The 490,475-nt window shown below is 43.5% G+C and overlaps 3 protein-coding genes, 1 long non-coding RNA gene and 1 other non-coding gene across 13 annotated transcripts; 1 reads left to right on the top strand and 4 right to left on the bottom strand.

Annotated features, from left to right (window-relative positions):
* Positions 1 to 5,172: 5,172 nt before the first annotated feature.
* Positions 5,173 to 20,765, bottom strand: MCUR1 (mitochondrial calcium uniporter regulator 1). 2 transcript variants are annotated; one of them, XM_075745116.1, is made up of 7 exons: positions 19,999 to 20,461; positions 17,057 to 17,158; positions 15,366 to 15,407; positions 13,833 to 13,904; positions 9,228 to 9,281; positions 7,996 to 8,110; positions 5,173 to 6,723 (listed from the first exon to the last, which is right to left on the bottom strand). In XM_075745116.1, exons 1-7 carry the CDS (start codon positions 20,278 to 20,280, stop codon positions 6,668 to 6,670), a joined length of 723 nt encoding a protein of 240 aa, XP_075601231.1. In that variant the 5' UTR covers positions 20,281 to 20,461; the 3' UTR covers positions 5,173 to 6,667. The 2 variants fall into 2 exon arrangements, with proteins under 2 accessions (XP_075601231.1, XP_075601232.1); XM_075745117.1 differs by lacking the exon at positions 17,057 to 17,158 and having other exon boundaries at positions 19,999 to 20,765.
* A 35,764-nt stretch (positions 20,766 to 56,529) lies between these two features.
* Positions 56,530 to 461,643, bottom strand: RNF182 (ring finger protein 182). Of its 8 annotated transcripts, none has more exons than XM_075745129.1 (5): positions 91,328 to 91,507; positions 84,848 to 84,976; positions 79,307 to 80,616; positions 63,305 to 63,385; positions 56,530 to 57,889 (listed from the first exon to the last, which is right to left on the bottom strand). In XM_075745129.1, the coding sequence occupies exon 5, from the start codon at positions 57,674 to 57,676 to the stop codon at positions 56,939 to 56,941; it is 738 nt and encodes a 245-aa protein (XP_075601244.1). In that variant the 5' UTR covers positions 57,677 to 57,889; positions 63,305 to 63,385; positions 79,307 to 80,616; positions 84,848 to 84,976; positions 91,328 to 91,507; the 3' UTR covers positions 56,530 to 56,938. The 8 variants fall into 8 exon arrangements, with proteins under 8 accessions (XP_075601244.1, XP_075601243.1, XP_075601245.1 ...); XM_075745128.1 differs by having other exon boundaries at positions 79,307 to 79,435; XM_075745130.1 differs by having other exon boundaries at positions 79,307 to 79,347.
* Positions 116,464 to 131,062, top strand: CD83 (CD83 molecule). The gene is made up of 5 exons (XM_010311422.2): positions 116,464 to 116,614; positions 116,743 to 116,873; positions 127,023 to 127,239; positions 127,353 to 127,456; positions 129,273 to 131,062. The coding sequence occupies exons 1-5, from the start codon at positions 116,572 to 116,574 to the stop codon at positions 129,429 to 129,431; spliced, it is 654 nt and encodes a 217-aa protein (XP_010309724.1). The 5' UTR covers positions 116,464 to 116,571; the 3' UTR covers positions 129,432 to 131,062.
* On the bottom strand, positions 460,178 to 460,267 carry TRNAY-GUA (transfer RNA tyrosine (anticodon GUA)). Its single transcript is given in 2 exon segments — positions 460,178 to 460,213; positions 460,231 to 460,267. It is a non-coding gene; the product is annotated as a tRNA-Tyr (tRNA).
* Positions 461,644 to 464,757: 3,114 nt separating the features above from the next.
* On the bottom strand, positions 464,758 to 482,927 carry LOC142600461 (uncharacterized). Its single transcript, XR_012833954.1, has 5 exons — positions 482,044 to 482,927; positions 481,407 to 481,577; positions 477,757 to 478,772; positions 473,870 to 473,957; positions 464,758 to 465,598 (listed from the first exon to the last, which is right to left on the bottom strand). It is a non-coding gene; the product is annotated as an uncharacterized LOC142600461 (long non-coding RNA).
* Between the last annotated feature and the right edge of the window lie 7,548 nt (positions 482,928 to 490,475).

Below are 490,475 nucleotides of genomic sequence, written 5' to 3'. Positions count from 1 at the left end.
CTCCTCCAAATCTCTCTACAACTTTGGGGGGTGGGGGGAGAAGCTTGAAAACAATGTTGAAACAACCAATGACATATAAAAGAATCCAAAATGTATTTATTAAATGACATATTGAATATTTGAAGTTAGGAACTGCAAAGGAAAATGAGCTAGGAAAGCCCAAGTACAGAACTATGCTTTTTTTTTTCTTTTTTTTTTTTTCCTCCTTTCTGTTAGGTAACAGCAGAAAAAGAAAATACCTTTCAAAACACTGGCATTTATGTAAATGGAGATGAGGTTTCTATTAAACATTTACCTTTCACAGTGAGCATATTTGTGCTTTGTTAGCTGATGACTACCACTGTTTTCTCTATCAAACAGGATTAGCTTCCTTAGACATTCTCAACCCCCCCAGTTAACCACACTTTATGAATCATCAAATTTATAACTTGTCAGGCATGGTCTGACACCTTTGGGCAAACCAGGACCCTGTTTCAAACAAGACAAGTTAACCGATTAACAGCTTAGCAAACAATATGCTGTTAAATTTTCTGAAGTCTTGGATGCATTTTTACTGAATAGCAAAGAGAGAGAGTAATAGTATCTTAGCACAGCTTTTTAAACAGCTGTGGTCATGGGTATCCCCAAATCAGATTATTAAAATGAAACAATTCACATAGAGGACCGTGCTGCAATGCATAGACTGGAAGGTGGCTAGGAGGATAAAAAAAAAAAAACCCTAACTCAGAAGCTTCTAAAAAAAGCTTAATTTTTAAACAAGGTTCCTTTTTCGAGGAAGCAAACCCACTGAGATCTCTGCAAGATTCTTTCCTAGGGACTTTTGGAAGTGTGAGCCTTATTTTGCACTTTCCCCCCCTCAACTTCCACAGAATTTCAGCTTCCTAAAATCTTCCCAGAACCCAGTATTTCTGAATGGTACTGCAATGTAACATGTGAGACAAGGTAACTAGATCAAAGAAAAATACTGAACAAAAACGTAAAAGCCACGTGCAGCATCTATGCTAGACATGCTCAGTCTCATCTGTGCATCATCAGGGGTTAATTTTTTTATTTTTTTTTTTATTTTTTTTACTATAGGCTCATGCCTTTAGCTTTATTTGGTCTTCAAAGCTCCGTGAAAAGTTCAGTAGCTGAGACAAGAAGGCGGTTAGTGCCTCAGCCTAGCTGGCATCGAGGGAACACAAGGGAACTCTGCATGTAAATCACGAGGTATTAGAATTCTCTACTTTGAAAGCCACGATATAAAAGATTATCAAAACCTCCAGCCACTCTCTGGATCTGGTTGTGGTAAGTAGTCTCTAAAGGGAACTGCTGAAGAGGCCTTTGTATTTATTAATTTCTTGCATCACTGGGAGATCTTCGTAAATATACAATGTTTAGTGCACCTCTGCCACAAGAAAAAGAGATCCTAGGTAAAGACAAGAGAATGATATTTAGTGCACCTCTGCCACAAGAAAAAGAGATGCTAGGTAAAGACAAGAGAATGACTTGGAGTGACACAAATCATTCTGGGCAAAATCACAATCAAAAGTGACATATTTAATAACTACCTATTCATGGAGTAACATGCATTGCTGAGAGTCCTACCTAAGAGGACTATGAGATTTCTAAGAATGGAGAAAGACCAAAGCACGCTGGAGATTTATTAAGGTATAAACAGCATAAGCTCTGAGTTTTCCCCTTGCGCCGAGAAACCTGCCCTGCATCTCTTCCCACCCCTGCCAAAGTAGCTATTGCTCACCCTATGGGTTCTGAAGCAAACCCTGGAGCCCTGTCTACAAGCTGGATTTGTCCAAATTCAGTTGCCTGCTGTAAGTATGCCATTATTATATTCATATAACATACAGTTCTGTTTAAAGTCCTCAACAAAAGCGTGCCACTTGCCTGCAGGGAAAAAACCCAACCACCAAACCACAACACACCACCCTTCTTTTTTCCCTCACTACATTTTTACTCATGAACAAGAAGAGACTATTCACAAGTAGCATTAGTCATGACTTAAATCAATCTGATAGAATTTCAGAACACAATGGGGAACCTGGGGAACTTCTAAAAGTTTGATAGGGTACATATCGGAACATCTAAGGGAGGTAGGGTATCTGAAATATTTCCACACATTAGCGTGCCTCACTACAGGGAAAAACATTGGCCCAAGATTGATATTTGCCACAATACTTTGTTACTCAATTCCAGTATTTTGTTTATGATACCAGCTGGGCATCCTCCCAAGAAAACTGGAATCTTCTTTCCTGGAATGGACAGATTTCAAAGGAACGCTGTGCAAGCACTGGTATCTTCCTTCTATGATCTTAATCTAGTTACAAAACTGCCTGTTAAGGATAAGAGGCAATTGCTGTGACACTGAATTCGAGTATAAAGAATCAACACTACTGCTTCAAAATGTTTGACAGTAGGGTAAAAAAAAGGTGTTCTAAGCCAAGGGAAGCTTTCCTAACAAAGACACAGCAGGCCCTCTATCTCCAAGAGTGTATGCACTTGTTTCTGATTAAAGCAACCCCCAATATTCCAGGCACATATTTGATTACAAATGAATTTTCTATTTAGGGGCTGAAGAAAATGAATTGCTTCTACAGAAAGCTTTACTCTAAAAACAAGCACAAAATACCCACCCTGCAACAAGAAGCCCTATAAATTCAAGATACATGTAACTAAAGGAAAAATAATTTAAAAGATGCCACCATTGTCTAACTAATCAATAAATTCCGAATACAACTTTTCCAAATATATTAAAACATTAAAAAAAAAAAAATCTTTACATTGTACTTATTCCTTGAAAAGACACTTTACAGAGCAGTTTTGTTAAATATTGAATTGTCTTGCAGAGTTTTGATCATTTTAGAAATCATAACAAAGGCAGTTCACTTGATTTTTGAAAACTCAGTGGGAGATGATAAAGTAAGTCTTGCTCACACTTTGCAACCACTAGTTCAAAGGAACCAGACACAGGAATTTAGGTAACTTTGCTGATTAAAAAAATAACCCCCACAAAAAAACCCCACCAATTTTCCTGTGTGAGGCCTACAGATGGTAGCGATAGTAAGAATGGAAAAGTCCACTGAAGCGGTATGACTCAATATCTAGAAGGTAAAAGCATGCCTTCTCCTAAGTCAATAGGTACTGTTAATAGCTGCACGGAGCTAGGATCTCACCATTTATGAAAAGGTCAGTTAACTGAATATTCACAACTAGAATAAGGCTTATTCTAGTAAACCAAAACATTCGTGGTTAGAAAAATTGAAGCAGATTTCATACCTACATTAAAAATATGTTTCCAGTTGTCAGTTCGTGGTTTTAAGTACAACTCTACAACTTTCTGGGAAATGAATGATGCAATCAACACTTCCCATAGAGAAAGGGCTAGACAGCATGTGATTTAACAGTAATAAAATACTTGAAGCAAACAATTTAGCTAATACATACCAGCGAAAAGGAGACAGCTCCCTTATGGATTTTTACTGAAAACAAGAGGGAAAGCAAGATAGAGAAGCAGTTAAATTCACTATATTCCCACTAACATATTACAAGTAAATACAGTTTTGTAAGAACTTGGATCTTGATTTGTTCTGCAAAACAAAGCAGCTTTTGGAGCAATTTGGGTGTTCCAGCAAATGGAGTGATTCTCCATCTCCTTCCCCAAAAGGAAACAAATCTTTAAAGAAGCTCCTGTCTTTGCTGTGTGAACATGGAAGCTCTCAGGGAAAACTCACAACTGGTTTTAGCATAGACAGACTGCTACTCTCAGATGCTCTCAGTAGAAATGTGCTCTTCCTGAAAGCAAATCAAAGCTGGAGCTCAGCTTTAGCTGCATCCTCTGTTCTTGCAAACTAACTTAAAGACAGAGCCTAACACGTCTAGATTAATTTTTTTATTTTATACTTTTTTTTCCTGCCAGGTAGGAAACGAACAGATATATTTCTGAATCAAGGGGGAGCTACTGCAGATTTTCACAGCTAAAGTGGCTTTATGGTATAAGAGACCTATTTATTTTTCACTTGCATCTTTTGAAAGAGCTCTGCAAAATTAAAAATCAAAATATGAAGTCAGAGAACTGAAAAGTATTTCTGTATATTTAGAATTGCTACTGATTCAAATTGGAGACAAGACACAGCATGATACAGAAAGTCTTACAGAAAAAAATTGGAGAATTGCCAGCTTAGGTCTCCTATTTATAAATTTAGTGATCACTTGACACTCAACTGTTGCTTTTCAAGAGACATCAGGACATAATGCTAAGTATTTGCTTCTCACCTGTACCAAAAGGCTCATTCTTTGAGTTTAAATCTCTCTTTGAAATTATTTGTTTGAAAAATATACAGAGGGATTTTCTACCTTTTTGCAATGCCAATAAATACGCACGGTACACGTGATAACACTCTGTCAGGAAGACTGCTAAAGTGATCTTTAAAATCAGAGGACAATGGAGAATATTTTGCATCTATGCACATAGGATAGGAATAACAAGCTTACTCCACACTTGAAGACTTTATGGGCTAGGAAATAATACTTATGTTCTATTTATAGTGTCCTTTTCCTGAATGACATAGTAACTTTATTCCTTGTTTACAACATTCACCAAGAAGTGCTGGTTTGCCTGACACTTTGCTAATTCCAGGACAATGCTGCTCTGTAATCCCTCACTTCCTCCTCCCATCTGCCCTGAAAAGAAATTTATTTGCATAGTATCTATTTTTAGCAGGATAGACCCTATATTTAAAATTAGTTCTAAATAGTTATTTTAGCGACTATCTACCAGATGCTCAGGCATATAGGTAAAGATATACTGATTACATAGACACATAGAATCATCTGTCCTGGGAAGATAAGAATCAATGCTAAAGTCATTCCAAACTTAAATTATTGCTTGCCTAATTTGAGAAAGTGTCACGTCCCAGAAGTTAGTACGAAAAGTGTTTTTTTAAACAAAGAAGTGAGGATCTTGAATATAGATTCATTCAAACTTAGAGGGGCTGTTAAGTTAGTCTGCAGTAAGTTTGCCTCACATTATTGACTGTTCTTTCCTCTTCAGTGTGTTAGAGGGGCTGTTGACTTCTCTAATTCTTAACTTATAAGAAGACTTATTAGCAGTGACTTACCTTTAAACAGAGATTAAATTAAAATAAAAAGTTGCATTTATAATGAAAACTCAGCATATTCTATGAAATATTCAAAATTCTTTATTTCAGGCCAGTATGGTATTGTTACAGCATCCCTCCCTTCCTCCACACTTGCACATAATCAAAGTTGGCACACTGAACCACCGAAAAAGTTAAATGGTTATTACAGTACAGGCACAAAGTAGCCAAACAGCTTTGCTTTCATTAAGCAATGCCATGATTGTGCTCTAACAGCATTTATTACCAGTGCATAGATTGTTCTCTCCTCCTAAGAACGAGCAAGAAAGGGAAATTGCCATTAACTGAAGGGACGCAGATGGCAGCTCTGGTACTAAAGCAGTTATTTTATCAGTGGAAGAACGATACATACCTGGACACACTGGACGCCTTCCTTCCGTGCTTTCAGTTGCACTTACTAGTTCACATGGGCTTGCTCAGAGCTGATTTAAGCACCCTTGCAGGTCGCCATTACTGCTTTCATTATTATAATCACTAGCAAAGTTCCACATTTGAAGAACCAACAGGAAGTTTTTTGGTTTTGTTTTTTTGTTTTGTTTTTTTGTTTGTTTTTTAAGTAAAACAACAAAAAAATCCAAAGACTGTCAGTACTGCAGTTCCCTCGCCTAAGACCCTGCTTTATAACCACTATTTAAAATCTCTTTCTTTCCTACAAGCATCAGTTCCCTTGCATCAAGAAGGCAGCACCAGAGATAATTTACAGTTAAGCGATATGAAGTAACACATCTAGTGTATTTTACTGCATTTCTAACTTCCAGTTACAGTGGTAAAGTTAACAATTGGCATATGGAATGAGCATCAGATACTTATATGTACCAAAGACAAGTTAGTCACAAAAACCTCTGCAAACATATTACAAACAAACTAGCAGCAAACACTGCCATCATTACACAGTACTCTCTCATGAAGCATGACCGATTAGACAGCCATCTGGAAAACAAGCTGATAACTATAATGTTATAAAAATAGCAAAACAAATATTTGATCATAGTAACTGTATGAACAAATGTTAGAAGGAGGGAAGTAAGCATGATTCAGTTAACACAAATTCTACCTACACAAGAGTGCCTCCAAGCCACAAAACACGTAGTTTCAGTTTTACATTAATAATCAAGACTTCAGTCCGATACAGGCAACTGACTCCGGCGAGCACGTCTGAACAGGCAATGGAACGTACTTCCATCGATCCTTCTCTACAGCACACAGTCCCATACCGTTGGTAGGAATGCCAGTCTTCGCTTCTATGACACTTGTAGCAGCAAGGTGTACTGCAGCTCAGAAGGGAGGGAAATGGCAGAAATGCGTATACCATGCTTTCATCAGAGGTAAGTTTCAAAATATGCATGGTATGTGTACAGTTTGTTTCTAGGCACATCTTTGGTTACATTCTTAATACAGTCTGCTTTACAAAAAAATAAATAAAACAATCAAGACTTGGTTGAAGTCCAGGCAAAGATAAAACTTCTTTTTTTCAGAAACCAAAACAGTAGAAGTCCCTTTAAACTGATGTTCTGTTATATCCATAAACGATAAAATCCCAGTGCTACAGTAAGGCATGTAAATACTGAACCTGAAAGAAAATTAAAATGGAGAGGAAAATGGAGACATTAAATCATTAGCTCTCAGAACATTTCTTCAGAAAGCTATATACACATCTTACTACAATACTAAAAGTGTAACCACCACCCCTTCCTCATGTAAGGAAAAAAAAAAAATGTTTTTGATTTACAACAAACAATTTCAAGGTGGAGGGGCACAAAAATGACAACTAAGAAGAAAAAAAAGAATGCAGGAAAACTGGGCTATCAAAAGGCTGAAAGAAACCCTTAATTGCTTACCATTCCAAAAAATATTAGTTACAGTTGTGAAGTAAGGAAATGAGTAACAGGATTATTAAATCACAGTCGAGTATTCAGCAAACAAATAAGTGAAAGCTATCTTTAATGAGGCTTATCAGTTTGCAATTTTTAAAAATTTCTATTTAAAGGAAATCACCTTTTGGTTTCTAGGTATACACACACCAAAGATTTTTGCAATTGTTTGCAACATGAGCATTTCAAACACAATGCAATTTTTTTTTTTTTTCCAGGCAAAGTTCAACATGTTCTTGAGTAGGGATGGTGGGGAAAAGAATTTCCTCTCATTTTAATAAATTGCCTTTTTTTTCCCCATAATGGTTCTCTCTGAAGGATATGCCTGAAGTACAGTACTATGAATAGACGTGATTGTACTTGTGACAAAATCCATTGTGGAAAAATAATCAGAAAATCTAAATCAGAATAGTTTTCTACTGCAAACCTGCTCATTTAATAGCACTGCATACTCAGTAGCAAAATGTCAAAATATTAAAGTTACCTAGGGCAATAATGTATGCACACACACATCTATAGTATTTTTCTAATGCACATGCCTGAAATATGACAGTTTAAAGAATACGTGGTGCTGAACAGTCAGAAAAGCTGAAATGTTCCATTTTGCATCTAGATGTCCGTCAGGTAGATAAAGAAATCCCAGAAATGCATGCAGCAGGCTGCTTTTACAAATTGTCAGGCACAGAACTTTTTCAACCTTGTTAACGGGCAGTCTTTTGGATTTCTCATGCACATTATTATGATGATTACAGTACAAAGCAGGAGGAAAACCAATGCAGCCCATGCAAAATAAAGTTGCAAGTCACAGGAAACTTTGTCTGCGTTAAATACACAAATAACGCCGCTAATCTTGACTGAGACTATTTTTTTTTTCAATTAGAGCCTTTATGAATACAGTCAAGCCAGAGTTTGCCAAACATTTAACAATGTTTAAGAGTTTTGCCACCAGAGACAACCATCGGATTCCTTACCTGCTAAGTACTTAATATTATCAAGTTTGTGCGATTCGAGCATTGTTTTCAGGTCTGCAACTTCTGTGTCTATTTTTCTGTCCGTTTGGGTCAGAGCTCGATCTTGTTGCGCATGCTAAAAAACAAAGCAACAAAATGATGCCATTTGAACAGTTTCTAGTTTATTTAGAAATTTAACCCATCCCTTCAAGTTGTATTTTTGGTTCCTCTTTCAATGAATGTTAATTTGCATTCAAAGAGACCAAGTTCCTTCCTAGCTGTTTACATCCAAGGAATTGAAGAATTTGGTGAACTTGGGAAATTTATATGATTACATATTCATTAATATGTAATCTAGAAAGTAGGAGAACTGGATGCCTTCTTATCTCAATCTAGCATTATAAATATTAACTTCAATCTGTCATTTGGCCCACCAATATTAGTGTCACTGCTCACTTACAAGAGCTACTAAGAACTCTAAGAGCTTCTTGTGACAAAAACATACCAGAGCATAAAGATTTATGGATCATTAGAAAAACTAAGAATCAGTCTTCTGATGTAAAGAAACATGTCTTCATCTTGTAATGATTTCTACCATAAAAACAGATACAGACAAAATCAGAATCTGATTATGACAGAAGACAGGACTTCTGTAGAAAAAAAAAAAAAAAGAGAATTATTCCTCTGGAAAGACTGAAAGATCAAACTTGTAAACTGAGAACAACAGCTGCTGAGTTGCTGATATTTTCAAATCAGCACTTCTGAAACATTGTGAAGCAGTTAATGATTTACTGCTAGACATCTTCCTACGGATAATTCTTGATATTACAGAAAGGAAACAAAAAGAAGAGGAAGTGCTTGGTAAAAATCTCCTCTAAAATGGAAGCCAAATCAATCTAGCAATGTGTTTCAGTCTCACTCAACATGGAGAGGAAAAAAAAGTCATTTCCAACTAACATTAAGAGTAGAATTCTATCTAGAGAAAATACTACATGCATGAAGTTTCAAACCAAAGTGACCACTGAACAGCTTATATATACATGCAGAGGGTCTAATAATATATATGAAAGCCCTTTTATTCTGTAGACACTTCAGTTACCTGTACCAATATGAAAATACACAGGGAAATAATAAAGCATAATGACATTTTTTACATTAAAGTGCATAAAGACATGAACAACTCCAAAAAGAATACCATGTCTATAACACAAGTATAAGATTTGCCGTGAAACGATCAGCTACCAACTTCTTACCAATTCCACTATTTCTGTCCTCATTTCAAGTAGTTTTCTTTCATTAAGTGAGTACTGGAGGGAAAAAGATTAAAAAAAAAAAAAGTAAACATGCCATTGCCATTAAACTTCTTCCCCCACACTTAAAATCATATTTCTTTGTTTCCAAATTCTGTAGAACACTGAATCCAGACAAGATTATTGTCTGACAATGCTTGGGAGACAGTATCGTAGGATAATTGCCGTCCTTCAGAAAAGCACAATTAAGGCAGGTGTTCATCCACACCTCTGAACTATAAAGCGCAACAAGTCCGTCAGACACTCATCTTCTGCAAAAACTGTATATATTAATAAGCAGCTGGAAGATTGACAGATTTGCATTTCTGAAAAACAAAGACCTATGATTCTACACAGTAACTCTGGAACAGTTAACCAATACATTGAGCATACAAGCACAATTAAGACCAAACCATCTACTTTCTTCAGGCAGAGGAGTACAGTTTTAAAACATCATATCAAACTCAGCTATCAAAGAAATGTTTAGCCAGCATCACACGCACTCACCATTTGTATTGTTCTATCACTTCATGATATATTCGTTAAATATAGAAGAATTGTATCTCATGTTGTGGAACATCAGAAGTTGGGGCTTCTTTTTAAGTTATAGCTATTTGGGTTCAAGAAAACTTAAATCCAAATTAAAGCAGCATACCTTTAAGGCAGGTGACCTTTCTGACTCATGAACAGGCATGATTTACCTTGACATCTATAATGGTTCCTGTCCCGCTACTGCAGCAATTCAATTATTCAGACAGCTGCTAAAACAGCAATCTATAATGCAGAGTATTAAGGTCATCAGGCACCCACCTCAGAACTCTCAGTCACACAGCAATCACCTCATCTGTTGACATTGCCATGTGGAAAGTCGCTTTATTTTCCCTCCACTGGAAGCTTATTCCACTTTAATATTAAACTCAGATTAATCTACATAAATGCCTCAGCACTGAAAAACCCTCCTTAAAGATCTAGAGCTCTGTTTAGACTTTTGACTGATCTAAAGATAAAGTTAAGAGATAGCAGGCTGCTACAAATGTAGAAAGTGACATAACAAAGACAAATAACAGCATGTCTACAATTAATGAAAACAGTCATTAGATTCTGCAAAATGATGAGAGGGATAAAAAAAGAAATTCAGACCTTTTATATAAATATACAGTTTTAAAAGTGGTACGATGGCAAAATAGAATCATAAACGAATCTAATTTAAATTATGTTTGAGGTGAAATTCCACAGACCTCACATTAATAAACTGATCATCACTATCAAAAGAACCATGACATTTAAAATAAACAATATTATGGACTGAAACAGTTTATCTGGTTTACTTTAAATAGATGCTGTTAGCCAAATACACATTTTCTCAATAATTTATATTCTACAAGCTTCTTTCCTGATGTTTGTATGTGTTGAAGTTTTGCTTTGTGGCTAGAACTCTCTAGGTCACACTCAAGGATTTTAAACTTAGGTTTAAGACAGTGAAATACACTCTTCTACTGCAAGGTATCACCACACATCTGTAATAAGACCGGAGTATAGAAAAAAGGAGGAAAGACAAGGTTAAGCTTCCCCCCTGAAATTCAACAGGGAGATTTCCCCTTAAGTCCACACTTTTTCCCAGTGCAGAGAAAATTCAGTTTTGACAGATGCATCTTGAGATTTTTAACAGTAACCTCAGAGGCACTGTGATGCATGAACACATGAATATATATGCAATTTTGTACAGTACTTTGAGTTTTTAAATCCCATCTGTATCACTGCAGATATAAATCACAGCATAAACAGATGTGCATTAACCAATGTAGGATTCTCCAAGAAATATAAAGTGGAATGAACCAATTAAAAGATAAAGCATTTAGAGTTTGAAACATTAATGTTGATGATAACTTCCATCTCCAAGCGACAGAGGAGCCAACAAGGCCGGACCTTGTTCTCACCAACAAGGAGGGGCTGGTGGGGAATGTGAAGCTCAAGGGCAGCCTTGGCTGCAGTGAGCAGGAAACGGTGGAGTTCAAGATCCTTCAGGCAGCAAGGAGGGTGCACAGCAAGCTCACTACCCTGGACTTCAGGAGAGCAGACTTTACCAAGCAGATCCCTGAAGAGGCCAAAGTACCATGGGACAAAGCCCCAGAGGGAAGAGGGGCCCAAGAAAGCTGGTTAGTATTCAAGGGTCACCTCCTCCAAGCTCAGGAGCAATGCATCCCAACAAAGAGGAAGTCAGGCAAAAATGCCAGGAGACCTGCATGGATGCACAAGGAGCTACTGGGCAAACTCAAACACAAAAAGGAAGCCTATGAAGCCAACTGTATCCTGGGCTGCATCAAAAGAAGTGTGACGAGGAGGTTGAGGAAAGTGATTCTGTCCCTCTACTCTGCTCTTGTGAGACCCCACCTGGAGTACTGCATCCAGCTCTGGGGGCCTCAGTACAGGAGAGACATGGACCTGTTGAAGCCAGTCCAGAGGAGGGCCATGGAGATGATCAGAGGACTGGAGCACCTCTCCTGTGAGGACAGGCTGAGAGAGCTGGGATTGTTCAGCCTGGAGAAGAGAAGGCTCCAGGGGGACCTTAGAGCAGCCTTCCAGTACCTAAAGGGGGCCTACAGGAAAGATGGTGAGGGACTGTTTATCAGGGAGTGTAGTGACAGGACAAGGGGTAATGGGTTTAAGCTGAAGGAGGGTCGATTTAGATTAGATGTTAGGAAGAAATTCTTTGCTGTGAGAGTGGTGAGGCACTGGCACAGGTTGCCCAGAGAAGTTGGGGATGCCCCCTCCCTGGAAGTGTTCAAGGCCAGGTTGGATGGGGCTTTGAGCAACGTGGTCTAGTGGAGGGTGTCCCTGCCCGTGGAAAGAGGCTGGAACTAGATGATCTTTAAAGGTCCCTTCTAACCCAAACCATTCTATGATTAAAGACTGCCCACATCAGTGTTGACAAATCCAGAAATTCTCCTTCAGCACTTATTCCAAGCAAAACTGAAGGTTAAGAACATTTTACTTAGTGCTTCAAGTTAAATCAATTTAAACTTGGGACATTTCTTTGAATAGTAACTTAGTAAGAATACAGAGTAACCTTCACTTATCCTGAGTTTTATTTTCAGAAAGCTAGATATTCAGGCCTAAGTCACATTATCATATTTACAATTGTAATGATGCTCTGCCTACTATAGAAAATACTGGATTATGTGTCTCCCCCAACTCAGCATATATGTTACAACCTGCTCGCCATCCATGTGCCTTTTTCCTTTTCTGCTCATGAATGGCAGAGCTGGCAATTAAAGTTGGGGAATGGAGGGGAGGAAAAAAATAAACGAGCAGTTTTCATAGAAACTATGAAATTATAGTTGCACAACAGACTACCAAGTTGGTCAACTTTCTTAAGAGAAAGTTGACATGCACAGTTTGCTTTTCCTGGGAGGCAGTCAAAATAACATAGTGTTCTGCACAATAGACAAAGTGAAGATTCCAGAATCCTACATAAATATACAAGAAAACACTAGTGCCTAATTTACCACTGGTGAAGTGGTTTTAAATAGGTTTTGTAAGCCTGAAGTATTGCAAAGCTTATGATCTACACAGTTAATACATTTCATATGATGCTTTTTTAAAAAATTAGTATGAGTTATTAACCTTTAAACAAGAATTCTACCTGCTCAAATTAACTTTTTTCAAGGATCTACCATGGGATAACAGACTGTTAGTCATTATACTAAATTACTGACACAGCTGTTACCTAAACTAATCATTGTGAAAAACTTTGAGGGGCACACACAGAAGATAAATGATATCTACTTCAACAGTTCTTGTTGCCTAGATTGGAGATAAATATTATGTCTTTATTACACACCTGTGAAAAAGGACTGAATAAGAAATAGTATTAATAGAAAAACGTCATTAAAAGATCTTTCAACTTAGAAGATGCAATTCCTTTGAGATCCTAAAAGCCATTATAAAAATATCTATGGGAACAGAGCTCCATTTAGAGTGTGACATATAATGCAAAAACTTGTTAATCTTCTAATTCTTCATCTGCGTTATTCTAATTTAAGATCACATCAATTCAGTTCTACCAGACATTTCAAAGTTCAAAACAATCTGAACGAGTATCAGTTACAATTAAAATAAAAATAAATTACAACTTTTTTTCACAATAGGTATTTTCTGACAAACTAGCTACACTATAAGTTCTCTAGCTATAGGGAAATGAAACGTCTTCAATGGTGATAAATTTAATGAAATGTATAAACTTAATTAAGTGTGAAAATAGAGAAAGAGATGTACTAATAACATAGAAAACCTCTAGGCAACTACTCAGCATATTTAGATTAAATATCAAATATATTAATGTGCTAACCCTGATATTAAACCAGTATTAAAATAGACTGACATACAAAACCAAACATGGCACCTTGTACTATAGCAGCATATGGATGAGTAACTTGGATTATTATCACCTTGAAGCTGAATGATACTATAGATTACTATGAAAATGATCTTTGGGTAAGAGCATCTTACCCAAATTTGGAGATTACTCAAGTGTTGAGATGTTTCTAGAAGAAAGTAACCAAAACTTACCAATTCTTTTACTCTGCTTTTCTCTAGGTTTAGGTTTAACTTGTTATCTGCAAGAACTTTGGTAATTTCATCCTAATGGGAAAAAATTGATAAAGCAGCAAGTGAGATTTTCTATTTAATCATAAGCAGAAAAAAACTGGACAAATATATTGTGCCTTTCTTTACATGTCTCGGGAATAAAGCTTCTCTCCAATTAATGTACATTATTTTCAAAAGTGTAAGTATTCCTATTCTTCCCCTTGGAAATACTCGTGTACTATAGTATGAGTTGGATCTCAGAATAAAAACCTAAGAACTGCTTTTAAAACCAGAACTCCAGCACTTAATTGAGAGTGCATCCTTCTGTAAATGCTGGGAATGTTTCATATATCCCATAACACTCTCTGATTTCTAGAAATCCGTGCTAGGTACACCTGTAAGTTGGACTTCCTCCATGAAGGAAACTTGATGCTCAAAACAACTTTAAAAGCAGTTTTTAATCTTCCAATGTAAAAGAAAATCTGTTTCTAAAGACTACACCTAGGACTTTCAGAAAAAGCTACAGACATTTTAGAAGTCAGGAAGTGTTTATTATGTTTTTCAACATTTAACTTTTTAAAACTACCGTAAGTTGTAAACCTGCATTTTACTTTATCAATAGATGTAAGTGATTCCTGCTTTTCTCAGTGACAGCTGCCATTTTAACACAACATCCTGGCAGGAATTCCAGCCAGCTGACAGTTTGTCATGAGGCAAACTGCTGATCACATGAATGTGGGGGAGAAGAAAAAGATTGCTGACGTTCTGGGAGATTCTATGATTAAAACCAAGTAAGCATCTCTCAAGTAGGCCAATGTCAACTAGTCAAGAGTTCATTAAGTTAGTATGAACAATAATTAGACTCAATTTCTATGTTTGACTTTTTGAACTTTAACTGGTTTATAATTAGATGTCATTACAACACATTACAGTTTAATGAATCAAAAATTAGAAATATGTTTTTCTTCAACTTTTACAACTTTGTGTCCTTTTGTCTTTTAGAGGAACAAGCATGAGCAAACATAAAATAACTAGCCCTTGTGAGAATTACATTTACAGTTAAAAGTAAAATTTAAAGACATCTAGCTTTTAAGAAAAGATGACTCAGATCCTTGATGCTCTACCAGTGGATTACACTTACTCATTTATATGCAACTAAAACCATAAAATAAGTTACAAATAAAAAAAAAAAATAGATGCCAAATGTATTTTAAATGGTATTCTGAAAACCCAGATGCATTAAGCACTTTATAACAGTATGAAACATGCAGCATTAGCTTTGAGAAATTTTTCTTCATCTCTTGTACCATTCACAGTTCTCTGTCACTGTAAATGAAATATGCATGAAATTGTCTTTGCTGCATCCCACAGTGTACCATCAACTGCAATATCAGTATCCTATATATCACAACAATTAAGCACAACTTTTCAAAGACAATCTTGAAAGCAACAGTTATTTTTTTAAAGCAAACTAGACAGGAGTTAATTCTTAATTATATTGGTATGGTGTCTTACCATGACTTGCTTCTTAATCTGCTGGAGTTCAAGTTTTATTTTCTGGAAGAGTAGAAAAAAACTGTACACTTTATTACTGTACATAAAACCATATAATCTACAAATACTAATGAATTTGCATGATCAGTAACAATTATTATAATCCATGATGTGAAAAGGAAGGCTAACCAAGCGTGGTTTAACTCTGTCCTCACTATGTGTATAGATATATGCATGTCTATGCACAAGCATGTTTGCTCAGTACTGTGCATTTCCAAACAATAGCACAAGACAGAAGCTGGCAATGTCCCACAGCGGTAAAGGTGGCCAAATGCATAGGACAGTATTAGCAAGAGTAAACCCAGCAGGCCAAGAAGCGATTATTTCTCCATATTCAGCACTTGTGAGCCTGCACTGGAAGAGCTGTGTCCAGCTTTGGACTCCCTGGTAAAAGACAGATGTTAACATAATGGAGCAAGTCCAGTGGAAGGCCATGAAGATGACTGGGGGCTGGAGCACACTATGTTGGGGGTGGGGGGTGAGGAGGGCAGAGCTGGGTTTGTTCAGTTTTAAGGAGAGATGGCTAAATAGCAATCGTACTGCAGCCTGCAACTACCTTATGTTCTCTAGAGGTCCTTTCTAACCCAAATTATTGTATTACTTTATCTCTTTCAAAAGATTATATGAAATAGATATAGCTGTAACATCTTCTATTAACTCTCTCTGGAGGTCATCCAGTCCAACCACCTGCTCAAAGCAGGGGCAACTACAGCAGGCTGCTCAGGGCCAGGTCCAGTTGGGTTTTGAATATCTCCAGGACAGGGATTCCACAGCCTCTCCAGGTATCCTATTCCAGTGTTCTACCACTCTTAGAGTAAAAAGGGTTTTGTTAAGTTTAAATAGAATTTCCCACATTTTGATCTGTGCCAATTACTGCTTGTTTTGTCACTGGACAACACTGAAAGAGCCTGTGTCTGTCTTTATACCTTCCCTTCAAATATCTGTATACATTGATGAGACCCCCTCTGAACTGTCTCTTCTCCAGGCTAAACAGTCCCAGCTCTCACAGTCTTTCCTCATATGTCAGATGCTCCAGTCCCTTATTGATCTTTCTGGCCATTTGTTGGACTCTGCCCAGCATGTCCATGTCTCCCTTGCAGTGGAGAGGCCAGAGCTGGACCCAGCACTCCAGATGAAGTCTCACCAGTGCCAGGCAGAGGGGAAGGATCACCTCCCTTGATCCACTGGCAGCTCTCCTAACAACAGTTGTTGGCCGTCTTTGCCACAAGGGCTCATCGCTGGCTCATGGTCAACTTGGTGTCCACCAGGACCCTGAGGGCCTCTTCTGCAAAGCTGCTTCCCAGTAGGTCACCCCAAGCCTGTTCTGGCGCCTGGAGCTATTCCTCCCCCAGGGCAGGACTTGGCATTGCCATTTGTTCAACTTAATGAGATTCCTGTCATCCCGTATCCACAGCTTGTTGAAATCCCTCCGAATGGCAGCACAACTGCCTGGCGTATCAGCCACTGCTCCCAGCTTTGTCATATGCAGACTTGCTGAGGGTGCACCGTGCCCCATCAACAAGGCCATTAATGAAGGTGTTAAACCATAGTGGCCCCAGCGCCAACCCCATTGGTACAAGATGCTTTTTTACATCATTAAGAAAAAAATAAGCAAGCGCTAGAATAACACTTTCCATGACAGTGATTTTTACCTCGTTTTCTGAGCGAAGTGCTGAAAATTCACTTTTTTCCAAAATAATCATGTCCTTTTTCACGCCACCAATATGGGACATTACTTGCTGAAGTGCAATTTCCTTTAAAAGACGGAAGAAAAAACTCAGAACATATCATAACTATAATGCTTTTTCTCATCTGTGCCTACAAATATGATAGGCTATTTCAGTATCCTGAAATTTTTAATTCCGCAATTTCAGATTGATAATCAGAGTTTCAGAAAGCGAGATAAATTAAGTGACAGTGACAAAATAAGCAATTTAGGCTCAAATGTTGGTAATGTTTGACAAAATTTGCAGTGTTAACACAGATCAGAATAATTCAATTAATGGCCTAGGAAATAGTTTCTTCCAAGTCTTCCAATTCTTAAGCTAGCAAAGGCATTAGGGAGAGAAGTGTCTCTGAGCTAAATGAGGAAAGCTGGCTTTCAGACCAAGACTCCTCAGTGCAACCATACTCCTTTGTAATTATCTCCTTTTTTATCTCCCCCTGCAAGGGGGGCTCACTCTGCTTCACTACTCAGAACCATGCGCTACACTTACACTTTTAATTGCTCTTCTCAGTCTGTTATACTGATCTGACAGAAGACAAACACGAACCCTCTGCAACTTTCAAGGATGGAAAATTCCGTAGACATTGTTCTAGACCCTACAGTATTCACATGTGCAAACAAGGACTGCCTTCTCTGACGATCTCCCTCTAATAAGCTTTTGATTCTGGCCTAAGAACCCTACAAATCTGACACAGCACTTTAACTTCACTTTTCTCAGGAAATGCTATTCTAAGTTGCAGCATTATATTTCTAAGTGGCATCTGGAGATGTGTCACCAGGCTACCTGACCACAAGACTGAAAAAAAAAGGTCAGCGTAGTGGACATATTAAAAAAAAAAGAAAAAGATCTACAGGAAGAGTACTGCCATGGACACCTCTTCTCTTACTCTCTGATGTCTCTAGCTTGCTTTTGTTCTCTCTCCTCCTCAACGAGCTCAGAAAACAGAGAACACACTCTTCCATATTCTCTCTCATCTCTACACATACACATAAGTATGTATTTCTTTTTCCGTAAGTTTTATCTAAGCAGAGTAATACTTTTACATACCCAACTATGGCCTAATAGTAACAGCTACATCCACAACGCTCCAAACCTTCTTCAAATTCTTCATTCTCTTTTTGCATAAGCCCTTGCACGTTCAAAGACTATAAGGAAGTACAGGTTTATCATATTGCCCAGAGTACACGGCATACACGCCTCCTGAGCTGCTTCTATCTTAGCATGCTATACAAACCTGCACATTTGAATCTTAATGGCAGAAAGTCACCTGAAAGTCAAATCTAACAATCTGAGAAAACATCTACCATCAGTAGCAACATTTAATTCAGCACAAAACAAAGGAAAACATATTTACTTTCATCAAAAAAGCTGGGCATAGGAGGAAGTTGAGATTGCTTATTGTAGACTGCTTACTGTAAAATACAACCAACCATGGGAGAAAGGGTCCCTTAACATTGCATTCCCTGATGGACTGTGGAACAAGTTCAGCATAGGAGGAGGAAGCACTCCCACGCCTGCTTTGCCTGGAATCTAAAAGCTAGGCAGGATGGGCTGAAACCTCTCTAGATGGAAGGTGGTGCAAAATCCAGATGTCCTTCTTTTTAATGAAATGCCCTACTGCCAAGACTGTTACACTACAAAGACAGCAGCTGCTGTTTTCTCATATTTTAAGACAGCAGCCTAGTTACTATGAAATAAGTTAGAGCTTGTGTTCAGAAGGCGACTTGGAGCTGTGAACCCCAGCCTCACAGAGCAGCCCAAGAGACTGTACTGCGGCTATGCTTCTTGTCAGCATCATCTATTTTACCAGCTTACGCATCAGGGAATTCCAGCATACCAGATATTGTGAATCCCACTCAAAGATGCTCAAGTTCTACATGCAGTGAATCATGCCTCACTCTGAATTTTAGTTTCATTTCTGGAGCCAGATGCCTAAGAGCTCAATGTGGCAATATTCAACACTATCACGTCCAATTCCTTACATGGATCTACCTTTGTATGACCTGACAAAGGTCCCTCCCCCCCAAAAAAATCACAGCCAGTATTAGAACAAGCATTGTCTTCAGATGCAATTATTCACTGATACAGTCATTCCCTCACAAGTCAAAGCTAACAATTCAGTTCAGTTGTACACAATTTCCTGGTAGCCAGGAAGAATCTCTGTGGATACTCAGCATTATCAGTCTATTTCCAAGCAAGTTTTCTTCCCTTCCTCCCACCAAGATGTATATGCTAGGCAGGCTTAGAGCATACCATGAACCATGTATACATCAAAGGAAAAGGAGATAGATTTCAATATCAGCTTCCAAACTATACATGTTCCTATATTTTATCAGTGTGTACAGCTACACCAATCATGCCCTAAAAACATCATCTAGAAAAAGAAATTCAGCTCAATTGTAACACAATTAAATGTCACTCTGAAACAAAGAGACAAGTAAAAAGGTACCGTGTAACAGGGTGGTAAATAACTGATGGAATCTGTACTTTCTTATTACAAGTCTACAACAGAATATATGTAGGAGCTGTAACTCCATGGACTAAAATCCATGCATTGAATACCTCTTATGTCTAAAAGCCTTCTCAGTAATTCTATTTCATGCTACAGTTAAGACCGAAACTAAAAAACTACCTCTGGTTTGCATACCAGCTCACAGTACCTAGATCTCAAGGTCCACCACAACACTTGGTAACTATTTGATAAACTCAAGACAAAATTCACTAGCCAACAGATACACAGGGATGTTTGTTCTTCACCTTCAAACTTTCAAAATACAGTGTCTAACTCTAATAAATAGCAACATATATTTCATTAGTAGGCATACTAGGTTTCGATTTGCTTTAACTCCATCATTCTCTGCTCTAACCTGCTGTACTTTGGTGACCATGTCCTTGTAAATCATATCCAGGTTGGTGTTCATAATTTTCACTAATGCAGATACAATGACCTCCGACTGCTGAGTAGTGAACCCTAAGCAAAACAAAATGCAACAACATTCAGAGACAGACCTAAATCTGGACAGTTTACAGAAATGCCACTTGCTAATACTTAGCACCAACTTAAAACCAATGTCAGTTATGAAAGATAATAAAACATACTCCTCTTGATCCAGCACTAACAAAAGAACACAACCAGTCAGTACACCCATGTTCCCCCACCCCAAAATTTTGTCTGTGACATAGTATAGCTGCTTCTGCAGTACAGCACTATTATAATATCAGCAGGATAAATGCTGGAAATTTTCTAGAAGTATTATGAAATGTCATCTCTCACGTGGTTATTTCTATGAGTAAGAATTCTGACCCTGAGAAGCAGATCCTTACTCTCAGTATACTACAAATCTTCAGTGCCACTGAAGATGTGTAAAACTCAACAACTGAAAACAAAGCTAACTGCTCTGATTTTAGGCCTACCATCCTCTGAGTCCCTATTAAAAACCTTTTTAACTGAATATATTAGGAACTATTGTAAAACATTGTCCCTAGAAATACTTTCAGCTTCCAAAATGTAGGAGTAAAAGCGTCATGAACAACATATAATCATTATGAAAAGAAACACTTGCAAAAGCACAATTGTTTCAAACTTAAGCATCAGAAAGCATGGATGGGGTCTGAGAGTGAGTTGCTTTCAATAGCTGAGCTGATGTAACAGTTTGCCACCCCACCAAAAGGAACAGATACCCATCCCCTCTCTCTCTCTCCCCTTCTCTCTTCTTATTCCTCCTCCTGACACTTTGTATGTGTCCTGGTGCTCACGGAACTGCTCTGTGAGCTCACTAAGCTAGCGTCTCAAAATACCAAGCAAAAGAGCTGGAGAGTTTTCTGAGAATGAGGTTGGCACATGGAAAGAGATGAAACCACATGGCGGGGAAAGGGACTGGGACCTCTCCATTCCAGGTGCTACTAAATATGTAGGAATCCGATTAACACATTTTAAACCACTGCCTTGAAAACTCTGGTTTTAACTCTCAATTCTTAAAATTTGATTTCTCTTTAGCATTTTTAAGAAAATAACACCCTAGAAAAATCCCACCAGGTGACAGAGTCTTAAAATTGTTCCTTTACAATTATCAGCATAATCGGTGGAAGCTGTAAGCACTTCAAAGCTTTGAGGACTTAATCCACAGACTCCTTCCATTCTTTGTTAAAGAAGCGAGCCATCATTGGTTACCCTTTAGACAAAAAGTAATGACTCACAATCTGCCATTCACTCTTTTTACAGAAAATACTTTTGACACCGAATGCAAGCCTAAGCATAGTTTCCACTTGGACATTCGCAAAAACTAGCTGACAGAAAGAATGCAAGATGGAACATGAGGTAAATTGGCACGAGGGAGAACTCTCTGTCCTCACAGACATTACATTTTAAAACACTTGGACGGAAAATAGGGCGATGCCTTAGCTGCCTTACTTAAGGATCAATAAAGGATAACCAATTTAGTCTTCGGGGCAGAAAAAATTCCCAGCAATCACCCTTACGGGCAGCTCCCTAGGCTGCTGCGGGGAGCAGGGCACCCCTCGCAGGCCCCTGGCTCCCCACGGGGCGCGGCGGACCCCCACGCCGCTGGACCCCCGGGGTCACGCACTCCCCCCCGCGCCAGCCTCCTCCTCCCCGCGCTCACCCCGCTCCCCGCAGCGGCTCTCCCCGCCGGTCCCGCCGACGCGCCTTCCCCACCCCGCGCTGCCGTTAACGGACGTAACGGCCGCCCCTGAGCCCCGCGTCGTGGCCGGGCGCTGCCAGTCGCCGAGGCAGCGGCGCGCGGGGGAAGGGGGCGCGCGGCGGCCACGTGAGGCGGCAGCGGCGGGCGGGAGGGCGCCGTCCGCGCCGCGCGGCCGCAGCAGCAGCAGCGCCCGCCTCCCGCCGCTCACTGCCGTGGCCGCAGCCGCCTGGCCCCTGGCCATGCCCGCGCCACACGGTCCCGATCGACAGAAGAGGGGGCGAAGGGGAGAAACCGCCGCTGCTCCTGCCGCCGCCGCCGTCGTCGCTACTGGAATGCCATAGCTGAGCGCGCACCGCCCCGGCGTCTCACTTCCGCCTCCGGCACGTGGCAAAACACGCAAGTGACGCCGCGACCGGCGACGGATGATTTTATGGTTCACGCGGCGGCCGCGGCGAAAAAAACGGCGCGGGCGGGGCGCCTGCGAGGCCTGGCGGGGACTCAGATTCCCCGCTCCCCGGTGCCCTCCCGGGGGCTGCGGTGGTACCGGCACCCCCCGGCCCCCGTGGGCAGCAGCCCTGCCCGTGCTGTGGTGCCGGGAGTTAGCCATTAATGGCACAGGCTCTGCCAGGCGTCGCGCAGTGGCAGCACTGCTAATTCCGTCCTTTAAGTGAAAAAAAAAAAAAAAGAGTATTTTGGAAGAGGGATTTGTCCTGGTGCTGCAGGATGGGCGCGATCCGGTGCCTCCTGTCCGACCTGCGACCCCTTCCTAAATAATGTCTTTCTTCCTTTTGGGCAAAGATAGACCTTTAGTAGAGAAAAGTGCATTTCGGACAAACCTTGTGATTCTGTGATGAGACGAGATTTTGCGTTTCGAGTAATTTGTAGAATGAGGCAACTCGGTGGATCTAAGAATCTGGAGCTTTAATCATTAAATAATTGCTCTAACTGTTGAGAAATTCTTTTACCAAACAATGATGAGCTTTGAATTTAACAAGGCCTATGAGTGATTAACGTGTAGGGAGAAGATACCGTGACCTTGAGAACAGAGACATCCTGGCAGGATTGCCCAAACAGGGTTGATAAGGAAGAACAGCTTGGCCGGACAACGGAGTTGGGAAACATCCAAGGAGAAGAAATTGTCCTCAAGACCATAAAAGGGAAAAAGGAGTGCGGGGGCTAACTCCCCAAATGACCACCGACGACCACCCGAGATCCCCCGCGTATGCGTGGTGTAGTTTTGCAACGCCAGCAATAGGTACATGTAGTAGACAGGCGGAGAGGCGGAGACTTCTTGGGACATGTATGAATATTCATGTCTTTAAGGTATATAAAGGAAGAACTTTTGTTTTAGGGTATGCACAATAGGCGGAGCTATCCCCCTTGCGTCCGGCGCCGTAATAAAGAATGCTTGCATTATAATACTAAAACAGAGTACTGGAGAGTTTATTATCCCATATTTGGTGACATAACCATTACAGTGGGTAAAGTCTTCTATGTTTGCAGTTCTGCTGAAAATATGGGTGTACTTTTTCCTTACCTGCTCTGTTTCTAAAACAAATGTATTTAATATTTGTAGGGAATTAATATGAGAAGAAAGCAGTTCGCTCTGCTATCATTTTCTCCAGGCAGCACTTATTTCAGAGCAAGTCTATTTTTCTTCTGTTGCGTGCATGTTCACAAAAAGCCCGCAGCACCTTTTCTTCTTCTTCTTCTTCTTCCTAGAATCAATAATTACGGTAAATTAGTATGAAGATGGAATGATCTATATAAATGCAAAGGTAGGCGAACCGCCATGGCACGTAGCAGTGCCACAGCAGCTGAGACAATGCACGTACACGAGGCCAGTGTCTGTAGCAGCAATTCTCTCCAGGTGCTGTGGTGATAAAGCAGAATGGTAGAAGCCATCGCTGTTACTGCAAAATAAACTATAAATGTTACTTCAGTATATCAGAAAGATAATATTATACACGCAGACTAATCCAACATGAATAGCCATTTCTGAAACCCCTTGCACTGTACAAGTTCAGGGACATTGGTGGGCTCACCTACACAGCTGTGTTCACATTTACTGTAAGTAAAAGCAGAAACTTGCTTAATGTGCATTGCATCTGCTTGGCTGCTGTATGCGTGTTGCCTGGCGTTAGCAGTAATTCCTGACATTTGTGAGTCTGCAGGCAGTTGTGTTTTCATCTACGGATGATTCAGAAACTGGTGCAGTGTGTTTTCTTTGATACTCTTTCTTCACTGATCCCTTTCAAAGCCCTGTGCTTGCTACGGCAATTGAAAGGCAAAATTGTGACTAGTGAAGTATCTCCTTTTTATATCATCTGCCGGTTTGCATTTTGCAGTTGATTTCGGCACTTGGATACGTTGGCAGATAATGTTTGCAAGAAGTACTGCACAGATGGAGGCTGCGATTGCAACTGGAGTCAGCCTGTTCGGGGTCAAATGCACCCACACGTGCTGGCTATCACACAGCACCCATTTTCATCTTCTCTTAAGGAAGCAGAGTCACTACCGCTAGCTACAGAGCTCTCCTGGTGCAACTGACTGACTGTCTTTGTGCCAAAGTTCAATTCATTAATTTTTTTCCATTTCCAGTATCATCTTCCAGATCCTCTGTTTCAACCTTCTCCATGTTGAAGGTTTTTATGTAAGATATACTGACCAGCAAGTAGATTCACTGAGCTCTGGAGGCAGCTTCAGTAGGCTGCAGGAGCTTCAGAGCTATCCGTTTTGCTAACTGGGCGTTGGGGACTAATTCCTGCAGAGAGGTATAAGCAGTGTAGCCACAAGCCAGGAGAGGACAGGATGAACAACTTTCCGTTATCTCATGATTCTAGGTTGCTTAATGCTTGGCTTTTGTCTACTGCATTGCCCCATGGAAGTTGTTAGGTCCTACTTAGACACTATAAATGAAACACGTGCTGAAGGTTACAGGGTTGGTATCCTGAAAACTTTGTCATTACAGGCACACAGTGTTCACTGATCTATGGAGCTAAAGGCCCCTTGGTTGTCACTGTGAAATCTGCAGAGGAGCGTTAAGAAGTGGTGGGTGACCTTAAAAACTGCGGTAACAGATATAGCAAAGTAATGCAAAGTGCAAAATAAGGACTAATAACAATATCTGCTGTACTTTTAGGTGAAAACTAAGGGGGAGGGTAAAATGAGCTTTGAGAAGTATCGCTGACCTGCCAATACGCTGTGGCTGCAAGGATAGCAAATGTAACCCCAAGGTGTATCAGGTAGGGTATTTTCAGTGGTTCACATGGAAAGTTTCACGGACCCTTGAGTAAGATGTCATTTTAAATACAAACTACAGTTCTGGTCACTCCAATACAGGAAAGATGATTTTATATTCAAACTGGCATCCTAGTGTCAACAGGATAATTAAGAGGAGTGAAGAGTCTTTTCTGTTGCAGGTGATTGAAAGAGATTGGCTTGTTTAGCTTAGCAAAATAGGACTGTAAAAATAGGCAGAGAAAGAAAAAAGAACCACTGTTTATGCAGAAGAACATTACTGATAAAGGAATATTTGGTGTAAAGTGGCCATGAATAAATGTAGATTGAAAACTAAAAGGTTTTTACTCAACTGAACAGTCCTTGTGAAAAGCTTCCCAACAGGAATCAGGAGGGATCAAAACCTGAAATCAGTGTTTAGATGGATGTGGTTGGCTTGTGAAAGGGATTTTACGATGCAGTTACCCATAATAGCAAGGGACTGATTCCTGCACCCTTGCATTAATTTTCCACTATGGAGGTTTTTCACTTCCCCCCTCAAGCATCTGGGACTAGCCACTGTCAGAGAAAGACTAATGAGCTAAAAGGACCTCAGGTGCAATCCAAAAGAGCATCGAATAGTCCTGTTACTTACTTCAAATGTTTTAACACAGTCACTGTATAGAGTTGAGGGGGATTAACAGCTGTCAGGGGTGATGAATACCCCAAACTGCTCTTAATTCTAAATGGGAAAAGCTAAAAACCTCCCGGGCTGGAAAAGAATGAGAGTCACCAGTGCATGAATGCTTTCCCACTTTGAAGGGATTAAAAAAAAAAAAAAGGCTATAACAGCATTCAAATGAATATGCAAATGATAAGGTGCATTTGGAGTCATTTCAGTGCTGTTATATCAGGGATAAGTGTGCCGCAGTGGTTTTAAAGTGAAAGCAGCACCCAACATACTGAAGATGGAAAATAAAGCGATGTCATTGTTTTCCTCATCTTCGGCACATAATCATTTTAAGTGTTCGAAATCTTCTCCCATTCTTTTCAGGTGGATGTGTAGGTGAAGTCCTTCCTCTGTTATTTCATTTTCTCTTTAGTGGAGAAATCAATGATGCCTGTGTCATTCCTTCCATTATATTTGTTTCTGTATGAGAACAGGTATATTAGTTGTAATGAAGAAACAATCACTGAGGAATAAAGCTAAAACGATCCTACCCATAGATGGCAGTAACTGCTAATAGTGCTGGCTGTCAGTGCCACTCCAATTCGAAGTCTCAGGACCCAGACAAGGTTTCAACTAATTGACCTGGTCCCCTAAGTTGCTAAACAGTCATTTCAGGGATCTTAAAACGGGGTCATGCACCAAGCTCCTTGCAGAAACCACCAGCAGAATGTGTCTCTCTGGAAGCTGATTCAATTGCCAGAAATAACGTTACTGTGATTTCTTGAAGGAAGGAGGTACAATATTTATTCAAGTGCTATGGTTGGCAGCAATAAGAAATGGCATTTATATTAGAATATTAAATCTTTCTGTGTTTTCATCAGACATGTTTTACCTGTAGAATGAACAGATAATACCATCTGTGTTTAAAGCTATCAGAACCGAGTGCCTTACAACGAAGAACAATTTGGACAAATATCCCTTCCTGCCAACCCAAGAATTACCTTGTACACAAAATACCGATGTATTCGCCACCTTTGACTAAATAAAGGCAGGAGGAATCATTCTCATGGCACGGAAGGGCAGCAGCAGCTGCTCCTGATTGCTGTATGCAGGAATACAGAAGTAAGGAAGGAGATTGTCCATAAGAATTACTTCTTTTCTCTTTATCTTTACACATAGGGAAGCATATAAGTTGCAAATAAGAATTTCACTCCCCCACAACGCTGGTTTTGCTTCTTTCCTGAAGGAGTCCTGCAGTGGGATTGTCAGACAGGACTTTCCTTGCTGCTTTTTAATTGCTCCTTGGACATCTGGCTCATAGTGACAGAAGATTCAGAACAAAATATAATTTCCAAGCAAGTGAATAGGGGAGGAATAGATTGGAGTTTTGGAGTCACCTCTACAGGAAGGAAAGAAGCTAATGATGGTTGTGCATTGGCTTTTTAACTTTCTGGAAATGCATTTATTATTTACATTTTTTTCCCAGATATCTCAGGCAGAGCAGTGCAAATATACAAGGCAAAGTCACCAGCCTACGTGTGCTTTTTAAGAAGGGCGTAATATGTCGTGAAGAGAATTAGCATCAGGAGCAGTGTGATGGTATGTGCGAGGATGCATAAGCAATCTGGGTGCGTTGCCAGCAGTTTTAAAGTTTTACCACTGTCATATAAAGGGTAGTAATACTGTAGTGGCCTCTGCTGTAGCAGGCATTGTATGCAGTGCAGAAAGTGTGGTTTTGAGGGAAGATTTCAAGGAGGAGGCAGAGTAGAGGCTTTCTGGAGTAGTCCAGGGCTGTCTTCCAGGCATAAATGTGCAAAAGAAAGATTACAAGAGTCAGTAGGCGGTACTGACAGATTACAAGAGTCAGTAGTCAGTAGCCCCCCTGCCCCGTGGAGGGGACAGACATGAACCTAAGAGGTGAAAGGAGGATGGAAGGGATGAACATAAAGGTTTAAAAAACTGATGAGGCTGCATTGTGAATATACGAGCGATATGGAGCTGAAGCTCTGCAGACTCTGTGTGATGCAGCTGGGAGAGGGACGGGGAAGGACACTAAAGGGGGCTGGAGGCATCAGAATAGGGGTCAGGGGACTAGTGATGGCAGTGACATTTGGAAACGGACTGAGGGGGGTGAAACGGGTGTCAGGAAAGCTTCAGGATGTAAAGAAAGGAAGAGGCTTATGTGGGGAAGGGAAATGGAGGTGAAAAGTGGACGGCCGTTACTTGCTGTTCATTATCCTGTGAGACAGTTAGGCAGTGAATCAATTATGATACCAAGCAATTGTGTAGATAATGAGTTAAGCAATGAAGCAGTTATACAGCAAATCATTTCTGGTATTAAATAAAAATGGGGAGAATCAACAGCAATATGAATCAATTATGCAGAGAACTATTACCAAAGTCAGTCAGTTAAGTAGAGAAACAGTTATACAGCAAGAGAATGAATAAATTAATTATGAAGTGGGACCATTATGTTGAAAATTAATTATGCAGAGTCTTCCTTTGTGATAAGGGGCATGTCTGAGGGAGCTTCACGCACAGGAAAAAAAAAAATCCAAAACAAAATCATAAAAATAGATGCAAACCTAATGAAGATGCAAGCCCTGCACCAGTTCTCAGTCACTTTGTGACATCCTCTCCTGTGTCTCTTTGGGCTAGACTCACCCATGTTGCAAGAGATGCTGAAGCCATTGCAGAAGCAGAGGAGAGGAAGCCTGTTTCTCCACTGTGCGTTCCTTCACCAGGGTCGTGGAGGTGAGACAAAGGAACTTCAGAGATGTCTTTGTGGCTCTGATGAGGGGAGTGTAGAAGGAGACCATGGTCTTTGGAGCCATCTAACCTGCACAGAGAGGCTCAGGGCTCTTCATGGCCCCAGGATTACTCAGAGTGAAACTTCTTGGTGTGCCTTCTACCTCTGCCTTGCATCTGTTTCCACCTCTACAAAATAGGTGTCAACCATCAGCAAAGCAATGTTTCCATTTTGTCAGCTCTCTTTATTGTTATAGCTGGACGAAAAACAACCAACATTTTGGACATGACGCTCTCTGATGGTGTCAAATGTAAGCATTCTGCTTCAAAAGAATGCTGTCTTACCTTAGATAAAAATGTAAGACAGGACACAAGGTGGTGGAAAACAAATTTCCAAGTCTTCATTCCTGCGGTAACAATGAAGTATACTGATTTATATATTGGTCACAGTATGTTGTATCATTTTTTTTGTTTCAGTGCTTTTCACACTCAGGAAAAAAACACCAAAACAAACCCCTGCAAGAGAGAAAGGAATCTGTAATATCCTTGAGAGAACAACACATTTTACCAGCTAAGTGCTCAAACCCCTTACCTAGACAACACTTCCGTCTAATTCTATGATAGATTGGCTTGACTGCTGGATTCAACCCAGAACAAATTCTGAACTAGATGCCTTCCAACTATTATCTGGCCCAAATCTGGGCACTAGTTGGATTCTTGAGATGGCTGGCAAAATATCACTCCTGCTGCTCCCGTTCTGCCACCCCACCAAGGTTAAGATTTCTGTTTCCCACAACAGCTCAGAAGAATCTGTCTTACCCCACAAAAATCTATGGCCTGCCCTTTGGCCAGCACTGCAATGCAAGCACAAGAATATTTAGGTCTAAAACATTTGTTTCACACAACCGAGTCCAGATGTGTGTTCAAATGCAGAAATTATTGCCTTATCCAACAAGGTTTTAATGTCATATTTGTTGGTTAGAGAGCAAAACAGTGATATGGTATGTTCTTTAAAGTTAGAGTGTTTGGGTTATTAGAATTGTTTTTGGTTAGCAATGAAGTGCACGGTTGAGATATAATAACAATAATATAAACATGATAATAACTTTTCATATGTTTTTAGCAAAAGTAATTGTGAAACCAGTAGCAGCAATTTCTTAATACATTAGCCAATATTGTTAAAAAGCTTGGAACAGAAATATGTGAAATAGAAAAATGTGACATAAAAGTAAATTTAAAGGAAAATGGGATCTGCTGGAGCAGAAGCAGGTTGATGTGGTTGGATACCATGCCACCTTTTTTCTGTTCAGCCATAGTAGAAATGCTGTAAACTAGTATTCTCATCTAACAATAGAGAACGTTAACTTCAGCTCTTGGTATTTGCTTATATCTGTGGCTTTCTGTCATCATTTCAGTGTAGCACATCAGAATCAAACCTAGCATGTGCAATCAGTATGAATTGCACCAGGTAATCACTAGGGCAGTGTAACAAGGTCCTTATGTTGAGGTTCAGGGCTGCTGAAGTTAGCACTGCCTTTATGAGGATCTAGGCGTGCAATTGGGAATTATGCAGATATAGAAACACATAAAAATGTAAAAAAAGTCTCTGTGGAAAATATCCAGAAATTATAAAGGCAAGAGATACAATTTCATCTGCGTTAGTCTGCAGCTTGTACTTTTTTAAGCGGACTATGCTGGGGCAAAGCTGCCAGTCATAACTAAACATTTCCTTTTTTTTTTTTTCCCTCTAAGATATGAGATCTGAAACAGTATTATTCAGACATTCACACAGGAGCTTCATGCTGGTCATTGTACCCACATAGATAATTTTTATCAGGTTCATCAGGTCTCTAGGTTTTCCTGCAGCCTTTTAAGTCCTCTTTCTTCTTTTTTTCCCCCCCAGTTGCCTTCTGATGAGGAAAAGGCAGTTGCACTAGCAAAGACGTGCGTTGAGAGGGTGACCTTGGTGACTCGGTTGCATGCCAGTGCTTAGGTCTCCCTCAGATGGGCACGCTTAAGAAAAAGAGGTTGAGAAAGGTCCTCCTTTCTCAGATAAGGCAGAGGGACGTTTGGGCCTAGTTGGGATGGTCAGGATCTCCTGACCTCCAGCCTTGCAGATTGCCAGGTTCTGCCTGAACTTGCAGAGGCCCAATTAGTGTCGGAGATGCTCCTCTTTTTATCTCCTAATGACTGCCAATGCTCTAGGCCTCAACACTTGATATTTCTTCATGAGATGGGGAGAAAGATTTTTCAGTGCATGCTGACTTCATTATTCTGCAAAAAATTCACATTTCCATTTCAGCCAGAAACTCACTTTTGGGAACTAGGGCAAACCTGTCTCATGCTCTGTACAAAATAGCTCAAACTGGCTGTTTGCTCTCAAAACAGGCTTTCAACGCCATTAGTTTATTTCTTTCACTGCTCCTTCTTTCCAGACATCTTCCTCCTAGAATTATCTTCTATTAGATCTTTGGAGTCTGTTTGGCTGGATTTAATCTCATGTTATTGGTTTAATGCAACATTAATGTTAAACCCCTTTATTTCTTATTTCCCCCCCCACCCAATGATCTAAGATGCTTAAAACTGAAAGTAATGTATATACCTCAAGACAAGGATGCAAAAGCCCTAAACGTCTGCTATTGGAGTCTGAGTTGCAGGGACATCTGACATTGTAGATAACACTGTTCTCTGGCAATACCAATCAGTGTTCAAAGACTTCTAAGGCTGTAGTGAGAGGAAGCAAAATTTGCCAACATGAATTGGGAGAAAAAACCTCTTCTTTGATCCAAATTATTCTTTTTCCCTCCATGGAAAAATGCAAACTCTGTGGTCTGGAGGTGAAGAGTTTCTCTTTTGTGTAATACTCCATAGGAACTGTAGATTGACCAAACTGGTTATGGAGATTTTTTCTGTACAACAGCAATGTTTCAATTCAGAAAACTTTAGCTTGTAGGCAGCTGCCTGTTAACTTACACTGAAGAGCCATAAAGACACGGCCAACCCAACGGCCTTGAGGACATGCAATCAAACTCCTTCTGAGCCTGAAGGCATTATTTGTCTAGGAATAAGCACTGACTCTACAAACTCTGAAAAACTCTGATGAGGTCCATGGTGTACTTTCTGAAATGCCAGTTACCTATGCAGAAGTCACACAGACCTAATGAGGGCTCAGAGAAGATGGTCCTTTCGAGGGGTGGTGCACAGGCAAGGTAGACACAAGCATAAGCTCCTTAAAAAATCCTGGATGTTATCTAATGCTTCTTTGTTTCTTCTAATCATCACTTAAATCTGGTCATAGACTCCCAGGGAGGTGACATAAATGCCAGAAATTCACTGAGTGTTTGGGCTGAGATTGGTTGCTCTACAGAGCATTGTAGACTCATCTAAAAATAAGGGTCTTTCAGCTCTACAGCTGACATGACGAGTGATCCCTGCTGGGGTGCACTTGGAGTGACTCACAGAAGAACTGATATACAATTAACTTTATAACCATAAAAATGACATAAAAGCAATGCCCATTTAATTAGAAAAGCATTAACATGTCAACCTCACCTAGAGCTTTCCAAAAATAAATATCGTGAAGCCAAAAGACCTGGAAGAAAACAACTTTAAATTGTGATAGATAACTATGCAGAAAGAGAAAGGAAATTGCCAGCAAACAGCTAACCTCCTTTTCTTTAAGATTCCACTAGACCAGAATTCCTTTTTAGATAAAATGCATACCTCCCAGAGAACACAATTTCTTCCCCCTATCCCCAAGTTATTATAAATGAATACCATGGCTGGAAGAAGAAAGTAACAGGTTTCCTTTTGTTAATGAAAAATGGTCTAGCTTATAGCATTTCATAAGGTTTCCAGATGGAAGAAAGCAGTCCAATAAAAGATTTTGCATCAGTAAGGTCATTTGGGGACATAATTATCTGTGAAAGACATTGCATTTTTGGCAATATCTGAAAAGAGATTACAGTTCTGGGTGCCTGGTTTCTGGTGGGTTTTTTGAGGTAGGTCCTGCTTGGAACCTTTCTCCCCCGCACTGTTCTTTAATTGTCAAATTTGGTTGCATATAAGAAAAGTACACATTGTAACAGATGGCAAAAATGCCATTGAATAATTTTAATAATAGCAGAAAGCTAATTGCTTGTCAGCAGAAAATTCCCTTTCTAGAATTGGCAGAAACCATACAGAATATCCATGTTGTTGCCGAAAGGCTCAAGCTAGTCAATTTTGTAAAAATCTGACAAAAGTAGTCTGTACATTCATATAAATATATTTAGGTAAGGTACAGCTGCTGAAATGAGTACCTAATTGATGTGAAATGCTGCCAGTGTGCCCAAATGAAATTACAGAACTTAAGATGAAATTCCTTCAGTTGTGACTTGGTCATCAGATGAGGAGTGGTGCTCTGGCTTTTGGATGAGTTTTTTATTAGTTTATACACACTGGAGACTTTCATTTTACATCTTTTCATTGAGAGTATTATGTAGAGATTTGCTCTGCCTGCTAAACATTAATGAATGCTCTTTTTGGCACCACTGCGAGAAATGGCAATATTATTATAATTCCCATATTACAGATATAAAGCCCCTAAATTATAGTCAGTGACTATTTTTTGGATAAAATTTTGTTAATAAGGACAAGTCCCTACAATTCAGTAGGGCAAGTAGAAACTCATTATGTGTTTATGTTATCTCACTTTTGTTAAGGTACTGTGAAAGGCTGAAGAAGTTTGAATTTTTTTGCTTTATATGCTTTTCTCCTGAAGGAAGGGCAAACCCAGCCATTAAATCTCCTAAAACCTCAGTTCAGTTCCTTAAACTTTGGACTCGCCCTTCTTACTGTTGAAATGGGACCTAATGCCATTTCTGGGCACTGGTTTGGTACTGGAGCAGGTTCCAGGTGTTGGAGTAAATCACACCAATAAGTGAGACAGATGTGGATGCATTATTTAAAAACAAAACAAAACAAAACAAACCCAAGGTAAAAAGGTACTTTATACTTAAAACAAGAAAAGCTAAATACCAGTTCTAAGAAGATCACTCAATTCGCAGTGCCTGACAAAACTAATCAGCCTGAATGACTAAGCCATTACATCTTTCCCGAATACAATGCTGTGTTCACAAAGAACATCACCCAGAAGATGATTTTCATACTTTCAGCAGAACTAGTTCCATAAAGTATTTAGATTTTTCATATAACTGTAATCCAAAGAAACACTTTGAAATGCATCAGGAGCAGATAACCATAATTTCTATCTTAGGAAAGACTCTAACCAAGTAATGACCCAAGAATTTTCTCTGTATCTTTACTTTCATATACAGCTGTTGATGGGAAAATGATCTCAGTATTTCATATTCAGTGTGAGTCTTGTCCTTTTATTTTGATATAGTGGAGGTACAAATAGCTGGAAGAGTAGATATAACTGATTGATTGATAGGAACACAAAAGAGCAATATAGGGAATCTCACACACACTGATACCACCTCTCTTCACTGTGCCAAGAAAGTCACTTGAAAGCACAAGTTCTTCCACAGAGTTTACGTCTGGCCTTCAGGCTCTGGAAGTCATCAAGTTCTCACAGTCTGAAAGAGCTCCTATCTGTTGACTCTGGGCATTCAGTATAAAGACCCTCATTTTTCCCTGAGCAGGACTGTGATGGGGGCAGAATCTCACTGGTATAGAAATGTGATTCCAGCTTTTCATTTGCCAAGTGTATTTTTAACTACTTATTTTGAGTGGCTGCTCTGCACTTTGGTTTAGCGTTATTTTTATAATTTGTAGCTGTGTAAAAGGTGCTGAGGGTGCACTTACAGAACCCTTTTGTACATATGCAAAAATAATGAATAAATAAATAAATGCTCCTTTCACATGACCTCATTAAGAGCAAAGCCAAATTCCTGCAAGAGAAAGCCAGCTGAGCAGAATTTTCCAAGTGCTTTATTGTGACATTTTTTCTATTCCCATCGCATCTCAGGGTCCTAGTCACAGACGGGGACATTACGATGCTAAGTACCACACAAAAATAAAAAGGATGTCTTTGCTCCAAGGGGCTTTTATAACAGCAGTGGTCGAAATGGTGCAACGTCTGCCAGTAGGACCCAGGAGCATTTTTCCAAGCGTGGAAGTGTGTATCAGCACTTTCTTTTTACGCAGGCTCAAGGACAGATGGGATTGGTGCGATGACATCTGAAGTTCCATTTCAGCTACTGTGTATAAACTCATAAATGCTTCAGAAAAACCAAGCTGTACACTTGCCGTACTTTGAAGAGGTAAGTTAAAAACCAAATGCTAATCAGCCGACTATGCAGAGATGAAGCGGGGACAGTCAGCTCAGGTTTTCAAGTCAGCATTGCTGAGGGATTTTGCTTATGTAAACACTTGCGATAATGTTTTCTATGTCTACAACCATCTGAAATTTTGCATAGCTGCAGACTGAACATCTGCATAAATCTGAATGAAAGATTTAGAAAACAAATAAGAAGATTATGTGGCAAAACAGCATCTTTGTTGCAGCTCAGACACAAAAAATCAGACACATTATATGAAGCTAACAATACGAAATTGTGTTTTCAATACATATCATCCATCTGGACGTTAACTTTTATCACCTGTATCTTCAGGTTTGAGCTGAAGGTGACACACTGCTGGGAGCAAGGAAATGCTATGGATTGTTAAGCTACTGTCGAAGACACTGCATAGTTCCCATAAATGGACTGTATGGACACACATTTGTGGAGGTAAAGGTGAATGGACTCATCTCTCAAATCTGATAGTGGCGATGATGCAGATGAGCAGTATTGCTGGAGCCCAAGGTTTCACTAGCCCAACAGTGACAGCTGTGCTTTCATTAAGAGAAAATGTTTTAACTCACAAATCCCTGTGGCAAGTGACACCTTTCACATTTGCAGGAGTGCAGGAGACTTCAGGGTCCTACAAGTTGAACCTTTATTCAGGCATCCATGCCCGAGCCATGTCTGCGCCTCAGGTCTTTTGTGATACCCTCCCAGGCTGCGATCGTGCCCTGCCATGCGCCCTTCTTCATGTACGTAACATGAAGGTAGAGAAACGCATGTGACTTGAGGTGGCAAAGGAGGAAAACAAGCATGTCTCTTCTGTATCAAAAGGAAAAAAAAATCTCTATAAGGTGATTTTACGTATTGATAATCCCTTGCCAAGACACCTGCATTGTTAAAATGACAAAATCACACCTGTCACTGGCTCCCACAGCCACTCAGGTGGGACATACCTGCTGGAAAATACCCCCCTGTGCCCTTCTTTTCTTACCTCCCCTGAGTTTGGGGGAATCACTTTTGCAGGGGAGCAAAGACACAAGCCTAGTATCCAGGAGTCTGGAGAGCCGGGAAAGACTAGAAATGGAGTGACACATTTAAATGGTTGCTGTTTCAAAGTCCAGCCTCTTCTCTTTACATTACTAGCACTTAAAGTCCTAAATGGTATTGGGCCCCATTTCCAGAAAGTGCAACAAAATGCAAAGACAATTTCCACAAAATCTCAATTTTTACCCAATTGGGTAAAATGGAAATATTTTTTGATTGATCAGAATCAAAACTTTTTTGTTAGGCTAAATCAAAGCTAAACTAAATAATTTCATTCTAGATCCGAGCAAGACAAATCTGGGCTGTTAATACTGATGTTCTGCATCAACCAGTTTATCTCTAGATCAGGATCTTTGCCTAGACTAAACCCCGGTATTATACTGTAATTTGCCTGTAGACTGCACCAGCCCTGACAAGTTTGTTAGCTGGAGCGCAGAAGTGCTGCTTGGAAGTAACTGGTGGGTTAAAATTGCAGATGAAAAGCTGTGGGCATTTGCAGCAATCCAACAGTTGAGGCTTTCAGAGAATGAGCAAAACCCCCCCATGTTTTAAATACGGTGAAAATACCAGGCAAATATATCTCTGTAGCTTTTTCCTGGCACTTTCTTTCATCAACCAGCTAGTAATACTAGTGTTCATACCGTACATACAATTTTTTTCCCAAGGATATTTCTTTAAAAAGAGGTCGTGTTTAAAAATATGATTGAAATGAATGACTCATGAGCAAATATCAGCAGGCCCCTATTTCAGGGTGTCAATCAGATGACTACTTTTGTACTGCTGGGGTGGTTGACAACATGCAGTTGAAATCACTACTGGCCTCCTTTGCTTCTTCCTCCATTAGCTTCTATTGTCTTTAACGTAAGCCTCAGTAATTCTTCCACTGATTTGAATAAATAATAATTACAGTTCAGTAATCCTTGTTATAGCATAGCCTAATTAGTCTCTGTAGCTGACTGAAGCTTTTTAATCATGAAGACAGAAATGAATTAAATATAGGATAAACAAAAAAACCTCACAAAACAGCTTTCCCTGCAACATCGAAAAATGTTTCTCAAGGGACTATGGAAAAAAATTACTATTTTAAAAAACATTTTAACTTCTTTTCCTGAGCGATTGCCAATTCTTAATTTGTTGACATTTTAATTTTGCTCTCTTGGGTCTCAATTGGAAGATGGACCATGTCTTGAAACGTAGATAACATTTTTATCCTTAAGTAATCTTCTCCTAAGAATGATGCTGCATGCATAAAACATCTGACATACAATAGACCGAACTAAGCTCTTGTACAAGTCTATTAAAGTCAATGGAGTTGCACTGAGAATGAATTTGGCCCAGTGAAGTATTCTGGAGAATAATACGAAGCCTATCAGATTACATACAAGGAAACAGAGTACCAGTGCTGCACAGCTGGACAATTTAATCCTATTTTCATTTTGGCTCGAAAGCTTCTCGGTCGCTAGTTTCTATTCTGCATAGGTTTTTATACTGCAGTCATCACCACAATACCCAACTACCTTCCAATAATGCATTAGATAGTATGACTAACATCTGGTACGTTTGTTTTCTCGTCTCCAATGCACTAGGAAGTTCTATTTACAATTAACCATTATCAGGAGGAAAAGGTATTTGTCCATTAAGATTACTAAAAAAAGGAAGCAGCATTTTTTACACAGAGAATCAAAGAGTTAGGGGGAAAACAGGATTCTTTTCTACACTTCAGAAATACAGCTTTAGACTTACAATGTTTAAAAAGTACTTTCTGCAGATGTCCCAGAAAGAACGCCTTGCAACACGAATACATTCGTAATTCCTTTTTGTACCCAGAATTGTTTCAAGGCAAAATCTTCTGAGTTGTCCAGTCAGCAGGAATCAGAGTGGCACACCTCCTTGTGGAAGATGCTTGGCCGTTTCTGACGCTGGCAAGTTGGGAGCAGAGCAGGAGGGGAGAGTTTAAGTCTTGGCTCATGAGGTGGTCAAGTGCCAGCTGGAGTAGACAGCAGGAGTGTGAACGCTGCCGCTCTTCATCCAGAATGGGAAGGAGTTGAGTAACCCATTCACACAGTGAAATCAGAAATAAAGGAGAACTTGGGATTTGAGCAATCCCCCTTATGAATGAGAAGTGTACGTTGCTCAAGACACAAAAAGAAATCTTAAAAAATGGAAAAAAAAGATGAAGAAGTGATCAAAGAGAGCAGAAGTACCATGTTGCATTAAGTGGCTTAAAGCCACGTATGCATTCAAGGCCTAGGCTCTGTTCTTTTGATACATCTAACAGATAAATCATGCTGTTGTTCGATCATATACATTTGAATCTTATACTTCAAATGCAGATGAATCCTAGCAAGCATAGGAGTTGTTACTCCCTAATTTGAATTCAATTCAGTAGCATCTGTGCAGAGAAGCTAATTGCACAGATTTTTCTGTGGTCTTTATATGAAACATTTCCTCTTTTCCATTTGAGAAACGAGGCTTTTGTTAGCTCTGCAGATAACCACTGTTCAAATTCATGCCTACCAGTAGCATCTTCTTTGTGGGTTTTTTTTTTTTTTTTGTTTGTTTTTGGTCAGGTGTTTATGTGAGTTCGATTCCATGTTCCTACACAGGGCTGTGAGATAATGCCCCTGGTTTCTCCTAACAGTTAGTTACCCACTTGCCCTAGGTAAGAGTGTTTCTGTTCCACTCTTTCATCACACACTGCCTCTCCCTGCAGAGTTCAGGTGCTCCTGTGGGTCCGATCTCTGTAACTACAAAAGTTTCTGTTGGCTTTGGATTCTCTGCAATATGATTTATTTCAGTAAGATTTTTCAAAGACAGTAGTAATTTAAACAAAAATAAAGGTAGAAGAACTGGGAATCTGCAATGCAAGATGAAGTTGCCTCCAAATTAATCCATCTTGGAAGAGTGTCCAGGAATGGTTCAAACCACTCCAATCAGCTGTCTTCTTAGGGGGTGCATCCATACAAGTTTTTTTCATCTGGCACTGAACAATTAACGGCCCTGAAAACACATGTGTGTGTTCTGCTAGCAGGCTGAATCGGTCTGGCTCCTGAGAAGGTGGTCAGCGGATGAAGAATATTGGCATCACAAAGAAACTGAAACTGATGAAATAAAATGAAGTTAGCGGCAGCAGTGGCTTTCTCCCTAGAGCTGAAGAGAACCCATAACCTCATCTCAGTTACACTTCTGAAACTCCAAAGATGCCACAGAGCACAGAAACTTGCCTAACGACTGAAATTTTGCAGTCAGTACTTTCAAATGACATATGTGTGTACTTCAGACAAACTGTGATTTATTTCAGTAGTATCTGTACCTTTGAATCCCGTATGTTGTCATTGAACCAATCCACACAATCAGTATACATAAACATTTGTGATAACTGCTATAAATGTTGCATTAAAATGGGACCAGAATCTTCTGTTGGTAATATGAATCTTCTCCTCGTCACTCCTGAGGGAGCTGCAAACACAGAAGAACACCCGCCTCAAACTGCCTTTCTCACTTGCTTTTAGCTTGATGCGTTTTCCCCATTTATTATTCTCTCATTTGTGTTAAAAAGGAAAATACATTCTTCTCCTTGCTCTAAGAATTATACTGATTACATGTTCTAGATAGAAAGAGCCACTGTTGCATCTTGCATTGGTTTTTATCCTGGGAGTTTGCTGGTGAAAGAACGAGACCAAATTCTTAAAAATAAACTGAATTCAGAAGTATTGAGCTAAAGGCAGGAGCATTTTGAGAAACAATTAGAACCCATTTTGAAAAAGCAGAGACATAAAAATAAAGTAAAGCAGACAGACTAAATTGGCTTTTATGTCCTGTGCTCCAGTCCCTGCTATTTGATCTGTGACTCTTCAGTTAGGTAAAAAAAAGTTTTTATCAAAAATATCCCTATCATTTAGGCACTATAATAACCTGCAATCTACAGGCTTTCAGGACTCGGAAAGGTTAGGTAACCGCCTTTTGTTCAGCTCCTTGTTCTCTATCATTTTCATTCTAAGCACCTAAGACAGAATGTCACAGAAATCTATGGGTCGATTTCTATTTGAGCTGAATTAGACGATGCTTAGTGCTATAGATGTGTCTATTACTGCCTTTAAAGATCTCCGTAATGAGCAGCAGTGTATCTATGGTTTAGACCTCTTCTGTTACCACCATCCAGATTAATAAAGGACTCCAGGATCAAATCTTATCTGTTGTCAAAAGCATTTTGTTTTTTACACGTTCCATATAGAATTTGATGATGAATTGTAAAAGGTAAATGACTGTGGTCAGGTGGATAGATTTATCTTATCATAATATTATGACAGTTTACTTAATTGTTTTATGGCTTGAACCATGAAGATTGTATTGTGCCACTGCAGAAACATAGCAGAAAGCTGTAAGAATGCACGATGACAGTTAGCACCTGTGGAAGGTAAAGATGCTTCATATTGCTGCTGTAGTCTTAAGGGGCGAAAAAAGGCATGATCTAAAAAATCCCCCAAAGACTCATTAAGAAGCACTCTATTTGCACATTAGTGTATTGTGCTAAATTTACTTGCTAATTTTGATGTCAACAGTGACTAGTACTAATGAAAAGCTTATGCAACATCAGAGAGTTTAGTAAAATAAAAATACAAATAAAAAAATCAGTTAAAAGAGTTAGATTGCACCAAACTGTAATTACTATTTCAAGATTACACAAGACTGTAATTAACAGTTCAGTGTTACAAACACTATCAAAAGGCAGCAGAAGACACATTTACACTATGTACAACCACCATTGCAAGCAAGGTTTTAATTGCATGGGTTTTTTTCCTTCTACTAGCGGTTGAAATGGCTTAGATAAACTAGAGACCGGTAGGGAAATCTGGCCACGTTAATGTTATCTACTGTGTCCCAGTTCAAGACTGGTCTTAAGCTGCTGCTTAAATTCACCTCTCTCTAAAAATAAATTTCCTAAACATGTGCTTGACAGTAGTGTGTGCTAAGATCACATTTGTTATAGCAGCACACACATAAATATTTTCCTGACTTAGAGCCAGAAGGATATAATCCTTATTTTAAACCCTTCCGATCAAGGCAAATAAGAGTTTACAGTCACCTCACTGACAGGAATGTTATAATATAAACCACACTTCTCTCCAAACCAGATCCAATAAAAGGAAGACAATTCTTATTCATGTGTGGTCCGGCCCTACAGGGAGATTACTATGAAGATTCAGGGCTGCTCTGTTGTCTACAAGATTGTGAATTTCCTGCCTTTTATGGAACTTTTAATTAATTCTATTTAAAAAAGATGGCAAGGGATACCAGTCTTAATAGAGGGGCACTGTGCTTATATAGGCTGGACAATAAATTTGAAGTGAGAGAGGAGGTCATCAAAGCAAAGACTGCTGGAGGCCAGCTATAGACTTATCTAATGTAGTAGACTGTGCAAAACCCAAAATCAAACAAATATTCCAGAAGAAAATACTGACCCTGAGGGACTCTTCCCATCAAGGGCAATATTCATCTCCAACCCCTTTCTAGATCCCACTGTGGGCTTTCAATACTGGTGACCAATTCATGCCACCACTTTGCCAGAGAAGTGGCAGAGCATGCGGACATATTCAGCGAAGTAATTTAGAAGGATAAAAGCAGTGCTCAACAAGGAGAAATTGCATCCCTGCTGCTGGAGGACTCACCTGTGAAGACTCACAGGACCCAAATCTGTCTTCATCTCTTTTCTGTTTCTCTTTGCAGTTTCAGGGTGAGCTGGCCAGACAGCATGGGCTGAAATGCTGGCAGCAGAGGAAAACTATTTACTGTATACATGGATCCCCATTATCAGTAAGGTTCAGCTCTTGTTTGGGATTGGGTCATGGAAGAGGAATATCTGAGTAAGACAGATCCCATCAGACTGGGCAGTGGGAAGCTTTCAGAGAGGATTGTGCAGCCACAGTGCTGCCTTTGCCAATTAACTGCCCCAGATCATATGGTACAAGTCGCTGATTCTAAATTGCATCATTTTGCATCGCAGCATTTGTACATGTGCATTGCTGCATCACGCTGCAGCTTTTGTACTTACTGTTCTCCATCGCTGCTGGCTCAGAGGTTGCCCCATTCTGGTGGGCAAAAACCTGGGTTCAGCTGATCATACCTGTGTTATCATAGAATCATAGAATGGTTTGGGTTGGAAGGGAACTCAAAGATCATCTAGTTCCAACCCCCCTGCCATGGGCAGGGACATCCTCCACTAGACCACGTTGCCCAAAGCCCCATCCAACCTGGCCTTGAACACTTCCAGGGATGGGGCTTCCACAATTTCTCTGGGCAACCTGTTCCAGTGCCTCACCACCCTCACAGGAAGGAATTTCTTTCTAACATCTAATCTAAATCGACCCTCTTTCAGCTTGAACCCATTACCCCTTGTCCTGTTGCTACACTCCCTGATAAACAGTCCCTCACCATCTTTCCTGTAGGCCCCTTCAGGTACTGGAAGGCCACAATGAGATCTCCCCGGAGCCGCCTTTTCTCCAGGCTGAACAACCCCAACTCTCTCAGTCTGTCCTCACAGGAGAGGTGCTCCAGCCTTCTGATCAGCTTCGTGGCCCTTCTCTGGACCTGCTCCAACAGGTCCATGTCTCTCCTGTACTGGGGCCCCCAGAGCTGGATGCAGTACTCCAGGTGGGGTCTCACAAGAGCAGAGTAGAGGGGCAGGATCACCTCCCTCGACCTGCTGGTCACGCCTCTTTTGATGCAGCCCAGGACACGGTTGGCTTTAACAAGTGTTGTCTCTTCATTGAGCTGCACTGCCTGACGCAGGTGGGGAGGCAGCCGTCGGTGCTTGGGAAACCTCCTCAGGTCGTGATGGGTCTGTGCTAATACAGCAGGTCTGCTCAGCAATCTAAATTTTACCTTCCTGCTACTCTCTGCTGCCTTCCCTAAAATACTACCCTGACTGTTGGATTTCCAGATTTACCATCCATGCACCCCAATGCTTATGCTAACTGGAAGTTTACCCAAAACCAGTTTGCTGAGGCCCCTTTTCCAGCAGGGTGGAAGTTTCCTAGAGCAAGACTCACCCAGGTGGGAGGCAGACCCTCCCTCACGCCTCCTTCTGGGATCCAACAAGCTGCTCTGGGAAGGCACCTTCCCACCCACCACCTTCATCCTTCACCACTTGCTGCTGCAGCTGCAAGACACATTTCTTTGACTTCGTCATCTTTGACATTATCATAATCTTGTATGTTATGTTTATGTTTTAAGCGCATGCTGGTGGGTTTTCATTTTCACCTGTTAGATGTAGCAGGCATCCAATACATTCATTCCCCCACCCAGAGAAAAGAAATGAGAAAAACCCATCAGCGAATTCGGTTCCATCAGGCACATCACATACTACTGGAAGGCACAACTTGGTGCGGTGGCGTGCCTGAGAGCAGAGGGAACGTACAGCTTTCCACACCTGAGGAAGCCGTATGCCCTGCACTGGTCTGGAGCGTGTTTCTCCTTTTGGGAGTCCTGCAATGATGGGGACCGGAGTGGTTTCAGTACGAATACCTGCGCTCTTGATATGCTAGTTGTAATTTTTGTTCTATTCATGTTACTTTGCAGTAGTCCCTGAAAGACTTCATGCTATAACAGAGCTCTGATAGATCACTGGTCCTACTCAGATAGATCTCCACTCATTGACCATGAGCTATCATCTCTGGTTTGCAATTAAGGTGCTGTAGTGGGACTAATAGCAGGAGCTTCTGGCATGCTGAACTACTGAAGCTTTTGTCAGCTTAGGGAATTCAAAGGCAAAGTCGTACAACAAAGCAACTGGAAGAAAAAATACTCATGAAAGTGTCTTTCAACAGCCATATGTTAAAAGGACTATGTACAGTTGAAAGAAAAAATTACATACCTGAAGTATTTTTAACTTACTGTTTGCTACATACAGTAGTTAAATTGTTAAAAGGATTTTAAGTATACTAACAGCATTGCTTTGATCTGCAGTTTTTCCTTTTCTCTATTCCTTCCGGTATTTGGTGGTGGAAATAGAGGAGTTAATTGGGAGATGCCTGACTGGAAAGCCTGCAGATAAAGTATCTATCAATATTTTTTGCACAAGCACATTACTAGTTGGGATTCTGTACTGGGGGACGGGGGAAACACTTGTCGTCCATTGTAAAGACTGAGCTGTATTCCCTGTGCAAAAAATAATAGATCCATGGATCCAGAAGAGTTTCACTCACATCAGGAACTTAAAAGAAGTAAATATACTGCTATCCTTATGAATATACTTTTTTCAAACCAACACCATCTGCCCTCACTGTGTCCTTTAAGGTTTGAGACTCTGCATGGTGGCTTTAAATGACTTTTAAAACATAATTTTCACATTCTTGCTTGTGCTGACTGATTTCTTAATACAATATAAAGTACTTGCCAGAAACAATCCTTCTCTGTCAGACAAAGGCACCAAAGTAAACATACCTTGATTTGTGCTTGGCAGCAGTTGAAGAAAACTCTTGTCAGTAGGAAATTTCTTCTACTGCTGAAACAATTGGTTATTAAATAAATCTTAGGTGATTTTTCAGGAGCATGCAACCCCTACAGTGTATTTTTTTTCTAGTAGATTTTTCCATTTATGCTTTTACCTTCACCTTGGCTTTTTCCTTTACCATAAAGAACATGAAATTTTTCAGTAATTCAGAGACAAAATTGTGGTGGGAGCACTGGGTAACCCTGTGTCCACCTTCAATATGTACATCCTGAATGCCACGTTGGTTAATGCAAATACTGGATCCAGACCTGGACCAGGATATTACTCTGGGTAACCCTGCTCTGTACCCATTCTGATCTCCATTTGGTTAGTCATCCTTTGAGGATCTTGGGTGTAAATATCCAGGTTTGCGACCTTTCAGTAGTTTCCCACATTTGTCTTATTTGTTTATGAGACTCTGTACATTCTTTTTCATATGAGCTAGTACCAAAAACCATACTAATTCCTTAAGACCTTCAAGCATACAAGTGACTTGATCAGGGGAACCACAGAGAGCTGCAGAGAGCTGACCAGTCAGTAATTCCCTGCTCCCATCCACTCCACCTTTAAAAAAATAAGCATACATACCTGGGTTTTTTCCTTCTTTCTGGTATTTCTCCCATCCTTCTTGAATTTTTGAAGAGGACTGCTGATAGGTCTGAGACAGCGTTAGCAGGATCTTTAGCGTAGGAAAAGCTCATCTGAGATGCCTGACTGGAAAGCCTCCAAGCTAACGAATGACCGGCTCACTTTTTCTTGCCCCATTTTACCTGTCACTGGTATTAATTTCACAAGCCATTTGCTCACAGCCAACCTTTCCTTAAGGAAGTCTGATGCAAAAAGAATCTTTCCAGAAGACTTTCCAGTTCAAGACAGGTCTTGAGTTAACATTAGCCTCAACCTCCCAGTTTTGCCTCCCTACCGTGCAGCCTTCCCTGCTTGTTACACATCACCATCCCCTCTGGGGAGCCCCACACCCACTCCCCCACTTCCCTTTGCTTCCCCGCAGATGCTGCCCTACTCTTTTCAAGTAGCGAAGCGCTGGAGCAACAACATCCACGTTATCCTATTTGCTCTGTCCTGGTTTAGAAACCACCACTGACCAGCACGCGAGGAGGTCTGAGAGATCGTTGTGTAGTCTGGAGGTGAGCTCACAAGGAAGGCAGCGCTTGTGGTACAGGCTGCTGGGACAGCCAGCCGCAGAGATGGCATGGGATGCATATCTTCCTCTTCTTACTTCACTATGTCCAGAAACCTCGGGACTCCAAATGTGTCAAAATTGCAATTATTTTTTGCTCTAAGAATAATCAGTCACATTTCAGATAAGTTTGCCCCAATCCTACACATTCTTAAACAAATTTAAAATCTATGCACAAACGTTTAGGCACTGCAAGTATTTGTGCCACACGCTACTGAAGTTACACCACCCCAAGTTTTTTAATCGATTGCAATCCATGACACTGTTCAAATTGCAAGCATCTGTCATAACTCCGCTGAGGAGAATCTTCAACAAGATATCAATTTAAAGAAATAAACAAGCAATGAATTATCTTCAGGAAACAGCAACCTCTGCAACAGTACTCTGCAAGCAGGGAAAGGCAAAGTCTAAATTAATTGTGTCAAGTATTCTGCTTGAATTAGTCAATGAGGTCTAAGTATAGTATTTCTTCTAGTGATTTGGGGGTTGTGCCTTGTGTGGAGCAGAAGGAAACACATAAAAACAAAACAAGAAGTTGAATGGAAGGAGCAGAACATGGCTGCAACATTTCCTCAAGAAACCCAGCAGCGAGGCGGGCAGGGGCAGCCGAGGGAGCTGGGGGAGGACAGGGAAGGAGAGCTCAGGGGCTGGCGGTGGGGAGGGACGGGAGGAGCTGCTTGCTCCGTGCCAGGCGTGTGCAGGCCATGGGGGAGACAACTGGTGGCTGCTGGGGCCACAATGCCCAAGTGCAACTGCTTTAATAGTCGTGCAGTGCAGAAGAAGATAAAGCTGCAGCAGGCAATGATGTGGCCTATTAAAGAGAAAGCTCCTCTTGAGCCCAGTCTCGTGGCTGCAGGTTAGTGCTACGCCACCAGCGCACCACGCTGCAGTGGGGAAGAACGCTTCGTGCAACACCACCCGCTTACACTGGGTAAATGCACGCAGTGCTATGCTGGGAATGAAATGCTCTGTTCCTCTTCATGTTAATGGGAACACAGGGCTTCCTCCCTTGCCGCTGTGTAAAAAGCACACCCCGTGATTCCCACAAGGCTCTTCCTCCCAATTCTCTCTTTGAAGCCAGCTCAGATTGCTCTATAGGATTTCCCGGAGGTGTCTGGCACCAAATTGTTCAGCTGTATCTCCTTGGTCAAGGAGACAGCCATAATTTATGTTTTAGACAAGCAGGTGCAGCTGGCAGGTAACATCTTTCAAGAAGCATCTCTAAATATCGTCATCATTCAAGGCCTGGGAGATGCAGCCTTCCCCGTCCTCCCCACCCAGTTGCTATAGGGACGGACATACAACCAAGTGATGCCGAGGTACGTTTCCCTGCTCCTACCAGAGGCTCAGTCCCAGATCAAAACACCAATGCCTCTAGCAAATCTAACCACGGAATAATGTGCCTTTTGAATAATGTGTCAATGACGACAGGAACAGGTTCACCTCCCTTCGTGATGCATAAGCAGCTCCTGATATTTTCTGTATTGAGGAGAGGGAGAGCTGGCCTTTAGCTCTGAATGTATCGAGAATCCAGGTCTGAGCTTCGTTTATTTTCCTCTTCAGAGGTTTCAGCGATGCTGGCTGAGTGCTAAAAGCTCAGCACTTTGGATACCTAACAGAGTCGCCTCTTCTCCCAAAGTTGTTTTTTATGGCGCTTTTATCAGTACAGTTCAACAAAGAAACAAAGAACCTCTGAGCAAAGATCACGCTCTCTCATTTGTTTAGGTATTGCATTTGATTTCCTAAACCTATGCACCAGGCTGTGTCAGGAAAAAACAGAGGAAACATCTGAAATTCTGATGTGCTAAAATGAAGCTGAAAGACATGTTTTCATTTCCTGTGGAAAAATCAAATGCCTAAATTTTAATTTGCGCTTTTATTTCTACACTAGAAAGAGGGAAAGATAGTACACCTCAACCTTTTTCCAAGGACGGTTTATGCCCAGCTAAGAGTGGGTTTAGCCCAAACTCATGGTTCAAATTTCTACAACCTTAGAGGCTCATGAGATCTGGAAATCAGAAAGCTTATCAGTTCTGGGCCATCCCTCAGTTTAATAGAGAAAAATTAAGTTTGGCAGGTGAAGTTTTGCAATTTAAAAAATAAAGAAGCCACTGCATGAGTTTTATATCTAAACATCACTATACCAAAAGCTTATCCATTGAAAATGCAAATTATACCAGTGGCCACATTCTGGCTAATGTGAATAACTTTCCCCATTCTACCCATTACTGCAAGACGGCATATCGCAATCCTGTGAGTTGTGCTCCTATACAGTCCAACTGCGCCTGAAGCCAGCAGAGTTATGCAGCACGCTCGCTCTTTCTAGTCCTGCCAAAAGAAGGAATAATTCATGCTGGGGGAGCATGCATTTGCCAGGCAGCTGCATTTCCCTGTGCACATGTGTGTGCAGATCACACCCACATCCCCTGCACACCTGTGTGCGCGTCACACCCACGTCCCCTGCAAACAGGCTCTGACGCTGCCTGTCTAATAACACGAGGGACAACCTGCGGCTTGCAGCCTTCAGAAGAGGCAAATACTGGCGGGCTCAGGTTTGAAATGCCTGTGCTAAGGGTTTCCAGGCAAGAACATACTTCTCTAAATCAGGAATTAGTCCTGTGTTTTTAATAACAGTCAGCGGGCAAGGCCAGACAGTGTAGGACTCCAACGCAAAATCCATGCTCCAAGGAACCTTCTGGCTGCTACCTAGGTAATCTTAAAAATACATGGTTGAGTGATCATCTAGAAATCTGCCTAGCTTTTGTTTAATTTTTTGCAATCTTCCTTTACACAAAATACTTCACATTCTCAGGCAGTCAACAGAAATATGTTGTCGTATTTGGCTAAAATACTGTGAAATACTATCACATACTCACCTTCAGTCTATTTTTTAAACTGATCCAATGAGTAACAGGAATGAAATCTGAAAGACCTCCAAATCCAGGCATTAAGGAAAATGCTTATCATGACAAATCTTTACTGAAAAATTAAATTTTTATTGAGTGAAACAATTGCTTATACATTAGTACTTCCTTATTTAAGATAGGAATAGTTATATTTTTGCCATTTGCTACCATGTTATAGTTTCCGTGTCTGCAAGATTACATTGTATTTCCTTGTTACACTCCTGCAATAAAAACAAACAAAGAGAAATCTCCACACTGTGACTTTTCTTCATAAAACTAAAAAAGACAACTATAGAAGGCAAAGTTACAGCAGTCAAACTCCTCTCATAAAACTCACGTTACATTGGTAAGCCTCAAGCTGATCTGGAATTTAAAAACAGTGGATTTTAGGAGCCAAAGTATAAAGTAAAGCAATATATAATTAAACCTTTTGAGGTTTTTTTCACATTAATGGATCAAGAATTACACACTGCAGTGTATTGATAATTCACTGGAGCTTGCACACATATTTTTCACATTCTACCTGTCTTTGTGCATTATTTCTACAATCTTTTGTCAAGTCACATCCAGCTGTTTGCCCTCTCCACCCAAGCCCTATCGCATGATTAAGTCTCTTTTTTCTTTTTTTTATTAACCTTTTTTTTTTTGCACTTTCAGAACCTACTTGCGAAGTTTCATTAATTACCTGCATGATTTATACAGCCTCACTGACCTGGTTTTATTTAGCTATTGGTGTTTCATTACCAAAACAAACAAAAAAAGTAATCAGATGAGTTTCCTCAGAATTTTATTCTTTGCTGAGAGAAAATGAGCCCTACCTAGTTTTAATGGAATAATAATAATTTTTTACAGTCACTCAGTTTTTCTAAGTAAAAGCAAGAACAAAGATGGAACATCGATGTAAAGAGCATCAACGTGAAGACGTCCTCCAGAGGCTGCAAGGAGACTTCCTTGGGGCCCAGGACAGCAAACTCCTGAGCCCCCAGCTTACATGCCTGGGAGCTGAAGGCAGAGACCTCCTAACTTCTGCCCTAATTGGCAATACGAAAGACCAAATGTAACGGGCTCACCCTCTAAACAGCATTATAATTATTATCATTATTATCATCATCATCATCATCATCTGCCAGCATCTCCTTTCCTTGGAATGAAGAAAGGAGAACATGAAAAAGGCCACAAGCTGTGAGGAATTAAAAGATTAAGTAAAAGAGGTTAAAAAAAAAAAAAAAAAAGTATTCTTGCAATGAAAAGCTCTAGGCTGTAGTTTGGGATGGCTGCAGCAAGTGGGTGAGGTAGGCGCATCGCTGTGGCAGAGAGAGAAGGCATCTCACAGCGGTTGCTGAGGAGCAGCTACTCAGTCCAGCAATGTCAGGCCATGTGTGTTACAGAGCTAAAATCTGTACAGTCTATGGCAAGATTAAATGAAATATTCTCCTGGAATCTACCATTTCCTGCACCTGTGTGAACTGGGCTATTTAAACAGAACGCATGGGATAAACACGTTAGCAAGTTCATCAATGCACATGTTGTTGCCCTCTATATAATGCATGCTATATAAACTAACAATAGTCAGGTGTAACACCTCAGATGTACTGTCAGGAATCATATCAATGACAAAGTGATTTCAGCAGCCGTGGGAGTACAGATGTCTTATATGGTCACACAACTTATTAAGAAATGACACCGATTAGAACCTATTTCTGAGTGCTTTGCTCCACCTCAAAGCAAAAAAGAAGTAGCAGTAGAAAAGGTTCAGGAAAGCGCAATAGACTGTGTCAAGCGTGGAAAGGCTGCTATCTAAGGAGAGAAAAAATCCACTAGGATCTTTAGCTTGGAAAAGAGGCAGCCAAGGAGAAGTATGAGGGATAAAATCATGACGTTAATATTTCTAGAGACCGATGAATTTCTGAGAAGTGTGGAGGAAAGAAACAAAGCGCAATCACACCTCAGAACTGCTTTTCCTATCAGAAAAAGTAGGGGATACATAACTAGTATCTTAGGAGTTTTTAAGACAAAGCTGACCTTTTCCGCAAAGTATGTAATTAAATTATGGAACTCACTGCTGCAGAATTTTATGGATGCCAAGACTATAGATGGGTTAAAAACACCATTTAAAGGAATTCACAGAAATCCACAGGAAAGAATCAAAGCCACAGATACAGATATAACCTCCACCTCAAGAGGCCTCCAAACTGCAGATTGCCATAAATGGGGAGGTATATTGGAAGTTCACTGTCCACATGGGCTGATCAGCTATTTTTTTTGACATGCATCCACCACCAGCCAGTTACTGGGAGACCCTTCTTGAACCAGCAGACCATCCACCTGACCCAGGCTCAGCGTTGTCTTATATAGTACCACATTTTAAGTAAGTACCTTTAAATGCAAAACCATACGAATTCCATCTGTCCACCTAGGGTTTCCTCAGTTGCACTGTTCCTTCTTGTCATTTGAGATAGGCAGAGGATTATCTAATATGTTGTAATTAAATCTGCAATGCATTGTTTCTGTTGTCAAGACATGAGTCACTTTTTCATGCACAGATCTGATTCCAGCGACACAGTTGCAAAGGCATCTTTTCAAACTCTTCTCCTTAACACTGGATTAATTTTTTCTTCTGAGCTGTCAGCAAAAACTGCTCTGCACTAAGTGGCAATCAATCCAGCCTTGTCTCTCAACAAGTTAAGAGTTTTGACATAGTGTGGTTCTCACATAGATGTTTGCTTATGAAGAAGATGTTTAATCACTTTTTAAAAAGCCTACTTTTATTAAAATCATCCACTTTTAAAAAGAGAAGCTCTATCTAAAGAAGTAGGCTGTTTGCCTCAGCACCTCTTGAAATTTCAGTAATATTGCCACGTACACGCTTGAGAGGATGTATTTCTTCAGTTTCCCTTGATGTTTTTCACTCCCTAATGTAAAAAGAAGTGTCAGCCAGGACTTGCCAGGAAATAAGTCTACTAGTACATGGCATACCATCTCAGTGAAGTATTAGCTGTTCAGCAACTGGTTGCTTATCTCTTGCATTACTTGAACAACAAGGAGTATGAATTATTCAGCCACACTGTGAAAGGGATAAATATGACCATTTTCCAGATTTCATAAAAGTTAAAACAGTGGGCACAGAATAAAGGGATTACATTATGCAAAAGAAAAAATCAGGATCAGTATGAAGAAAATATTTCCTAACAAAGATGCCTATTAAGTGGCTGTAAAGTCCCTTATGAAAAGACGTGAAGGCTTCGTCACTTGAGATATTTAAAACCAGACCAGACAAAGTATTCATCTCTACAGGGGCAGAGGAAATGGATAAAACAACTTTTTAGGCTTTTTTCTACCCATCACTGATTTCTATGATTTAATACATTTTTTAAAATGCAAACCACATTTGTATAACACAAGAGGCAGAAATACAATAAAAAGAATTTTAATTGTAGTGTTGTCTGACACAATGAAACTTGATTTAAAATGAAATTTATGCTAGCAATTCAGACTGCAAGATGACTTTTCTTTGTTTAAGGTCTAGCACTGAAAGACTTTGCTACTGCCACACACGTCTCTAAAAAGATGATTTACCATCCCCAGACTGGCGATTTATTCTGTGTGCCAGAACTCTTTATAAACTGTGATGGTTCAACTTTTGACAAGGGGAGCTGATGCAAAAGGCAGAATGGTGCTTTGTAGAAAAGCAGTGGAGTATGGAGTTTGTGCCTAAGGTCTGTCAGACTTACAAACTCCCTGAGGAATCTCTAGCACTAAATACTTACTGATGTCACTCAAAGGATAACATCTAATCTGCTAGTATGAAAGTACAAGTAGACTCTCAGAACAGTATCTTTCCATCGATTTGAATATTTAAATTGATTTCAAAATTCTCAGTTGTTCTTCTTCTCCCCATTTTTTTTTTATCCTTGAAGGCACTGCTCTGTTTAAAATAAAGCGCATGGTCTTGCTTTTGTAGAAATAGGAAGAAATCCAGAAAAAACCCCACAAAAAACCAACTGAGAAACATTAGGATAGTTAAAATGAGTTAAAATGAGTTTAAGAGTAGAACACTGTGGACCTTTCCCTACACCCATCACCCATGCAGGAAGATGGAATCAGGACATACAACTGCTGTACAAGAAATCAAGATGCGTAACTCAAGCGAGCTGTCACAGAGGTAATGCAGGGGAGGGTGTTGAGTCATGGTGGTCCACAGACTTGGGACAGACTCTCACTAGTTTTAAACTAGCCAAGACAAAGGCAGGATGTAGCCACGTTTTCCTTGCTTTGACATCAAACTATTTTTTGATGTTCACTCTTGCATCCTGGCTGCAATTTGCCATCTTTTCAGTATTAATCTTATACTGGACTGAGCTGCAAACTCAGCGTAATAGAAAAGCTTGTTTCATTTCAAAAATACTGTTTACCCACAGTTCCACATAGCCTTGTCCCAGAAGAGGGGGCAGAAAAGAAATGGGGAAAAGTTTGTTGAATCAAACCCTGGAAAAACAAGGTTCTGTACCCTAACAACAAGGAACTCCCTCAAACACAACATCATCCACCTTCTGGTCAACCTCCTCAGTTCCCCTTCCTCTGGTTGAAGTGGTGTAGCCATTTAGCTGGAAAGCTGTGTTTTCCTGTACCGTACTTGTCTGTTTGGCTAGGTGCTGCTGGACTCATCTGTATCTTCAGGTAATAAAGTCCATCGGGAAAAGCGTCTATTCTTGGACACATTGTAAAATGCTGGCAACCCTGAAGTTTGCCGATAGTGTTATCGGGACAAGAGTTCACCTATTTTTAGTGTTTTATATTAGCATATACAGTTTTGCAGGCATATAATCAATATAGCAGGATAAAGCTCACAATGCAGCTATACCAAAGACATCAGCCCTTATTTTGTTCAAACCTCTTTGAAAGATTGTAGCTTTAAATAGTTAACATAATAGAGGGAATACACCCAAATCTAAGGATCTCTTTAAATTATAAAGTCCAATACTTTGCCATTTGCAAAGTAAAAATACTCAACTGTAGTAGCAGTAGCAAATGGCTTTTAATTACCAACTGAATTTTAAACCCCAGAAGGGTCAGTATAAGAAACATTAAACTCTGTTTGCAGCTCTGTTTGCAGCAGTACCCCAAACTCCTTATTTAAAATGCAGCCCCTTCATCCCGGGCATAGACCCCTCTCTGCTTTGCACAGCTTCTCAGCCCCAGCCCACCCCAGCCCCGAGGCTCCACATCCTGTTTACGATCCCACAGGCCCTGCTTTCCACATAACCTGCTCCCTGTTAGTTGCCCTTTAGGCTCCGGGCTCAGGCCATGCTTGCAGGAGAGCTTCATCCCTCACCACATCCCGCTCAGAGAACGGTCCAGCTCAGCACATCCTTCCTGATGTCGTGTCCTGCAACTACAACTGCACCATCCTGCCCCTGCCCTCAGGGGATGCCACTACATCACACTGTGGCCCAGCACCTGGTGAGGATATGGTCTGTATCCATAGGATAAGGAGGAATTAAAACCAAAAAAATCTCATTTGGGCTAAAATAATCCTGTGGTAATGAATCTATAACACTTTGTACCTGGTTGAGTCACATATCTGGGCAAAGCAGGAATAAAGTCTCCTACTGAAAGGGAATTGCCTTGGTGTGCAGGCAGTATTTTACAACCATGGGAGCCGTTACTCTCCAAGGAGAGAAAAAAGTCACAGAAAGGGAAGGAAACACAAGCAGGCGGGTATGTGGGACTTGATTCTAGCCCCATTTACGCTGACTTCAGCAGAGTTATTCCACTGCAGAGGACACAAGAGTTTTCAGTTCTAAGTCTTAAGGATGGCGGAGAATAAAAATAATGAAAGAGTAGTATCTGAAGTTCCTCTAGCCTCAGTCACACAGCAAATAGCTTCGCCACAAATAATTGATATTTAGACCTCAAAGCAATTCTCAATGGCCATATTAGAAGTCATATAGGAATTTTATGAGACTGAAGCTGTAATAACGTGCTCTGGCTGAGCGGCAGAATAGCTATACAATCAATATGTTTTTGCACGCTTGCATTTTTGAGTGGATTAGTATTGCAACACAGCCTAAAATAACAGCATAAATGTAACTGGGTGGCAGTCTTAAAAGTAGTGAAGTATACTAACAGGACTATTTATTTGTGCTGTGATGTGTAACGGATGCCACTGTAATCCTGCCAAGATTAGGCTCTGTTTTAAAACAGAGTACAAAATACCTGGTGCTGGAGCTAAAATAATCTTAATCAACTGAAAATGAAAAGGAAGACAACAGGTAGCATTGCAGACATGTTGTGCAGAGGTAATACATTTATGTCACACATTTGCAAAACCTACTTTCTCTATTAGTCAGCCCTTTATTAGAGACACTATATTCAGACAAATTGAACAAATCCTAAAACATATTAAGTCCCTAACACTACAAACACATCTTTTCCCAAAGTTATGAAGTACTATAAAAACACATAGGTTTCTATTTTTCTTGCTTTTTGACATGATTGTTGTTGGATACTTAAAATTTATCAGTTCATAGATGAGTCAAACCTTGCAGTATACCAGAACTGTAGATGATACCTCTTCTAACTATATATGCTTTACCACAAACATTAAAAACAATTACTTAGGAATAGTAATTTCTAGGAATTCTGAAAATATTTTAGTTATAATGGTTAACAAGTCATTACAGAAAAGTCTGAAACATTTCCTTTAATCATTCAGTACATAGCTCCATAACTCCATACACTTGAAAACTATAATTTCACTATAAGTTTTCATCTTACATATGTGTCTATATGTACATACACACACATATATATGCGCTATTATAAAATGAGTGTCAAGAAAAGCAGGACCTTTACATTTCCACATTTTTCCCTATGTTTGCAATAGGAATGAAACCGTAGATACCACCTGCGCCATCTACAAAAATTGGACCAGCTTGACTTCAAATCCTCGACAGACACAACAACCACTTATGTTCTGCTTTTCCCATCCGCATTTTTTGTTCTTACCAAAGTCAGTTTGTTCTAAGAATATATTGTTAGGCCATATATTCAGTCTTCACACAACAAACCCCTCTCTCTCTTACACCACCTTGAAATTACTAAATCTTGTGCCTGACCCCAAACCCGTGCTTGCACTGCTCAACTCCATCTCGGTTTTTACCCTGCTGTGCACAGGAAAACAAGTTTGCAGCTGTGGTGTTGACTAGACCTAGTTATACACATAAACATTAAATATTTCTTAGTTTTGTGCTCTTCCGTAATTCAAAAAGTAGCCTAAACCATGCAACATACAAGCAAGCCTTACAGGGCCTGATTCTATTTGTGGAATGGTAAATCATCAATTATTCCTCTGAACTCAACTAATCAAGACATGCTAATTGCCACATCTAGAGTGCCATCAACTCACAGTGGTGACAGAGGGAGTTCAGGGTATTAAACATTTTGAAGGACTATGCGTTAAACAGAAACCTTAGTACCTCCTTACAATGCTCATTCAGAAAGAAAAAACAAACAAACAAAAAACTCCAAACAAACAAACCCCCACCAGTTAACCATTTCAGATTTTTTCTGAAATTTGTATTGGTGATTGAAGGTCCATTTCCTAATGGTTAGGAATAAAAATCTATCTTGATAGCTAAAGGCACATAAGCCAAATTCTCCAGTGTCAATGTGCATGAAGTTGGTCAGGCAATTTGTTAGGAGGACTAATGGATTGGAAATGTGGGGTGGTGGTGGAGATGCTGGGAGGGAGGGTAAGCATAACAGACAATAGCTAGAGAAGTCTGCAGAGCTCTGAACCGTCAAAGGGAAGCCTAAGGTGTACGCACACTGAAATAAGTGCACCTAGAGAAGAGCAAACATGTGGCTGGGTCCCTGGAAGTACTCATTAGCAGGAGTATCTCAGAGGGAGCTGCAACTATATGACAAGTAAAGTGGGCTTCTGTTTGGGGAAAGTGTTTTGGAGACATGTTTTTAGCATGGTGAAAAAAAAAGATTCCTCATGTCACAGCATGCAAAAAAATCTGTAACCATTGGCATCCCACAAATATTTTTCCTATAAAAGCAATGGTATCTTGTCTTATTCTTCTTACAATATTAGCTAGCAAAGTGATTTCATTTGCTATCAATGATAATGAATGATAAATAACAGATATTTTAAAGCATGAGATGCTTTGGATGAAGATATGCTGTACTATGACCTGGAAGGTGCCTGTTATACTAATTTCTTCTAAGGTGGATCCTGCAGCCTTGACTGACACAATCAAGCCAATAGAAAGCAAAGGGCTACTCATTTGAATAGTGGCAGCAGCAGCAGACACCAAGTTTGGCAATTTTGCTTTATCCCTTTCTGCAGCTCGGCCTTTTAAAAACAGCATGTAAATTTTATTTCCATTATTAAGCTTAAAAAAAGGAGGGAGGGGAAAAATAAAATCAAGTAGAAAAAAAGGACCACATAACTAGGGCTGCTGCTTCCATTTAGTGGGATGGACAACAGCAAGAATAAATAAGAATACAAAGACAGGATAAATCAACTATGCTACACATGTGGCAATACATCTTATTTTACTGTATTTGTTATCAAGATGACATGCAGTCTAGAACTTCATGGCAAACACACTGGCAAAAGCCATAAACCATGAGAATAACAAGGCTCGAAGGAACAAGGCTTACAAAGACAACCCCAAGGGTGACTTTCTTAGATACCAGTAAATAAATCCCTAAAGGCAAGGAACTAAAGTACAGCAACCCTAGCAACCACACTAGTACCCGAATTGAGGTCTGGAAGAGCAAAGATGTGCAGTTCCACACTGTCCAGTTGTGGGACACAGTTGCAACAGAGTCAAAACTTGTAGGCCTGTAAAATTCCACCACGGGGGTTGAGTTCAGAGTCTGGGGACTTTCTCTCTGTACTTCCATGATTGTTATAACCAGGCAGTTAGAAGAGGTGTGAGAAGGGCTAACCAGAGACGCCAACCTTTTGGGAGTCAGCAACAGTTCTGTTGGGTTGTCTGGTAGGCACTTCTTCCCCTTTCCCCCACAAGCTAAATTCAGAAGGATGTTGTTATCATCAGGAAGACTACTAACCTCATCGTCTGGCAGGCACGTTTCAAACCTGCAAAACGGGCATACTATGACTCCTTGCGGGGAATCACCGAAGTCTATGATCTTGCAAAGGCATTTGGCACATACTCTGTGACAACACTCCAGCACTTTCGGTTTTCTCTGTCGCAGGTTATAGCGGTTGTAACAGATCTTGCACTCGAGCTCATCTGAGCTCTGGGTCTCCACAGACTCTTCTGGTAGTTGACTGGTCATTTCTTCTGATGGTTTTTAGACTTGCAGAAAGAGGAGTCAAGGGACAAAGAGGTCACTGGGGCTTATTTTAGAACTTTTTCGTGATGATCGTATCACCCATCTCAAACAGGAAAAGAGGAGATGATGTCGAAAAGCATCAGTAGGCGTCATCCATTTTCAGCTTCTGCTAGGGATTGCACACTGCATGTCCTTTACTCTGAGCCAGGCATCCATCTGAAAAAGATGATGTGCAATTTCTGTGGAAGAAAAGAAAAAGCTGTAGCAGGTGAAATATGCAAGTTCCACTTTTTACAAACTTAGCTTCCTTTGCTAAAAATACCTCTAAGATAGTTTTTTTCTGTGGCATATGGGGCCTATATAAGTCATGCTGATAAAACTTAGTATCATGCTGCACGCATTTGCTTTAGACTTGTAACTTTGACTGGCTCAGCCCATGAAGTTCTCAGCAGAAGCTGCAATCTAATCACTGATCTGTGACCATTTGTTTAAACCCTGGTTTCCTAAGGAAATGAGACCTGACCCCTGGAGCTTCTCATCTTTCTCAGTAACTTGTGAACCTGCTGTCCAATTTCAAACAAATTGGCAGAGGGGCAGCAGTACTGAACATAACTAAGTTTCTAAAAAAGTTGGTAGAGAGGAAGAGGTATTTATAATAACTATCATTTATCCTGGAGGGTAATGGTCAGCCAGCACATGCGCAGCCTCTGCTCTAAACTGGCAGCACGCTGCCTGCTGCTCAGGCAGAGTGTAGGGCAACACAGGGGGAATCTGGTGATACTCTGGGGAGTATCTGGAGAGTTTTGGGGAGTGTAGTGGGTAGGGAGGAGGGCTGGGGTTATTGTAAAGAGTTATGTGGGGACCTCAGTCAAATTTGGAAAAGATCAGCCTTCATTAATTTTGCTACTTGTAGAACAGCTCTTTTCTGTCTCCACCTAGCTGCTCAACACAGATTATGAAAAAAAGAGTTCTTCAGCTTGCAACAAATGTCTTCTTCAATGTGTAGATGCTAGGATGAAGGTTAATGTGTCTCTCAAGGGTCATTCCCCAGATGCACTGGCTTTCAAGTGTTTCATGGCTGCAACAGCTGTTTCACACCTCAGCTACAGAGAGGCCCGTGGCATGCTTGTGCTGCTGCACTCCCATTCTGCCCAGCATTTTTGCCACCAGACCTATCAGCCTTGCTTAAACAAATGTATTGTCATATTTTGTAACTGTGCATTTCCACGACTTCAGGAAACAGTCCGTGTGTTACAAACAAAACATTAACCAGGACTATGTACTCTGGGGACCAATAATTACCAGCATTAATAAAACCAGCACTATCTGCCAGAAAATAAAAACTTCTTCCCAATTCAGGCACGTGCTTGCTCACAGAGGTGGGTGCAGCATTGCATCTTGCAGGCTTTCAAACTCATTCCTTCACTGCTAGAGTAGCAAGGAACTTGCCACAGTCAAATAATGGGGGGTCAGCACTTGTGTCCAGCTGCCTCTTGCATTATCAATAAATACCAGGCACGTGTAATATGAAAAAATTGGCCTATTTCAATAAACTTGTTTCTTGACTATTAGTTTTAGTAAATGTTTGCTTCCTTTCCCTTTTCCTTGGGAAGTTTTTACTCACTCCTAGCATTCAGATGTTCATCCTTTTTTGAGAACAAGGCATCAAGTTCTCTCTTTTAAGCAATGTGCTCCTTCTGTCAATACATTTTACCTGCCAGCCATCAGATACAGTAAAGTCTCTTTTCATGGGTCTCTTATTCCTACTGTGCTTTAAGGATTTTCCATTCTCTCTCTCAACTTTCTGCACAATATAGCTTCTATAAGTGACGTAATTTCTAAAGCTCACCTTCTGGATTTTAAAGCAAAGATGTCATACTTCAGACAATGCAGTAATGAAAAAAACCCATGACAACATAGGGAAGAAAAAAACCCCTATTTCTTTAAGAGTTTCTAACAGACATGGCACCCTCCCTATTCAATTTTCTTAACTTTTTTCCTGCCTCTTCCAACTCATTTCTTTAGTGCTTTAAAAGTTTTCATCTCTGCCTTACTGCTGTTTTTGTTATTTGTAGTGTGACTATATTTCTGGTGTGTTCTGTTAGGCAAGGCAAACATGAGAAGGTTGATCCATAATTTTCAGAGTGTACAAGCTAAACATCTTATAGGAGACAAAAAGTACATCTTTTACAAATCTTATAACCTATCCTTTATCCTTCGTTACACTGTGTGCTTCCTTATTAATTTCTGCTACTCTTTTTATTTCATTCCAAATATCATCTTCTAGATGACTTTTAGGTATATATCAATGTCATGAGATACTAACTTTCCAAAGGATGAAGAAACCACAAAAAGGACCTAAAAAAAAGTGAAATGCCAGCCTACAGGAATGCGAAGCACCACTGAAAAGTTAGGAAGCCAAACAAAATAAGCAACAGTTTTGAACTTTTACATCTTAAGTATCATTCATCTTCTGTACCTGAGGTGAATTAGGATTACTAACATGCACATGTTTCACAGCTAAGGCTGGCAAATGTTGTCCAATGACATAAAATTTGTTTTCTGATTAACCACAAATCTTCCAAAAATTGTGTCTGCTTCTCACAGAAAATTATGACCTTTCTCTGAAAACTCCCAACTAGAAAATCTTTGTATTTTAGTGTTTATCTTTGTAATGAATATTTCCAGGTTTCACAAAAAACAGCCCACTTTCCAGCCAATTCTGTTCAGACATGGATCACCTTTGCCTTAATCAGTTTCAAAATGAAAGTATTTTCCTGATTCTATCCCCTTTAAGTGGCCAAATTTAGCATTAATACAAGGAGTAACAAGTCCCTGGGACTAGCCATGTCCCAATTGCTAAATTGGGGCCATTAGCTTCATTTCCAGAACACAATGATCTTCCTATTGTAGTTTCTGTCATGAGCTATTCTACAAATTATTTTCAAACTATTTTTTTTTAAATGTACTGTACAAGAAAGAGCTACTTTCATCATCTTTCTCTCTTCACAGAGTCTGTTCAAAACATATCCATCAGTAATAAAACATCATTGATCGCTTTTTGTTTGACTAAGTTCAGATGTTGAATTTCTCCTTATGTGTTCTAGTGTGATTACTGCTTACTACTATTCTTCATTTAAACATCTTTTCCTTTGAAAATTAAAATTTAATCACTAATTCCTATTAATGCTATTCATACATTTTTTAACCTTCTCAGCTCGATGGTGGTTTTAGATACTTCCTGGTTGTTTTTTTTTCTTTCCTGATTTCTTAGGGAATTATCTATTTTTACTTCCGAATACCCACTTTCCTGCTCATTTTTTCTCTGCTGAGAACTCACACCTTTTTGACCTTAATTAATGCTGCCCTGCTATTATATACACCACATATACTAAAAGTTGTCTGATCAGGGACTTATTAAAAATAAAAGAAAACTGAGGATTTTAAAATAATTTGACTTCAAGTTAGCCCTATTTCTTGAGAAAATGGGACATTTCTTGAGAAATATGGCCAGATACTCCTTCAAGCAACTTCTACTCTATGTCAAAGATTTTCTAGCTTGTCTTTTGCATGTGTCCCAGGTGGGTATTTACTGGAAGCAGGCAGAATAAGGAATTAAAGTGGGGAATAGATTAACTGCTGCCCCTCTGAATCCTGATCTCCCACCAAAATGTGGCAATTCACATACTTCATTCAGGTTGCTGTGTGTTGAAAGCAAGACAAGCTGCAATGCTACGCAGAAAAAAGGGATTGTGTCTGTGTGTTCGTGTTTTTGTCCTCCTCTTCTGCCATGAGAAGGCATGTCCCTATCATATGCTCCAATATTCCATTAATGTTTTTAAAATACTGAACTGCAATATGCATGTTCTTTCTGACCTTGACATCCAGTGGGCACTCAAGTAAAAACTCCTGAGTGCAAATCCTATGATGAGTCTAACCTCTTTCACTTCAAGTACAAAGTTCTTACTGACTTGAGATCAAAGTGAGGTGTCATGTCTATTTTTAAAGCACTGTGTTTATTTTTATTAATTCTGATATTTTTCATGACTTTACTCCTTATGTCCAGTTTTCCACTTGAGCTTATTTTTAGATAGAGGTGTCTCACATGCTTGTTTGATATCAACAGACACAAGATGTAACTAGAGAAATTTCAATTTTATATTAGGAAAAAAAAATTCACAAGGTGTTCAAACATTGGAACAGATGCCAGGAAAGGTGGAAATGAAATCTCCAACCTTAAAGATATTGAAAATTTGACTGGATACGACCCTGGTCAGGCCACTCTACCTTGGAATTTGGCCCTGCTTTGAGTAAAGAGGACTGGACCCTTGCTGGAGATACCTTCCAACCCAAATTATTCTATGATTCTATATTTTGATATCCTGAACTCGCTTTATGTGATCTGTTTGAGAAGCTTTGTCCCTTACCGAATAAGGAATCAGACTGACAGTTGCTTATGTAGCTAAACATCACTCCTAGATAATAATTCCTTCATTTAATATGTGAATTCCTTTTTACAAGAAGGACTAGACACCTTCTGCTATTCTGTCTTCATATCCGATGGGATCAACACAATCCCATGGCAGAACTTTTCATTCCTGTGTCTATTATGTAGTGCATAGCGGCCTTCTGAACAAAATATAAACTACTAGACATGTACAATGATAACAGCATCCACTGCAGTTTATCCAAGAACAAGCACATCTGTTGCAGTATAATAACCACTTGTCTTTTGTAAGAGTTCTAAGCACTGCAGAAGTGAAGCCGTCATCCCTGTTCACGTCATGTTCCTGCTGCTGCAGTGCCACCTGTCCTGTACCTTGCAGACTCCTCTACCTGACCCTTTTACTAGAAAGGGAGAAAAGCTGAAGAAAGCGAGGCATCTTCTGGATGGCAAAAGATCGCCAGCAGTCCCCACAGTGCTCCACCTGACTGCTGGAGGGCACTCTCAGAAGCAGGGGGAATGTCCCTTGAGAGCAAGAGGAGGCCACCCACAAAAATCAGACTGAACAAAAAATAGCAACCTCTTCTGCGTGACCCTAGGAATGCCCGGACAGACTGCAAGGGACTACATCAGTCCAAATGAGGCCACTGTCCATCGATCAATTTTCTACTAATCACTGCTGGGTTGCAGACTGCAGATTGCAGGCTTTCATCCCAGGTGTGGAAAAAAAGGTGAATGGGTTGTGCAACATGTTATGGCCCCTCTTTGCACTCATCTATCAAACACTGTGTAGACAAAGTGTTCTTATGAGAGGCCAGACGCAATTAGTCGTAGATGAAACTCTCAATATTGGAGCTCCGTCATGCTGACAGGGCAAAGTAGATGGGAAATTTGTGCTGCTCTTCCCTAATGAAAGATCATCCTTGCCCAGTTTATCAAATCAACCTTTTATCGTTCATCTCTCTCACTTTTTTTCCTATGAAGGGAATTTGCCAATATGTCCTATATAACCTAAAACGAATACACGAGGTCAGTAATTTACTTCCATAAGATATCATCCACAGAGCTACCCCACATGCGATATTTTCAAAGGTTTTTAAAGTTTCCTCTAAATGCAAGCCAAGTGTATTTAGGGAATAAGAGAAGGAAAAAAATATATAGAGATAAGTAAATACAGAGAAACTTACTTTCTAAGAAAAAGAACTTCTTGCAAAGGTTCACTTGCAGGGAACACAAAAAATGCCTATTCTTCTCCACATGGGCAAAAACTGGCAGAAAGGACGGAAACAGAATTAGTAGAGCAGGAATACAGCAGGGAGAATTTTCAGTCTGTTTTCTCTGAGAGGAAGTAATCCAAATTCTCTCATTTGAATGGAAATACCCATATGTCAAGATTTCTGTTTAGAAAAATATATTGGGTAAATCCCATTTACTAAAATTATTTCTGTAAAATAATCTAGAGTTATCTTTACAGATCTGTTGTTGATTTTAAGCCTCGTTCAATATTATGCACCAAACACTCTGAAGTGCTATCTCTTCTAGCAACCACATATTCACAAATGTTAGCAATTCACTCAAAAAAAAACCCCAACCCAAAAGCAAAGCAGCTAAAGAGATAAACTCTGCTTTGAAAGAAGAGTTTTAGAAACATATCAAATACTTTCCTTTGCAAATCTCATAGAAGCTCTTTGATTGCTTCTACTTTTCCAAACAAACTGCAGTCTCTTCTCCAGCACAGACCAGAAAGACCATCTCCTGTGGGCCACTGCATTCACATTTGCTGCACTCTGACTCAGCAGGAAATGACCATCGCACTAGATTTTTCCAGCTTGGGCTAAGCACAATGCAAAAAAATCCCTAAACTGCTTTACTAATCTGGCATTTGAATAGACTACGTTTAAAGTGCCAGCAGCTATCATGTTCAACCTGTTTCGTGCCACATTTCTGCTAACATTGAATGGGTTTTAACAATGGGCATTTCCCTGTCAACTTCAATCAATGCGAGACTTTGCACAAGAGTTACAGAATGTGACGTACTGATCCATGCTTGGTTTATGGTCAGCTGTATAAACTATGAAAAATGCCTCAATTCTTTTCACAAAAACATAGTTTTCAATGGAATAGGTAATGAGGTTATTTCTCAACTAACTACGCATGAAAGAGAAACACTGCAACTAATACAGCAAACATTTGTGTATTATTGACTGCTTCACAAGGGACTAATATCAAATAAAAGTATTTTTATCAGAAGTTATTGTTACAATATTTAGAGTCCTTGCCTGATCTCTCTCAAACCTGTACAACAATATCACAAAAATACAAAATATAGAAAATCATAGCTTTTCATGGGTCTCTGATCATTTAGTACGAGAAGTCATGTAATAGTAATGTGCCATCTTATATAAAAAAAATAAAATCAACAGTTAATTTTTTTATTTTTTTTTTAAATTATTCTCCCCCCTCCCCTAAGTAAGCAGGGATATTTTCATCTAACACAGGGTTCACTTTATTCGATATTGTGACGCTGGCTCTTAGGGTACTTTCTACATCTTTTGTGTAAGCGTATTCAATATCACCAGACTCAATTTCCTCTTAACAATATCATTTGCAATACTTTTTTGTTATTCCAATAACTCAGATTATGTGTCAGGTAGTAGTGGAAAATGGTACAAATAAACAGTGACTGCCTTATTGAAACCCTACTATCCTCAATGACTTACTTTCTAGGTGAAGGCTACTACAGTATTGATATGAATGTTAAAACTGACTATGATGTAGAAAAAAATGTTTTATCAGTTAGGCTTGTAGACACAAGCAAAATCTTTTCCAATATTCCTAAAGAAGAATTTTTTCCCTCATATATAATTAATGAGCTATTTATATAGCAATATGCTGAATGACTCCTTAATGTGACATATGGTTGTGGGTTGCTTTGCAGCTGTTTTAAGAACAAAACTAATAAAGGACAAAGGATCTGATCTCTTAATAGCTGTCTTGATTTAAACGTACTATTAATTACACTAAATCAATAAGTAAAAAGAGATGGCTTGAAATTTGTATCTAAAATGGTAACATTTAATTTTGGAAATACGCTAAACAAAGTTCATTAATTTTAAAATTATTTTAAATTGTTTCAGAACCTGCTTAATTGGGCTGCTTTAGCATTTTCTCTTGTACTGTTTTCTCACTGCCAATGGCTTTTCCTCTATGACTCTGAAACCAAGAAATAATCTACTCCAATAAGAATATTTTTCATGATAGAACTCATGACCTTAATATTGTTTTACGGAAAGGTTAGACATTCTCTTCTCTGGTAGCAGGGGTGGTTTTTGGCAGCTTTCTTAAATAAGATGGAGTTCTGCTTCTGTGCTTTTGTGTTTGTCCTTTAGAAGCTCTTCTGAGAATTGAAAAGACTGTAGGACATTGATTCTAGAATATGACTTGAAAAGATACAAAATGATAAATAAATAAAAAGTTTCCCAGCATTTCTTAACATAGGCATAAATGTTTAATCATATGACCTACAGATATGTCTAGCATTTATCTTTAAATTAGGCATTATTAAAAGGCAGTATGATTTTGTATTAGCTTTCAGAATACATGAAGATAACACCATAGAAGATTACCTCCTTGTTTTGCTCCCTATTGTATGCTTCAATGTAAGTAATTAAAATAAGTCCAGAAATACAAGCAAATAACTTATATATATATATAAAAATGACTGTTGTACTGGAAGATATTAAGTGATGTACACAAAAAGTAAGATCCCCAAAATATGGCAGAATTCTTTTTCTTTGGACGTATTTTCTATGTTACATAATTTGGGAGGGATCAGGTGAGACAAAATTACAGAAAATTAATCTTGATTACATCATTCAGTGAGAAATTCCTCTTCACACAGGGGAATCATTTTAATGCATTATAGTAAGTTCCAATTAACCTTCAAAATAAGATTTAAATAGAAAGTAAGTGTTGCATTAGCTTTGTTCTAATGGAGCTGAAAATAATCCCAGAATAGACTAGAAATGAAGCTCTATTTCTTGCTATTTCTATTGTCATTAAGAGCAATCTCTCTAATACTTAAGTAAGTTTAACTTGGTTCATTGTTTCAGGCATTTTTGAGGATATGACTATGTATAAAGATTTTGCCAGATTGTCTATTTTATCTCAATAGGTTAGTGCAAACAGATAATAAAAAGGGTGGAGGATTATACAGGGCAGTACTGATACTGAAGCTTACGTATTGCTTACATCACTTTGGTAACAAGGTTTTCTGCTTTAAATACTGCTCAGAATTTGTGTATTATCCTGTGCAGAAAGGAAAATAGTGAAATACAACTGCAGTTACTTCAGTCACAGAATGTTTGAAAACTATATGTCAATATAATCCAAATCCAATCCAGATTTCCACTTACAAACAACCAAACTACTTCTCCAGACCTGGTTTTCCACCAGCAAAAAAACCCCAAATCTTTTTTTTTTTTTTTTTTTAAGAAAAAAAGGGTTTTTTTTAAAAAACTGGCAACCAAAATCTAATCTAGCTGATGTTGCAGGTAGTCCCAATAGCTTGAAAGGAAAAGGGAGGGGTCTGAGGAAACAATACTTTAACCTGGATATACTAAACTGTAATTTTAGTATTTAATTTAGTTCACTTAAAGCACACATCTAAAAATAGTTATTGCTGGGATCAAAATTATACTTATTTTGGCAATATAGCAATAGTTGGCATATATTATTTTCTCACATGACATTCTATATTATATGACTAGAGTTGCAATGATGTAACTAAGATTTTTTAAAAAATCTTATTAATATATTTTTAAAAAAGAGTAACACAAAACCCCCAGATGTTATGAAAAATATAATATCAGTAGATCTTGTTAACATGTGGTAAAGCTAAGTTGTATGCCTTCAACTGCATTCATGGGAACTGAATGATCCCAACAGACAAGTGTCAATGAGGAGATGTTAACTTTGACTGTAACATGTATTGCCCTCTTACAAAATATTTGCAGGAAAAAGTCCATTTGGCCTTATTTATACACAAGGGAAATAATTTTAGAAGTGTACCAAATTTGTTTTTAACTGCAAGTTAAAAACTGCCATGGGTTTTTGTTTGTTTGTTTTTTCCCCCAAGCACTTGTTGTTATTACCCTGCACCAAACAGCCTTATTTTGGGCTAATTTTCAGAAGTATTTTTCTTTGGCCTCAAATGAAAAATGCCTCAAATAATAAAAAAGAAATACTTGTTAGGCTTTTATACTAACTATAAGCAAATTACGGTCTATGACCTTTATGGTCTTAAGAAAATACAGACATTTTAATTTTTTTATTTGACTGCTTCTGCTGAAAATGAAGCAGCATTACTACAATAACTCCACAAGAAGCATCACAGCAACTCTACTTCTGTCTAGCAGGGCTTCACAGTTGCATGGCTGCTGCATGCAAATATACTACAAAACTACAAAGAACAGTTACTGCATGTACACCCATCATTCTAGACATAGGTACATGAAATAAAATTGCATATATTTAAAAAATAGATGAAAGGAGTTAAATTAATTTGTGTCAAATGATATGCACAGCTTTTATTTTATGTCATTAAGGAATACAGGGATCCTCTTAAACAAGAGCAGCTTTAAGTATTAGACTGGAAGAATCTTTGTAACTACTGTGAATGATCTGGGACTGTCAGGGCTCCATAAAGTGCTACAACACTGGTCTCAAAATTGCTGGAGTATTCTGCTGGTGAAATTTGCTTAACTAACTCAGATTAATGCTTATAAAGTACTTAAAATGTAGGGAGATTGATATGAATCGTTCTGCTTCAAACATGTTATTTAGCAGTGAAATGGGATTTTTTTCAGCCATTGTGAACTGTCACTGAAAGAGTTTAAGTGCTACTGGATGGAGTATTTCAAGCGAAGGACAGAATCCTCATGGGCTGAGACTCTATATACAGCAATAATACAGAGACTACACTCTATAAGGAATCAGTTTGGTGTGATTGCTTTCCCAAAAGAAATCCTCTCCATTGGTAGTCTCAATGTCTCCTTAAGAGTTAGCTTTGAAGAGCTAGCTCTCACCAGAACTCACGACTTCGGGTCACTTTTTCCACAATGGTCAAAAGAAAAATTGTCTCTACTTACTATGTCTATGTCATCCCATCCTACATCAGTCCTAAAGTACACAGGAATCTGCTGAGGATAAGCTGAAATATGAAATCCTCTGGGTATTTCTGAAGGCACCGTGGTCACCAGGGTTTGCCCTGAGACTAGTGCTACTTCTGGGAGCATGTTCAGGCCTGGGATGCCCTTCAGACTGCATAAGAGGAGTAGAAACAAGCAGCCAATTTATCCATAGCATGTATCAAAATTCAGTTAAGTATACCCTCACATGTGTTTCTGATAGAAATATATTGCCACAATGGCAGCTAATCCAATGAAGTTAAATGTAATCAACATGAATCTGCAAAGCAGTTGGAAAATGTGTTTCAGCAAGAGTTGCCTGTTTTGGGGCAAGGACAACCTGGACTTTCCAAATTTTCCATCATCCAAAAGAGTTACACTGGTCAAGTCTGACAAACTCAGTGGAGAGTATAAAATTGTCTTTGTTTTGAGCAGATCTACAGCATTTTTATGTAATTTGTAGCTGTGACAGATGAAAAGCTAAACTACATCAAAATGTTTGAAGTGAGCCAGTTGAGCATATTTAAAATACAAAATCCACTAAAAGAAAGCATTGCTGAATATTTCAAGACATATTCAGAAACACAGCTTGTATATTAAACTAATTAGAAAAAAAAATGCAAAACAAAACCCCCCAAAACCAGATAGAAACCATAGAAACCAGATAGAAAGAACATAAAAGGGGATTTTAAAGGTTTAAGCTGCAATAAAATCTGTAGAGAGTCGTTATACTTGCCTATTTACCTGGTTTAGTGTAAATTAATAACTGAGACCAGATATTGGTATTTTCTTAAGTGGTAATAATGAATTTTAGTTTTAAGTGTTTTGCAACATATAGTACAAGGCAAGAAAACTAGAAAATAGAACACTAACAAGTTCTGGACTTCACTTAAAGTAATAAAAATCCCAACATCAACACAGCAGCTTTCCAGTGAGTATTCCCAAGGATATCGGGTTTTCTACACTGTATCACAAATGAGCAGCTTGGCTGAGTGTGGGATGTCGGACTTGTCCAGGCTTGTTGGTGCCGAATACAGGGCCATTATGACCCAGCAGAAGGGGCCCTGGGGGAGTCCAGCTTGGGCGAGAGCAGGGATTAAGCAACTTGCTTATCTTGCACTGACAAGCACTGGACCTGAACAGGGGCGGGAGATGAGCAATTTGTTCATCTTAACAAGATGCAGCGCCTGACGGGTCTACTCCTTAATCAACTAAGTGACGCCCGGGGTGAGGGGGAGCCTTCATAGCTTGACGTTACTTTGGTAAAACTAAACAGACCACCCCTCCTCTACACTGAATGCCTTTGTTCTCCGCCACTTCCCCCCCCCCAGGCCCGATCAACTGCACAACAAGCCTTGTTAAGGGCCAATCGACACACAATACCTGACTTAGTCCCACCTTGCCAAAAGTATAAATCTGGCATTTAGAATCCCCTTTTTTTGAGGACGAGAACTCCAACTATCCGGACGGGTCGATGGGCCTGGACCTCTCTCCTCCCCAAGCAGGGACGCCTCTTGGGTAAGACTTGTGCCTCCGATTATGTCGGATGTTACCCCGGGAAAACTATCATTAACAAAAGCGCTGAACTATTAACTTGAGCTCAAAATAAGTGCATTTATCAACGGCAATTCTGAACTTTTATATCTGTCGCTCCAATAAATTACCTATTTTTCTTTTCAACTTTGCGAAACTGTTTCAGTGAAAGTCCTTAGTGGGGCTCTGACAGGCAAACGTTGACTCTGATAAGTGGCTACACACATAATCCTTTAGACATAAACCGTTGACCAAGTCTGGGACTAAGACTGGACCTAGCCACACCTAGGCTTCTCTCTGAGAAGGAGTTTAGAAAGCAAGGGGGTCCTTTCTGAACCTCGTGACTCAACGGGAGGGCCTCCCTCAGCCACACATCAGACTTGTACCCTTTCACGCAATGGGACCGTAGAATGAAACCATGAGGCAGAGCCTTTTCTGCCTCAGGGACGCCATGGAATCCAGAATATGGTGCGGACAAGGAAACCTACGTTTCTTGGGCAATGCTTTTCTGCAATCCAAATTCAAAAGACCTGACCATGAATGTCACTCTTTCCTCCAGCTGATGACAGCCAAGCATCAAGGGTGGAGCCTGAGAGATGTGTTAGCCCAGTGGTAGCCTGCTGGAGTCCAGCTCCAGGCAGTCACGGCCAGCAGATCCAGCCCCCCACCGGCCCACAGAGCACCAGACGGGCTGTCCGGGTGGGCTCCGAACACAAAGCTGGTGAGGTCAGCCCAGTCAATTTCCAAGTGGCTGTCTGCCTCCTAGGGAAGCAAACAGTCCCAGCTGGCATGAAGCCAGCTTCCATTTTGGAGGTTTCCTTGGAGAAAGTGCCAAAGCAGCCCAGGCACTGCAAACACTACAGGAGAGGCAACCCTGGCGGGTCAGTGCAACGCAGGTGGTGTGGCACTGCTGCCTGCGGGGATCTGCTTTACTCTCCAGGAGTGTGAATAATGGTTGCTGACGATTTTTGAAATGAATCATGCAGGCATTTAGTGAAGGCGAAGGTTGCTGCTGGGAATGCTGATATGGGTGAGGAGGTGGCTGGCCAGGTGGCCATGCGACACTAAAAGGCAACTATCTCTCTTTACGAGGCCCTAAGCGCCCGTACGATAGCTGCCCAAGAGGACTGAAGCCTTTGCTTTTTAGATGCCCACCTGAGAATGTCGGTGTGATAACATTACTGATGAGGTCATTCAGATAGAAAGGAACTTTTTTTTTCCCCCCTAATAAATGAAAGAAACTATGAAAAACAGTCTTCTAGCACACGCATGGTCATTAGTTTGCAAAACTGTGGCAATGAGAGCAGAAAGCTAAAAAACCCAACCTGCTAAAACGCAAGAGCCTGAGAGCAACAGTACTCTATGAGAGAGAAGGTCCCTCTGGCCCAAGACTCTGTCTCCAGAGTGGCCAACCATCGATGTCTACAGGAGAGCATCTGAGCAGTGCAGGTCTCTTCCTGTCAGGGTCCTGGAGGGGGCTCATAGGCCTCAATGGCTGGGACCGGCCTCCCCTGGGACCCCCACCCGCACTGTCTCCGGCCAAGGGCCCCAGGGACATGTCTCAGCTCAGCCTGGGCCCTTCAGACCGTGCCTGAGCCATCTTGTAGGTGTGCCCGTCTCTGCCCCTGTATCCAGGATGGGCCTGGGACCTGCACTGCAGAGAGCCCCTCTCCTGGATGGAGCCCTCAAGACCTAGGTCACAGCTCTTCCCGCCATAACATAGCATCACTCTTCTCTATTTTATTCTATGCACTTACCATGAGCCGTGTAACGATGAGATTGTTATTTGCCTGAAATGCCAGGGGGTGTTTCAGCTCCAAAAACACTTTCAAGGACACATCACACAAAGGGTGCAAGTGGAAACAGCATTTGATTTTATTTACCTGAATCTTTTCAGAGCCAATGCTCACAATCATTAAGACAATGCGCACATGTAGCCAGGAACAGGCCGATGCATTCTTCAGTTTCGATTGAAAAAACATCCCTTGCAGTGTGGCAAAGGCAAGGCATGGAGCTGCAGAAAGGAGCAGCAAGAATACAGGACAAGCAGTCCCTGTTTCCTGGAGTGACAACGTGAAGAATGAGGATCAGGACCGACCACACACAAAACAGAAGAAGAAGAAGAGGTGGTGTGTGGTACCGTGGGATATTTTCCAAAGTATGGTGCCCACCAATGGCGAAAGCATAATTTTGCATCCCAAAACTTGCTGCGCTGTGCTTCTCGGCTAGCGATGCGTGAAAAGCGCTCTTGCGCCTGCCCTGCGCTTGGATTGCCCGCAGGGAGAGCTGCAAAGTGGCAGCTGCTGCTGGTGGTGCAGCAAGGCTGGAGCCCTTCCAAAAACACGGGCTGTTTTGCAGAAGCCAGAACCCCTGGGGAAAGGGAGCCAAGGGAAGAGCAGAGCTTGCTCCCGCTATGAAGCTGCACCAGGCAAGAGAGACCGAGAGAGCCAGGGGCCGAGAGAGTGGCACCTTGGAGGTGCAAGAGCAGCAGGCAAGATCCTAGCTGAAAGGGCCCAGAGGAGCCCTGCCAAGGGGTTGTGCTCAATGCTACAGAGGACAAGAAGCAAGCCCCGGGGGCCTCCCTTGGGGCCCGCCCTGGGGGTCTAGAAAGCTTCCTCCCCCCGGATGCGGGGCACGAGGGCCACCTTCGTGGAGCATGAGCAGCAGGCACCTGGCCAAAATGGCCCAAAGCAGGCCTGGCAAGGGGCCGGTGCTCAAAGCCACAGAGGAAGGCAAAAAACCCCCGGGGACACCTGCTAGCCCACCAGGGGGAAAAAAAAGCCTTCCTCCCCCCAGCTGCAGGGCATGAGAGGCCATCCTCGTGGTGCATGAGCAGCAGGCAGTGACCGAGCCAAAATGGAGTGGAGGAACCCTGACAACAAGTGGTCCTGCTCAGCGCTGCAGAGGAAGGCAAAAAACCCCCGGGGACCAGTGCCAATCTGCCCCGGGGGAAAATTCCTTCCTGACCCCAGTGGCGCTGGCGATCGGCTATTCCCTGAGCATGTGAGCAAGACCGGCCTCCTCCTCCTCCTTCCACAGGCTGGTCACGCCTCCCGGGAGAGAGATGCCCAAGCCCTATTCTCCCTCAGCCTGGAGCCATCTCAGGGGCTTCCCAGAGTGGCCAAGTGCCCCCGGCCTGATCGACCTTGGGGGCAAGAACCCTTCCCACAGGTGTCCACTGGGACACCACCGGGTGCTCCAAAGCACCGGGAACCCTCGGCAACCTCTCTGCATCCTCCCCTTTCTTACGGCTGCTGCCCCTGGCTCCACGGGGGATGAGGACGGTGAGCTCTGCAGCGCTTCTCGAGAAGGCATTCCCTTGCTCTGGCCACAGCTATCCAGCGGAAAAGGCCTGATAGCCTCGGGCACCTCCAGGGGTTGGTGGTGGTGGTTCTCATTTCCTGAGGGGCTTGCGTCTGTTCCCCCAAGGCTGAAGCAGGATTTTCATCCATCCATCCATCCATCCATCCATCCGATGGGCTTTCAAGATGGCTTCGCCAGGAGCTGGCCTTGCAGCAGAGATTCTCCATCCAGGAGGCTCGTCCGGCTTCCATTCTTCCTCCCTCAGCCTCTGCCGAGGAATTCCAACGGCTCCTCAAGAACTTTCTTTCACATGGCGTCGAGCTGCCCGTGGGCCAGCTCTGGCACCGGCACACGGGAGGATGCCCCTTTTATCCTGCCCCAGGGCATTGTGACTGCTGCGTTGCCGGGCGCTGCCACTGTGACATGGGGGTGATGAGGCCCCCCATGCACAGCCCCGCCCACCGCAGCCCTGCCCTCTGCCCAGCATCCTAGGAAAGAAGGAAGGCAGGCAGGCCGGCCGGCCTTTCCGGTGCTGGCCTTTGCCCAGGGAGCTGTCCCTGCCCTTGGTGGCCTTGCCCTGGGCACAGCTGCTTGGGTGTTCCTGGCGATTCATCTGTACCTTCAGGCTGTGTCAATAAAGACTCCTCTCTGAGAAGGAGTTTAGAAAGCAAGGGGGTCCTTTCTGAACCTCGTGACTCAACGGGAGGGCCTCCCTCAGCCACATATCAGACTTGTACCCTTTCACGCGACACTGAGGCTTAGGGAATAAAGAAGGACATGAAAAACATTTCTTGCCTTCTACTAACTAAAAAAAAAAAATAAATTTGATAGAACAGAAACATAACCAAGAGCATCTTAAAATATCAGAAGTTTTAAATGACAGTTTTCTTTAAAATATTTAAAATAATTAATCTCCTCTGCTCTGTTTTTACTTAAGCAAGTGAATAGGAGGCTTCTGAATGTTCTACTACATAAGCCTTTTTTCCAAAAAAGGATACTAGAAAGATGAGTTGGTAAGTGACCTTATTTACTAGACATCAGACAACATATATTTCACTACGGCTTCATTTCCATTGCGCTGAATGCATACAATTTGCAAAGAACTGAAGATCTAGGAGAAAAGGACTATAGAAATGTACTATCTATTTGGAAACTAAGAAGCATTAGTTTTTATTTATGCTATGACTTTTCCATGGAAAGCTCCATGCTTGACGCACCAGTACGGCATAGTGTGGTTTGTTAATGTACTAGATCACAGTTTATAAAGTTACAAGTATTGCACTAATAATCAGTGCAAAAGTCAGCATAGCATCCACTGTGAATCTATGACTTTTTCACATCTCTGCAAATACAAACTACATGATCTGTAGCAAAGTTAAAATACACCTTCTTCCTTGGCTTGGCTTCTTGACAGGAGGTGCTCTCTGTGAAATTGAATTAAAATCCAGGTCTAGTCTCTTCTGCAGAGTTAAATGATTAGGGCATTCCTTCAGGACTTCTGAGCTCGTATTTATCCTCCTCTGCTTCTGGAGGGCTCTCTCAGGGAGCGCACCCCAAGAAAGTGCACCCTGAAGGGCATTTCCCATTAATTGTGGTGTATATATTTTGCAACAGTGAGTACATCTACACTTGAAACTGCAGTGCAGTGTTGATATAACTGAGACAAATCTGGTACTGGAAGCAACCTAGCTACAATAACATGTAGTTCTGGATGAGCTAAATTAATCATCTGGTTTGTAGGAGATTCAGCCAAACTTATGTACCATTTTCTACTCCATCATCCTGTGCTAATATGCTGAGGTTTGTCTACAACCTGTGCCAATATCTTGCCTATCTGTAATCAGTCACTGTATGGTGTTAAGCTACAGAAGACTGCATTTTGAAATGTGATAGGAGATATCCTAGAAGACAGTAAAAGTTTTAGCTTTCATTCTCAGAGTTTCCAAACTTAGATATGTCTCAGTTTGAACTGGATATCTCAGACGATCAGAGACCACAGAAAATGGACACTTTCATATCCACTCAAAACTTTATGCAAATGTTGCTATTCACATAATGTTTGGCCGTGCTCCTCCATACAGATGCCTCCTAAAATTTTGTCATGCCCATTAATGTCTTGCATGCTTGAAACAACAAGGCTTGCAGCAGAAGGTTTGAAAAATTTTGAACTTTCATGATTTTTCCCCTGAGAGACTCCTGTTTCTGAAGGGCCTTCACAGAACACTGCTATATGGATGGGTCATTAGACAAAGGTGGACTGAGGGAGAAGCAGCTGCTCAGATAGTGAATTGTATGCTAAGTGGATTCACCAGACCAAATGACTGCTGCAAAAAGCCCATCACACAGCAACAGCCAGACCTTTACAGACCAGATCAAGTCAAATAACCAAACTGTAAGCATGAAATTCAAACAGAAGTTTGCAAATCGCAGATTAGTTGAACATGCTAACAATTATGGCTTTAAACAAACAAACAGACAAAAAATTCTACATATACATCTAAGATTGATTTCTAAAGGCAAAGCTGCCTGTGCAGGACAAATGCAGAGCATGTATTCAGATAAATGAGAGCTATCTGTGTAGTCCCACTGGATTGAATGAGTATCTGGGAAAGGACTGCCAGAACATGCCTTGGTGAAATTCTTTTGACAGAATGATTCAGACTGAAATTTCAGATGTAGTTCAGTCTGTCCTAGTGGCAATTTTGCCTTGTTAACGAAGCATTCATTTTCTACAGCAAAAGGTGATAGAACATCACGCTGTCTATGCCAAAACCTCTAGCTTTCAATGATCCCACTCCACTGCATAAAATAAAAAGATCTGTACAGCATTTTCAGTGATGCAATTTATGGTATAGTACAGTAATAAAAGTATTCTTTACTTTTAGGCCATAGAACATCACGCTGTCTATGCCAAAACCTCTAGCTTTCAATGATCCCACTCCACTGCATAAAATAAAAAGATCTGTACAGCATTTTCAGTGATGCAATTTATGGTATAGTACAGTAATAAAAGTATTCTTTACTTTTAGGCCAGAGTGGTTAAAAGCCTTTTGATTAGCAAAATGACAGTGGGGTGTATTGATAATTCATTAGACAAAGATACTGTAAACTGGATCCTCCTGTGTAAATCAAGAGAAATCAAGAGTGATTCAACCAAATGAGAGGCAATGCTTGCAAATATAATGTGAACAAATCGCATCAAAAGCCCTTTGTTTGGAAAAAGTGCCTTCTTCCTGTTGCTTTCCTTATGGTAGCCTGTAGTTCTAAAGATGTGTTAAGAAAAACTTGAGGGATTCATTCTTCAAATCTTCTCACTGAGATTAGCTTGGAAAATGACAGCAGAAATTAAATCTTGGATGCAAACATTTTCTTAGGACATACATGCAGGCCTTTCTGAGGCAAAATTCCTATTTATTGGGGTAACAGGGAGAAAGCTGGTAGAATTAAGCAATAGAAGAATACTGTATGCTTTTCTTGGTTTGTTTCATAGCATATAACCCTTTTTGACGTTTCTAAAATTTGTTACTGCCTCATTTATTCAGTTCCTAAATCTGTAATCCCTGCTAAAAGGGATTTGCCCTGAAGGCAAAAGTCAGATCAAATTGACTAGGAGACTGACATAAACAGCCATTAATTTCTCCTTGGCTCTGTTATTGGAAAAAAGAAAAAAGAGAAAAAAAGAAAAAAGAGAAAAAAGAGAAAAAAGAGAAAAAAGAGAAAAAAAGAGAAAAAAAGAGAAAAAAAGAGAAAAAAAGAGAAAAAAAGAGAAAAAAGAATTGTCACATTATTAAATCTTGGAAACAACTGTGCTTCAAAATATATAACTCCAACCACGGAACATCATCAGTAAAGAATTATGATGGCATCTAGTAATTCATAAAAACTGTGGGATACTGTTCCCTACCCAAAAAAGATAAACTTCTTTTAATACACTGGGTTGTGCAGAAAGGAACAGACAAGATCTCAAGGACAGTGGTTTTGAATACATGAATTGTGGCAGCTCCACCGGCAGGATATCAAGTCTGAAGGACTTACTGATCGAACGTTATGTGAATGAAGTATTTGATACACTCACACAGAAGGACTTACTGATCGAACATTATGTGAATGAAGTATTTGATACACTCACACAGACTTGGTATCATGTCTAAAGGAGACATTACAGCCTCAGATGTGTCTCACATTCTGCGAATGTATCAGGTAGAACCACTGGTTTATTACAACAGTGGTTCTGAAAGAACTTTAGATCCCACTCACCATCACAGCAATCCTTAACCATTTCACTTGGTAAGATTTTAACTTAGCCACTCAGAAAAGGAAACTAAGCACTATGCATTATAATTGCCTTTAAAGACTGTAAGACCTCTTGCAGTGACACCATCATTAAGCACTAGATCTACATGGAAGAAAAGAGGACCTTTGAAGTAAACACCCACTATCTTTTCTAAGCAATCTGCAGTAAATCTTACTCTTGCTTATACCTGTGCGAAGCCACTAAACTCAATTCCATTGAGTTACTGATGTTGCATGAGTGTAACTAAGCACAGAATACAATTGACAAGATTGCTATCTCACAGTCTTGGGATCCTTACAGAAGAGAGTTTTGAATCAGAGAAAAGAGAGGGCAGCGGTATGGTGAATCTGAAAGAGTTTTATGTATAGACTGCACAGAGGGAGGTAAATGCAACTGAAGAAAATTTAGGAAAAAGTTTCTAAATTGGCATACTAAGGAACACAGCAGAAAGTACATACGGGGGAGACGGTTTGAATGTAATAAAACCAAGTTTGAGTTGATAGACTAGGAGAATTTGTGGGGGGCTTCAAAGATGCAGAATTATATGGTTTACGAAGATGGCAAAAAAAAGGTATAAGGGGTTTAGATAAGGGGAAGGGAAGCAATGAAGTGTCAAGTCAGCTAGGAAAGAGTAGGTTACAGGTCATATGTTACAAGTTACAGGAATCAAAGTGAGTTTTAAGGCACAGGCAGAGGTGGAAGGTGAGGAAAAATTTGTGTATTATACAAGAATAGATGATAGGAAAATTTGGTACTAATCTCAATATGAAAAGAAATGGAGAAATGAGATATGGCTTCTGCTGCCCACCACGCTGATGAGAATGAATGTAATAAATAGTAACAGAATGATAAAGCAGGAGACGATGTAGGAACGAAACATGGAAGTCATTTTGATATTGGAAATACCAGTAAAATAGCTACAGTAAATGTTAGAGAACCAGCCAAAGCAAAATTCAGGAGAAAACTGTTTTATTTTACTGTCTAACCAAACTCTCTCACTATCAAGAGTAATTACAAGTGTTAGTAGCTAATAAAAAGAAACCACAAAAACAATCCCACACAACAGGAGAGACTGGGGAGAGAGGAGAGTGATGCAGGGAAGATATGCACTCACAACATTTACTCCCTGAATTGTCAGACCACCAACATGACAAACGGTTTGGTTCTTTTAACAGGAAATTCCATTAAGGGTAAAGGCTGGACAAGGAGCAGATGATGGGGTTCATAGCAGATCCTTTAGTGTTTTTTAAAAAACCAGTATTTTCTCAGAAAATAAGCAAACAAGCAAGCACAACTCCTGGTTTGCAGTAGAGCTGACAGACATGCATGATTTTGAATAACATGCTTTCATTCTATATGTACAGCAACATTACAGTAGAGACAAATGAGAGAGATTATTTGTGGCTCCAGCCTCATACAGTCAGCTCAGCACAGTGAAGAACATGACAAGATGAGGTCTGCAAATTGGGGAGTTCAGTCTGGGCACTGTAGGTTTTTTAAGTGGATACATAATCCTCATTGTTTGTGATTGATCCTGTCTCAGTCAACAACTGAGATGACATTTTAATCCCAGCTCCCTGAAGCTCAGAGATGTACAGCCTTCTGATTAAAAAGATCCACTGAATGGAATTTTTTCAAGTGCAAGATTATTTAGCAGATGGTGAAAATAACCCCTATTGGGAATATGAAACTAACTTTTATGCTCTGAAAATGCTGCTTTTTTTTTTCTTCTCTTATATCTGACTCAAATCCATTTTTTAAAAAGCATACAAAAAACGTTAATCCTTGCCTGCGAGGACATGTGTAGTTGGAACAAATGAAGACAAAAATGTAAGATTTAAGAAAGGAGCATAAAACTATACTAATCTTACCTCCTGTGCAGTGGAGACCATCGAACATAGTCCACCAATTCCTGCATTCAAGTGACAGAATCACAGAATAATTTAGATTGGAAGGAACCTCTGGAGGTCATTTGGTTCAAACCTCACTTCCAGAAAAGTCTAGAAAACAATATTGCAACACCGTGTACCAACAGTTTAGTAGAGCTCAATGTGAGATCTTACAGAGCAGGAGGGTGTTGATCTCACTCCAACCCATGTACTCACAAGCACCAAGATGTATATAACCAAATAGTCTGTCCAGCATTCATAATGGAGAGACATTCCTTGCAATGACATGGTGGACAAGGAATGCCAGCTATCCTCATCCTAACTTCTGGTTTTTAGGTTAGCAACCATGTGCTGCTGCTGGATGTGCCTTTCTGTTGTCTTTAGGCACCAACAGCAAGCAATCTCTTGATCCTGTCCCACCTCTGTGAGTCATCAGGATTTACTCACTGACCTGCTGTGGGTGTCTGGAGAAGCCGCATGTAGATGTGTGCTGTCATCTTGATGACCTCCTAATATAGATGCCATCAACAGCCATTCTCCCATAGTCCTTCCATTGTTACTTTGGTGCTTCCACATCCATACAATCCCATTCACACCAATCAAGGTTCCCATTGCAATTCTCAACAAAAGCAGATAGAGGTCTGAAGCTGTATTTGCTCAGGGCCTTGTCCATTTTAGTTTTGAATGTCTCCAGTGATGATGGAGATGATGGGTCCACAACTCCTCTGGGCACCAGTTTCAAAGCCTGACTCACAGTGAAGAATTCACTCATATTCTCTTCCGCTCTTTCCGAGCACATATCCAAGGGAACCTCTCATACCATGCACATTGCTACCTCACACACAGAGCAAACACAAGATGATTTCACAGCCACACAAGGGACAGTAAATTGAGTAGAGTATGTGAGAGGTTTGAGAGGCATTGACATCTACCTCCTGTGGTCAGTACAGATCACAGTGCTGCTCTGGAGAACCCAAGCCAGCTTAATACCTCCTCAGCTTCCACCACACCCTGAGAGCATATCTGCTTGGAAATGTTGGCTACTGCTATAAGATTTATTAAATTCTCCCTCAGTCTGTTTGGCCAATGACATTTTATCCCTTACCTATATGGAGGTGCCAACTGGGACACAGCTTGGAGTCTAGTTATCCCTGAGGGTGGCAGTCTCCTCTCTACCTCTAACATGAGGCTGGCCATTAAAGGAGCGTCCTCAGTTTTTACAAAGGCACTTAATGCAATTTATGTATGCCTGTCTTCATCCGTGGGTTTCTCTTCATTACACATTCACGGAACTATGAACAAACATACAAAGAAAACTGACCGTTGATTACTTTTATTTGAATCCTGCATGAACTGCACTATCAAGTAAAGATAAAGTTTATATGCATATATTTTTACATGAATGGTCACATTTTCAGATAATTTTCTTTGTAATGTATTGCCTTTTTTGACGATTCTGATTTTCACTTGCAAGTCTGACAGACAGTGCATTTTTCAGGAAGGGTTACAGAGGAGGGAGTGTGTTGGCTCACACACTATGCTTCCATGCTTCTGAATACATTACTATATATTGGGGGAAATAGAGATACACATGCTACTTCAGGATAAAAGCTGAAATTGCAATTTTCACACTGAAAATTAGCACTATTATCTCCTCATGAAAGAAACCACATCAGGTAGAATATTGTTGCTAGTGACTGTCGTTCAATTGGAATAAAACACTGCATTTCTGAAAATGCTCAATATACTTCTTTGAACATTACATTGATAAATTAATGTTTTCACCTACAAGTAGCACATGTGTACAACAATATTTAGCTAGATAACTTTATCTAACATTTCAAGAAAAATATTTAGTCATAGCTGTGCTCCACAATCAGTATTCTAAAGGGATATTGATGGAGGGAGAAAGGGTAACACACACACACACACACACAAACACAGACATCCCCCGCCTTTAAGCCCACCTCTGCTAGATGACACGAGATGTCTCTATTTAAATGCTGATTCAAGACTGAAGAAAAGAAAGATTTAACAGAATTATCAGGGAGTTACTTAAGTAAAAGAGAAGCTCATTTCAGACAATTTAAAGCTGGGACACAATGCCATTATCACAATTCCTCGTATTAATTATTATATTTGTTCTCTCCAGCTTGTCACAATGATGAACAATAATGATTACACAATGCGGGATATTCATCATTTAGCAAATTCACTCAGTCTAGGCAGGGGATCAAAGATGTCTCTATACTCTTCTATTCCCTAACAACTTTCCCTTCCCACGTTCGAAGTGTAGCTAAGAGAAACTCTAGAACCGGTGTGACCTGTGCATATCTGTCACATCACAGAGCCTAAAAGCCAGCTGCAGGAACGCCATGGCCACAACTCTTAACCTCCGTCCTTCCAGGGCAGCTGGCACCGCGGAGAGGCAGAGCAGTGCTATACCACTGCACTTCCCTTTCTCTCAGTCGTCCAGCAGACCAAGGACCATCGATGGTGTGGCAGCAGCAGTGCCATTCTTTGCTTATGTGAAAGAAAAATTGGGGGGGTAGGAAAAAAAAAAGTTTCATGGACATCTGGAGCTGTACATGGGAAGTGAGCTTTGTCAGTGTTTTCACTGGAACCAGCAGGTCTAACGGAACAGATCCCCAGATCTTTGCCCATTTCCTATCAACACAATTAATTCCCTGTAGTTTCCCCATTAAAACTTTGCTCATCAGTGAATGTATGATGCTTGCTGTTTGCTGCCTGGCACACTGCATTTCTTTTTGCAGATGGATGAATAACCATTCATATCTCTGACTAGAGTCTTTCTTTTGCTAGAGATATGCAAGTGGATTTGTGTGGGGCAGCTGGTCAGTATTTGTGTGCCAGTCTCACTGGCCTAGTAGGTTACAGTGAACAAATGACGTCATTTCTGTAGCAGGCTTCACAGGAACCGTGCCACTGCTTAGTGCTATGAATGCTGATGAAATTACTTCCCCAAGAATTGTTTCTTTTCTCAGAACACTATGATCTTGCAATATATGGATTCAGTTTGATTTTTTTCTACAAGTCTTTCAGACTTTGCGTATTACCTGAGCACTCCACACTCCTTCAGTGTGTTCTCTGGAAAATTTGATCTAAACATTGCAGTGTGTACTGATAGTGCCAAGTTGGGCATATTAACAAGCATACTGCCAGGATAGAAATTCATTCTCATCCACATGCCAGTCCAGAAATCCCACTCCTAATTCATACTTTTTCCCCAAAGACCCATATCTTCCATCTTTCCTGCCATAAAAGAACCAAACCCCAAACAAACAAAACCCCATACAAAACCCAGCAAACCATTCCAGTCCATTTCAACTAAAATTGATGCCAAATACTATTAATCTCCTTCTCTGGAATTTTCCGATACACCCTACCTGCTGCACTTCTGTCTCTTTAGACCCTAAATTCGGCACAGCAAAGGTTGTACTGCATCTTGTCCATCAAAGGTATGTTTTAACATAATGTTAAAACAATGTTTTAACAACAAATAATGATTCTAACCCATCAGCTATGTGCATTACTGTAACACACACACCTGAATTTTAATTTTATGCATATACAAACATCAAAGCAAACGTTGATTGAAGCCACTCCCTGCCCATTCTCCAAACATCCCAAGACAAATGTAACTCTTCAAACATGATCAAAAGAGCTCTGGGTCAGCAGTAATGGGGTGATATTAACCTTACTTTTCAATACAGGCAGTCATGTGCTGATCACTGTTTTTTTTTTTTTTTTTGTTTGTTTCCCAGGCCTTATTATTTGTCATAGCATTATTTCATGCTTCTTTTTGCTCTTCATCAATGTTTTGGTTAACATTGCTAGTGTGTGAGGAGCAAAATAACACATCTAGGACAACACTTTGAAACTCCTTTTTAAAAAAATCTGTGTTCCAATGAGTTTGGCTTTTCTGTACTCACACAGAGAAGATCATAAATGAAAAAAGGTGTGACAAAACTAAGTATAAAGACACAACATTGCTATTGAAAGAGGTGCAGAGTGAAGCAATAAAAAGGAGGAGGCATCAAATATGCAGCAGGATTGTGTTATTGTTTGTTACAAGTTACTATTTTACAGTCAATGGATACTTTTTTTTGGACACCTGCATAGAATTATGTCCACAGCTGCTCTTTACTGATCATACTGTGTGAAATTGTTTCTCTTCCTTGAACAACAGGCAAACAAAAGGTGACGGGGATGAACTTGTTCGTACAGAAATTTACAGCATGGTATGTAGGCAATTTCCACACATGTATCTGTGATGTCAATTTACACCCCTGGTCTATCTGGCAAATATAAATATACATGTACATATATTTGTATAATTTAAAATATTACAGCTTTCTTGAGAGGGTAGCACATATAGATGTGTGTGTGTGTGCACATGTGTGTGGACTAGAACTACAGAAAAGTAGTTACAGGGTAACTACTGTTACCCTCTCAAGTGACCTACAGAATTTCAAATACAGACACACACTACATGAGCTATCTATATACATGACAGTGAGTCAAGCATCATATTAATGTTATTAAAACTGAAAACAAATTACAAGACTTGCACTACTGACATTTCTTTTTATGAATAATTTTACTGAAACATAAAAATAGGCAGACAATTTTTAACAGGGAACGAAGTTCAGAAGGCTGTTAAACTTATTCACAGCCGTATCTGAATACCAAAACTGCATTAAAAATAAGAACCCCAGAAAGTTTCTTTCTACGTGTTATTGTGACATGCCTTCCTCCTCCCTGTCCCAGAGTCAATGAGAATTCATATTTTAATAAGACTATGTCAACATGCATTCCTGAAGCCTTATATTTACATTGATGAACACACTGAAAATTATCCTCAGTCCTAAAAACCACACTTCAGCATGAAGCCGATGTTTTGGCCATGTTATAATAAATTTCTAAAAAAGAAGCTTCATCATGCAAATATTGCCAGATCCATAAGCACAGCACATTACTGTGGGACAAGCTATCTTGGGAGATACGCCAGGGGAAGGTAGGGAGACACCATTGTGCTCAATGTTTCTTCATTCCAGGGTTATAAAATGCTTTAACTGGCCTGTCAGATGGCATAGACAGGCAAAGCAGCCATGTAAGAGGGTTTCATTTATTCTTAAGAGACAGATTACATAAGATTTACTGGAAACTTAGTTCATTTGGGATTTTTGTGGGATCCATCAATATGCAATAATATTACTTTGTTTTTACATCACCTGCACACCATTAATTTTCAGCTCTGCCTCACTCTTTCTAAGTCTCGTGAGAGCTGTTTCTCTATTTTCCCATCCAAGAAAGCATCCTTCTTTGGGCCCCTGAAGTATGTACATGCTTAAGTTCCACTGAAAGTAGATGTATGCTTAAGTGGGATCCTACTGACTTAAGAAGATACTTCATATTCTAGGATATGATTTGCAAAATACAACATGTAAAATAGAGATGTGATGCTTGAGAAAGCATTTTGGTGAGCTTCCATGGACTTACCTGCCAGCTGCCAAGGTGGCTTACAGCTCTGGGCTCAATCTATTCATCCATCCATCACCAAAGTGTCTCAATGACTGATAACAAAAACAGATGATTCATCGTTGGTATGCTCTCTGTTCTCTCTTTGTCCTGTCAGAGATATGGTATTTAACAATTAAGGTGTTAATATTTCAGGCTAAGAGAAACTTATCGTATAAAGAAGGTAGTTTTTCTCTTACTGAATAGATACTTGTTCCTAATTTTTAAAAGACAGAGAGGGCCAGAAATGAAATTTTTCGTTGTTAGCTGATCTTCAAATGAGCAGGTACCCACGCCTATCTTCTCAAGTATAAAATACCACCTAATGGCCAACAAAGAGTAACACAAGCTATACAGTCAGAAGGTGCTCTCCCTTTTGGTCTGTTTAGATAGATTCTACTAGTAAGACCATATTTCACTTCCATTTACTTAACAAGCATTATTCAAGGTGTTGACCTTGAACTGAATAGCACAAACATCAAGGACTTATCTCAGAGACCCATGGGAAGGATAAACAACTTCAGGTCTGCTATGGAGCAAACAGAAAAGAGAAATACATTAGAATGTCGAAAAATGCAGAGAGTGCTTCCACCTAACAACAAGTCTGCTCAAGTGAGACCAAAAAATCAGGAATTAACAAAAGAAAATAGCATTTGTCTTTAATGTTAACGTACTTTCTAGTTGCATTGTTATTGTATCAGATTGCTATAGGGAAAGGTACGACTATTGCCATAAGCTGGGTACCTAACTCACACTGTAAATGAAGCGTGTAGATTAAAAATTCACAGACATTTCTCCACCAATGCCTGCCAGAAGGGATCATCAAATAGACATGTTTTAAAGGGCGTAGGGGGCCTGAGGACTAGGCTAATAGTGTTTTCACAAGTGGACTTGAAGGAAATATAAAATAACTTCTGATAAATTGTATGGATTGCACAAAAATTTGGCATAAGAGTAAATAAAGAGGACAGGATTATTTGGCAAACCAGGCTCATTCAAACAAAATGCACCTGAATACAACCAGAGTCTGGAATTACCAAACAAGTCCTTGAGAATGGGGAACTACCCAATGGAAAACAAATAATCTGAAAAAATATAGAATCATAGAATAGCATAGTTTGGGTTGGAAGGGACCTTTAAAGGTCATCTAGTCCAAGCCCCCTGCAATGAGCAGGAACATACAGAAGTCAGAGGACAAATCACTGAGTATGAGATCTTAGCAACATGGATATAGCAACATGGGATGGGTAAGGAGGGAAACAGCTGGTTTTTACCTCTAGATACTATTACCATTTATGCTTTGGTGAGAGTCAAACTAAGATATTTTGCACAGTTCTGATGTTCACATCCTATAAAGGACATTGAATGATTGGACAGTTTCTCACAGAAACAGTGAGATCAGTCACAAAAAAAATATTCGGGAGTTGAATAAAACTCCTTCAAGTGAAGGCTTTAAAATGCTCAATCTGTTTAGCTTATCAGAGAATGAGAGGCAACTTGATTACAGGAATAAAGCATCAGGTACAAAAGCGCTCTTTGATTTAACGGACACAGTAAAATGTTTGTAATATACTGAAAGCAAAGCCAAGTACCAGAGTGTTACAAAACATCAGCTTTCCATTGAATATATGTATTACAATACAGTTTTAGTCATACAATCACACATCATTTTCTTCCACAGGAAGCTTCATTGAGTGTGTGGGATAGCTGGCAGTTGTTTAGTGAATACTTTTGTTTTATTCTCAGTGTTTAATTCGTGGCCCCACAACTCACTCATTGTACACCATTTAAACCTAGCACCAAACACAGCACTGTTTCTTTCTTCAACTTTCATTTGGCTGTTACTTTAACAGTATCTGAGTGTAATTCAGTGAACTGAAAAAGATACAGGAAGATAAAAGCCCTCATTACACACGCATGTTATACAACACTCCACCTGGACAAAGGGTGATTCAAACACTACCCAAAATTTCTGCATAAGGTGTTAATAAAATTCTAGTTAAATAAGCTAAATATTTTCAACAGTGGTAGAAGCACTGGTAAGCCTTTTCAAGCTTTTTTTGAGGGTTACTTTTAGGAATTGTTTAAAGAGCGAAAGGCCAGTATCATCTTGAGGTTTGAGTTGGTTTGTTTCCACCATGGAATACTACTGTGGAGATACTCTAGGTCCCCCATCATGTATTAGAAGGCAAACTGCTTCTGCACGTTCTTGGTAAACACCTGCAGGGTAGCTCCTCAGGGGTCAAGCCATACATTCACATAAAGCTATTCCACAGTAGAAGCTTCAAGGTCAGATGCTTTTTCATGCAGACTCTGATCAGGTCACTGCTTGTGAGTCACCAAGGGGGGAATGTTTCCTTTCTGTTCACAGGAGCGCATCTCCTGCCTGAGATTTACAGACTGGCTATCCATCTATCATTGAAATGGGAGTTTTCTTTCTTTGCCATGAACTGCCTGCCAAGATGAGTTTCCTTGCCTGGAACACCACCTACCCTGAAACTGTTATGGAAAGGTTTAGGTTCCCTAACCAACACCTTTTGTCACAGACATTGTTGATGAAGCCTTGAAAGCTTACAAAAGGGGGCCTAAAAGAAGCCTTCAGCCCCTAACTGGGCCATCCACTGGGGCAAACTGGAGCACACAATCTAATACCTACAGATTCTCCTGTCCTAGTTCCAGTCCTGTTGCAGCCTGACTCCTCATACCAGTCTCAGATAGCTCTCTCCCACCATGCCCCTTGACCCTAGGGCTACGTCTCCACCATGGGCTGCACATCAAATCCCACCTTGTTCCTCACTGCAGTCCCATACACCTTCAGGTTTTTTTCAGGTTTCCCTACAGCTGATCTCAAGACCAGAGTGTCATGCCTCTTTCTTTCTACCAGGCTGCCATTTCTCCTAAAAACTTGGGCAACTCCTAATTGGAAAGCTGAGAGATAAGACAGTCCATCCCCATCCCTCCCTCAATTTCTGAACATTGCAGCACCAGCGGTAGTAGTCTTTATAGACGCTACTTTCAAAACACAATGCATAACACTTGTGATGCTGAGGCTTTCTGAGAATCACAGCTTTGGCTAAATTTCCTGGAAATGGCAAGAGACATCAGGCAAACCCTTAATGAATTTCAAGTCTCTGCTTAACGCCTTGAAGATGCTGGAGCATCTCAGGTTTTCACACTACCTGAACCAAACTTAAACTGCTGCTGTGTAGTCAGCTTTTACTGAATGTTTGCGTAGATCTTGTCTGGAGAGTTAATAAAGACTTCTGTCTGGAGAGTGAACAAAGATTTCCATCCATTTGGAAATTTACCAAAGTTAAGCCCTCACAAGAACATCCCCTCATTTCAAAATAATGGAGCTGTAAGCCAACATCAGATCTGAAAAATTGGATTCATCTGTCTATAGTGAAAAAGATAAAATGCCCAAAATGCTGTGCTGCATCATCTCTGCAGGAAAACCAAGCTGAATGAAACCACAGAGGACTGAGTTTAAAGACTTGTAGAGCTGTAGTAGGTTAAAAGCTGCACATCTTGTGCTTCTTTATGTGTCTGTGCAAATGAATTTGAAACCTAAGTATGTTTTCAGGAGGCCTGAGCTCTTTGCAGCTTACTAGAGCACTCTCAGGCTTGCAAATACTTTCTCTATACTAGAAAGTCACAATTATCATATGTTACAATACTCTAAGGTACCCATCTGCCCATACTAGATTACTGTCAGAACAGTAGTTTATATTGGATAGGAAGCACTTCAGCACACAACGCATGCAAAGGCCACAGGAGAATTTCCTGAGGTTTGCTCTCCGAGGATCCCTATTACTCCTTAGCAACCTTGCTGGCAGGACTGAAATCACAACCTCTAGACAGCAGGTGGTGAGTGTCCCTGTGTACTTGAAATAGCTGCTGGCTACAGCACACATACATCTCCAGAAAAACATTTAATAGAGTCATCAAACCTAGGATATAGACAAACACGTTAAACTCAGCCTGATTAAAGCAAGAGGAATACTGGCGAGCAGACTCCTGCAGTGGCCTTATATCACTGTACAAAGTGCACAGCTTCAGAGGATGCTTTCACGACAATTTGAGAACAGGCTTCCTATAAACCTAGTCTGGACTGAGGAGCATCAGACAGGTGTAACATGACAGTCTGAGACACTGTGATCTAAGTGCTAGAACTGTTTAGACCATTAGAAGCCCTGATACATGTCAGGCTATATTAAGGGACATATTACCTATAGTGAGCTGTGTCGTTCTTTCCTAGCACTGCCTCAACTACTACATTGTTTTTTCCTCTGATAAACTTCATCAAATGAAGTTTGCAATTTTTCGACATGGAACAATTTCAGGACTGAAATGTCATATGGCAGCATAACCACAAATATTTTGCCTATCCCTTTAGTTTTTAGAGCAAGATTGTATTGAGTTCTGATGTTTTCTCATCCTCTGCCAGGCAGCTAAGGGAATAGAAGTCCCCAGGTCTTTATTATACACAGCTGACCTCCTATTTCCTGCTAGGTGCATTCAATTTCAGATAGCCCAGAGTATGGTCTTGAAACACTATTTTCCATCATGCTAAACTTATCCAAGGTCTCAATTTTTACACATTTAATAAACTCAAGAGTTTGCTTTTCACTGTTGCATGAAAACCCGAGGTCATTCAGAATTTTATAACTTTTTCAACAAAACAGCTGTTGTGATGCTTCTGAAGGAAGCAAAGGAGAAACACTTATAAACACTGAGCAAAACACTGCAATCAACACAACTAAGAAATTCCACTTTTTTTAACAAACCAGATCTGAATTCCACTGTATCTATTGCTATGATATTTCTCATTTAAATTTGATATTGAGAAATGCTTAACCTTGATTAACCCTCATTTAAAACAATTTCAGTTATACATCTCTTGCAAGAGAAGCCTGTGTCCATTTTATACACTACTTGTATTCAGGATTGCTGGAGAGAGCTGTAACTTCTCTTTCCAATCTATAAAATATTTTCACATCATTTACCCAAATGGTATTGGTAGCTCCACTCTTTATATACCTCTTTATATACCTCTCACTCTTTATATACCTCTTTATACACCTCTCAAACCTTCCAGTCAATACTTAGTCTTTGGGTTCTGATATCCTGATATTAACTTATGTATAGTGTTTTGTGTTTTAAATCTCAAATAATCTGATATTTAGATTACATATTAGTTAAAATTTCAGTTCTTGTCCACCCACTCAATGATAGCCACACTCTCTTCATCTCACATACTATTTCTCTTTTTTTTTTTCCTTGTTCACATCCAAGAAGATTCCCATCTAGAGCATCCTGCTGGCTGCATGCACGTCACAGTACATTTTTGCCTTAGCCCATCAACTAGTTTATTTCTTAAATCACTCAGAAACGAACCATAATGGCTGCTCCTTAGGACCTCATCATGCAAGGTCAGCCCTTCCGCTATCATTGGGAAGTTGCTCTGAATTTTAAACTTCGGCTGAAACACATGGTTATTCATACAGCCACTACAAACATTGCTCAGGCAACTGTCCAGCTAATGACCTTCCCATCCACCCTCTGACATTACCATCTCAAGAGCTAAGGGTGGCTAATTCTTGACTAGCCTTGGTTGCCCGAGATAAACAAGCGTTTATCATCTCTACCATCTTACCTTAGCTCTGCCTTCTAATGAGCTAGGCTGACTCTGAAAGCTACAGACACGTAAAACCTTTTGGTACACTTACTCCTAAAAACAAGCAGTGACTACTCTTCAATACCAATCCTTTAGATCTTTTTGTTTAACAAGTAGTGCATTTCAAAGCTATCATCCTATTCAGCCTTACTTTATAAGGCTGAACAAATTAAACTTTGTAACTCCAAAATTTCCAGGGGGGCAAAGCACATTTTTATAACAACAACAACAAATTTTTATTATCAAGGGTAATCTTAACTGAGGAGGGGAAGCGCTGTCCCCGGCGGAGAGGGAAAGCCAAGCCCACCGGTTGCAGCCCGGGGCGCGGAGCCCGCCCGAATCGTTCCCCCGCCAGGCGGGTGAGGTGAGCTGACCTGACCTGCCGGGCCCACCTCGGCGGGCGGCGGTTCTCTGGGAGCTGAACCGACTCTGCGTTCCCGGCCCTACCGAGGCCAAGTCGAAAAGGAGCCGCCTCGGGCGTACCTGCGGCACCGCTCCCCGCTTTCCATCAGTTGCCACAGACGCGGACGGAGGGACGGACGCATTTCCCTCTCCCCCTCAGCCGCCCGCCGCCGCCCCTCAAGCGACGCCCGCCGTCCCTCAACCGCCCCGGGCCGCGCCTCAGGCGACGCCGCCGCTGCCTGGCCCGCGGGGGAGCCTCTCCTGCAGCCGTCACCCCAGGTCCCCGAGCCCCGCCGGCTGGCTGGAGGCGCCGCGGCCGCATGGCGATCACCCAGCCGCGGCAGGGGCAGGCGGCGGCCGCCGGGGAGCCCCACGTTCCGTACCTGTCTGGGGCACCGCAGGCGGGCGGGTTGTCTTCGGGAGAGGGAGCCTCGTCCCCCCTCAGCCCCGGCGCGGCAGCGGGCAGCCGGCTTTGTTACTACTCGGAAGAGCCGCGGATCAGCGCCGTCGCTATAGAAACTGGCTGCGCCTCGAAGCGACACCGGCGAGTGGCGGGAGGGAGCCGGGAGGAGGTGTGGGGTGAGGAGGGAGCCGTTCATTCAGGAATATCCTGGCCTCTTCCTCCTCCGCCTGCAGCCAGTCGCGGCACCGCCCAGCCCGGCCCGGGGGTGGGAAGGCGCCTCGCCGCCTTCACCTCAACCTGCTTCCCCAGGTCGGGAAGGGGCCCCTCCGCCCAGGACAACCCCTGCCCCATCGCCGCCGCCGCCTCAGGGAGACTTCCTCCCCAAACACACACAGGGATGCACTCACACTCACACCCCAGCCGGCCCGCTCGGAGAGCAGACCCCAGGGCCGCGGGGACTCGGGGAGCACCCACACCACGAGATGGCAGGGGTTGGCCTGGACTCCCGCTCCTGCCCTCCCGCATTCACAGCCCATTTGGTCCCGGAGCATTGCCACAAAAATCCCCACAAACCCAGGACCAAACTTTTTTAGCAATAGCATTTCATTTTGTAAAAATGATTTAGCTGCACGTTCTCTGGTGAAGAGCTGCTTTCGTGTGGCAACTTGCTGCTGGGACTGCTGTGGACAGCAGCTTGTGGTTGCTGAAGGAGATCCAAGGCTGCGGTGGGCAGTTTGCTGCAGCAGGCCCTAAGGGACGAGGAGGAGCGCAGCCCATAGTCCTGGGTGCTGTGCAGGCAGCAAATGGGCAGGGAAATGTAGGTGGTTGGAAGGAAGAGGAGGGAAAGGCTGAGATAGGTCAGGGTAACGCAGCCAGGTGGGTGGGAGATACCATTGTGTCCTGACGCTTATGAGTTTCAGGGTCTCCCTTGCATTATCCTGAGTCTGGGGAATGGCCTGTTTTCCTCCAGCAATGGCCTACAGCATGCACGGATGCCCATCTTCATGTCCTTTCTACCTCTCCACTTGGCACGACTGACAAAAGCTAAGGCAGTCCCTCCTTTCTTCCTGGTCCACTGAAAGCTCAGTGTATCAGTTTGTTGAATCTATTCTCTTCTAATTTCTCTCCCTGAAATATTCTTATTCTCTCTCTCAGTAGTAGTAAAGTTGATAAAACATCCTTCAAAGTGCAAGATGGATATCTCCTTTCTCTTTCCCTGGTTTATGTTGATTGAATTGGCCTTCCATGTTTGCCAAACAGAAGAAACCCAACATGCAAGGTGCAATTCAGAGGATGCATTATCCATCTCAGCTACTGCCACTGCTAAGCTACTGGGGATGACTATTAAGTATCAGCACTGCAAGTCACTGTGAGCTGGCAAATCTGTGCCAAGAGCTGCTGGCACACTGCAGAACATGCTCTTCAGGAAGAGTTTGCCAAAGGCAAGAAAGACCCCCCACAGGAGCTCTTCACAAAACAACGTGGCTTAGAGCAGAACTGCTGGCAGACCTTAACAGAGCCAAATGACAATGACAGCACAAATGAGGGAGACAGAAGGTTGGGTATGAAAGACAGGGGGTCGCCACGTATTTATCTATCTGATTTGCATGCTAAATACTAATTCTGGAGTTAAAAAACGAGAAATCCAGCCAGAGCATAGCAGAGCTATATTAATTTTTTTGTTTTACCTTATAGTGAATTTGCTTGCTCTGAGGTGGAAAGAGGAACAATAGAGAAGTGAAAGATCTGCCACGTGCTGGATCTTATAGCATAAGAGAAATTCTGCTCATTTTTCCTCTATATAAAAGAATGCTTTTATCCTTTTAATCGAATGGAGTAAAAATATTCATAATATAGTTCTTTAAAAAACCCTGAAAGCTGGAAAGCAATTCATATTCTAAAACCTTTTGGAAGAGTAAGGATGCTTTTTAACTTAAGATGTATTTAGAAAAGAGACAGTTTAGCAACACAAATGTTGCTAAAAGGAATGGTCATTGTTTTGACAGCAAGAAGCACAACGCTGAATGCTGTTGCTATGATGCCTATTCATTTTTCTTACAAAAGAATTTGATAGCACTTTCTTCCAGGTGGAAGCCCAGGAAGGGCTAGAAAAATGGTAGGAAATATTTACTTACTATCTGGTCTTCGCTGTTACAAAGCACCTGAGTACTGATATTATTTTGTGTGCTCCTCAGGCTTTTAACCTTCCATGCACTTTTACACACAGACTTCTAAACATGTTTCCCACTCTAGGCTGAAGGTAAAGAATAGCATTTCCAGAAGGTGCAATTGAGACAATTGAGTGATATCTTAGAGGACCTGCAGGCAGGCACAGTCAGATGTGTCTTAGTATTGTGCAGATATCTGTGTCTTCTAGATTACTTTTCCTATTGAGGTTACGATGATATTTTACTGACAGAGATGAGCCATTTTTGTATATGCATCACCTGTATCTTTAGGACAGACCCTTAGCCAGTTCACCATTCCAGTGCTTGTAAAGTGGGGTTTTTTTGGTTTTGTTTTTTTTTTTTGAAAAAACCAAAACCAACCCAAAACCCAACAACTATGCTTGAAATGTATTTAGCTTTAACTAGCTTAATGTCATTTGGATCCTAACTTTTGTAATAGCATTTACAAAGTAGGGGACTAACTGCAAACATGCCAATTTGATGCTTGGGCTGTTTGCAGTCATGGTATCTCTATAGTTATAGTGAGAGGAATGAAACATAAAAGATATTAAAATCTTGCATTGCAGTAACAAATCAGCATTGTGTTTTGTAACATTTTAACACTACGCTATCCTGCCTTTGCGTTTTGACATTTTGTCCCTATTTCCCCCAGTTTGGGTTAAGGACGATATTTTTAAAATCTACAACTGGAATGCCTTCTGGCAATGTTTTTTAGGGAAACATATATTTCCTTGGGGGAGGGTGACCAAAAAAAAAAACCAACAAAAAAACATTAAAAAAAATGTGTGCTGATATGACCATTGCCAGCTTCTGACTCAGCAGTGACATGTGCGTCTTTCTCAGCGTGGAGGATTTTTTCCAGTAACGCAGAGTACTGAAAGAGTTCATCGTGGAACATTGAACAAGTGTTAACATTCACGTGGAGCAGAACAGCTTTTGATGGTGTCCCCTCTCTTTTGCCATTTGTCCTTGCTCCAAACACCATTCATCCCACCAAACACTTATTCCATTGGACGATTTGTTCCCTGTAAGCAGAGCAAAGTATCCTTAGTACAGCACTGAAACATCAAATAAAGAATGTTTCAACTGAAGGAAAGAAACACATTCTGAGCACACCATATTGAAACAAAAGAGGAGGGTAAACTGTGATAAAATCAAAGTAGCAATATTTAATACTAATATTAATTATAATTTCTATTATTATTATTAGGATTATGGTATGGCCTCAAGGCTCCACCAGTGCTAGGCTCTGTATTCCCACAGAACAAAAATGTAGGTAATTTCTGCCCTGAGGAGTTTACCTTAGAATTAAATGCTTTTCCTGAGGGCCTGTAATGCCATTTGTTACACAGTTGGGTAGTGGTGAGTGCAATGGGGCCTAATTTAATTGCAGCCCGTTAGGTATGTGTAATATAAATTTTAAATAACGTAATAATTGTAATAGTAATTCTGTCAGAAGGCAGTCCAAAACCATTTTTCTGTGTCTACAGGCTAGCAGTCCTTTTGGAAATTGGAGACTTCAGAACCTGGAAAATGAGTTGAAATGGTAATTGAAGGAAGCAATAAAACATGAATATGCTAAAATAGGGGATGAACTCCTAGGTTCTGGCTTTGGAAAAGGAAAATATGCTTTCTTCAGGGCCACTTTTCAATTGTATTTCCTCAGGCTTTCCCCCCGCCCCGGGCAGAAATGTGTATTTTAAACCTTTACTTGAGATTCCTGGATGTCCTGCAGAGACAAAGGTACAGCAGCACCCAAGGGACCGGAGTGCCAGACGGACAGGGCCCTCCCCACCCCGCTCTGCTGCTCCTCTGAGCTGCTTCTCAAGGCGCCTCTGGCTGGGCAGAGCCACGGCAGCAGCAGCAGCAGCAGTGGCTGCAAGTGGTTGTAAGGGGTGAGGGATACGAAAAGGTTGGGGGGGGGGGGGCTTGAGAGAGAGCACTGTATTTACCAGACCCATGGTATCTCGGGTACACACTTGGATTCCCAGCCTTTCCAGTCCTATACCTTTTTTTTTTTACCATGTTGGGGAGATACTGGCATAAGGAAAATCAAGTATGTGTAAATATATTCAGACTTGCAGCTGATCATTTAACAAAATAATTATCAGAGGTTTATAAAGGCTCCTATCCAAACTTGCGGTGGGAGACAAGTACTGTTGAGCATTCAAAACTGTCAGAAAGCAAATATTACTACTATCCTTCACCATGTAGTGCGGTGCTGAGATACCACGGCTACTCAAAACGAGGCAGTGAAGCAGCCTGCTGAGAAACTGGCAATATATGAGTCAAAGTGCGGTGCTACACCAATATAGACATGCTTGATTGTGTTTGTACTCCCCATGCAGGTCAGCATAGATATATCCCAAGTGTATACACTTACAGGCCTCCTGTGACAACATGGCCTCTCAAGGAAACACATGAGTTAAAAGGGCAGGTTAAAAATATCGATCTGGAAAGGAGTAAAATGATGTGGCAACATACAGAACACATACCATTATTTAATATTGCTTACTGTAGAAGAGCCTCAGAGGCAGTGAAACCTAGCCTAAGTAGCTGAATAAATGGCACAGTGGTCAAAGGGATTAATGCTAGGAAAACTCATGATGGTGTATTTTGTGTTATTCACCCAACCTACTGGGATCTTAGCTGAGTGCAACTGCTTAGAAAAAAAGATCCTGGCGTTACTGTGGAAAGCTCAGTGGACAGCAGTGTTGAACAAAATGCTAGTGGGAAAGAAAAAATCAGAGTGGAAATACTGTAATTCCCACAGATCAGTTATTTGCTACATCTTGAATACTTTGTTCAGTTCTAGGAACTCAACTGCAAAATAGATAGAGCAGATACAGAGAGCATCTGGAGACAGGCAATGAAAATGATTAGAGGCTGAGAGAAAATTTTGTATCTGGAGAAATGGAAAAGATTAGACCTGTTTAGGGATGACATGAAGAAAGGATACAATAGAGCTTTACAAAAAGTAATGAATGGCAGAAAGAAGATAAATCCTGCATTTCTAGTCACCTTTTTTTTTTTCGTAATTTAAGAACAAGAGTTCATCCAGTGGAATTAAAAAGATACAAATTTGAAAGTGATGAAAGGGAACATTAGTTATTAGAGTGAAAGCATTCACTGTTGCATGAGATAAAATTTAAAGAAAGGATTAGGTTGTATAAAAAGTGTAAAGGTATTAAACCCGTTATATTTCAATGCATAAGCCTGTCATTAAGAGGTAGAATGAATGAGAGGGAAAGGAGCCTTAACAGAAACCCCTCTTTGGGCAAATTATTGAATTTCTTGAAACTTCTTCTGAAGCATCTACTGCTGGTGATTGGGGGGAGAAGATACAACAACAGATGATATTGATTCTCATCTGATATGCAGATTCACTTTCTCATCCAGGAGGGACTAATGTCCCCCCCAACAGACACTCATTTGTGCCTGAGTGAACGTCCCCTCCAATTGCACAGCACTGGGTGTTTCTCTTTCCACAGATCACCAAGGACTACATTGTTGGGAAACTGCAAACCCTTCTTTTTAAACTTATTTTCAAATCTGGCCTTTAGAGACGCGGGTATCTAAAGACACATCCCTGTGACAGGTGTAGTCCTGTATTTGCATGGTCCATGCTCTAAGTGCTGCCAAGCGCCCGCTCATTCCCATCTGAAAGCTTCTCAACTATGGTACCATGCTGGAGCTAGTAACCCGCTATGTGTTTCATAGTTAACCCAGCTTAAGGTAGGTTGAACGTGTTATTGCTTCTTCAAATAGATAGAAACTTACTAGGTGAAACCCAACAGAAGCTAAGTACTTTGGCAACAGGCTATTTCTATTCTTTTGATATGTCACAATCCCCAGTCAATGAGTCACTTCTGAAATTTTCACCTCAAGCCTTCCTGTCATTAGTAATACAAAACTCCAAAATCTTGAAGGAGATGTTAGGATTATTTTTTTTTAATTATTATTACTATTACTTTTGGCCATAATAAATTAGATTAACCCATTTTACATATACATTTTTCACATAGTGGGCGTTCAGTACAACAACATACTAAATGTGTCTGGCAAAAAATGTAGGGACTTCATACGTCTTGGGAAAGATAATAATGTGACAAGACCACACATGTCCCAAGATGTTCAGCCAACAGAAAACTACTTATACCTCACAGAGCCATTACTTATGTATAAACTTGAATCATGCTTAAATTTGATGGTGAATTATGATGCCAATACTGCAGAGGACTACTACATCTATTACCATCTTACTCTCTTATAAGCCACATCATCCAAACAAGCCCTCAGGCTGAAGCTATCTGTTCAGTACACAGGAATCACCATTTTTCCATGCTAGTTGTGTGTTAAACCAGCCCGAGATTGTTCAAGTAGATTGACCGACCTGTACTGCAGTCAGATTCAAAATGTGCCCATCTTTCCTTGCCTCACATAAAAGAAACCCAATTACTGGCTCACAGCTGGAGTCTGTGCAGTAATTTGGTACCAGCGATGGCTGTTTCCCTTTGCATTTCCCATCCACATCACGAAACACGATGGCACAGCTAAAGCAACTGCAGAATAGTGTAACAATTGCATTTCAGTAGTCATTTGCCATCAACGCTATCTATATTAATGCTTTGTTCTTGTATGGGGTTTTTTGTTTGTTTGTTTGTTTGTTTTAAAACTGGGATGAATTTCCATAAAAGTGTTCATGAACCATTACGCTTTGACCCCTTGCCCCCAGTAACAGTAAGGAAAAAAATACCAATCTAATAGGAGCTCAACTTTTCCTGGGATGTGATTCTGTGTCTGTCAGTGGCATGAAATTGGTAAAATTCACATTATGTGCTAGAGTCTTAGTTTTTTTGAGGTATACTAGTTCCCAGAAGAAATACATACTCTGTGTGATGCAAAGGAGTTGGTAGGGTAATGTTAATTACATTGTGAAAGAATATCAGAAGCCCTAATGCTTACAGCCTGTCTAATGACAGTTTGCTGCTTCTTAAGGTTTAAAAAATGAAACCAAGAAAATGAAACACTGCAGCTTATAGGTTTAAAAAACTAAACCTGAGAAGTGACAGACACCATAGCTTTTCCTGTCAACTTCCTCTTTACTTTGAATATATGCTTTTCTTGTTCATTGGTTAACTGCACATAGAGGAGTTAATGATGCATACAGCAAGAAGGCCACTGCAAGGCAGAATAATGTTGAATAAATGTTCCTGCAGCACTAAGATTGGTAAGCCCCAATAATAATTTCAATTTCTGAATCAACGATTTATCATTAATTATTACTGTCCTAAAATCAATTTTGCAATATAATAAATTTAACTCTTATGTTAAATGTTGCTTTCCTTGTAGAAAAAAATCCTAAAATTGTCTTGTGGTGAAAGTCAATTGGAGAACCAAAGTGAAAAGTGAGCACAGACCAAAATTTTGGAAGAGAGCTTCATGATTTGAAGTGAATTTGAGGACAGGGTAAGAGTTTCAGAAAGGTAGGCTTTGGTTAGGAAAGCAAAATACGGTTTTTAAGTATTGTTTATCTATGAAAGAAGTCCACTGGTGCAGTCTATGTTTAATCTGAAGGCTTCCTTTACTATGCTTTTTATCATTTCAAGATTTATCTGACAAACACAAAACATAAAATCTAGTTTTATTTGTATAATCAATAAAAGTCTACTAAGGATCTTTTAGGTCTTCCCTCTCCTATTCTACAGTTCATGGACAGAATATAGTGTAGATCCACTATAGAGACTATAGAGAGGCCTTACTTTTCAACTCATCCATAATAACTAGGGTCGTATTTAGAACTGTAAATCACAGTGGAGACTTGTAATATAGAAGGAAATACAGAGTAGCTGTTTGAAAGTGAATCGCGCGTGAATAGCCGAATACTTCCTTCTGGAGCTTGTGCGATTGCCACTGAGAGCTATCCTATTCTATTCTATTCCACGATGGTGGGGCTCTGCCAAATAAAATTTGGGTAACGTTGGTAGAAGAGCAAGAGACCCTAAAAATGTGATAACTATTTTGCCAAGCAAAACTTAATTTGAAATGGATACAGATCTTGAGTATAAACAAGGAATGGAATGACTTGCTTTAGGTGGGTCAAAAACATGGAATCTACCTTTATGGGATATGTGGACGTTTGGTTTTGTTTTGAATGTTGTATTGTTTCACTTGTTGATTATCTGGAACTGCTGGTAGTACTGTAGAGAATGACATTTCAGATTGCACCCAAACAGTGACAAACTGTTCCATTGCAAACACGAGATGATTTAATCCAGAAAATAAGATGCTTTAATCTGTACAAAGTAATGTCTGACCCTATCTGAGAAAAAAAACAAAACAAAACAAATAACAGAATGTTCTGAAAACTATTTTTATTTCATGATGCCTCATCTTAAAACATAACTTAGCATCTGACATGTCGCTTATGGTTTTCATGTTTCAATGGCTGGTTGAACAGACAAGGCCGTTTTTTACAGCTTCACGGCACTTTAAGCTTAGGTGTGATGTGGTAACTTTTGATTACTGGACCGATTCAGAAGTTTCAGGGAACATGTCAATCATCAGCAGGAAAAACTTCATTGATGTGGACGAAAACTGGGGTGGAGGGATGCCCAAAGGGTAAAGAAGGGTGATACAGATCCCCATAGAATTCTATACTGAAGAGTTAAAGACGACCTGATTTAGCAGTCCCTACCACTTTAATTCTCACTGCCTGTAGTCACATTGATTTTGCCCATGTCAATATTGGGTAAGACTGCGGTGAGCTGTTAGCATATGTCCTACCCAGCTGTACCTGGAAACCCACTGGGCTCTCAGCAAGCAACGCGTTTCCCCTCATTTGCACTAGGGACAGCTGGCATTTGCAATGCACTTGCTAACCTCCTGTTGATCAAAGAGCTAGCTGATGGCAGATGAACATGTTAGTCTCTACACTTTACTCATTTTAGTCTGGCCCTATATCCTGGTTGTGTTCAAAATGTTGGCATCTTGAAAGAGAAAGAAAGGAAGATAAATGAATAAAAAATAGGAGAAGGGATAAAAATTAGAAGGGGCACACAAAGCTTCTGGCATGGAAGAAACATGGATTTCTAGTATGAAGTCCCACAGCGCAACACAGGTCTGGCATGAGAGAGAAAGGGAAAACCACAGCTTAAGCAGCGTGTGAAAGGATCAGCAGAGGCATTGGTATGGAGAGGGGAGAAAGGGAACAGAACCGGGTAGCAGCCTGATGGGAGAAGACCGACTGGGTGAAAAAACCAGTGCGTGGGCTAAGATTTTGGGGAAAGATGTGGAAAGTGGCATGAAAATACCACCTCTAAGGAGTGTGAGATGAGCCTACTCTGGCATGAGAGTGGGGAGAATAGCCTACCTTGAATGGGAAGCAGAAAGAAAACTGTGAGCATGCAGGGCACATGAGGAAAAGGGGGGCTGCTAGCATCTGAAAGCAGAGGTGACACGTGGGACACCTGTGGAGAGATGAACAGGGGTGAGAAGCCTTGTCTGCCTCAGATGCCACATGGAGAATGACTCCTGAAAATAGCCATAGTGATTGTAATGGAAGAGTGACTTACTGCATTTGAGGGTTACTGCAGATTAGTATGAGACAGGAGTTACGATGGCTGAGTTACACCACCTGACAATACTTCATCAAGAGTTTCCTCAAGCTGTGTGGCAGACAAGTTGAGAAGGATCCCAGGGCCTGTCCAAAATGCATCTTTAGTGCTGTTGCACTCAACTCTTATGCCTCAGCTCTTGTGGTGGTATCTGTGTCTCTGAGTAAGGGTCCTTGATACGAAATGTGGGTGTGGGAATAAAAATGAAAACACCCACCATGATTAGCAGCATTCTTCTTACACAAGTACACCTTTTCAACACAAGGAAGCTTGAAAAACAATATATTATGATATGTATTTGGACAATATGTCATAGTTATAACCCATTTTTCCAATTGTGTTTCAATTACTTTTGCCATCATGCCCCCACTTTTTGAAAAATGTGTAGTAAATCTACTGTTTAATTGAAAGGAGGAAAAACTAATAAAAATAAACATACACAAAGTAGCTTGACACTTAAAGGGTTAGTGAATTCTATTTTTCCCTTTCAAAGCACTCTCATCTCAGATAGGCTTATGTATTCCTAACTATTGCTCAAATGCTAAATATCATGGTATTATTAGTGTAGTATTTGCCCAAATAATAAAAAAAAAAGAAATGCAAGTTTCAATTACATCTCTATTGTCTCCTCTTATAGGAGAAATAGTATTTATCTGGAGTTCTAAAATATTACGTCTGCTAATAAACCTATTTTTGCATATGATTAATTTTCTGAAGACAATCAAGTCACCGTGTGGATGTAACCAAGTGAGCTTCCATTTAAATGAAGGAAGATTTTAAACAAAGTAGGAATAAGTGATGATAATATTTTAAATAATATTTATTTAAAATATGAGTCTACCAGGTTTATAGAGGGTTATAAGATATTGATTTAGAATACTGTAAATCTGGAAACCTGATTCACTATCATTTAAAGGGAAATTCCACACTTTGGTAAGAAAGGAAGAAATTGCTTTCAGGTGATACATTTTTACATTTTAAAGGACAGATCTTCTCTTTGAAAGCAGCTTGGAGGTTTGAAATCCTGGAAATAGCCCCAGAGGAGACTAACTGACAACATGCAGGTGAATGGGTCAATTATACAAAAGAGCTGATTTAATCACAGGCTTTCACAGCTTTGTCACTTTGACAGAGTAATAAAGAAGTTTATCGTATCCTGTAGATGCCATCAGACACTTTGGCCTTGCTACAAACATGATGTCATCACACTTGAAAGATTTTCTGTGTTCATTATTAGTATATAGTACGGTTACAATGACAGTTCTTTGCTGCAACAGGTAATCAGAACTAGTATTTTTTCTCTGCTTTCTCCCTAAGCTTATGAACACATCAATAACAGATTTAAATATTTCGAGGGTCAGTTGAGTTAACAGTAAAACTGACTTTTGAGAAAAATGTGAAAACACTGCAGTTCATCATACTTGTAAAAATTTTTATATCGTGCAAGAGTTTGCTTATCTACTGCTAAGCCCAGGAAGCTGGATATGTAGCAAAGAGGGAATGAAATAGGGCATTACAAATCTCTTGGCAGATAACACAGTGTTTTACACAGAAGATGTGGCAAGCATTTTGTAGGTATCTGTGTGGCTGGTTTTTTGACGAGGTGATGAAGTGGGATTTCAAGAGCATCGTTGGTGAATGCTACAGAACTGCAATTGTACATACCCATCTGTGCACTTTTACGGGCATCATTACAAATCAGGATTATACACATGCTTCCTGAGATTGCCCATCCAAGCAGGATAACCAAAAGAGAATAGTTTGCTAATTTTCCTCTGCACACCTGCAGTATTATGCCTACAAAATGAAACATGCAGCATCTTATTCAAAATACATGCTGAAAACCAGGTCCTCTATTACAATGAAAACTGTCAGAATCTGGAAATGTTTCTAGCAATGTGCAGCTGGTGCAATCATCTGGAAAATTTTCTAGAAGCAGTATGAAAATGCTATCTTTTTTTTTTTTTTTTTTTTGCCTCTATGTAAGCAGCATTAAATAGTCTTTGACTGCCTAGCCTGTGGTAGGGCTACATAGCGTGTTGTTGCCACCTAGAGTAAGTTCATCAAAACAGAGAATCTGCATGTCTTTTTTCCCCTCCACTTAAAAGAAAAAGGAATCATCCAACATAACCAAACATCTCCTATCCTGTCACTTAGCATCACTTTTTCCACTAGACAAAAAACAAAGGTGCATTTCCAACAAGTTAACTACCTCTACGTGAATTCCTGGAGAACGCAAGGCAGCCTGTAGCCTTACTTTCAGGAGGGTCTGCAGAGGGACCACTTGCACCCATCAGTGATCTTGACCTTTGATGGTGGAAGCAGAGCTCTGGCCTCTTCAACTAAACCAACTAACTCAGGAGCGGCAAGTGTGTGTGGCTGCTGGGGCACTTTGCTGGTGGGTAATCTGGATCTAGGGCCCCTGCTTCATCTCCCCTTTTTTTTTTCTTCAAACCACAAAGCTCACGTATAGTTTCTTTTGGTCACACAGAGATTTGGATATACGGCACATGGGACCAGGAAGGAAATGAAATGCGGAAAGGAAAACTAGTGGAAAATAAAATCCCAGTGAAGATCCGACAACTGCTGCAGATTCACAGCTCTTCTTCTGTGTAGGTGGACTATCTACTTCTGCACTGGGCAAGAAAACACTTATTTCTGAAACAAAATCAGATTATCCACTTCTATGTTTTTTTTGTATCTTATATCCAGAGTAATGGAAAACCAGAAGCTGAACAGAATTTAGACTAAGATCCTAATATTGTTCTCACTTCTCAATCTTGCATCAATTTTTAATAAAAATTTAGAAATTATTTATACTCAAGTATCATTTTGGAGAATTCTAAAGCAACTGCAACTAGTGGAATCTTCAGAAAAGAAAGAAAGAAAAAAATCTCTGTAATACTTATTCTGAAGTGCAACCATTCTTAGAGGAAGAGAATAAAGGAGATTAGAGACACTTGGCCCCTTTTCACTGACTGCCTGGTCCCTCTCACCTCCCATCTCTACCAGATAAAGAGCCGTAAACATGAGTTTTTGTAATCTATAACTGCTCGACCAGACATTTCACAGGGATTACTTACTTGATTAAAAAATTTAGAAAGGTAAAAATATCAGGACAAGTAAGTAATGAGGGTGAAGTGGTGGTTGAAAAAGTTAGGTGGCCATCTCAGGAGAAATTCAGATCTTCCAAATGTGTGGGGAAAAATACTACAGATCTGTATTTAGAAACTGTAGATGAAAGGATAAAACCAAGGGCTTCTGAAAAATAACAGTTCCACCAATTTCTTCAGGCTGAATATGCTCTTCAGAGTGGATTTGGAATTCTGCTAGAACAGATTTCCCTCTAGAGCACTTGGTTTTGACATTTATCATTCAGAGCCATCAAGAATAATTTATTACATAAACATTCTGCTTGGACTGTCAGTAGGAAATGTCTCAGTCTCCATGGCACATGTAGCTATATAGTGAAATGTTTGTGGTGGTCTTAAATTCATATAAATCTGCTTTTTTGCTGAGGGAAGTTGGCCCCTTTAGTTAGATAGGAGACTAATGCTCCTTTCTCTCCTGGAAACATAGCCAGGCTTCCTGTGACCTTCATTTAAGAAAAATCACTCAAACGGACCAGCTAACAGTTGCTCTGTCGTTGCATGACTAGCAATAAAAAGCTGTTCCTGAAGAAAAATATTACTTTCTCCCTCCATTCCCCCCCCCAAAACAGACCAATCCCCTTCTGAAAATAAGCAAACTAGATTTTTAGCTTCAGGTAGAGTTTACAGAATAATCTGTAAGTAGAGATCATCACAAACAAATGATACATCCGCTGCTTGTTTGGGTGGCTTTGACATTGTGAACACTCATGTGACACTGATTTCTCTTCTGCTTTTGAAATACATAGACTAAACTGCAATACCCAGCCCGGTTCAGAGGGTGAGGAGGGTACACAATGAGCTTTTCAGTAACTCCTCCTAGCCATGGTGACAGATCCCCTTTTATGTAACCAGCCTGGTTTTACTACTCTGCTTAGGGCCAGCATGGATAGTTTTGAAGAGATAATTTTTCCCTGAAGTAATTGGCACAACTCTCTGAGGTAACCAAGCCTCCCATGGAAGAAACAGAGTGCTTGTCCTGGGCATGAACACCATCATTTTAAAGCCAGTGGCGGTGAGATTACTTAAATGAGGTGCTTTACAATAAGAGTACAGTGGCCCACAGATACGGCAGAGCCATTTTCAGACTTTAAGCGGAAAGAAGCTTAAGTCTTGTGAGAAATATACTTCTCAGAAGGGCAGAACTGTAGGCATGGCTGGTAGTGGAAACCACTCAACTTGTAATTCTGCATTGAAAGCTGCCAGACCAATTTATTGAAAGACTTGGAATTTTCCAAATTAAATAATACTGTAAGTAGAAAACCAGATGCTACCCTCTGCAGGCCACCAAAGCAAAAATTTTCAAAACATGTATTTCAGTAGTTTGTAAAAGTTTAAATAGAAATAAACAAAAATTAATTTCTTTACAGTCTGTTTTATAAGCCTTCATTACCAAAACTGGGAAACCATGGAACAGTTTGTTATTGGCTGGCTTCCTGAGAAAGATTGACCTTTGGCTCAGGTGTGCTCTCCAGAGTGTGTTTAATCTGCCTCATAGGAAACATTCAAGCAGCATCTGTTCTTTTTCAAAAATACATGAACAAATAAACCAAACCTCAAATCAATATAAAATGGAGATCTCATTATATTTTAAGTAGTCCTAAGGAGAAATTACTCACAAATGTTTATATCTCAAGCTTGAACTTCTCTGAGAAACAAATACATAAAGCAGTAAGGCTTTTTAGCTATTGAGAAGCTCAGCATCAGTACAAGCAGCAACCTCCTGCTCCTTCCAGTTTCAAGGTACAAGAAGGGAAAGGCTGACATGGGAAGTGGGCAGAGTGAGTTGGGGGTTAATTTATAAAATGGAGGTGTGGGGAGGAAGATCATAACTGCAGCCTTGAAAGATCTGGAATCAAATGTGCAAAGCAGAAAACTTTACTTTCTGAAAAATGTTTATGCAAGCCCTCCTGCCGAGTCCTGACCACACGGTCAGGACCTTCGAGAATCACTCCGCAGAGAAGACCATCAAGGCATAGAGTCTAAGCAATGGCCACTTCTTTCTGAGCTCCTTTAGCTTCTCAGGCTGTTAGGAAGGCAGACTTGTGCAGAAATGAAACATAATCCACATACTAGTAGCTATCTGCTGGATATTAACATGATTTACAAATCTATGTTGCTATAAACTTGAGTGCTTTCTTAATATGATAATGTTTTGTGTCTGTCTCCGTCACCATCTGTACAACCATCTAGCTATCCTAATAACTTTTGAATCCATTGGGCAATTTCAGCTAAGATTAATAGAGGAAGATTGGCTTAAAAAATAGTAAATTCCTTCTAGTTTTGTGGAAGTATGTGGCTAAGGAGGGGGAAAATAATGCATTAACGCTCCCTGTGGAAGGGAAGAGGTAGAAGCTCACCCTTTATTAAATGGTTGATTATGTAACTGAGCAGGAGCCATTAGTTATGATTCTCATGGGACTACCTGCCATTTATTAGCAACTCCTCTTAGCACATGCAGGGATCGCTGTAGTCAGAGCTAAACCACATCTCCAGAAGCAGTGCAAAGCTGGCACTAGCTGATCTTTTTGGATCCATAATGGTAATTTGCATGTGGCTATCAGAGCACGTGACGAAGGTAACAATAATAAATTTTGATTACAGGGGATTAAGCTTAGTTTTGCAATTCATTTGCTGGAGCAGGTTTTTCTCTGTAGTTCCTTAATATGAGCACAAATGATCAAAAGTGTCAGTCTTTGTCAATGACATTGTCATGGCTCTGAGGGCACCAGCAGTCCTGCCTGTCCCTGCCCAGCTGCCCTGTGGCTCCCCCCACCCTGCCCAGGGCCCAGGGCCCCATTTCAGCCTCCCCCAGGGCTGTCAGTCCCTGGCCCAGCAATGCCACAGCAGGGTCAGCCTCCATCTCCATACAGCCCTGTCCTGCCTGGCCATGGGCCACGGGCCACATCCTGGCCCATTCCCATGGGGGTGCTGGATGAATGGGGCTGGGGCTGCCCCGCCACCCTGGGATTTCTCCCTGGCCCTTGCTGCACCCTGACAGCCATGATATAAAGCTGCCAGTGCTCTTGTCTGAACCATGTCAAGGGATTACATCCTGCCTGTGCTACTCAGTCTGGCACTCTGCTCCCTAAGGAAAGACAACAGACTAAAAGAATGAGCTTGCAGAGCTTTTGTAAATCTTCTTCAATGCCTTCTGCAAGCTAGGGCGACAACAGTTTGTGAAAAGCAGAGAAAAAGAGGTCTAAAGACAAGCAAATTGGCTAAAATGGTGTCAAGGCTTTCCTGGTGCTCTTTTGGCAACTCCTGGTGCTTATCAGGTTAGGCTGTGATGGCTCAGGAGGTTTCTGACCTCAGCTGGTCACTATTCACCTAAACCTGATAGAGATCAAGAAGGAGATCCCCTGGCCACCACAGTCCACATCCTAGTGAACCAAATTAGCCACAGTCACCTCAGTTTATGCCAATATATCAGACTGGTGCCTACGGTGTGGGCACACTGCTATTTCTGACAAGTCAGTGATGAGTCAACAACCTGTGGCAATGGGTGGACAACTTGGACCAGCAGCTTCTTAAAGTCACCTCAGTGTGAACCCCCATAGCTGGAGAGTCACAGCCCTCAGGACACAGGTCAGTTTAGTATCTTCACGTATTTGTCACTCCTTCCTCTTTTAAAAGGCCACCAAGTTGTCTCTGCCCACTCTGTCGTCTAGTTCCATTACACTTAGAAGAGCTATATTTGTCACAGCTCTAGCGAAAACTTTCTATTTCTCATTTCTCCATTTCTCACTGCTCATCCTCCCACCATGTGTCACCGGTTTCCTCAGCCTCCCCCTCAAGAAACAGTGGTTCCCCTTTCTATCTGTTCTGTGCATCAGCATGGTTACCAAAGGTTTTGCTGATGACAGCTGGGCTGAAGGAATGAGGGAGGCTGTGGGAGCTGAGGCCCCGGAGAGCCTGGTATCCTACTCTTTTGAAGAAAGTGGTTTCCAGGGACTTTATGGGAACTCAGATGAGTGTGCTCACTTTTCTAGTTGTCCTGGTGTCTCGTCTCCAGGCAGGCTGGACTCCATCCTAGGCTACCTCCCATGAAGCTGCTCTTCCAGAGGGGACTACACACCTGGTCCTTCACAGTCCTTGTTGGGCTCTCCATTTTGCTATTGCCTCCTGGATCTTGTTGTCTTTCACAACAGATGGAGCTCTCAGGTGGTAGTTTTGCTTTGAATGCTAAAGGAGAATGAAGGACCAACTGTCAGTATATACAGAAGAAATGTAACCAAAAAATTTGAACATTTCAACCCCAATAGTGCTTTTAGTATAAGGTTTCTTGTTTCCAAGTCACCATTTTTGACTCCTGTGGAATGCCTCTGCCCAGGGCAGTTGAACGGATATGTTTGTAAAATGTCCTTCCAATCTAAAAAAAAAAAAAACCCCACAAAAGATCCAAAGTGTACCCAAGAGCAAAGCAATGTAACAGTATGTAATTACCAACGGCTATTTATTTCAGCATCCCTTACACTGCGCTTTTTGTTCTCACTTTTCCCAATCTGGATGTGAGTGACAAGGAGTAAGAGAGAAACCAAAGACTCACTGTGGGATCACAGCAGGTCCAAATGGGTGGTACTGGGTGATGTAAAATGGAGATTGCCAGAGGTGGAGTTTGCCTGTTTCCTTGTTTTAGGTATCTGTATGGCTCCTCCTTCAGGAATCTGTGCGTGGAGCTGGGGATAGAGCCCATCAGACTCCTAATCGTAAGCAAACTAAACCAGCAGCTGGCTATTTAAATAGTGAGTAGGCAAGCAGTCCCCAGTTTGCTCCACTGAGCACTATAAATCATTATCTACTCTGTTCACAGGTAACGACTATGTGTATCCAGTGCAATTAGCCCAATGTCCTAGTCCTTGAGGCCACAGCACCTGAACTAAAAGATTTCAGGGCCACAGACAGATGCACTGACAGCCACTTTAGGATTACCACTGAGCAGTCCTACCTCCAGGCTTACACAGCCCCCATGCTGTTGAGGTGGGTGAAAGCTTTGTGGCTGGTTTTGTGATACCAGAAAGGACTGCATGGTGATTAGACTGCTGGATTCAATACCTGCTTGCTGGATGGCATGGAATATTGGGGCAGGCTCTTGGGGAAGGCTTGAGGGAGCCTTTGGACACCATGTAAAGAGCAGTGACCTCGGGAAGGGAGGAGAGGGCTTCTGGAGGCAAAATGCATGCAGTCAGATGGTAAGCTGGAGGCCAGGAGCTCCACAGTAGCTTCAGCTGGAATCCTTCCAACACCATCAGCAGGGCTGAACGGGGAGAAACAGACACAAATTCTCAACAAGTGGCTAGGAAATGGTTGAAGACAAAGGATTTGAACTTGTTAGAAAATGGGAAAACTTTCAGAATATTTGTAGTCAGATTCAGGTAAACTAAAATTAAACCAGTGATGGCACTTAAAAAGATGTTGAGAAATTTTTTAAATTGAGGGAAGGAAGAAGCTGACAAGTGCTAAAACATGATTTGGGATGGCACATATTCAGAGAAGGGAGTCAGGAAAGCTTTATCCTCCAGTGAATAACAATAATTTGGTGAAACTTAAATAGAAAGAAGGAAGAATAATCAAACAAAAAGAATACCATCGTATAGAGAGAGGAAAAAAAAATATTTCTTTATGAATGCTAGAAGTGTAACAAACAAGATGGGGAAGCAAAAATGCCTGACTTTAAACAGGGATAGCCTCATAATACGTGTATCAGAAACTTGATGGGAAGAAGGTAATTGATCAGAGTACAAAGTATAAAAAAAAAGACAGAGGATGCAACAGCAGTAAAGAAGTAGTAATGTATTAGAGAAAGGTTTGTGCCAAATCAGAGTAACAAGCTAATTGTCTTTAGAAACAGTACAGAACTGATATAACCTGACATTCCTGGCATCAGTCAGTAACATGCCATTTCAGGGTTAGATCAAATGTCTGTATCTATTACATGCTGAGGGAGATAGGAGTTGCTGATAGGGCAAGAAATGCAACAGTAACAGGAGAGATCAATTTCCCACCTGCATATTGGGCAAATGTCACATCAGGGATTGATGCTGCAGAAAAAGAAAATAGTGTTGCTGCATAAAAGAGCCTACAAAAGAAGAAGACACTTTTATATTAGCCCTGATCAACATGCAAAACCTGGTTCAAAATGCCCCTGCTCAAGGGGTTCTTCGTAACAGTGACCATACTTAGATTCAACATTCTTGCCTAGGGAACAAAAGCCAAAAAACTCCAATTACAATGGAGTTACAAAGGAACAAGGAACCTTGTTAATAAGAAACTAAAACAGATGCCTGAAGGCTGAAATGTTTGCATGGTGACTATTTAAAAACAACGCGTAGGAGTACATTTGCTCTAAGCCTCTGTGTGTGGACGAAGACTTTGGAAAGACCAAAAGGAAAGCTGACATGGCTAACAGCAGGATAAAGGAATTTATTAGAAGCAGAAGACTTTCTTCAGAAAATAGAAGTTGTGTCCAAGAATGGAAAATAGAAAGGATTGTAAACTCTGGCAAGTTAAATGAAAACCACAACAAGGTCAGCCATATAGAATCTCAGCAACAATTTCCAAAGACATGAAGGTCCATCAGTAATGGCTCTGAAAGAAATTAAGGCACCATGGGACAAGAGAAAAAGTCTTCGTGTGAATAACCTATTAAAAGAGGAGGATAAATGGCCAGCGTTCACATTTGAGGGAGGTCTCCAGTGATGTTTGAGGAGGTTTTGTTCCTGGGCTCCTGCTGTTTAACCTATTTATAAATGAACTGGGAAAGAGGACATATGGTGAGAAGACAATTTGGTGAAGGCACAAAGTTATTACACATAGTAGAGGCGAGTTGCCTTAACTCTTTTCAGGGTAGACAAGCATTCTGTTGAAGTGTCAGTATATGCCTGTGCTGATCTTATGCTCTTTGAATGACCTGAGGAAAGCCAAATGACTAAGGGGAACAACAAAGGAGAGAAGAGAGGAAGATCAAGGTCAAAAATGTATAGCTAGGGAACCAGAGGAGGATGCAGGGCATGCCACCCTGAAGGCATCTGAGGAGCCAGTGGACAGTGCTCACTGGTGCTGTCCTGGGAGAGCTGACAGGAAAAGGGAATGGACATAGGCTCTGCAGTCACCAGAACCCCGTCACCAGGCTTCCTCTTTCTGCTGCTGGGGATGGTGGGGGAAGTTGATCAGGAAGTCCCATGACTCAGTGAGACCTCAGATGGGGAAGGTATAAAAAAACCCACCCCACAACAAGAGGTCTCGGAGGCTCCAGGAGAGGGGCCGCAGCTTGGCACAATTGGTCTGTGTGCATGGTTTGGTCCCCAGAGGGCACACAACGAGCAGGACACCCTATGAGACCTCCTGTTAGCACATCCATGCTCCTGCTCCCAAGAGGATTTCCTGACCTACATTCCTGGTGGGCCATGGGATCAGCTAGGAGTACAAGGTGACCTACTGCAATCCTTCATTCTCTTTGAATATTAGAGTCCCATAGTATGTGTGTCTAGGGAGGATGTACAGGCAAGAGAAAGGAGAGAGGAGCACCAGGAGGAGTAAATATTTCCACAACGTGATTTGGGGGCAGACCAGATGAACGTTAGATCTCTGCTAAAACAGTGCCCGACTGTGTGCAGTAAGGAGATGCAAGGTCCAAGAAGGAGCTCTGCAAGGCTGGGACTACGTGGGGACTACTGTTGCAAAATTCAGCAGAGACAGCAGGCAATAATCTGCTCCTTACCTTCTAGAGAAGGCAGCATGGACAACCTTGCATGGAGGGTGAGCAATGGAGAGTCCACTGAAATCTGCAAACCGTGGTCCAAGACGTCCCTAGTCCTGGCGATGCCAGCACCATCTAGCACACTGATGATAAAAGGGGAACTAGGGACCTGTTAAAAATGAGATTTCAACGTGCACCTCCAGCAGACTCTGCAGTTTGAATGCAGCACCTTGGCCTGCTTGGTGACCTAATAGCTCACTGCCTGCTGTTGGAGACAAGATGCTGGACTAGATGGAGCTTCAGTACAGCCTTATTCCAATTCTTACAGTCACACATATAGACATGGGATAAGTTCTTGCTCCCATTTGCTTAAAGGCAATTCCAAAACTCCCGGGCCAACAGTTTCTAAAGTGGCTTCTGATTTTGGATACCTCTGTTTTGGGTCTGTATTTTGGGTCACACTTCAATTTCTACATGAGTATGCGTAATCACTACTTTGACAAACAGGGCTGGCACATCTCAAATGGCTCACTCCAAAGTCCAGGCATTTCAGAGGAGTGGCTGTTTGTGTATAATTAACTGGGTGTTATTTACTGAGCTGGCAGCAGGAGACAGTCTGTAGCACAAAGCTCTGTGCTGCCCAGCAGGTCACAGATCCAGTGTTGTGGTTTCTCAGTATTGCTGGATTGCCACTGTTTAAACAGCAAAGGCAGACCCTGACCCAACATCTGCCATGAAAGGGCAGAGAAGAGAGCTTTGTCCTTAAACTTTCCCAACTTCAGTTTGTGAGTAATCTACGTACCTCTCATTAGCTGCAATCTGGAAACTCTCAGTTGCTTTTAATTGTTGGTGTGGTGAGCGTCAAGATCCTAGTGTGACAGGAAAGTAAACGCTGCAACTGCAGCTCTGCTGGGCCCCTCAAAATACATGACTACTCTGTATTTCTGGCTGTGGATTCTTCTGTCACTGTTCCTTCGGTTGACGGTGCCACATTACACACAGTACATTATTTAAACAATGGTTGTCTACTAAAACATAAAACAAAAGTATTCCTGGTTTTGTCAGTTGAACCGAAACAGACAGTTTTTATTGCTGCAAAGGAGATTAATAATAATAACAATAAACAAACAACCCTCCTTCAAAATAGACGTGAGCCACATGGATGAACCTTACACAAAGCAGGAACCTAAACACGGTGGAACAATGGATAATCATATCCCATACAGAAAAATCTGTGTCTTGCCAGAAATGCTCTGTCTTAACCTTTGATTCTTCACTGTGGAGAGCTCTGGAGTCCTTGTAGAGACCTAAGTTGTTTGTTGGGTTTTTTTAAACTCTGTGGTTCCCAGTGAACACTGGTATTCAGGGACAAACACATGAAATAAGGATTCTGAAATATCTGTTGCATCCACACACTGCAATACAAAATAAGAAAGATCCACTACCCAAATATCCCAGGGAGCCAATACCTACCTGATTCAAGGAAAAAGAATACAATTCCATGAACAACATTCCCAAAGCTCTATCAACACTGAAAAAATATACAGTCTTGACTTTTTCACCTTGTCCCATGAATCCATCCCACATCCTTGTGCTTCTAGCCTCATTTCCCACAGAGAATGAAATTTCTGTGATCATGCCATCTGGCTGTCTATCAGTCAGTATGTTCTGAACCTGCTTTCTATCAAACTGACAGAGGGATTGGGGCTCAAAGAGAATTAAGTGCCTATGAAATTTATGAAAATCAGCATGTGGGTCAAAGTCAGAGCCCCAAACGAGTGCCCTTGCTAAGAGAAAAGTAGGCAGAACGCAGCCATTTTACACGCTGCTTGCTAATGTCAGTCATCACGCGTGCAGCTCTGGACTCACCAGAGCAGACGGTGCTTCTTGCTCAGTGAGATCGAGGGCTTATGGTTGGTGCAGCGAGTAGTATGGGCGAGGTAAGGAGAGAAAGAGACAACAAGACACATCTGTAGGAAAGCAGGTCTCATTAGGTCCACAGAACAATGCATTTAATGATAAACTTCCACTTATTCACAGAGCCGTGCAGCTCCTGCGGTTCCTGAGGGCCCTGCAAAGATGTCGATCTGTTTCGCACGGAGAAGGCTGACAGGCAATCACTGCCTCTTCACTCCCACATCCAAACCCATCCCGCTGAGCTCCCATTGCTTCCACTGCTCAGGACCGGAGTGAAACTCGAAGCAGCTTCCAGGGCTCTGGAGATAATAGGTTTGTTCTTTGAAACTGTATAAAGGGTATTAAAAGTTAGGACGGAAAGTACAGCCTGGTTGAAAGTTTCCCTAAAGAAAAAATCCCAACCAGGGAAAGTTTAGAAGCAGAATATTTCAGATCCCCCAGCGAAGGGAGTTTCAGTTTTTGTTTTTCATATCTTCCTCGTTTGCTTCACATACTGTGCTGTGGAACAGCAGCTGAGCTTGCAAATAATTCTGGAGGAAAAGAGCTGTTTTACTTGAAGCTATGCCTGTCCTAGAAGGAAAAAAAAAGTGTGTTTTTAAGAGTCCTACCTCCTGTATTTTAACTAACTGGGGAAGAATGCTGTTTAACATCATCTTGGCAAGCGTGCGTGGCACGTACATTTCCCAGATTAAACTGAAGCCTGACCCTTTACGCTTACCTTCAGTGCACTTCTGTGTGGGCAAATGTGTGACCTCAGCCTCAGGCATGCCGCAGCCCCTCCAGACTTACATCTGGTCAGGTCGTTTTGGGAAAGATTGCTGCGGGTTGACCCATAGCAGGGGCAGGAGCTTACTGTGGTTTGCACACTGGGGGTTTCCTCACAATGAAAGAGCGAGGTAGAGAAGGTTTTTGCCTCTGGATAGGTTTATGAAGGGTAAATACGTAGCTCTGCGAGACTCAGAGAAAGAGGCACTTGGGCAAAAGCTGAGTGCCCTTCTTGGAGGTGGGCTTGATGTGTGACTGACTCATGGGGGCAGGAGAGCCATCACTGTAGTGAAGAACAGATGTGAAATATATTAACTGGAGCCCTCTTCTCTCCAAGATTTCCTTCAGCAACTCCCTCTCACTTCTGACTTCTCAAGGACTCTATTATTTCACACAGGACAAAGAACTGAGGATTAAGAATTTGCTCTCTCTCTAGAGAGATCCACTGGGATTTACATTTTACTTGTACCTATCTGCTAAGTAATGGATTGAGGTCCTTGATACTGGAAAACACGAAGAGAAAAATAAAGCTTAGAGCCTCTGTTTTATTTACTATGCCGGTCAATGAATATAGAAGCAAAAAGCTTTAAAAATAAGTAGGCTATTTTAGCAGCGATGCCTCCAGTGAAATTACTGTCTGACTTCTCTCACAGAACAGATTGGAGTTTCTGAAAGTGTTACCCACCCATGGCGTTTACACATCCGAGTGGACTTTTGCATGCTGAGGGCTTGTCAAACTGACTTCTCCTCACAAAGCTTTCTAGAGGTGATTTGACTTTAGGGTGCCCAGCCTGATGTGGCTTCCAAGAACCTGGTTTTCAAAAGGGGCTGACCATACACTCTTCCCCCATCAAAACTCAAAAAATGAGCCTTCCTAAATGGCTTTTCTCCATCATGATCTCAGTAGCCTAAACACAGTGGCCAGAACTGTTTTCCAAAAATAACATGTCAGCAACTTTCAGAGTTTCATGATTTGTAAGTGTTTCTGTGATCAACCTCAGACTTCCTCAAAAATTCTCCAGGGGGAAACGGCTCTTACAGATCACAAGGAAAGGACTTTTTTTTTTTTTTTCCTTTTTCAAATATCTAGAGGGGATGTCCAAATGATTCCTCTTCTGGGAGCTGCCTTAACTATTTTTTCATGAGAAAATTTTCCAGCATATAATTTGTTAGAATTATGTCACTTTAGCTGCCCATGCTTGTCTTGAAAATTACAAAATACACTAAGAAGAGATGCTGCTTCTACATCATGAGTGTCTACATGGGGAGTTACACATCTCATGCTACAGAAATACAGTTTGTATTGCTCAGCCATGCTGTGAATTCCTGCTTAGCCCTTAGCCCCAAGTCACAGTGTTTTGGTGTCACAACCTGAGGGTTTAAATGTGGTTTCAGAAATGCCACTGCACACGGCCAACCTTTGCACAGACACTGTTCTGTTAGAGCTGTAGAGAGAAGGTTGAGAGGGGGTTTTGGGAGGCTGACAAACCCTTTCCCCTGCTGTTTTGTCACTCAGGAGAGAGATTCTTTCAGTGCTGATTTTGACGCCCTTCATGCCGACCCACAGTGCCCCATGATCAACCTTATTTCTGTTCAGATCAACACAGAGGGGGGAAAAACACCTGAAAAAAATAAAGGAGGCGAGGTGCCACCCATGCAGGCGGTTGCAGAAAAGGGAGTGACCTAACAGACTGAATGGGAGGAGCACTGGCTCCTATACGTAGGGATTTTCCCTGTGACGGGGGACTTCAAGATAAGCCGCCTGGGGATTCCCCAGTCTGCCTCCAGAAATATCACTCTAGAAGCAGTAACGGTTTCACTCTGCTCTCACAGTCCATCCTGTGAAGAGGCTCGCTGCTGCTGCTCTGTGATTTGAAGCAGCAAAAGCCATGTCTTCGGTAGTCTACGTTCTGCTCATCACCCTGTGCAATGGTAAGTGGGGAGCCTTGCATTTTTCATTCTTGTTTTTAACATTTGTTTTGCGTGGATATGTTTTGGGAAGACAGGAAGGATTATCTAGGCAATCTCTTTTAACGGCAACGTGTACCTGTGCTTTGCAGTTTGGCGCTTGATCCGTGGGGCTTCTGTGGTCGTCCCAGATGTTGCTGTGAGATGTGCTGAAGAAGTGCTGCTGCCCTGTAAAGTTCTTCGGGACTCCTCAATCACCTACCAGACAGCAACTTGGTATAAAGTAAGAAAAAAGCCTAAGTTACTTGAGCAGTCTGCTTTGCTTTCCTACCTGATACTGGCTTCTCTTGTACAAAATGGGTTATTTTATGAAGAGGCATCCTCCTGTCAGTGTGGCAGAGATAAGGCAGCAAGGAAAGCATTTGAGCTGGTTACAGAGAACAGGCGTTTTCCATGTCATTGTGATCCCTGAATTGCTCTTGGCCTGCTTTTCTACATAACTATTGCTAGCTTCCAGGGATCAGAATTCGGGTGATGCCCCATGTACAGCCTGCCAAATACTATTCCAAAGAGGAGTCTTTCCAGGATCTTTTTTCAGAGCAAAAAATGGTATTTAAACCTTGCAACATCAATGATGTCCTTTGGTTAATCTCCCCCCAAACAGGAGCTGTTTTTTTTTCCTTTGAAATAGAAGAACTAAACAAGTACTTGCTATTCTTTAGGAAGATTTGGCTATTGGGGGTAGACATAAGGGCAGGGCATGAAGGCGGCAGATGGAGAGCTAGAAATTCTGAGTTATCTCTTCGCAGTCACAGAGTAGAAATCACATCTTGACTGTCCTGGTTCAGAATTCCCATCTCCAAAGCAGGAGAGCCTTGCTAACCACCTATTTGCAGGAGGGGCTGCAAGGATCAATCGGCTAACGAGCATAAAAGTTCTGCTCAATACTTTCAAGATGAAATTTCTCATAGAAAGAGAGGCAGAGCTGCCCAGTGGTTGAAGAAATGGCTGTTGATTTGTTGTGCAGAACAGTGTATTTGCATCTCAGTGGATAGTTTCAGCTTATGGTGTGAGCCAAATTAACAGGAAAAAAAAAAAGAAGGTTTTGTTGTCCCCCATTCCCAGCCATGCACTCCTGCCGCTTACTGTAGGTCAGTCCTGGTGGTCCTCTGGTTGCCTGTTGAGTCGACTCACTGTTGCCTGTTGTAGTGGTTGAAAAATCAATCTGTGAATAAGGATTTTGTGGGTTACAGAGTTGAATTACTTTCCCATGTGAGGGCAGAGCAGTGGAACGGAAGGGAAAAGCCTCCATTTTCAGTGGGTGAAAACTGTTAATTTCTCTCTGCCAAAACATAAAGCCACAGCCTTGGCTTCATCAGCAGTTTGATCAGATATAGTTTTAAAAGTATTCCCTATGGTAAACCAACAAAGAGGGTTATTAAATAGGACTTCTGTGGTTGAAACTTGCAATGCATCTGAGTTTCAGTCCTGGTACAACAACGAGCATCTGCCTGCTCACTAGGTGACAATTGCAACCCAAAGGTATCTAACTCCAAGAGAGCTGTTTTGAACATCTGGCTACCAGCCCATCAGCAAGTCCAGCATCTATAGTCTCCTCCTTTTTCCAAAAAGTTTAACTAAGTGCGGGTGGGAGACAGAGAGGACAGAGTAAAGCATTTGGTTGAACATTTCTGTGGGAGCTGGGATAGGTGTCAACTTATTCTTTTTTGCTTTCTGCTTCAAAAGCTGGATAAGGACATGTACTTTCCAAACAGGGACATGCTGATTATTTAAGGGAACTTTTTTCCCCACAGAGCCTAGGCAGGGCAGGGAGCTCATTGCAGGCAAACCATGCTGTCTGGTGGACCTTGAGAAGTTCAGTAGAAGTGGTAAGGGGTGGAGGAAAAAACAGAGACGTTGACTGGAGCCCTCAAAATTCTCCCCCAAACCAGTGCTGGGAGTCAACAAGAACAGTCTCAGCAGGCTGAAGCGTGGGGGTCCTCCAGAAGCACGTCCTTCTGAGCTCAGTGGCGGCTGGGAGGGCCAGGCTGTCAACAGGAGCCAAAAGCCATTGCCCTGATGAAAGAGCGTAAGGAAACACTGTAGACTCATTTCTGTGTTGTCTTGTAGCTCTTTACAGCTCCACCTGGGCACAAAAGGACCGCACATGCAGGAGAGGGTGATTTTTGACGATGCCTTTGTGCGTGCCCCTTCCTGGGCAGCCCTCACTAGCGCTGCTTCCCTTTGCGGCAGTCAGGCTGTTACAGGCCGGACTGCCACTGCCCGTCCCCTGCCCTGTCCCACCCGTCTCTTCTCCCTCCGTGCTCTCCTCGCTCTTCCTGCTTCATCCATTTCGCTCAGGAAAAGACTTTTTTTTCCCAGTGCCCAGCATGACAGGACCTCATGCTATTTTTCTCTGCTGGCACTGACAAAACTAGAAGTAGTAACAAACTGGCTATCTTCAACTCCTGCCACCATCCTCAGGGGCCGATGGCACCATCTATGGTACTGCAGTCTTCCGGTTACTCATCCCAGGAGAGAGGTGGGAAGTGAGGCCAGGAGTTAACGCCACTCTTGATTATGCTAGCCTAAACCACAGTTGCAGCCATATTAGGAAAAGCACAGCACCAAAGCTAAAAAGCCTAACTCTCGGCAGAAAAATTTAATTTAGGCTCAGTGTTATGTACTGAAGAAGTCTTGCTGCTTCTACTCGTGGGGCTAGCTGAACAGGCAGCAGCTTGAAGTTCTCGCCTCTCCTCTCTGCTGCGGTCCCCACCCAGCACCGCAAAAGGAGGGTGGGGGAATGGCAGAGCATGACTGGGCTACCCAATGTAGAGAATTAACCTGTTATTTAAAAAACAGCTACTGAAGGATTAATCAATAAACACTACGTATACCCCCAAAGGGCTAATTAAAAGGTAATTCCAACAAATGGTATGAAATTTCAGACTATAAAGTTCAAGCAGCTGCTAGGCTAAATCTTGGGTATGAGGTCACTTTGAACTGTGCAGTAAATGCAAGCAATTAACCTTTGCTTCTGCTGCTTTTAAAAAAAATGATGGCGACAACATTATGGTGCTGCACGTGCAGCTGTCTGCGCAGGATGAACGCTCAGCAAACAACCCTCTCCTTCCCACTGGCACCTCTGCATGCTCTGACCAATTAAGGGGTACTTTTAAACACTGCTACACTCTGCTTAAAAAAAAAAAAAAAAGGATGCTATTTAAAAGTACTTGCTTTTTAAGTTTTGTATGAAGAAGTAATTGTTTAAAGGAATTAATATCGTGATGTCAAAGTCAACTGGATGTAAAAAGGAAGTATTGCATTCAACAGTTCCTTCACTTTTGCTAATGTCTCATACTGCAAAAAGGCATTGCATTTAACTCGTCCGCCCAGTATCCTTGGAGCTAATTAGATTATTCACATGCATGAAGTCACGCGTGTAAGTAGTTTTGTGCAGAATCAGGACCACAGTCAGCTCAGGCAAAATGATTTTTACTTGGAAATACTTGAAGAAGGCAGGCCTAGCACACTGAGGAGAAGGTACAGCACCAAGTCCTCTTCCAGCCTCGTGCAACTCTCATCCCATTCACTACGTGGCCATGAAAAAGTTAAGAGAGTTCATAATGATGATACCCTTTAAGTGTGGTTCATTTTAGGACTGCTGGTCAACCTACATGTCATAAAAACATATATGAGCAGCATGGAAGTTTGCCAACCGAGAACTGAAATCTAGGTTATTTTTGCACAAGCACCCAGGCGCTGGGAATTGTATATGGAAATACTGGTTTGAATCTCTATGGCCCACCTAGGAAACAAGAATCTGGGTAATGAAACTTTACTTACCTTTCTGCCTTGTAGGGCTATTGAAAACCAGTTTCTCCTTGCGTAGCCCATTGAAAATGAGAACTGCTTCATAAAACCTCATAATTATCACTTTATATCCAGTTTGAAAACCACGTTTAAAACACACACAAATGAAGTCCCAGTGGATATTTCACTATTTTGTTCATGTGATAGCCAGAAAAGTCTTAATCTAAAACAAATCTTGAGGAAGAGGAAAGAAGGCTGTGCTTCAGTGGAGAGAAGTCTGCTAACTTTATAACACTTCCCTGAAAAATATGAAATTGTGGCAGAATTAGAGGTGGAAGCCATATTACAAAATAAGAATAAACCTTATAGACATTTAATATTAATCACACCTTCCTTCAAAGGAAATTATTTTTGCTAAGTGTGCATAGCTATTATCTATTAGCATAGTTAAATAGTTGCTAAATTACTTCAGTCTAATTTGTAACATACCAAAAGAAATGCAGTCAAATGCTCCTCAGACATTTGTTCAGCTCCAAGTAGCTCCAACACATTAATGATTTAGACAGGAAGGGAGCAGTGGAAATGATTTCATGACCAAAACAATTCCTCTGCCTGACACGAGCTAGTGCTGCATGCCCTTAGCTAAAAAAAACCCCCAAACCGCTAAAAAAAAAACCCCAAACCCCTAAACCAGAGGTTGTGTGGCTGAGTCAGAGGGCTTTTCCAGCTGGCTCATGTGTCACATTCAGTTCCTTTGCTGTTATTTCAGGATTGAGTTTTGGGTTTTCTTTTTTCCTCTCTCCCCCCACCCCCCCCCCCCAAGCACAGTCAGAGTTCATTCACATATGCCCATAATTTATGTCTGTTTTTTTCAAATTTAACATTGATATCTCTACATGACACTGTATAGGAACCACATGGATGCACCTTCAGCACTAATCAAATGTGAAAGTGCTTTTGTGCTGAAAAATACACCTATTAAGTGATTTCAGCTCAGTTGTGATTCATTATATGTTGGCTATTGGGCATTGCCAGAATTCTAGATATTTTGCTTCAGAAAATAAATACCTTCTGGCTGTATATAGTTTTTAGATCTCTTTAGCAGTCAGAAATTTCAACTTGGCCATTATTCCTGGTATAATTTTAAACAAAACCATTTTTACAATCATCCCACCCTCACAAGAAAATAAATTAATGTTAATACATTCCACCTTTAAACTGACATCAGTTTTGGACCTGAACCATTTTGTTTGAAATAAAAATTTCCTTTATGGGAAAAGTGGATTATATTGGCACTTTGATTTACCTGGGAGCCAACGTACCACCTTAGTCTGGGAAAAGTTTGATGAGAAAAGGTACTTAATGAGAGCAGAGAACATGAGTTAACAACTTCTTGCTCTCACATGTTACATGATAAAATTAAGTTTTAATTGATAGTTGGGTGTTAAGTACTACAGCATGGGCGAATTGCCTTTGTTTAATGGCACTATCATGTAATGCTGTAGCAGTTTTCAAAACTGCAGCTAAACCCCAGCCAGCTAGGATCAAGAAAAGTGCTGGTGTTCCTCCTCCTCCTTCCACCTTGTTTTTAGTTCTCTGAAAAAGAAATATTTGCTGAAGAGCACTTAAATTTTGGAGGCCTAATTATTCTACTTATTCTTCACAATTCATCCAGTCAGAGAACAGGAATGTATCAGCTCAGCGGTATTTTCAATCAAACCTAGCTCATTTTAATATCCACTGTATCACCACCACTGTTCTTACCAAAAAGCTCCAGGCTAGGAGAAATTTAACAGGAATCAGTCAATTGACTAGAGAATACATGTGGGAAAATCACCACCTCTTTAGACCAAGTGCTTCCAAGCTTTTGGGAACTAGAATAACTTTCAATTAAACTCACTAAAATAAGGCAACTAGAGCTGGTTGCTCAGGGCTGTGTCCAGTCGGGTTTTGAATATCTCCAAGGATGGAGACTCCCCACCTTCTCTGGGCAGCCCATTGCAGTGTTCAGTCACCCTCACAGTAAAAAAGGTTTTTCGTCTGTTTAAATGGAATTTCCCAAGTTTCAGTTTGTGTCCATCACCTCTTGTCTTGTCTCTGGAGGTCACTGAGAAGAGTCTGGCTTCAGCTTCTTTATGCCCCTGGCAATCAGGTACATATTGATAAGATGCCCCTGAGCCTTGTCTCCTCCTGGCTGAATGGTCCCGGCTCTCTCAGCCTCTCCTCAGATGTCAGATGCTCCAAGTCTTTAATCATCTTTCTAGCCCTTCACCAGACTCTCTCCCATATCTCCATGTCTCTCTTGTACTGGGGAGCCCAGCACTGGACCCAGCATTCCAGGTGTGTCTCACCAGGGCTGAGGAGAAGGATCACCTGCCTCCATCTGCTCGAGATGTTCTGCCTAGTGCAGCCCAGGAGGCTGTTGGCTTTCTTTGCCACAAGGGCTCATCGCTGGCTCATGCTCAACTTGGTGTCCTCAGGACACCAGGGCCTTCCCAGCAGGTTGGCCCCATCCTGTTCTGTTGCCTGGAGCTATTCTTCCCCAGGGGCAGGACTTGGCATTTCCATTTGCTGAACTTCATGAGGTTCCTGTCATCCCCTGTCCCCAGCCCGTCGAGGTCCCTCTGGATGGCAGCATGACCCTCTGGTATATCAGCCACTGCTCCCAGCTTTGTGTCATCTGCAAACTTGCTGAGCACGTGCCAGCGTCCAGGTTGTTAATGAAGGTGTCGGACAGTATCAGCCCCTGGGGGTAGCATTCCCTCTCACTGCTATGGTGGTGATGGAAAACAACAGACTTAGCCCCCTCAGCTGATTTCTGAGAAAGCCTGTCACAGACATTGCTGCTGGCCAATGTATGCGTGACAATAAACATAAACTCACATTTCTTTTGTTGTTTAATTTTCTTAATGGGTAGTTTTATGCAGATAGGCAGAATGATGCTGCCAGCCTGCAGGTCCCCGTTTCCCAGCAAAATTTTTGCTTCAGTAACCCCCAGCAGCCAGCATGGCAACGAGACCCTTTTTATGCAAATAGATTCAGCAGCATTTCTACTGGTCCCTGCACGAGTCATGATTTGCCTTTTGAATTTTGGTGAAGCCATTAAGATCAAACATGGGAGCAGGAAAAGACCACCTCCCTTTTCTCCTCCCTGTGGAAGTGGGGGGCAGGGGGAGCCGGTGCGCTGCAGCTTGCTCACCAGCGAGGTGGAAGGGAAATGAAATGCAAATGAAATGAACACAGGCGGAAAATATTTTGTCACTTATTAAAGAAGAGGATGGTCCCTACACAAGTGGATTGCTGTCACCAACAGCACTCGCTTCGATCCCTCTAAGCTTGTGTGGAATTAATTAGGTAAAACCCCTAGCATTTACCTTGGGCTGTGGTATCACCTGGAGGAGACTTGGCATGAATTAGCGCTGGATTATCATAGGAGCTTGAGCTGCGAAATGACCTGTCTAGTGACAGTCTGCCAAGTAATTCACAGGAGGTGGCAAACAAAGTGGCATTTTCATAATTTTAATTAGGTTGGGCGGGGGGGGAGGGGAAGTTTAGCTTGAATAGAGTAAGAGGCAGAATGATGACCTTACTGAACATCTCACAGACTTCCTTTTATGCGGCTGGGATATGGGAACGCACTCTGCAAATTTTCTCAAGTGTTTCCTCACTGCTTAGAGAATTTAAAAAGTGAGGCACTGATGTTTTTTTGATAAGATAATAGAAGATAAGATTGCAGTGGAAAAAAGGCTCGGTTCAGGCATCAGAGAGAGTTTCTGTGACCTCTGAGTAGGGATGGATGTACTGCATGCAGAGGCTAGAAAAATGCCACCAGATGTCTCTGCAGCCTAAGAGATGTAGGGAGGCTGCTGGGCACACCAGCACCGCCACGGACTGCCCTGCCCGCCTTTGCTCTTCAGCAAAGGGGAGATTTAATAGAGAAAGAGGGGCAGGCAAACCCCGAATTAAACCCACGCATATCAACCGCTCCTCCTTCTCCCCAAACGCAAACGTTTGCGACCCCCGTCCAGATCGCGACTGGTTTCTCCCTAAGTGAGTGAGCCAGATTAAGCCTCAAAGTAACTTTTTCTTCTGTTTTGGGGAAAGGCCGTTCATGCTGCTTCACAGGCAGTGCTTTTGCCTGAACAGAACAAGTCTGTGCAAGGCAAAGTTCTGACTTGCTTGTCTCCGGGGTCACTGTCGCTGTGCTTGTGACACCAGCTGAACACCCTGAGAAGCAATAATCAATCCTGTCCCTCAGTGTCTCCATAAAATAGCGAATTTAAATCGTTTACCAAAAATCTCACTGGGAATAAGCGCATGGTCAGGCATAGGATACATGGACTTAATTTACTCCTCCCTTATATTAGCAGTGGTGATTACAATTGCATACAGAAAGATCAAAGTGTTTTCTGATTCCCAGGTCTCAGCCACAAGAATCACAGCACCATTTACCACTCAAGACACCAATTATTTACGCTACCAGTGAATTAAAAAAAAAAAAAAGAAAAAAAGAAAAAGAAAAAACTCAAAACTAATCTTCTATGTTTAGCTCAGACCTCCTATCTGCATTTTAGGGTAATGCAAAGGGCAGCCAGGCTGGTTCTCTTTGTTGCCCTGTGGGCAGTTTTAAATTTCACTGAGGAAGGGGGTGGTAAGGGAAGGGAGAGTGGCAAAAATTAGATCTGAGGGAGGTCAACTCTATCCACTTAACTGCTATTGACCCACTTGTAACCAGAGCTGAGCCCAGCCTGGCTATTGGAATTCCTCTGGCCACATCCCTGACAAAGTGCAGGGCACAAAAACATCTAAATCCCCGTAGCACAGTGAAGTCCCTCCAGCCTGAAAACCACCATAGATACTGCTCGTCTCATAGCTGCTTGAGGCTGAGTGTAATAAGAGGAGAAGCTGAGGTAAATTTACTGGAGGATTAAGAGGAAGAAGGTACTTTCTTCCCTCTTGCTGGGTAAAGTGTGGAAAGCCCCAGGGAATTATGCTCTGTGTTTCAGTTGATGTACTAAAAAACCCAAACCTTTCTGAGAAAGGATCTTTACAATTATGAAAATCTTGTGCTTTAGCCTGATTCCCCAGTTCCTGAAAAGTTCCCCAACTTGCAGCTTGTTCTACACCATTTTAGGGCTGCAAAAGTAGCAAATGGAGCTATATAATGCTCCATTTTTATAATGGAGCATCAGGCCCGTATTTCTCTCCAGACTCCCAAGTATACTTTCCTCATGCAAATACATGAAAAGGAAACCAGATAGGCCTAGCCTCAGTATGAGAAAATTGTGTTAATTTTAATAACTTACAGTGTAACTGTTATACCCTGATGCAGTAGCTATACTGAGAGAAAATAAGCACCAACATGCAACCCAAAAATGTGTCTATTAAAGTAAAATAATAATAATAAAAAAGCCTTGGCTTACATTAGCTATAGGTTTGGCTGAAAAGCTGAGCCTTGGACTGTATGAGCTGGCTCTGGCTCTGCTGGTCCACAGAAGGACTGAATTCATTACTCAGGAAACCTTCACGGAGGGCACGCTGCCTCAAATCCCAGGGAAGCAACGTCGATGAATAAGAATGGACACAGGCTAATTCAAACCCTTCTCCCATCTTTCAAATCAAGTTAGTGATTTCTCTTTTCTTTGTGGTTCCCAGCCAATTGTCATTTTCAGTGCATCCTATCGCCCTGCAGTACAAACTGTTCTGGGAATACACTTCATTCCTCCAGCAGCCTCTGAGCAATGCCAAGGAATGTAGCTCTTCTGGTTACAATTAAGAAATTCAACATACAAATGCTCCCCAAGTGCACCAGAACCTGCTTGTGACCTTCACGCAACCGAATCTGAAGGAGTTGAAGTAATTTTTTGCTCTTTGGTTCCAATAAAGAATGGAGGGGAAGGGGGGGGGGAAAAACCCCCATTCCTCCAGAGAGGCACCGTGGTTTCAGGGGTCAGCTGCACAGAAACTGGCACAGGGAAATGCAGTTTCCAGGGCTGCGTTCCCACGAGGAGCTCCGGGCTGCGGGGTCGCTGGGAGGATGCCAGCCCGTGGCTGGCAGAGCCGACGCGCTGCGGCGTTCTTGCTGGGCGGGCAGGTTTAATTCCCAGCAGCGCACGACGGCAAATCTGCCGGCAGGACGAGCGGAGACGGCGGTGGAGCCTACCTGCCTGCTGCACCGCTCTCCCGGGGACCCCTGGTCCCCAGAGCCAGCGCTAAGCAGCTGGGTAGGGCTGCCTCTTGCTGCCTCAGCTCCATCCCCGTGGAACGTCTCTCTCTGGCTGAACTCTTTTGGGGCCTCTGCGTAGACGCTTTGAGAGCAAACTCTGCCGCTGCCTTTTATCATGTTACCTCTCTCCCAGGATTGTGTCCAGGTGAGGCAGATTAAGAAGCTATTACAGAATAACTCTATAGGATCTATTTATAAATATAGCATCTATTTAAGCAAAAAAAGCAAATACTTTTTGATCATGAGCATGAACATGTTAGATGTTTTTAAGGTTCCCCATTCCCCCCTCTTCAGCCTCTGCATTTTCAGCCATAAGCCAGCTTTAAAACTCTTTCCCCTAAAACTCAATACGACACTGTTGCCCAAGAGAAGAAATATATTTGTGTTTTCCAGATATCTGGAGAGAGCGAAGGAGTAGCATGGAAAATCCTTGATGTGGAATCTCATTATCCAAAAGAACTTGGGGGGTCCCTGGAGCTCTCCAATGACACCTCCTTTTCACTGAGGATCAAAAATGCGACCGGCCGAAACAGCGGGACATATAAGTGCATTTTGGGGGAACAGAGCGGAGAACGCAATCTGAGCAGCACAGTCACATTACAAGTAACAGGTACAGTAGAGACTTTTGACTGTCCCATGCTCCACATGGCATTTCATGAAGGTAACAGTTCAAAAATCTTTTATGAACACCAGAACAATGTAACACCTAACTTTACATTTTAGGTTGCCCTGGAATACAAGATGAAAAATTAAAAAAATACAAAGCCGAGCTTTTCATGCTGACTTGCCTTGGGATTTTTTACTTGCTGCTCATCTTTTTTACCTGTGTAAGTAATTCCCTTTCTTATAAACAAACCAACCAAAACCAACAAAAACCAAACCCTGCTCATTTTCTCTGCTAGCACCACCTTAACACAACCAGTCAGAAGTTGGTGTTCATACTTAATTGATGATCAAATCCTTTAAATACACAGTATTTTCAAAGCCAGAGGAAACTCAGGTGCACGAGGAACACAGGATGGAGTCCCAAAGAGATAAAACATTTCATTGCACCCTGATCTAACTCAAACCGGTTACTACCCTGCACCTTGCTGCCCATTTCTGTTTCCAGTCACCCTGAGTGCAAGCTACTCTTCAGTTTAAGGGCACATCAACAGCTCTTCTGGTTTGGTACTTGGGAACAGCATTTGCCTGAGATGGAGGCACAGGCCCCTGGGATCCCTTCCCCACCCATGGCATTGCTTTGTGTGGTGGCATGGTAGACAAGTTCAAGTCCACCTATTTTTTTGCCTCAATTTCCATACCTGTAAATTGGTGACAACCTCATCTCAGATGGGCATTTTTGTGAAGCTCCAGCTTTCTTGGTAAACAGACATTTTTAAGGTCCTTAGAAAATAACCTCCTCAGGGTTTTATCCGTACCCTTAATGCTGGCACATAGTTCTGGGAAAGGTGGGGAGAGGAGGTACTTGGGAACCTCAGTTCACAGAAGCAAAACTATGTTTTGTCTGCGGTAGCGGTGAAGTCACCCCCTCGTGCAGAAAAACCAGGAGGTCTGTGCCTCCCGGCTTAAAGGCAGCACGAGCCTCGGGACTCGGTGCAGTGCAACACCGGCTGCATTTCTAATTCAAAACAAAACAAAACCAACCCCATCATTTTGGGAGGTCAAATTTAACTTTTGCTGCCTATTTCATATTTGCCTTCTTGTTTTGCTCCTCAGCAGATGAATCATAACTGTTGATTGGAGAATATCTAATTAGCTGCAGCTAAATGTAGCTTTTCATGTATCTTCAGGGAGCAATTAAATTTATGCCTGTCTCTTTTTTCGATTGACAATCCTGCCAGTAATTTGTGTCATTCAGACTAAAGTTTGACAAGATAAATCTTGTAGGAATTTGTTAGGATGAAAGTATGAAAGCACAGATATCACTCAGAAGAGACAGATGCCCCTGTTCTGCTCAGTGTCCTGAAAGAATTTCAGGTCTCTACAGAAACTTCTCCTTCCCATACGTAAAAAAAAGTCCCAGTTTTAGTGGTGCAGTTAAAGAAAAGCAGAGCCTGTAGTGAAGATAACCACTCTGGCAGAATTAGGTGTATCTTACTCTTGGGTGAGGTCCAGTCTCAGGTATCAACCTAGCTTTCATCAAAATTTAATATTGCCCTGATCTCACAAGTGAGCTTCATTATTTAAAATGCCTGTTAAGTTCTTACAGGTTGCCTTGTCCTCCCTTTAGTGGAGATTGTGCCTTATCTGCTCTGAACTCAACAGTGACATTAAGTTTAAGATTAGTTGGCAGGACTGGGACTTTACTTTGACAAGCTGACAAAAATATTTCACGTACTGGCCTGTTATTGAAGGCAGGTGGAAACACACTTGCAAGAGTGATGCAAGGCCTGTTCATATGAAAACTTGAATTAAATATAAATTTCCTTTTTTGATGAAGGTCTTTGTCCTATAAATCTCCTCAATTGAGCAAGAAACGGCAGCTTTTCTTTGTACTGGATGCTTCTCCTGACAAACAAATGGAAAAGGTCTAATGAGCTGTAGTTAGCAAGGAGAAAAAGCAAAACTTTCAAACTTTAAAAAAACTGCCTTTCACAGGAATTCTCAGTTTTAAGCTTTCCTTTCTGTTTTCTCTTTTAGACATGTCTAAGAAAAGAGAGTATGTCTCCCAATTATCAAAAAAACAGACCAGATATGAAACACATGCTCACCCTCATCAATGTACACGAAATGATAACTCTCCAGGATTTAAACAGCAACAGCACTTGCAAAAATGAGCTTACTTTAAGTTCTGTCTAAGTCGACATTGACAGCACGATGGGCTCATCAGTAGACACGACATGAGCTGGATGGCCGAGCGGTATGGAGAGGAAATAAACGCTAATGTATGACTTCTTCAGAATAGCCTGAAAGCATAGGTAACCTGTTGGTGATCTGCTCGCGCCGGAGAAGCCTTCGAAAAAGCACTCTTATGCACTACAGTAACTTTTAGGAGGTAGGCAGCTAAGAAATACCATTACAGCTACACAACGGTGTTACGATGCTGTTATGAAGTTGCCGTCAACTTTATTTCACTCTGCTGTGCAGCCCTCTTGTTTTGGGCAAGAACACACCCGTGCCATGGAGGCCAGGTTATGGGGAGGCCACGGCAGCACAAAGCTGAGGGATTAAGCTCTTCACTGAACTAACAGCTCTCGTCTTTCAAAAGCAAACACAACAGGTGCTACAGTATGGAAAGATAAGTGTGCGGGGCCGTCTCTGCTCCGTGCTCCGAGCCTGATGCTGGATGGAGTTCCTTTAGTGCAAGCAGGATGTAAATTGTCCTGTGATGTTCAAGTAAGCTGAAGAGGTAACTTCATGCTCTTGTCCTGGGTTAATCAGATCAACATTTGTTTTTAAATCTGAGCGTGACAGGCTGAAATGTAAGAAGGGAGAAAATGCTCTGGAAGTCTTGTCTGGACCAAGAGGAACTTTCTGTCTCTGCAAGAGAAGTAGGGACGTACTTGCATAATGGGTCCATCAGTTATTTCTCAGAGGCATCTCCACAGGAAGTTTCAAAGAGACTGTTTAGAGCAATGAAAGTAGGAATGAAGCAGCCTGTGAAATTAAGGACATGTAAAGCTGACTTATTTTGTGGTTTATAAAACATGAAGCCAAACGTATGCAACACCCACGTCAGTCAAGTTACACAAGCGATGACCAAAGCCATGGCTTCAAAGAAATCAGCTGTCCATATCTTTGGGATATATTGTCAGCTGTGAGATACAGGAATGGAAGATGAGGCATATGAAGACCTGCTTTTGGTGCTGACAGTGTGTAGTATATGCGAAACAAGGACATGAGAAAAGCTGAACTCAGGCACACGGTATAAGGGAGAGAAAGCTTGTCCTCTTGGACTGAAGAAAGCAAGAGAGATTTTGGAGTCTGAAATCAAGGAACCTCCTTTATTGGGCTGCTGGTGCAGAACATGAAGCAAGGAGTCTAGAATGACTGTGGGCATATATGCCACAACATGAGAATTTGCAAGCACTTAAGAACACAATCTTAAAAAAAACCCAACAAACCTTCAAGAGTTAAACTGCAACATTAGGCTGCTAATGACAAAAAATTAAACTGCTATGACAAAGATGCTATTTCTGTAATCCTTTGACTAATTTTCAAGCGCTGACAGGAGGAAAGCACTGTGCATCACTCAGTAGTGCCTCTGTGAGCAGGGCAGATGTCTCCATTGAGGGAGTTGAAGGGGCTCCTGACCAGAAGAATGGTTACAAGGGATATGCAATTTACTTAGAGCATAGTAAATTAATGCCACATTTTCATTTTATAATCAATTTTTTATATATAAGTGTAACATACTTGAAATAAAAATTGAGAGGTAACCTACCATTTGTTTTTGCGTGCTACTATGGCAAATAAACCCAGAAATACTCCGCATCAATTGCATTTTATTTTACAACCAACATAATTACATCAAATAATGTAGATGCCTGATCCAGCCTCTTCTGTGGGAGATGGTATGTATGCGTGTATAATTGATTAAGCAATGGATAACTTTAGGCATTTCTAAGAAGCTCAGATAATTTAAATTTTCCTCAAAATTTCACTTTCTGTCCAAAGTACATTCTAAACCACCTGTTCCCTACTGACAGGAAAAGTCATTAAGGAAAACACAAGAGTATTTCAGTCTAACCAGGATCACTTTTAAATACGGCGCACCATCATGGGTGACCGATACATTTAGTTCACAATAATACAAGCTAAATGTACACGTAAAATAACCAACCTAGGGTACATCGAGTCTCTTCATTTGATTAGAAAGGCTTAATACCTGACAGTCCTAGTTTTTTGAGTTTTGATTTTTTAAAATTATTTTTAAGTTTTGCTTTAGGAGAGTGGACAAGAGGAAGGAAGGGAAAATTCAGTTGGAAGGGTTGATAATTAATCGGCAGCAAAGGCTGAAACCCTTTTAAAATTATTTCTCCAGGTGTATAAATAGGATCAGATCAGATAGGACAGAATGAAAAAAGGGACTTTGTATGAACAACTATGCCCATTATTTTTTCCCCGAGCCAAACTGTCTGCAGAACAGAAAATTTGGCTGGATACAACACCACTGGGAGTCAAATTTCAGGCTCAGAAATTTTGGGCTGTTTGATTCTGGGGATTTGCTGTAGGCCCAGCTGTGCAGTTGAAGTGATCGAGGTCACTTAAATGCATTAAAGAGTTTAGAAGGAGTAAGCAGTGAGAAAGCCAAGATGCTTGACTGAATCACAGAGCTGGAGAGAAACAGGCAACGTCCTAGAGCGATGAAGGTACCTGCACATCTGGGCTGTAAAGGATGTAAAGAAACTGTTGTGGCACTGTAGGACAAAAAAATAACATTAGCTAAAAATATTACGAATGAGAACCAGACAAGTGAAGGATAAAAGCTAACATTTACAGCAACTTCAGCACTAACAGGGACAAAAAAAGAAAAAAAATCACGTGCTGGCTGAAAATCTTACAGAATGAGCTACGCATTTTTCAACATAGTATCTCAGAAGAGACAATCCTTTCCTTGCAATATGGACCTATTCATATTTCCAAATCACTGCCTCAGCTAGCCTGGCATACAGGGGATGAGCACATGCACATGTTCTTTACACTAACCCTTCATTATTAAAGGGAATGTGTTGTGGATTGCACAATTGAGAGGTTGTTCTGATTATACAGATTGATTGCTTTGTTGGACTGAAAAATTTGTTTTATTTTCCACCACTCTTCTTATTATTGATGCCTTTAGTTTTGTAAGATAGTATAAAAACATATGTGTATGCTAGAACCATTCTTTTCAATGCCTTCTTACAATACTTTTTAGAATCAGGAATTCAGTTAATCTCAGTAAATCCATGAGGTGGGAAATAGCTTTTATTTATAAAACAAAGATTATGGTAAGATACCTGGAAATCAGAAAGCTCCTGAAGAAGTCTGGATCAGAACTGGGAAGAGATTTGAGGTTTCCTGACTCTCTTCTGGGTGCCTTAACCACTGGAGCTTCCTTGTTAATATTTCTTGTGGGTTTTGTAACTTTTTCATTGATTTTTTTCCCCTTCTGTAAGCTGCTTTTTTCTATTGTTTTGTCCAGAGGTGAACCATCTGCATTCAAAGGTAACAATAAGCATCATACATAAAATTACTCATACAGAGCGAGTTTGTACCCCTGTGATTAAGGAACATCCAGAGAAACACCACACCACATGGGGAAATTAACCCAAAGAGTAATTGCAACAGTCATATGCTGGAGCTAAACGAATATCCAAAATGGCAACGAGGGAAAGCTAAAGGACATAATCCACAAAACGCTGAGTATGAATTATAGCCCTTAGCTAAGCCTGATTTGTGTGGCTAGCACTTACACAGCAGATAACCCAGGCTGACAGTGACCTTGATGGCACCGCAACGGTAATATTTCCTGCAGAGGCTGAACAGTTTTCAACCTATTTCTCCTGAGCAGGAGCTACAAGCACGCTTGTATTCCACAATGTGGACCAAAGTAATCCTCGGTATGGGGCTGTGAATGATACAAACAGACTATGGCTCCGTGGGCATGCCGAACGCCTGCCTCCCTCCTTTCTTCTGCCCTTGATAAGGCCGTTTTGAGGAGCATAAAGAACATTTCCCTGGTGCACGCATTTCCCTTTCTTCCCCCTCTCAGCGCGGAGCTGAGCAGCCATGCAGCACAGAGGGGATCTGGTTCCAAGTCCATTGAGCAACTGCAGGTATTTAGTGACCTTCTCAACCAATACGTTGGTCCCTTGGGAACTGCAATTGATTTTCCTCATCTCTGCACGCGAAGGCAACGCTTCTACACCATGTTACAGTTATATAGTTAAAGGTAAATCGGAAACAAATCTCCCCACGCCTCCTTTTTAAGTAAACATGAGCAAAATCCTAATTCTTAGTCATTTGTGGAACAAACCGCTGGGGAGATTAAAGAGATACAAATAAACTGAATACCAAATTTTTCAGTTGATGGTCTGTTCTCTCTTCACTTTGCTGCCAAGACCAGTGTTTGCAGTACTCTGCTTTTCGCTGACTACAGCTGATATTACTTCTGCGTAAAGCTGCGAGAAGAGTGCCGTTAACTCTCCGCAGCGGTGACATAAATCCTGAAAAATCCACCAAGGGAATGGGTGGTGGCAAGACTGACACGGGTCACTGCAAGGAGTGGTGGGTCCTTTGAAGGCTTCATCTTACGTCCAAGCCATACGAGTCTTCCCACCCGTTGATGGAAAAGTTTGCTACGTCCCTGTGGCTGAGTTACAACTGCATCTGTTATGCTGCAAATGGACAGCCTGGGCTGATTTTTAGTGTTTGGTCTGCTAAGAGACAAATGTCACAGCTAGGCTTAAAAAAAAAAAGAAACCCCCCCCAAACCAACCCCATGGACAGATTGAAGGCAAAGGGCAACAACTAAGAAGAGACAGGTCCTAGGGGAAACATGGCTTGCACGAGCCCAGCGCAAGCATGGGTTTTGCTCTCTGCAGAGTCGTTCAGTTGCTTCTGTGAAGGGAGTAAGAACAGCCTGCAGTGGCTGGGTTTCTTTGTTTTTAAAAACATTTGCACTGCGTGCCTCAGTTTCCCTCTCTATAAATGGGAGCGAATGAGTTCAAGTCTTGTGTGAGAGGCAGAGAAATGGCAATATTTACAACTTGTTGCCTACTTGGAGCTGAAAGGAACTTTTTACCCAAGTTGTCCTTCAGGGGAGAGAACAGGAGGCTCGAACTGCTGGACATTAACTTTAAGGGGAAACAGCCCGGCTGAAAAGAGAAACTGGATTAATAAGAATTGGTAAGAAGAAAAATGCAGGAGTCTCTGCAAATGCTGAGGTCTAGACCAAGCACCTGTAACACAAAGTGTGACAGTTTCCACCCACTCCCTTTTGCTATTTTCATCCCATCTGAATTCCAGCTCTGCCAATTCACTCTCACATCTGTTCTCAGACTTGGTATCAACACCGATTTAATCACATTCCTTCCATCTACTGAGCTGGAAGCATGTGATTATGTACAAGCCAGGAGAAATTAACCCCTTCCCTTTGTTAGCGCCAGCTAGCACGCCTCTCTTGTGACGTGGCTGCTGGTGTTCAGGTGGGCAGCAGAGCCGACGGGGCTGCGTCACCTCCCCAGATGGAGCGCGTGCTGAGCTCATCACTGCTGAAGTAACCTTGTAGTCACACACTGAGCGCAAGAGGTCTGGAAGAGCAGCAGCATCTGGGGCTCTGTGAAGAGAAGTGCAGCCAGCAGATCAAGTAGATCCCCCTACTCAGCTCAGGACTCCTTAGACCACACCTGGATACCTTGTCTAGTTCTGGGCCCCCAAAACTGCCCCAAGGCAGTCAGGGCTGGGGTGCTAGCCCTGTGAGGAGAGGCTGAGGGACTGGGACTTGTTCAGGCTGGAGAAGAGGTGGGTTTGGGGAGACCTAAAAGTAGTCCCCCCAGTACTTATGAGGAAGTTATCAAGATGACAGAGCCAGGCTCTTCACAGTGAAGCATGGTGGGAAGATGAAAGGCAATGAGCATAAATTGAAACAAGAGTAGTTCAGACAGGAATATCATTTTCCCTGTGAGGACAGCCAAGCAGTGGAACACGTTGTTCACAGAGGCTGTGGACTCTCAATCCTTGAAGGATTTCAAGACCTAACTGGACAAAGCCCTAAGCAACCTGGCTTGATCCCATAACTCACCCTGCTTTGAGCAGGAGGTTGGACTAGAGACCTCCTGAGGTCCCTTCCCATCTCAATTAGCCTATGAATCTACACTCTTCGTGGTCATAGAACAATTATTTATCACTACTCTTCAAGGTGCTCATCGCAATATGAATGGACCACTCCGAGATACCTGCCCTGTGCCAGTAATGACCAAAGGTATCTCACAAAATTTGCAGACTACTGTATGAAAAGTAGCTGCGGGATAGAAGAAAAACAAACAATGGACAATTTGTGCCTCAAAAATGGATGACCAGTCCTTGTCCATTGGTTAAAGGCTAATAAAAATCTGGTATTTTTCACAACAAACTTGATTTTTTAACTTTACCTGTTCACTCAATGGCAAATGCACAAGAATACATGGAGCACTGTCACACACCTTTCTTTACATTCTAATTTTCTCAATATGAAATACTTTTGCTGGTGGCCCTTGCAGAAATTCAGTCTCCAACATATCTTGCACTTGAATTTTGGAAATCTTCATAATATGTGACATTTAATAAAGACAATTTTTGTCTGCATCCCATCCCTGGATCTCAGAACTATATGACAGCAATGGGCAAGTGACTGCACATGCACACACGGGCTCATGGAGCAAGCACACAGTCTCATCATTTACTGGTCTGTGCAGCATCCAGCCACATGGGGGTTTACATGCAGATTAAAAAAAAAAAAAAAAAAAGATTCCTAACTCGTGGCACACTGTGGCGAAAGAGCCGGCCTCCTGTTTACAAGGCAAAGATACGTTTCTCACACTGGGATGCTCTACGCAACCTTTGTTCTTGCAGAGATCAGGGCTCAGAACTGCTGCCTTGTGGGGCAGTTCAGTGGGAAGGTCACTGCTGATGGAGCTGGAGCCAAACCACTTTCCTGGTTGGGGGAGGCAGCTCCCTCTTCTCCGTACCGTCTCACACAGCTCTTATCCTTGGGCTTGCAACTGTGCCCTTAACTTGCTAAAAATTGCAATCCCAGATCAGATGCCGGGACCGTTCTACTAGGCTGCAAGACACTGGTTCTAAGGGTATGTCCTTCAGCTAAGCCCCTCCCGACTTGCATTTCACAAGAGCCAAGTTACTCAGGAACTCCTCATTGCTGTCTTACTTTCTAGGGATAGTAGCAGGAAGCCTGTGTTAAGGACTATGAAGTCCCCCTATATTATGATAAGTGCCCAGGATAAACACTTTTGAGGGACTTTTTGGAGGCCGCCAGGTGCCCAAGCAGAAATGAGAGATTGGCATACTATAATAGCGCTTTTGTTAAGTGTGCAGAGCGGTATCCACACACAAATCAGGTTGCCAGGCCCTCTGCCCTACTTACTATACAAATATAGCCAAGTGGATTAAGATCCAGGCAATTGTGACTGGCTCACTGCTCGCTACTTAAGACGGACTAGTTAAAGTGCTCCTTCCCTTGGAAAAACAAAAAACCATGCACCCACCCTCCACACTTCCACCCCCCCCAACATCAGTAAAAAAAAAAAGCAACACTCCTACAGTTTACTACAGTTCCTAAAAACCGAGTTTGGCAAAGTTTGCACTGACCCTAAAATAAGAGATTCTCCTCTCAGTTAATGCTTCCTGTCACCTAAGCAGGTGTCAAATCTCCTGGGTTTGTCTTCTCACAGCTTCTTTTCATTTCACTCCATCTTAACAGCTGTAAATGTCTCTGGTAAATTGTGCTAGTACATTTCCATTAACATCAGCAAAAGAAAAAAAAAGTCAACTCCGCTGACAACAACTGTCGGTGTATGAAGATTAATCTTTATATAGCACGCAGAACACAGATCTGTTCTACATCTTCCAGTACAGCCCGTACTTTGTTTCTAGTCCTTCACAACAATAGCTTTCATGCAAAAAAGAAAAAGATTAAAATAAAAATCACTGTATTTTAGCATTAATCTGTTGACATTGCTATTCTTTCAGGCTTCACAATTTATGCTGTAGTTGGCAAACTATTTTTCTTTCTGCTACCAGCACTGGAGACAAGTGGAGTTTCTCACCTGGAATTCCTAGGAAAGGCAAAATTCAGCTTTGTTCCGCTTTGAAGAAATACTCACAGGCTTAGCTTATTTACAGCTTGTAGCACAGAAAGAGTTAAAGCTTTTGCTGCATTAAATAGCAACACAGAACTGAACGCATGGGAGGCCTACCCTGACATAAACACGATGGCATAGCAAGTGTTAAAGCTCTGTGTATGGTAAATTAGGGCTTTGAAAAACATCTCAGTTGGGAGCAATTTTGGAAAATTTTGAAACATGAATTACTGACTCTCCTTCTCCTCCCCCACTCCAAAGTGGTCTTTGAAGATTGGTCACTTTGGAGAAAAAAAAATAAAGCATCAACACTTGACATACTCAATCCATCCATAAACGTAAATATGCCTGAACTGCAGTTGGATTTTTCTTTTACTAAAGAGCATGTGGAAGCAATTACCTGAATGTAAATGTGATAAAGAATGGATGAAATGCAAACCAAATGATGCTTTATTACTTAATATAAAGAGACTGTTCTGCGAGATCAAAGTTGTGCAGCACAAAACGTAATGGGCATCACCAGAGAGACAGGCTTCAGGGGTTTGTTTAAAACATGGCTGCATTTTGATGAAACGCTAAGTAGACAAAATTGGGGTAAGTTTAAAGAGTTTCCCAGAATCTGACCTATGATCTTCAATAACATCTTTTCTCTCCTCCCTCCTTCTCCCGCTCTGTGCTGTTCCCAGATGCTGTGAGGATGGCAACGAGAAACTCCCCTGCTTCATCGTGGCAGGGGACGACGACTACGCCATCCCAAGGCTCTGTCACCACCGGCACCCCCATGGACACCAGAAAGGGAAAGACCACCTCAGTACATTTGCATCACACCCCTTGCACCAGGGCCTCCGTGTGCCCCAGCCATCGCTCCCTGCCCGGTTACTACCTCAGCACATATTTGTCCTTTGAGTTAATAAAATCAGGAGAGGCAGTGAGACAGCCTCTCCTCGGAACAAAATAACTGAAGCGGAGGAGAAACCTCAAGAGTGATTTCCAAAAGTTTTCCTACCACAGGCCATTTAATGAAATACAATTCCCATCAAGAGCCTGCTTTGTCCTCCGTCACCTTCTCCAGTGTTAGTTTTACTCCTCTATCACTTTATAGCAATCTATATTTTTAAAAAGCTGTATGAACAGACAAGGAGAAGGTATGTTGGGAAAATGGTGTAGTGGTTTCCGCAAAACTCCGCAACAGCAGCTGAACTTGTTCTTTCAGCCTTGCGTTCCCTCCCACACCCACTCCCTACCCCCTCCCCCAGGAGCTGCTGCTTGTTGCTTTTGGCCAACTGTTGTTTCTGATCATGAAGATTAGGCCATCATCTTTGTCAGAAGTCTGTAGAGTATCTAGCACAATGATTGATAGTTCTGGGTCCCACCGTAACATAAATCAATGAGCAATAAAGTTAAGTATCCAAGCCATGCGTAGAGAAAGCAACCTGACATTGGACTGTAAGCATTAATTAAAAAAAAAAAAAGTGCATTTAACAAGGAACACTGGGTCTTGAGTTATTGAGAAGATTAAAAAAATAATGCAAGTTAAAAAGAGAATGCACAGAATTAATGCTGCCTATCTTCCACAGCATTAGCTCTTTAAAAGAAATCATATAAGTTAAAATCCCAAAGAGACTATTTTCTTGTTTTTCAATTACGTGCAATAATGGGGAGCATTTTGTGAATGAGTCTGATGCTTATGCCTCCAATAAAACCCAGGGTACTGTACCTCATCCGTGCTTATTTAACAATCTCATAAAGAAAAAAAAAAAAAAATCTCACAACCCTAAGAAAATCATGATTGAATCAGATGTTTTCCCTTCTCATCAGTGAAGAATTGTTAAGTATTGATATTGAAAACTCATCATTATGCACTATTTTTGCAGCAGCTACAGCGTTCAAAGCAGCTTAGGGAGCAAATATAAAACACACTTGCTCACCTCAGAGAACACAGAGTTTACAGTAGCTTTGATCATGCAAACACTAATTCTTTCATTTCAGAGAGGTCATTCACAGAAATACATATTAAAATGATACCAAGCATTTGCACTGTCAGATCATAATTAGATGTCAACATGACACACTGCAAGACAAAAGAAAGATGGAAAAATGTAACAGTTGAGATGAGCTGTGTGCTCATCCCGGTGCTATCGCAGCTTTTCCGGTTTCCCCTTCTTCTCCTCTCCAGCTTGCTCAGAGTCAGAAACCAGAGGCCCAGAGAGAGGCAGGAACAACAGGATGGGGGCTGGGGTCGGACTTAAATTAGCAGCACTGACAAGCGCAATTCAGAGTAATGGCAATTTGGCAAAAACAATCATCAGCTGAGAGATTCCCTTTCTCACAGCAGTAATTCAGTGTGCAAACATGACCTTAAATTCACGTTTAATCATTCCTTTCCACCATTATTCATACCCCCCCCCCCCCCAAAAATTTAACTCCAAACCAGGCAAATGAAGGCTTTGAGGCTGCTCCCGTGCTTACAGCCGAGTAACTTGTCATTCGCTGCAACAGGAACGGGTTCAGGCCAGCATCTCCCACTCGAGACCAACACTGGCTTGGCAGCTCCTCGTTAGCTCATTAGCTTCATTACCTGTGGGTAACGGTCAAGTCAGAATAATTTGCTGTTATGTGGGTCGTATGCTTTGGAGCTCATTTTGTGCCCTGCAGAGCATCGGCACATCATTTCACTGGCTGCTGTGTTTTAGAATTAAAGCCTACTACTGCTGGCACTCAGGCTCGCTCTGAGAGACGTGCCTCGTTCAAAACGCGCCACGTGGTCGTTCCTGTACTAGCATGGCCCAGTCTCTTCCTCGCCCCAGAGCCATATAAAAGTGGATCATCATCCCTAAAGATTACTATTTTTTTTAATTTATCTTGGCATTTCCTTAAAGCTTTAGGTTTCTTCTGATTTAATATTTGGGCTGTGAGGTTTCTGTTACTCTTCCAGGACTGAGATGGTAGTGATTTTTGTGAAAGGCTAAGATAACAGTTGTGGGGATGGACTTCAGTTTAGGGTGCTGGTTACAAGCTTAGTGGGTTTGTACCAATGGATACTGAATGGCAGGACTAAACAAGCCCAAATAAACAGAGCCAGTTTTGTTATGCTGTTTCCCTTAAATTCTCAATGATGTAAATGTACCTTCTTGCGGGATTGATTCACGGCTTCAAATCCGTAACGCCAGAGCCTGCTCTATGCATAGAGCGCCACGCAACAGCCTTAACTTCACACAGATGTAACCTGGAGCAGAATCTGGCCCCAACCTCTGAATTTCTTAAGAAAATAAGGGGTTTAATTAGGAAGATGAGAAACTGAAAATCTCATAATCACAGGAGCCAAAAGACCCTACATTTGCAAAACATACCACATGATCCTGAGTACGTCTGTTTTAGCTGCCCGAATTATTGACCCAAGAGACAGATTCCAGGTGTTTTCTCCTGGCAACACCCGGTGCTTCCTGATGGGGGGGTTTCCATGTTCTTGGCTAATAGTTGTGCTGACAGTCCAGGAGCCAAAAAGGGGTCTGGCTGTCCTGGAGAGGAACGCTCTGCTGGCGGCAGACCTGCTCCTCCAGCCCCCCGCCTCGCGTTAATTAGAAATCCCGGTGCCCGCCGTGTCCCCTGTGGTCTGACAGTGCTTCAGGCACCCAAAGAGTGGTCTGGGTGGCCTCGCTGATACCTGCGTTTAGTTACTGATCCTGGATCCGAGAGAGTGCTGAGGGGAGGGGACCAGGGCTGGGCACCACTCAGGAAACAGGATTTGGAGCCTCTGCTCCCAGCTAAATAAAAAGCAGCAGGTTGCCGAGGCAGCTGGAGAAGGTGCTCCATCATCCTCTGACACGGGATGCTTTTTTCTGCTCTCAAAACAACTCCCGTGCCTGGCAACTACAGTCAAGTCAAATATTAGACCCACTTCTGTGACCAACTGCTTGTCAGTCCCACACGTGCCAAGGGGAGCTGCAGTATCTGTCCTCCACAGCCATGGAAATGCAATTGTATTGTGGAGAGGCAATCTTTAGTCACTTGGAAATTTGCCGTTTCATTTCCTTTTAAAAGCATTTTCAGGATTTTTTTCTTTTTTTTCCCCTGGGTGATGAGAGCTTTCTTTAAAATAAAATAAAATAAAACAGGTTCATCTCCAAGGAGACGTGGGAAGCAGTTTTGGAGAAAACGAACACTGAAAAAGTCTCGGCTAACAGCATGAACACACAGCAGAAGGCTGCGATGGCGCACGTGCCGTCTCGACCGTGTGCGGGGTGCCCAGGGGGTGCCCCGGGCTCCAGAACAGCTCCGGGTGTCCTTTTGGGCCACTTCACTGTTCTCACCTGCTTTGTATGGCCACGTCACAGCTTCAGAAAGCAGACTTCCCCCTCTCTTAAACTTGACCTCCGTTGCCTAATGTGTGAGGACATAGCCCAGTGTCTGCAACATCACAGCCACTTCCATGATGAATTGGATTTGTCAGTCTCTGGGCTGTGGTCTTATAATGTGCTATATTATTAAGTTTCTTTGCTTTACGTTGCCAGCTAATGGAATAACCTCTTCGTCTTTATTAGAAAGAGTCCCCAGCTTTATTAAGTTACATAATTTACAACCAATAGTGTAATCAATAAAACATCAACAAACATATAACCTTAGACAAACCTCACATATTGATTTCTTTAAACATTCTCACAAAGCCTGCCTTTAGCCGAAAAAAACATTCAGTCCCAGCGGCAACCCCAAAAAACACTTAATGCATTTAAGGTGTGGGCACTGGAGGGCAAATTGAATTGGCTTCCTTGGAAATAAAGTTGGGTCTCTGTGGATCAACCTCAGAACGGTTATTTTTTTGCATTTTGGAAGGAAGCTCCAATTTTCTCTTTTGCGCCTCATCTTTGCAAGGAAAATAAATACAGTGTGTTGCAAAATACCGTACTTACCACACAGTTAAAAACGAACATAAATAATCTCTTAGCATGGACAAAAAGGCATACCACCAAACCTGTATTAGCTGACGATGATTAACCCTGGGGTTTCTCAGGTGAACCGTAACTAGCTGTAGGAGTATCAAGCTTGACCAGCCCTTTGTCTGCGTTAGGTAGGAAGCTGTGTTTAACATCTGGCAAGCAACTTGTTTTTCTAACACAACACCTCATGTAAATATATTTTCCAAGTGTAAAGAAAGCTTCTGATGTCTCTCGAGTGCGGTTTAGTGGATGATGCTGATATACCTGCAGTTATGCTTTTGATGCAATCAGAAGAGCTAGTATTTTATTATCCTTTTCTCTATTTTCAAGACTGTGGAAAAAAAAAAACCCAAAACTCATCAGACACTGTCTGCCAGGGAATCTATGTGCATTATCGCACGGCAGAATTGCACTAATGATAATTTCACAGGTAATTTAGAACTAGGCTGGAGGAAGTAGCAGAAAAAGCATTGCAGGGAACATTCCCACACAAGCAAGGATGTGGAGCAGACATGCATCTGCTCCATCTTCAGTTTCAGTGATTTGGTGAAGGCATACACATAATTTCTGGAACAATTAAGTGCTTAATCTTTTTGTAACCTATATCCTTGAGCAGTACATTTATGTAAAGAAATTTTATGGATTTTGCTTTTCTTTAAAAACAGAATCAGCTATTCATTTTGCGAGACTTTGAAAGGTTTTCTTTTCAAAAGGGATGCGGGTGACATGAAGGAATAAAGCTTCCTAGCAAATGTTGGGGACTAGTGTTCCCACGTCCCCTTTGGAGACTTTATCATTTAACAGCCACAACTCCCCTTTATTAGATCACTATAAAACAAGTGCCTGGAGGGACTCAGAAATGAATTGAATTTTGTAGATTTAAATGATTGTGTGGGACCTTTTTGGTTTAATATATACCCTGGAGAGGTTTGCTACTAGAACTTGGGAACTTTATAATAAGAATAATTCCTTAGCTAGAGATCTTTATCTTGTTACATTAATGATTCACTGGGGGGTTACACTGGAAAATGAAGGGAAATTTTTAAAAGGGCTATTAGATCAAATGTTCTTATGGAGACACATACAGAGATGGTCAACAAAGATTTACTGGCTGGTGAGATAAGGAGTTTACTGCCTTTCTGCTGTACATACAGGGCAGCCGGCCGTTTCAGAATGAGGTCCTCTCTGCACTGTTGCTCAGTGTTGTCTCCAGCTCACCATCAGTGTGCAACAAAGTAAGGCTTAGCAGGCTTCCTCTCACTTGTGCACTGCAAAACACGCATGCAGCAAGGGAATTCACATAGTAGTGGTTGTAACTACCTTAGCTTCAACGGTATGGGCCGAACTCTGCATCCAGACGTATTTTTTTTTACATCTCTGCCTTTATCCCAGAGGTTTCGCAGCACTATTGCTCAGCTCCAGCGCTGCCACGTCAGTCCCAGCACATACTATTTATAGTGCCCACAGTTCCTGCTGGATTTGGTGACCGTTCAAGGTCTCTAAATAGCAACCGTGTGGTCTCCAAGGATTTGCCATTTGGAGAATGCAGATTCTGCTCATACTTCGCCCATGCAAAACATTTACCATGTTTCTGCCATGTATAGTTGCCACTGTAAAGGGCTTTGAAAGCCTGTTTCCTGTATCACGTGGTTTTACCTGTCATCACGACCCACCAGTTTTAATGATAATATCAGGGAATTGAAGGATCGACTACAATCCCCATGGCTGAAGCTCAGCATCCAAAAATAACAAGGCAATTAGGAACATGCAGAGTGGCATTTTAGGCCTGAGGAGGGTGATTTTTTTTCATCCAGCTAGGATGAATTCCTATTGACATTCAATAGAAATGAAAATTGAACAACCCTGTAGCCTTTGCAAATCCAAGCAAAAATGGAAAGAAATGGGGAATGCAGGAACATGCACTTGCACTTTGCTAGCAAGTCTCCATATAGCAAGTCTCCATATCTAAAAAGAAATTGCTGGTAATGGATATATTTATGGTCATAGCTAGTGCCCAGAGCTTAAACGTGACTGGGGAAAAAAGCACGCTGGCTTTTGCTTGACAGGGGCTGCAGAGGGAGTGGTGGCCACCAGAGCTGTCCAAGAAGCCCAGTTTGGCCCATTCAGTAGCAGCATCTGCTCCTACTTCTGCACAAGTGTGGGTGTTGTCCCAAGTGCCACACACCATGCGCCCTTTGGTCCCTTCTTTGCTGTTGTTACCTCATCCCCATGTCCACAACGGGTGAAAGGTCATTCCCTTGGCCACGTCTCTCTCCTGTGCACAAATGTCCCAAGATATAGCTGTAAAGCTGGATGTAAGAACCCCAGGGAGACTTGTGGAGGAGAAGAGCCGAAGGCTAAACTCAGCTGCAACAGATACGAAGAGAAAAATCTATAGTGCTGCTCTGTTGCTCAGTGGGAGCTGAGGAAATCCCGTACCTCTTGGGATCAAATCTCCTGAGAATAGTTTTGGGATAATCCTGGACAAAGAGCCCTCCATGCTTATCAATTTTATGAAGGCAGAATGAGAGCATTGTGAAGAGCGTAACATGCACTTTATTCAGTATAGATCTGGAAAAAAATGTCAAAGGAAGTGAATTTAAATTCCTCTAAATGCAATTAGAGGTGACAAGATTTCTCATGGTGAGAGACTGCATTCAAGCAAAAGCTAAAAGTTCCCATCCAGTTCATAAAGCCTTAGGTAGCTATTGGTAATATGAATTAAATTAATCAAAATGGGTAAAAGCTAATGATCCTCTTGGGAACAAAATCAGCTCCTTAATGAAAGAAACGGAGTTCAGAAATTGTAATAGAATATTAGCAGATGTGCCCTTTGGAAATTATAAATTTGCAAAATCCCCTTATGTAGATATTAGTTTGAGTCAAATTATCACTAAATCTGACCCTGGAGATGTGATGTGAATACGCGCACTGCGATCTGTTCAGGAGGACCTGGAATCCTCTGTCAGCAGTTCTGCTGGGCTGGGTTGGGTGCCCCAGAGCGCCTTCCCAAGTTAGCAACAAGGCACAACAGGACCCAAAACTTCTACTTGTAATCTGCTAAGCTCTTGCTAAGGGCCTCTTGTGGCCTCCAGGTTGCTGAGAATAATTATCCTACAGGAGAGAGTTTTAGGAAGACTCACATATAAGTAGGACATAGGTGGTCCTCGTCCTTGTGGCCATCACAAGGATGTTCTGTTCTGGGTGTGGGTCACTGCCTTGAAACCAAAGCACAAAGGACGGTTTATTGGTGTGGATCAGTGTGCAGTGAGGAACAAGAGACTCATCAGAGATCCAAGGCATGTCAAAGTCACAGAAAGCAAACAAAATCCCAGAAAACAAACAAACAAAAATATGATGAATTGCTCATGTTGAGACTACAAAGAATTTATTACATGTTTTTATGGCTCTTTCCAACCAAGAACTTTTCTCAGCCATTTATGGAAAACATAAAAGCCACTGGGAGTTAAATAGGATAAAAACTAGATTTAAATCATCCTTACACATGCTGCTCACATCAGCATACAGCTGTTTTTCAGCATTTGGAGTCCTTGAAACTTTTAAGCCATTTAGAACAGCATGTGATCGGTATGAAAAATAGCACAGGCTTTCTTTTTATAAAAAGAAATCACGCTCCGGGGTGCTGGATGTAGGGACTCCAGAAGCCAAGAAAGATATTTGAAGTGCTTATTGGCATTCCAGGACCCAGAAAACTCTTCCTGCCTCACGCTATCTCATAGCAATCCTGATGCCTCCATCCTGGGAACAAAATGAGGAAGACATTCCCCCTGGTGCAGATGGCTAACGTACAGCACAAGGCACGCTTAAGTCCCCGATTTGAGGACGTAATGTGCATAGTTTAGGGACTGAGATCTTCCTTCTAGTTTTGTATTTATAGCACAAGCAGCGGCGCTGTAAGCTCCCTCACACCATCCCGCCAAAGTCGATTCATCTCTGGCTTGGACTGTCGGCAGTTTGCATGCTCCACTCAATAAGCCACTAACCATAAAAATATCTTCGGCAAGGGAAAATCCAATAGCCCCCCAGGACAGTAATGTTCCCTCATCCCAGAAGGGAACAATTCCCAGTTTGCACAAATAAAAAGGCAAAGCAAAAAACATTGGGAAAGGAAAGGGAAGGGAAAAAGAAAGGCCCCAAACACGTCATGGGCAGTCCTCACAGAAGACTGTATGCTGTATGTTGTATCCTTGACATTTGTGAACAAATGACGAGGGGAAAGAGGGGCGCGGTTGAAAGCAGAGGGATTGGGATGGCGCTTGAGATCACGCAATGTTAGCATCAGACACAGAAATGTGTGATTCTTTGGTGCTTGGTCTGAAAGGGCTTTGCAAAGATGGATTCGCAACGGCTTTTCAGATAAGCAAACTGAAAGAGAAAGGGAATAGAGTGACTTTGCCCAAGTCTTAAAGAACAAGAGTTCTGTTTTTTAAAGGTCTTTCTGGTTTCAAAAGTTGACTTTATTCTGAATTGCAACCAAACCCCCAAAGTCTGAAATTCTCAGCAAAGGGGAATTAAAAAAACCTGAATGTATTTTAAGCTGATTGACAGGTTTTGTTGTAATAGAAACGGAAACATTCTGTTTTGACTTTGACTTTTTAAAGTTAATATTATGTTGTAGCAAAAAAGCTAATACAAAGTAAAAAAAAACTATCAAGGCAGAAAGTTGTTTCAAAATAAAAAATAGAATGGGTTGTTTCAACACTGCATTGTCAGTACTTTTCCCACTGATTTTCTTCCAGGAGTCTGCTGAAAGCAATCCTCTTTTGCGAAGTGGTTTGATTTCTGATGGCAATATAGTTCTTCTGCAATTTTTCTGACCAACTGCACCAAGAACAAAACTCTGACAACTCACTTCACCATGTAAGGACACATTTTAAATGTAAGAATACTTTAATACAGGAAGTATCATTTTGTACCATCAGCAAAAAGGTTTTTTTCCACAACTGCCATACTGAGCCTGACCTGAAATTAATTTGGCCAGTGTGGCTTAGTCACTGATAGCCCCGAGTTGCCTAATCTGTTTTTGAACCTGGTTTTAGTTGACATCTGCAATGTTCAGTTGCAGAGAGTCACACAGTTTAAGAGTTTATATATATTATGGAAAAAATGCTTTTGTTTATTTCAGCATTGCTGCTTCATAGTTTTCACTGGGTACATCAAGGGTCTCATACTGACAGAAATAATGAATCATCGTTCCCCATTCGCCTGCTCCACATCACTCAAATTTGTAGACTGCTTTGATTTCTCTTTCAAAAGTTGTCTCATATTTTATTATCCTGAGTAGTTTTGTCTTTCCTGCAGAATTTGTCACTTCATGATTCACCAGCTTTGCTGGAAAACACACAAATACATAAACAAGAGCAAGACCTTTGCTGCTCAGTAACTTCCCTCCCTGCCATGCCCCTTGCCCTGTGGACCCCATGAGAGCCTCCCTTCCTTAAAAATCTGTGGGGAGAGATCTTGTCAAAAGCACTGCGAAATACAAGTTCGTTATTTATCAGGGGGATCACATTTCTTCAGGTAGTTGCTAGCTCCTCCAAGTCTCTCCGATATGTTTGAAAGGTAAGACTTTACAAAATCTGTGCAGTTCTTCCCCAGTAACGTGCATGTATTTTTGTGTCTAAGAATTCTGTTTATGATTGTTTATACAATTTTGATTTGTCTTTGATGGAGATTTACTGATCTGTAGTTCCCAGCGATGCCTACAGTCATTACTAAAGACTGGTGACACATTTGACACTGTACGTTATTCTGGGGAAAAAATGATAGGTTACATACCACAAGCAGTTGTTGAATAATTTCACATCTGACTTCCCTTATGACTCTTCAATGACCTCTGTCTTGTTCTTGTGATTTGTCCAGCAATCCCTTCTAACGACACTTCTGTTTTAGATAAGCTCCTTAGGCTCCTCAGCATCAAATACAGTTCTGGTGTGAGACTCTGTCTCACAGGTAGTGAATAGTGAGACTAATAATTAATTTCCTCTTTCCATAATGACCTTGCCTCTCTTGAATACTTCTTTTCCTTCTTGATCATCTACTGGTTTCATTGACTCTTTTCCTGTATCAAAGGTGGTTGCATTTGTTAATGCTGATTCTGCTGCCATTATTATCACTGGTATCTTTTATGTTCTCGGCAAAGATCTCCTGAAAATCTTTTTCTCCTGCTTCATTTAGTTTTACATTTAGCATTTAGCATGCAAGAATTTATCTTTTCTAGTTTTCTCATTTTAATACTTATTTTATTTCTAATAGTTTTCTTTTACTAATAACCACAGTGGTTTTCTGAAGGGTTGTTCTTGCATTTAGCATGATATCTCTGGTCTTCTTGCTGTCTGCAAACCTTACTTGCTCCTTATATTTTTCTGTGCATGGGTAGTCTCAGTATTAAAGCACACTTGATGACAAATACTGAAACTTACTGTTATTTAGCACATGTATTACTCAAGGGTTATTTTGTGACTATGGCCACCTGAGGAGTATAAAATGTTAATAGCTATTGGATCAGTTTAATTTCTCTGTCAATTGTTGACATTTTTACTTCACCACTTTAAGCTCAGAAAGAATAAATGCAATAAATCCCTGATAAAACACACTTCAGTCTCCTAGTCTGGTGACTTATCCTCTAATCCATAACACTTTTCAACGACCTAACTTGCTTTTCCTAGTCCAGAACTCATGAAATCTAGGTTATTTTCTAACTTTCTTACAGATTTCCCATCTATCCATCATCAAACAACCACATGTGAGAACAACAGCATTTCCTCACTTCAGAGACATAGTCACTGTGAGGAGATGTATGATTTACATGAGCCATGAAGATACCAACTCAGTGCATGCTATACATGAGAAAGTTTTTCATCTCCCCCATCATGTGATTTGCTTCAGAGGTTTCCAAACCTCAGACCCTTTATCTACTTGTTTTGTGAAAATGGAGTCTACTTGCAGAGATGTGAGACCTGATATCTGTGAAAATGGATTCATATCTGCCGTTAAGGATTGCCTACCATTTGCCATATTTGGGAAGAGAAATCATTTTTTGTTGAAGTGAACAAACTTGCCCTGGAGCCCAGTGAAACACTGGAGACAAGTTCATACATAATAGGAAGGGTTGAGACTCCTGCAGTTCAAGGTTTTATCATTCCTATGAACTGCCTTGGGGGGAACTGGAGAGTTTGTGAGCCTGGACTGAACCTGAGAACCATGTCTCCCAACCTCTGAAACATGGGGGGACCACAGCTGAGAAGCAGCCAGCTGCACACAGGACAGGTGCTCAAGCAGAGCTTAAAAGCAGCCTGTAGACAGCTTTCATTTATGGCCACTCGCCAGTACCGAAGGGGCTTTCTGGCAGCAAACAACTGCTGGTTCCTTCTCACCCAGGTAGAGAGGCTTTCTCCTCTGGCAACGTGCCCCCCCTGGGGCACCACACAGCACAGCATGCTCCTGCACTGGGGTGGTGGCAAGGGTTTCATGGGGCAATGTCTGCGGAGCATGAGGCTGCTCCGATCTCTGCTCGGGCTTGGGCTGCCTTCGCCTGCACCCCAATACGAGGAGATGCCACCCCAGTGCCCCACTGCTGTGGAGACAGCGTCTGGGATTCAGATGCTTTGGAGGACCTAGCTCAAAATGCTCGTTACGGAGCACTTGTCTTCACAAGCCTGAAACCTTTCAGAAGTTTGATTTAATGCTCACCGTAACAGCAGTACTCTGGGTTCCTGTTACAGGCTTGGAGCCCCCCAGAAGTTATCTAGGTCTGACGCAGGGCTGAGAGGAACAGCAGAAAGAGTCATTTGCACTGGGAAATGCATGTTGTCTATTCCCATTAGAAACAACACTGAATTATTTTTTATATATATATATATACACATGAGCAAAAAGTGTTTTTAAAAGGGTCAGTAACTCACAGATGCAGAGAGAATAATTTACTAAAGTATGTGCTGCTTTGTTCATCTGGAGACCCTCTGGGCAAAAAAACATCAAGGATAACAAGCATGCTAAATACTAATACTCACAATCATAAAAAATTACATGCATGATTAAAATATCTGTTTCAAGGCACTCTTACGTTTGCTAATAAAAGTCTGCTTATGAATATCAAAATACAATTTTCCATATGAAAAGAACAAGCAAAAACCAAATGACATCTTAGCTTTATTTGCAGTGACCTTGCAAGATTTCTAAAAATCTGACCTCCCTATCTTTTAAATGCATTGAATGTATGTAAATGATTTAGATAAGGATGTCAGATGTGAGATACCAACGAGTGTTGATAGTGCCAGAACTGGAGAGAGAAAAAGTGAATAATGAACAACAACGTAACTGGATTCAGAGTGAAGCAGATCTTTCAGGCAACTGGGCCAGTAAATAGAAAATGCAATTTTAATTAGACAAACGTTACATAATAAATCTAGAGGCAATGAGCCAGGACAGTGAGAGTACATTTTAAGCAGAGGAGCAATTCAGAGTAAGCTGACCAGGAAAGGAATTTTCTCCAGGGGTTACTTTAGTGAAGCCCTCTGAGCCATCTGGCCGGAGTCTGACTCCAACACAAAAGATAAGAGGAGACTGGCTGAATGAGAGAAGAGGCTACAAATCAGGAGAAGGGATAAAATTTCTGTGCAAGGTGGGGTACTTTTTCATAAAGGGCATTACTGCCCCCGAGTGGGTACAGGCCCAGCCAGCCAGGCTGACGGCAGATTTTTGGAAGATGACCTATGAAAGGCGCCTGGAGTAGGGGATCTGCTCGGAGGAGAAGCAAGCCCTTTCCAGCAACCAGATGAAATCACCCAAATGATGAAAAAGCGGGGCCATCCTAGCTGCCCTGTGGTGAGCAACCTGTAACCAGAGCTGAGGACCTTCTGCTCCAGGCACCATGCAGCTTGCTGCAAAGCACCTCTCTGGGGGAGGATTTGCAGCCTCCGATTTCCAGGGTCTGGTGTCTCCCCCGCAGAGCAATGTTTGTGCTCCTCTGAAATCCATGACAAACTATGCCCTTTGAATGCCTTAGCTCAGGGTTTCACCAGCTGATCCCAGAAGCAGATAGCTAAGAAAAAGGGGAGACCGGACCCCCGATCACGCTCAGTCTTTGCTTTTCTCTCAAGCCTCTGTCACAACACCCCCAATTTGACAGTCAGACTGTAAATGCAGGCACCACCATCCTCCTCCGGATGCCCGATCAGACATTTTAACACGTATATGACTGTAGCACAGTCTGACATTGGGGAGTAAAGGGGGGTAAAACCTCCTAGCTGCTACGAGTTAATTGTTCGTCCCTTTTAGTCCAGACAGCAGAGACCTCTGCAAGGCAGCCAGGGTACAGCCGAGCATTGTACTTTCAACATATGGACCATTTAAATTCCTAGCAAAAAGAACAGTTTAAACTGCTTGGTGCTCGGGTAGGATTTCTGCCATCTGGTGCTCCATATCTTCTGCTGGCAGAAGCCAAGGTTGGATGCAGCTCTACAATAGTAATTGTAGTGCCATTTCCATACAAATGGTTTGTAACTGGGGCAGGCCCATCAGAAAGCATTTGCCTTGCAAACATTTCCCCTGCCTCTTGCTGTGTATCAAAAGTCCAAAGGAAATAAGGGACCCTCTCAAGAATATTACTGGTGCATCCACAGTGTGGACCTGGAAGGGATGAGCCAAAGATGTAGATGCTTATTTTGTTCATTCTTGCTGAAGAGTGAATCAAGGATGCTGAAAATATCCCTCCTCTCTGGTGGGAGAAACAGCCCATGAGACCTGACAGGAGGTTACTGATCTGGTCACCGGTGGGGTTTAAGGCTCAGAAGCAGACTCAGGCTCTAGCTCATTCTGTAATGACTGCCAAGAAACAAGTGTTAAGATGACCATGAAATCACAAAAGAAACATCGTAACTGACACACTTTAGCAAGCAGAATGAACCCCCCAGTTCATAATACCTCCTGCCTTCTCTAGAGTAAAGCCTCTACACGTGGTCCAAAGCCACCCTCAGGCAGAGATCCCCGCTTGAGGTGAACCTGAGCCTCAGAACATGATACACATTCATGATCTGGGGTCCTTCTTGAACACGGATGCTTTACAAGGGGCTTGGCCTCATAATGTCCATGAGGCTACCTGTGTAACCTGGTCCTCAAATAATTTACACAGGTAAAATGGAGCTCATCATAATTTTTCCTCTTTTTAGGCTCAAAAGTACATACATCATTCCCTCCTCCCCACTCCAGAAAGAATCTCTGTATAAGACTGATGTTACTAGCTGCGTAACAGCAGCATTTCCCAGGAATTATGCTGAGGATGCCAGGTGAGCATGAGAGATGTCGTCTCACAGAATGAGGGCAGCGCTATGCTCTGCGCTGCTTTACAAGGCCCCTGGATCCTCCTTCAGACACATCCAGGATCTCAATGAGTGATGCCTGTCTAAAAGCTGCTCTGTGCGTGGCTACATACACATCTGAGGGCAATTCTGATCTTATATCCCTCATCAGCTGAAGGAGGCATACCACCTTATGGGACATCCACACTCACACCACACCTAAATGCATCCTGTTCAAAATGCAGGTTGTTCCAATGTCTAACTTTAACTTAGTAAGTGCTGAACTCAATTATCAAAATTTAACATGAGCTTATTTTGCATCGGTACCTCTTTCTGGAGGTCCTATGTTAACTGTTAAATGGTGTGCTACCTACGTTTTTTGGTCAGAGACACTGAGAGAAGCTAATTGCTGGAGTCTGTTTTGACCACAGGACTTGCTAGAAAGCCAGTGTGACAAACCCATCATTATTTAACAACTGAATGCTGCTTTGGCTGTCCAGAAACCAGAGATGGGATTTATCCTACTGTCTAAAATTTCATCCACCTCAAAATAAAGCAACTAGTCAGTGCCAGCTGGTTAGGCTGGCACAATGTCCAGGGTGAGGGCAGCCTGTGGGGAGTGAGTTCATGCTGCCCCGAGGTGGGTATTTAACACGAGAGGGACACGTGTTCATGTTGGGATGAGCAGCTCCTCTCCACTGGCCAGTTGGAGCCAGGTCATTAGTTTGGTCTTGATGCCTAAGTCATGGATTGAATTGGATGGACCAAACTGGGTGTGATGAATGCCATCCCCACCCACTAGCACCTCTCTGCAGACCTCTTCACCTCTACCTTTGATTACAGAGAGGCCACTGGACTAGCACATCTTTGCACTACGACCTGAGGAACCCCAGCCCACTCTGACGCCAAAGGCTTTTGTTGGTGGAGGTGGACAGAGAGGACTGCTGGATGTGTTGTCTACAGCACCCTCCCAGTGAAAGATGTATTGAGGAGCATCCCCTCCATGCTGTTAAAATCTCCCACCTATTCTAATATCTATACAGTTATTAAAAGCTCCAGGGTTTTGTGAAATGTTTTTTATTAACAGATATGAGAGAAAGGAGCCTTTGTTCAAGAGCTAAAACACCCAGGTAAAACCTGAAGGACCTTTACTGTTGATGCCTGCAAGAAGTTTTCCACCAGAAACAGCTGAACAACAAAATTGACACAGATAATATTGCTAACGGTAGAGAGGTGGGAAGAAAATAGAGCCCTGAAAACAAAACCTTTCATGATTCTTTACACTTAAACCCCAAACAAGAAGCCAAAAGCACAGAAACTACTTTTTTTTCCCCACTTTTCTTTTGTGTACCATATAATGCTAGGTGTAAACCTGGCACCTGAACAACAACAGATATATCTGCATGCCAAATGATTATTACATGCGCCTCACCTCCACTGAGATATCAGTGGATCTACAGTAAGAAAGCAGAAAAAGGCCTGAAGCTTTTATATATCCATCCACCAAGCTTTTGTGTTTACTTTTTCAACTTCTGCTGCCTTTCCACTGAGGTACAGCAGTGTCACTTATAATTCCCCGAGGATATGTTAGATAAATACACAGCTTATTTAAGCAGCCCTACCATCCATTTGGAGCAGACAAAAGCTTCCTACCAGCTGGAAGGTGTTTGCTGTAACCCCTGCACACCCCGTCTCTCTGTCTGCCCTTCCGAGGCTGCCGGAGGGTTTTCGCAAGGCATCTGGCACGGTCCTTGCGTGACATGCTGGCTCAGGGAAAGACCCATATCTCGAGTGGCGTTTGCAATAAGAGCAGCTGCGGCTCTGCACTTCCCTAACGTGTACTTTAACCCAAATGCTGTTTATTTGCTTCCAAAGAATTTATCGATTTGTGGCTTTTGCAGATTTAAAAATCACATTAATGGTCCCTAGGTGCTTTGCTTTTTGTGTGATAAGCCTAAATAGAATAAATGAAATTATCCTCAAGCCTCCCCACCTCAAGTCTTTTCATTCAAATGTCCTTAGATATCTTCACTCATCTTCAGATATCGTGGAATAATATGTCATTCTGACCTGAATCTTGTTACATGTTGTGTTTTTCCTTAGAACTCAAGCTACTGGAGACTCTCAGGTTCCCTTAAAATATTTTTGAAGTAGATAAGTGTTTTTGGAGAACAGCTTGAAAGCACAATTTGAGCGCAAGCTACGAGATCAGCAGCCAGGTCTCAAAGTGAAGTCGCACACAGCTTTTAGCTATTAAGATGCTCTCTGCAGCAGTCTCTTCACCACTGAACACTTGTTGTCGGGTCAGCTGCAACTCCTACCCCCTGCCCACCCCCCCACCCCCCCCCCAGTGCTTCGAGAAGCTTCTGTGCCCCCCTGCTCCCACCCCAGCGTTCTTGGGGCACAGGCAGTCCCTCCTCTGCCCTTCCCTGAGCCGCCTTTGCAGGGGGAGCTGTCAGCTCCAAACTCAAGCCATAGAGGCTGAGAAGATGTTTGCGGCTATTTGAGGTCAAAGGAGGACATTTTTGCTCTGCGCTGACAATGCCCAGCTAATTCAGTGGCGCTGGAGAAGTCCGTGAGAGTTGTGCGGTGTAACCTGGGAAGAGCAGTTGTGTTGCTAATAATAAAAGATTTTTTTGCGGACTGGGTAATGACAGGGGTCTGTCAACTCCCCACACGCAAAGCATGGATGTGGAGAGCAACCACTTGGTTTTCCAGAATAATTTGGAGAGGGAGCTTCTTATTTGTGGGAGCTAACAGCCTTCTCCAGAAGATGAAGTTTGTAAGGGAGGAAGTGGCAAAAGTCCTGGCCTAAGGAGACAAGGAGATTTGACCCAAGACCAGGGGCAGTTTTGGTAAACTGGCTATCATATGTACTATCCCTGGTATAATAAAGTCTATGGGTATAAACAAAGTTGTTATCAAGGCATTTCTGACTAGGAATTTTTCTTTTCCAGAAATCAATATGTTCCTTCCACCTGGATTTAACAGGAAAAAGAAACCCCGGCCCTAGTCTCAGTTTGCTCATGGCTAGACTGTACGAGTTCAGGTTCCCTATTAAATGCCATACGTTTAGAGCCATTTCTGTGGAGCTCTGCTGACTTTACTCTCTGAGGTCTTCAGCCCAGCCTTGATTTATTCTGCAGAAGCACACAGCTGGCTCACTACCTTTCCACCGGTGCTCGTTCCCAAAAAATACTGCTGGTCGACCTGGGTTTGACAGCAAGCTTATTACTGGGTTGTGGTGTTGGGTTTGGTGGTTATTATTTTTTTTCTTTTCCCATCTTTTCTGTCTTTCCATCTTTCCTCTCCTTCTGTTAGAGTGACAGTCACCATCTCGGGGATCTGGCACAAAAGGCTGGAGCAGCATGATGTGGCTGATACAGGCAAGAAGCCAGAACATTTTGTGTAGGTTAACTGTCCTCCTAGGCAGAGAGCGTCCCTTAGCTCAAACATATGCCAGCAGCCAGCCATTCCTCTGCTCCTCCTCCCCTCCCCAGCTATTCCTCCCACTCAGACTTTCATGCTCAGCCCGATTAAAACATTGCTGTCATTAAAAAAAAAAAGGGGGGGGGGTGTGTTTGTGAAATTTCCTTGCAGCTGCTGCTCCTGTCAGCCAGCAAGTTGCTCTTAAACTCTCCCTGATAGAAAGCAGCAGTGCGGTCTGGCTTTCCTTCCCTCGCTGCCGAAGTGCTCCTGCATGCAGACGTTTCCATGTCAGAGCCATCCGGAGGAGCATCCTTCCCCACTGCCGCCTCCTGGTTGGCAGGCGGGACGCCAGGTCCTGCTCACCCGGCAGAGCCCAGCCTGGGGACACTGGGCCAAATTGTGTCAGGACACATCGAGATGTTGTAGCCTTGTGTGGACCATCCAGCAGGGAAAGGTGAGGTGGTGATGTCCTGCCTGTTTCCATTAGAGCTGTGGCAAAACCCTGCATGGAACGCTGTCGTCCCCCTCCCGCGCTGTTTCTGATACCTTGAGAGATAGGCACGAGCAAAGCCTGCTGTTGGGAACATCCCTGAGCTCTGAGTGAGGCTTTTTGGAGAACGTAGATTTCAATCCAGATGTGGAGCACACAGCTGGCACATGTCCTTGGGGCAGTCTAAGCCCAAACCACACACCTGTATCATACCTCACTGTTCCCAGGGCCTGCAGAACTGAACCTGAGCTTTACAGCCTGAGACATCTGCTCTTCAGCTGTTATAATGAACACAAGAAAGTGATTCGGCTTATCTCTGCCTGAGGGCAAATGCCAACCCTCCATGCAATAGTCTGCATGAGCAGCTAGTGACCCCCAATGGACACAAACAAGGGAAGCGGGTTACTGGGAGGGTACTGTTGCTTTGACAGTAAAATATTATGCTTTACAAATAATAACAAAATATGTCCCACAAAAAAAAAAACCACCCACATGCACGTGCAGAATTGGTAAGGTGGCCTAATGTTAGCCCACCTTACCAATTCTGCACGTGCTTTCAACCTCCTTGTTCCTTTTCTGTTTCTCATAAAGCCCTTCTTCCTTTTGAAAGCTGGAGAGGGACTGTTTACAAGGGCATGGTGCGATAGGACAAGGGGTAATGGCCTTAAGCTGAAGGAGGGTAGATTTAGATTAGATATTAGGAGAAAATTCTTCACTGTGAGGGTGGTGAGGCACTGGCACAGGTTGCCCAGAGAGGCTGTGGATGCCCCTTCCCTGGAAGTGTTCAAGGCCAGGTTGGATGGGGCTTTGGGCAACCTGGTCTAATGGAGGGTGTCCCTGCCCGTGGCAGGAGGTTGGAACTAGATGATCTTTAAGTTCCTTCCAACCCAAACCATTCTGTGATTCTATGATTTTTGTCCTGTCTGTGTGGCCCTGCTTCCCTTCATGCTGAAGACTTGGTAAGATTTGGTTTCATAAGGAGGGAAAGTCCTGGTGTACTCCAAAAATGCATGAATTAAATGGTCTTTCAGCCATACACAATTTAAAAAGCTCAAAAAAGATGACAAAAAAAGCCAACAGATGTATGAAAAATCATGTGTTAACCCTTAAATCCTTGGTTTTGTTTATCCTTCTACAGCTCAAGGCACAGAAAAACCACATTTAGGTCATTATGAGATTGAAGTTTGTTACCTTATGTACGGTCACCCACATTTTCAAAAATCAATAAAAGAACAATGGTTCTCCACTTCAGGTATCTCAGATAGAGCCTCATTTTCATAAATCAGTCAACGATCTTCCTAAAAAGAGAAAACTCCATTTGTTAAGAGCTAACTGGCCATTCCATAAGCCAAGCTGATTAGTTTTTCCATGATTAGTCACTTCAGCATTTAAGACCAGAAATATAGGATAAAGCAGATAAGAAAAGGAATGAGCCATTTAGTTGTTGGAACAAGACTAACAAAACTTTTGCTCTTTTTTCGTTAATCTGCTAATAAAACATGGGTTCCAACATATCTGTTGCACAACTTGCCATCTTAAAGCTGAACTTCTGAACTTTTCAAACCATGGAAATTCCTCTTATTTCAATATTAATTCATTTCCATCAAAATGACAATCCATTCAAAATTTCTCCTAAGAAAAATTTGCAGGGGAAAAAAGTTCAAATCAAATGACAAATTTCTTCTGCTAAAAGTATGTTTCATTTCACTTTCAACTTTAAAAACAAAATAAAACTACATTCTAAAGGACAAGAAAATGAAAATGAGGAGTACTTAATTCTAAAATGCTTTAAAATAAAGTGTTCTTACACCTTCAACACAATTTTTCTTCAATTATTTTTCAAAACAAAGTATCGTCAACCTGTGCTGACAAAGAAAGTCTCAAAGCACATTTTTGTTTTTTTGATACAGAAGGTCTTTCCCGGCAAGAAAGGTTACTTTGGGCAATACCAGGCTAGCTGAAACTGCATGCGAGCAGGCAAGGATGGGCAGGTGCCTCTTGAGTAACAGGTCACAGGCCAAACTTTGCCCTTGTAGGATCTAAAGGGATAGATACATATGACCGCTGGAAAAATGGTTAATGCAATTACCAGCTGACCCATTCCAGCAGCGAGCGTGTTGATGCTGGAATTATCCAAATGACTGCCTGATGAAAGGATGTGTTTGTTCAAAGCGCATTTGCCTAGCTCACTAATCTCTGTAGATATCCTGTTGGGAAATCCTTTGAATCCAATACCTGATAAATGAATTTGGCAAGTGAATAAACATCCCACAAGCCTATTACTGAAATATGAAGCACCTGTTACAAGAATGCTGCCGTGCATTCATTTTCACGCAGTACCGTTGCTCTTTAAAAAAATGGTTTTTGATGATGGAGTGAGAAAAGCTGTTACCGAAACCAATGTTACCTTGAGCGCAGAGTTACAACCCACGCGCTCGGATGCATCTCAAGAACAGCCTGCCCGCCACGGGTCATGCTCGTTGCGCATCCCTCTTCTCTGGGGGGCAGAAGTCCACTGGAGGCAGTGACCCTGCCCTAAACCCAGACAGACGGGTATGTGAATTCAGTTGCCCATACCCAAGGTCTGTGTGAATTTTAATTACCCTAGGTGTGGCAGTCAGGCAAAGGGGAATGGGGCAAGGCTAGGGAGCAAGGCTGTGTGCTGCTTGGTGATGGAGGGGCATTACAGGTACGATTTAGGATTTTGTGCTGCTTGTGAAGTATTCTGTGATCTTTACTGTGAAAAACAGTAAGCATCATGCATGTTTCTTGGTGAATAAATATCCACCTTGCTGACAAGGACTTCAGCAAGCAGGCATCAGATTATTGGCAATGAATTTTATGACTTTGACTTTAACAACTGTGCTTCATGGCTGCTTTGATCAGACAATTGATATTCCGGAGAGGTTGCCTCAATGTGGAGATAAGCTTAAGCAAAGGACTCTGCACAGGTCTGGTAAAGGAGAAAGAGTGGAAATTCCCCAAGCATGCCAGAGGGAAAGGCTCACGGAGACACACCATGTCGGACACAGGAGGGGAAGTGCTGGACAGACTTTCCAGATCATCGTTCTAGCAAATGTGTTCACCGGCAGAGCTATTTCTATACCATGGTTAATAATATTCATGGAAGGTCACCTCTACATTGGTAACAATGAACATCAGTTTTTTGAGGCACATATGAAAAGATAGTTGTTTAATCAAAGAACACCACTAACTCCAGTACCTCTGTCCACTGAAAAACTAAAAGCCAGAGCATACATTTCAAACCACGTGGGGGTCAACTACATGCAGAGAAATCATTTGCTGTCTAGCAGCTGAATGCAATAAAATTGCAAACTTTTCACAGATAATTTGCAAAATAAAGAGAGGCTAAATTAATTGAATAAATTATTTCCTATGAATCATTCACTCTTCCCTAATTAACAGGAGCTTGTTTACTCAGCTCCTTCTGCAGTATCTCCATGGCTGCCCCTAAGGGTCAGAGTCCCTGAGAAATCCATCATTTTACTTTCAAATGCGTTTTCATTAAGTTATAGTCAGAAATAACAACAAAAGATATAGTCTGCAGAAGAAAGGAGGAGAAATTATCAAGGGGACTTAGTAGCGGCTGAACTTCAATTAGGGATAGCATTCCAGCTCTTCACAGAACTATTTGGGTGCTTATCTGAACTCCTGCTCACACCACCTGGATGAAGGGCTTCTCAAAAGCTCCCCCCCCTTCCAGATGCCACAATTCCCCTAATTAATCCTCCTTTGGACTCTATAGTCCCATAGCTAGCCTGCACACTGTCATCTCCCAGGATTGCTGCAAACATTATTAGCCTGTACATTGGAACAGTTGCCAGGAAATTAGAGGGCAGGCGCAGATTAGCTGGCAAGTGGAGGGATGGGGGAATAAGGGAACATTAGTTCCCTCACGGGTACCGGCAGATGAGCGCCTGCTTATGCAGCACGTAACAGAGTCATTGCAATGCAGCACCTTCCCTGTCCCCGCTTCCAGTCCAGTTAGAGAAGCCTCTTCCTTGCTGCCATCATTGTAAAGGTTTTAGCTGCAGGGGTTTTTGTTTCTGGTTTGTTTGTGTTGGTTTTTTGTTTGTTTGTTTTTTTAAATGGTTGTATCCAATGTGGGAATCACTGACACTACAATAAAGCAAATGCTTTATTGACAAAATAAAGTGCTTGCTCCACTGTAATCCTCTGGGCTGGTCAACCAGAGGATTACAGTGGGGAAGTGGACAGCCCAGTTCCCTTGCTGGAGGTGACACTCTCCACTGCAAGCCAAAACCCTGTCCCATCCAGAGGATTTGTCAGTGGACAACGAGAGAGGGGAAGAGAAGGGGGAAGCAGAGGGGCTGGCTGAAACCACCAATCCTCAGTCAGGAAAATGAAGCAACATCAAAGAGTTAAGCCAACATCTTAGATTTCAAAGAACAGTTTGCTCCTAGCTCAGGCCAGTAAACATTCGGGAATTTTCAGGGTTTTGCTCATTCTCCATCCTTACCGCATGCCTCAACAATTTTTTTCTTGACCTATTAATGACTTCCACCGCATTGAGTGCCCCAGGGCCCTAACCCACATCAGAGCCCCACGGTGCTGGGCAGACACAATAATTAGGCAAGGCAGACCGAAGGTGGGAAGGGAAACGGCGACGCAGGGAAGGCACATGGGTTTCAGCAAAGTGGCCGCCTCTGACCTGCTGCAGAAGAAGCAGGGAGGGGGTCTCCTGGCGCGGCGTCGATTGGCCTCCTCCGCCTCATCTGCAGTCAGGTGCTGCTCCGCGTTAAACGTCAACACGCGTTGCACGCCAATAGTGGTTAAATCCTCAGCAGAAAGAGGCACCGTGCAACCTCCTTCCCCTGCCTGCCCCGAGGTAAAGCCAGGCAGTTGGGTTCATCAATAGCTGGCCGCAGCTTGGCGGGGAACTTGCAGGAACTTGGGTTTTCACTGTTTTTCAGCACGCCAGAGTTTCTGTTCTGTCTGTTGCTACAGAGGAAGTCTGAGGGGAGATTTTAAGGGGAAAAAAAGGTCACACGGAAAGATAATTTCCTTTTATAAAAGGACCCTGGGAACAAGACAAGCGTTACAGTGATTGGAGAGAAGCGAAATTAAAACAAAAGTAATTTTTCTGTAAAAACCAGAAGAATTATGTTCCTGGAAGAGCCCCCTGTCCCTTTACCCAGTAGTCAAACAGGGTTCAAAGTAATTAATATCAAAGTATCCATGTAATAGAATGTGTAGAATCCAGTTATAAATACAGATTGCATTATAAAAACATCTTCTGACAAGAGACAAAATTATAGGTAGAGAATTCAGAACCACTCTTCCAGAGAATATACATGATAATGTGTAATCTGGGCAAGCTATTGAAGGAGTGTATCAGTAGCAGAGCAATTATAAATAGGCCAGTTTGTTTCCTCACTTCCTCTGGTATTGTTCTGTTTGCTATGGAGACTGCTCATATAGGCACGAGAGAAGAATCGGGCTATACATTTTGCAGCAAATACATGAGCATACAGGCAAAGTGGAAGCAACCTTGCTCACTGACTCTCTTCTGGCTGTAGTCTGTGTTGCCCTGACCTCATTCGGAATCGTGACCCCACCGTGCTCAGTGTCACACAAACATACGGGATGACCTGCTGCTTTATTTAGCTTAAAAGTTTGCCAGCTTTTCTTTTACCCAAAAAGGTACAGAGTGACTCAGCAGCATACCCAAAATTTCCCCTTTTCAAGGAGACTTAGACACATTACCAACATTGAAAAAATAATCTGGGGGAAAGCAAGAAACTTGTGCCAACTCCCCCAACTGATGGTTTTCTAGCAAGGGTGGTCTGAGCTCTCTGCTTTGTAAATAAGATCAAATCCATATATTTGCCTTTGCTTAGACAGCTCCCTATACTCTCAGGTTTCGCTTTCCTCCAGGCTGATTGGTGCTGATATTGAAGTTCAAATCCTTTAGACTAACACCATAACAGGTATTATTCTGCCTGATTCAAGGGATGTAGGAGAATCATGCCCCGCATCTGTCAAAGGGCATCTTTTTACATCAATGTTTTCTCTCGAAAACTGAAGGGGAAGCTGCAAAGATCAAAATCGAGGAGTACGTAGAAATGCCTTGACTCATTACAAACATCACTTAATAGGTTGTTACTCAAGATGGAGAACTGCTCAAGAGGGAGGGGATATGAATTTCTGAAGTGCCAGGCTTAGTGGTCCTTTATTATAGCAAATGATACTGCTATATTCCAAGTATTCCTTCAAGCTGCACAAAGGTGCATCGAAGATTGGACAGAAGCCTGATTTAAGACATTTTTCAGACAGCTAACTGGATATTCAACTAAAGCTTCGCAAGACAAGGGTTTAAAAAAATCCACATTTTTTTCTTTCATATTGGTTTTCTGTTTCTTGCTGTAATAAGTACATCAAATTGTCCTGTTCTATTTATTGCCCATAGTCTCCTTTTCTGGGCCCAAAAGCTAATAATATGCTATAGGGGTCTGTTTTTATTCTCTTTCTAATCATTCTTTCTCTATCATGCAATTAAATGCAAGAGTCATGAAAATATCTCTAGTTAACATTTGGTTTCAGAACTCAAGCTGCATGTATATCAAAGTGACTTTTCATACAATTTACTAATAAATACTGAATTTGATTCAGTAAATGCTCTAGAGACCTGAGATGTTTTTAATACCTGCATAAAGTTATATAATGTGCATAAGTGCTTTTTTCATTGCAAATGACCTAAAGTTATTTAAGTACTTTCTTCAGTACTAATCTCAATGCACAATATAAAAATAACAACATCCATTATGCTAATGTTCTTCCTAACTTAATAAAAAAAGTTTTTGTGCATGCTTCTTCTCAGCTATGGAGCTACCTATTTCAACTGAAGTGCTGCTTATTACCTTCTTTTCAGAGCCAAAATATCTTTCTGGGCTTGGTAGTTAAAGTATGTTAAAAGGCTTTTGTGGTTGTCCACAACATTTGATGTTTATTCTTAACACCCAGAGAGATTAAACTCAGGCTTGCTAGATGCAGATGATTGAGGGAATATCCAAGTCAAAACTCCTGTGACTATTAACGTGCTCCTCCTTACTTTTTATCTCATCAGCTTGGTGAAAGTGTGGCTTTCATTATCCTGCCTTTGATTTTTGTGATTTTGCGCTCAGGCATATAGCATTTCCAATGCTGGCCACATTAAAAAAAAAAAAGAAAAGAAAGACAAACAAAACCAACAAGCAAACAAAACCTTACCACATTAGTAAGAAAATCTGGAAAAAACTTTTCAGATTCATATAATAAAATATTTTCATCTTGACTTCAGGCTTGCTTCAATCTTTTTCATCAGACTTGCTGACTTGAGGCCAGGAGCAAATCTGCACCTTCCACTTGGAAATGATGCAGAAAGAGTAACCAGGATTCAGGACTGTTCAATATTTCCTTGCCTTCTTTATTATCCTGATTGTTGCCATACCTGAAGGTGTATTCATCCTGTGGTATCTTAGGCACTAGGAGCCAAGACAGGACATTATTTAACACCAAAAAAATCATTGTTTAGTTAGGGAAAACATATTTTCTAGGCAGAATACTCTATCTGCACAAGACAAATAATACCAAACTCTGCATATTTGAGTTCTGGCAGCTGTGGCCCATGTTGTGCAGTTACCAGCTCCAGGCCGCATGGAATAGAGACCGTTGCGCTTCTGGGACAAGGTCCTTGCTGGCCTCGCAGCAGCACCACCAACCATGCAACTTGCACTGCAGCCATCTGGCAGGACTCCCCACTGCAGCCTTTTCCCTCCTTTTCAGTCCCAGTTTCCTTTAGCATTTTATATTTTTCCTCTCTTTTCAGGTGCTTTTGTCTGCCTTCCCACTTGTGGTGCCCCAGCGTACAAAGTTCTGCTCCTACAAGCAGAACACCTTGCTAACACCAACCTCCCCCATCCTGGTTCTTTGCCTGCCCATCTCAAACTCATCCCCTACTAATCCCAACAAAAACCCTTCTTAGCTGGAGCTCCTCCCAAGTCAGAAGCTACTGTAAATAAAGGGAGATGGCAGCAGAGTAGTCCAGGGAGTTGCCTTGAGGTGGCATCGTTATCTACAACCTGCAGTGCCAGGGTGGGCAGAGCCAGGCCAAAAGACACAGACGGCCCTTTGTACTGCCAGTTGTACAGAATCAGCAGAGCACAGGAACTGCTGCACTTTCCATGCCACTGAAGACACCTGGATAGAATACACTAACAGCAAATCTCCAGTTAGATGCTTACGAAAGATTTGATGGAGCAGAAAAGTTGCCAAAAAGACTTCAGACGATAATTAGGAATTATATCATGTTGCATGGAAATGACAGACTCCCCCATGTTAATTTTTAACCAAGAATTCACCAGGTTTTGTACCACCATCAGCCACTTCCACCAACAAAAATTACACAGCAAAAGCAAAAAATCATATGAAATCATCCACTTATTTCTCAGATTGTCTTTTTTTTCACCTCTCCTCAAGTGAGCAAGTAAACCAGCAGTAATATTGTATCTACTGGTATCATCTACCTTGACAAAACATTTGGAATGAAGCACTGAAGTGCAGAGCTGCCTCTTAAAGCATTGAGAGGCAACAGCAAGATCCTGCAAAGCTAATTGCTAGCATAAGGAACAGAAGTAAGTAGGTAGCTGGAGAAGTAGTGGTTCCAGCTGTCTTACTGCTTGAGAAGAAATCATCTGGAGCCTTACCAAAGGTAGGAGGCATTTACAAGCATAAAAAAACCAGGGCTGCCCTTAATGTGTCATGCATTCCAGCTCAGAAAAAAGAAGCTATATATATTCAGATACATGATTTGATATGAAATAGGGGTGTACTGCTGTTTATTTAAACCCCAAAGTTTACACATAAACTTAATGGGATGTGGACAGATTGATACAAGAGGAATCAAAGTTGACATTCCTCACCTTGAGCAAAGCTGATCCCTTCAGGCACAAAAACCAAACAAAAGGGTCTTTTAGCTGAACCTACAGAGCGGCAGAGCCATCTCAGCCCTGCTGCAACCATACCCTGGGGCCTCCGCAACAACCCCAGGAGCACCTTGCCTTCTGCAGGGCCACACTGTGCAAAGCCAGCTGCAGTGAGAAGCCTCACTGAGGGACATCAATGGCCCAGAAAACCCCAACACAGACCTCCCCAACAAAAATGAAGGTCATTCTTTCCTAATGAGTAAGGCCTTTTATACTGACGAGGTTTATTCACCCCAGCTGCTCTGAGGAATTTTTCCCGCCTACCTGCAATCTACAATTTCTTGGCTATTTCTGTGGAATATTTACATCCAAACTTTAGCAAAGCTGAAGTCACATATCCTTAGCTTGCATTATTTATTTCTCAGCCTTGATGTGGAAACGAATCCAGTGATCATCATCTGCCCCTAGCCACCTTTTCCTTGCAAAAAATTTGCTGAGCCATTGCCATAGACCTGCTCTCTCTCACCCCAGCCCCTCTGAGCACCTTTCCCCACTTCTATTTAACATCTGCCCCGCTAATGTGATTATATGAAACTCTGAAAGATAAATGTTACTGAAACAGAAATGCTTGACAAATAGCCAAAAAGCACCACTGATACCCAAACGTGGAGATGAACAAACCGTATTCACATCCTTGCTAGATCATGTAGAAAGCATGTCTTCGATGGGCACACGTGACATGCTAAGAAGATTAAAACGAGAGATGAGAATAAATGACAGGGAGCAGAGAAAACAAAGTAGAGGGGGCCTGGGTGTCTCTGGGGGTGTATAATGGGATAGAGAGATTTTCACCTCAAGGTCAGTTGCCTGAATCCTAGGCAGGCTTACAGCAGCAGAGCTCTCGCAGCCCCTCAGACGCCGCGAGTGATGGGCACTGACTGATACGAGATAAGTTGTTAGCCCAGGTTTATCCCCGACGGAATAATGGCCGGACCTTTTCACCCAGAAACACAGCCTCCCATGCCTCCTTCCTTACCTCCCAGGGGTGAGACGAGCCTGGCTGGTTCTACCCAAACCGGCCTAACCCAAGTCCCTGTTGCTGGGTTTAGTTGGTGCATCACCGCAAACAGCGAGCACCAGCCCGGCAGCTTATGTGAGGCGAGTGCAGAGCCAGCCAGTCATGAGGTGCAACGGAGAGAGGATCTTCCGTCTGCCTCCGAGCACGGGGCGGCAACGCGAGGGTGATGCTTTGCAGACACCGGATAGGGATGTGTTGCCAGAGCTGGCTGAAGAACAGAAATTCTGTTTTTCTGGGGAAGAAGGTGAAAAAAGTATGATTGGGAACTTTGTTGCCTCCAAATCAGGAGCGCAGAAATGCTGAGAATTTCTTGTGGTGCAGAAAGTCTCAGAATTATTTCATTTAGGATGTAGTGAAGTTGAGTATTTCTTGTTGAAAAGCTGAGGTGACATATTTTTGTTCTGACCCTTTCAACTCAATTTTTCCTTACATTCACTCAGGAAAGCAAGAGGAAGTTCAGGTGTTTCTCACAATAACAATGCGGCATAGATTTCAGACAAACAGATTCAAACAAAAAATAACAATCTCATAGCAAAATGTAACAAAATGTCCACTTTATTCTGAGTTGTTCTTGAAGAAATATGTTGACAAATTACCATCAAAATTTGGGACCAAAAAGCTTTTTATTTCTGCAAAGTGTGTATTTTTTCAAAAAAGACAAATGTTTTAAACAGGTTTTTTTCCCCAAACTGGTGTTTAATCCCATAATACGCCCTTTCTGCGTGATACATCACAAAAGTCATTTTAGGTGAAATCCGAGCCTTGCCAAGGTCAGGCTGGGGAGTTCATCCGTGGATTTCAATGTAGCCTGGATTCCTCTCTAAATCCGTGCGTTGTAAATCCCTGACTGTAAAGAAAGGATAATGGTACCTTCTGTAACGGTCAGGGAGCTGCTATACAGCAATTAAGGAAAACAAACAAACAAGACACTATGCTTTCAGCTTTTATTGCCTGTATGGGTTGGTATTGCCCACAATGTTACAGAGGAAAAAACAAACAAACAAACAAAAAAGGCACATCCTTGTCAGTATAGCTCTTTCCAGTCTAGGTGCATTTCAGTGGGAGAATAACATCCATGTGCCGTGCTGCTCAAGTGCTCCCACCTACTCTCGGGAGGGGCAGAGAAGCCTTTTCTTTCACGGCAAATTTAGGGGGCTGACAGCAAGCAGGGGCAGTCCCACCGGCGTGCCAGCGGCTGGGAGGCAACTGGTGTTGCCAGATTTTGGTCTAGCGGCAGCCGGGTGTTGCTGCGTGCTGCCTGCCTGCCTGGTTGGTTGGTTGTAAGAAGGTGAACCCTGAAAGCTATTAGCTAACGATTAAAGCAGCCAGACGGGACAGGCAGATAACGAAGCAGAGACCTGAAACGCGCAGTGATGGCTGCGGGCGCTTTGCCCCGCAGCGCTGTCGATGGCTGCTGGGAACAGCCTGGACTAGCGAGTGAACTTGTGCCCTTCTGGAGAGCTCGGCTGTGGGCTGCTGGCTGAGATGGTGGGGATTGAAGCTGAAGTCACCAGGGTACCCCTGGAGCACCCATCAGTGCCCAGCTAAGCTCAGTGCAGGAGCAAACCTCCCCATGGCCTGGGGAACCTCTAAAAGTGGAGTACTAGTTATTGTAGCGGAGGGAAAACCAGGTGGCACGATCCCCTCTGAGTTTCGCTCGTGTTTGGTCGGGGGGGGGGCTGGCTTAGACCGGCATTTTAACAGACCCTGCTGTAAATTACAGCGTGGCTAGTTTTGTATGTGGTTTGGATTTTGGTTTACCAGGACATGTGAGAAACCAAGAGGGAAAGAAAAGCAGGTTTTTTGTCATCTGCAAGTTATGTTATCCTACAGTGGGTTTAGAAATGATCTATTTTTATGTGATACAAATCAGAGAAAAAGTCATATTGATGTTAAGAAACTGTGGTGATACTAAGGACCTGAGGCTGGGTGTGCTCATGCATATGTACGCATACATGTGCATATATATTTGACTTTCTGTGTTTATATGTGCATGCGAGACTGCTTCTCCTAATTCTCATATGTTGAAGTACTGTAAATCAGTTCAACATAAATTAAGTTTATGTACTGAAATTTTCCAAGATTTCAGGAAGTAAACGTACCGACACTGAGATTGTGATGCCTGAGCCACCAAGAGCTGTGTGTGGGACTGGGACTCCCTGTCGTCATGTAGAGGAAAATGCTACTTGTTGGAAACACAGCAGGACCCCTGTAACAAAAAGCTTACATTAAACACTACAATGTGCAAATCTGATCAAAACCAGGTGATCTAACAGATGTTGTCAACTGTCACTGGTGTTACATCACTGATGTTACCTGTGACAGAAAACTATGCAAGGCAGAGCTCACTGAGACTTTCAGTGGGTTTTGAAAAAGCCGATCTATATGTTACAGCCAGAATGTTGGCAAAATGTTGTGGAGTTTTTATGGAAATTTCCTTTGCTCTTTTCAGTTTGATATTCAAAGTGGCACTAAAAAGGACTCAAGTCACTGGTATAAAACAAATCAAATTTTTAACAGGTAACATAGTTTGATGATACAGATGAGAAATGAAGCCAAAACCAGGCCAAATTTGCGTCATTTAAGACAAGACACTTGGTATAAAACTAGTTCACGATTTAGCAAATGGCAAATCTATGCCACAGTTACTATCCACGTAAGCCTCCCTATGTCACGCACAATTTTAGCAAGATGACAAAAGCAACTGCTTGTTTCACTTAGAGATTTTTTTCAGGACCTGGCTGTAAGTGATTTGAGTCAAGATGCAGCGTTTCTGAGTAGAGCGTAGCCCCGCGTAAGGAAGGACAAGGATGGTATTGGTGGCTACATGCCCCCATCTGACTTCGCAGATCATAATCTAAAGCTGGTTGGAGATTGACAGATCCATTTCCCAGTAGCTTTCAAGGCCTTGAAATTGGTTTTCACCCTTCCTGGGAACAAAAATAAAAAGGTTTCAGTTTTTTTTATAGAAATGTAACGGCGTCAGAACAGCCATTTGGGGGTCAAAATTTTCATCGTCTCCTTCAGAAAAGGAGGAGGTCAGGACAAGGAGAAAGGTCATGAGAAACTGGGTTCTTGCGCTTGCGCTCCCAAGTTCAGAGCAACACTTTTCCCATCTAATGCAGTGGGGAACCTCCTTTCCCACATCTGCAGCTATGACTCAAAGCTTCAGGTTAGCAAGAAAGTTACTCATTGTCTTTGGTCTGTTTCTTTTCCTCCAGCCACTAAATGAGAAATGTAATCAAATCTTTTTAATTGCAGGAAAATTTCACTCAGCTGCATGTGTTTGGAACTGCTTTGCCGTCAGCCCAGCCCCGGATGATGGGATTATCCGTGCTTATTAATATGATTGATTTAACTCTGCCGCTGCTTGATATTCTGAGGCACAAGAATTTGTGCAGCAAAGCCCGTTTCTTGGTGAAAAAAAAGCCTCTCTTCCATAAAGTCTTTTGCATACTCTGAGCTTTATTACCCTTCCTCCATGCATCTTAAGTGCAGGCCTAAGCTCTTGCAGGATTGGAGCCAAAATGCACTGAATTCCTGTGCTGTCTGTCGATGCTGCTGACACACAACATGCTCCAGACTAACGTGAGCCCATGGAGCCTCAGCTGCTGTTCTCCATGTCCCCGCTTGCCCTGTTGTTAAGACCCCACAGACTCAGAGTCTCAGCTCCTCTGGGCCTTTGCCAGTTAGGAACTGTATCTCCAGGTCATCACCAGATGGATAATTGTTTTTTTTAATTTGTGTGATAACTTTAATTTGGTTGATTTCTTACCATTCACTACCCAGAGATAGAGAAAAAATATAATAAATTAAAGCTTTCCTAGGAAATGAAATACTCTTGAAAAGATAATCAGCTGGATTAGGAAACAAAGATAAGCTTCAAAACAGTAAGTCTAGAGCCCAAACTTTCATATGGCTTCGTCAGTTAACTCTCGCTTCCTGTGACATCATCGTTGCATGCATCATTGCAAGCTGCCGCACTTGCTGTGTGCCTTGAGCAAATAAATGCTAGCATTTCCTTCGGAGGCGTCCGTTCTCAAATGGCAGTAATGCAGCCACGCTCCTGTTCAAAACGTGGTAGGAAAAGATGGCATCTGGCATGGGATTATTCTACACCATTTACATGGCAATAAATAAAGCTCAAGCCATTTCCTGAGGATCCAGGACCACCTGATGTCTCTTAGAGATTCCTGTGAGTGCTTTTTCCTTCCCTTTTCTGTCATGTGCTGCTCTTTACTGAGCTGGGTACGGTGCATGGTTTGGCTGCCTCTAGACTCCCAAAATGAATGCCCATTAACGTCAGTTAACTGCATTCCTACAAACTCCATTTCATGTCTATTTTTAATAGAATCTGCTTCAGATACAGTAAAACCTCCAAGTAGCCCAGGTACTTTTGGGAAGGTAATGGACAGGAAGGATGCTTGTAAGAGCTGAAGAACAGTCCTAGTGGGAACAGAACTGGTTGGATTCTAGATTTAGTAAAGGATTGCCCTGATCACTTCCAGCCTATAGCTAAATAAGGAATTATGGAGACGTCTCAATGCAACGGAGAGGATAGAAGAGTTGAGGAGCTTGAGATCTGAAACATTCCCATGCCCCCTGCTCTCTGACCAGAGGAAAGTCACATTTAATATCTCAGTCTTCCTATTTATATAATAGAGAAACACAGGCTCATGTTTGCTAAACCCTGAGATTAGAAAGGAAGGGTAGTAAATATGGGGAAATCTACTTTGACTTAAATTGAGCTTTTAAAAAACCCCGTTTAAATAACAATCTAATGCACATTATATGTCTTTCTCTATATTTCATAATAGCTTTTAGAAATACATGCCATGGCCTTTATTTATGATTTAATTGTGCTGGTGTCATCATGATGTGATTTCATTTGAATTACAACTCCAGTGGGAAACCGGCATGTCACCTCAAAGACAGGCACAGTCTTCGGGGGACAGTATAAGAGAGACAGGCAATCTGGGAAGGGGATTTCAGACCTGTGGTAAAATTCATGTGATTTGATATAGTGGCTGGAGCTAAGCGACACATTTGACTTCCTGCACTGGCCAATAATGATCTATAGTAGCCCAATTTTAAAACTTTCTTGTTTTTTTCTTGTCTTCTCATATGAAGTGGTTCGACCTCCAACTGCCTCATCATTTATCCCATGGGAATCTCCAATCTAATTTTCAATACCAGTACTTTTATTGTACAGTTCATTAACCTCTTAGCTGAAGAACTAAGCTTGCACAAAGCAAGTTAAATAAGTATTTTTGTGCGTCTCTGAGAAAGAGTAAAAAAGGGCCAGAAAAAGGCAGAGTCAGTCTACATTACTCAGCCAACTAACAGCCAGTCAGGAGTAGACAATGGAAAGAAAATATCTTTTATACTGCAGAAAGATTCTCATTAAATACAGAAATTTGTCTTTTTTCCATACATCAATAGGCACCCAAGAAAGACTTAAGGGGAAAAAAAAAAAAAAAAGAAATTAGAGAGATCTCAAAGACATTAAATAGGCAAAAATTTTGGTAGGACTCTATTGCCAGATATAGCTACTGTATTATTCCCCTTCTTACTACTGTTTCTTTGTCTATAAATTCTGTAAGAATTAAAACTTTCAGAAAGAGGGCTGGCCTAAATATAGTTAAAATGCCAAATGACTGGAAGTGAGCCCAGGCAAAGGAGTCTTTGCTTCATTTCTCCTTGAATGGGTCACTCAAGACAAAGGTTGGCAAAGCACACAGCTGCAACATGCAATGGTTTTTTTGTTTGCAATTCCATTATTTATTCTAGCATTTATAAAATGTATTCTTTACAGCATATCTGGGGACATATAAAAAATGTAAATCTACAAGTATTATAAACCTCTTTAGAGTACTTCCTTGGAAGAAAACTCTTTACATTCCTCACAATAGCTGCTCTGTAAGGCAGAAATGGAGGAAGCAGACAGGCTTCGTACCATGGGCTCATACTTTTTTTCAGACCAATGGAAAAAGGAAATTCCAACAATTGGGGCCACCGCACCCCATCAATGCCTCTTTCACAGCCCCAGATTTTAAGTCTAAGCTGTAATGCTCATGGTTATAATAATTGTTCTAGGCACTTCCCGCTCTTGCCGTCGTGCGCTGCCAAAGCAACGTGGCTCACAGAGAGACATCACCCACAGCCTGAACTGCTCCCATAGAGACAAGGAGCCCAGTGCAGACACTGGTGTGCTCATTTAATAGTCTTTCTTTAATTAACAGTGCTAACAAAGCAGAAGAGTGTGCTTCAAGACTTGTGCTACCCAAAGTGAGCACAAGTAGGCATCACAAGTAGTAAGTTGCAAAGGAAGGATGAAGCAGGAGGAAACAACACTCAGACCGGACCTCAATACTACCTGGGGGACCAGGAGCAGGCTCAAAACTGATAAACTCACTCTTCCCCCAGCTATAATATTTTAATACCATGACTAGGGGCTGTCCCTGTGCAAACTGTGATTCCTCCAGCTTAGCACCACTCTTGAGAAAAGCTAGCCAGAGCCAAACAAGAAAAGTTGTTGCAATTTGATAAATCATTGCAAATGTAGTTAATATTTAGTATTAGTTTTATATTTGTAAATATCTTAGGAAGATGTTAGAATAATAAAATCAATTATTATAAAATGGTACAGTATCTCAAAAATTGACAGAGGACTATGTTGACATCTTTGAATGATAATGTTTTTTAACAATCTATAACACGCTTCTTATGCCTCTAATGTCCTGACATCTATTAATCATTTATTAAACTTCTTAAACATCACCCCTGATTAAAAATCTGAGCTAAATAAGTCCATGGGAATTACAAGGAGTAGAGAGAATGGGAACAGAAAACTCACTGATTTAATGAATAAGCATTCTTAATGTTTCCAGCAATTTCTCACAGTAGTAAATGTATTAGAAGAAGAGCCAAGACTGGGAATTCGCTGGCTGACCGAGGGCAGTGCCACAAGCCAACCACAGAAAATCTCGGAAAAAATAGGGGTTTCTTTTGGGGGGGTGGGGTGGGGTGGTGTTTATCAGGTAACATGATAACCCAGGGCGAGACTGATGTGCTGCTTAATACTGGAAAGTTTGAAGATACATGTGTTTTCTGAAAAGCACACGTTTTTGACACATATTTGTCACCTGGAAAATAGCACTACTTAATCAATCAGACAAGGTGCCGGTGGATGAAGCACAATGTGCTGTTCCTGCAGAAAACAGGAGACGAGTTACCACATCAAACTCAGATCTCTCACACTGTAGCACAAGAACATGACTAATAGGTTGGGTCAAAATATTTACATTTAAAAATATTAATTTCTTCTTCCCAAGAGGTTCTCTAAGCCTTAATGCATTGCTATTTTTATTTCTTTGATTCATATCCTGGTAACTCTAAACAAACACGCACTTGCACATTTACAGCCAATCTAAACATCCATTAAAACCACATATCGTGTAACCCCCTGCTTCCTTTTCCTATCCACCTTATCATTTGGATCTGTGAGCTGGGGACAAGTCTGACCTACTTGACGGTGAAGCCCCTAATTCCAACTCTGGAGCATTCAAACCCAAGGAATAACCCGGTACTTCTCTTACATAGTATTTCTGCAAATGATTTCCACCTGAGGATGGCACGCGGTTAGACTTGGAGACACATGTTGCTGTTTTTGAGTAGCTAATGGAAAAAGAGGCAATATGGAGAAGGGCAGGAAACATAAGCTCCCCTTGTATGGTTATCCTCCAGCTGTGCTGGGTTTCTGGTGATCCCAAAATAACATCATAGAATCACAGAATCACGGAATGGTTCAGGTTGGAAGGGACCTCAAAGATCATCTAGTTCCAACCCCCCTGCCATGGGCAGGGACACCCTCCACTAGATCAGGTTGCCCAAAGCCCCATCCAACCTGGCCTTGAACACTTCCAGGGAGGGGGCATCCACAGCTTCTCTGGGCAACCTGTTCCAGTGCCTCACCACCCTCACAGGAAAGAACTGATACCTGAGGTTGTTTCCCTATGAAGAGACTACTCAGTCTGTGGACTTCTGGGCAGGTTATCTGGATAGAGCTGCAAGCAAACTGAGGCTGGCTGCTTCAGAGAGATGCCAGCTGCAGACTGAACTGGGGTTATTTCAACGTGCTCATTCATTCTCCATCACCGTGTCCGCCCTCTTTCAGTCAACTAAAGCTTGGCATCTCTGTGTGCCGTCTCAGTGTCATCTAATAGACAAGAGCTGTCCTACCAGTGACCTTTTTAGTCTCTGATACCACTCTGAATGATGTCCTTGGGAAAGGGACCAAACCCAGAGGGCAATGGTATAAAATGTACTTAGAGATTTTTAAATCCCCTCATTCAAATTAAAAGTGGATTTAGTACTATCCTGGGCAGTTACTAATCTGATGGATATTAATTCTACCATTATTCATAGAATTTTCACAAAATAAATGCAATTAGAACATATAGAAGACACCAGTTCCAAATCAAGTGGCATGTTAAAATCAAATCACATCAAAACCTAGCTCTGAACATTTCTACGGCAGGGAATCCTATCGGGGAAACCACCAGCTCATCTTTGTATCAGTTTATGAGCTCTTTTGTGAAAGACTCTGCCCAGAAAATTGTCACCAAAACGCCCCAGAAAAGCCTCTGGAAGCTTAGGAAAGGTTTCTGATCCCATGTCTGTGGGATCAAACCCATCCCACCAATGCCAGAGGGACAGAGATGCGCAACGGGCCCAAGAACACAACAAAATAGTTTACATACCAGGTTTGAGAGCTGCTTTGTGTCTACTGCACACTTAAACCTTGCACATGGTGATTTTATTTTTTTTACTCAAACCATAATCTATCTGCTACGAAGGGAAAAAAATATTTTAATGCATGAAGTCTGCTCTTTTGCTGCATCCCCAAATAGTCATCTGAGATTTACGTGAATCTTATCACACGCTTATTTTATCTTCCATTTTCGGTAACTGCTCCTAACAGGGTTACTTTGGAAAACAGCAACCTCTTCCTATGGGCTCTGCTTTCCAGGGCAATGAGAACAAACAGTCTCTGCAGTTTCCAAGTTTTCCACAACACTGGTGTGGCCAGGGCTGCCAGCAGGATGTCGGAGCGGTGGTGCATGCCGTGGCTTGACAAACGATGCACAACCAGGCCTCCTGGCTGAAGGCTTGCAGAGGCTTCCCCCCGCCACCCCCCCACCCCCCCGAAGCTGAGTGGCAGAATGATGGAAAGGCGCGACGGCCCTGCTCTGCATCACACGTCGCTCACCGAACCGGGGAACAACCGAAGGCGAAGGCTTCCAAAACTGCCTTTTTCCTTCCAATTGCTTCTTCCCCCCTGCTCACGAGCCTGGTCCAAGCCCTCTCAGGTCTACGCCACCAAATGCAGGGGAGTGCCAAGCCTGCACCCTCCTCCCTTGCTCCCAGAGGCGACCTAAAAAGGAATAATAAATTGCATGTGTGATATCCTTACGCATCTTTATAAGGTATAAAGATGCACAAAAGGATTTGTTCCTGATCTGCTAGGTTGTAAGGATTTAATAAATATACTTAGAACCAGTGCCTTTTGCTCTCTTTGAGGGCATTTTGGGTTTTTTTTGTTAGAGGATTAGTGGGGTTAATGATAACGCAAATGCAGTTAACTCTCTACTGTCAGAGGACATGACGGCTTGCAAGGTGCCCTGTGAAAACATCCGCTTGTATTCCCGGGTAAGAGCTGTACTGTTGATATTATTGGAGGTTCTCCATTACCTGGGGTATCCCCCCACCTTGGGGGTCCTGGGAACCTCCTGAAATGAGGATATAAAGTGTGAAAGCAGTTCTACTCAAAGCAGTTCTTCTGGGGACTGCTTTTACGCTAGAGCACCCGGCAGAAGCTCGTGCGGGGAGGAAGAGCAGCTGCTGCTCCCCTCACGGCCACCCCTGCTGCGACACGGAGGGATGCCTCCACGGCTTGAGGAGGTATTATAAAGGAACAGAAAGGAAACAAAACACATAGCCCAATCTGACCCAAACATGTGGACCTGGCTTAGCTGCCCAGGGTAAAAAAGGTGCAGCATCGCTAATTGACGTTGATCTCACCAATGTGAGGTGGGGTGTAAGTGTCAAGGTCTTCAAGCAGAAAAGCCTCTGGAACCATAGGGTGTTAACCGCCTACTTAGAAAGAGCAGGAGAGATTGGGTTAACTATGAAAATACTTAAAGCTGTCTCCACCTTGTGAAAATTTAGCCCTTATTTTTATGACAAAAGACTTCCTCAGCTGCAAGTGTCAGCAATGCGTTCCTCACTCCAGGTATTTATCTAGTATAATTAAGTGTGGAGTAGGGTATAACATAGCTGAAATGCAATATATATTAATTCTACATTCATAATGTATAGTCACAAGAGTGTATATTCATTACTCCTCAATTTTTAAGCATATTTTGGCACTTTTCTGCCACAATCTCTTATTTCCCTGGTTCTTTGCCTGAAAAGTAACATCCAACTAGCCATTTATAAATGTTTTCTATCTATAGCATTGTTACGCCCCTATATATCTTCTCCACTTCCATGATGCATGCAGTATATATTTTCCACTTGGTAGGAAAACAGATGAGCAATGCTTTTGCTCCTGCAGCTGTTGATTGTGCAGAGGGGAGGCTGCTGCAATTTTCCCAAAGGGAGCTTAGCAAGGTTTCTTTTCATTTCTTTTTTGTGGTCTGCCTCTTCAGCCAGCAATTCACTCAGCACCTTGACCATGAATCCCTTGTAAATTGGAATTTGTTCAGCCTGTTTTTTAGGCACAGTACTTAACACTGGTCTTAGGACGTTTCTAATTACTGAATGAGGGGCACAATGTGACAGGTTTATAGTTTATTATACTGGGGTGGGCCAAGTTGTAACAACATTTTGGGTCAGGCCAGGGTCTCAAGAGATCATTAAAATCTGAAGTAGGCCACTTGACGGTAAATACCAGCGCAGAACTGAATTTGATTCCTGTAGTTCTGAAAGAAACGAAAGCCAACTCATTAGCTAGCTGCCCAGGCTGATTTCATACAGTATTATTACTTTGTTCTTTTATCTGGCACAATGATGTGTTTGGATATTTACTGGTTGTTAGAAAAGACCAAGGCAAAGAAACCATCACGTGCTGGTGGAAATCATGCTCTGGCTGGTGATAAAGAATTTATTTTCTATTTCACATTTTTAACAACGACCAAAAAAAAAAGAAAAAAGGAGATCTGCTACATGAAAGATAAGAATTGATCAGCTGGCTTCCATAAAAACAGGATCTTTGATCCTTTGCCCGAATTTCTACCAAATTTGCTGAGATCAGCATTTTCACTTCCCCTTTCCACACAGCTCCTCTGAATTACAGGAGACACCAGTAGGCATGGATTTTACAGCATCTCCAAAGATATTCAGTAAACACACCTTGGGGCTCGTCACTGTTGCTTCTGTGTTTTTCTAATGTCATTGGACTAAAAACCAGGGCAGTTAAAAAATGATGCCTTTTCGTGGTACAAAGAACTGTTTTAGAGGTATGTGGAGAAATATGATTTATTTTCATCAATGTATTCATGTTTGCTAACTTATTTCTGTAAGTTTCTAAACCAAAGAAAATATGTACAAATATGTATTTGAAGACTATTCTATGGGAAGACAGCTAAAACGGGCCTAAGTTAACAAAACAACCTTGCCTTATCCCTTGCCCACATCTGAAAGCTATAAATTGGAAACTAAATAAATGGATAGAGAGACAGAAGGGACTGGATCAAGCCATGAGGTTTGCATCTAGATATGAATTCTCTCCAAGTTGCTAAAAGCAAACCGAGAATGGATTTTTGAATTCAATTTAGAGAAATAAGGCTAGGAAGTCTTGCCAGGGTCATATACTGGAAAGCTACTTACTCAAAATAAAAGCATTCCTTCTAATACAACTTGGTTGGTGTTAAGGTGATTAACTCATCCTTCCCTCCTGAGTCTTCCCTTTCCTCGTAGACATTCCTGCATTTTTTTTTTTTTGTTTGATCTGTGCCTTCACCTCCCAGCTGCCCTGGTCTTGCTACAGTGCATCCCCCGGCAGCTGCTTCCCCCACGGGTGATTTCTACCCGTCCGTGAGCCTGTGGCCACCTCTTGCCTCCTGATGTCAGCTCTCTGGGGCAAGGACCTTCTCCATGGCCCTGCACAACAGTGACTTCATTCATGGGTGGGCTTAGTGAACGCAAACGATTATGCAGGAATAAATCGTTAACGTTGCAGGGGATGGCTCCGATGGGACAGCCCAACACAACACCCCACCAGTACCACATGGGGAAGCTTGTCCCCCTCTCCCACCTCTCCATCCCTGCTCCCGCTGCCCGACCAATGCCTCCAGCACCCATATTGCCCACACTTTAACTGTGAAGGGGAACAGGAGCAAGCGGCTGGAGGCAGGCGGGAGGGGAGAGGCGGAGAAGTGGGGGGAGAGCAAGCTGGCAGCCGGCAGCACTGACCCATGGGACGGGTGGAACAGTAACCTTGCAGAGGAAAATAGACACTGGGAAATCAGATTGGGTTTTTTCTTCTCAGAGGCCTAAAATTAAAGGACCCAGAAACACACGAAGCTATGCCTAAGTGAGAAACCAAGTCAACGGAACAAAGCCAATTTAAAACAACTAAGTAGGTTTGGTCCCTAAAGCTCACGAGTTATCGGCACGAAGTCTCTCTCTCTCTCCATACCTTAGGTCTTCCTGATGATCATTTCCACTGCCTCGTTCTGCAGCACTTTTGCACCGGTACACTGTAAAGGTCCCCTTGCAGAGTAAGACCTGACAGACTCTGAAGCTGAAAAATATGCTCTTTGCTCTCATGGTTTATCTTCCAAGTGGGGCAGTGGGCTCTTTCAGTGCCAAAAAAGGGAATATCAAATTAATCCAGGAATGCACTGAAGCGCTTGGCACATCTACCGCAAACCTGGCCGAGCTCAGTCACAAATCACAGAGCTAGTTTTTTGCCTGTTCGCAAGTATAATACAGTGATATAGACACTGTGTATTTTTCTGTTACAGCTGACAAAGTAGCCAGCCTTTCCTAAGCCTGCAAAGAGTTAACCTTGGCTAACAACAGAAGGAGGGGAGAAAGCAAAAGACAGCTCATAGGGTGGAATTAAATCCCCGTGCTATTAAAACTAGTAAGGTCAGTATCGCTGCTTGTTGAGCTCATAACAAGCCCAAGATTTTCCAAGCGTTTTCCGTGACCTTGTCTAATCCAAGCAAGGTGCTCCTGTAGTTGGTTACGCTTGTATAGAAAGAGACTGGGAGTGAAAGGGAAGAGAGGGAGGGAGGAGAGGGAGTGAGAGCTTGAGCCTCACCCTGAAAAGGATTACAGCACGTGCAGTTTTATTTCATGGTCTGCCAAATGCCCCTTGCTGTGTCTCTGAATGGAAAATGGGATAGAAGAGTGAGCTGGAATTTACAGAGTCTTTGAAAAGCAACTGGTGTCAGCATGTGCTCCAAATATGCCAAGTACTTCTTTCAATAGAGGGAAGGCCTCTTTTGGCTTTTATGGGGCACATGACAGTAGGCAGAAGACAACAAACATTGCACTGCTGCGACCCTAGCAGACAGAGAAATCTTCCCACATCTCCCGACCTACGAGGCAAACAGGAGGAAATACGACCGCAGCTATTTTTGTCCTGCGTACATCTCACGGCAATGCTGTAGCCAACATCTGCTAAATACAGCTTTAAAACCTCACCTCTCTCAGGCGAGATGGGAACGTGATGTTGTTTGCTGGGTTCTTACTGGGTGCTCAGCTCCTTCGAGGCAGTGGGTCTGGGTTGCGTCTCAATTTTTTCCCCATAATTTTGTTTGTTTCTTACGGTGAAACATTTGTCCCATACATAACACTCCACCAGTGTTTCCAGTACCAACCCTGAGAGGTGAGAGCTGGCAGCAGGAACATGTCCATTGTATGGGCATCCTACATGGCGTGGCTGTGACCTTAGCTGGACCCCATAGGTAGAAAGTGGCTTGGTGGTTTTAAAATAGCTTTCAGCCCAACAAAGCTTTGCACAAGGTAGTGCAGAACAACATGTATAAACACCCACTGGTTCCTACTGGAAGACAAAGCCCAATCCAGTGGACGCGCCATGAGCTGTCAGAGGAGGTGAGCTCTGGGGTGGCTGCTAGGCAGGAGAGGAATTCAGGCGGGATGATACCCACGTGTTTATAGGGAGGTTATATGTTATTATTCCTTCTCCTTGAGAGCTTTGTTTATTGCTTTTGGAATGGGATAAAGAGAAGAAAATTTGGACTTAAAAATAACTTGCGCGGTCTGATGTACAAAGATAATATACATGACAGCCAAAGACACAGATTACGGGAACACAGAAATATATATTTAATTATGTATTATTTTTAGACACATAAGAAGTATGGAGAGCCTGCTCCAAGCGGGGGAGTAACTGTGCTCAGGAGTGATTTACCCAACTTCAATAAAAATAAAGTGATGTTCATGAGGACCCTTCACACGAGGCTTTGAGCACCCCCTTTTTGCTTGAAGGAGATTCCAGCATAGGCTTACAATCCTTGGCTGGATGGTGGCCCAGCTCGTTTCAAGATCTAGCCCCGAGCAAAGCGTGTGCTTCTTCCTACGGGCCTAAAAAGCGCACGCGGTCGGAAACTGTCCTCTTTGTAGTGGCTCCCTGTTTCTATGGCAGTTGCTGAGCTGTTAAGTTCTTTAAAGAATGTCATTTCAGATGATTCGCTTTCAATCACAGCAGGCCTAAATGCAAAGTTAAAAGGGACATGCGTGTGTGTGTGTGTGTGTGTGTGTATGCACGTATTTGTGATCCATGGCAGCCTTGATGAATGCATTGTTTTACAGAACAAAAAGTTTGGATGCTCCTTTTCGAAGCAGATACGTTAAATGCAAAAGCACCGGTGACGTTCCTAAAATTAAATATACTTCAGGAAATGAAAAGGCTGAGATACTCCGAGTAGTTTCAGCTTCCTCACACTATTCATAGTGTAGCTGTTATGCCATGTATATTAGTGCACAAAAATAAGTTCCCTACTGTGCTGGTTTTGGTTGGGGTAGAGTTAATTTTCTCCATAGTAGCCAGTACGGCGCTATGGTTTGGGTTTGTGCTGAAAACAGTGTTGGTAACACAGGGATGGTTTCGTTACTGCTGAGCAGTGCTCACACAGAGCCAAGGCCTGTGCTGCTTCTCACACCACCCCACCAGCAGGATGGCTGGGGGTGCACAAGGAGCTGGGAGGGGACACAGCTGGGACAGCTGACCCCAACTGACCAAAAGGATATCCTATACCATATGACGTCATGCTCAGCATGTAAAGCTGAGGGAAGAAGAAGGAAGGGGCAGAACATTCGGAGTGATGACGTTCATCTTCCCAAGTTGCCATTACACGTGATGGTGCCCTGCTTTCCTGGAGATGGCTGAACACCTGCCTGCCCATGGGAAGTGGGGAATGAATTCCTTGCTTTGCTTTGCTTGTGTGCACAGCTTTTGCCTTAGCGCTTAAACTGTCTTTATCGCAACCCACCAGTTTTCTCACTTTTACTCTTCGATTCTCTCCCCTGTCCCAAGCAGGGGGACTGAGTGAGTGGCTGTGTGGTGCTCAGCTGTTGGCTGGGGTTAAACCACGAGACTTATGAAAAAAAAGATGGGGAGGGTGGACAGAGGAGACAACTAAATTAGAGAAGAAATATTTCACCCTGATTGGCATGCTTTTTCTCACCCTTTCCTAGAAAAAACCAGAATGGTTTGGATCAACAAAGAAAAGTTTCCGTCAAAATAGAAAATATTTACCAAAAGCTTCAAATGACTGAAAGCAATGTCCTACAACATAAACTGCAAGGCCACTTTTGTTCTAGCATTGGGCAGGTCTGTGTCAGCAACCCGCCCTTGTGAGAGATCCTGCTCTGTAACCATCCAACAGGAAAAACACCATGCACAAGGATAGGAAAATGCCACATTGCTAGAGTTTAAGTTCCTAAAATCATAGTCAGAAAGGGGGAAAGGTAACATTTCAAACTAACAGGGACTTGCAGTATTTTTTGCATTGAAAATGTCCTATAAATAGTCATTATTTTATTTTTTGCATTGAGGCATAAAATATTAGCTTCACCGAGAAATGATAGAGTAGTATGTTCAATAGAGTAGCTATGTTGTTATAATTGGAAACAAATACTGGTGAAAATTAACCTAAAGAGGCTTGTGTTTCATTTGGCAAAACTTTGACTTCAATGAAATGTGATATCGTGGTACCTTGCAACAGACAGCACTAGAGTTATAGCGTGAAAATGTGGAATGGGAGAGTGGATATGTTGGAATGCGGTCTTCACATGTTACATACTAACATTTTCCTTGTCTGTCCCCTTCTGTATTTAAAATAACAGTTTCAGCTATGAAATGCAGTCATGACAAAACACTATCAATACTCTCATGCTGTTTGTTCGAAATACAGAGCACAAAGGGACAAAATTTCAAGTGAAAGTAAATGATGACAGGCAAACTTGACAGCAAAATGTGCAACAGCATCCTACAAGGGCTTTGCTGTCTAGTCTTCCAGAGCCAAGCGCTGTCAGCATACTTTAAATGTTAAGTTTCTCCACATAGTGCGTGGTTGCTATGATCAGGGTATAGGAAGCAGCTCACCGTGCCACCTGCATCGGTAACACATTTTACAGTGCGTGCCGTACGTTTAACTCTGCTCCGTATGGGCACAGATGTTACATAGGTAGCATAATGTATACACAGCTACGCAAATATACATGTATATTATATTAGTTTCATATCTATTTCTGCCACTCTGTTATATGGAGCTAGACACAGGTAAAACACCAATCTGGGCTCGAAGAGAAAACATGGTTTTCTTACAGCTACGTCCTTGCTCTTCACATTAATGCAGCCTTGAAACTCTCAGGTCTGAAGAAGAAAAACAAAATCTAGCGTGTTTTAGTATCTGCCTACCAGCAGCCCACGTGTGTTCAGGTTACAAGCTTCCCAGAGCCCGCTGAAAGACACCTCTCCAGTTATTTCCAGCAGCTTTAGCGGACGCTGGACGCCAGGCTTGCACTTTAGATGTGCCCAGAGTGCCCCCCACAATGGCAGAGCAATCCCACAGTCCCCCCTTTGTGACTTTCCATAACAAACTCCAGCCTAGATGGGACTGGACTAGAAATTCCCATCTCGCTGCTCCAGCCAGATGGCATTTATCATCACCTTGACTGTAATGCTAACCTGAGACCTCCAAATAAATGAATTGGTGTGGCTAAAGCTCTGCTGAGAGCTTGCTACACTCCGGTCAGGTTCTGTGAGCTTCTGGAAAAAAACAAACCCTCACTTTCCAGAAAAGTCTTCGTTTGTCAACAGAAAATAAAGTCTAAGTCATAAACTACGCTGGGTTAGGGTGGAGGATGCTCAATGGGGCCTCAGAGAATTGCTTGCCTGCTAGTGTCCCTCCGGCCAGGCTTTTTGCTGATCCTGCTTGAATTTGGGAGGTGAGGGACAGGGAGGAAGGGGGCAAACGTTTCCCCCTGGATGGCAGGTGGGGCACTGCGCAGTCACACTGCCTGAATGGGAAACCCAGCCTGAGCAAAACCAAACCACAACCAGGCAGCATTTCCTCATTTAAAGGGGTTCCGCTTGTTTCATAAGAAGAACTAGCTTTTCTTGTAAAACCCAGGTATGGGTAGCTTTTCTCTCTTTAGCGGATCCCGTTCCTTGTGTTGGTTAGGGAACTGCTGCCCTGCCTTGTCGCTCCATCCCTACGAGGCACAAGCGCATAGCCCAGGCCAGCCTGCTGTTTCAGCATCCCGAGGGGACCATTCCAGCTGCGCAGGCTTAGCCAGAAGATGAAAGCTTGACCGATCGGATTTAACAAGTGGGAGTCTAAATTCTCCCTCCTTCTCCTCTCCCCTCCCTCATTTCTTTCTTTCTGGAGGCTTCCAGCAAGCAGGGATTATTGGAGTAGGATTTTGGGAGGCACCTGACACACAATAACTTTTATAACACAAGCCTGGGCTGACAACCAGCACCCCTCGCTGCCCGGGCTCTGCAAATACCGCCAAATAAAAGTAAACCACTCGTGCCAATAAACAGTTTGATCTTTACAAGTTTTCAGAGCCATTCCCCATAAACCTAAGGGCTCTCTGGGACTAAGGGAGAGTTCAATTGCGTGAGGTTGAGAAGTCAGCCAGGGCCAGAGGACACTCAGCACCTCGCGGGGTCGGAACCTTCCCTTTGCCATCGACCCCAATGGTGACGCCGTCTCACCTGTGACATCCATCACGGCCGGAGGCAGGGGCTCAGCTGACCACAGCAATGTTAGGTTGTATTTGGAAATAAGCCAGAGCTCAGGGTTCATTATCCTTTGCAAATTGCAGGGTGGGGGCGAGGGGAAAAAAGAAAGAACAGGAACCTTGACCACTTTAACAGCAGCAGGGCAGTATTTAATTTTCAATCAAGCACCTAAAACAGACTTCAAAGGGCATTTAAGCTGACAGTTTTATTTTCTCAGGGAGTAGGAGGAAAGATGAATAAGGAAAGAGTCAGATCTTTCTCAAAATAATTGCAGCCTTGACATATCTAAATTAGTTTGTAAAAGAAAATTCAGGGGCAGTTGATCTTATTAATTAGAGATGCACCAGGACTGTAATACCCAGTTACTCAAAGGCAGCCTGGAGCTACTAAAATAAAATAAAACAAATCTTCCTTCTCCAGTGAATTCAGAGCACACTCCCCTCCCTCTCCCCTTTCCCCATTTTAAGTAAAAGTCATAACGAATGCCTTCAGTTTGGAGGGGGAAGGGAAGAAATGCCTATTAAAAACATGTCATGAGTTCCTCCTCCCACCTTACATGTTTCATTGCATTTATGATGGATTGCACTGTCGTACATGTAATAGGTTTTGTTACAAATGAGTGAGAAAACAAGCATTTAAAAAAGCATTACTTAAACACTATTAAAATCCTTTGATGTTGGTGGTTTTTTTTCCAGAGGAAAATAAGCAGTATTCTTTCTGACTAGTCTTGCAGATGCTCCTTCTCCACTGCAATAATTTTTCTTTGCGGTACTGAGCCAGCTCTGTGCAGAGCACTCCGCGTGCTTGGGAGAGGAGCCTCCACCTTGGGGAAATCAGAGCCCAAATAGGTGGGAGAAGAAACCCGAGGGGCAGGAGAAGAAAAGCGCAGCGCTGAGCCTCAGGTTGCCCGAGGTCACACAGAACATCACTGCCTGCACGTGGGACTGTGGCAGAGCTTTACGTTGATGTGGTAGACAGGCACAAGCGCAGCTCTGCCCAAAAGAGCCACGCCGGGTTTGAGCTGAGCTGGGGCTGCAGGGAGCCCGGGGTCGCAGCACCCGCACAGGATTGAAAAGCATGTGTCATGACTGCATAGCATCTCTGACACATGTCCCCAGGGCTCTGAAGGGCACTGTCTTCTCCTTTTATGTTTAAAACTTGCATTCGAAGAAAAACATGCTCCATTTCCCCCCAGAGTGAAAATCTTCAGGGAAGTAACAGGGCTAGAATAGAAAATAAACTTGCTCGTCCTTTCCTGCCTTAACTCATGATGGATGACTGGTAATGGGTAGACAAATAAAACTGTCTGTAGGCTTGTTTGGGCTTAGATAGCCATGCAATCCTCCTTTCTTTTGGAGCTCAAGGAGAAGACACTAGGAATGAAGAAGCCACGTCTCTTTCTTTTCATAAAAGCCAGGCAGCTGGCAGTAGTTTCCTCTCCCCAGGCTGCCTATGTCAGGGAGATCAAGACTAAACAGAGAGGGCAAAGAACAGCTCCCTCTAAAACAGAGACGTCCATCTAAGAGGGGGATGCTTTGCATGGCTGTGCAGGCAATAAACTAACTGGAAGACTCAGGAGCTGTTGAGCTCATGCAGCTCATTTACTAAAATATTTAGGACTAGAAGTATAGTTAAAATTATCATTCCTAGTGAAGGGGGCAGGAAAAGTCTTTGCTCTTTTCATCTCTTTCGTCTGTAACTGAATTACAGCTGATTTTTTTCCTTCTTTAGCTGAAAGACTTCCAAACTGCAGGAACTGCAGGCATGACTGAAGAAAATAAGAACAGGTATTTGGGAGTAGAGGGGAATAAAGCACATCCCGCATCCCGCCCCTAAAGCCTCCCTGTTACTCTGGAAGCGTCACCTTATCCAAGGGGAGGGGGTGTGTGTGTGTGAAATTTTTGGGATCCCCTTAGGAAAAGAGTGCACTACACTTCCCAACTGATGCAGCATCTTTAGTGAATTTTGAATGAAATATTTAAGCAATGCTTATTAAGGCTACAGGACCTGAGAAGACAGACCTGTGATAAACCACCCAGAGGACAGCGCAAGAGAGAGCTCTCTGGAGGTGAAGGCATCCCAGAGTCCTGAAGGAAAAGATTAAATGGCCAACCAACCATCTCACAAAGACAAAAGTTGTCTTTTCTTATGAGCCTTAGACAATGCTTTCACAGCAACTGAGAAAGTCATTTGAAACCCAGCACAGATTTCTCCCTTGGTGCTGGAGCCAAAAGGCAGACCAGAGCTGGTCAGGCTGCAAGGGACAGTGCTCCTCCTTACATGCTACCAGCGTATATTGATGTGATCATAGTAAAAGAGAGCTGATTTGTCAAGAACCTGCCAAAATCCTTAAGAGAAGTTAATTATTACAGAGCATTGTTGAGTTTTGGGGTAGTAAATATCACATAAACTAGACTAAAAGAAATGCACCAGTACAGGAAGCATGAAAAAGGCATTTCCCGGGTCACTGAGATGCTGAAGGGGCTGCAGTTCTGTTCAGCTGGACCTTGGCTCACTGTCACCCCAACGTTTTGTCAGGAGCTGCCTGGAATGAACAAGAGCAAACGGTTCCTAGCACTCATGGCTGGAGTCATTCTTTTTCACAAGAATATCAGTGATCTTTAAACTTCTAATCCTCATTCTTGCAGAGTTAAACTTGACCCATGCAAACCTAAAAAAGTTCAATGTGCAGTTGCATTTTTTTTTCAATAGCAGAACTCAAACTTCAAAACCAGCCTGTTATTATATTAAAACATGTATTTATGAATTTTAAGCAAATACATGAGTTTGCAGGGAGGCTTTTTGACATGGTTTTTGAATGCTGATGTTAGTAAAATTGATCTGCAGAGGATATTAAACAGGAGCAAAGAGTGACTGCTGCTGGAGCATACTTTCACAATGACTGATACTGTATCTATGTGAAAATGAGGGGCTGTATATACATATACATACACCAATAAATAAATAAATAAATACACCCCTAATGATTACACGGATTGCAATTGTCAGAGATGGTGAGAGTACCAAAGCTATTAAAAGCACAAAGTTCTTACACATTTTGTTCAATGCTGGACACTGTAAACATAAAAACTGTTCACTCTCTATGGAAAGCCCAGGCAAGTTTCACAAAAACAGCAAGACAAAAGGCAAACCTTTCTGCACAGCCACATTGCTTTTCTTGGATTTTGTGCAAATGTAAAATGAAAACAAATTCCCACACCCAGGAAGCTGCAGCAAACTCTGGATGTCAGCTCTGAGTCCATCCTTGTGTGTTTTCAATGGAAGCCTCAGTCCAGGAAACTCTCAACCCATGCTCAAGCCCCTTTCCAAATGCTTTCTTGCAATAGAGTTGTGAACCCTTTGGGGTCAGAAACCCTGAGACTAAAGGAGGACAAAAGGATGTGAAAAAGGAACTGCAAACAACATCTTCCTTGTAAAATGCTTTACTACAAAAGGAAAAAAATACAAACCCCACACGTACACCCTTATTGTGGTATATAACTATAGTTTGTGTGGTAAAGAAAAAAAACACTTGTGGAAATTGCTCTAGAAGGAGTTGCCTAGGGGAACAAACTGAAAGACAAAAAGTTGATCACCATTTGTTATAAAGAGGTATTTATTAACAGTGTCTCTCCCACAATGTACTCAGGTTTTTCAGAGGATCATCCCTTCGTACTGGAAGTGGACCAGCCATGGTGAGGTGCACCCTGGGACCCTTTGCAGCCGTTCCAGCTGCAGTGGCAGTGTCAAGCACACCACCTCCTGGGCAACAATTAGAGACTCTCCCCCCATTGCACAGTGCTGTTGTCCACTAACACACAGGGATGGACCTTCTCACTTACTTACTTAAGGTGGTTCCCATCCATTTGTAACTGAAATTCAGGTATATCTCATTATCAAATGAGACTCCCGCTTGTGTCCTGCTCCAGCCAGGGTGATGGATGGTGATGCAACCCTTAGGCTGCTCAGATTGAACCACCTGTGCAGCCGGACCTGGGGGTACGAGCATCCTGGGAGCTGGCCAGGGTTCCCTCCCCTTCCCGTTCACCAGCAGGATGCAGCTATAGCCCCGCAAGCTGGGCCACAGGAGCTGGAAATAAACGCGCTCCCTAAAGTTTGGGGCTGAGGGATGCCCTCCACAAGCTGAAGGGGATCTGGCATGTCTCCCTGGCGATGGAGGCGGTCGCCATGGTAACTTTGGGACTGCACACATCAACAGATTTTAACAGTTTGGGAAGTGACTGTTTAGGCATTCCAATTAGGCCAGATATTTACACGTTTAAAGGTATCAAACGCTTAAAATAAAAATAAAAAACCCCAGGAAGATCTATCTGAGAGAGCCTAAGCAGTGCCAAATTAGAAAACAAGCCCTAAACATAGCCTTAACAGAGGCACATTTGAAAAACAGCGTCTAAACACAAGGAGGAAAGAGGAGCAAAGAAGGAAAACAAAACTTCCATGGGAAACAAACGAGGCACTGCCTGTGCCTCGGCACTGCTCTGCCCCGTCCCCTGCCATGGGTCCAGCCCCGACCCCGGTGCGGGGAGGCAGCCGCAGCCAGGGCTGTCCTGTGTGTCTCCTCCAGATCTCCAGGGGAACCCTTGGGTCCCCATGCAGCTTTGGCTGCAAGCGGCCCTCGCCTATGAAACACAACTGGTTCGGTGCTCTTCCTGTCCCTCTGCATGGAACCAGGCTCTGCTGTCACCCTGTTTTCAGCACGCCACAGGCGTCATGACTGACTGTACGTGTGGGAGTGTTTGGGAAGAAGATGGAGGTTGTGACAGCGGGTCTGGAGGCATTGAATATGGGGCTTTATCTCCGGGGATGGCAGCGTGAAGCTGTGGGGTACATGCTTTAACTGGAGCCTTCAGCTAAGAAGATCAGCTTTGGCCGATACCAACGGTGACTTTTAAATTGCCATTTTAAGTGTCAGGCTTAGCCACTCCTGGGGGAGCATATAAAGCAGTTCACACCTCTCAGACCTTTTGTTTCACAGAATAATCGTGTTTACACCTAATGCAGGTTTCCAAGGTGTTTATTTACAACTGGCTAAAGCTAGAGATGTGGAGACAGACCCTCAAACTATAAAGTAATAATTAAAAAGGACCCTTGCAAGCTTTAATCCTGGAACACCATTGTGTTTTGAAAGGGCGCAAGCTCTGTGCCCGCAGAGTATGACAGCCCTCCTGCCGCAATTAGAGGGATGACTGCGCACTGTTGCTGGGGAAGAGGAAACTGCCTCCAAATCAAGGAAATCTGAAATAATTTAATCACACTGGGTTAGTGTCTCCACGCAGGCAGGGGCAAGGAAAGATCCATGGCCACAAACATCAGCTTCAAATTTGTGACTGCTTTCCTCGCAGCCTTGTCCACATGCCAGTCCTCATTTTGGCAGAGGCCCCTCTCACCCTGACCCACCGGCAGTTCCACAAATCCGTCCCCAGACCTTCTCCCCCTTCCCTCCTGCCACTGCAAAGTCACAGTATCTAGTCGTGCCTTCCTCCTCATTTGTGTCAAGTCCAGACCTAACACCCCCCATCCCACAGCCACCTGCCACCCTCGGCTACTGCTCGTACCCTTACCATTGCCCCTTCCCCCTGCCCCAAACTCCCTTCTAGGTGACTCTGGCACATTCCTCCCCCAAAGCCACCCACACATCCTCCCATCTCTAATGTCAGTGATCTTCCCAGGGAGATCACTCCACTACTTCAGCTTGACTGGATGGTGCGCAGTGCCAGCTGCTTCTTCACCTCACTTCTTGACCCACCTCTCAAACCCTCCCTTCCTCCTGCTTGCCTTTTTCTTGCCATTCAGCATCTCACTTCAGCTACCCTGGAGCAAAGTGGTGAAAACAAAGTGGCTTTTCAACCATCTGACCTTCCCTTCTGCCTCCTCCTCTGCAACCTCTTGTCCTTGTGAAAAGCAGGAGTGTTTCATTCTCCCCTCTAGCCCCTCCATCCATCTCATCTACCCTCTTCACACTGTTTCCTGGCTCCTTCCTCTCCCTGCAGAAAGATGTCCAGTAACCCCACTTTAGGAAGCACCTTGACTTTTGACTGCTCTTGCCTCTTCGAGTAGGGCCCCTCTCTCCTCCCCTCTCCCTCCAAATACAGCCACCTATGCATCCAGCCAAACACTGTCTGGAGCTGGTTTCTTCTAATTGCATCTCGGACACTGTACTGCTTTGCACTCAGTAGAAACCTTTCTTGCCAGAGTTTCTAACTATCTCGTCTTCACAAAAGGTCAAGGTGCTGCTCCGTCTTGAGTTTCCTTGACCCATAAGCCTTCCATAAATCACATGACAGAGGGCAATTCACAGGTCAGTATCTCTTGTCCCAGTCTGCCACCCTCACAACCATAGCCACCTTGCCTCTTACACCTCTCTTAGCTATCATTGGAAACTCAACTGAGTAACACACAAAAAAGAATTCCTTAACTCTTTTGATAGCCTCTTTTGGTTCACTCTAGTTATTGCCATGTTAGCCTCTGCTCAGACCTGTATGCTGCTATCTGGGCATCATGTTCAGCATACATCTCTCTTTATATTCTTGTTTCCTGCCTGTGGCTGAGTCATGTACCCTGTCTTTGCATGGTAACTCTGTGTCACACCATGCTGCTAAAATTCTCAATCTCCTGCATCTGTATCACTGCAGCATCCTTTTATTTGGCCTCCTCACTCTTATTCACCCAGGATGTTCCTAGAGAGCCAGTGATCCTTGCCCATTATTTTGATCCCATCCCTTTTTCCTTCACTGTTTTCCATTTCCCTGTTACACTGAATATGGGCTGTCTTTCTTGCATGTTCAAACTGGCCATCCTCACACTAATGTCTCATGCTCACTATTAAAAGACTGTAAATTTTCAAACCAGCGCTCCTTCCAGGAGTTCCTTCTCCAGTAAAAAAAGTCTCCAAACTGATGCCTCATTAGCTCCCTTCTAATCTTTAAAAGTTGTCCTTATCACGACATTTATGCAAAACCCGATAACTGTTCAACTATGGTTGAGGTCTCTGCCTATCATGCTGACCGATACCGTGCAATGGTTTGTGTGGGCTCCACCATCTGCCTGTATCTGCCTTGTCTTGGACTCATGCCGTGAGCTTCTCAGGACAGTGGCAATCTTTTGACTTCACTCAGACTGACCTTGGCTACTTGTGCTTGTCACCTCTAGGAATTTACATTGCAATAGCCATCTCAAATTAGCCACCTTGACATAAAAACACAAGGCCTGTCCTTAATATCAGTGTAACGTGTCTAACTGGCATGAAAATAATTTAATTACATTTATAAAGAAAAGAGGATGTAAAATCAAAATAGTATTTTTATCAAACACCTATAAACAGAATAAATTATTCATTAACCCCTTTTTACTCTAAAACAAGATCTTTCTTTCTTTCCACATACCTTTCCACATACCTTTCCTGCTTAATTAACTTAATTATCAATAAGCCAATGAAATTACAGAAAGTTGCATTTACATAATCAAATCTATTTAAAATCAATCTAATTAAATCGGTGCATACCTCTAATGTAGACATTTAAACCAGTGTAATCCTTACATGCACTGTTTTTAGCTAGCATTGATAAATCACTGTAAACTGATTTAAGCAAAGGATTAAATTGGTTTATGTGCATCTAATTAAGATGTTTGTACTGATTTAACTAGATCCATGTTAAAGTGATTTCTTGAAAGTGGTGCAAGATTTTTGTATAAACAAAGCTTTGGCTTGCTTTCCCTTCAGCTCCCTTGCAAGTCCCAAGGCATGGTCTGCAGGCCATTCACTGATGGGGTCTGAAGAGCCGACAGATCACATGCTGCTAATGACCCCCAGCTCATTTCCAGGCTTTCAGTCTCTTTATTGCTAGGAGGAACTTCAGGTCAGTAAAAACAGCAGGAGGGAAGGAGGAGCAGTCAACCTAAGCTGACCTCTGTCTCAGGAACTCACCGGTCTGGTGAGGCTGTGTTAGTAACCCCAGTGAATGCCTCTCCCAACTTCTTTTAGCACTCATCATCCCACAGCTCTCAGATCCTCTCCTGTGAAAATTCCTTATGAATCAGTTAAATTGTGGGACGGCTCATTTAATACCAGAACAGTGCTCCGCTCATTCCCCTGAAAGCCATATGAGAACCTACTGTGTTCCTCCAGATTCAGTCTGCATGAGGATCACTGCTGGATGAGAAAAGAAAGGCTTTGCAATCTGTAGGCTCTACTTTCAGTGTTTCCTTACGAATATTAGAAATCCTTCTCTTTCGCACTGGGCTGCAGGTCCACTGGACACTTCCAAATGTATCTTTTTAATTCCAAGATCAATTCAATTGCAGTTCAATTCAGTTTTTGTAGGGTATTAAAAAAAAAAAAAAAAAAAAAAAAAAAGAGAAGAAAAGCAGCAGCCAGTTTTGGGACATCTTCTTGTCACAATATCTTAGCTATTGTATTTCATCTGTATTATCCAGCATCTAAGGGCTTTGTTTGACTCAGCTGTAACCTTTCAGAGCTTCTGAATGAAGACAAGGAAAGTCAGGAATTAATCTTTATGCTAAAGCTTTTTAAGCCATTTCAATTGCAACATTTCTTAACCTATAATTTGGCATAATATTGTGGGGTGCATCATGCTGTGGAACTAACTGTTCTGAAATTGTTCTATTTTAACGAGCGAATTTCTCCATTTTAAGGTTATGTCATGGTGAAAAACAGTCTTAATTTTATTGAAACAAATATTTTTCTCTCTTCGTGTTTCTATGGTGAATGTATCAGCCTAAAGCCTTGAGGGTGCCACTCTTTTTTGCAACAGAATGTCTCACTCATAATTTAATCATTCAGTTGCACAGAGTAAATCTGTAGCCCAAATTATTCTGAAGTGGCTGCCTAGCAGGAGGGACATTTATGTCCATTACACTTTCTTATCCAAGCAATGGCTAAGCACAACTAGGGGATGCGACACAATTTTATAGCTTTAGCTTTTAGGAAGGTTGTTAGACTGATCAAGGAACACAGAGATGACGAAAAGGTGAGCGCTGGATCCCTTGCAAGTTTATCAAAATATGGCTACCACTGTTATTTCCATGGGGAAACCCAGAAGTTGCACAAAACTGGGTTTGTAGGCCAGGTGCTAAAACACCTGTGATCTGACTTAGAAACAATATTTTCTTCTCAATGCTATTGTCTTAGCCTTTGCATGCATGATACTTCTAATCCGCTTGCCAGCATATGCTTAATGCAAAATGATCTGAAGAGCTATTTAACCTTGTTGCTTTGCACGCAAGCGGAGATTTATGTCTGCAGAACAGGAAATTCACTATAATGGCCAACATCTCATGCCATTAAATGGGCTGTTGAACATTGCTAAACTTACTCAGAAGGAGTTAAAATCCCTACGTTGCTTACCGTGATTTGTTACAATGATTGCTTCCTTCTTGTTTGAACTTTTTTTTTGCCCGGAGAGGGTATTTAGACCTAAAAAGCAACAGGTGATGGAACCTGGAAATCAGATAATTGAGGCATAAAGTTCATTCTGCTATGCAGAAAATGATTGTGTTTGTGAGTCTGCCCTATCCATGGCACCAATCTTCACCTCTAAACCCAAGCACAGAACACTAGCTGAACGCCAGTGCAAGTACAATTAAACTGGGAGTAAATCATACGTTAAAAGCTAGCCACGTGCTTGCGTACTTGAGCATCCCAGCCAGCGAGACTGGGATGAACACTTCTGGAGGAATTCAGCTTGTATCTGCAGCACACACACACACGCAGCCACCTAAGAACAGCACACACACTTGTAATCTGCACTTTTTTAAATTCCCCCAGCTGTGCGCTAACAAATGTCATCAGATTCAACAGACGGCAAATCAGGTAGGCAAAACACAGAAACCTTTTTGAAAATCTGCCAAAACAGAATCAGCTCGAGATCTAGCTGCCATTTAGCGCACAAACTATGTTGTGTGACAGGGATGCAGACAAAACCATGCAAAGCGAACAGCTTCATCTGGATACATTTCAAATCAATTCACCTGAATCCCCAATTGCAGATGAAACCATGGTTAGTGGAGTCCTCTACAAAACTAAATACAGATCAATAAACATCCTATAAGCTGATGAAATAAATCTTACCAGGGAATCAAGATTTATGCTAATCTTAGGGGGCTCCTTAGCAAGGATGGTTTCATATTCATTGCTTCTTTTTTAAAGGTACATTCCCTTTATAAAAGGGAAAGCTGAGTTCTGCACAGGAGGTCCCTGGTGGGGGCAGAGTCCTTCTCCTGTGCCCATCTCACAGGAAGACATTATCTACCTCTGCTCCAGTACTTCAGAGTTACCCAATATTTAGAAATGTCACCTGCAGTTTGCAAAGCCTGTTGACCTTAAGCCCACTGGTTTATTTGGAGATTTGTCCTTTGAAAAATGTCTCATATATTGACAGCTTTGGATAAGTCTTGGCTAGGATACAGTGTGCTTTCCAAAAATGTATTTAAGTACCATTTTAGACTTTCAGACCTTTGGTCTAGGCAGAGTAAGTAACCTTTTGATGTGATGGTTATGCATCATAGAAGTGATGCCATATAAACAATACATATACACATAAGTAATATATATAAAAACATATGCATTTTCTAGATAAGCAACACACACACATATATATCTATAGACATATAAATACCTACCATTAAAAACAACCCAAAAGCTCCATCAGTTTGGTGCTTGACAATGTGTTCCAAGTGCTGCTCAAAGGTGTGAAGCTTTGTCACTGTCATTTATTTGGGAAATAAAACCCCGCAAATCCTGCTGTTTGTCTCATCCGGTGGGGTTTTTCCCTGCTCTACCCACTCCTCAGTGCTGCCTCTAACACACAGTAGCCTAGATGCTATTTTACTGTTCCCCTAATCTTCAAATCCTGTGTTTATTATAATAATTTGCCTTCTGGCTCACTGCCATATTCTCTGTGCAACTCAAGAACCCTGTATCATTGATACCTCTGGGAGTTTCTTTGCAGACGGGGGCACTGGAAATCCCCCATACAATAAGCTTTTCTTAGCTTTCATTCAACAGTGGAGCATCTGAAATTCCAGTACCTTATCTCAAACCTAGAAACTTCCAGGACTAAAAGCCATTTGATTTTTTTTTTTTTTTAAATTCTCCTTATTGTTGTTGCTAGATGCTTCAATGGAAAGGGAGAAGGAAACCCTTATTGTCTAATCCAGCCTCTGTGAAGATGTCATCCTAATTCCTGCTTGTTAGAGAGCAGTTTAAGCCATGGGACCCTAAAGCTTTATATTCCTTCCTGGGAGCATTAGCTTTAAGTATAACCTCTCTTGATAGTCTTTTGCATATAAATGTGCAATCCCTATCTGAAAGTTGCTGAATTCTTGGCCTTAGTGATTGTCTCTGGTAACTACATTTTCACATTCTTTATAGGGGAAATACCCTTTTACCATTTTGAATTTACCACATTTTGATTTCAATGACTATTTCAGCATTTTATTTTAGTGGATGGGGAAAGAGATGGTCCCATTCAAGTTTTTCTATGCTGTTCATTCTTTCATAGACTTTTATCTTGAGCCCTCTTGTTTATCTTCTTTCCAAGCAAAACCACCTCAGTCTTTTCAATTTCAAGCATGTAATGTTAGATTATATAGTATAAGACCAGGATCTATCTAAGCAGCAGCAGATAGAAAACACGTAAAAGAATCCTGAATTTAAACACACAGTCTGTACCATCTGCCATAAATTGTAAGAAATCAATTAAAAAGTTCTTTAGCCAGTACCAGTAATGGGTAATGGGAGCGTTTACTTGATTGCTAATGGCTGGGTTTACATGATGTCTCAAAGCATCAGTTGTGAGGGTTGGCAGCAACACAGCATTACGACTGTGATCATCACTATAAATTAAGTTTATGTTGATATAATTAGCAGTTGCAAGCTAAAGTAATATTTATATTGATCCTAGTAAAATCAATACTGCACCAGTGAAAACATACTCCAAAAGTTCATGTGGCCTGTGTCATGGGATTCCAGCTGTTTGCTTGTTCCAAAAGCCGGGAAGATGGAGGAGCCTGGCAGTTCAGCTGGCGCTCAGGGCCTCTGCGGCGGCAAAACCTGCTCCTTTGTGTCCTTTCTGTGGGTGGGGGGAATGGGGAAAGCCCCAGGGGAATCCAGCCCCGAGTATGACACAAGAACTGTACAAACAGCAGGGTGTGATGTTTATGTGCGTTTGCTTTAGTCCTCCTCTGTAAGTGAGAGTGTTGACTAAGCTGATTTTGGTGTGCTAAAGCACGGCGACTTGTTCTGTCTAGGCCCGTTACGCAAGGACAAGGAAGAGGGGAGCCTGCAGCGTTGCCGCCGGCCTAGGAGCGCACAAGACAAGATGGCCACACTCCTCTCTCTGGCTTGCACCTGTGTTTAATTAGTTTGCTCAGGAGAGAGCTACTTCTCAAAACCGGATCATTTGCTCTTTGGATTGCTTCACCTCTCCCAGAAAGCTGTCTCTTTGTTTAACAGGCATTTAAAAATTTGTGCTTTTGGTTCTCCAAAATGTCTCACAAGACATTCTTTCACTTTGGTACATACCCCAGTGCTGGCAGCAGTTTACATTAAACCTCAGCTTAATTGCACTGTATAAATAACATTTATACTGCAGGAATAGCTACAGGCCCCAACTAAGCCGGGGCCCTCTGGTGCCAGCCCCCGTACAAAGAGCGAGTTAATAATAGCCCTCGAAGCAAACAACTTAGTGCCTAAATGCCAGGTACCTGAGGTACGGGACTTGCCCAGACAAGTCACAAGTTATGTTTCTGTGACTCTTTGAGGGGCTAAGATGAGGGTTTACTGGGGAGCTGCTGTGTTAGTAGCGCCCAGAGTCTCCTGCCAGAACCAGCTGCAGGCACGTCCCCCCGGGTGCCTGGGCTGAGGCACCCGCCGGCAGCACTGCCGCGCACCTGGGCAGCGGGTCATGCCAAGCCGGGCTCAGCCCGGGCTAAGCCTTGTCTTTGGACTAGAGCTTGAGTTTCATAACTCCTGAACAAAGGAGAAGGTATGTAGCAATACCATCTTTTTTTTTTCCTTTTTCTTTTTTTTTTATTTTCTGACTGCTACAATGTGACGTATGAAGAAGAAATTACAAAAAAAAACCCCACCCCAAAACAAAACTAACTAACCCACAACACGTAATTATTTTAAATTAAAACAGCTCAAAAGCAAAACAACAACAATCGGGCTGAGCACACTCTTCGAATTGGAACAAAAACAGGAAGCTAAACTCACTGCTGGCCGAACTCCACCAAAGTCAATGTTTTGCCAGCAAAGAATTTGGCTCCGAGTTTCCCAACAGCAATAATAAAGCAATAGATTTATTGCTTAAGTAAAAGAGCAGACGCTGCTTTATGTATTTCGGTGCTCTGCTCCCAAAGCCTTCCTCCAGGTGAGCCAGCACGATTGCAATGATATGCTGCTAGTCCCTAAGGAACGTGCTGGTGATCGTCAAGTGAACCAAACCAGTCAAATCAACTTCAGGCAAAACAAAAAACAAATGTGCAATTAAAGTTCCAGGTAAATACATGGCTATGACAGTGAGAGGACTTACAATGTTCCTGCCAGTTTTTACTACGTGGCATAGAGAAGAGTGTGATTTGGATAAAGGGATGCCATCTACCTCTAACTAACAAAATCAGAAATAATCCCCTTTTCCACGATGTGCCTGCATGGGCACGATTCACATCGCACTCACAGAAGCAGCTCTGACAAGAGCCCAGCGTCCGTGTCACCAATTCGATTGAACAGCCCACGGGAGGAGGCTTTTTTTGCCTGCATCTGCTCTTCTACTTGGCCAGTAAATCTGTTGTTTCACCGTTACGCTGCTGTTCAGAGAGCTTGAGCTTCGCTTGGGCGTCCTGAGGGTCTCCTGTTTGCAGGTGAACTGTTTGCGGGAGGTCTTCAGTGAAAATACAGTAGATCCGATTTGTTTACACCTAGAGAAATAGTAAGAACTGAAAGAGAGTAAAAAGCACAGCTGTCCATGGGTGCAGGAATGCAAACGCTAATTGCCACCTCATGGAGGATGCTGAACTTCTTGGAGACAGCAAAGGTGGTGCGAGCACTGGCGTGTAGGACACAGCTCAGGCAGGGGCCTGGCACTGCCATGGTCCCTGTGGCTCAGACGAAAGCAGGAACAGCCAAAGTATAATTTGGCGGCGGTCCCACCCTGTCGGCTGTACCCCCCTACGGAGCCGAGCAGCCATCAGTCGCTGCTGAGTCACCAGGGGAAGCTGACAGGGGTCTGCTGATCACAGCCTCCGCTTTTTCACAACAACAAGGCCACTGATAATATTGGGAAATTATGATTTCAGCTGTTTCAAGATCCATAGCATTTTATTCGCTCTCTTAAAACATAACCAGGGGAGCAATTCTGAGCCTTGTTAATCAGAAAGGGCCTTTTAAAGTGTCACACTGTCAATATAAAACTTTATGAAATTGCATTATAAATGCCAGTTTTAGACAACTAGCACATTTTAATAATGTTTTTAAATGCAATCTTACTTTTACCTTTGCTAATGAAAGGCAGATAACTGAGAATGCACCAAGTTATAAAAAGACACAGAGATGTGACCCTCTTCTATGGGGCTGGAGATACCCCTCCAGCACCAGCCCCTCCGCCTGTAGCCAGGAGGTCTACTTAACGGGTGTATAATCTTTCCACAAGCAAAGGGATTTTCCAGCATTTAAAAGGGGCTTTTAGGTGTTATGGTCAATGAAAGTGTTTTTAGCTTGCTCAGGATCCCTTGCTGCAATAAGTAAGATATTTCAGATCCCAAGCTAGCAGTTACGCTGTTCAGCGGAGCCTCATATAGACACTGCGTGGCTGCAGCCTAGATTCAAAGGCTGTCTCCTAACACAGCAAATTAAACCTCTTCCTCTACTAACAAGCAAACAGCAGCAGAGGGTGGTAAATGTGCTCTGCTGCACGAGGCAGCCCGGTGCTCTCACATCCCCGTGACCCAGCCTTTCCCAGTGCTCTGAACTGGGAACCCTTTGGGTTTTGCCGACACAATGTCTGCAGCGCTCCCTGCAATCCCGACGTCTCTCCAATGTACAATTCACAAGTTACTGTGCTTCGCAGAGGGAAATTCCACTGAGTGGAAGCAATAGGTCTCCGCTGTTTAGCTAATTATTCATGCACAATAAATACATGATAAAAGCATTATACTGCTATGAAAAAAATGAGGCTAATCACAAAGCACTTCCTGCTTATGAAGAAGTTGGAAGGAAGTCTGTAAACAGAGACCAGTGTGACCCCAGTGTCCTTTACTCTCCCCACATCTCTCAGAGGTGAGACGTGATATGTTCCAGAGATGGAAAATGAGGAGAAGACATAGACATGGACACACGCACACACACACACATTCATCATGCAGGAAACTTTGCCAGTGTATAGTGTTTTCTATGATTAAAGTGTGGAGGCCAACGTAGGTAAATTTAGGACTGAAGTATGCCTTGATTTCTAAATAAGATGCAGCTGAGAAAATGCCCAGCCCTGTGCAGAGAACGGCTTCCTGCCTGAATAGGGACAAACAGAAACGACCACGGCAAACTGCTGAGGACTTTGCCTGGCAGCCGGTTTCCGCAGTCAGGAGGAGGCTCCATTGCTGTGCAGATATCTGTCCAGAGGATGTTGGTGAGCATCTCTAAGGATCTATTTACACTTGGAAGTTGCAATTGCTCATCTCTGGATTAAATTTGACTTTGTGTGGGGATAAAAAGCCTTTTCCTTCCAAATCACAAATATCCTACTTTCTTCCTTCACCTTTCCCCCCCCCCCCCCCCCCCCCCCCCCCCCCCCCCCCTTCAGATGATCTGGCAGTCTCAGCCTCCTCTAGCTAACTGTTGGAAACAGATGTATTTTGGCTTGGAACAAGCTCCTCTGCAACAGGCTGGAGGTGGACACCGCTCCATTTTCTGCAAATGGCTTTGCTCCTGGCAGTCATCCCTCTGCCATTGCATGCTGCCCTGTGCTCCCCCGGCCTGTGGACCTGATCATCTCCAATGCTTTGAAGCCGAGGGGACGGGGGGATCAGGAAAGGCTGCACAAGGAGGAAGAAATGGAGGGCTGGAGGGCTCGTAACAGGTGCCAGGGGCTTTGCCATCAGGAGCAGTGGAGTGTGTGATTTCCACCCCTTACCCCCCCATCTGCCTTTACAGAAAACCCCCCTTCCCAGGAGGGTGAAAGGGCATTTTATAAATACAATTACAAAACTGCTGGGATCAATACCACGAGGCAGATGGATAGCTCAGCAGAAACAGATAGATTAGATGGTGAGATAAAATAGATTAGTCAAATTGATCTGAGGCCGGTGAGATAAGGCCCTTCCGGAGTGAGCGGCAGTGGTGCACGGGAAGGATGCCTCCGTGACCTCTGCACCCCTCCGCCGCTTTCCAGTCTCCTCTCCCTTCATCCTGCTTCATGCTACAGTGAACCAGAAGAACAAGGAAAAAAAAAAAGATAAAAAAAGAGATAAAGCAGATATAAACACCGCCAGGCAACTCAAAGCCCTCTCCTCCCCATCCTCCCCCCTCTCCAGCCGCTGAGCAGGAGCTTTCAGCTGGGTGCTTTTCTTCTCCTTTCTAAGTCGGGGTCCCAAAGTTTGGCACTGACAAGAGAAACAATAGAAGGAGCTGGGAACTGTGGCTTTGAGTCCAACAAAAACGAGGCCTGCCGCCGAGCACTCCCCTTCCCAAGAATAAGCGTGGTATAAAAATACTGGCTTGAATTATCTAGGCACATCTATGAGGATTGCATGAAACCCTGTTTCACTTGGAGGCTCGGCAGAGAGGTGTGCGTTGCATACGCATATTGGCCTTTCGTTTTCATTGCAACACATCTGCCCACACACATCCCTCTAGCAAGTCTGTTGAGAATGAGAAATCTACCCAAAACCATACCTGTCCATCAAAACTCAAGGAAATAATAGCAAATACTCCCTGTGTATCACATAGCCAATTTACCATTGCAGGAGAAATCTTAACTTTTGGAACACTTTTTTTGAGTGCTAAATTTCACAATCTCTATGGCTTTATATTTAAATTCCTTCTACTCCTTTTTTATCCCCCCCCCCCCCCCCAAGGAAAAAAAAGAAGAGAAAAATGAAAAATCCAGAGACACTCTGTTTTTATAAACACAGTTCCATCAGCGACGCTTGTAAATTCTTTTACCTTTGGCTATTTGGCTCACACGACCGATGTGCCGCATGTTACAAAAAAGCCACTCTTGAGAGGAGAACAAACACGTCACTTTTTTCGATCCCAAACTGCCTCTGCCCTGTGGCTTGTGCCAGGAATAAATGGATGGCCATTCAGCGAGGCTGGGGGGAGACAGCCCAGCCTTGCTTTATGCCCTGAAGGCCTGAGACCTTTGCGTGCTGATTTTGCCAAATGGTCAGGGCCCAATTTATCTAACAGACTTAATGAAGTGCCCTATTTTATGTTACAGCAGTCCATGGAGTTGCATCCCCCTCTGTGTCCTCCCCGCTGCTTGTGTCTGCAGGCTGCTGACTCTTCTTTCTCTTGACCTCACGGCAAGCTGGTTTAAGGGGCTCAGCCGGGAGAAAACTAACTGTGCCACAAGAAGAGAGGCACTGGGTGCTGGTTCAGCCCTCTGAGGTGGCTTGCCCCGGCTCAGACGGAGCCAGATGGGAGGGGATGCATAGCCAGGGACAAGAGAGGTAAGGGAGGAGTAACATTGCCCCTTTGAGCAGCTCATAGGTGATTAGTTCAGCTTAGCTATAGCCTTAAATGACACCCTAAGCCTTAAAGGGCTCAAACCAGGTGTCTGGCATGGGGAATTGATAAACTCAATCCCTGGTCTTGCAGTGAGATTTGTTATTCCCTTATAAAACAGCACCAGTTAGAAACATTGATGTTTTCTTATTATTAATTTCCTTACAAAGAAAGATTGAATTTATCAAAGTTTTCCTTTGAAAGGAAAGACTGGCCAAAAAAAAGTCCCAAGTCAAAATACTTCTATCCAGAAATCTTAAAACCGCAGAGTTTCACGGCGCTCAGGAGACCCTCGTCCAGAGCCCTGCCCTGAGGCAGGATCAGCTGTGCTCAGAGTCTTCCCTGACAAACATTTCTCTGGCCTCCAATGATGAAGACGTTGCCCTAGGAAAAGGTTAGCCAAAAGTCTCATGCTTCCATTCTCCCCCATGGCTTAGGCTGTTCAGACCACATCTCCCAAAATATATGCAGTTGCTGTGAGCAGAGACAGGAGCTGGTTTAATCAGGAAAACTCTGTGAAGAACATTGTGGAAGACCTGGTACCTCTGGATAGTCGAAGCCCTTCAGCAGCACAGGCACACGGAGAAATTCGCAGTGTGGCAGAGCAGCCGCAGTGAAGTGCATTTGGAAGACTGGCCTAAATATTTTTGGATTTTGACACCCAGCACTGCTTTTCCAGTGTTAACTGTCTCAGCCACAACTAACAGGTAGGGACATGTAAGAAGCCCGTAGAAATCACCTTCTATCACACATATGGATTGCCACAGTCTCCTGCTGGTGGAAAAGTTAGTGCATCAGTAATTTTGGTTACTGGCTGACTTGAGCAGCTGGTAGCCCAGAAGGTACAGAAAGTGGCTTTTGCCCCGGGGTAGAGCAGAAGTATGCAATGAGTCTCCACATGATCAGCGGAGTTGCTTCTTGGCTGGTGTTGACGGGCAGAGCAGTATTTTGTTCTCCAGAATTTAAGCTGCAGAGAACCTGAGCCATTATATTAAAAATATTATTCATATCTGGTTATATAATTAATTGAAACTCTTCCCCCCTGTACAAATATGGTTTCTATCTGATTCAGAGCAGTTAATATACAGAAAAAGTTATGTTGGGGGAAAAAAAGAAAGGCTAGTCAGCTGTTCAAAGGTGTGACATCTATGAAAGAAGCCAAGTCAGAGAAGTGTAAGTGATTAAAGTGGCCAAGTTAAACAAGATACAATTAAAGCCACTGCTTCCCCACCATCTCCCCAAAACTTCCAAGTAAGGGTTTATGAATCCTAGGGGACCAGGTTAGCCCTAATTGTATCTTGTTTAACTTGGCCAATTAAACAGCAAACTCTTCTCGGACTTGGCCCTGCCTGCAGATATCACACCTTCTTTGCTTCTGACTGCTTTCTTCACTTTTTGAAGCATATATACCATATATTTTTATTAGCTCTTGGGAATGTGTTTCTAAAAATGCCCTTTGGTTAGTACGGATTGCAACTATACGAACAGTATTTTCAACTGTACGCCGTTTCCCTGGAATAGTGGGAATCGTCACCCTGAGCTGTGACACCCTCACCTGTAGACTCTTTAAAGAGCGGACATTGATTGACTTTTCAGAAGGATTTGGGAAAAGACCAGAAACACCTCTTGCCTCAAGTCCCCATTCGCAGCAGGCTGGAACTGAGCTGAATGTGAGGAAAGCGAGCTGGCTCTGCAGACGTTTAGGATGGACAGAGCTCTTCTTATTTTTCAGAAGAAACAAAGGCTAAAACCTTAATGGAAGAAGAGGGATCTGCATTTCCTCTGGGATAAGTGAGCAAGCGAGAGAGAGAAACGGCCTCCTTCCCCTGTAGATTACCAAAAGATGGAAGGGAAATGAGGAATTTGCAACTGCTTTGCAATAACTAATTAATCTCAACATTTGGAATTTTATATGCCTTAATTAATAAAACACACACAATGTTTTTAGAGGGCAAACTGGTCTTCTGCCTGCAACAGGATTTCTTGTTTTGATCTATTTTAAAGTGGAGGAAACTGTCATTGTGGTTACATGAACATCTCAGACAAGGATCTTCAGAAGCTCATTTAGGGCTAAATTTTACTAGCAGCTACTCCACATTTGCATGAGGACTACACACTGCACATAAGACCAGCCTCAAAAGACCCCCAGGTCAGGGAGGGGTGGGAATGTCTATTAAACAAATTGACACACAAATACTCAACTCTTACAGAGGAACAAAGTAATCATTCTTCCTACTTTGGAGAGGGGGAAATGGGTAAAGTGACCAGAAAAGCCGATGATGGAAGCATGCCAAGCCACAAAGCAGCATCACACCACCACACCACGCTGCAAACGGGCACAGCCGGAGGCACAAGATGTCCTGCTCTCAGGCAGGAGAAGGGAAAGGGGCATCCATGGCTCTAACACCAGCTCTGTTCAAGACTCACCTCAAACAAGTGTCTCCAACTCATTTTCCTATGAGTAACACAGGAACAAGGCTTCCGTAACAAACTGAGGAGCAGCAATGTTCGCCTACCACCTTGAAAAAGGCAGGTGCCACACAAATGCATATGGGATGCTAACAACATACCTACAGCACTTTCTGGGTACCAAGAAGAGCGCATGCCTTTGTCCAGCTATGCAGCACCAGCACAATCAGGCTCCTGATGAATTATGAATGATTAGGAAACACTCTCTTTAGTACTGCTTTGCCTTCCATTTCTTAAAATCAAACTGCTACTGATAAACTTGATTAAGAGTACATTTGGAAAATGTTTTGATTGCTGTTTGTTAAAATTTCCTAGACATTAAAATGCTAAAGAGTTAAAAAAAATCAAAATCACGCATGACAAGATGCATAAGGAAGTATGCTAAGTAATGCAGAACAGTAATAAAGCTGCTGGAATGCCTGATGAGAGAGCTTCACCCGCTTGTATAGGGGAATCACCAGATGGCACTGTAACAACACATAGTTTTCCAAATTCTTTCTGTAACTGGGCAAGAACTGCGGGGTTAATGAAGAAACAATACCTTCTTGTTATTGTGAATTAAGTAGTTTTGGGGGGTGGTGGTGAGAGGGGGAGCTATGATAGATGGTTGCTGCTTTCGACCTACCTTCACCTGAAAACTTGGGTTGACCCATGGATGGTAACTCTGTACCTGCCTGGGTGTTCCTTGAGTAGCTCTGGCTTATGTGTACAGTTGAATAAAGAAGGTAGACTCACAAGCGGAGTCTCTCCGTCATCTTCATTTCGTCTTTTACAGGATTTTGAAACATACTTTTAGCAGGAAATTACTATATATGTAGTTAGATATGTACATATGTATGTATGCATAGATCTATCCATATGCACAACATTTGAATTCATCAAAACACAGAGACTTCCCTAAGGTTATGAAGCAAGGCAGTGGCAGAGCAAGAAATGGAAGCCAGGAAAACTCTCTAATAAACAGCTGTAACAGAAGTACCTTATTCATGTGTGAGTCACTAACACATACTTACTCTGATAACAAATAATGCATTCTTGGAGAGAGTCTCAGTTTTGATTTATGTCACGGTTTCAGTAAATATAGAGGAGCTGCCAAATTTGCCTATATAAATCCCAGTGATCTCATATATTTTAATCAGAAGTTTTGGAAAAATTAGACGAAAGGAGCTTCCCCCCCCCCTTTTTTTTTTTACCTTATTAATATGGTGCTCTGGCATAAGGCTCTATTTTGAACGCTGCTGGAGGAACGAGCATTTCTGAGGGCTGTTTATGACAAGATATAATTAATATTAGGGAGGAATTAAAGGAGATTTAGAGAAAAAATATTGTACGCATTTGGAGTTAAATAACAATTTGGCCTCATTAAAACAGGTTTCCATTTGCGACTAATTTTATTCCTGGTTACAAAGGCCATCGTTTGTCTGAGCAAAGATGAAAAAGTAGCTGTTAACATAGTGCAAATGAGAGTGAAATTGGAAGGGACATGTATGTTAATGAGCATCCGAGTGCCCTACAGTGCGCAAAAGCAAGCAGAAAAAAAAAGAGATTCCCCTGATATTGTTGAAAAGCTAATGATTATTTGACATGGCAAGGAATGCCCTGAACCTGCAACCTGCTTTACATGAAGATACAGTTGTTTGCAGGATCAGGGGCTACCTCAGAGCACTTTGAGGACAATACTAATTTCTTGGTAGGATATTAATTATTCATTTGCAATTTTGAAAATAATTTCATTTCCTTGCAAGGGAAGATCTGGCAAGGAGTGGCCATTAACTGTGCACTTAGAACCTACCCTGGGTTCGTGAGCTCTGGTGTCCGTATGTGGCGATGCGCGTAGCTAAATCCCTAGATGCATATGCAAGTTGTCGATTCCCTCCCTCAACGCGGAACGTATCAGCGGGCTCGTGAATAAGCAGACAGAGTGAGCCACGTTTCATGCAGATTTATGCAGTGCGCACACCCATCAAAGCCAGAGGGACCACATCGTCCTAAAGCCTGAACTGAATTTGGCCTATCAGCTTTGCATTAAAACTGTACTGTATGGTTTTGCGTGCGGGACTCCAAAATCAGTATCAAAATTCTCTTTTAGTTAAAGAAAACTAATTGAAAACGAAGATGCTCGAGTTCCCTCTTGCCAGCAGCCAAAGCACTTGGACATAAAAGAGACAGGAGCCCTGTCCCCCTGACAGCGACTTAAACAATAACAGACTGTCCCTTTTGAACGGAAAGCCCATAAGCAGGAGGGCAGTGTTGACAACAGGCAAAAGATGTGCAGAAAGGACACCGTTTGCTGGTCCCAGCAAACAACTCCATTTGTTCTGTGAGTACCCAGAACGCCGCTACTTTTTCCCCAGGGCTGCCCACTGGCACCTCAGCTATTTTGTGTGCACCCTTGTGGGTGCCTTGTACACATCCACAAACAGGTTGAGCGTTTCTGCCACTTCTCTGCCCATAGTAAAAAAACCAAACCATCTCCATCGACTTGGAAAACATCGTGGAAAGTTTGTCTCAAATTGCTGGTCAAATGTGTTTGCAAGAGCCTGAATTTGCAATGGATCTCTTGTCTGGGGCGCCCTCTCTCTGCTGTGAGGGCAAGAGAAGTGGCACTTTGAGCTCAAAACACTAAACCCGGGCAGGAGTTAAGCCTGGGAAGGCATTTCTACTCCCTCCCAAGTGGTGCCACAAGCAGAAAGAGAGCTCTCGGACACACAACCAATCTAAAAAGCACTATTATCTCTAAAGCAACCGTTTTGCCTGGTTGCTGAAAATCTAAATGGGGGTCAGTAATGTCTCAATCCAGGCTGCTCTATTGTTTTAAACATTGCTGTGTTTATTTCACCCCTTCCCATTCATTATGCAAAGAAACACTGCGAGATAAACAAGAAGCATGAATAGTTGCGTGAAGCCTGCCAGAATTCCCAAATATTTCATATTTTGGCCCCCGGGATGAATTCAGTCTCCAGACCACCTAACTAGAGAACGAGCTGGATGTTGTAAATGTGTTTGGCCAAGATTACAAAAACTTCTGAGTTAAATCATTTTGCACTGCTCTGCTAGCAAAATTTCCTCAGTATCCTCCTATTTTTTTTAGATCACACCTTGCCAGGGTGGTCTTGTGCTTGCACATCAGCCAGCAGCCCATGGAAATACTGATTCAGCGATGGTGTTTGCAGCATCTGCCAGATGCGGAACCTTTAGAGATCCCCTGGGTACACCTTGAGATAACTGACAGGCTGTCACCCTGGCAAAGGGTTTGGAGATAGAGAGCCAGGCTCAGTAAGGGGTTTAACTAACACTGCTCACAAGCCATTGTGCAATCAAATGACCTTTCTTTGAGCTTCATCATCTATAACATGCAATTGTTGAAGAGGTAAGTGTGGCGCAGATAGCCGATCCATACAACAGAGTCCAGGCAAGTCAGCCATTTACTGGGACATGTAGTTTAGCCATGTGGAGTATGGGATAGTTTTCCTGAGGACCACATTCACAAGGCATCAGTCTTACAAACGTGGCATTAGATGCATTGCCCTGCTGAGACAAACTTTTTTTTTTCCTTTTCCTTTTTTGTATTCCTTTCTCCTCCACCTTTAACACCACTGCCTCCTCTGTGCTCTGTGCAGGTGTAGTTTGCCAGGCTGCTTCATCACTTCCCTGGTGTGAAATTAATTCTTGCCTTCAGCAGAGTCCACAGGCTACTCATATGCTCCTGATTTTGCTTGCCTTTCTTTGTGTTTTCTAATTAAGTCTTCTTTCCACAGCTACTCTCTAACAGGCTTATTTTAGAATAAGTTTCTTTTTTGTTGTATTTCTTGCACTGGCTAGGAAGAAATACTCCGCATATTCTGATTTATAGTGGTGTCTTACATTCTCTCCAGATTACATATTTTTGTATGCCAAAGCAATAGACTATTAAAGTTGCTACATCTGAAAATATGGGTTCATCTTTCTTCCGTTCAACTGTCTGCCTGGACATACAGCTCCCCAACTCTACTAAAGAATTTAAAGTGATGATGTCAATCAAATGTTGATGGCACATCTTCATGGCAATTGTTTTACTGTGAGCGAAACTGTTGTACATAGTGCCCATGTTTCAGTCAACATTCACAAATGCTCTATTTCTGTCACTGTATTGATGTGTGGTTGCTCATCCTTCCTGGCTGAAAAATGAGAGGAAAAGCTCTGGTGGCGTTCCCATGCCGAGCTGCATAAACACAGTATTTCCAGAGAACTGAGAGGGAGTTTGCGGCTTCATCCTGGAGAATGAGAGAGTGAAGATGCATCGCCCCTCTTAAACTCACTGCTCTCAGTTCTGATTTTCCAGCAGCTGGCAAAGCAAGGCAAGCCATGGTAGAAAAGTTCAGTAGAGAAATACACTCTTTTAAGTCAAGACATTCCTTTTTCACTGTGGAAAATACTGATAGTCACTGATACCTACTCCTGCAGCGGACTGTGCCTACTTGGACGTTGCAGCAAAGCAGCACCACGTTAGTAGATCTACGAAAGACTTTAAAGGACCCAGCACATATGCCAGTGAGCCTACAGCCTGAAAACCAAACAAAGAACCAGACAGAAAAGCAAAACAAAGCCTTAAGGAAAAGAGTCAGTGTGATCACAGGCCACGCTTCCTACCATCCTGTCTCTCTGAGAAGCTGAAACCGTCCTCACTTGCTTCTCAGCCATCGGAAATCACGTTAGGCGTTACCCTAAACATTAATTGTTGCCTTTCACCTTAGTTTTTACAGATAAACAAGAAAAGTTGCACTACTGGTATTTATGCCGTTACCATCACCACATACACTGGAACCAGAAAGCCCACGAGGCTTCCCCAGGGAAACAAACAGTTTCCACAGGTCTGCACCAAAATACCTCTGTGCTAAACCCACCTCTCCGCCTTCAGTCTCCCTCCCCTCATGTAGTCACACATGAACACATGTGCACAGCTGAGGGTCCTGCTCTGAAGAGAGGAAAAAAAAAAAAAAAGGTTTCACTTCAGCTTTGCATTGCAATTTGTCTTTCAATGGTTAGATAGCAGCATGCAAAAGATCGCCCTGAGACCTGATTCAGCGGAAGCGCTTCACAGCCAGAATACGAAGCCCCGCGTGAGCCTCAGAGGGAAGAAGGAGGGCTTTCAGCTGCCGTGTTTGATGATAGGGCAAGTCCGGCTCCTTACAAAGTTTATATGGAGTCGCCAGGGGAATAAGAGAAAGGAAAGAGGATTGCTAGTAACATACTGTCTCTCAGAGGTTCTTTCTCAGCACGTCCTTCTCCTGGGCACATATTTATTTCGTTATCTGACTAAAAAGAAAAAAAATCATACTTTTTCACAAACAATTTAGCAGCAGACAAGAACTCTGCTTAATATTTGCAGAAGTCGGGCAGGTTTACCTTTATTTCCAGATGACAGGACTGGTCTGGCCGGGGGCCCATGCAAAAGTAATCCAATGTTGCTATTGTTACTAAGTTGTCCTAAAGAAAGTTGGAGGCAGTTTATCTTTTACAGCACTCCTTTCTAATGAATTGGCAACACATCTGACTTGGGTCCTTGTATAGGGCCTCCCTTGAGCCCTCTCACCCCTACTTGTTACTGGCTTCCTGCTGATTTACAACAAAACTTTGACATTTGGTCTGCTCCTTAATAAGGGCCTGTGACATTGCCCAGGTATGAAAAAGAGGAATAAAATTATGTGGGTTAAAAATTATATAGTTCTTTGAAGGTGGAGACAGCAGAACAGGGCTTCAAAGTCTAGAGAGAAAAACGATACCCACAGAAGGCTCTTTGTTCGGACGGCTCAGCTGGCATAAATCTCCCGGCTGCGGTCCTTTATACCACCTCTAATTATTTGAAACTCATTTATCATTTGAGCGTCAAATAATTAGAACTGGTGTAAAGAAACAGAGAAGAAGGTGGCAGCAGGCAGGGGGGAAAAAAAAAGGGAACGGAAGGAACAGACACCGTAGGCCATTCAATTGGGTGATTTTGAACAGGAAAACCTTATTGAATCATCTTGATAAGGTGACTTGAATAATTCCTGAAGTTCAGGGCAAAGCAAACAAGGTTCCTTTATTGTTTCTATTAGAGGAGTACCAGAAACCCTTGGGCTGCAAAGGAGAATACAATCTTAGCAAAGAAGATTCAAATTAAGCATCAGAGCCGTGATAACTCCCTGAAGTTCCCGTTCAAAAAAAAAAAAAAGCAAAAAAAAGCAGTGCTGCTCAGGAGCGCTGCCTACAATTCAATACAGCACTACAGCTCTCCGGTGTCGGAGGCCTGAAAAGGAACATAGGTGTTCTCACACGCAGTAAATGCCAACCTAATTGAGTTCCTGCACTGCAGCATGAGCAATGCAACGATCAAGCACTTTGTTCAAAATTTCCTGAAGGGCTCAAATCCTGCCCTGACTTACCCTTTTTTTGCAAAACCACCAACTTCAAAAGGATTGCATGGGTTAGCAGTGAAAACTGAGTACTTCTTGCTGGGTGGTACTTTACTGGTCTGGCCAGGAACCAGTGCAAAAGTAACCTGTTGTTGTTATTGTTATTCAAATGTTCCAAAGTTCTTCTATAGAATTATATAGCAATATTCACTTCCCTTGGTCTTAATTTCTTTCATTATTTCTCTGCTTTCTGCAAAATTTTAATACAAAGTAAAGTTGAGCACGACTTTTATAAGGAAAATCTGTGCCTCTCTAACATGACCTTTGTATCTAGGCAGGTGGCAACAAACAGTAGATAAAGGCAAGGTTATGACTCTGTTTTCACTTACGAAAGTTCCCTAGAAACAAAGAAAAGGATGAGAGGGAAAAGGAGATGAAGATGGAGAACCAAAAAAAAAAAAAAGCATGAAGCTGACTAAGAAACAGAAAACACACAGGAGGATGAATTTCCAGAGTTATGCAATAGGATCTGTGTTATCAGGTACAGGGGTCAACACACTGTAGCAACAGGTGCCAAAGATATCACGCAAAGATTTCCAATGGCCCCCAGGAGGATGGGGCAGGAGGAGGAGCCGAGCGTCTGTGAGAGGCAGCTGCTCCCACCAGGCTCAAACCCGAGGGGAGCTGGGAGCCGAGTGCGCAGGTCACCCAGCCCCATGTCCTTATCTCACGCCGATCGGTTGACAGGTGACATTTTGCCTTGTTGAGCAACACCGTTTGGCGCCTGCAGAGATCCTACCGCTGTTTGTAAACTGTAATTTGGGAAAGCAAGCACTGCCTGGTATGGCACTGTGGGCCCGTTGAGCCGGTGACTAGCCTGGAAAGATGAGCAAGTCAAGGAAAGAGAGAAAAAAGGCTCCAGGGCTGCCTGTGAGGGACGGGGTGGGGGGAATCAGGACAGGAGGCATGCTGATAGAGAAATGCTGCTGGTTTTGTTGGACACCTGCTGGGACCGTGCGCCCAGGTCAGGGAGGAGATGCTCAGATGCTCAAGGCACAAAGTAATGGAGCAAATACCCTGCAGCAGAGGTCTGGGCTTGGCATGGTCTCCAGTCCTGGTCTGGGAGCCTGAGCCCCACAGATGAACTGCAGAAGCGCTGGGCTCGGTGGCCAGCCCCTGCTATCCTTCCCCTCCCCATAGCTGTGCCTCCAGCTTGCAACCCCTTCCTCCTTACCCTCTTCCTCCACGCAATGACCCCCTGTGCTAAAAATACCCCCCTGCAGCACTTGGTACAATAGATAAGCCTGGCAAAGCTCTTGTGGGAGACGCTGTGGCTTCACATCTGCTTGTTAAAAATATCACATATTATTAAGGAAAAAAAAAAAAAAGTTTCTTCTGACTAATTTCAACAGCAAACCATATGGTCTTTTTACTTCTCCTGCACTCATAATAATTAAATGGCTAATTTCCCCTCTTAAACTACCTTCGGCCCACAGAAAGAAACAAAGGAAATCACAGCTATTCAGCTACAAAACATCTTGTTAAAGCACAGCAAAGAGTTATGCAATTAACCCCACAAAAGCCGGAATTTCACAGTTATATCTAACACTCGGAGTTAACAAGAACAGGCTTTAAATTGAGCCTTTTTTGTTGTTGTTGTTGTTTCTGTTTGCTGGCACGGCAGTCACAGTTAAGGTCAGGTGTCAGACCAGATTTAAGCCATAAATGTCTGTTTCCTTGTTTTTTTGTGAGCCAGAGTCAGCGCCTTATTGTGATTTAAATCAGCCGCTGGGTGCTTTGGAGGAGGCTTCCATTAAACTGGGAAACAAAGAATATGATTGCTTTCACGGCGCAAAAGCCTGCGTATCTCAGTACCGCAGCAAGAGCCCTCGACGCTGGCATGCCGTGTGTGCGACCGATGTGTTTTATAGCGTCGTTTTGGGGCAACTTGGGCCTCGCTGATGGCATCTGGCAGCTCCTGCCTGCCAGGGCCAGCCCAGCCTAACCACGCTCCTCTGCCGTGCACCTGCCCCGGAAACGTCCAATTTTGCCATCCCATTTGGAGTCCGTCAGACCATTGCCCAGGAGCAGTAGGACGCTAGGGACTTTTTAATTTTTTGGGGGGCAAAGCAGCAGGGAGCCATTCTCTGTGACACAGATTCAAGAAGATACTTTAAAATGTGCCTGACTTGAAGCACGTGGCTGGTTCAATTTAGGTAAAAGGAGCAGGATGGTCCTAGAGAGATTATTAAATTAGCTGAGAAGGTGCTTGAAGCAGAGAAACAGTTTGTCATGCTACAGACTCAGAGCAAGTCAAAGTCCAGCAAAGGAGACCATGCTGCAAACTGGTACTCCTGGGTGATGCTTTGAGCATCTTCTCTTCTCATGGGGCGTGGGGCTCAGTGGCCATCCCCAAAGGTGGCAACTTTGCTGCAAAGCCAAACACACTCACGTTATGTTTCAGTCCTGGCAGTCCGGTGAAGTTCCCACCGACTGGAAAAGGGGAAACATACTGCACACTTTCAAGAAGGGGAAAAAACGAAGACCCAGGGAACTACAGGTCAGTCAGTCTCACCTCTGTGCCTGGCAAAATCACGGAGCAGATCCTCCTGGAGACTATGCTCAGGCACATGGAAAATAAGGAGGTGACTGGTGACAGCCAACATGGCTTCGCCAAGGGCAAATCGTGCCTGACGAATTTGGTGGCCTTCTATGATGGGGTTACAGCATTGGTGCATAAGGGAAGAGCAACTGACATCATCTATCTGGACTTGTGCAAGGCATTTGACACTGTCCCACACGACATCCTTGTCTCTAAATTGGAGAGACATGGATTCGATGGATGGATCACTCGGTGGATAAGGAATTGGCTGGATGGTCGCACTCAAAGAGTTGTGGTCAAGGGCTCAACATCCAAGTGGAGAACAGTGACGACTGGCGTTCCTCAGGGGTCGGTACTGGGACCAGCACTGTTCAACATCTTTGTTGGCAACATGCACAGTGGGATCAAGTGCACCCTCAGCAAATTTGCCAACGACACCAAGCTGTATGGTGTGGTCGACGTGCTGGAGGGAAGGGATGCCATCCAGAGGGATCTTGACAGGCTGGAGAGGTGGGCCCATGTGAACCGCATGAAGTTCAACAAGGCCAAGTGCAAGGTCCTGCACGTGGGTTGGCGCAATCCAAAGCACAGATACAGGCTGGGTGAGGAATGGATTGAAAGCAGCCCTGAGGAGAAGGACTTGGGGGTGTTGGTGGAGGAGAAGCTCAACATGAGCCAGCAGTGTGTGCTTGCAGCCCAGAAAGCCAACCGTGTCCTGGGCTGCATCAAGAGAGGCGTGACCAGCAGGTCGAGGGAGGTGATTCTGCCCCTCTACTCTGCTCTTGTGAGACTCCACCTGGAGTACTGCGTCCATGTCTGGGGTCCCCAGTACAGGAGAGACATGGAGCTGTTGGAGCAAATCCAGAGGAGGGCCACAGAGATGGGAGGGCTGGAGCACCTCTCCTATGAAGACAGGCTGAGAGAGTTGGGGTTGTTCAGCCTGGAGAAGAGAAGGCTCCGAGGAGATCTCATTGCAACCTTCCAGTACCTGAATGGGGCCTACAGGGAAGATGGTGAGGAACTGTTTATCAGGGAGTGTAGTGACAGGACAAGGGGTAATGGGTTTAAGCTGAAGGAGGGTCGATTTAGATTAGATGTTAGGAAGAAATTCTTTCCTGTGAGGGTGGTGAGGCACTGGAACAGGTTGCCCAGAGAAGCTGTGGATGCCCCCTCCCTGGAAGTGTTCAAGGCCAGGTTGGATGGGGCTTTGGGCAACGTGGTCTAGTGGATGGTGTCCCTGCCCGTGGCAGGGGGGTTGGAACTAGATGATCTTTAAGGTCCCTTCCAACCCAAACCATTCTATAATTCTATGATCTTCTGTTCCTCATAATTCCTGGTTAAATAGACCCAAGGTCTGCAGCATGGGACATGCTGGTGGAGCCCGGAGACCTCTGTGAGGGACGGCGGGATGCCACACAGGGACACGTCCCCAGTACCCAGCCAAGCGATGAGCTCTGCTGGAGGAGAAGCAGTTTCATGGAGAAGGATGCCAGTGGTACGGTGTGATGAACAGAAACACAATTGCATTCAATGAGACAGAACGACATTTCGGAACTTGACGGCTTAGGTGAGGGTGCCCATTTCACCTGCTGTATTGGAGTGCTCAGATTGGCACTTAGGAGATTAAAACGGGTATTTGGGTGCCTAAATGCCTGTCTGAAAATTAAAATTTAGAACTGGGTGCCTTCATTTAGACATTCAGGTTTGAAAATTAGAGTGAGAGATTGCATGCCGGAGTATAATTTAGAGCGCAGACTCATTATGGATATTTTTATTGTTTAAGAAAATCCTTCCTGACTGGAAACGAGGCAATGACCAGGACTGTAAAGACTGAAGAAAACTATGATGGCACTGGGCAATTGTCTTGATAAGATGAGCCACTAGATGACACTTTGCATAATAATATGACGGACTGAATATTTCCATGCTACATTTTAATTTTCTGGCTTGCTAAAGCCTATTATGGGCTGGTGCCAGGCAGCTCACAGACCATGAAGCTAACGAGGGCCTTCCTAAAGTACCTGCCTTCCTGATAAGGCAGGTGGGCCTTAGCTCTGTCTCATGTATCTGAGCAGAAGGAAAATAAAAGCAGAGAGAAGAAATGAGCAGAAAAAGGATGACCACAGAGCAACAGACACAGAGGGAGGGAGCTGGGGCCTGGGAACAGGCCACAGGAAGATGTGGTGAAGAGGAGGCATCACACGTGAGAGAAGGGCGATGAGGTGGGACACTAAGAGATGAGAAAGGGTGAACAAAGTAGCAGTAGGGTCTGAAGAGATAAAAACTGGTGACAAAAATAAGAGTGGGAACAGGGACGAAAAGTAGAGTAGAGTTCGGGAAGACGGAGCAGAGCAGAAGAGAGAAGAACAGGAGAGAGCCACTTGGGAGAAATTAGAAGCTAATTATACACTCGTAAATTCATAGCAATATAAAATACCAATATTTCAGTCTGCAAGAATGCTCCACATGTTTTCCCAAGCAGCAGCCTTCAAAGCTAAGAGAGAAGAAAGAACAGAGGAGAGCAGACAACATGACTGCGTGTTTCAAGTTGGTTTCTTATATTTCAGACAGTTTATTTATGTATCTAGCATGAAATATAAAAACATAGAACATCTTTTGATTGTGCTATGAGGTACAGTTGCCACTGATTAAAGAATTGAATTTAGAAGGAGATGTAGCTCTCTGTACAAACAGAAAATAGCTGATTTAGATTTCTTACATTACACTATTTATCTATCCCTGTTTAAGAAAACAAATACACAAATCCATTGGCATTTTCTTGAGCATTTATCAGCATTTCTCCCTGTGATGTGGATCTAAATACTCCTTTTTTTTTTTCCCCGTGATTTCTTTCTTTATGCTCCAGCTGGGAAATGACCAAGAATGTAAGCTTTATCATAAAATACTGCAACGTGCAAATACCTTGCACCAGCACAGTTGTGGGTTTTTTGTTCGGTTGGGGTTTTTTGGGTTTGGGTTTTTTTTAATTATTTTTTAAATTCATTTTCTGAATGGCTTGTTATTTTTTAGTGAAAGCAGCTAATTCCAGTTAAGTTGGCTGTTGTGAAGGGTTTGCCTGAAAGTGCACGACAGCCACACACAGTGGACCTGCAAGCATCAAGGGAAGCTTCTATTCGACCCGTGGGCTGGCAGCCTGTCTGCAAGCACTGGTATTTAAGCAGATGTTACATCTCTGCTGTCGCATCCATGCACTGCAAGTCACTAAAATACCTAGGTCCTGCAGATCCGTGATGATTTCACTCCCAGTGTGTTTAGTCTCAAGCATAACCTGGAAGACTGCGTATCTGCGTAGATGGTGTTAGCCTTTCTTTTGTGAAAGCAGATAAATAGGGCAGATACACTGGGCAAAACCTGCTGCTGCCTCATCCTGCTCTTCATCCCCTGCAGACTCAGGAATCTCCAAACCTCAGGGTGGTTGCAAGCGAGTCCAGCAAATTTTCAGGAACAGGTGTACACAGGCTATTTGGAACAGGAAAGGAGCAGATCAAATACTGAGGAACCTTTTTCTTCCTCTACTTACTACCTTTTGTTGCTACCTTTACCTAACATAAGAGAAGCCTAGTTTAATATTACAACACAGGACAGCAGTCAGAGGTGCTGGGTGGGTAATGCTTACCAATGACTTCTGACCAGCAAAGAATGTCAATTAGTCTGAGTGCAAAGGGAATTTTTTGGCCTTTCTCTGCAGCTGAGGTGTCCCATGTTTCTGCTGTGGCTTTTGGGAATATCCTGCTTAGAAACCAGTGCTTCAGGGTCACATAATGATGCCAGAAACAATTGACTTTAGGAGTGGGGTATGAAGACTCAAAGAATTAGTAAATGTGTAAATCCACAGGACGGTGGGAACGCAGCACCTTACTGTCACTTACAGATGCTAACAGAAAATTACTGGGTGCAAATGGATCTCTAATTATAGCCTAGTCCTCCACAGCTAACATATTGCCAGCATTATCTTCACAAAACAATTCCACTTTCCCTTAGGGATACCTACTTCTGTTTTGGAAAAAGAAATCACAGTTGCTTGGAATCAAGAACACAGCAAAGTCATAGCAACGGAACAAATGAATCTAATTTAACAATGAGATTGGTCATTTTTTAAAGGTGAAAATCAGTTTACAATTTCCATCTGTCCCCATGGAAGTCAAAATATGTTTTGACTTTCACATCTATGTCTGACAATCATAATCCATAATACAAATGGTAATAAAATTTCCCTGCTCTTTGACAAAAAGGTACCCAGAAACATAGGCAAGCCTTTATCAGTTCCCTCTCCCACCTCACCAAATGCAAATGTTTAAAGTGAGATACTCCTCCCCAAGCCTGCCATAGATGGACCCTGCAGCACCTAGATGCGTTTGCTCTTTAAAAAGTGATTTCAGGCTCCTAGTTGCAGGTTCTCGACTTGGAAAACTGGGAGCACATTACTGTTGTAACACATAGCACATTTGGCTGCTTCTCCAAGGCATCCGATTTCTGTGCAGAAAGTGGGGTGAGTAGCTTCACAGCTGTTCCCTGCAGCCATTTAGTGACCTCTCTAAACTGCTACTTGTTTTAGAGCAACTGGAAGTCTTTGCTGAAAAGATATGTACAGCCATTCCCAGGGAATGGTGAGTCAAAACTTTGCTGGAAAAACAGGTACAGAGCATTATCCTGGCAAGCACTACTAATCGTTTGCTTCTATCAGCACTTAGATTTGCACAAAAACAACAAGACCAAGTAGTGAGGTGAAAGACATATCTCAGGTGTATCCCATTTGACTCCAGTGTAGAAAGTGCCAGCAGAAAATCTTGAAATTCCAATGCTGAATTTTTCTTACTGAATCAAGGCTAACAATTTTATTTTTGTATTGATTGACTTGCATTCTGAGGTCCTTGAATGAAGGGCATTTTATAAATGTAAATTTGATGGACGGATACATTTATATTCATGAGAACGTAGCTGGAACTAAGCAGGTTAGCGTTAGTTTACACTCCAATTTTGTCAATAATAATCAGGAAAAGGAGGGATTAATGGCTCACCCTTATAATCTAATCATATCAATGCTATCCACTAACCTGGACAATACAAGAACATATCTGTTATGTCAGGCTTGCATAAGCAATGATTTTCCAAATCTACAGTTAACATTTAGAAGACATGTGTGGATTTTGGCACCCATTTCATCTACCACTTGCTGCAGAAACATTTATGTATAGCAACATGCAAACGATTCAGGGTTAATATCACTGAGGGGATAAACTATGAACATGAACCAAAGATGGATAAATTTACACAACTGAACCACAGGTGGACAGCAGGTATTCAATGCCGTAGACAAACATAAAATGAGAAAAGAAATTGTAATGCAGCTGGGTTCAAGCCCGTTTACCTAGGTAAGGCTCACAGAAAAGCGCATTGATGCCACTTGCTAAGCGCTACGGTAAGCATGGTGTCACACACACACACGCACACACCCACCCACCCACCCAGCAGCAAAATCCATGCTAAGAGCCTTCCACATTGCACAGCTACTCTGGTGGTCCACTGACAACGCTTGCCATAGGAGCACTGACATATACCATACGTTGATATTTTATCACTCAGGCTGTCTAACCTTGTCTGGCGCAGAAGCACGAACGCAGTGATAACATGGGCAGCTGCTAGCACCCTGACTGCCTTACTGGCCCACGCTTGCACGGTGGCCCTTCCTCTGACCGCCCCAGTGTTGCTATCACCTCTAGACTGTCCATTTTCCACAGTGCAAGTCTTTGTAATTTTTTAAAATTTTTTTTTTTTTTTTAATTGAACTAGCATCTAACCCAACTTGCCCTAAAGTTGCTGGGTAGAAGATAGGTCTTTTGGCTCTAGCCAGAGATAAAGCTTTGACCACTGCAGAGAGGAAGCGTGCATCGAGCCTGACATCTGTCAGAGCCCGTAGCCTTCTGCTTGTCTGTGCCAGGAAACGCAGTCCAATTTCTACGCTCCTGTGGTCTAACTGACAAGCTGATTTCTCAAGCCCCTTCATAACTCTTGATGCTAACATCCTTCTTTCTCAGGGACGTTTCTTACAAATCAAACTGCTATTGCAACTCTGGGGCCGGCGTTGTACAGGTGAACAGCGGCTCTTGCTCTGCTGCTTTTGGTCTTGGTTTTCACAAAGGCAGCAGGGATGTGGGCCACAGCACGCGCTGCTGCTGCCGCTCCTTTCACCAGCACAGAGACCAGAAAATGGCTGGAGTTAGATGACACCACAGTAAAAATGTGGCCACCCGGACAACCTGGGGCCTCCGAGAGTCGCTGCCATCCACACAGCTAGACAGGAATTAGTGAAATAGCAGGAAATGGATGTCCGTGTGCACCTCGTATTGTATTATATTACATTAGTGCAAAAATGGCCCGAGTGACCTCATGGAGCACTTGTGTGATGAGAACACCCTTGTGAAGCTACAGCTGTTTTGAACGATTAAACGTTCATAAGCCAGACACGATTTCCCTGCAATGCATCTGCTAAATGAGTGGCTACGTATTGCATTAGCATTCCCAGATGCCCTCCCTCGGCTCAAGCAGCCTGGGGGTAAAAAGGCAGGAAGGCTCTGGGATGCACTTCTGTGCCTGAGAACTGCAGCGCAAATCACCCTAATTGTTTGTTAGATGAACAATGATCACTAATTAACATTGTTAAAATGTCATCAATGATCACTAATTAACATTGTTAAAAATTTGTTAACAAAGGAAATTTAACAATATCTTAATTAGGAAGGATTTCTAATTTGTGATATAGAGCATGTTAGACAAACAAGGCACAACTCTCCCTTTGTTTTTCAGCTCTGCAGCAGGAGAGATTACATGATATGACACAACACATTCTGCGTTTATCATTCTACGTCCTCAACACACTTCTGTTGTATAATTACAGCCGGAGCTAATTTTACCTGTGTTATTGTTTGCCCTGTAATTTAGAGAGAATAGGCCATGTTGATGCTATGTGATTTAGTCTGGGGCAGTCAGTTGGCTTTTTTCCACAGGACTGCTGCTCACACATTACCTCAATGAAATGCACGCATTGCAAAATAAAAAGAACCTTTTTAGTGTTTTAATTTACTTAATGATATGGTGCGAGGGTAGCAGCTTTCTTCAGCTTTTCTTTTTCTAAATGTAATTTATCCACAGCCACTAACCTTTCAGGGCTGTGTTCTACTTCAAAGCCACTGTACATTGTTGGAAAAAGTCCCCTCCTATTATCTATTACTTAATTATTAAAAAGCGTCTACTCTGTTTTCATAAATTATCTATGTATCAGAGATGTTGGCTTATGAGGAGGAAAGACACACAGGCATGCACGCACACAGGCTTGGGGAGGTTACAAAGTTAATTATTCCTGATGGAAAATCAGTAATAAATAAAAAACCGTAAAGATATTTCAGACAGTCCTGGAGTCAGATACTGAAAAGGTTTTGAGAACTTCCGTAGCAGATTATCTTAAAAAGTAGCACAGATAAATTGGTACACTTGCCTAGTTACACTACCAGGCAGAATACTCCAAATATCTGACATCATTTCTGAAGGGAGCGTATTTATCGCATAATGCCAAAGTCTCTCTCGAGTAGACTCCTGTTCCCAGAGCAGGGGGAACTTTATTTGCCCATTTGTTTTGGTGGAACCCATGTACAAACCCTGTTTATAAGGAAATACAGCTGAATGGTTAAGGCTCTGCTTGTTTTTATACATAGGAATATAAAGATTTCCTGCTTAGCACAGACCTGCCCATCTGGTCTAGGCTCTAATTCCATATGTTGTGTGGCAATCATCTGCTTGGAGTGGTGGATCACCCTTCCTTTTCTCCCTTTACAAGGTGCTTCTGCATATTTTCATCCTCTACCATCCTCCCTCCAAAGGACTGGGAAAATCTGAATTCACTTTTGCATGGAAATCATCTTTGGGGCTCCTGCCTTCTCCCCAGATATGCTCACCACCACCTCAAAAGCAACATGATGGAGAGAGAGAGACGTCGTTCTTCCTAAAAATCACTGCTTGCATTCAGATTGCCCAGGAAGGCTGGAAAAAGCGTTTGGTTCCTTGCAGACCCCCCCCTGCATTAACCCTGGTGCTCCCCCAGGCTGTGTTCAGCCCCCAGGGATGCAGGTTGCGTATGCGCAGACAGCGTGCCGCTGACGCTGAGGGCGTTTTTGGGGAGGAGAAAGTTCCTTCAGCCCCTTGACAAACACATGCAGACACAAGGGTGTCCTGCTCCCTACACGAGTGAACACTCTCACACACGAAACGGGACAACTCCTTACCCCTAAACTGTCAGCTTACAGCCTGGTGATTAGAGCACTTTTCCAGAAAATGACAAATGTGGGTTCAAATTTCCCCCAGGTGCAAGGGAAGTCAAACTTCTGACGTTCCCCTTTGCTTTCCTTACAAGTGCCAAATGCTGTGTGTCTGGGGTTTCACCAAAGGTTTCCTGTCCCATGTTTTGTTTTCAGATTTTGGTTTAGCAAGGAGGAGAAAAAAAAAAAAAAAAAAAGTGAAGTTAAAATTCTGTTCACTGCTATTTTTCTTTTTTAATTCCTTGCTTGCTTGGGGAATAATACCAGCAAAAGTAATTATTCTCAAGGTCTTGTCTTGCCTTCCTAAAGTGTTATTAGAAATTCAATAACACTTGATTTCTTAGATATGACATTGTTTGGCTCCAGTTACATAGGGACACTTACTTTGTCCCTTCTCTCCATGTTTATTGCACCCTCATGAAATGCACTGCCTTAATGCATATAGCCATTCTGATGTTTGTTCTCAGGTTTTCTAAAAAAGACTATGCTTTTTTTTTGGTCACTGTTAAAGTGGCAGTCTGATGTACTTTTTCTGGAAGGTTCATTTTTTTCAGACTTAGTTGACCATGTAAGCACTGAAAACAATACATTGTTGCTTTAATTTGGCTTCTGAGAAAGTTCGTTTTTTGTGGGTTTTTTGAAAAATAATACAATTTTAAACTCTGTTCTTGAATTACCCTGTTTGCCAGCTAATCCTTCTTCTGCTTCAGATGCTACAATTATATTCTGAGGATATCCTTCTGAAAGGATATTCCAAAATTTTAAGTTTGCTGTAATTAAAAGGGTCCTTCACACACGAGACCACGTGTGCATCATTTTTATTCCTATCAGGTTCACCACCCCCTCCTGTATATCTCAAAACACTCTACCTGGTTTCCAAAGCCCTCCTCTGACTCCCTGCGTTTTGCTGTGTGACCTCTCATTTACTTCTTCTGCCTCTTCCCCGTGCCCCTCATCATGTTCTGCAGCTGGGATTGTCACCTCTTTGGCCACATGCATGATGGAGATGATACCCATCTTTACAGCTAGATGAGCTGCCTTGATTTAAACAGCCCCTAAGATCCTTTTTTTTTTTTTTTTTTTTTCTTTTAAAGCCGCTCCTGTTCTGACATTTTTGCCAAATGGTAGGTGTGCTGGGTCTGAAGCATTCAGAACGTCCTTCCTTGTCCTCATACCATAACCCAGTTTCAAAGGTCTGTTCATACCTACTCCAGCTATAGATGTCAAAGCCAGAGGTGAAAAGCTGTTTTGAGAAAATATTCACTCTTTCCCCCCCTCCCCCTCCCCTCCCCATACCTATGCCTTAGGCTTGATATGGAAATAAAGGGAAACTTTAGGAAAAATAAAAAAAAATATTATGTGGAATACATCATCACAGTATAGTCATTGAAGGGATATTTAGAATACGGTTTGAAATTAGACTTTTCCTGCTGCACATTGAATTTTTTTTTATAGTTAGCACATCAAATTGAGTTATTTTTTTCAAAATCGTTTCATATTGTCATTCCAATTCCTGCACGTCACAGATGAAATTTAGTGCTGATCCTTAATATGATGCTACATTAACTACATTATCAACAACACACAAAAGTACACAGAGATATCTATGAACATCATACTGATTTTCCAGAACTGCTCTGTAGAAACCTGAGGGTTTGCAGCAGCTGCATTATCAGCTTTCTGTAATCTAGCCTTGTTTTTTGTTTATATACGAACCCTATGATACTTTCTATTTTCAGGATTTTACTTTCCCTTGTATTTTAGTGGCAAAAAATACCCCTGAAGTACATGAGTGCATAAAAACAGCAGTCTCTGAGAGTAGGAATTTTAGGTCTATTCAGAAGTAAAGAACTGATGTACTACATACAAATACCTAGCACTATTTTATACACATAACCTACATAACACAGTTCAGACTCTTTAGGAAATAAAAGATTATTTTTCAAAAAACAAGTAACTACTGTGGCTTTCAGTTTTCTCCCCTGATATCCAAACAGGGAAGGAGACAGGAAAAGCATACGAGATCTTCCCCCCCCCCCCCCCCCCCCCCCCCCATTGTCACCATTTCCAGAAATTTCAAATAATTATGGTTTACCAAGAAGAGGTGGGTGAGAGTGCTGGGTAAGGGTGGGTTGTGCTCAGTAAGACTGGGATTAGCATACTGCACTCCCTCTGCAATACCGACACATGCCTTCTTAAGGGAAACCCATAGTAGCAAAGCCAGCATTTGCAAACTGTTGTTTCAACAGAAAGTAAGGGGAATATATTTCAGCTCCTTTCACCAAACTCCCTAACGCACCCCATACATACTTATCATCATAGAAATGTATTGAAATAAAAGATAGTATGAATACAATGGTTAATTATAAGATGATGAAACTACATAAGACTAAATGTAAGGTAGTAATAATGTACCTGAAAAAACCATAGCATATGCACACATTGCAGACAGATGGGAAAGATACCATTGAAACTACTGGGAGGTGATACAGGATGGCAATAAAAGTTCATCTGGGTCATCATCAGGCACAGATGGTGTAGGAACAGGGAAGCAAAACAGTTTCAGGTACAACAGGTTGAATTCCACTTGAAATAGGAAAGGCATCACGAGGGGTCAATGAGCTCTCTAAAAAAACCACGTGAAATGAATGACTTTCTTTGCTTTTTGTGTTTATACATTTCTTGATGAACTCTAACAACCTTGGTAATCTTTATCTTCAAGCTTCAGTTCACATTCAGGTCTATTTCTAACACAAAGAGAATTAGCTATATGCCTTCTTGAACAATTTAGAAAGATTTTTAACTGTTGGCTGTCATTCCGAGTTTGTATCACCTTCTCTCTTCCTCTGCTCTTCTTCAGCGGATTCAACCTCAGGTAACTCTCTTGAATAACAGTCTCTTCTCTTTCATCAAATGCGCTTTCCATCCAAGGCTTACTCTTTGAGTTACACCATCATCTTCTTCCTCAGACCCTCTGGAGCTGTAAGTGTGCCCCTTCCACACGGCTTTCCAAACCCCATTAATTGTCTTGCTGGTTAGAGTCCCATGCAGCAAGAATGTTTTCCAAGACATGTCAGATCTTGAAACTCTTCCAAAACTCGCTCGACCAGTGTCTTGTTTGCCTTGTTCATCACGCCAAGTAATTGCATCAATGTCTGTCATAAATAAAACGTTTTAGAGTTAGCGATCGCTCCTCAGGCTGGTGGTTGCGTAACTGGGGTGGTGGCAAAAATGCAATGTGAGCGTTTGGGTGCAAATCACCCGGTCAGATAGATACATAAGTGTGTTACTGAGGACCACTAAGGCTTGTAATGCTGAAAATACCGGAAACCACCCATGCGGTTTTATTTGAAAGCTAGTGGACATGTGGCCCACGTAGGTCACATAGGTGTTCAGTAGCCTTGGGTTTTGTGGGTGGAACCTCCAGCATCAGCCCACAACATGTAAGCTGGGCAGTGTTTTGCAGCCTTGAGTCCTGGCGCTCACTTCTCCCCTGAAGGGATAAAGGTTCTTGGTGGTGTGGGTTTCCGAAAGAGTCCTCCTTCAGCTATATTTACCAGCTGCTGTTGCATGTAGCAGTGCTGTGTAAATTTTCACTGACTTCTGCCAAATAATACCAGAGCATAGTGGGAGAAAGCTCTGATTTTCATCCTCCATCTGCACTGAGCACATTTTTTGCTCAATGGCTTCCTCATATGACCAGTTATCTTCATGGATACACCACTTGAGTTTTGTGTTGGTTTTTAATGAGTCAGTATTTTGGTTTATTGATCTTACACTAGATTCATCCTCTGCTACGCACAACCAAGAGCTGATGAAGATTCACATTTGCCCATGTTCTTTACATTTTCATCTTTGTTTCAAAGGATAATAGTTTTCATGGACTTTTTATTGATATTTTCTGTCAGGGTTGAAACACACTTTTTCAGTGCAACTGCACCTTTGGAGATGATGTATGCTGGAAGACTGTAAAGTAGAAGAAATCTCCTAGACTGCACAAATGCATGATTTGAACACCAGCAGCCCTGCAGATTCACATGTAGCCCGTAATCTGTCTTGAACTGCAGCTGAAATACATGGTGTGCTCTGCCATGCTATTGCAATTCTTTGCAATTTCCTATTTTTTTTTGTTTGTTTGTTTTGTTCTGTTTTCCTAAACCATTCCTAAATCCTACTTGATGCTTCTGAATTTGGTAGCAGGGAAGGAAAAGGGGCTTAAAAAGTAAATTGTGCAGGTGTGAAATCAGCAACGTGGAGACTTTTTTTTCAGAGGGACTTTCGGGAGAGCTGCACAGATGCGAGTGAGGTGCTGGGTTTGCTGAGCATGCAGCTCCTGCATGCCGTTAGTGTGGGTTGCTGAATGTGCAGGTGAATTCAGTGGACAAAGAGCAGTGGGTGCAAGACTGAGAGATACTGCCTCATTTTCCAGGACCTCTGGAAAAGCTCAGGTTGAGAGCTGTTAGCAAACTGTCCGGTTGCCCTTCCAGAATTATATTGCTGGCTCAGCGCTGCGTGACAGAACGAGCTCCCACTGAAGTCCTGGGGCTGGGTCACAGCCCTGTGAAATTAAACCTGGACGGGAGCCTGCTCTCAAGTCTTTTCCCCAAAACAAGAAACAAATCCAATGGCATGCCTGTGTGAAGGTGTCACCTTCTATACTTAATTTACATCCTTTAAAATCAACTAAAATTTGATTTTCAAGTGGAAGATGGAAGTGAACCTTGGAAGATGACTATTGCCACTACTAGAAGAAATATCTAAATTCTTAGAAACCTTCCCAAACTCTTCCAAAATAACCATTTTCTGATGATGCAGCAACCTGTTCACTGGGGCTAATTTATAGGTGTTGTTTCATAAAAAAAAGCAACATAGACGCAGAGAAGAAATATTACTTAGGAAAATAATAAATGTCTCCTGCATTTTACATGTTGAAAAGGTAAATTCCACTTTTGACATTCTTCCCAGAGCCACTTTAAAGGCAACCCACAGACTCAACAGGGAGACAGTAAACACTAAATCACAATTACCTCATAAAAGGGGAGCCTGTTTCTCTGAATGCCTGAAATCCGGTTTTGCTTCACAAAAAATATCATAAATCTATTGTGTTCTACCCAGGTTTATTTAAGGCCAATTAGTGCTTGTATTAAAAAGAATAAGAAAGAAAAACAGAAACAACACCTTCCAAACTTTGCTGTCATTCATATAGATGTGAAACCCTGATTCTCTGCTCTCATTAAGGAGCTGTTCATTAGAGGACAGCATGTTCCACAAGAGCTGAGGTCTTACATTAACAGTGAACTATGGAAAATCTCTCCCATTTGGCAGCCCACATTAACATTTCTTCTGCAAAGGGATTTCTTTTTAATGCAATCTAGTGCTGTATGTGTTACTGTACAGAAGAAAAAAAAAATATTTTTCAACACAATCTTGACTTGGCTTTAATATCCCACAGGGTGACATCTGACACTGTACTGAGAGAATAACACCTCTCTGGGTAATCTTTCCAACAGAGCCTGAAAATGAGCAGTCTGTGCCATTAATATGGCCAATGTAATTAGCAGAGCAGTATGACTGATCTTTTTTTTTTTTTTTTTTAATCAACATTTCCTAAAGCTATTTCTCTAACCAAAGTTACTCTAGCCAGTGGAGCCAGGGAAAGCTGAACTTGAGCATGCCCAAATAGGTTGCAGTTTTGAAGTACAGGTAGGGAGATCAAAGGTAACATAGCTGCCTGCTTTGGACATGATTTCCGAATAAAGCTAATCATCCAGTTACCAAGAATTTTAAAAAGATGTCTCTAGGTGAAATTAGTCATGCCACAATAATGTTTCAAGGCAAGGGAGCCTTTTTTTTGTGTGTGTGTTAAGAAAAAAATGAAAGGAGTTCAAGTTGTTCTTTGTCAGCAGAGAGCCAAAACTCTGGGAGAAGAATGCCCATATTGTATGTTTAGATATGCTGGGACTCTGGTTTTGACTAGTTTGGATACAATCATACAACTATCACACCTCTATTTATTCTCCTCATGTGGGAAGGGCCCTTCTCTTTGCAAGCGAGCATGCAGTCAGAGAGATCAGTGGCACAGACGTATCATGTCACACCATAGAAGTCACCAGAGATGCCTTCAGGAAGGGCTGGGACCTGCTGATGGCATTTGCCTGGACACAGCTGGCCTTCCCAGGCAGGGTTGTCCTGGGAAAGTCAATTGGTGAGGATGATGATGGCTGTTGGAACATGAAGGGCTGGATGTGGCTGATGCCTGCCCTCACCTTCTGGGAGGATAAAGGATTGGCAGCAGCATGTCCTGGGATGGTGAAACCACGCTGGTTCTCAGCTAACAAGACAGTCCCATTTCCTTACAAAATACAGATGCTGTGGCGGGGTCCTCTCTTTTCAAAAAATACCGAAGCCCCTGGGGATTACGCTGACCTTCCACGTGCAGCATAGTTGATTCAAGACTGTCAGATCTGTACTCAGAAGTACAGAGGCACAAATTTCATTTTGAAAGGTAGCTAGTGAAAGATAATGAACTCAACTAGATGAATGCAAAAGTCTTGACTCAAAAGTAGATAATCACAGCGAAAGACACAGGTGTTAAGAAAAACCTAGTAAACAGCCTATATGTTACTAATAATTACTATCTCTTTTCACTGGGAGAAGCGATCATAAATACATTCCACATTGCAAATACCTAGCACATAGAGGCTAAAGGGGCGATGTCATTAGGACTGTAATGATTATTACATCTCAGCATTGTTCTGCAGGAGTATTATTTCAAGACATCTGTACTGAACAGCCTTTCAAAAAAGCTAAGAGAAGGAAAACATCAGTGGTTGAAAAGAGTTGCATAGAGAATGTATTAAAAAAGGTAGGCTGGATTTGGCACTGGCACAATAATAAGGAAGGTTCAGTATACCATCAAGAACAAACAGATAGTGGCAGCCAAGCCGAGCCCTTGGCCCTTTGGAGTTAAGGGCTGCAGTCTCCTTAGCAGAGCGGCAGCAAAGTCTGGTGGGTCCAGGGTGGGATCAGCAGGAGTGAGGTCCTGAGGTCTGACGGACTAATCCCACATGCAAAGTCAAGGGAGGTGTTTCCTGAATTCCCACTGGTAGGTGGATTTTACTCTAATTGTACTTCTGCTTTTGATTTGGTACGAAAACCTGTTTAACTACTCTGCCTGTTAAATTAGTGTATTTCCTGTCACATACAACCTTCAGACAAGCTTTGATGGACTTCCTTATATGTGAGCAAATTTTTAGTCTCATGAAGACAGGCTGCACAGCCTCTGATCTTTTGTTATGCAAGGTGTGGTTTCTGTCGAGTTCTGGATGAGGAGCATAGGAAGAGAACTGTCTGTCTGCTTTGATCCTTGATTATGGCAATTCTTGGTCCAGAAGAGTTTCCCAGAAAATAAAGTATAACAATTAGGCTGAAATTAACTTCCCTCTCTTTCAAACATAATTTAAAAGTTTGTGTAAAGTTTAATTACCTTAATTCAGCAATGGCACAATAAAGCAAGTTACCTTTAAGCTGCACTAAATGCAATATTCCTATTTTTCTTCCTTTATCACTCCTTAAAAGGGTGCAGCCGAGAGGGAAAACTCTTATCATTTTCCTCAGGAACAATATAAATCTTTATCTGTTAATGTTTTAATGTTTATCAGTTAATTATAGATCTTTATCCACATAATCTTTATCAATTAAGTATTCCAAATGCAAAAAGCATTAGCACATATTCAAATTACTACGCATTAATATGTAAAATTCCCCTAAAAGACTTATTTTTAACATTTTCATTTTTAAAAAAAAGCATATTAGCAAACACCATCAATATCCTATTTGCTCACATGATGGCATCATGCTGTGATTAAAGTCCTTGATTTGCAACAGCCAACGGACTGCCAGCAGCTTTAGAGCTGTCATCCTGCCACTGGAGGCATGCGGGGGAAGGGAAGGTGAGGAGGAGGAAGGGTGAAGAGTGGAGGAAGTACCCATCTATGAGGAAAGAAAATAACGTCATCAGATAAAACAAAAAAGTCTGTGCAAATACGTACTTAGCACCAGAGAAAAAAATTAATGCTTTGCTGTATTCAGCCACCGTCAGAGGTGTGACTGAACGGTGAGTAATGACTTAATGAGTTTAAGGAAAAAGTGCCAAACCGCTAACAAATAATATTCCTAAGAAATATTCACAATTAATGGTGAATATTGGTCACTAAGATGCAGGTGAGAAGAAACCAAGACTGCCTACACCCATATGCATAATATTTCCTTCAGAAGGCCCTGCACAGAAGAAAATTCTATCAACAACTTAGCTCGTAGGCAGGTACCTGCCTACAGCTAGAGCAGTGTTTGTTGTTCAACATCAAAACATAAACAACCCCATATAAAGATCATAGGATCATAGTTCAGGGTGGTTGAATGCAGGAGGTCCCTAGTCTAACCACTTGCTCAAGGATGGCCAGCAATGGGATCAGATGAGGTTGCTCAGGGCTTTGTCCAGTCTGGTCTTGAAAATCTCTGAAGATGGAGACTGCACAGCCTCTGTGAGTGGAAGTGCTTCTTCCACTGCTTGGCTGTCCTCAGTGAAAAAGCTGCTCCCTTAGGATGTAAGCTTTTCAGGCTATCGGTGTTTTTTAAGTGCCTGGCATAACAGTGTCCTTGTGTACGCTCACAATCTACTGCAACCACAGTAAACCAAGGCAAAATGCCAGTGATGATGGCAGAAATGTACATTGATAACACTATTAGGCCGTGGAGCTGAGCCCTCATCCTCTTAGCAGGAGCACAAAAAAGCGACTGAGTCTTGTTTAGCTGGAAGGTTTGAGTGTGAGGACGAGGGCTTGGAGTCCCCAGCGCAGCTCCAGCACCTCTCCTGCTGTTCCTCTTTTGGCACAGGCAGCAAACTTGCTGCACACACCCGGTCCTCGTTCGCTTGCTCCCTTGCAGCCATGGCGGCACGCTGCGTCCTTGTCCCTCGCGCTGCATCCTTGTTCCTCTACCTGCTTTTTGAGGACAATCTGGAGAGAAATATGCATCTACCATGCAAGCTGACACAGGAGTTGGCTTAAGGACCTGGAAGTAACAGCTCAGTAACATTCACTTGGAGGACACATGTTGTGTGGGTACTGATGCTTAATGATAATGGCGACTAATTATTTCACTGCTGATCACGGCATAAGCCTCCTGTAAGCCTTATCCATTGAAACTGAGTAGTGTAAGAATTAGAGGAAGATGCTACCCCCACTGGTATATGCCTGCTATCTCTGATAGATTTTCCAGAATTGTGTTTATTTCAAGTTCAAACTATTTCAAGCAATTAAGTTCCATGGGTTGTCTTTTAATGGTAAGTCCTTCCAGAATTAAATTGATTTTTCCATTACATCAGTTCCTAGGGGTCATAATCAGGACAGATAACCGTTGCCCTAGGCACCGCACAACTTCCAAGAGTTATCCTCTCTGGAGATCTGTGTGATCCACACCTTTATTTTAACTAATGCAAACAGCCATACTAGAGACCATGCAAAAAGGGCCATGTACTGAGCACGTTTGTCTTGCTCGCTTGCAGAGCCAGCGCCACACTTTTCTTGATCCAGCAGCGTGACTAACGCAGAGAGGGTCTTCATTTACTGAGGGAGGACCCATCTGTACTAACACGGGGTAGAAGAATTACAAGCTGCTGGAGTACAATGCAGCGATGTAATTAGTTCACTTGTAGCTGGCCCCTTGATTTAACTAATTGCTGCCGGGTATACCCACTGCCCCCAAGCAGTTCCCCCAGAAGGAAGCAGCCATGGAGGCAGATCCCCACCTGCCCCCGTGCATCCCAGATGAGCGGCAGCATCCTGCCCTCCCACTCCTCTGCGGGGCTGGGGGAGCAAGCGCCCCGGCCCCCCGGCCCCCCGGTCCCCTCCCAGCCGTGCTGATCCAGCAGGCATCCTTCCCCCACTCCTTCCCCATCCCCGGGTGAGGCTGACAGATCAGGCGCTCTGCCAGCATCCAAGAGAAAATTACGGTCACACATGCTGGAAGTTGAGAGAAAATGTGTGGGATTTATTGTATTTTGAGAGGGGGGAAGAGCGGGAGGAGAGGGACTGGAAGGCTTTTAAGCAGTCAAGGCCTCTGACAAAACAGGATTGAAAGCTATACACCATATTTCATATAATTCAAGGCTGGACCGCATGCATGTGTTATTAGTTCTCAAAATCATTGTGTACGGCAATTTCTGCATCCCCAGTGAGCTTTTCTGGCTGGGAGGCCAAAGCAATAGTTGGTTCCAAGCCAATGCAGTTTAAGAATTTTTCCTGAAGGAGGGAGGGAGAAATGTGGAGTAGAAAGCAAGAAGGGCTCTTCTTTGAGGACATGACAGCCTCTGCTAATGTTTCCTAAAGTTTCCAGTGTCTTCCCGTTCAAACTCTCCCTTTTTGTAGGGAAATCCCCCCTTCCCCTCTCTCCAATTCAGGGACAAATTAGCATTAGGACAAAGTGTTCTGTCTCCCAGCGGTGCCCGACTCTCGCCTCCCGGGACAGCTATTGCCCAGCGACAGGACCGCAGCAGCCAGGGATGCTCTGACAGATTCCTAGGGTCCTCCCAAATCAGGAGAAATCCGTTACCACAGCTTTGACAGATGTCTTACACTCATCTCTGGAGCTTAGGAGGGAGGTGAGGGAGGAGGAAAAAGAAGGAGGAGGAGAGCTGAAAGCTTTTCAAAGACTATTCAAACAGAGGCTTTTTTTTTTTTTTTTTTTTTTTTTTTTTTTTTTTTTTTTTTTTTTTTTTTAAACAAGGCGAGAAATTAAGGTGGGGAAAATACTTTAAACCAAAACGTTTATAAATTTATAGCTTCACTTTAACCACAGCTTTAGTTCTCTGTCTGTCTCACACCATGTTTCCATTATTGTCAGGAGAATAAACTGCATGCATGCCAAATCAGGTCATTCACAAATATAGAACGAACGTCTGTCATTACAGATTTACCACTCCGACTATGGCATATCCCTTCTGTCTATAAAAATCCTGATCCATTAGCAGGGCAAGCTCTCTGTGTGTCAGCCCTTTAACACTCCATGCACCTCAACAAACTAGAGGTATGTCCTTCCTTCAACAGGCCAGCCTACACATTTACTCCTAAATGATGGCAGGACGTGTGGATGATGTCCATCAACCCTACAACAAAGCCAAATTTCTTCATGCAAAAATTCACAGCATGCTGAATCCTGGGTGATCTCTGCACAAATTTGGGGTAAGCTGCAAACCCACAGTCACAGTCACCATCACCTTCTCACCTTCTTTGGAGATGACATAAAGTCACTGATGGACAGAAAGAAAGAGTAAGAGAGTTGCCCAGAGTCATCTCGGTTCTACTGCAGAGCAAAGGAGAGCCCAGGTCTCCAGACTGCTGGGTGCCTTGGCTGCTTTAAGATGGGCCCATCAGGACACTGTCTAAATACACTCTTGCAAGCTGCTCTGCCATCATGCAGAATTACAAAAATGACCCTAAACCAGCAACATTTGGGGATTCTTTAAAACAAAGCATCGCCTCAGTGCAAAGCCTGATTTTTCACTGTGAAACACTGACAGTCAGTCAGGAACTGAGTTCACGCTGGACAAAGCAAGCTTTTCATATGGGAAACTTAGGCAAGGAGAGACTGAGGCCCAGATTTCCAAACTTCTTAGGAACTAAACCTAACTCTTGCTGAAGTGCCCAAAGACACTTGATTAATAAGGGATTTTTTCATATTCATACAGGAAATCTGTAGCAGAGCACATCTTCCAAGATGAAGATTGATGTCCTGATGAATAAACTGGCCTCTTCTCTCTGGTGACACCAGCTTCTCACAGTGATCCCCCAACTTCTCATACTGTGGAGTATCTGCTTTCCATTTTGGAACACACAAATGTTCTTTCGACAAGTACCCCAAATAGAGAAAACAAATAAATAAATATTAATAAAAAGAGACAATACATTGCTTTGTCCAGGAAACTGGATCTGCATACAAATCTGTGTTGTGGTGATAGTGCTGTGCATCGTACAACACAGCTAGTCTGAAATCCAAATTTTAACTTGAAAATCTCCATGGATTTATTTGCCGTCATGGAGAGCAATTAGGTTTTCTCCAGTGGACAAGGCATCACTGTTAGATTGTCACAAACGCTAGTATCCACAGTTCAAACAGCACAGTGGATAAAGCACCTGTTTAAGGCACCGCAGTTAAACCTTTGTGGATTTGTAGTTTTATTTTAGAGCTTCAAGGGATTTTTCATTTTTAAAAGGAAAAGAAGAAAGCAAGAAGTGTGCATTTACTGACGACAATGAAGCTGACAATGTACAAGACTCCAGCTAAAGCTAAGCCTCTCTACAAATCACTTATAATCTAATAGGCAGACGTGCAGAATACAGAAGGGGAAGGGGGTGGGCAGAGGACTCAAGAACTTAGTCAAGTTTGTTCCATTTCCTGAGGAAATCACAGGAGAACTGACTCTTTAACGGGGATTAAAAGGGAAGGAACAGTAGCATGGCAACTAAGGAGGGAGGTAAATATTGCACATGGAGAGAGCATTACAGAAAAAGGCAGGGGGAAGGCAAATAACCGCGGTGTTGCCCGGGTAGCAATACCACGTACGGCCATGTGTGACACAGCCTGAAGAAAGCCTTTGGGTTTCTTCCTCCCCTTTCCTTCCTGTATGCCAGGAATTAATAACATGGTTGCTCGCATGGTTGTCCAGTGGTTCCTCAAGCTCCCCCACCAGCTGATTCATACTGAGCGACAGGTTTCACGACAGACCGTATTCGGTGGGTGCACACACACGGACACGGTAACCTCCACAAGCATGGGCCACGAAGCAAGGCTGGCTCTAGATTCAGTCCTCAGCGCTGGGAAGGGGAGGGCAGAAAAGCTGTAGGAATGGGCTGCAGCGGGGCGCACTGGCTTTAACATCCTGATGCTTACCAGAGAAGGGAACCTGAAATACGAATGCTTTGTAGAAATTAAATTAATAAACCTCCTTAGTTATAAACAGGTCATGTAATAAACCCACCAAAGCCAAAGAATTCAAAGGCTGCTCTGCGTTCCAGAGGGGAAAAATACAAAGGTAAGGGGAAGAGTGAAGGACAGAGACATCAGCTGCATCTTTGCAAGTCTTGATTTTGTACTTCCATGCCAATGCCACTCGTATGTGAAAGGCTTTGAAAAGCCACTAGTTTTTAGACTGCTTATCAGTATTTCCAATTAAACAACAAAGTACAGTAAACAATACTCATAAGCTGTTTAAGCCAGCTGCAGCACTGTTAGGTTTATGAACATAAACAGGCAGGCCACTAAACCAACTGGAGGAGCTCTTCCACCAAGATAAATGGATGCTGCCTAGAGCTGATGACAGATGGTTTTAGAGCAGGTCAGGCATGTGGTATCTATGTAGCATCTTGTATCATATGGAAAGCAAATTCTCTTTCACGCAGTTTGCTCCAGCTGAATAAAAAAAATCCTTTTTGATTTTATCGCCACATCATCTTCTGATCCCCAAAGGTGACAACAAATTAGCATCGTTTCCTTCTAATTCACAGTGATAACGTTCCTCAGAAACACAGGGATGGACGGTGAAAGTCTAAAGTCTCTTGCTTTATTGGGCACATTTTAGTTAACTTGCAAGTACCTTTGCTTAAGAACAACCCTCTCAGTCTAGCATAGTCTCCCACTCTTCATCGTGTCCCTCAGTAATGTCATGATGAGGCTTCCCCCATAGCCCAAGGCCGTGCAAGTAACTTTGGTGCTAGAGAGGGGACAACAGTGGAGAACACATCTGCATATTATGCTCCCACCACCTGGCCAGTCTGCCTTGACACTCTCTCTGAAAGGAGAGTTTCTAGCTGTGGGTGTCTTTGCAACACCCGGTAAAGAAAAATTTTATGTTGGGGAGCAACAGGATATGTGTTTGCTAGGGACTGGAAAGAAGATCCTTAACTCATTTCAGATGCTAATGACATTCAGCCAGTATTAGTCCAGGTCAGTGATGAACTCCTGACCTGGAGGAGAAAGACTGTGCTGCCCGTTTTCAGTCCCCTGAGCTCCTCAATCCCATGATAATGTCATTTCTGAAACAGCACCAATGGAGCATAAAAGCAGCAGGCAGGACAGAAGGCATCAAATGCTAATAGCCACTCCTTAACAGAAGAAAGAGTCTAATCCCAGGCTTTGAAAAGCACTCAGTCCCTGCATGCTAAAAAGAGGTATGCCGGAGAGCTCTACCCCGTGTGTGCCAGAGGACATGGGACAGCAGATGCACGTGTACCTGCGAATACACTTTTTCCGAGTGCATGAGGAAAGCTTATGTTCCCAGGTTTTCTGAGGCACAATTAAACCAGACCTTTATTTCAAGGGCACTGCCAAATAAGTGGTTCGTTTGAACTCGACTCAATCAGGAATTGAAAACACGGAAAAGAAAATAGGAGCAAGCGACCGGATGAGGCTCTGCAAGAGAATTCAAGTCTGACAGATTTATGGAAACCTTGTTTCCATATGGATCAGTATTGCTGCCTCCAGAGCTCCAGCAGCAGCAATCAATGAAAACAATGCTAGCTCCGGCGGATGTCTGCACGCTTAAAAAAAAAAAAAAAAAACAACCCACGTATATGTGTTTTTACATAGAGGCTAAGTAAATAGAAGTGCAGAACTGGGGTGGCTTCCTCATTCATTTGCCACAGCAGGCATCCCACCCCGGGGGACATGGGACTCTGCTCTGATGTACAGCTGCGCTGGTGGGAGGAATCAAAAGAGTGAGCTGATTTACCGAGTTATGAAACGGTGACATACTCTGCATGAAAATGAAAGGAAATCTATCCGGGCAGGCAGCGAGAGGAAGGCAATGGGGGGTGGGTGGGAAAAGGCAACGTCATTAGATCTACGGTCATACAGTTACAAAGTCAAATGGATTTACATGGCAGGCAAGGAGAACTCTTGTCCCGCTGCTGTATAAATATCAAACTGGCTGTAACCCTATTACACTTAAACACCTGGTAGTGATTGGAGTAATGAAACACACTACAGTCTCCATAAATCCCTTCGTGTGTGCGTGTGCGTATGCACACATATGTACATCTGTGAATTATCGATCTTCAGCAAATAACGGCGATGAGCTAAATTTGAGTATGGATCAAATTCTGATGATGTCGGTGGTGTAATACGAAGAATAAAGCTGAAAAGGGTCACAGTGCTCCTCTCTGTTATCCATGCCTGGGGGGATACATTGCAGCCAAAAATGGGCATGGCCTGCGCTCTTCCTTCATTTGCCCTTTTCTGAATCTAGCATCTGCAAGCTTCAAAGAGGAAGGAAATTTCATTGCTACTGACTGGACTGCTGAGTAAGAGGGAAAATTTGCAACTGAAGCAGAAGATAGAGCAAAAAAAGGGGTGGAACAGCTTGATTTCCAAACAGCGTAAGAAATCAAGTTTTGGGAAAATGCTTCATCTTTACAGGAAAAGCACTTCCTCCTTTATCTGGATCTTTAATTGTGCCCCTGTTCCCCACCCCTGGCACCTGGTCACATCTTTTCCTGCATAAAAGGAAGTGCTGCCTCTTCCAGGAACACTTCCTCCTCCTGATTAATTCAGCAGTGCATCCACAGCTTTCCCTAGAGTTTTTCCACAGGAGCAGCTGAGCTAGGCTCAGAGATAACTAGTACATCTCTTACTCTACATAAATTGGAAGCTGGACATCCACAGCTGATTTAGACAAGCAGGCATATCTGACAGTAAACAAGGCCCAGGGAATGATGCATGTAACACAAAACATGTATTAAATAAGAAGGCGCCCGAGCATACATGTGTCTTGCTTAATGCGTTCAAGCTGTTACAAAATGCAAACCAAACCAAATGAACCTGAAAATTTGATATCAATACCTCTGTCCAGCGATGGATATGTTAAAACCTGTGACCCATCCCTTGCTCAGTACTGGCAAGCAAATTTCAGTGGTGGCTGATGGGGAGGCAAAAGCTGAGTAGGACGTACTGAACACAGCGTCTTCCTTTAAGAAAAGAGCTTGGGTCCAATGACAAGGTCGATGCTTAGACCTGGAGTTACGGCAGCCAGGCTGGGATCTGCTGATTGCTGTTGGTTAAGAGTTTGACAGGAGTTTTTACACACCCTGGTACAGAGGATAACAGAGGTCCAGCAGATGACAGAGTTAGTTTGGGATTTCAGAGAGCCCGGACGAACTTCCTGAGATGTGGGGCAACCAGCTCAAGTCCCCCAGGGCCCTTTTTGCCCTGAGGAAACTGGGCAGCTGCAATTCTCTTCCTCAACACCATGTTGTGACAATGATACAGTATAAATTGGGATATGATTATGGTTATAGGGGCCATATGATAGGCAGGCATAAGAGATAGGCAGGCACCCACTATATCTCTTTAGCTTATATAAATGGATCCCTGAGGGCAACGAGCATGAATAACTTATGAACTGTCAATGCATCTGCCCCATGAAGAGAAAATACCACGAGTTTGCCTCACTGTAACCTCCAAAGTTGATATTCATGTACACGTGCATGGTCCAGTTTGTAATGGGGAAATTAGCTTGTAGGCGCGCATATGACAGTGGAAGAAGTTAAAGTAAGGGGAGAGAAAAATAGGAACGCCCACCTGTATTTCAAGTGTGAGAAGAAGCTTAGGTTCCCTGTTCTGAACTGCCTTATAGGGTGCTGCAAGATGCAGCTTTAGGGCTGTTTGTCCTGAAAGGAAATCCAGGTAAATGTGTGACAGCAACACGTGCATATAAACACAGATGCAGATGCAGAACTGACAGGAAAGGAGGAAGATAATCCATATTTTTGAAGTGTCCCTCTTCCTCTCCTCCACAATTATATTTTCATATGGTGGTTTTGCATCCATCTAAGTCAAACATGTGCAAATGGGGTAGGCCCTAAGGCTCTAAGATAACCCAAGTGGAACAAAAACATATGAATGCACATGCAAATGCTATGGTAAGTAGCATATGTTTTAGATACTGCTGTGATCATATGTTGATATGAACTAACACAAACCTCTGCTTTTCATCATAGACTGTACTCGGTACACATAGGTAATCTATATAAAAATACAGCATGGTTTAGATCTATATGAAATGCATGTCATTTGCACATGGCAAATATTCAGAGAGAGGAAAGGTTAAAGACAGAACATACATGGAATCACTGCTACAAAATGGTTTTCCCTTCGCAGCAGCCTCGCTCGCTTTCTCCTCGTCTGGCAGAGCACATCAGCTTCTGCTACTCATGTAATCTTCCAGTTGCTTTTTTAAAAAGTATATTTTCTATTTGATGACTGGCTATAGAGAAGCCATATTCCTCCCTGAAGTCTGGGAATGGAAAAGATTTGGGCAAATCACAAAGCGGAGAGTTGCAACCCAAAGTTAACTAAAGGAGGGAGGAGATGCAGCTTCGTGAAAGCAGCATCGTTTCCTCACACAAGGCTGAACCCTGCCTGCCTCACTGCGTGCATGTAGTTTAGTGCAGCCACTGGAACTTGCTCAAGTCTAGCAAGCAGGACTCGGCTGACAGACTTTTGTTGCAAGAAAGATTCTTTTTCTTCTCTGCATGTTGGAGAATATCAGCAGAATAACCCGAGTTGATTGCAAACAGAATTTAGATTCCAGATCCAAACAGCTCCAGCCTCTGTTAGGCATCTGAATCTAGCTCCAAATCTTTCACAGGAGTCTGTGCTATAGTGAGAGTACTGTAATGAAACAGAATTGTTTGAAGAGGTTTGTGTGGACCCCTATTCCACTGAAACATGGAGTTCTGTAAAATCAAGATGCTTTACAAAATCAAGTAATATTTTAAAATTACAATTAGGAAGAAACATAAGAAAATACGTGACCGTCTCCAAGGAAGCTGCTTAGACATCTTTGAGGAAACTGTTGCCTTCAGAAATCCTGAATTTTCTTTCTGAAGGTTTTCTTGCTCTGTAGAACACCACTAAATCTCAAAATCCTTAGTGAAACAGCATATGCATCTTCTAGCCACTTCTAAGGGAAGAATAAATAAAATACTGCAAAGAACATATTTGTGCCTAGTTATACGAAACTCTTGGAACTCAGGAAAAGATAAATTAATGTGACACTACTGGAAATGAATGAAAGATCTTTTACTGCTTTGAAGTTAGTAAGAGGTTATATGCATTTTTTTAGCTGAGGTTATATTACATAAAACCATATTAAAATAGTACTTCAAATACTCATTTTTCATTTAAGAGGGATAGGCATAGGACTCCTGAAGCAATATTTGGAACAACAGTTTTCCCAAATATCATGCTCAAATGATTCCAGTTTCATTTTGCTACCCCCTGCTATTCAACTAGGCCATCTTACAAACAGATATATAGTGTACGTGACAGCATTTTAGACTGCTTTCAAAATCCTCTAAAAAATACACACAGAACTCTGAGCCTAAGCTGTAAAGTTTGCTTACTATACCCTGATCACCTCTTCAAAACTAATTTTTTACTAAATGAACAGGCAGGGACAGATCCTCAGCTAGTGTAAAACAGGAGTCTTTTCATGATCTTCAATCATTTTCATTTTTTGGCACCCCAAAATGGTTCTAGTGGAGGAAAAAGGCCCATGTTTTACCAATTTAAGCCTATTGACAGTAGGGTTTGCTTTTCTTAGTTACCTTTTGCAGACTCTTTCGAAGCAGTCCACAGAGCCCCTAGGGACCGACAGACCACAGGCTGAAAACCACATTTCAGTAGAGCTGCACCAATTTACAGCAGATTAAAACCCCAGGTTTTAAAGCTGGCCAATGGCAACCAAATTAAATAGCTGAACAGGAAGCGCTGCAGGAGGATTGCACAGCCGGCACACGGTGGGCTTTGCCCAGCTCAGGTTTTTGTTGGAAGGGTGGAACGCTGTTCCACCCCTCTTCTTGCCTGGGGCAATAAAAAGTTCCTGCAAAACTGAAGCCTTAATTTAAAACAAATTTGAGGCGTAGTCATTTCTGGCTCACGCTAATGCCTACCAGCTCCAACAGAGTTGCAATGAGTGGTCCAATACAGGTAACGGTCTTAAGTTTATTGCACTTTGGGCTGTGAAGACAGCCTTTGAAGGCATCGGCCAAGCACGCCACAGTGCTGAGGCTGCATGAGAGTGACTGAAACAACACTGATGTCTGGAGCAAAGCAGGAGACCCTCTCACTGCCCTAAAGCTGCAGAAAAAGCAGCAGCTGCAGTGCGTGCTGATGAGTTAACAGTCAGGGCCATAGGTATGAGATCCACACTTTCCTCTCCCCTCTATTTTTCCATGCTCAGCCCCTGCTGGCTGAGGTCTAGTGTACCACTTCACTCACAGCTTTTTCTTGTTACCGGTTTCAGCTCTTCCCCTCTGGTCCTGCCTAAATCTCATGGCCAAGTCTAGTTTCACAGCATTGGTCTCTGTTTCTGCCCTGCTTTTCATAGCAGCAGTGGGGACGGTGAGACCTGGTTCCCCAATTCCTTGTCCTAACCCTCATCCTTCCTCCCTTTTGCCTGGCTCTGGCTCCAGCCTGGCATTTGGCCCACGCTAGTTTGGGGCAACAAAACTCACATTTGCTCACACTCGACTGCTCTTGGAGGACCTGAAGTGTCCGAGGGGAAAAATTAATCAGGAAGAATCTAGAGCAGGAAAAAATGACCAGAGAAAAGGAATGCAAATGGGAAAGGTGAAGCATCCTTGGTGGAAGGAGATCTGGCTGCAAGAAAGTTATGGGAAAAGCCATTGCTACAGGGAGTAGAGCAGTAGCTGCTGCAGTAGCAGTGACACTTGCCCCATCCAGAGGGGAGAGGTTTGATGGGACAGGGAAGGAGACACTCGGCTAAGGAGGAAGCAGAGAAGCAGGAGGGGTGACCTGACAAGGGAGAGAGGGGTCTGTGCATGGAGAGCACCAGTGCTAATTAATGGGAAATTATGGCCAGGGAGGAATGGCGCGGGGGGTGGGTTGTGTTTGTGCCGGAGGAAACGGTACGTGAGGGGGGAAGAGCAGAAGGCAGCATGTGCTGAAGCCCATGACAGAGGCCAGTGCCCCGACACAGCTGTGCTTATGGAGGAGACCTGCCCCACCGGGCTCCCCAAAAAGCTGCCAGCCTTTTCAGCCCTGTGCAGTGTGGAAGGATTTCCTAGTAATAGCACAAATTCAGTAGACAAATACCTCACCATTATTCTAGCATTTTTCACACCCAAGAGGATCTTTAGCTGTGGATCGGCAGTGGCACGGACTCCGCTTTTTGATTAATCTTTTATACCATCTGCTCTCCCTCCACCTATCCATCATCTTGCTGCCCGAGTGATGATTACTTCAGAGTGCAAATCACCTAACATCATTCTGGCTGATAAATTATATATGAAGGACAGGACATGGCGAGTAAGACTGAACCCAGCGACATTAGGGATAAGCATGGGTGCTCAGATACCCTAATGCCTGGCACACTTGAAAATACGCAGATTAGATTAGATGGACAGGCTCCAGCAGAGTTAGTCCAGGTTTACACAGGTGTAAGTGAGATCAGAATTGGCCTTCGGTCTGTGGAAAAACTTCACTGGTTTATGAAAGGAAATTTCATGCATGCGGAAAAGAGCCTATCCTTAATTAATCACATGGAAAATACTAAAAATATAGACAAACGAGCAACATTGGCAGCTTCCCTCTACACTAGTATCATCTCTGAGGTATACACCTGCTTGGCAGCTACTGGTGTTGGTTAATCACCTTTCTATCTGGGGAAAAAGAATCTACTTCATTTATTTGGGGTTTTTTCCCCTTTACCTGTATAAATGAAAAAAAAAAGTGTGAAAGAACAGCTTGAGCTGAACTGCAGGCCGATTGAAGGGAATTGCTGACAAGAAGCACTGAAGATGGGCTCCTTGCACGGCAGTGATGAATGCCACCCCTTCCCGGCTGTCTGCCCGGCAGAGGGACGTGGTGAGTGAAGCTGTGGACAGCAGACACTGGCTGGAGGTGAATACCCGCAGCATGGACTCCACAGGCGTTGTGGGCTTTTGCCTAGAAGGTGAAGAGGACAACAGGAGATATTCTGCTGTGTTTTTTATCCATTGCCCAGTTGCCAAATGCAGAGGTAAGGGATGGAAGTGAAGAAAAGATGTTGTTCTTCCATTGGGAGGGATATCAGAAACAGGGACTGAACCATTGCTAACGCCTCTGATTCTGCTTCAAGCCACAGGCAAGCTTGACAAAGCCAGCCAAGATGTTTCTCCCCTTGCTTTGTGAGTTCTCCACATGTCAAGGCTAACCTTTATTTTGTTTTAAATACTTTCCAACCTCTTTTTCTCCTTTGGAAATAAGCTACAGAGCATAAAACCAATTAAGGAAGATGAAAATTATCATTATAGCATTCCCCAGAAACGTGAAGTAAAGCACGCTCCCCACTGTCGCCACCCCTGAGGACAGTGGAAGGACTCACCAAGGGCAGACAACCCATTACACACCGTAGGGAGCCAGGCAACGGCATTTTCTGCTTACAGTGCGAGGCCACAGCAAGCTTCCACCCCGCTGGGTGCTGGTGGCTGGGCTGGTCCCTCCATCGCTATCTGTGCATGGCTTGCTAGGCCAGCTGGTACTTTAGGAGGTTTTCAGAGTCTGTGTTGACTCTATTGTCTTCAGGCAGCATGTATCAATACAGTGAGTAACACCCCTTTGCCACCTAACCTATGAACTACAGCCAAGCATTGCAGCTGATGGCGGACCTAGTGACCCATCAGAAACCGCAGTTTGCATACAATGTTATAGCACATTTTCTTACCGACGTGGGCTAGGGGAAGTAACCAGACCAGCCGGATGGTCTGTAAGGTCACATGTCATAAAATATCTAATCAAACCTGTCATCCCTTTCAGGGCTCTGGCTCAGTGTGAGAGTGTAACCCGTCTGGAGCAGCCGCAGGAGAACTGCACCTCTCAGTGTTGCCCTGTCTACCTCCTGGAGGAAGCTGCTCTCTGCAGGCGACAGATTTCTAGAAGAGGCCATCTCACACTGGGGGATAAACTCTACCAAGGACTAAGGAGCAGCATTAGACATCGCTTTTCAGTTCTTTGCCTTCTCAAAATTGACTCATTACAAATAAATATTAACAAAAGAAAAAGAAAGGCATAAAGATAAAACCTTCCCAGTCCCCTTTCCTCTCTAACTGAAAAGCAAAACCCACCTCCACCCATGCAGCTCTCCCACTGGGGAAAGGATGAAAGGAAGAGCGCATCATGGCTGTGGTCACATCATTGAATGCATTAGTGGAAGAATTTCAGATGAACCAGAGCTCTGAGAAGTACCTAGAAATTCATTCTGGAAGACAGCAATAGTCACACAGTCACTGAGCCTAAGTACAAGCCACTTTTGGGGGGAGTGGTTGGAAAAGAAGCTTGAAATTAGGCCAAGGATTCAAAACACTATATTCTTCAGAACTCAAGGGAGATACAGAACGAGGGGAGGAAGGACCCACCAGGGCAACGGGGCTTATTTCTGCTTCTCCTGAAATTAAAGAAACATCCCTGGATGCCTGCACTCTGGCATTACACTTCCCTGAGAAGGAAAAGTGCGCATTCAGGGATGCTCTAACAACAGTGGGAGTCCATTTTACACTGCTCCGAGAGAACAAGGGAGGCTTTCTATGTCTAATCACATGGGAGAGATCTGTTCCTACATCCTGAAATACTTCAAATAGTAGTTGCTTCTAATGGGATATACGCTGGGTACAATTAATGTCTCTGATTGCAACACTTCAGTGAACCTCCCCTCAAAGCTTGACTTGTGCCATTTAGAAGAGAACTGTGAATAAGAAATAAAAAACAAGTAGATGCTTTCTTCTAATTCTCTTACTACTACCCTCGTAAAATATTGAAACTAAAAATATGTCAACAACATTGCTATCTGAACATCAAGTTCATATTTTCTTGAATAATTGAAACCATCATATCTGAGAATATTCAAAATAAGTGAAACACATTTCAAATTTTGCAGTAGATGAAGTTCTCAATCTATTTTTGTTTTAAATGCCACTCAGATGGTTTTATTTTTCCTACTGAAGAAAAAAATACGGACTTCATTATCTAAGCTTCTGGTATCCAAAAGTACCATAAAGAGTCAGCTGCTAAGGACTTGCATTGCCAGTGGTTTGGGACCTTAGCCAAAATCACATATTATCAAAACAAATCTAGCCCTGCACAGGACAGAATGGAATGGTTTAGTTTGAGAAAACATGCCGGTCTTTCATTGCATAAAATATTAAAAAAACCACCACTGAGTCCTGAACACCCCACAATTACGGAGTGTCCCAAGCAGACGTTTTGTTTGGTTTGAGAAACTTCAAGGCAGGGAGACTTGAACACTGTTTGGAGGGAGGGGGTGTTAGCAGATTTTGTCACATCAAATATTTGCATCGGACATGGATTGCTAGCCCCATTAGATCTAGCATTCTTTCCTCTACTTGTTTGTACCTATATACAGGGTAGAGTTTCTCAAAGCCCACACTTTAATAGGAAAAAGACCTATATCCTATCAAGTTATGGAGGCACCAGAGAGAGAGGCTAACTGTGGGGTTTTCCAGCTTGCTCTTATTTACTGAGAATAATCCATGGCATTCTAGTGCCTTCCTCAAGAAATGAATGCAAACACATTTGTCTTTTTCCAACCCTTTGGGCAGGACAAAGCTCGCCTGTCGGACACTTTCTTTTTGAGAATAGCGCTGCTGTTAAAATGCCTGCTGAAGGAGAGAGTCAGAGATGTGTTTTACATTAAGCACTTGATCTGCCCATGGTAGAGATCATTTCATTCTGCCTGACTTTGCCTCCTGTGGCCACGACCTGGCTTGTGTAGATACTTGTCTTCTCCTCCTTGCTGACAGCTTTATTCTTCCAGCAAAGTGAAGCTGTCATGGGAGGCCATCGCCAGGGAAGGAGCAGTGACCTCGCAGGTGGTCACGATCAGCACCAGGCAGAGTAAGACAGACAAGTGCTGTCTGCTTCCCCCTCCCATGGGAGCCGGTCTCAGTAGTACCAGGCACTGAATTAGCGGAGACCTCATCTTTCAGTTCATGTTGTCTAATGCAAGATCGGTGGGGCATAAAGTTTCTATTATCTATGTTTTAATAATGGATGAACATCCCCTCCTCCTGCTCCAAAAAGCCCTACGTATAACCCCGCTCTAGGCAGACGATGCAGCTGGTCCTTTGTTTGCTCAGCATCTTCCAGATGGGTATCTGGTGCCACCTGAGCTGAGCGGGCTCAGGGAACTTTTTGTTACTTGCATTTGACTTCAGACACTGGAGGCTCCCCCTTTCTGAGCTCAGCTCTATTTAAGGGTGTTCATTTTGCATTTGTGTCAGCCCTGAGGATGGCCAGGTGATAAAAAGCATGCTCCCGAAGCTCTGCATTTTCAACTTCACTACCTCAATTATCACTTACCTATTGACCAAGTATCAAGGATGCCAGGAATATTATTATTATGGGTGACAAAAGTCCATTCAGACAACAGGTCCTTGGATTTGGATCTCCAAATCTGGCTTGATTCAAATTACTTCCTGCCAGGTTGCAGAAAGATGAACACTGAAGCTGCTACTGTGAAGGGCTGGTCACCCTTTAAGACTGCTTTTATCAGGACCAGGACAATCTCTCCAATGATATAGTTAATTTGGAGGTCCAGGTTATTAACAGGTTTTAAAGAAAATGCTAGAAACAGTTGAGTGATTCATCATTATTTCATAAAAGTATCGTGCTACCAAAGAAAATTATGTGCAATTTTTTAACTGAAGAAGAAGAAATCAAACTCAAAAAAACAGGCACAGAAGCATAGAGAATTGGAATAAAAGTGTTATGGTTGGCCTGTAGAGAATGAGTGGGAATGGTGAGGTGGAAAAGCACCAGAAGGAGTGACAGGTTTTGTTGGCACCCAGCTCTGCAGGTCATCAAAATTACAGCACGTGAATGTGCAGCTTCTGAGGAGACCCAGATAAGGAAAACAATGGACTGCCTAAAAAGAGGAACAGCAGTTAAGAGATGGTGATGAAGAAGATGAAGAACAAGGTTGGAGCTTTTAGACACCCAGACACAGAGGTGAAAGACTGTGAGTAAACCCTAATGACTCGCAGAGGTAGGAAAGGATTGAGATATTAAAGTTCCTATTCACTGTAAGCTCCTGAAGAGTTCAAAAGGCTTGTGAATATGCGAGTAGGGGAATGTGAGCAAGTAAAATCTGCTTGTTTTATAATTCCTCTTCTGTAAAGTCTAACTTGGAGCTTTGCTACAATTGCAACGCTGTTTGCTACAGAACACTTGCTGCTAAGGCAAAACTCGAGATAATATGTGGTGCATTGGGTACATTTACAAAACCATTTCTGAATGTTTAGAGCTCATTCAAGTATCTGTGCAGTATAACTCCAACCTCCTTCACTTATAATTTCTAGGAAAAATACCCCACCATACACGCATAAAGCATACATGGAAGTTGCAGTCCTCAACTGACACAGAAACCCAACAGGGAATACAAGAGGTAGTCTCTGTTCCTCGTGCCAACCATCGCTGGTGTTGTACCACCCTACTGGTTAGCATCAGACGGATAGTTTCATGCAGTGCTAAGAATAACTTCTGCATTCAGATCAAGGTGAGGACTTCATCATTTCTTCTTGACTATGCTTGATGAGACTGAGCCATAAACTTCAACAGTTTGAGGCTCCAAATTCACTTCTTTATCTTGGGCCATACATCACAAACACTTTGATTGCTGTCCTAACAGCTGTGGATTTCTAGTTCTTTTGCTGAGGAAACCACAAAAACATTTTCTACTTAACAGTTCATCCCAAAAACACAAATAAAACTCATTTATTTGGTTCAGAAATGTCAATCAAGAAAAGAATTATAGACCTGTCTTGTTTTCAAATACGATCTGTATGACAGAGGATTAATCAATAGCCTACCATTCCCAAAGCACATTGCAGAAATCATGTCCAATTTTCTGACTCTCAGACACACAAAAAAAATCGTACACAGTCAATTTTAATACTGAAATGGCTATTCTTGTATCTTCCAAACAAGATTATATTATCAGAGGAACTCAGAGAAGACAGAAATTGAACTACTCTCAAGCAAAGCAGGACAGAAGGGAAATGGCACGTGGCCAGCAGGAGATGTTACAGCCTTATTCCATCTGCACTCAAGAAAGTGACCTCCTTCCCTAGGACGTTGGACGTGTCCCACAGAGACTGTCAACAATAAGGTCTAGACAGAAATCCTCCCTCTTTAATTCCCAGAGCTTCAATTTGCAATGAAGCAAATGTGACAACTATTGGATAAATGGTAAGATGGCTCTAGTATAAAGTGCAAACTCAGGTTGTTCCCCCCCTCCCCTTCTGCTGGAAAACCCCACACATCTGTTCAGAAGGAATTAAAAACTTCAGCTGTCTGTTACAGCTGAAGGCACAGCGCCTTGTATTTCTGGCATATGCTGGTACCTACAATCCACTGCGCTGGAAGAGGTCAGACACAGTTTGTGTCTCTACCAGCAGTGCTACCACTAAAACAGTGGTAATACTGAGGAAAGTACTTATGGTTTGTCTCCCTGTGAAGAGGTGCCAAGTTAGAAGTTTAATGGAGACATTCTCCAAGTGAGACAAAAGTTAGTGGTATAGTCAATCATAAACCCAAGTTTACCTGTCTTCACTGAAGTGAATGAGCAGGTAGGTTTGATCATCTTTTTATTACCACTACATGATCAAATCTGTCTGTCTCTCACAGGAGAGACATCTTGCTCTAATGTTGCAGAACTACGTACCTACAAAATTGACTTAGAAAAATCAGGTGCTTGGAATCCATAAATTCTGAGCTTTTTTGCAAGTCAGTAAGTGCCAAAGCCAAATTACTAAGTCGGAAATGTTTTTCCCCAGGTGATCACTCAAGCCCCAACTCTACACATTTTGGCACACTGATGGGTTCAGATAAAAATAAGTGTAATGATCAGGCTTTTTGTGGTTAAACTAAAGTCCAAGAACTGCAGTATCATCTTACATCTGCTATAGGCTTGGCCTTGTTACTCCAGATGTCTTTCCAGTGCATGGATGTAGGACAACTACCTAGAATTTTTAAAGAAGTGCCTGCCTTGTAAGTTGATGAAAATCCTTTTAAGCAGGAACTGTAGTCAGTTCTTTCTTTTCTTAGCAGTCCAGGAAAAGGAAGACAACTTCTTGACACTCACAGCCTCACTCAACACAGTACAACTCTCTAGAAAGTCTATGGAAGTTATGAGTGTGCAATAATTACATGGCTGAGACTTTAAAAAGAGAGCAATAACATTAGTAAAACAGCAAGGCTAATTTGCTATTCAGGCATTTTTTTCCTAAGTCATATTTAATTACTATCCTTGTTTCCTTGCCCATCACACACACACCCCCATTCCCCCCCCCGAAGAGCTGTGGAATTTCAACGCTAAAGGAGAAGCTGATTATGCTGCACGCTGGCACCGAGCTGTCCAGGCTACACACAAAAGATCATGAATAGGCAGGCGTGTACTTGCTCTAAATATAGTTCAGACGCTACTTAGGCATTTAGAATCAAAGATCTGCTACTAGCAACAAGTTCTCCAAAAGCGTGCGATTTGGCATGCCTAGAGCTGTTAAGTGGATGCAGGCAAAAAACTGCTGAAGTTATGGGGAAAGAATATGAAGGGTGCTAATTGCCATCTGCCAATGCCTCAGAAAAAAAGTCTTTGCGATAGACTTTCAGCATGGGAAAATGTAATAGCAGCAACAAAGTGTTTACAGGAGAATACATCTAACAAAGCAAGAAGCGCTCAGACTTAAGAGACACCTGGCAGCAGAGGAAAATGCTTCTGTGCTATAAATCAAACATTAATGCTTCTGCTCCAATGTGCATCTGCCACTTTTTATTATTGAGGACCTATAGTTATAAGGTCCCCTCTCTGAAGTAATAATTGGTGAAAAAACAACAAAAGGGTTGTTTTCTACAGCATCTTGTGCCGGCATTTCTTCTTCCACAATTGCATTTTTAGTGGACAATCAGATCTGAATACAGTGATGAACAGCAAGATGCTCTACGCCCATCATGCACCTCAGCTCTGGCAGCCCTGCAATGAACTGGATAGTCTGTACACCTCTCTCTGCTTTTGCTCAGTGAAATAGAATATTTTAAGCTGTCTGAAGAATACTCTTGATAATAGTAATTGGTTGTTAAATTAACTGGTGGGAATATCAGCCTTTCCATGCTGGAACTGCCAGGTGCCTCACTTTCCCAGTCAAATATGTACGCTGCAGGGTGTAGTAAAGGAAAGAAAAGGAGATCAACTGGGGAAGTTTGCCAAACATTTTCCCTCTTAACAGATTAGAGAGTGTCTTGGCTTATTACATGCTAAAATTACCTCAAAAATAGAGGACTGTCATCTCATCTTTTGCCCTAGATTCCCAGAAATGTTTGTGTGGCTTTTTTCATATATTACAAATAATGTGGATCTTCAGCTCCAAAAGTACAAGGGATTTCCCAGGTGGAAACATGCTTACACTCTTGGTAGCACACATGCAATGATTCCCATGATTTTGGGGCTATCAGATTGACACGTTCATTAAGTATGATCTTTTTTTGAGTAACATGCTTAGTAGACGCTTGTCAGGAAAGCAACCTGACAGATGGCCCACTTCTAGCCAGGGACCATTTCCAGGCAGGAACTCAGAAGCCTTAATCTTTCTGGGACTGGTCACTTGAGAAGTCATACCTACATTGCATGAAAGCATGGCATAGTCATAACTATGTGCATTCAAGCACCTAAAGTCCTCACAAGCTCCAGTGCCAACCAGGAAGAAATCCAGCAGCTTCCTGCTTTTGACAAAGGCCATCCCAAATCCAGCTGAAGCTCTGGAACAGCTGGCCTACCCCTCACCCCTGGAGCAACTGAAATCGACCCCACAGTCAGCCCAGATGTGGCCAACCACGAGAGGGAGACAAACTCACATGCTTGGCCAACACTAGCCCTTGCTGCCAGGGGGAACTTGCAGGAGGTCCCGTTGTTAACTTAGTTGTTGGCAAATTTGTGACAGGGTGAAGAGGGTGCCATGGTAGCAGGTCTCACAGCTTGCTTGCTGCCTCAGTGTCCAGGGATAGCCAAGCCATGTGAGAACTTGTCCAAAGGAGATGGAGGACACGAAGACCTTGCCTTTTTTTCCTGGACCCAGCTTGGAAGGTATTTTTCTCCATCAAGCTGCAGGACAGGCTGATTAGATTGGAATTATCAGGCAAAGCCGGATTTGTTGGTCTTATCTGATGGCTGTCCCAGGTTTTTCTTGACTGAGGGATTGGGATTTCATGGGGCAAGAAAGGCAACAAAGGCAGGCTGTTGGCACATTCAGGCACCACGGCGATGAACGTGACATAAAGGCCAAGATATATCAGATTAGATAAAACAGATTGCTGAAGAAAAGAGAGGATCTGAGGCAGGTCTGGGAAAACAGTGTAGAAAAAAACAAGTTCCAGCCCAGCTACACTCTATCTGCACAGAAAAGTATTTCAGAGAGAAGGAAATTGCCTTGCAATTGTCTTAAATGCATGAAGAATGGGCACGTCACAGCTGAGCCTTTAGAAAATGCTTCAGACAGGCTGAGCTGAAGACAAACAAATGTAGAGGAACCTGAAGTCTGACACCCAAATATTTCTCCCTTTCTCATCACCAAGCCTTTAACGAATTAGGAATGGATCCAAATACTATGGCTGCTACGTGAAACCCATGCTTACGACACCTTAAACTCCAGTTTCCCTAGGAGGATACAACCAACTCCCACTATTAATCACCCGGACCCTGAATTTTGGAAATATTTTAGGACAGGTTCAAACTTTGTGATCTAAGTCCATGTCTCACTGTAAGGAAGATTTCATGTTTTCAAATGTTTTAACCACTTGAAAAAAGAAAGGTCCAACAATTGAATCAACATGAAAAATATTTTTTTCGTCCATAGCAGCAACAAACCAATTGGATCAACTGTTCTACTTCTGGTATTAAATTAAGACAAGGAAGTTTCTTTTAGATCAAGCAGGAAGCAAAGATGTTAATATTTCAGTGAGATATAGCTGGTATTTCATTTGATTTTACAGTTGCTTTTCTCCTTTCTTTTTGAGAGGCACAGAAGTTTTAGGGATGAAAAAAATCAAGCCTCTCTTTCTGTAACAGAAACTACCACCCAGTATTTTCTTAAGGAGCAAAGTAACTTGTATCTGGTTACAGCATATCTTCCATGAAGATGTACAGACCTGAAGATGAAGATGAAGGTGGTACAAAGCAGCACTTGCCTACTCCATCGTTAGAAGAACTCATGGTTCTTTGACATCCCTCCAGCTCAGTGAGGCTGAGAGGAAAGACTGGTGGGAGGACAGGAACAGCTGTATCTTGCATATGAAAATGGCACCTGTAGTTGCAGAAAGCAGCTTCTAGCAGATGCTGCAGCAGTCCTGTGTATTTCCTTAAGTGAAGGTCTCACATGTTTTTTTTAAGATTGTGACACAGGGGTTTTCCTAAAGCTGATTCAAACATTGAAGCCTCAGCTCTGGATGAAGTTGCATTTTTACACCTGGCTTGGCAAGCAGGTGTGATCTTTTTTTATTGGTCTCATGACACTTAATCAATGCCTTTGTCACCTGCAGATTAAACTAGTGCAATGCATCGTAAAAGGTTGTTAAATTCACTCACTGTTCAGAAACATCTTTTAGCACCTGATACTGACATCAGGCCTTGTTTCACACAAGGAGAGTATTGTATAGTCATGGTCTGAGGACTCTCTTGGCTTCTGGTGGTTCCTAGGGTAAAATGGGCAGTCCAGTACATTGACATACAAGCTCCTAAGTGATTTGGGACATGCCTTCTCTAAGCTTCATTTGCTGCTACGGTAGCTGTCACCTCTACTGGTACATATAAACAGGCCAGGGACCTGCATGACATGGACTGACCCCATGGGGCTTCTAGGCACCTTGTGGAGCCCCTGACACTGGGACATAATTACTTTGGGGTGTGTGAATGGGGAGCAGGATTACTTCAAAAATGTCTCTAGTGTTGGGAATCTCGCTGCCTCCCAGAGCAGTATTTTCACAGCATGGGTGTGTGCTGTATACACGCAGCATGGCATGAAACCACGTCAGAGCAAACTTTGAAGATGCGAGGTCCCCCCAAGAGAGCACTGGAGGATGTGTGGGGCAGAGGGAGCCAACCCTGGCACAGCCTGACCCATGCTATCTTTATATACATTGAGTATGGTCCCAGAGCCCTGAACGACGTCCGGGCACTGTCTTGTAGAGGATTACACCGCACGAGCTTGCTTCCTGGTTGTTTTAGCAATGTGGATTCTGGGGATGTTTACACTTGCAGACCTCTTGTTCAAGATGACTTCATCTCATCACTTTTTTAAAAGATGCTTGCAACTCTAGAGCAAAGTAGGAGTCCTTGATCCAACAGAAAATGTCCACTTTTACAGGTGACCTGTGGTGGGATGGTATGAAGGGGATTTGACTGATTACTTTCAAAATATTTACGTAATGCAGATTTTCAAGGACCCTTCTTACATTGAAGGAAGTTAGACTGAAAGAAAGCTAAGGCTGTGTTAGTACTAGAAAAGGGTGAATTAAATGACCCAGGTAACTATAATCCTGACAGCCCAGATAAAATAATGGAGAAGCCAATACAAGATTCAATTAATAAGGACTAATAGGAAGATAATTAAAAATGCCAATCAAGATTATGAAACAGGCCTTGTCTGACTAACCTGTAATTTTGTTTCGATGAGATTGTAATTTTGGCTTATAAAAGTAATAGTATTGATGTAATATAACACACTTTAGCTTCCATGAGACTTAATACTAAACCAATATTTTCATTAGGAATTTAGAACAATGGAAATTATTATGATTCATTTGAAATGTGAGATAAACATGGCTCATGAATGGCAATAAATGGAGAAAACATCAGTGAGTGTGTTTGCTTCCACCGAGACCCAGCTAGAATCCTGCCCCTTCCCTATTTGACTTCTGCCAGACAGGCAAGACAACAAAAGATGACAACAAAACTTACTTGAAAAGCTTGCAGATAAGAGGAAGATTTAGGGAAAGTGATGCCCAAATGAAGATGACAAGTCACTTAGTAGCCCCTGCAAAATTGCATTTAAATACGATGAAAAATGCCATCACATGTATTCGCTAGGCATAGAGAATGAAGGCCACATCCCACCTGAATGCTCATATATGGGTAATTGTGCTGGTAAAGCGAGATGGGTTCAGAGAAAAGCCAAAGAAAACAGCATTAGAAAATAAATCTAGTTAAAAGATACATGTGGCTCAATCTATTTAGCTTAAAATAGGTGGAGGGGGTGAGAATACTCAATAGCCAAAGAGAAATTTAGCAAGAGAGGCCACAGGCCAGATGAAAGCCTAGAAGGTGTGGCTAGATACAGTGGCACTAAAAATTAGATCCAGGCTTCAGAAGGAAAATTTTATATCCCCGGATTTCTAAAAAACATCTTAAACTCAAGATGGATCATTTTGCAAATTAAAAGAACTAATCAAGGCAAGGCTTATGGTCAGCCTAGATTATCACACAAAACTCCAGCTGGCTTTATAACCTAGGGATGGCCTATTATTGATAACACTGGGCAACTGTTGTAAAGCAAATCAGCTGCAGCTGGTTACATTATTTTACTGCAGGCACCCTGAGTCAGACTTCTGACCATACACATGCCCAGGGCTCAAGTTACTGTTTTGAAGACCTGCAAAGGACTATTGATGTGCCCTGGGAAGGTGTTACAGGACAAAACTGTGTTTGTTGTTGCTGTGGTATGAAGAAGTGCCAAATGAGATGCTGGTCCTAATGAGTCAGGCATTGTGTATGCATTCTGCAAGAGCTGAGCTTACAAGTTAAATGAGACAGGTGGGTCAAGAACAGGAGGTCAGATAGACTTCCTATCATTGCAGGTGGAAAGCAGAGCCCCTGGGTGAGGCCAAAGATGGAGTGTATGGTAGATGGAGGAAACCAGCGCAGATTTCTCCAACACTGCAGCACCCGTCCCAGCCTCACACTTCCTCACGCTTACACTCATCTGCTGCTGCAGGCTGATGGACAAGCTGCTCTCCTGCCTAGCACGCAAAGGCCTCCCATGAGTGCAGGTTTGTCATTCCTCCCCTCTGTGATGCTAACACTTCCTTGTAACACCCCTCAGGTCAACGACACTGCTCTCACACAGGAGACTGCAAAGCACAAACGGGCACTGCTCTTCCACTGCACCTCAGTGCTCTAGGAGTGCTTTCCACCCTGTTCCTCAGGCCGATCTTATTTATGCTGCATTACTATGAATCACACAAACACACTTGATCTCCCCCCCTCCCACAGCGCACGCTACATGCAAACTCCTTAAAGACATTTGTTAACGCAAGTGGCAATTTTAGAACTGCAATGTATGGGTGGTGTGTGCTCCTCCAGTACATGAGCTGCTTATCAATCATTTAATTGGGATGTCTTGGTCTTCACCCAGATGGTCCCTTTCAGCAGATAGCATTGTGTTTTAAAACTTTGGATAATTATAGCCCTGTAAATGGAGAGTGCAAGATTTGTTGGCTGCAGCCAGCTCATCTTTCTTCTGTAACAGCCTCATTGTCTAGTCATTGCCTTATTCACAATGGGAAGAGATCCATGCAAATGGAGACACCCATTTAAAGACGCTCCTCAGCTGGGTAAACAGTAGCAGGAGTCTAGCTGATAGTAAGTCCAGGAAGGATTAAAATCTATCAGTAAGTTTGAATCCGCTGTTTTTCTTTCCCTCCTTCCTTGGGCACACAAACTAGAAGGGAATGAACCTAGCATCTATGCTGCTCCGTAAACTGATTTAAAACATATTTAAATCCTGTGTACACCGGCCAACAATACCCTGTCAGCACTTTGCTTTTTATTCTTTTTAAACAAAACCAATTAACCAGATTCCTGAGGGAAATGGGCCCATCATTTCTCTGTTGTTTCGCTTCATAATGCAGTGGTGAAAAAGCAGCTTCAGGCAGGACTGAGGCATTTTTTTACCAGCACGTTGCCTGCTCGTCTCAGATCAGCCGACGGCTCAGCTCCCAGGCCCTCCCAGCTGGGCTCCCTCCTGCCTTGCCCTGGCTCAGGGGGACCACGGCAGCTCTGGTGTGCCCCAGCAATGCCACCCTCCTCCCCTGGCCCCTTGGAGCAGCTCCTTGGAGCCACTGCTGCTTGGCGTCAGGCCCACGTACTCGGCATTGCATCACAGTGCCGAGGGACTGCCTGGCTCTGAAGTTTAAAAATTACCTTTGTCAAAAGGGAAGATTAATCTCTAAACAAATTGATGGAAGGCAATAGCAGGGTGCTGACGCAGCGTATGTCTTTCAAAGACAGAGTTAATGCATACACGTCAAAACAGCTGCTATTCGGATTCTGCAGTGCCCTCCAGCGAGGGAGGTCTAGCGCCCTGGGCGTACCCTGGACACGGGGTGCCTGGATTTATTTAGGGACACCTCAGTTAAAGGGGAACCTTTAACTTGAATAAAATATAAAAATCTTGAAAACAAAACATCTTGCTTATTGCATTAAAGAAAATCTGAATTCCTCTTTCTTTCAGAGGTTTGATAGGCCAGAAAAAATGAATATGCTGTGTCTTTATTGCTTTGCAAACCAGATTTTCTGATTGCCCCTAAGATTCCATGGATGGCTGGAGAACAGGCTGTACCATAAGAGTCAGAGGGAAAGCAATTTTCCATCAGCCTCCATCTGTGTTTACAATTTAATTTGTTTAGGAAAACACCTTTCTGTAAAAACATCCACATAAAAGATTTAGCATTCCACTTGATTAGGAGACAAGTAATCCTGGAGCTCACCTCTGGAACCTTAGTGCAAAACCACAGGACATCAGAATCAACGCAAATACTTTTAAAGTTTAAATAAAATACAGGAAAACTTTGGAAGAAACCTTTACTGCCTTCTCCATGTTAATTTTTTTGCTGTTTTCGAGCATATGCAAAGTTTACAGGCCCTGCTTACCTCTTATGCAGAAGGTTCAAAGAGCAAAACATTTTTTCCCTCCCATTCAAGACTCTGTGAGAAAAGGTTCCTTAATTTAGGAGCTGACTTATTTAAAAACTTGTAGATAAAGCTGTGAGTTAACCACAGTGTTTAAGTGGCAATGAAGTATACTCAGAAATGATGTATTAGGGCTGGGCATGAGAATATTAACAGCGATTCTATTCAAATTTCCTTTAGCAAAAACCTTCTCAGAAAAGCTACATGCACAAATTAACAATAGGTGGCTTTTAAGGCAACAGTTCAGAAGTTCACCAGAAAGGTACTAACTTCACAAAGACTTAAGCACATGAGTAACTCCTCTGAGTCAGTCAGTGTCTTGTCACACAATGCACCATGCTAAATTTAGGCAGGAACTAGGTTACAGGCTTCAGATTTTCAGTTTCAGAGCAATCCATTTCTATTCCTATCATCACAAGCGACCGCACTGACTACACCTTCTTGCAAGCCTCAGATGAAACGTTGAGAGCAAAACTTAAGGGATTGCTCAAAGCCATGTGTTCCTGCATGACATTTATCTGAGCAGCATCTTGTTGCCTCCCACTGGTGTATTAAGCAACATGACTAGCATCAGTCATGTATCTACTCCCATCATCTTTTCCCTGAGGTAGAAGCACTCAGAGTCCTTCGTTTTGGACTACGTGTGCATGTGCACGCTCTCACACTCATGCCTGGGTATAAGCTAACCAATGCTGCTTATGTTGGAGAGAAAAACCCAAATGGGGAGCAGGCTGTAACGTCAGTTGTGATTTCTCAACTACGTCAAGGACTGAACAGGAGTTTTTGCATGGAGGAAGCCTGCATGCCTGTTTATCACTGTCCTGACTGCCATGGGGCCGGTTACCACGCTGAAGTCTTTGTGATATTGCAACCTTGCTTATTCACGGCTCATGCCCGATTTCTAAAACTGAAAATAAACCCAGTGTTATCTTTTGCATGGTATTGTTTCACAATTACAGTATCTTTATTACCTATGTTATTTTCTTCCACTGATAGCAGAAAAAGGAAAGTTGAGATTCACTCACTATTGTTCCTGATTAAACTATTTGTTCACATAATGTTGGAAAAATGTAACAAAATCAACTAGAAAAAACAAGTTGCTCCAAATGAGAATATAGCTGCCTTCTACTTAATCTCAGGAATTACATTTAATTTACTTGATTTAAACAGATGTGCTTTATTAGTAGTTACACAGTGAATTTTGTTCATGGCACATGTTAAATAAAATGAGTTCCTTGTAGGAGAAGAAAAATATTTATCTAAAAACAAAGGGGTTTATTATTGTTGCTAAGTCAGTTCAAACAGCAATGAGTTTAAACAAACATAGCATTGACATCACTTGCTACTTATAAAATGTTGAAGTTTGCCCTAATAGCCAATTAATAAAATAAAATCCTTGTGTTCGCCTGATAACTCAGTGCATTCTCAAACATCTTTTTTTTCTCAGTGATTAGGCTGCTCCAAAATGGAAATGTTTTATTATATTTTGAACAGAATAATGCTAGACTAATAATGGCAGTAATTGAGTGTGGCAACCGAGGATATTGGATAGTAGCATGCAATTAAATAACTTTTTAATATATCAGAATTTTAACAATAGTAGCATATATTTCATTTAATCTTATCCTGATTGGTTTGTATTTTGCCTTAAACATGCAAAACAAGCTTTCAGTTACTATTGTTTTAAAGTACTTTTGCAGACTGCAAATTCACAGCCATTCACTAAAATGCACAGCTCATTTCTCACCCTTATTTTGGCTTGGTTTTTTATTCATTCTAAACTGATACAGCTCTCACACTCCGTATCTGAAAGCAAACAGAGACATCCCAAGATACTATCACAGGAAACACCCTGGAATAAAAAGAAAACGGAGAATTTAGCAAACACTTGCTATTCTCCAGCACTAATTAGGCAGAATCTCCTCGAGATTAATAAGTAACAGTTGATTGTCTGGAAAAGAAGAGGGTAGAGAAAGGTGGGGGCAGCGGCTGCTTTTCTTTGCCAGGCTGAGTGGAACAGGCCAACTGCTGTTTTGCAGAGGTGTGCAAAACCTGACAGCTCTCATCTTAACCCCTTCGAGTTTGCAGGAGAGCGCTGGTCTGAAGCTCCAGCTACACCAGCTTGTCCCCTCCTCTTTTAATCAGGCACCGCTCCACACATCAGTTTGACCTTCGGTTTCATAAATTAAAAATGCTTGAGGAACTTAAGGGGTTTTTTATAGCCTTTTGCAATCAAGAGATCTGCTGACCATTAACTCGGGCAGACCAGAGCTGGGCGTTCAGCGGACACGGGGGTACCGCTCTCATGTGCAGCACATGCAAACCACACCAGAGCTTCCTGGCTCTGCTGGCTGCTCGCACCCCTGGCCTCAGCTGCCCTCCCCTGACTCACCCTCGCAGGAGGCCCTCGTAAACAGAGATAAGAGAACTTCAAAAAGTCCAGATTCTGTTTGGGTAAGTGCCCGAAAGTTCAGAAACTGGCTTGGAAACACAGTGTGAATAGGCTGTCTTGGGAGGTGGCCAAACATTCTCCAGCGAGGCTGGGCTATAAACACTTCAAGAATAGCCTCTCTCGTAGTATTTTGGTGGTGTTTGTTTCTCATCCTGTCTGGCTGGGAAAGTAAAGTATCACAAAAACAAAAGGACTCAGGAATAAATCTGCAGGCCTGTTTCTTTCTGGTCTTGTGCCTGAGCCCCGGGTAGAGGGGGAGCAGCGCTTTCTGCAGGCTTTGCCCACATTGCGTACACCACGCAGGGGGAAGGCAGGTGACGTGGTGTGGGTTTGGTGTTTAGGGACAGCAAGTGCATGTTATTGTTAAGCCAACCAAAAGCTGCCTGCCACCGAGGACAGACCTCGTTCCCCTTTGTCTTGCTCCTGATACGAGAGCTAAACCAACAGAAAACTAAGCCTGCTGAAAATAAAGAGGAAGCAGTAATTTTTGCCTCTCAAATTCCCTACATCATCTTGCCACGGAGGTCAGATGTGCACCAGGACAGGGGCAGGACTCTGCAGGGCTGGGGACAGGAGAGAGGGAGGGGGACTAACCCGGCTCAGCAGGAGCCAGCTATTAATGTGAAACCGCAGCCAGAGACCTTGAACGTTAAGTTAAAGCCTCTTCTTGTTGTATGGAAACAAATACTTCTCTGCTTTCAGGAACTGAGATGAGTCACTGTATTCATTCAGCCTGCAGTCGAAACCAGCTCTCCTTTCTGAAGTTCACTCCCAGCTTGATCTAGGGCATCATCAGCTCAAAGCATTTACTCTGGTGTGGGCAATGATCCGGACAAGTGGAACCGTGTTGCTCCACCTTGGGGCAAGTCACACCATGGTCCCTGCTCAAGGCACACGTTTACCGGCAGCGCACCAGGGGGGACATGGCCATCACCACAAATGAGGCCAAGGCAGGATGGCAGAGTGAACAGAGCAGATGGAGAAAACAACAGCCCTGGACAACAAAGCAAACGCTTCCAGGAAGAGGGGAGCGTATGAAACCTGTCTGGTGTGTCTCACGCTTGGTTGGCACCAGAGGTTGATGAGCGAGCCGCCTGCAAAGCACACGCCTGCGATTGCTGTGCGGTTTCTCAGCAGCCTGGGGGGTCTGCAACCGTCTAGTGAGATGCGAGCGCACACAGGGAGGATGTCACTCTTGCACTGATCCGCCCCAAAATGAGGGCCTGTCCCGCTCCCTCCCCCTTCTCTCAGTGCGCCAGACCTAGGGCTCATCCAACCCTCTCATCTGAGCCAGTCCAACTTGGCAATCTGGAAGAAAACTGAGCCAAAAAAAGCCCAAGAAGTGAGCAGTTTTTCTGACAGGTTGAACCTTCATATCTTGCCCTGCAGTCGGGGCATGGGTACGACCCTCTGGCCTCCCTGCTGGCCCTGCAGGCCTACCCACTGGCCTCCCCTTCACACCGGCTGGGGCTAGAGGGGGTCAGCCAGGCCCATGTCCCCTCACCTGCTGCTGGGCAGCCAGGGCCCGGAGTCAGTGGGGGTTGCAGCCTCCCCAGGATGTTTCCCCCAAGCTATGCACAGGCTGCTGGAGGCTCTTTCAGGGGAAGGGGATCAGCTGGGAATGTGAGGGCTGTAGAAGCTGGTGGGTTGCGCTGATGGAAGTGGGGCATCATTGCTGGTTGCTGTCATCCTCCTTCCGCTCTCGGAACGAGCATCACCCCCCGGATGATGTGTGAGCGGTTTCGGGCGGCAGGGCCCTGCACCCTCTGCCAGGAAGCCGGTGGAGGCTCTGGCCCCTGGGTACAAGCGCCCCAGCGATGGCACCTGCCTGTCACCTCTGCTGGGAGACTCTTCCCTTCAAAACAAGATCCTAATCTCGCCTGCCTCTTCCGAAGCGAGCGCTCAAGCTTACGGAGCAGGGGAGCTTGCGGTGAGGTTATTTATAGCTGCAGCAGCTTCCGCAACAGCAAATAGTAACAGTGCAACCTGAAACCGAGCCAAGCAAAAGTATTTTTCATTGAAAAATAGATGACTGCTTGTTTATACTATCGTAGGAGAAAGGACTACGAAAATGAGTGGTGGCGGCAGCAGGTTTTCAGAGGGCAATGTCTTGGGTTGGGTCGTCGGCCCTCATTTGGGGCGCCCGCCAGTACTCCGCTGCAGCGGGAGTCCAAACTCTCAGCAGCCTCCGAGCAGCGAGCCCCATGGTACATGTGGTATGGTGATTCGGGTCTCTTAGCATGGCCCTGCTGCCCCAAAGAACACCCTCACGAGTCTGCAGTGTGCCCAGAGGGTCTCAGCCCTGGCTCTGGCAAGGACCAGGTAGGCATGCCAGCCACTGCCCTTTCCTGCAGCCCATAAGGCTATCTGCACAAAGAAATGTCCCTGTTTCAGGTCAAAGATGTTCCCCAAGCGCATTTGCAGGCAGGAGGCTGCTGCCAGACCTTGGCCAACCATCTCCGTACTTCCGCTATCTCCAGGTAACATCTACTCTGCCTGCAGAAGCACATCTCCCCCTGCCTCTATCAGCTCCTCTCTTAAGTGAGGCTAATTACGCTCACCTGCCTCTGCAGTATTGGGATGCTTCAAGATCTGTGGTTGCAAAAGCTGCGCAGGGAAGTGGCGAGGGTTATTTCATTACTTATTCATTCCTTGATGTAACAACCTTCTCTCAATTTGAATTTGCAGTCCTCGAAGATGGCTCACTGGGTCATCTGATGATGTTAGTAAGACATTACCATCTCAGCACCGCTCCCCCCATCCCTCCTTCATGCATGTCGAGGCCGTGTGAGGAAGCAGGGTTGCTCATACACACGTTCGGCTGAATCAAGCACAGACTGCCCCCACACCTGCCCCCGCCTGGCATCGCTCGCCCACCCGGCACCACCCCGCCAAGAGAAGCGGCTTTCGCACCTACAGAAAGGAGAGGGAGGCTGAGGACTTCTCCATAAGAGGAAAAACTTCACACATTTAACAAATCTCCTGTGATATTCAGCTGCTGCCAAGGGCGGGGGGAATCTATTTTTCCGATACCCTGTAGGCTTCCGTGCTTTGGTATGCTGCTGTCAGAGCCCTCCCCAAAACTGCGGGAGGACCTACCCGCCTTTCTGCAATGTGGGAGGAACCAGAGGTCCACTAAGAGATTACTTTTTAACCAGTTCCCCCACACAAGGGGAATGCAGAGCCAGGGGTTGACCCCCCCCCCTCCCCTGCCTTGGAGGGGCAGCCCCTGCTGAGGCACCACTGGCCCTGGCGAAAGGTAAGGCTGGGGCCAGGGTCAGGGCTCAGGCTGAGAGCCTGCATTGCTGGAAAGGAGGGGGCACCTCCTCCTCCTATTTGATAGTCAGTATGTGAAGTGATGGCTCTTTTTCAGTAGCTGTTAAGAGAGTTTACAGAAAGGGGATACAAACTGATAAGGAAGCCTTTTTTTTTTTTTCTCCTCCCTGTGGCAGTCATCCTTGTTGCCTGAGACACCTTTGAAAATATATTTAGTGTCATACTGCTCTGTAAAGTGAGAAAGAATTTATTATTCTCACTTAACAGTCAGGAGCAGGAGGAAGCAAAAGATCAAGTTGTGCTTTTTTGCTAATTTTTTTTTTTTTTAAGTGACTACTTATATTGGACATCTCCATTTCTGAGGGCCTGGTTTCAGCCATCTATCCTATTATGGCTCTCCCTCAAGGGAAAGGATCACACCCAAGGCAGCCAGGGGCACTGACACATCTACCTGAGGTGTCTTACGGTCATCCACTGTCTAGCCTGTGCAAGGGTACCAGACTCCCCACCATCTCCGAATCCCCTGGAGCTCCTGTGAGGCTGAGATGTGCGTGAGGATCCACCCAGGAGGATTTGATTTCAGCTGGTATAAGGAAAGGGCAGCATGGCTGCAAGTCTCACAAGGCATAGCAGCGCAGCAGATGCTGAAGTCAGTGGGGAAGATATATGACACTGTCTGTCAATGCCAGAGGATAGGCGTTCCCAAACTGCAGCTTACAGCCTGATGGAGGTCTTCATCAGGGACCTTGCTGGATGCTTTAGAGGGCCTGAAAGATCCCACAAGTGAGGGATTGCTCCCGCATCCAAACTCTCATGAGAGTGGCTGGGAATGCTGTTCTCAAAATCCGTTCTCATGTTCTCACAGCAAGTAACAACTGTGACAGCCGGAGGGGAGCTGTGTGTTAAAGATCAAGGGTCCTCCTAAGCCAGTGAGCCTCTCAGACCAGCAGGATTTATGGCATGCTCAGCTCACATCCCTGCCAGTCCCTTTGACTCCCAGTCCAAACAACCAGACAACTACAAGCAGACAGGTCATCTCCAAGGCTTCAGGACGAGTCCAAGGGAAGACTTGAACCTCCAGCTTAGACCCTCTGGGTCTTATTTTAAACACTCTGCCACTGCACTTCATTTATGGGAGAGGTGGGAAGGTGATACATGCTGCCTGGAACAAAAAGGGTGAAGGACTGTGAGTCATTCAAAGCCAGTGCATGCTGCAAAAGAAGTTTGAAAACCTCCTGACCCCCAGCATTTATTATCCATTACAGTCTCTCATTCATTCCCACTGGGAAAAGCTCCTCTGACATAAAACACTCCTGTATTTTGGGTAGACACAAACAAAACAACAGCTTACCCTACCCTGAAATTGCTCTTTTTTTTTCCCCCTGCAATCTTACAAGCCTTTATTTCTGAAGCCAGATTTGCCCTCAAAGCGATTGCATTTTCAGAGCAGGTGAGATGTTGGTTTGAATTATCGACTCACACCTTTATGAAGCACACAGGATCAGGAGAGCTGCTGGAAAATTTGCGAACTGAGCTCTGCTTGCAGCTCTGCCAGAAAAATGCAGCTCAAGTTTCGTTATACATGTTCACAGCCTGATAAGTCATTACGGGCCAGGGATAATATAAAATAAAACCACAAAGTGATAAACAGTAGAGTAATACAAGTAACTCTGAAGCAGAAGAAACGCTATATATCATGAATAAGGCCAGCCTAACGAAAGATCCTCAATAAGGGAAATGACCTGTGAGCTAGCCTATAAGCTCTGCACATCTGCGCTCTTTAGAAGTGCAGGAGTGGCCTAGGATCAGCTCCAGTTTCTTGATTCCCAGGTTAACCCACATCATCTGCACGGACAAACCACAGAAGGAAACAGGCCAGGCAACTCTGTGGTGATCCTTCTGGCTGATGTACAAGCTGCAGGAGTAACCATTGAGCAGAACCAAGTGACAACTGCGTTGCTGGTCCCATTAGAATTGCTGTCATATGTAATATTTATCTCACCTTATAAAGAAAGGGAAAAAACAAATCAACAAGCAAAAGTTTGAGGATGGGGATAAGGGAAAGAGAAAAGTCATAGCTGCTCAATCAAAATGCCTGGGAGATTTCCAAGTGTTTCCCCTCAAGTTTTACAAATGGACACATTTGTTTTACTGTAAATTAATTTGGAATGTGAAACGAAAAGGAGTTTCCAACTTGGAGAAGTGATTTTCAACTTAGTTTTGAAATGAGGTGACTGAAAAAAAACCCACAACTTTTTCTTTCTCTGGTGTTTTCCCTACAATAAGGGGAAATCAGGCGTGTGTTGGGGATAGACTTGGCCTTCTCCTATAACCAGGCTATTTTCCCAATGAATTTCCAATTCAAATGTCTTTCAAGAGGTGTTGAAGCCATTGCAGTTTGCTGTATCTTCACTTGCAGCTTCTTGTCCTTTTCTCTCTGGCAGCATGGGCCAGATGGGAATTTTCCATGGGCCACCTATGCCACTCTATAAATGAGCAAGCAGAGTCCCTGTGGCTGGCACTGCAGATTGCTGTCAAAACCCTAGAGAGTGTCCACTACGCAGTTACTTCTCCAGCGTGAAAAGCGTCTGCATTTGCAAAGGTTGCTGTAGGGAGCAGCTTGTGCGCATAAGGAAAGAAAGAGCTGCCCTTTGTGTGAAAGGGTATGGACTATCTTGAGCCCCAGGTAGGTCTTGGTGGCTGTAGATGAACAAAAAAGTCTTATACACAGTTTGGAACTGGAAAAATAGGAGATCCAAAGGTGAGGTCAATATCAAACCATGTGTGTCAGAAACAAGAAAGGTGGGGGAATCCTTTAGCCCTAACAAAAAATTGCACTGCTCCTGCAGTGGGGGCATAGAGAGGCCTGGTTCTGTGGCAGACATTGATGGTGAAAGCCACCTGAAGAGCACAAAATCAGTGGCTCCTCCTCCTCCCAGACCCCTCACAGGGGCTCCACACCTTGGGTGTGCTATGGTTGTCATTGCACTGGAACGTGGGGCTGCACCATTGCAAAAACTCCAGTGGTCCTGCATGGCAGGCCATTTCCATCCCATGGCACTTCATAGAATCACAGAATGGTTTGGGTTGGAAGGAACTTAAAGATCATCTAGTTCCAACCCCCCTGCCATGGGCAGGGACACCCTCCACTAGACCAGGTGGCCCAAAGACCCATCCAACCTGGCCTTGAACACTTCCAGGGACGAGGACATCCACAACTTCTCTGGGCAAGCTGTGCCAGTGCCTCACCAGCCTCACAGTAAAGAATTTCCTCCTAAAATCTAATCTAAATCTACCCTCCTTCAGTTTAAAGCCATTACACCTTGTCCCATCTCTACATGCCCTTGTAAACAGTCCCTCTCCAGCTTTCCTGTAGGCCCCTTTCAGGTACTGGAAGGCTGCTATAAGGTCTCCCTGGAGCCTTCTCTTCTCCAGGCTGAACAAGCCCAACTCTCTCAGCCTGTCCTCATAGGAGAGGTGCTCCAGCCCTCTGATCAGCTTCATGGCCCTCCTCTGGACTCACTCGAACAGGTCCATGTCCTTCTTATGTTGGGGACCCCAGAGCTGGATGCAGTACTCCAGGTGGGGTCTCATGAGAGCAGAGTAGAGGGGAGAATCACCTCCCTCAACCTGCTGGTCACGCCTCTCTTGATGCAGCCCAGGACACGGTTGGCTTTCTGGGTTGCAAGTTCACACTGCTGGCTCATGTTGAGCTTCTCATCAATCAATACCCCCAAGTCCTCTTCCTCAGGGCTGCTCTCAATCCATTCTCTGCCCAGCCTGTAGTTGTGCTTGGGATTGCCCTCACCTATGTGCAGGACCTTGCACTTGGCCTTGTTTGAACTTCATGAGGTTCACACAGGCCCACGTCTCAAGCCTGTCAAGATCCCTCTGGATGGCATCCCTTCCCTCCAGTGTGTCAACCACACCACACAGCTTGATGTTGTTGGCAAACGTGCTGAGGGTACCCTCGATCCCCCTGTCCATGTCACTGACAAAGATGTTAAACAGTGCCAGCCCCAATATTGACCCCTGCAGAATGCCACTCATCACTGGTCTCCACTTGGACATCAAGCCATTGACTGCAACTCTTTGAGTGCGACCATCCAACCAATTCCTTATCCACCAAGTGATCCATCCATCAAATCCATGTCTCTCCAATTTAGAGACAAGGATGTCATGCAGCACAGTGTTGAATGCTTTGCACAAGTCCAGGCAGATGACATCACTTGCTCTTCCCTTATCCACCAATGCTGTAACCCCATCATAGAAGGCCACCAAATTTGTCAGGCACAATTTGCCCTTGGTGAAGCCATGTTGGCTGTCAGCAGTCACCTCTTTATTTTCCATATGCCTGAGCATAGTTTCCAGGCAGATCTGCTCACAGAGGTGAGACTGACCGGCCTGTAGTTCCCCAGGTCTTCTGGTTTTCCCTTTTTAAAAATGGAGGTTATGTTTCCCCTTTTCCAGTCAGTGGGAACTTCACTGGACTGCCATGACTTCTTAAGTATGATGGATAGTGGCTTAGCCACTTCATCCACCAGTTTCCTCAGGACCTGTGGATGCATCTCATCAGGTACTTGTGCACCTTCAGGTTCCTTAGACAGTCTCGAATCTGATCTCCTGCAGTGGGTGGTTCTTCATTCTCCCAGTCCCTTTGCCTTCTGCAACTTGGGTGGTGTGGCTAGAGAACTTGCTGGTGAAGACTGAGGCAAAAAAGTCATTGAGTACATCACTCCTGAGCTTGGAGGAGGTGATCCTTGAATACTAACCAGCTTTCTTGGGCCCCTCTTCCCTCCAGGGCTTTGTCCTGTGGTACTCTACCAAGCAGATCCCTGAAGAGGCAAAAGTCTGCTTTCCTGAAGTCCAGGGTAGTGAGCTTGCTGAGCGCCCTTCTCACTGCCTGAAGGGTCTTGAAGTCCACCATTTCATGGTCACTGCAGCCAAGGCTGCCCTTGAGCTTCATGTTCCCCACCAGCCCCTCCTTGTTGGTAAGAACAAAGTCCAGCATGGCACCTCTCCTCAGCACTTCCCCAAGCACGCAAGCTGATGCACCAATGACGTGCCCTCCTATGACCTGGCACGTGTTACAGGGTGTCAAGAGGCCTTTGTGTAGCCCTGGTCTGTCTTCAGCTGTTATAATCCAGAGCAAAATGTGTACGACAGTGCTTGTGTCAAGTTAAAATAAATCAAAATCAGCATAATTTTCATCCTGCCCGGCTCATGGTAGCAGCAACAAACTAACAAGTACTAACCCCAGAGCTGCGAACATTTTGTTGTTAGCACCACTGGTGATTTATAAGGAATTAAGTGAAATGCTGCATGTGCTGGATGGTCTCGACGCAGAAACAGGAGATAAAACACATCAGTGTTTATCCACTACTGCAGGAAGGGGTTGGGAGGCGGAGAGGAGATATTTTTGCATCGTGGTCATGTGAAAGGCAAATTTCACATGGATTTTCATGCAGGCCCATAAATCAGTCCATGTTCCCTCTAAAAGTTCATGGTCCTTAGCAAACCTCTCAGTGAACCAGGGCTGAGCTTAGAGATTGTAAAGAAACCTGAAACCAAGCAAGTTTCAACTAATTTCATATTTTGCTGTGAACAGTTTGCTCAGGTCTAACTAGTTTGCTTAGGTGTTTAGGCAAGTACAACCGTGTCCTTTGGGAGAAAAAAAAAATGCTCTGAGAAATCACATATACCACACAAAAAGTAATTACAAAAAATCTTTACCTAAATCTAATTTGTTCCCTGCTCTGTGTTCATTGTATTACTTGCAAAGGTTTCAGTTCAGGTAAGGATTCAGCTTTCATTTCAACACCTGATTTTTATTTGTTTGTGATTTCCCCCCCTCAGGAAACTCAGTGTGCTGGCCTTAGTCGAGGCATGGCTTGCTTGCTTTTGTTCAGGGAGGCATAATGGTTTCAGACACATGTTAGTCAAGCAGTAGGAGGAAAATATTCTCTGTCCTTGTTGCAAAATAAAAATAAAATTAAAAAATCACCTAGCAAGAACAATTAAAATCTGTTAGATCTTGCAAACATATTCCTATTCTTTCCCTGTCTGCCCGTGCCCACCTCACTTTTCTGGTCTTGTAATTACAGTGGGAGCACTTTGAAGTAGGAACTGCTTTAAAGGTTTCACTCCACGGTGCTTAAAACACAGTCCGTGCCTATGGCCCACGGTCGTGCCCACATCTGAACTTCCAGGGTGGATCGCCATTAGGCTGAAGTCCCAGTGCCATTTAACCAGGCAGGTCTGTAATGCCAGCACTGATGCCCCCAGCACATTGGAGGTGCAGCCCTGCTGCGCTGCCGGCCCCGCTGCGTATGGGCAGGTTGCTGCCTGCCTCCCCGGTGCAGCTGCAGTGCCCTTGGGGAGGTCTAGGGTAGACCTCACGGCCAGAAATTAATGAAGGGCAGGGAGCCACAGTGTGTTTGCAGCTCTGGCGTGCCCAATGTTGCGGCCAGTGCAGCAGGATCACAGCCCTAGCTGCCTGCCTCATCCCCGGCCACCTCATAACCCCAGCACTGAGGAAGCTTGTATTAAAATGCTGAAAATGGTATCATAGCTGCAAAATATTTCCCTCCTTTAGCAAAGCACAGACCTTCCCACCAACAGCCCAAGCACACAACCCTGTCCCCCTCCCTTGCCCCCAAGGTGCACATCAGCTTTCAGCTCTGCTGGGAGCTGAGCAGGGGGGATCAGGACGGAGATACATGGGGCAACGGATGATGTGCTCCTTCACCAGCTGGGACTCGCCAGCCCAGGCTCGAGGAGGCTTTCCTCCCACCCATCCTCCCACCACCGCCTCCCTTGGGCGTCAGGCGAGGATGGCGAGGGAAGCAGCCCTTCGCCTCATCTCTGCTGAGATGGCGCTTTTGCCTGCTGAGCGTGACGATGGGCGGGTTTCCCCACACCTCTGCAAAAGTTGTTTTTGCAAAGGCTGCTTTTCTTAGCCCAGCATTTAAAAGCAGAAGTTATCAGGGCATAAATCATCCCGTGACTTGTTGCAAAGCCTGTGAGAAGAGATAAAGGCAAGGCAGTTTGACAAACCGTTGAGAGAGGGAGGAGGAGGAAGAGGGCAAGGTGGGGGGGAGCGAAGGAGGGAGCCACAGCACTGACCCTCCTTGGATTATGTCATAGGTCAGCCAAAACGATGCAAATAAGATCGAGAAGCTGTTTCCAAACTTTCTGAGGCTGGCTACGACTACACATACCCGCTACAGAGCTGGGTGTAATAAATATCGCACTCAGAGAGAGCATTACATCACACAAAGGGAAAAGCCAGCAGATGAACTCACACCATAAAACCTTAACTTGGTATCTAGCCAAGCCCAAGCAGACAACCCCATTATTACAGAGTTGACAGAGCTCCGTGCATCGCTGCAGCTTCACCCTTCCACTTTCCACCACCTCCTCCAGCACAGACAACCCTTCCCCACTCCCCCTCCGTGCTCCTGCAGCCCTGCCAGCAGCTGTCCCAGGCACCCATAGCTGGCCACGCAGTGCAAAAGAGCAACCCAAACATCTGGCAAGTCTTAAAAATATGCTCCTCTCTTTCCAGCATACTTTCCTCACAGCAGCTCCAGTTTGTTTTTCTAATTTTCCTAGTGAATTTATTGACCATTAAGGGCTCTTGAGTGACAGACCAAAATTTATAGGCACAGTGGGTCTGACTCTCATTTACATTAAGGCTCTCTCTTATATCTGTTGGGAAGCACTGAGACTCTTAAAGTGGGTCTAAATTTCTCTCAGGACACTAAAAATGCTTTTCACAGAAAAAGAAGAGTTGAGAGTTAAGTCCATGCCCAGTGTCTCTCCACCGAGTTTCCCAATAGCCAGTACAGGCAATACTGGGGGATACAGTGACAGGGAAAACTGGAGCGTGACTCAGATCCCAGGACCCCCAGCCCTGCTTTTGGGGCCCTGGTAAGGATAAGAGGCACAGCTGCCCTTCCCACTACCTGGTCCAGCAGCCCAGCAGGGCTACTGCCAGCGAGCCTTGGCCCCACCGCACGGCTGCGGGCACCGCAGCCCTCAGCCTGGTTCAGCCTCGACATCTTATGGTGCTGTGACACGGCTTTCTCCAGGGGTCTTCTGAGCACAGATGAAATATTGGGATCAAGAAGAGCCAAACTGGCCCGCTGGGGCCTTTTCTCTCTAATATCTTCATTCTGTCAAAATTATACTTGATCATGTTTCTTTATTGTTGTTTCTAACTTTCACCTCTGCCTCAGCAGTTCCATCTGGTAGGTCATATTCCTCTCTCTGATTGCTTTTTGGATAAAAACATGCTCACTGGGGCCTGCTTGGAATTAGTTTTTCTTTTTATTTCCACTAGATGCTCAGCTCAGCTCCATAGTTTCCCTGACTTAACACAGACATGGTCAACCCACCTTAGCCTTCCTGGCACATGCATTCAAGTACTGATTCCCATGTGCTACAATAACCCTATTACATTTTTAACAGTCTCCAAGGGGGAATCATTTACAGGGACTTGAACTGAAAAGTGCAAGTTTTGTATCATCCTCTTGCGTGTGCACTTGTGCAGACATTAAATCAGCAATGATAGGAGAAAAAAAAAATACTGTCTTGGCTATGTCCCCAGGACATTCTTCGAGGACTGATGATGTACATCTGCCTTAACTGTCTGGGTCTGAAACAATTAAAGACCACTCTTCTTTCCCTCCCATTAATTTCATTGAGTATTTGGAAACACTTTTTTGTTTAGAATTTTATGCCTGCCTTGTAAGAACACCATCCCCAATAACCTCATTTCCACCTCTCATAACTATAGCAACCTGACCACTAAGGTATAGCGAGTGGCTGAAATACCACTGACTACTGCACAGTTGCCATTAACTCACACTGGCACTCTGTTATGTTACAACAGGGCGGAACAAAAAAGACTTCCCATCTCTAAAAGACTGCAAAAAAGCCTCTTTTTAAGGTTACATCTCTGGCTTGCTCTGCATATGATGATAGCAATATTCAAAGGTCTGGAGGCTTTCTGGACTGTGTACAGGCAGGGCTGCAATGCAAACCCTCCTCCGGTCACAAAGCTGACAGACTGGCTCAAGGAAAGGAGGACTTGGGTAACCAACCAGTTAACCAACCAAACAGTTGATGGGTAAACTACAGATGCCAGTCCTAGTACACTTCTAAGAGCTCTTAAGAAGGCAGAGGAAAACAAAACAAAGCAGGAAGTGTTTTAAGGATGTTTTTAGCTAGCTAGCTGGTGTGTGGCAACCGCATGTCATGGTGGCAGGCCCCAGGGAGCCAAAATTGTCACCCATACAGAAGAGGGACCAACAGCTAGTGGGACTGCGCAGCTCCGCATCTCTCTCTGTATGAGCTGAGGCCGAGCAATGCACTGGCAAAGTGGGCAGTCGGCTTGGACCCCAGCAGAAGAGAAAAGGTATTGTTGTGGAGATCTTAAAAAGATCCCTTTTCTGGTGGGAAACCTGAGAAAAGAGTGGGCTCCCTTGGATCTCTCATCCTTCTCACCTTGCATTTCCTTCCTCCTTCCTTATTCGTCTCTTCCCCAGATCCTCCTCACAGAGGAAAAGGACTATTTCTGACCTTGGTCCCAAAGGCCAGGATGGAAGGAAGACTGACTCTTAAACAGAGACGCTGGCTCAGGGAAACAGCAATATACCCCTTCAAACCTTTAAAATCTTCTGTTCTAGCTGAAAAATATTACCTCTTCCCCAGACAGGACGCCAGGTAAATGTAGATTTTTTTTCAAGCAATAACCTGAAAAATAGCAATCCCCAACCCATTTTTTATTTTGCCCAACTTCTGTTTCCTTGCTCGTCATGTCAATATTTACAAGCTCTACCACTTCTTGGATTATTTATTTTCCCTGGTCTATTTCACTCAGTGAAAAATCTCTCCAGTTTGGGACTTGACAGTTTGTTGCTGATATCCATCTTTATTAACTTCACTGCTGCAAAACAACAACAACAACAACAACATATAGTCGTAAAAAAACCCCAAAACCAAACCCCAAACCCAAACAAACTCAAGATGATGCTTAAATCTGGTGGGGTAAAAAAATTCTCCAAAAATAGCCAGTGGTTTTCAGCAACATACATTTTTGTATGGATGTCACTGAAAGGCACTTCTCCCTCCACTTCATTAGCAGTCAGTAAATTCACTGACAATCAGTAAGAGAGCTGCTGTCACCACACCTGAGGGGATGGCGGGGAGGGTCGATCTCTCCTCGCCTCCCTGCGTCGCACTTTTTTCTGCTTCGGGGCAGGACCGAAAGGGCTCAGAGCTGCCAGGCTCCCTCTCGTCACCCCCAGTGAGCTCTGATATGCAGGAGCCTGACAGACAGCGACAATCTTTCCGGATCGCTTTTAAATTTGGCCTTTGAAGGACAACGAACCACATGCTTTTAAAATGTTGCCTGTAACGTATAAGGCAGGATGATGAAAAAGGTTTCTCCCTCTTTGTTAGACAGACCAGGGCTGAGGCACGCCTCCATTTCGCAGCTCACCACCACTGCCACCACCAAAGGGCACATCAAGATAATCTGAACTTTGCCAAGGTGTTTTAGCGTATCTTGGATGGAAATTGTTGCTCTCTAAGCTGGAGCTGCCAGAACAACAGACTGTGCTGGTGGGTCTCATTCTCTTTGGCGCAACATCCGCCAGCTTGGCTCAAGTGGAGGATTTGTGGGAGCCTCGCTGCCTTTGCACCAAAATGAATCAGAGCCAACCTCCGTATTACATCCGCTGCTCAAAATGTGGGGGCAGAGACATCTTTAATCAATCTGGCTTGATCGAGCCCATCCCTTCACATTTTCCCTCTCCTGTGTTTTCAGAGTTAGAGCATAAGCAAGACAGTCTGGCATGCACAGAGCCCTTTAGACTGGCTCTTTTCATCTCTCTGTCCAGACTCTACAGAATAATCTAAAAATAAACAAAGCCTGTAGCCCTGATAGTGGCAAAGATAACCTTCCCACTGTGAACCACCTCCCAGCTGCGCAGGGGTGGGTGCAGCTCAGCAGACAGAGAAGTTAGGGGAGGCAGAGGGGAGATGGTTTCAGTCTACAAACACTCGCTCTCACAACCTGTTCAAGACCTGGTTGGTCACACCACAGCGACCGGCCAAGCCCGTAGTGCCACCAACCACTGCGCGTCATGAGAGAGTGGCTTCAAACCGTTCGGCTGCCTTGGTACAAACAGAGCTCAAAGACCTGTCCGATCCTAAGAGGAGAGACCCTCAGATGGAGAGCAAGCCAGGTTGCTGTAAAATGCTCACAGAAACAGCACGGTAGTTCTCTCCTGAGGTTTGCTAACACAGGTCGGCCTCAGCACCGTGAAAGCAAGCGCTTGTTTCTAAGTGCATGCCTGAGAGAGAAAGGGTTCGATTAAACCAGCTGGCATCACATTAAGCCTTAGCCAGGCTGTGGCCCTACCAAACAGACGGAAGAGCTGGCACCAGTGGTCTGCTGCTCTGCTCACAAACCATCTTGTCAGATGCTATTTCTGCTACCATTAGCTTTTAGAGAACTGCACTCTTTCCTATTTTCTCTCTCCTCCACTTGTACCTATGCTTATTTAAAAGCAGCATGTGCCTGGATAGAAAAAACTTTTCTGTGAGCTCCTATATTATCCCTTCTTAGCAGCGCTGTCTGCAGTGGGAGGGACAGAAAGCCAAAGGGCCTGGCTTGCACCCCAGCAGCATGGGCTCACGCAGGCTGTCAGGTCATAGCACAATGTGTATGTTTCCAGTTTGGCAGACGCTGACTCCAAAGGGGTTTCCAAATTTCCTCTCTAGCCTCCTGTGACAGCCTTGGATTAATTTTGTCTGGAACAGAATATTTATTGCCTTTGAGTCACTGTGGTTCACTTATCTGCTCTACATCTTGAACCAAAAGTTCAGGTGGCATTTAGATATCACCCTTCTTATCAATTCACTGGGGGAAAACCCTGGCGAGACCCTATTTTTTCCCGCTGACTGCCCATCACTTCTTACCTTTCAGCTGCACCAATCCTACCAGGGAGCCCTTTCGAAAGAATGACCGTGGTTGTGTTGGCTGTAGGAGATTAATGGTATGGGTGGTGAGATTCACAGCACTCCTGATGCTTCCTGTGAGCATTTCAGGCATGCTAAAGCCAAAATAGCAAAACAAGAACTTCCAAGTTTTTTAATGAGATCAGCTTGATACCCAGGGACCTGACTCTGCCCCGGTGGCTTTAGCTCTGGTTTATGGCCAAAGTTTAGAGAAGTCTGTTTTCCAGTTCCCATTCGGATGCAGCTGAAATCCCACCAGCATGGTCCATCCTGGGACCGTCTCTGTGCTGTGGGACCTGGCGCCGGCCCAGATGGCAGGAGCGCTGTGAGAGAGGCCACTCTTGCACGGTTCTCATCACTTTGGGCAGAGGTTAGTTCGCGGGATTTGGCATCTTCAGACCCAAGCCTAGGCGATTCAACTCAGACTTAAATGTGTTGCCTAAACCCAATTTGGATCTAATTGTAAATGGCTCTGGACAGCCCTGGAGAGCGTGGGAGATTTTTATCCCTTCTGCCTGAGAAAAGCTACTCCAAACACTGCGTTGTCAGGTAGCCCGTATGTTTGTTTATTTGCCTGCTCGCTTCCTCAGTCCCTTTCTGATTAATTTCTTGATGGATAGTTACATCTGGCTTCAGTGACAGGTCCTTCCCACCAGCAGCACTGTTTGGGGACACCCGTAAGCTGCTCAGTGGGATGCGTGATTGCGGGAGGGGGAGGAAGGCAACAACTTAAAGCTCTTCCCCCTGTGAGGCTGCCGAAGACACTGTGGGGCTGCGGAGGAATTCTTCTGCTGAGCTGGAAAGTGCCCCCACGCTTCGGCGCAGAGTCATCTCAGCGGCACGCACCACGCAGGGGAAGGACTGGCTTTGAGTCAGAGCTGCGCAGAGCGGAGCAGCTGTGTGCTTTACGTAGCGCCGTGTGTGCAAGCGTGAGTCTGCCTGAGGTCAGCGCTGCTCACAGCCGCGCACAGTCACGGCGCTCGCAAAAGCGGGCACTCGCGGTGGTTGAGGACGCAATAGGTTGTGGTAATTTATTATTTTAAATGAAGGGTTTATTTCGGGAGCTCAGTGTTTTATTTCCCATCCTTTATGACTCATTAAGTCAGGTGAGCCACCTCTATTATTTACTTATACTTTTATATTTCAAGGGCAGGTCCTAAATTGATATTTGTATCAGCTGAACACCTTCTAAGGCCAAGCTCCCACATTTATCTGCCTGCTCAGCTAGGGATTTATCTTGCATTCATACCCATGCTATACAAGTACCTCCTTGACAGTCAGTTAGAGCGGCAGGTTTTTGACAATTTGGTTCACAATCAGCATCTAGCTCCTGCGTTATGTGCTTGTCAATAATTATGGGTGCACTAGCGGAAAAGAAAATCACTTCCACACATGTCGATGAGCTTTTTTGTTTGAAAACACAACTGGAAAAAAATCATAAGAAACTTGTGAAACTCAGGGAGTGGAAACGTTGCCATGTGGCAAAAAGAGACATTGCCCGTGCACAGAAGAGCTGAGAGAACAGAGAAAACTACCGATAAACATTTTTAAAAAGACAACGACAAAATGATGACCAAAAAAGGCCAGCTAACCCCTGCTTCAACTTTCACATTTCCTTTCCATGTGAGAGGAAAGAGGGGGTTTCAGAGATGATATCCCCCCACCCCCTCAAAAGCACTTAATCGGAGATTTACAAACCAGTAAATCAAAGGAGACTGTGAAATTCCAGCTAGAGAAGCAAACAGCGAGATTAAGTGGATTAGTCTACTGTACAGGAATCCAAGGAATGCAGCCCGCATGTGCTTTTGTTGTGGATTACTCAGCAGCAACATTATGGTTTTACATCTCCCAGAAACATATGGGCATGTGCACTTGTGCAAACCAACGAGAAATAGCAGTCCCTAACACACCGCTTCGCTGAACTGACTGTGCTGATTTCAGCAGATGCAGCGTTTTCCAGGGAGAGGAGGAGAGCGTCTGAACATTTTGCTGTATCGGTTGAAAATGAAGCAGCAAACAAGCTACCCGTACCAGAAACAGCATCCGTTTAGTTCACAAAGACATCTCCCTTTAACCATTAACCATCCACTTGTTAACGATCCAATGAAATCCCTCAAATTCAGACCTTGAAAAACTTTAAGGAAGTTGGGTCCTGATCGAAACTCAGCGGCTCTGGGGTGCAAAATTATGCTCAACTTTATAGCCTGCACAGACTGCGGAAATGGGGTGGTGGAACCACGGGGAAGAAGCAGTAAGTGATGGATAAATGAACAAACTATTACTAGGCAGAGTTAACAGTTTGTATTAGCAGTCAGTAATAAATAATTAATATAGCCCTAGGAGATATAAAGCCACTGACATGGTATCTCGTGTTTGGCTCTAAATGGAACTCGAGATAACCTACTTTGAACAGTAATGTGTTCACAGTATGTGGGAATTAACTGCTCAATGTAATAAGTACTATTGAATTTCCCATCTCTGTACAGATAAAGGGCAACTGCCACCAAAAAACACAGTAATAACAGTAACCAAATGATAAAAAAAGCAAACAAACCTGCTTTTCATTACATCCTTAAAATGTTATAGGTTAAAATAATCTTAAAAGGGTTTAAAAAACAGCAATTAAATCTTTCCATTTCTGTTTTCCAAGACTGCAGCTGAGAAAACGAAAGAGGCCTAAGTGCCATACCGTGCTAGCCTTGCTAATAACTCTCTGTGAAAAATCTCATTAATTCAGTCTGGCTCTTCAGATCAGCCGCTAAGACCTTGTATTGTCAGTCATCCTCTGGCCTTTTCAGGATTTCCATAGCCTAACTAGCAGAGTCTCCATGGAAACCATGCAGTCATGCTTTGCACATCCCCAGAACTTTTTGTTCCTGACAAAGCTTGAAAAATCACATGCAGCATGGAGAGTTTAACACAGTGAACTAAACCCTGACCCACACTTATAAATGATAAACCCCAGCATACCAGCTTTATTATAAATGATTTCCTTACAAGATACTTAGCCAAGCCAGCAAAATGCTGAACCAGACAACACAGGAGGAACGCAGCTCCAGAGAGAGGAAACAAACAAACCGAAGTGAAACACAAGAGTTGCGGGCTAGTTCTGCCTCCTTTGAAAGCACTGCAAGCACGTAGGTACGGAAACAAGCAGAGAGCAGGAGGAGTGCTTTGAAGTTGCCTTTCCCCGAAAATGGCATCCCCGCAGCCCTCTGAAAAGGAGTCATCTCTCTCGTGACTGTGCGTCAGGACGGTGCTGATTCACTTGCCAGTGCAGCCAGCCCAGCAGAGGCGGCAGGAGCAGGGGCCGGATCTCCCACCCTGTGGCTGCGTGGTGCCCCCGAGACCCTGCCTGCACCTGGGATAGCCCTGGCCAAACACCACCCGCCCCTCCGGCCTGGGAGCAGGTGTTCGGGTCGATACAGCAAAACCACTACTAAAGGTGGCAGTGGCACTGCCCTCAAAATGAGATTCTCTGGCTTGCAACAGGGAACTAGCAGGCACGGAGTGTGCACGCATGCCCGATGGAGGGTAAGAAGTCGGCAACCCAGCCTACAGCCCGGCTGCCTTTGCCCCAAGCCTGGACGCTCCCCACCAGGCTCTGCCGGGATGTCCGGGGGCAGCGGTCACTGGTTACGCTGACCCTCCTCATCCCTGCTGATGTGTGGAAGGAGCACTCACATCAGCAGTGTCGCTGCCCAATATAAAGTATTGATTATAGCCAGCAGAGCAGGGACGACCAGCCAGTCACTGCCCCCAGAAACGAGTCCATGGAAAGCCCCACTGCATGGCCAGCACCTGGCTGTCACTTGTTCCATGGCACTGCAAGAGCCTCGTGGGATTTTTCCTCTCTTCTCCCAAGCAGTGCTGCCGGTCCATGCTTGAGGAAACAGTTGCACCAAGATGCTCTACGCAGGCGGACCAGCAAGAGTCAGAAAGGTCATACGCGGAGAAGGAGTCACTGCAGGCCAAACTTGCTTTCCTGCAGTAAATTCTCAGTGCTGGTGCAGATGAGCAACCGCCTTCTCAGTGCAGCGTCTCAGTTTGTGAGAAAAGAAGTGACTCATAGCTGAGGGTCATGCTGTAATCTGGGAGGACTGCCAGGGGAGGGAGAGCGCCGCACTCAGCCTGATCCATGGTGAGCTCACTCCTTACATGGGGCGGAAGATGTGATCCACTGCAAGAGGATCAGAGAACCCCGAGTGGGCTGAAGCGGTCATTTGGGAGCTGGCAGCAACGTGCTTCCACCCCCGAGTTGCAAATAATGAGTTTAGGATTAGGAAGTCAGCCTCACACGAGACAGCTAGGAGGTGTTTGGCACACACAGTCCCACCCTGGTGGGATGCAGGAGGTCAGAGCAGGCTTTGTTTCCATGGGGTTCCCCTGGTGCTTCACCACAACGGATGCAAAACATTTCCCCACCTTCTCCCGCAGTGAGGACTGGTGCATAATCAGCAGGAAGCTTTGTATCTCCAGGGCCTTTCAGAGGATAACCACAGGCATTGGAGCCGGCATGGTGTGGGACACGCAAGCCTGATAGATGTTGCCCAAGCTGGCTGGGACCCTCTGTGGCTGGCCCTGTACAAGGCAGCAGAATTACCTTGCCACTGCTGGTTTTTGGCAAGCGCCATATGCTGGTGCTCTCTCTCAAAGCCATTCACCACTAACGCCAACCATCTGCTTCGCTCACCACCCAAGCAGCTGCTGCTTGGCTGTGAAGCATGCAAGTTCCTAGGGTACCTGAACGGTGGAAACTGCAGGTCCTCACCCTCAGGTGAACGTCCAGTCCCTCTTCCATGGTGAAAACCTTGCTGTGCCCTGCACACTGTTTGCAAGGCCAGAGGAAGCAGATGGCGTTGGGCTGGAGCAAGAACCTGAGTGGAATTAGAGCCACCGCTTGTGGCAGCTTCAGTTTATTCATTTGCCCATGAGGACTGAGAGGAGCAGACCTCAAGGGACATCTCCGGGAGATGATGTTATGCAAAAGCCTTGGTTGCTGCTTGCTGTGCTGTGAAATTGTACACGTGTTGGATTAAAAGCAATAAACCATCTTCTTTGCTTCTCTTGCTCTGATCTCTTATTTTCTTCAGCTTTGCCCCTTTTGCAGCCAGGGCCAAGAGCCCCTGGCAGCCCAGGAGCCATGGCAGCCTGAAGCACTGCCTTGAAGGCCCCAGAAACTATAATGGATGTTTACCTGCTGAATACAGTATGAAATATGGCCACCCACAAAAGGGCAGAATTATTGAAATACAACAAGATGACAACATGCACCACTTCAAAACTCAGGAAGGGACAGAGACGGGTAGAGAGCAGGATTTGTTACCATAATTGCCAAGGTGAAGCAGGTCCTTGAAGGAATGCTGGTCTCTTACCAGCCACACACTCAGCTCCTGTCCCTCTTCCTGGGACACCAGGGTGTTGGTGCATCAATGAAGGTGACACCTGAGCTCAGTAAATACCTTCTGACTACATTCTGCAGTGGGCTCAGAGGATTCCCAACCCAGGATGGAGCAAGCTCACATAGCAAAAGCTCTCTTCATTGCATTAGCTCTTCCCAGTTTCCATGCTTTCTCTTCTATATATTAGCCACCTTCTCTCTGCTGTAGTCCACCTCAAAGTGGACTGAGACCCTCCTTCAGCAAAAATACCCAAAATGAATTGTTGTTTTCCCTTTCAGGCAAACAACTTCCCTCTACCATGTCACTGGCCCCTCTCCCCTTGCCTGGTCCAGAACAGTGATGGTAGGTTTGACATGCAGGCTCCTGGGAGAGGGTGTTCTCCAGGTGAGTAGCTTTTTGTTTGCCATTTTGTGATGGTTTAACAAGCTGTTCACTTGTTCCCCCCCCACCAGTGGGATGGGGGAGAGAATCGAAAAGAAAATGGTAAAATTCGTGGGTTGAGATAAATACAGCTTAATAGGACAGAAAAGAAGGATAATAATAATAATAACAATAATAATAATAAAATATAAAAAACAAGTGATGCACAGCACAAATGCTCACCACCCAGAACCAGTGCTCAGCTAGGTCCTGAGCTATGCTGCCTCCCGGCCCACCCCCCAGTTATATATGGAGCATGACATCATATGGTATGGAATATCCCTTTGGCCAGTTGGAGTCAGCTGTCCTGGCTGTGTCCCCTCCCAGCTTCTTGGGTGCCCCCCTGCTTTCTCGTTGGCAGGCCACTCTGAGAAGCTGAAAAGTCCTTGACTGCTTGGCAACAACTAAAACATCAGTGTGTTATCAACATTACTCTCATCCTAAATCCAAAACAGAGCACTATACCTGCTGCTAGGAAGAAAATTAACTCTAATCCTGCTAAAACCAGGACACGTTAGATCAGGGCAGGGTGGAGAAAGGCTGTTTATGGGCAATGGGAAGCTGGGCTGGCACAGTCCCCAAAGATACAGTGGGAGGCGGATCAGCCAAGGCTGACAATAGTGCTGCCTACTGCTCTGACTCTTTGCAGGCAACAATTCCATGTGACACTAGGACACCCATCAGTGCCACACCAGGTCTGCAAAAGTACCTCCAAGCCCAAAACAGGGGGTCCAAGCCCACTACTGCACAATGTGTTCAGACAAACAGGTCCTGAAGAAGAGCAACAGACTATGACAGGTCAACAGAGATTCCCACCACACCTGTCAATAGCTGAGGATGACAATTCATCATCCTCAGCTGCAGCTCAGTAATTCTAAATTACTAGCCAAGGTTCAACTGATGATGACTAAAAGGACAAGGGAAAGCCTGTGAGCAATAAGCTACTGCATGAAATTAGAATAAGCAAGGACTACTCTTCTGCTTTGTACTGCAACCGTATGTATTTTCCTGAAACTGCAGCCATAGGGTTCTGGCTGAAATATGGTTCTCAGCCTGGGACATGGCTGTAGAGCAGTAGCCTTTTGCCTTGATCAGAGCAAATGAGGCTGAGTACTGCAAAGAGACTTTGGTCCCCAAGAAGGGCTAGTGTAGGATGCTTCCTAGTCAGCAATGCTAGATCTGCTTTTAGAGAAAGTGATCAGAGCTTGACAGTAGATAGAAACCCTAGGAAGGAGGCAGAGAAAGCACTGAATGTATCCAAGAGCTTGTTGCTCGCCTAGTCTCAGCTTGCTCCTGCCCACTGCTTTCATCCCTTCAGGGATCACCTCCCACAAAAAGCCCCTGCTGTCATCCGCAGACCACTCATACGTGCTGGAAGTGGCAAGACATGTCCAAGCAAAGGGGATGTTTGGCTGCCAAATCTCCTTCCAGAAGTCATCTACCTGCTGTCCTAGAGTGCAAGGGAGCTGCCGGCAGAGCGGAGCAGTCCCAAACTCATCACCGCTGCTCTCTGCTTCCTTCTGAGACTGTGCCCAGGCTCTGAACAGCCACAAATCCTATTGGTGTCTGGGCTGAGGCATTTGCACAGAAATAACATGGTAGATGACATCAGTTCAGGCACTGACCATCCAAATCTGCTGTGTAGCAGCCTTTTTCTATGAGATCTTTTACTTTCATGCAGGCCCAGTTTTGATTGTGACAGAGAAGGCAAGGGGAAACTGGTCACTTCTCACATGCTCTCTTAGAGTTTCCTCAGCTCTGCAACAACACCAGGTTGTTAAAATTCCTAGATATACAAGGCAAAATCCAAGTAGGATGCTCATAGGATTTGTACTTTAGTGAAGAAGAGACTGTCACAGGGACTTGCGCTTACACATAAAAAAGGAAATGGCACGTGTGGGGCATCAAGGAACACAGATCTTTCTCTGAATCTACAGAAGAAAAAGGGAGGGAAGAGTGAGATGGCCACTGAGCTAACTGTGGGCTAGGGACAAGCCGGGACAAGACAGCAGAGATCACACAAAGTCCAGATGAAAATTACCTCCTTCAGGATCTTTTCAACAAATTTAAACCAGGAACAAACATGAACCCTGGTTCAGCAATTTTTGTCATAGGGCTCCTGTGGTTTTGATCTAGCAGTAGATACCCTACAATCACGCAAAAGCACAGCCTGACACTCCCTGGAGATATTGACAGGCTATTTACCATTTCTCTGACTTCACTTTCTCCATCTTGACAATGTTAATAGCAGATGCTTTATCAAGCCTTTCATAAAACTGTTTATCAGTAAAGCACTTGAAGAGCAATGTATGATGGTCATCCTCCTCCATTTCCCCCTGGAAGCAATAGGAGTTACTGATTTTCAAGTTAAAGTTTCATCAGTGGTTAGGTTCTATGAGAGTTAAATATTATCCTAAATTGAACCAGCAGCTAAGCAAACAGATGATAAGCTTTTAGTGAAACTCAGCAGTAGGATAGAAAAAGAAAAAAACCCTCCCATGTACTTTATCTACAGGTGTGCAATGTTTATTCTCTTCCATGAAGTTGTAACTGAACTTTGCAGTTGGTTCTACAGTGATTCAGTTACCATAAAATTTTGTCAGGGGTGCAATTTGGCTCCAGTTTGGCTAGGCAAAAGGCAAATAGATCTACTGAAAATCCACCTTGAGCTGTCTACTTTTTCGCTAGTTATGTTGGCAGTCAAAATCTGGATTGTGCTTAATTTTACAAAGTCCAGAGACAGTCATGCCTGGCTGACCTCTATTATGAACAAAGTCCAAATAACTTCCGCTGTTATAGGAAAAATTATTTGCCTTCTACACCTTAGATACTTGACAGATATTTTCATTAGAGAGGAATAAAAAGAGAGGAGAAATTCTTCACACTAGCTCCAAGGGGAGCCTCTAGGTCTTGCATAACGCCTTCCGAACATACCAAGAGTTGAAAACCAATCACAACAAGATGACAGTGGGATAAAAGATCTTCTCCATCCATCTCAGATGCTGCTCTCCATCCGCACTCAGCCTCACTAATATGCATGTATGAAGGAGGTCTCACCTGCTATGCACGCCCAGGAGACACGAACAGTGCTTGGATACTGCTTAGGGTATCTCCAAATCATATTTCCACACTGAAAAGGGAGTTGCTCATTTTTAAATATTAGTAAAAACAAAAGTAATAGTAAATAGTAAAAGCTCAAGCACTATGGAGTCAAAATTCAGAAGCCAAGAATTAGTTTGCAGCCATCTAAAAATGCCATTATAAAACAGCTCTCCTGAGTCTCAGAAATCTATTTGTCTTTTCTCTGAGGAAAGGCTGCAAGCTGGACAAAAATACCTTTCTAGTAAGTTCCTCTGTAACTGTAAAATCTACACACCTCCCTCTTCCGGTTGCATGTTCCCTTCTCAGCATCAAGATCGGTATTCAGTTGGAAGATGCTGGTATGAACTCGTACGCCAAGAAGCATGGATCCAAGCTGGAGATTAACGCCAAGCATGCTCTGAGGAGGCTGTGCAGTTTATATTCTGTAGCTGGCATGTTGGACTGATGGCTGAAAATTGGGCCTCAGCATTCAGGCTCTCACCCCCTAAGCAAATGTAGCACTAAGAAACTTTGAAGATAGGTCTGGTCTTCAGCCAGAAAAGATGGTCGTCATAAAGAGATGGGAGAAGCAAGGAAAAACAAACAAAAGAAAAGGGAGGAAATCTTGAAAAATCACATATTCTTTTTGCATTTCACACAGAACAGGTTTCTTGTGGGTTTCAACACCCAGCTGCTTCCAGGAACGGAACAGACATGCACGTGCCTGCAAAGCAAAACACAGCTGGAGAGCTAATTTTAGGCCTACCAGTCTTGGAAATATCCCTTTAACAAATGAAGAATGTACAATTTTCATGCATATGTACAAACACCAAATTCTTACAGTTCATTTAGATGGTTGTTCATGCAGTTTGGTCCAGGTACCGCCAGCTGTGTCTGTCACCCTAAAGTATCGTAAGATTGCCTCCTCCTATTCACAATGCAGTTCTAGTGTCTACGAAATCCAGTAAAGCATCTCTCAGAAAACAGCTACCCCTCAGCAGAAAGGAAAAGCTGGGTTTTGAAACTATTTTCTGGTGAAATTGCAGTAACATTCATCCATTGTAAGGCTGCCGAGTGATTAAAATTTTTCTTTTAATTACAGGAAAAGTAGTCTTCCTCTTTCCTTCAAAGAAGCAAATGCTAACATTTAAGGAAAGAAATAATGGGCAATATGTTTCTACCTAGGACTGGATTTCGGAAAGAAGATGACCACCAGTTGCAGCCAAGATTTTTAAAGGAAGGCATTATCACTGTTATAGTTAAAATTACCCATTCAGGTTCTGTTTGTACTCTAGATGGAAAGACCTGTTTGGAATTTGATTTGAAGGTTATAAACCAAGACTGATCTGGATTTTAAACCTTTTACTTGAACCTTGGAGATGCTCCAGAGGATTTATCTTTTGTTCATAATAGGCAAACTAACTTTCTTTCAGAGTTGGCCAAATGTTCCAGTATTTGGAATCGTTAGTACCAGGATTCAGGAGAAGATGAGGCAAACTCATAAAAAACACCTGGTTTTGCCTGTCTCCAATTGGTTGGTACTTCCTGACCCTGTCAACGCTTCCTTTCATTTCCAAGGAGGGGCACTCATTGTGTGGCAACCCACTCTGAACTGGCTGCAAAGGGACACAGCCGCCAGTAGCAAAGGGCTGGTTCAGAGCACTCCAGCTACAGCCCCCCCCCCCCCCCCCCCCCCCCCCCCCCCCCCCCCCCCCCGCTGTCCCCGACTGGACACTCAGTGGGAGAATGACATCAAACCCTTTAAGTCTTGCACATGCAAATCATCCTTCTCACATCACTAAAAGAGAGAACTTCCCAGTCCCCTGACCACGTATGCCATCAAAACAAAACCATAAACTTTTTTTTCTCTATTTCCACTTGCTAGTCCATCTAACGTGGGGGACATTCTCTGTTCACAACGGTATGAACAAAGGCAGTAGATGCATCAACTCAGCCAAAATATGGAGCAAGTCCAATGATACACCGACAAGCTGTGATCAAGGACACTAAACGTTACACAGAAAAGATAATACAGTGCCTTTTGTTTGCTCGACACAAATTAAACTACAAAAGTGACTAGGAAATGATGGATTTGTGCCCTAAGTGATCCATCTGCATTTTGAGGAAATGGGTAAAATCAAAAGCTAGATGTGCAACTCCACTGTCTGCCCTGCTAGTTCCAGTTCAGGCTTGTTCCAAACATATTTATCAGACACTTCTATAAACTCTTCTCAGACTGCTAGGTAATAACTTGCATGACACTAAAGGTAATCTCAAACATATCTTTCCTTCCCTTTTTATCTTCCTTAACACCAGAGGCAACCATCCCATCATTTATGTGAGAAACAGACTGGATAATTTATGGAAACAAAAATAGTCTACTGAATTGAAATAAAATGCTTCAATATGTGGCAATTAGAATGCATGAAATAAATTCTGTCATCACACAGACACAGAGTTTTACAAAAAAAAATGTGCCCACACCCAGAGCAAATGAAAGTATTAATTCCATATGAAACCGCCTCCCCAACAAATGAGATAAGAAAAGCAGACCCTTTTGACAGCCCATGTGTTAAGAGATCTCAGGATTAAGCAATGCCTTCATCCTTGTAAAATGCTGTTACCTAATTCATTTCTGATAGAGAGCAGCATTTCACATAAAAGCATGTTTTCATCAGGTAAAGCAATGCTTGAAATAATCTGAAGCGTGCATTCTAATAAAAGTTGCATTTCAGCTCTGCTTCCAGCTAAACTTAAAACAAAAACAGAAAAAGTTAAATTATTTAATGCTGTTTCTCTGCAGTTGCGGTCATTAATCTAGCAATTTGCCAGATACAGCAAATATTGAAAAGTATCTCTTATTATTACCATCTCCCCTGAGGTGCAATCTCCCAAACTTGACCCAGCTTGCAACAGACATTTCTTTTGAAAGGGAGTACTAACACGGGTATGTATGAAAACCTTTCCTGCTAATGAGCTAGTCACAGACTATTTCCCAAATCAAGCAGATTTCAAAATTTCATTTAAAAAAAATCTGATTAGTAAACATTTACGGGTTGGGTTTTTTTTTTTATACAAGTTCAAATCAGCTTAAGATGATACGGCATTCCTGAATCAGTGTGAACCATCTATAGCAGAATGAAAACACTGCACTGAAATTATCTGCACCAGTTTAAAAGAGAAGCCTGGTCCAAAATTCAGATTAAAAAATTAAATATGCCAACTGCTTGAGTGGTTCTTCTCGATACTTTAATCTAGACTATTGGAAGATCATTTCTAAAACTAGTTGCAGTGCATATTAGATCTGGCATCTATTTTGCCTAACGGGATGCAGAGAAAGGTGCTGACAGGGCTCAGTAAAGAACACATTTTTTAACTTGGTGACGATGCTGAAAAGACAGTGAAGCAGTAGCAATGACTGAACTTTTTTTAATTAAAAAACCCCTCTGATGGTTTAACTGCAATCATTTCGCTCAAGCTTAAACAAAATCTCTGTTATACTTTTTGTTTTGACTTACTTTTTTAAAAAGTGCTTATTTTACAACAAAAATGCTGAACTTCAAAATAAACACTTTTATTTCTAAATATATAAGGAAACATTTAATTTTTAAGATAATAAAATGAAATTTTTTAAGTTACTATTAGGAATCAAAGGGTTCCCTTCCCTTCCCTAGCAGTGATGTAGCATGTCAGTTCCTTCTGACAGACAAACTCACAGTCAGATGGAGACAGTCAAGAGCCCTGCTCTTATTTCAAATAGATTTGCTCCAAATAATCACTCTGTTAGAGGCATTTCAAGGTACAGCTTGGTGCCAAATGACACTGTCCTCATTAATTGTGTCCTTACCCAAAAGCAATAACTTAACCTGAGTAATTTTTCACAAATACGAACAAAACGTGCACAGAAGAATTCTGACCAAGTAACTTCCAGATTTTGCTAGTCTTAATGTTCTGATGTCTGGGCTCCATAATTTTTGACCAGTGCTTGGCAGATCAGTGAGTATCTGAGGACAACTGCTACAGAGTTGGCATAAGATGACTTTAAAAAAAAAAAAAAAGCAAGTGACTGGTTTAGGCTCCACAAGGACACACAAAAAGCAGGCAAGGGATCAGTGGAACTGAGCTCTTCCAAAGCTGGACCTGAGTGCTTCTTACGGGAGAGGTATCCTCAGGCTCTCATGTACCTCCTGCCATTTTCTTACCAGAGACTTTGCTTTGGATCCCAACCAAGCACCCAAACCACGCTTCAGCTCCTCAGGTTTTATTAGATGAAGTTAAAGCACTCTGTATATCCAAAGGCAGCCTCCAAATGTGAGCCGAGTGTAAGCCTGCACTACGTATGGAACCACAGTGCCAGAGGTAAGCATCACCCATGTATTCGCACAGATGGGTTATTAACTTCAAGAACCTAATTATGTCAATTTAAATGTCAACATTGTTAATGATGTCACTGCCTGTTATTTTAGCAGAAGCATCCAGCTTCTGTGACTTGGGAATTTGGGGTTGCATGTCTCTCATTTTGTCTTTGGTCCTAGAAGACAGCCGAGACATCTTCAGCTGCCAAAATTTCTAACTTCTACTTCCGACTTTGGCATCCCTCCACGATGCATTTTAATTTATTTCTATATCTATTTGCCAGCCCATTGGAAATCATTAGTTTAGAGGCAGCATAAAATTAACGTCAAATTGGACAACAAGGAAAGCTATACCATTTCTTTTGCTCCCTTCTCTGCTCATTCAATAAAAGAGGCCACACAGCTTATTATCTGCTGTAGTCAAAGATGCCCGATCCCTGGACCTTGTTGCAGAAGGCACTTTGTCACCAGATAAAAGGGAATGTGTTTTTTTTAGCTTACAAAAATTCCTAGTGAATTCTGGTCACGTCAGTAGGGATTTCTTTCCCAAATCACTATTTTTTTAATGTGCATAATTTTTCCTTTTCCCGTGTTATGGTTCTACCCTTCTGTTTTTATAACCTGCAGGAAGCATATTTCAAAAATATTTATTAGCTTATTAAATCAAATTATCCTTGCTCCTGCTGGACCAAGTTTTATAGAGTGCCCACAAAAAATCAAAGAGCCAGTGCTGCAGCAACAATTTGTAGTGATGGCAGAGAACACTATTCCTTAATCTTTTTAATTAGCAATTTCAAATACTTCAATTTAATAAATCAGAAACTATTGGCAAGAATTGCTCTCTCTGTTCAAGTTCTGTGGCTCAGAACTGGAAAGCTAAACTGTCTCAGGGAAGACTGGTCAAAATGAATAAGCAGATTTACTGAAAGCTCCTAGTACAATGATCAGCAATGAAACGGTTAACAATATTGACCCATAAATACACTTTAAATTTAAAAAGCCATTCAGCTAAATGAGGGAATTTTACATTTCTCTTTCTGCTGGTTCTTGTCCTCCTGTGGCTCGATGAGTTTGGATAAGGAGCAAAGCACCTCTTGAGGTGCCTACCACAACATATAACAACAGAGGTCAGCTTGTTGCATGGTCAGCTGCCTCCAACCCCTATTACCCTCACAAGGTAGCTGAGCTACCACACTGTGGTTTTATTTCACCACTAGTGAATGATTTTGTCATATTAGCACCTTTTTTGTAGTTCAGATGAGTCCGAAATACAACAGGATACATATTTGCACTGCATTTGATTTTAAAATTAACATTTATATGCTGGAGAATGCAGAAAAATACGCAGTAAGTCTGGGAAGAGGCCTTAAATCCTCAAGGAGCTGTTCAATTTTTTATATATACTGTCCATGTCTATATAGCTATATACATATGCACACATGAATATGAAATCAAAGGATTTCCAAGAGTCCAGTACAACAGCAATAAGAAATGGAAATTTGCTAACACTTCAGATTTTGCACTCAAATTCAGAACTCCCAAACTGTCTGGGAGAACAGTTCCTGAATGCCGGATTTTTGCTGAGCTGATTACAACCAGGCTCACCAGTTGCAAAATTAGAATTGATTAAAAAAACACTTATACCTGCACCCACTTGGAATTTGGAAGAAATGAGATATAGTTATAAAAGTTGTATTTGCCTCCAGCATTAAAGCAGGAAGACTGGGGGTGGTGGTGGGAGCGTCCCTTCTGCTTTTTTGCATTTTCTCACTATTTAAGTTGCATATTATAAATTCAGGTGTTGTGTGTTTTCACTGCATTTCCCTCAATAAACAATGTTGGTTAAATAAAGTGTTTTGTAAACTTCTGGAAACTGAAAATTTGGGGCTTCAAAGAAAGACTTATTTCCTTCTCTTCATTTTCCTCCCCCTTTCTGTAGATGCATTTCAGTATTTATCTGCTTGATAATACAATCTTAGATGACATTCTTGACCTGAAAATCCAACAGCTTAATAAAGAGCAGAAACAAAGCCCCTCTTTAGGGCTTGCATTAGAAATAAGGAAAACAAGGCATTTCATCCCCGCCTTTTTGGCATTGCAGCCATAGAGGAAGTCAAGATAGTCCTTGCTACACTCAAGTTACAGTAATTTAACATAAAACTCGTGAGTTTTAGACAGGTGGCACTTCAACATGACATCTGTGTGAGGAGGACAGCCTGCCTTGCTCTGCTCTCCCACCAGCTGCCCCATCCAGGCCCCCCCTGTGCCACCAGTGTACCCTGCCACGCTGGCTGCACAGCCAACCCCTGCAAATCTGGTTAAAGCTGAAACCTGCTTGTCCCCACCTAAAAAAATTAACAACAGATCCACTGGTATAAAATCTTATTCTGAATAAAACATCAGAAGAGAGAGGGCCTAAATCTTTAGGTGGCCGATGCCCAGGCAGGTCGGTGTCCTGTGCTGGGATGCAGGCACTTGGGGAAGCTGTAGGACGCTGCAGCAACAGTGGGCAGGATGGCAAAAGCACCCATGGAAACCCCTGGGGCAGAGACCAGAGAGAGGAAAACAACTGCAGGTGTCAGGCGGTTATCTGCGATGCTTTCCTGCCCCCCTGTCCTTCCCGTGCTTACGGGCACGTTGGTTGTGCGACGGGTGCCTGGGGAACAAGGGGAGGTTTCCCCTGACTCCAAGGGATGGAAGTTGGGTGTAGCCGGTGCAGGAAGTGAAATTAAAGCTGACACCAGGCAGTCTGGTGTTACAGCTGTCTGCATTCCTATTGATCTGAAGGCTTAGTCTGCATTCTGGCTTTATCAGCCGGTGGCATCACGAGTGCCATCTCTTCTCTCTCATCCTCCTAACCTGGAAAACACTTCTGAGGGTGCTGAGAGACAGTTATCAAAGATCCACTGCCTAAGAAAAGAACAACATGCCTCAGAAGAAACAGCTGCCTGGCACCTTTGAAGAAAGTTTTCTGACACTTTTTCTATTTAATTAAAAAAAAAAAAAGCCAACCTCAATATATACATGATGTTTCGCCTTGCAGATCATTTCAGAATTGCTTCTGACAGTGGTGGATTATAATGAACCTCTTATCAAGACGTTGCCAGCTCGAGACAGACAATGTGTGTATGTATACGCGCAGATCCCAGTCTTGTTAACATCAGAGAGTGAAAGGGATGGTGTGAGGGAAGATTTATTGCAGGGAATTATCCACGTAGACAAAACAAAGAAAAACAAGCCTGCATCTTTTGCGTGGAGTCTTTTTTGCTTCCGATCAGCTCGTAAACTGGGAGTGCTGACCCAAGGAATAGGGTTGATGAAAGAGTGTCTTCCCGGATTTTGCTCAGTTTGATTTAATTATTCCTCTTCTATAGATGTCGCACACACACACACACAAAAAAAACCAAACACAAACCCAAACCAAAACTATCTCAAGGAATAAAATAAAAATCATCCCATCACCGAAAGAACAATGGAATAAAAACCAGATGACTATGTCAAAATGGGCCAAGAAAGAGCTTTCACTTTCCTGCATTGCTATTGTAGTTTTAAGGCAGCATAAACACATCTTCATATGGGCAGAGAGGGTTTAAACAACAGTCTCACATTTGGGCAAAACTATAAACTGTTGCTTACATCTTCCTATGGCATATCGAGGCGAAAGGATACCCTGCTGAGGCTATCAAAACTGCCTCACGCATTGCTAAGAGGTAAAGCAGGAGCAGGCTCTTAAAGTTGTGCTCTCACCCATGGCTTCTTAACAGGGGCCCATAGCGAAGCTGTAATTAAGACCAAAATACTAGAGCTGCCCTGATCTTGAATATTTAACGTTTAAATTCTGGTCCACGGAGCTAGACTGTGATGCTACTGAGGCTAGCATTTCATGGCAGAAGACATGGAACCACAACTGCCATGCTGTTATTATTCCTGATATTAATTCTTATTAATGAGAATTGCTTAAGAAAAAAAGGGAAAACCCAGATATTTTCTGTGAATCTCACAACTGGCGGGTGGCTTCAGATAACATGGACACCCAAGCAATCTATGGATCAGCAAGGTTTTACCTAGCCAAATGTAAGCTCCTTAGCTCAACTCTAATATTTATGATAGGCTTAATCCAGTAAACAGATAAATTGGTATAAGCGTGAAAGACCACACAACTGCATGTAGGCAATAAAGACCACACACATACCTCTTTTCAGGCTTAGGGCATTAAGAAAATAAGGATGTGCCAAAAAATTTAGACTATTGGACTGAACAAATAAATAGTGGTCATTAGAGTTGAATAATGGACCACGAATCCAAACAAATAGTCAAACTTACCAGGCAAAAGCTTCCATAGTTTATTTTAGCATTGCTTTAACATCACTTTCGTGCTAACATAATGGGTGAAATCGTTAATTCCTTTCCAATCTATAGAAGGTTTTGTCATTGATTTCTCTGGGGCAAGAATTTGACCCTATGATTTATAGCATACAAGATCTACAGCAGCTCTTAATACCCTTATGCGAATCTACTCCAAAGTCGAATAAATACAACCCAATTAGTAAAACACAAGAAGCACAACAGAAAAAGACAAGTCCGTATTAAATATACAAGCTCCAAGGCAAAAAGGGTCTTGCTTTAAGCATAATTTGAATCACTGAGGGAGACCCATGCAGGTATTAGAAAGCTCAGATTCTTCTTTCTAAACCTTTCCGTATTCTTAGAAATACAGGGCTAAATCTTGCTGATGTGAAAGGTGCTCACTGGCTTTAATAGTAGAAGTTTACTTTGGAAATCAAGACCAAAGCATTCTTCTGAATTCTATGTTGGAGTAAAACAGTTTAAACCTCTGGTCCATGAGCTCTTTAGGGTTAGTGAGAGACAACTGAGAAAAGCAAATCAATTATCAGAGAGCTTAAAATCTCCTGTTCAGAAGTCTGTGCCTGTACTGGGCCCTTCTCCAAAGGTAAACAAACTGAGAAAGAAGTTACAAAGCACTGAAGTAGTTTAAACAGGAAAAAACACAGGACAGTCCTGTGGCTTGTTACTGAGACAGCCATATTAGATAATTCCAATGGTAATTTCTGGCCTCATCATTTACGTGTAGCACAGGCAGCGATATCCTAGGATGTACTATGTTCATTTTGGGCCCCTCGCTACAAGAAGGACATTGAGGTGCTGGAGCATGTCCAAAGAAGGGCAGCAAAGCTGGTGAAGGGTCTAGAGCACAAGTCTTATGAGGAGCGGCTGAGGGAACCGGGGCTGTTTAGCCTGGAGAAAAGGAGGCTGAGGGGAGACCTTATTGCTCTTTACAGTTCCCTGAAAGGAGGTTGTAGCCAGGTGGGTGTTGGTCTTTTCTCCCAAGTAACAAGTGATAGAAGAGGAAATGGCCTCAAGTTGCACCAAGGGAGGTTTAGATTGGAGATTAGGAAAAATTTCTTCACCAAAAGGGTTCTCAAGCATTGGACCAGGCTGCCCAGGGAAGTGGTTGAGTCACCATCCCTGGAGGTATTTAAAAGATGCGTAGATGTGGTGCTGAGGGTCATGGTTTAGTGGTGGACTTGGCAGTGCTACGTTAATGGTTGCACTTGATGATCTTAAAAGTCTTTTCCAACCAAAACAATTCTACGATTCTATACAAAATCCTACTGTTATTGCACTATTCCACATCTCTAATTAAACCTTATCTGCCTAAAGTGCTCCTACATTACTGGATATACGTGAGCAACTTGGTATTTGCATAGACCTTTGTACATTCAAAAAGCTTTGCAAACAATAATGAAGTAAGCCTCACAAATATTATGCATGGGAAGCAGAGAAATCATGAATCCCACTTTTACAGGTAAGGAAAGTGAAGCAAACACTTAGATGCTCATGGCCATGCAGATATTCATAAAAGATGACAAAAGCTGCAGACACATAATGCAGTATAATTCATGCCAACTGCCCATCCCTCCTCTTAGCAGAAAACTGTCACACACAATAGCACAACGCTACTGAGTAAAATACTGAATATTGAGTATGAGTGCAAAGGGGCAGAGAAGAGGCATGCTAAAACCCTACGTGATTTAGATGACCGCATACAGCAGCAATAATTACTTTTCAAGTGTAGCACCTGCCCCATTTGTATTATGACAAATCGAGGTCTATATTTTTTTAATTAACTAGCAATTTCTGATACTTCACCTTTGGGTTCAGCTAGGCCAAAGCTGGTACCAAACCATTTTTTCAGTGCTGGTGATCAACTCTTCCTTACATGTAGTCAGATCCCTTGAATTCTCAGGGAGGGCATTGAAGAACAGACACATAGGAATGTTGGTAGGCTTAAAACATAACTTCCCCAATAAAAAATGCATTTGAAGATTATCCTTAGAGTTACCTGCTAACAATCAGGGAAACCTTGCGAAGTGAAAAGAAGAAAATTAACTTTGCTAATGAAATAATATTAACTTTCCCTATCAGAGTATCAATAATTTGCTCTTTGGTAATACCTTCCACAGCATTGCCAGCTCTCATTACATGATTATGGGTTGCAAGATAATTGGGCGTTTGCTTTTTTAAAGTATGCTTATTATTTTACCCTCTCCTCCTACTGCATTAAACTGCCATTCTGATTCTCCAAAATGGTTGCCACCTCCTGAAAGGGCCAGTGGGGCAGAAACCATGAGTTGGCCTCACTGCACAGGCCACTTCACCCTCGCAACCATCGTAAAGGAAAGCGACACTGTCCTTTGGAAATAGTATTTATTATTCATGCTGCAATAGTGCCTGGAGGGCCCCTTAGCAGATAGGGCTCAGGTTGTAGCTGGCACTCTGTGTCCATGTAAACAAGACTTAGACCTCTCCTTAGGAGGTAAGTGTATGGTGAAATACAACAGAGGAGCAAAATAGGTGGTAACAACACAATCTTTTGGCTCCTCGGGGTGCTCGCTCGTCCCAGCACACCAGCCACCTAAGGCCCATTATTTTGCAGGGTGTTTGGTGGGCTGGGAAGGAGGGAAGAGGACTTCAGGGTGAAAGACTGACATGAGGAAGGGCCAGCAGACTCTGCAGGCTCTTATTTGGAGTTCCTCCTTGCATGAGAACCAAGGTCTTTGCTGAAGGCCTTCGTTAAGGAGGAAAGTTAATGATAGAAGTGATACGAGCAGGCATCCTGGGCCAAGCTGCTTGTTCTCAGGCTGCAATGGGAACAGGACAATAACCCTAGAAGCACATAGGGTGAGTTGGCCTCTGTTGTTTAAAGACGGATGAGGTCAAAGAGCAGAGAAACAGCAGCTCCTGAGCACTGCAGAACAGGAGAGGCAATAGTCTTGCTGAGAAAATGGAGGTTGCTCTGTGTGTGCATATGCACATCTGGGAGTACTTAACGTGAATTGTTGGCACCCTACGCAGAAAAACAGAACCCAAAAGCAACATTCAATGCCATGGGTTTCAGTCCTCTGATACCTCAAAGTAACCACCTTTGTTTAAGTAACTCAATTCTGTATTAAAATCAATGAGGCCATTTGCTCCAACTCCTACAGGACAACTGCTCTGGACCCTCTCTCCAGGATGGCTGGGAAGTCTTTGCTAAGTTTCATCTGCATCCAGTTAACATCCTTTTATCCTCATGCCAGTGCTGTCCTTCATCTCTTCTTCCCATTGCTGAGCCCTGTATCTTTATATACAAAAAGTGGCTTAAATTTTATTTTCTTAGACTGAACAAGCCCAGCTCTTCTGATTGCCTCCTGGGAGATAAATTCCCTATATTCCCAGTCGCCCAAGCAGCCTGTCTCTGCTCCGGTCTGAGTTTAACTTTTGCCAGTGGAGATGACCAGAACCAGACAAAGCCTCCTAAATGGGAGCCCAGTGGTCTAATACTCCTCTCCTCCCTCTCTTTGCTGAAAATCATCCATCAGATATATCTTTGCACTTTTTGCCTTTTTTTTTTTCCTGCTGATCACATCACTTCAGAGGTTCACTGACAGTCTGTGATTGACTAATAGGCCAGTCTTGTCTTTCTCCTTCTCTGTCATTTACAATTGATGGATTCCCATTTTAACATAAATTCTTATTAGCCCCTAAGTGATTGCCCATGCCATTACATTCTATCACTCAGCTCCTCAAGATCTCATCTCGTGTTGCTGAAGGATATTACATTAATCCCTTGCATTCAGGATGCATCCCAAATTTATCATCGGTAAAGGAGGAATACTACTTTTTAAAATTATGAGATGATGATACACACAGGTGGGTGGCTTTAAAAAAAAACAACAAACCAAACACAAAGGGAAGGTCCTAAGAAAGGTGAAAAAGGTCATTCAACTATCCATTTTTAAGCTTTGTAATGTAAGACTGCCTGTACCTGCTCTTATTTTTTAGAGTGTTTGGTGACATTGCTTCCCTCTGAAGAACCTAAATCCCTTTACCACACTCAGGAAATGATTCTCCCATCAGTTCTGAGAGATCATCCTTCCTGTCTCCCTGTTACGTGAAGGAAAGAGAGGCAGAGAGACATTAAACATTTTGGCCAAGGTTTCCTGAACAGCTCTAGGCTGAGTGCTAATGTCTGAAGACTCTCCTTCCTCTGGAGAGACCCTTCTTCCAAATCTGGCCCGCTGAGAGCTGACCCGCTCCCCCCCCTCCCTCTCTTCACCCAACCTCTATTCAGTTTTGACTCTCAGTTAATCATGAGAGATACCTGGGCTTGAAAGAGTTGACGAGAAACAAATCGCCAAGTGTCCTTCAGCATGGTGGGGGAGGAGGATGTGAATATTGTGGCAGATTCAAAGGAACAGCTTGAAAGCAGCTGGAGATCTTTGGGAAAAAAAAAAAACAACCCAGAAAAAAACCCCAAACCCCATACACCGCACACACACAGAGCAGCTGCATAGAGGGTGCCATGCACAATATTAATTATAGGCATGTTATGGAAGACAATATTCAATGTTTCCAGTGTGAAGCATTCAGGATAGGAGCAGCCAGTGACACTATTTCACACTCCCCTACACACCTCCACTAGGACTTGATTTAACATTATAAGGTTCCAAGTCTGTCAAGCTGTGACAATTTGTATGAGTGAGATTTTGGATGTCTTGCTGAAATACGCATCACAAAAAAAAAAAAAACAAAAAAACCAAAAAAACCAAACCACCCTTCATCGCAAGCTGCAGAGATTTCAAAGGCTGCCTTGAAAGATGAATAATAAAAGTAAGGGAGTGTCCCTAAAACAAATCAAACTTGGCAGGGCTAAGTTTCCTTGTGAAATTAATTTTTAGCATCTTCTCTCCAGCGGCCTGCCTCAGCTGTCTCCCTCTGTGCACAGTTAATGATCTTGTTGAGCAGATAACCAATCTCTGGTTGATTTACAAGGCCTTTTATTGTCTGAACTGTCTATAATTTTTTTAATAGAGTTTCAGTTGATATTGCAGTAAAATAAGGTTCATTTTACATATTTAATGAAAAAGTGAAAACAAGCCAATAAAGATACCAAAGGACCAATTTGCCAAACTGTTCCACACAGGCTGAAATATCTTACATGCCAAATATCTGCAAAGCAAATGCACAGGCTCTCTACGCTAAGTCTTATGCTTAACAAAAACCGAACAGCATGCTGAACACCTCTTTCACATGGTGAATTGTTGATATGTTTTTCCCAACTACGTTAGAAGGATTTGTCCATTTCTGTTTCTAAGCAAACAACAATGTATGTATATCTTAGCAGGGTAGCGTGAAGGTTTTAATTGTGCTCTGCTCCGAGAGCCCTACCTGATGGGAGAACAAAATGTTGATATTTGGACGAATCCTCCTGAACCGATGTAACTCAACACAATATACACCACACCAGGGAAGCACAGGCTGGGAGCTAGATATTTTAAAGTGATTGATTATGCACTGTGCATGCACAAATGAAGTCAGGGCATAGAGAGAGCACGTATTCTCAGTCACGGCAAAGTTAGGATTTCCACTAGTGTAAAGTAAAAGGCACAGGAGCCCGAGGAAACACTTGGTTATTTGTTACGAACCCCAGCATAATGCACCTGAAAAAGCGTGTGTCGGTTCCTGACTGTTCGTCGCCCTCCCCTTGGATGGAGGCGGCCCCAGAGGTGCGAGGTGCAGCCCTGAGGCACCATTACCCACAGGACCGGAGCTGGTGTTCCCCCTCCTCGGCAGCAACGTGCGCTCGCAGGGGCTCCGAGGCTCACTCGCTCGCTGGCGCTGCCCCGTTCCCATCCAGGCCCTCCGGCATGCCTTTAATACGAGCAACACTCTAAACACCACGCACCAAGCATACTGGACTCTGGACAAGCATCCGAGACAAACTTCCGACCGTAAGAGCACAGCCGGGGGTGGGGGTGCTGCAAGCAAGCTGGTAAGGCTTTCTAGACGGGGCACTTGCAGGCCAGCTTTTTCTCCCTGTCACCTCTGCATTTTTTAAGCCGCTGCACACTGTTGTTGCCTTATGGTGATTATTTTCACTGCCAGCAGAGTCTTTTGCATATTAGCAGCCATTAATCCCATTGCATCAGCCAGCTTAATTGGGGTAGGCTGTTCTGATTCCCAACCTCTGTCCTCCGCTCCTTCCCCCGCTCTCCCACCCCATGATGTTTAAGGGATGTACCAAATCTATAGTGTTTCTACATCTGAATGGAGCATATAAAAGCTACTTGGTCAGATCTGGTTAATTGGAGGGACTTGCGGTTTAGCGGTTAGGAACAGGCCTAATCAGGGATAGAGGAGGAAGGAGGGAAGGGAGGGGGGGGTTCTTTTTTTATGAAAATGTGGACCTCCCTACAGTAATTCCCCTTCAGCTGCTGCCTCACAGATGGACCTTTTAATTGAATTTTCTTACAGGCCTGAGGGAGGGAGTTCATTTCAGGTCAGGTGAGGCAATTGAAGTGAATCTAATAGCTCTAGTTTCTTTTCATCGCGAGCAGAGGGAAGTGTGTTGTTTTGTTTTTTTCCTCTCCCCCCCCTTTCAGCTCAGCTAAAAAGTTTCAATTAAAAATTGAAACACACACATGGTGATTTCCAAGGATTTGTTGTCTTCATTTTGCCACAAGTGGCAGCAAGGTCAGCAATGGGAGAAATCTGAAGCAGTTTGCATCCTGTTCTGGTTTTGTTCCCCACACAAGGAAGAATGAAATGTGTGCAATGTTCACAAAAGCATCCTCTTCTCTTGTGGCGAGCACAAGAAACATCTTGCAGATCTAGAAACCTGTTGTGGATGAGTTGGAAAATTACTCATCTCTGTAGCATTTTTTTTCAATACTATGATGCTTTTCAGGCACAGGAGTCCCTGCCTCAATGGGTTTGTATTTAAACTAGTGAAAAATAAGAGGGAGCCATCCCAAATGAAGCACTCTCAAGCAAAACTTGCTACGTCGGCATTAGACAAGAAAGGCTGGGCTTAAAACTCAAGTGATGTGAATGTAGCTTATACCACCAAAAAGTCCTTCCCATGTTGATTTCCATCTTGCAAAGATTTCCAGAGTCAAATAAGCAATGCCAGGAAAAGGACATTTATTCTGGCACAATATATCTACATTACGGTTTTTCCATGGAGCAATGCCACAGAATTTTCTGGTGTGGGCCATGCCTTTAGCACGTCAGACCATCAAGGGTACGGTGTCTTCTAGCCCAGGGCAGGTACAACTCCGTGTGCAGGCACAGGCAGAGCAGGACCATCAGGTACATGGTACAGGTTGACCTTGTCCTCTGGGAACATTGCCACCGGCAGCAGCGGAGCCAGGATGGCTTCCAGGGAGCTTTGCCAGCCAAGCAGGCAGGATTTTCTCAAGAGGCCATCTGGTCGCCTACGGCCAGGGCAGGCAGAGAACAGGATGCCGCTCCAGGTCAATCGCAGTGAAGGACGGGGGACCCGCAGGCAGAAGGGAACCGAGATCCCCTGCAGCTATCAGGGCAGAGCCTGGGAGGTGCTGAGTGGCTTGCAGGGAGGGGAAGATGGGTGCGTTGTGGTCAGAGAGGTCTGGTCAAGGGGCGATGTTTTCACTTGGCTGAAAGCCTCTGTTGGCGCACCACCAGCTTCAACCTCATATATGTTTCATTAGCCAGTGTACAAGACTGTCAGATCTCCCTTCCTTCTCAGTCACAGTGGCGTCAGATGGGGGCTGGAAGGGCTGCTGGCTTTTCGAGGTGAAAGGCAGCATCCCACCACTGCTCAGACAAACGCAACTTGAGCCAAGTGCAGCGTGTGGGACCGAATAGCTGTTCTGGACCCGGCACCTGCCCAAAAAGTAAGCACAGTTGCTCCTAAGAGGACACCATGCTGCCTGCAGCTGTGCTGCTGTTAGGACGATTTCTCCCTCCTCCACCTCAACTTCAGACCTCTGAGGAGTGACAAATCACCTGCAAAGCTTTGGACGCAGAGCCTCCGAACATCCCCGCTGCCACTGGCCTGAAATTCTCTGTACAACAGTTTGCACCCTCACTGAAAACCCAAGGGGATCAGCACACTCAGAAAGTTTGAAAACTACCTCTTTAAGGATTGTTCCGATGAAAAGAAGATGGCCATGTCTTATTTTGTTGCTTTCAACCTAATATAAACAAGGAAATCCAGAAGTGCCGATAATTTTTCGTGTATGAGAGAGAGTTGAGCCCAGGCAAGCATCAAGGCAAACCATCCCATCCCATTACCTTACATACGCAAGATGGCTAGCATAGCTTCTGCAAAATGCCTCATCTAAAGATTTACAAAATAACAGCACGCGTAGGAGAGGGACGAGGAAGGAAAGACACTGCAGAGTGGATAGCTAAAAGCTAGTGCAAATAGCAAGAAGTTACGGTAAATGTGAATCGTGTTGCTGATACAGGCTTTTCAGGTCATCAGTTTCTAAGAAAAAGCAGAGCACTCCCAAAAGAGTGTGTGGAAATGCTTATTCAGACAATCTTAGAGAAAGCCACAACCAAAGAAACAGAAAGACGCCCACCATAAAATGCACATTGACTGGATCACTTCATGGCTTCATCTCATTTCCAGTGAATTGCTTTGATCACAACTTATAAGTAAAAATAAATCACATCTTCTGTCAATATATTCATGTTTCAATATTTCGTGTTGTAATAACACTTCTTTTCTAAATGCAACTTCATTTTATTTTAAATTTCAAATGCCAAAGCTGCAATGAAATTATTTTGAAACTTTTTCAGAAGGAAGAGGTAAGGGTAGATCTTACTTGACATAGCTCTAGTTGCAATATCAAATAGCAAATGTCTGCATCTGAGTAAAGCAGATAGCAAATGTCTGTATTTGTGTAAAGCTAAGCTAAACCATAGGCTAAAAAAGCTCCTTTTGCTGTTGGGTCCTTTGTCTTAAACTATTCTGGGTGTTGTAAGACAAGTACACCTAGCATGTGGCTTTCCTGCTGGTGTTCCACACACCATCTCATTGACGTGCTTCTTTTTTCCTTTTTTTTTTTTCTTTTTCTTTTTTTCTTTTTTTTTCAACATACATAAGGGCAGCTTGGACAGTGAGGCCTGGGCACAGATTAGATTTGGGGAGAGGGTCCGACAGAAGCCTTGGGACTTCCTTATTGCTATTCCCTTTATACAGCCCCATTTAGAGGCCCCAAGTGGAAACAAAGGTAGTAAGCCACTGCATCCCTGCTGCCAGGAAAAAGGAGGGGTGGTTTAATCAACCATCCGTGTTGCACTGTAGCAGAAGGGGCAAAAAAGCGCACATTTAGGACCAGATGCTTCTCCTTTAGATGAAAGGATGATTAAAGCACTTGTGCTGAAAACTGCAGCGATCCCAGTGTTATAAATATAGTAGTGCATGTCTGACCCTGCCCTTTCAAAAGCAGAGAGCAGACTCTGTGGCTGTGGCAAGGGTATACAGAGGTGAGAGGGGAAAAAACAGCAGTGGGGAACATGCAACTAAAAAGCTCAACCCACACAGGAAAATATAAATGCTGCATTCACTCCTCTAAGGAAACTCGCTTTAGTTTCAGAGTGTACCACAGGCACCCTAAAACTTTTCTAACCAGAAAGAAAGGGCGCTGACTAAATCCCTGTGTGGGATTAACTATGGGCAGCGTATCTGGTTTTGTCTTGAGACACCCATGTTTCCATGTGTAACCGGAAAGATTTCTTTCAAATGCAAGGAAGAATTCGGAAAAAAAGCACTGCCCATTACAAATAATCAGCTGAATGTTACAGGACAGCTGCCTCTGCAATGTAAAACACATGCAGAACACACTGTTGGGGAGCTATCATAGTTCTTGCTACAAGAGCTGGGGTTTTTTGTCTGTAGCACCCCTTCAGCACCTATAGCAGTATGCAGAAGGCTTTAACACACTGCTATAGGAATGCCAGCTGGACAAACATCACATATATTAATTCTCTAACAAAACATTATTTTGATATATTATTTTTACCTTTATATACCAAAAGGGTTCTTGCTACCTGAGCAGCTTAAAAAAAAAACCCAAACAAACCCACAAAAACCCCCAGATTGACAATTAGGATGAAATTTCAGTCTTGAAAGGGAACAAAATACAAACTCAATTTTCCTCATTGTTCCCTCTGTTGTTAAGCATCCACACCCATAAAACTGTCATGTACTGATAGAAAGGTTCAAGTCTACGCATGAGACGTCTCATATCTTGCTGGATCCTGAAACAACTATGATATAGAAGTTGTCTCAAGCAAAGGATAGTTGCAGAGGTTTCTCAAAACCAGAAAGAGTTCATAGAAGCAAAGCAGAAGGCAAAACTGTTTCCAGGCACTGCAATCCAGGCATAAATGAGAGGACATGATGTGACATGCCCCGTTCAGAGACTAATATACCAGTCTGCTCAGTCCAGAAACTCTAAATGCTTCTGTCAAATGCATTTTCCACATAATAATCTTCTAGAGATGCAAAGAACTAATTATAGGAAGCACCTAATAATGGAAAACATAAGCTTTAAAATTGCTAATAGATAAAAGGCAGGGAGCTGAGAGATTGAATCTTTTGCATCGGGCATTTCTTTTCTTCTGAAATTTCAGTGTGCAGGGATGAGAAAAATGGGTACAGTTTCCCTTTACATGACAGGAACAATAATTGAGTAGGATTATATGTCATCCATGAAAATACTATATTTATGCCTCATTGTAATCCATTCATTGGTTTATGGATCCAAAGTCCCATGGGTAGTGTCACAAATCCACATAACGTCCCCAAGTAGTGGATTTTGCATTTGGATCTGTGATGTAGCTGGCAGACACAGAAAATGACATGTAGCCAGACAGCTCCCAGGAGAGCGCACGGCCGGGCACGCTGAACACGGTGGCCGGTCCGTAGCTCAGGTGGGAAACACAACCTTTGGCTCCCAGTCTGCCAGCTTTAGAGAGGGGCTCTAACCTACAGACCCGTCATCAGAGATTTTACACATCTACCACCTACAAGCATCAAAGGCGGCTATGTTGTATCTTGTAAGTCGTATGGAGCCATTTCTTCTTTTGCCTAAAGATGGCAGAAGCCCAAGACTAATTTCATTGGTTGGACTATCTAGAGATATCGCTACAACTAAATCTCATAAATCTCATTATTTCTTTCTTCATACATTAGGAGCAATCCTGAAGTAGCACAGTAACATTGCTAACCCTCCCGGTAGAAGATTTCCTGTGTGGCTTTGTACAAGATCTATACTTCAACTTCCCCCAGGAAATTAAGGTTTTGTGTTTTTTCCTGGCAACGCTTTCCTTACTTAGCCTTTTAGGTTGTACGTTTCCTGAGACACAGATGATTTTTTATGTTATGCCTGCACCAGACTCAGCTAGGCTCCAGTCTCGGGTGAAGCTTTAAGGCTATATCATAACAGTGATTAAAAAAAAAAAAGTTGACAAGACTTTATAGCTTATATAGATTACATATGTCTGCTGGTAGAGGGAGGTGCACTTTGGTAAAAAGCTTTCCTCATAAATCATTAATTAGGTATTTACAAAGATCTCAGCTGCCAAACCCTTGAAGCTTCTCAGTCTTTAATGAAGACAAGAGGAGCAGTTAAAGAAGTTGCCACATTTCCTTAGATGTGCATCTCAAAGAAAGATATTGGGCATTGGACCGTTATTGAAAATTACAGTAAAGTAATAAAATTCTCCATCCAGTGTGCCAGCTTGATCGTCAATATAAACACAGTCCTATGCCACAGTTACAGCTGACTGTGAGGAGCCTATAACTATAATATGAAATGCAGCAATAACTATTGTGCTACAACTAAACAGACTCACATGAAAAGCAGCAGCCTAATGCCGTATCATTCTGAAACGTTTATGCCCAAAGTATATCTTTAGGTCAAAAATCCACGCTGGTAACAGTTACACGGTAACACCCCTATCACAGGCAGCAGTATTGCTGCGAACCAGCAGTGCTAAAGTAGAAGCACCAAGGACCTACCTACAGTTATCACTGCGGCCAAACTAGCAGAGGCAGCTGCGTGGTTTGCAAGACGAAGTACTTTAATCCTTAGACTTAAAATTAAAAATCAAACAGGTCATTTCGTACCAGAAGTCTTGAATGTAACATGATCTCAAAGCATACTAAAACTTGAGCAACAATTATTCCAGTTACTTGGGTACCACTACCAAGAAGGCCCTAGGACTGATCCAAAGTATGGACTCAACCAGCGTCAGTAGTAAAGCCAGTAACCCTCTCCTGGCTGTCTTGGTTAACCCTTTCATACAGCATCATTGCACACCACATTTGACACCTGAATTCTTCAATTTTTGTTATTGCCAGGAGAATTTACAGAATAAAGGAGACACGGTGCTCTTTTGGAAGAAGACTCCATGCTGAAAATGATTCCCAAGTTATGAGTGGAAAGACTGATGGATAAGAAAAAAGGAACCAGCAGTTGAATGGTGTCTCAACCTTCAATTTCCCATCTTATTTGCTTTACCTTTTCTTAAAACAAGATATTTTTCAAGATTTTATTATATAAGTGGATTGACAATCCTGGAACTTGTATTCCTAGTATACATACGGCTGTTACTACACCCTTTCATTTCACTTGGGTCACCCAATAGTTAACACGTGATCTATTTCAGCCACTCCAAAACTTGAAGAATAGAACCTTTCAAATGAGTTTTTTGAACTCAGCAACATCTAGTGCTTATGCAGCAGTATCAGTGAAGCAAGAGTGCAGGTGCTGGTCTCAGAACAGTACTTATGAGGAAGATCTCCGCATTGAAAGACGTCCAGCTGCATCCGGCATGCCTCATGCACAGAGCATCTCCTTGAAGGACCAAGGACAATATGAAGCAAGCCCATCTGAGGAGGAGGACCTTTCAGGAAGACACAGAAATTCATTATTAGAATTGTATTGGAAGTTTTCTCCCAGTTACATAGGTGCTGCACCTGCTAAGGACAGCAGTCTCTCAGGTACCAACCCACCTTTCATAATGATTAAATCTAGCTAGGAAAGCAAGTGGGAGAAATCTTGGAAGTCTTACTCAGGTGAAATACATATCAACTAGAGCTGGGGAAATTTTCTGTCTTACCTTGACCTTGCTGGCCATCTTTGTTAAAAAAAAACCCCAAACCAGCCAATGCCATTTCATAAAGGTTTTAAGAAAAGCTATAAGCATGAGCACTGTGCACCATGTAGACTGGGGGGAAAAAAAAAAAAAAAAGTGTTTTTCTGGCCTCTCAGGCTCTTGAGAAGGTGTTTAGGCTTATGTATGGTAACATTTGCCTTAACTATTTCTACAGAGCTATCCTGATCACTGGGAACAGAGGTGTGAGTGACTCAGGTGTGGATCTGAAGAAGAAATTGCTCAACCCCAATTTTCTCCCAGGTCCCATCACAGCTTCGCCATCCCCACCCAGGACACCACACCTTGTGTGTCCTCCCCACCAGGGCCTGGGGTCTTCATCCCCTGTTTAGGTGGGTGCACCTGGCAAGGAGCCAGCACAGCAAGGGTTAAAAAGTGGACGTTTCCACTCAGAAGGCTGAACTGACTCCTTTGAAGCCATTAGTCTATTGTATAAATCCCTCCTAGTTTTGAGGATTACAGAACAAATACATTGTAATGGCTCTGTAGGAACCCAGCCCATGGGGTCACCCTGACTTTAGTTTGTGTATTATGTCCCAAGTGACAAAAATCGAAGCACGTTAAATTTAAATGCTTCATGAATGTGAAATGTCCAGTGTTTTAATCTCAGGAGCTTTGCGGTCCTACAGTTTGTCTTGAATGCACCAAAATCCACAATGCAGACTGATTAGAGAGGAGCTGGCTTCAGCTGCACCAGGCAAATTCGCATAGTTTCAGATTTAGAGTAATACTTGCTCAGTGTGCATTGGGCTGGGGTTTATCTAGCTTTATGCATTATAATAGAGCACATCCAATAAAGACATACATAATTTCTGCAGAAAAAATTCTCTTCTATTGAAAGAAAATCCTAAAAAAACCCTAGGTCGGTCTAATAAGACACTTACAGACCCTTCATAGCTGAATGACACGAAATAACTACACAATTTCACTGCATTTGCCTCCAGCCGAGAAAGATATTAATGGAATTTATAAGCAAGGAGAATAAGTTAAAAACTTATCAGAGCCCCTCCAAGTCTGTCACCTGACAAATCAGCTTGAAGTAACTCTTCCCTCTTAGCTTAAAAAAAAAAAAAAAAAGAAGTCATCCCTTCACTCTCCACTCTAATTTGGGCAGTGGAAGAATTTCTGCAGCCTTACCCTCAGCTCTGCCTCAGTCTGTTCTTTTTGTTTTGTTTTTGGGTTTTTGTTTTGTTTTGTTTTTTGTAAGCTAGCAGAGCTTTGTGTTGACTTGAAACTGCCAGACTTTGATAGGTAAATTCTGGCTGATTTTATCTTCTGCTCAGCACACTCTGCATTAGTTGTATTTCCACTAGACATTTTGGTCAAAGTTTTTTTTTTTACCAAGAGAATTTCCATTCCTGGCAGAGACAGAGACCCCAGTAGTGCTCACTGAAGGGTGAAGGAGAAAAGGAATATAACAGGATTGAAATGCTGCCATTTAGTATTTGAAAGAGTTAATAGCAGCTGGAAAATACTGACACTTTTACAGACACACAAACATATGCTACAGTATTTGGCTGTTTACTTTGTGGGTTGTGTGGCATTTGTTAATTTTTTTTTTTAATAAATGTATTCATGAAATGATTGTGGGGTTTTTAAAATTATTTTATTTGCTTTTTGTTACTTATCCTCTAGGGAATAATATGCTGCACTCTCTCTCATAAATACAAACCTTAGACACTTCAGAAGAAATAAGCATATATTCTGTTAAATTGCATTTGAAGAAACACTTTACAAAGTTAGACTTCACTTTTCAGTGTGATAGCAAGGGCTCATCTTTCCTCCTGCTGAACACACTTTTACATTAGACAGTTTATCATTTTAAAGGAACTTCCTGAGTTTATTCTTTATGGATTTACTGGGGGGGGGGGGGGGGGGGGGGGAAGTCAAAACCAAGCATTGCTTCCCAAGCCAAGGCTTTGCAAAATTGCACGGCAGTGGATATTTGCAGCCAATTTGACATCTTGCTACGCTAACACCGTAACATAACCTTATCCCACTGGGGACAGGAATGTGCTGCAGCCTCTCTCATCACCAGAAGGATTCCCTCCTCTTGCCTTGATGCTGAGTTTCAGTCCTTCTAATCTCTTTCTCTCAAAGATCCTCTGAAATAGCAACCTTGCTCAAAAAAAAAAAAAAAAAAAAAAAAGAGAGAAAATGACGTCTTTATATCCCTGTTTCTTGCACACCCAGTGGCACTGGAGTGATGCCCGTGCTGCTGGGTGTACAAACAGGTAGTGGCAGCATCCTCTTGCCTGGCAGCTGCTGCCCGGCGGCTGAAGCAGGGGCTTTGTGGGTTGTGACTGGGTCTCAGGGCACATCTCCTCCCGTGAAGCGATGGAGAAAAGCCCAAGCAAATGCTCAGAACTGGGAGCAGCGCTGCCGTGTCGGTGAGCAGCCCACCTGAGCACTCAGGCTTGGCTTTGGTGCTTTCCTGACCTCTGGTACCACCTTCACGTGGCACCGCTCTGCGCTGGGAGCTGCATGACGTATTGCTATGGCTGCTGCGTGACGTACCTATGCTTTGTACTACCTTGAGCAATTCACTTTGGTTATTTCTAAAACTAGGGTAAGGACCTTGCTGAGCTTCCAGAGGTGCCATGAGCTTTCTGTAAGCTTGAATAAGTAGAGGACTGCTCCCTGTGCTGAACAACAAGTACCCACCACACAGCTCACTGAGCTTCTACGGCTGCAGTCAAGCAAAGAGCAAGATCAGAAGCCTCTTATATCGCAGTGATTTCATTTCAATCCAGCACTCCATTTCTCCTCTCCTTACTATGGACAAGTCCATGTTTATTAAGGGACTCCATTAGTCTTTCCCCCACCTCCATCTTGCTGCAAATTTTTTTTTTTTCCTCCAGGGTCATAGCAGCAGCTGGCACACTATTTCCTTCTGAGGTACAGCCAAATAATGGCCCTTTGCAGGGGGATCTGTTTCATCTCTTTTCTCCATATGTTCCTTTCAATTGAGGGGTTTAATACACTCATTTTCACAGTAGCTATCTAAGTGGTTTTCCTTTTCTGCATCTACTACTGAAATGAATAAATGTGCACAAGGCAATGAGGCACAAAAGTCAGGTCAACATACCAAAGCTTTATTTTGGGAAGTGTTTTTTTCTGGGGGACCTGGAGGGAGCAGGGGTTAGCCTTGCCCAAAAGTTGATCCCGTTGTCTGGAGCACGAGGAGGTCAGTTGTGCTTACATGAGACCAGAGAACAGTCTTCCAACAATATAGGAGTGCTTTATCCTAATGGATGCAGCATCCCTGGTGCAGAGGATAGTGTTTGCTAGAGTAAAACTGTAGTAAAACTACTTCATTTGGGGCTATGATTTTTTATGAAGATGGCTATACAGCAAAGCAGATGTATGCAAACTTGGCAAGCACTATATATGTAAACAGACAGATAGATAATGCTGGAAATATCGGGGCAGGAACAAACAATAATAAATGAAGCTTGCAAAAGCGTGCAGCTGTGCCATCAACATCCTCCTGTTGTAGCCTGGCCTAGGAGACTTTTTACAGCTGAAAGTGTTTCAGTATAACTGGATCCACATTAAGGGACTTAATCAGTTTAAAATATACATCACCGCATGCAAATTGCTATGTACCTGTACATAAAGCAGAAAAATAAAGGAGCAAGCCAGGGGAGTGAGAAACCTGAAAGAAGGGGTGGAGAAGCTGGCAGGTGAGAGAAAAATGTACGCTGCATCCTCCCCTCATCTGCCACAAAAATTTTGTTTTGAAACAGCACCCCAGTAACAGCTAACAGTTTGGAGGGACATGGAGCAAATCAACTCAGGAAAGCCATCTTCTACTGAGGAATGCGTTGGAAGGGCACGGCGAGCAGCTTTGCCTAGGAATTTGGGAAGGCAAGATGCAGGTGGCAAGGGAGTGTCAGACCTCAGAAGAAGAAAAAGCTAATGACCAGGCATCAGAACTGAGGAAGCCTGGGGTGCAAGAGCTGTCACATGAGAGATCCTCTGGTGTCCAACTGATTTCCTTTTCCTTCCGCACCATCAGTAACATGGACTCTCTTCTTTACTCAGCCACTCATTTACACAACACCCATAGAAACATCAGATCATGGAGATACCCACCGTTCTGTCAAATTTAAGTGGGTTCAAACTTTAGACATGTATAGTAGCAACATTATTTCCTAAGACATAAAGGCAGATCGGTGCAATGAATTAGGAAAGGGCAGTAAAATAAAGAACAAGTAGCAAGGACACTTGAATTTGATGTGATAAAGGACATAAGCTGTGAAGGGATTTGTGGAGATTGGCATGAGAAGAGCAGCAGATAGACCTTTGCAGTGGTAGTTTGCATGGAGGGAACGTGAAAGTTGAGGATGCCAAAAAGGAGAATGAAGGCATCAATATGAAGGATTGCAGGACACCGACTGTCACTGTCCACAGTGATGTGATCAAAATTAGCAGAGTTAGGTTTTACTTTGGGGTAGAAGGACGGAAATGTTCGCTAATCTGCCAGAAACTGCTGCAGCCTGTTCTGGTGAGACATTAAGATGCTCACTGCCAAATGCCAGGTGTCATGCTTTTCCTCAGCAGAACTAGGAATCACAGATCGTTATTTATGGGCAGCACGAACAGATCATTCAAAATAGCCCAAACAGGGAAAAAGCCCCAATTCATGTCCCGGAGAACTTAGACCCTCAAGAGGGTACACATGAACACACTTGAAAATATCTGAGGCACACCAAGATGCATTTCTTACACCATTCAGAACTGACTTCACTGCTCAGTTTGCACTCCCTGCAGCATGGCTTGTGAAGAGAAAACAAATGGCATACGAGACCACACAGAGAAGCAATATGGTTACCAGCGAAACATGTATTAGCTAAGGAAAAGAAACACAAAGGCTTCTTTTCAGAATTTCACCCTCTCCTTGCTATCCTCTCCTCACATTTTCCTTGTCTGGGCTGTTATTTTACAAATATCTGCTGCACAAAGTTGTAGTTTATTTAAAGCGGCATTTTATAGTGAAATTCCACTCCCATTATTTAAAAGTAACTATCCTAATTCTCAAAAGCAAGACAAGAAATGAACATCCAGAATAGGCTCTAACAATACTACGGATCCTTAATTTATCCTCATTGGTTGAGGTCACCTCATCACTCAGAAGAACTGTATCCAAGTGAAGACAAGGGGATGGGAAATATAGCCACCCACACCGAGTAACAATAAATTCAATTTCCTCTGCAGTGTTATTACGTATTTCCCTCTCATAGCTCACACTTTTCATTTATATTCCCTTAGCTCCCACTGGCTGGGCTTTTAATGTTTCTCGCTCCGAAGGTTCTCCAGACTCTTTTGCTTTCTGCCCAACCCTACCCGTTCCCCTCTGTACTTTGCGCTTTCTCATTTCATCTTGTCCCTTTCATTCTCCCTCTCTCCCCCTCTCTCCAGCTGCAGCAGCTCTTTCTCTTCCTCTGGCACAGCATCATAGGGTGAAAGCTGAATAATAAACACACATAACGCACTAAACCGTTACTCAATCAGCATACATGCTGTCAGTATGTACGCTGACTACCCATCTATTTCCAGAGATCCCAAAAGAGCTAAGGAGGTTTATACTATTAATATACTGTGGAAAGAGGGAAAATTCCCATCAGAGGCCTTAAATGACTCCACAGCGCCACAGCCGAATGTCAGCCCCTTCCAGCCTCCGCGGCACTTCCAGGGTTTGCGCAATTTTCCAGCTTGCCCGGATTTTACATCCAAGTGAAAGGCCTCGACTCCCGCTCTCTGCTGGAATCGAGCAGCCTGGAAGGAGCCTTCACAAACAGCAAGCGTAATGCCAAGGAGAGCGAAGAATAACCAAGGAGACAACTCACTGCATTGGCTCCTCCGTTTCTCTGGCAGGACTCCCTGGCTTCGCTCAGAATATGACTGACTTTGTTGCTTTCAACATTTTCTTCCATTTCGAAATATTTTACTCATTAGCAATCCTCCTTATGCTCAGAACAGGAGACAGCAATCAAGTTCTCCTCTTCCTAACCGCTAAATGCCTTGATGCTGGTGCTTGAAAAGCTGCCCTCTCCACCATGCTTATCTTTCCAGGACTTTTGCTGGTTTTGCTTCACCCTTCTTTTTTGGCAAATCTCACCTGCCCTCAGACGTTTCGGTACTGTTTTCTAGGCTGACAATTCATACGTACAGCCTTTCGCCACTAGAATAATCCCTCATCCTGAGCCCTGCCTCTGTATCGTATGTCTTCCCATCAGCTTTCGCTTACCTGTTTCATTCAGCCCTTCCTGCTCCAGCTTCCTCCAAATTAATTTTTGACTCACTCCTCTCTTTTCCTCCATAAAGTCTGCCCATATCCCAAACCCTGATGTTTCTTCAGTCTCAACATCATCCAAAAGCCACCCTTTGGATTTCAACCTCACAAATATGTTTTGTTTTGGCCTTCGTTTATTCTACCTTGCTCCTGAAACATCTTTGGGGCTCTTCCACATGCATCATACAATGTCAGTCCACACTAGAGACAACTGCCAGAACTGTTTCCTTTTCGTCTACATTTGAGCCTGTTAAAACTCCCTTCATGAAACCTCACTGCTCACTCCCCATCTGTAGTTGGGCCAAACATAAACATAAACACCCAATTTCTAAATTCAGAGCTTTCTAGTCCAGTTTCTCCTTCCTCTCACAGCTTAGTCAGGCCTCCTGGTATCCTTCCTCCACCAGCTATTGGACAGGCAACCAGTGCAGTACACTGTGCTTTGTAAGGTCTCCCAAAATGAGAGACCTTACAAATGGTTAAGTTTCTCCTGAGAGCCTGTTTCTGACATGTTCCAATATGTCAGTTGATGTAGTCTATGTAACCTGTCCCTATCAGGCCCACTCTTAGCTCCACGCTGGTGTCTCCCGTCTCATTGTCATGGTTCACAGACTGAACCATGCATCTAGCTAAGTAATGAACATCTGACCCCATAAACACTTTAATACAACCATCACTTCTTGGCAGACACTGCAGTGCTGATGCACTGCCCACCATAACAAAGCCTACAGAAGGCAAGGGCACCTTCCTTCCCAAACCTTCCCAGACAAGCCAGACAGAAAAGCGACCTCTTGCCACAGTGAAAATCAAGCTTCTAAGAACAACTGCTCTACAGAAACCTCTAAAGCTGACAGGATCCCTTTGGATGAGGAACAGATGCCAGCCCCAGGGAGACAGTCACCATGCAGCAAGAACATCACACTGTGTCAGCAATAACACTAAAAAGCCAACCTGCTTTTTCCTCTTCCAAGCAGTCTGCTAGAAGACACAGAAAAGATGTGGTAGAGGTAAGTGTTAAGAGTATTCGTGATGTTGGCTGGAAGTAACTGTGGCAACCAAGGACACACAGCAAAAAGTGAGTCAGGATCTGCCAATCATTTATTGACTTTTCAGGCAAAAAAAGGCAAAGGACCCCCCCGCACCCCTATCTCATGTGAATGCTCTTGTAAAACAAACCGCACAGACAAACAGGATTTGTAGGATCAGGCTGGATTGTTTCCAAAACACATACTCAGTGCAGAAGGCTACAAGAAAAAGAATAGGTACTGAGAGGAACGTGATAGCTTACTGCCCTGACAAATCAACAACGGGACTATTTGAGGGGAAAAAAATTGTTGAGCTACTTAGGATAATTTATAAATATCATTTTTACAGGGATAATAAATAGATACACCTATCCTACTGCAACTTAAATAAAACCAGAAACTGCAATCCACAAGAAGCTATCAAGGAAAAAACAATGCATCACGGTATAACTCACTCACTGACACCTCATTTTAAATATCAGAAAAAGTCCACATTATTGACTAATCACTTCTGAAATGCAGTTTCAAAAAAGAAAATAGCATTTTTGCTACACTAGAATGCAAAATAAATCTGCTTTAACTTCTCTTTTGAGATATTTTTACAAACAGGTAACAAAAAAAAAGGGGGGGGCTCCCATTTTACTAAAGAAAACACTTTGCTTTTAGACTGAGAGTTTCCTTTTTTGCTTTTTAACAGCCAAGTTTCAATGGAGCATTAGCTTTTATAGACAATATCAAAGCCTCCATAAACACAATGCTGTCACAGGAAGCGATAATAGATGTCAGCTTACAGTTATGTGAGCACTATCATTTTGGGGGTGGCACTAAAGCCCCCTGTGACGCAGTTCCAGCCCTGAAAGGCATTTCAACCAGTGAACCGTTGTTGGCTGAGCCCCCTCATCTCCCCTGGTGCAATAATCAACACGCCGACCTTCTCATCTCCCTTCTGGGTTTGGCTCTTCTCTTCATATGGGAACGGGATGACGTCCAAGCCCTCACTGACAGCAGCGCTGCCACTCCAAGACTTTTCTCCCCACGGACTCAGCACGCAGGGTAAATCCTCTCTTTACCCAACTCCGTGGCCCGGCTTTTTTCCGGTGCCCCACAGAGTCACCCCGTTCCCCATTGCTACTCTGATCGCTCTCATAGGCCCACGGACGAGTTGGTTATTTCAATACCCACCCTATCTCTGATAAGGAGGGCAATTAGATTAGTTTACTGCAGGCAAAATCAATAGCAAGCATCTGGGGGCAGATTAGCCATTGCTAATTAGACCTTTTAGACATTATTCAAATAAAATGTATGAGGTTAATCAGCCAAGGTGGAAAAAATCCATAATATTCTAAGTCTGCCCTTGGTTCATCAACCCAGCTCACTTTGGAATTAGAAATGGAACGAAATTCCTGAAGTAAAGGCAAGCTTTTCCAGACTGGGATAGATACGGAGAAGGGCAGTGTTATTTATTCGCAGGGAGACAGGCATTTCTTTTTCAGATCAGAGGTACGATACTGGTTTCTAGACATTTAACCCAATTTGCAAAATATTTGGAAATTTATTTGAATAAACTTGACAAAATACAGAGTCATATATTTCGAGTCTACTTGCTCTTTAGGAATTCTTTTAGTTTACGGCTATTTATTTTTAAAAGATATATTTAAAAATTGTAGAATCATATATGTAACTAATCAGCTATAGTTCCACGGCAACATTTTACCAAATTGGCCGTTTACCTATATTCATTTAAATAGTATTTATTTTTTAAAATCTGCCAGTGTGTTTGGCATGTAAATATCTGTTTCAATACATACTTCGCACACTAATTTTCAGGCCATATAAAGTATTACTTTAATATATTCATATTAGATTGCAATTAGATAATATTTTTCAAATACGAACAATACATTTTCAGGGCAGTTTCCTTTGAGTGCTCATCTATAGAACATTTTGCTTAATAGGAATTTCCTCTGTAGACTATTGGAATTCTCATTTCTGGAAAGGACTATTTCTCCATACAATTAAATATCTTTTTCCCAAAATCATATCCTTAAATAGTGATTTAAAGTACAGCAGGAAGATGAGCATGTCATCTTAAATATGAACATGAGATGAGCGTGTCATCTATAGTACACTTGAAAAATGTCTTCTTGATTCTCAAGAATAATCACAAACTTGTAAAGACAGAAAAGTTATCTCATTTTAGATACCTAAAAATAAATTTAATTATATCTTCTAATTAGAAGCATAGAAAGTGTAAGTAGGCACGTACCCAATCACGTACCCAATTTAAAGAGGCTTTCTGCTTCAGAGAGAGAACAATTATTTATTTATGTATTTATGGCCAGGGAAAATATAAATCAACAAAACAAAACCCGCAGTAGGACCCAGCTATCCAATTCTGAGATTATGCAGTTTGGCACAAGCAGCCTAAATTAGTCAAACAACTCAAATTAATTTTTCCTAAGCTGTCTGGATTCAAGCACATCCTTGCAATATTTGAACTAAAGGGTAGTTCATTTTTAAGTACATATCCAAGTGCTTCAGTGAACCATGGCTTTGATGAAGACCAAGCAGAGGGAAAGGAGAGAGGCCAGAGTCCCACTCAGGTCTCTGTGCCCGGTGGATTTAGATCCAAGCCTAAGGGCTGACTTTCTGCCCTGTTTGAATTAGGGTTCAACAGCAACACATTTGTGAATGTACCTTAAATCTTGGTGTAAAACAGCAGAGACCAAACCCTCTCCACGCTGTCACCCTTGTGAATATTGGAAAAGAAAAGCGTTCCAGTGACATGAAGGAGCCTTAAATGACCCCAAGCTAACACCACTATGTATAGCTTATGTGTGAAAAGCAATCAGGCAGGCAACAAATTCCCTAATTCCCTACAATTCTTTGCAGTTTTGGGCAGGCAGAAGCGGATGCCTGCCAGCATGTGGGATGCCTGTCACTGTTAGCCTGAAAAATATACTGAAAACAGGTTTTGGTTAAACTGAAGGTGGTTTTTCAGATCAGCCTCTGAGATGATAATCAAGGCGTGGAGCAGCCCTCTCTCTCACAGCTCTCCTCTGCACCGGCACAACACTGTGCCGGCCGGAAGAATGCCACACCTACGCACAAACAACAAAAAATGTGTGGGTACCGTTCACAGTCCAAGGGATGGACGGACAGTCTGAGAGGTGGCTGGAGGTTAGGGTGAGAAACACGGTGCCCCTGTCACATGCCACTGCTGGTCTGCTGGGCCATCCTCTGCATCTAGGTACAGACAATTTTTTCACTAGGATTTAATTTTACACTATTTTTCCAATTCCTCTACCTCTTGTGTCATCTTTTTCTATTAGCTATTTCTTGTTAGCTTTTTCTATTAGACTACAGCACATCTTTCAGCTATTTGCAACTGCAGGGTCTTTTTTTAATACCTTCTCTTCTTTACAAAGCAGCAAATACTTTTGAACCCACAAATGCAAATACCAATTTCAAGATGGTTCAGCCTCTCTTTAGCATCTCACATGCATCTCATCTCATATGGATTTGGTACAGATTGGAGGACATCTCATGCCAGAGCAGAGTAAAGCCATTAGCATTACACCAGTATAAATGGCATCAGAAATGTAATTTTATTAAAAAAAAATACATTTCCATGAGAAAATAATATCTCCAGTAACACACTTTCTCCATAATCCATTTTTGTTCCTTTAGCTTCATTATACCTAACAGCACAGCTCTTGCTGAATTTTATTTCCAAAGACTGAAGTACTCAATCGTGTGATGTATCCCCAGCCTCTCGAACCTAAGCAGAAGGGATATCTTTTTGAAGCCAGGCACCCAAGATTAATAAAACCATTGCCTTGTTTAAAAGTTAAACAGGGATCCCATACCATTGGAATGCCATCTTGGAGAGAACTCACAGTCTGGGGACATTGGAAACCAGTGCTCCTGGCACAGTATTTTTGGTATCTGTTTGCAAAGGTCCCTGTGGCTGCCAGTGAGTAAGGAAAGGGGTAGAGAGAACCGAATGTTAAGGATCAGAAAATGTAGTAGGTCTATAATAGGCACATAGGGCATATTCCCTACTGCGGCATCTTCAGCGCTTACCACTATATGCATAATAAAAATTACTTTATCCTTGTCTTTTGGTAGCTGGACATACACAATTAAGAGCAAAGGTTCTGAATCTGACAACTGAGTGAAGCTTTCCACCTTCTCCCAAATAAACTGTTTTTCCTGTGTGCTTCCTTGTGGGAGGGCACAGCCTCAGGAGTCTCTACAGAACGTTCGGGATTTCGCGTGAAATTTGGAAACTCGGAAACTCTGAACTCTGACGAACTAAATCTTTTTACCTTCAGTTCACTGAAACTCTGTAAACCAAACTCAGTGATCTCTCAAAACACTGGGACACCAATACACAGATAAACCAACTTGTCCTGTAACCACTGGCAATCCATCAGATAGATTTGAAATATAACTACGTATAATTTCTCTAATTCAGTCCAGGTACTAAATACCTGTATTTGACAACAGTAGGAAATACATGATTACATAGATCAAAGCTCTGAGAAATTCCAAATAACTTTTTCTTTTTTAAGTCATAGCAAGTAATTGAAAAGACAGCAAGTAAAAATACTCCACTTTAGGGTTTTACCTTGGTAGAAAGCATCAGGAAACAGTTTCCCCATCCCGTGAGATTTTTCACATTATCAAAACACTTTCCAGTTCAAATTAGGATAAGATTAAAAAATCTTTATAGGACATTCTGAATTCTGTTTGGTTCAGACAAAGATGTAAATTTGCTTAGTTGTGAAGGCTTGCACCGGTACTTGTTACACAACTTACATTCAATTGCAAAACCACACTCATCTCACCAGTTTAGCAATTATAACCACACTTTTTCTTCCTTAAAAAAACCCCTCCAAACCTCTCTATTGCCTCTTTCATCCAAAAAGTTCCAGTTGACAAACAGGCACTTACTGGTAAAAATCATTATGCAAAATTTTTTCAGTCATGTTCTCCATAGGTTTAATACCCATCTATCCCGAGGGTATACAGTTACACAGAGATAGCGCAGTAAAAATAAGACTGCTGAAAAATCCAACCCAGACACATTTACCATCCCCTCTTGTCTTTCCCCCTTCATCTCTGGTGACCTTAGCTTCTTATTTTAGACAGAGGCATCCCATGAAAACCTTGTGTAAGCTGGGCTGGGGAGATTGTCTGAAGGGGATTCCCCTTAAGGTGACCCTGGTTGAGGCAGGAAAAAGCTCTCGGGAAATACTGAGCACTAGATGAAGTGTAACATTTTCAAAGGAGGACCCTGCAACGGGGTTTATATGTCTACCAAATATTAAACAGGGCAGACTCACTAGAAATACTGAGGTTTATGACATTATAATTTTTCTCCTCCCACTAACCTGTGCCACAGGCTATAAATTACTTCTTCCCTCTGGTTTTCGCATAGGAAACAGCCACCTTACTGCCGCTCTCTTTACTAGCATCCCCTCTGCTCCACAGGTGACAACCACATTTTCTCTCAGACAGTTTAGCTGATTAACATTTCCAGTTAATCTCGGAGCAATTGTTCTCAACCTGGATTTCACTTTGATGTCTTCTGCTTCTCTGCTTTAGACCTGATTAAGGACTTATGTGCGCCAGAGAGCTGCTGCTTCCTCTGGAGAGGACCAGGCTGCCCCGAGGAAAGGTCCCACCTCTCTGACAAACCCTGCCTTGCTCCTGCGCTGAACATCCACCACCAACCCGAGAGGAGGCTCAGGTGCAAAGGGTTAATATGTCCCCTAAAACCCACCACATGAAATAGCCTTTTACAAGGTCTAAGGTAGCATAGAGGCTTTACCGTAACTTAATTGCTCGTTGGCTAATTACAACCGGTACGACGGCTGTCCACCACACCGTTGCTAAACCAAGTTGAAAGAGCGCGCTTCTTGGCATGACTTGTATCGTGTAGTTCAGTCAGCTCCCATCATCCCTTTGTCCCTCATATGTCTGACATGTGGATGAAACCTTCCCTATTGTGCCTTCTCTTTTCTGGGAGAACAAAGGGGAGCTGACAATGAAGTGGCTGCCAGCCCATTGCCACAGTCCATATATCCACACAGCTGTCATTACGTACTCAAAGCAGCCGTGCTAGCAGGAGAGAATAAGCAGCCTATGTGAAAGACAAGTAGGCTTAGCTAAAAAAGCTATATTATCATCTACAATACACATACTGCTATTGATATGCTATTGAAGGGAGGGAAAAAAAATCCCCACATGCAACCCTGTGACCTCGGGAACTTTGGTAGCAAAGTGCACTTAGAGAGCAAGTTTGGAAGGATTCCAGCACATGTCCTCTGCCTCCAACTATCCTGAGCAGGCACCTAGCCCCTGTGCTAAAAATAAGCGAAGGCAATTGTGTCATTACGTAGGTATGCCTAACACCCAGGTTTTCCATTGAGGAATGCATTGGTTTGCTAAGGTAGTCAGGACTCCTCCTGTTGAGCGCTGACATGTCACATCAGTGGATTTCTTGTTTACAGAAGTGGCAGATTGTTAATGTGAAGGCAATTTCCTGCATTACAACAAAATCCCATGATATATTTCAGTTGCTGAAAACCTGGAATGAAGCAACAACTCTGTGATATGGAAATGCCACTGAGAGCTAAGTGGTAACTGGAACTAAAGTTTATGAAGTAACTAACCAAAAAAAAGAAGAATGGAAAAAAAAATGAAATAAGGTCCGCTTTTGAGTTACTCCTCACTTCCATCACAGACGTTGAAGAGTATACAAGCCATGGACTTGTTGTTCCTGGTTAAAGAAGAATGGAAATTCACGGGATAATTGTTCATGGTTTACCAGGATAGGGTGAAACCTCAGAGAAAGCTCTTGTTAAATTGCTCGTGTGGCCTTTCAACGCATATAGGCTGTATGTCAAAATGCAAAGAATGGGGGAAGAAATAGAGATTGTAAGTAGGACTGAGGGGTCACCTGGGACCTTTGATGCTGCTATACATCCACCTCCCCACCTTGGGAAAGTTATCTCAGCACTGAGTCTCAGTATCCATTTGTAAGATGAGAATAGTGATATTTCTCTTTGGATTGCATATTGTCTCTTTGGATTGCCTGAACACGTACACAGAGGCTCTAATGCCCTGGGACCCTAAGGATCTACCTGGAGCCTGGCCAGGACTAATCCCATCACTGTCCAGCCCCACAGACACTGCACTGGGGGCCAGGGGACTGCTGTGAGTGTGCGTGCTGGATTGCCCAGTCAGTGCTGCTCTCAGACCCACACAGCCACCCTGAAACCCTGGCTGGTTACAGCAAGCCTAGCACTGGATCCCCATCCCTTCAGGTGCTTCCCAAATGTTTCATTGCCAGAAACAACAAAAGCTGCTGCGTAAGCTCAGAAAAAACCCAAACCCCAGCACTTCATTAAAATAATGCTCAGGTTGATCCTGAAGATTTCTGTGTCTGGATGGGCCTTGGCATTGGCACAGCAAAAGGTGGGGCAGGATAGTGGGACCTTTCCAGAACTCTTACTGCCTGGTGCAGACCACTGAGTCTGATCGTACATTATGCTTCCAGCAGAGAGCATAGGGCCAAAAAAGATTAAAAATACACATAAACTAGATATGCAGCTTGTCCGGGCCATTGCTCTGTTCACATCCCCTCCTTCCCCCTACAAAGCAATCTGTGTTCTCTGTGCCTTTGAGTGGCTTCACAGAGATGTTTCAGGGTCTCTCCTAAGTGGTGCCTCATTGGGGTCCTGGCTCCTCGCTCCTCATCTATGCTATCATCTCCATGGCAAAGCTAAGGGCCTGGCTTTATCATAGTACAGGACCATTCAGCTGTAACTGCTGTTTGACATCATCTGCTTCCCTGCACACTTTCCTGCTCAAGCATCCTTTCAGAAAGGTGATCACATTGCCAGACAACTCCACTACCCCTGTGCTGATCTCAGGAGTCTTCAGTTGCCACCACCTTCCCTGCCATTTCAAACTAAATGACCCAAGATCTCTTTGAGATTTTGGGTTGCTTCATCCACACTGCCTGTATCTTCAAGTTGAAGTCTACCTACTGCCCTCTCCTAACCAGGGTGAAAGAATTTCCTTCTTACGTCTTCTACGTTTCAGGCAGCTCTTGGGCAACACAGCTGCCTTACCTCTCTGCTTCTGCCATAGCAAAAAAATGCATTCTCCTTGCTTCTAGCATCTCTTGATGTGATTTAGTTCTATTTTGGTTTTTTCCTAATTGTTCTTTACTGACAATATTTATACTTCATTCAAAAATTGTAAGCCAAAGTACCTCATGGAAAAGAATACCATCTTGTGATAATCAAGCTACTTCCTAGACAATGGAAAACCCCCTTCCCCTGTTTTTAGAAAGTGTTTTTCCAAGTTCTCAAAGCAGGTATAAAGTCACCCCCACACCCCCAAGAGGAGGATTCAGATTAGTCCTGAGGGGATTAGCATCTCAGCTCATGTTTCAAGCCTACTTATCAGGTTAAGTCCATCTTTGGCTGTGAGCTTCATTTTCCACACTAAACCCTTTTCTTCCCCCTTCCTCCCCCAGGCCTCTGCCACCCCATTATTTGTCCAGGATGGTCCCCAATTATATGACAGCTTTGAAGTTTCAGTAAACCCAAGAAAAGGCTTTCTTTTCTTATTCCAAGCTACTTAAGATACACTGAAATAGAAAATGCTTTGTGCAAGAATGTCATGCTGCCCTCCTCCAACCTCAGCAAAACACACGAGCACTGAGGTGATTTTCTCACCAGCTCTCATCTCTTCCTACAGAGATTTGCTTGCAAAGCAAAGGCTGCTTCAGCAAGCTGGAACAGGGACTTCATAGGTTTTGTTTGAAGCATGAAAAACTGAAGTGTGATTATTTTTTTTCTAGCAGTTGTTCAGTAATGTGAATTGGGGGTACAAGTACCTATTTGAGGGTGAAGGAGAGGAAGAATGAGTCATTTAGCAGCTTGGATTTCCATTGGGGTCAATATGATCAAGACAAAGTCTTGAAACACAGGGCAGTTTTGCAAGAGCATTTCATAGTCTACCAGACAAATGACACATTGGTTGAAGCTGTGCCAATTTATACCAGCATCAACAATGCTTCTGAGAAGTCGTCTCTTTAGGAGACGGACAGAACTATTATCGTTTGCTGGCAATCGCACTACTTGTGCAATGATGTCGTAACCCAACACCCATCTGTGTTTCCACAGGCAGCCGAGCCAGGCTAGCGGTTCACCACCACTGAAAGAGACCTTGCTCCTCTCTCCTCCCCTCCTCACATCAGCTCTAGGACCCATCAGAGACCTCTGCAAGTGGGTTCAGCTCACTGGCCCCGGCTGAGGACCATCTCGTTCTGGGGGAGCAGTGAACTGAACCAGTTGACAGAGGTGCCTCAGGAGCACCAGAGCTGGTGCAAGGTCAGAGGTGGGGGCACGCTGCCAGGAGATGGAAGTGGGGGTGTGTGCTGGGAATTACCCATCCACATCGTCCTGCCTCCTCACGCAGAGCATCACATTTGAGGGCTTCACTCTCTCAGTTACCCAGGAGCAGGGGGCAAATTTTCAGCCACATGCTGTGGCAGACAGTCTTGGATTTTACCTGTAGCTTTTCCCAGAGGTGGAGTGAAGGGAGAAGAGAAAGAGGGATGCATTAATGAAGAAGAAAGCCTTTGATAACTTCTTACCATCTCTGGCAACAGGCCTTGCTGCTACCTAGGTTTATCGGTTTTGAATTCGGGGTTGTTGCTGCTGTCACGTTTGGTTTGTATTTGTTAGAGCAACACTTTAAAAGCCCAGAGTTGTACAGATTCAGCAGAGGTCAAACAAATTGTTTGCATTTTTGCTATAAAAGGGGCATGAGGGAGAGGGAGACAGATGGTAAATTGGCTGCTAGGAAGCAGAGCTTGAACTTTTTCAATCATGTCTCCCTCTTAACTCACAGCTGGTGAAACTCTCAGTTCTGCGGCAGGTCTTTCACTGGGCAGATCAAATCCAGCAGCACAGAAAACAAAACTCACCAGGAGCCACACAGGGTGAGAAATTATTTCCTAATAAAACTACAAAGCCCAGAACAATAACTGGGCAACACTGACATGTATTGTTGGCCTTTATCACAATCTCTTTATAAGCCTGGTTAAAGAACAGAGATGCAGTTGGCCTTTGATGTCTTCGTTCAAAGGACTTTACACCCGCTTCCACCAGTGATAAGCCAGGGAAGGGGGAGAGGAGAGGCTGAAACACAACAGAAAAGGCTTGGCAAATAAATACCTTGTTATACTTCTGTATTTCTGGAGACACTACCATAAAAGATACAGCCACAGAAATCACAAGTCAGATGCGACTCAAGCAGAGCAGCTTATGCCTGCAGCAGTCGCTTCAGAGCCGAGAGTTTCAACTCATGGGCAGTTCACCGAGGGGAGGTGTAGAGTAAACTTAGCCTTGCTTGTGGGCACCGGGGTTAGCCCCGCTTAGAGGCTCCCCGGCACTGACTTCTTCCTTATGCTACACCAGCACACAGCTAGGGCTTCCCAAATCCTCTCTGGTGGCTCCTTGGCTCCCCACGCACGGCTCTTTCGCAGTGAGCTGGGGGAAAGCTCACCTGTTCATGAACACAGCACCATCAGTCTCACACCGCTAAACGCTCGCCAGACATCGAGCAGAAGCAGCTTAGGGACAACAAGTAAATCTCTGGGTTTTTTCCCCATAGTGACAACAAACTACTGGAAGATATGTGAATGAAAAGAACATGGCACTGTCCCTGCCAGGTTCACAGTAGGACACTGTTCCTCACTGTGCTTTCTTCTTGCTCTGCGCCCCTGCTATGAGGCAGTAATTTTTGGCAGAGGTGCTGGAGGAGATAATGTTTGAAACAGTTAAATCTACCAGAGATCCTCTGTCAGAGCCCTAAATCCCATATTCAGAAGCAATGTAAACACTTAGCAGCCAAGGACCAGATGCTCTTGAAAATTCTGCTCCGCATCATGCACTGAAAAACCTAGTGATTGCATTACGACACACTAAAAATTATCCCCCATTTGGAGTTTGCTGCTGCTGCAGAATCAAGAGGAATTCCAGCTTGGCTCCTGCTCTTGTTCACACAGCGCTAAATCTATACAATAGGGCATTGAGCTACGTTGAGATCATGGGGACTTTTTTAGGTAATGATCAAATTAGCTGCCACAATCTGAAGTGTCCAATAATCAGTCTGATCCCAGGTATTACCATTGCCATTTTATTCCAGACACAAAGAGAGCATACAACTTAGCAAAGGTCAGATGTGAAGTGTGTGCCAGACCTAAAAATTGAACCCATATGTCCCAAGTCCTAACCTTTCAGAGTGCAGCACACCCCTCCTCAGAAAGGATGTTGACCATGAAGCTATGCTCACAGTGTGTGAAGACACCTCACATTTCTTATCACGTCACGGTTGAAACCTGGTTTTGAAAACTGTTTGTAAATAAGGTCAAGTTTCCCAATAACATAGGCCAACCAAACAGATGTCACAGTTGTCTAAGTGTTTTCAGCATGTCTAGACACCACGTGGTAATTAACACCAGCGGACCGTGCTTCTGTACGTGCTAGGAAGAACAGAGCCCAAGATGTGGTAGATGTACAGTGGAAGGATTTTGGAAAATGCAGATGAAGTCATAGAGAGACTCGACTGCTTTCTTACATCCTGTAAATAACTGTCCGAGCCTCAGCAGCACCCAGTTAAGACAATTAAGACTGAGATAGACACCGACCACAACTCCTTTGTCAGGATCATTGTAGGGTGCTGCCAAAACATTAGCCTCCCTTGATTTCAAACACAGCCTGGCAAATGGCGGGAAGACAATTCCCAAGAGTAGCTGCAGCAAGTGCTCCAGCTTCTGCTTTGGAGCATAATAGTTTGGAAATTGTATTAAAATCAAGCATGAGGATTGCAAGCTAAAGCAGTAAAGCATTATAGTTCCTAAACCACACGCAGGAAGGGGAAATGATGAATCCTGGAGGAGCCAGCAGAGGAAAACAACGCGCTACCTAGTACTTCTGCTGCAGCAAGCCCTGCTGGGACCCCGCGGGGAACAGTGTGGTTCCCCCCACCCCCTGAAAGCCAGGTGCTTCATGCCAGCACTGACAGATACGGCATTGGTTCTGCTTATCCCACGCTTCCCTGCTCAAAGCGGCATCCTGCTCTTGAAAGTCAGTCTCCCTCTTCAGTCAGCCACGAGTCTCACATGGTCAGACATGCACTGCAGATAGCGTTAGCTTTATGATTAGAGCTGTCTGCTGCGAGACACATTTTAAAATTCATGACCTTTCCCATCAGGGTTCAAAACCGGACTGGCCTGAAGATGAAAGACTGGCTTAGACTCCTACTGTAAGCCGCTTCCCTTCCTTCCTCCCCCCAGTATTTCTCCTTCAGCATTTACTTCCAATTATTTTACAGGCTGTCTTCCATTAACCATGGTTTTAAAAATTGCTAATGAATTGAGGTAAATTAAAGTTCATCGGTATCTGAACAGAGCATGTGTTTCAACTTTCCAGTCGTGCCTGACTATCAAAGGTATCTTCTTTTGTCAGGTAGAAGATGCTCTAGGAAGGCTGCAGCTGGCCAAAAGAGATACAGCCGAGTTTTGAAGGGAGAAAAACAAGAGGGAGAGCGCTTACATTGCCTGTGAAAGAGGTATTTGCAGAGGGATTGGCCATAATACCAGTAAGGTGAAGGAGGGGGCGGAGGATGGGAAGAAGAGAGGAAGAAATGCAAAACCAGCCACAGCACACGCATTGGCACTCGCACAGTCCTGGAGACCTTGCCAATGAAAATTAAAGAGGAATGTGTTTGCTCCTTACCACAATTAGAAGCAACCAAACTAAAAAAAAAAAAAAAAAAAAAAAAAAAAAATCCTCCTCTCAATGGGATTGTTGTCATGAATTGTATTTTACCACTCTAACACACTCCCACCACTGGCTTTTTCTCAAGGAAAATCCATGAGAATACAAATGCATTTTCCTAATTTGCACTCTGCAGACCAGGATGTTTCTGCCAGTTCCCAGCAACTGCATGAGCCGCGTTTCCTAGTCAGGCTGGCCAGAAAACAACAATTCATTTTGCAAGGCACTTTGGGACTGAAAACAAGACCTTCCAAATGCAAAAAGGGGATTCTCTCTAAATCTAAACCATGTGGGACCACTCAGCGCCAACCACCTGGCAGGGAGGCAGCCGCATGCGGCCGCCAGCCTTTGCAAAGCTAGCCAGGGCGCACGGTTCAGCAGCAAGGATGCCCCGAGTCATGGGGAAGATGCACATCACCCCGGACGGCACTGCTGCTTGCATGCTGCTCCTTTCCACTGCTGTCACCCCAGCTCTGGCAAAAGCCCCGAGCTGCTGCTGGGATGTTGCTTGCCAGCTACCAGCACATGCCTTCCCAGCATTGCCTCTCCTCTCCTTTCCCCACGCATCATTTGCGGGCGGTGCTACACAATAGGACCTACCTCAGGCACCATGTCTCCAGCTGACCCCTTCTTGGCCAAAGCACGTGTCTGTGCTTTTCTCCTTTTCCCAGGGCCATGGTCATCACAGCAAGGTCGGGGTAGCTCCGGAGGTGTGTGGATGGGCGCAGTCACAGATGGTGCTGCCCTCAGGGCCCTTAAAATAGCCACCACTGAGATGATGCAGTGTAGAGCCATGCTCAGCCCATGTTACCTGCAAATGAAGGATGAAGCAGTAGTAAACATCACTTTCACAGGATTTAGCCATTTCTTGAAAGCCATTACATCTGCACCTATGATCAGCTTCCCCCTGTTCTTTGCTGGTGATGAAGCACGTCTTCAGGGACAACCTCAATTACCCTTCCTGAAGCTAGCAGTGGTAAAACACCCATGGAGATCTCTATATAGCCTAGCAAGATGCACGGCCATCCGAGCTCTCCATCAATGTTGCATGGGGGAGAGGAGAGAAATGCCTCCAGACTGTCCCTGGACCCATGCAGATTAGCAAAGCCATTGTGCTGCTAAGTAACATAGAGAGAAACTATGGATAGTCACCCCCATGAGAACCCAGGCAGCCAAGAAGTGCCTAGTGCCTGACCCTTGCATGTTGCTTAGTTGCTTTGAATGCAACAGAGCCTCACATGTGTCTTTTGGCCTTGGATCACTGGTATTTGCAGAGCCTGACAACCTTGGCAGGGTAACCAACGTTTTCTTAGCTCTGGGACTAACAGTCCTTCTGCTCTCCCATCCTTTAAGACCCAGCCTTCATGATTCCCACTGGTTTCCAGCCCTCCAGAGATGCCAATAGGACATGCCTGAAGGATGAGAAGCACATGACTTTTGTGCAATACCAAGCAGAGCAAGCCTTTAAGCACAGCTCAGCTACCTAAAGTGAACAGTCATAAAAGACTGCCTACAATATCAGAAACTCAGGGGAGTGATGGAAGCAACTCAGGTTACCAGGAGCACTTAGTCTTTCATGGCTGGTTTTCATTCCCTGTTGTTTCAAGCTGTTGCCTCAGCAGTTCCTGATGCGGGATGCTCAAGAGAACTGAAAGTGGAGTGGCTCATTCCAGAGAGTGTATGAGGAGTCTGAGGAGAGGAGAAGGCATGCAAGGAGAGACTGTGCAGCTAAACTCTTCATCTCCAGGAGTTCCTGCCTCTTCCTTCACTGAAACAGCATACCTGTTCATATGATCACGTAGATTATGTGATGACTACAGTCCTGCTCTGCACCAGCAGGTGATCACCTGGCATCATCTTTACTCCTCTTTTCAGCTCGACTTCCTCCAGTGAATGCTGGGATCCCTTCTGCTGCAGTACATGCTCATGGCCATGGCCATTATGCTTTGTCCAGAGAGGGTACATTTTTTTCAGACAGAAAATAAAAGTGGTGAATTATCTCTCTACCTTAGAGGAGACAGAGCTCCTTCCTCCTTGGTGGGTATCACAGAGAGCGCATCATTGGTCCCTCTTCGGCCCAGTTCTCCCAGTTGTTGCCAGGGTGGCACTACTAACTCATAACCTCAAATAAGATACAACTGAAAAAGGCAGAGAGAGTTTGCAAAGAACTATGTCTCTATCCAGTTCGGCATGACAATCAAGGGCTGGCAGCATTGCGTATCATTGTGCAGATGTTGTACAATGAGAGATTGATTCATGTCACACCAGGCCGAGTGAAAGTACTTCTTTACCTCAGCTGAGCAAGAGTCCCCTTGCCATTACTCTGCATAATGCAGGCTGAACCTACGGACAGGGGCAGTGACTGATGCCACAACATCCGAGAAGCCTGCTCTCCTGGGAAACACAGCAGGTAAGGGGTGTGGATTCACTTTGCTGAGCCGAAGTTCAAATTTATTACACTTGACATCTTGCCAGATGTTCAGTGTTTGATTGATGAACACCCTCCCAGGGGTGGGTAGAGGATGGAGATGAAGGTCTGTCTCGGTATGTATTTCTGCATGCTTTTTTCTATTTAATAAACAATGATTTGAGTTAATGACAGTGCTTGTGTTTGCTCTCTTGAGTTTCCTGCAGTATAGTTAGAGGTGGTATGGGGAGGAAGATTCAAGCTTCCCAGGATAAAGAGGACCAGAATGGACCACAGCCCAGAGGAGCAGTGCCCAGAGCTGCATGTTAAGAGAAGGAAAATAGGAGCTGTGATATAAGCCACTGACAGTCCATTTCATCCTCAGATCCACATGTCTGCAAGCCAGGGCAAGTTGGGGACATGGCAAAGGATGGGGGTGAGGGGAACAGCATGCCCACTTCCTGGTGCTCCCAAAAACTGGCAATAAAGCCTCACAATTGCCAAATAAGATGCAACTGAAATAGGCAGAGATAGCTTGCATTGACATGTGACCCTGACCCTTCAACATGTGAAGTGTAGCCAAGTAACACCCACAAACCAGGCTCTTTCTGTTCCCAAGGCTTCTTTTCAAGTGTCTGTTACTTAAAAAGAGCCTGGCTCCTGGGAACATCTTTAAGAAGGGAAAAAAGGAAGACCCAGGGAACTACAGGTCAGTCAGTCTCACCTCTGTGCCTGGCAAAATCACGGAGCAGATCCTCCTGGAGACTATGCTCGGGCACATGGAAAATAAGGAGGTGACTGGTGACAGCCAACATGGCTTCGCCAAGGGCAAAGCCACCTGAAAAATTTGGTGGCCTTCTATGATGGGGTTACAGTGTTGGTGGACAAGGGAAGGGCAACTGACATCATCTATCTGGACTTGTGCAAGGCATTTGACACTGTCCCACACGACATCCTTGTCTCTAAATTGGAGAGACATGGATTCGATGGATGGATCACTCAGTGGATAAGGAATTGGCTGGATGGTCGCACTCAAAGAGTTGTGGTCAACGGCTCAATGTCCAAGTGGAGACCAGTGATGAGTGGCGTTCCTCAGGGGTCAGTACTGGGACCGGCACTGTTCAACATCTTTGTCGGCAACATGGACAGTGGGATGGAGGGCACCCTCAGCAAGTTTGCTGACAACACCAAGCTGCGTGGTGCGATCGACACGCTGGAGGGAAGGGATGCCATCCAGAGGGATCTTGACAGGCTGGAGAGGTGGGCCCGTGAGAACTGCATGAAGTTCAAACAAGGCCAAGTGCAAGGTCCTGCATGTGGGTCAGGGCAATTCCAAGCATGACTATAGGCTGGGTGAGGAATGGATTGAAAGCAGCCCTGAGGAGGAGGACTTGGGGGTGTTGATTGATGAGAAGCTCAACATGAGACAGCAGTGTGCACTTGCAGCCCAGAAAGCCAACTGTGTCCTGGGCTGCATCAAGAGAGGCGTGACCAGCAGGTCGAGGAAGGTGATCCTGCCCCTCTACTCTGCTCTTGTGAGACCCCACCTGGAGTACTGCGTCCAGCTCTGGGGGCCCCAGTATAAGGAAGACATTAGACTGTTGGAGCGGGTCCAGAGGAGGGCCACCAAGTTGATCAGAGGGATGGAGCACCCCTCCTGTAAGGACAGGCTGAGAGAGTTGGGATTGTTCAGCCTGGAGAAGAGAAGGCTCCGGGAAGAAATAATTGCGGCCTTCCAGTACCTGAAAGGGGCCTACAGGAAAGATGGTGAGGGACTGTTTATCAGGGAGTGTAGTGACAGGACAAGGGGTAATGGCTTTAAACTAAAAGAAGGTCGATTTAGATTAGATGTTAGGAAGAAATGCTTTGCTGTGAGGCTGGTGAGGCACTGGAACAGGTTTCCCAGAGAGGTTGTGGAGGACCCCTCCCTGGAAGTGTTCAAGGCCAGGTTGGATGGGTCTTTGGGCCACCTGGTCTAGTGGAGGGTGTCCCTGCCCATGGTAGGGGGGTTGGAACTAGATGATCTTTAAGGTCCCTTCCAACCCAAACCATTCTATGAACAGTGGGAATTCTCCTCTGTTCCTCAGAGGCTCTTGCAGACCTTGAGAGAAACATTTAAAAAAAAAAATAAAAAAATTCAGTCCTTAGATGAAGGGAATATCCAATTTCCGTCCTGTAAAATACCTATTGTATAACAGCACCATGTTCATATTTTGACATACATCCAGTTTCTGGCACTGCTGTGGCCCAGAATTATCTTGTTATTATTTTTGGCATTCTTAAAGGTCCACCACAGGGTATGTGCTTTCACTCCAGACACCTGTTTGGTCCATACTAGGCTGTCTGGGAGATGACAACCTGCTTGATTTTCCAGCTATTGCTGGTTTCAGAATACTCTTCATCAAAGACCTGAATAAGCACAGGACCTATCCAAATGACAGTGCTGCAAACCACACCTAGAAAACATGTTTTCCTGTTGTTCTCTGAGAATGGCTTTGGATTGAAAATTCACAGTGTCCCTAGTTTGGCCTGGGACAATCCAGTTGTTTCGTATCAAGGTAGCTGGCATCAAAAAGGGAAGTCCCTGATAGTGTGTCTCAACAATGAGGGGACACCTTAGGGGTCCCAATAGAGAGGAGGTAACTATAGGCAGAGACCAGCCCAAACTCCTGGTAGCAAGCCTATGACAGTCCAAGTCCAGCAGGCATCCAAGAGAAAGGCAAATGCCATCATCCCACATCTACTCACGAAGAAAGATGTAAACATCTGATATCCGTGATCTTGGAGCACGAATCTCAGAAAAAGAACAAGAAAGGATCAAAGATACAAGCACTAGGCTATACAAGATCCAACCGGGCATGCCAATCTGACAATATACAATTTGACACCAAATCTCTATTGGGACTAAAACTGATATTCAGTTACCCTCAGAACATTCGCTAAAGAAGTTTGAACCAATATCATTGAGACACTTGTCTCATTTTGCTGAGGCGTTTCTAATCTGATCCTAGCTATCTTTCCAGGAGTTTTATCCTAACTGTAAATGTACATGTTATTCTACCGGTTAGGGCACTGCCTTTTGATATGGGAGACTTAGGTTTGCATTCCTGTCCTGAATTGAGCAGCAGCCACCTGATGCCATAGCCTGATTCAGCAGCAATGTGAAAGTGAGATACTAGAAAGGTGCTAGTCAAAAAAAAAAAAAAAAAACCAAAACCAAACCCAATCCAAACCCCAAAACCCCAAACAAACAACTTCAATATTAAAACAGTTCAAACACTAACTTGCACAGGTAAAATGACTGATTTGTATTAGTAGATACATACAGTTTCTACCGAACTCGCTGTTTGCACCCACTTCCACTTGAGCTGAGCACAGTTCTAAGAATCTGGAGATTTTTGCAGCGCAAGTGAAAAAGAGAAGCCGCCTCATATCATATGTCCTTAACCCACTTGCTTTCATGCTGCTATATTAGTAGATAATTCTCTTTTAAAAGAAAAAGAAAACACTAAATGGAGAGCAAAGATGACAACGTACAGACATTTGAAAATAATCTAAAGAAATTCTGAACTCTGCAAAAAAACTCTATTCTCTATTAAACTCTATAGAGTGGTTTGAAAGTTCAAAGAAGTTTGTATCATTCCCTCTCTTACAGAATTTAGAGCAATTTTCATAGCCCCCCTATTTAATTACCCTACATCCCCACTGGTTTCTTCCTCATTACATTCAATAAATATTTTTCAGATGGGATACCAGCATTTCATTGCCCTTTCATAAAACAGCAAATTGATTGCAAATTACATCTGTTCCCCCCATTATGGATATTTGATTTACTAGCACTTGCAGTACAACACACCATCACCGAGGAAACTATTGAATTTGGTCCAGAGGATACTAAATGAGGCCCCAAATATTGAAGTTCTGAGAACAAAAAAAAATTTTACACTTCTGTGTATACCACAGCATACTGACCTGACAGCCACAGGGCAAATTTCTTCCTCTCCTGTGCAGATAGGATGCACCAGATGCCTTGTATATGCCTTGCTCCCTATCACACGAAACAACAACTGCAGGAGCAGCAGCAGCCGCCAGAGCTTCCTGATACTGTTTGGCTGGAAGCCTTTGATCTACACCCAAAAAAAAAAGACCACTCCTAAAATCCAAAGACCACTCCACTATCCCCAGCTCCTCAGCAGGTAGCTTCTCTGCTCTGAAGCCAACTGGATTGCCAGTCAACACTAACTGGGGGGTTGGTGCAGGCGCATCCACGGTGAAGCAAATGAATGCAAGCATTTACATCAAATAGCAGAAGACATTATTTCACCCACTGCTTGTACAAAACAAGGATTTGAAAATAAATTAACTCCAGAAGGTAGGAACAAATATGAAACATTTGTTGCATCAGATGCGTGTTACACACCTTGGCACATGTGCATTTGTCAGGTCTACATTTCTTCTTTTAATGGATACCTTCGATTTTTGTTTATAGACACACCATTCCTATCTGTGTCCTCACCAGAGACTGAATTTGGGGAAATCTCAAACACCACTAGCAACCTCTTTCCAGAGAGAACATCATTGACGGCTTTTCCTCCGTTTGTAAGAGATTTCTCCCAGCTTGTGCAATGCTCATTTGCCAGGCTCATTTCAGTTCCTCTGTAACAGCCACATGGCACTCTGTGCTGAGTAAGAAAAATCGAGGAGCAGAGAAGAGATTGTCTTTAGTGTAACCTGCTTCGGTTACCATCACCCGAGCTTGCTGGGGTTTTTTCCATTCTGTTCTTGTCTCCTCTTCCACCTCTGAGTCTATTAGCACCTCTAAAAGGAAGAAAAAATGTCCAACTGTTCTCTCTTAAATTGGAACACACTTGATGAATACATTGTACATACAATATTAGACCAGCTCCACAACCCTCAAAGTGTGTCAAATTCTGCTTGTTTTAAAAATTGCATCCTCTCCTAATTTTATTAGCTACATGCTAGCTCCCAAAGGCGTTGAAGACCAGGGCATCGGGGTTCCAGACAGCAGCAAACAGCAATGGGGCAGCAGCACTCGGTCCTAAAAAGTGTATGAGCTCCAGCCTTGTTTACACTCTAGTGTAGAGGTTTACAATCACAGCGAAGTGAAAATGTAGATTGTATTAGCAAAAAGGTGCTCCAGCTGCAGCCAGTTTCCTGCACAGGATAAACTACCCTAGGTAGAGAAGATCCTTATCACTACAGTAATTTCCATTTTAGAGCCTTTCACAACTATCACAAGGAAGGGGATGCTACCTTCTGCTTTGCATTGCTACCCAGTAAGTGGCTGGGAGCATATGATGAGTGTGGAGCAAGTCCAAGGCAGGCAGAGGGAACTGGGATGGCCATGGAGGCAGGGGTGCCCAGCACCATGTCTGCAAAAGCCAGAGAGAGCAGAGCCCAGATCTCCTGAGCATCAGTTCAGAGGCATAGTTGGGAAACACTTGCTCTCAGGACCAGATGGAGGGCTTGTGCTGCAGCAATAGGATTGCAAAGGTAAAGAATTGGAAAAACAAAAAGGAAGAAATCTCATCCCTCGATACATGTGGACAGAGCACGCAGGGCACCCTGCCTGCGAAGGCACAGTTGCTGTGTGGCCCTTGGTGGCTGGCACGTGAGGGTGAGGTACTTTGCACCCAACTGTGCTCGTGAAGAGACCTGTGCACAGTGGCAGCCTAGCACAAGCACTGCCCCAAACGGCACCGTGCACGTCCCCGCTATACACAACTGTTCTGCCCAAGCTGCGTATTTCTGCTCCATTTCCTAAGTTTTAGCTTATGTCTGGCAGATAAAACAGCATCCATCAATCAAGCTCAGCAAGGCTGTTATCTGCAAGAGCAATAACTCTCTCTCCATACTGTCTCCTCCAGCTGCCTCCTCAGTCAAACTAACTAAGCCAAACCATCCTGGAGCTCTCAGGACAGGCCCATATGCCCAGCATCTGGAGAAGGCACACACAGAGCACAGCCTGTGCCTTGCCAGAGCCACGGTAACTGCTGGAGGTTTTTTCTCCAGCACAGCTTTGATCTGGATCCTCATGCAACCCATCAAAACGGGCAGACAGCAGCCACCTCCAGGCCCCAGCAGGAGCTCCCAGAAAGCCTAGGACAGCGTGAAAAATGCCACCTGGAAGAGCATCTCTTCTCACTCTTTCTGTAGAAAGGATCCCCAAGCGATGCACAACCTGAGATGATAGATAACATTCATTGTTGGAAACTCTCCTGAACGTTACACTACTGGGATCTTAATATATTATCCATAGTGTCTTGTATAAGGTACTTAACAGCATCCAAGATAAAAACGAATACTTAGTGGGTCTTGCTACTAAAACGTGTCAGAAAAATTCATTAAGAGCAGTAAATTATGATGATGAGAGATAATTTTACAAATGAAGGCCTGAAAAATGTCTGCAATTTCATGTTATGTTTGAAAAAGTAGCAGAACATGGAAAATAAAATGCTCATAAACTTAAGCCACAGAAACGAAAGGCTACATGGAGATTAAATAATAATAGTACATAGGAGAAAAGCTGCATACACACACAACAGTTTTAGGAACTCCTATGAACAGGACTAGCAAGAGGCTTAGCAAAGCAAATAACCGCCTATGGCAATTTTCAAGCCTGCAAAACAACTAGTAGCATTACCCATCCTTCTCTGCCTGTGCCAGCACCTTGGAGCAAGGGAGCCAGACAACAGGCTGGGGGTGGAGGGACAGCAATGCCTCAGCCGCTGTGGTTGCCTCACGGCTCCCTGCACACCCACAGCAGCCGGACCAGGGAGCCCCCCAGCAGGCACCATCCCTGCCCCAGCTGTGTCCACCTTCCCCTGCCTCCTCCAGGAGCTACCCAGCCCGGCCCCACGCCAGCTCCTGTCCCTCACCCTTTACATGGAAACATTCAGTGTTGACTGGGCAGCTGAGGAGTTTGAGTAATTAACCATCGCTATTTCAGAAATAACATTTGTGGTGTTGGGCAGCCAAAATAAACCATACCTTCCAAACTGATTTACTGTCTCTCACTTTTTTTTCTGGAGGAAAAAAGCAAAGCCGTGCCAGTACTACATTACTCAGCACTAAAACTACTAGCCTGGTCTCTACGAGACTTGTGCTCTTCCCATGGATTCGCTACCTTTTAACTTTGTGTTGTGGTTTAACCTGGAAGGCAGCTAAAACAACCACACAGCCGTTCGCTCACTCCCCTCCCACAACCCGTAGGATGGGGGAGAGAATCAAAAAGAAAAAAGGTAAAACTCATAGGTTGAGATAAAGACAGTTTAATATGTCAGAAAAAGAAGAGAATAATAGTAATAATAGTAGCAGTAGTAGTAATAAGAATAAAACATACAAGTGATGCACAGCACAATTGCTCAACACCCAGAACCAGCTAGTTCCTGAGCTGTGCCGCCTCCCAGTCAACTCCCCCAGTTATATATGGAGCATGACATCATTTTGTACGGAATATCCCTTTGGCCACTTTGGGTTAGCTGTCCTGGCTGCGTCCCTTCCCAGCTTCTTGGGCACCCCCCATCTTGTCGTTGGCAGGGCAGCGTGAGAAGCTGTGAAGTCCATGACTACTTGGCAACAACTAAAACAGTGTGTTATCAACATTATTCTCATCCTAAATCCAAAACACAGCACTATATCCACTGCTAGGAAGAAAGTTAACTCTATCCCTGCCAAAACCAGGACACTTCGACCTGGGCAGACTGTTTAATCTCCACATTTTAATGAACTCACTTTCAAAACAGGAATTGGACTATTCACACAAAGGGCTTTGTGTTGTGGAGATGAAGGCATGGATTAAGTCAGTAACTACAAAAAATTAATTTTGCACTTCAGAATGGAGGGGCATCAACCTACACAGCCTTACACAAATGACTATGAATAAATACATGCACTTAAAACTCACTGTAAGAGGCAGTTCATACTTGAGTTGGAGAGAAAATGACAGTAAGAAGATCAGCATAAAATGGATTGGGAGAAGTTTGAAAGAGAGTTTGAAAAAGAAGTGTGATTGGCATGCAGAAGGTGGGCAGATTTTCCAGACACAGAAAGCAGCATGAAAAAGACTTCCAGCGCCAAAGGAAACAAGATAAACGGCCTACCAAGCAAAGTAAAAATGGGAGCTATGTTTCCAGTAAGATAGATGTCACTGTTGCTCCCACAAAATATGTGCAAGTATTTTGCAACATCTGTTCTCAAAATGTCACATTTCAGCAAGAATGGGCATTGCCCGCATGTGTAAGAACCTAACGTGCGCGTATTTGTATTTTGCATGGGCTCATCATGTTGGTGCAACTAGAAGCTGATGTTTGAAAATTTGGCCCCGAGTAGCTTCACTGGAAGCAGAATGCAGACAGATTTTCATGAATCTCAATGTGTTTTATTTTTATTGCACTATCTTTGCTGAATCCAGCAGAAATACCATTACCATGATAAGCTCTGTTGTGTCATGTACCTAGCCAACCCATATAAGAAGCAGGGAACCTTAATTTTACATTGGAATTAATGTATATATTAGCAGACTGTAGGTCCCACAGTACCTATAGAGTTGAATTATCAATAGTATAACCAAACATGGTAAGCAGGACTTCTTGAAGTTGCCATCACATCAAATGGGAGTGCTGGCTGGTCAGAAGGCTGGGATGAGAAACCAGATGAGGAAAAGAAAAGGAGCAGGTAAACGATGTGTTTGCATAAAGAGCTCATGGATCATAGCTATAGAGAAGCCTGAACAGTATCAGAAAAAATGGACTGAACTTGGACTTTGTTGGGCAGAGCAAGAGGTCCCCAATTTCATGAACACCTACCCATGCTCTCTCTCCACAGGATTTCTGCCTCAGCCAGCTTGGAGGCACTGAGCATGAACCAAGTTGGAGCAGCAAAGGCGATGGCTCCTTGTATTGCTCCTGTCTTGCCTGTTGCACACGGGGGAACTGAGACTGGAGACTGCAGAAAGAGAAAGGAGAGCAGACAAATGCTGACCTGGGAAGTTACATCTATCTGCTCTGGAACTAGGTAGGTCTCTTAGACCAAGCGGCTTTTAGGACTTTGCCAATGCAAACTCAAAGTACTTTCCCTGAACTTAGCAGAATCATTTGCTGAGCAATGGCAGCTAAAATGGAACTCGCTAGGCTGTATAAAATGCAGACATAGGAGCAAGGTGATAAACAGAAAGTAGTCTGGAAAAAAAAAATTAAAAATTAGGTGTCTAAACCTTGCATTCTCTTTGACCTTGATCCTGCACTCTTTGCTGCTGCTCCCACCTACAACAGGAAAGTGATGCTCTTCCATCTCATGGTTCTACTATGAAAATAAACCCATTAATATTTTTAAAGCATTCAGGATACTGTCATGCTGAATGACAGCAAAAACCCTCTGAGGAAATTAATAACTCTGTCTTCAGTGCAGTATCTGAATAGGATATTGGAATTAGGGGATCAGCTCCTCCCTGCCCTGTTAGAAAATGATGAAGAAAAACTACTGAATAGCTGCTTAGCGAATGAGGACTGTCAATCCCATGGCCTGGATAAGGCACCGTCCTGTGAAGTCATTTGTAATTGTGTCCTTAAAGCCTGTACCATAACGCATCTCCGCAAGGCAGCCAAGTTAGTCTCACTGGCAGCTCAGCCCTGGCTGCAGTTTTGGCAGGGGCTGGCAAGGAGGGGTGCGAGTGTCCATGTGCACGACACTGGATGACCAACCATGAAAAAACACTCCTGCCTCCAACACAGCAGTATTTCGTTCTCTAGGTTGACTTCCACTGAAAAGTGTGTATCATCCTTCCACATTTACAGCCTACGCAAGGCAAAACACCCACCACACAAAACACAAGGAGCTCTGGAAGGGACAAGATAAGGCAAATGGAGATGGAAGGAGCTAAGTGGCAACAGGCAACTCACCTGGCCAGAGGAGAAGATGGAAGGAGCTAAGTGGCAACAGGCAACTCACCTGGCCAGAGGGGAACCCCCTAGGAAGCAAAGCGGAGGGGAACAACCCTGAGGCACAGGCAGGGAAGCTCAGCAGTACACGGGGAAGGGGAGCTGAAGCGAAGATGAGGACCAGTGCTGGGGGAAGATGCCAGAAGGGGTAGCTCGCAGCGGCCACGGGAAACAGCACCCTCTGGGAAACAAGGTATGCCATTAAATCATGCCTGTGAAAAACTTCTCTTGAAAGCCTAAAAACTATGACAGAGAGGATGAGTGAGACCCCTTCTTAAAATTACTCCCAGAAACGTCTCAGCCATGAAACTCTACTGGCTGATGTTAAAACCCTGTACAAGAAGGCTACAAGCGGGGCTCATCTAGGTAGACACAGGAATCAAGGTGAGAAGTAGCTAGGAATTTGGCAGAGGATGTCACGGAGCCAAATCCTTCACTGGCATTCCTGGGATCCTCAAACTCCCCTAGAGGCAATACGGCTTTCCCCAGCCTCATCCTGCACGCAATAGCCCACGGAGCCCCGTCTTGCACTTGGGGCAGGACACCCAGCCGATGCACTCCAAGAAAGAAGTCAAACATCAGAAATAAGCACCCATCATAAATAAACCACCACGAGCTGAACCAAAAGAAGCCGTGACCTCGAACCCAAATGCAGAAAAGCCATTGTTGTTTCAAGGGCTCAGTTTGTTCCCCATTGTGAGCATGGTAAATTTTTATATACAGATCTCCCTTTCAAAATGCTAGCGCTTTCCTATGCCTGCACTTTGAGGTGATTGTTGCTATTTGTGAATGACTTGGGAATTAATTAATGTAAAGCCAACTGGCTTATAAATGGTTGGCATTGTGAACAGCCCCAGAATCATGGGGAGAGCAGTTTATGTGGTCAGAGCCACATTCAGTGCTGAATGTCAAGGGAGAAGATTTATTATCACGGTAGGTCCATTTTCCAAAAGTTTGCAAGGGCTGCTTTATAATGAAGGGGCACTGTTCACAGCACAGTCAGCACCTATTTTTTTCTGGGGTGTATTATAAATCCCAACTAGGAAAAGAAGGTGGGGGAGGGTTATTTAGCACTTAGGGAATGAAATCTCAGCATAGGAACAGCATAAATAATATATTTACTATGGAAAGAAAGAAGAGAGGAAAGAAAAACAGAAATAAGACTTTTTTAAAAAAATTAAAAATAATACAAAGTAATAAACTTATTTCTATCCTGATGACGAGAGTTGAACTCCCACATTACAGTTAATTAAATTAAATGAGCTTACTAAGCTGGATTATAACCTATAAATATTTTTCATTGCTTGCCTCCCTCAGAAGGCATCTTTGATTTAAAAATATCACAGAATAAAAACAAATAGCTCATAATATGGTTTAGGTACTTAATAATTAGAAGAAGGAGGAAGGAAAGGCATGGGTACTTTTTTATAAAAATAGTCAGCTGGGTATTTTTAAGTAAAAAACAACCCTGAATAGACCAAAGTAAAATGGACAGTGGCCACTGACCTCCAAGCAAAGGAGCAAGATCATGCCTCAGGCCATGTTCTTGGTGTGTGAGGGGTTGGGAAGGGGGGCCAGGGTGGCTGGGGCCAGGGTGGCTGTGGCCAGGCACGGGGCTGAACGGTGCTTACTCTAGTGGTGGGGGACATCAGCAGGGCAAGCTGCACTCTGAGAGAAGCCATTTGGTCCCATCCGTACGGGTGACAGTGCTAATTAAAGGCCCAGTAGGCGCTGATGAAATAGCCATGGCAGCAGGATGATGCTTTTTAGGCCCATCTCTGCCACTGATGGCTACACGGCCTTGGGCATATTCCCCAGCATCTACACCCAGGGCAACATCCCTCCTCCACCCTTTCCTGAGGTGTCTCTTCTCCCTGCAGTAATTTGGCTACATGTCCTTGGGGCCAGGGACAGCTCAAGGAGCCTCTGTAGCTGCGATCAGCCTTACCGTCTCTGCTCTCCCCAACGGAGCTGGTGGGGAGGGGGATGGAGCTGCTGGGCTTGGCTGAAGCTGACTGGCGAAGAGCTCTCTTGTGTGCAAAAAAAACCACTGAAGCAAACACAGCTGGTACCCACGTTACCCCATTTCCCAGTCAGCACAATCCCCTCTCCCACCACAGTCTTGCATCCTCCCTGCAACTGGGATGCTCTAAAGCTCCTGGATGTTTGTCATGGGGGTTTTACCCTGAGATTACAGTTTTGCAGTGATACATGGATCAAACAGCTCTTGATAACAGTGTACATGCAAAGGTATTTATAAGAAGTACCCTATGATTTTCCTGACAAATATTACACCAAGAAAAATATCTATATTTAATTCTCACAGCTAAACTGCATGTGTGTTACAATCTTCCCCAGAAAGCTTTGCTATTGTTGTGCTTTCTTGAAAAAAGAATAAGAAACCATGATGATAGCAATAAAAATTATGATGCTGCATGTTCTTTTACCTCTTACAGTGAAATTCCTAAAGCCATTTAATAATCATCCTGTATTTCTACATAGCAGGGAAGAAAATGAAAGGTAAAGTGAAAGAAGCCAAAGAAGTCCCATGAGGAAAACTTGAAAATTCATGCTTTTCCCAAACCACAAGTGAGGAACCAGATAGCATAATGTATATAAATGAGAGCAGCAGCTCTATTTCATGCTAGTTAGACCATCAGATGTAGAGACCATCATTGCCAAGAACTCCCATGTAGTTAGTTTTTAAAAAGAAATCTCATATACGATGGAGTAATTTTCTGAAAAGATGTTTTTTGAATCACTTGTCTAGTAGGTTTCCACAGAAGCCATCCTGTTCTCAGAGCAGCCTGAGACACACGTTAAGATCCTGACACCGTTCATAAGAGCTAGAAAATTCAGAAATTAAAGATACTGCTTGTTCCCTGGGTCAAACCATGAGCTCAGACTTGGTTACATTCAAATAGCATCTCTTTCTTTAAAGGAGAACTCTGACAAAAGCTTTGCACCCCTCTCTGATAATGATAAGAAAATAGAGGGAGAAAGGAATAAATACTGTAGAACTGAACAGCATGAAGGGCTTATCTCCTTCTTCAGACACTTTGAATTGTGCGGGATTTCCCTCACATTTTTAAGGGGATTAAATGCAGCACTTAAAAACACAACAAGGAAGTCTTTGCCTTACTGTATTTGTTTTCTTTGAGCTTCGTGACCAACGAGAAAACCACGCCTACAGCGTCAATTATTTTTACTAACAAAAACACAACCCTCCTGCATTGAGAGCCTGAGCCACAAAGAGGTTTCCTCTTGCTCCTGGAGCCCTATCCACCTCCATCACCCCTGTGGCCGGCTGGCCGCCCAGGGTTTCTCCTCCCTACCCCTTGTGCCCCGTTACTGCCTGTCCCAGGACCAGCGTCTGGGACATGTGGAGCTGCACAAACCAGCTCCTGTCAGGAACCAAAATCCTTATCACCGCTGTGCCCAAGCGCTTCCCTGTCTCTCCTGTTGTACGTTCTGGAGACCTGCATCAGCACATCTCAGTATGGGTGTAAGCAGTCATATGGAAGCTCTGGTGTCACAGGGAATTTAAACCAAGCCTTTGAATCCCAAAGTGGCATCCTAATCCTTGGGTGACCCTTCCCCATCGGTGCAGGAGAGGCAGAAAGGGGGAGTGCAGTGACAGCCTTCGACATCATCGGCTCCTCTACTGCAAAGTCATCTCACAATAGACAGAGGAGCAGAAATTGTAGCTTCTGTCTGCTGCTAAGAAGAAAGTCCAACAAGTTGTTCTTCTATAGAAAAAGAAAAAAAAAAAGAAGAAAAAAGCAAGAAAGAGGTTTAACTGGAGTATTACCAGAGATTTGGAAGTATTAAGAGCCTGTTCAGCTGTGCCTTTGCTAACAGGTGTCCCCAGCAGTGAAATGCAATTAATATGGAGAGGATTTCTGGGAACATGGGGATGGATAGGTCAGCCAAATAATCCCACATTAAAACTAGTGGGTTGTTAACAGCTAGTAGCCCGAGACAATTTTGATAAAAAATACAAACATTCAGGTGGCGCTGGGCTTGCTGAAAGGCTTTGTAATAAAATTATTAAGCTCTTCACACCATAGTGACACTGATGCTTCTGTGAAACCCTGGCAAGGAGCCTGCAAAGCCAAAAATGCCCTGCACCACCACATTACATGCTAAGAACCACTTTTATCCTCGCTCTCCATTGCCTTCCTGAACATCCTGGTCTTCACCCTCTCTCATCTTCTTTGATCTAGTTCTCAAGAGAAGAACATCTGATCCCAGTAATCTCAAAAGAGCAACAGCAGTGGGAGGCCCATTAAATCTCATTTTCAGCTTGTCCTGAGAAATTGAGAGGAGGGAGAGGACGAACAAGAGAATCCCAAGCATGGCAGTTGCTGTAAATAAGAGAAAACAGAGGGCACATCAAAAAGGGAAGAGGTTGTTGAAGGATCAGTGATCCCAAGCTAGAGATTATTAAAGGGGAAAGAGAGAGAGCGAGACACCCCAGCTGGTTTTCCACAAGAAGCAAATGTTTGCGGTGAAGGAAGCATGAAATAAAATACTGGGAAAAGCCTGTGCTAATACAACATCAAGATTGCAAGCGTGAATGCAAAGAGGCCTTTGAGGGCCATCATTACACATCCTGCACGTTAACACTGAAGTTGCACTAAAGCAGGAATTAGAAACCTGAACCCTTTCAATTATATTTGGCTCTGGAGGCTCAGAGACACACCTCCACACCTGGGGCTCGGATGCCCTTAGTTTTGGATGCCCCACAGAAGCCACAGAGAAAACATATTTCCACTCTGTATTCAAATGTGGGCAAATGCAAGGGAGTTCTTTTGGCAAATGAGTTTTAGCTTACAAAGTTTTTTGGGAAATAACCTCACTGGGCTAACTGGTAGTATGAGAGACAAAATATAGGATTCCTGGGGGTGGAGGGGAGGCTGAAGTAAATTAATCCCTATATAATGCAGTATTCAATATGCCTATTTACTAGATGTCAGGAAACCAAGACACCGCTATGAATTCAGTAAACTCTGCTCTTAAAGCGATGATTCAGAGAAAGGGTTTTGTAGGTTAAAAGAGACCACACAGGTTACTTCTGATCTTCAAAGCAAGTTTGGAGCTCAGATGACCTATGCGTTTGTGGATGAACGATCCTGGGAGGAACCTGACTCTGCACGCAGTCTTGGCACGAGTCTGAAAAGCCGCACGGCTGGGACCCCATCAGCACTTCCTCTCCTCCCGGGGCTGCCGAGGCAGCTGATGAGGCTCAGCAACTTCCAGTAATTAAAGAAACAGGTGGAACAACATCACACTATCACCCGGGAACTTAGCACACTTATTTTTCTGCTGCCCTCACACTCAGACATTTTTCCTTTTATTCCCCTCTTCTCCTCCCCTGCTGCATCCATCATGAAAAATTAATTTCCCTTTACTGGAGTTCACAGGCAGGAGAGGAAGTTAAAAATAAACAGCTTATATGCAATTCATTTGTACCAGGGAAAAAATCCAATAATTTCAGGCCTTGGTGTATCTAAAATTATGTAATCATGTCCACTAGCAGGGTGGAAACATTTTAGCTGACAAACAGAGGTGCAGAGCAGACTTACCGCTGGAAGCTTGAAATAGCAAGTGGCAGACACTCAAATAAAATAACGGTAGTGAAATGTAGAAGATTAAAAGGGAAAAGGACACAAACCAGCTATGACTTGACCTTGGTTTCAGTTTACTCCAATTGAAACAACTGAGATACTTATAGCCCTAAGCCTCATCATTTAGTCAAGAATTGCCTGTGATGAAAGCAGTTGGAGGGAAACATTTTTACACACATTTGTCTGCTCTAATTTTCCTCCAGCTGCTGCCTTTCCAAATTTGATCTCCAGACAAACAGCATCAAGACAGGTGATTTAATAGACCAAGCTAAATTGAAACAACTCTGGCAGCCAGCGCACAGAAATGATATCCAGCTACTTCGTGTGAGGAGACAGCTCCATGCTGGAGAATGGGTAAAGGAGATGAGCCTTGGCTCAGGAGCTGTCATCGGCATCTCCGGGCTCTGCCACCTCACCTGGAGACATCACCAAGACGACCCACCACTGAGGCTGCACTGCTCTGCCTGCTGCTCACCACCCCCCCACAACCCAGATTTGGGGTAATTGGGAAGGGCTGCATTGCTTAGATGCAGCTTGGGACACAGTGTCACAACCTGTCTACATCCACCTCAGATGGAGTGCTTAAGAACAAGGCAGTCCCTCACTCTTCCTCCCCATCTGCTTCTATCCCCCATCACCTCGTCCTCCTCGCCATGGCTCCTTAGGACCAGGGCTCGCCCAACCCTACAGAGGCTGCATCAAGGAGCCCAGAGCACAGAAAACTGACCCTACAAGGAAGGAGAAGGGGTGTCTCGGTCAGCACAGCCCCCTGAAAAAAGGACAAAACAGGAGAGCTGCACAGCGATGGGGCTGGGAGGGGATAGGCCCCCTGAGAGCAGTCTGCCGTCGGATAAAGTCATCTGCAACATAAACCAGACCCTTCGGCTTTCCACTGGAGATGCCCTCTGTTCACTGTGCAGCCATGACATTGCTAGTGCAGAGACTAGGAGAGAAACACAAACACTGTGCTTTCATCTGGGAACGGCTTCAACTTCATCATTTTTGTATAAATAGGCACTGAAACCGAGCAAGGGAACAAGCAAATCCCTGACCTGGCAGCAAAGCCTACTCAGACTGAAAGTTGCCGGGCTTGCAGTTCCCACTCAAGCAAGCTGACAGTATTACGTACACACACCATGTCACAACCAACCACCGAGGCACTGGGCAGGAGGCAAGGGTCATCCCGCATCGCTTTCATAAACCCACCGCTCGCATTTCCCTCCTCGCTCCTCCCACCTCTCCATAGCATCCTCTACTCTCCAGCAAAACTGTCTCCACACCTCGAAGGCATTTGAGTATAACCAAAGCCGTGCTTGCTGACAAGCGAACAATTCCCCGGGAGAGTCCCTCAGCCTCAGTGATGGCGCATTTCTGCTTTGCTGAAAGGTACAAGCCGTGCTGTTTATCCCGCATTTGTGTGGGAGCGTGTTTGCATTCTTAAGAGCAGTGGTGCAAGTCACTTTCCCTGGGTATTACCATAAAAAGCTAGGTTTCCCCCAATTGCTTTTCTGTGCTTCACAAGATTGCCACTTTGGGTTTTGTGCTGGGGCAGCGGGGGTGAGATTAGCTTCCCAAAGAGAATTAAATCCATAAAGGAGGTAGAGGAGGGCCTGCTGGTGCTATTCAGGGGCACTGGGAAGATACACTCTTCTGCAGACAGAGCATCAGAGCACAGCCCCCCCGAACCTTTATTATTATTCTTTCACTGCCAGGGAAATTAATTGATCAAAGCAACCCAATTCTTGGCAGAAGTGCTCGAAGCTGCGAATCTGTTCAGACCTTGAGCTTCAGCCAGAAACTCCCTAAAATCCCTAGCAGGTTTGCACTCAGCTTCTATGGGGAGCATGTCCCAGTGCTGCAGTAAAGAGGCAGTGCTAGAAAACGCTGAGAAAGAGGGAGGGGAAAGAGCCGATTAGACAAGCTCATAAGGATTTGATCTCAAGTGGGCCCGCTTGGTTCAAAGTTTGGACAATTGGGATTATCTGAGCCCCGCAAGGCGGGAAGCGAGAGACGGTGATGGAGCACCACTGTTTCCTCAAGGCTACTGAGCCTCAGCAGCACCTCTGGCCCAGCGGCATCGTTTTGTCACATTTATTTTAGCATGTGATGGGACAAGTCCCCACCACGGGTCCGAGGTCAGTGCCACAAACGTGGAGCTCCTCGCCTGTTTTGAAGATGCTGCTCACACTCTGTAACCAACCACCTCAACACCAGAGGAAGAGGCCCAAAACAAAAGAATTGAGGAAAAAATCCCAGCCAAGGGGGGGCACCGAGGACACAGCTCTGTACAGCAGCGCTGCCAGGCAGGCAGCTCCCAGGCAGCGCAGTAGCTGCGAGGGTTTGACGGGGAGCGCTGGCTGCTGAGCAGGGCTTGTCGCCGGTGCGGGCAGACTGTAGCAGCAGCCGACGGTGGCTGGGGCGCTGCCACCAACCCTCGCCTGTTTCTGTTGGCCCCCAGCGCCCACAGCCCTGCCGGGACATCCTGACTGGGCTGCTTTGATTGCAGCTTGGCTGTTGCTGGTATCTATAAACATCACCCAAATTACAGCTCCCCTTAAAACCCCAAGCTAGTTACTAAAACAGCTCGAGATCAAGAGCGTGGACCTGGCACAGTCCTAGAAGCAACTGGCAGGGGCAGGGGCAGGCTTTTAAAATTATCTACCTAAATATGGATTTCTAGGAGAGAAACCAGAAGTTAAAAGAGTGTAAACTGTTGTCATAAATATTTGAGTGAGATATAGACTGGAACAAGAGCCTTTTGGTCTGCTGGCTGTAAAGATGCCTTTTACACTTCCAAAACATCCTCTGTCACTCTCTTTCTCCACCCATTCTTTGCTCCTGTGGCTTTTTCCAGCCTTACTTTATATAGAGTCGATGGCATCTGAAAGGAAAGTTGCCTGTGTTTTATGCTCTTCCTAATTTGCAAGAAAAACAAATGTAAATCACGCCTCACATTTGCAGTACTGCAAAAGAAAATGTTAGATTTAAGGCTCTGATAGGTACAACAGCAGAATCAAAAAGTATAGTCAGAGTAATTGGATAGCAGACAAATTTTTTATTTTTTTTTAAGGTCTGCTTGGGGAAAAAGAAAGGCTTGAATATGAAATACCATTTCCCCTTGACTCACTTAGTATTGTTTTGCATTAAAAAGGAAAAAGCCGCATTGTACAAAGCATGCAGCAAGCTGTGTGAGTAGAGTGTGTATGTTAGAGCAACATACTGAGCATTGCCGCTTATTTATTAAAATTTTGATATGAGGTGAAACTCAATTTAGTTGATGTCAGCAAGCTGCCTAATGAGGTCTCTTTATTTTTTTTAGATTTTTTTTTTATGAAAGGGCAGCTTTGTGCCTCCTCTAATCAGCTTGACAAAGGACATATAAAAATGCAGAGAGACATAAATATTACTGTAATTACCAATGAGAAACACCATGAACAAATGCAGGAAGTAGCTGCAGATCTGTCTGCAGACATAATGGCTGAATATTGTGGGTTACTCGTTCTGCTCTGGAAAGGAAGGGCATTTCGTAACCCATAAACCACTTTGATCAAAATCTAAAACCAACCCCAAATTTGCAGCTTTTTCCCAAGACTCAGACGTACTCAGAAAGTACCTCTGACTAAGCATGATCTATTTTCCAGTTTACTAGTTCTGCAAACACTGATGTGTCCCAGTTTATGAGTTTTCTGCTAGGCCCACACGGGGGCTTTCTCCTGATCTACCAGATGGATACAACTGCCCTTCGGTCCCCAGCCCAGAGCACAGATTGCCAAGTCTACAAAGAGCCTTAGAGGTAGCAGCAGCAGCAACAAAGGTAGGTGCAAGGGAAGGTATCGCTACTAGCCTAGGAGTTGCTATGCAAATTAAATGATGCAGTGTAAGGGTATGTGAATGCCTGTATTAAGCCTCTGAACATGCCCAGTGTGAACTGTTTCCAGAAGCCTAAGCAGATTCATTCTCAGCTGGAGGCTTGTATAATTAATAAAGGCAATGTGCCTTCTCTCCTGACCCAAGTGGCTAGGTACCAAACCATTTATAGCTTTATAGGTTAACACCAACATCCAAAAACGTATTGGCAGCTTGTGCAGATTCTGGCACATCAGCGTGATGTGCTCCCAGCGTGAAACACTACTTAATAAGCAGGTCACTGCATTCTGCATTAGCGTCAGTTTCTGAGTGGGCTCAACGTATAGCCCCATGTAGAGTGTATTATGGCAACGACATCTCAAAGGGACAAAAGGATGGATAACTGAAGCAAAGTCCATTTGAAAAAGAAAAAGTAACCCCATTCTCACTGGGGATAAAGGCATTTTGAAAAGGGCACTGCCACTGTTCAGACATCCTGGAACATCCTTCAATCTAACACACTGAAGCAGTTCACATGTGTTAGAGGGAAAGGTGGTTGCTCCTTCGTGTAAGAGAGCCCGTACGGATTCAGCCTGCTGCTCCCACAGCCCCACTAGCAACAGTCCCCATTTCACCCACGTGGATGAGCAGCCCAGCTTGCTCTCAATTCCAGTCCCAAACTCAGCTAGCTCATGGGACACTGCTTCTTCACTGGAAGAGAGAGTTTATAACACTAGAGAAGTGATTAAAGAAGCTACTGGCCCTTCTTCCAAGTGGAGGTTGCTGCTTGACAAGCAAGACTTTGTCATGCATGGGTCTCCATAGTTGAGTGCAGAGTCAGCCCAGTTTTTGGTGAAGATGACCTGACATGAATCAGGCTGACTTTGCTCCGTGATGCATCAGAAAGCTCAAATAATTACTCATCTAATTCTGTGCAGAAACCAGTGTGGGATGTGTACAACACTAAATGCTCACATTTGTGCAGTAGCATTTTAGAAAATGGAAATGGTACCTACCAGCACAGACCAGTGTGCTCAAGTTCCCTGGGCCAGATAAAGTCATAAAGTAAAGGAATGATCTATCGCATATGTAGTGCATTAGAGTTCTTCATTAACAGAGGGACTAATCAATTTATGGAACTCATGAATCAGTAAAGCTATTACTTACAATGATTATTGGCAAATTAACATATCACAGTGTACTGACCCCGATTCATCTCCAGCGTACGCCTACCCATACACAGCCGGTAAAAGGCCCAGCACTACTCGCTGCATTTCCACTCCGCTCAGCTAGACTGAGCCTCTACTTAACACAGGGGATAAAAACCCACTCCAGTCAGCCTCCAAGGTTTCTGCTTTGGTAATCATACATGTATATAGACTGTATATAAGACAGTAAAGCAAAAAAAAAAAGTTAAATGTACGGAAGATCACAAGACTTGGTCTCTGTGCACGAGTTTTAAATCCACTCAACGGTTACATATCAGCAGACCCCGTGGCTGCATTCAACCCACGAGAAGGAAAGAGGTGCCTTGCCAAATTCTAATGCTGATCCAGTTGGCCACTTAATGCTTGCACCCATTTTGAGGTTAATATAATCCAGTACATTAATTTGGACCCAGCTTTAGTCCAACAAGGATCCCAGTAAGGAAGAAGGTCTGTTTACACACTAGAACCCCAGGGCCAGGCTGCCTGCACCCCAACAGCACAGTGGTCCTACAGCCTAAATCGACCAGAGGGGGACACATACAAATACCTCTGTGCAAGATTAAAAAAAAAATGGTATTATTCAAACTATACTCAACCACAGAGTGCAGTAGGCCACATGTATAAAATGATTCTTTATTAGTGATCCTGTGGCTTTAAACCAGAGGAGACATGGGCTTTGAAATCCTAGAGACAGACTATCATTCCCTATTTAATTCTACTAGGCTTTTTCACAGAGGCTTTTTACGGTCTAAACTGACATTCTTCTCTCTATTCATTACCGCATTCCTGGCCTAAAAACTGTATGACAAGGGAAAGGAAGTGGAAAATTAGGTTACAGTGCAAACAAACATACTGAAAACATTGCACATTTGAAAATAAATTAAGTTTAACTATACTTCGCAAAGGTTAACTTCATAGGTTTTATTATTAGAAAATATCAAAACACTGTTCATTTACTGCAGGGCTCTCCTGCCTGCTGCTTTGTTTCTGGGTCATGTAAGTGTCACACAGGGTCAGCTCCACATTACTTACAAGCCACGCTTGCTTAACAAAGTAATCCACAATCTTTCCAACATTCATCTGCTATTAAGCACTCTCGCGTAGGGTATCGTCGACATCAACGAGGCACTCATAGGTTCACCGACACAAGGAAGCTCCTACCAGCTGAGTCCTTGGCCCTCTGAACATATACACATGAAGGGCCAGAGACTCCAGCCTGCCTTAAATCAACATTTCCCAACCGAAATCAGAGGAGGCATGCTGCTCTAGATCAGTGGAAAACCCATCCTTGGCATCAGTCATATTGCTGTTATTACCAAATTAAGTTTTAATCAAAGGTTATCACCAGCTTTGCTCATTCATTACAGCGTATTTTTGTCCTCAAACCAATAGCCCCACCAGCATAAAAAGCATCTAAAATTGCAGGATATTAGTGCAGAAGTCTGTACATTTCTCTAATCTTCAAAGATGAGATTTCTGACTGTTGGCTATGCCCTCACGCACCCTCCAGCTTTCTGCTGACACCACAGCACCAAGCACTCCTAACCCCTCTCTCCCTTCCTCTGTCTCTGTTTTCATGGGAAGGGAACAGAAGCACCAGAGGCTCCTGTATGTTCCAGCCAGGTTCCCATTCGGGAAGGTCAGGGGATGACAAACACCACAACACACTGTGGCATTTATCCACATTTTGTGTTTCCATTTCCTATGTGTTAAATTTGGACAAGTATATTTGAGGCTACATGTGCCAGAGAACAGGACCTTGTGATGGGGAAAAAAGCCTGCATTAAATTATCAGGCTGGTTTGAGGCAACGCCTCAGACAAAATAACGCAACTGGGAAAAAACCTCAACGTTTAGAGGTTTGCAGGGTCTTAATGGGTTTCATCTTTGTGTGCAAGTTAGCTGTCAGGTGCCATCATTCCACAGCTCCCTCTTGCTGAAAGCTGCCCAGTCTCTTGGCTAGAGCTACAAACAGGCACGTCTTAATCATCACCATCTTAAATGGACTCTACAGAATAAACCACAGAAACCCAAGCTGCAATATTTACGTTTCTAAAATGAAAGTCCCCCAGGGAAAAAAAGAGGTGGGGATAGGGAAGGCACCCTTTCTTTCTTCTGAGCATTCAGTGTAATTACATTCCTAATGGTGAATTTATGATATCTTATCTTCTACACAATGAATACTCTACGTGGGTCACCAGATTTGATATGACAGTGAAAAGAAAGAGTGGCTCATGGTTAAGCAAAGCTGGAGAACGGGATGGCCAAGTTTTTGTTCTGTCAAGCACCAACATTTCATCACCTTGAGGGCATTATTAAACTTGCCAACCCTTTTGCTCCTCTTATTAGTAAGACATTTCCTGGAGAACAGGAAAGGAGGAGGGGAAGAGGCACTAAAACATACTCACTAAAGACTTGAAGACATTTGTCCATTTTATGACTCTTATTTGTTCTTGCTCTCTCTGTTCTTCCCATTGTGCTTCTCCCTCATTTGGATTGCATTGACATCATCACTCCTTTGTTATCTTCCTAAATTAGCTGTAATGAAGTCCTTTGAGCTACATGTGCATGCCTTATTTTTTTTGGTTTTTGCTTCTCCGAACAGTCCCTATTCACTTTTCTTTACATTAGAGCCTCCCTTCCCCCAGCCCACAACATGCTTTCTAATCTGCTTTTCATTTGCTCCCTTTCACCTTTGGTTACCCAGTGGCCAATAGCTGGTGTACTTTACAAAATAAATTACATTATAACTGCCTCTCATTGAGAAGTGACAGGCACCCACGTGGATAAAGCTGAGCATTTAGAGCAGGAACCATCTGAAATTTCAGTGCCCCAAAATACAAGGACAAAGGGGGGGAATCAAGAGGAGATACCATTAAAAAAAAAAACCTAAAAGGGCACTTGTAATTTCTGGCATGTGCAAACAAGTCTAAGGGACATTCATAGCCATAAAACCACTGGACTGCAGATCATGTAGCCATACTACGGCAGCCTGTCTGGCCATCTGACCGTCACTTGACTGGATTGGAAGCTGGTTTTATGTTGTGTCTTTCGTAATCACGGTATTTCACAGCACTTTACGGAATAATGAGTTAGCATCCTACAGCTATTATGCACTTAGCAATAGCGCACAGACAACCTTGCACATCTAGAACCAATTTTACTGAGAAGCTGATGGGCAGGGCAGACAGGTTATTCTCTGCCTTTTTGTTTTGAGAAGTGTCATGGATCTTTAGTTTGCCTCTTGCAAGGCAATATAAAAGCTGGGCTGCATCTTCAAAGGAAAAGAAGAAACTGTGTTTTTACAGAGTGATAGCTTGTGGAAAGCGGGTGACAAGGACTCTATATCCCAAGAACTGCCTCCTATTCCCTATTAGGATGACTGGAGTATTTTGATAATAATGTAACTTTCATCATCCTGGATCAACTTGAGAATTTGCCTCAAAATATACACAAAGTAGAATGATTCCAGCAGGGCACCATTCCTGAATGGCAGGTCCCAGGGGCAGCAGCTGTTTCCTACACAGTCTGTGATTTGTCCCACTCTGTTAGCCACCCTGCTGGCTATTTACATATTATTCTTTTATGCATGCATACAGGTAATGTTACACTGTGTGGCACACCCTATGAGCTTTTAACACTGGTCCCATCCATCCTTCTCCACTGCATGCTTACTGTAAGAGCAAAGCACACCACTCTCCGGGATCCCTTCTGGAGGGTAGGTTGTTGGGAAGCCCCTCTCCAATTGCTTCTCTTTCTCTGCAAAGCATCTGACACGCTGTCTTTGGGGATGGGCCCAAGCTCTTCTCCTGGAATTGGTCTCAGCCTCACACAGCTCCACTGACTGAGAAATGAGATGGGCCACCAGCGACTACACCTTCCTGGCTGATGCCCTGTCCTGGTAAAGCTATACAGGGCCCAATCAGCCAAAACCTTTTGGCTGGAAGCTAGCTCCCAACCATTAACTCACAACAGAGCCCACAGCTTCCAGCATAGGCTCATAGTAGGACCCAGAACCTTATTTTTTACTGAAGTTCTTCAAGGTGTTTTTTCTTGCTTAAATGAAAGGTGAGCTCAGCACTAGTAGTGTACTACTTTCGAGTTTTCATTATTTTTTATTTTTCTGAATGCAGGCTGTATTCAGAATTTTTCTTATCGCTCCATTCCACAGTGGCTTTGTAATTCTCCTCGGTGTTTCCCAGAAGAGCCATAAATACCCTGCAAGACCCCAGCAACATTTGTAACGGTGATTACTGGGAGGGGACCACAACTGCTAACATTAGATATTCTTTAATTTAGAAACAATAAACACAAGAAGGGCAACACAGCCCAGCAAAATGGAGTCTGAGAGACTTACTCTCCGTGTCTGCTCTGCTTCCTCTTGCACTTTGTCTAGCTCATCCTTTCAAATGTTAAGCACAGCAGAGCAGTTGTCTCCCCTCTCCATAGAGGACCTAGCACATGAGGGCCCTACTACCAAATATCAGGGGCCTTTTGTATGAGACAGGTATCGAGCCATACTGACAGCGTGACAAATTTCCCAGCCACACCACTAGCCCACTTCTAAATGATGTATAATTCTTCCTATCCACCTTGGATTTCATGTAAGAAAGCTACTTCTCCAGCCTACATGGTTACAGTGAAACTTTCAAAACAAATACAGTGCAGAAAGATGTTGTGACAAGTTACCTGCAAACCAGGCAGATAATAGCTCTCAGAGGTCAAACTACTCCATTTACACTAAAGAAGTGTTAACTCTTGCATCTGATAAGAATATCAATGTCACTATTCAATATGTGACACGTTCTCTTTGTAGAAATACAAAGACAATCCGTTTATCTATTAGTGCAGGGTGTCACATCAATTACTGGGATAGATGCATCAGGGAAACTCAATTGCTCTCATAGATTTTTTTCCCAAAGTTAAAGTTGCTCCAACCCCAAAGGAGGGAAGAACATCCCTTCCCTATTATTTAAAATCTTCACCGATGCACAAATAAGAAATCCCATCCAACTTTCACAACTTTCTGGGTGCAAAATCCCTCAGAAGTACCCCATCAGGATACCTGTTCCCCTGCAACTACAGGGCAAAGGCCTTCAGTTCAGAGATCTGTGGTACAATTGAAAAATGAAGACTAGAGTGTCAAGTACTAGTACTACTTAGCCCTTCCCTGTCCCCTCCCATGCATGCATCAGGAATTATCATCACCATTTCAGACACAGGGAAGCTGTTACGACTATAGATGCCTTTGTGCAGAAGAGCAGAGCCGGGTACGTATCAGACAAGATTTGCAAACAGGGGGTGGAATATCATACGGAAGGATCAGAAGAGTGACAGCAAACTACACGCTAATGTGACATTACCACCCTCTCTTTACCCCCCACCCACCCAGTCTGAATTTATGTGCTATAAAGCACGTCATGCATTACATTTGATGGACAATTGGGTGGGCAGTGCTGAGTTTAAAATCAGTAGTGCTGTGTATGTCCTTAAAGGAGCTGCAACCCTTGATGCCTAGTTTCAGCAGCGTAGGTGTGAACTCCTTCCCCCACCCGCCTTGGACAGAGATTTTCATTCGGGTGACAGAGCAGCACCCTCAAAAGCTGTGCTGTTCCCACAGGTCTCCAGTCGTCACAAAAGCTGATCTCTGGACAAGTCAGGTATCTTCCCAGTTCTTACATGGTACTAGCTCAGGAAAGAGGTGAATACAGAGGACAGTAAAATGGCTTTTGGGGACACTGGAGCTGCATTAGATGTTTCTAATCTTGTTAGCCTGGCTTTATGGTTTAGGAGTCATACTGAAACCCCCAAGGGCTGAGGCCTTTGGCCAAACCTGCAGTTCCTTACACCTCTTATGCAGTATCCTGGATCCATTTAAAACCATTCTTTATTAGCTTCTGGAATCACACTTGACAGAATATCACAAACAAGGCTAACACTGGCTGTCCTGGGACTGGCAGATGTCAGAAACACTCGAAATCTGCTGAGAAACTTCCATCTCACAAGATTTCTTCAAATCAGGGAGCTCTACATAACTCGTTCACCTTCTTCATGCACAGCTTAGCTATCTGGAGAAAGGTACCACAAAGGCAAATATGACATGTAGTGTTTGAGAAGCAGCCAAAACTTTTTCAGCCTATGGAAATACCTCGTTCACTCTGTGTTTGCAGCCCAGGCCTGTGTTTTACTCTATTTAAAGCAGTTCACTAAATAAGGGGGTTCATATTCCACAGAAATGCTTTGAAAGGGCAAAAGGCAAGCTGGACCCGTTGATCCTTTCCATCCTACATCCTTGTAGGAGCACCACTCTCTGGAGAGTTTATCCGTATATCTAAAGCCAAGCTGTGATTCCTGAGCTGATTTCAGTCTGTATCATTTCAGTTCCAAGCGTATTGGCACAGTTAAGAAAAACACACCCAACAGCAAAGCAGCTCTGTTTCTAACATTTTGCCGTTTGTATGCAAAGTATGCACATTAGTCACGCGGCTACACTGTAACCTAGGCACTTCCATGGTTTACTACCACCAGGCGCGTTTCTTTACATTTTGGAGGTTAGTGAAGTGATCCGAAAGATGCAGTTTCAGCTCACTTGTGAGGCTGACCTCTGCTTGAGGAACAGCTCCTGCTGGATTCCCCAAGCCCACCCCACCCCTCTTTCTGAGGATGAACAGGGATGTAAAACACATCTGAGAAACGGGAACGATATTGTGCCTCTCTCATCCCACAGTCCAGCGATTCAAGCAACTTCCCAGGAGGAAGGAAACCCACCTTCAGTTCCCTCCTCTGCCTCAGGGCCTGCACTCGCACCCCCAAAAGCACGACCAAATCCCATGGTAGCTCTTTCCAGCTCTCTTGTTGATGTTAATCCTAGCAGGCATGAATATTCACCAGAGCTGCACAGCGATGTGGGTAGACATTTTGACTCAGGTATATTTAGTAATTCCACCCAGTGTGAAACAGGTGGGAGGGGGGGGTCACCAGTAAGATGGTGAGTATTGAAGGATTCAAATTTGGCATGAACCACCCAAAAGAGTCCCCCCTGCTTCAGCTGGGCAGCTGAACAGGGAACAAGCAAACAAGGTTTTGCAGAGCCCTGTTACTTGTATCTCACCTTGTCAAACACATTTTCTTAACTCTAAACTTAATTTTACTACCCATTTATTAATTATTGACTTCATAATCAAGCGCTAGCAAACAAGGCATTAAATAAACTGAGCAGCAGCACCAAGGCATTTGATAAACTAGAAATACCACATCAAAGGCTACAGTCTCATGGTAATACAAGTTCTAGTTAAAGGCCTCCCCACGCATATACGCCTTGATCTGTTAAGGTTATTAAACTGGCAAGCACAGCTGTATTTTTAATAAAATAATTAGCTCCTTCAGTCTGTTTTGAGTGATGTTCCTCATTTTAGATTCAATTTAAGCTCCATCCCATCCAAAGCAGTGTATGATTGCAAATTATCTGTATCACAAATGAAAGTTACAGTGGTATTTAAAAACTAATTATTAACTCAACATTGTAATGGCTTGAGCCTGTAAAGCGCAGAGTCCTTGAAGCCCATTGTAATTCACAGACATCAAGGTGTCATACAGTCTCCTACAGAAAGCTGTGAGCTACAGCCTTGCATCCCATTGCAGAAACGTCCCCAGAAAGCCCGTGTCTGAACGCCTTTTGACGCTCCTTACAGACAGCAGGCAACCTCCGCCTAGAACAAGTGGCTCTTTGTGAACTTCTCTGCAGCAGGGTTAGTTTAAGTAATAATAATATTTATATTCTAAAGAACACTGTTTAAATACACCTCCCACACAATGAGATTTCCTATTTTTAGACGAAAGATGCCTGCACATCAGAAAAAGCAAGTAGCAAAGATCAGAGCAGGGAGTTTGAAGTCACAACTCCATTTTTGTTATTTTATTGGGGCTGGGGATGTTTGATTATTTATGGTTTTTTTAGCGACCTCCATTTGCTAAGCACCTTTCACACAAAAGGCAGCAGAAATAGTGAAATCCCAAGTGAACTTAGCGAGTTCTGCCACGAGCACTCACTATGCTGGGTATGGACTAAATAAGCTGTGTACTGAAAGTTAGCCCATCTGTAATACGCACATTAACTCTGCCTGACAGAAAGGGACCAAATCAAAGTTCCTCCCTGCCAGAGAGCACCTGATGAGCAGCAGCGCTGCATGTTGCTCCATCAGTGTGAGCATGGTGCTACCCCAGGCTCATCATCCAGCCCGTACAGGGTGGGCAGGGTCTGGGGGCTTTGCCACTTGGAGGCAGACCCTGGGCTCCTCCAGCTCCACCGTCGGCACAAGCATGCCCCATTCCCTCATGCTGGTAGTGAAGTGATGGCCTTGCACAGCAGTGGGGGACCACGGTGCTTCAGGTACGAGGGAAGAGCTCACAGCACCGCCCTACAGAAGCACTGGCTAGAGACACCTTCCCAGCTTGGGCAGCCATGCCACGCCAGTCCTCATCCTCCCTATAATGGGAGATGTCACTTCTCGCTGCTAGCACTGTGCCTTGCAGCACGGGGCTGCATCCTTGCCTACAAAGGCTGGGCTTCATGCTGGGAGAAAGAGAAAGAGCACTTTGGAAATCCCACTAAACCCACTTTCTGAATCTGGGACAAGTCATTAATTATTTTACGATAATAACACCTGAGTGTCAAAGATGACTGAGCAGGCTGCTGAAATTAGAGGGTTTTATCACAGCAGCAAAATGGAGGGGTATTTAGGATGTAATTGCAGTTTGATGTTCTTTGCTGCTGTTCCCCTTGATGGAGTTTCTTCCTGGCTTATAGTACACTGACCTTTCCTCACTCTTTGTGGGGATGGGCAGCCACCAGTCTCGTGTCTGTAATAAAACCCTGCACCCAGGGCCTTAAACAAAAATAAACTTTGCACCTTCAGCAGAGCAAGTAATCGGTGCTGTTTGAGCACCTTTCACAATTGGCAATTTTTGCACTTTGGCAATTTTATTCTCTGAGTCCAGCAGTAAGTAATATCTTGCCCTGGATAATATATTGAGAAAAATAAGGTGATTATAGAAATTGCTAAAACAGAAAAGGTGGCAGGTAATGGCATCAATGTAAAAGCACAAATTCACTACAGACAGGACATAACTGAAAGAAAGGAAAATAGACTTTGCAATGGATGTAAGCAATGAAAGAGATAAAGGCACAAGAAAAGTTAATGTGCTCTCACAAAATCAGAACTGGACTTTCAGAATTTATTGAGATACTGTTTACATATACATAATCTAAATTCACCTCAAAAGTGCTCTATATTGTAAGCAGCCTGCCAAGAATTAATAAAAAGAATATATGTATATTTCTCTGTATTTACTCTTTTCTGCCAGTGTTTCACATAAACAGACCAGAGGAAGGAGGGGGGAAATGCACACACACAAATAAAATGGTTGAACGCTGTGCAATCCTTTAAGGTTTTTGGCTCCAAGATTTTTTGCTGCTGCCAAAAAAAAAAAAAAAAAAAAGGCAAAATGTTTTCACTCAAGCAATCAAACAGCACTCACATCCTATTTAAACTCCAGTGACGGACTGCCAGTAATGCTCTGTGCTAACTCCGAAGGATAGAAGATATGCATAGATGTAAAAAGCCACTGGTTAGCATTTTCTCTTATCTGCTTATTTCTCACAGGCACCAACAGAGGTTATATTGCTCCTTCACTTCCTAACCATACTAAACTTTTACACCTTCCTGCACCCATGAAAATGCGTGCTAGCATTCAACCACTTCCCTGTTAGTTATCCCGAGCGAGCCTGCACTGGAACCGATTTATTCCAGCCCCTTTTACACCGTTTCTCCGCAGACAGGCTGCAGGCAGCCGTGCTGAGAGCTCCCATTTTTCTTTCCACAACAGGTCATCAAAACAGCTTCGCAGTTTGTCAACAGGCGCCGTGCACGTATCATAACCAATGGACTGGACCTGTCATGTAAGGGAAAATGCTGAAACGATCAGTTTTTCTATTATAATACGGCCCTGTCATATAAAACTGTTGCACTGATTATCCCAGAGGCTTGGGACCATGACACATGAGTTCTCCCCTGTATTTTACCACTTGCATCTTCTTGTGGTTATTCTTTCCATATCTCAACAAATGTAAATCCTCAGGAATGAAAAACACTTAGGAATTCATTCCTCCTGAGTTCATGCATATTTCAAAATTAAAAAGGCAATCCTAGTACACAACTTCATCCGAAAAAAAACACGCCTTCCTTTTGAAGGTTTCTGCAAAGAACATGTTAACAGAAGTACATTGAGGTAGGCAGGAAACATCGCTTCTGTGATGTGAGACTTCAAAACAGAGAAATATATTCTATTTTCTGAAGTCTTGCTTTCTGGGGGTTGTTTTTTTTTTCTTTTTTGTCTTTTATTTCCCTGCCTGCAAAGCTGCTGCAGTTCAGAGCTATCAGCTTTGTTTCATTCATGGGTCCTGGCCCAGCTCCAGAGGACAGGGCTCTCTCTGATAATGCTGGATACTTTTTTTAGGAGACATTTAAAAGCTCCATCAGGAACACAGTGGTCTGAAAGTTTGCCAAAAATCTGACTGACTTTATAAGCTCTATTAGTGGTCAGCCTCACTAGCAGAGTTTGTAAGCATTGCCAAACTGCTCTGGCTGCAGTTAGACATGCTGTTCTGGCTGCAGCTGATGCAGACTAAGAGGTGTCCCCCGCCTCCAGCTCTCCCCTAGCTTGTCACCACCTTCCTGCCAAAATTTACCACCCCCTTATATCTGACAGTGCAGCTTCACATGTAATCACCCTCTCGGCCAGCTGTGTTCATACAAGCTGGGTTGAAAAACACCGCAATTAGAAATGCTTCAGCTAACCGAGGTCATACGGCCAGGCGTGGGACAAGGGCGGCTGCGAGGCGGGCAGGCTGGGGAGGTTGCGAGCTGCAGCGATCTGGGGGACCAGGCAAGGTTTGGGGGCTGCTAGGAGCTCTGTGGTGGCTCCCGTTTCAGGAAGACCTGAAAGGAGAGGGCTCTCCTCTAGAAGGTTTCCAGCGGTTCCATCCAACAGCGCAAGTCTTGGACCACTGCAAAAGGCCGTTGCTCTGTTGTTTCTAACACAATGCCCAAAAATACACAGCCAAAACTTCACGCACGAAGACAAAACCTCTTGTTATCTCCAGGCAATTTTGGACACCAGGAAGCTTGCGTATATTGCTATTAATAGCAGTTACAGATTATCTAAAAGGAACGAAAGGCAGCTAATACTAAACTTGGTGCATGGGTTAGTCTGTAGATAAAACATGTTGCCTGCTTTGTTGTATTCTAGCATAAACACAAGATATTTAAAGAACAAACCTTAACTAACAGTGCACTTGGGTGGGGTTTTCCTCCCTCTTCCCCTCCAAACATGTAGAGTTTCTCCATAAATTTCAGTCCTGCTGTTTCCTAAGAAATACATTTCAGAGGGAGGAGAAAGAGAAGAGAGAAGAGGACAGGGGCTGTATACCACCCCATCAGCATAACTCCAGGCAGCATATGTGCCCTGAAGCACACAGTGCAGTCCCCAGACCTGTATTTCAACTATAGGATATGCTAGAGTGACCAAAGCTGTCCAAAGGCCCACAAGGATATATATCTATCACTGAGTGATCCCTTCCAACCCCCTCTCCCTGTACAGATACTTTTACAGAACTGACTCTCAGGCTTTATGGTGACAGTCTAATTAAAACACACAAAGCAGACAGATGATTCACAAGGAAACCTCCCCAACAATAACAAACATCCAACACACATTGCTTGGACCGGCCATCTATCTCAACTATTAAATCCTTAAAAAAAAAATTAAAAAAAAAATAGCTGAGATGCAGGCAGCTTTCAAAAGCACCTTTATAATTCATCTCCTCCCACAGCCTACAACCCTACTGTGGGCTTGCTATACTTAAACTAGTGCTTGGACTACTCTTTTTCCACATCCAGTGGAAGTTTTCCCCAGGACACTTCCCACTGCCTTCCTCGCCACTGAAAAACTGAAACAGAATAAAAATCCAGCAATCTCTTTCCATCATGGCTACTGAGGTAACTCTGTGAGAGGGACCTGGGTTCATGAGAGAAGACCCTTGCACCTCAAAAGAGGGAGCAATACCCTGCCATTGCTGGAAAAAGCCAAGGATATTATACAGCAAATGAAGGTAACTGCTTCATGGAGAAGCTCTTCCCTTAGAAGACCCCTATGGGACCTCACCTTGCAGTGATGTGCAACCTCTTTCCCTGGGACTTCTTCTCATAATTGAGCAGCTACAGGAGATGCCGCTGGGCCAAATGTCCCCCAAGGGTACAGCACCCTACCAGCCAACTCACTCCCTTTCCCACTTCCAGGATTAGCAGACTCCCCTGACAGCCTTCCCTGCTGCAGGACCGCTCAGCTTTGAGGTGGCCACCTCTCCCCAGGAGGCAGATCAGTCAGCCATTAGCCCTCCCACTTCACCATCACCAGAACAAGGAAAACAGCTTCCTGGCACACAGGAGAAAGGAAGGAGACATGTGATTTAAGGATGTAAAACCATGCCAGTACTGAGCACTGTAGGTATCAGAAGTCCCACAAATTTGTGGTTCTAGTGGTAGCGGTATGGCATGTTTCAGCACATCCAGCTGTGTTGTAGACACTCAGAAACCAAACCTCTGTGAACTATGAACTGCTGCCCTCATCTCAAGATGATTCACTCAGATGCTCAAACTTTAAATGTCACTATTGTTAAGTCACAGCTCAGCAAAACATGCAAGAAAGACTGGGAAGGGATGGATTAGAAAAGTCTGCACAATTAGCGTGAGTCACAGCTCATTTTGGCAACACCAGTGAATAGGCTGTGCACCCACCACTTTTTCATTGCCTTCCAGAAGCTGAACCCCAAGGCAGGCTATCTGAGCCCATCTACAAAGGGCTTAGGCTTCAAAGTGAAGCCAAACCAAAGGAACCAAGCAGAGCTCATGGGTGTATTCCAAGCCCACAGAAGGGGAGCTCAAAGAGTCTGAAAACATTTGCACAAGACAGTTTATCGTAAGAGAAACATATGATTTTCCAGCTGTAGCCATCTTCACGGAGGCTTAAGGAACTCTTGTTCACAAAGCCTACGCTACCAAAGGCTGAATTTCTGCTCCCCTCCAAGTCAGATACTTGTTACAGCCCTGTCTTGGCTGAGCTGACTTCTAACTGAAGCTTTCCCAGAGCAGTTACCAAAGCGTACGCCCAACTACAGCCTTCCTTGACCCAGCTTTGCATCTTACACCAGAAATGAAGGTACAGGCTCAACAGCAACAGTGCTGGATGGAAGCCGAGTCTGCTAAGTTGACACTGTGCCAAGCATGCACAGTTTTGCTGAGGAGCATGCAACGCAGCGCCTGTTGCTTTCTGTGGAGTGTGGGTCAAAAAGCAGAGTGGAATCTCTATCAGATACAATTGAAACAGAGATTTTTTGGTAACAAACAAGAAAGTTATGGCTGCAGGCCAGAGAGTAAAAATTCATACCAGCCAATAGACGTAGGGCAGAGCAAAGTGCATGGTTTGGAGAATGTGGACAGAAGAAAATAATTTATGCTAACTGCAGGATGTGCCACAGAGAGGGGAAGCACAGGGACAGGAAAAGTCCTTCATTCTTTTTCAATTCTAAGACTACTGCCACCACAAGACAATTTTATTTAACACCATAGCTGTATTACCAAATGGAATGAGAACTTGGAAAACTTAGAAACAGTACAGCACTGCCACTCTTGCATTTTGAAAGAGTCTTGCCATGACTATAGGGAGATTGCCAGTAAATAAATTAGATATTGTATCACTAGGCATGTCAAGGATGTAACAGAAGACAAATGCATTTACATGCAAAACTACAGTAATGCTCTGATTTTGGATCTAGGTTATCAAGGCTTCCAAGCAGAAAAAGAGAGCAGATTTACAACATCCCTACCGTCACTCCATTAGGTAAATGCCAAATCACTGTTGTTGGAAGTGCTGTGTTAATGAAGGCATTGTATTTAAAGATTGTATTTTTACACATCCAGAGGCAAATTAGTCTCATATCATTCTTGATCCTTCATTATGATTTGATTTGGTTGCCTTTTATTCCAACTCCATCTTCACAGCTAGAAGAGGTAGTCTACTCCTCCTGCCCTGCACTGGTGTACAACATTCCTGGAGAGCTACGTGAAGGTGGGACTGAGCCTGCAGGTCCACAGATACCTGAATCAGTCTAAGTCAGGCTTGCAGCATGCCAACCCTCCTCCCGCTTCTGCATTCCCCCTTTCTCCTTCACCAGTGGGGGGGTTATCCAGTTATGTGGCAAGCTGGCTTGCCACCAGCAGCAGCAAACTGTACTCCCTGAAGCAGCTCACTCTGCAATTACAGGAGCAACACTTTGGGTGTTAAGTTAGAAGTTAGCTTGTCAATACATCTGTCCTGGTTTCACAAGGAGGAGGTACTGGGGTGGAGTCAACAGGTCTCTGATGCAGCCTCCTTTCCCTGACCATTGTAGAAAAATCTGAACAGACGGTTTCTTTGAATTTTATTGTTTTAAAACCCAAAAAGCACTCCCCGGACCTCAGGGCCACATTCCCAATGACTCCCTGTATTCCTTGCACTTCGCTCCTCTTACACTCAAAAAACACAAGCACACATCCATCCTGTTGGGCTGGAGACCCCTGGACTTCTGCCCACCTACTTCAAAACTTGTATCCTGTGCACTGGGCAGTGTCATCTGTCATACTAATTTGGCCTAGCTTAACTACAACTTACTGTCCTGGTTTCAGCTGATAGAGTTAATTTTCTTCATAGTAGCTGGCATAGGGGTATGTTTTGGATTTGTGCTGAAGAGTGCTGATAATAGAGATGTTTTTGTTATTGGCGAGCAGTGCTCTCACAGAACCAAGGCCTTTGCTGCTTTTCACCCCACCCCACCAGTGAGCAGGCTGGGGGTGCACAGTGAATTGGGAGGGAACACAGCCAGGACAGCTGACCCCAACTGACCAAAGGGATATTCTATACCATATGACATCATGCTCAACATATAAGGGGCTGGAAGAAGAAGAAGGAAGGTTGTTGATGGTATTTGGAGTGATGGCATTTGTCTTCCTGAGTCACTGTTATACATGACGGCCCCCTGCTTTCCTGGGGTCAGAACACCTGCCTGCCAATGGGAAGTGGTGAAAGAATTCCTTGTCTTGCTTTGCTTGCATGCATGGCTTTTGCTTTACCTATTAACTCATAGGTTAAGATAAAGACAGTTTTTCTCATTTTCACTGTTCCAATTCTCTCTTCCATCCGGGGGGGGGAATGTGGTGAGCCAGTGGCTGTGTGGTGCTCAGCTGCCAGCTGGGGTTAAACCATGACAGTTCCCTTTCTCTTCACCAAGCAGTGCTGCCCACCACTTCCAAGCAGATTTCACCTAGCCTGCATTATTGGACTATTTGAGATAATGGGCAGACCTATTCTTCTTTTTGAAGGATTTAAACCAAACCCTCTTATACATGCTCATGATACCCTCATGATGCTCAATATGGCTTTATTTGGTTGGGTTTTGTGTATATGCAACTCCAAAAAGATACTTCCCAATGAATTTTAATAATAAATAAATAAATCAAAACATCCACTCAGCAATAGATTCCCCCAAAGACTTTCCCCATCACTGAAGCATGATGTTCAATATTGCCCTTTGCTTTTTGATATGATGGGAAGAAAGAAAATGGACCAAGAACATTTCAGACTTGTTTCCTGCACAAAGTCATGTAAGCATTGTTGATATCTATTGCAGATGTGCAAGTTATGTTTGGATACAGGCTCCAGTGCCTCACAGCTTTCAGCCACACACAGACTGACAGAGCCAAAGTCAAAATAGCTCTTTTCAGTTTCCCACAGCACCAAAGTCATTTACCCTAGCACAAATGATCAGCATTTCCCCAATTCCCAAGCATCAAAGAGCCTCTTACACAGCTGAACAATCCTTGTGACAAGACAGCTTAGGGAGAGAGGATTTCCCAAAATCCAACATGAATTTTGGGGGCTGCTCAGTCTCTGTATGTACCTGTCATGAATTCCTTTTTCTCTCTGGGACAGCATAAACCATCAACATGCCAGAAAGTTGTTATCACTCTCCATAAAGGACTGGCTTGTTTTCTGCTATGCAGAGCATCAATATGAGAGAGCCCTTGAACAGGTGCAGACCAATGTCTCTTGTAAAGAAGTTACCACCACCCCCCAGTATCTCTAAAGTAAATGCACACAATAAGGAGCTGCTATGCATTGGTAGGGGGAGGAGAAAGGCAGGAGGACATTTATTCCATGATGTTAAGTCCTATAAAGGCATTGGTTAGGTTTATCAGCAATGGATGAATTTGGGGTTAGGATCATCAAGATAGGAGGATTTAAAGGGTCCCTTATTTCCAGTGTCCTTCCCCTTTTTATGGTGCCTTTTTTTTTTTTAAACACAAGTAAATTAAAATTGTTGCTGCAGTATTGCTGACCCCTTTCACACAGGGCATCAAATCTCCAAAGAGTCCCTTAAAGCCCTGTCCTTTCCCAGTGTTGTATCCTATTAGTGCACTGACCCTTTGTGCATCCAGCAGAGCTGCTAACCAAAAAACGCCTTTGGAATCTGAAAGCTGCGGCACAAAGGCAGCCCTTGGGTTTGAATGGGGCAGAGTGGAGGGTTTATTCCTCCTTGGGCAGAGCAGGCGAGGAGAGAGTTTGGGCCCTTCTGCAGATACAATTCTTCTATTAAAAAGGGAACAAATTGGAGTCTATACCAATGGTTTCCCAAAACAGAGCTCTCGCCAGCTGACTTTGGTTGCATAAGCAGCCTCAGATGTAGCCAGCTTCCCAAGCCTAGTTCACTGTGGGTGAAAGCTCTGGGAAAAAAAATATGGGTTTGAATTTGGACCAGAAAAACAGCAGTCCAGTTGTGTACCACAGAAGGGCATCCCATTCAGAATGTAATAAAGGGGGTACTTGAAAAACAAAGCGTCTTTCAGGTATTAGAGTTACAAAAGCTTTCTTGAAACATTCCTTAAACTGAAAAGATGGGAGCAGAGTGCCTAGGAGCTCTTTCAAGGTAACTTATAAATAAGCTGATGTGAGTTGGTTTAGAAAGCAGCTTCTTCATGTCTCCAAAAGTTTTGAAAAGGTGCGGGAGATATCTACACACAGAGAACAGATGTCTTAGATTATCTGGGACAACCTCAAGACAGAGTGACTGTTCTGATGAGCATAGCTGGTCTTCAGGAAGAAAAAATCTAAGATAAAATGGTATCCCAGAGTAATGAATTCTCTCTTACACCCCATCACAAGTCAAGGGCCCTGAGCTGACTTCTTTCCAGTATCATGTCTATTCCAGTAGAAGGCTGATAAGACAGAGGTACTGAGCCACATGGTGTGCTCCCACATCCCGAATGCTTCCTTTTCTTTCCCTTCGCCCACCCCCACCAATGAATTCTTTATGCAAGATATTTTCTCAGTAAGAAATTTTGGGGAAAAAAGGTGAAAGCTGAACTTCAGAAGGTTACTATCCTATCACAAGAGATCTCATGAACACAACTGTGTTTAACATTTCACTTGAAAGTTTTTGTATCCTCAGTTTCATCTGCAATTATGTTTCCTGTTCCATACCCACTGACACCACTTTGTTCACAGGTCTCTTAAGACAACTTATTTCTCTTAGTCTTTAATTCAGGTGCTTAAGATAGGAAATAAAGTCTTAAAGATTGGATGTCTACACCTATTACAATACTTCCCATGATCTGACTTTCACATTGTCATTACCACCTTCCTTCACCAGGTAACTTAGGAAGCCCTGCCAAGTCTTCACACAAGTTAAGAGGAGGTTTACAATGATACTTTTGTCACTCTACTACTGGAATCAAAACAGAAGTCTGTTTTTCTTCCTTTCTCCACCTCAACACTTATTATTTATGTATTTAACTAACCTACCTAGTTGACTGACTATCTCTTCCTGCAGAAAACAGATTTCCGTGTCTGGTCCATTCCCTTGATGCAGCCCAGAGGAATCCTGGCTCACCCAAATCCCTGAATCACCCTGGCTGCAAAGGAAGCGTGGGACAAATCCCATGGAGCTAACACTGAAAATGCAGTACTCAAAAGAGCACTTCAGTTACAGAAGCTTTGAATTTTCTGTAAAAGATTTTAAAAATACTGCAAAAAAAGATATGATCCTTTAATCAACTTCAGTAACAGTACCTCATCTTCAAAATCAAAATTAAACATGAATGTTTTGTGGATATTTGCAGCTATTTGCTCCCATAGCTAGAGAGAAAACAAAACAAAGATACATACTGTTGCCCCTATGTGGTCTAAAAAAAAAAATACTACTTATTGGGAGTTTAACTCCTTTAAGTGGAGCCAGGAAAGATATGGATTAAATAAGAATATTGAGGGTAATACAGTGAAAAATAATTGACTCTTTCACACACACCCCTTCCAAACATTTCTGTTATCACCAAAGCAGGTAAACTTAGGAACAATCAGATGGAGAGCTAGATATGCCACTACTATCACAAGCTTAATATCTGCACAGATCGACATAAAAATCTTTCCATATTGATTACTCGTTTCTCCTAGCAGCAGACCTGCTTTTACAAGAAAGTCCCATCTTTTTCACAGCTCTGCGCTCATGTAAACCTTCTCGTACAAAGAAGGGCTCTCCTCCCACAACTATTCTGGGGTCCTTCAGTCCTCAGAGAGAAGGGGTTTGGACAGCAAGAAGCAGCAGCAGATTTTCAGTCTCCCTTTCTTTTTGATTTTTACTGCCTACGTTAGTCAGCTGTGCCCATATAGCATGTAACATTCATATCATTAATAAAATAGTCTGCTAACATCCTCAGAGGCAGGAAAATAAACCCAAAGCGTTGATTTTAAGCTTCAGCTGGAACAGGCACCCAACATCAACTGCATAAGATGAAAGATGAAAGCCAAGGCCTTCGGCAACATCCACACACCAGTGGCTCTAGCAGAGGATTTCCACTGGGTTACATTTGTTACCCCAGAACATCACACATCTCCACTGCACTGGGTTCACAGCACTAGTTCAATGAAATCAGTACCTTTTCCATAGCCGACTTTGCTTACAGGCCACCAACACTGATCCACCCCTCCCCTACTGCATTCACAGCTTCAGCAAACACTACAAACTCTCAGCCACTCTGAGGGACCTAAAAAGCTGTGAACAAATCCAACTTGCAGTACAAAGTTAAGAACTACAGCTAACGAAATCAAGATGTTTCACAGAGGACTGATGTGAGTGGAATACAGCTCTTAGGAGTAATTTTTTTTCTCCTGTCTTCTCAGTAGACACTTAACTAATTGATGACCTGAGTCAGCAAAGAGCAAACCAACCTCAAATTCACCTGCTCCTGCACCCTCTATCTAGTAATTATCCTGTTGCAGTTTACCCTGTTTGCAGTTAAGTATTTCCTTCATTGCTAGAAAACAGGTGTACAAATTTTCATTATCTCAGAGTAAATACCACACTTGTGTTACCCTGATCTGAACATACAAAGCAGAAAGGTAAACTGAGGCCTTCGCCAACATCCACCTGCCACTGACTCTAGCAGAGAGCTCCCACCCAATTGCATTTGTTACCCCAGAACCACAGGACTCATTTTGCATTATTTTCAGTGTGGTTAGTTCATTGAAGTCAGCTGCAGACAGGCAGCACTGACCTCAGAGTAAAACTAGAGAGCTCTGTTGTCCCCGTGTCATAGGACAGGTCATATGCACCAGTTACCTTGTGGTTAAAAAACAAAAGAAAACACAACATCCTGTGTGTCTTGGTTAAGAGCAAAGAGCCTGCCTCAGAGCAGCTTCTCCTTTCTAGGCTATAGCAAAATAGAGGAAGGAGAAAAGCACCAGCAGATGCCCTAGTAAGACTGACAGGAGAGCACCTCTGATCAATGCAACTGAAAAGGATGAGGCAGTTTTCATCACTTTACTGCAGAGCTGGCTGCTGCAATCAGAAGCATGCCATTCAGTCCGTCACTCTGCAAGAAGCCTCATCTTTGACCCTCTTCTTGGTAATTATCCCCTCATACAGCTCACATCAAATGAGACTTATCAGGAGCTCCAGCTGCACTCAGTCACCAACTTGGTGTACACATCTTATGACTCCTTCTGAGGACAAGCAGGCATAAGCCAAAAATAGTTTTCTCATCTTATTTACACAACAATCATGAACACTGTAATAAACAAATAAGCTCTGATGAAGCTGCTTTATAAAATTACTTCAGATTTAAATATTTTATCTTCCACCAAGAAGGATACGCAGAAGTGCTAGCACTATCTTTAAAACAACAACCAAAAAGAAAATCAACTGCTTAATTATTTATTTCTAGTGTGTGTGTGAATATTGAAGATAATCAGAAGCATGGAAAAAGAATTATTTTCCAGCTTTTTAGTAAGAACTTAAGGGGAAAAAGTCCCAAACGTTTAATTTGTGCCCTAGTTGGCACAAGATATGCTTAAGTTCCATTGGCTTTAATGAAACTTAGGCAAACACTTAATTTATCTTTTGATTGAAGTGTTCCCACAAATCAGAGTGCATAACCAAAGGCAAAATTAAAGCCAGAGAAGGTAAACTGCAACAGAAGTGTGATCCTGAGAGTGAAGGAGTTCATTCTTGGAGGATTTGCTCTCTGCTTTGTCCAGGCAGTCAGATCAATGAGTTAAAGGTCTACAAGGGAGATAGTCTTTATGATCCCATTGTATGCTGGGAAGCTTCAATTCAGGTTTTTTGTTTCATGTAACTCTTATCAAGCTTCCATTTCAAGCAATTGATGGTTTTTAAAGACCAAGATTTTTGAAATAAGGGAGGGAAGCTCTCAGCCACCCATCTGTTCTCACAGATACCTTGGATCCAGGTGAATGAGCATGCATGGCAAAGGTGACTAGCCTTACCTTATCAGCTAAATCTCTTGTGATGTTGATGTGTTTGGTACCAGGACTGCAGTGAGCAAGCTACTGTAAAAGACAGGTCACCCGGGCAGCTGGAGAAACCCCATGCTGCACAGACCCAGTGGGGGGGGGGGGGGGGGGGGGGGGGGAAATCACACCAGCTTGGAAAGAGTACCAATACCTGATTGTTTCCCAAAAGGTGAGCAATCATTAAACACAACATCTGAAAGCAGAAGAGGAACTTGTGGGAAGATCCTAATTTTAATCTTTCGTGGCACTATGAATGTCCTGATAAGCCTCAATTAAAAAAAAAAACAAAAAACACAAAAAAACCAAACCACTTTGTTTCCTTTGTGTGATGTACTCTAAAATGGAAGTGGGCTGGCAGGAGTTTGTGGAGACTGCATTTATGGCAGCTGTATGCCAGGGAGCAGCCATGGAAGACTCCTTTTAATGGAGCTTGCATGGACATCTGCTGCAAGGACCAGGCCCTAACAGTGGAATTAGGACCTCACATCTCAGAATCATTCATTTCCACTTAAAGTACTTCCTAAAATCTGAAAGACTCAGAAATTGAGCATTGCATTTGCACATTTCTGTGCCAGCACAATATAACATATGCTTGACACATCTAGAAACATTATGGTACTGCTCCCATTTCCTGCCAACCACTACAACTCTTTCTTTTCCTTCCTGATTTTAGGTTTTGTGAATTGTTTCAGGGCAGAAAGAGGAGGAATAGAAAAGCACTTTGGTACCTGGGAAAAGAAAGTCTTTAGAGGAAAAAGGCAAAGCATGTGTTCTCAGGATCAGTTGGCAGAGAAGGCAGAAAATACCACAGAGCGTGACGCAAACTGAGAAAAGATTTTGTACTTGCTTTTCAATTTGTTCCCACAACAGATGTGTGCTGGCCTAACTCAAATACTCCTTGAAGTAGCAGCCACTGCATATGCTTCCAGATCCGTGTCGGCCTCGCTGAAGGCAAATGTGCTGCTAGCCAAACATGAGTTCAAGAATCAGCATAGTGGATACCACCAGGATGGCTACACATCCTCAAAGTCCCATCACAGCCTGCAGGACATAAGGGTCCTCCTTCCACTCCCTTCAAGGCTAAAATGGCTTTGAGTTGTCTCTGCTACAAGCAGCACTGGGTTCAAGGTACATAGCAGCATTGATAGACTTGGTATTCAGTTTTAGGAAGACCACAAATGGAGGATCCACCCTTCAAACAGGTTCAAATTTGGGAGACAGTCAAACATCTGAAAGATTTGATCCTTATCTAAATGATTCAAACCATCTGAGCACCACACAAGTCTGCACAAATGGACTGAACTCCCTAGAGAAAGCCCTTTCTCATGAAATTTTGAGTATTTCCAACCCTGGCTTGGCAAGAAGTAACATGAGAGCAGACTCCCTTGTGGTATTTTGGTATTCCTGATTCTAAACACAGCCAAACAAGATGATGGATTTCAATACATTTTCTGAATTTATTAGACGTATAAATTTTAACTTTTTTCTGATTACAAACCCTCTAATATTTTTGAGCGTGGACCCAGTAACTTTGATGTGATGGTTCAACTTTACTACATGCTTTAAAGCCTAGCTTCTAGGCATTGAGTCTTTGCTTGTTTCAAAAATAAATGCTTCACATGGCAAAGCTGTCTCTTCCCTCCTTCCAAACAGTGAGCCCAGACAATGGCCAACCACCGCTCAATAGAAAGGTAACAGTAAGACTCTGCTGACATTTCTACAACAAGAAGTCCTCTGCCTGTTATGCTATTGGCAAGGTAGCTCTAGCAAGAGTTGGTGGGAACCCGTGTACTCTCAAAGGTCAAAGAGGACTGATATCTATAAATCTCAGAGCCAGTTTAAACAAAGTAATAACGGGCATAGTCTTGCCTTCCTGGGAAGACAAAACAGTGTGATATTTCCCAAAAAAAAAAATCTAACAAAGGTGCAACCAAAACCAGAGATTAACACGCTCCTTTTGACTGGCTCTAAGGGAAAAGCCACATTCTGGAAAAGAAGAGAGAGGGTGCATGTTTATATGAAGCAGCTACAGGAACAGAAAAATAGTATTTACCGAGTCTGATTCCTGAAGAGGCCCACAGTGGCAAAAATAGGATAATTGTAAAATAATAGCTTATGGTGTTCTCACACTTTTTTTTCCATGCTTCTAAAAGCAATTCACTCAATCAGCAGTTGGCTATCACCGAAATTCCCTCCTTCATCTCTGTATTCCACTTCGGGAGTAGCAAATATAGGGCACACAGCTTATAACTTTTGGTTTTTTCAAGAAAATTCTTATAAAAATGAAATAAGCTTCTGGTTTAATGGCCATCAACTGAACACAATAGCTATGCTGGGAACAAGAGATCTTGAAAAAATTCCCTCCATGACTATAGGGCTGATTCTCTCATATTAAATGACTGTGGCGTGATTCCAGATGCAGAAAAGCCAACTCCTTCAGGATGGTTTGTTCTTGATTTTAGCTAATCCTCCCAGACTATAGACTATTCTATAATAAACCAATCAGCAAGGGGGCTCCCAGGGTGCAACACCCCACTTCTCAAAACTTGGATCTGCACCCAGTCACGCAAACTAGTCTCATCCTACACTAAGGCACACGTTTGTGCACCCACCGCTAATTTCCAGAAAGCCTTTACCATGGGCGCTCTGGGAAAGCAGTTATCTTCCATCTGCAGTTTCTTTTTTCAGCTGGTCTTCATAATCAGTTGGCTTCCCTGTACCCCTGTTGATCACAGTCAATATTTCTATAGCACGATCTATAAGATTGCTTTAACCCAGCATGAGTCTGGACGTTTTCTACTTTTTCCACAGCCTCTTTGACAAAAGGTCATTCTTCCCAGAATATATCAGGGTGATCCAGCCTGAAAATAATTCAGGATCCAACCTTCTCATTAAAAACAAACAAGATTAGTTAAAAATAGAAAGAAAAGTAATTATATCTTGCATTTATTTTGTTTTAAACACATCCAGCAGACACATCTGCTAAATTGAGGCTAAACAGGTTCAGTTTGGGTTTATACAGCAAAAAAAGTTCCTGCAATTAGAAAGACCAGGTCCTGTACAGCAGTCACCTGTGCCTCTCTTCAGGCACCCTGTCAGCAGGGCAGTTTCTCCTTTTTGGAGCATTATTCTGTCTCATTGAAATAACTATAATTCTACTCTGCCCTCTTGCAGTTTCCATGGACCAGATATTCCTCCCCTCCTCTCAAACCATTCTGTGACATCATTACGTACAATCAGTGTGTTGTGCTCCATCTTGAAGGCAGCTGAGGTCTTTGAGGATTAAGAAAAGGTGCAAGGTAAATGTTAGCTGTGTTATTATTACTTTAATTAGGTGTCCATCTACTCACAGCCTCTCACTAAAAGCATGGATTTAAAACTGGGTTGGTAAAACCAACTTCCTGCTCCAAACTGCCCATTGCCTGCCAGATACATCAGGAAATTAACTGGAGCCTGGGGAAATGGGAGACAAGGGAGGACTCTTTGACCATACAGCAAACATTAATGCAGAGAAGAAAGGGCCCCTTTCAGAACCAACATCCCAATTTTGTGGATCCCAAGTGTTTCATCTCTCAATCTACCACCTCATTCTTCAGAAGCCCCAACATCTGAAATGTGTCTAGAACAAGGGATGGATGGAGTCAAGTCCTTCTCCCACCAACAGCTCCAAATACTGCCAGCACAATATGCCAGAGCTGTGAGAATTTTGCCTTTCCTTTCCTGCTCCCCCCATGACAGCCCACCAAAATGAGAAGTATTTCTGGAAAGCCATTGTAAAAGACCATGAGAATGGAGCAAAGGCCCCAACCAGAGCCACCAGCATTACCACCTGACCAAGCTGACATGAATTTCACTTGAGCTAGCTAAATTTACCCATAATTTGCAAACATTCTCAATTCATAAATCTGTAACGATTCAGGAGTGATTATTGCTGCATTACATCATTTTCTAAGAACAGCATCACAATGCAGCTGCTTGCTACATCTGTATTTTATGGATACTATCCACAAGTCAAGGAAAAATATTTTCTGCCAGGACCCACCAATTATTAACATGCTGAGAGAGTAAAGGTAAGCTAAAACAGAGACTGATTTACCCTTCAACTCTTATGAGTTATGCTTCTATCTGCTTAAAACTCCAAGTGAAAGGAGCCTGGCACACTCTTTGAAACAGTTAATTTGAGTTTCCATCCCCAAATCCATCCTTTCCAATTTGGCACGGTGTGAAGATCCTCCATAGAGGTACAATACGAGTTGCTGCAAAGCAGAACTCAGGTGCTTGGCAGGCATCTGCATCCAAAGTTCAGATAACACCTGGGTGTATTGTCCTGCCTGTAGCTAGAATGATGATTTTCTATCTACCATAAGTTCAAGGGAAGCAAAAATGCAGACACCTAGATAACAAGCATATGGCAGATTTACAGAAGCCACCGGGTCTTGAAAGCTTGTAGGAAGCACTGAAGCAAACAAGTCTCATGGTGTGGTGAGGTGGCAATAAGATAACTTGTCTTCCCTTCTCTTGCTCTTGGATAACTTCGTTTTCCTATCAACTATTTTAATACTCTTTGCGGAATAAAACATACCAGGTTTTCAGGATTTTGCTTTAAACAGTCATGTGATTTGTGTGTTTAGCTATTTAATCCCCCTTGGCAATTTTTTCTATCAGAGGTTCTAATACTTCTGGAGACAATATCAAAATTATGCATATATTTATGATTACGTACAAAGCTGGCATTATTCAACTGCAAATCTGTAGCCAAGAGAAGAATGGAAACTCCCTAAACCAAAGATTATTTTAAAATAATTTTGATCATACAAGGTCTGGTGCATCTCAGGTTGCCCTTTTTCCACCTGGTCTTTCTGCTTTATGTCCATTCCCTGTGGACTGACACACATGGGCCACTGCTCGATCCTCGTACCCCTGCCCATATGTTTAGGCTGCCATTAACGTCACGTAAGAGACTAGCTGGAAGAGACACACTCCAAGGAAAGCAGAGCCAGACCATCCCCCTTCTTCACAGCCAAGAGCACCGTGCTGCCAGCACATCTGCTCCCCACCAAGCCTCAAGGTTATTTTGGGACCTACATCTACACTAAATGGCAGCACAGAGTGCCAGTAGTATGAAACAGTAAGGACCATATAGCTGAAAGCTGCAATTCGGGGACCTGCCAGCACAAGGGCAACTAACCCCCACAAAACCAGAAGGCAGGCATGTTTTCGGGGACACCACACCCCATGACATACTATGTCCTGATGCAGTGGAGTGGAACAAGTGGGTACAAAAGACCCCTATAAGGGGGATTTGGGGGAGACACTCCAAGGCCCTCCCTGCAATTTTGGCTGTGCCTGTAGCGAGGCAAAGCTTCCACCAAGAAAGCATGGTGTGTGGTGACTTCAGGCCAAAGACCAGCCATAGAGGGCACCTGGGCCACCGGCCTTTGTCCCTCTCTCTGGTGGAGAGGCAGCGAGCACCTTGCAAGCTGATTTTTCCTTGGGGGAACAGACCAGGCCTGCTGCCCAGAGCTTGGCCAACCCACCACGTGGGGCCATGTCAGCCTCTAACTGCACAGGGAGCCATTTATGCCCCATAGCGAAGAGGAGCTGCCTGCCTGGGTACCTGTGGGGCAGCGAGAGCTGATGGCCTCGGGCTCACACACACCTTCACCACACACCGGACTCACCCACCTGAGCACAGAGGGATTTAGGGAGACTAGACACCCCCAGGGTGCTCCAGTGCCACAAACTAGTCCCCAGCCTCAACGTACCTGGCAGGCACAGTCTGAGAAGAGTGAAATAAGGCTTCGGAGGTGGGGAGACATGTCAGAAAGCCAAGGCTGACAAACAAAGTTTAACCACCTCTGCAAACAGAAAAATGAGAATTGTGGTAGCTAAAGCTGCAAGAGGCTTCACCCTCTCCTCCCAGAGACACGCTGCAGCATTGCCTCGAGTTCACTCTGCCTCTTCCGCACCAGAGCAGTGCCCACGGGCTCCAGAGCACACCTGGCCATCTGCACAGCTACATGGCCAGCTCCTGCAAGAACATACCCCTCCCTCCATACAAACCTTGCTCATTTATGGTCTTACATCCATCCCAACAACAACGCTATTACTACTAGAATTATTTACTCTGTTGTGAAATTGGTAAAGACTACTAAAGGGTGAGCGAGCCTCGCTGATCACCCCTTGGCTCTCTAGTTGACACATCAGCTTATGGATGGGAATCAGAGAAAAAGTAATGAAAATTCTGAAACATAAGTACCTTAAACTGTAGGAAAGTTCAAGTCTCAGGCCCTTCTGCAGACTTTCACCAGCACATCAAGACACACCACCACCAAGAAAAGTAAATAGAGGAGAAGATACCTAACGAATAAAAGTGCTCATTTAGGATCCATCAGCAACAGCCTTCCACATCCCTCAAATTTCCCCCAAGGGCTACATCCCCCCGCCCAAGACCCTCTCTGCTGCAGTCAGCTGGATTGCACAGCAGAGGCATCGCCTGGCCAGGAGCCAGCCCCCGGAGGAGGCCTGGGGTGGATTTGTGTTGGCCAACAGCCACAGCTGTCCCCACAGCCCTGCTCCCCCAGGGAAAGCTCTGCTTTTCAGGCAGGTGAGATTTTGACAGCACATTGAAACTGTACGCAGAAGGCAAGTGTTTTGCACTGTTACTTATGCAGATACTGAAAACACAACGGATTCCCTCCCCCCCCCCCCCCAAAAATATTTCAACAACAAAATTGCTGTAGCCTTCCTGTGAAACCAACAAAACCAGTACTCTCCACAAAGCCATGAACAGGGTTGGAAACTGTATAAAACTTTAGTTTACATAAGTACATCATGCTGTTGGAGCCATCCTGTACATCAAGATCTGATCAGGCCACAGTAACTATCTGCTGCTGTATAGTATGTGATTTACATGCTACTGTTCATGGGCACATAAAAACAAATGCTAAGACTTTATTTAAATAAGCTCTGGCTTCTAGATATTTAAAATTTAGATGCCAACCCAAATAAAACATTAATCTAGCATAAATTTATAGCCAGTCTATTGTCTGAATGACCTTTCTGTTCATCACCTGAACAGAAATATGCCTTTCGTTTGTTTTCAGTCATATTCCAAAAACATAGAGGTCTCAGTTCTACCATTGCATCTTGGACTATAACAGTATATAAATCAAAATAGTTTCCATTTGTTTTCACTGGAGAAAGCATCCTTTCTTCTTTTTTGCCAGTCTTCACACTCATATATCAAATGGCTTATAAAAGCATTACAGCTGCTGATTGACTAAGAATTATGTGCAGCAACTATTTTCCTAAAATATCCTGTGTTTTTGATGCTTCTCATTTCTACTCAGTTGTCCGTCACATAGACTTACTTTTGGGACAAGGAACACATTTTAATATACGTACAGAACCAAAACACACAGAGGCTCTAGGTGGGTGGATTCACTAGGCTCTACTGCAATACGAACAGCTAACAGCATAAGCTTCTACCAGTTTTTGCTTACAAAAAGTAGATATGTCACACTCACAAGTATCAATCAGGGTCCCCATCCAGGGAAGCATTGCCAGATTTTCACTTATTTATCAAAACCCCAGCTATTTTATCTAAGTAGTAACTGAAAGAGGAACTTTGAAGAATGGTGTTAAATAATTCTTATAGAACAAGCAGTCTGTAACAGAAAACCAGTTAAACCCTGGAAGGTCTCCTAGTAAGGACTAAGGAGTACAGCAAAAACACTGCAATTGACACAACAGGAAAACAAGCAGACAAAACTACTAAGACATCTCCTGCATGCAGCTCTGATGAACTGTCACAGGGGAGGTCAGGTCATCCTGTAGTCGACAGCGTGCCAATAATTTCTATTAAATTCCACTGGAAAAAACTCAACATCGGGGGGGGGGGGGGGGGGGGAGTTTCCTTCAGCTATTGTTTCCTCTCCAAAGATCACTTCTTCAGCTAACAGGATGGGGAAGAGGAAAGAAAGGGACTCGGTGAATAATGCTCCGTGACTAATAGCCGTGGTCTGACCAGTCTGAAACAGCTTCAAGTACCCATGACCTTTTGAAGAGCCACAAGTTAGACACTAACAAAAACACATAACAAACTCTCACACCCCCTTCCTTTTAGCAAATGGGCATTAGGATGAATAAGCTGACAAAAACAACATGGAAATAATCTGCTGAGTAATTCCTCTAATATTCCACCATGGGCTCGCTCTGAGAGTCTGAGGCACACAGCTACAAAAGCACTGCACTGACTGTATTTCAGATGACAAATTCTCATTAATCACACACAAATACTACGTGTTGTTCCACAGCTTACACAAATGTTCTCTTGGAGCAGCACTCAAGTCATTAACAAATCGCTGAGCCCTCCCATATATCTCTTTACACAATTTCTCCAAGAGGACGTGAAAGCTCTCACTCGACTACTCCACACATCCCACTCCCTGTTATCATCCTACAGGACTTCACTCAGTGCATGCGTTCCCCACGCCATTTAAAGGTCTTCAGTATAAATTCTGCTTTCAGGGGGTGGCACACCAGTTAGCTCTTGGGGGTTGTTTCATGTATCTCTTCTGTTGATCAACACAAATCCACCCCAGGCAACGGCATCATTAGATCAAGCTTGGCAACAGCAGATAATAGTAATAACATCCAATTCTAATATAGTATTTTAGTACTTTTCATCAGTAGATCTTAAAGAAGGTCACTAACACTGTACAGAGGGGTACAATATTCTTCTGTGGCTCTTCCCTGCAGAACTTCACCTCCAAGGAAAGTGCTTAGCATCTTTCATATTGCTGGACCATTGAGACACATTCCACTAAAGCAATGGATACCAGTCCTGCATAAATAGAGATGTAGTGATTCCTATGAATAAAATTTTTAAGTCACCAACAGACAAAAATCCATTGTATAATTATTGTTGAAAGGGAGGGAATAATTGGCAGGACACAGTTTACTTGACTCTTTTTCAACTCACAGAATATATAGCAGTCCTAGTCATTATTCCCAGATTTAGTTTAGCATTTGAAGTTTCGTATGTTTTTATTCCAAAATCACCGTTAACACATTGAGCTTGACCTATTAATATCTAGATTAAGTGTTAAGAATTACATGAAATGCTGTTTTATTTCTTGAGTAGACAAGTACACAATTCTGGTTCAAATACTGAAATATTTCTTGAAACAACAAATGTCAGAAATCAATATGATCCATTCTATAGAGAAGAAAAAATACTATACTGGTTATATTTTTAACATACACCACCAAATTCTCAAATGATTGCATGATCAGAAAAAACTGCACACCATGAACTAGAACTAGTTAGCAGAGATAACTCAATGAAGCTTGATGGAAAGTGCTCAAAACTCCCAACTAAATCATCTGCTAGCTGTAAAAATCAAATCATGTTTACTCAGATACCTAAGTATTATTTAGCCAGCACTCAAGTTGAGAACATTATTCTACCTTGGGGGAAAAGCAGCTTGGGCTAAAGCAAGAACTGTGATATGATTGCTACCCAAACCTTTGGGGAAAGTCTGGCAGTGCATCCAAAGTCCACATCTAGCACATGCTTACGTAAGGCAGAATCCTAAAATCTGGATGTAACAAGTGAAACACAAGAGAAATACAAATTCAAATTTCAGACCATCCCTATCTAGGGAGAAACTTGTTTAAAATTGTGAGTAAAACTCAGGATCCCAAAACAGTGAAAAGGCACTATGTGAACTTCATGCAGCTACAGAACTGATTATTGAAAAACAAAGCAGAACTTTGAGATACAGCCTGAGTGGTGAATACCAGAAGCCAAGACCACTCCTGTCCTGGGGAAAACATAAGCAACAAGCATACCTAAAATAACATGGCAGCAGTATAACAAACTGTGGAGACCCTCTCAATTGCAGACTCGTGAACAGGAGCAGGAAGCCACGCATGAGAACAAAAGAGGGATGGGGAAACGAATGTCTCAGAGAGGCTCTGACAATTCTGAAAATGAGAGGTGACAGGAAAGATTTCGAAGAGAGAAGTAAACAGAGTGGAAGTCACAAACAGGAGAGCTGTCAGCCAGAAACTGTTTGGATTTTAAATGAGCTCAGTGGACAGAGAAGGGGAAAGATCATTGAACTGTTACCCATGAATGACAAGGATGGAAGTGGAGCACTGTAAGAAAGAAGACATCCAGCATATTTGGCAGCAATAGCTTTAGGAGGGTCTTGAATGGGTACGCAGTGGCAACTGATACTGCTTAGTCTTTGACATGTATCAAAGAAGAGGGAGATGGGGATAAGTGGAAAAGTGTCCAACCTAGGAGGAGAGATGAAGAAGAAAGAAGCACCAGAAAATTCAGCAGAGACAAGAGAGGAAAAACCCTTGGGCACGTGCAGAATTGCTGATGAAGTGCTTACTGATGAGTGGTGAAAGAATCTCATCATGTCAGCTCAGCGAGCTGGGAAAAGCACCTCAAGACTGAAAAGGGGCATAAGCAGTCCCTAGAACAAAGGCAGCAAAAATGCAAAGGCAGCTCAATATATTCTTAAGAGAGCATTTTCAGTACAGTATGGGGAAGTTGAGGGGGAACGCTGTAGCAGAGTCCGTAGGGGCTACAGAACCAATTCCTTTTTTCCTGCTCTGCAAAAGATACCTTCCTTCTCCCACCCACCCCAAAGAACAAAATCACCTTCTAAGTTTAAAAGGAAGCCTCTACATATTTGGGGAGGACATCAGGCATCTAAGGGATAAAAGGACCTAAGAAAATTTGTGCGCTGTGGCTGAAAACCTTTCTAACTCCACAGGAGAGGTCTCAGCAAACCATCAGCCAACAAAAGACCAGTGATGGCTAGCAATGGCCAGAAGTACGTGCGGTGCTCCGGTTGACCCACCATGCAGTGTTTGCTGAAGTAACACACTTACATTTCTCAGATAATATCTGCCAACAGGTTTCACGCCCACTATTTGTCCCCTCAGAGTAAATTCAATGTGACTTTCAGAAGATGGATCTCAAATAGGAAGGCTGAGACCACCAGTCTCAGTTTTCACCACAGGTACTCTAACACTCTTTGCAGAGGAAGAGCCAGGAGCAGCCCTTCAGCTGCCACCAGGCCATTAGCTCCAGCGTGACAGCTCCAATGCCTTGTTACTTTTAAAGTGCAGGAAGATTCCCCTGCTTTGTAGTGGTGGTGCTGCTGGGCCTGTGCCTATTCAATAGGGGATGCTACTACTACTGCAATTCAGTAATTCTGACCCTTGTTTACCTAGGGTGGGGCGGGAGATTTTAAGCACAGTCAGTGAGCCAGGAAGTGTAGGGGGGAGGAAAGAAAAGAGCTCTTGTCTCTCAAACAAGAATGCCTAAGTGTTAGCTGCTACATCTGAAAACTTAGCTCATATAACTCCATCGGGAAGGTCCGCAGGCATCAAATGAGATAAGGCATCTATAAACTCAACCATACTAAAATGGCCAGGCTGGTGCACCTGAATATGCCGCACAAGATGCACTGAGCCATTGCAGTTAATAAAAGCATCTTCTCTCCTGATGAGTCTGCCAATCTCTCACGGCACCCCATGCACACCACTGGGTAGGAGCCACCTCCTGATCCAGCAGACCCCGCTTCTGAGTGGCCCAAAGGGCTTGCTAGACACCATGGCACAGGGCACTGTCCTCCTCCCCACCACCAATGAGCCACACTGCACTGAGCTAGGGAGAGCAGACACCTTTTTCCTGTATAATAGAGCCTCTCAGCTTTATACGGATTAAGCACCCTGTAAGAGGAGCACTGGAAAATGCAAGGTGGTATTGTATTGTATTAATGTCACTTAATGGTAACTGTCAATGATCGTGATGGAATAAATATGGAAAAGGAAATTACTGTAATTGATTGACAGTCTGGAAGCTTCCACATACGACCTAATGAGAGAGACCTGTGAGAAGCTGCTGCAGTAGAGGCTATTAATGCAAATCATATGCACCATGCCTGCTCTCTGAATTATGCAATGCCATGTGAATGTCTAATCTGTTTCACCAGGCTTGTCTCTATCCAGAAAGAGTATTCCACTGACACGCTGATTAGTATATTAGGAGAGTTTTAGAAGTTCAGTGCTAGAGCGGGTGCCACCGCAGTGTTATTAATTTAGTTCAGAACAAAACAAACACATCTGTACAGCCGTCAAAATCACTACATAAGTCTACAAGATAAGTTTGTCATGGCTGATGGGAATTTGCAGGAATGCCTTGTGATACGTGGTGGGAGTTAACAAATAGATAAGGAGGGTATCACTTTTCTAGGAAACTACTGTTGAGAACTCGGGAATTGAAGACAAGGCAAAAGGCTTAATATAGCTCCATAATATTTTGCATGGATTTCCAGAAAGAGCTTTGTGATAACAGAAACCAACGGGAAATTTAGAGAAGGTAGTTGGCATATCTATATTGCAGCAGTGCTACAGACACACAAGGTAGCATACAAACACATTGGAAGATGGTGTCTGTCCCAAGGTTTCTGGGCTAATGCCATTGTATTTTGCCTCTAAAAAATATACTTAGATCAAATACCATTTAGATCAATGACAGAAGTTATTCTGAAGGAGTAATCATGGTCCCTGGGGAACACTTGTCCTTCGTGCAAAGCTGTAACACAATTAGCACCACAGTGTCTGTTAAAGGGAAGTACACGTCTGGACCACAGGAGACCTCACACAGTTTCAAGATTGAGCTTGAGGATGTGAGGAAAGCTTGCATAAAGCCTCCAGTGCCTGTGCTGGCTGTCTCACCCTCATTTCCACCAAAGTAAAAGTCACTCAACTTTAACAAGAAATTGAGAGAAGGCACCACAACATATACAGGATTCTTCACTACTTTCTAAAAATAGCCATTTTACAAGTCTGAAACCTAAATAAAGCTGAAAATTAGCCCTGTATCATTCACTCTAGCTAAAATGGACACTTAGAGGAACCATTTTACCTCAGTATGACTTGCATCAAAGGATCACAGGCTAGTTATGTCTAAAAAGAGGTGGAGAGCTCACAAACCCAGTCATAAAAGTGAAAAATGGCTGAAGAACAACTTTGTCTCACAATAATTGTTGCTGTCCTCTTATTACACCAACGAATTCCCTGCCCTGTGAGACACTTTGTCCTTTTATACCTGCCTAGCACCCGTCAGGAGATGGGAAGGCTTCATGCAGGGCACCTGCACAGACGGCCCAGGGCAAAGCCAGGCTTTCCAGGTGAACCAGTGTTGAAGGCACTTGCCTCACGTAGGGTAAAGAAAAGCATGTTTCCCACTCCTCTTGGTCAAGGCACCTCCACACCTCTTACATGGAAAACAGGACAGACACCATATGATAAATCCTCAGGATCCTCTCAGGTGATCCATACTGGATCACTGTTTTCCACCAGTTTGTCTGCAAAGCGCAATTAACAATAAACCGTCACTTCTGTGCAAGTGCTAAGATTTCACGGAGTTATTACTTGCACAGTGACAATACAAACCAGCCTTGTTACAGTCTAGGGTTTATGGCACCTGGATATGCCTAGGGACAGATGCCAACAGCACAGCCAAAGGGATCTTGAAAATAAGTACAAGGAATGAGGCAGGGGTTCATATTTGGCTAGTCAGCACCAGGGAGACAGAGATCCACGTGTCATTGTAACATTGCATGCTCTCGTAGAGAAAAGATGCTGAAAATCCGCCTTGGACTAGGCATTGTTACTTTATTGGTACTGTTTGCAGTGCCCCATCAGCTGCGCAAACAGGAAAGGGAGCCCTCGCCCCAAAAGACTTGCAAATACACCAACAGCCCCTCAGTAGACGACACTAGTTTTCTGAGCTGGGTGCAAGGATCAGCTCCAGGAATTACATTTGAGCATTACATCTGCAAGCAGATGAAAGGCTGCCTTCACCCACACAGGGATCCCATGGGCCAGGAGTCAGCTCTGAGCCACACACTGTGCATTCAGGGTCAGCAGGGCCCTGGGTGCAGGGACACCTGCTTGGGACCTGTGCCTCAGCAGCATGATGCATCTTTGCAGGGAAATCTCAAATCTCTTCCCTTGGGCTAAACATGCATTTAGAAGCCAGTGGTTTTACATCCCTTCACAGTGATTTTGGAGAAGACATAAATGTATGTTTGTAAGCTCTCAAAAAATCACTACAACTTCCTGGCAGCTATACAACTTCCAAGGAGGCTGCAGGCTCTCTGGGACCTGCAGACTACCAGCTGGGGACAGAAGCACCTACCCTGGCACAACACATTTTCCTGGTTTTTTTTCCCTTTCTTCTCACTGCCCCACCTCAGGGCTTGCTTTGGGGAGGCAAGGATTAGGGATGTTGTGATCAGACTTGCCTTGTTAACAGAAACTATAAACTCTCCATGACATTTTGATGTTTGGAATTCACACCACAGAAATTTATTAATGTTTCTTAGGGGGTTGAATTTGTCTGGGAGGGATGCACAGTGCAGGGGCGGGGATGGGGAGAGGTTTTGCATGAAACAGAAGGCTTCTCTTAGCCTTTGAGGAGTTATTTGCCACTCAGGGGCCAACACTTTCAGATTTTTGCAGAGATTGATGTTTTCAACATGTAGAAACACTCTGAGGGAAAACTTTTTTGTGTGTGTGCAGCATCCAAGATTTCATTATTTTACTTGCAGAACAGACTGATTCTCTCTGTGCTCATTGAATGGGAAGTTTGCTTTTGGGCAGGATAGGCCAGAAAGGCAAAATCTGGGTCCAGATTTCAATTGCTCCCAAAAGCGCAGGCACACAAGGACCCAGACTGCTGCACAGCTAGTAGCCAGCTGTGAATTAACACTCCTCTGACATTGGGACAGGCTAAGCTTCTATGGGAAAACCAATCCTATACCTTAAACCACGTGGCACACCACTCCACAGAGCCTGGTAATGAAGGAGGACGGTATTAACATTCCAATCAAAACATCCAGGAGGAGGAAAAGTACAACTGGTACTTCCAGTGTCAACTCCAATTAGGAGGAAATAGAAGCCACAGATGAGAAATAGGAAGCATCTGTATGTGAAAGCATATTTAGCTTTGAAGCTGGTGTGGGAATATTGGCTTAGTCCTTACTTTCCCCAAGTGTTATGTCATCTCATGTGTAATGTTGACACTTACAAGGATTAGTTATTAAATAATTCCTTTACAAACAACAGGGAATAATTCTGGCCTTTGATATAGACAGATTATGATCTCAGATGCTACTATAAAGATCTTAACAGGCTAAGCACATTAAGAATCAGGGAAGAAAATACATGAATGCAAAATATGGAAAGTAAACCAAAGAAGAGGAAAATCAGAAAAGCCATGCTGAGCCACAGGTTTTAGTACCTGAGAAAGGGAAATTAAGAGATTAAATCAGTCCACACCAGTCTTCAATTAAGTAAAAATTGTGTTTCATGCCAATCTGGGCAAAAGGCCTTCATTTTTTTATTTTTTTTTTTTAACCAGTTCCCCATTTTGGGACTGCAAAGAAAAAAAAAGGCTTTAAGAATAGCCTGCAGATGTCTAATTAACCTGACACTGCCCTCCGGTCAGGCACAGCCAGCTCCCAATTACCTGCAGGTGCTTTATCCAGGTTGTGGATGAAGCCTGGCATGATGCAGAGACTCCCAGGCCAGCTCCGTATGGGTGCAATGCTGCACGTACACTGCTATCCTGCTCCTCCTAGTCCTGGAGCAGTTTAACCTGTTTCAAAGAGCACAGAGCCTGAGTTAATAAGCTTTGCCAGGCCTGAACTGGCTCTCTGAGGAGCTGGCCTGGATACTGCTGCTCTGCTGCAGGACCACGAGCACCAGGGGAGCACAGCACGTGGGCACCCATCACCACCTCAGGCTCCCAAATGCTGTGAGCAAATCGGGGGACCAGAGCAGTAACTTCCCCAGGGCTGTTTGTCCCAGGAGGGCTCATTATTCAGACACAGGGATGGAGGAGCACAAACCCACCAAGCTCAGACCCTCGCATCCCACCCAGGGCACTGCGTCCATCTGCATGTTGCAGAGCATCCAGTAACTTCCTCACCATCCGGGGTGTCCAGAACAGAAAAGAAAGAGCTACAGCTGCCAAGCTGGCCATCACCTGTACCCCAAGTGGTTTGTGCTGCAGTCTCTATTATAACAGAGTGCCAGAAATCCGATCTGTGCTGACAGAATGTGAGTTCAATGCTCAAATTAGGCCTGAAACGGAGCTGCAGTTGCTGTGTCTGGAGAACCTGGACCCAGTATCGCAGTCCAGGCAGGGTCTGCTTTGAGGAGAGGCAGCAAGACTCCTGTAACACTTTACAGCAAACTTTGAGATCTTTCTGCCTGGAGTCCTGAATGGGCAGATCCAAGGGGTCAAATGATCCCCCCTGTTACAGCACACCTTGGCTTCAGGGAAATTGTACTCAGGGTCACTTTGGCACCAACCTTTTTTTTCCCCTCCCATGACATTTTCCCAAGCCGTCCTCATCTGAGCATCTGCTATAACATGGATGCAGAGGAATGACTCCTTTAGAAACAAGCTGAACCAAAAAAAGAAACAGCACTAATTTAATTTGTTTTCTCAAACTGCAAAACCTCATACGAGCTTGAAGTAAATGAGGCATTAAAGCTGCAAAAATGCATTGAGGCCCTTCAGCAGCACTTCCTTCAGGGGAATGAGAATGGGAAAGGCCCTTTTCATACTGTCCCATTGTCCCGGCTAGGTGTTCAGCCCTGGAGCTCCAACTAGCAGCACAGTATGGGGTTACCCAGGGCAATGAGTGACAAACAATTTAAAACTTTTCCATAAATCTGAAAAACAAAGAAGCTTTTTATCTCTGCACTGAAAAGAGTAAACGAGCAGAGCCTCTATCCCCGGAGCCCACTGCACAGGCACGATCAGAGCAATCAAGCTGATGGTCTGACAGCAGACCTGCAGCAGGCAGCCCTGTTCTTACAGCAAAGAGGAATCACTCAAGAAATCCTTCCCAGTTGACTGCTACAAAAGGGGAGGCCCTTCCCCCTGAACCCCAGTATCCTTCCTGCTGGTAAAAGCATGCTGCTGCCTCTCCTGCTAGTCACACCATCAAGAGGCACAGCTTCCTCAAACCCTAAGGGTCACAGCAACATGACAAAGGCAGAATAGGGCCCACTATTAGCCTCTGAGCTTTAAGGGGAACCTCATGCTCTTTCATAAAAGAGAATCAAGCCAGAAACACTTTTTTTTTTAAAGCAGTGAGTGGAAAAGCAAAGCAAGAAGAACTTTTTTTTCCAACCTAGAGTGTGGCACAGAAGAGAGAATAAAGACTGAAATGACTGAAAGCCTGCAGAACATTTTATAAAACAGTTATTTTTCCCCCCAACAATGGTACTCTGTCCCTGACATGAATCAAAAATGTCACAAGGCAGTTTGGTGAGGCCGCATGTGAATGCTGGGTATTGAGCTGCAGCAGCTGCAGGCAGACTTTGTGGTTAACCCTGTGAGACTTTCACTGCTACAGCTGGCTTCGATTCTGTCACTGCGTCCAAGCAGCCGCTCCTTCCCACTGTGCTGCTGCTAAATATAATTACAGCCTTATCAGTGTCTGCATTTCATTCCACCACAAACATCACAGGACCAGTTCAATGGTAAAGACATCAAATTGAGAGATATATCTCTATATATTACATATGAGCCTTCTTTCTTTTAGGGTCTTAAGTTTACAATTTATATACTTTAACAACCTAACAGGCCAAAGTGACCTGAACTCAGTCCTGTGCTTATTCAGGAAGCATCAGTTCACTTTGCAAAAATCTTGAAGAGAAGTCATCTTTGCCTTTGGAACATCTCTCCCCATGCTGCTTTGAAGCCTTCTCTCCAACACCAGTACTAGGAGGTCTGTTGCTGTTCCTTTACAATCCAAAGCACTAAGATAGGCTATCCACTTACATTTTTATCTCCATGATATCCACCTCTACAAGAGGATACTTTTCCTAAAACTTTCAGACTATGGTCTCTGCTTCTGCAATACCAACAGCAGAGTCCAACAAGGCAGTAAAGCTAGATTAGTGAAAAGCAAATATTTTGTGTCTCAAGCGTCATGAAAATTTCTGCAGTTGTTTAAGCTGTTGTTAGAAGCCTACATTTTCAGCTTGCCTTGTATAAATTTCTCTTCCTTGCAACATGTCTGCCCCACAGAAAAAAGGTAAGGAAAACAAGACAGGAAAGATGCACAGTTCTCAAGAAACACAAGCCTGCTTTTGCATGAGAAATTTCAGTTTAAAAAAAAAATCTCAAGTTACACTTTTTAGCAACCTGTAAGGAGCTTCAAGCACCACATCTTTCCTAAGACACCATTTCAAACAGAGGTCTTGACTACTATATTTAAATAGATTCAGAATTGCTCTAGTGACTCTAAAGTAAACCCCTCATGGAAAAAATATGGAATTGGTTTTAAAGTCTAATCAAAACAATTTAGCTTAGTGCAGCAAGTTGCATGCACTTCTATGCACCAGTGCAAGCCCTTGCATACTGATTAGTTTCATTACAGAGGTACAGGCTACCACAAAGGCAGTATGTTGGACCAGAGCACACTTGGACTACATTCCTGGGGGGGGGGAACCTGAAAATCTTGTATTTCAGCAATGGATTTATATACACACAGATTTACTTATTGGGTCAAGCTTTATGCACTTGCATCAGCATAAGCCCACAGCCAGGTTAACTAAGTGGAAGATCTGTTCACTATTACAAAAGCTACTTAAAACAAAGGCCCTATCATCCACCACCTGTGGTATTTGCAGGAAATTCTGCTGGGGTTCTACTTTCCGATTGTGTGAATTTTTCCTTACAGGACAGGCTCGGCCTTCCGTAGAAGGCAGGCTGCGGTCCTAATAAATATTCAGTGACTTTTTGCCACTGCATGCATCATCATCATCTCCCAGCTCCATCACCCTGCTGACACCTTCTCCCCACCAAACTCCCCTGTAGCGCATCCTGCTTCCCTGCATCCAGCCCTTCAGCCAATATTCTTTTCAGCACAAATATGCAATGGATATTTTAAAGAGTAAGGCACGAGAAGATACACATCACCATAAAACAGAAGGCCCTTTGGATGTGTCCTCTCAAAACACCAAGGCATGTGAACATGCATTAGCAACAGCAGCCACCCCCACTTTGTTCCCAGAATTTTTAACAAGAGGTAAGGAAAAAAAAGGCAAATTTCAATACAACCAAACTGCTTGTGAGCACACACTATGTGTGCAGGATGGCAGGGCAGCCAGGAAAGCTCCTGCTTCTCTCCATCACCCCAGCCCTCAGCTCCACCTGACAGTGTTTTAGCCTGGAGCATACCTAAGGGCTACAGCACAAACTGCCCACAAGGAGAACAGCAACAGGAAAAGCTTCATTGCATCATTAGGCCACAATTTGTGCTAATCCCCCAAATTCTGTGGGAGAATGTAAGCACCTAGGAAATAACTGCCTCTGAAGAGGGGAACTCATGGCTGGATTTAGACTGCCTGTCATCCTTTTCCTTTACTTAATCCCTAGCCCATCCCTCAGCCCCATTTTCTTTACACTAGGAAAAAAGAAAAAGGCCTCCTTCCCTAATTTGAATGCAAGCCTGCTGACAGTAAGCAGCATTGTTTAAATAAGCTTTGGCAAAGCATGCCCATTTTTAATCACACAATTACAAAAATTAATAAAAAAATAGACACAGAGAGAGGAAGAACAAGAGAAAAAGGGGCTCTGGGCTCCACACAAGTGATCAAAAGCGGAACATGGTGCCATTGTAAAATGTGGGCATCTGCTTACACCAAAATCAGCCCACGACGCCCACCACGAGGCTCCAGCCTGGGGTCTGCATATAAATCAAGGAAAGAGGGATGGGCAGGAGAAGGAAACCCTCGTTGGAGTGAGAAGGTGGAGCTCAGGAGGGAGCTCCCCAGCAGGCACCCTGTCTCCCCCCAAACCCTCACCTCTCCATCACTTACCAGTTGATCACCTCCCTGCCTTCACCAGTAGATGCCACCCACCACCCTGCCTGGCCCAGGGGACAGAGGTGCTCAGCACCAGCATCACCTCCCCAGCACCTCAGATGCAACAAAGAATACAGCTGTAATTGCCCAACAGCTTTGTGGCTCTTCTTGAAATTATCAGTGCACCTGAAAGTTAGCCAAGCAAGGGAAGGATCTCAGGAGTGAAAAGCAAGTGGATGACAGATGAGCAATACTGTCCCATCCAGGTGTCAGCATCAACCCACACTGCCTCCCAGGGCAGTCTTAATCTGTCTTATTAAGCCTGTCTTAGTAGTTGTTGGGGAAAAAAAGAGCATTTTCATATCACGCACCTTCAGAAGTCTTCTACGTGCCTTGCAAAATCCTCAAGGGCCAGGAGCCTGCTTGGCTATATGGGTTTGGAGCTTGACACCAAAAGGCTGTGGCCTTTTCCATAACACAGTGAAGCTGAAAAGTGTCTTTTTAGTCATAAAAAGGGTTTATGTCACTTGACTAGCCCAACAGTTTTGTATTAGTGATAATATCTAAGCTTAACCTACCCTGTGGCAATGAGCCTCCTTACTTGGAAGTATACCACACTTATATTGCTAGTCTGTCAGCGTAACTTACACCTGGACTTAGACAATGCAAGCAAAACACCAAGATCAACACCCAAAAGCTGTTGAAATAAATCATCAGCATTTCCCTCAATCTCCCCTTTCCTTAGACCCTGGCTCAGAGACTTTTTCCTTGTGTATAATTTTTCAACATTGATTTGCCCTGTGAAATCCATGGGGCAACTCATACAAGTCAAGGCAAAGCACTCACAGGTCCAGAAGCTTCAGCTGTGCAGCACTGGTGGATGAACTCAGAACAAGCGCTATCATTGTAAAAGTGTGCTTTAGGTTCACACCCTCCACAACAACGGGAGATGCATATTATATATGACCAGTCGAATTACCTTAGTAGATACACAGACACTTACATGTTCCTTACAAGATTCTACAACTTTGTTCTAGCAGGTGTGCATTATGTATATTTTAAAAAGACTGTGAAATAGATGTTTCCAAATTTAAAATGTTTGGGCAATTATTTATCAGATTGCATAGACAGGTTTGTATAATTTTTAAAAAAATCCATTTTCTGCTGTAACATAACACTAAGAGAGCCAAAGCCTCATCACACAAGCTTCTCAAAAAACTATCTTAGTCAACTGTATGCTGCCCATAATGAAAGCTACATTTCTCTGTAGATTTATCTACAATAAGAGCAGTGAAGAGAGGATTAGTACATGACAGAGCTGTGTCAAATCGCTGAGACTTCCACATTTTGGACTTTGCTTTTTTAAAAATTATTTTGAAACAAGGTTTTAGTCACCACATTTTAACCCTGTTTGACACTGTAGCTGAGGAACAATCCAGTTTTATTCTAATCTGTTCTGAGATTTCCCACATTTTGCATGCTCTGCACAAAACCAAATTATAGGACTCTGAAACAGTTTAGACAAATTATGTTGCAAAGGTTTCCTGCTACAAATTTCAGGGAGCATGTATTGGCCAATCACCTGCAAGGACTACGGCTGAGAAGCAAGAAGTTCATCAACAGTCATAAAAAGGGAAGAAGGAGAAAGAAGTTGTTCAAACTCAGTGCTGCAAAGGTCTGATTAAGCCTCTCTAGTAACAAGAATCACCCAAATCCATTAGTGCAGCTCAGCAGTATCTGCAGAGATACCAATATCGGTAAAGACGCACTCGTGCATCTACTTGCTTCAGTTCTTTTCACATACTTTTGGAGAAAGCACAACCCACGCTCAGAACTCAGCTGCTAAACAGCGTTTTGGCTTGGCTGTTAGTAGACAACACTAGACAGGGAAATCTTAATGCGAATAGCCATATCTGCAGGCTCTCGGGGGGGGGGGGAAGGTTTTTGTTCTGTAGCTGCCAAGTGCCTAGCATCATAAAGTTGAGGTTGGTAGCCAAGCCTTCTAGACAAGGCTATACGGGTTTGGAGCTTGACACCAAAAGGCTGTGGCCTTTTCCATAACACAGTGAAGCTGAAAAGTGTCTTTTTAGTCATAAAAAGGGTTTATGTCACTTGTCTAGCCCAACAGCTTTGTATTAGTGATATTCTCTAAGCTTAACGTACCCTGTGGCAGATAGATAAGTAGCGATTAAGAAAGGCCAGAATCCTACTGAAATCAAGTTTCACTATTGAAACAAAAGAAAAATCAACAAGTCTCCATTTCATTGGATTCGGGATTTCACAGGAAGTATTTCCCTGCGACTTGCTATATTATTTCTCTTTTAATTAAGCTTACCAAATTCTAGGGACAGCAAGGCCAAGAAAAATACCTACATACAATGAAAGTCAACAAGGAAAAGTTTCCTTGCTTCAGCGAAGCTTCTAAGGCAGGAGAGGACAAGTAAACTCTTTGTTTCTTGCTCCTTCAGATCAGACAAAGCATACATTTGCTTTCTGCCAGCAGTCACACCTTTTTTGGACAATCTTACCATCGTCAAGGGAAAACCCAGATCTCTGCTTTGTTTTCTAAAGTACCACTCACTTCAGTGAATGGGAGAACAACAAGGGAAGGAAAAAAGCTTATTTCTCTGCAGGGTTCCCACCCCACTGCCCCAGTTGCATGCTTCCCTGGCACAAGCTCTGCCATTTCAGCCTCAATCCTGCACCATGGTTGGTACCTTACCCACCCAAAAATGTCTTCCCCCATATTCAGCTTCTTACAGCAGAAGGACCGCGCTAATTAAGGTGGTCCTAAAGGAGCATAGCTGGTTCTGCAGCTCCAGCACACTTCCTCAGCTTGGAGACCTACACTTAATCACAACCATTTTTGTTGTAATTAAGTGGTAACTGAATGAGCAACAAAGAGATCTCAGATTTGCTGCCACATCCCTCCTACCCTCTGGCCACCATTGAGCTGTTTTGTTTCTCATTAGGACAAGCACCTCCTGCCATCCATCCTCCGACCTGCATTGCCCCACGCAGGGCTGACTTAAAGGACGAGATGAGCAATGCCCAGCCTGAAATCCCATTGCTGCTCAGCTCCAGGCTGCTTGGCCACAGCTTTTCCGAGCCTCTTCCCCAAAGGCCACGGCGTTTATGGCAACGGCTCGACCACCCTGTGTCCGCCACACGTTTCCCACTCATTGTCCCGCTGCCATTGTCCCGGTTCTCCTTCTGCAGAAGGGCCACGACAGCACTTTTCATCCCTGAAATGCACCGCACAAATGGGGAGCACAAGTCAAACAAAAGCTACAGCCGCTCTGTTTACTAGGGAGAAAGATCAATGGGCTCCAATGAAAGGACAGGAAGCTGATGGTCTCACTGTAACTTGTTGGTAAAACAGTGAATAGTGCTATCGAGGCTGACAAAGGCTCTTTTTTTTCCCTCCTCTTACTTTTTTGTTAAATGAAGAATCCAATGGAGAGGGTTATCTGTAGTTATCAACAGGCCACGAAATGAGGAACATCAGCAAGTTTATTCAACTCTTTTGTTTGCTCTTTGAGAGAGTTAAACAGAAGCCTCAAAGTGCATGGGAGGGAGCCGGGAACAGAAGACCCAAGGAAAAAAAAATCACACAAGCTAAAAGTCAAAATGTTAGGATAAAAAAAAACCAAAACCAAATCAAGCAGGAGCACAGATCTGAGAGGTTTACAACCACATTTGTTCAGCATCTTCTGTGTTCAGGAAGCATCCCAATGGATTGGCAAGGAAGAGCATGGCCGACCCACAGAAACAGCTAACATCTCCTTACATCCATGCAAGGCCACCGCTATGACAAGCCAGCCCTTAGGGCCCTATTAGAAGCACTACACCTGGTGTTTACATGATTAGGCCCTTCTTCAGGTACATCTAGAGCACTCCGGGATGCTCTAGTTGAGTCACCATCTACATCTTGGCATTTACTGGGTACCATAAAAAGGGAGCTGTGCTCTGGTGGAAATTCCACTGGATTCGAGTCAGCGCTTAGTAAGGAATGTGTTGTCCTTCCACAGACATGGTCCCTCTTCTCTTACCAAGGTTCCCCTCCCCAGCCCCCCCATCACCTAGTGAAACAACATTTTGCAGCTACTTATGGAAGTGTTCTCAAACCTCTGGATGTTTTAAAAACATGGTGATACAACTGACATAAGAAGCTGCTGGAAGAGGGGCAACAATGTGTATAAACCTATTCCCCAACACCTTCACACTATGTCAATCTGTCATACATCCTACATGTATGCATTTGGCTTGAGCATTAAAAGTAATACACCTGAAGATTTAGGTATATCCCATACATTGTGCACACAATATGCATCGCATGCATAGATCTGCAGTGCTGGTAAAAAATTAAAATGCTATCATACAACTAATGCCAAGTGTTTTGCAAACATAAGAAGTGAAAAATCTTTTTGCTCTCCCAGGACTCCTTCACAATGTCCTACATATAGAATTTCAGACTCCAAATTCAAAGTGAAGCTTAGCACAGGGGAAATCGTGATTTTCCTTGAAGGCTCAAAGGAAAATTCAGGATTATATGAAAGACATGAGGTTAGTTATTAGTAACATTGTTCTTCAAAGGACTATAGAAACTGAGAGGACTGATGTCATGGGAAAGCCAAGTAATTGGTGAAAATGTTTTTAAAGGTTAACCCTTTCTTGTACTGCTTTTGAAGGACCGTAAAGAGACGATAATATTTCCTTCCTGCTCACTTTGTGCCAGAAGTACGATTCCTTGGGTTTATCGCTTGCAGTGAGCCTGTTTTCCTACTTAAAGCTTCTCAGCCCCATTTTATACATTGATATAAAGCTGGTACCCGCAGCAGTCTAAACACAGCAACATATCAGCAAGAGCTGTCCTCCCCACTGAGCCCACATTGCCTACTGTAAAGCCACGGAAAGCCTTCCAGTTCACACTAACCTCCGAGGGGTCCCTAATAGCCAGGGTTGCTGACATGCATAGAATCATAGAATGGTTTGGGTTGGAAGGGACCTCAAAGATCATCTAGTTCCAATCCCCCTGCTGTGGGCAGGGACACCCTCCACTAGACCACGTTGCCCAAAGCCCCATCCAACCTGGCCTTGAACACTTCCAGGGAGGGGAGCACCCACAGCTTCTCTGGGCAACCTGTTCCAGTGCCTCACCAGCCTCACAGGAAAAAATTTCTTTCTAACATCTAACCTAAATCGACCCTCCTTCAGCTTGAACCCATTACCCCTTGTCCTGTCACTACACTCCCTGATAAACAGTCCCTCACCATCTTTCCTGTAGGCCCCTTCAGGTACTGGTAAGCTGCAATTAGATCTCCCTGGAGCCTTCTCTTCTCCAGGCTGAACAACCCCAACTCTCTCAGCCTGTCCTCCTCATAGGAGAGGTGCTCCAGCCCTCCGATCAGCTTCGTGGCCCTCCTCTGGGCTTGCTCTAACAGCTCCATGTCTCTCCTGTACTGGGGACCCCAGAGCTGGACGCAGTACTCCAGGTGGGGTCTCACCAGAGCAGAGTAGAGGGGCAGAATCACCTCCCTCAACCTGCTGGTCACACCTCTTTTGATGCAGCCCAGGACACGGTTGGCTTTCTGGGCTGCAAGCACACACTGCTGGCTCATGTTGAGCTTCTCATCAATCATATCCCCAAGTCCTTCTCCTCAGGGCTGCTTTCAATACATTCTCGGCCCAGCCTATAGTCATGCTTGGGATTGTGCCAACCCACGTGCAAGACCTTGCACTTGGCCTTGTTGAACTTCATGCAGTTCACACAGGCCCACCTCTCCAGCCTGTCAAGGTCCCTCTGGATGGCATGGGGTATGGTCACTCTTGTTCATTCCACATGAGCACTATTTGCTCAAGCTACCATCATGAAGCTAAATAAAACCAGAAGCACGTGGATATTACACCATTTGGCCCTAAAATGAGCATGTTCAAAAGGCAAATGAGTCATGCCTTGCAACTGCCCTCCACCCGGTTACCCTCTGATGTTGCTTGCAGCCCACTTGTCTTGCACAAGATACATGCAGAAGGAGGGATGCAAAGGCAGGTTTGAAGTAATCTAGCCCACATTCAGCTTTGCCTACCTCTGCCTCCTGTGTCAGACCTCAACAGAGCCAAAACAAAGGTAAAACCATGCTGCTCCCTGAGGATCTGTGGCATATGTCCCTGCACATGGGCAGCCAGATCTCAGTCCTCTTTCTTTTCCTTCTTTTTAATGAGAATTGACAGGCCAGTGCCTCTATTAGGGTTGCTTGCACCAGGAATAGAGCATGTGTAACAATGACTCACTCAAAATAAAATGCACACAACCCTTTTATTTTACTTAATATAAGTGTTGCTTCTGCGAGGCACTAATTTCAAATTCTATAAATTCCTTGGTGCGGTCCTGGTTATACATCACTTCAGGTTTTTCACTAAATAATCACACAAATCAAAATTATTATCTTCCAGATACAGCTGAGATGCATTTTGTATCTCTATACAGCTAATGTCAAATATAGCTATCCCTTAACATCTCTGAAGTGGGTGCTCCTTCCAGAGGAAGGGTTTACTTGATGAGATATTCAGCAACAGTTATTACACTTTACGTGTATATCCTGCCTTAATCCAACAGAACTTTCAGCTTTCTTTTGGAAGCAAAACAGTTGAATTGATCTTTTATACAGGGGGACAAATTTAATTTTCCGGCTCCGATTTGGAAAAGAATGCCTATTCAAGACAGCACTTAAGCCTCATGGAAGTCAATGGGACCTAAACACATGTTTACAATTAACCATGTGCTTAAGTGGTGGTCTGAACTGGGTGAATAACCGTGAAGTCAGTAGGTCTGCTTGCATAAGAAAGAATTACCAGTCTGGGAGAGAATTACAGAATTTGGCTATAAGAGGCTGGAGGATTAGTAACAAATGTGTCATTCCTGTAAGTAATTTACTTAAACCAAAGCCATGGCAGAGCTGTTTAGAGTATGCACTCAGATTAATTTGAAGGACAGACTTAGAACATAATTATCAACCAAGGACAACTGTAAATTTGTAATAATGTATCAGAATCACCAACTGACTTTCAAATGAGATCTACAGAACCAAACATCCTGCTCAGATTTAATGAGTTCCAGCCCGTTTCAGAGCTAGGTTGTGACTTCACACAGAAAACTGAGTAAGTAGCAACACAGCCCAGAGAAGTAATTCTGGCTCCAAAAAATGAAACCAAAGAGCATATGCAGGAGCCTCCAAACCCTTCCAAAATTATTTTTGCGGTAGCAGCTTATGAGAAAAATATGAGAGGCCATCAACAGAGCTTAAGCGGTTTAAGTTCCCAACTCTCATTGACTGATAAGGGTCCTGTAGACTGTCAGATATTTCTCTGGGCACTCTTAAGATAATTTAAGAGTGAGGATAAATCCCAGTATTGGCCATATTTAAAGAAACACGTTAAAATTTCCGGGCAAGGTGATCACATACATCACTTACCTTCCTTCTTCCCAGGCTTGCTCAGTATTACTGACACATGAATAACTGGTACATCTACATTTGATGAAGTTTGCACACCCCTATGTTACATAGGAAAGCAGGAAAGGGAATCATCTCCAGATGTCACTCCAGCCGTGTAAGATCAATGAGAAATTTAACAATTAAGAAGACTTGGACCAAAAGATCATTAGTTTTGTTGGGTTTTGTTTTTTCTTAAATCAGTGCTCCTCCTGCATTTTTAATGCATTACAGTCATAGCTGGCTATGGAAGGTGACCCTCCAAACTGGACTGACACCACAAGCTAAAAATCAACACCAAAAAGAATTCAAAGAGCATACAAGTGACCACAGCCCTCTGAGGCAATGCATGGCTTCAGCAGCTCCAGCCCAGCTGCATCCCACCACACCCAGGCCAGAACACTGCCAGTCCTTGCAGGACCCCGGGCAGTGGTAGGAGCCAGCCCCTCCAGACATCTCCCCTACTCTTCACCTTCTTCCCCAAAAGCAGGCTGGTCACCTGCGCTGGCTTTCCCCCTTTGCAACAGATAACACTGGTGTCCTTGTACTCACAGAGCTGCATGTGACTATTCTAAGGCTTTACAGGTAATAATCCAGCTCTGGAGGCTGCAACAGCTCTGGAAGTTACTAATTAATTCACCACAGCTGCTCTGCCCTCTCCACAGTAACTAAATCTGGTAAACATGTGGGTTGTCAGGCTAAGGAGTGCAGGGCTCTGAGGTATGAGGAGGGATACGCTATTTCCTCAAATTTTCCTCTACTGAACTCAAGGTACAACTCTCCAGAGAGTCAACACATAAAAAAAAAAGTGCTCCTTTAGGTGCTAAGTGCCTATGTACATAAGGCACAGCCTGCACGTGAGCAGGGTCAGCATTTCTGCTGCTTGAAGTGATTTACATGCACTAGAGCCCTGGTAGGGCTGCTGCCACATTTAGACACATCCATGCATCTCTGGCATCCCAGGATAAGCTCCAGCATGGTGTCCTTCCTGGGACCCTCTCAAACATGCCCAAGGGGGAAGCTCTCTGCCCACAGACCCTTTCACAGGGAGGGGACTGCCCAGCCCAGCTGCCCTGGGCTCCCAGGACAAGTGCCAACCCTCCAGTTGCTCAGACAGACTGTTCCCCAGAATTTAGACATTACTCACACACAGAAGGTTACAGCTGGTCTCAGAAACACAGGAAAATTAAAGCAGGTAATACTGTTGACTTCCAGCAGATCAAGTAACGTACCTGTCTAAACAGCAACAAAATACCCATACCTATATACCTGCTGCCATTCCTTCAAGATCCTGAGACGTTTCTGAGGCTAACATCATTCCTCCACAGCACTGGGGACCTCATCTCCACCACACAGGTCCAATCCTCCTGCTAAATCACCTAGTGTGGCTCTAGCCCCTTGCAGTCACTGCATCCCTTTTCTTGAACTAACTGCTGAAGAGCCTCTTTTAAAACATCGCAGCCTCTGTTTCAGCTGACCCTCCTGGTCAGCATTAACAGGTGATCAAAGTCCCAGGCACATCATCTGTTGCTTAATTACCTCCAGCTCAGACTTGGAAAACAGGTTAGGAGACCATCTCTTTGCCCAAGCATGCTCTGAGCTGGTGTATGATCATCCAAACCTCGTTACCGTCACTTTGGGCTCCAGGCCAGGTGCAGGAATTTCTCCTGCTATTTGCTATGGGGTTTAGATGAGCACAGAGGCACAAAGCAAAGAGAGAAGGCAAAGAAGTCCTATATTTAACTCAGAATTTGTAATATGACACACATACACCCATTTCAATATCAAACTCCCCAGAGCAATTCCCCAATTTTCCACACTACATTCAGGATGGGCCAGAAGCCTGCTGAGGAGGGTATAGATATACCCTCCCATTTTAGGGAGTCTTTGCTGTGCCAGGGGTGGACAGAAAGCGGCGTAAACCCCTCAGTTTCAGGGCTGATCCCCAGATCGGTGTCAGGGGCTGACAGTTTTCTCACCGGGCACGGGATGGGATGCGGGATGTGAGCGGGTCTCTGCCCTGCCCCTGCATCGCCAGCCCGACCCGTGTGCTGCGACCGGGACCGGGCAGACCTCACAGAAGAGCATACGCTCCACCGCTTCTGGCTAGCTTTGGATGCACCAGATGCAGCTGGTCAGCAGGCTGATCAGCAGTATTTGGCACACGGGTTCCCGGAGCCGGAGAGAAACCACAGCATAGTGCTGGGAATATATGAGTTGTCAGCACCGCAGTGGGAGAGCAAGAGACAGGGATGAATGGAGGCCGCTGAGCCGGTTAAATCCGTGCCTGCACGCACGACGCCTGCCAGAGGACAGACTGACATGGGCGAAGAGGCTGGGGCACAAGGGGTCGGGCAGCTCAGCCAAGGACACACGAGTCGGTGGCACAGTCGTGCACCTGAAGAAGAGCCCAGGATTAACGGGGCAGAAGGGACATAAGTCTCCTTATGGTTTTGAGTCTCCTCTCCTCGCCCCTACACAAAACAGCCCCTGTGGCCATGGCGTGCCTTTCCTTAGCTTGCTTCCCCTCGTCTTCATTGTAAGAAAGGGCCCTGGGTTCCAAAGTGCACTCTCTCTGCTCAGCGGGCCCTGTGCCCTCTTTGCCTGCTGCCTTGCAAAACCCTCCGTGCCAGAACGCCAGGCTCGTCGTGTCCCACTGCCGCAGAACCTGCTGCCGTCGGCGCTGCCTGTTACTCGGCACAAGCAGCAAGCAGTGGCGGGCTCACAGCAAGCACGAAGGGACACAGAGCAGGGGTGGAGTGGCAGAGCAAGCCCTTCTGGGAAGCGGACCCCCTCTTTCATTGGGATGCGACACGTGGCGCTGGCTGCAGCATGGTTTGGAAGCAGCAGAAGGCAGGCCACCATCAAAGGGGCACTCATCAGCCCAGAGCAGTTTCTTGCAACCATTATACTCATTAGTCTGCCCTTTTTTTTTTTCTTTTTTTCCCCCACTTTTTTGGGAAGCAGACTTCATGACATATTGCATTAAGTATTTTGCCCAACTCAGCCACCTCCCAGCCAACAAACCCGAGGTACGCTGCTTGCGCTAACAAACTGCCTCCTGTCAGCCCACGTGTATTGCACATGGTCCCCACACCCTCTGCGACTCCTCAGGCCAAACCTTTGCTCCTCCCTGATCCTGTGCACGTACGCACACACATGCAGAGCAACGTGATATGCTTCTTCTGGCCAGGAGCTAGGAAAAAAAGCTCTTTGCTCTTTCACATGGCTCCTAAACCTCACAGAGGGGGGCTGTTTGCACAGGGCTGCTGGGGGGTGGTGGGGCTGGCGTGGACATTACGTGCCCCCACAGCTCCCTGCAGAAGGCTCCTGGGTGGTGAGCAAAGGGCTGGAGCAAGAGTGCAGGCAGGCAGCCAGGGAAACCCGGCCGATGCAGCATTGCAGCCAGGGCAGAGACGTGAATAACACTCACCATCCACAGCTGCAAGCTGGAACGACTGCCCAGGCCCTTGCGAAAGTGCACAAGAAGACATCAGGGTCCTCAGGACGGCCAGCAGGCAGAGGGGTGAGCGTGGTCTGCGGGCTGGCAGCAGGAGGAGGCAGGGCAGTCACCAGCGTCCCTCCAGCACCTGCTGCAGCAGCGGGGTGTTTGCGGGAAGGAGAAGGTCTGGGCAGAGCAGCCCAGTGGCTGTGCACAATGGGGACACGTAAGACCCACAGAAGCACAAGGAGGGTATTTTTACTGTGCTTAAGTGAGCAGCCTGCTCTTTTTCTGTTCTGAATACTGGTAACCAAGTTGGATGCCCAAAGGAGGTGCTGCAGATATCCTCGGAGGACTATCAAAACAGCGGGCTGGGCAGGAGCCGAGTCACTCCCGACATGACCGGACTCCTCCCAGAGCTCCCCTGACTGAGATGCCTTTCACATCTCCTGAACAGAAATGCATCACACGGACTGTTCCACTTTCTGCTTTTTCACTGTTATGCACAATAGTCTGGCTTTAATTGTTTTACGGAGCTCTTCTATACCTAAAAATCTACCTGCAAGTTCTCCTGCAGGTGCACGACAGTGAGCTGTTGTGTTTGGCATCAGCTGAGGAAGGGGAGCCTTGGAAGGGAGGTTGCTGTCTCCTGTGTAGCATCATTTTGGGTGCTTGGGTCCTTTTCTGCAGAGGATGGATGTAGCACTAATGCACGTCGGGCCGTATAGGGCACGCAGATCATCTATTAATGTCAAAGCAGAGGAACTCCTTGTCATGGGATGCTGTGGACACTGGGGGCTGGCATGGGTTCAAAAGGCAACCAGGGAAATTCATAGCAAAGACAGGCATGGAGGGCTAATAGCTATGACAACTTTGATCCTAGATCAGGTAGTCCTGAATCACAGATCGCTGGGGACTGGACAAAGCTGTGCACAAGTGACATGATCCGCTTGCCAAGTCCTCCTGCTTCATCTGTGCTAGCTGTGCAGAAACCAGACACTGAGCTAGGTAGACGCTGCTCTCAGCGAGGAAGGAGGGAGTGAGGCCAGCATTTTCCCAGTCTCTTCATGTTCCAGACAGGTGTCTTATCCCCTGGGGGCCCTGGGAAGCAGGGTAGCTTTGTAGTCCTGCCAGGGGACCGGTCCTGCCAGCGTGAAATGGGGGAGAGCGTGCCCCTGCACACGCGTTCCCACTGCGCCGTGCCACCAGCTCCCCTGGGGCAGGCGGGGATGGAGCAGGCAGGGATGCGGCTCCCGGGACCCCACTGCCTGCTGGCGGGAGGACAATGTGGATGCGTAACACTAATGACTGGCCGGGGCAATTTATCGAAGCTCTTTTGTGACAGCTTGTGCCCTGTGAAGACAAAAGAGAGACTCGACACATTAGATCACCAAATTTAGGCCTTGACCCAAACTTTGAAACAAAGCTTCATCCGAGAGAGAAAAGCAAGGGAATGACACAACCCTGCGTGCGCGCGCACGCGTATGGTCCAGGCGACCTCCCTTCGCTTCAGACCACCGGCTCTCACAGGGCGTCTCACTGGCCGGCAGGATTAGGCACATGCGGAGGCTTCAGGATTCACACCAGCCGTCGGGATGTTTTGTGAAGCAGATTCAGCCCAATCCAAGACACAGCCCTGGGCTGCCAGCACGTTTCCCCCCTCCCGCTGACACGGGGGCTGGCAGGCTGAGCAGGGAGGCCAGGGATGGAAAGGACCATGGAGAATAGACTCATTCCTCCCTGCCAGATAGCTTTGCCGCAAGTCACTGCCAAGCACGTTTAACACTGCCGCATTTGGAAAGAGCCCGTGTGGCACATATAGGCTGTGCTAGGCATGTATAGAGCAGTTTTCTGACCTGGCAGCAGGCACAGTGCCAGTGCTTTTATTTTTTTTTTTAACTTTATTTTTTAAGTTTGGCTACTTATTTATTTGCCTGTCCCACTTCTGAACGGGATCTTCTGACTAGTCATTTGTAATAACCCTGAAAGGCAGGAAACGGCATGTTCCCACACTGGAGACTGACCATGACATCACACGAACAACTGATAGGAAACATTCCCCGCAGCTGCCCCAGCAGCTCCACCCCACCAGCACACACAAACCAGCCCACCCAGCGTTCATCAGGACAACAGGGAGCCTCCCCGGTCGCACACTCGCCAAAGCCCGGACCGAAGGGACCTGGCAGCATTTCGCACAGATGTGCATTTCCGATGAAACAGACAAAAGCAAATTACAGGCTGGATGGCCCGGGAACATCAGCAGCACAAGCAAAGGCTCCTGCTTCCCCTCGTGCCCCCAAGGGAAAAGGCACGCAGGTAGCAAACATCATTTACTGGGCAACTTGTGCTGAAAGATCCTGTGTCCTCCCCAGCAGAGGAGCAGGAGCAGAAGCAGCACAAGGTGAGTCAGGAAAGAGGTCTACAATGGAAATAGCCTGGAGAGCCTCTCGTTGTATGGTTATTGTTCTGAATCTGGCCCAGCTGATGGACCTTACCAAGCCCTGTTACTGCACAGCACCTATTTCATGGCCATGAGTTGATCATTAGGTTTTTTAGGTAGCAGCTGTTTGCATCATTAAAAATACCACCAGCAACTCTGGCCATCTTAGCAGAGACGCTGAGGATTTAATTGGAAAGGATACCATAAGTATTCTCCTTTTGTCAGTCTAGATGATCTGCCCTGGCCAGGCCTAAGGCATTTTGATGGAAAAGCTGCTGCCACCCAGCTCCACAGCTACTGGCTTTAGTCACCAGAGTGGTGAAAGCAGTGCATCAGTGACTGGTCTCAGGGAAATATGTTTTTAAATGATAAAGAATCCCCAGAAAACAATTAGGTAACATCTGCTGAACTGCTGACAGCTTGATTTATCTCACTATTTAGAAAACTTTACATTTAAGAAAATGTATCAAACATACCATGAGAGCTGGTATGTGAAAATACTCAAATTGAGGACTTCGAGCAGCAAATTCTTTCCACAGAGGAGGACAGCTAGTGCTTTTTTTATAATTAAGCAAGCTAGTTTTTCTGCAGCCTCTTCCCGAGCAATACTAGAAGGCTGCTCCTCAAAGGAACCTTGCTCTGGTAACAGTGGGAGTTAATAGGTTTTCTCACTACAGATGCAAGTGAAGTAAGCTTCAGACTCACATCACTTTATCTTCCGTGATGTACCCCGCCCAGATTTCTATCAGATGTTTCAGCTCTGGGACAAGCCTTCACATTTGGAGAATAAACTGAAAATAAAGAATTGAGGTGTTAGTTATGTAAGTAATTTCCAGGGTTTTCATCTCCCCTTCTCCCTCCGTCTATCAGACAGAAATTATCACATTAATCCCAAAACGGCAGATCACCTCTGAGTCCTGGGAAAGTCCTTGTAGCAAGGAAGTAGCTAGAATTTTACTTCAGATAATTAATCTATAGATTAATAAAATTTGCATACTTTATAGCCATAATAAGTGAGTCTGGACCAATTAGGTACTCAGTGCTTGTTACTGTTTGAGTTCAGCAGTCAGAATGTGGCCATAAATATCACAGCTATACCAGAAATTTTGCTGTACCAGAAGCTCTTTATCTTTCCCCAAAGTTTTAGAACAACAGCCATCCTGCAGTCCTGTCCCACTTAGCTACGCATTCGTTACTTTTTTCCCCATATAAATATATTGTTATCATATATATATTATAATGGATATGTGTCTAGTCTATCTATATATGTATTTACTGTCTATATTCACATACTATACATAAATGTTGGTTTGTTTAGAAATGTAGCATATAAATATACCACATCGCTTTGCTGCTTTGGTCATAAGTGAGTACACTGAACTGCAGCTGTAAAAATAAGAGGAATAAAAGTCCATTTTATGATGTGTCATCACTTATTTTTTCCTGTTTATCCAGTAACTCACAGTGTCAGAAACACTGTAAAGCATCCTCAGCTGTTAGTGTGAATTCACAAAGTTCCTGCTGTATACATAGACTTCTCTTATGCTTGCTCTTGCCTTGAGTGCTCACAAATTTAGCGGTCAAGGATCTGAAAAAGAGGGCTGGGATTTTTTCACTCTGCAAAAGTAGCCCATAGCACCCAGGACACCGGCTGAGCCCAGAGGATGCCTTAGGAAACCAGTAGAAACGATGCAGGACCAGCACGTCCTCACCTGGGACGCCTCATCTGCTGGCGTGGCTTCTCCAGCCACCTCAGCCCCCACCCCTGATCACCCACCTCCTTTACCAGCATCCATCACCCCATGACCCTCCCCTGCTCCTGGCTTGAACTGGGCTGCAAAGCACCTCCCAGGGCACCGAAATCACCTCTCCGCAAGCCCCAAACTTGGGCAGGGACTGGGCAGCAGTACTCCCGTCAGGTGGCACGGGCCAGGGTCACACTGAGTGTCACGTGCAGACTAGGGCCATGGGGGAAAGCTTCTCCCTCTGGTAAATTTGCACCTGTAGCCTAAGGCGCACAACCTGCATCCCATATGTTTTATGGTTGTTCTGCATGGTGACAGTAGAAAAGGATGTCTGTGGATATTGCTTCTGACTTAGACAAATCACTCCAGCTAGAGAGGCTGGTTTAGGGCTGCGTTTGCCTACGTGTGATGTGCACATGGAAACAAGCTGAGACTAGCTAAATGCTCTGAATGTGTTCCCGTGCTACAGGGACAAGCCCCAAAGTCACGTTTAGAGAGCATCTGTCCCTGATACCGAGTTGAGGCTAGTTATTAACTCTCGGGCCCAGTCTTAGTGACACGTTCCACCTCGGGGCAATTAATGGGCATAACACATCCTAAGGCAAGAAAACAGCAACAAAAAGACTTTAATCTTACTGTAAACTAAACCAGGCAAAGCCAACACTGTTCCCGTGAAGGAGGAACACCCGCTTGTGGTTGATATTACCATTGAGACGAGCACTCTCAGGAAGATGCCAATTCCTATTTTTATGGGTTCTTATGTTTTCTTTTTCCTTCAGTCATATCTTGCCTTTCCATGTGAAGAAGGACTGAGCTAAGCAGAACCCAGTGGTAATTAACACATGGCATCAAGCTCTGCTTTCGAGAAGAAGGTGAGGAAATGCTCTGGCTATTATGCAGAGACGAAGCAAGAGTCACACTAATGAAGATGGGAAGGATGACGAGCTTAGACTCAGCAAAGCGAATAAAAGCATCAGGCTGAAACACGGCAGCAATTTTATTCTAGCAGCTATCTTCTGAAACCGGAATTGGGATTAAAAACGTGTTTATAATGAATGACACCCCCCCTGCAGCCCAGCAGCATTCCTGTGGAGAACAGATAGCGGGGCAGGATTAGTCACCAGGGAGGTAAGGAGCTGCAATGGGTGGTGGAGCCCAACAGACCCTGCTCAGGGCAAACGCCCTCAAGAAAGGGCAGAGGCATCACATCCCAGGTGGAGAGCTCTCCCCGAGGCTTATCATCTGTAAAACGTAAAAAGAATGAAAACAAGGACAGCGATTTGTGCATTCAGCTATTTGTTCTGGCCAGCAATATCATAGGGCAGTGAATGGCAACCCAGCTATAAAATATGAGCTGACCCAAAAGGGAACTTTTTTCCTTTCTGCTTTTTTGTCGGCTGAGCCACCTATGTGGAGCAATCACTTATCACCCCTGCTCCAGCAAGCGACAGAGCTGGCAATTCTTCTGGAGGCATTAAGGTCCTGATCTTGCTCCCAGCAAAGTCAAAGGCAAAATTCCCATTGTATGAAGGATCACAACTAATTTCCTGCAAGCTTGATGAAGTTGTTCGAGCCAGCTTCCCAAAACGAGCCAATGAATTTTTAAAACCACAGCTGGGGGTCTACTGTATTATAATGTGACCCCTGAGAGGGTAAAAATTGCTGCGGAGGTGAGTCCTCCTAGCTATTGTTTTAGGCTGCTGACTCGGGAAGACAGGGCTGCCTTGTTTCACATCTGAAAGGGCTTTTTTTATTTCTTTTGGGACCACACAGGCTAGAAACAGTTTGGGGTTGTTGGTTTGTGGGTGGAAGGGGGGGAGGTGGGAGGTTTTCTCTGTCAACACAGACTGTGAGGAAACTCAGGGTTCCCGAGAAGCCGCTTTCTGGTGCCCTGGGACAGTGGGAGGCTGGCAGGGCTCTCCCCAGGGCTCCCCACACTGATGCTGGAAACCGTGGTGCCAGGGCAGCAGGTGCGGCTGGTAGAGAACCCTGGGGCAGCTGGACGATGGGAGCGACCTTCTGGAGAAGGTGAGAACCAGATCAGAGGGCACCATGCAGGAAAATGCAGGGGACAGCCAAACTCAAAGAGGAAGTCGGGGCTGAAGCAGGCGTCGTGCAGTTCCTGTGAGCTACTAATAAATGCCAGAGAGGAAGGGAGTTGAGCCAGGTGCTGGTTAAGGCCCCCTTTGCTCCACAGAGGATGGAGGAGGGCCTCCGATGATGCGCCCGTGGTCTGCGCAGGTCTAGAAAGCCGGCTGCTGCTGAGGTCAAAGCCGTGGTGTACCACTGGCACAGCCAGCTCCGTGCCATCTCCAGGTGTCCTCGGCGCACGGACCGCCAGCAATTCCTATCGAAGCAGGGACCGGTCAACCTACCCAAGGTCTGACTGCGAATGTTGCTGAGGGGGCTGTTGCCCAAGTCTGTCGGATCTGTCCCGATTAGTCCCTACTTAAACACATGCAGAAATAAAACGAGCCTATCGCCTTCCTATCAGCAATTTATGGAACATTAGAGTCTGAATTGGCAAAAGGCCCACTTTGCTGAGAGCAAGATCAGGCGCTCGCGCAGCACTTCACGTACAATTACTTTTAATTCAGCTCAGTTACCAGTGAACTATAATATCCGCGAGAATTTTTAAATGGATCATTTTGTCAGTTTTTTTTCTTTACACTTGCTCTGCCTTAGACACTTGTCACCAATTTTATTTAATTAGCACCACAATTGTATTAACACCACATTTTTTTAAATTTAATTATGCTTCTGCAGTACCCCAGCTTGTTTCGTGCAATTAGCGCTCTACTTTCATACAAATTAATCTCCCTGGAGAACTGCATCGAAAATAGAGAAAAAGAAGAGACCTCATTTAATGGAAATAACAACATCAACTGACTATATATGTATATAGCCCTCATATGTTGCCAAACATGCAAACTGAGGTTTGTGCCTCCCATACACACGAAATGATCAAGCAGTTTTCTCAGGAGTGAATTCAGTAATTTTATTTTGTCGTGGGCTTTCTGTCCTGGACGTAGTGCAAAGAGTTAACTCTGTCTTCTGCTCTATCAGGCAATTTAATCTAGAGGACAGGAGGAAGACTGGTTCCTGTATCTGGTAAACATTTGCTTTATCAGGGAATGTAAGAGTGCCTCTAACAGCCCTTTCTCACTTTAACTGCAGCCGGAGAGAATTTGAGGCGGATTTAGGGTATCTAAAGTGACTGACTGCTCAGTCTCTGCGATGCTCTTTCCGTGCTGAGGTTTGTTTAGTGTTTTGACTGCCCTCTGCATAAACAGCGATGAACCTGAACCACTAACTTATTCTCCAGCTTGCTTGTACCCCGAACAGCAAAACACAGCTAATTTGTGCCGTGGAAGAAGCCAAGTGGGCAACTTTGCTCGTTACCGACTTTACTCGTTACCCTTCTTTGTGCCATGGTGTCAGAAGCAAGCAAGAAGCGTGGCCCAGGAGGGAGTGTTTTGCCCGCTTATTTGTTTCAAATCTCTTTGTACTGTCTTTTATATTAATTTGCCATCTCCTGCACTTAAGCACGTTTCACCAAACAGAAATGTCTGTGGAAACCCGTGTGAGAGCAGAGTGCAGGACCGAAGGGGTGTGCACGCACCGAGACAGTCAAGTGGGTGGGGTGGAGTGGTATAATTCGTCGGGACCATCACAGCTAAGGGATGCAGCAGAGTACACAGGGGCAGTCAGCAACACCAATGTAATGAAAAGATAGTGAGCGTGATGTCATTGTGACCAGCCAGTTAGTACCCATTCAGCACAAACCAAAAGCTACTTCCGAGTTTTATGAAAAATCAGAGAAATTGGACCTAGGCTGGACACTTGAGACCATCACCAAAATCACCAGTAAAACCAGGACTTGGTGCATTTTTGCATGTTTCCATTAGCTGGGTTTCTTAGGAGCTGATGCCCTTGCTACTGCCCTCGGAGACTATTGACCACAGCAGCAAACCTCTCCATCCACCCCAAATCTGGCAGGATGGCAGAGTCACATTGTCTTCAGGTGTCCCTCTTAAAAGACACTCGCTCCTGGGACAACTGCAGTTTATTGCAGAGTCCGCAGAGCAATCCAAGCAGGCTTGGCTAAAAGCTGCGTGGTGAAAAAGAGATGGAGGAACTTGTGCCCAAAGTGTGTTCACTCACGCTCGATTCAGCCCCAAAGCCATGGTGCTTTTCTGGCAGCCTTCAGAGGGATGCGTTTGAGGAATCCCATATTGGGCAACTGTACAAAGCTTCTCATGCGAAACGTTGTCCATGTCACAGAGGAGCTGGAAATAAATGCAGAGAAAGAGAGTTTGGGCAGTTCAGATATTATCCCAAATCCTTTTTGCCCTTCAGAATGGTACAAGAAATTTTGCACAAAGACAATCCACAACATTTACTGTTTGATCAGAAATACTGTAAAATACACTTTCTTTTACTGTTACGGCTTCTCCCGCTTGCTCAAACTGTGATGGAGAACAGATACATTGAGAAGAAAGGCACAAATGGAAAGCCAGTAAAAAAGTGGGGAAGAGTCAATCAGCTACACAGAACTGAGAACAGATCAAAGACTGTATCAATGATTAACAGGAGTACATCAGGGGGTTTTGGTTTTTCAAAGCTTACTCTGAGCCAGCTGAAAGTGAAATGTGATGTGTTGCAACCTTCTGGTGTGTTTTAGAGCAAAAGAAAGTCCTATTTAACATAAATCAGCAAACTACAGCCTTGGTATTTCTTTTTACAAATGATTTCTTGAAACTTTACCCTTTAGCTGGTCAAACAGGCTGTTTTGAGCATCTGACAACCTTGCCCTAGCCAAGTCAAATTAACTGTCAAAGAAATTATCTCATTGGCATCCCAGAGATGTGGTGGGATGGCTCCTATGACTGGAGTCTTGGGATGGAAGGACACAGGTTCTTTAGGAAGGGCAGACAGGCAGGGCAGACAAGGAGGGGGCGTCACCCTCTATGTCAATGGCCAGCTGGAGTGCATGGAGCTCCACCTGGGGATGGATGAGGAGATGACCAAGAGCTTTTGGGTCAGGATTAAAGGGAGGGCAGGGGGCACTATAGTGGGGGTCTGCTACAGGCCACTCAACCAGGACGACCAAGTGGATGAGGCCCTCCATAGACAGATAGGAGCAGCCTCATAATCACAAGCCCTGGTCCTCATGGGGGACTTCAATCACCCCAATATCTGTTGGAAGGACAACACAGCAGTGCCTAAGCATTCCAGGAGGTTCCTGGAATGCGTTGATGATGACTTCCTTCTCCAAGTGATACAGGAGCCAATGAGGAGAGGTGCCATGATGGACCTTGTTCTACCAACAAGGAAGGGCTGGTGGGGAATGTGAAGCTCAAGGGCAGCCGTGGTTGCAGTGACCATGAAATAATGAAGTTCAAGATCCTCGGGGCAGCGAGGAGTGTGCACAGCAAGCTCACTACCCTGGACTTCAGGAGAGCAGACTTCGGCCTCTTCAGGAATCTGCTTGGTAGAGTACCAACCATATCCTGGGCTGCATCAAAAGAAGTGTAACCAGCAGGTCAAGGGAGGTGATTCTGTCCCTCTGCTCTGCTCTTGTGAGACCCCACCTGGAGTACTGCATCCAGCTCTGGGGGCCCCAGTACAAGAAAGACATTGAGTTGTTGAAGCCAGTCCAGGGGAGGGCCACAAAGATGGTCAGAGGGCTGGAGCATCTCTCCTATGAAGACAGGCTGAAAGAGTTGGGGTTGTTCAGCCTGGAGAAGAGAAGGCTCCGGGGAGACCTTAGGGCAGCCTTCCAGTACCTAAAGGGGGCTTACAAGAAAGCTGGAGAGGGACTCTTTACAAGGGCATGTAGTGATAGGACAAGGGGTAATGGCCTTAAGCTGAAGGATAGTAGATTTAGATTAGATATTAGGAAGAAATTCTTTGCTGTGAGGCTGGTGAGGCACTGGAACAGGTTGCCCAGAGAAGCTGTGGATGCCCCCTCCCTGGAAGTGTTCAAGGTCAGGTTGGATGGGGCTTTGGGCAACGTGGTCTAGTGGAGGGGTCCCTGCCCATGTCCAACCCATGCCCATGGGTTGGAACTAGATGATATTTAAGGTCTTTTCCAACCCAAACCATTCTATGATTCTATTCTACGAAATAAAAGCCCAGGACTTGCCTTGATGCTGTCTGTGTTCTGAGATAGCTGAACATAAAACCAGTGTGAGTGACACCTGGCTTTGTCTTGTTGCCACCAGCCTGTATTATCTTGGTTTGGCACTTTTCCATTTTAGCATGTAAGACCAGTCCACAATCACTTGCAGAATTTCTGGGCAACTGGGTTTTCCTATTTGAGCCTGCTGTGTGATCAGTGTGACCCACTTACTCCCCGTGGCATCGGTTGCATGGTGTGTAGAGGGGACCCTCCCTTTGAACATCCAGCCCAGCACCAGCAGTCGGGGTGCCAGGACGAGCTGTGCTTCAGTACCACCTATCTCCGAAGCGGCTCGAACCCCTTCATATGCTGCCAATATCTCTTTTTCAGTTGGAGTGTAGCAGGCCTCAGATCCTCTGTATCCACAACTCCAAAACCCCAGGGGTTGGCTTCGAGTCTCCCCTGGTGCTTTCTGCCAGAGACTCCAGGCAGGGCCGTTCTCCCCAGCTGCAGTGTAGAGCACATTTTTTACATTTTAAAATGCACATTTTAAAATTTGTCATCCCCTAGTTTACTTAGTGACAGAGGAGCTTGGTAAAGTGGAGAGATTTGAATTGTTGTGGAAAAGCACACTGAAATTCAGAAGGAGATGCCTTCCCCACCATCACCAAATACTTTCTCAAGGACACAGAGATTGTGAGCAGCTTGGAAAGAACAATCTGCAAGCTCTACCAGCACAGTCCATGGTGTGGCCAATCTGTGAGCCCTACCAGCACAGTCCTTGTGTGGGAGTTGCCTTTGGTGGGTGGTGGGGGCAGAGGGGCTGTGTGCTGCCCGCCCTGGGCAGACATCTGCATTTCTGAGGCGCTCTGGTGGGCTGCAGAAGCAGGACACATCTTCATGCGGGAAATCAGGAAAGCTTTAAAGCCACTTTTGCCTTTGTGTTCCTCACAGGCTATGCTACGGTTTGACCTCAAATCAGTCACCAGTCCTTCTGTCTCTGTGATCGACCAAGATAGTTAACACAGGCAGCTTATCCCTCTGTTTTTCAGTCCTCTCCCAGCCTGCAGCAGGGTTGCCAGTGTGCATTAAAAAGGATTGTGCAGGGTTTAGTCTGCTCCACGCCAAGGTATAGACAAAGGCCACGTTTTCTGTAGTCAGTATGAAATGATTCCCATGTTTGTTATCTTTCTAAAGCTTGTTATCTGGTGTGTCTGAGTGCATGTGAGTGGTCCAGCGAAGGGCAAAACGACTACATGAGACCTCAGGCAGGCTACAGCCAGCATCCCTAGGACAAGCTGGCACCTTCAGAGGTCCTCCGGGCACTGACCCTCCATCTTTCCCTATTTACCCCCTCAGGGCCAGCACTCACAAGGATGGCTGAGGCCAGCATTGCCCTCCCTCGGGGTGCCGAGCGGAGGAGAGGTAACATTTCATCCCTCTTCTCCGTTCGCCAAGCCAAGGAGGAGCACATTACCCCCGCGCTTGAGGCAGCTGTGCTTCCCAGGCGTTCCTGCGGGCACCATGAGAACAAAAGGCTGCGGCTAAGTGTCACGGTTTAGCTGTAATTATTCCCAGGAGACAATCTGCAAGGGCCTTGTCTATGCCGGGCATCCGCCTTGGTCGCAGCCAGCAATGATCTCACCAGCGACGGAGGTCTTTAAGCTCAGACAGACACAGCCACGCCAAAACACCATTCGCATCTCCGTGGTTTATCCAGCAGGGACAAGCTGCGATCCTGGGTCCGGTGTTACACGGGTGAAGCCGTTAGCATTGCGGCATCGGTGCCTGCATATTGCGTCCCCTTCTTCCCACGCTGGCAGGTGTTTGCTCTTCTGATTGCTCAGATGCAAAGCACTGGGGGGGTTTATTTTTGATCAAAACGCTGGTGACCGTGGGGGCTTCTGCCAGCCTCACAGGACTGGCATTCCAAGGCTCAGCCGCACGTCTCGGTGATACCTCCAGCTAAAGGGTTTCTCGTTAGCACATTAAAGCACCGCCAGCTAAAAACCCCTTGTTAGCACTTGCTGCACTGAGCAGTTGATCGCTTCAGCAGCAGACCAAGTTACTTTGGAGATTAATGACACAGTCGTTCAGCTTTGTCCTTTCTATTTGTTAACTAGTTCGTTCTGCAAATAATAAATACGGAGGGGAAAAAAAAAACAACCCACAACCCTATTCTCCAGAACACCACTGTGAGGAGACAGGATTAGAATGACATCAAGTGGCTTTCAGCATGACTTTGTGTAGTGTCAGGGTAGACATTCATACTGCAATACAATTATTCAGTCAATCTCACTCTCTGTGAAGTCAATGGATACTGTGCCAGGGACTTCAAAGGAAGAAGGATCATGCCCTCCTGTGCATTTTAGGGCTCTAACAGAGGTTGCTAAAAGCAGTTTTTAAACAAAGTAATCCCATTTATTTTTCAGAGAAGCATGCAGAAACACTAGACTTGCTAGCTGCTAAGGGAATTCCTTTTTTTTTTTCCCAGTTAATTGTGTTCCTAAGCAGAACAAGGATGAAAACCAAGATCTTTTTTTAATCTTCTGCAAAATGAAAATTCCAAAAACCGCAAAGCTCAGTTTGGATCAATGAAAACCTTGTTTTCCAGTAACATCAAAACATGATTTTTTGGTTTGGCTATCTGCTTCATATGAGATTATGCTTTGTCATAGAGCATGGAAAATAAATATTTCAATGATGTTTTAGTTAAATGAGGCACCGGAATGGTCCAGTCTGGCAGGGTCTGTAAGGAATGTCTGGATCACACTGCAAACCTTTCACTCTGGACTTTTTTTGTAACTGAAATCCAGAATGCCTTGATTTTTCATTCTCTGATAGGGAAAAAAATGAAGGGTTTGAGTAGTTCTAACCATCATCTACTAGCTCACAACTTGCATTACGGGAATATTTATAAAGAGTTAATAAATGACCAACAGATACTACGGACTTGCTGCAGGCATGAATATTACGTATTATAAATGCTTATAAGCATACAAGTGTTCCAGAAATTGAGAGAAGCCCATTGACCTCCTGTCCTCTATAGTAATCAATTAACCATCCATTTATCCTGTATTAACCATGGGTCCAGCTTACTCTATTGATGAACCCTACCCCTCACATAAAGCATCATCATTTATGTGAGCGCTACTTCGCACCAGCGCCCGGGATGACATTTCAGATGTGGAGGCCAGCCTCCACAAAGGCTTTGCCCCCATCCGGAGACACCGAGCGCAATACCGGGAGGTGTTTATACCCCTGCTCATGTTGGGCATGGTGCTGGAGGAGACAACAAGATGCAAATGGGATGGGAGCGGGGGGGAAGATTTATGCACCAAGAGGTCACGAAGCTGGTAGTTCTCACATTATCCAACTTAATGTACTGTTTAAAGGCTACAGCAGTGAAAGCAAATAATCTGACAAGAAATTTTTTTTAATAATCTGTAGAGTCCTGAGCAAAACTGTCCCCCATCCGCAGTCCCTTGAGTTCCCCCTGTCCCACGCTGGCCCCTGTTTTCAGAGCACAGATGCTCTTCACAGGCATCAGGTGATGAAGCTGTGCCTTGGGTGCTGCTCAGCACTGCGCGGGGCGGCTGTCAGCAATCCAACCCTCCGCTACGGCAGCCGCTACTTTAGCTTCATCTGTGAGATGCAGAGCTCTGGTGACAACCTGGGGTGTAGTAACGCATGTACTTCTAATATGAAGAGCCAGCTCCTCGCAATCCCCCTTTTGGATAGCCCTCTTGCAAAAATGGGAACAAAAGATGGTCTCACGCCTGGGATGCCATCAGGGCTCGGCGGTTCAGAACAGCAATTTCCTACCCAGTGAGGAAAAGAGAGCCAGAGGGGGAGAGAGACAGAGATAACCCACAGCACAATTTACTGCCCCAAAACAACCGCCTCAACTACAGGCACGACCGTAATCATTGGTGAGAAAAAACACTCCCCGCTAACGTGTGAGAGTGATTTACAGCACGGCTGCCTTCCCAGCACAAGAGCTCTTGGCCGTCAGGAACACCGTGCACATCGGCTCAGGGCTGCGGTGCGTGGGACCACGTGCAGGTCGGAGGGGTGTCTCGCAGAAAGAGGGGTGCTTTCTCCTCCCCTAACCTGACACTGTGCAGCCACAACATTTCAAAATGCATCCTGTTAAAACACAAATGCAATTATGATAACGGCAACGAAGACCAGTGCGCTGAAATAGTCTTAGCATTTGATATATCCCAGTTAATGTTTCTGGTTTACAGAAATCTTGAGGCTTATTACATTAGCTCTGTTTCCTTGGTTAAGGAAAATCAGTTTTAAATCACTTTTCCCCAAGATAGGCAAATGGAAAGTATAGGTGGTGTGTGTTAGAGGAGTTCAGATTTTACCAAAATCAGTTTAAATTAACACTGAAATTTGCACCACAAATATTTGCTAATTCATTTAAAATGGGGCATATGTCAATTTAAATTGAACTCTCAAAGAGGTTTGCTTCAGCTGTTACAGAATAAACTAGTTAAATAGACTGCCATCTATTCTAGCGATTGCTAACATTATCATTACTTCTGAACAAGACATGCCAGGCTCAGGGTTCAATCTGCTGCTGAAGACGTGAGATGTCTAAAGTCATCTTTCAAATTTAAATACCAAAGGCATAAAGGTGGGTATCTTGAGGAGGGGTTACAACACATGCAAAGCTTAAAAAAAAAGAGTCCAGGAAGAAAGGTCTGTGCTGTGAAGAAGCACTCCTACAATTTTAAAAGGTGGGGGATAAATTTGGCATCAATGCTTCAGTGTACAAGCCTATACATTTCAACAGTTGTGATAGCTCATACAATGTCTGAATGAGGATCTACAAAATGGCCCCAGTGCCATCACAGTTATTGTATCAAATCATCTCCTCTTCCTACATCCTATCTTCCGGCACCCTAGGAGAAGCTACCTTCTGCGTCGCTGTGTCCCTGCGTGTCTTTTCTGGGCCCTAGTGCTATCTCTGGACCTACATAAGCAAACCCATAGGTGCTGGGTCTGCAGCAGTGCAGGCGTCTCCCTGTGCCCCTCCAGCTGCAGGATCAGGTCTCCAGGTGGCAAGTTCCTCAGGCCAGTTCCCGTGGCTCTAAAGAACAAGATAATTCCTAGGAACGAAAAACTGTATCCCCTCGCTCAAAGGTCAGGACTGCGTGGATTTGTACAGTACAAATCCAAATACATCTCTTGTTCCTGAAACACCTCATTTGCTTGCAAATGTTTGAAAGAAGCACGTGCATGGGATAAATAATGCCTATATAGGATTTTAATGATAAAACTAATCATCCTATATGCTTCCCATAGTGTAATACAGCATCACAGTACCATGAACTGTCAGAGTTCTTCATTACAATTAACAGGCAGGTATCACTGCTTTTTGCAAAGTCAACACGGCTCAAGTTAGTAAAAACAAAGTCGATGATACTCACAGCATTGCGAGCTTCATTTAACAGCATCGCTAACAGAGTGAGGAAAAACTCCCACAGAACAAAACAGAAATGAAAGGGCAAGGTGGGGCTCCATTTCCTAATTCTCAGTAGCCCATACATAATTCTCCATACATCCCCCCACAACGGGCCTGTTATATGCCAATTAACCCATACTCCAGCTAATTCTCTAACTCTTATTTTGCAGCAAAATTATTCCCGTTTTATTACAGAAGGGTAAACTGAGGTTCGGAAAGACAAAGAAAGGGAAAAAGAGCCTTGCCCAACCTCTAAGATTGCACTGCAAAGAATAGATGGAACATTTCCAGTCCTAGCAGACACAAGGCTCATAAAAATTATCCATATGAAGTATTTCAGAATTTTAATGACTGGTTGCTATTGTTATCATTATTATGGAAACTTTTTTACTGCCACAGGTAAGTAACAGCAGTGGCCCCAAATGCAACATCAAGGGGCAGCAAGACAAATTTGCTAAGAGCATGCAGTGAGTAGAGCCACATCTCCGTACCAGACCAGAGATTCTGGTCCAGTATTTCCCATTCAGCTTGTTGTCTTTCTCTAGATATTTTCTGCATAAATACAGTCATGTGTCATTCACCCTAAAAGTACTTTTCTTCCATTGATTGATTTATCATTTGTCTTTGTTCAGGCAGGTATCAGGTGGTTGGGTAATTTGCAGTTACTTTTAGAAACAGGTAATCGTCCCATCAATAGAGCAGAAGTGGCTCGATAAAAGATGCAGCAAGAGGAATTAATTGGGTCCTGAATGAGTGAATTAATGGTTTACTAGATCTTAATAAATAATCTGCTATTTCTTCATGTATGTCATGGGAGAAGCTTCAAAGATGCCTGGAGGGCCAGATTTCCTCATCAGTGGCAAAGACCACAAGGAAAACTACTTACAGCTGAAGGTCTGGGAAGTAGAGGAGGAAATGGTAAGGTTGGGTTACTGCCTATGGTCAGCTGTGTTCAAAATTCAGGAGAGCGCAGGTGAGTGCCTGTCATGTGGGTGCTTCAGGCTGCTGGAAATGGGGGAGGAAGATGCCTGCATGGCATGACCGGGCTCCACGAAGATCCTGGTGCCTTCCTGCATTGTTGGGAAACACCACAGGAATCAAGGAACCAAACACCAAAAGGAGTGCATGCTGGCTAGAAGTTAATTGTGGCCATCAGAGATGAGTGGTTACATGGACATGCCCATTTAAAATTAACAAGGCAGTTGTTAGCTTCTCTAGCTGTTTAGAGAAGAGGTTGTGGAAAAGGACAGAAGCTCCTCAAAAACTCGAAACAAATAAGAACATTGTTTTGTCTTCTGAATGGCATCAGTAAACCAGGCAGGAATAGATATCAGCCTGGGAACAACAAGAAACTTCACTGAAGGTCTCAGTGGACTCAAGAAAAAAGTGCTGACCAGAGCCCACTGACATATAAAATGCGTGTAAGTCAAGACACACAGATTGTTCTTCTTTTACAGAACATTTCGCACTTCTTAGGACCCTCCAAAGAGGAAAGTAGAAAAAAAACTGACAAAAACCTTACTGTCACAGCTCCTTAAAAAATACCCCTTGCATGATGTGAGTTAACTGTGATGTCCACAGCAGCAGTTGGACATCATCATAACCACACTGATCTCCCATATAGCCAGGGTAACCAAGACTTCTTGGTGCTACTGATGAAAGGAATAGAACCTCTTCTTCCTCCTCACCAATAAATTGGCCCCTGCAGTTGGCAAGGCAATGGGTGACTTGTTGGGGGGTGAACCAGGGATTTTGCTCAATCCCGCCGCGCTGTGTGGTGCTCATGTGTTTATACAAATGAAAGCTTCACTGCCTTAGACTGCTGCCGAAAATGAGAAAGATATTTCCATGCAACCTTTTAGATTAGCTTTCTTTTAATGCTTTTATTCTATTTGATGACCTAAATCCAGTCTGTGATTTCATGTTCCTGGAGGTACTGTAAAAGTATAAAATAAAAAGACAGGCCCTATCTCAAGGAGTTTACAGTCTAAACATAAGTCAAAAAGAGAGCAGATGAACAAGCAAAGTGAGGAGCACGGCTGAGATTAACCAGGGATAAGATACAAAGGAGGAAGAGGTGGGGATAAAAGACTCAACCCCATGAAACCCATACAAAAGTTAGAGGGAGATAAGAAGGTCTTCCAAAGGACGTGCCGAAGGAGATTAAAGAGGTAGGAGGAGAGGCAGGAAATGATAGCACCATGGAAGCCAAAGCAGAAGAAGGTTTCCAGAGGAGCAGCACGGGGACTGGCGGGCCGAGAGGAGAGCGCAGCGAGAATGGTTTGACTACGTCCCCGTTGCCCCTTTCAACATTTTTCGGTGAAAGTTCAGGGGTATCCATTGCTGCAAACCAGCAGGGGGTTTGGGGGTTTGATTTTGTTTTTCTTTAACAGGGATAGGGCTTGAGAGATTCCCTAGAGCGTACTCTCTTTATAATCCTTTTGGGATTAAATAACTCCAGACACATTTCCCCCAGGGCTGGATCCCCTTTCAGTTTGGCAGGCTGGATAGGCAGCTGCAACCTCTCCCTACAGAGGGGGAGGATGTTAACTATCTCCCTGCCACAGATTTGCGTGCCATGCCTGAGATCCTTTAGCCCAGGATCAACCTGACTTTTACTCTCTGGGCCGGCTACGACAGGCAGAGTGGCAGAGGGGTGTGCTGCCATCCTTTGAGAAGGACGAGGCTCCAGAGGACTCTGCTGCATCCAGACACGCGGCAGGGGAGCAAATGGCCGACCGAGCCTGGCTTCCAAATGCCAAGCTCAATGCTGCAGCCATGGCTGCGCAACAGAGGGTCAAGTAGGGGAGAGTGGTGCAGGCTAATAGGGCAAGCAAAAACCTTTGCATAGGTGAACACTCCCTTCTGTAATAAATGTATTCATATATTCAGGACATCTACTATACTAAACCACTGGAAAATGAGGCTTGTTTTCCTGGTAAGTGGAAGAGAACAGAGGAATCTCCTCTCCTGCCCCAATATGACAAAGCACTCATGAGAATGTAAAGCCATATCATCTCATCAGATATGGAAGCTTACCCCAAGTTGTAAGTGTCGTGTTTGGGATGCTCTGCTGCATGGCACGAGTGCAATCCGTTCCCATGGATTTCACAATGTCACTCACAATGGGTCAGTCTGTAGGGAGTGACTTGCAGCCTGAACTTCCCTGGTTCAGAGATCACCAGATTTATTTCCTGATTAAAAAACCCCTACTACGTGACTCAGTGAGGAGAAAGCCAGTCTAACCCAAGTGAAAACCTCCTCCGTATTATTTTAGTCTTTCCATTAGCAGCTTTGTATTACCCCTCCTTTCAAGAAGATCCATGTTACAACATGCCCACTTACTTGGTTTCTGTGTTAGGTCTGTAGCTAACAATGAACCTGTCCAATACCTGCTAGGAGAAGGCAAACATGACAAACCTGCAGTGGTGATACATTTCATTTTGCAAGGATGTGATGGGTAGTGGAGCAAGAAATCGCCTACCGAGACAATAGGAGAGAACTGGAAACCGGTCCATGTGTTCCCTAACAGTAATACTGTGAGGGGAGTAGCTGGTGTAATAATTTACCCAAGTCACTAAACTTCGTTAGTGGAAGATGAAGTCAACATTGTTAAAGTCTGACCAGCCCCTGCTCTTGGCTGGTTTCATTTGGGGAACTCAGGGTGCTGGAAAACAATTGAGCAGAAGGCATGTTTTTCTGATCTGAACTGGAATGTCCCCACCACATGAGGACACACATCCTTCTTCTCGCTTAAGCCAAACTCCCATGCAGCACGTGTGGGAACGCAGCTATCACTGTTTCCCCTTTACTGCTGAGATGGAGGGAAGCATCTGCAAATTTATAAAAAGATTAAATTAGGGAAATAAATGTTTCAGCAATACCAGCCATGCTGCGTAAGGTATCACATGCGCATGGCGCAGCAGATCAGTCATTTACCTGGTGTTCCCATCAGCATGGAAAGTCAGCATGAGCCCCGCGCATCTGCAGCCGTTGGGGACTGTAGCTTCCTCTTGGTCCACCCGTGACAGCCAAAGTAGCTATGACTCCTACTCAGAGGAAGGTTTTTACCGGATTTTTGCTTGACATGCATTTAGGAAGCGAGCACGCTGAGCTGAGAGGGGTAACCTCTGGACAGGAGGAAGGATGGACAGCGCAGGACAGTGTGGGTGGGCAGTGCAGCCTCCACGGCACCCAAAGAGGACAGATGCCCACAGCGCCTGCGATCTCATTTTGTGCTTCAGGATGTCGGTGCTTGAAGACAGCGAGTGCTCGAGGCCGCAGGGCTCGTGTGCTGCCTTACTGCAACAGGGTCCGCTTCAGGCCTGCTTCACGTTGCAGATTCTCTGCAAATAGCACGATCTTTATGTAAATGGCAGGTATATGTGTTTATTCTCTGTGGGCACAGAGTAAATCTAATTAAATCAGAAGACTTCCAAAGTGCCATTAAGGCAAATTTGTGAAACATATTAAATTACACTCCCTCCATTTTCCTGCGGTTTTGGCCTCCCCATCTGAGGGACAGGAGTTTAGAGCAGATAAACTGATGGAAAGTTCCTCAGTCTCCAAGGGAAGATGGGAGAATGAGTGGTCTGTTCACATTTTCCCATAAGTATCACAGTAGCAGTCTGTGAGGGAAGGGTTTATTTTAGGAAGAGCTATTTTGAAAGCTAAAGTGTCACATCCTGGCTGGCTCTTTTCATGGTGTTACTATAATCATCCGGTTATGACAAGCTTAATGCAGAAAAAGCAACCTTTTTTTTTTTTCCTTCTTTTTTAGGAAAAGAAACAATGTAACTGGCATATTTTTGGACAAAGGCTGTCATTTTATCTGTTTTTCAGTATTCTTTTTACTTTTCTCTGTCATCTAACCCTATTTATAAAGTGCCAGACGTTAGATCTAGGAACTGCCTGTCCTTTTTGATGTGGAAGTCCATGCTGGCAGCTCTGCCTAGCCTTGCGCACTTGGGAGGGTTTTCTGAGTCTAGCCCAGCAAGCGCTTTTCTGGCGGGCACACGCTCTCCCGAGTTCCCCTGCTCTCATCCAGTTGTGGCTGGAGGCAGGAAACCATGAGCAGACCCTGGCTGATGAGAACTCACCATCTCCGCTATCTAAGTTTGTGCTCTTCCACGCTAAACGGATGCATCCAAAGATTGAAATCATCCCACAGGTACCTGTGGCCACGTTAGGAGCAAGCCTGCTCTCCCCAGGGCAATGCAACTAGGCAGGCAGCTGTCTTGCTGCTGGGTCTGAGCTAGAGGAGCCGAGTCTCAGCTCAGCAGATGTCGGAACTGGAGGGGGCAACCAGGCTGGCTGGTCCTGCTGGTACCAGGCACAGCAGCGGTCAGGTCCTACACCTCCCTCCTCCACTCTGCTCTGCAAGCTGGACTCCAGCTGAAGGCCAGGGTAGCTCAGAGCTGGACTAAAAGACTGGGAGCTTTCATAAAATAAAATTATTTTCGCAGCTGGAGTTGAAGCACAGTAGCTCATTCTGACTTAAACCGCATTTTCTGTGGACCAGACAGACAAACAAGACAAACACAGACTGCATCTTCCCTTGCGCTTAAGTAGCTCCTGCTTTGAATTCAAAGGGCATAAGTAGGAAATTGATATACTTTCTAATTTATTGGAGGGAAGATAACTCTCAGAAAACCAGGGAGACTGCTCTCAATTTATGGGAAACGGAGGCCTTTAAACAGTGAATGAGTGAATGTTAAAAGAGTCCTGCCTATAGAGCTACACACATTTAATATTCAGAAGACTCACAGGAGATGCTAAAGTGCCCTCAGCTCAGAAAATTAATAAAATATTATCTCATGAGTGAACTTCAAAAGCTTTGGCAGTTCCATTCATTCCACTTCAGATAAGCAGCCAAAATATTGCAATATCCTGCTAACCTGATGTGAAACATCCAGCTTGCTTTGGCCAGTAACATTAAGCTGGAAATGTGTGAACAATCTTTATTATTAAATCTTTAGCCATTTCATCTGCTCTGTTGTGCCTCCCTATGCCTGGATCTGGTAATTCCTGCTTCTAAAGGTGGACCTAGGCCCAGATAGTTAGCAGGGCTTTGATGCAACAGCAAGCGTCCAAAGATGCAGGACTTAAAGACTGCTTTTGGCAAACCTCGCAGCTCTATTTAAGGGGCGAACTGTCCAGAGATCTCTCTTTCTAGGGCAGGAAGACCCTATCTGGCTAGCGGGTAAAATGACCACATCTACAAAAGACAAGGCAAGAGGACACCGTCTGAGAAGAGGACGTTTTAGAGATATCCTAGGCTTTGGTGGCTTTGTGCTCACCTTATCTCCCAGCAGCCCATCCGCTGCTGGCTGGCTCAGGAGCAGCTTAGACAGCCTTGGATCTGGGCTCTCAGTTACTTATCTCTCCCTTCGCAGTTTTGTTTTTTTCTTTTGTTTTCCTCAGACTCCTCTTGCCGTAACAAATTACCAGCAATACTAAAATGTAAGCTTCCTGGCTGCCACTTCCCCAGGAACCCCCAGCAAATCCAAGGGATAGCTACCTCTCTCCACTTTCTGCTAAAAGACAAGACAAGCTTAAGCAGTGGTGAATAAATTCCCATAAATTCCCCTGTCCATGACTGGATGCTGCTGGGAAATAGGACAGAAACCTATTTCTCGGCCACCAGTTCAACAAGAGGCAATAACAGCCAATAGCCAGCATCATCTCAGGGCTGTCTGGTTATCCACACGGCATCAGTTGTCTCTGTTAGCCCAGACATTCTCTTCACCCCAGCCCAGACTGACACTGTCATCAGTGTAGTCTACAGACAGAGCAAAAATTAAATCCCTGCGGCATCTGATTCTCCTCTCATTCCTGCTGCCGGTCCCTCCTCATGAGGAAGGGAGCCCAGGGGAAGCTTTATTAGTCTGTCGATGAACATAAAATGATAGTGCTTGCAGGACTGTCAATCCAGCACAAGTAATGAGTTAAATATATATAAATATATATATTTAATTTCCAATTCATCAGTTATTCCCGACAGATGGAATCATTGCATTTCAGGTCAACTTGACATCACAAGCACTCAAAGGTCCAAGTGAGCATTGCCAAATTTAATGAGCTGCAGTAACAATGTCTCCACATTATTGGACTAATTACTAGCTTCTGAAAAGAAAAGAAAAAAGGAGGGGGGGAGGAAGAAAAAGAAAATCCTCTAAACAGATGAAACTTTAATTAACAGCATTTTGAGACGTTACTTATTATGGAGCAAATGCCACTTCAAAGCGAAAATAGCCTCTAGGTGGATAATAGATCTAATGAAAGGTACAGTAGTCAATTTAGCACTAACTTGCTTCATATGTACAGCTTTAAACCTTCAGACTAACCAGACTTCATGGCAACAGCCAGCACATGCTGCTGCTCATGATGCAAAGTTTCCGCTTCCACAGAGCACGGACGGTCCAGAAGGGTTTGGCACTAGGGCAGCCTGCTGCAGGTGGATCCCGTCTATCGAAGCAAGCACATGGTCACTTCAGCTGGTGGCCAGTGACAGCGAGGGCCTGGCAACTAGAGTGGCTTGTGTTGAATTTCCAATGCAAGATTTTTACATTAAAAAAAAAAAAATTTGTTTTCATTAAAAGTAGTGGCTATGGGCTCGGACTTCCAGATTGAAAGTACATGTTTCATTGAAGCCAGTGGAAATGTTGCATGGTAAACTTGTGGAACTAATAATAGAATTTAGTCCCAAATGAATGAAGCAAATGCAAGGTTAATTTTTTCAAATTAACTTTCAGCAGCTTCTGTTTCTCCCTCTCTCTCTCTCATACACACACACACTCTCATTCATTCACTTATCTAAACAGGCACAGAAAAAAATATCATAGCCTTCAAACTAGTCAAAATATTTTTCTTGTGAATTGAGAAGGAAGAAAAGGAAGAGGCTTGTTGCTATTTCTGTTTTCAAATACTGAGCATTGCTCAGATCTGCCATGATGAGGGGCCATGTCAGATTGACTAGATCAGGTAACAGCAGGCTGCAAAAACCTTTCCTTATCCTGCAGAGAACCTTCATGAATCTATTCATACCTTGCCCACTTTGCACACCGGTGCAGCCACCTTTATAAACCCCACTGATTGAACTGCAACTGCACCAGCCCAGAGCAGGCTGGCACCCCCCTGCAATAAATTCAGATGATCCGGGAAGCACAAATCACACTGGTCTGCACTGGGAGGCCTTGGCTGATAGAACAATATTTGTGTGCATTTAGGTGCACTCCCAGACAAGGACCTACAGAGTGAAATTCAGTGCTCACTGACACCCTGTGCGATCTTGCAGGATTCACCCAGCCAACTGCTGCCCCCCAGGCAGGAGGCAGGGGAGGATAAAACTTGGCATCCTCTGGCTGTGCAGAATGCACGCATGCTGTGAATTGAGCTTGAATATTGCTTGGAGGCGGGAGGGGGGGGGGAAGGGGGAGACATCAGATTTATTTAGGCATATGGACATATCTCAATTTTCTCCTTGGTTTTCATCCCACTCCTGCCCCGGTAGGCCCATTATTTCCCACTTCAGAACTAGCACTTTTGCCAGCAGAACATAAAGGCGACAGCTAAGGAAAGCTGCAGTCCCTGCCCTAGGAGCGCTTTCTGCCCTGATACGAGACCTTAATTGAAGCCATTTGCTCTGGGAACAAAACAGCAAGTGCTCTGCTGTCAGTATATGGAAACACGGGGGGCTCCACGGATCCATATTTCCCAGGATGTTGCCAAGGCACAGCTTGGCAGGGTGGAGGAAAGTGAGCTCCACAGCCCCAGCCAGCACTCGGCAGAGCTCTCCTGCTCACCTTCAGCATTGCCTTAGGTAACGCTGCTTAGGTTGCCTTCAGTAGCTCTAGCCATGCATCACAGCGTCTCACCTTGGCTTTTTCCTTGCACAGGCCTCTGTCTTTCAAAAGCAGCACGTATTACATCCCAGCAAACCTGATCAGCAAAATTTTTGCACTTTGATAAAGACCCAAGATGACACCTACAACCGGGCTAGTCAGAATCCAGGAATTTCATAGTTTAATATGGAGAGTTCACTTTATCATCACCTCCCCTACCTCCTCCCTCAAACTAAAACACTTTAAAAAAACCAAAAAGCGGCAGCAGCTAAGAGGCTGGTGGCTATGTTTAGCTGGAACAGGATTTGAGATTTTGAGGGAAAACCCCTGGCTGCGAAGCACCTGGCTGATGCAATCTGAGGAAGAAAGAGGCTTCTCCCTATAAGAAGAGGGATCCTGACATCAGTAGGTATGTGGCTCTTCAGTTACTGAGAAGGAGGGGATCACAGGACCCACAAACCAAGGTGTATGACAGGAGAACATACTGCAAAGCGTGCCCATGTCACGGGGGGGTACCTCGTTGGTGGCTTCCATACTGCCGAGCTGCATTCACCTCATAGCTCTACAGCGGCCCTCATGGCCGTCTCCCTGCATGAACCTCCAAAATAATTCTTGGATAGACCCTAATCCACTTAAGCTACGAATTTCCCCATAACAGCAAAAAGATGATGGCCGCCACTTAGCCACATGCAACTGACTCCTGCTGTGTTCCCACACCCAGCCCAAGCTGCTCACCCAAGTCATTCTAATCCAGGTTTGACATACGAACCCAAAGTTTCCTTAGCCACCTGGCTCAGGGGCTTTTGTGAGGCTCTGTGCCAGTGCTTTTGTGTACGTGGGAGTTGGTTCCTCCTCCAGCCATTGCAGTTTCTTCCAATGCCCTCAAGTTTACTTTTGCCCATGACTTTTAAGACACCCTGACCACTGGAGCGGAAGCCCGCAAGGCAGCCTGTGGGCTCCGAGCAGCTGGCAGGTTTCCAGGCTTGTGGTTGCCATCTTTTGTTACTGGAAATACCCTAATTAGTTTCTAATGCACTGCATTAACCTGACAGTCATCCACCTTATCCCACGTCTGTTGGCGTCTTCAAGGCTTTTTTTTCATTTTTAAATACCAATTGCAAACACTTTTCCCAACACGATGCTCCTTGCTCTGCTCACAGCTGAAGGTAGTCTGTGAAGACAAGTGGTGGGTTTGGCTGGAGAGCAGGACACGGGGCTGGTATCTCCTATGGCTGTTCGACCAGGCCAAGCAGGTGGATCTACACTGGCAATTCCCTTTCCCTACCCCAAGACCTGGGGGGAGGCAGGAGGCCCTGGATGGGGAGAGCTGTGAAGTGTCCTGGAGGTCCCTCAAATCACCCACTCAGGACCTTCACCTCTGAGGCACCTTGTCTGTAAAGAGAGGAGGTCAAAACTCACCCGGGAGGAGCACTTAGCCAAGCAGGCAGGTATGTGTCGTACCAGGTACAAGCAGAGGCACTACACCAAATAACCAGGCAGAGCTTAAGCCCTAGGACAATGCGGAGTCCTGTACTATAGAAATATCCTAACTTGCAACTTTATTGTACTTCTTTCTCCACTTGCTACACACAGACACAGTCTTCTCACAGCACAGACGAACGTGTGACCAGCCTCCTCTTGTTCCCACTCTCGATGCTTAAAAACAAAGCAATTCACAAATTAGCCTCCCTCACCAAAGGATGAGAGAGAGAGATGCCCAGTGCAAAGTGTTTCTCTCAACCCTCTGGTATCCGTGAGGCACAGCCGTCCAACCCGGGCGTGAGCTTCAGCAGCTGTCTGCAAAAGCTCCCCCTGGACCCAGGTTCGCGTTTCAAGCATCTCTCAGAGACCGTGGGTGCGAGACGTGTTTGATTCTTGCCTACTTAGCTCTCACCCCTGACTTGCTACGAAGGAGGGCGGGGGAAAGAGATGGATCAAACACATCACGTTGACAAAGGAGGTGCCTGCAACTTGTTTTTACTTCAAGTCCTTGAAAGCCTGTTACTGAATGTAAAAGGGGAATAAAAACCAAAAATAGTAATAAAACCCAACTAATGTATCCAATTTTTACGGCCAAAAATAAAGACACTGCAAGGCAGGCTTTTTAATGGCTATCATTTCTCCTGTGTTATTTGAAGATCCCCTTGTAAACGGGAATCCTGGGTCTGTTTTGCCATCTGTTCCCTCCACTCCTGCCTAGGAATCCTGAAAGGGTATTTATTGTATATGCAGGTTCAGTGAGGCCCACTTACTATAAACAAATACTGCATGAAATATGGTGGGGCCAGCTCTTTCTACAGTGCCTGTATTTATGAGGAAACTGTATAAAAACAAATATGTAATCTGGAAATAAACCTGTTAAATGAATAAAAAGTCCTATGGAGCAAAATATAATGATTAGCAGAGCCATTCAGTGAAAGACCCTGTTAAGGGAACACATCTGCTGTCATCCACTTTGCATCAGTGCTTTTCCCCCCTGATAAAAATCCATCTAAAAGCAGCCATCAGAAAATCACAGGGGAGGGGAGTGGGGAGAAGGAGGAGATGATACAGCCTAAGAGCTATGAGGCCAACCACGGCATTTTTGCTGGTTCTTGAAAAGCCTCTTGAGTCCTGCACCCTGCTGTCCACCAAATATAATCTATGTGATTTACAGTGTGTACTAGGTACAGATTACAGTCACTCAGCTGAAGGGGGAAAAAAAAGGGAGCAAGAAGTAATTAAAAAAAAAAGGAAAGAAAGATCAGCAAAGCAATTGAAGGCCAGCATGGTATGCTGAACAAAGATTCAAATAAAAGAACTTGAAGTACAACATGTTTGTGCACACATGCATAGAAAATCATATTTTGCTTTCGACCAATTGCACAGAGCCTAAACACGGGTTATACAGCAGAGCAGCGCAAGACTAATCTGCTATGGAAATGCAACTCAATCGTGATCTGGGATCGCCAGCTTCGCCTGTGTGCAATATCACTACTCAAACTCAGGAAGCACTATTCTAGCTACCTGTTCCTATTAACTCTATATTTACAGACCTCGAGTAAAATCACAACCTGCTTCACACCCACTCCACCCCACCGACACAGGCAGAGCTGGCTACAGACAGACGAGTAACCGCTCTTGTCACCCCACCTCCCCACAATTTACGTTTGCTCCAAGATGTTCTGGGTATTTCCTATCTCAGTTTCTGCTTTCCACTGTGGGTTGCCTGACCTTCCCCATGGAGCCGGTTATTAATACGCCGGTCTCTACCGACAACGCAAAGTAGGTACAAGCTGATGCAACCCTGGAAAGCACCATACCAAATTCTGATGCAATCCCTCCGAGAGCCGTGATTACTCCCCCGGAGCACGTGGGACGAGGATGCCCTTCTTGTTTTCAGCTTGACTCTTGCTTTCGCCTTTGCCTGCCAGCACAAATGCTGACAACACCCCACGTCTCCTAAGTCTGTGGCTTGGAAAAGCTCGGGTTTTACCCTCCCACTAACTATTCCTGGGTAGAAGCATTACGCAGACAACGTGCTTTTCCTTCGTCACGCGTGTGACTCCACGGTCAAACTGAAGTGCATTGCCTTCGTCGTGTTTTTACCATCGGGATCGTTTCTGCTTTTTACCAATCAGTCAAAGTAAAGCAATAAAACCTTTACCTTCGTAGTGAGGGAGACAACGCCTGAGCATCACCTGGAGAACCGAATAGCAGGTGACAGGCCCGTGGCTTGCCTTCCCCACCCAAAGCGTGGAGTAAGGCATCACATAGCATAATTTGAGTGCTAATTGGCAAAACAGGCATAATAATTTGCTTGAACGTGCACTATGATGCTGGTGTACTGTTTGCAAATTATTAACCAGCATAGACTTGCTGCCTTCAGTGTATGTGAGATATACATAAAGGCTTAATGGATTTATATCACTACAGTTACTACTACTGCTCACTGACACACTTTAGTATTTTTATTGCTTTTTCATAGCTGACATGATTCTGATGGTATGTAATTAAATATTTTACAAAGATAGGGTCTGATCCGACAACCTTTATGCACATGAATAATCTCATTATGTTCAATGCCTCTACTCGTGTACCCAAAGCAGGCAAGACTGGGTTCCTACTGCTACAAAAGTAATTTTTTTTTTTCCCCTTCTGTATTCCCCTTTTGGGCTTTTGATGGAATTAATAATGGGAAAAAAAAAAAAAGACCCTTAAAACTCCTTCACATTTATTTTGTGCATTGAAACCTTCACCTAGGATTCAAAGAAACTACAAGAACACTGCTGTGGCAGTTATGTTTGGCCAGGGATGGAAAGAAGTAAGAGTTTGTGTTTTGTCACAGACTGAAAGACATACTGCTTTTTTGCAGTCTACATCTCAGTGTGGTTTCCTGAGACTGATTAAGGGCTAGAAGGGGGGATTTTTTTTCACGAATTCATGACTCACTTTTTTTAAAGTGGTATATTTCAGGCATGAGGGGGATTGCCCAAATGGTTTCTTTTAAATATTACCTGCAAAATATGTCACAGTCATATGCTTCCTTCAAACTGATGTAAAATGCTCACACGCCAGCATCCTACGGGCTGTGCACATCCTGCTCCCTGCTCACCCAACGCATCTACGTGTTCATGGGGACGTTTTGCTCAGCTCCAGCAAAAGGAGTGTCTGACCCAAAGCCAGATCGATCGGGAGCTGAAGATCTTTGTTACAAAACGCAGTTTGGGGTTGACCCGTCATAAAACCAGCTTTTCAAGTTTTGATTCAGATCTGAGCCTACAGGCAGACTTGTCCCAGGTGCTTTTTCCGTCCTGGCATCTGGTGAAACCCATTGCTGCTCACCCCTAATATCCCAAAACAGCCAGGCAGGAGGGAAACGGCACAGGTGGATCTTTAGATCTGAACTTTAGACTTGGATTCATTTAAAAGAATTATTTTTAAACCATTGCAGCCATCCTTTTTCAAGAACCAAAGCACAGACAGACAGAGAGGGCATCTGGGGCACTGTGAATCCCTAAATAAAACCTTGCATCACTTTGCAATGCCTCTGCAGCTGAATGATGGTATTTTTCTGGTTTTCCCCCAGCAGGGAATGCAGGAAGGCTCTGAACACAGCTAGCGACTTTCCGGTCATTTTATGCACACTGCCTTATTATTTTACTACATTTTGGACCCTTGAAAAAAATCTCTCTCCCATCTTTGAGCAAAAAGGGAACCAAATATGAGTTTCTGGAAACAAACAGGCCTTTTAAATTAAAGCCTACTAAGTTATTAGCTTAGTATGAAAATGAAGGTATTGCATAGTTGCACCTAATCTGCACCTGGGAAGCATTAAACCTGATGACAGCGCTGCCCAAGCAGGAGGAGGACAGCCGTCCAGCTTTTCGGGAGCCCTGCTGGATTAGTAACTTTGAGCATCACTAAACCGTAAGCCATGACACGAGGTGAAGCCCTTTCAGCACACAAAATGCAGAAGAGTTTTGGTGCCCAGGCAGGGATACAAAGCCCTTTCCCGGTGCTGTTTACTCAGCAGGGGTCACACCACAGGGCTAATCCCATCACCTTTCAGCTGCTGCACCCTTGGCAGCGATTTGCTCTTGCGTTGCAGAGGGGTGCTTTGAAAATAAGCCCAACTCAAATCTGAGCTCTGCTCACGACAACTATCACAAATTTGTTTCGAGACCCAAACTGAAAAGAAAAGAAGAAAAAGTCGCTTATAAATTATCTGATCCCGCAGTCCTGACCTGCCGGACGTACAGTAAGGGAGCATTACCTTGTCCCAGCAGCTAAGCCCAGAAGGGGGATGCTCATTTTGAGACTCATCAGCTGGGCTCTCTTCCTCCATCATCAACTGTTTTTCTGGGAACTGTTTAGAAAAAAACCAGACAAGTCTACCAGTCACCACCTAGTTTGCCCATCTTTATATTTCGGTCAGTGTGGGTAAACAGGCCGTCGGACCTGCGCCTCCTGTCCTTCCCTCCCCTCTGGATAGGGAGCCCCTCACATTTGGGCTTCAAGCCTGCTTCCCTCTGCCTGCCACACTGCTGCCAAATTGCCGTCAGGGACAAAATCACGAGCACTGAAATGGTGGGAGAAAGCTGATCTCACATGACGCATCAGGGAAAGACAACACACACCGAGGCCTCTGGAAAACAGATTCTCTCCTGGCTTCCCAGCCACGTGCAAATTTATGAGGTTTGAATGAAATACAGCTAAAGCGTCCAGGCCAACAACTGCTTATCCAAAATGAATTCAATCACTGAATTTTTGTCCATTTAAGGGTCACCTGACCATGCTCCATGCTGCCTAGGTTAAGCCTTGTCATGAAACACCTCAAATAACATTATCTGAAACACCTCAAGTAACATTAACCCTTCTTTTGGCACTGCAATGCTGGATGAACTTTTTAAAAAAACCCACCAACTTTAAAAAACATGATAAAAACACACAGATCAAGACACTACAGTGACCCCAGCACACAGATGTGTTACAGCCCTTCTACAAGTCAAGGGCAGCACACTTAAGGGAAGCGGGTGGTTAAGTGAGACACAAGGTTTACTTGCCTATATGTACCTATGAATATGAACATACGGATATCTTTACATCTTGATCCCAGAGAACAGGCATAAAACTTGAAAATTGCCACCTGTTTTTTTGCGGTTATTTTTCCATTTAGGGATTAAATAACATCTAAACCCACGTGTGCATGTTTTTCTATTGCAAATAGGCAGCACAGGCAATTGCAAAGCAAGGAGATGGGTGTGAGAAAAAGCATTTCTAGTGACCCAGGGGGGGAAAAAAAAAAATATATATATAAAGGGATGAGTCTGGGCTTGCCAAACAGCTGGTTAAACTTCAGAGCTCTGTCTAATGCTGTTCTGAGGCTTGTCTACTGACAGCAGAAAAAGTACCTTCTCCTCTGCCTGCCTTTCTTTTCGCAGCGCTCCCCCGACACCAACGCGCTGGAGGGAGCTCCGTGCAGCCAGGACAAAGCTCGCCTCCTCACCTGAGTGAAAAAGCAGCATGTTTTTAAACATTCCTTTCCAAGAGAGGTACAGGGCCTCTGGTCAGACGAGCGCTCAAACGCTTTTAACGCATTACCACTCCTTCCTTCAGCTGTGACCGGCTACTCCCATCCCCCCGGGCCTGGGGGCCTGTACACATGTCCGTCCACGCTGCTAACCCGCGGCGGCGCAACCTGCGCTGGGGTGGTTGAGCCCTCCTCAGCACGGCGCCAACCCAGCGCTGCCTTCGCCTTGGCTGGGGTCCCGAGAAGAGACCGCAACACCTATTAATCATAAACCGTGTTGATTAAAATCCATCTAGCTATTTCACTCAGCTACAACCAGGGGTGAAGGCTGTCCTGCAAACCACTCGGTCCTGCAAGCCAGCTGAGGGAAGAACTCATGGATGTTGAATTTGCTGCGGGACCTGGGTTTTCCACCCGTGCGAAGCTGAGGTCTGACACTGCCAAGTGTGAGATTTGTCAGGATTACGGGACAAACTGAAAACTTCCACCAAGCCCTGAAGGAACGTGTTAAACCCTTCATTGAACATTTGCCGGGGCCGGTAAGGAAGGACGGACCCTGTTCCTGTGCTGCAGACTCCCTGCCTCACGCCCTGGGAAAAGGGTATGCTGGGATCTCGAGCACAAGTCCAGAGCTGTTCAGAAAATGAAAAACAAAGATCCCTCAAACATTTCTTTGTTTCTATTCATAACCACAATTCCATTTGCATTGATGTTTCCTGACCAGTTCTCTCCTCAAAATAATTGATGAGGAAAAGATCAAGAGATGTAATTAAGAGAGAAACAAACAGAAAACAAAGGGAAGAGGGTAAATGGGCATGCGACTTTGGGTCAGGGAAGGAAGAGGAGCAGGTGGTGGAACTGATGAGGGAGATTTAATGAACTGCGATTGACTTCGAATAACAAAGGAGGAGGAACCTAATCCTACCGTTGGATCTGTACACATATGGACTTACCATAACAAATGGTAATCAATCCATCAGCCTTAAATTAAAGATAAGGTGGGCAGGAAGGAAGGGACACAGTTTATTCCTTCCTCCCCGCCCCACCCCCTCCCCGCCATCAAACTAAATCTGTTCATGTGTGTCCGTGTCTGTGTTGTCAGAGTTAGCGTCTGCCATCTCCACTTCTCAACCAAAGTGGTCACCTTCCCGTGCCTCACCATGCCACCATGGGCAGGTCTCTTTGGAGGCTGCCCCAGGAATTTAGGGCCCTGGTTACCCTGATTCTGCAGCCTATTTCACTTGACAGCAATCAAGGCTCAGCAGCTTCAAGAATACGCTCGTAGGACTCTGCGTGTAAACGCTCGCTGAGCTTTAATCAAATGCACATCACAGATAGCCCTGCATGACAGAAAGCAGAACCGCCAATCTGCAGACCTGCCAAGAATAGCTTCATCTGCGATACAAGCATTTTTCCTCTTTTGTATCATTTTGGCCCTCGCTTTCTCATTCTAGGACAAGCTGCAGAAATATTCTGAGTTTTATACAGTATCTCCTTGTTTCAAGCTGAAGGCAAGTTCACTATATTTTCTAAATATATATCCAGGTTTTATGAATCCTCATTAAGTTTTCTAGGATAAAGTTTCTATTTTAAGGCCCGGATCCTCCAAAGAGAGCTGCGTGGTTGGACACGTCTTTCCCATACCTTGGGCCAAGCACGGCTGTGCACGTGGTTTTCCTTGCAGGATTTGCCCTAGTGTTTAGGTCTGGCAGGCAGTTTCTCCTAGAGAAAAATCTTCTAACCTGGTGTCTCCAGGGCCGGTAACAAATACTTATTTCTCCTTGACCAGTAGGGAGAAAAATACATGAGCAATTCATGAAGATCACTATTGACATACATTTAAAAGAGTGAAAGCTTGTGACTTACGGGGTAGTATCAGGAGCCAGGATATACATTTTTCTGTTTCTGCCATAACCTTTGTACGTGATTTCCCGGCATGATCCGTATTTCAGTATATTCCAGTTATTCCAGAAGAATACTGCTAGCCAGGCTGGGAGGTGGCAGGGAAGAGGTGCTCAGACATGTGGGGTGGGAGCTACATGGAGCCACGGTTTGGGACAGGGGCTGGGTGAGCACAAGGGGGGCTTCCCATCCAGAGGAGCTTCCAGCTATTCGTTCCATACTATTTGAACGAAGCATTTGCCAATTAAAATAATTCTACCAGATCTCCTGTATCCCGAGGAAAGGGTAAAGCAGGCACAGATGGACAACAACACAATGTTGAGCCCTGCCACATCAAATCAGGAAAGGGAGAAGAGCGGGGAAAGCAGAAACTTGTGAAATAGCCACCAAAGTTAAATTCTTCTCCCTACTTATAACTCTGCAAGAGGAGCAGGAGGGGGACAACCCAAGTGCCAGCTTGAACATTATGTTTCCCATTTCCCTGCTCGTTCAAGTCCTCTTAACCTGTGCGTTGACATGCAGGTGTTCCAGCTTCACAGCAGCTGAGGAGCCCCCACCAGAAGCACCACCGGGGTTGCCAGAGCAGAGAGGAGCATCCCTCGCACAGGGCACGCCAGCAAGCACATCCCCCCCACTGTCAGCGGGGACCTCCCAGCCTGAGCAGATCCCCCGTGCTGAGCTATTCCTACCTGGTCACCAGGAAAGGGACTCAGGGTGTCAGATGGGAGTCGTGGGAATTTGGGAAGCTACAGGCACACACCAAGGAAGTACAGTCAAACGTTTAGCAAGTGCTAACCCACAATACCGTGGTATCTGGTCTCTGACTTGGATTCTCCTAACTGCCACATCCTAAATGGCACGGTACCTGGAGTGTGAATTTGCACTGCATGGGTGTTTTCGGTGCTTTTTGGGTACTAAGTGGGCTGATTGAGGGCTGCCTGCTGTCCCACCAGACTAGCAGGGGCCGAGCCCAGCTCCGCAGCCGCAGCGCCCAGATCTCATTACCCCTCCACCAAAGAGGGCAATTCCCCCCGGCTCGCTGAAACATGACCACATAGCATCGCAAGAGGTATCATTTATCACCACCAGCTTCAGAGAAGACAGACGTTTTCCAGCTAGAGCACGGCATAGTATCACTCACCTGCTCCTGCAGAAGCAAACACCAGGGTTTCTGGAGGAGCAGTCAGACATGTCTCACCATATGCGTGTTAGTAAGTCACCGCCTCACAGCCCCTCGCTTCCTCCTGTTAGTAACTTCAATTTTACTCGGGCTTTTTGCAAAAGGGCTTCTTCTCTTACTTACTGTTCAATGGGGGCCTGAAGCAAAGGATGTCAACAGCAAAGGAGGAGGGAGAAGGTCGAAGTGAAGCTCAGCGGCGTGCAATATCCCTCTCAGTCTTGCAGTTTTGGGACCTCTCCCCTCTTCTTTTCACCTACGAAAACCTGGCTGCTCGCCACAGCATAATATAGCAACGGGGGAAAGAGAGGAAGAAGGCTTAACTTTTATTTATTTTAGTGCGATCATTAGGATTATGTCAGGGGGAAAAAGCATTAATACATAATCTTTTCCCTGTGCTATACAACACTGGCTGCTTTTAATTTAGAATTAAATTGAAACACTCAGAGCAGCTTTGAACAGCAGCCAAGGCCTTCTCTTGCATTGTGTGAGCAGCTGGGTAGTCTTTCCACTCTTTTTTTTTTTTTTTTTTTTTGCTCCATGGTGCCTTTTTTCAGACCTGGGCTGAGGGACAGTCACTGAAGGTACTCATCACCCACCCACAAGCGCTCAGCGTCCCCTTGGCTCGAAGCTGGCACACCAGCCGCAGGTGAAGGGGGAACCCCCGCGCTGAACGAAACCTCAGCAAATAAAGCTCCACAGCTATAAGTATTTTGCAAACTACAGAGAGAAGGGACATATTAAAAAGCACATCGAAATGCACATTTCTTAAAAATGCTAAATAGCAGTGATTTTTTTTTTTTCCTCGACGGCACACATTATTTTGTATTCTGTGTTGCACACGATGAGGCAAGTTCACACAAGGAGAACGCGGTTTGGAGGTATAAACAGGACAGACAAGGCTGGGTGGGGTAAAGCCAAATTTAGTTAAATGCACTGGTCATCCTGTTTTGTTCATGCGACATGCCTGCCATAGACAGTTCTCACCAAGCCGATGAGAAAGGTGCCTCCGTCTCCCTGTTCATTTTAATCTATATAAATACTAGGTTTTGTCAGGCTAAAGAATCCACTGCAGACTCAAGCCTTTTCCTTAATTATTGGTATTCACTGAAAGAAAGGGTAAGTTTAAAGGGGGAGGAAAGAGATTGCCACCCTTTCAGTGCTGCTGTGAAGGGAGCTGTGCTTATCACAACAGGTGCAAAGGCCACTCACAAAAACAGAAGCAGTTCAACACTGAAAGGCTAAGAAATTACTTATTCTCTTTGTCAGCTGCTCACACAAGCAGGGTAAAGGCTACTTGGAAGGAATGAGAGAGGGTAAAAAGAAGGGTTAAAGTTTGTCACAGAAAAAAGAAAGAAAGAAAAAGAAAGAAAGAAAAAAAGACGAAGCGCACATAAACCTGCAGGTTCACTGGAGACTCTAGGAGATATATTGGTCTTAAAAAAATTTAAAAATAAAAAGAAAAAAAAAGAAAGCAGAAACAAAACCACATCCCCACATAGAGCAGGAATGAGCAGCACCAGCAGGCTGGGGACTGGGGGAAATTTTAACAGTCTACCACTCCAGTTGAATGGGGAGGGGAACAATGCCAGCTGAAAGCGCAGCATTCCTGCCCCTGCGCCCCCCGAAAGGGGCTGTGCAGGTCTTTCTGATGGTTCCCTTTAATTACGCTTTCTTGTGTATGGCAATTCACAGCCAGCTCAGAGAACGTACTCATTCCCTGTCGGATGGGTGATTTGTACACCACACCTATGGAGTCAACGTATTGGAGGAGGGGGAAAGCTACTCTGATGAGAGGCCCACAATTTTCAGGGTTCTATTTTCCCTTGGGTTCTTAGCTGGGTTTTTTTCCTCCACCCTTCTCCTTTTCAAGATAAGGTGTCAAAAGTAACTGAAACTAGAATTTCATTTTATAACACCCCTCCGTTAATCCCTAGATCTCTCTCAAGTGCTGCATAAATTTCACCCTCTCTTCACAGAGCTCGAGGTTGTTTTACATCTGGTGCATCTTATTTTCTAAGGACGATGGTTCTGTTTATTTTAAGCAGGCCTGGAATGATGTGCAAACCAACCATGCCTCTTAGATGCTGATTGTTCCCAGAACCAGATGGTCAAACCTTCCTCTTTTAAGACAGCTGACTCAAAGCCATAAAAGAAAACACCAAAAATGAAAACAATCATCAACAACAACATCAAAAACACCCTGTGGTGGGAAAAAAAATATTTCAATGTTGGCACTGTGAGAGAGAAAAAAATTTGGAGAAAAGAGTGTTTGGTTTCCAGACCCTGGAGGTCCAGCGTGCAAAGGGGGAATTCGCTCATCGGGAAGTTTCCACCAGTGACAAGCTAACTGGAGAAATTCCTTAGCTTAAATATGACAGATGTTCATACCTCTGCTGCCCAGAAGCAGTAAAAACCACCTGTGGTTATTCTGACTGCCCTGCCAAATGAGCGGCGAGTTAGAGTACTCACTAAAACACAGCCACGCGAGTCGCCGCTGCCCGCACCTGCGGGTTCTCTGATACCCACTACTGCCCTCACAATTCACAGCCAAACTCAAAGGGCTTCAACTTCATTTTTGTGCTATCAATAGCCTGTTCTGGTCCTTCCCAGGCCTTTTCTATTCACAACAGGTCCTAGTTTAATTGGGCCGCTTTGCTGCAAGTCGGTGAAAGCCGCAGAGGGAGCACTGTTTGGCACGGTCTAAGGAGAATCACCGCACCTTTTACGAGACCAGACGAACTTGCCTATGGCAGGTGTCACAGGGTCTCTGCTGGTAAAGCTACTCCAGCCTAACTAAGCCTGAGAAATCCTACAGTGAAGGTTTAATCGGGACGACACTAGATTGCAAGTGACCCTGTGTGTGTACAGCCAACTGGTTGGTTCTGGTTTAGCAGAAACAATTCCTCCCCACCTTGACCAAAATCAACATACATTTTCACACCGTTGTAACTAAAATGATAGATAAATAAATAAAGCACGATCAGGTTATGGACAGAAACAAACAAGATACCACAAAGCAGCTTGTGAATTTTCCACACAAAGGTGTGAACTTAGAGCACATCGGCTGCTCTGCAGTGGTGGCTGGCGTGCAGGCTCTCACCCAGGTAGACATAAGGTAGTTTTTCCTTTCACCATCTTTCACCTCTCTGGGGGAAAACAGACACACAAGCTGCCTAAGGACTCTAAAAAAGCCGATAACTTTCTCTTTAACCATTGTAAGAAATAGAGAGCCATGCAAAAATAAGAGAAGCATAGGGTGCCTTTCATCATCCCTTAACATTTCATAATATTCTGTAAGAAGTATGTGATCCCAGCATGAAAAGACTTTGTGAACGTTACAGGAAAGACAGAAAGCCAATTTCAAATGCTACAAGGGGAGGAAGGGCTTCAGACACTTTCAGAGTTTCTAATTCAATTTTCTATGGCTGTTAAAAATGGCAAAGTCCCTCTTAAAGGATACGTGCTTGGTGTCTGGACCACTGCAAACTTAAGCTTAACATAAGGCTAAATTTAACACAAAAGGTCACTTATAAGGCTGTTTACACTTGTTCAGCTAAAATCAGATTTTGAACTAAGTTAAACTGCAAAAATTTGATACACAGTCAAGGCTTCAGTACAAGTATTTCATGAGAACCCTATGGTACAAGATTGTAGGAGTCTTTCTATTTAGATTAAAGAGTTTTGAGTAAGGCTGTTAGGACATACTTTTGCTCACAATTAGGGCAGAACAGGTAGAAAACCTGAGCTGAGCACCTCCTTCTGCACATAAGCATTCACAGAAGGTAATAGCGGAAATAATTGTGTACCCTTATGAAGTATCTCAAAGCGTATGGTCATCTAAAAACAACTCCCTTAATACATGTCAAGTAAATAACACCACCACAAAAAGTTAAGTAGATAACGCTGTTAAAGATATTGGTGTTGTACAAACAACTGAAGATACTGCGTAATGCCTGCTCTGGTCTGGGGACGTTCTCTGTGTTTGCAAAGTCCCCTGGACAACAGGACTTGAAGCTTCTTACCACCTCTAGACACAACATAGATGTTCAATAACAAGGACCACACGCCCAGTGCACACAGCACTCACTTGTTAATGTCCCAGTATGCTAAAAATATTTTCCATGCTAATTGGCAAGGACAGATATTATTCCACCATAGCATAGCTCCCGTATAAATCTCGGCAAAATCCACTTAGCTTTGAGTCAGGTGTACTTCAGAAAGCATTTGTCCTCTTTGCATTGGCATTGAGAGAGACAGGGTGAGACAGAAATACTGGAAGTGTAGTAGGGCTGTAGTAAAACTTCAGCAATCCCGTAAGAACGGTTAAGAAACCACAGGCTCTGCGCTAAGGAGAGCAACTGGTAATTAAAACCTTGATACAGCAACTCATTTGAGTTTATTTAAACACATACTTAAAGATAAACGCAAAGCGTTTTGCTCAAACATTTTGAGGAATATGATCCTTAAGCAAGATTAACAAGTCTTTAATAACACTTGTGTTATGAAATGTCATTATAATCAAGCAGTAAATCAATAGTACAGTAGCACATGCAGCAGATTGCTCAGGCAGTATTTTGAGGAACAAAAGAAAGGCTAACATCCTCATCTTTTGTGACAGCATGTTATATATGCCTACACCTTTCACACAATGACATTTTTGGTACCTCTAGTCACCCCTGAGGCCATATGTCTACATGGTAAGGTGAACATGGAAATGGATAGTAATTTTTTTTCCTTTTGATCTTCACGACCTTCAAAGCAGGTTAAAGGCAAGACCCATTGCTGCCGACTGGCTGCCCACCCCAGTGCGCTGTCTTCTTTCGTTTTGCAGCTCCCCTGACCTTCTCCCCTTGCAGTAGCAGCGGTCAGACCTGGCACGAGGCTACTCAGAGCAGTCGGGAGGCGGATGAGCCATTGCAAAAACCACTGATGCTCACCCAGTTTAGAGCCAGGAGGGGCTGGCTGTGCCTGTGCCGCAGCACCGGGGGGGGGGGGGGGCCAGACACGGCACGGATGGACACACACACACGGATACCCAGCGGATGGGTATGAGGGCCAAAATACAGCAACAGAGATTTAGCCTAAACTGAAGCTGTCAGAGCTGTGAGATAATGCATACATTCCCCTGCCCGGCCCAGGCTGAATTAGCACATCTGGGGCCCACATTTACCACCGCTTTGGAGCACTTTTGCCATTAACACTAAAAACATATCCTGGAGGAAACTGGGACTTGAGATGAAGGAGGTGAGAGGGGAAATAAGACACCTTGCCTCCCCTCTCACCTTGTTCCTCCCTCCTCCCATACAGCTCCGAAACACTTTGCGACTTGAATGCTGTCAATGTCCTTATGGGAGAAATATATTTATAGAAACCTCATCTCTGTGGCTGAACGCTTTATGACACCAGATGTTGGAGGACATGAAGTTGATAAAATAAAGCATAGTCCAGGAAAGAGGGTCAAAATTGTCTGCTGCCAGCAGTGAAAATTACAGCTTCACTGACTTCCATGGAGCAGTGCCAGTTTACCCCAGTGAGAACTGGGGCCAGCAAGGAGGTACAGATGTAAATAATTAGGCTGAGTGCGCTGTTCAGACAAGAAGACATTTGCCCTTCACAGGGGAGATTTTGCTAGAAAGGGTTAATGCCTTCTCCTTTGAAAAGCGGCACGACAGCTGCAGATGACATCAGATTTTCTGCCATACTGTTTTATATCAATGCACACGAAGCATCCAGGGAAGACCAAGCACTGCTTGAGACTGTAATGAGAGTGATGGTCAGAGGTATCACAAGAGATGATATCATTTAGAGATTTCTCGATCATATGGTTGTGTGCAAAACCAGGAACATCTTCAAAATACCGGGGTACATGCAGGTGGAGCAAAAGTACCAAGGGTTCAGGCACCTTTCTGGTAATCAACCCACAAGAAACACGTGGATCTCAGATACACACGTGGAACTCGCTTGCTTTCAACTAAAGCCAGCAGCCCAGGAAGATGCCAGGCACATAACTGAAGGATCCATATTGCTATATTTTGGCACTGCATAGCAGAGCCAAGGAGAAGTAGGTTAATTAAAACTCATATGTCATTTCCATTTCCTCTGCATGTCTACAAGACTGTTGATTCTCACCATCTGAAAGAGATTCTCACCATCTGAAAGAGATATTAATTGCTGCTCTTGGTTGGTGAGAATAAACACTACAAGAGATCAAGTTCGCTAGTGAAGCCTTCTCAGTTTTGCTTTTAAAACCCAATGGAACAGCTTGAAAGGGCTGCTTTCATCTGCACAGCAATTGGCTTAAGATGCAAGCCTAGGGTGAAGTCCATTACCACTTGTCCACCCAAATTTTGCTGATGAATGCTAGGTCAGTGTTTGTTGCCCGTTGCCATCAGCCACAGCTCAACGCAGTAAGAAGATTTCAGCCATAGATTAGGTTTAGGTGATTTGCTTCAAATAATCCCCTTTCTTCATCGCTTGTGCCAGCACTGGGGCTGCTGAAGTGATCCTGAAACAGGACCTGGAGATACACAGTATGGAAATAATGCATATGTTTGCTCATCTGTATTTCAACATTGATGACGTATCAATGCTGAGACAAGGTCTAACAAAGGCTGTGCTGCTGCACTGCTCATGGGGCATCTTGGAGATTGCCACCAAACTATGCATTTTGTATTACTACAAGGTGGAGATAAGCAATTTCTTTCCCCGTACCAGGGATTGCAGTGATGTGTGTGGATAGCACAGTTGGCATCAGCCCAGCACTGCACGGTACCCATGACTGGTTTGACTTCAGCATCATTTCCATTGTGGTTATAGGTGTGTATTTAATTCCTAGGGGCTTAGACTTATAGAGTCTGACAGGGACTGTGATGTGAACACTTCTTTGCCAACATCGCTGCTTTCCAGGCCTTCAGAGCAACGACAGCTAAAAACCAGTAACACACATTTCAGCTGCATCGACAACAGAGGCTCCTTCACCTCGAGAAGCATGAAGCCAACAAAACTGGACAGAACCCAAGATGAGGTGCAATCTGTCTACGGTCAGACCCCAGCCCACTTTACAGTGATGCTGCTCCACATGCCGTTTGTTCATCAAGGCCCGGGTGGAAACGGTACAGTTGGGATGTGGATAACACACCCGCAGATTTCACCAATTCCTGGCAGAGCACGGGTCCACAGCCCTGTGACCCACTCCAGAAAAAAAAAAATATGATAGGAAAAATTAATGTCCATGCCAAAATGAGACACTGTAGAGTGAAATACACTTCTGGGAGGCTTTGACCAACCCAGAGAAGTGATACGTGTGCGCTACTGAACTATCCAGCAGACAACAGGAGAGAGAGGCTACATACAACAGGCCAAAAAAGTTAGGCATCCACCACATAGACTGCGGCCATTTCACAGCTGAAAACAGCTCATAAGAACTTTTTAGGAAGATACAGTATTTACTGTATGAAAAACAATTGTATTTCACAGAGATTTGAAAATGAACACCCCCTATTACTAAACGCCTACCAGGAGGTGATGAAAGAGATTGGCCAGCCCTTCAGCAACAGAAGAAAGGTTAGCAAGACAAAAGAAAAGGGGCTATGCTACCCATGCGGTAGGGTAAGGAAGCTCCAGCCAACGTGCATCTTCGGCACGTCTTTCAGCTCCTGGAAGAGCCACATAATACAAAGGGTTTTGCCAGGGCTGCAGATCAGGCTCATAGTATTTTCAAAAATTAAACATAGAATACAGAAATGTTGGAAGAAGTGCATTAAATATCAAACAAAATCTATTTTGAATATTTGGCTGACACTTGACTATGAATGTAAAAATTCGAAAGTTGGTTGTGCAGTATTTGTTAGCCACTTGAGTTACACATGGTGTAGATGAAATGGATTTCAACTAAGCATAAAGAAAAGGAATTACTGTGGTGTACCTTCAGCCAAAAAAAAAAAATCTAGAAAATGGACACAGATTATAAGAAATGAATTTCTAAAAAGAGACAGTCTGAGAATACTTCTCAGTTAACAGTATTTCTTTTGTCCCTCAACCAGCTGTTTACCTGAACACTTTAGTTCTCAAGAGATCTGGAGTGATGCAAAAAACCTACCTCTCTTGCAGCATCTGTTTACAAAAGCTGTACCTGCTGCAGAGCCATCACAACAAAACAAATTTGGCTTCAGTGCTAATGTGCTCATCATGTCACTTGAGGCAAAAGGTAGACCTGGAGTAATAGATAGCAATCTCCATAAGCACATCCAAACTAAATACTTCAGTAACATGAAGGCTGTGAAAACTAATGAGAAAACATGCAGAAGTTAAGGTGGTATCATCTTTGGGGCATTTCTGGGCAAGTCAAGGTATATGCAGGACCTTCCCTCTTACCATTCTTTGGGGTACCTACATTACATTCATTTTGTGTACTGCCCAAATGCTATACTGGTGCATTACAACTCACCCCTATCTTCTGGCATATACTACCTCTCTACTACTGCAAAAATATTAGGCTGACTTGACGGGGTAGGGAAATAGTATTTTGTATCCACTTCTGACCCACAAGAAGTCAACAGGATTTTTTGCCACTGACTTAAAGGCAGCAGGAACACACTCTTACTGAGAAATAAAGAGAGGCTGTTTGTTATATTTGAATGCATGTGCTTCTGTTACACTGCCATCATAATTTGCTGCAATTCTCTTGGGTCTATTTCTAATACAAACACATAAGCCAGCCCTGTCAAATGCAAATAATGACAATTTTTTAAAAAAATTAATACATCCTTAGGCTTCTGAGTAAAGGAGAGCACATCAGTGACTTGTTAATCAATGCACAGAGCATGGACCCCTTTGTGAAGTGCTAGGGTCTCTGTGGAAACCACATCATGTATATTTGAATTTTCCCCAGAAAGTTTTGGCTCCAAAATGATGCACTGAGAATATATAATATACTTATCCCTACATGTTCACAACAGTGCAACTGCCATTAATGGCAGTGCAGGAATCAGATCCTAAATCCTATCCATCACTTTGAAAATGTCACTCTTTAATACAAGCCTGACAGCTCCGACACACAGCCTCCCTAGAGATACTCTAGCCCTTGTACAAACAGATACGTCAAACATCCACTTCTGAAACTTTCTCTGTACCTCAAGGGCAAACTTGTACTCATTTATTATCTATAGAACATTACAGCTATTCATGGTTTGGGTTTTTTTTTAAGCATAATGCCTTTGTCCTCCAGAAACAATCACACTCAGAGCTATCCCAGTCCACAGAGAAGGTGGTGGTCACCTGGAGGCCAAAAAAGAAGTTGCATTTCCAGAGTCCCTTCCCATAAAGTTCCCAATTGATGAGCACAGATACTTACATGACTTGCAAGGCACACTGCAGCAAAACATATTCTCCCCCTTGACCAGTGAAACATCTGGGGTTGCTCCCAGGTGTCTATAGACAGCAGTCCTACACCTATCAGAGCAACACTACGTGCATGGCAAAACTCCAACAAAGAGCACCAGGAGCAAGGTTAAATATCAGTCAGGGAGGTGCAACACCAAATAAAAGGTGAGATCCAGGGGGAGGAGAAAGATTACAGCAGTGCAGGATCCTGGGGTGCTCCTGCCTCACACACATCCTGAGAGCTCCTCTGTGCTTTTGGTTTTAATTAGCATTTGTTAACATATGGAGATATTTACCCATGAGGAAGGTTGGTAGAGAGGTTACCAGAAACAGCCTCTCTCCCTTTCCCCTGTCCCCTTCCCAGTGGGTCACAGGGGCCAGCTCTGCAGCTGGTATAAATCTGTAGTGCTCTATTGATTTACACCAGCTGAGCATCTGGCTTCAAGACATTTCCGATCATATATAAAAAGAACAGCAACGTGGTGTACTACTTACAAATCTCTCTGCCAGGCCAAGACTGTGGTCTTCACCTGTGCCCTGCTTGGTGGTGTTGCTCCATGCCATGCCATAGCATCTCCCATGGCATCAGATGGACACTGCCAGGCTCGCTCCTGGCTGCTCTCACCTGGATAAAATAGGTGCAGGACCCCACCTCCCATCTCCTCTTACAAAATGGAGGTGGGAGAGAGGAGGGGAAATCCCTGCCTACTCCTTCCCCCACCTGTGTGGTGAGGATTAGTTAGCCAGTGTTTATAAATCGCTCTGAAGGGGTCAAGTGTGGGAGTGATTGGTGTCAACTCCCAGCATCACAGTTAACAGCTGACTGAAGGTTGCTTTTAATTTCTCTTAATAACAGAGCAAGTGGCACTCACTGCCCAGTCTTTGGCTCACAAGGACAAAGCTTGGCCCCACACTGCTGTCCCCTGTGGTGCAGGAGGTGTTGCCTGGTCCTTGCTCAGGTCCTGGGAAGAGTCAGCGCAGCCTTGGCCACCCTCCTGGCAGCGAGCGCCCGCTTCCAGCCCATCCCCGCTACCCCCCCTGCCCAGGCACCCTGCTCGCTTGGCTTTCCAGCTGCTTATTTTAATGCAGGGGGGGACCTCTTTCCCCTTGAGCCTGGTGGGGTTGGTGCGTGCAGGGGAAGGAGCAGTCGGGCTTGCTCTCTCAGGTCCTTGCCACCTCCCACGGCTCAAATCACGTACCCGCCACAGCCCTTTTGGTTCAACTTCTGCCCGCAGTTCATGCCAGCATTTCCTCGTGGGCAAGCGGCAGGAAGGTGGCTTGTCCCCTTTGCTTTCCTGCAGGCCACATTTGTGCCTTTGCACCAACATTTTTCCCAAACTTTCCCTCATTTTTTCTGAAGAAAAAGTGATTCCCTTTATAGCAGTAAAGAAACTTTCTTCAAAATTGTCTGGCACTTGAGTCTTCAGACTAATCAGGCTTTTAAACTGACTTGAATTCCATTTCCTGCCTGTCTTTTATAAGGAAAATCTGAAAACTATATATACGTATTTCATTTATATTTAAAGCTGCGTTATTTTCAAAGATAGTTTCAGTGAGAATGAAATTAAAATAAAATTTGATATCATAGAAATCTTTTTCATTGTGGACATCATGTTTTGCTGATCCGTCTGCACTCCTGTGACAAAGGTGACTAAGCCATGATAACATAAGACCACCCATATGGCAGCACCCACCGCCTCTGGAGGGAGGCACAGAAGAAGAATCGTCTCAGGTGAGAGCAGCAGCAGAACAATTTGCTTGGCCGTGGTGGAAACGGTCAGTCTGGCTGGTGCCACAGCCAGCCGTGGGGCCAGATGTCCCCTGTTGTGGTGAGTGGCAGATCTTGCCATGGGTAAAGGTGGGAAAGGTTGAGAACCTGAACCAGCAGCCACCTCATCTTCTCCAAGGCCACCAGAGCAACTCTGTGCAGATCTCCTGTAGCCAGAAAGCCAAGGTATCGCCTTCCCTCCGGATCCCGCAACACAGGGGCAGCTACGTTCTGCCGAAGGTGGGATCACAGTGCTTACCACACTGCTGTATCCGTCCTGTTTCCTCAGAGAGGTAACAGGATATTTGGTTTTAAAGCAGGCAAGGGTGCAGCCTCAGCCCTGTGCCTCCTGAGGTCCCTGGGAGTTTTACCATTGGCTTTACCAGCTGGGCAGTCGGGGTCACTGTGTGGTGCTTTAGCAGCCCCTCTGGAATCACAGCCCTAGACTGCAATTAGTGCTGATTTATTCTGGGTGACTACAGTTCAACACAGACCAGTACTGGTCTGGCTGCCACAATTCATCCTTGAGATTTGCCAGTAAAGGCAGTAATTCTTTTGATCTTCCTAATAGAGAAAATTGGAGAGCATACAATTAGCCTTTTTTTTTCCCCACTGCCATTTGGATATGACTGCAAATAGTCTGAGAGGGAGATCTGCTTGGAGCAGACTGCTCCCTCAGTCCTGCTGGCCACAGAACATCGAAGGATTTAAACACTCCCGACTCCACTCCCAAACATGCCAAACCCATGCTGGGGAAAAGAGCTCGAAATAAGAGTGAGGGCATTGCCTGGGGCAGAAAGGATGGAGTGACAGAGGAATTCGCAGTATCATTTGACTGTAAAGCAGCTTGCTTTACATAGCTCACGCAGCTTGGTCTAGCAGGGACCAAGGTGTACCCCAAATCACAGCAGGGTGAGAAAAGAGCCCGAATCTGTCCTTCCAGCTCCTTTGACCAGGAGCTGCTTGTTCACTGCTCCTCCAGTGCAGCTCAGAGGAGGGCAATGGCTGAGCTGTACTATACCAGCTCGGGACAAATAGAGCAGCAAGCAGTCAGCAGGATATAAAGTGAAAAAGAACATTTCTTTGGCTACGGGAAATGAGAGATATCCAGGACACGTATCCTCCTGTACAAAGGATCTGCCGAGACAGTGGTCATTTGTTCACGCTCTCCGCATCGCCCTTGTCCTTGGAGGTGTTTTCCGTGTGCCGTTCAGCATTTGCTCAATCTGCAGACAAGATGTGTTTACATGCACTAGTTGCTCTAATGACAGTTCTCCTGGGCTGAAAGGAGTGAATGATCACAAGCCCTTTCTGAAGGGGGACAGATGGAAACAGAAGTCACCAGCCCAAGCAGTGGGTTAGGCAGCGAGGCTTGAACAGAAGCTGAGCCACAGGAGCGGGGTGGGGGCTCCTCCAGTGAACTCCCAGCAAATTAGTCCCATCCTCCCGCCCCCCAATATGGTCGTGATTATTTAAAAGCAGGGGAATACCAACCATTACATCTGTACAAACACGCCACAGGAAACCAAATTGTAAAGACATCAGCAATCAAGACCAGACTCTTGGTTTGTTTGTTCAGATATCAACATCCACTAAAGACAGACCCGATCACGGCTGTAATTGGCACGGCAGTCAAAGTTCCTGGGGCGATGTGGAAGGTGAATAGGGCAAGGTGGGCAGAGAGCAAAGCTTGCGTCTCTGGGATCCCTTACTGTTTCACGAACAACTTGTGAACTGTTGTGGAGCAGGGCATAACTAAATTAGTCTGGGGAAGAGAAGGGTGACACAAACGTGTCCCGGTCAGTGTCGTTCACTCTGGCATTTCACTTGACATTCATCCTGAAGTTCAAGCCAAGAAGCTGCCAGAGAAACCATTCAGCTACAAGCTCTCCTCTCTCCTCCTGAAAACATCAAATAACCATTATAATATTACTCACAGCCAGAAGCGTGTCTGCTGTTCCTCGTGAATCTTGCAAAGTGTAAGGCATGCTTTTCCCACCAACAATGACAAAAGGTTGCTTTGTTTGTTTGTCTGTTTGCTTTAATGATTAAACATTTATCCTATAGGGGATTTCTTCTTTGGAGGTTAAAATAATGAGATCAACCAAAATTTTTTTAACAATTCACCTAATTTGGACAAATGTTCATGTATCATCTCTGTTCTTGAATCTTGGGCGCCAGTTAAACATCATACCTACTATAAGACACCCAGTTATAATGTAAGCATTAACATTTAGCACACATTTACTCAGAAGAAACAAGCCCATGCAAACTATGAATATCTCAACTTCAAAAAAAATCCAGGAGACTCTCTTTCAAAAACCTCTGGGAGGAGACTTCCTTTAATGCTCTGAGTGCCTTCAAGTCATTCACAAATTAACAAGTACAGAGTATTAATAAACTGAGTAGCTTAAGATGTGCCTGTGGTCTTACTCTCATGGGGACAGGGGAGGCAGAACCATGCCTTTCTGCATTAGAAGACCATATCAAAAAAAATCCTAAAACCTATAAGGCTGCAGGGAATTCAGCAGCACGCTTTCCTCCAGTGGTCTTCCACTGTCGCAGACACCCTAAAAACAAGGGGGAAATTCTTTTTTGTCTTTTGTTATCCATAGAGAAGGAGGAAATCCATCTCTTCTGCATGCTGTATGTCTCTGTAGTGCATCAAGCATTAGCATGCACAGGCATGAAATTCAGTGATAGGATTAATAATAACAATATGTATTTGTTGCTACAAATGCATTCTTTTGCGTCAAGACCTCAAGTAAGTTAATCACTTCAGTAAATATTTAAGAACATGCTGAAGCCAATGGCACTTAGGTGCTTTCCGTCACTGAGCCCTCCACACGTAAATATGAACATCTATTTGACCAGCTCCCAAAATCAAGAAAATAGTGAATGCAGAACTCACCAGATTTTGCCAGATCCTGCAACACTGGAAACAGGGACAATCCTTGAAACTAGTAACAGTTTAAAACACAAAAGAAAAATTACCTTTTTTCACACAGGAGGTAATGAATCTGGAATCTGTCCCTGCCTTGTCGTCTTTCCTGCCCCCTGTGGGATGGAAGCAATGCTGCTTGCCCTTGATCTTTCCCAAACCTCAGCTATCATCATTCCCCAAACTAGGGAAACTCACACAGCAGAGGGGAAATCTACGTTACTAGAGAGAAATGTGAAAAGTTGAGTCACTTTAAGAACTAGAAAAGATACCAAAAAATAGATATAATAATATTTCTCTCCTGCTTGGGGAGAACCTAAAAATAACAACAACAACAAACCCTAAAACCAGTTTGCTCTAGTTATGATAATCCAGGCATAACATTTATATGAGAACATAAAATACAGCACACAGCTGTAAGTAAAACAATATGTGTGTTCCTGAATAATGGGAAAATAGCTTGCCAATAAGGATATATTTTGAGCAAATGAAAGATGACCTGGAATTGACTCGGGAGTAACAACTTGATTACTTATAAAAATAGGAGGTAGGGGAAAAGAAAAAGGGAGAGGAAGCCGTGGTTGGGAAGAGCTTATGTTATGTGGTATTTGATGTATTTACTTTGAAAAGTTTCCTTTTGATGAATAATAAAAACAATGCCATAACAGCCACCTTCAAGCCAAAAAATAAGATTGGCTAGGGATTTTACAAATAATGTGGCTCTACTCACCCAGATTCTCCATGTCAGAAGGCCACGTTTAAGCTCAGATGGTGAAACTGGAGCAAAAGAGGTTGAATAAAGAATGACTCTGAAGGCGAAGGGAGGGACGAGCATGTGGCACAGCTCCTTGAGAGAGTTCTTACCAGCTCTCCTGCCTGCAAATTGTTTCCATGCTGGTGTGCAGAGCAACACGCTAGCGTGCCTTGGAAGAGACCCAACACGCTTACCAGCTAATGCATTTCTTTCTTTTAATATCCAAGGTGAGCTCAGTGTTCATAAAAGTACAAGATTGCCGGGCTTGTTGGCTGAAGCAATCCACCGCCACGGGTGAGACATTTCCCCCCTGGGCTCTAGGTCCTCCACGGATAAGGCAGAGCCACCAGGTCTGTGGCAGGGGGAAGAGGGGGAACAACGCATCCCCACGACAGGTTATGGCTGGGAAAGCTTGTTCTGCACACTTGCACAGTACTTGGGAGGACCATCACGATGCAGGGCCCTGGAAAAAGCCATGGGTGAATGCTAGGACATCCCTCTGTATCTACCCAAGTGATTAATGCCCAAAGTACACCTACCCTCCTATAGCCCCCTAGCCCTCATCCCTCAGACACATCAACACTAAGGATGTCTCTGCAACTCCCTGGATTCTCCTCTTTCTGTTGATGCCGCATGCAATGGTATTTTCTGGACCAGCACTGGTATAAAGCAAGAAAAAGAGGGAGAAACAACTCATTTTACACCCATTTCAAACTTCTCTACAATTAAAAAACTTTTAGTGGCTTTCTTTTAACCTGGCTCTGATTTCACCCCTTTGAAGTAAACACCACTTTCATCCTTGTCCCTCTTCTCTTTTCCCATAAGTGTAATGGACCTTTTCCCTTTGCTGGTTCTTTCCGCTTTGGGATTTTTGCCCATCTCTTTCCTTCTGAGCCATTTCCTTATTTTTAAATATCAGCCTAAAAGTCTTTCTGTCTAATGTCTGTAGAACACAGGATCATGATCAACTGTGATGCATTTCTGCCTAGCTCCAAAGCTGAGGGGCTTCCTTGAAAATACCCCAGACAATTTGTTTTTATAGCAATGAGGGAACAAAGTTCAGGCCTTGTCCTGATCTCCAGCTAATCTGAGCTTACATGAAAGCTCCCCATGATACACAAAGAAATATTTACTATATGAATTTAAGCAACGTTTCCTGCTTTGCAAAAACAAAGTTAGTGTTTGAGCTAGGTTTTCTGTCCAGTGGGCTTCTGATATACAGTGCTTGTCATGGCATCCTGACAGGTTTCTTCTTCACTTTCTCAGCTGGACCTGTTTACAGGAAATAGGAGGACCAAGATTTATGAACTTAAATCAGTATTTTCTTGCTTTACATGACTAACTCAACAAAGGTCAAGCAGCGAGAAGCAAGGAATGGAGGAGCAAGTACAGAGGCAACACCGAGAAGTGAATCCAATTAATTTTTCCCTTGGAAATACTAGAGAGAGGTTTGCTTTCCTTGGAGAACTGAGTTTGTAATGGAGATGTTGCCATCATTACTAGGATGACTAAAATGTGGAGCGCAACTACTTCATCTTTTATACAGCTTTGTGTCCACGGAGGGTAAAGTCTTTAGAAAGCAATAAGCCAGCAGAACGTCACAGTTATTAGAGTGGAGTATTTTATCTCTTTTCTCTGGATACATCTACTAGCTGTGCACGTGACTCTTTAAACAAAACCCTTTCCTATGTCCTCTTCTTACGTCCCCCTCCTTTGTTCTTTTATTGGTTTAAGCTGTAACTTACCGGGTCAAGAAAATAATTCCCATTTTTATTACAAGTCCCTATAAATAATAAGTCATACATATGTTAGGAGTAAGAACTAGAAGTTATTATTTGCCAAAGTCTGTCTTTCCTAGGAAAAAAAAAAGCAGCCATCATTTCTGTAGGTGTTTTTAATAAACTGGGTATCGTCACGTGCACTGAGCAGAGAAGGGCCTCATCAGAAAGAAAAGAAATGGGAAGGAACCTTTTGGCACCTTGGTTTCAGTGAAGCCATATATCAGAGGGCTTTTCACCACTCATTACTGGGGCGGGGGTAGAGGGGCTCCAAGTCACACTCATTCTCAAATCACCGATAATCCCTTATCACTCACCTTGACGTTAGGCTTTTTTAATTCTGTTTTACAGGAGGATATGGGATTTCTTTATAATTAATTCCAGAAGTCTACCTGCACTCCCCTTGTAAGGGGGTAGTTGATGAGGAAAATACATCTTCACTCAGCTACACCGAAACTGCAGTATCTGCAGCCCTAAATGAGCAATCCAACTCAGATTAAAACCTGGATTTTCTTTCCTTGTCCCCGTGTACACCAGTACCTCGCATGGGGGAGATCTGGGTACCAACAGGTATTCAGATGAATTCCCAGGGGAAGCGTGCATCCCCCAGTGCAGGCTCTCCCCAGTGCAGCCCGCTCTCTTCTGTAACATCCCCTTTGCTCTTTTCCCAACAGCACTGAAAAGGAACCACCCGGTTGTATGCACTACTTCAATCTTCACCATCCCCACCAGCACTCTCCCTTTCCTGAGTCAGCACCTATTTAAACCAGATACTTCAGTGAGGTTTGCCATTTAGGCTGTGAGCCTTTCTCTTTATTCCACCCATCAGCCACCTTGGGGGAGATGAAGACCAATGGTAACTGCAGAGTTATATCAAAGTAGGTATTTTTCTTTCCGAGAATAGGTTTCTTTGCTCTCCAATCTGCTGCTATGAATCACATTTCCTATGCTTCCAAGGGCTGCGCAGGTGAGTTTCTGTACAGAAACACCCAGCACGTTGCTTCAGCATTGCTCCATTGCCTTTTTATTTTTGATTTTTTTGTTAAATACACCATTTTACGACACATGCATTGTTGCTACATTGTGACAAGCTTTTAACTAGTAAGGAAGAAGCTTTCACAATTGTGTTTTTGAAAAGGCTCCAATTTATTTCTCATAAAGATCTTTGGGATAAAAAGCAGATTAACGTTCAGAAGAAAGTTAAATGAAAAATCGAGGCTGCTCAGAGGGAGATGTTAAAGGCTGACTAGCACAAAAGGGTACTTTCTGGCAAATTTCTCGAAGCACTAAAAGAAAAGGGTCAAGAGTCATCTGCTTAAGTAATGATCTCCAAAGCAAAAATATTGGCTGGCCAATCCCATAACTACAATGGACTATTATATGTATGTTCTATAGGCTGAATGCATCAATTATACTCATCATGTAGCTTCTTGAACATGCTTAACTTGCTATTTCCTTTTATTCGATGTGATGGCACGTAAATTAATGCAAAGGCATACATGATAGTATTTTATACCTTCTCTCCTCTGTTTTAAATTTTGAGGATCAGTGGTTTCACTATGAATAATTTAGAGGGAAAAACTTTCAGGACTGAGGGGGGTGGTAGGGCACGTCTGTGTCTGCAAGAGAAGTTCTGTCCACTAACCGCACTTATGTGGGATGGGAAACAGCTTTGCCAATCAATAGAGCATCATAATTCCTCTCCTAACAGGAAATGAGGACTTGGTGCAATACTGCAGTTTTAATTTTAATGCAATTTAAAAGAAAAAAAACACCCAACACCAGATGCTCATCAGAAGACCATTAAATGTTATTACTATATGCTATTTCCCTTAGGAACTCTCATGGTTAAAAATCAACAATAAGAAGCAGCCTATACCCTTTTAAAGTGAATCTCTTCAGCTGCAGTTCAGTTGAGGTCTGACAGGTCACAAGACTCATCACAGGTTTGATTATTTCTCAATAGGCAAGCTGAGATGAGGATAATTGCTATGTCTTCACACACCTCCTCGCCACAGAGCCCCTTATGCTGTCCTTCCTTCAGCTTGATGAAATGTGGCTCAAACACAGCTCCACGTCCTTTCCATTTTTCAATGATCCTTTCCTAGATGCATGTGCTGTTTCATTTCTCATGAAGGACTGAGCACTGGCCTGTTTATGTGCCCGTGAACACATGCACCCACAGCCCGTGGCTGCATGGACAAATGGACCTCTGAGCAGGGCTCCTGCACCAGCAGCCCTGCTTGATTGCCACCGCTCTCTTCCTTCCCCATTTGACCACAGCAGAAGGAGCCCTCCCTTCCAGCACACGCCACTCGGCTCACCTGGCATGGAGTCAGTGCTGGAAAACAGGCTGTGGCAATGCTCCAAGATTTAATACAGCAATATCCTCCGAGAGTTTTATGCACTGGTAGTTGGATATCTTTCTGGGAGAAGGAACCAAAGAGATCATTTAGGCCGCAAAGCTGCTGCAAACCGAAATCAAGGGAAAACTCATTGCTGGTTTCTTGGAGGGTTAAGTCAACGCTTTCCCAAAAGTGAGGAACTCCAGAAGCGAGGAAGGGTGGTGAGGACACACAGTGGTCAGAGCCTCTGAAGGCTCAGATGACTTTTCCTGCTCTGCTGCAGCCTCTTAGGACCCATCACTCAACAGCAGCAGTTTTAGTGACTAACAATGTTATATGAAATAGGGACATGGGTACCTCTCCATGTCACAGGGACATGAAGATGGATACACTAAAGATCATGTGGCATTCAAAACATAATGATCCCAGAAAAGCCTTATATTGACATTAAAATTATTAGGGGGGTTTGCTCCATATACTCCTAAAAGGGCAACTCTGAATTTGAAGAGACCCTTAATTCACAAGTACAGATCTGCTCAGGCCTCTATAAGGTTTGAGGGACTTAAGCAGCAATCATGCTTCACCTGTTCACATTTCTTTTCCTCAGCCATCAAATAAACATGAAATGTACTAACCCAAGAGTCAGTGGTACCTTTCCTCCCAGAATCCCTGGGAAACGGAAAGGTAGCATACTGTGGGAAAAAGAAACGCTGAAACCTCTCCAGACTCAACAAAGAAGAGGCTGGGACTCTTAAGCCATCCCTCCTAAGCATAAAAGCACAGACAGATGGACAAAGACTCCCTTCTTAGGAACTGGCAACAACATGGTACATCCAACTCACAACTTAGAAGTGGCTTGTGGTGTTGAAGAAGCATCCGACACTGCTTTCTGTGAGGAGGCTGGTGTTCAGATAGTACCAGCTTCATTTTCATAGCAGACATCTTTAAGCAGTCAGGTAAGTAACCCCAATGCTGCAGTGAGACTGCTGAGAGTCTGCTAGGAAATTAAGCTAAACAGCTACAGCACCTCATCACTAAGGAATAATTGAACACTTTGATAGGATAATTGATTATCGTGCATTGATTAAAGCTAGCAAGAGAGTATACACTCTCCAGATGACTTTCAGATAACAAAGCCACAAACTTCAAAGCTTATTTGGGCTCACACAACAAAATACATTTTGTTATTTACAATGTAAAAAGCAATATCCTCATAAATGAGGCAAGAATTTTAAAACAGTGAATGGTGAAATGGCACAACTTGAAATAAGGAACTAATCAATGCTATCAAAATGGCTTCAATCTGTCCTGAGGACTCTAATCATTTCCAGATGATAACATGGGACTGATTGGATGTCTCTGGCAGCAATTCTTATCAAGGCCTGATTATAACAACTACAATAGGAAGAAGAAAAATTGGTTGGTAGAGGGTGGTTAAGGCGGCCTGAAGAAATGTGCAAACAGTTGCTCAGTTCAGTGTAAATCTACCTGATCTGGTGGTTGCAAGTAAAGGTAGCAACTGCTGTTGGTCATTTCCAGCCATGCTGAGATCCTTTTCATAAATTCAGCCAAACACGCACTAGAGAATAGTTTTACTTCATGGTAAAAGCAAGCCAATTTGCAACCATTTGCAATTTCTACAAACTAGCAAATCATCAGCAATGCATCTTGACTTGCTTCCTGGTTTTAAAAGCCTTTTCAAGCTCTCCTTAATTGGACATTATTTTAATTGCCATGATTCTACCTCTAGAGCTGTAAGGGAACCATGCAGTTGTTACTATTTATTTATATTATAACTACAGAATGGAATCAAGACCATGTTTTTCTTGCCATCATGAGAAACTTTACAAAGATACAACCCTGGTCAAAGAGCTTTATCTAAATCTGCACAATCAGAGGCAACAGGTGGGCTACAAGAGAGCAACGGCAGCAGAAAAAAATTTACAGAGCTCAAAGGAAAGCAGTGGGCTCAGTACAAAGTTAGGTCTTCCGTCCTGTCACTGCTGCAGCACTACATTTCTGGGCTGAAACATGATACTGGACCATGCAGCTCACATCATTCAAAATTTGGAGATTACCCAGCTTTTCTGAAGTTTCTTTAAGGTTAACTAAATTTCCTTAGGCAGGCCCTGCGTTGCTCAGTTGTTTCACATTGTGTCAGAAGAAGCATTCCCTGCAATAGGGCTTCAATGCAACCAGGTGAAATCAGGTGTCTAGAGTGAGGCCAGGATTCATTTATATTGGAAAATCAAAACAAAGCTCAAGATACACAAAGTCATTCAAAGCAAGTACAACTGAGAACTTGGAGTTATGCCAGTGCCAAAATTGCACTTTTAATTTTTAATGAAAACGTACTTTCAGAATGAGCACAGACAAGACCAGTCACAAACCACGTAACACTTGCTGCTTAGCAAAGGTGCAAAATAACCACCTAAGAAGTGCTGCGGGCACAGGCGACCGGATCCGACTCACCAAGCCTTCCTATGGGAATGCAAGCAAGCAAGGGAGAAAGTACGGATATTTTGCAATATGTTTACGCCAGCTGTATGAGCTTCACTTTCTTCACCACACAGTATGCTGCTTCTAAGCTAGGGGATAGGTTAAAAGTTTGTTTTGGGACAAGAGGTGAGACAAGAAGAAAGTATTTCAGAAAGGGAAGGAACATCCCACTCAACCCACTGATAACAAACATTATCTTGTCTTAATAGGAGCTTACTACTGCTGGTCTATCATGTCCTCAGCTGGTTACGTCTTTGTTGCAGAGGTTTGGTCCACAGGGTGCTGCTCCTCAGACAAGGACACGGTGACCTTCACAATGTCCAATGAGCCAGAGAAGTTTGGCTGTGAGAGGAAACTTATTCAAGATTAAAGAGAAGGCTGAAGCTCCTAACACAGAAGACAATAAAATTTATAAATGCTTCCTACTTTTGCAATCTGAAGTTCAGCTCACATGCGAGAGAAAAACACACCAGAACTTTATTTAAATTCACATTTCTGGCTTGATGGCTACATTCACTGGAACTTTTATAAAATTACCTTCTGCAGATGTCATTGCAGAGAAAGACAATGGGGTCAGTGTCACCACTCTATCAGTATGGGGCAGTCCTGGTAGCTGAAATAGCATGACATGAATCAGCCATGGGATAACAGAAGCTAACCACATCAGGTGGTATTCTCCACCAGGACACAGTTACCCGCTGGTGTGTGGTAATATCAGGGTGAATCCATGCTGTAACAACTCGCCCTTTTCAACCACAGAACGAACACTGCTTGTGATGAGAACCTACTTTTAATTAATCCTTTCTGCCTTCATTCTTGTTTCAATCATACCTTGTGCAACTCAGATTGAAATATTAAGTCAGCAAAAATCAGCACATCAACAAAAGACCTGTGAGGCAGTCAGTCCGTTCATCAGTCACCACCATTCCCCAGTCTCAGGGAAAGCATCGGTTCCTTCTCTGATACGAGCACAAGGATTTACTTTTTTACAGTTATTGGCAGATTTCGAATCAAAAGCTTCAGGCTTATTGCAGCAATTAAATGCATGAGTCATGTACTCACTCATTTGGAAAGGTTCCTACTTTGTCTTATTGCTCACCAAGACCGTAAAAGACGCATTGCAAGGAGGAAATCTGTCCCAGGCACCATGGGACAGATTTGTAACCCAGGCTGGTTACAAATACACCTGAGTTTCTTCTGTGGCATCACCCAGGCTCATACCCCTCTCCTCCTCCTCCTCCTCGTCTAAAGCAACTCCCAGATCCCCACCAGAGACGCTGCTGCTGTGCATCTTCCTCCCCGGGAGTCCTAGCAGGACTGCGAAGGAGGCTGCTTGCCTCTCCCACCTTTGGTTTTACAACCCCATCCTGCTGTGGGAGGACCTATGGAGCAATAAATGCACGGCGTGCCCAGCCCCAGGGCCTGGAGAGCTGGTTGCGTGGTTGAGAGGAGAGGCAGAACTGCCTCTCTCCTGTCCTGTGCCTCCCTGTGCTGAAAACCCATTATGGTTATGAGGTTGTAAGTGTGTGCTGCTATGCAGGCTGAAGAGGAATTAATGCAGCTGGATTTGGAAGGACAAAGAAGACTGGTGTTCTACTATGATCGATGGTCATTGATCTGACGCTAATTAGTAAAAAAAAAAATCTTTTAAAATACTGGAATTACATATAATCAATTGATTATTCATTCTAGCTTAGTACTTGTTCCTTAATGCATTTGACTCCAACTTCTACCAAATACTTCTTATTAAACAATACTAAGTATATTTATAACACAATGAAAGGTAAGCAACTGAACAAAATTGCCACCTCCTTCTCTTTGTTCAGCTTAGCATTGCACTTTGCATGAGGAGATGCTTTGCATGAGAAGCTTTGCATGAGCTTTGGGATTTGGATCCCTAATGTCATCTCATCTAATGTAAACATCTAAAAACCTCTAATCTTTTCTTTAATAAAGCTTCTTACAGACCTCTCAGAGCTGATTGTGTCTTGTGAAAGTGAGTCAGCTTCCTGTGTGAAACAAAATTTTCTTTAACAGATCACAGTGCCCTGTTTTCTATTCTCTGAAAGTTTCTGATGATGTTTTCTGCATGAGTCCTTAGAATGACTCCTTAGAATGACTCCTTAGAGTGCCTCCTTAACCTGTGGCCTATGGTGTCCTTTCATATGCCTCCGTTGCCTCTTTCCTACCCATTTCCTTTGTAACCCCAACCTTTACAATTCTTCACTGAAATGGACAGTGCATGGAAATGACACACCTCAGGGCAGTGTGCAGAGTGGTAGTCACAACCCTCTCATGAGGAGGCCAATGATTATAGCTGCATGCAGTGGCTGTCTCAGACAAGTATCTGGACCTCAATGATGATGGTTTTCCTATTGTCATCACAAAAACATCTTTCTTCCCCGTCTCTCTTAGCCCCACCCCAAAACCCTCTGAATTTCAAAATGCAAGAACAGGATAGGGAAAGGGGTAAAACCAGCAACAAGGAAGACCCAATAACCGGACCTGCAGCCGTTTTCCACACCCAACTCAGCTAAAAGGGGCTCTGCAAGCTCTGCACTGTGGGTCTGCTCTAGCTAACAAGGGCCTGTGGAAGGTGTTGAGACTCTGCAGAAGAGAACTTGTACAATGGGCATGAACTGATAAGATAGAGAGGTGGCAACGGTCAAAGCACCATAGCTGTAAGAACCAGCTGAAGCAGACAAGGAGAGTAGTGAAAATGAAATCCTTGAAAGTGGTATGTTTTAAATAGACTAAATTTCTCATGGGGCATAGAGTGGCATATGGTTGGAAAGGGCAGTTCTGCAAAGTTGTAAATTCCAGAAATAAGTGAAAGACAAAAAACAAAACCCCAAAAAAACCCTTTCCTTCGAGCCGGAATTGAACCAGCGACCTAAGGATTACTTTCTACAGAAAGCCTACAGTCCTCCGCTCTACCAGCTGAGCTATCGAAGGAAGATGAAGAAGGGGTGCCAAGAATGAGTCAAGACCATATCAACAATAGCCTTAGGCTCTAATGGGTCTCCATATGCATTGCTTTTCACAACAGCAAAACAGTATCCAAAAAAAAAGGCACAAAGCTAACTTCCCTGCAAAATTGGATTTTGGTTACAAAACTGCCAGTTTTCTGCCAAATAGTTCACAGCTCTTGTAAGACTGTTGGTGGTGGTAGCGTTAAGGTTGGAGTTCCTGTCATGACCCATATGAAATCTGTCTACAGCTTGACAAAGAAATTTGCCCACTCTTTGGTGACCTTGCCACATTTCCTAAGCTGAGCTAGGAGAAGAGGGAGAACTCCCCTCCGCATGATTCCTCACAGTTCTCCAGCCAAATCCAGTAACAAAATAGCAAACAAATCAGTTAACACGCTCCCCGACAGCTTCCATAGCAAATGCAGAGGAACAGATGAGAAGAACGTAAAGGAACAACCATTGAGGTTTTAATTCGAATCCCATCAACTCCCATGGTGCATATAAGACCCCTCATACACAGATGAGGTTGCAATGTCTGGCATTGCAACGGGTGGCCTCCCCAACCCCTGGGCCTGGGAGACTGAGCCCTTTGTGAATCATCTGTGCAAGTGCCGCAGCTCACAGCTGTGGCAATTGAAAGCGAACTATGCTCTTTTTGAATTACAGTGATTCACGAGAATCTCGGCTGTCTGAACAGCAGGGTGGGGCGAAAAACTGTGAGCAGACACCCTGTTTGCCGAAACCATGCCATCCTACTTGCGACGGGGGGGTGTGTAGCAGTGTTACCTCAGTGCCCTACAGCACACCCATCCTTAACCCATGCTTACCTCCACCTCCTCCTTGTGACTCAACCCCAGTCACTGGGCTGTTTCAGCAAGCGTGTAGCCAGCAGGTTGAATGAAGTGATTATTCCTCCATATTCAGCACTTACAAGCTTGCATTAGGAATGCCGTGTCCTACCTGGGCTACCTGGTACAAGACAGACGAGGACATACCGGAGCGAGTCCAGTGGAGAGCCACCAAGATGGCCATGGGGCTGGAGCACACGATGTAGGAGGGGAGGCAGAGAGCTGGGCTTCTTCAGCCTTAAGAAGAAATGGATAAAGGGGGATCGTACAGCAGTCTGCAACTACCAAATGGGGGAGTATGGGGAAGACAGGGTGTGTTGGGTTTGCGTGGCAAGGTTTTTGTAGCGGGGGGGCTACAGGGGGGGCTTCTGTGAGAAGCTGCTAGAAGCTTCCCCTGTGTCTGATAGAGCCAATGCCAGCCGGCTCTAAGACGGACCCGCCGCTGGCCAAGGCCAAGCCAATCAGCGCCTCTGTGATAACATATTTAAGAAAGAGAAAAACAGCTAGAGAGGGCTTTTGCAGCCAGAGAGAGGAGTGAGATGTAAGAAACTCTGCAGACACCAAGGTCAGTGAAGAAGGAGGGGGAGGAGGTGCTCCAGGCACCAGAGCAGAGATCCCCCTGCAGCCCGTGGTGAAGACCATGGTGAAGCAGGCTGTCCCCCTGCAGCCCATGGAGGAAGGATGAGGGGGTGTAGCGATTCCACCTGCAGCCCGTGGAGGACCCCACGCTGGAGCAGGTGGAGGCACCTGAATGAGGCTGTGGCCCCGTGGGAAGCCCGCGCTGGAGCAAGCTCCTGGCAGGACCTGTGGACCCGTGGAAAGAGGAGCCCACGCCAGAGCAGGTTTGCTGGCAGGACTTGTGACCCCATGGGGGACCCACGCTGGAGCAGTTTGCTCCTGAAGGTCTGCACCCCATGGAGGAGACTCACGTTGGAGAAGGCCATGAAGGGTTGTCTCCCGTGAGAGGAACCCCACGCTGGAGCAGGGGAACAATGAGAGGAGTCCTCCCCCTGAGGATGAAGAAGCAGCAGAAAAAATGTGTGATGAACTGACCATAACCCCCACTCCCCGTCCCCCTGTGCCACTGAGGGGGGCGGAGGTTGAAGCCGGGAGTGAAGTTGAGCCCGGGAAGATGGGAGGGGTGGGGGGAGGTGTTTTAAGATTCAATTTTATTTCTCATTCCTCTACTCTGTTTTGCTTAGTAATAAATTAGATGAATTCCCTCTCTAAGTTCGGTCTGTTTTGCTTGTGACGATAATTAGTGAGTGATCTCTCCCTGTCCTTATCTCAACCCACAAGGTTTTTGTTATACTTTTTCTCCCCTGTCTAATGAAGGAGGGGAGTGATAGAGCGGCTCTGGTGGGCACCTGGCCCCCAGCCAGGGTCAACCCACCACACAGGGCCAGGTTCTGCTTGGAGGTGCACAGTGAGAGGATGGGAGGCAACAGGCACAAGCTGCCACCAGTGAAATTTTGATTAATATAAGGGGGAAAAAGTACCATGAGAGTAAAAATTTTCACCACTGCAAAGGTTGCCCGGGGGGTGGAATTTCCACCCGTGGAGATACTCAAAGCTTGACTGGTGTCCTGGTTTTGGCTAGGATAGCCAGCCCTGAGCAACCTGACCTAACTTTAAAGTCTACCCTGTCTGGAGTAAGAGGTTGGACCACATGATCTCCAGCAGTCTTTACCAAACATACACAAAAATGACCCCATGTCAGGAAGGTAACTTCGCAGAGCAGATGAACTCACAGCAAAACTATCACCATGTACTTCTCTATCTGGAAAATACAGCTCTTCATCTCACAGTCAAACTCACACACACACACATTTTATTTATTTGCATACTAGCAAACATCTTAAGCCTCCTCTACTGCTAAAAGCAGCACAGATCGTGATAGAAACTCAATAGGATGTCTCCCTGTTTATGTTCATGGCAATATAGGAAGGTTAGGAAATATTTGACTTACCTACAAGGTACTGTTGCAGCTCCTCAGATGCCTAATTCAGAGCCTGTGATGTGCCATGACATTCACGTATCCACCAACGACTACCAAGTCAGTGGATGCCATGAAGAAAAACTTGTGATGGAGATAAACAGAACTGCCATATGCCATCAGGACCATATCTGCACTCCGTGGGGTCAGATGGTCTCAGTGGAAGAAGGTCCTCAAGATACCCATATGTGAGAATGTGGGCTTAATCTTGTGCTGGAGAAATAATGGCATAATAGATAACATGGGCCCATGGATCAGCAAGCTCCTAAATCAGAGTAGGTAGCATAGCCCCAAGGCTCTCAATTTTTCCAGTCTGCAGATGCCACAGCATTTTCCAGGGGCACTACAGGGTCCTTTCAAGCAAATTTAAGCCTGTTGTCATGAGTCTGCCTTATCTGAGTTACCTTTCACACACCCCTTAAAAATAATTCAGCAGTCCCACCTATGTATTCAAGGACCTCAAAACCGAAAATCCAGTTTAACATATTGGCACTGTTATCTAATCCAGTGGTGAGTACCACATACAGACTTTAGGGGAAGGATCACCATCTCTTTGCTGTCAAAAGTTGTTACTGGTGAAGATAACCCTAAACAACTTGTGTTTTCCTGTAAGAAATCAGTGGCAGTTAAGTCAAGATAAAAATTCAAATGGAATCAGATAAAAACTGGATGCTGTTACTACCTATGCATGAACAAATGGGATGCAGAAACCACAGTGTTACCTTGACAATAAAAAGCATTGGAGTTCTCATCCTGTGGAACTTGCTAGCAGTGATGTATGGGTGATTTGTGAGAGAGATTCTCCTAAACTACAAATGTACCCCCCAGGGCAGCTTTCCAAAGTAGATATTCCTAGGAAAAAAAAATTAATTTTTTCTTGATTTTTTGAACTTGGTAAGCTTTGAATGCTTAACAGAATTAAATTTTGGCATGGAGTTCATGAAAGATCTCTGATTATTTTGATTCTTTCAACTGATTAAATGAAGATACCAAGCTTTGAGAGCCATGTGACTGGAGCCCTGAGCTATATAAAGGGAACAGCTCACCTGTTTCACGTGGTGTAGAATAAGATGAAAGGAAAGGCTGTAGCTTGAAAGCAGGATGGAGAACAGCCAGAGGTAAAGCTACTAATAGCTGGACTGTATAATTACACTTGGTAATGCTATGTGTTTTGTTAAGCTCAGATTAGCATATGATGGTCTCCAGTGTTTTGTATACTTACAGGCTGACTTTCTAACATGGCTTTAAACAGTTTAAAGTTTTTTCCTCCAGTGAAAAGCTTTAAAAAACCTGGTTGATTCTGAGGGACTTGGGAGGATTGATTTCTTTTCTTTTGAGGTGGAAATACGCATATGCTCTGAATACAAGCATTGGATTGAAGTCGCAATGAATTTGTGAAATCTTTGTGTTGACTTTAATTCTACCCGGTCTGTGTTACACGCCAGTGGTTGGCTACTGTGGTTTCTGCACCACCAACTAGTGATGAACTTCAGATATCTCAATTTGGCAGTCTTGTGCCATACCTCTGCAACAGAGACTACTACTCACAGCAACTTGAATGGTGGGTCTGAAGCATCACCAAAACAATCATCTCCCTCTGTCTACCTGTTAAAATTCAAGATGGAAATCTCTTTGGGATGCACTATCTTTGTACTTAAAGGCTGAATAGCAGCTGGCACAACAGACCCCCAGCCCTGTCTGATGCCCCCAGGCTCTGTTGTGATGTAAATAATATGTATGACTCCCTGGGCCAGCTTCAGAGACAACTTTAATAACAGGTCAGGGCGAATGAATGCCAAGGGGCAGGAAGGTGGGAATGCAGAAGGAAAAGAATTGGGAGAGTACATGAAGGTTTCATATAAAGGAAGTTTGATTGCATCACTGCAGTGTAGGTTGCATTTCAGGAAATACAGAGTTTATAGGCCATTACTTACAGCTATCAAGTGTTGTTGTGCTCAGAGAACCCACTTAACACTTGTGATGCTGCACCCTTATCAGTAATAGACATCCAGAGGGAAGTATCCTTTGGGTATTCAAAACCTAAGGTGTATATGCCTATCCACAGATACATTAGCTTAATTTTGCTGTATAACAACCTTACGGTTCTGTGGGTGGCTTTTAATACAAAAATATTTTCTTTACAGCTAAGTTACTTTAATTCTGTTTTCTTCCTACATATGACCAGTCCTGTAAGCAATTAAAAAACAGGCATTGAAGACCCGTGGCAGTGCTCAGACATCAGATTCAGATTGTGCAACTCTCTTCAAGCACACAGTTTAGCACCAGCAGCGATTATACAAGTTCCTGAGAGCTCACCCCGCCAGTGGGCACAGAAAGGAATAGCCTCCATGGAGTCATCAAACTGTTCTTCAACAAGTTAAATATTTGGCCATGTAAGTCAGGCTGAGAAATGCAGACAGTAGCATTCCTGTCTTCTCTCCCACAAAGGGTTCCATGTCTTGCTCTTCTCCTGGTGAAAGACAAGATTAATAATGTGTGAGCTCTTCTGTGACGATGATCAGCCCAGAAAGTTTTGGTAACTGGGTGACAATTAACCACAGTTGGGACACGACATTGTTCAGATAGAGTGGACTAGCTCCTAGCTGCTGTGAATCATAAGTCATCGGAGAGCCTGATGCCTATCTAGTTTAGCTTAGTTTCCATCCAACAAGTACCACGCTGGTACTTTTTTGTTTAAGCAAAACTCGGCTAATGACCCATAGGCTCTCTATGTCCTGGTCTCATCCAGTTGGCGAAGCAAAAGAGGGTATTTCTGATGGATAACTTCCACTTTTCAGCCCTGTTTCTTCCCCTGCCCCCAATAAGTAAATATTGCTTCACGATAGCAGTTGTAAAGGCCATGGTCTCACTGGAGGCTTCAGTGCCAGCAAAACTCTGCCTCATGAGGGGAAGGGCAGCGGTGTGGAGGGCAAAATTGTGGACACAGGAGAGCCCGCTGCCTCCTGCGGCTGCTTCACTTCAGGAGGCAACCCTTCCACATAGCCACTTCCCTTTCCCTTGCTCATCAGGCCTCTCAAACTATACAAGCCCTAATGAAAATGAAACATGCATGTCATATATAACAAGGAGAGGCTCAACTGCTGGCAAAAAGAAGAAAAAAAAAGTGTGAAATTACAGTATCAGTGTGAGAAGGAGAGATATGAGCCCTCATTCCCCAGGAGAGAATTTGAAAGTGCATAATTTTTTCCATTCACAAATGGCATTTACGGGGCAGCATTTGGAAGCTGAGAGGAAGATCCAGAAGAAAAACAGCACTTCCAAGCAGAGCGAGTATTTCTGCCCTAAATATTTGGGACCCTTTTTTTGATACACCAGCTTGGTTTGACATGGGGAGATGCAGATGCACAGCCCTGATGAACAGGTGTGGTTCCTAATGTGTTCTTCTGCCCACAGCTAATGCTTTATCTAGCCTTTCTGAAGACTGAACAGCAAATCCTTTAGGAGTCACCAAAAAAAAAAAAAAAAAAAAACCACAACAAAAAAAACCAAAACAAAAGAGAGAGAGAGAGAAAAGAGTAGGATACGACTTTTCAGCTGACTTTCCTCTTCATGTGAGAATTTAGCAGTCCTGGGTGAGGAGGAGACTTGCCTGTGTCGGGTCTGGCTGTGGTATGGGAGTCTTGCTCACTCATGAGAATCTAATTTATTTTTAAAGAGCACTTTAATATAGCATAACAATATTACCACACATCTTGCTCAAGCAAAGAATTTTTCCAATCTATATTCAGTGCCAGATAGAGTGACTATAAAATGAGTTACTGTACCTTAAATTTCTGCCTTGGCTATAGTGACAGGAAGCTAATTAGACAAACTCTGAACCTGTCTTCTGGACCCAAATCCACATTACTTGGATGCATAAGAATTACCAGCTGTGTGAGAGCTCATGCTTCTGGAGGGAGTTGGACTCAAAGGATGAAATAACAGGTAAAGGAGCGGAGAACGATGGCCACCGTGGGGCCCAAACCATTAAAGCAGCAGTGTTTAAACTCTTTTCCAGCTGAACTTTAACACCTCACAATGTGGACAAAGTACGTTAGAAGCATGTCTGAGGCATGAATGCTGGGCTCAGACCACATGTAAAACTAAGCTCTAAACCCAGTTTGACTTTCCCAGATTATTCCTAAATTCCAAAGACCAATGTATTAGAGCCAACTGCACATGCTAATCCTGACAGAGCAGACCATACATTTCATAGCCCATGAAGCCACTGACCTTCTTGACTCTGGCAAGCTTTGCTGAGCAGTGATAGATCTGGACCTACTGGGGCTCAGCAGGCCAGGGAACAACGGTTTCAAACCAGGGCTTCACTTCAGCCATCAGAAACAAAAACCTTTAGACAGGCATGAGTGTTTTCTGCTGCCTCTTTTGCATCTGTGTTTCTGAGAAATGGCTCTTGAGAACTCCTGTCTTCTATTTAAAAAAAAAAAATCATCTGTCCTGTTCCCACTTCCTTATCAGGGGTTGGGCTCCAAACTATGCCCAGGTATTATGTAGTCCTCTTTTCTGGTATTCCTGCCTCTACATAGTCAGATCCAAACATTTCAGATATCACCAAGTATCAAACAGGGAGAAGGGCAGGGTTAATATCAAATTTAGTACAGGTTGAAACATCCTTTATCAAAAGGATGAGCAAACTTCAAAAGGTAAGAACAAACACCCAAAATAATGGCTGCATCCCTACAAGCTGCACAGTCCTTTTTCTTAGGTTAGGCACAGCACTCAGAAAGGAGCTGGACCAAAGGATCTTATTGCTACTATTTTGTGTGTATTATTTATATTTCTCTAGCACTCAGGGACCTCAAATGGGGATCAGTGTCCCATTGAACTAGGGACTATAAAAACAAACACCACAAAGACAGTTCCCTGCCCCTGAGAGCTAATCTTTGGCCATTTCTCTGCAGCGTCTGGCTAGAGCAGGGCATAAGGAAGTGTACTAGGGTGTACTGCATGGACTGCATGTAATCTTATTTCTATAACTCTTGTCCTTCCTTAACCTAATGCCCCACTTCTGTTTGTTAACCTAACTCATCATCTCAGTCTAAATTTAGTTTGTGGGCTTCTTGGACAGAAGACTTTGCATCTTTTCATTTGTTCTGTGTTTTGTTTTTTTTTTTTATTTTGCATGGTTTTCAGCCACAAAAAATAATATACATTATTGAAACCATGAAACAAAATAACTTCCTTCCCTCTCTAAGAAAAAAAGGATATGATATATTTAAATGTGCATCTTGAAGTGTTATGATTTTGTACCTCTACAGAGCTTAATGTAATCCTGTGGATCAATGAGCAACACAACTGGTATGGTAATATAAAGAAGTCTGGTCAACATGTATGTATGCACCAAGTACTTCTCCAGATGATATGCAGACAAAGGAGATGCATCTGCAAAAGAATTCCTACTGGTTAAATACAAAAAAAGCTGCTGGTATACTGCATTGTGATTGATAAATTGGATTTGCAGGTCCCCATAAAGATAAAGGAATGTGGCGAAGTCAGGGCAATACAGTCTCGGCATCTCCAAGACCTGGAACAAAACGTGGGCACTCTCCCATCTCTACAGTCATTCCTTCCAGGCCAGCCTCATGCCTGCAGCATCCTCTTCCCCTGCCTGCAGCCACAACAGCTTCAGTCGCATCAAGGGACCATTTCTTGGCAAAGGAGCGTGTTGGAGCATTGGCAGTTCCTAACCTTTCCTAGGGAAAAGGGACCACCTGGACAGAAAGTCTGTAAGCCAATCGTTAGAGTAGTGCAGTAGGGCCCAACAGCTCTGCCATCATCCATCCATCCCGAATCTTATGTAACCCATTCGTGCTCTAGAAGTTGGGGGTGGGGGGAAGAGGTATTTGTTTAAAAGACTGTACTGAAGAACTATAAACAATACAGGATGTTAGTTTACATAGAGTAGCGAGGGTACAGACAGCATAATGGTGCAATTTGCTTCTGTTTCCCCTCCAGACTGACTGTCAGCTTTACATACAGCGACTCTTTCTGCAGGCTTGCAAACTTCAAACTTACTCTTCACAAGACAGCGGCGTGCGTGACAAAGAGAGTCTCCAAAGAAACGAAGGACTCCCTCAAATATCGCTCTGCTTCTTTTCACAAGCAGCAGGGAAAGGCAGGATCAAAACTTTCGAAGGCCTACCTGCAAGCAAGCAAAAGTGTACAAACTTTGTGAGGGCGCTGCCTTCCCTGGCCTGGAGCGCCCCACGCTTGGGGAGGCCTGGGGTGGGGGGAGCCCCTTCACAGCTCGGCAGTCAGGGCTGAGAGCTATTTGGATTAGATGAGGAATTTCAAGTGGAAACCATCTGAATGGGTGTGGGTGCTTGTGTGAAGTTAACCATGTTTAAACAAATGGCTTCTTATAGCACCTCCATAAGGTCCGGTTCTAAAGGGGGGCGTAAGTAAGCCTCATTTTTCCTGCCATTGCAAACTCCAATGGGATCGTGTGGGGTTTTTTCCTGTTCTGAAAGCAAAGAATCAGGAAAAACCCATGACAGCAACAGTATAAGTAAATTGGCAAGATATGCTGTAAATAGCTTTGATGCTAAACAAAAACAAACAAAAAATCTGTATTGCAGCCATTTTAAGATTTCAGCTTCCTTCTTCACCCCTGCCACCAAGCAGGCTTCCTCAACATGTGACAAGAAGAATTCAGAGGGACGCTTGCCAAGTATTTTCTGACCCAAATCCTAGAGGTATCCTCCATCTGCAGCAACAGACACCTCGCTGTGGTCTGTCATTACCTTCTGTTTGGTTTTCAACACCAGCTACCCTAGTTAATGAAAGAAGATGCAACCACCAAAGACAATGAACAGATAACGTTTGTAGCATTTCTGGGAAGCTTTGAAGAAGACTTCTCTAATCTTGAACAGGCCAGAATACAGAACAATAATGACTGAGGCATGCATATACAAGCGCATGGCTTTAGCAAACTAGGTAAGCTCAGCTATTAGGAAAACAGGCTGTATAAAGCCTGGTGGAGAGGATTTAAGGACAAGAGATGAAGGGCACAGCTAACTGTTCAGTTTCTGTCACAGCACCACGCCTACCTATTCGGCCTCTATCTGTGGGCAATAAATTTCACAGCTTGAAAGAGCTAAGCAGTCAGAAATATTTTTCCTATAGGACTAAGACCCAGCTCCACATCCATAATGTTCTTCTATGTAAACGTTTGCATGCAGCCCTTCACATCTAAGGTTTGTAGCAATTCATGGTATTTAGCCAAATGCCATTCCCCTAAAGGGCAGCATATTTTTGTTCTTATAATCTTGCATGGAAATTGAAATGGACATATTTTAACATGGGAAAAGTAAACACGTTTCCCCTCAGCTAGGCGCTGCTGCATCACTGTGCTGGTGATGACGGTGGCCTGAGATTTTTCTCTAAGCATTCCTGACCAAGATTCAGAAACCACCAAGGAAGAAAGTTCCCCACAGAAAACTGAACCCCTCCATTTGACCTTGGCGCTAGGCAGGGGATTGGATCTACTTAGCCGGACAATATAGGCAGCATTGGCCTCATCAGCAAAGCTCTGTCATTTTGTTCTTCATCAAGACTCCCTATTTGATGTAACAAACTCCCATTTACCTACCACATAAACATGCTGTACTTAAAACGTTTGTCTTTGATAAACCATTCTCCCTTTTGAGGATCCATTTGGCCCAACATGAATCAAGCCTAAAAAGCTACTTAAAGCTTTTGGAGAATTCTTTGGATTTGCAGCTTCACATTTCAGTTACTGCAATGTTTGCATTAAGATGCTTGTCTGAGTTCTGCCCTGCAGGATTCGGAAAAAGAAAAATGTTCCTTTTGTACTGAACTCAACCAGTAGGTATTTAGCTATTTTTTGTGTATTATGACAGTACCATCTGGCATTCATCTGCTGGGTACCTCAGGAGAATGTCCCCTTCCTACTTGCCTGTATGATGCTGGCCAAAATGATAGAGTACACCAAAAGTTAACTTCCTGTAATACGGTCTCTTGGCTTATCTTGAGTAAAACAATAGTTCCTTTATATTCTTAACTTTGCATTTCGCATGTTCTCCTGCCTGCCTTGAAAACAGGGTCATAAGAGATTCTTACGGGTCAGACACCTCCTAATGTGAAGCCAGGGACAACGCTAGCAAACGTAGTAACAACAATCTATAAGGCCAGTTGGCAATGCACATACAGAAGGCAATATGAAATAGAAATGGAAATTTGCCCAGTTAGATTTGTTCTGTTCCACTGAAACGCTTTGTACATTGAAAGCATAAACAAACCACTGCTCTTAGAAGTCATGGTTCACCTGCTGACTCAAAAACTCATGTCTGTCAACCAGTGTGAGAGAGGCCAAGGGGACTATCTGTTTGGGTTTCTCCTCTGGTCTCAGCCTAATTTATCTTGTCAGTTCCAAGATCTCCATTCCTTTCTTGAAAGGACAATAAAGGAAGTTTGGCTTAGTCATGCCCTCCAATTCTTTGATTATTTTTAAGCAAACAAACAAGAACTTAGCACGGACCAGCTCAGATGGACTAGTTCAGCTGCTGGGTAAGGTCTTAAAGCTATTTTCATCCTAGCCCCTTCCTCAAACGGCAGTTCCTTCATCCCTTTCAGGATATATACTTTAATACTCCCAACCTGCTTCTTGCAAACAGCCTTTTCAAGAGAAACAAGCCAGTCTTGAGCAATTAAGACCTATAGATCTCCCTTCACTTCCTTCAAAGCCATTGTGGAGGTGCAGCTGAAACCCATTAAATTCAATTGAGCCCAAATGGCCCATAAGTCATATGGAAACTTCCTCTGGGCTTTTAACAAAGACCCTTGCTTTAAATTCCAAATTACAAACAAATTCAGTCTGTTCAGCTTTCACATAAAACGTAAAAATTAAAGAAAACATACGGAGGAAAAGTTGCATCAAATCACAGGAGCGTTATAAGAAAGTACAACCAGTTACTCTTGTTCTGAAGTTACATTCTTCAGTTAGAAATGTCATATTAAGTCATGGCAATATTTTCTTTAGTCTGGACTGGAAGCATGCTTTATTCAGTGTATCACAAAGTAAAACTGGTGGCATTCACCACCCCATTCTCTCCTCTGACTTTTCCCCACAATGACTAAAAAGAATATATATTTACCTATATACACATAATATGATGTGTGTATATAATGTGTATTATATCACATATAGCTAGCAGAATAATCTCAGGTTCACATATAATAAGTAGATAATAAACATTTATATACTACTTAACATTAAGTATTGCTTTATTGTGGGTCAGGTTTTTATCGAGTTGACAAATTTATTAATGTGGCTTTATATTGGAAGTCTCAATCTGTCTAAGTTTAAGGATCAATATATGTACTGCAAGATCATAAGTCAGCTGAACGCGGAAAAGATCCAGGCAGATACCGAACTTGAAAATTATACAGTAAAATTGTTCCATAATACATCTTTATTCAGACTCCCCACGGGACTAGCATGCTGTAAATGCCTAAAAAAAGCCTTTACTTGAGGGTTAATTTCACCCTAAGGGCTCTGAGAATAACTGGAGGCCCAGATCTTTATGACTTTGTATCAATTAATGTTTTTTACATTCTTTTTAATAAGAACTTGATGAAAAATATCCTGCTCTACCTATTCTTTTTGGCACCCAAGTAACAAGTCATTAGAAGTATCTGAATCAGTTTTTAAAGTGCTGTGCAGGAGTAATATTTTCTAAAGATAATGGGTCTGAGAGGCAGACACACGCATGTTCCCGACACACATGAAATTGAAACAAAAAGTAGCAGGCATCCTTCATGGCTAATCAGGACCATACCAAGCGCCGCTCCGAGCCGTACGGGCTCCGCGGCAGATTCCTGCGCAAATCCAGTGCCTTTGCCCTGGTTGGGGCAACATCCCCGGGAAGCAGAGGGAGCAGGGTACCGCTGTCTGCTGCCAGACTTTGTGCCACTGCTGTAGGTCCGTCAGGGCACTGGGACACCGGGCTATCAAACCACAGTGACTGAGGCACGGACTTTGCCTCCTTCTCATGCCTGGGTGGCAAATACAGCAAACTCTTTCAGCTGGCTTTGGCGAGGGCGCAGCTTAGGTTATTGCAATGAAACAAGCAGCTCTGTTTCTCTCATCCCTGCTCCTCCTCCTCTCCCTCCCCGAGCCCCTTCTCCTAAACATGTGCTTTTGCTGCTCCCTCTGTACCAGCCCAGAGCTGCTTCAACTCACCAAACAGGCAGAAGAGCAACTCAAGCAAAAAACCAAACGCTTTAAGAACAAGCATGAAGGACAACAGTGCAAAGGAAGTAGGACTGCAAAGCCAGGAGCAGAAAGAGGAAAAGCAGGACCAAATTACAGCAACAGGGAACAATCTACTTCATGAACCCACACCCTGGAAGACAGGTTTGCTAAATTAGCAAAAAGAAAGGACAACTGAAATGTGTTAGCCTGCATGTAAGCCAAAAAAAAAAAAAAAAAAAAAAAAAAAAAAGGAGGTCAGCATAGTATATTAACAGCTTGACTCTCACCCCACTCCTTTCTCGATATCTCCAGAAATTCACTGGTATTTAGACCTCACTCCTGGGACAGTGATAACAAAAATTACAGAACTTCTAAGACTGTGACTGAGGTCTGGGAATATTAAACAGACAACGGATTTCATAATACTGAATGAATGAAGTAACACCAATTGAGAAAGCTTTGCAGGGGGGTGGAACCTAGAAGGAAAAAAAGTTGCTGAAATACCTGTTTGGAAGAAGTATATTCTCTGGTTTGTTTGGTTTTTTGCATTTTGATTGTCCAGAATTGCAGCTACCACAGGAACACCATAAATCTGAAAAAGTGTAGATGGGACACGTTGAATTTCAAGTAAGAAGGGAGGGAAACAGAGGGGGGAATCACTTGCTCTCTCCTCTGATTCTCCACTGCCAGGCAACAGCGAATTAAGACTGCCTGAGAAACCAAGCATGCTGAAATCACCCCTTCTGGTGGATAAAAGTTATCTGAGGACAGATTCATCCCCATAGCTATAATACAGCTACCCTAAGCTTCACAACCCCGAAAAAGGCAAGAATTAAAGTAATAATAAAATCCCCCTAAAAACATAAGCCAGCATTCTAGCGCAGTGGAAAGAAATACTCTGGTATAATTCAGTTGATGTCATTTAAGGGGAAGATGAGGAATCTCGGGGCGAGTCTGCAGCGGTCAACACACCGATGGCACCAAACACAGAGACACCTATGGAGCCAGCACATCCCTGCCTCGAGCCTGGCTCTGACCCAATTTGTCTTGGGCCGACCCAAATACAGAAAAACACTGGCACAGGTCACTGTCAGGATACTTTTGTTTACAAGCTAACTCATGAATACTTTTCAAAGCACTATTTCTTTTTTTTTTTTCCTGAGCAAAAGCCATGACTTCTAATTTGAAAGGGTGTTTAAAAGTGGTTGTGATTCATGGGGATTTATGGACATTTCCCAGGGAGTTTCTAAAGCCTGGACTTTCTTCCCACAACTCCCAGGAAATGCAGTTAACCACCTCCCATAGGTCATTACTTTAGCACATTCAGACCCCCGGTGCAGACGGTCACCCAGCAGCCTCCATCCCAGCGCCTGCCAGGGGCAGGACCCCTATGGATGCTATCCAAGGCTGCGCCCAAAACCAGGGAACTGGTGTGAAAACCATTCCCCAGTGTAGATGCAACCAGCATTAACTTGAACAATGGTTACTCATAATTTCCTTTTCTGTATGTTGCTAATTTATAGAGAAATGGTGTAGGATTGGAGGCCAATGGAACAAACTGGGGGGCGGAGGGGACGCTCCCTCAATGAAATGAGCATTAGGACATTTCTTAAGCCAAAAGCACACTGAGAACACCATTATATTTAACCTAAGAATGATTTTGCATTAATCCCACTTTAGCCACTGAGATTTTCACCTCCAACTGGTTACAGCAAGTAATGCACTGGAAAGCCCTGGGTGAGGCTTTCCCCCTCACCTCCCTCACGCAAGACTCACTTCCAAGAGCTCTTTAAATGTCAGTCCTTGAGCAATGAGTTTAATACACGAGAGCTGGGTGCCTTGCACAAATTGAAGGGAGACCTTCTGCTTTCTGCTTTCCAGCTACTTTTACTGTTCTATTCACCCTGAATGTTGCCTTCAGTGATAAAGCTAAAAAACCCCACCTCTGCTCATTATCCTGACAATATTTAATTCTGACAGTGCACTCAGTATACTTCATGAAATACGCAAGCCTGTGACTAATGAGGTATTTGCACATAAGGGCCGTATACAGTAAATTGCAGGGCAATAAAAGTAAAGGAAAACCATGAACTGATCAGGCAGCTGTTAAAATGATGCAAAGAGTGTCTTTAAATGTATTGTGTTATACCCAGATGCTGACTAGAACTCAATCCTGGTGCTTTCGGTAAAGCTTCACCTTAAAAAATCTATAGGTCTCCCTTTCTGTTATTGCACGTTAGCTCCCTACTTTTCAAATACTGATGAAAAGTTCACCTACCTAGTGCCTCTCTGCTTTCCACTCATCATGTAAGGAGAGTACTATTTTGATTTTACGTGTGTGATTGCGTCCGCTCCAGTGCTAAGCATCCTATCAGCATATGACCAAATAGCAAAGCTGACATTTTTGCCGTGATTATCCACGAAATGTGTTTCCTACCTCTGATTTACAAGAGCTCTATTCATGAGAAATGATTAATAGCTCACTAGCGCTGCCAAAAAGCACATAAATCTAGACATCCTCTATGCTCCTGACATGCCGCTCATCTCGTAGATACGTTCAGATCTCTCTCTCCCTCTCTCCCCCTTATCTATGTCTGATCCCCAATGGGCATACACTCGCACTGATTAGGCAATACAGTTGCTGACTGGGACAATCTTAGGCTGATATTACTGATGGCACCCAATTAGAGGCTGCAGAAAGCAGTGTCCTTCCTGGCTTGTACTAGACAGGCATGATTAGGTGTTAAATGCCTTCTAAATTAACAGGCAACATTACCCGTGTGTCTGTTACAACTTATCAGGGTAAGAAACCAGCTCCATTGCCAAGTTTTCTCTGTCTGCAGTTAGTCTCCCTGGTTGTAGAGTAATAGAGCTGAGAAGAGGGGAAGCTGCATACAAGCATACACCTGAGTCAGCTGATGCTTAACTTATTCAAGAAGGTTTCATGCTCTTGGTATTAAACATTCCTTTAAGTGCCCCACTCAGATGTGATAGATTCAAACAAGCACCGTCTGAACCCATGATATCATTCTCCATGCCCTCACCCCCACCCCCACCCTAGTCTAATAAAAGCTATTTCACAGTTCTTGAGCATCCTTCTTCTGAAGATCCTAGAGTGTTTTGCAATTATTAAAGAACAGATCATACCATGCCTACCCATTTTATTCCATAATTTCAATAGGGCTGCTAGCACAGCAAGACACACACTCAAAAAAGTAGCTCGTTGTGCCTAGGATGTGAAGAGAATATCAGTGCTATCCCTACACGTATCCACTATGACACAAGCCTTTAATTGTACGATCTTGTTCTACTTTACAAATAATACAGGGTACAACACGCCTTTTCCTTGCTGACTTTGATGCAGACGGGTTATAGCTTGCAACCGTTTTTCATTCCTGCATTCATGATACTCACAGTTGTTACAATACGGTGCATTTTCATTAAAGATACCACCACCAGGCCTCAGAATCATGCACAGCCCCCACTGACTTCTCTGGAAACCCCAGCTACTACCCCAGCTGTAATAAAAAAATCAGTATTATTAATACTAAAATAATTATAGAAGAGCACTGTTTTCTCTAGGTATGTTTTGATAATATTCTTGGCACTCATGTTCTGCTCAGGTTTTTTTCCTTTTTAACTTCCTCATGATTAATTACTTGTCCAAGCTTACAAGCAGCTATCAACTTTTGAGTGCGCACACACCCAGAATTTTGCCGGATCATGCATTTTCAACAGATCCTGTTTGCAGCTAAGTTAGTAGGCTTTATTACAGCACAAACTACTTCTCAGGTAAACACTTGGAAAGAATTGCACCAATGTGAAGCAATATCATGCTGAGTTGGGCAGTCTTTAGACGTGTAAATTCTGCTCCATTCTCCAAGTACCCTGTCTTCAAGCTGTCTGGTACTTTTGCTAAGTAACAGATATGCTTTCTTTAAAGCAGCGCTCAACTGTTTCTTTAAAGAGCAAAGAGTGGCCTATATAATTTTCATTTCTGTGCCAAGGATAAGAAAGTTATTAGTGTGGCCTCTCTGGCTGTTTTATCACAAATTCCTTCAGAACCAGAATATTTCATTACGGTTTCTTGCCATGACCTGATGCCCAGCTATGCATCCTGCACAGCTGTACGTGCAGCGCTAGCCATGGGCTACATCCAGGAGAAAGAAGCAGATGATGATACGAACAGGTGTTCATTGCGGTTTTATTTTGTGCAATGCTGTTTGCAAAGTATATAATCACATACAGTTTTTAAAAAACCCAACAAAACCCCAAACAATAATAGCCACTTTCATTGCTTGGCATGCCCCAGCCGCCTCGGCCGGTGAGTCATAAGCCCCAAAGGGCCTCAACTCCCCGCTTACTCCTAAGCTGCGCTCACGGTTTCTTACCTGACTTATTCCTTCTGCTGCATTTGGAACCAGTCTCTCGGACTGCACGGCGTAACTCAGCTCAGCCTTTGCTTTTCTTGATTACTGCCTCCCTACGAGCAGCTAAAAACATGTTTAAATATTCCTATCATTTAGCCCGAAGGAAAGCTGTTTAGCACATTTAACATCTTTACCCAGATCTGAGACTTTCTACAGATGTAAGAACTATCTGATGGCAGCCGCTAACACCTTCATGTATAAAAAATATAATTCTAAAAGAAGAGCTACATGCAAAGTAAATAAGAGATTTTTTCCATAAAACAACACAACTTGCTGCCCCAAGTGCCAAAGGAGATTTTTAAAAAACAGTAAGTTACAAATAATGAATTATATTTTTTCACCCTTGTTTCTGTGACGTGTGCAAAGCAGAGCAGGTAGGCCAAGGTGTTAATTTTATCATCTTCCAAATGGCAGAGTCGAGGCAAATGGAAACTCTGACAACTGTAGAAACTGGGTATCTACCCACCTCTCAGCTTTCCAGATAATACCAAACCTTTGGTTTCCTTCACAACTGTGCTGAAGAGCCTGGAATTGGATAGATAACACACTAAAAGACCCACTCCAAAAAGCTTTCCATGTATTTTTACCAGTCCGTATCTTGTCTCGGCCACTTCACTGGGAGCACAACACACCAACTTCTCTGACATAACATCCCTTAGTGGTGCATGTAGGAAACATTACCTGTCGGGGCTGGCTGCTCGGTCTAACTAGAGATCTCCTGAAAGCTCATCTTCACTGTTTGATAATTACATGACTCCAAGCGTCAGCGATCCTCACTCTGCAGTTCCATGGGAGCTTTCTCAGTAGACAACATTTATCGTATTTCTTTTACTTTCATTCTTATTTCAACATCTGCAGTATTCAGAATAGTTTTCAGATACCCTTTTTTCCACAGGAGATGTTGCTTGTTGCTTTGGAGACTCATATTGAAAGAAGCGCAGAGAGGAATAAATGACATTTGGGGTATTTCATTACAGCTATAACCTCAAAGGTAGGAGGAAAAGAGAGAGAAGTTTAAAATAACTTTCATTCCTCTTGTCCACAAAAGCATACTGTCAAATTACATATTTGTGTTCTGGCGGTAGATGATATATTTACAAGGGCTCTTCTGCCTGTCTCCTTTTCTATAACAAAATGCTCCTACTCAAGGTTTGGGTTATTTCAAGGATTGTTCAATGCTGGCTTATTCTATGGCTCACAAATGCATGATTTAACCAAGGAATGCCCAGAAGTAAGTATAGGAATCAACACTCAACTTGACCTTATAATCCTTTGGCAAGTGCTGTACTTTCACAGACACAAATGTGACTAAAACAACTGGGGGGGGGGGGGAGGGAAGGAAATTATTTTCATGGACCACTTGCCCTAACTTTACAAACTTGGTTCCTATTTACTTGTGAAAACAAGTACAAAACAGTATCTGAATTCAAATTACTGACATAGAAAACCTTGATACACTGAAGTTTCATATGGTACTGTGCATGTTCTGGCTGCTGTTTTGGTCATTCTTAAATCAAAAGAGCAATTTGTCTACCTGAAGTTCATGGTGCCATTTTGGCAGTAAAGAAACTAATGGATACCAGTACCCAGCAAGACTTGAAGTGTAAGAAGTGACTTTCTCTACCACTGTTTATTTTACGACAGCATGTGTTTAAACCTCAAACACTTAATAAGAGCAGTGTATACTCCCATCTGCTTGGCATATCTAAATGATACCAAATAAATCTTGACATGCTTTGGGATAATTTTATCATTAAATATTTTGCACACATCATCTTGACCCTTATGCAGCTTGATAGAAAAAAAAAACACCAAAACAACCAAGTAACATAAAAGTTTTTTCCTAAGCTAAGAGAGCCTTACATGACCTAAGCTCAATTTTCTTTACTTAAACAAAATAAACAAACAAACTGAAAACCCAAACCTTGAGCTTTCTGAATAAATTAATCCTAATTAAGTAGGGAAAGTAAAAGTTGGGAGGTTCTGGCATCAGCAGAATCAAAGCACACACCATTATTTAGCTAATACGAGCAATTTTGTTAAACAAACTATACCTTTGTTCTGTAAATTTTGGAAGTTAGGCATTGGACAGATGTTCCCTGCTGGATGCAGACATGCCAGGGGAAGGTTATAGCCCCAGCTGTTGATCATCACTTCTTTGCAGAGGTTACTGCTCCCTCACATTTGCTGGCAGAGCTTGCTTACAGAAACACTCCCAAAGCCACTTGAAGTTAACGTGAGTGGCGTAACTATTTAGACAGTTTAAGCTAACTAGCACAGCTGCTGGAAGAGTTCGTGCCTGTCTGTACCTTTAAAACTTCCACTGTTCACAGGACTGCAAGTTTTCACAACTTCTTGTCAGGGCAGAAGCTTTTCTCACCTTTTTGTGTAGCACCAGAGATCAAATCCCAAATGCCACCTTTGAATATTTAGCCTTAAATGCCTCCTAACTGACACTGACAATCCTGTTAAATGTGCTAGCAGCTAGTCCTGTTTCAACCCTAACTTTCTGCTTTGATTAGCTTTCGAATCACTTTTCCACCAAGCTCGTGGTCTTAGAAACAACAATCAAAATCTGCGTTATTTCACTGTGCAAGGACATCCTGCAGACCTGTGCGACGTATCTAAGGATACAACATGCACAAAATGCAGCTCTGATGCAGCTGTGTTGGGAGGCACCAGCCTATGGGCAAAATACAGCTCTTTAGACCTGCTGTGATGCTCTTCACAAGCCCCTCACCTTTCTCTGCTTTTTTTCCCACCTCCAAAATAGGGAAACTTTTGCAGAGTTCTTTGAAATCTGCGTGAAAAGTGCTATGTGTTTGTTTATGATAATTCTTATTAAGAATATAGATCCACTATTCCCAGGCAAGTTAAAAAAAAAAAAGAAAGAAAATGCATCACACAAATATTTCATCAACAGATAATTAGTATTGGTATGTGAATGGTTACGACTTTAGAGTAATGCAAGGTTTATTTTCTCATTCTTTTATAAGTAATACGAATCTATGAGTAAATTCCAATATATCTCCAGTTAAGGGATGCATTGAATTTACAACTGTTTTTGAGGGATTTTTTTCTGTTTCTTCTCCTGGCAGGATATTGATTGAACTGCCTAAAATGTCATTCACAGCAGGCTATTTATGTGATGACGTTTCTATGCAAGTGAAATTGCTATGTCTAACACCTTTTTCCTCTCCAAGGAAAAATATTATTTTGCAGACAAAACAGGAAGTTATCCAAGGGTTTAAGAAAAGAATTTACTGTTTCTTTCCTTCAGTGTAGAATTACTTTATTTTCATGCATTTGTCTACCTCCTCTACTGCTTGAGCTACAGATAATACCAAGTAGCAAATTATATGCCAAAAATCATATTAAAAGAACATTACAGATACAAGGTCAATCACTCAAAACTTACAACCTTCCAAGATTTCCCAGACAATTGCATTTCAGGCCCCTTGGCATACACATCACATGCAGGACTATGGATGACATTACTCTTTTTTCTGAAAGCCATTTCCTCATTCAGTGGGCAGACGAGATGCTAATTATTACACACATGAATGTTCAAAATTTTTTTTAATTCTTACTGCTCTCCATGAGGCACTGACCTGTACTCAAGACTTGTTACGAAGATGGGATTATGAATGTCTGTTGACTTTTCTGTCATGCCATCCTTGTACTACTTGAGTGCTTTGCAAGCAAGAAATCACCCGTGTGATTTTGTGAATGGGATGAGCTTCCCCTCATTTCCACAGGTGAAAAGATCATATAATGATAACCTGGAAAATAGTAGTTATTAAATAGCTTCATTTAAATTTCCACAATTAATTTACTTTTCACCACATCCCTTCTATGTTTTAACAGCTCTTGAGTTGTTCTTGTATATGTGCTAGGACATTTGTAAAACCTGGACTCTGGCAATATTGGGGCACATATTGCTTCTACTTCCCAATCACTGAATTCTTTCTCCAAATGGTTGGAGTTTCTCAACAAAATGGATAGACACATTTATTTTTAAGACAAGTGAAAAAGCAACACATTTCTCTTAAACTTGTTCTCAGGAAAAAAAAAAAACCTCTTCCATTTTTTCCGAAGCTTTAGATATTCAGCCAGATGCAGTCCCCCAGTCTATACATTTTCAGTTCAAATAATATACATTTGATAAATTTATAAGCAACTGAAAACAGGGTCTTGTGATGAAAAGTGTCAAGCAAGCTTAACTATAGGTGGCATTCACAGACTCACCTGTAATTAATATCTCCTATGAGGAGTCTGCCGGTAATCCAGATGAGGCAGGCAGCACAACAACTCTCTGCCTACACAAAAGAGTAGGGCTGCATTAAGAGGTCTCATTCATTCCTCTGATGGTTTGAAACAAACAAGCATCAAATGATTTATACCATGTAATCAGTGTTCACAACCTCAGCAGAGTACCTGAATACAGTGCGGAAGCAAAAATGAGCATCTAAACCCCCTTCTTGACATTCCTACCTATGAACCATTAAGTCAGTGAATTATTATCATATAAGGAAGCCAGAAAGGAAAACTTCACTTGCAAACAAACCACTTCTAGCTAGCTCGGGAGAAATACGTGACTTTGACCCAGCCAGTTTTTGCCCTGGCGAGTCACAGCTAGATCTGTCCTGATACGGCCAACAGTCATTACCAGACACGTTTTCTCCATGGTTGACACTATTCCATAAAGGAAAGGACAAGAAAGAAAAAGACCTTGTCCCTAATAAACTTGGCTCTGTGTCATTGTAAAGAGCACCTTAAAATGTGACTGACATCTGCATTCCCCTTTGTCTTTCTCTGCTAATGTTTCTAAAGCCAGCTTTTCTCCAGCTTGGCTATTACCTATGTGTCTATGGACTACATGAGCAAATTGTTGCTCTATCACAGCTCATTTACTCAACATACTACAATGTATTGTAGTCCCATAAAGGGCTAAGAAATCCTTGATGATTTGAAACTCTGTAGTATTCTACTGCACTTAGCAGAATCACTAAACAATGGTAAAATAAAATCTGTCATTAACTGAATAATTGTTTTATTTCCCCCCATGGAAGTGGAAGGAAGCATACAAACATGGAAATGAAGATCAACACATTCAACTAGCTAGGAGGTGGTTTCCCCCTTTTTTAAAGCAGAAAAATATTTTTTAGGACGCATTTATGTTTTCAAGATCGTCTTGACCTCTGTTCTTAAAAAGCACAATGAAAGGCATACTTTTAACTACAAACACCAATAAAACATGGTAACACTGTTCTTCCCTGCTGCAGAACTGCCAAGTAATAAGGATTTGCATGACTAAGCTTCTATTATGCTGACATATGCAAAAACTGAGGAACAATTGTTCTTTCTTGTTTGACAACACTTAGAAGGGAAACACTCCTTTTACTCTCCTCTAGGACTTGTTGGGCCTCAGACAAGATGAACAGTATCATTCAACCAAATCAATTTTTAAATGGACATTTAAATGCTGAGTTCTCTTAAGCAGAGACACTTGGATAGTGACCTTATTATGTGAGCTAAAGGTCACTAGGGATTTGACTAACGCTTGCAAACATACGGTATTTCATTTGACATCTCCACACAGAAACCACCATACCATTTGGAATCCACTTCTTTGAACCTAAATAAATGTTTAAATAAGCTTCTTGAAGCAACTTCACAAAACTCCTGAATCTGTGATCAGTATATTGGATTAAAACAACATCTCTCTAAAGGATAGAAATGTTAATAAACATTTTCAAACTTGGGTACTTGAGGTTACTTTCACACGGGTAAATACCATTGGCCAATTTTCCTCTGCAGAAAGCAGCATCTGCGGGTCCAATTGACTTGAAGTGACTGGCAGGTGCTCAGCTGCCCAGAAGAATATGATTTATCAGCCTAATCTTACGCACAGATTTTAAAAAGTTGCCCTCTTTTGGAATGAAATTTCTCCTTATTTACTCAGTATCTTCCATTGTACTGCACAGTACATCATAACTTAGATTTCAACATAGATCACTATAAAATGTAAACAAAATGTAATTCTGGGCTAAGGTTCTCAAGGGTAACAAGGCACTGTTTCCTTTCTAGACACCTAATCCATACCACAACTTACAGCGGATATCTACTTGGATGGCTATAAACTCAGATGTGTGTATCTCCGACCTATCTAGAGCATCTACATACCACATACAAAATAAGACATATCCTTATCATTTCTAATAAAAAGACAGTATATTTTCAAAGATAAAACTGTCATTTGCAAAATATTTGGAAACTGGCTACCTGAGTACAACTATTATGTCACCTCTTCTTATAAACTTGTGTAATCTCCCTCTGGAAGTCAGCATGAAAGAACCATTTCCAGGGAAAGCATACGATGCCCACATTTATAAAGGTGCAGGAAGAGAGCTGGTTTTCAACACACATCAATGTCCACCTCTTGCGAGGAATTAAATGGACTTTGGATGGCAAACCCAGCTTGGCCAGTGATTACTGTTGTTGACAAAAAGATCCTGAAAGTTACTGGAACTGTAATTAAAGTGTGGGGGTGAGAGGGAGAGGCCACTGCCACACAGCAGCACAGTCCAAATGCATTGCTGGTGCCATCGAAACTTTGATATCTCATTGCTGCATTCTGGATAAACATTCATTAATGGTAATCACCGGCTGCCATTTTCAGCTTAGTTTTGTACGCAATGAGGCTTAAATGATTGTGCTATCTGCCTCTTTCCATCTGTTTACCTCTTACTGCTCCCTCCCTCTCCCCCAACCTACCTCTCAGAAAACTTTCTGAGCTGTTGGCCAACCCAAATTAGCGATTGCTCTGAGGGAAAAGCAGGAAGAGCTCGGCTGCTGCAGTTGGCAGCAACCAGTTGCCCAGCCAGTACTGGGCATGTGCAGCACTGGGCTCGGTAACGTGCACGCTGCTCTTTACAGAATGGCATACTGGAAAAAAAATGGAGAAAGGTCAACGTAGTGCACCGTGAAGGAGAAGGGACAAAGGCCACCAAGCCAATGGAAACCACATTTTATTAGCCCCACTGCTCACAGAATGGCTTCTTTCAGTGGTGATTCTCCCCTACACGGTCTGTTTGTATTCAGTTCGTGTCGTACCCACTGATAGCACCGGTACTGTCAGAGCGGCACAGGGGAAAACGCACTGATAAGAAGACAGATTTGCTTTGCTAGTGACCTATCAGGGGGCACCTGGAACAACCAAAAGACAGAGATAGCATGAGAAATAGGAAACAAATTAATAACACCAGAATAAGGAAGTAAACCTCAGTGCAAATCTTTCCTAGTAACTATGCATGTACATACAAAATTAGGGTAGTTTTCTGCTCACTATTTTTTCAGTTTTTCAGCAACTCACCGAGTATATCTTAATGCTGAGAATAACAATTTCCCTTTAAACTTATTAATAGCTAGCAAGTGTCCTGAAGAAGGCACACTTTTCCTTCCTTTCTCTTAGTTCCCCTCCAGGACCGCTCTCCTCGAGCAGAGAGTCCTTTGTACTAGGATTTAGGCTGAGAAACCCACACTCACAATCATAAGAAAATCAGATAAATAAGGATGGAATTAACCCATGAATTAATTATTTGGTAATACTGTCTTCCAAATTATTGTCTCCTTTAGATTATCTGATGAATGTTGCAGTTAACTAACTTTCTTTTGATCCTCCTACTGGGAAAATAGAAAGGATGAGATGGTGGGGGTGGAAAGATAATTATGCTCAAGAAGATGACAGTATCTTATCCATACTAGGAAGGTTAAACGCAAGTAGTTCCTTCTCAAGACTCCTACTACCAAGTGGGGATGCCACTGCGAAGCTGTTTAGCCAGTTTCAAATTGGTACATGTTCTCATGCTCTTGCAACACCTGGCACATGGTGAATACATTGAGACTTGTAAAAAACCAGTGATTCATTGTTAATCATTCAGAAAAGAGCCAGAGATTCGTGGTAACGCTGTATTTCTGGAAAAGTATATCTACACCCCAATTTTCATCTGTTTTATGAGACAGAAACTGCAGGTGAGGTTGAGAACAGAATCTGGATCCTGATCTGTTCCACAAAATTTTGGGGAATGTCACTTAAAGCCACAGTTAATGTGTGCAGTAGTATGTATGGTGACCTGTGGAGATGCAAGAAGTGACCTCACAGTTAGGAAGACCTTCTGACATGAACTGAGCACTTTTCAATGGTGGGCTCAGCCTTACACAAGTAGCTTCATCCATGGGCTGAATTGGATCTTTTCTCTTTTGCATTGTAATGGCTGAATTCTGATCTCCTGGTTTGACACAATTACTTTCCACAGAACAATCACATTTCATGTGCACCTATTCCAGAAAAGTATTGATTTGTATTTGCACAAGGAGGATTTTAAGTAACATTTTTTATTGAAGACTTGCCACTTCACTCTCCTACCTATGATTTTCCATAGTTAAATCTCAGGGTCTGAATTTTTATACACTTCGATATCTCCGACAGGCTATTTTACCATTAAAAAAAGGCATGTTAATTATTACTCTTGTTTAAAATAACTTCAGTGCTGCTCCAAGCTTAGCAGAAGAGATGTTCAGATTCAGCAGTCCCTGCCACTTTCTTTCCTCCTGTCTCATCAACTCGGCTTACCACCACGAGTGAGGAAATCAAGAAGACAAGCCAGCCAAAGTGAGGCTGACCCTGTGGAAGATTGGAGCTCATAAAAGACACAGAAGGGGCAGGCTCAGCATGTAGAGGATAGGTGGGTAGTGGAGGGGGTTGAGCAGGTCTTTGATAAGTTGGGGACCACTGGGAGGGAGCATGTAGCAGGCAGTATGGTGAGAAGACCTATGAAGTGAAAGCATGCTTAGCTGCATAATGGGAGGCCAAAGTGAAAGGATGGCCCCAAATGTCAATGCTTGGAGCACTGAAGCAGAGAACCTGCCTTGTGCTAACCCTTGGTTGACACAGACCAGTCCTCCAGGCCTGTGGCTATTCCCTCTGTCCTGCAATAGCACAGCATTTCTGCACCAAGTTATCAGTGCATCAAAGGCTCACAAAGGAGAAGCTGCCGTGCTGCCCTTGGGAGGGAATCCAATAGCACCAGGGACTCTCTTCATCAGGTACTAGCCCTGCGCTGGGAAAAAAATTAACTCCTAAAAGACTGCATGTCCACATACAGCAGGTAAAAAATGCAGAGCTAACCATTATAAAGTCTTGGATCAAGCTGGGTAAGACCTCATGAATTCTGGGTAAGCTGTGGATTTGAAACAGTACTTCACTGGGCCCAGGCTCAGTTCTGCTGTAACTCAGAACTGAGGAAACATCACAAACAGGTAAACAACATCATAAATCCTGTTGCTTGGCATCTCTTTTCATTGCAGCACATTGCATGTGGCACCAAAGACACACGCACAAAAAATTTAATAAACTTTAAAACTGTACTCCTCCTCCCAGTTCATCAATTACATTAATAACACCATCAATATGCCAGAAGACAGATCTTTCTCTAAGTAAATGAGATCTAAGCTTGTTTTCAACAAATTAAAACATGCCAATAAATTAAGGTATCATATACGGGCAGGTATAAACTTCATCCAGGCCAGCAAAAGTGCAAGTAACCATGACTAAATTCAGCCTCTACATGCAGAGCACTGCCTGTATTTTTTTTGTATTTTGTTAACAATGCAAAATGTTGAGGTTATTGTTTAAACACATCTTCCAAAGAATACAGGAACAGTTGGAAAATCAAGAGATAGATGATGTGATAGGGAAGAAGTTTACATTTAGATCAGTTAGTCACAGTGCACCTCCTGGTTCTCTGGAAAATGTAAAAAGCAGGCAAGAGAATTACGTGGGGCAAGACAGCAAGGAGCACATAAGGCTGGTTTGTTCAAAAGTGCTTCCACAAAAGAAACAGCCATAGAGCTATCCAATCCAACCACACATCTGCTTCCAATTTTATAGTCTTCTGTGTCTTTGGTGAAAATCCAATTTTTCCCAAAAGGAATTGCAGCAGTTGAATAAAGAAAGGTCTATTGATAAATCTAATGCATCTTTTACAGAATGTGATGCTTCAGGGGTTTGGCAGTGGAGGGAGAAGGGGTTTGTCTCATAATGCTGTGTTGCATCTCTAAAGCTCCCTTCACATGTCACCACTTTCTAACCTAGGAGGCAGTCTATTTAGAGCAAGACTGAACTAGAGTCTCCGAGCTAGCTCCTTTTCTTTTTTTTTTTTTGTTTTTGTCAGAGTCCCCAGGCATCTTAGACTCACCTCCATCTAACCAGACGCAGTCTGAGATTTTTTTTTTAGCGCATGGTTTTAAGCAACATGAGGTAGCACACATGCAAATTCACTTGACACCAGTGTGTCCTTTTGACACCCTCTCCAAAGAAAGCAGCAAACAAAGAATAACACTTCAACAATAAATAGTGCTTATTTTAGTATGTTTCTTTTATAGAACCTAAGAAAAATTCTTTATCCTACAATGAGCACTACTCAGATAGTTCCTATGGTAATGCTAGCCCTACCTATGGGCTAGTTCTCGTTCCAGCTATATTAAACTCTTGGCCCTTTCAAAGTTAAGAGAAATCAACAGGGACAAGACACAGTGCTCCTGTTTCAGGGCACACAAAAACTTTGGGATCTTGTCTGTCATCAGCCCACTATTTTCTGCTCTGCAGCCTTGTTGTCAGAAACAGTCCCCAGGCTACACAGGACACATAGCTTTTCAGGGGGACATGAAAGGTACTATAAATTGCCATCCGACACAATTGAGCCAGAAATCTAACTGGTAAAAGGATGCAAAATTCCACTGAAGTCAGGGGGCCTGTGCTCATTAACGTCAAGGCTTCATTACACCCATTAAAAAGTGAACTGTCAGCTAAGCTATGCTCTGTGAACTCTTGTGGGATTTCCTGCCTTCTTAAGTTACGCATTTCCAGTTTACCTATGAGCCCAATCTAAATGCATGAATTCAAAATAAAATGCATTTCCAGAGACACAGGATAGACTGTCTACATTGCACGCTGCTTCCACTGTCAAAAAAACACCCCAAAATACAATGTTTTAGTGTAAAAACACACCTATCCTCCTAACCAACCTGGGTGGAGGAAAGGCAGAGTACTCTTTGATGAGATAGGAAGGTCAGGTCAACTATAGGACAAAGGCCTTAGTGCTGATCTTGCCTTTTTTGCAATGTAAATCTACAGGGACTGTACAAGTTAACCTGCTGCTTAAAAGGGACAAAAAACCCCCCCAAAAACCCAAACAGTCCAGTAACTTTTTCCTTTTCTGCAGCCAAGACAAAGCTATGAACAATACTAGTGCTAATTTACTTAACATAATTTCTTATTTGAGCACCTGTCTGGGGGTCTGTGGAAGCATTGGGACTGGATAATCCGCTGAATGATCTTTAATCAGACGGTAATATTAGGTGCTAATAGCTCTGATAAAGGGGCTGTTTAACCCAACTGTTAACACAAAGGCGTGCCTGCCACAACGACTATTTCAACAATGCATTTGCCAGTCATATTAATTAAAACTAATTCCTTGCAGGCCACAGAAAGCACAGAGTAAACCCACATGGAAAATGTCTAGGTTCTACCATAACAAATCACACTAAAGAAAAAAAAAATTAGAATTATCCTAAGGCAATGAAATTTGTCTCAGAAAATATACTCTCCTGGAAATTCTCAAACTGTAAATTCACAGCAAAGCTAAAAAGGCCTTTAATAGAGTCTTCTGAATGTGTAACTATAGATCTGTGGCTCTATCCTGTGACTTCATACTAGCCATTAAAAGCTTCTAATAAGTCAAATACAAAGCAGTGAGCCTTGCTAAAGGTCCTGAGGTGACAGTTATTTACATGTCATTTAGATGACTGTCCAAGACTAGAGTGGTTTACGTGAAGCAGCACAGTTAAGTTCCCTAGACAGGTTAGCAGGATTTTATCTTTTTCACTTTCTATCTCTAGAGAGTTTAAATAAATTTTATACATACATTTGTCAGGCCACAAAGGGGTAAATTCTTAACCCCCTGCATACAGATTTCAGGCATAAAACTTATAACTAGTTCAGCTGGAAAATCTTAGTTAAGATCACACTCACAAATGATGGCTTATTCTTTAGAAGTGTTTGGTTTTCAGAAAAGTGTTTGGCTCTCCAAAGGTCCTAATATACTACAAGGAATACAGGAAAAAGACACAATTTAAGCACTTCAGTACTCAAATGAATCCCCAAGGATATTTTGGTTAAGAGGTAAAATGCAGGATAACTCCCCACTTCATTTCCTTCTGGAGTCTATGACTGTGTGGTGGGTTGACCCGGGCTGGATGCCAGGTGCCCCCCAAAGCTGCTCTGTAACTCCCCTCCTCAGCTGGACAGGGGAGAGAAAATATAATGAAAGCTTCGTGGGTCGAGATAAGGACAGGGAGAGATCACTCACCAATTACTGTCATGGGCAAAACAGATTCCACTTGGGGAAAAGTAATTTAATTACCAATCAAATCAGTAGGGTAATGAGAAATAAAATCAAATCTTAAAACACCTCCCCTCACCCCTCCCTTCTTCCCAGGCTCAACTTCACTCCTGATTTCTCTACCTCCTCCCCCTGAGGGGCATAGGGACACAGGGAATGGTGGTTGTGATCAGTTCATCACATGCTGTCTCTGCTGCTCCTTCCTCCTCAGGGGAG

The sequence above is a fragment of the Balearica regulorum genome, chromosome 2 (genome assembly GCF_011004875.1).
Source record: "Balearica regulorum gibbericeps isolate bBalReg1 chromosome 2, bBalReg1.pri, whole genome shotgun sequence".
Taxonomy (NCBI): domain Eukaryota; kingdom Metazoa; phylum Chordata; class Aves; order Gruiformes; family Gruidae; genus Balearica; species Balearica regulorum.
The sequence above is the reverse complement of the archived record's forward strand: the minus strand, read 5'-3'. Positions and strand labels throughout refer to the sequence as shown.

Bases quoted from the DNA above. Each gene is read 5' to 3' on its own strand.
- MCUR1 (XM_075745116.1), bottom strand. From the start codon at position 20,280: ATGGGTGTACTGACTGGTTGTGTTCTTTTGTTAGTGCTGGATCAAGAG. The intron at 17,159-19,998 runs GTTAGAGCAGAG...CGTCTTTTAAAG, and splicing joins TGGTCACCAAAGTACAGCAG to GAAATTGCACTTCAGCAAGT. The intron at 9,282-13,832 runs GTAAGTTTTGGT...TTTTCCCTCCAG, and splicing joins AAAGCAGAGTAAAAGAATTG to TACTCACTTAATGAAAGAAA.
- RNF182 (XM_075745127.1), bottom strand. From the start codon at position 57,676: ATGACCAGTCAACTACCAGAAGAGTCTGTGGAGACCCAGAGCTCAGAT.
- CD83 (XM_010311422.2), top strand. From the start codon at position 116,572: ATGTCTTCGGTAGTCTACGTTCTGCTCATCACCCTGTGCAATG. The intron at 127,240-127,352 runs GTACAGTAGAGA...TTTACATTTTAG, and splicing joins AGTCACATTACAAGTAACAG to GTTGCCCTGGAATACAAGAT. The intron at 127,457-129,272 runs GTAAGTAATTCC...TTTCTCTTTTAG, and splicing joins TGCTCATCTTTTTTACCTGT to ACATGTCTAAGAAAAGAGAG.